Source organism: Tetrao urogallus, assembly GCF_951394365.1.
Source record: "Tetrao urogallus genome assembly, chromosome: 5".
NCBI lineage: Eukaryota > Metazoa > Chordata > Aves > Galliformes > Phasianidae > Tetrao > Tetrao urogallus.
The window spans coordinates 57,645,104-58,135,717 of NC_136818.1; the positions used below are offsets into that span (position 1 = coordinate 57,645,104).

General features: G+C 36.2%; 1 protein-coding gene across 1 annotated transcript; it reads left to right on the top strand.

The window, feature by feature from the left end:
• Nucleotides 1–16,440: 16,440 nt before the first annotated feature.
• On the top strand, nt 16,441–438,880 carry ATRNL1 (attractin like 1; the record flags this gene model as incomplete). The annotated part of the gene is made up of 29 exons (XM_079535698.1): nt 16,441–16,742; nt 53,918–54,001; nt 55,975–56,088; nt 57,625–57,753; nt 60,700–60,908; nt 69,312–69,486; nt 70,684–70,771; nt 81,421–81,676; nt 88,993–89,176; nt 93,127–93,281; nt 103,769–103,853; nt 105,608–105,816; nt 108,052–108,170; nt 116,467–116,599; nt 118,429–118,610; nt 127,968–128,181; nt 129,373–129,561; nt 132,793–133,011; nt 135,428–135,565; nt 151,332–151,425; nt 166,893–166,945; nt 186,572–186,666; nt 187,282–187,360; nt 188,534–188,691; nt 228,053–228,114; nt 246,724–246,802; nt 326,868–326,975; nt 390,323–390,437; nt 438,756–438,880. 29 exons carry the CDS (start codon nt 16,441–16,443, stop codon nt 438,878–438,880), a joined length of 4,152 nt encoding a protein of 1,383 aa, XP_079391824.1.
• Nucleotides 438,881–490,614: the final 51,734 nt, after the last annotated feature.

Genomic DNA, 490,614 nt, shown 5'->3' on the forward strand with positions numbered 1-490,614 from the left:
GTTTATAATCTCTCTTGGGTTATTTCCCAATAACACAGAAAATGTGTGACTGTTTTTGTATCTAGGAAAGGAGTTTGGCCAGTGCTGAAATGGGAGTTTGGTATCTTTACCAAACAAGGCTACATGTCGTGATGGGCAGTCTTCAGGATTCGGAGTAACTGAATGGTCGTAGCACTTTGCTTTCAGAAGATAGATCAATCATCGTCTCAATTACACGTGTTTTTTAGTTTTTTTGTGTTGGTTTTCTCCTTGCAGTGTAATTCTGAACCACGTGATCAAGCCAGGTGTTATTCCATGCTACTGCTTCTGAAAATGCTGACACAACAGATACAGGCATACGGGTTCAGTGAATCAGGAAGAGATAAGTGTCAGCTTTCCTCTATGATTGTGGCTGCAAAGATCTTTGTGCTGCATGTTTATTCTCCAGTGTTTAGAAAGGAGAAGTTCAGCTATACCAGTACTTTGTTACTTGAAAACTGCACTGAAAGTGGGTATTTTCTGCTATTACTTAAAGCTCAGTGTTGGTTGCAAACCCAAAGAAAGCAGGTACCCATGTTCAATACCCCTACCTAATGCACTGTTGTGTTAGATACCACAGTTCTAAATCTGTAAGATAGTTTTCTTGGAAACAGAAGAAAATCAGTCTGGAATAGAAAAAAATCCCTCCAGAAGATTCAGTTTCCATTGTAAAACCAGCTGTTTGCATTTTTAATATCCCACCTTGCTAGTTTTTCTTCTTCCATCAGGAAGAAGTTCATAACAAGTTCACACCTTTTAATCTAAGGGTAATGAACAGACCTCCCAGTGTTGAAAGCCTGCTGTACAAACAGCAAAATTATTCAGACTTCCAGGAGTAACTTAATTAGAAGGATTCTTCAGAGTGGCTTTTTTTTTTTTCATTTGAAAATGTGGTATTTTTCACACTGTACAGCACAAAACCTTTGGCATTTTTGTAAAGTGCAATAAAATAATCATGGGGAGTTTCTGTTACTTTCTCTATAGGAGTTGCTACCCATTTTTCTTTTTAAGCTAATTTAAGGGACAAAGTAGCTCAATAAACTGTTTTCTGTTTAAAAGGTGACTTTGAAGAAGAGTGACATGGTAACTTTCCACAGTGATTATGGAAAATATTGTTTCTGCTATTTATGAAATACACTGTGATGCTCTTTTGATTAAAAATGAACATGGAAATCTTTCAAAGCCTTTGAGACAAAATTATTGCAGCAAACAAAAGAATGAGAAGAGTTTGCTGATGGTGTGGAGTTCTGCATGGTCTTGAATATGTGCTGCTCTGTGGAAGAACCATTTCTAGAAATGGCATTTGTCCCCTCAGATTTGTTATGTCCAGGTGTTTTACTTATCTGTTGTTCCACTTATGTTTTCTTTTCTTTCAACAAATACCCAGGAGAAGTTAAAGTGAATCCTATATTCTCTGACTAGATGCTAATTGCCAGCATCAGTACTGAATCTAAGACAGACATTAGCTCCGTGTGCAATTACCAGGCTGATGTATTGAGGAACTGAGATCCCAAGATGAAAACCAGAAGAACGAGGTGCTGTACTGTCATTTGGGAAGATAGTACCCCAGTTTCACTGCTTATAATTACAGAACATCATTAACTTTTGAAAATGAACAGGAAAATCTGCTATTAGTGTTCTTTCCTGCTGTGATGCAGCACGAGGGGTTCTCAATGTCTATGCTTGTACTTTGTTGCTCCAGCTAAAACATCCCTTTCTTGAAGAGAACATTTATGACTGAGAAGACCAGGGACTCTGGGAATGATATTCTAACAGAGTTAGAAAATGCCAGAATGTTACTGACCTCAATCAAGATTACATTTCTGAAGAAGTTTGTGACATTCTCTTGCCATGAGTAGTTGTATAGTTTGTTTTTCAGTATTAGGAAGATCTACAGTAAAGGAACAATGCAATTCATCTAAAGAGAGGAAATTATAACTTTTGTTCAGTTCTTTACCAACATTTATTGACTTTATTTCTGCTTAATGATACAGCAGTGACACCAAGTCCAGCCCTTTGTTTGCAGGTCAGTAGATTTAAATGCTCACTAGAACAAGAATTCTGTGTGATCATTAAATGTATTTTTAACAAGTGTCCTTTCAAAACATCTCAAGGTAACATTGAAAGAAAAAAAAAAAAGAAAAAAAGCAAACAATAGGAAGAACTGAGAATCATTTGCATAGAAATGATGACATTCCATCATGAAGTCCTAATTTGTGCCTATGTTTTAGGATGTTTATGGTGATTCCAGGGCTGATTACCATATTAATGTCATGAAAATAATAAAAATGTACTGATTTAGTGCATTACTCCCTTAAACCACTCATAAGAAAAGATTTACCTCAGTTATTCTGTGGTAAAAATTATATTACTCATTTTCTTCATCTTCAGTGCATGTGGTAACACAGAAATATCACTTTGCAAAGTGCTTTATATCAAGGGAATTCCAGACCACAACAAAGGAGTGCATGTTAAAATCATGAGAAATGCAGTTCAAGGTGATTCATGAAGGAAATAATCAGTGTTTATGAATGCTAAAATGTGTTACTCAACTATGTGCTAGTAAATTATGCCTATGCATAAAAGGGGAGTGTGCTTAACACTGTAACTAGGAAAGCTTTACTATAGTCAGATTTGCTACTATTGGACTGAAAAAAAAAATAGTAAGGGAAAGGGAAGTTAAATAATAAAATTTATTTCACTTTGAAATCAACTCCTTTTTAGTAAGATGGTGAAGCTGTGAAAATGGCTTTAGGAGCAAAGATGCGAGAGGTGGTAGGGACCGAACAGAGGTCTAGAAAGCACAGGCTCTGAAGAAAGCCTTTATGAACTGGGATTCTTTCAGATTAAAAAAAGAGAAGGCAAGGGCTAGGTGACTTCACTTTCAGTTTTATATTTCTATGGTAATAAAAGGAACTGAAAGAGAATCACTGCACCCAAAGACAAAATCCTTTCAGAAAATGAAAATTATCTCTGTGTAAAAGTTGAACTGTCACCTATCCTACAGACTTATGTAAAGAAACAAGGAGACATCAGTGTCCTTTCACTGCCAGAACAGACAGGGAAGCATCTCGCATGGGTTGGCAGCACTTTGCTTATATGCAGGAAAGGGGAGTGCTGACTCTCTTGGGAGAATCTGCCATTTTTTCATTTTATTTATAAATATTTAGCTAATAGATCAGCTGTTTGGAAATACTGGATATAGACCATTGGAAATGGTATTAAGCAAGCAAATAAATAACTGGTTTTAAACTGTGGGTGGTAAATGCATTTACAAAAACCTTCACAAGGAGCACCTGGCAACCTCAGCAGGTCCTGTCAGTGGAACTTGCTAGTGAAACACCTAATCAATAGCGCGCACAAGCTATGTACCATATGGTCATATGCTTTTCACTAGGATGATAAATTATATTCTAGGTTATGAAAGCCATCTTTGTAAAATGGAAACAACTCTCGCAAACAATCAAATTGATGGATTAAAGTGAAGTGGTATAAACTAACTGGGAAATTCTCTATCCACTGATCTCCAAATAGTTCATGATAATTTACACAAGTTGTTTTTGTACTTTGTTTACAGTTGTACAGAGAGATACCTTTTCTTCTCAGGGGGCGGAGGGGGAGTTGCACACATGATGTGAGAATGGGTAGGCAGAGAAGAGAGAAGATGGATGGAAGAGTGGATACATTACAAAGGCTGTTCAAGGTTTAGAAAGTAAAGGAAAGAGAAAGGGAACCAAGGATTCCAGTTGCTTGATGCCTTGTCCACTGTTTCATCTTGGTCATAGTTTCTCAGAAAAAACTGTTTATCTTCAGTTATTTCTTAACTATGCTTATCTCTGTAGGTTGCTTCTCTGCCTCTGCACTTCCGTCTTGCCCAGCGCAACAGGGAGTTAGCTGTACAGCAGGCTTTAAATAGATGCTTTTTCAGACGGTGCTTGCATTTAGTTCATTTATTAAACATAGCAGGAACACCGAACATGCGAAACTGTTAATATTCTCAGTTGATTAGATGGAAGAAACATCCCAAAGGCTACTTGTTCTATTTTTGAGAAATTACAGCAATGCACTTTTTCTTCTGGACAATTTTTATAAAGACTTGCATAAATCTGGCACATTTATTCTTCTATTTTTTAATTTTATTCTTGAGAATCTGCTTGGGAAGGAGTAGTTTTAAAAATTCATTATTATTTGATTGCAAGTTGGAAGTCAGCCAGCTAAATTTTTGAATTTGAAAGAAAATGCAGCATCAGCTTTTCTGGAACTATAATGGAATGAAACCCTCCAAGCACTCATTAAAAGGGCATCTGACGTCTAGCAAAATTAGATGAGGTGTAAATCACTGAAATACCAAATGTGGATTTGAAATGGAATATTTAATTCTGGAGAACCGAAACCTAAGGCAAGGGGGGAAATTTAACTACACCAGCACAATATTTTGATGATGGAAGGAGTAATACCATTCCAAAGGTTTCACGTTTAATGTTAAAAAAATGTTTATTGAGGGAATTTCCATTGGTGTCTCAGTTGCTGTCTAGCATGTAGACGAGTGCTCGAGGAGTACAACAGAGGCGTAGTAGTAACTTTCCTCCAGTGAAGATCTTCTAAGCGATTTGCAAATGTTATTGCAAAAATCTGGTTGTAGAGGCCTGATAGCAATAGGTATTTCTTCCCTTCTCTTCCTTCTGGTTGTTTCACGTCAGGGAAGTTCACTATTGCTTGTTTACTCCAGGACACGTTCGGTTCCAATGTAGAAACAGAAGAGATCAAGGGCTATGAAGCAACTTGCTTCCAATTTTCCTCTTATTCAAAATGCAACTGAAAAACACCATTCTTTTTCAGTAACATAACATTGTTAGCAGTAGTAAATATTCCTACCCCTGCTGTTTCTTCTGACCGTTGTTGGGATTGAAGCTTTATTATTCTGATGTCATGCAAGTTTCAAAGAAAGAATGTCTGCCCTGAAGTGTTTGTACCCGTAGAGTGCAATCAGGCATAATGAAAAGGATGTGGGTGCATCACATGAACAAATAAATACAGAGAATTGGTCCCACTTTGTCATACATGAATGTTTTTTCATCATTATTATATTTAAGGAATTCAATATTGATCCCTTTCTATTCATGATTTGGGATATCACATAGTTTATCATATGTTTTTCCACTATTTTATGTCATCAAGTAGTGACTGTGTATGGTGTTGCATTTATGAAAGAAGGCAAGGATTCATTTCACATGCAGCACAAGTGTAACTGCCCTAACATGAAAACCAATTTAAACAGAAAAACATTTGTTTTCTTGCTTATATTGCATATAGGAATGGAATACTTCTGTACAGCAATGTACTTGATTGTGATGGGATAGATGAACAGATTTGGATTCCTCAAAGAGAGAGATTTATTTGTCTCTTCAAGCCAGACAAGTTGGGACTCAGGAAATGCATTTTAAGAAGAATCACTTTGAAGGCAAGAAAGAGTCATGTGAGAAAACAAGCATTTGAGAAAATGTTATGCAGAGTTTAAAATTGATTGAGTTACAAATAAAGACATTGTTCAGAAAAGGAATGAGCTTTGAAAGACTCAGGGTACGCAGCACTGTGCTGAGAATAAGGAAGAGATATGGTCCTATTTCACTGTTCTCTGGAGTGGGGAAGTGGAGCAGTGGGAGTGTGTTGGGATCAAAGGATGGCTGGTAATTTATTTTGTGTCCTTTTCTACAGTTACTTTGATATCCAGCATAAGCTGAAATGAATAACGTTCATTTCTTGAGGAAAATATGGTGCATTTGAAAACCAGTGTTCAGATGAGCAGTAATCCAGTCTGGCTTCCTTTGTGTTATCCAAAGCAGCAGCGTCTTCAGCTTGAGATAAGGGTAGGGAGACTGCTTAATTTCAAAGGTTTTCACTTTTATCTTAGACTGGGAAATCTGAATACTTTAATGGGTTTAGGTTTTTAATTTAATTCCAGGTTGCTCATCATTTCACCTTTCAGCTGGGCTATAGAGATAATTCAATCATATTTCCCTTGACAAACCATCTGAATTTCCCTTATATTTCTCTGCGGATGTGAAAATCAGCCACCACAATAGAGTGCATGACAGACTCTTTTGCCTTCCTTCCTTCTTTCTTCCTTCATTTTGGAACTGTTCTAGTCTTGCTCCGTAACGCAGATGTCCTCTGACACAGGCACATGAAAGACAGACTTTGTACTTCTGCATAGACACAGTGCCAAAAGTTTCAGAAGTAAGGCAAGAGAGCAGTCATCAGGAAACAAAAAGAGCCAATATGAACAGACAGCATATTTGGGGCAGTCTGGGGATCGTGTGGGCTCAACTTCTGCCCAGAGTTCACATGCTTTCACTCCTCCATGACGGTTTTTTTTTGCAGGGAGTTTACTTTTGTTTCCTGAGACCTACCCCCTTGCTATCCAGCAGTACATAATCAGCTCTTTTGACTCAAAAGCAGAGAAGGATTCTCTGGTCTGATTCTTGAACCCAAAAAGCGGATCAAGAAAGACACAAACAAGAGGTAATATTTCCTTAAATTCATGTTTCTCTGTTAGACTTTACAAATTAATTTTGTGTTTAAAAGGTCTTTTCTTGAAGGCACCCCAAACAAACTCAGCATTTCATATATCTGTGTGAATGCATACTAAAAAGAATCACATTTCCACAGTCAGATAAGGTCCATCCTTTTACCTTTTTTTCACTGCTCATTTGTCTTTGAAAGTGGCTAAATATGATAAATGAATTCAATTTCATCCCCTCTGTCTTATGCTAAAACTGAAGGTCACAACATTGAGAACTGCTCTGGATTGAACCAGCACTGAACTGCACTGTGCTTTAATGACTTTTAAGGTCTCCAGGTATGAACAGCTATCATCATCCCGTGGAGACATTTCTGCCTTCTTTCCTATTTAGAGCTAACTCTTGTATTAAATGTTCCAGCTGAGTCAAAGAGGTATCAAAGGCACTTAAGGCCCTTTTCCTTCAAGACCCAGACTGTAATAACCTGAGAAGTTTATCCTCTTTAATTGTAGACCACACAAACATGCTGAAAGCTCAGACTGACGCTCCCCTGTGCATGACAAGCTGTCGTTCTGGAATAATTTTCTGACATTCTGCAGAGAGATGTGGACATTCATTTCTTGCCCTCACAGAAAGCATCCACACTGCATGCTATTTATAAAACTGTCATTCATTTTGTAACAGGCAGGTGTTCACACACAACCCTGGGCATGAAATCAGCCTTTTTATTCAAGGCATTTTTGGCACTTTATTGAAGATATTCCCTCCCAGATGGGGGAGTAAAATCAAGATCTCAGTTCTTTATAGGCAGCTTCTAGAACGGATGTCTGAGTAGGTAAGAGTGTGTAAGTAAAGAAAACAACAGGCCCTAAAACAACTACAGAACTTAAAATGTGGGCTAATGTGCATATGTGTGCTCATGTATGTTTACCTCAAGACAAATCACCAAATCTCAACTTATTAGGGCCATGGTAAACTAATACAGACTGATGGGCGATGTAGGTAACAGTGTCCTTTTGTAAGGCATTAACATAGGTCCTATTGTTTACATGATATCTCTATACTGTGCTGATTTGAAAGAACTATGAATGCAAACAAAAGAACACAATGATTTAAAAGAGGAGTTTTTCTGTTTTGCTTTCAAGTAATTTAGATAATGCGGAATGAGAGAGCAATAGGTGGATAGATGAATCATGTCAAAGAATATTTATTTTAAAGTCTGTCTATACTTTTATTTAAAAAACAAAGACAGTATTTTGCTCATTAATTATTGTCAAGAGTGTTTTATAAGCTCTGTTTTCCTTTGAGGGGATGGGCTCTAAGTCTTTCTTGTGAAAGTGAGGAGTATTTTAATTTCTTTTAGTCTAGGATAACTTCCAACTGCTCTTTGATTACCAAGAAGATGCTGTCTTTTTCTAAGGCCAACATGGAAGATAAAGAGAAGACAGGTCGAATTTGGAAAATAATGGAAGAAAAGTAAAAAAGTTAAAAGTTAAGCCGACAAAAACAAGAAAGGATGTGAACACAAAAGGTCAGAATGAAAACCTAAGTTAAAACTTAATAACTTGTCTTGCATCACAGTGGCTCTTCAGTCAATAAATTCTCTAGACAAAGTTTATTACAAGTTATTCTTTTCAGTGCAATTAGACATTTGAAATGTTTGAACAGTGAGAAGTGTTTCAGTCTGATTCTTGAGTGTGAATCATACTGAAGTGTTTCAATATGATTCTTCTCACTTTGTTTTCTGGTAAACGACAAAACATTCTTCCCATAGCCTGGAAAAAAAGAGGGATTGAGAGAACATACAGAAGCATAAAATACATTGAAATTAATAATGCAGCCATGTAAAAAAAAAAAAAAAGTTGTGAAACAAGAGTACTCTGCTTGCACAGTGTTTCAGTGACATTTTTTTGAACCTTTCTACTCTTAAACATTCCTGTAGCCTGAAGATATTTGTCATCGTGGCATAACTAAATGATTTGTTTTTATTGGTATAATCAATCCACAGTGTTACCTTCGACTACATGGTTCTCCATCTTGATTCTGACATACGGCTAATAACTTTTATGATGAAATCACAAAAATGCTCCATGGGATGTAATTGAAAATTGTGCTCTGTAGTTTTGTTTTGATCTTCTTTTAATATTTGGTATAGCCATGCGCAACCTTGATGGAAGTGAACTCTGATACATGGAATTAATTTTAATGTATGCCTCATCTTGTAATGATGATGAACAGTTGCAGTTACCACAGCTGGAATAGGCACCTGTGACACTGAAGCTCCACTGCCATTCTTTGATTTGATCTTTTGAAATCACACTATTGGGAGACTTAGAGAAGTAAAGCATTAATACAAGTGAATTCAGAGAGTAAAAAGAGTCAAATCCAAGGAACAAGGCATTGTGATGTGGCATAATCCTTGTGGAAAACAGCAGTCTGCTGATACGTACCACCATAGAAGTTATTACTATTTCCAGCACAGATCTGTCCCATTTGAACTGAATGCAAATATTATCATGCCACTTCTGACTCATTCTGTGCTTCAGCATTTTTTAATTTTATTCTGCTTTGCTTGTTCTATTTCATTATACTTATCATCACATATGTGCCTTTTTCCCCCCCACTTTTTATGATTTTCTTTTAGATTTTCAGATTGTTAAAGTGTTCTTGATGCAATCATGTTAATTTTTGATGTACTTCGAATCTTTCCTCCATGTTAGCATAATTTGCTGTTATGCCTTTATCTTTTGTATTTCTTTTTCCTTATCTCTTCTCAGATACTTGCATTTCCCTGAGCCATTTGAAGTCCATTACCCTTATTTTGTTATTTGCAATTTAAAGGAAGAGTGGAAGACTTATCATTTTTATGATCTCTTTCACTTGAATTAACTTCCACTTTAAGATTCTCAACCATTTCCTCCAAAAGAATTTGAGTTAAATCTAAAATAGCTACTTTCTGTGTAATTTCCTCCACTTCATGAAAGAATAAACAGTCCCTAACACATTCAGAGTATTGGATAGACAATCCATGTCCTGCTTTTTCCAGCAGCTCCCAGATATACTACCATCTAACCACTAGGTCCTGCCATTTAGTTATTTCTAGTTTCTGTCCCTTGGATGTCTCCAATAGTTGCTATATTGAAAATCTTTGGTTTAAACCTATCTTTAAGAGCATTTATTTCTTTTTAACTCACATAGTTTAACTTGTTATTCAGCGAATCTTTCTGACACTTTTTTTTTCAAGCCACAACACGTGACTTTTCCTATGCTTGTTCTTCTAGATCATGCTATGCTCTTCTCTGACAGTGTTCAAGTGTTGTTGTTTCACCACACTGCTGTACCACCGCATGGACCATGCTAGTGTATCAGCACCATAACAGCTAGCTACTTAGATCTCAGACTGCAGCGTGTGTGGTTCTGTTTTTCAAATGCTTGGTGTGTTACTTCACGTTCTCTCTTTCCTCTTGAGATGCTTGCCCACCTTCTGTGCAGCCAGACATCACCTCTGGCATGGTCTATCATTGTTTCAAGCTGCAGGTATGGAATGTATTACTTTGTATCTTCTGGAAGATTAATGTCTTCAGCTAATTAAATAACTGCTGCTGTGCTTGTCAAAATGTTATATTTATACACGAGAATTATTCCTTCAAATTACTGAAAATAATTTCCTTGAATTAATGCAATATGCCAATTAGATTCCTGGCATATATTGCATGCTTCAACTTTAATACATAGGGAAAAAATTAATCTGCTCAATTCTTTTTTTGACATCTGCATGGAAGACCAGGCAAGGATCAATGCATGCACAGCCTCCCGTTCCTCCCAGTTTTCTGCGAAGGTCAAAAAATGAGCACTGTTTTATTCCAGTTCTCTATTACGCCTACTGCAATCATTGGCTCATTATTCCTTGTTGCAACTTACCCGACGTGCTTGTGTTTCCATTCTCTGCAAGCATCACTTTCCAAATTTAATAGCTCAACTGCTCAAGTATTAGCTGAGCATGCAGAGAAGTGTAGATATTTTTACATTTCATTACATAAAGGAGAACCAAGAGGAAAATTCATCAGGCTCCAAATGCAGGAAAGAAAAATGCAATTTTTAGCAAAAACAAAACAAAAAGTTAAAAAATAGAAAAATTAAGCATTCCAGAAGTTACTGCAGTCCCCATTTTTGTTTAACCCCATTTTGTTTTTAAGAAAATTAATAATACAACATGAGATCGTATTGAAATGGAATCACTAAGATGAGGCACTCTCACTCCAAAGGGACTGAAATGTGATATAAATAAAAGATGAAAAGTTTTAAAACCAAGATCCTTACTGTACTGTTGATTTAGCAGCTACCCAAAATTTTCCCAGCTTTTTTCAAATGGATGAAATTTGCCAGCCTGGAAGTATGGGCTGAGAAGTGCTTTAGCAGCCTTGGAGGTAATTAGTGTAGTACATACAAAACCCTTGGGCAAAATATAATGTGATGAGGAAAAACTAGAAGGCCATTAATAACAGTAAACACGGTCTTCCTAAGCCCTGCGGATAAAAAATAGTGGATGAGAGAAAATTGGAGCAAACAGTTCGTTTTTATTTTCAAACTCTTTAAGTAAGGCTTTTTCTGACATCATTCAGTGAACAAACCTGATCTGGAAAAACACAGAAAACTGTGCTAAAATCTGAAAGAGGAGTGTAAATCCCAGCGAGGGCATTTGAATTTCATTACCATCAAATATATTTTTCAGCATTTTGCTGAAACTTGTGAATAAAAGGAACAAATACATAAATAAAGGCAGCAGTATCATCAATCCTAAAGATCACTTCCCGATTTAGAAAAGAATGAGAGAAAATAACTAAAAGAAATGTTTTCTCAGCTAGAAAAATTCTAATAGCTACGTCCCTTTGGGATCGTTAAGAGTCTTGGATAAATTCAGCACATCTACTAATGGTGTGAAAGAAAGGTTGAATTGTGAGATGCAGCTTTGCTGACAAGGAGAAACGCTTGAGAGTAGTCAAGATTAAACAGGATTGTGGGAAAATCCAGAAGGAATAGCAGTGAAAATGAAGTGCAGCTGAACAGATATAGAAAAAGACTCAGCAGAAGGCTGAGTATTTTTCACTTGCAATGGGAAATGTGTTTTCCTGATAATTTGTAATATATTACAGGATGTATCAAAGTTTCAGTGTGGCATGAAATTACATCTCTTTCAGTGGAAAGTGTAAGCCAGACATCTAAAACCTTTTTCTAAAAAAAAAATTCAAAGGACTGTAGTAAGAGTCAAGATCAATGTCAACGGAGGAGAATTATATTAAACTGTAATGAAATGCCAATTTCTTAACCTTTTAATCTTCCTACTCTCTAAACCTTTACATTATCACTTTCAGAACTGGTCTTCTAGCACTGGGTAAGTACACATGGCATTGAGACTGGAAGACAATAATAATGTTGCCTTGGGTGATCCAGCAAAAAAAAAATTTGTCCATGAACTGTAACTTAGAAAACAGTTTCACTGAGCTGATTGATGGGTGGATGTTCACATAAGAGATACTTGAGGAAATATTCAGGATAAAAGTATCCTCATGCCTTCTTTGCTGGAAAAAAAGAAGATATTCAAACTTCATTTCTGTAAGACTTAATCCTAAAAACATGAAAGCCTGAGATGCTTATCAGTCACAAAGAGCATAGCTTGGATTTAACACTAAAATATAACCAAGTTGCCATCTGCTCTTTGTACCTGTTTCTACTTGACACGTAGCTTAAGATTTTGTATGTTCTTGAAGTCTTGTCCGTATCTCCTGGTTTTCCTTAAGAACTTACAGATTCTACAGGAGAATATCAAACAGTACTGTTCTTGTGAACAGATGAAATGAGCATTCGACTTTCCCATACATACTTGTCACAGGACACTGATGGTTTCGTGTGTAATTGCTCCCTTCTGATTCAACCGCTGAACTAATCAATGTATGTACCATCACTTTCTTAAAGTCTGAAACCTCAAAACTGATTCCGTGCTTATATTATTAAATTTACAAAACTGATGCCTCCCAAGAGCTGACTTTGGTTAAGACAAATTAGAACAGAAAATTGTAACATGCATTGTTCTTTTAACCAGAGGATCTGCTGAGTATGGATAAATTTGTTGTACCTTCCGGAAGAGACTGATGGTTGTCATAAGGACAGAAAGGCTTATATGGAATGGCAAAGGTGCCCCAGTATCACTCAAGGAAAAATGGGATTTAGGAAAAAAGGCTTTATGCTGTCCTCCACCCAAGGCATATTTGGGGAAAAAAAAAGGGAAAGTCTATATCTATGCTATTTTTTTAAGGTTAGTTAAGAAGCTTCTACACTGCATGCAATAAAGCCTGTACGCCTGTATGTGTTGCACTACAGCTTGTGCACTGCTCTGCAGATATTACCCTCTGCTATGGCAATCTACATGCTAGTGTAACCAGCTCAGATCTAAACATCCCTGCCTGGAAGCAGCGCAAAGCTTGGCCGCTTTAATTTAATGAGTCTGACAATGTCTGTCCAAGGAGAAGGGCATGGAAATCATTTGTTTCTCTTAATATCCTCACACAGAGGTCAGTCACAAAGGTAATCTCTTCTCCCTATTCCATACAGCTGGTTGTATTGTCCTCAAATTTTCCCTGTATGCACTCCACCTTGCCTGGAACAGCAGCTGTATGGATCTCTAAATATGTGTAAAGATGTTTTTTCTGAACACAAATCCATCAGTATTTTTGAATGCTAGTCCTTAGATTTTGATGGCAATAGCTAACAATATGATAAATATATTCTAGCCAGATATTTTTTCAATACACCCTTGACATCACTTCACTATAGTCTATTCTCAGTATCTGTTTTAAATCAGCAACTTAAAACTTTAGAAGAGTTATTCAAACGCTTCTAAGCTGTAAATTCGACCAAAGACTTTTTAGTACATTAGCCCTTCAAAAATGTAAATGTTTTCTACGTCAAGAACTGGAGGGATGAAGGGTGTAAAATGTCACACTTCCAAGAAAAGCAGAACTTACAGATCTGCATGTAACAATGAGCAGATTGACAGATCTGACTTCTCTCAGCCAGAACTGCTAACTTCATCTGACAAAAAAGAAATTTCTCATCAAATCAGGACAGAAGAGTACCAATATTGGCATTTGCACATCATTCATTTCCCGGGGTTATGAAACATCTAATGCATTACTGTGACATACAACAGCCAAAAGGTTTGCACTTCTTCATTTTCATAGCTACCCAGGAGATAGCTATCCAATATTTTCTCCTCACTATTCTAAATCTAGAAACATTTATAGTAGTGTTTAGGCTTCTAGAGAGGACTGTTTATGCAGTGTAAGAGTACTGTCATACTCTTCTCTGCACCTCTGATACCTATCCTGTCCTTTTCTGATGGCCTATTTGTGTTTTTAATCCAAAGTCATGTAATGGCCCTGCCCAGTATAGGTTTGTCTTTCTTGTGTTTGTGTATTCATGACTAAAGAAGAAATTTAGCACTTGGAGGACAAATACGCACTGATTGTTGTGATTTTAAACTTTTTTTTTTTGTGTCTTGTAATGAATTGTTGGAAGCTTAGCTTTGCTTTGGGTGTTAATTTAAAAAACTTGGCTGACTTCTGTAAATCTGAAGCAAAATCTTCATTCAGGCTGAGAAAAGATGGTGTATATCTTAGAAATGTCTTGATTGGTATAAAGGAATTGAGAAAGTGGAGGAAGAATGTATCTTCCAGCCATGTTAAGCTAAAAAAAAATTGCTGAAAGTGTATATGAGATTAAAAAGTAGTCTTGAAATGACTTTGTATTTTAGGCTGTAATCTTGTATTAACTGCACTTCTGGTCTGATAATGGTATTTACAGAGGACAGTTGTTCAGCAGCCTTAATCACATGTAGTACTGCACAATTAGCAGACTGTTCAGCAAATGCTTCAGCCTCAGCTTTTTTTTTTTGTAAAATATAAAGCAGCAACACAATTTTCATTTCCTCTCATTGCGTGAACTCACCAATTCGTTACAAAACACACACAAAGAGATCCCTAATAGCTGAGAAATCAGTCTGATCCAGAACAATGCAGTGATCTATATAAGCTCTGTTAGGAAGACAATGTACAGACTCCTGGATTGAGAGCGGCTGTGGTCCTCCTGACAGCCTTTGCAAGGCAACTGGATGAATCACTATTCACCTCTGCTTTCCACAAGCACAAATTTTCAGGTATTCCCTTAATTAAGACTACAAAGTGCATACGACAAACTTCTCTGAGTGCTTGTATTGCACTTAGCTTTCTTTAGACTCTCACACTGTGTAAAAATGCAAATAGATACTGATAGGTACTGTTGTGCTTCCTTCTGTAGTACTGATAGAGTAATGACATTGATTTTGCACCAAAGCCAACCAAGCAGTTTCTCCACACGGGCAAGAGGCCTGTGGAATCTGGGAACAGTCAATCTGGAGAATGGTCCAATACGGGTCACTTCAGACCTATCTGGTTTTAAATATTAACAGGAGAGAAAATTAATTACCTTTCCCTTATATTCTTGGAATGGAGATATCCTGTTATAAATTTTCTAATTAAGTGTTAAGAGAAAGTTTCAGTTGCTGCTATATTCCTAACTGCTTGCCAGCAGGGCTGTGAAATGAAAGCACATTACAGCAAAGCTGAAAAAAGCAGGCTATGTATGGCACATTTTGCAGGGGAAAAAAAGGACATTTCAGACAACTTTATTACAATTATTACTTCAGTACTGATCTGGGAACTTTTACTACCACACAACAGGCTCAGGGTGGAAGGCAATGCCTTGATTTCAACTGCGAAACGCGAAGATGGAATAACTGCTAGGAAGGCAGGGCTGTCACGGCAAGCTGCAGCATCTCTTCCAGCACTGCCCGCCACGGTTTTAAAGAAAACCGCCTCTGAACTTTGCAGGGCGAGGGGCCAATGCCGAGCAGACGCTGGAGGGGCGGCCCGGGGCGCGCGGGCAGAACGCAGCAGGCCTCGTGCCCTCCCTTCCCGCCCCTCGGCCCCTGCAGAGCGCAGCCAACCCCCCACGAAGCCACGCGGGAACAAAGCTGCAAGCGGCGCTGCCGACCGACCCGCGGCCTTAAAGGTCCCGCCGGCTTCGTGCGGTCTGAGCGTGCGTGTGCGTTGGGGGGGCACGCGGTGTCTCGCACCCCCGTTGCAGCACGCAGGTGGCTGCCGCCGGGCTCCCAGCTCCCTCCCGCTAAAGGCTCGGCCGAGGGACGGCTCCAAGCAGAGCGGGGGGAGGTGAAGGGGGGGCGGCAGAGCGAGCGGGCGGCGCGGAGAGGGGATTACAATTAGCCTTTAAAAATGGCTGCTTGGAAGCTGTCAGCCGGGACGCAGCGCGGCCGCTAACCCTCCTCTCCCGCCGCTCTGCCCCTCTAGGGCTGCTATCGGAGCGGGCAGAAAAGCTCCTCTGTCCCTCCCGCCCCCCCCTCCCCATCCCCCCCGCGCCGTGCGGGATGCCGTAGCGGCTCCGGGCCCGGCCGCCCTCGCTGACTGACGAGGAGGACGGCGGCGGCCCCCGCCTCCCGCGCTCCTCCTGCCGCTGCTGCGTGTGTGCGGCGGGGCTACAAAGGAGAGGGGGAGCGCGGGGTGCCGGCGCGAGGGCGGTGTGTGCGCGCGGGGGAGGGACGCGTCTTGCGAGGAGAAAGCGCAAGGTCAAGAGGCAGCTCTCCTCCTCCATGGAAGAAGAGCGATGAGCCCCGAGGAGGACGAAGAAGAGAAGGGGCGGATGGCTGTGGGCTGCCGGGCTTCCCCTCGGGACTGAGGAGCCGGCGGTGGGGTCGGGAGGAGGGAGCGGAGGAAGGCCGGAGGGAAGCGGCGGGTTTGAATCTCGCCGGCTGGATTATTTCTCCTCTCGGGAAGCTCCCGGCTCTCGGCCCATGGCCCCCGCGGGCAGCGCGGAGCCGGGCAGCGCCCTGAGCAAAGCTGGGGCCGCCCCTCCGCCCCTGGGCGCCTGGAGACCTTTCCCCTCCGCCTGCTGTTGCTGCTTCTCCGCTCTGCTGGACGTCAACAGCTGGCTGTTCTTCTACGGATTCCTCTACCTGGCCCTCTATGCCCAGGTGTCCCAGTCCAAGTCCTGCGACAAGATCTCCTGCTTCTCGGGGCACTGTGTCAACTCTACCTGCGTCTGCGACCAGGGCTGGGTGGGAGATCAGTGCCAGCACTGCCAGGGCAGGTTCAAGTAAGTCTCTGCTTATTGCCGCTTCCTTTTTTGAGATCGGTGCTCACGCTTTTCCTATTTTATTTTCCTTATAATTATTTGCTGTGATTTTGTTCACGTGTGATGGAAAGATGTGACAGAAGTTGGGGATGAAATAGCTCTCCTGCTCCCTCCTTCAGAGAATGCAGGACGCGGTTACCGCTGCTCTCAGTGGGAGCCCAGCAGTCGGCCTAAAGCTGTGTCGCTGCTGTCCCTTCTGGAAGTGTCATGGAAATGACATGGGCACCTCATGAGATTGCCCAATGGCCCAGTGAGCGAAAATTACTGGTGACTTTTGCCTTATGGAGAGTGACAGTCTCTTGCTCGTTGCGTGCTCCCTTTCTTACAAGTGTTTAACCCAAGTTAGGGCACGTCCAGAATGACATAAATGTAACTGTTAGTGAAATGTGCATCAACCACGATGAGGTTTAGAGGAGAGGAAACAGTGATGTAAACATAAAGTAGTAGTTGGTGGTGCTGGATCTAGCTTCTTATTCTCAAAAAGTGAATGTGAAATGGAGCCATTGATCAGGGAGACAGAGCCACACACTGACACTTGCTTTTCTATGTGTGGTTGGAGAGAAAAGTTAATTTATAGGGCTGTCACTTCCCCCCACCCCCTTTGGTGTCAGGGTAAGGGCTGGCAGTGAGGAGCGCTGCTGGAGGTAACAGTTTGCTGTTATTTCTCTGTATAACCTTGGACAGGACACTGCATTTCATTCCCTTGTAGAACACCTCCTTAAAGCTGGGAAAGCAGGAGCTCTTGCTTATTAACTGTATTGACATATACAGCTGGGAAGTGTTTAATATCTAGCTAAAAGAAAAATACTGGTGAGGCTGCATCTTACAGAACTCAGATTTTATCCTTGCAAGTACTCCTTGCAAAGTACTTTAAGGTTAAAAGCATCCATAATTATCTGTTTTAAACTGTGCTTCCAACTACTAAAGTTGAGCCATGCAATTCGTGCATCTTCTATTTGCGTATTTATTCTCTCAGTCCTAAGTAAGCAAAAAGTGAATCGAGTGACTTGTTAGCATGGGGAGTTGGGGAGCAACTGACGAACAGACGTGCAGCTGAAGTGAGGCACGTGTTGCAGAAAAACCCACCAAATACTCCCAGCGTAATGGCTCTCTCCGTGAAACCCGGTTGTAGGTGAAATGTGAGGCAATACAATGGATCCTGTCTGCAGATGAATTCAATAACAGTGTTTCAGAGTTGGTCACCGGCTACCTCCGTGCATTGAGGCTTTGGGGCTGGTGTCTGCTCTGTGCCCTGGCATGAGGGGAGGATTGCTGTGGGGATTGGGTGAGCAGAGGCCCAGGTGAATCGTCTTTGTGCGTGATGATCTGCAGCAGACTGGCAGAGCAGGTATTTCCTTCCTTTAAAGAGATTACTCAGATCCTCTACCTTGACCCTCGGCACTAAAGACCCTAATACTGTAAGGGCTGAAGGAAATTTTCATCTCCTCAATTTCAAAGCTTGTCAGTGTGTTTTGTGAATGGCTACTGGAGCCTTTAGTGAGCCCTCACATGCATATCCTTCATTACTTGTTACAGCATTTATGTTTCTTTATGCTCATTGTGTTTGTCAGGTGAAGAATTCAATGAGTGGAGGCATAGTGGTTGCATTTTCTTTGCTCGCTTCTGGTGGAAAGTTAATAATCCATCCCCACCTAGAGGAAGTTCTGCCTGAGTGTTGAAAGGGCATCTCTTCTGAGCTTGGCTAATGCAGTGGTTAATCGATGCGCCTCTGGGAGTTTTGGTGAAATCAGAACAGATTCTTTTTTTTATTAGCTCCTCTGTGTTCTTGCGTGATTAGCCTCAGAAATGGCTGTGATGCTCGTGTTATGGTTTTTGTCACAGATGTGAGCTTTTGCAATTATGTTGGAGTTCCCTGCACCCCCCTCCCCCACCTCTCCTCTCCTTTTTTTTTTTAATTTGCTGAGGGCGTTCTCAGTAGTAGTATATCTTTGATAGCTCATCTTTAATCTTAGAAGCGAAATGTACTCTATAATGAAAATAAGCATTCTAACGTTTTCCAAACCCTGATGCTATGAAATATGGTCATGGCTGTTGCAATGCAAGCAGCAGCTCAGAGTGGCTCTGTGTTGAATTGCCAAAACTCAGAAGAGTGCTGAATGGGTGATGAGCTGAGTGTATTTACACAACAGTTGGAAAATGAATGTTAGATTACTTTAGGACCAGCTGACTGAGGATCTTTCTGACTCCTGCAGTTATTCGTAGTTGTTTGATTTATTATTATGGAAGTTTAGTATGTTGTTCCACTTGTCTGTGAAGCGTGACTATCTGCTTTATACACGGATTGCCATGGTTGGGTTTTTGTGATGGTAATACTCTTATTTGACCAGTCGTGTTGGAATTGTATCACCATGGAGTAGTCGTTTCTTATGGTAAGAGCTATTATGAAGAATGTTTCAAAATAACAGAAAGATTGAAAAGTGTGTTTGGCTATTATAACTGCATTAAAAATTAACATGATTATAGAGTGTGATATGTAAGAATGTTAATAGGAACTTTTACAATCTAAATGTTTATAGTATTTCAAAGTTCAGCAGTTCAAAGTTGCTGTGTGTGCCTGTCTTATGTTAAATTTAAAAATGAGCTTTTAATGACCTAAATCAGGCAGGTGTGAAGCCAGTTTTCTGTCACCAAATTATCTGAGGAAAAAGGCTTAAGGGCAAGCTTGAAACATACCAAAATAAAGGGATCTTTATTCTTCTTTGTATAAATCAAATGTGGTTATTTTCCCTCTTCTGGGAGTGAGGGAGTTGCATTAGCAAGCAAGAGAAACATTACTGCAGGAGAAATACTACCTAGGGGTATCTTGGGACCATTAATTCTTTTGTGAGAGATGAGTAATATTTTCAGTTTTATTACTTTTCTGGATTGGGAAATAACAGCATAGTAGAGAGACATCAAAAAATAATTGATCAATCTTGGTAAGGAAGTGTCAAAGCTAATGGACAGTACTATGGTAACCTTGCCTTTTCCCTGTAGAAGACCTACTGAGTGAGCAGAGTACTTTGCAAAATGGATGAAGGAGGAGTGGATGGGGAGGGAGTGGGAGCAGGGGGAAATGGGTGAAAAGATTCTTTAGCACTGTTACACTACTTGTATTTATCTGCATTGTTATTTACTCCTTGCATTGTAAAATTTGTGTTATGAAAACAGAGCGGTGCTGCTGCTCTCACTGTTGCATTCACAGCTGTGTCAGTCATCTCCCAGCATGAGCCTCAGTTCTGCTTGGTGGTAAACTACTGTCTGGCCAAAATGGCCGTCTGAAGGCCATTTGCGTCTAGTTCCTTCTCTGCTGTACTTTCCACTGCCTTATATTCAGATAGGATGAAAATCTTTTTTTGAACCAAAATGGAGAAGAGAAATTTAGATATTAAAAAAAGTGAGAAATTCTGTTTGTGTACTTGGGAGATAGGTAAGATAAGAAAGCTAAAGGGGCAGCAGGGTCTGTTCTTATAGCAGGGAGCCTCGAATCTGTAGCTCCAAAGATGTCAAGGAAAAACACAAGCGTAGATACATTGAGTTTTATTTTCATCTAGTTGTACTTCAGTGTGATCAAATATTTTTAGCAGTCATGTTCTGTAGAAGTTTCTATGACTAAATGTGGCTGTCCCTAATCACTATAATCTTCACATTACTTGAATTTTACCTGCATCGTTATGTAAACAAGAATAATTTCAATGGCATACATTCTGTTTGAAATGATGGCATTTCAATGCTGAAATTGGAAAGCACTTCTCTCTTTGCACCTGATCGCATTCTAAAGGCTATATACAGTGATTATTAAATTCAAGCATGCAAGAAACCTGCAGGTGAGATACTAGTTCACTGTGCAAACTTCTCCAGTTTTGAGACATTTTGTTTAAAACAAACAAATCCCAAACCAACCAAACCAAAAATCCTAAGTATGTTAATCCCAAACTAGTGTTTAGTAGCTGCTCTCTTCCTAATGAAATTGCCAACAGTTATAATATCCATCAGAACAGAAATCTGTGTTCCGTAATCTTGGCAGCTGTAATCTTAATGTTGCAGATGAAAACTGGTTTGACACACTGTGGTCAGTCTGGACCTTAAGCTCGTGCTTGATTTCCCATCTTTCTGTTGCTGTTTTCCTTCTATCGCTTTCTTTAGGGAAGTCCAAATGTTCTGGTTTAAATGCATGTTATAGGAAGCCTGGGTGAGAGGTTGTGCTTTGTTACTATGCAGCGGCCATGTAGTAATGCCTTGGTTTTGCTCTGCTTTGTTTGAAGATTGTATTTCTCAAATTTTCCACCTGCTTGTGACCCTTGTGCCTCTCTGTGGCCTACTGCAGTGGCGACACTAGTGGCTATGTTTGTGTTTCCTACCATTCGATACCAAATAAGCTGTAGCATTTCTAATTAAGCTTTATTAAATTATAATAACTCTATGTTCAGAACCTGACCTTGTTACGGTGAATTTGTATGAAACAAAATGACTGCAACTTCCACTTAGAGTGATGGTAAGGGAAATGCTTCTATGGTACAATCAGCTCCTGCTCTTCCAGTTAGCTCTGTCTGCAGCTGAAACTCTTCAGCTGGAAACTTGGCCTCGATCCCCTTGCTGAGGGACAGTCTGCTGTTGGAGGTATTTAGCAGTGTAGAAGTAGAGCTAAAATGATTTGTCTTAACAAATGCTGAGTCCTAGACATAAATTAGTGAATCTGTGTATTGCTTGCTGTAATTAGCAGGGCTTTGGCACTAGTGTGTGCTTTCTCTGCAGTGCCTCACAGGCTGTGCTGATGTTTCCTTACGCAGAAAAGTATAACAATATGTAAAAGTAACAGTTTGCTCTGCTCAGTGAGGAATAAGAGGCTGGTTAAGGACAGATGTCTTCATTAAAGACCAACATCTTACAAGTGCATTGTAACAGCAGAAGTAATTGGAATTCATGTTTTCTGGAAAAGAAAATCTCTGATCTTATGTATAGAATTCTGTTTCCTTGAAGTTAGTTTGCATTTCTTCAACTCTGTACGATACTATCTTGCCAATGATTGTGCTTTGTGTTTCTGTGCAGAGGTAAACATTTCTTGTTAATCCCTTTCCTGGGATAAGGAAGTTCATCAGACACCTATTTGTTGTGGGAAAGAGAGCAGGACTTTTCCTTGATACAGTGGTGTTAAGAGAGCTGTTTGAACTGGTCCTTGCATTCGATTTGTCTCTTGCTTTCAGTGCCTCTTTTTATTATGTATTCATGTGAGATAGTATCACTAAAAGGAGATCAATTATTTCGGGTTATCTATAAGATGGAAAGAGAGAAGTACTTTGCCTTGGTAACGCCTGCTGCTCTGGGCAGCTCTTTGACTATATTTGCTGTCACACTTCAGGAATATTTAAGGGTATGTTAAGATGGCTCTTTTCCTTACTGCAGTTATAGTGCAATTAGGTATGTAAAATCATAGCTAACAGAGGGAAGTGCAACAGGGCATATTTTCAGCTACGTTTTACAGCATCAGAACTGGTGGAAAGCTTAAAATAACAATGGAAGCTCTTCCTGTGCTACATAATGAAATTATAGAGCTTGTTGCCACAGGATATGCTCGGAAGTATAAAGTAAGTATGAGCAAAACCCATTATGATTATAGCCATGCTGTTGAAGTTCAGTGTTGAACCTGATGATTGTTAGAAAATATATCAAGGCAGTGCTTCTGCTATTTAATTTTCTAATTTCAGACTTAGCTGAACTCTGCATATACAACATTGAGTTTACTTTTCATAGTTGTATGGCAGAATGAGTCTACATGCTTACTTCTGTGCAGTGTCTGGGAGGACACTACAATTAAAGACCAACTTCACGTGTCCTGCTTAACAGTGCAGACTTAATGTGGATTTATTTTGTTCCGTAAATCTCTTACCCTATACACACACTATCATCTACATTTCCTGGCTCAACAACTTGCTTATTCTCATAACTTACTTATTTATAATGACCTACAAAAGGAATGAAACTTTTGATACGATATTGTTCATCTACTCCTTCCTCCTGTTGTATACCTTGGAGTTAATTTGTCAGTTACAGTTTTCATGACAATTGGAGTTAGAACAGAAGGGAGTGGGAAAGATTGAGTGAGTTGAGTTACAAGACTCTGGGGAATTCAGGAAGAGAAGCATTATGAGTGGCCCAAGAGCAGGAAAAGCTGCAGTCACGGTGTCTGTGTATTTAGATGTTAAAGTCAATCAATCTTCAGACTGAGTGTTACGGGAAAACAGGTTTCATTAATTTTGTGAGTCTCAGGATGACCTCTCTGGGGAGGGGGAATGTTTCCCTGAGGTTGGATCAGAAGTTAGCCCTTTTCTAGGCTTATTTTGTATACCGATATGTAGAAGATCATTAGAATCAAAGACCATATATGCATTAACTCTTCCTTTTAAGTTCTTAATTAACTGAATGACAGGAAATACCCAGCTGACTTAAATGTGGTCTTTAAAAAAAAAAAAAAAAAAAATTGTCTTCAGATAGTTCTTTGTTTATTTGATAACTTGCAAGTTTCTGTCGTTCTGTCATATGGCCCATAGCAGTTAGGTGAGCTCCTCTGAGTACATCCCCTTCAGACAGGCTCTTACTGCACTTCTGAATTACCTCCTGTGTGTTCTCAGAGCACCTACAAAAGTTTCTGGATTCTGTTGTCTGCAGAATGACTTGCACAAGCAGTGTCCTTAAATCGCAGACTGTAAGCAGAAACAAAAGTTGCTGAAGAAATGATCTGTAGAAAAAAAAGTTACAATTTTGCTCTTAGCCTCAGGTGCTTTATCCTTCGTGCTTATCTTTAAAGGTGTCTTCCTGCTTCTTATGTAAGCATTAGCGGCTGAAATGTATCAATGGCAAAATCTCTTTCCCACCGACTAGTCTTTTTATTTTTTTTTGTGAGCTAGCCCGATTACCAGTTTCATGCTGACCCAGGGGAGCTATAGATGTGGATAGGAAAAGGAACCTTCCTTCTAGATATCATAGAGTTCCTTCGCCTTAATTTTAATGTGGAATGATGTCCTCATTAAGCTGGTTTCTATTACACATAGTGAAATCCTGAGTCAGCCTATCAGTTGCCAAACAGCCTTTGTCATCAGCATGACCTGTATTAATTCAAGGCATGCACATAATTAGTCTCTCTGAAGCCAGTGGAATTGTGTGCAAGAATTTACACCTATGAATTGTCTTGTTATAAGCCAGCATGTGAATATTGGTGTAATTAAACTACTGAGAATGTGTAGTTCATTATGATTTTATGTCAGATGTGATCATTGTTTTGCTTAAAATTGAGTTTAGTAGTGATGCCCTGAAAAATAATTCTTCCAGTGTGAGTTACTCTGTGCATTAAAACTTTAAAATACAGTGGTAGTTCGTATGATTTCCAATATAAGGAATACTGTCTTTAAAATGTAGATGCATAAGCCACATAAGTGTGCTAAACTTCCCCTGTAAATTAAACTATCTGCACTGGGAAGTGTTTATTGAGAGGAACTGTCTTTCTGAACATTGAAGAAAAAGGCTTTTAGTAGGATGTGTGTTTTGTTGTTGCTTAATACTTCATATATTTGAAACTGCACTGGAAATCTCAGGCAGTATTGAAGAATAATTTTCTGTTAGTGTTTGTGGAAATTACAAGGAGCTGCACAGTCTGGTCTTGAAAAACGTGCTTCAGAGTTGATGTAAGGAAGAGTGAAACACGGGGAGTCTGGGCACTGCAGTGGCCTCTACTGATTAACTGGATTAAGAGACAACTGTAAGCTATAAGCAGAGTGAATGCCTTCATGCCTTCATGTGAGGTGGGTGAGCTGTGGGAATTCTCAAAGTAGGAATTGAGGTTGCCCTATATGTTATTAAAAGCCTAACGAGCAAGCACGAGAGTTGAGCTGGTGGCAAGCTGCAGTGGGAGAGGCACTGCTCACTGCATGTTTTAAGCAGTGTACACTTGGAAAACCTTATTTAGGTAGGGAGTAATTTGTATTTGTGGATTACCTGACAATTAAGTAGGTACTGAATGACTTCAAGTTTGGATGCAGGCACCAAAAATGACATTTGGCATCTGAATTTCCTATGGAGTTGGTACTTAATTTCTGTGCTTCAGTGACTCATCTGTTAAAAGGAAATAAGCACTTCCTGTAAGGTTGAAGACTTCAGGTGATTCGTGACTGTAATGATGGGGGACAGCTCACGAACTAGATATGATTTTTAGTAGATTGAGAATGCATTTCTTCCTAGAATGTACTAAATACTATGGCATGAACTACTCCTGTCCAAATTGTACTGTGCATCTCAAATATGTGTCAAATAGCTTTCTCATTAGGTCAGAGGGACCTAAGACCAACTTGGAACTGGTCTGTATTATTGCAGAATGTTTGAAGAAAATATTCTTCTCTAGAATAAGAGAATCTCTGCAAAAGCAGTTTGTACATTATCCAAACCACTGATAACCTTATAGTTAAGATGGAAACGCCCAGAAGGACTTAATTCCCACCCTTGGATTAAATGTTATTAAAATATTGAGAGATACAGCCATCTCAGGACTGCTTAGCAGCTACTTTGAAGTTACTCTGCTTGTATGAAAAAATGATCTATATTGGATTTTACATTCCTATATTGATGTCAGAGACCCGTGGGCTTCCGGTTTGCAGGATGTTTGCATTACATTGTTCCAGAATCAGGAATCTGGATCCACTATCTTTAATTAAATGGACTTTTATTGTAGACACGCACCTTCATTTTTTTGAATAGATGTTTGATTATTGTCATATTTTTGAATTTTCAGTTTCTTCTCTGTTACTTTGAAGGCTAACAATTTGCTTTCAGTGAAACCGTGGGTAAAGTTGGCATGTAATTATTGAGTTGTAGGAACTTGGACTGAAGAGGGATCAAAAGTGCTGCAAATGAAAATATATACTTAACCAGTTGCTGCAGTAAAGTGTGAACAGAAATGATCTTGGTCAAAAGCCAGGGAGGAGAGCTTGATACAGTCTGGTGAGCCCCAGAGAAACTTTCTGTTCAAGGTGAAAGCAAAAATGAGGCACCAAGGAGCAGAAAGACAAACATGTCATTGGTGTATATATGTACATATATATACATATATATATATACATATATACACCACACATACATACAAATATATATATATATATATATATATATATATATATATATATATATATATATATATATATATATATATATATATATATATATATATATATATATTTTTTTTTTTTTTTTTCTTTATCTTTGCCATCCAAGCACAGGCAGGATTAGCAAAATATTTTCTTTTATAGTCAACTTATATTGTAGTTAAACACTTTCTGTAATAGATAGTGGTGAAGAGTAAAAGGCAGTAAAGATAATTTCCTTTGTATGTATCCTAGCTTTCAAAAGATGTACCAACTTCTATCCAGTCTGACTTTTTATATGAAATAGTGACTTAGAATTCCAGCCTTATTAGGAAAACTGAAAAGAGCATTAATTCAGCTATAAGGTGGCTTACTCCTTAATTTTCTTCCCACAGTCTGTAGAGTATATAAGAGAACATACTTCTCACAGAGGAACAAAACAAGAAATCAAAAGCTAAACAAATGCAGAAAAACTCTTAAGGTTTATGCGTGTGCAAACACAGCTTGGAGGATGGATACAGTTGATAATCAAATGTATGTAAGGATGTACAAAATGTGCCAGAGGGAATGAACTGTGTACTTCATAGGAAGTATCACAGAGCTGTTGTAACTGAATTAAGCAGTGTGGTTTGGTAGTTCTCTTGTATCACTGTATCACTGTTTTGTTGGCTATCAAATTCAGCTGAGGCACCTCCTGGAGGATAACTTCAAACGTTGGACAGAAGCTGGAAGGTGCTCTTGGAAAAGAACAAATACAGAAGCAGATGGTTGGTTTTGAAAACATACACATCTGCATTTGTGTGAGCAGATGTAACAGCATTAAGGCAGTTGTGCTTAAAAGTACTTTTGCAGATGGTATGTGAAACTTAAAGTGATGTAAGTATTAAATCTACAACACCTGTGTTTACACTTTGTTTACATGGGCATTTTTAATAGTACTTTGTAGGAGTGATTTGTGAAATGAATATGATACAGTTTTTCTAGAGTTTAATTTCTGAATAGCTACGAGAGGCTGGGAATCCAAACCCTACCTGTATTCAAGATGTGCTTCATCTTGGCACATCTCTATTGTACTTAGTATCTTCAATTAAATACTAAGTAGCTGATGATCACCATGGCTTTGAGGAATAGGTGCTAGTTTCTCCCATTTGTTTTATGCTTAGAAAAACCAAAGCTGTGTAGTATTTTTTTTTTAATGTTAATTAATAAGTGACAGAATTGAAATCATAACTAGGGTTTATACAGTTTTCTGTGATTATGCCCCTGACCTCACTTCAAGAAATGCTTTATTTTATTTCAGGTACCTTTTACATGTAGCATTATCAGATGTATATGATATGAAGCTTCTTTTTCAGGTTTGGATCTATAGCAAAGGATGATATTTTTGACTGACTGCTCCAAATACATCCTGGAGCAGTTCAGTGTGTCTGGGCCTATGTTAATGCAAATGTAAGTGTCCATGTGGCTAAGGGGATGGTAAAGAGAATTGACCTTGGATGGGGTCCTCCATTCATATGAGCCAGGATGTTGGAACTGGACTGAATTTGTAGTTGACCTGGCCTCTTATTTTTGTTATTTTTTTTTGAAGCAACGTTTGGAGAATGTGCAACCCACAGTTGAATGTATTAACGTAACAGTTCACAAAAGCTGTTTTCTAACACAATAATTGCTTGGTTATTTTATTTCTGATTTTATATGCATCATTAAAGTGCACTTACTGCTTTTGGGGTTTGTGTGCGTTCAGAAATTTCATATAAAAACTCAGAGGTGACAGGCAGCTGAAGATAAGCAGAATATTCCTTCTAAGACTCAGGGCTTCTAATGTCAGTCGGCTGCATTTTTAGGTAGCAATTGCGCTTAAAAGCAGAACCAGTATATATTAGATTCTTTCAGAATGGTGGGGGCTTCCAGGGTTGTACTGAAATGCAATTTGGGAGCATTTTCCTCTGAGTTGGTATTATTTATTTCTATTGCCTTGAGGTCATACTCAATAATGATTGTATAAAAAAAAAAACAAACCAACAAAACCAATAACAAGAAAAAACCCCTAATGTATCCAATTGTTATAATAATAATTTTTAATTGCAGTTAAAGCTCTTGTCTAAGGATATTTCCTTCTTGTAAAGGGTCTAATATAGTTCTCTCATACATCACCTGTTCTCCAGTCACTTTATTTTTATCTTAATTAAACTTGACCATTTTAATTTCCATCTACTAATGAAGACCAAAGTATCTGATGGATGCAATTAGTCATGCTCCTCCTTTTTAAAATACAACAATTAAAATTTGGTTTGTTTCTCTATGAAGATCAAGGAAAGTGTGGAGCAATCTGCAGTACTCTGATCTGTACTGTAGCTTTCAAATTTGAAGCTGCCTTCTTATCTTTGTGTAACTCAGTGGATATGGGGGGTAAACTACCGTTCAGGCATGGGAGAATGACAAACCTAACATATGCTGAGCTTGGCAAGTGTGAGCATAGCGGTGCAACATCTTGAGTGGAGGAAATACTCTGTTGTTCTCACAGCTGTGCTGTTGCTGGTTTAGACTTTAGTGTGTCGTATCAGTTAGTCTGGTTGGTGCTACTTGAAAGCATACCGTGTTAAATAAAAGAACACCAGTTGATGGAGGAAATCCTCAAGTATCCTATGTTTGAAAAACTAAGATTAGTGAGGAAAAAGCAACATCTTTTCCTTTCCTGTTTTTAATTGCGCTGAACTTCCTAGGTATGGAATTGATCATTTTCTTCTTCCCAGTGGAGCAGAAGTGTTTAGGAGCCTTTCCAAGAAGATGTCAACCTACAACATACTGCAAATGCAGCATGTTGTAGGTATGCAGTAAATGCAAACTCATCTTCTGTACATTGAGTATTTTATGAAGTATATTTGAAAAAAACAGAAACCTCTCAAGCAGGAAACAAAGCCATTCTATCATTTAAGCAACCATCCAACCATGTGTAGACTTAAGAACAGCTTTTCTCATTGATTGCTTGTCATCTTATTGCTTTTCTCTTGCTAAAGGTACACATGATCAAAAGTTTCCAAAAGCCTCCTAGTCTGAAAGGTCTTGTGAGCAGTTCTGTAGGAGAATGGACAAGAGAAAAGGAAAAATCCTATCCTGAGTCACAGGCTAGAGGCAGTAGGTTTGCGATGTGTGTGAGGTTGTTACTGCATGGGGAAGGCTGTGGATTCTGCTCAGTAAGTGTTAGCAGTGCAAGTTCTGTTTGTACCCATACTCAAGAGCACAAGCTGGTTCTGATGTTCTGTGCAACTCTCCAACAGTGACTTGAGTTCCAGGCTGCATACATCCAGCTTGCTTGCTTTTGCAAATCCTTATGGGTAGGTTTTCATAGGGGTATGAGAGTTTTGGAGGATACAGTTGTTTCTTTAGACTATCAGAAGTTTGTGGGTTTTTTTTTTTTTTTTAAGCGTTGAAGTGCACTTTTATCCATATTCGCTGATATTTAGGGGGTTGTGTATGCAGGTGTGTAAGTTATTCACTTAGGTAGGAAACAGAGAATTACATAGCCATGTGGATGCAATGTTTGCATGTCAGAAATACTCAGAGGGTGGTGATGCACTGGAACGAGGAGGTTGTGGATGCCCCATCCCTGGAGACATTCAAGGCCAGGCTGGATGTGGCTCTGGGCAGCCTGGTCTGGTGGCTGGCGACCCTGCACACAGCGGGGGTTTGGAACTGGGTGATCACTGTGGTCCTTTTCAACCCAGGCTGTTCTGTGATTCTATGAAATACTATACTTTTTCTTATAAGCAGTCATCTTGAATCTTATTTTATTCTGTGTTTGTAGGTATAGATAGACTTCAGAAAGTAGTTTTCTAGAAACTGTGGTTCACAGGTACAGCCTACTTACAGAAGTATTTGCTCAAGGTGGGTGGATGTGAAAAACTTTCTGTAAAGAGGTCACTGCATAGTACAGGAAAGTATTGTAGTAAAGCAAAATATGAGCGCAGAATAGGATTTGGGCCTTTTAATAAATACAGGGTGAGAAACGTCTCTTTTAGAGGCTTTTCATGAAGATATAAACCATCAGAAAGCATCCCTGGGTGTGACTGTACAATTTGAATACAGCTTCTGCATTATTATTTGCTGTGTAACAAGGAATTATGACTGTTCATTTGCAGTTAGACTGCAGGACTCAGTCTCAATTGCTATAGCCTTAAGATGATGTAATCGATCTTTTTAGAATATGTTTGTCTAATTTGAAAGTAAGCCTAAGGAAATTTGTGTGATGGAATGGAGACTCTTGAGATTGTGTTTATGGCAATAATACACCTTTCATTTGCAGATGGTGAAATGTGTGTTAGCCTAACATTATTCTATGCTTAGCGGTAGGGAAGAATGACATAGCTAGTCAATGTCTGTGGTATTTAGTGCCTTACATTTTAAGTCTGCATGGCTGGTGGATGGTGCAGCCATCCCTTTTTTAAGTTTTTTTTTTTTTTTTTTTTAAATAATATAAGTAGGAGGTGCCTTGGTGAAGTATCCTTTTCATCTAAAGAAAGGTGGAGGCTGTATTAATCTTCCTGATAGGCCTGGAATCAAATTATTCAAGTATTGTTCCATGCTGGGAATGCCTTCAATTTATAAGCAGTCTTATTTGATTTATTTACATCAGTGTTGTGCACAGAGAAAAAGATAATTACTCAACTGTCTGCTCTTAGGCTGTGGTTACAAATATTTTTCTGGCATTAGAAATGTCCCAAGGAGCATTTCCATTAAGCATGGTTTAGGCATGTGAATAAAGGGAAATGTTTCTGTTCAGGTAAAATTCTTGATCCTCTTTAAAAATGTTTAATTTATGCTTGTCAATAGCTTTTTTAGAAAAGTAAGAATGGTTGCTATGATGAAGTTTATGGGAGTGTTACCGTGTGTGGATGCAGAAGAGAAATTAGAATCCTGCCTGTGAACAGAATGGGAACTTGAGGAAAAAAAGAAGAAAACCATACTGCAGCTCATGACCATTATTTTTGCTTTTTTTGAATTTATGCTAAAGAGCAAAGAAGGAAAAACATTCAGGACAAGTGTGATCTTTCGATGTAAGGTTATTCTGGAGGAAAGGAGGAAAAAAAAATCCTTATGGCTAGTATGAAATGTGAATGTTTGATTCTATACCTGTTTCTGTTGCTTGCTCTATCTAAGGTAAATTTTTTTCCCCTTCTATATTATATCTTCCTGTGGATAAATACTAAACATCACTCAGTTTTTCTGAGGGAATTCTTATTTTCAAGTAGTTATTTCGTACGGCTTTTCCTCATTTCTTTGGGCCTTACAAACTATTTAAAACACTATCAGCACTGAGAATGGAAAATAAATATCAGAACTGTGAAATTTGATTGAACCTAAATGTTGCAAGTTTCTTGGCTGCCCCTATTATGGTTCAGTTTTCCTAGCATGCTGCTTGGCCAAATGTTAGAAATTCCAACTAACAATTAATATAGTACTGTGGAATAAATGAAAATCACTTAGTTCTCTTGATAGTTAACTTACAGTTCATCTGCTTTTTTTTAAAATTTTTTTATTTTTTTGTTTTTAAAGGTAATCATTTAAGATTGCCAGGTACTTTTACTTGAATATGTGAGCTTTTATTTTAACATGAAACTTCTTTACAAAGCCTCATTTTGGAAGTATTACCTTTCTTTTCTTTTTTATTTTTTTTTTCTTTAAGTGCTTCAGTTTTCTAATGACTCGCCTGCCTTCTCAACATTCTGGTAAATTGGGATTAATTAAGAAGGTGGGTAATTTGGGATTAATTAAAAAGGCATGTCTGTAAAGCAAGTGGGATTTGTGTGAGTTTAAAGGTGAGGACGTGCATATTAAAGCGAAGTATTTATGCAGCTGGTAGATTGGTATATGTATATGAGTGTATACTATTTGCATATCTTTATATGCATATAGGAATGTTATTGAAAACAGAATTTTCTGGAGTCTACGTGGCAATCCAGTGGCAGTACTACTGGGATTAATGTGGTCAACTCAGAACTGCTGAGAAGGAGTGGGAAGGAATGGGATAAGTGTTATCTCCTCTGTGTGTGCTTGTGTTTTTAAAATAAAATTGCCACCACTGCGTTTGAGCTGTGCTCCCAGATCATCCATTGACTGATGGTCTCAAGAATCTGGCAGGTAAATGCATCTGTTGGGGGTACACCTGACCTCCAGCTTCATGAAGCCCAGTACGTCCAGGTCTGAAAGCCATTGTAGGGTTGCTGCATTGTGTGGTGTGGAGCGAATGAGGTAGCTGTCCTCAGGGCTGGACAGCAAGACAAAATTCTGATTGCCAGTTTCAGTTTGAATACTGCTCCTGTCCATTTCAGGTACGATGTTGCCCCACTTTTGTGTGGTTTGACTGGCCAATGACCAAAATCTCTGGCTGCTAACACCACTGCAGAGCGTTCCTTCTGCTTTGTTTCCCCCACACCTCACTCATTTTGGGATTCTTGTTCTATTCCATACATGCTCTTCTAGGGGCAAAGGCACCAACTGTTTGCAGAGACCTAAAAAGTGTGTAAGAACATGACTAAAGAGCTGGAAATACTATTTTATTGAAGCCTTTATTTCACTTGGCTACCTATATGTGGCAGAGTTTCCCTGTTCTTAGTTATACTCCCAAACAGCTCACATGGAGAGGCTGTTAGATATTTATAGACAAACCAAACTCTGCAAGCAAATCCAGTGGGAAGAAATCTGAAATTTGAGCAAATATTCCAAAATGTGCTTTAATGATTTTGAATGTATGGCTTAAATAAAATAAGGTTTAGTAGAATTTTTATGATCCGTAAGCACCCAAACTCTTTAAAATGGTGTGGTAGAATTTCATAACTAAATACACAATAAACTTGTTCAAAAGTTCATCCTGAATCTCCCTCTTCTGACTTCATGAATATGCAGGCTGTTAATACAAACTTGTTCATGCTATCAACTTGGTATACCTCATTTTGTGAGCATATGGTGTCCAGGCAAGATAACCTTTTCCCTTTCCATTTGCTTTTCCTATTGTATTCTTTATATTGAGTGTCATATTTTTCCCTTGGACTTCATTATGCTAGGAGAAGCAAGTGTCCTCTTACCAGGCTCTTATTTCTTCTAGTCATTAAATGGTGCTCTCTGTTCATGTTCCACTTTAATCTTTCTATTGTGTTTCCTGCTTCCTATGCTTTAATATTATTACTGCCTCATCTCTTGTATGATAATTTCTTCCTTTTTACGGCTCTGTAACTAGTGGCATGTAGTTATTCTACACCTGTTCCAATTGTCTTTCTTCCCTAACAGGCCAGTTGAAGTTATTCCTGTCACTTCTAAGAGCATGATTTTAAAGACTGTTTACTAGATCTTGTTCTTCTTTCTGTTAGTTAAGCATTGACATCACCTAGTTCTTTGCATAGTGGCAGATTTATTTCTAGTACTGTGGACAACTTAGATGATTTATTAAGGTATATGATGTTATTAAATTTATGTTGCATTTTATTCTACTTTCTCCTCACATCCATAGTGTAATCTAGAAATATGAATATTGAATGATGGGAACGAGAGTAATGGCTTCTATTATTAACTCTGGGCAATTCCTTCCCATTTGGTGTTAAATTTAGGTACGATATTTGCTAGAAAATGAGAAATGTCATAACTTAAAGTGCCTACTGCATGACTTGCAAGTTAATGTCTTAGATCTCGTGTTTCCCAATGTTCCAGTGTAGAGATTCTTGTATCTGGTAGGACAATCTCTTATCTGACTTTTGTTCCTACTGAATTGATATTCTCCAACTCCATACACTTGAACTGTCTTGCTTTTGCACAGTGAGCTTTTATTTTGTTTTGTGATATCTTCAATGTCTGTGATTATAATCACAGCATCTCAATTCATCTTTTAAGATGTAATTCAAGGTGTTGTTTAGACTTCTTGCCCAGGTTGTGGTGATTTGTACCTTCTTGGAGTTCGGGTGGTAATGTAATTCTGACTTGAAAATTGCCTTGTGGGGAGGAAATTCCTGTTAGCTTTAAGGTAAATAGAACAAGATCATTTTCTATTACTCCATAAATCTAATTTAATTAGAATGAAAAATTACTTGTGCCAAATGCTACTAAATTATACACTTTCATGATGCTTTTCTATTTGTTTTCAGTCGGTTCTCTTAATAACTGAGTAAATGAAATGATGAAATACTTCATAGCATTTTATGAAATGAACAAATAGTAGCTGTCATTAAGACAGCAAGTTCCAACTGTCACTGATAAAGATGTAATATCTATTTATTACAGGTTTATGATCCCATGAATTGTGTTTTGCAGAGTAGTTGGAGAAGGTGAATTACTCCTGTGTTTGTCTGGTTATTAAAAGTAATGACTTAATCAGTGTGTTCGACTAATCAGTTGGAGTAGCTGTACAGAGTATGTACAACTCTTCTGGTTCTTTTTAATGTTCATATGGATACTCAAGTTGTTACATCATGCCAGTGTATGACATCCTTCCATCTTCTCTGTCCTTTTTCTCTACATTTGAAAATTGGTTGTCCATGGAAAACTTAAATGGAAAAATCTAAGAGTGAAGGATGATGCATGCTGGCTGAGAAATTGCTAATTAGCTTCACTTGATATTTACCAAGTAATTATGTAATTTGCTCAATATGAAAAGCTTTGGTACCATTATATGCTCCAGTAATGGCCCTATCATTAAGTACTTGCACTAAATCAGAGGTTATAGGTGCATGTCTGGTTGATGGATTGCTAAAATAAGTATTTAGAGTGTAATTGTGTTGTGGAAGAGTTATATACTAAATGAAATATATTTTTTTTTCAAATCCCTTTCTGAGTAACAATAATGTTCAGACAGAATAATATATTGAAGTGAGTTTGACTGGACTGTTTACAGATACCTGATGTTCTCATAAACATTGCTCTCCAAGATCTAAGGAAAAAATAATTGCGTAAACAATCCACACTTTTAAGTAGTAAACTGTACCATTTTTAAAGACGGATACATCTGTGATTACTGACAAATCATTTAAAATAATTTTAAGGGCCAGTTTACTCTATAATCCATTGATAATGGGAGGTTCTGTCAGTATATGTCTGAGATATGAAGTAACTACCATGCATTTTAGATGGCTTGTATTTTGATCTTTATTTCTTATCGGAAGTGAAGTGATACAGTTTGTTGCTACAGAAAGAATCTCTACGCACGCTTGTAAGGAGAAAATAAATCAGCTTTGGAGGGTTCTTAAAATTTGCTGCTGATGAGTTTTACATGCTTATTAACTGTGACACTAGGATCAGCAGCTTAAAGGAATTTTAAAGGGAATGGAAAAATCTAACGGGGAAAAAGTTGGCAGAAATAGTAGTTAAGCCCACTATAAAGACTGCAAATCTGTGGTGTCTTTTTAACTCATTTTTGAGATTGAATACATTGTGAGGCAGTGAGAGCAGCGTGTAGCTGGCAGCTTTTTAGACAATGACTATTGTGGGTTTGGCTTACTAGCAGTGTCATGACAAGTCCTAAGATGTCTCCGTCTCATCTTTTTTTTTTTTTTTTTTTTTACCTCTAATTTTAAAGAGAAAAAACCTAAGTAATACAGACCTGTAGAGTTACAATAGCTGAGTGTCCACTGGGAACTAGAAATTGAGCCTTCACATCTCTTTCTGAATAGAGGGCTATCTGCAAATGTCTAGTTCTACTCTCACAGCAGCTCCGATTTGATAATAAGCCTTTATTATCAGTTTCCTGAAGTATTACCAGGGATATCTCTCCTGAGATGAGAGAGGGTTGGGATCTCTCTTCTTTAATAAGCAAAGTGACTTTCTTTTCTGGATCACTGATTAATAAGCCTGTTCCTAAGAGCACATCTACTTTGAAGGGGAGTGTTACCCGGCAGGTTGTATTGAGTACATACCATTGCAGTACAATGAGATTTCCTTGGAACATAATGCTTTAACATCTGGTATACGTTAGTATGTTTCCCGTTTATGTAACTGATTCTAAAATAACTTCTGTGGTTTTTTTTCATAGCTCGAGTTTCATATCGCAGCTGGAGTCGTGCTCTGCATTTAACACATGTATGGGAAGAGTGTTCTCAAAGCATGTCGTGGCATTCAGTGCTATTTGAACTTTGAACAAAGTAGGGGCTCCACTTTGTAGCTTACAAATAAATCCTCCATACGCTCTTAATCCTGGAAAGAGATACAACAGTCAACAATTCTTACAACAGTTGTTCTCTTTTTGTCTTCCACTTCTGGGTTATCTCTGAATATTTTTCTGAATTCGCCTTTGTGATTGGTTTTCTTTTCTATTGGATCATGTGTGACAGCTGAGTTGTTGCAATGTTTGTAACAATGTTTGTATCAGTGCTGAGCACTTAAATCTTTCCAAAACTCTGATACAAATGCAAGAGTTGGAATTCACATTTAACTTCTATTCTGAGATCACTGTATGGAAAAGGACCCTCTGCCAGCTTATTCATAAGAGACTCGATTCTGCTGTTTAAAACCTCAGCTCTTTTTGTACAGGCATTTGTGCAAGGCAACCTGTGACCTAACGTGTAGCCTCCCTGTTTTCTAATGGAGTAGCAGGTGGTGACTCAGAGCTTCCTTATGACTTATTCATAAATCCCAGTGTTCACTTGTGCCAGCGTATTAAATGCGTTACCAAAGAGGGCTCTTTCCTATTTTGAAGCGGGCAGATGTTATTGACCTCATTTGGGCTGTTGCCTTATCTAGTGCATAGAAGCAAACGCATCTATCTTTTATGCAGGCTAAGCTGCAGTTTAGTGCTGAGAAAATCCAGACACTTGAAGGTAAATAGCACAGATCTGTATGGCAGTGCGTAGCATACCAAAAAAAACCCCAAAACTGGATAAACTGAAGAACATGAGTAACTACTAATCTATACAAACACATAATAATCACTTTGAGTATTTACTATCAACATGTCTTTTTTTTTTTTTTTTTTTTTTGCCCTGTTCTATTTTGACTACTTAGTGGCATAAATCTACTTCTGTAGATCAATACTTTGTGTTAAATATCTTTATTTGCAATTTAACTGCACATTTAATAAGAGGCAAGCTATTGGTCTAATTTTCTCCATTTTTCTCAATTACTGTCTAAGCATAAAATATACCTCTTTTCCCTTTTGGCACATACAAAACTTCTTCTGCATTTATAGGACTCTCTGTAATGAGAAGAGTGATCAGAACTACATAACGTGCTAGGAGCCCTCCGAGGTTATGAAGCTTAGCACTGCCCTGCCTGTAAAACCCAATCCCACGTGCTTGCAAACCCATTCCAGAGATGATGTGCTCAGGGCATTGCTAGGGATGAAGTGAAGGATGGCTGGCTGTGTATGCACAGGGTGAGTTGGCAGAGGAGTGTGTGTGGAGAGATTTTTGGTGTTCTGTAGATAGGCTGAACAGGAAAGCTCACTCTGTGCAAAGGAGCTGCCAAACTTAGGATGCTGCTTGTTTTATAATCAAAGAATGAAACCTCTGCAATTGCAAGGAGTGTCTGTTCTCATTCCCATTGATTCCAGATCACTTTTCCCTGCCATATATGTGGCATGTACTACCTGCTAGTGTCCTGAGCAAGCTTCCTATGGCTGTGAGGGGAATGGAGGCCAAGGGGCCACGTCTGTGTGGAGCAGTGTGGTGCTGCAGGGGTTGCTGTGCAGGGTGCTTGGTGCACAGAGCCCAGTATATTTCTTGAGGGTTTTAGTTTGCAACAGTTCTAATCTGTTCCAATGGACTGGCCATCTGTTTTAGTGGTTGAAGTGTATTTTGTGGTTGAGCTTTGTCCAAGAGGAATGCTGTTTGTGTGCTCTCGGGTTGCTCTGAAGCCCAAGTGTTTGTGGTGAGAGGAGGAGAAGGGATTAATTTCAGAAATGTTTGAACTAGGAATCACATGAATTCGACTACTATGCCTGAACTTGGCGAGCAGGTTTCCACTCTGTCTCTGAACAAGCAGGCCTTTTATTTGTAGAATGTTGAGGTCTTCATTTATATTTTCATACTATAAAAACTAAATAAGCGTGGTGAACTTTACTAAGTGCAGTTCTGAAATAGGATTTTGTTATGTGATATTAGATACCTGCTGCTAGGTGTGATTCTTTTTTTTATCATTTGTATATGATTGAAATAAGAATACAATATTTGCATCTCTTTTGTCTGTGAGATCTACTTGTCAATACTTAAATGATCACAACTGAGACGAGGACTCGATCTGTGTCTGGAGATGGTCAAACTTTCAGGTCTTGTCAAATTTTCATGGTAACTTGGGGGGGTGTATTGAAATTTGAGAAATAAAAGTAAATACTTCCGTAAGGCTCACTTTTCAGCTGAAGGCTTTTTAAAGCCATCTTGTCAGTTCAAATTGCCTGAAAGTATCATATGTAAAATGATATGCATGTGCTGTATAATCCTATCCTTAGTAAATGGATTTGCAGTCTAAGAATTGTATGAATTGGAGCACTTGGATCCTCAGGCTGATTCAAGAAAAAGCATTTTAGTTTATAATCTCTTTACACTCTGGTATTCCCAGTGACTTTGTAAGCAAAGATTTAACTTGCTTTCCAACTAAATGCAAAAGCTGACATTAGACTGCCAATTCCAAAAACCCAGGCTGAAAAAACAATCTTCGTCTTGTATAAAGAGATAATTTTAAACCTAGTGCTTAGAAAGCAACTGTATGATCAAGCTGCTTATTTGAGGGTAGGAAATGAGACAAAATAAAACTGAATGAGAGCATCTCCTTTAGTAGCCATGCTGCTCCATGGGGTGCCCACGGGTGGCAGCTGACTCTGTGCAGCTGTGTCTGTGATACTGGCTGGGCCTGGCTTCCTGCCTTGGCAGAGGAATAAGAGTAAAGGGGATCTGTTCACTTTTGGTTAATCATGCAGGGAGATGCAACAAAAATAACCTCTATGTAAGGTGCATTCATATCATTGTTTCTTAGTTTATTGCAGTTTTGAATTAAAGCTTATTTTGAGGATGAGTCAGCAAGCCCTCGGGCTCCTCCAGGCTGGTGATAACACTTCAGCTTCCTTGCTAAAAAGCAATGGTTTGCTCTGGCTGTAATGTTCCAGTTTAATGACCCACTAACAGTACTGTGCATGGTGCTGTCCTCAGAGAGCTGAGGTCAGGAGTGACTGGAGCACTGATTAATGATTGAAGAGCACCTGCTTGTGACTAATGATAAAAAAGGTGCTCCTAGTGACACAGGTGCATGTATAGGTTACTACCTATCCAGAATAAAGAATTGATATAGTTTGTATGGCAGAACTTTCAAGGTTTTACTTTTCTTTTTGGACTTTCTGCTCTAGAACATCTCCCGGCACTCAATCTCTTCAGTTATTTGTAATCATTGCAGAATAAATACTTCTGTCAAATAAGATCTATCAAAAGAGTACCAATAATGAGAAAGGTGTCAGAAATGGAGGTTCAGCAGTGGTATGAGGTGCTGAATCCTGTTTTGTATGTAATTCCGCTTCCACCTGTTTTCATTACCAAAGCAACATTTTGGTAGGAACTTGGTTTGGAAACAGTCATATGGTGAAAGAAGACCTCACAATGCTATATTGCAATAATATTGAACGAGTTTAAGGTCAACTGAAAGTTTAAAGGATGTTGTGGGTTTTTTCCCCAGTGCCTGATTGCTGTTATTAGAAGGTGTTTATGGATTAATCTTTGCAATTATTTTCTTCAAAAGAGAAATTATTTCTAGATCTGTCAACACTGAATCAGTTTTGTATCAATATCAGCTGATCAATGACTTTGCAGTTTTGAGGTATTTGAAATGCTAGCATAAACACCAAACTAGATGGCTCCCACACTGAGAGGCAAATGGAAGAATTATTATTTTTGTTGTGAGGGTTCCTTGTGATTTGCTTTGTAAATCAGCTTTGAGACTCTGGATAAATTTCAGTGTCATGCTGGTAACACAGAACCTTCCTTTCAAAGAATATTTGAGTTTTATTCTGTTAAATAACATTTTATTGCAGTCTTTATTTCCCTTGAGATTTAAAAAGGTAATTGTTTTTGTTAGTTTACTTACTTTTGCATATAGCTAGATGTTCTGAAAATCAAACTGAGCAGTTAAAACAACATTAAAAACAATTATATCTTTGCAAAAAAAAAAAAAAAAGGTTATAATCTAAACATGTATGATGTCAGGGGTGCTGGGTATGTCAGAGCGTGCCTGATGAGAGGAATGGAGTTCTGGGAAAGCTTCCTGGAAACATCCAGGAGAGCAGGTAAGGTCACGTAGTAAAGTTGATTCTATCTAAAAAGATTGATTTCATTTGTCATCCTCACTGCATTGATAATCTTCCTTCAGCTGAATACTTTCGTTCTAGTTGTCTGTGCATTTCTTTCTGAATTTGCTGTATATTGCAGTTTGATTGAAGCCAATCAAATAAAGCAATTATTACTGTGCTTGATGCATCTTTCAAGTGCCTTTTGGTAGAAATTCCATCAATGCCAGGAAAGTTGCTCAGCGCTTCACTGTCAGAGGTGCCTTGTTGTATGGGGTGACCAAGGCAACTCAGATTTGTTTTGATGCGGTGCAAGAAACAGCTCAGTGACAGCTAAAGCAGTTAAATGCTGACAGGCTTAGCTGATGGCATGTTTGTAGGTGGATAAATGATGAAAGTGACTCTTTTGAATAGTTCTGGTTTTCATTCTGCAAAACATGCAGCTGCTGAGAGCTAAGGAAACTTCTCCATCAGGGTGATCTATGGGGAGCTTTTGCTTCTGGTTCTTCTCTGGCGTAGGATTCATGAGATGGGAGAAGGGGCAGAGCTGACCCATCCCTCTCATTCTCTCAAATGTTCAGCTGCACTGAAGCAATTCTCTGCTCTAGTGCATTCTGCTGCCTAAATCATCACTTCTTTAAGCCTTGGGGTCACTGCTTCTTTCTGACACTATTTCATAGTGATTGCTTGTCTTCTCATTCTTTTTCCTCTTCTTGTTTTCAGCAGCCTAATTTACTGGCTTTAAACCTTGGCTTTGATTCCCAATGATTTTGGGGCACTGCTGATAGCAGAAATTCCTCTCTGTGGATAGACGTAGTTTCTGCTTACCCTGTCTTGATTAAGAGTGGACACTTGTTTGTAATCTGCTCTGACTTGTTAGGGCTGCTTGAGGGGAAAAAAAGCTCAGCAGCAGCTATTGTAGCAAAGTTACATCCTCAGCCTCAGAGAGGGCAGGGGGTGAAGCCTGTTATCCTAGGGGTAGTCTAGGAATTGCTGCTCGTGTGAAATAGTCTTATGCTCCTTATTTCCTCTCTTACTGATAAGTAAAGACAAGCTGGCTATGTCCTCTGGTGCTGTGACAGCTTGGTGACTCCTTGGTTTCATGAGGACCTGAGAACTCCTGGTCCTGTAGGTGTGGGCTCTTTCCTCTTGTACTCCAGGCAGTACTCCTCCTGCCTGTACCCTGTGGCCCATCTGTTAGGGTATGGGAAATCTCCTTACGGCCTCTTTTCTTCATTGCTAGCCCCAGGTATGTCACTCAAGCCATCCTGATTGCAAGATGGGGCACAAGGATATGGAGCTCCCAGAAGGGATTCTTATGTGTTTCTTCATTGAATTTACAGTTTCCTCCTTGGTTTTGAAGGAACCAATTTTTTTTTTTTTTTTTTTTTTTTTTTTTTTTGCTGTAGCTTCTCTGCTAAACGGAAGTTCTAAACCACTGCTTTCTGTTTTGCTGATCCTATGGTGAATAAATCTACAGTGTTACACTGAAGAACTTGAACAGCATTTCTTATCATTGCTCTAATGTATTTAAAATCCTAACCCTGTATCAATCTGGAATGACATGCAGCTATCTTTTTATTTTTTATTTTTTTTCAGTACAACCACAGGAATGCACATACATCTGCAGGATGAAGCCTGTTTTAGTGTTGCTTCATGGAGAATTTGAAAAATGTAGATGCTACCTTTCAGAACTCTTCAGTAGTTCTGAGGTGTGGATTAGTAATACTTCATTTTTGTGTTTCATTGAAGAAAAAAAGTAAGAAGAAAAAATGAAATAATGGCAATTTATCATGTAAATAGCACGACTAGTTTCTTGTCTTTTCTTTTTTGATTCTGTACAGTAAAAGTAAAAACAATCTCTTCTCCCAGGATACCAACTTTCACGCTCTGAATATATGCAACACAGACTAAGTTTTATTTTGGAAGGTTTTAATGCTTGCATAGTTTAGAAGCAGGCAGGATATTTCACAACATCAGCTTTGGAGCTCCTTTTAGCCAAACATGTGATGAGAGTGGTTATGTCTGACCTGACTATTTTTCTGATGGAGCTTCTGCCTAAAGAGGAAGGGAAACCATTATGTTAGAACACACTTGCAATAAATTATCTCCCCTAGTGCTTACACTCATCTCATATGAGTAGGCTGCACTGTATGGAGATGTCAAAGAACTTGCTTGAAGATCTTAATGACTCAAGATTTGGGTATCAGCTGCATGGGATTTTGGGAACCTATCAGGTAGAATGTGACAAAAATGCAACAAAGGAGGAATAGGTTTAAAATGGAAGTGGGATATAGAAGTGTGCTAATGCAAAGATAGGCTGCCCTGTCAGAAATAAAAGGGGTTGTGAAGTATTGAATCATGCTGTTGCTCCTTGAAGGAAAAAATAAAAGTAATTGCTGTTATATTGCATAGATGTTCTCACAGATTTTTACTTGGCCTTCTGTTTGTGGCATTGTATAATGTAGGTCTCATGGGGGTGTGAACATTAGATATTTTGTGTGGAAAAGCTTGTATCCTGGCTCCTCCCTGGACTGTATTGTTTTCATTAGCAACTGTGAATTAGGTAAATGTGATCACTTTTAAACTTTAACAGTTGAGGGTGTGGGTAACCATCTTCCAGAAGCGTGGCCTTAGCAGCTCAGTTAGCAGCTCAGTGACTGGGAGCTGCATGCAGCTCTGTGGCTGCTGGCTGTGCAGTTCAGCTCTGCTGAAGTTCTAGGCTTTGTCTGTAGTGCCTCACTTGTCTGACTGCATGGCAAAGGGCTCAGAGATAACAACAAGCCTCATGCTTGTGGCTTTATTTCAGTATTTCAATACTTCTAGCAGTTTTACATTTAAATAAAGGACAAATTGCAGGCTAAAAATAGTCAACTCTGCCCATTGTGTGTCCTGTACCTCCCTCTCTCCATAAATAAAACCCAAAACAAACAAACAGGCACACAAAAAAGAACCTCCCCCAAAACCAAGAAAACAAAACAAAAAACTTCTAACACTGCAAAACAGTGGCACTTCTCTTTTGATTCTATAAAACCGGTTGCTGAAATAGTTGGGACTCTCAATATCTTCCCATTCTGGTATTTCTTCCTTCTCTGAGGGCACTGCCACCTGTTTTACAACTTACTGATGTATTAGAAAGTTGAGCAGAAAGTGATCACCTGCAACAGTGGTGTGTTCTGAGCTGCTGCATCCTTCTCTATCACTAAACAGAACTCTCATGTCCACACGTGGGTGTCTTTCTGTACCCCAGTGACACAAATTCTGTTATTCCAGCTCTTTACCACAGGGTGCTTTGTATTTAAGGCACGTGCAGTGTCCTGATAATGGCCACAGCTATCAGAAGTCAGAAACATGTGACTATCTGCACCATCTAAAAGACAGCACTTTGAAGCCCGCTGAGAAAGCAGCCATTTCAATTAATCAATTAAGGAGATAATTTCTTTTACAAACTTATCTTCACAGCTGTGCTGGCTGAGGTTCTGCTCAGGGCCTGGGAACCTCTTGTGAAGGAGAATTAGGGATGGTAAGAGATGCTTTGTATCTTCTTCCTGTAGACTTTATTTTTCCCTCTCAGTGAGGAGGAAATCCAAAATTTAGTTCTGAAATGATACCAAAGGGGTGTGCAGCAATGTAGGCAGCAGGGCTGCCTGGGGGTGGGCAGCTTTCTGCCAGCTGTGCCTTTAACACACCTGCTGGTGGTTGGGCATTAACTGAGCTAAGGCACTGGAAGGTGAGAACAGGTGGTTCCTGCTGAGAGCAGGTGAGTACTAAACCTAAAGAGAAAAAGGAGAAATTTAGGAGTCGGTGACACTGGATTTAGAGCATTTGGCTGTTACCTCAGGAAGCTTAAGTTAAAACCCTGAACTAGGTCACAAATGGAAATGAGGTTTATAGTGATGTGCGGTGAAAAACTGGAACAGTGTTTTTCTGTTTTGCCAAGTACATCAGCATGCACTGTGTTTTGTTTTGTGTGCCACAATTTAATGTGCTGCTATGAGTTTGAATGTAGAGGAACTTGTGTTTCTTAGGAAACATACAGCTCTGTTTATAAATATGTATACCTGTGCATATAAAAATATATATTCAAATAGGCATTTCTGAACTTTTTGTTTATTTATGTCTCCAGTAAATAAAACTCCTGACTAACTTTATCCTTCACTGATGCTTATGATTAAATCAAAACCTGTGGACAGTTGAACATTAATGTAGACTCCACTCAGGACTGAAATCTATTTTTGCTATCATGAAGAAGAAGACATTTAACAAAGGAATATAAATAAGTTGGAAAATACATCTACAGCATCAGCATCATTTTTAGAAATGGAAGATTGCTTTGTAGGAAGTAAATTTCAGGGAGATAGCTGTAGCAATTAAAGAAACCTAAACAGTAACATTCCTATTTTTTAAACAGTAGGGTTACATCAGATATCATTACATCTGAGTAATCTTATACAGAGACCTTCATTCAGGCGTATGACTTTTGTAAATGAAATAACAGAGGTATCAAAGGTATTGCTGCAGTTAGGGGGGAGAAAGTAGGCAATGGGGCCTCTTTTCTTTGGCAAATGGTTCTTTCAGTAGGTAGTTAGATTTGGCTGTAAAAAGAACTCCTGCCTGAAATGAGCTCTGTAAGATATATTAGACTGAGATGTTCCCTCACTTTCTGTCAGGTTCTTTTGTAATACTTGCCTAGAACAGGAGCTAACTGTATAGATGAATGAGAACATTGGGACTGCTGTTAATATTGAGAGTGAGTAGTCAGTTTCAAATATTTTCAACTTCTTTTTTACTGAGAGAATAGTAATGACAAGAAACACAAGTGCAAGGAGTTAGATAAGCTAATTAGGTAGATTTTCTGCCTCTTACAGTGGCATTTGATGACCTAATTAAATGAAATACACAGTGATACAGGGAAATAAATGTCTTGTTTTTATATCAAATGCCAATTTGTTTTTCTAACAAATTTTAAACATCATGGCAAGCTATTTTTATAGGCAGAGCTTTGGATGTTTTGTATGAAGTAGTCATGCCATTTCCAATAGATATGTCTGTCTCATGACTTTGTACAACTCTGACATTAAAATTGAAAGTACAGAATATGTGCGTTATTCCAGATAGAAGAGATGATTTCCTGAAGTCCTTCCAGGTCAGTGAAGGATATTGTGCTATTTACAGTATATTCTGAAAGTCACTGATTTCAGAGTTGAGACGAAGAGGACCACTGCCACTTGGAGAAAAAAAATGGCAAGATTAAAGTTGTTAATTGGTGTAGCACTTCTGTGAAATGTAGAGAATCAAATGGCAAACTGCAGCTTGACTCAATCCCATTCAATATCCTAGAAGCTGTAAATGCATTACATGTAGGTCAATCTGTGTAAAACTAAAGAGTATTACAATTAAGTTGGGGTTAAACCTCCAGAGAAATGTCAGCTGTATTTCAGAAAAATATTGACCCATATTGTGCCTATGTCACACCATTAGGCAGTCATCTCTAGGAACCTTTTTGTTCATCTTGTGGGTAGAGTATCAGATGATTGGAAGTCTTGTTAAAATAAGAAAAAACATTTCTATGGATATCTATACATTAATTAGAAAAGGAACAGTGACAAATTAGAGGTACAGATGGGGAGGAATTTTCCTGAATGCTACCTAGGCAATTTTTAAAAATATTGTGTGGAATCTTTTTCTCACAGCAGGATATGAATTTCACTATTCCGAAATAAATAAGGCTAACAATCCACTGAAGGGCAATAATATGTTTAATGAGAGATTTCTGAGCTCTGCTCTGTTTTTCCTTAGTGCCTCTCCCTTCAGTCAGCCTCCTGAACTGTTTATCATGCTGGCTGCACTCTGCTACTCTCCCTCATACTATATTAGTGTCTTGGCAGACCAGATTTTGTTAGGCCTTGCTGTCTTTCTCAATTTATATTTTAGATTTGAGCCATCTCAAAAAAATTGCTGCTATTCCAGGAGAGGTTCCATTATTCCAACATCTGGGTTCATGTATGTGACTCTAACTGTAAACAAATGCTTGATATCAGTAGAGAAAATGACATGTTTCTTAGCTTGGATGCAAGGCAATCAGCATTTGGATTGTCTTATTTTAGACAATGTGCCTTATCCTCATGTATATTAAAGAATGAACATACTTTGAGGACAGACGGCATTCTGAATTTTTCAAGACCTGCAGTGTGAAACCAAACTTCAAGTATCTTTTTTGTGCTTCAGTTACACGCCAGGCTGTTACATGGAAACAGTCCAACCACTTGTGCAGTGAGAGTGATGTGGTGCCATTTCTTCACTTCATCTCTTGGCCTCTCTTCATCCAAAACCCCGGAATTCATTTTGTCAAAGAAACTTGAAGTAGAGCATTTTGACATTTGTTGTTGGAATCTAGCAGGAAAATATCCTTACAGAAAAGTAGGAAGCTCTTTCCATATGTGTCAGTGTTTTTCCTCAGACTTAACATTACAACTGTGAAGAAGAAAATCCTGCGTGCTTGCTTCTCTACCTGCTTTCAACTGCTACAGAGCCTGGCACCATGCTCTAATTGGCTGTGAGATAACATCTTTGTGTGCAGGTGTCACCACGGGCTCATCCTGTGTTCGTGGCCTTGGGTTTTAATGGCTGTTAGCAGTTTCTGTCAGTGCTTCACTGGTGCTGTGAATAATTCCAAAAACTGGGACTAAGTTGAGTAATAGAAAAATAGCTGATGCAGAAAATACAGGCACAGACATTTTAAAGAATGTTTATGCTACGTGTACACAAATGATATTCCATCTATTCTTCTGGAGCCCATTCACTTTGTTTATTTTTAACTAGCATTTCCCATGACTTATGGCAGTGTGCTGTACACCCACGACTTGCAAGCTTTCAAGTAAATGCTTACACAAGAAATTTCTTTTTCCCTATTCAGAAAATGATTATGGTGGAAACTTTTCATGCAGCAAGGCTCTGATCATGCAAGCTGCCTTGATCCCATATTATCCTATGGGATCAATGTATATAGTACATGAAAAAAAAAACAAAACCTTAGTGAATTGGAATCAAATCTCTGTGCTTCAGTAGACATAATGAACCCCCAAGATGTGAGCTTGAGTAATATTGCAGTAATCCTCCTAAAGGGGGAGTTGGCAGTCAGAGGGAACTGCAGGTTGCATACAAGTGGGCATGCAGAAGAGCAGTTACTTAGCTGCTCGTATTCAGGAGAATCTGCTGCTTGAAGTTCATTAAAGAATTATTCTCTATTTGTTGTTCTCATCAGAACATAGCTGGAGTAGTGGCTGCTACTCCGTGATGCAGGTGGATTGAAGAAGTTATAGAGGAGGGAGGTCTGAAAAATGACACACAAGTAATGTTGGAATAAATTGTTAAATTCAGAGAAGAGAAGCCTGAGGGCAGATGTCTGTAAAAGGTGAGCAGAAAGACAAAGGAGTTGCCTCTCTTTCTCTGAGCATGTCAGGAAGCAGTATGTGTGAGCAGAAGCAAGAGAAATGAAATGTGGACATCTGGGGAAGTTTTCAAACAGTAAGTCAGTAGTAAAATAAGAGTCTGCAGTCTGTTATTGGACTTACTAAAAAGAAATTAGACAAATAACTGTCAAGAAAGATTTCGGTGTGGTTGATCCGGCCCTGAGAAAGGGCACTGTTAAAACAATGTGAGGGCTAGCTTTTGGGTTAAAAGGACAAAGTGAGGAGGTAGGAGAAAACCCTCAGGTGGCCTCGTGGTATTTCCACAGTAATTTTAATTTATGGCAGAATAAATTTTGAGATTGCGTTTAATGTTGCTATATTATTTTCATTTTTCCCACTTGATTTGTCTTCCAAATCTTCCACAAGTCTGTGCCCACATCAGCTTATTTCTAGTCCCTTTATAGATTCTGTTGTAACGTCTCTGCTGCACATTATGATAGCCTATGGTAAATGACCTGTCAAGGTCTATCTTGTGTGGATGTTAATGCAGCTGAAGTAAGGGAAGAGATTTATTTTTTCAAAAGTTTATGCAAGTGAAAATACATTGCTTGAATACAATGCCTGGTAAGTTTGTAATTTGAGAGCAGTGTCTGCTCTTTCTGCTGCAGTCTTCAGTGGTTCTTGGAACCATTACAGAAATGGAATATAGAATAGCAGCCATTTTCAGAGGTGGTGAACAAGGGAACAAAACACCTGTTCAAGTCAAACCTCTATGTTTTAGACTAGCCAAAGGTGATATGTCACTGCCAATGTTATGTCAACAAGTTTTTTTTCGTATACAGAATATTCTGTATGTAGGAGGAGGCTGTATTGTATTTGTTTTAAAAATGGAGGTTTTTTACAATTGTTGCTTCGTTTTCTTTAAGCTTATTTAAGGGGACGAATTGAAAACTTGAATAACGTAATACATGTAAAAATGCAGAATCAGTGCTTTGTATGCATGGAAAATGAAAATCCCACTTAGCATTTTTTTTCCCCTAGATATTCCTGTGAAAAACATTGAACAAACCTGAAACTTAAAAACTCCCCAAACAAACACTAAAAAGCCTTCATTACTTATTCTCTACCTTGGGGAGGGGAGAGAATGTAAATTCAGTTCAGGCTTTACAAAACCAAATATATATCTCTTGTGATGCACCTATCTATTTCTGGCAGTAAAGTAGCTGCCACTTGTGTAACAGGTGAGAAATGTCCCCTTGTTCTTTTCCATATTTCCTTCTGGTAAAATAGTACAAAACTTTTTCTTTCTTTCTTCATTAATTCTGTAAAGAAGATCCTGAGCTGAAGATATTGCTCTTGTATTTATGGAGAATTTGATCTTACAGCATGTGTATGGGAACTGCTGAATCGCGGCCTGAACCTCTGATTGATCACCTGAGGTGAGCACTGAGTCAGCCACAGGAGCACAGGTGAAGGCAATTCTCCTGTGCTGCCCGAAGGGAGTGGAGCCTGGCTCCTCCTCTCCTAGAGCCATTTAAGAGCTGACTACCAGTGGGGAAGGATCTTTTCTGGAGATCCGCTCCTCTGGAGTTTCCCACACGAGCCTAGGATGTGGGTGAGTGTACCTGTCATCTCTGTTTCCTGCTTTGGTGTAACAACATCGTAGCCAAGCTCTCTGCTATACTATAACATCAGTCAGTATATTCATTAATTGTACAGCATGGAAGCAAAGTTGTTATTTTTCTTTTATTATAACCAGTTTTCATAAAAGATGGGGAAAAGAGATGGAGCAAGGCTTTCTGGTAAAAGATAGAATAGCCCTTGATTGGCACGGGAATACTGATATTGAGATGAAACCATATAGCAAAATACAGTCCTATCTTCAGGTTCATCTATAGTATGAATTGCAATTAATCCAGCAATTCAGAAAATTAAGAATAGAAATGTGACACCAAGTAATGCAGCGATAAATTAACCTCTCCATAACTCTTTTTATCTAGCAGTGACTTGCAATACTCTGCAATACTCTGACTATCCCTTATTCGTTTTCTTCTCCTCTGATAAACCTGTGCTGTAAGTCAGACCTCTGTCTATCCTCAGTTTGGTGAATCTCCACACGCCAAGCAAATTGAAACGCAGTTTCTCAGGGTAGGGCTGCATTGTCAGTAAGGTGAACTACTGGTGTTCAGTAAGTGGATCTGTGATGTTGCCCTGTTTGACTTTTATTGCTTTTTGTTTTCCTTTTCTTTCTCAGGAAAGAAGTTCCTGTGATGATAGAGAATAGCTAATGACTTCTCTGGCTTAAATCAGGGCCTATCTCTGGAGAAGTTGAAGATATTATTCTTTTTCAATAAGATTACAGGAGGTGATATGATTGTATTTTTCACAGATCTATAAATACTGAAGTCAGGGCCATTTTAATAACTTGCTCTGACGTTGCAGACCATAGATTTCATCTCTTTCTTCATCTCGTTCCCCTTCATTTTAGTCCAATAATTTGACTGACGTAGGGCATACTTTTCTGTTTCCTTTTCTTGAATGGCATCGATCTAGATTTAAGGTATTTATGGTGGTAAATATTTCCACTGTATATCCTATTTCAATTATATTCACTATTGTATTTTAACAGTACTGATTTTCCAGGGGAGCATAGATTTCCCTCTGCTTCATGTTTGAATTACTCTGCATTGACCTCACCCTCCTCTTTCTGTCTGTGGTGCCTCCCACCTTTGTCACAGCTTGTTTCTGGTTAGCTTGGTGAGCATCTGCACTGTGTCTGTGTATGCTGGCCTGCCATTTGACGTGGCGAGAAACAGCATCAGCTGCTCTCCTGTGCATGATGAATCTTCAGGGTTTCAGTGGGCCACAGGAATGTTTCTGTCTGTCATCTCCTTCTGAAGGCTTCTAAGGGATGAGGAGTGAGTGGGGTGCAGCCTGGTGGCACTGTTCTGGATTTTCCACTCGTGTTGCTCTCCAGGCCCTTACTTCAGCAGTGATGAAATACCTATTCCACATAGTGTGAGCATACCCAGCTATGGCCACGAACAGCTGACTTTGTGTGATAGGGCATGTTGCCCCTGATTTAGTATGGGATTGTGTGGAGGTGATAATATGACTTGTCTGCATACTATTTATGGGATTTGGGACTTGAAAACACTTGGAAAGAAATGATACCCAGAAGTTTTTGGTGTAACTCAGGAAATGTAGAGAAATGGCAAGCCAGAAGGGAATTACTTTATTATAAATGGAACAGCCCCATTATCTCCCTGTTTTCACAGCCATTATTACAAAGCAGTGTCATGCTCTTATTTATTCTTTACTTTTTCAGCGTAGTGCAGTAGTTGCTTCAAAGGTTATCTCTGCTCCTCTGAAAAACTATTTATCAAAAATCATCATTCCAGATGAAAAGGGAAATTGTTTGTGCTTTACCAGTGCCAAAGGGCTGATCTAATAAAAGCAAATTTGTCACCTCTGTGCAGCTACCAGGAAGATGATGGTTATAACTGTGGAAAAATTACTGTTTTGTACTACTTTAGTGCAGCAAAATACATGTTCTGCAGCGTGCTGCATAAGATGGCATAATCTGTATTGAAGCCACGCGACAGCACAAAAACTATTTTGATTGGCACTTTTTGCAGTGCTGCCTCTTTTTCCACAAAAATGAAGGACTTGGAGCTAGCACCAACTCAGGCATAGCCCCTGATCCTGTAATCCAGTTCCGTTAGGAGCCGAGCATCGATATCAGCTTGATTTCAAAATCCCTGATATGTGACCTAAGGACAACCAAGTTACAGGCAGATGCACTGCTGGCTGTTGCCCAAGATATACTCCTTGCCTACCAGCATTACTTTTCTCATCCACTGCCCAACATTTGTAAGCACTTCCTACTTGCTTGGTGGGAGTGTTATACAGCAGCATTCAGAGCAGCTCAGAGTGTTGGAATTTGCCAGGGAAAGTTTCTTCTATCTGATGACTGATTGAAGTATGTTTAATTTTTTTTCCAGTCTTTTAACATTACTAGTTGTTTGTTTGCTTTCCTTTTTTTTTTTATTCAGAAACATAAAATACTGTATTGATATTTGCTTTATGCCTTGAAAATGTTTCAAAGTACGACTGCCTGTGGGGAGCACATTCCAAACAAAGCTTTTTCCCATTTCATCGACCAAGCAGCAGGAGAGAAAAAAATTTTCATTCAAAACCCTGTGGCTAGAAGAGGGTGGTCCTCAGTGTGCCCAGCCAAGTGGGGCTGGGTCTTCCAAGACATGAGAAGGACCTCATTTAAGAACTTTGAGTCACTGCTGTCTTTAAAGTCTTATTTCTTGTTTTTCTTTTTGGTATCTTTTTTTTTTTTCCCCCTATCCCTTTGAAGGTTTATGTTTGGAATTACAGAATCATGGAGTTGGAAGGAATCTATAAGGATCATTGAGTCCAACTCCTGGCTCCATTTAAGATCAACCAATAATCAAACCCCATCTCTGAGAGAACTGTCCAAATGCTTTTTGAACTCCAGCACCTTGCTGCCATGACCACTGCCCTGGGGAGCCTGTTCCGGTGCCTGACCACCTCCTGGTGAAGAACTTCTTCCCATTTCAGACCTGGCCCCTTCCTGTCACAGCTTCGTGCTGTTCCCTTAATTTGTACATGTGAAAGTGAATATTTTTGAAAGTTTATATATGCAACTTCAAAGGTTATAAGATAACATATACAGAGCTGCTTTTCAGCTGGACTTTGGATGAGAAAAATCAGCTGTGCCCTGGACAGTGCTATCAGCGTTGTCTCTGGGAGTCTTAAAGCTCTTCATTTTATAATGAAATAAATGGATTTATTTAATTTTATTCGGTGTTACTTATTCTTAATTGTTATCCTTCCACACTATAGTGAAAAAAATGAGGGTTTCTGAGTTTACATTTGCATCATTGGTCATCACTGTAATGTTTCAAAGAGTAGGATGGTCAGTGCACAGCCTGAGCTATAGGACATAATTGTATATTTAAAAAAAAAGGCAGAAAATGGGGCATATAGTGAGGTTACTGTGTGCCAAAGACACTAGGCTACTTCAGAAGGTTTTAATGGTAATAGATTGTTGAATTTTCTCTGCTGTTTTATCACTGTACAGATTAATGTGAGGTACGTGGAAGTGTATGTGTGAGGGGATGGCTCCATGTTCTAACGCCCATAGTAATGAGCCTTGAATTCTGTTATCACTCAGAAAGAGTTATAGCAGGAGGTTGTGTTTAAAAATGTCAGCCTAGAAGTTGTTGAAAGAGCAAATAAAAAGTTAGGATGAGAATAGAACAAAAGCAGAAATCAGTGTTTTGCTACAGTACAGATTTATGGCTCCCCTGCATCTTGAATGCAATGTGCTGATCTCTGTGCTGATCTTCAGAAAGGTTAGAGGAGAACAGAAGGATTTATTAAATGAAGGCAGCAGGGAAGATCAAACTTAGTTATCCTGTATGAGAAACAGGGAAGGGAACGAAAGCATTTCTCAGGATGGCAGAGTGAAGGAAGAGCGGCCGTGCAGTTCCCCATGTTGCGGGTACAGGGCAGAATGGTGTTATGGTTCCCTGGCTCTCTGAATGCCAGTTCTGAGTGTCACATGGATTAGCCAGGAGATAGGCTCATGGCAAACAAACAGCTGTGATTCCTTTTTGTGTAACATGCAGAACTTGTTCTTGTGGGAAGTTCCACGTTTCAGATGTCTTTACGAGTTTACACGAGCAGGTTCCTAGGAGCTCTCTCTCTGAGGTTGATGTTTTGGTTGACACTGAGTGGCTGTTTGGATGTATTTTCTACCTAGTCCAGTGTTCTGCTTTCCTGTGTCTTATTGTTGACTAGGAATAAAAGAGGGGCAGACCGGCAGATATGTTTACTGAAACTTATTAATGCATTTCTCTAGATCTTGAACTGCTGCTGGTCTAACTTTTGGAAGTAAGATAAAAAGCAATAGCAAAAGAGATGAGCAAACAAAGATAAAGTATTCCTTTAAAAGAAACAACAACATGACAACAGTATAAAGCAAAACCAATCAAAACCAACAAATAACAAACACAAATGTGTGCCTATTGAAAAACTTAAATTACATGTAATATCTTCTTGCTGCTAGGCTAGAAAAAAATCAATGTCTTGTGATTGATGATTACGGGAAGAAAACAATGATATAGAATAATCAGAATTCTTCTTTCGGTAGGCAAAAGTAAAAATAATGGCAAAAAATGTGAAAGTAGTTAACTCTTTCCTCAGCTCCCAATTTTCTTTTTATCCAGAAAGAATATACTAGTATCTTGATGATTTCAGTTTTGTTTGCTTAAGAAATGTCTCTGTTATATCACAGCTTTGTTTTTTCTCTTGTAGGTTAACAGAACCTTCAGGATATTTAACAGATGGACCAATAAATTATAAATATAAAACAAAATGTACCTGGTTAATTGAAGGATAGTAAGTATCCGTTCTCAAAGATTAAATTTTCTGACAGTTTAGTGTTTTGGAAATGTAAAGAACTCAAATGGAAAGTGCATCTGGATACATTATAAAACAGTACGTGTGTGTGTATGTATTTATAATGTAAAAAGGATTTTCAAATTTTCTCAGAGTTGGCCAAATTCCATTTTCATTCGATTACTGGTGTTGGAATGTGGCCAGCACTGCGTGCTTCTCAAAGTGCTATGATAAATTTGTTGCCTGTTTGAGTACCTCTACCTAAGTCCCCTGAGTGGTTTCAGGATCCTGTTACCAAACTTATTATCATATTCTTCAGTGATAAATCAGGAATAGCTTCCAGTCCGATGATAATTTGCTGGTTAAATGATGCTCAGAAGTTGATGCTTCCATAAAGTGTCCCAGTTTTTCCCCGTGTATTTTATTTTAAAGTTGCTACGGCTTGGATGTTTCATACATTTGTTACTGATTTTCCAGTTTATGCAGCACAGAAACACAGCCATATATAAAACAAGATGCATACGCTGGTCTGACTGACTGCAGGGGCACAACTTTGTTAAATTTTGATGGGAATCTTTTCCCCAGGGTTGATTGGGATTTTTCTGAAGAATTCAAACAGGTCTGAGTTTTACTAAGGCTGTAGAAGAAAATTACTCCTTTTTCTGTATATCCATGTTGCTGTTCTCTTGGTACACTTTAGACTTGTCTCTTTTACTAAAGCTAGCACAAGAATAGCTGCTCTGAACTACAACACACTGAAGTGGAAACATGCCTCAGGACTGTATGCAAACTCTGCTTTGAAGTTGGTCTTCACTCTGTTCCTCCTTTTTGCAGGAGATGGTAGAGTGCTTAGCTGGGGGGGAATGATGTGCTGCAGAGCACGTGGGGGAGCAGCCCAGTAACAGCGCAGAATGTCAGCGCGTGAGGAGCTTGTATATGTATGCGCTGGTCTTTCTTAAAAAAATAAATGGGTGCAACCAAAGCTCTTGCTTGAAAAACTAACACAAAGCAAACAAGGAAGTCCCGTTTGTTTTCCGAAGTAATAGATGGCACTTGAGCCTGTCAGTAGGAAAGCAGAATAATTGCAATCCTCATTCCTATCTCTCTCAAAACCTGGAGAAAATGGACTGCCAGGTGTGATGGGGAAACTTGTAATTTTGAGAAAGAGGGGAGGTGCTGCACTGGATTATCCAGTAACTGCAAGCAAAGAAGACGGCACAGAAATTTTAAAGATAATTCTGTGTTTTGTTGGATGTTTTCTTTCTGCTGCTTTTTTTCTCCTTCAAGTTCTTGTACTGCAGGACAGGGTGATATGAAACTCCCTAAAGGGGAAGAGGAGCTTTGTTGATGCATGGCACGAGTTGCTTTGGAACTGTGTTTGGAAACAGTAACAAGCATAAGATGCATTTTTAAAATGTATTTTGAAATATTTTCGGTGCTTTTCTAGTTGTGTAGTCCTTGTAATGGGATAAAATCTGAGGAAAAAACCCTCTTGCATTTCAGCATTAATATTGCTTGCTATTTTAATTTTGTGTATTAAAAGTTTTAGTTACTAGTATAATGCTGGAATGAGGATTTGTAGGGGATTTTCTCTTGAAAGACTCTAAACCTGTTATTCCTGATGTTTTCAAGTAAAAATAATATTCTAAAATGAGATTGTAATGGCTTTAAAATTTGTGGTTTGGAACACTGATTAAAAACCTTGTGAACTTGAGACTCTTGTAAATTTTCGAGATTATTTAGGCTTGGACTGCAGATGTTATTTTTACTATATTGTAAAATAAAAATGGAATATTTACTTGCTCTAAATTTTGTTGTTTAACTCAAATGTTTTTTAGCACTCAAATCATTTTAATAAAATAGTGCAAGCATGATCAATTTTGTTGTAAATTCTGTCTTATAAACTCAATATTTCTAACATATAACATATATATTTCTAATATAACTAACACCAATGTTTTTTTCCCCTCCAGCCCTAATGCAATACTAAGATTAAGATTTAATCACTTTGCTACCGAATGTAGTTGGGACCATATGTATGTATATGATGGAGATTCAATATATGCACCTTTAATAGCAGTATTTAGGTGAGTGTAATTTAATATCCTTTTACTCCCAGTAATCATAGAGATTTGCTGTCAAAGGAAGTGATGAAATGTCTTTGTTTTTCTAGTATTTTTGTTCTAAGAATTGCAACTCCAGTAAATCTTTTATCAAATTAATATTTTTTTTGTCTGGAATCATAGATTTAGAAACAAACATAAAGTCAACAATAGTTAACAGTGAATGTAACTAGTACTGAATAATAACTAGTTCCTTGCTTTTGAAGCAGTGATAAAATGCTGTGGTAAAGTATTAAGTCCACACGCTGCACTTCTTCTGCATCCAAGAGATAAAAAATCAGATCATGTGAATGTTTCCTCCATTGTGGGGTTTTATTGGAACTTTTCAGTTGGTTTATTCCTACCTTTCTGTTAATGTTTTGGGAAGCATTTCAGACAGAATGCTGTGGGTAAGTGGGCTATAGTTTATTAGAGTTTTATGAGAGTAATGAAGACTAATGTTCTACGCTTGGACTGTTGGAATGAAAGTGTGGGATCCTAATCCTCTGATATCAGTAAAAATTTTATCTTTTGAAATACAACTGCTGTCTCACGGCATGGGGATTTGTGGCAGAAACTGTATTTCATTGTGAAGAGAAATAAAGAATTGTATTCTGCGTTATGTGTTATGAAATATTGATTATGCTGCTGAAGTCTGGAACAAAGCTCAGCTCATTTCTCTTTCCTGCCCAACTTTATCCATCTACGTTTTATTTCCCTCTTCTCTCTGCGTATTTATGTGATTGCTTGTATTTCCTTGCTTTCCTCTTCCCTCTTCAGGATGTTAAATGTGTTTGCCTGTTGCCCAGGAGTCTGACTTATAGCATGCATAGGAGGAAAGAGAAGATCCCTCATCCTGTATTCTTTACTTTGCATTTTTTTCTCAATTTATTGATTTGTTAATGCTGATCAGGGATTTCTGTAGCTTTTAACTTACATTCAGTGTGGCACAGTTTTATGCAGATGACCTCATTTCTCAGTATACTAATGTGTTGCATGTCTTTCCTATCTCAGTCTGTGTTGAAAAGACAACGTTCTTCTGAGGTTCTAAAAAGTAATTTTTACTTGAAATCAGCTTTTACATGGAAATTAGTTTGTTGTAAATTTTGGAGTTGTTTTAGTAAGATAAACTTCTAAAGGTGCAAATGTTGTGTGGAAATACAGCTTGTGCTGGAAGTCAGTAAAATTTAAGCATCTGCCTGAAGGATTTTTTTTCAAAATTAAAATGTTTTAAAGCTAATGCCTCCCGTGCATGCACCTTCAGAATAATCTGATGTGGAACTTTGCATTAATGTGTGTGGGAAGCTTTTTTTCTTAGGAAAACCTTAATTTTCAGAGGCATGGACAAGTTTTAAATTAAAGAAAAAAAAAAAAAAACAAACCAACAAGCTAGATTGATGATTAATTTCTTTCAGTTAACTTCTCTATGTAATTAACAACCAGGATGCCAAACTCTCCCTCCCCTTCCCCTGACTGATTTTGAAAATATTACTCTTTCTTAATTCTTTTATTCCCCTCCAGTGGTTTAATAGTTCCTGAAGTACGTGGAAATGAAACTGTACCTGAAGTAGTTACAACATCTGGCTATGCATTGCTACACTTCTTTAGTGATGCAGCTTATAACCTAACTGGATTTAACATTTTTTACTCGTAAGTATTTTTTAAAAATAATGACTTTGTTAGTCAGCCTAGTATTCCTTTTAAGAGAATGATAACTGCAGGGCAAGTATTTATCTGCTGATATTGTTAATTGTGTAAGGATTGTACTTTGTGGTATATTTCTAACACGAGGAAGCTGGAGGTTGTAAGGAATTGTCTTTAAGAAGCTAGTTGAAAAAAACAAAAACCCCTACATTGTGCATTATACTGTTGTCTGTGCAGCTTCGTAGGCACTCAGTGTATATTTGTCCCATGGCATATGGAACTAGGAAGTATTCTCCTTCCAGTATTTATCCAACACACAAAGTTGTCGTATGGAATAGAAGGGAGATTATATCAGCTGTGTCAATTCCCTTTTCTGGAACTAAAATCCCCTGCTTTTTTTTTTTTTTCCTTGTTGAATGTGTATTTGTGGATTTTGACACCTTCACCAAAGTTCTTTTATTTTTGTGCCAAACACAATGGGTTTTATGCCATTCTTTTTCTACGTTTGTTACTTCTCCTATCTTCTATCTGTCATCATTCAGGGGAGTTGGACTCAATCTCTGGAGGTCCCTTCCAACCCCTGCAGTTCTGTGATTCTACCTGCATAACTCTTATCTGTTCTTCTGGTTTCTCTTCAAATCTAATCTGGCACACAACTGTGCTGTGCTTTTGTGAGTCAGCTGCTGATTGGCACATGATGTAGTGTATTTTTATGTTGGATGGTTGGTTCAAGAGAGGATTGCTCCATCTTGTTTCTCATGGGATAGTTCTCCTATGATCACAGATATTCTTTTCATTTCTTTCAATCCCTTCAGATTCTGAAATACCAATTATTGGAGTGTGATGGCCAGTGCTACACTTCAAATGTGGCAGTGCTTATCTTTTTTGTTCAGTTTTATTCACTTGTTTAAATTTCCAATTTGCATTTCTGACAATAGCTTTTCACATAGGTCTTTAAATTTTCTATGGGCAGATTGTTTCAGTAATTCGCAGCAGTTTGCCACCCTTTTATCAGATAATAAGAATTGGGGAAACCTTTAAATATGGGGCATTGAAAGTGTCAGCCGCCTTCAATTCTGGGTATTTTCCATCTTTTTCTGTTGACATCAGTAAAATGAAGTCACCTGGCAGACATCTCTATTAAAATTAGATAATTTTTTCATTTATCCCCTATGTTGTTGTTGTTGTTGTTGTTGTTGTTTTTTTTTTTTTTTTTTTTTTTTTTTTTTTTTTTTTTTTTGCACATATGTACTTGTTTTGAGAGCAAATGGCAATATGAAGTGTCAGTTTTAAGAAATGAGAGCATGTCCTCTGCATTCTTTATGCTTAGGTAATGTGAATACTATGCGTTAGTCCATTCTTACTTAAAAACTGGCAGTTTTTCCACTTAGGTCCCTGCATATGTAATGGAATTGTGTGTAATTTATAACTCTACTCTTTGAAAAGCATTCATTGCAACATTAGAAACAATTTTTATTTTTTTTTTTTAACAAGTCAACAGTACCTCGTTTGATGCTGAAAGAAATAGCTGAGTTAATTTTTGTCTGTCATTCTGATCTGTTTTTGCTTTGCTTCTGTTACCTTCTTCCTTGATTTGATACCCTAGACAGTTTCTTGACTTCATCTTCATAGACCACCCATGTTCTTTTATTTGAACAAGTCAGGAGTGCAGTGTTTGTGATTGACGTGCCATCCCAGCTGCAAACAGAAATGGTTATTCCAGAAATCCGTGTTAATCTTTGTGTTCTTTAAGTCAGGCAGTCTGCTTCCAGCTCCACCCTTCTAGTTTTTTTCCCATCTACAGGGTGGAGTCAGTGTTAACCTCGTCAGGGACTTGTAGTAACAGTTTATTTTGAGTTTTAATCTAACTCTTCCCTGTGAGTCATCAAAGATTTCAGAGCCTTTTTGGATTTCCTCAGGCACTTTACTGCCCGAGATGCGTATTTTGCTCATGGAATCTCCTGGACCCAGATACATCAATGTCCTTTATTCCTTCCATCTCCAAGGAATTGCCTACATTTCTGGAACCTGCTTACATAGTTCAGCAGAGTCTAGTTGCCTGTGATCTCAGGGTTTGGTGGGGTGTATCACAGAAATACGAAATCCCACAGCAGTCACCAACTTCTTCCAGCCCTAGCTTTGCTATTCTTGCATCTCTCGCACTCTGGACTTAAGAGGCATAGTAAAGGTGGCTCTATTAAGGCTGCTGCCTTTACATAATGTCAAGATATTTCAAGCCTTTGTATACATACACACACACACACACACACACATATGTATATAAATATATACACACACATATTTTCCCCTTGGATACTAGATGTTTTGTTTCACAACATGGAACAAATCCAGTCACAAAAACTCTAAATGCACTTGATGGAGTGTTGATTGCATTACAGAGATTCTCTAGGAGAGCAAGTGCTGCAGGGACTGTAAACTCCCTGCTGCAGCAGAGGTGAGCTGTGTCAGAGTTCAGGCAAACTGTATAAAAAGCTTTTCTCTCAAGTATTGCCACCTGGATCCGCATTCAACTTCAAATCTACTTTAGAAGCCCCGTTAAGAATCTGTTTTCAAAAAAGTGCTGCTTATCTGACAGGATGCCAAGATCTTCCTCAATTTTAATTTATATTTTTGTGAGGCACTGCTTGCAGTTGCTTCCAGTGTGAATAATACCAGAGAACAGACACGTCCTTCTGCTTAATGTCAATATTTGTTGATGTATGAAATGACTGTGATACTGATTGCACCACAGGCAATATATGTAAGCCTGTAAGGACTGTTTTGCAAGACCCTTGACTGTCAAATGATTAAACTTCTACTTTATCAGTGCTTAGGAATTTTTCAGAAAAATGCACTTTGTCAAATAAATGCTATTGGAATGATGTGAGATAAAAACCTCTCTCATCAACTCTTAGCTTGTCATCTTCCTTAATTTACTTTTTTTTCTACCAGAATTAACTCTTGTCCTAATAACTGTTCAGAACATGGAAAGTGTACAACCAGTTTGTCTGTTCCAAGCCGGGTATACTGTGAATGTGACAAGTATTGGAAAGGAGAAGCCTGTGATATCCCATACTGTAAAGCCAACTGTGGCAGTCCAGACCATGGATACTGTGATTTGACAGGCGAGAAGCTGTGTGTATGCAATGACAGCTGGCAAGGTAAGAGTTTGTTGGTTTTAATGCAAATTACCATCCTTAAAGAGTAAGCACAAACAACAAAAAAACTTAAGCAAATTTTCATATGGGATTAGAACTCTACTTTAAATGAAATAAAAAGCTAACAACTTTACCTGACACTTTTTCTTTGAAGACAATGCATGACTTCCAGATCTCACTTCTCCAGTGGTGGACATCATTTTTGCATCACTGATCTGAAACAACAATGGCAGTAAAATTGTAAGCATATTCAACACTTGTGAAGGCAAAATCCTTCCAAAGCTTAATTTCATGATTGTTTGCTTTTTCAATTTTTAAATACATTAGATTTTCCTCCCCACCTTCTTTTTACTTTCAAATCATGGTGTTTTATTAGTGCTCTGTAAACGTTCCCTGTATATTCACTGTCAGTCTGAGAAGGTAAGCTGTCTTTATGCAGTTGTGCCTGCGGATGAGTACTGTGGACTAACAGATGCACTGTAAGTATATTGTACTTCTGCTCACAGTAGTTTTTGTGTAGCCCTACTATAATTGTTTCTTACTAAAGTTCATTTATTTAAGCTCTTAAATGTTTAATTCGCTCATTATAATATGTTAGATATTATTGGTTATGTTAGATGATATTATTGACTGTTCCTACTAGAAGTCTCAGTGGGCTTAGTTTGCTATGCACTGAAATGGCCTTTATTTTCTTAAGTATTAAATACTCCCAGATTACTTTGATACAATGCTGTTTTCCCATTCCTTAATGCCTCTACTTTGTTTTACTGCTACCTCTTTTTGTATGTCCAAGGAAATGGCTGTTTTACTGCTATTAACTGTCACACCTATTAGAGCAAAGGGAGCATGAGATTTAATGCATTTCTCTTGTAAATAATTAATGATGTTGTTCATTAAAAGACAGTCAGTGCACCCACAGAAATCCCCTGCAGGAAATGGGCTACAGCAATGTAGGCATTGAGTGGGAACAGCCCTGTCACAGATGTACTGCTGAGTCCTCAAGAACCTCTCATGACTGTAGTGCTTTAAAAAAAAAAAAAAGCTGAAAGATAAGCCTCTATAAGGAAGTTGTGAATAGGATTTGCAGCAGGACTTGCAGCCTTCTGTTTGTGCATTGACTCCATGCAGTATTCTGACCTTCATGGTTAGTACCTTCTTTTCATCTAGCACTTCTGTAACAGCTTTCTGTTCCTTCCTACAGCAAGCAGGAGTTAGACTGATAATTCACTTAATTCTTCATTGTGTTCTCACAAAATCTATGTTCTTTTCAATTGAACAATTGTTCAAATTGAAAAAAAATCAATTGAACAATTTCAATTGTTCATTTCTTATTTTATCCCAGGTAAAGCGGCATGGATACATAATAGATTTTCCTTTAAAACAGGAATATATAAATAAAGTCAAACTTTCCTTAAGACTTCTGGAAGACTACTAGCTTGTGTTTACTGTTATTATGTGTACATATATTTTTACATCTGTATTTCTTTACGAATTCTAAACTGTCAGCATTTTCTACATAGGCTATTTGCAATACAGGACCCATAAATGTTTCTCCTTATCTTACTGCTGTTACAATCTGCCAGGTCTTTTGTTGTTGTTTGTTTCAATTGATTATTTTAAATAGTTTCTACTTTTGAAGAAAACTTTGTTCCTTCTTGTTTCACATGATGTTGGTTGGAGTATGTTTAGTCCTTAAACAGGAAGAAAAAATTTATTGGACTGTGCTGAATATGATATACAGAGAATAAAATTCTCACTTGGAACGTGGAAAGGGTATTTTGTATTGCTCCATAGGAGTTTCTTTTTTTTAACAATAGTGACATCTTGTGGATGCTGGGAAAGTAGCACCAGTAAAGAAACCAGTTAAGTGCAGTGAGAAAAGAGAACAGGTCCTCTTTGGGATAGAACAACTGTTTTTAGGAGAAGTTAAGGTCTTTATTATATACCATACACTGTGAAAGATGGGTGCTGTATCTTCAGTTAGGCACTTGTCATGCACAGACAGAATGATGCCATGACGACGAAAGCAAATAATTAAGAATAATAGCAATTGTTTTCTTTTCTTTTTTTACTGGGGGTGTCTTATTAATAAAATATTCTCCAGTAGTGTTCTTTAACTTCTTTAAGAAGCTGAACTTAATGGCACTGGCAGCTTAATGTGTGTTAGCTTCTTTTCTGGTGTCTAAAGCTCTGAACTGTAGTTTGAAGAAAGGAATTATTAAATGTATAGCATGACTGAATAGTGAAACTGATTGAATGGGCATCTATCAATGTAGTTCATATTAAAATAATTTGTAACTGACAGGAAAATGTAACACATTTACCTGAACCTCAGCGTTTGGTGGTAGGAAACTGTTGAAACTGGAGAAGTTAGGAAATGCACAAGGGAGTAGTAAGAGCAATGGAGCTTCTTAATTTGAAATGTCAGTGGGAGTGCTAAGAAAGCAAGTTGGGATGGAGGGACATAAGTAGTACTTCAGATTCCCTTTGTTACATAGTTTTTATCAGCCATAAGACAATGAAATCTGGTCATATGAAGGTGGAATTTGCTGTCGATGGGAAGGAGGAACAGAATATCCTATAAAAAAGAGGAGTGTGTGGGACCGAATTGCTTCAGTATAGATTGAAAATGCACACATTTGGGGATTGGGAATATGAAGACTTTTTAGCTTGTGGGGTTGAAGTAGGTGACATAGGAGAAAACTTGCTTGTCTATCAACTAGAATACAAACTGATACGTTAAATTATGTTGAATATAAAATTTAGGCTGTAAAGCATCAAGTGCACTAATAGGATCATCAGCTACAGTCTACAGTTAAATGTAGGAATATATTAGTACTATACTTCATTTTTATTTTTACACTTTTATGAACAGAAATTGCACAGAGGAGAATCATTAAAATGATTAGAGCTATGCAATGTAGCTTATTTAATCTGTTAAAAAGGACACTAAGGGGGAATAGGATTGCAGTTGGTAAACTTTTGAGGGCTGTATATAATTATAAAGACAAGTCAGTTCTTTAAGACAAGTGATATCAACACTAACAGAAGAAAAATTAGTGACAGGCCATGCATTTTTTTTTTTTTTTTTTTTTTTCCTTCCTTCATTTGTACTCAGGCCTGTGGTCTGAATATACTGAGTATTCTAAATGTCCAACCATTTGCTAAAAGATGGCGCCTCTTGTGCTCCACTGATGCTTACTGTGGGAAAATGTCCCTGTGGGCAATAGTGAATGCAGCTCCCTGGGCATCCTGGCAGCCATTTGTCTTATTTCTCTTACCCAGAACTGCACCTCCACCCCTCGCACCATTCATTCTTTGATTGGGGTTGATGTTTCTTCACGCGTGTCGCAAGAACCCAAATTCTTTCCTTTCACTTTGTATTTTTTTTTTCCCCTGCAGCATTTACACTCCTTTTATTTGTCTTAAAGAATGGGTAGCAGGTGATGTGGAGAATATGATTATCTCTACAGTCCAAAGCCATTCTGCAGCTGATGGCTATGTGCTTCCAGTAAGGCTTTGGCATCAATTCTTAAATTTTCCGGTACCAGTCTGTTTGATCTTGATTTTGGGTTCTGAAATCAGATGGTTGAAAGGTGCTGTCCAGTAGTGCAGCCCTTCTGGCTTGCCTGCTCACTCTTGACCTGTAGGTTCTCCAAGGCCCCATCATCCTTAGATGATCCACTCTCCTGAATGAAGAAGTGATGGGACTGAATAATAGTAACCAGGTGGCACTTCAAGAACTGCATCACCATGTGCGTGTCAGTATTTGCTGCTTTTGTGGGGGAGGCTGAGTCCTATCAGCTTGCTATCATGCTGTTTTAGCTCGAGACCCTTTCAGGTGATGCTCTCATAGCAGTAAGCCATTCTTGAAAAAAAACACTTTATCTTTTTATGTATCCGGGTTTAATATATGTATAGTAACATCCTCATTACTTTCCTCTTAGGCAGATGATTTGCTATTTTGTGAAACTTCCAGTGTTGAGAGTTTTTTTGAAAGTATATTCAGATATATTCACTCTTGTAAACGTTATAGCATTGGAAGGGACCCGCAAGGATCATCAAGTCCAATATTTTTCATAATCTCAAATTCATTATCATATGAAATTGCTATTGGATGTGTGAGAATAGCAATGTTTGGTTTGTATTGTGGTGGTTGAAGAATTGCCTCAGTAATAATTCTCAAGTCAAATGCTCAGATATCAAATAAATACAGAATAAATGACAGCAAATACTTTATTTGAATGCTTTGATTACACTGTATGAAAAGCAGGACCAGAACATTTATATTCAACAGATCGATACTTCTGTTTTTTTCTCCTGTGAACCTGAAGGAGAAGATTAAGTTTGGAGACAATAGATGATGTTTTCTCATTAGGCGGAAATTGATCTTATGACTTGAACTACTGGAACAGATTGTTACTTTGGCAGTTCATGAAACTCCTCAATAAATAGAAATCAAATTCCTTCTCTTGTGTTGTGTGGGTAAATCGCTTTTTTTAAACCTATGGAATTTTTCCCTACCTTTGAGGATTACGTTATTGACTTCCAATTCAGTTTTATAAAGTTGTTTCTTCTTTGTAAACCTTTCTTTTTTTCTATGGGCAGAGTGGATAAGACAGAAATCCAATTTTAAATAAATGGAGAAAAATTGTATTTGCATAGAAAATAATAAAACATTTTTATCTGTGTTCTGCAGCTGTGGTGCTGCCTGTTCCACAAAGGCGTGTGCTTAGTGGATGTGATGGTTCTGAAGTGAAAATGTAGTTACACTGAAATAATGGTGATGTTTCATAGTACATATATTGTATATGTATGAAGATCTGTAAATTATATTTCAAAGCTTTACATTTACCTTACCTTTATAAAGGTCTAGCCACACAAAAGCATTTGTTCTTCAAATGACATTTCAGTAGATGTCAGTGTTACTCTATTGCATTTTTTCCCCCTTCAGCTGTATATTAAACTTCTTGTACAGGTTCATATGTACTGAAATAACTCTGCACAGTGTTTGACAGGCAGAGGGCAGTCCTGGTTGTACTCTTGTTGGTACAACCATGCATGTGTGTGCAAAGTGAAGTGGATAAAGGGATGCATCCACATTAAAAGCTTGCCTGGCCAAAAAGCAACGTTTGTTTTAACCTGGATGTTCTTGGTTCATTGTGCAGCAACATGAAAAGTAGTGTCAGTTGTGAAATGGAGAGTAAGGAGTGGAGGCTAGGGATGGCTTTTCTGTTGGGAATGCCAAACTTATGCCATTTTAATAATCACATCCATCATGCACAGATTGTTATTAAGCTATTTGAAGAAAACAGTGAAGGACTTAGTGCTTTCAGGCACTTGAGTACTCAGAATGTTCCCTTCTTCCATGCCAGAATAGGCTCTGTGTGTGTGATGTCTCTCATCCATCTCGCGTTCCAGGTTCCAGTCGTTTGTAGAACATAGCCGAGCTACCAATAACAAAGCACCGAGCTTGCAAGACAGTTAGATACAACACTCATGTAATCGCTGATTAGTTAACAGTAGTAAGAAACCTGCGTCGTTAACTTCGGATAAAAAGCTTTTGTTTGCCTTCGTTTGAATGCAGTGTGAAGGTACTGTGGACAGGAATGTTATTTCGGATTTCCCTCGGGAATTCCAGCGGCGCTCAGTCTCCAGGAAAGAACATCTCCGATCAACTCAGTTTGTGTGTAGGATTCGTGATTGGCCACGAGGGGGCGCCGCTGCCCGCGGCATCTCTGTGCCGAAATGGTCGCCTCTAATAAAACTTACGTCATAGATTTCACGTTTATCATCTGTTCCCTGATCAAGGAATAATTAATCAGTTGTTTAAATATGGACACTGTTAAATTCAAATTGTTTCCTGTAGTGATTCACCAGATCAGAATCTTCTTGAGGATACAATTCTATTATCTATATTAATCGTTAAGCAATAATATACTGAATTATTCCTACTTTCATTAGACCCCATTCAAATATTGTTAATCTTTCCAGGGCAGAGGGAATAATGAACAATGGGAACTGAGGTTTCCGTCATTCAAGCAGTGAAATATAATTTGGATATAAGTCAGTATCGTTCTATAGGAAATGGCAAGTGTTTGGGCGCAGATGATCTGCCTGGTTGTCTTTGCATCTTAAGTGTCCTGTATCAGTTCCTTGGTAAGAAGGACTGACACTTGCATGAAGAACTACCTCCTGTTTTGAATGTGGCAGCTTCAATTCTTCACATTTACGCTCTTTGGGTCATTTATTTTGTGCACCTTTAGCATTCGCTTTCAAGGAGAGGTTTTTTTTGTTTGTTTGTTTTAAGATAGAAAAACCCAGCCAGCTTCTTTGTTCCAATTACAGAAGCCATTTGATTCCTTTAAATATCCTGTGTTGTTCTCCTGTAACTAGCCTCTGGAACGAATATGTCTTTTATTTTTGAGAAGGACTCACAGATTTCTGATTGTGGACAAAAGCTCTCTACTTCTAATGCGCGTTTTGCCTTTTATGCTATTGATTACTAATGAAAAATACTATAATACTCATAACTCGAGACTTTGTTACTGGGTATCGACGCTTATCTGAGGCTGTCATCTTTTTAGTTTTTTTTAGAGCACAGCTGGCATAGTTTTATATTTGTCTATATAGAATTTCATGTGTAATTTGTTTTTGCTCAGTTTTGTTCCATTCTCAATCATAACTCAGAATGAAACCAAACCTTCTCAGTTATATTTTAACGTTTATTAATCTGCATGCTTTAGTTTGATATTTATTATGCTGTATTTTGTGTTCCTTTCTTTTTCTTCATTTGATAATGATGTAATACATCAATATTTTTCTAGTAACTTTCCTTACACTACTGTTCAGCCATGCCAGGCCCCTTTACATTTAGTTAGGCATTTCTGAGCAAGGGAATGCATAGGTTCAGTGTTCCCGTGGAAGTGTCTGTAGTTACCTGCATGCCATCAGTAAGAATCTTATTCTCTTTGTTGATCCTTTTAGCTGCTTCTTAATTTCTTTTGCTTCTTGAAGTTCCCTTCTTCCATATTTTCACATAGCTCCTTTTTTCAACACTGCAGACTTTTTTTTTTTTTTTTTTTTGCTTTTGTTGATCCTTCCAACCATCTCTGTTGTGCCTAAATATTGTCCCCCGCAAAATTCTATCCAGATGGACTCTATGCTTTCAGAACTAAGTTTAGGGATCTGATTTGGCAATGGATTTGTAGTTTTAGGTGAATGGTTGCACTCGATATAAAGCTATTTTCCCAGCTACATGGTTTCATGAAGTGAGTTTGTGCATTTACTCCTTAGCTCTGTACATCTCTATGCAACCTTAAATTGGGTGATTTATGATTCTTTGGGTGCAGACTGGCTGTGTTAATTTGCTTCTTGGGTATTTGCTTATTGTTAGCTGACTATTGCAGTGTTTCTTAAAAAAGGTTATACCCAGTGTGAGTTTAACAGCTTGGAGTTTTAGTAATGCCCAGTAGCTTGAGTGAATGATTTAATTTAACTAGACAGAGATGGGCATAGCACTGCTTTACAGTATCAGCATTGAATTACTGACATCATTTAGCTGCCATAAAATGTGTCTGCTCTTACTGATGATGAAAGGTTCACTTCCATGATTGATAATCCTAGAAGTGGTGCCTTGAAGATTGAGCATTTTCCTATCTAGAAATAAAGATGGTCAATAATACTGAACAGTCACAGAGAAAAGGCTCATAGTTTGCGTGCTGGTGATTTTTTTTTTTCTTTTATTAATTTTATCAAAATAATAAAACTTAAAAATGGCAACTTTTGATGATTTTTCTTAATTTATCACTACTGTTTTCTAAGATAAGTTCCAAAATAATGCAGGCTTTGGGAGCTTTGTAGAATAATCACCAAGTTTCTGTAACATTCAAATTCTCAAATCCTTGATTTTATGAAGCACTTTCTTCTTGAAAGGCAGCCCAAAATTTGTATTCTTGACATTGTGCATACTATATTCTATACTGTAATGTTACTTATTCAGTGTTATTTGCTTTGATATCAACTTATTCTGGTTATATTCTGCATTACAGAGCTTCTTCAGAGGTAATAAAAAGTTTATTCTGTGTTACTCATTTTAGATCTATATTGCTTCTAAAAATATGGATCGTTTTGCCTTTCCTTCGATCTGTGACTCATACAGTGTGCTTTCTGAGAAGAATGCAGAAATATATCATTATTTCAGCTAATCTAACACTTTCAATTTGACTAATGTCCTTTGTTGTCATTTTTTTGGTCGAGCATCTGTTAAACATAAAAGCGTATACTGTATTTTATCAGAACGAGCAATCCTGACATCTGTAATTAAGCCTTTCCTATTTCTGCTTTATTGGCTCTAACAACTCAGTCTAACAGGTTGTACAAATTCTGCATTTGTTTACAAAACAGGCCCAGATTGTTCTTTGAACGTCCCTTCCACGGAGTCCTACTGGATCTTACCAAACGTGAAGCCATTCAGCCCTTCTGTGGGCCGGGCTTCCCATAAGGCAGTTCTTCATGGGAAATTTATGTGGGTGATTGGTGGATATACTTTTAACTACAGCTCATTCCAAATGGTGTTGAAGTAAGTGATTTCTCCCTTATGATATCCCTTCTGATAAGGCTTGGGGAAAATGTATATCGACACAAATGAACACCTATCCTTCAACTCAATCAAAAGATTTATGCTTTTTTAGGTTCTTTATTAACTATGCTTCCAATTTTCTTATAATTCAAAAGAATTCGAGTATGTGTAACAAAGATCTATGTAATATTAATGTGTGAACTCATCAGTCTTCTGAAAACAGACACTGTTATTTGCTACAAACCATAAAAGTGCTTGTGGTGATAAGAAATGGTGGGGAAGAAATCTGTGTGATGGCTTTTTCAGGTAGTATATCTAGAGTGATATTTGCATATAAATATTTATTTATAATTACAAGAGGCTTATATTTAATGCAGGCATTTAGCCTGCTTGGTGCAGGATATTTTGGTTCTTCATATTTGTAACACTCTGTATGTGTATGCATTTGATCAGCTCTCTCAAGTTGGAAGGGGGACCCATAAGGATCATTGACTCCAACTCCTAAAATGTCTGTAAATATCACTTAGCCAATTTGAATGGTAACTTGTTATACAGACAGAGGCCCTGAATGTGATAAATAATGCAACTGTTAGGATATGTTTATTTCTTCTATTTTTGTCTACCTCCTGTTTTCTTTTGCAGTTTTACAGTCATCCAAAACAAATCCCATTGTCTTTGCATCTTCCCTTAATATACCTCTGTGCTCTTATTTTTTACCTCTGTCCTGTTGTGTTTGTTTCAATGCTTAATTTAAAGTTAATGAAAATTAAATTCAGCTGTGTAACTGAGAGGGTGCTCAATAACAAGTTTTTAAAGCAGTGCCAAAGGTTGTGGCTTAGGCAGTTGAGTGGTGGTTTTTTGCTTGCTGATAACTGTGAACTTAGTAACCTAGTTTCCTAACTTTCTTGTAAGTAATGTGGTTTTAATTGCAGTTGCAATTTCTGAAATTGTTGACGGGTCCCCAATAGAACTGTTCCTGTTTTCCCTCGATGAGCATTTAGCTCACTGTCACTATTATTGCACTGTTACAGCAGTTAAAAATGATCGCCTAATTGCTACTAACAAATTACCAACAACCTCAAATAAACAATGTCTGATGAAGTGTGCACACTTTGTATAACAAAATTAGTTAAAAAATACAAAATCCCCTATTTCTCTGTGGATAGAAAACATTTTAATGTTTTATTTCTCTTCTAGCTACAATTTGGAAAGCAGTATATGGAATGTGGTGCCTGTATCCAAAGGGCCGCTCCAGAGATATGGACACACACTTGCATTATATCAGGTTTGGACTCACCTCCTATTTAATTAATGTATTTCTATGTACTGTTACTGATCTTGAAATGATTCATACATTTTTGAGGGTAATTTCTAGTCCCTAAGTGCTTTGCTGTTATTGTCTTCTTCAGTATATAGACCTATTGCACAGTTTTGGAGAAAGATTTTTGAGTAACTTTTTAGCTCTAGAGCTAAACTTGCCAATATGGTATTCCCTCCCCTCCCCCAAAATAATATTTGCAATTCTTGTGTAAGGAAAGGTGAACTGGGAGCCAAGTGTGATCTCAGCATGGACAAAGCCCTTGTTGAGCAGGTGCCAACCCACTGGGGCTGAACACAGCATGTAGGATGGTGGGCTGATAGAGCAAGCCTGTACATGGCAAGTAATGACCCAGGTCCAGAGACCATGCAAGGAGTCCAGACAGGAGCAGGAGAAAGTAGGGCTGGAAACAGGACTGGAGACAAGGCTACAGAATGTGCCTGAGGAGCCCATCCAGGAAACAAGCTATCTACAGTCTGTGTCCAGATCAACTCAGAGTAGGAGGGAGGGGAAGATCTATGGCTGATTCCTGGCTGAGGCCCCTTAGTGCCTAAAGGGCCATGACAGTAAGAAATAATTTTTTATTTGCTTTATTACGACTGCTTACAGAAACAGAGCAGTTTTAAATAGTGGGCATGCTGCTTTGTCAAAAGGACTCTGAAACAGTGTGTTTATGGAAAGACTATAAATCTGTGCCTTTTGTTTGTATCTATGCATTCAGGCCATTTTTATCATTGGTACCATCTTGTGCCCAAGAATTCCAGGGTGTTATGTGAAGAGATGCCACCTTTTGGGATACTGCTACTTGCTGTTCTGATATTCCCTACTTCTTTATACTTTTTCTAATTGGGCTCTTGGTACCAGTTGTGATTTTCTGTAAGTTTATCATATCCTCCATCATTTCTGATTCATGTGAAAATTACTTGCTTTTTTAGTAATCCAGAAGGAAAGTATTTCATACATCAGGTAGTAATGAAGCCATTGCCTGTGTTATTTTTAGTTTTTGTATCCCTTCTGTGAGAGTTGTTTGTGAGGTATCAGTACCTCAGATGTTTATATCAATCTACTATTGGTTTTGAATTGGTTTTATCACTACTCTATCAACCATAATGTTATGACCTTAGTCTAGTCAATTAAAACCCCACCACCATAGTGCAGACGTAAATAGTTTTGTATGCATCTTTTCATGAAAATCTGTGACTTTGTATATTCTTTTACTTGTTCTCATATTGGACATTAAATATTACTCAGTTCTTTGCCTTTGTTCATTATCTTGAATATTTTGAATAGCTTAGTATTGAAATTGTCATTTTTCTGTTCATCCCTGTGCCAGACTATTTTGAATTATGTTGAACTAACAAATTCTTATTGTTCATTTCTGTGGGAGACCACAGGTGACCTCTCCTCACTGTTAAGTGAACACTTTCCTCAAAATTCCATTGAGTCACCATTTTTATTCTTACATTCCTTCAGAACGAACCTTGGAGACTTTTTTGTTGCTCCTCTGCTATGACCATTTGTTATTAATTTGTGCTATGGAAATACCTGTGAAGTCTATGATGAAGAATTCAAATGCAAAAATTAATGTTATTACTATGACTCTGTTTTTGGAAAATTATGCTGTCTGTTGCCAGCATAAATAAATCTAGTTGACTGTTCTTCTCATGCATTTGAAAAATGGTGTAGTACTTAACACATGAATTTTGCAGGCAACTCATCAAGCTGTTTCTTGGCTTGCCTTATATCTTTCCACATCTTAATCTGCTGGATTTGAAGCAGATTTTGAAGTACTTTTTCTTACTTCTAACAGTCTTGTTAAGTTAAGCCTGATTTGTTTTGGTCTGTCTAATTGGAATTTTTTTTTTTTTCAAATAGAAAGGTTTTATGGGATCTCAGATGTCCTTAAAGTATCTTTGTGTCGTCATTAAAGACTTTTTCCTTTCAGTTGTACCTATTTAATTTTTTTTTTATGATTGGTTTTCCTTTATATACATTGCTTCTCTGCAGTTATGCAGAACTGTGGGTGTTTGTTTTTTTTCCCCTCTGTCATGTTTCTCTTCCAGAGATGCTGAATGTCACGATTACTACTGTAGCAATAATGTGAACTAGATTCTGTGTGTGCCCCAAAGCCAACTCAAAAATTGTTTTTCTCCTCCTCAGTTCCCTGATTCACTACCTATGTATTATCTGTTCTTTGAAATGTCTTAGACTGCTATATTCTGGTTATTTCCCTTCTTGTGGAATGTGGATCATTTTTGTTGGAAACATTCAAGTAACCTATTATATAAAGGATTAAAATATCATTTAACCTTTTCTAGGTCAACAGTAGTAATATTTACTTGAAATGCTCTGAACTGAAGAGTAACCACTAAAAAAAAAATTCCAGCAAATATCAAACAATATGTACTTGTGTGATCTTAAAATAAACTTTTATTTTTTCCTTTCATGTATTCAGTCCATTGAAAAACAAAATTCGAGTGTGAAGAGTGGCAGGACATGATGTAATACCTAGAGATGGCAGCTGTGAGCTGTGTTTTGAGCTGTGTCCTACTCATTGTTCAACGTTTTCTTTTTAGAGGAAAGAAAATAGTATCCACCTAGAAGAAATTAGATTAAGTTTTTGACTTCAGCTGCCAAGATTTCAAAGCCTGTGCTAGACCAGAGTGAGAGCACAGAGCTAGTATTGCCTGACTGTGGTGCAAGCTAAATTGAGGCTATATAATTGACTCTGTGGAGAATGAAATAATTTACCGTGCCATTTCCCTTAGAAAGCTGCTTTAGTTAAAATTGAAGTACTGTACTTCTTTACTCTGAAGAAAAGTGATCAGAAGACTCCCACTGATGTATAGTTATAACAAGTGACTAAGACTTTTATACTCTCTCCACCATAAATGCATAAGATGTGTTCTTGCTTTTAGACCAGCTAAATTGTTAGATAGTGTTGCCTTCAGTGCCACTTCAGGCTGGTTTTTGGAAAAGCACTACCTATCTCTGTTAGTTCTCCCATATCTGAGGGATTCTATGTAGTTTCAGCATCTTGATGCTTCAAAAATGTCAACATACTTTGAAATGAATCACAGAAGAAAAAGGATTATGAAGAGACTGGAGATAATGGTTAGCGAAGTTTTTAAAGCAGGCACATACAACTTTGTCAAACCACGACTAGATAGGAAGTTAGATGGCAACTTGAAAACTACTAGATGGCTGGAATAAAGTATGGTGGGAGTTGCATAGAGAGAGAGTGCATGGTCACTGCTGGGCCTGACCTTCTGGTCATATCATGGAGTCTGAGCTTATAATGAAACTGTATCTTCTAGTCCCATGGCAGTGGAAGGTTAACTGAGCACTGAAATTAGATTCTTTTAGGTTTGGCAATCAAACAGGCTGGCACAGTAGTAATTGTAAAGATGTTTCCTGATACGTGGGCCATTTTATATGTACTCCAACTTAATTTGACTCGTTTGTGTACTATAAATGTTACTTCTGATTTTAAAGCTTTATTTAAAAAGGCTAATTGTTTTGATTTCCAAATTAATTGGTATTGATGCTGAGTGTGTGTGTCTCTTCTGATGTTTTTGCTAGTCTAATCAAAATCTAGAGTTAACAAAACAAGAGCAAAATCTTTTTCTCCCTTAATGTGAGTGAGACACTCTTTCATCAGTTAGTTTATTGTTCTTGTATAAGCTTACTCATGTAGGTAATCGTAGTATGATTTGGAAAAGCACTAGGAATATAGAAGTTCTGTTCTAACCGTTCAATTAATACTTGTTAGTGGGTTGTACCACCAAGTTACTTTTAAAAATTATTTTATGGCTTTCAGTTACATCCTCTGAACATCCTGCTTTTAAATTCTGATTTGTAGATCTCAGAAAAAATTGAGAACTAGGTGAGATGAGCAATCACAAGATTCTTATTTATAAATGCTGTGGACTTCTGGTTTTGACAAGGAGATTCATGCAGGAATCCTTATTTAACATACTGGTTTGCTGGTCATTTTTGCAATTTTTGTTTTTACTCCTATTAAAAACGGGATAATTTACCTATCTTATGTAAAATTCTGTAGATTACCTTGTCAGTTCTTATGAAACTTTGAACGTGCATATAGCAGTGTTAATTAATGGTTATTCACTTAAAGCAGAGGACTTATATTGGATTTAGAGCCTTTATTCATTTATGTAAGTAAGTGGTTTCATATAGGTATCTAACTTTCTTCTTTGATATAACTCCAAGGATAAAAGTACATGGAAATTTTTCATGCTTTTTCAGACTTGTAAAAATATTTTGTCTGTTAAGTTCAGGCTGTTGGGATGATTTCTATTTATTTACTAGAAGCCTCTATTTTTTTGCTGTGCCATGTGTTTAGGTCACAAAAAGTAATTGACTTTCCAAAGATTTTTTTCTTCCCTAAGAAATTTTTCTCTGCATTTACAAATTGGATTTTGTTCATTATCATCTAAATAAATTATTTTTTGAATTGTTTGCGGTAGGGAATTTTTTTTTTTAAGAACATGGTAATATCTATCAAAGTTTTAATGCAATTGAAACTAACAATCTCTTCTGTTGCTATTTTACTAACTTACCATGTAATAGTTGCCAAGAAACCAACTGTCATGGCCTGGAAGTGGGAATGTCATGAATAAGTGAGCTGCATACGTGCTCCTCTTACAGTGGAAAATTTTCTTTCCTGCAGATTTCATACTGGGTAGAAACCCTGAATTACACATTGAATATATAATGTACTTTTATATGCTTTGCACGGGGTAACATTTGTATGCAATTTTCATTTTAAAAAACTACAAGATTTTCAGAGGTTTCTGTAACTTCTTCGGTGATTTTAGCAGCGCAAAGTAACACATCTAAAAATGACCCAGGTTAATTTCTTGAGTAAATACTCTCTTGTGATTTTTACTCTGTATATTTGAAGATGTTGCTTTGACAAGCGATATCAAAAACTCAAAACAGGAGTGTACTGGAGGTCAAGTCTTCATGCTTATCTGCCTGCTGTTCAGCTGTCTGTTTCTTGCACAGTCTGCTTCTTGGCCTTTGCGTTCCTCCAGTGTAAAGGGTTTGATTTTTAATATCTCTCACCTGGGGAGCATGTCCAGGTTATTTTTACTTTTTCCTCACTCGTTTCATGAGGATATGCTGTTTTAAACCTTTATTTGCTTGTTCATCTAATTACTGATGTAGTATACCATATCAGTTTGAGTACAAATATGTATGTAGGTTGCTCTGGAAGTAATACCTCCTATTTATATCCATTAAACTACATAGAGCATGATAAGACTATTTGATGAAGCAAATTCTCAGCTACAAAACACTATTTTTCAGTGGTCACTTCCATTAGCTATGCATTGCCACCATCCATAAACAAGAGCCTGTATGCCATACTTGTTAAAACAAACAAAAAACCCAATACAAAACAAACAATGTCACCAGCGGGGGGGTGAACCCCTGCTTAAAAGCTGCTATGAGAGCATAATTTCTAGCAAAATGTTGTCCATGCTGTTCATCTTTCATCATCCCAAAAAGATGGAAGTCAGAAGGCTCCAAATTCAAACTATACAGTGGAAATGGTAGGATAGTCCAAATGATATTGATTACGTGCTCCACAGTCTTTGAACCAATATGGGGCCTGGCCTTTTGATATTGCAAGAAAAAGAATGTCTTCTTCTCTGGCCCAATTCTGGAAATTTAATCTTTCAATTTAGCCAGGCTGTGATGTAGTGTTCAGAGCTGATTTGTCTGGGTTCCAGGAAAACCAGAAAGAGCACCATGATAGTGTGCGTCATTTTCTCAATGAGGGCTGCATCTTCAGCAACTTCTTTGAAGGGGAATTGATATATTTCCACCTGATGGACGGCTGTTTTGAGTCTAGCTTCATACCTCGATACTTTGATACTGGTGATACCTTGTCACCAGTAATGATCGGATCCAGGAAACTGTTGCCTTCACCTGTGTTAGTTCAATAGGTCCTGTCGCTACTGCTGAAACCTGCCACCACTTCGCTGTGCTCACATCCACTCTTTGGTCTCCATGAATGTTTGCAAGCATCAATTAATGTTGATGGATGCCTTTTTTTCCATACGGAGAAATTCGGTGATCCGCCTTTGCTTCATATGCACTTACTTGTCAGATGCCATTCTGTCAGGCTGCCCCTCTGCTACTATCTGCCACACAACAACAAAATGTAATGGAATATTGGTGGAAAAGTCCAACCTCTACTGCCACACCACCACCATTCACTTCTGATGTTGTGGGCCAACAAAATAAAATAGGAGGCATTACTTTTGGAGAAACTCTCATAGTATGCTTCATTCCCGTGCTCGAAGGTGAGCAGTAATTGTGAACCTGTCCTCTTGAAAGTCATTATCTTGTGTACAGAAGGCCTCACCTTCAGCATGTGTCATGGCTTCTTGTTTTTTTTTCATCAGTATTCCACATCATGACGTGATTGAATGCACTGGGAGTTAAAGAGTTAATGCTGCAGTTCTGTGGCTTGTTGGTATACTTCAATAGTAAACTAAGTTTTTTTTTTTCCTTTAGCTCATTGCTGCTGTTTTCCTCGTCTGGGCCAATCTCCCGACTTCTCCCTTCCCTCCTCCCCCCTCCTCATCATGCTCCCTTCACAGAGCATGGATCCATAGGTCCCTTCACCCCCTTGTTATAGAAACCAGGCCAAACCATGGCAGCATATGCCTTGATTTATAGCTGGTTTATGGATGGACTCCTTTTCTTTCAACCTTTGAGCTGCACTAGTTTCCTCTCTAGACTTCTCAGAAAATGCTTGCCTTTATGTGATTGCTTTTGTCCTTTATTTATATGCTTGTAAAATTTTTCATTCTGTAGTTCTATGGACTTAGGTCTGTGAGCCTTTCTTTTTCCATATTGAATTGATCATAGCTAACTTTCGAAGTGATTTTTAATTTTTTAATTTTTATTAGTGGCAGTAGGAGCTGCTTAATCTCAGATATAGCCTGGAGTGAAGCTTACTTAAATGTGATTTTGGGATTGATAAAGTAGTTTTGATGACCTTCTTGTCTTCTTCTCTGTAGAACTCTGAATAGTTTTGTGCACAGGATCTGCTGTGTCATTTATAAAGATAGCTCCTCTCAGACATGTTCTTTTATCTGTATGTTGAATCATTTAAGTGGAACGGTGAGGAGAACACTGCCAGCAGTCTGAGGGGTTGTTCTGAAATTCATGTGGTTCTTCAGGTCACCTTTTTAGCATATTGCGTTTTTGCTCTGTCTCAGAAAGTATTTTATTTTTAAAAACTGTTATATTTCACCTGCAAGTTGTTAATTAGGTCCTTCCTTCCTCTGTGCTTTACTTTGTGAGTCTGAATTGGCAGGTTTCAACAATGAGCTCTCTGGGATAATTTAAAGAAAAGTACTTGCTCACACCATTCATGTTTCACTAGTCTACAAATTTCCTATAAGCCTGGTCATGGTTTAACCCAGAAGCAGCTGAGCACCACAAAGCTGTTCACTCCCCCCCCAGTGAGATTGGGGAAAAAACTGAAAAGTGCAAGAACTCACGTGTTGAGATAAGGACAGTTGAATGAAGAGGGGGGAAAAAAATTAAAAAATAAAAATAAAAAAAGGGAAACCACCACCAGCAAAAGAGTACACAAAGCAAGCGATGCACGACACAGTTACTTACCACTTGCTGACCGATTCCCAGCCCGTTCCCGAACAGAAGCAGCCCTCCTATCCAATGCCCCCAGTTTTATTGTTGAATGTCACACCATATGGAGTGGGACATCTTTGTGACCTGTCTCTGTCAGCTTTGTCACCTCCCAGCAGCTTATATACCCCAGCTTCTATCTGGCCAGGCAGCACGAGGAGTTCAAACAACCTTGACTTGCTGTAAGTGCTGCTCAGCAGCAACTAAAACGTCAGTGTGTTATCAACATTATTCTCACACAGCACTGTACTAGCTACTAGGAAGAAAATTAACTCCATCCCTGCCAAAATCTGGACAATCCCTCATGTTTTAATACAGTGAAATGCTATAGCGTATTTCTTTATGAAAAGCGGGAAGATGGTCTTTGAAACTAAATGTATTTTTAAAAGTCAGAATAGCACGCTAGAGGTCAGCATCTCTATTTTCAAGATGGTTTAGCTATTAAGGAAGAAAATCAGAAAGCTTGTTCTTTCATAGTGATTTTTCCTTGCAGTCTCAAGAATTATGACAGATTTTACTACCAAATCGACACTGAGTAATAGATTGATAGGCTGCAGAATGCTACCTGCAGCCTTGGTGTATTTCTTACTAGAGAGATATTGATGATCTTTATTTTAATTAATTATAATGGGGACACTTAATTTTTCAGATGCAAATCCTATCACTATTTTTGAAATAAACTAATAAACTCAATTGGTACTGTTACCATGTTACTTTCTTGGCCTTTAATATTACATAAAGTGCACAAATCTGTATTCAACATTCAAAATAGGAATTGTAGTTATTCCTTAGATACAGGAAGGAAAGTGGCATTCCTGAAGGCAATAGGGCATGTGCCTCCTTCTCAAAGCATGCATATAAAGAAAGTCTGATTGGCCCAAAGCAGAATCTCCTAGAAACCTGTTTTTACGTCTGTGGCAAACAACCCAACAGTCGAAGTCTTTGGAGTCAATAGCTGCGCTTTAGCACTCTTTGTTTTTATTTTGGAAAACTAAGGCTGGCATGAACTTAAAGCAAACCCATAGTGTCATATAAATATTTTTCTTTAACATCTGTTTTAGTTACTGAGTTAGTCCAAAAACATTCGTTAGATGTATGGGGAACAATTCCTTTGGATCTTGCCCTCTTTCTTGGCATTAAAGAATTTGACAAGAAAGTTCTAACACCACTGAATCTTTCTAATAGCTGATACTTGGGAGTATCTTCCTAAGTAAGGCTCCTCAGTGCAACGCAAAGACCTAGAGGAAGATTTCTCAAGGAATAAAAGCATAAGCTAAAATGCAGCTCAGCAGACAGGTATTGCAAGAACAGCATTCAAAGCAAGTCTTAATTCCTCACCAATGATAACTATAACTATTATGTTGGGACTCCTTTCACTGTGGTATTGTGAAAGATGTCTTGGCAGCCTTTTGGCTTACATGCTTTGATGCCTGTAGACTCCGTCAATGCTTACATCCCATAGAAACAATCCGTTTGGTTGTGTTCAGCAATTGCCTTCTTACAGATCTTTACTCAAGGCCTTTGAAATACATTTTTATTTCATAGGAAAATAATGACTTCAGATGTATATCTAGTACAGATATCATCCCAGTACTAATTCCTACTGAAGATTGTGGACATCTTTTGTTCAAAGACCAGGGTAGGCTATTCTCTAACACAGAGTAGCACTGCATAGGAACAACTCTAAGCTCCAAATTAAGATATGTTTACATGCATCAAATGAGGGAACAGTTAAAAATTGTATTTTGCTTTGCTGGTCTTAGTAGACTGTCAATCTACTGATCAGCCATATTTTTCAACTTCCTTATGGTTCATTCAGACTTCTTATATTATGTGGTTTCTTTATCTTAGTTTTGTTTTGTTTTTCTCCCAAGGGACAGTAGTCCGTGCCAAGCAAAACTTTGCTAAATGTGTATTCTCCAGCTTCCTTTTTTTTTTTTTCTTGATCAAATTGGTTAGACTCTAGAGCATTTACGATACTGCATTGTGCAGGAGATGCACAATGTGTACAGAGTGCCTACTGTACAAACACTGTACAGGTGAGATGCTGAGTGCACGTGGACCTGACGTGTCTTATCAAACACTAACTCATTATTTGAACCAGAAGCAGTATTTTTCTACCTGGGATAAACTGTCCTTGAACAGTGAGCCAGTCAGTGATGCCAACAAGCTGGAATTCCTTCTATGACTCTGTATGCCTTGGTTTGAAGTTAGAGATTTACTAGAATCATTTTCAATCAATATTAAAGTAAATCATTCTTTACTTATCTCGAGCAACAACGCCATCTGTTTTGATATGTGGTTAATGAAGATTGGAAAATTTCTTTTGCATCCTTTTAGAGGAACTCAAACTACTCTCCCATTGAGATTTGATTTCAGTACATGTGCCCAAGGGGATGATGTACACGCATTGTCCCGTTTCTTCGGGCTGATTTGTTTATGATTGCGAAGTTTCTCAGGACTTAAGTTATGTTGTCATTAAGATAAAATGTTCTCTCTTGTGCATATGCCAAATGAAATTCATATAGTTTGAGTGTATGGTAAATTACGTTTTAGTTCTGTGAGTTATTCCTTAAGAAGACAGTGTAAATCCCTTTCTGCTTAGGTTTTAATAGCTGCAGTGTGAATTAGAGTCATGTAATTAAAGTTTTTCTGCTTGAAGTAATCTGGTTGAGATTCATTTTCATGTCATTTTCATGGCTGCATTTATTCTTCAGTGAAGTGCTCTCCTTATCATCACTTTTGCTTTAGCTTAAGTATTGTTTTCTGGAACCAGTCTCTGTTATTGAGCTGTTTAAGATAGCATTAGCTGTACGTGAAGATCTAAATCAGATTGTAAAATTCTATGCAGCACAGGAATACGCAGCTCAGATGTTATCTTTTTTGTAATCCATTGTCTGTTCTCTCCTTTCTCCCAATTTTTACAGGAAGACATCTACATGTACGGAGGCAAAATTGAAACAAATAATGGCAATGTTACTGATGAGCTGTGGATTTTCAACATCCACAGTCAAACGTGGAGTATCAGAACGCCTGCTGTGCTTGTACATGGCCAGCAGTATGCTGTGGAAGGTCATTCAGCACACATCGTGGAGCTGGACAGCAGAGATGTGGTTATGATTATCATTTTTGGATATTCTGCCATATACGGTTACACGAGCATTGTGCAAGAATACTACATCAGTAAGTTGCTTCCAAGTCATTTTTATCATGCATTGATGAAAAAGATTCCTTAGGAACACTTCCTGTTTTCACAAAGGAAAATACATATTTGGCAATTTCATTGTTTTTTCCTTCAGACAACACCGATCAGATTAATTGTTAGTAACATTAGTATGTGTTTGGAATATAATGGCTTTGGCTATTTGTTGAAGGCCAAAACACTAAATTCCAAGCAGTAATTGTTATTCTGATGAAACTTACCCTTTTTAACCATAGACTATGTTTCTACTTCGTAGCAGAGTAAAAATCAAGTGGCAAAACAGAGTACAATAAGGAGTAACTACAATAAGAATTAAGTTAATTTTGTAGATTCTTTAATTAATGTTGTGATATCATCATGCTGATTTTTGAAATGTAAGAACTTTGTTTATCAATTACACACAAGCTAGTCTCAGAAGTGTAACTTGCTCCTTCTAAAAGAAATAAAAAGATTTTTGGATAATGTATAAATTTCCAATTGGAATAAATTCCCAATATTGGAAAAAACATATTTTTAAGTATTCCAACATGTCTGTCTGGGATTTCCCTCCCACAATGGCAAGTTTTTCTGATGGGCGATTGTAAATGTTAAATAAACAAAGACATCTCCTCTTGCATGCGATACTTCTAAGACATTCTTATAATAAAATGATCTTGAAAATACACATTTTGATTTTCTTTAGAAATATTTGTATACCCCCTAATTCAAACAATGTTTGAATTATTGTTTTCTGCAGAATTGATTTGAGTTTCTTGCAGTTACTTAAGCACTCACAGAAAGCATTCAAAACTCAAAAAAAAAAAAATTCAAAAGTAGTGTTTTTATGTTAAGACGGTAATCCTAAGTCTTTTAAGTAGTTTCATTTACTCATTTGCATTTATGCATATTGATATAGTAACTGTGTAAGCAGATTTGTGAGGTGGGGGAATCACTTCAAAACACAGAGGATTCTTATGCGTTCTGGCATTACCTGTGAGTTGTAGGGATGTTGAGCAAAGCTGAAAGAATAGGATTAAGAGGAAGAGTGCAATGATGTGCTTATTCCATGTTGGAAAAATTTGATTAATCTGAACAAAGTTAGTAAAAATTTCTACACTCAGAATTGTGTTTTACAACAATACTATAAGGGTTACTACGTATTGAAGGCTAACTTGTTTTCATTTTACCTCATTGAATTTCCATCTCCCTTCTCCCACCCCCAAAGTCAAATGATTTTTGTGTCAAGTTTTCCTGAATTCTTTGTCTGCTGCAGCATTTATTTGCATTTTTGCAATTATAAAGTCATTTTTAACCATGAAATTTTAGATTTTTGTTTGGACTAATAATGACTAGTTTCTGGGGAATTTAGTAGATCATAATGAAAAGGTATGGGAAGTAAGAGAAGTACTGATATGAAGCCACTTCAACTGGAAAGAAAATTTCTAACAATAAAGGGCTCCAGATACCGTGGAAAGAAATATCAAAGTTCCTTTTTCTTTTTTTTCTTTTCCTTTAAAAATTTTGTTGTGTGAATATTTCAAATTGTACTCTTTTATTCTAAATGTTATCAGCTATTGCTTTTAATTCTAATGAAAGTTTTTATTTCATTAGAATTATTTTAAAATTCATCTTTTATGCAAGACGCCTTCTAGAAGAAAGCATTGTACAAATCTTTCCCTTTGGTTCATATTAATTGAAATTGTAAGTGATACAGATTTTTTTTAGTGAACTTTAATGATCTTGACATATTGAAGTCTGATGCTAAAACCTCTAGTTAACTATAATCCTGATTTCCATGGGCTCTGAGTACAAAAAGAACACCCAAAAAGTTTTCGCTATTTACGGACTCCTGGATTTTCTCATAGGCATGTGGTTCTACTAACAAAGCATGTTAGTTAAAGGTGTGCATAGTCTCAACATTTCTCTTATGTTTGTTTCTTTCATGGCAAGTAATTGTTATCAAAATCAACAAAGTCCTAGAGAAATTAGACATGGCTTGCAGCCAGAATTTCACCATGTGAAAGCACAGGAATTTGTTTGTATTCTAAAGTATGATAGTTACAGTAATAATAAAAGTTTTCTGTTGTCCTTTCTTGCTGTGATTGGAGTTATGACTTCTGAGGAAACAATAAATCTTGGTATAGGAATTATGTGGCTGATTTTACTAACTTGAACCATAAAGCTTTTCTGGGTTACTCCCCAGGGAAATTTATTTCCTTTTAGGTTGGCAATACCTCATAAACCTTTTGAGAATCTCAATGTGAATCTCAAGGTGAATATAATAATGGTATTTTGTTTTAGCTAAAGTTTATAAAAGCTCCATGTACATTAAGAAACTTCTGAATAAATCTTCTGTGATTTTATTTTGTTCTTTAGAAGGTAGAGATTTGTTGGGATCGGCAACATATCACTACAGTTCTTAGGCTGAAATTTTTTATGACTTTAGAAGTGGGTCTTAGGTTGCTTTTGATTTAAGGATGTTTCTTTGAAGTAGAGTTAAAAGAAATGGCCCTGTGATGTAATGTATACTTCCTCTTTGTCATAAGTTATGACCTTCATAATTGCAAGATAAAAAAGCTTACAGTTTATTCTCCCTGCATTTAAACAAAGATGGGATGTTGAGGTGCTACCTTAGGAATCTGTTCCATTTACTTGACCTGTTCAAAGGCTTTACTGTGTCAAGAAAGGGTCAGACCAATGTAACTACCTTTCCTTTGGTTTCTTCTAGGTTTATTACTGCATATGAAAACTTTTTAAATTTTTTCAAAGATCTTTTTAGAAATGCTTTGATTATTTCCAAATGCTATTTTAATTATTTGTATTTAACTGATACAATTATATTGCTTAAATTTGAAGGGCTTTTTTTTTTTTTTTTTTTTTTTTTTTTTTTAATGTGACCACCCAAATTAGTAATAAATAGAAAACAAACTTTTTTGTAGTTCATTGGATTTCCATCGATGGAACGGTTCTACAGGTTTGTATGTGATTAACTTGCTCTGAGGAAAAGTCTGAAATGAATCTTGATCATCACAACCCATGCTTTTTAGTGAAAACACTGTATTTTATAATTTCTTCTATTATGTGTGTAGACTAAACTTAAGTAGTTTGGAAAACATCTGGAGAATTAATTCAGGGCTTATAATTTTAGTGACTGGCTATCATCTAAATTGCAGCCTATCTTTATCATTGTTTGGTTTATGTTTGGTTATGTTATTTTCTGAAAGCAGCTCATCTCCCTTTCTGGAATTATCTTTGGATTAAAGATACCAACCCTATTTTTGCCAGATTAATCAACACAACCTCATTTGTTTCTGTCTTGTTCCAATAGTTCATCTCTGTAACTTTTTCACAAGTTCGTCTTCCTTGAATGTGGATGATTAGAAAAATCTGTGGGATATTCTAGGTGTGTTTTCACCTTTACCTGGCTAAATAACCTTAGTCTCACCTGATAAATGGCATTCATATTGCAACCATGAGAAAGCCATTGCTGGATCACAGACTTTCTCTGATGATGCATTCTTCTCAGTTATTATCAACTGATGAGCTTCCATTTCATGGAAGGTTATGTTACTAATCCCGGTGCTCGACATCTTTAAATTACTGTTGAATATGTTTTTTTCTTTTTCTGGTAGCTGAGATCATCCAGTTCATCCTGCATGTTATTCTGCTTCTTTTGTGAATTGGCAATGTCTGAATGCATGTGATTATAGCATCTTAAGTTTGTGAGCATCGTAAAATGCACCCCTTCTCGTCCTTAACAAGTCTGGTTAGTAATTCTGACACCTCTCAACATATTTTTCTTTCACATGGAAAGTCTTCTGGAAACAGTTGTAAAAAATTGGACATTAGTACTTGGTTCTGATCAGAACCAATATTCTGACCAGAATATTGCAGCATGTAAGCATATCTATTTAAGGAATTATTGGATGGGAATTCCTGAGAACCAATCTTCAGGGAGACAGGAATGGAAGGGAGCTGGCAGCTCTTTAAGGACACGTTTCTGAGAGAACAAGAGCTCTTCATCCCCAAGCATAAGAGATCAAGTGGAGAAGGCAGGAAATCAGCATGGCTCAGCAAGTACCTGCTGGTCAAACTGAAGGAAAACAAGGAAATTTAGAGGTAGTGAAAGCAGAGCTGTGTGGCCTGGGAAGAATACAAGGATGCTGTTGAGACATGTAAAGATAAAATCATGAAAGACAAGGTGCAGATAAAACTGAACTTGGCAAAGGATGTGAAAAATAATAAGAAGGAATTCTACAGGTATGCTGGTCAAAAGAGACAGGCCAAGGAGGCTGTACCCCCTCCGATAAATGAAAAGGGAGAACTGTCTTCAGCAAACATGGTGAAGGCTGAGGTACTCTACAAATTCGTTGCCTCAGTCTTCACTGACAGTCAGCCTACCCATGTCGCTCCTGTTCCTGAGCCCCTCTAGGCAGAGTTTGGATTATGTTGTGGATTTGAAAGCTGGACTGTTTGGTGGATAAAGAATTGATCAAACTTTTCCAGCCAGAGTGTTGTGGTCGACAGCTCTATGTCCATGGGGAGGCTGGTCATAAGTGGTGTCCCCCAGGGGTCTTTCTTGGGATTGCTGCTCTTTAACACCTTTATCACTGACACAGAAAATGGGACTGAGTGTACCCTCAGCAAGTTTGCTAATGACGCTAAGCTGAGTGGTGCAGTCAATGCAATAGAAGGAAGGAATGCTACCCAGAGGAACATGGAGGAACATGGACTCCCACTTGAAAATGGGAACATAATGAAATTCAGCAAAGCCAAGTGCAAGGTGTTGCATTTTGGGTCAGAGCAACCCCAGATGTGTACAGAGTAGGAGAGCTCTTTGAGAGCAGCCCTGGCAGAAGGTCTTTGGGGTATTGGTAGATGAGAATCTTGATGCAGCAGTGTGCTCTTACAGCCTGGAATGCCACTGGTGTCCTCAGATGCATAACAAAAGAACGTTGGAAGGGGATTGTTCCCTTCTGTTCTGCCCTTGTGAGGCCCCATCTGGAATACTGTGTCCAGGCCTGGGACCCCCAGCACAAGAATGATGCAGAGCTGTTGGAGAAGACCTGTTTTTTAACTATAAATTGCATCAGAATAGTAAAAGTAGTAATCTTGTCAGTTCCAAGCTGATTTGGCTTTTTAAGCTGTTGAGGTTGCAGAATTGATTGGTCAATCAAGTATTTCCACTGATATAATGCTAGAAAGAGTGGGATGTCTTTCAGTATGAGAAGAGTTATGAAAATGCATTTAATGATTGGATTTCTGTGTTTAAAGAAAAAGTGAAGATTCATATCTGAGTTGAGCAACACCTTGAAATTCGGACAGAATTGTTTCAGAAACTACTTCTTGCACTGAATGATTCTATATTAAGATGGCAAAGATTCACAAAAGAGATCAACACTGAATGTCTTCTCAGTTTTAGAAGACAAAGTTCAGATGGTTCAACTAAGTCTTAGAAAGAGGAAGAACAGAAACAGAAACTAATACTCCTTTGGATTTACTTCAGAACGATGCTTCTGAACCTCTTTTCTCAAATTTAGTTATCCACAGCGCATTTTTTTAATAAACAAGATGGAACAGCAATTCATATTTCTGTGCAAATCCTGAAGAGCTATATAATATGCAACTTTACTGCAAAAATGTTCTAGTTATTACATGAACCAGAGAGATATAAATGCAAAATATTGTATTATACAAGTAAAGTTTCATGATGGTGTTTACTATGTAAAGTAGTAGTCGTTTTTTCTCCCTGAAAGGCATATATGCTGATCTTGTGGACTGATTAGTATTTAAATGGAAAAATGAAGACAGAGTTGGTGATAGGAAGGTGTATCAGCAGGTTGACTTTTCACTGATCCCCAATGTAAGTTGTACCAAGTAAATCTGTTTGCAAGGTGATATGTATGTAAAATACAGTATTAGTGCTACAATTTTGATGATTGTGTTTGGAGCTGCTGTTCCTAATAACTTGATAATATCCAAGATGGAGATTGGAGTAAAATACAACTTACATTGCACTACATATCAATAATGTAAAAAAAAAAAAAAAAAAAAAAAAGTATAACTAGTACATTATAAAAAATATCAGCATTAGTGAACACACATGAAAAACCGGCACAAATCTTCCAGTTCAATCCACACCTTCTCATTTGTTATAAGCACTTAGGAATAAAAGTGCTGTCTTGCATTTCACAGAATTCGATTTTGTTGCTGAAAAAATGTAACTTGTTTATAGACGCAGTGCCTGGAAACTGTTTAGTGAGAGTGGAATAGCGGCAGTAATAACTGAAAGTAATGAGTCTTTTCACTGCATAGACGAATCAGGAGGAAGAAGAGGTAATCTTAAAATCCCTACACAGTATCAGATAAAAAATTGAAATAGAATGTAACTTTGAGATGAAGCGGGGTGTATGGTGCTGTGTGCTAGTTTTTGTTAAGTATCTTTGTAGAAGTAAACAATGTGGGCTAAGAATTAGGAAGAGACCGTTCCTCATCTGAAGTTCTTGTCTGCGCTTTCAGTTTTGCTTGCATAATCTTCAAGAGGCTGTAAGTGAATTATTTTTCTCATTTCCCATTCTGCAGAACTGGCATCGTCATTATCACAGCCTCTTTTGAGTAAGGTGGCTTCTACAGGAAATGCTCATTTGCTAGCTTGCTCTTCATGTGGCTCCTATCATCAACATCTGGAAAGACTGGGGGGAAAAATGCAAATTTTAGGGCTACAGGCAACAAGAAGTTACTCAGTTACTCTCACCCTTTTTCAGTGCTATAGCAGATATTTTCCAGTTGTGTTTTAATCTTTACTTGTAACAGCTACTGTGAATAGTTTTATTTGATATCTCTTTGTGGTTACTAATGATGTGATGTAAAAGGTGGATTTAAGTGCCAGTTTAAAGAGCTGCTTTCAAATTATCCATTTTTGAGTCTTCAGCAACTGAATAGGTACGTTTGCAGTTAAAATACTAATAAACATTAGTTAAAAACTGGTTTTAGCTCAGTAGTTGTACAGTTCACTAGTGTAGTATCTGTATGTTTGCATACCTACAGCTACTTTAGACATTTCTGTGAGCCCACAGCCGTTCAGTTTCTCCCAGGCTTTTCCAGATGGTTTCCCCACAGGTGTTCCTAAAACATCTGGAATGCTTAATTTTCTGGTGGGACTAAGTTAAGGCTGAGAGACACTGAATTCCACTGTTTCGTATTTTCCAAAAGGTCCCAGGCTTCTTGTCTTTGTTTTTCTTTGTGTGTGCTGAACATCTACTGTTGTGCATTAGTATTAGTAAGCCTTAAACCTATGTCTTCTGTACATATATTCCAGGGTCAAATTCTTGGCTTGTACCAGAAACAAAAGGAGCAATTGTACAAGGTGGATATGGCCATACTAGTGTCTATGATGAACTGACAAAATCTGTTTATGTCCATGGTGGATACAAAGCATTGCCTGGCAATAAATATGGATTGGTGGATGATCTTTACAAATATGAAGTTAATACTAGAACATGGTAAGTTGGGTTTGTAACTGAGCAAATTAAGTTATTTGATACTGAATAAGGAAAGATAAGCATAAAAGAAAGTTCTAGTAAAGTCACGCAGGAGAAGACTGTGTCCTTTGCATGTGGCAAGACATTATGTTCTCTGCAACAAAACTGAAGAATTATGAGAAGGATTAGGCTCTAACCAGTAGATTAATGCTGCTGCACACTGAAAGAAAGAAGGAAAGTTGCATGTGTGTTAAAGGTACATTCATAGATAGCCACCATGCAGAGGTAGCACTTGTATTGCTTCCACATGATACAACTATATTGCTGAGGCACATTCATGTACGAGTTACATAAATAAGTAGAGAAATCTGAGAACTGTGGAAGGTTATATTTCACAACATTATCTGAAGGAAAATGTTCTGGTTGTTGAACAGGGATTGTAGTGACTTTTGTTCTCAGTGTTTCTATTTTTGTCAGATCCTTGTTCATCAAGTCTGTTTTAACTTCTGAATGCTCCTTATGTGTTATATATGCAAGCTGACCTTAAACGCTTTTGTTTTTTTTCTTCCTAAAGATGATGTGAGACAAAGATTTATTTCTTGAAACATTTTCTTCTCGCAGTTTAATGTTTGCCTTGAGCATTAATGGTTTAACTTAAAGCATGCAAGACTTGCTCTCAGATCAGCCTGTTGGAAATAATGTGGGTTTGATTTTGCTGTGGCTCTTTATTTTGAATGCTAGTAGCTCACATCAGTTAGAAGCATTAGACAATTTTTTTGTTCCCTTTAATATATTTTTAAATTGCTAAAATTTTAATGCTCTCTTACTATGTTTTCGGATCAAAGTGATATTGTATCCTTTGAAAATCTTTTCAATAGTACAATCATAGAATCACAGAATCACCAAGGTTGGAAAAGACCTACAAGATCATCCAGTCCAACCATCCACCTATCACCAAGAGTTCACACTAAACCATGTCCCTCAACACAGTGTCCAAACGTTCCTTGAACACCTCCAGGTTGGTGACTCCACCACCTCCCTGGGCCGCCCATTCCAGTGCCTGACCACTTTTTCAGAGAATAATAATATAAAATTATTATTCATTATTACTGCCATAACTATTAATGAATGCTTCTATGCTTATAATAATGTTGTACTCTTGGCAGCTGGTAAGGAGCATAAGTCGAATTTGTTTCATGAAGGTTTCATACTATGGGAGTGAAAACTGCCTGAGGGCACGGGTCAAAGACACTACCACACAGTAATGGTTAATTGGTCATGTATCAGTGAGCTTATAAACTATTCAGAATACTCAGTGAGGCAGCTGAGCCTGAATGTGTCACTGGAAGAGTGGTGTATAAGGCAGAGGTGGTGTCACAACTGATCTCATACCCGTGTGCCTGTTTATTTTCGCACACATGCATTTGTTTGTGCTCATTGCTTCTGTTTCTCTCTTATCCATTCCCTCTTTCTCAGTCTCATCTGGCTGAGGTTCATATGCTGTTCTATGTCTTGATACACAAAGCCAGTCAACTGTTTTATTCAGAGACACATGAGTTTTCATTCTCCATATCACTTAGAATAAGCTTTATATTTCTTAAAATGTGAGGGAGTAATGAGTTGTTTTCTTGTGTAAACATTATTTCTACTGTGTGATCAGTGTTTGCAATGCTTCTGTTGTTTTGCATTACTTGCATGATGCTGCAATTGATGATGGAGGGCAATGTTGTGCTGGGCTTAAACGATGGCCTGAAACCACAGGCTTGCTGCTGGATATTTCTGTTACCATTACAACATCATGCTGCTATCTACACCATTTAGCATGGATAGAGTTAACTGGGGCTACTGTTTGCAACTGCTGCTTGCAGATACATGTATATGTGCATAGATTATTAATTCAGTGCAAAGTGTGCTGAGGTGCCTAATTTGCATAGGGTTGAAATGTTTTGGAGAGTTCTGAAGATTACTCTCATCACTGATGCTGATGAATAGTGAAAATCATGTCCAAATTAACAAACTCTATTTGTATTACACTTCTGCTTTTGCTGATTCTTGAGGGAAAAAGCGACTGTTACCAGAAGGGGTGAAATTGAGCAAACAATATGAAAAAAGTTAAGGAAAGAAATCTATGCAACAAATCTACATGGGGGCTGGAGCTGGAGCAACACGGTTCAAGTAGAAAACTGAGTAACCCAAATAATAACTGACGGGATTGTTAATACAGCCCCAGAGGAGAGCAGAATCCTTAGTTTTCTCCAAGGTAGCGTATGACTTTTTAGGCCTTTAGTGATCAAGGCAGGCATTTGTACACAGCTGCAAGGCTGGATAATCAAATATGGCAAGTAATGCAAATTGAGAGGGTGGAGGTGAGAAACATGATAAAGCAAGAGACTTGCAAAGAGATCTATGGTCAGAATGGTTAAGGACAGCATGTCTAGTTTGTTATCATACTTTCAGCTCAAAGCAGGAATATTTCTCCATTACTAGTAGAAAAAAACAGTTTATAATAAATTCTTATTTTTCTTGTCATTTCTAATTTTGTATTTTTATAACTGATGAATTGAAACAAAATTTTGTGTTCTTTTGGGTATGCCTACCCAATATACCTACCTATATGTTCTTTATCAAGCTAATTCCAGATTAAGAAAAATACATTCATGTGGTACAGTATGTTCAAAGTATGTTATTCAGGAATAGCAAAAACAAGAAAGTCCACTTAAAAAAAAAAAAAAAAAAGAAAAGAAATTCCTCCAAGAACACAAAAACCAATAAAAAAATCCCTTCTAAACAACAAAAAAACTTGATGTTTTGCTAATTGATTGAAATCATTATTGAAATCAAAGTAAGGAGCCATACTTTAGACTCTCATCCCTAGGCCTTGTAATACTGTAAAAATTACTGAAAATGTTATCAGTGTGATCCAAGGCAGACAGTATTTTTCAATGAGAAGGAAAGATTGTCAAGTCAGGAATTTCATTACAGGAAATGAAGGGCAAAGCAGGTTAATTGTATGTGTACGTAACAATACAAGTCAGAGTGGAATTTTAAACTTGAAACTTGTCAATTTAAAAGTCATACAAATAAAAGTTCACTACTGGTGGTCAAAGCAGCTTTTCACAAAAGTATCTAGCACTGTTCTACTTAAATAATTCAAGATGGCAAAATAGACAATTTTTTACTCTTTCCGTTGCTAAAATTTATTTGATGTGTTTAAACCAGTTTAGAAATCTCTTCTCTCTAAATTTGTAGTACTTACTGGCTGAGGCTACTGACAAGCCTACATTGTTCCCCAGCAGAAGGCAGGCCGTGTGCACAAGTCAAAATAGTTGGATAGAGAGGAAACGATGAATCGTTCTCCATTTGTGTGAATTTTTGTGTGCTGAAATTCTGTGCGAGTCTGGCAAAGTGAATGTATGGACAAAGTGGTGCGAGTGTTTTTCATCTTAACTGGAATGACTTCTACCATTTCTTTTCCAAGTTTGAGTGTTCAGATAAAAAATGTTCGCCCTGTTCTGATACCTGGGATGATCTAAATATTCTCTTAGCCTTCCTGAGTATCCTTTACTACATTTACTAAAGAAAAAATTATTGTGGCTGGGGACATATAAGGTTATGAATGAATAAAAAGAGTGGGTTTTAATTCAGTTGTAAAATTTATCATATCATTAATAACTTTTAGAGAATGTAAACCTGATACAACTTTTTTCAGAAAAGTCATTTGGCAGACTGATTTAAAACATGGTGTGTTTATTTTAATGAATAGGTATATTTGTTATAACATGAACAAATTCAAAGTCTTAGAAACAATGAATGTTATCTGTTTACTAACACTAAAGTTTACTGAACTTTAGTGTTTTCACTATATATATATTTTTTTCAGCCGAAAGTGTTTTCATCTATAAATTTTCTTGGTGTGCAGCACACATGACTTTTCCAAGTGTTATGTATGGTGTTGATCTTATATTTTGCAGGACTATTCTGAAAGAGAGTGGTTTTGCAAGGTATCTACATTCAGCTGTCTTAATCAATGGAGCTATGCTCATTTTTGGTGGAAATACTCATAATGACACTTCCCTCAGTAATGGAGCAAAGTGCTTTTCTGCTGACTTTCTTGCATATGACATAGGTATGTATTTTGTTCTCTTTTTGACTGATTTTTTTTTAAATAAGTGTTGCTTTCAAATGTCCAGCTAATGCAATCCTATGAAGTCTTCAGCACAAACACCTTAAAGATATTTAAAAATTGTTCTGTAAAACTGAAATCAGACTTATTTTTTTTATAATAGTCTTCAGGTTTTATTTTGTGGGACGAAACGTATTATCTAAAATGGTGACTTTTGTTTTCATTTGAATAATGTTCTCTTATAAATAGCAGATATTTCTACATGAATTGCAAAAAGTGCATTTTACTGTTGTCAGAAAGTGTTGAAAAGACTGTATAGTCATTATAACCAACAAACGTTAGTTTGTTTTTCTTACTGAACATCTACCTGTTACTTACAAAGGCCAGTGCTGGAATTTTAAGAAAATGTTTTTCCCCCATGTAAGTTCCTTAAATGGTTTGGAACTGGGGGCATTTTGTAAAACACGTTGCTTAGTGCTTATATCAAAGTCCTGTGACCAAAATTGAGATATGGAGAAGACAAAGTAGGCAGTGGTCTGAAAGTGATGCGCTAGTCAGGTTATGATGGTCAGAAAACTAAGCAAGCTGGAGCTGTCACAAGTACAGAGAAGTGAGGATATGTAGGAAGTCCGTATCAGAAAGAGGCACATGGGATGAGGACAAGGTGAAGCAATCAACAAAAAATGAGCAGAACCAGACTATTGGAAGAGTGACTGTGGTAAGTTACTAGCTGTAGCTGAGTCAGCGTGAAGTAATAGCCAAGATGTGTGGATTGAACTGGATATCTGCCTCTGGCAAGTTCCTCTCACCCATTCCCCTTCCCATGAATTTCAGATCAGAGTATCAATTAAGATTCCCATCTTTGAGACTGAAAAAACATTTGATCAGGATGACTGGCTTGATGAATGTCTTTTCAGGTGAAACAGTACCTCACCCACAATTGAAGGAGAGTTTTGGGGGCTACTCCCTCATGTAGGCTAATGGGATAGTGGCATGAAATGAGTCAGAGTGATAACAGTATATGGGACACTTACATAGTTCTGTTAAAAATGAGCTTTGTTTCCACAGACAAGAAAGTGACTAAGCTGTATGTGCTTTGTTAGTTCTATGGAACAGAAGAATTTTAGTTTTGGATATCTGAGCTTCAAGCGCTTAAAAATAAATAAGGTTCAGACCCACTGAAGCTGCTGGTACGCTTTCCAGATGTACAAATGGTGGAGTGAAATTCTCAATGGTTGGAGCTCAAAGGCTGAAATAAAATCTCTTTTTGCTATTCTCTTCCCCCGTCTCCAAACCTGAACAAAATAAGTGAAACCCTCTACTATAAGAAACAAAAAGTCACACAGAGTTTGATAGCACTTAAAAGGTGGGAGGGGGCTGAATTGTCATACATGGAGAATGAGATGATTAGATAGATGAAGTAGTGTCAAATGGAACATGTAGTCAGGAAGTGTAAGAATTATCTCCTATGATCTGGAGTTGAGAATGGCTTGTGTGTCCAATTGGAATGTCACTGTGCTGTGATCGTGGGCTACGCAGTTCTAAAGAAATAAATCCACAGAGAAGAATTCAATTTTCGAGACCCGGAAGATATTTTTGTAGAAGATTTTTTCAAGAATTTGTGAAGCAAGAGTTTAATGCAAACAGACTCTGCATGGATATTAAGGTTGTTTGAAGCATGAAAAATCATTGTGAGATGGGAATAAAAGGATATGGTATATTTTACAAGATTAATTTTACAAGAGAGTAGCTGAGAGCAGAAAAGATTGTTGTTTATAAATAGATGAAAAGAATACACTTCGGAGAAAAACTGTTTAAGGTAGAAGTCTCCAGAGAAGACTAGATGGGTGTAAGCTGTCACTCTTAAATGTTTCCAGCCATTGCCTACTGTGAGAGCTGTTTGGTTGTCATGAAAAAGCCTTTACGTAGGATTGTGCAGGCAGTAAACCTGGGCAATTTTTAGGAGTCCATAACATTTTCTGTTTATTGCCATCGTTCTTGCCCTTCTTTTTTGTTCACATTCCCATGTTATGCAATTCTACAAATATAAACACGCAGGCCATATTTGGCCAAAAAGCACAATCACAACTCCTGGGAGTTAAAATTCTGGAAATCCTTATGCTTGATCCTGCTGAGAGTAGATGGTAGATAGCTTCTGGCAACTGTTTGTCTTCTGGCTACAGTTGTAGTAACGGTGAGACATGACCCTTTTTTTGTAGGGATTAGCTGATGTCTTTTTATGGATTTGTGCACCTATCAACCATTCTGCACTTGCTCACGTAAGAAAACAAATGGTAAATTTGTTACATGGAACATGTGCACTAACCTGATGACCTGATGGTTTCGATTGGGCTTGTGAATAAAATTATCTCAGAAAAGCGATTTTTTTTTTAAATTATTATTTTTTATTTTTTACTTTTTTCCTATACCACATTTCTGTAGGTTTTTGTGTAGGTATCTGATGGAATGAGCTATTGATTTTTCCCACTATTTAAGTTTACAGCTGGTTTTAATTGTTAATGAAGCAGGACTATCCCTTCCTATTCTGTTAGAGGATAATATTGTTTACTGCTATACATTTGTTTATAGAACGTGCACTTGAAAACCAATAGTCTGAGTCTGAGGATGTAAATGTAACCTTTCACACACCAGGACATTTTTTTTGTCTATTTTAGTTCATGACAATTAAGTACACTTCTTAGTTGCAACAGGATCTTTGTTTTTTTTCTAGTTAATTACAATATTTAATATGCTGTTTGTATTTTCTTAAAAGTCACATTTTCCATGCATTTTCAAGCTGGAGAAGTACAAAAGGGAACAAATGTAGTAATTATTCTTAAAAAATTCTAGAAGATTGATTTGATGCAAGCTTAATCTTCTGTATTATTCATTTGACCAAATTAAATGCACAGTCTCATGGCGCACATTAGATACAGGCATACTTATTCAGAAAGCAGTAAATACTTATTTCACTAAGAATTTGATAAATAGAGAATGAGTATATTTCAGAATTTATTTCTCCTGCATGTATGATGAGCTCTGAACAACGACTGGAAGACAAAATATACTATGTTATCTACATCACTTTTCTTTGATACCTTCAAAGGATGCTGTCTGGAAACCAGCTGAGTCTTAGAGATAGAGCCTCTACTATTTATGTTCAAGTTGAGCTACAGAATACTTTTGATAATATCTTTTATTATATGTGACATAGTTTTATGGGTAGTGTGCTTCAGCTTTTTATTATCCATGAAAATGCTTACTGTTTTTCTTATTAATGTGAAATAATGATTTGGAGACATTCATCTGAGTTAATTTTTGCTGTCTGAAGAGCTGGCTTCTGTTACCAACTGGTAATCTAGGCTCCTCCTGAAGTCAGTGGTGGGAAATAAGTATTTTCAGAGAGCAATTCATTTCACTAGGCTTAAAAAGAATGATTTTATTCATCTCTTCTGGAGCCAGCCATTGCTCTCTAGGTACTGAACTTAGTTTACGTACATAAATTTTAGATGCTTTAAGTGCCATGAGCCAATAAAGAGCTGAATTCAGTAATTTTAAATGCTTTCTGCATCTGAATATATTTGTTAATGCCGAAGACTCAAAAATCTGGAGATGCTATAAAAACAATCCTGCCCTTATTTTTATAATTTAATATTATTTCACATAGTTATAAAACAAAACAAAACAAAAAAAAAAAAACAACAACAAAGCAACAGAACAATGAGAAAGCTGCAGCATGAAATGAGCTCTGCAGACATGTTCTCTGCTATGTGTTTGTCGTCTTCTGATGTTTTATCACCAAGTTGCTATGGTTGCTTTGGTAAAGATCAAATGGTTATTTCTGGAGAGGTGAGGAGGTTTTTTCCTAACTGTGCCTATATGAGACTGAAAAGGAACCACAACAATAGGAACAAGGTTACCACTGCATTGGATGCTCTGCTTGACCTGTTTTTAGCTGATGATGGTTATAACTTTTCTTTATCTACTGTTCACTGGAGTGCCACAGCTACCTGTTCAGTATGTAAAATGAAGCTGACATAGATTGGATGTCCTTCGTACTGAAAGTTATGTTATGAACACTGTGTGATGTTCCATTTTCTGGGCTATAACTACGAACAACTTCTGCCATGAGTATATCTGGTAATGAGTTTTGGAGCTAGAATCTCACCTTGCTCTGTTCTCAAATGCTTGGGTAGAAGAGAGAGTTGCAGGTTTTTAGGTTATTTCTTCACTTCTGTCCTGTGAATTTTTGAGGGGGATTTAATTTCATGTGTTTATTTTCCTTATACTGCTGCATAATTGTTACCACAGAACTGATGGATGTATTGAAATATAAATGTATAAACCTGATTTATATTTTTATAATATTAACACCACTGGAAATACACTCTTTCTCTCAATATATTTAATTTTTCAAAACAATTAATTGAAACCACAGTTTTTCTCAACAATGTGGAACTTGGAGGATTGGCCAAAATTAAGTGATCTCTAAATAATGGAGGGAGCAGTTAGGAAGATGTGTCCACGTGGGTTTTGACAGTCTGAATGAGAGCACGATTTTCAACTTTGGGAAGTTGTTGAAAGATTTTTTTTTTAAGAACAATACAGAAGTGTGTATTTACAAACATACATGTTTTATGCACACACAGAATTACTCGGAGCGTATATTGAGCAACTTGTTTCCAGCCCGTTGTGATTAAATTGATTAATGTTTTTTCTTGTAAAACCATCATCTAGGAGCTCTCCTCACCATCACATCAGTTCAAGCCTAAATTGCATTTCTATTCTTATCATAGCCTGGGAAATATCTGAAGTTATACGTTATGATACTGAGCTGCAAAGTTAGCTGATTAAAAAAAAAATAATTATACATAAGAACTGGAAGTTAAAGCTGAGATTCTAACTACTGAGCTTAGTACTTAAAAAAGAAACAAAAGAAAGGCTTTTATTTCTTTTTTTTTTTAAATAGGGCATTGATTTCAGTCTCTGGCTAAATGGTAATGTCAGTAAATGCATTTCTGTATCCCTGAGGCAGTTATTGTTGTTTAGTGTATGAAGAACTGAGTGTCTGCCTTTTTGTTTCATGCATTGCATCTGGTTCTCCCGAAATGTGTGCAAAATGACTGGCAGAGACCCTCTATGAAAACAAAAAAACCTCAACCCAACCAACTCTCAAATCATTGGAATGTGGCAGCTGCTTGCATGCCCTCTTCTAGTGGTAGCTGTCTTGCAGGTTTGCTTGTATTTATAGGAAAGTGTGAGAACCTACCCATTTAAGATAAGGTTCTTTTGTAACTCTTACTATATTCTGGATTTCTACTGACTTTTTCTTTTTACAGAATAAATAATATGTAAATTCAATTGCTTATGACAGACAATATAATTTGTAGAATGTTAAGATTTTGTTCTGTGCTACTCAAAGTTTAAGAACTAAGTTTCTGAAGTTTGGAAAGCATTTTAAAAATTGATTCCTAAGATTGACTTCAATGTTACCAATTGGTTGCCCATGCAGTGGTAATCAAACTGCTTGTATTTCATGATAAAACTTAATTGTTTATTCATAATTGTTGTATACTTGTAAAATAGATTGTTTAAACTCTTGCTTTTGTCATAAAACTAACTTTGCATGTCTGGTAAAGATTTTTTTTCAATCCTCCTTAAGAAAGAATTTATTTGTACTGTATTTTGTATTTGTATTGTCCATTCTTCTGGAATTGCGAACAGATTATCAATAAGCTACCACAAAGAAAAAGTAAAACAACATCTATGATATATTAAGTGTTATGTTTTCCTACTGAAAGTCATATGTTTTCCACTGAAGTCATATAGATAATTCTGGTGCAGTCTGTAGTAGCAGTTTCCTCTGTATCACCGTACAATTAGGAGAGGAAATCCATAATGATATAATGCACAAATTGCTGTATTTAAAAGTTAAGCTTAATTGTTTTTAGAATATTGCTTGTAGAGTCTCACCTATATAGACTCCAATGTATATGTTACACCTGTAGTTAAAATTAAATTCATGCTGTTGCAAATCTGTTTGCCTTTCTGGCTTGCTGAGAGTAAGAGTTTATTACCTGAATGAAGAAAATATTTATTCAGCATGAATGTGTCAGAAAATAAGTTTTCTGCTTCTGCCTAACTCAGGTGATTGAAATGGCTACTTATTTGTGTATCTGCTTCTAAAGATATCAGTCAGTTATACTGATACACTGACATATATATCCCTCTCTAGAGCCTTCCTACCTTGTCTTCCAGTTCAGAAATACAGATAAGATTCTGGAAGTAAGGTACAGAACACTGCCTGTTTTTAGACTGCACTAACAAAGGTGAGGCTGGAGCACTGCTTCCATTTCCTCCCTGCTTTTGACAATATTCTCTCTTTTTTTCCTTTTTTTTCTTTTTCTGTTCAATGAAACAGCAGTAACAGAGTGGTGAAGAGCCAGCAGCTTGAAGGGTTAGAGCATTTTCTTTGGAGATGAAAGCTTTAGGTTTAAGTCCCATTGGGAGGAAATGAACCTGTTTCTTCTACATTTTGGGTCATTACTCTAACTACTATAGAATTATAGAAAATTAAGTCTTTTTCCTTTTGTTGTATTTTGGAATTATGAACTCTTTCTGTCCTTTAGAAGAAACAGTGTGAGCATCTTGTCACATTCCACCTGCAAGTTCTAAGCGGGCATGGTGATGCTGCTCAGCCTTTAATTGGGCATTGCCAGGGAGGGAAGGCTGATAAGATACCAATTAGCTTCTCTTCGGTTCAATCCCTACTTTTTTTTCTTTTGGAATTTCTACAGTATTTCTGTAAAGGGAACATTTTAGCTCTTGGTTCTTCTGTACTCCTTACAAAACTTTGTAGCACTCTAAGTTATTAAGCTTTTAAGGGTCATATTACTACTAATAATTCAATAAGAGATGTCCATAATATGTTTAATGTATCAGATGAAGAAAAAAGATGACTAGTCACCTCCGAAAACAGCTTGTGATGTGCTATTCCCTCAGATTTTTGTAAATCAAAATCTGAATTGGAGATGGTTGAGTGCTGATCTTTTGTATAACTTTTTAAAGTGTTTTAACTTAATTCAGACATAATGAGGCTGCGTTAACCCGTGTCTGGTCCAGCTTTGTCTTAATGTTTTAGTAATATCTTTTTCAAAATTAGATTTGAAGAGTAAGTGTAAACTTCATGCTGCCTTCCACAGCAAGACAGGTTGTTAATGTTCTGAACTGTCTCTGCAAAGCACAAGTCACTCTCAGGAAGACCTGCAAAATGAACAGGATACAGTTAGAATGCAGGAGTTCTCTTATTTTCACCTCAGTTGTGATTTGGTAAATTTGGTCTTAGTTCAATGTTGCAAAGCATGTCAGTTTTTGACTATTTCACTTCTGTGACAATGTTGATTAGAAATGTTTTTTTTTTCCTAAAAATCATGCATGTAGTATGCATGAGTGTATTTCTCTACCAGCTTCAGCTGGGTTACCTCAAGGCTAATGCACATTTCTGGTGTGTTTCCTGATGTATGTGATTTGTATGGGGATTGAATTCAGTCTAAGAGCCGCTTTTGTATAATCTCATTGTAATATCTCATGATGGCATTACATATAACTATCACTAGAGAGGAATATGAATCTTTTTCCAATGATATAATATGATAATACTTGAAGTTGAAGCCATACTGGCAGGAAGGAAGGGCCCTGTGTTTGCATTGTACTTCTCACTGACTAGAAATTCTGCTCATCTGGGATGAATAGAATAATTCCTTCAACTTCTTAATTTGTAAAGAAATGTGTTTCTCAGTGGAAAGTATTTTATTTTTATTCCTTGAAGTTTGCCATTCTTATTAATGCAGTAAATGCGATAGACAAGGCTGTAATGTTGATAGGTAATGTTGTAAATTATACTGTTTGCTATTTGTCTTTTTATTCTTGAAACCATACAGTAAGTTTGGAAAGGTGGGTACTTTGAAATCTTCAAAAGAAGTTTAAAGAAGTTTGAAGATGATAGGCATGGATGAATTCTGTTTGATTTTTCTTTTTTTTTTTTTTTTTTACCAAGAAAAAGCCCCACACCAGCAGTTGGTTAACTATCTGTATTTCACATCAACCAGTTTTTGCACAGAAATTCTGATGAGGAATTTAAAGTATCACAGCCTGATTTTTCTTGCACAATGGCCTGTTCAGTGTTCAGCAGTCATTGAGAAGGCTTGGAGGAGATAAGAGGAAAGGCTATTTGTAAAGAGCTTCCCTCCTCCTTTTCCTCTTGTATTCTATTGAAAAGAACTGCCAGTTTGACAAATATCATCAGCAAGCTAGGAATTATTATATCTCAAGCCCTCAAGGATTTCTTATCTGAAAATGGGCCTTTATTATGGTTTTATGGTTTTCGTTTCGTGTTAAATCCCATTTTTTTTCTTAGATAAGTTTCTAAGTACAGGAAACACTATTTGTATATGTGTGTACAAATAAAAAGAAAAAATGTAACGCTTTCCTAGATAGGCTGAAAATGTAATGTTTTCTTTAAGTGTTTTCTTTACCATCATTGACGTGAGCTGAGACATGCTGTTTGTGTTAAGGTACAATGACTTATAGTGGCAGCAATATTTTGGTTTTGAAGTGCAACACAAAGATTTTGCTGATCTGCTGAAACTTTAAAAATGTTTTCTTTTATAGCTTTTAAAATGACAATACGTTCTTGAAATAAAGATCGAACGCACAATTGTTGATCAGTTTTATTTTCCAATAAATAGTGCTGCTGCTGGTCTTAAGCTATCAGATGATTCAAACATCATAGAAGCTTCAAATGTCAATGTTACTCCAATGTTACTTCAAATCCAATGTTACTCCTTGGATACGCAACTTTTATATTTAATGTTTTTCCCAACCTGGTGATCATAAACAATTAACTGATCCCACTGTTAGCTCTACTACTGACCCTGTTCAAGAGCATCTCTCTGGCATATATTACCATTCTATTTAAGTAGAGAAAATCAAAAGGAACAGTTGAGAGGTGCTGTGTATTAAAATATAATTGTATGATGATAATAGTTACTGTGACAGAATGTAGAAGTTGAGAGAGAGGATTCTGACATCTACTGGCCCTCTAAGACAGTGAAGAAATTTTATTATAGTTTCTTCAAACTGTCAAATTCTCTCAAGGTCTGATATTGAAATTACTGCTGCTTGGACCATCTGCATTACTCTGGTCATGATGTGCCTTAGGTTTCTGTCTCCAAATAATAGAATGCAGTAATTGCTTTATCTATTGCAGCTATTTCTGACTTTTTATGGGCTCTGGCTGTTGTTCTGGGGAAGCCTTGGTCTCCTGAGCTGTTTATTACTGCAGCATTGTCCCTAGCTGTGCGTCCTCTCATGTGCCAAATCCAGCTCTGAGTGACCTTGCACCAGGCTGTGTCAATGTGGTGCTGTCACAGAAAGCAAGCTGGACAGAGAGCTGCTGTGAATGGCTTTCTGCGTTCGATGTGCCAGAATGGAGCTGAAATGTTCTGACAGTAGAAATGAGAGCAGGATCAGGGTGGCCTGCAGTTAGAGTGACTTTGGCGCTGGATAACACTGACCTTAAGGATGGTTTCTCCTTCTTGGATGTCCTAATTTGCATTTCTTTTTCTTTTTTTTTTTTTCTTTTTGTTCTTTTTTTTTTTTTTTTTTTTTTTTTTCCTTCTTTTTATTAGTTTTCAATCTAAAAGAGTAGGAAGAAAAGGTGTTGAAATTTCATATTGTTTTCTATTTTTTCAGTCTTAAGCAGACCTTCCTGGACTACGTGCTCTGTGATGATATTGCTTTAGTTTTTAATCAGATCTACGACTTGCAAAAAATATTCATATCTAAAAATATGTTTTCAGTGTGCATAAAGCTTACTTTATTTAGACATGCTTGTCTTTAGAATTGTACAGATAAATGAATTCAGCAGTGCTAAGTAAAAATCTGCATAATAATTACATTAACACTCTGGAAAGCCTTGGGTTTCAAAAGTGCTCTGTGCAGTCTTGCTGTACACCAAGGAACTTTTCAGACTGTTGATTTCTGTAGGATGCTTCTGCTTAGAGTAGGAAAAAGCAGCTTTTACCTACTGGAAAGAGGGGAAAGGAAAAGAAAGTCGTGCTGATTTTTACAGAACAGCTTAATTAAGAAACAAAATAAAGAAGCTAAACAACAAAAAACAACGACAGGGTAGTATTAAAAGTTTTAAAATATATTGGAACCAGACTTTGTACTTCAGAGTTGGTGGGATCAACAGGTGATAAAATCATGTAAGAACATTTGAAGGAGGTGAGGAGTAGGCAGGTGGTCTCTTTTTACCGTGGACATAACCTTTCCCAGATCAGTGGAAGTAAGCACAGTTAAATAGGGGATAAAATTAGTTGATGCTTAAAATATAGATGACTGTCCAGTAAAATCCACTCTGCATATATTTTGTTGCAAATTTTGAGATTATTTTGTATAATACTGTATGTTTTCCTTTTGTCTTTCAGCTTGTGATGAGTGGAAGATTTTACCGAAACCTAATCTGCACCGAGATGTCAACAGATTTGGTCACACTGCTGTTGTCAGTAATGGGTAAGTGAAGCATATTTTAAATTTTCTTGACCATCTTTTGTCATGAAAAAAAAAAAGACAGTAATTATATCCATCTGAAGTATGGCTCAATGACACGTAACTGATATAATTTATTAATGTGAAAAATAGCACTTATCAGTGGCTTGACATATCAGCAGTCAGCTGTAGAGTTAATATGACATGCAGTGGAACCTATTCCAATGCTGTTTCATATAAACCTCCTAGTGTACTGAGGTGTTTTGTCACTACTGTTAGCTGCAGTGAATTTGAATTAAGGACCCACTATAATCCTCACTTGGATGTGATAAGAATGTTTTTTCTTTACAGCATACAACTATTTCTTTTTCTTCTACAGTCATTAAATCAAAAACATGTAAATTTACTGGGGAAAAAAAGTAAGTTCATAGATGCTGATAGTGATCACCACTTAGTCCTTTCAAGTGGAAAAATAAAAGCCTGTCAGCGTCTGACTATATGGAGTTTATTGTTTATCCTTTATAAAATACGTCATACTTTCATGACATTTGCCATGAATAGAAGAGCTCAGTAAATCTTTGTCATTTAGAACAAGGAGATGGATCTAGAGTTTACAGAATTCGATGGTTGAGCTCTCTGCTTCCCCTGCTCCAATCCCCCAAAATAAAATTGTAGGACAAACGTCTCCTTTTTGGTAGCAGAATTGTACAAAACTGTGGTCAGGTTTGCTTGTGTGAGTTTTATTATTTGGCTTGTTGCCAAATGACCCAATGTCTGAACATTGCACAACTGCAAATGACCGTCCCACACTATTGATCGTTACACATTATTCAGCATTATTATAAGCTCATTATTTAAGTATAGGTAGACAATCTTTAGATCCTCTACATGGGACCAGAAATAAAGGTGGTATAATAATTCAATTAAGATTTTAACAGATTTTAATAAAAACAAAGCAGTAACACAGCACTTGAAATTAATCAGCAAATGTTACTTAAGAGAAAATTGGGGAAATGAGTGAATTTAGCAACAGATAAATTTTCACTTTCTGATCTTTGTTGCTTTGAAACAACTAAGCTATGTCTAATACTCAAGAAATGTAATTTTTCAGTGAATTGGATTAAGGTGAAATGACTGTTTCTTTTTTAGAGTTTAATGGTATTTTTAGAAGGGTTTTATGTAAAAGATAACATGTTATGAGATACTCTTCAAAAATTTCTCTTATTGGTAACTATATGATTGTATCTATTATAAGAGTATAGGATACAGCAGATTCATAAGTTCTTTCTAAATATCTTTTAATTGAGACTGTTTTTAATCCTGAAGGAGAAAAAAGGGATAAGATCTCAAGTCTTGTTTTCTGGCTTTGATGTTAGCTGTTACTGTACTAAAGCCAAATATCCATCCCTAAGCATTACTGGTAGGCTCTGAAATTTTCAAGGTAAAAGTTCTCTTTTCTTGCAGGTGATTTTATCACACTTCTTTCATTATCAACTTTCATTATCAAACTAAAAAATGAGTACTATTTCCTGCATATCCCTTGTTTTCTTCTACACATTTGGTGTGTGTCACTCACTGATACAGCTAACATGGAATAATTTTTTCTTAGTCTATATTTCCAATGAAAAAAATATGTAGAAAAGCATATCAATAATTATTATGCAAACACTGAAGAATATTTTGTTATAATATGTTATTTTTTATTGTGTATCAAGACAGCTAAAGAAAAAGAATTTTTTAGTTACAATATGTTGTATTTGCTTGCTTTTTTTTAACAGGTCAATGTACATATTTGGGGGATTTTCAAGTGTTCTTTTGAATGACATCCTTGTGTACAAACCTCCAAACTGTGAAGCATTCAGAGACGAAGAGCTGTGTAAGAATGCTCGTCCAGGAATAAGGTGTCTGTGGAACAAGAAACATTGTGAATCCTGGGAATCTGGAAATGCTAACAACATCCTTCGAGCAAAATGTCCAAAGAAAACAGGTAAGTTTTGTCTTACAGTATGAAATTTTTGATGCAGTGTAGGAGACAGAAGGAAGAAAAACAAAACAAATCCATTGAAATGGGAAAAACAACCCAAACAGGCTGATCTAGTGATTCTGACAAATTTAGGGATTAATGTTTTAAAATTTTTGAGCTCCAATTTTGGGGGGATTTTAAATACAGTAAAAAAAGAAAAACAAACTTAAAGTGCCAAAGAATGTGAAACATAAGACTGTTAAAAGAGAAGAATTTATGCAAAATTGCTCTAGATTGAATTTTGTGCACTGTATTTGGAGAACTTGAAGGTTGAGCTTCAAGGCAATTTCAGAGAAATTATTTTCCTTTTTCTCCACCTTTTCATTTACTGGACTGTGTGTGTATATGCACACATGTGTATATAAATACATGCTTACTTAAATAAAAGCCCTCATGTTGTTCTGATTCCGGGAAATCGTAACAGCAGACAGAGCACAGATGGCTCCTGCAAGTGATAGCTACCATTACAGGCATATGGCACTGTCATGTCTGTGTGTACCAGTACAGAAAAGGGAAAACATCACTGTTTCAAGTAGTTTACATACCAGTGGAAATATTTGCATCATAGTATAGAGTTCATCCATAGCTGGAGACAAACTTGAGACAAGTCTTTTGCAGCATTATGTTGAAGTGGGTGCAAGTTTGCCTGGTGAATTTCTGTGTGGCATTATGATAGCCATATTTGTTTGAAAAATCTATTGAACATTATGATTAACTTTAGCACTCTATTCTTGAGTATTTTGGCACGTCATAAATAAATTGCTTTTGAAAATGTAATCCGTATACTTCACATGAACAGAATATGCATCGCTACTAAATACACCTATTTTCTATTCACATCTTTCATTGCATGCAGTACAAAATCACCACTCAAACTTTGTCCATTTATTAAATGTACAAATGGTGGTATACATCTTAATAAATCATTAGTTATTCTATTAGTGCTTCAAGATGTTAGCTCTTATTTGTTTCTAAACTAGGTATAAACTTGGAAAAAGATGCATTATTTAACTGAAAGGTTATCTGGGTAGTTTTCTGAAGAACTGTTTTTGTACACTTTCATAATACTAATCTAAAAAGTTTCAGCTCTTTAAAGAAAGAAGAATCTTGAGACTACAAATTCAGAAGTAACACAGATGAAAGTAGAACTTATTTTCAAAGAAAACCCCAGCAAAGCTTTGTATCAACAAGTGTTTACGAAAATAAAATGTAGTCAGGCTGAAGAAAATACAAGAGTTAGGCCCAATTTCCAATGCTTCTGAATTGGGATAAAACTGCACCTAAACATATATGTGACAAGCTGCTGAGAATTGTAGTTCTGAAGAAACTGTGTGGATCTGTCAAAACCTCTGCTAACTGGACAGCACTTCTTCCCTGCTGTCATATCCTTCCAGTTTGAGGTGATAACATTCTGCCCAAAGCTGTGTTTTCCTTCTATTCTTTTATGCCACTTCTCTGGAGCGTTATCTAGTTGAGAGCATCACGTGAGAAAGTGATGATGGTCAAGATTAAAAGATAAGCAGGAACTTTAATGGGTTTGTGAAAGAGCAATTCTTGGATAAGACCTTCCTGGCAATGGAATCTCTTAAACATTCATGATCCCAAGACTTGTTTCTAGATACAGAGGCATTAAACACAGTAATTAGCATAAATTTCAGTCCAAGTCCTACAGCTTTGATGTTAAGGAATTGACATGAACGTTTTCCTCCAAGATTTTTTTATACTGCAATGACAGAACTCTCTAATTTCTAAACTAATTATGGTAATTTAACTTAGGAGGACTATGTTTTGCTAACAGCTATCTTAGATTTTTGTATATGAAGCTTTTACCATTGCTTCCTGACATCAATCTAATTTTTTTTATCAGAAACTTGCATCTAAAGAAAATCTATCTTCTCTATTAAAGAAGTGAACAGTCAATAGTTTAAGAAGCTTTCTTATAGGTTAAATTTACACACTGTCCTAAAAATGCTCATGTGCTGCAAATCAGTGAATATTCGTTTAGTTAACCTTCAGATATGATTTTTACTTGGGGAATTTTTAAAGGATATTATTAACTGAATAGAACTTATTTCCCAGAATAGCTTACACCCTCCTTTAATGGCTAGAGCTTAAATAAATGATGTAACAGGCAGTACTCTAGGCAATTTTTTTAAAATATAGTCCTATGTTTCTTTTTGACTTTCATTTGTATTGCAGCTGCTGCAGATGACAGATGTTACCGATATGCAGACTGTGCGAGCTGTACTGCCAATACGAACGGGTGCCAATGGTGCGATGACAAAAAGTGCATTTCAGCAAACAGTAACTGTAGTGTGGTGAGTCTTTGCAAATTCATGATCGTGTTATTAATACTAATTTTGTTTTTGTTTTTTTATTTCCTAACTAAACCCAAGTTGTGTTACACTAAATAGAACAGTGGACAAATAGTAGGTTATTTTGAACAAAAGCTTGACTTCTGCAGTAGAAATATTTCAGAGGGCAGGCTTGGACTGCAGTAAAGATATGCATTGCAGGAAAAAAATAGTCTTCAATTATGTTAGCCCACTATGTATATCTCTCAATACAAACACTATTATCTCCTAATTAACAATATTTGGAATGTCCCAGAGTCATTACCAGCTTGGTTTTTGAGCATATGCTGCCCACAGTATGCAGGCAGAAACTGTGGACTCCCATGATGCATGGCAGTTCATTTTGTTTCCCTTTTGAACAGAACCAGGTCAGTTTCTTTAGTCTTGATGTTCTGATCACTGGTCATCATACAGATGTTTTTGTTTAAGTCATAGGATTGCATCTTATTTTATTACAGGAGTATGAGCCTGCATGAGCATAAGATTGAGCTGTGGTGATTTGCTGAGATTGTGTATATTGTTTATGTTTATAAAGATAGAACATATAGATTTAAACAGCTTTAGTTTTTGTTTTTTAATACTGCTTAGAGCTTTAAACTTCGTCCACTATCTGCTGCATCTCTTGCTCATTCATTTGATTTTTGAGAAGCTTATGATACCATTTTAGCTTGATAAATTTTGTTTCCATGTATATATATATATATATATATATATATAATATTTATAAATATATATTTTATATATATATATAAATATATATTTATATATATATATATATATATATTTTCTTTGCTAGCTCCAGACATTAGCTGTACTGGAATTCAGAATCCTTTATTTACGTACTTCCTTGACTAAATGTAGGCTTACTTTCTAATTTGAACCTGATGCAAATCAGTCTTAGTCTCCAGATAGGCAAATAAAGGCATGAGTTGGACTGACTCTGGATTGACTTAAAGCTTGCCCATTCAGAGTGAGACAGCTCAAATCACTACCATTAGAATAGTTTCTCAGAGTGATTTCATATTCTAGGCTCTAGTGGTTAGATTCTTTTGTGATTTTCAAGGATTCTTCCTTTCCTAATAGAAAATATTGTGTTAAGTACCAATCTTCTAGCCATGGCTTTCAGCTCTTAAGCAAGGAATAGTTGCTAAAGAGCAAACCATCTTCATACCTAGAAAATATGGAGTACTGAGTATTCTAGCACAGGCTTCTCAGTTCAATATCTTTCGTTGATAACTGTTCATGACCAAGATTGTTAGCTTATTTAGGGATAGGTGCACCAGTCTTCTATATAATTTCTTGCATTTTATCCAGGATTAAAGGCAGGTAACAAAGGCTCTTAGTGGAGTTACTAGAGAATAGTGATGATACTAGATAATAGTGATAATGATAACTAGCGATAGTGAAAATGTATCCAAAAGATTTTTGAAAAGAGGTGCCATAAGTTGGATGTGGCTGTTTCAAAACGAATGTATTGTCTGGTAGACTATGGAGGCAGAATTGTGAAGCTATCAACATAAACCTGCCAAAATAGCATCAACAGAATGGCACCATGTGGAGGAATGGCACAAATCAGGCTGATTACCCATTTTCATAGTCCTACAATTCAAAAATGTTTTGACAGCGCTGTGATGGCAATATTAGATAACAAGCTGAGGACTCAGAAATATCTCAAGGAGAAAGCCCTGTTTCTGCAGCTGTGCAAAGTCTTCGATTTATTACTTAGATCATAGAACATCCAGCTGAGAGTGACAATAATGCTACAAAATTTGTTCATGGAAACTGGCAGAGAATTAAAGGTATGTTGGCAGTCAGTTTGGCATTGGTGTCATGGTCACAGGTATGTGAGGGGCACTGATTGGCAGGGCTATAAAGTAAGGAGATTTCCCAAAACCACTCTGCTATTTGGACAGATGGACTTCATAAGCTGTACTAGTGCACTGATGATACACATATACCTGCCTATGCTCACCATCTGATATGAATCAGCACATTAACAGGGCATTGTATTCCACCACTGTGGAGGTTCATGGATCATCAGGATATATCATAACACTGTATAATAGTCTGGTGAAATTGTGAGCAGAGGCTTGCAATGCCAGGTTGTTTGGAGGTCTATCTTGTTTTAGCACTAGCAAGCTGGCTTGTTTTTTTCCCCCATAAAACCTCACCTAAATTGAACACTTTTGCATACTGTGATTTTAATTGACTCATAATACTATATCCGATACAAACATGGAGGGATGAAGCTCATCCTGTCCAATCTTACTCAACTAGGAAGCAGCTAACTTAAATTATATGGAATCATTCAAGATGGTACTGAAATTTCTCTTTGGCTAGTGACTTAATAATCTCCTCGATACCATCTTACTCAGAGTTCATACAGACTTCATGATATATGGCATACTAATCTTGGCATAACCTCTTCTTGCAAGCCCTTCCGTGGAGACTCTTGCATCTAGTCCAAGGCTATTTTCAGCTCTGAAGCAAAGAATGTTATATAACACTGTTGCAAGGAGGTAACAACCTCTCATCAATATACTTTTTTTTTTATTATTTTTCTCCCATTTGTTGGATCTCTTTGCATAAAAAAAGGAAATATAAACAGGAAAGTCCTGCCTCGCTTTTGAAACCTGCTAGTACCACATGTGTTATTCTAAGCTGTGCATATTGCACTTTTCTAAAATCAGAATCAATAGCTTTTTGTCACTGTATTTTTTTCCTTAACTTCTCTGCTTCGCATCTTCATTTATTTCACCTATTTAAAAGAGAATTTTTGTACTGCTTATTTTATATATCTGTTTTATTTGGAGTGTGTGGAGTAGATTGTATTGATTTTTACCTGTGGGACTCTGGTCATCACTGATTCTGATGTGTTCTGCCTTTTTTTTGATGGAAGAAGTGCACATGTGGATCAAAATAATTTTTTATGAAATTATAATCATCTTGGACATCTGCTCATAAAAAGCTTTATTTTGCATCATACAGCAGCGATACTTGCTGAATGTATTCATAAAATTGACTGTATTCATATTCTGTAAAGAAAATATTCACAAAAAAAGCCATTTATCAATTTTACTTTCCAGTCCTTTAAAAAACAGAACAGAAAGAAATATGTCTTTGGAAAGATTTTCTTTCCAATTTGCTGCATCTTTATGCATTGCATTTCTTTAGGGTAGCAACATTGAAGTATAAGTAAACAATTGGTCTGTTTCACAGGAAGAAGCTGAGCCATCCCATGAAAACAAAATCTTTCCTTGTGACAGGTAGAATGAATGTAGGCTGAAAAGAATTTGCAGACTGCAACAAAAGACAGAGAACACGAATTTTACAGTAAAAATGTGCTTTATCAATTTATTTTTTCTTTTACTCTTTTGAAATGCAGCAAAATAATGGTAGAGAAAGTGGCACAGTTTCTTGAGATATTAAGAGGTAATCATTTGTAAGGACAGTAATATAGCAAAGCAATGCGGCCATAAAGCTGTTTCATTTTTGCAGTTGTGCTTTTCAAATACATGCAGACACACTGAAAAACTATTTGCACTGAGGCCTTGAAAGTGCTAGTTCCCTCTGCTTGCCAGTCTTCTCTAAGCTGTGTGCTTGAGAAAGAGGAGGTGAGCTGGGTTTTGGGTAAGTACCATGCCACTTTAATTTGTGATCAGCTTGAGTGCTTCTGGTTTAGTCTAGCTTATAGACTAAAAAGTTTGGAAATGTTGAAGCATACATGTAGGTTGGTATCAGACATTGTTGATTTATTTTTGATATGTATACTACCAGGTTTTGAAGACTTGGTTTTCTTTTTCCTTTTTTATTGTCTTTTCCAAACCATTTCTTTTGTCTTTTCTCACCCAGTTCTTTGGGAAATGCTTGCAGTAACAAAACAAATTGGTTTTGCTTCTTCATATCTTAAACATAAATCATCCCCTTTCCCGTTTCACATTAAGCTCCATTTCACATCCAAACATGAGTCCTGAAAGGCCAGCTGAAGGAATTAATGAAAACTTCTTCCTTCTATCCCAACTTTGTTGTTGTTGTACATCTCTACAGTAAAATTTCAAGCACTCACTTCAGATAATGTAGCTCCAGTAATATGCTGCACATTTTTGCTATTATCTTGACTGTAATCCTTTAGTATAGAGGAATTTTGACGGCCCACACTAGCATTTTGCAAATAAAATAACTTATTTCCATATTACTTACAAAATATTTTGAAGAGTTGAAATATAGAAAGAATAGAAAGTAGTGCTAAACATCACATGAAAACTGTCGTCACTGTTGATTGAAAGAAAATGCTTTCTTTTCAAAACTGTATGAGTCCTTGGGAAAATTTGAAAAGATATTCCGTATAAAATTTCAGTTCTTGAGCTGAATCGTCATTTTTTAGGCTTGTTAAAATACTTATTCTTTCACTGTAACAAACAGCATTTATAAAGAAGGCTGACTACATTGAAAACACTTAAACTATTGGGATCAAGAACACCAGGCAGTAGTGCACACGGAATAATTTTCTGTATTAGAGAACAATTTGAGGTGCATCTTTTGAAGAGGAGTATAGGTGCTTTTCTTGTTTTGGGCAGACTGTGCTGGGAAGAAACAGCTGAGGTGTTCCTGCATCCAGTCTGTATGGCATTTTTGCTTGTGGCTACAAGGGGGATGTGTTCTTTCTGCAACTGTGACCAACCCACACCTGTGTCTCCAGTCGCAGTCTGTGCACTTCTTGTGTCAATCTCCACACATGCAATACAGCAATACTTCAGTTACTTTAAGTAATCTAATGCATTCCAAAGTGTTAAGTTACTTTAAATTATGCTATTTCTGAGCACGGCAATGTAAACTAAATGTTTTAGAACCAGTGATAGGGATGGTAAAGAGCGTATTGTGGAGGAATAGAGGGTACTAGAGAGTGCTTCAAAGAAAAGTGTAATCCTACATTATTAAGTGTTTTTATGCAATGCCTTAGAGGCAAGAACTGTTATCTTAGTGTAATGTTTGCACAACTTCCAGAAAGATGATGATCTCTTTCATAGTGACAGTAAAACACTAACATCAATAATAATAATCATAGTGATATCCCTACCTATGAGGAATTTAAAGAACAGTCAAGGGGGAAATGCTGTATAAAGTAGTAGAAGGAATTGTGAATAGAGAAAATTTTTTTTGGTAAAATGTAAACATTCAGGTAAAATTTGGCAGTAGATTGAGAGAAAGGGTAGCAAACCTATCTGATAATTTATAACGAGGCTGGGCAAACTAGGCGAGATTATATCATTATCCTGGGAAATCCAGGAGGAGGAAGAAAAAGTACATTGTTTAATAGTAATTTCTGATATTTTAACATTAACTACTGTAATATTTTCACTCTAGAGTGGAGATGTAGAAAATCACTGCAGTTCAAAAGTTTGTCTGTATTACCACCATATCAAGATCAGTTCTGAAAAATCAGTAAATCAGATTTATAGGAATTTAGGAATAGGAAATTATACATAACAATTTAATGGTACTTGAGTGTGCAGAAATATCCTACAAAAATACAGAACTTCATTAACAAATGGGCTGTCATATTTCTGAATTTTATTGGGTTTGGTAGCTGAAGTTATGACCTTAATATTGCGTTAATATGAATTACTTGTTGGATTTACATCTTCATTGAATTAATGAAATTTTTAGGCAATGTTTAAACTGGATTCAAGGCAATAAGTGCTGGGAATAAGGGACTACAACAGAACATTGTTATGAAGACTCACTAATACGTTAAATTTTATTTTAAACATTAAATAACCAGCACACAACAAGCTTCATGATTAGAAAATAACGGAACAGATAGTTTAGTTGGACAGTAGTAATCTGTATATAGTGTTACTAGGGAATATATGATTTTAAAAAGCAGTCAGAATACTTAAGGATTTTGACAATATCATGTTTTAAAAGTGGGTTAGTTGAGGGCTTGTAAATGAGCAGGTGGTGCTTTTTCTCTCAATATCTCTCAGGCAGTTTTGTGAATATGCATTGTGGCTGAGCAAACCTCTGTGCAGATTCGTACCGGAGGTATCGCATGCTTTACTGTCTGTATGCATTTATTGGTCTAGGTAGATGTTCTAACTTTGCAGCATTGCCTTTGGCTCTGTTTCGTATTGTGGTGTAGATGCTTTCTCCTAGATCAGTTTGCGTTTCTTTCTCTCGGCTTCACTGTAGGATTTCTTACAGACAGAAAAAAAGTACCTTCCATGTTATGTTCACCACTGGGGAACTCATCCAATGAAGGCATAAAAAAAGTATTCTTAGCAATAATTAAGCTGGTCCTCTGTGAGGCTGAAAATTCATTTTAACAATTGCATTATAAAAAACATAAAAAATAAAAAGAGAGTTAACTAACTGAAATCTAGAAAAATATTTGTATTAATAAATTGAGAAAATATATTTCTATTGCATTAAATATATACATGACTGCTTAGATATTTATAGACTTGGATCAAGTCCCCTCTTATTCTTCTTTTCTCAAGACTGAACAGACCCAGATCACTCAGCCTTTCCTCATAGGAGAGATGCTCCAGGCCCCTCACCATCTTTGTGGCCCTCTGCTGGACTCTTTCCAAAAGAAGACTGAGAGGGGACCCGATCCACGTCTATAAATATCTAAGGTGTGGGGGGCAGAATGATGAGGCCGGACTCTTTTCAGTGGTGATTGGAGACAGGACAAGGGGAAACGGCTGGAAACTGCAGCATAGGAAGTTCTGCACAAATGTGCGCAAGAACTTCTTTACAGTGAGGTGACGGAGCACTGGAACAGGCTGCCCAGGGAGGTGGTGGAGTCTCCTTCTCTGGAGATGTTCAAGACCTGCCTGGATGCCTACCTGTGCGACCTGCTGGAGGGAACCTGCTTTGGCAGGGGGGTTGGACTCGATGATCTCTGGTCCCTTCCAACCCCTACAATTCTGTGATTCTGTGCTTATAGCTGTGAATTGATCTTTGACAAATGAGTGAATTTATCTAAAACTTCTGATTACCTGGAAGACTGAGCATGTGCTGAAATATTTAGAATATATTTTGATGTTATTTTAGTTCATGGATTGTTCATCTCTTAATTTTACCAAAAATATGCTATCTCAACATAATGATTTTCTTTTCCAGATGAATTATACTTCTCTGCAGTTTGACAAGCCTATAATAACTCAAGAATCTTTTTCCTTTTTTTCCATGAACTAATCTAATTTTTGGTAGCTTTTCTTTTTTTCATAACTGCTTTGTGTACCAGTCTGTTATAGAAATGTACTTTAATGTGAACTTGCATATTGTGTGTTTTAAGGTGGTGGAGCAACTCTTACATGAGGAAAAGCTGAGAGATGTGGGACTGTTTATTTACCCCAGAGAAAGGAAGCCTGAGCATAGATCTTGTCTGAAGGGAGGCTGCAAAGAGCCTAGGCTGTTTTTAGTGGTGCCCAGTTGCAGAACAGAAGGCAATAGATGCAAACTGGAACACAGGAGCATCAGAAAGCACTCCTGTGCTGTGTGGTTTTAGAAAGGAATTTAGAAAGGAATACTCCAGTTTTCGGGAGGATAAAACCCAGCAACTGGGTAAATCTCCTTTGTATCTACTGCTTTTCTTATGCCCTCAAGTACCAAAGTTATTCCTGTTTTTATGTAACTGATGGGTAAAATGCTTTCCTGTTTTTTAAATTTTATAGTAGCTAAATTGTTTACAGATTTGCAATTAAAACTGTAAAATAACAATCACTGTTGACAAATTCTAAAATTATCTTCTTGCAATCACTTGTATCCACCTATAGTTCCTATTTCATTTCTCTGGATCCAGATAAGACAGTGTAGAGGGTGTTCTCATATCATCAGTAAGTGAAGTGTAGTTATTTTACACCTGCATCTTGCTTCATTTTTTATCTCTTGGATTGCTTCACTTGCTAAGCCTGAAGATAACTTGGGAATGAAATGATTTAGTGAGAGCATATTCCTGAACTATCTAAGGAAGGTGTTTTAGATATTTAAGCTCTTCTTGTCTCCTATACAGAGATGTGGCATTTTCAAAGTGCTGTTTTACCCATATGAAGTGAACTGTGTATGACAAGTGGGGTGATTTGTGCTCTAGAAAATGCCTTTCTTGCCCCCACCAACTGCCAGGTGAACCCAGGCAAAGAGCTGATGGCTTTAGATGGCTGTGGTTTGCTGAGAGAAGGCCACCTGCTGTGTATTTCAGTTCTGACTTCTGGTTTGTCAACAGTCTGACATTGTGTCTGTTTTGTTTTTGTAGTCCGTTAAAAACTACACCAAATGTCACGTGAGAAATGAACAGATCTGCAATAAGCTGACCAGCTGCAAGAGCTGCTCTCTGCACCTGAACTGTCAGTGGGACCAGCGGCAGCAGGAATGCCAGGCTTTACCTGGTAAGGGCTGCCAGCAGGGATGCTGCTTTTTATATTTGTCAAAACTGAGGAAATCTCCTTCATTATCATGTGCTCTTGCAGCCTGGAAGGCCAGCTGTGTCCTGGGCTGCATCAGAAAAGGGGTGGCAGCAGGGTGAGGGAGATGATTGTTCCTCTCTACTCTGCCCTGATAAGGCCCCATCTGGAGTACTGCATCCAGCCCTGGGGCCCCCAGCACAAGGATGTGGAGCTGTTGCAGTGGGCCCAGAGAAGGGCCATGAAGATGATCAAAGGTCTGGAGCTTCTCTCTTATGAAGATGGGTTGAGGTAGTTGGGCTTGTTCAGTTTGGAGAAGAGAAGGCTCTGGGGACACCTTACTGTGTCCTTCCAGTACTTGAGGGGAGCTTATACACAGAAGGGAGACCTACTTTTTATGCAGTCTGACAGTGACAGGACAATGAGGAATGGCTATAAACCAAAAGAGGGGGGATTTAAGTTAGATGTTTAGAAAGACATTCTCAGAGGCAGTGAGGTACTGGCAGTGCTGCCCAGAGCTGTGGTGCCTCATCGCTGGGGGTGCTCAGGTTGGGTGGCGCTCTGGGTGCTGATCTGGTGGGAGGCACCCAACCCAGGGCAGGGCTGGAGCTGGATGCTCCTTAAGGTTCCTTCCAACCTCAGCTATCCTCTGATTATTGCCGAGTTTGTTTATTTAACGAGTAGGCCTAGATTTGTTTTATTCATGATGACTAATGGGTGAGCCTACACAATGTGAATATGTGTAACTGCAACTCACAGATTGCTGGTGCGCAGACTGGTGATGGGCTCCAGTCTGTGTGGATCCCTACGTGCAGAACTGAATTGCTGTACTGCCACGCTGTGCTGTTACACATTCACTGACACTGTTACTTCTGCTGGCTGGAATTTTGCCTTATAAATTATACTTGAATTATACTTCGATTTAGCTGCACAGATATGGCCCGAGGTCTAGTTTCTTGATTGTACAATGTTAGTAATACTATGGAAGCTGTGAATATTAAAATGCTAATATAAGATATTCTCACAAGGTGAAAGCTAACATTTTGAACAATATTTATTCTGTAATTTGTATTCATAACTACATATTTGCAGGTAGATATCAGGGCCTTTCTCGTTTAACCTTTATGTCCAGTTGAAGTTAATGAACATCATTTCTTACAGAAATTGTTAACATGTATATACAGTATTAAGCTGTGTTTGTGACGTTTATGTAAATATTAACTGAAATAATTGCTCTGAATTATTTTCTTATCTTTTGATAGTTATCTACATCTGGGTAATGCTGAAATACGTTGAAAAGGAAATACTTCCTAAGATGTTACTAGAAACTCTTATCATTCTGATTGTGTTTCTATTTAGGCTTAAATATGATAAAGTAAAATAGGATACAGTTTTGATCTCTTAATTCCAGAATGGTTGCTTTCACGTTTTTTGAAATTTAGACTGCAATTAAGTAAACTGATTGCTAAGTGCTCTTAATTATATACATCATCTGATCTTTAATGTAGTTTTGCACAAACATGAATACAGAGAAAAAGTGTAATAACAGTATTTTTATAATGAAAGTTATTATATCTCTAATAAATATTTCAGATAGCTGTACATTAGTTTTCAAAATAATATTCTATTTCTTTAATGAGAATGCTTGATATTGTAGTATTATATTCGTTTGTTTTTATTTTATGTGACTTGAAAATGGAACCTTATTATTTGCCTATATTTTGAACTACAGATTCAAGAAGATAAAATTCATATTTTCTTAGAATTTCTAATTGTTTTTCAATTCAACTTTAACCATATGCTTTTTATACTAGCTCACCTGTGTGGGGAAGGATGGAGTCACATTGGAGATGCCTGCCTCCGCATAAATTCTAGTCGTGAAAGCTATGACAATGCCAAACTGTACTGCTACAATTTAAGTGGGAATCTTGCTTCATTAACAACCTCAAAAGAAGTGGAATTTGTTCTGGATGAAATACAGAAGTACACACTTCAGGTAACTTGGGTAACTGTAATTGATGTTCCCGTGAATTAAATTTTCTGTGAGGAATCTATTTTAAGGTTTTTTCCACAGTAGACAGGGTAAAGTGTCTGCCACCATAAGGACTTGAAGGAAATGTAGTGTGGTGCTAAAGATTGATATCAGTGATGTGTAGGATATTAAAGAAAACTTGTACTTAAACCTAACGACACAGCAGTTCCCAAGTGTTTCTCCTTACCTGCTTTAACTGCTTCAGGTTACTGTTTACAAATGACTTTCAAGAGATGAAAAGAAGGCTGATTAGAGGAATTCTAGTCCTCTTGAGCGCACTGTGACAGCAGGAATCAGTGTAAGGCGAAATTTTTTTTAATGTAACACAGAAAGATGTCTTGGCTTTCATATCATTGTAAGTAAAACTTCTCTTAGGATTGTTTTTGGGTGGTGAATACATTGACTATTTCAAAAGGTAAGCTTAAATGACTACTAGCATGGCATGACTTTTCCTTCCTTCTGTTCTGCTCATTTTGTAGTGGAACAGACTTTGCTCATGATACGTGCAATTTTAGCTGATGAACACCTTTCCTTCAAATCAAAAGGAATTTTCTTTGTGTTTTCATGAGTAGCACACATAGAAGTTGTAGGTATGTGACAATTCCTCAGCCCATATGTGAAAGCATTGCTTTTAATTACCTCTACAGTTAATCTTACCATAAGTGAAATGCATTTTCTTCCTTTATGTGGACATTAAAATTAAAGTTATGTTAGATTGAAAAGAAAAAGAAGTGGAGTAAACTCACCTGCTTGAAAAGAGCATTGTTGTGAATACTGCAGATCAAAATGCTCTAGAAGTTAGTGGTGAGCTCTATCTTCAGGAAAGTGTAAATTAATGTTTTTATCTCCACTGAAATAGCTTCTCCCTACAGCATCTAAGGAAAGGTATCAAAAATACAACATGTAAAAATACACAATAAAGTTTCCTCTAATCATCTAAGCACGCTATTTCCTATTTTTAAATCTGGTTATCATCCTGCAGTAATGGCAGTCTGTGGCTGAGAACAACATGTCCAAGGCAGAATTGTGTCTGTCTGCTATCTCTAAAGTGATTGATGGCAAGGTACCACTCATGACTGTGATGTCTAATGGAAAGATAGGCGTGGAATGGGTGTGAATAAAATTTCTTAAAGCCTTTGGGATTCCCAGACAATTTTTTTTTTTTTTTTACTTTTTATTTGAATGTTCTCCCAGCTGCTGCATGGATTTTTCTTTTATTTAATGTTATTGTTCTGCTGAATGTACACCTACATATACCTATATGTGTACACTGTGTATGTGAGTATGATATGTGTATACGTACACATATATATGCTCACACATACTTTTGTTTTTGTCAATATATATTTCTGTAAAATATAAAGCCATTTAATTTCTGTTAGAAACTGACATATTTCAACTGGAAGTCTTTGGATAAAGAAAATACTTTGTGTGGATGATGTACATAAAACAACTTGCTCTGACTCATATCACCTTCTTTAATTAATAGCTGTTGTTCTTTATGTAAAAATTCATGGTACTTCCTAAGAGCTTTTTTCCCCACTTCTAAAAGCTTGTCAGTGTGAGACAGAATACGTCTCTTTTCCCTGTCTGGACCTTAGCTGCCTTGGAATTACATTACTGTAATGTGTTCTGTTGAGGAATGCTGGGAGGACTGTCTTCATCTGTTTGCTTACAGGTAGCTTAGAAGGTAGCAGCATTTTCATTAACTGTCTGTTTGGACTGGGAACCTGTAGTGTCAGTGATTGACTACGTCAGCTGTTTAGGGAATTGCTCTGAGAACTCAAGATACTTGTTTATTTTGACTTTTCAAGCTCAGCACCTTCAGATCTTCAAATTACAGCATCTTTTCACATGCTGGTCCTGGAAATGCAGTCAGTAACTGCTTATGACAGTATAAAAGAAAGCAATCATGGACACAGCCGTGTATTGGTGAAAACATTCCAGTCTTTGATAGTCTCATGTTATTTGAAGGGCACATGCAAACCTGTGCCTTCATTTCACATGGGCTGCAAACAACTGGGGACAGGGAAATGCTGAAGAAGTGTACTTTGCTGCTGGAAATCCCTAGCTTCTTATATGTCCACAGTATGGGCTCAGAGGGGCTCTGAGGAGCTGTGCTACTGCATGAAGCATGTGGGAATGCCCTGCAAAGCGATGATAGAATGAGTCAGAGCTTCATTATCAGTCTGATAAGGGTGGTGGAAGGAATTGGTTAAAAGTGCATACGTGCCTCAGGGAAGGAGATACAACTAGAGGTTATATATTTCAGTTTCTTTCAATAAATGGAGAACTTGGATGGAAAACTTTTTTTTTTTTTCCAATAAGACAAATATTTTCAGTTATTTGCTAACGAAGGAAAGGGAGTAGTAATGCTTTGGTTAGAAGATCTCTCCTGACACTGCACTTAATGAAACCTTCAAAAATGTTCTGTCAGCTGACACTTTGATGTGAGATAATAATAAAAGTGTAATCAAAATCGCAATAACAAAATCATAAAAGGCAGTGATTTGTCTAGTCACATATTATGCCTTTTTTTTTTTTCCTGTGGTCTCCCATTAAAATTGCTGTACAGCAGATCCTCAAATCTAACAGTGTGTACTGGACTTCTGGTATGACTGAATACTACCTGACTGGCTTGAAGTATTGATGAAAAATTGCTCTTTGTGTTTGGAACCCAGATTTATTGTAGTGTGTTTTGGTTTTTGTTTCAGAACTTTGAACTTCTGCAAGGTGACATCCTACTGTGTGTATCTTTATTCAAAAATGTCAGCCAATGGGGTGATATAAATTTTAGATACCTCATACACAGTTTAGGCAATTGTAGACAAATGTGTGCACTTCAGAGGCATATCTCAAGTTAAACAGTCAGTTAGTTACCCGAATCTCTAATGGAATGCTGCCACGATTTATGCTGTTTTTCAGTTGCATTTAAAGGAAAAAATACATTTGTATCTGTCCGATTGCATTTATTCTCGATGAGAGAGTCTGAATGTGTTATCAGGTTTGACAGAGGCTCTCTGAAACTTTGCTTGATTTTCTTTTGTCTGTCTCTTCCTCTCAAACTGCAATCATGATGATTTAAGGTGCGAGATTTCGTTTCAGATGGCTTGTTTCTGTGACAGATGGTGGTGTGGAGTTCACAGATGTAGTCAGAGCAGCTGTCAGGTGAACACTGTGCCTTAACCTGAAGGTGGAGAGTGTGACTTGGGGGAGGTTAATGTCAGAGGCTTTCAAACCTTTCTCCTGTGTGGAACAAAAGCTTTCAGGATTAGGGAATGGGTCAGAGTGACATTTCAAAATAAGAATATGAATCTGCTTTTATCTTTACTTTATTTGATATTCTTGTGCTGAGAAAAGAAGGAAAATTTTCGCTACTGTTGACTGTTTTAAAGAACTGCTAAAACGGTATGAAGGACTCAGAAATTCTTGACTTTTCATAGCAGCAATGTGGGGCTTTGTAGCACCATGAAGTCCTTCTTCTAGGACAAATCTAGCTTCATTTCTTCATCAAGCTTTTGGAGTAATACAAAAGATTGATGTTTTGGAGAAACAGAAGGAGAAGATTGCCCATGTCTCTACATTCTGTCAGGAACTCTATCAGTATTTTTTCTTAATTCTGGTACTAAACTGGAAATACATAATTGCCTCCTTTTAAAGGATGAAGTTCACTTGATATTAAAAAAAGTGACAATGTGCAGACCTGTGCAATGAGAAATCAAAAACTGCTGAACTTGCAACTATATTCTAAAATGATGGCCAACAACTGAATTTGTCTAGTTTGTATTTTTCATTGAAAATAAATAGAATTCATTGAGAGAATGCCGAAGTAAACACGATGGATAGACAGCAGAGTTCACAGTAAAACAAAATAGTGCTTGACTTTTTTTTTTGTGCTGCTTTATTGACCCAGTAAGCAAAATATTAGATTCATGTATTTCTGCAAAAAAAGATAAAAAAACAACAGCAGTGTAAGGGTAATTAATTGTTTCTGATATTATCCTAACATGTCTATATTTTAAATGAACATACTAATTTAAAAGTGCAATTAGTTCTCTTGTGAGTTTACCTACCACCATGGGATTTAACTAGAAATAAAAAACTTCTTGCAGTTAGGCAATAAATTCTGAGAAGATTTGGTTTTGATGTAGTAAGCATAAACAAAAATGAGAATGGTTTAAATGATGCATTTCATTAGATTAACTGTTTGCAACTTTTCCTTTACTGTGCCGTTTTCAGGGCCAGGCATTCTTTATAAATCACTCTTGAGTGCAGGTTGTGGTTAATTAGTGAGCTTTGGATGGCAGTGTTATTCCTTGTTAGCTCCAAGTATTCTCAAAGGACTGCATGTTTTTAAGGCTTTGTTTTGTTTGCTTGTAGTGAAGCTGACATCTACTTGTTTTTTTTTTTTTTCTGAGTTGGTCTCTTTTTACACTTCCTAGCAGTCCATTTTACCATTGTGTTTGTAGAGATGTAATACATTCTTTCATTATTCAACCTCTGTATTGTTACATTAACTGTCCGTTAGTTCACCTCTTGATGAGCTAATTTCTTACTTTCAGAAAGGTGGGAGCTCAGCTCTCTTTGGATGCCTTGGGAAGGGAACATGAACTCTCTTTGTACACATTAACAAAAATAAAATGCGTAGGTACCTATCATAGAATAAATGCATACTTTCTTAACAAAAGCCCATCAAATGAGGTAGTAACTGAAAAAGATAATTTCTCTTTTTATAGCTCTTATTCTCATAAAGCAGTTTTTCACTGATAATGATGTAGAAAGGAATGCTAAGGGCAAGCTCTTCTCAAAACTGTGAATGGTGTGGGAATGCAAGCGTTAAGGGGCAGCAGTATTTTCAAGGCTCTGTTGTATGCTTTTATGAGGGCAAGGAGTTTAAGTGGTTCTTGAGAAGTTCTTAGAAGTTTTTTTGTAAGATACTGTGACACAGACAAAAAGAAAACAAATCAGAAGTGCACTGAGAACTTGCAGCAGAACTTAATATCCAAAATGAAAAGAGTTGAAAGGTGGAGATGAATTTGGTGATAATTTTTTTTTTTTTTTTTTTTTTTTTAAAAGAAATGCATGGTTGCTCAGCACTTTCTATGGTTATGAAACAGGGTAATTATATGCCTTGGTACTAATTGGCTATTCAGTAAAGGTAGACTTGCTCACTTTACTCATCTGCAAATTATTCAACCTTCATTTAGTTTGTGCTGAGGCAGCAGTAGAGCCTGAAAAATGTTGTGTGATAAATAAAAGATTGTGTTTGCTGTATATCTCGAAGCTACTTAGTCTGTCTTAAATCTTCAGAGTAAACAGTGGAATTAATGTGAAGTATCAGCTCTGTAGTTAATGGTACACAATCTCACTTTCTAACTTAATTCCATAATTACTACTCAGAAGAAAATTAAAATGTTAACTGTATAGAAAAAGAGCACATTTTTAAGCTAGTGATCAGCATTTAATAAAGGGATGTAATTACTAAAGCTTGTCTTATGTTCAACCGAGTAGGACTGTTGATGTGAGTACAAAGTGACATGAAATATTCCGTAGGACTGTGCCATATGATTATAATCTCGCTCTTGTAAGATGAAAACAAATCCCTGTCCCACAATTTTTCTCTGAGTTTAACAACACCCAAATCTTTTCTAACTTAGCACAAAGGTTGATTTTTCACTTAAAAAGTGTTTTGGCAAGTTCTTATCATTGTTATGAATGATTGTTCTATAAAAATGGATAATCCTTCACTTGTTGTATTACAAGCATAAAAGCATGGCTTATTAAAACTGGATGCTGGTTTTTAAAACTTGCCTAGAAAGAAATAGGTAAGGAGAGAATCATTTTTAGAAAATGGTTCCAAGGTTTTGATCATGTAATGGGTTGAAGTTATGGATTATGACTCTCACATTCTTGAGATATATCCAATTGCATTCCCCAGTGCGAGGTTAGTGTGGCCTATTACAAGCTTTCCCAAGTCAGACTTTACCACCTGCTGTACACTGCATTGCTTTTTGTTTCACTATAAAAATTCCACTGAGCTATACTTTGATCATTTCTTGGTATTTTTCCTCCTTCCTTTCTTCCTTTATCTTTTCTCTGACAACTTACCTAGAATGCTGTAATGCTATTGCAAAAACTGTAGTTGTTGTTGATGTGGTTTTAGAATGAATGGTATCTAATATGTAACCACGGTTTTCGTAGATACATTCTGAGCCCCATAAAAAAAAAAAATATATATATATATCCACTGATACATTTCAGAGTATTCTTTTTCTTTTTCAAATCAATTTCTCAATTTTAAATAGAAATCATTAATTGAAATAATTTTGAAATCCTATGAAGAGTAATTATCTGTCTTACACAGTCTTAAAGCTTTTTTGGTTTTTTTTTGGTTCAGTTTTTTTGTGGATGTGTTATCATGTAGATGAAAAATAGCTTTTAGCTTCTTTATGATTTTACAGCAAGAGAACAAAATGCTCAGTGCTAATGTCCAAAGTAATGACAGATTTTTGCTTGAGAAAATAACCATAGTTTGTAATTCTTTAGTGGCTTTTAAAGTAAAGAAAAATTTAGAGTTGTAAGTGGAAGTTCCTTCCTTAGATGCAGTTGTGAATCTTGATTAGAAGAATTGAAATTAAGATTATGAGTCAGAGCAAATGGTTAGTTTATGCAAAACAGTTTTACCAGGTAATAAAGCTCATGTATTAAGGAAGTGAGGACTTCAAATAAGCATGTTCATAGTTAATGTATAAAAATATAAACCACTTATTTTAAATGCTATTTTTTTTCCAATTAAGATAATTTCTTTAAGTTGGTTGAAAAATACATTATTAAGGCAAACAGGACAATTAAGTTGAAATTAGTTTGTCACAGCACACTGGTTATGGCAATGGGTGACCGTGAAAATTCTGAATTTTTTATACACTGTTTGCATTTTTCTGTTGGCTTTGACTACACAGCAACAGTCATTTTTGCTTGATGTTATCAGCACATTAACTCTGCTGTCTCTAGCAGTTTTTGACTGTAGTCCACCACATCATGGAATCATTGCCGCACAATTCAATATATGCTTTAAGCATGTCCTTGGAGCATTTGGCTGGCCTATTTTTCAGCCATCATCCTAACTACATGCCCAAAGCCACACAAGTGAGTCTGCAGGGCTTTGATATGCGTTCGATAGCATGCTAATCGGTGCCAGGCCTGTATTTAAACGTGTTGCAGAAGAGCCAAAGATGGTACATATGGAATTTGAGATATCTGGCACAATGGCTGTAGGTTGTCCAGATACTGCTGCTGTTAGGAATGAAGGCAACAGCTGTATGATATGCATTATTTTTGTTTGAAGTCTTTCATGTTTTTGGGGATGTTGCTTTAATCTCCTGTAGCTGCTCTGGCCTTCCTGATCCTCCTGATGACTTTATCATCACTTAAAGGGTTTTGATGCATTCTTACTCAATAGAAGAATTTCCCTCCAAATGTCACTTCTCCCTCTCAGTTTTCATTATTGGCCTGACATGTTTTTCACCATAGCTGGACTAGGATCTCTGTTTTCATTGAACTGATGCTAGGGCTTAATTACTTGGCAGTGTAACCAAAATTGTCAGTAATGTATTGAATGTGTTCTTTTGGCTAGAATCTTTCAGCCCCAAAGTAGGCATTTAAAGTTATTTTAGGTCTGTTTGTCAGCAGAATATCTTATCTACAGCCTTGACATATTCTGTACAAGCCTGGGTGCGTTCTAGAGAGGAATATCTAAAGCCATGCATAAGTACCTACAGTTTTTTGATGCATATGGACCGCATACATCTAGAGCAATCTGGGCGATTAAATAACAAATACAAGACTTATCTTTTGTCACCTTCCAGATGCCCAATGGTATGCATCACCACCCTCTTTCCAGTACCTGAAACCTGGAAGCACTCAGACACTTGAAATGTTGGTCAGCTGGGAAGCAGTGAAGTTATGAAGCCAATAGAGAAGTGAGACAGGAGAGCAGAGGGTGGAATTTTTGCTGAATTTTCCTGCTGCTGTTTGAGTGTTTCTAAGCATGCATCATTCCTTGTGGAATAGAACATTTCTTACTCATTTTCTAGTTTAAGTCTGTTCTTGCATCTGCAAGTCTGTTAGATGCTTAGCAGTTTTTATTTGATCATGTTTCAAACTGATAGGGAAGAAGAGGGAGAGGATACAGGGTACATAACTTAGGAAGGTGAGGAATACTAATCATATTCCTCCTGATTTTTCTGAAGGAAAATTTATGACCCTTCGTTTTTCAGATGCTGCTAATGAGGCAGAGGAAAGAGTTGAAGAATGCTCTGATCAGGTATAGATTTAAGGTGTCTGAAAGATTAAACCTGAGTGGCTGAAGAAAGATGTGAGATGATAGATGAAAGAACTGAGACACAACGGCAATGACTCTTGATTCATTTGTGAAATAACACATAGATCTGAAACCAAGGCAGTTTACCTTTAGGTATATTGTGGTGTTTTACCTACTTTGGTCTGTAAATTACATCAGTTGAGAACTGAATTCATGAGTAGATCAACATATTTTCTTTGGCGCTAACAACATCTGCCCTTTGTCTGGTACAGATGGTTGTGTGGTACTAACTCACCACAAGTGTTGCAGACCATGGTCTCTCTATAACTCTTCCCTATATTTAAATGGAGGTTGTTGATAACCACCTGTGGACAAAGACTACATGAGGAAAAATGTTTGCTTTCAGTATCTTGAGATTTTGAAGTGATAGGAATAAGAATGTTTTATAGATTTATCTCGGAGCAAAGGCCTTTTTCCTGCTTCTTTCTAGTTAATTGGGGGGTTGGACACGATGATCCCTGGAGGTCCCTTGCAACCCCTACAATTCTGTGATTCTGATTCTGTGATTTTGTAGTTGTACAAATAAGATGAAATGATAGTGAACAAAATTTGTGATTTAATGTTACTGATGCATCTTAAATATTTTTTGAGAACTAATGCTTATTATGGTTGTTTGTAGGATAGAAATCAAAAACAAAGGTATATTCAGTGTGTACTTACTGGCATTGGAATAATGGATGTATCCCTTTCATCTCTCTCTGATGTTGATATTGATCAATATCAGCAGTACAAATTTTAGAGGATATTTGTCCTGCTTTTTCCTTTGATTTCTATGAAGTACTAACTCCTTTGTTTTATCATCTATGTTGACTTGGCAATTGCTAAGAGTATCCACTGGACAAAATAGTTTTGAGTATTCAGCTAGGCTTATAATTTTTTATTGAATGTTATTAGTGAGTATTTAACTAATTACCTCTGATTTGTTTCATTATTCTTCACAGAAAATTTCACCTTGGGTAGGTTTACGCAAGATCAACATCTCCTACTGGGGATGGGATGACATGTCTCCTTTTACAAACACAACTCTGCAATGGCTTCCTGGAGAGCCAAATGACTCTGGCTTCTGTGCATATCTAGAAAGAGCAGAGGTGGCAGGTCTGAAGGCAAATCCATGCACTGCAATGGCAGATGGTCTTGTCTGTGAAAAACCTGTCGGTAAGCAATCTTTTGTACTCAGTTATTGTTACTGTAATGATTAGCAAGCTGTCTGGATTTTCACTTGGCTAAAAGGGATTATTGCCAATTTGGATTAAGCAATTACAAATCAAAATTTTACTTTTACTTTTTGAAAAGTATGAAGCTTTAATTGAGAAAATGAATAATATTCCTAAAGCAGCAAATATTTATTTGTAAAGTTGTGTACATAGCTTAGTCTACATAACACCAAAAGTCTTATAAGTTGGCTCTGAATTAGTAGTCAGTGTCAACGGGAACAGTAGCATTAAGAGTCTGTGATGATGTTCAACAAAGCTGATGAAGCTAAAAACAACTCGTCTTTTTGAACATTACTGAACGTTCCTGAACATTTTCATGATCTAACTGTTTTGTTCCCCGTTAGGTTTGTTTCTATCTAAAAAATTCTACAACAGATAGTCACTTCAGTCAGTTCTCAATACTTTGAGAAAGATGAAAAGGGGTTGACTGACATCCTTCAGTAAGATGACCCCCATTACTGCCTATCCAAGGAGCTTGGAAAGCTGGGAAGCTTTCTCAGTGCATTCCATTTCTTTGGAGTCCCAGTAGATAAGTTGGTAACCAACGTTAATGCCTACAGTCACAATTGCTCAGGGATGTCATGAGTAGGCTCCTGCACAGAACCCTAAATATTCTATGTGATTAGAAGCTGGACTCTGGCACTTTCAACACCTACTCATATTGCAATTTTTTCTCTGGGGGTTACTTACTCAAAATTTCTTTGTTTAAAGGTAGTTTATTTTAACCTTGCTTTATCAGAATTTCTTACAGCTGATTCTTGTTTTTACCCTTCACTCACTAATGAGAACTATAACTCCTTTTTAATCAAAAGATGATGCTAGACCCTTACCCTCTACATATTATACTTCAAATTAATGCATTTATTCTCTGATTGTCCCATATATTTCTTCATAGCTGTGCGGTTAAGCACACAAAACTCTTTAGATTTCCTTTTAATGCTTATTTTTTCACTGTCAATAACATTTTCAGTGGAAAGTAGCTACAATGTATGTAGCTACTACATACATACTACATATGTATGTACTATACATATATTGAATTTATATGAATATATATATGAATATATGAATCTGGTATTTTAGCTGAGACGTTGAACTTTTGTTCAAAATCACTATTTTTTGTTCTTTCTAGTTAGTCCCAACCAGAATGCAAGGCCCTGCAAAAAGCCATGCTCCCTGAGAACAACATGTTCCAATTGTACAAGTAATGGTATGGAATGTATGTGGTGCAGCAGTACAAAGCGATGTGTTGATTCAAATGCCTATATAATTTCCTTCCCGTATGGACAGTGTCTAGAATGGCAAACTGCAACATGCTCCCGTGAGTACCTTAATGAACAGTAATCCTATTAAATATAATGATGTAATTTTTTCCACTCGGAAGTATACCTGTTTGAATAGAATTGAACACTTTCACTAGAATTAAAAACAAATTCACATAATGACTTCATTTAGTTACTAATTTCAGCAGGCAGTATTATGTATTTCTAGATACAGGTGAAATATTTGTGTCTATCTTAAGATGAAACATATTTAATCTTTTGAAAGAGGTGAAAAGTGCTTATTGCTTTCAAATAAAGAAAAAAAAATCTCTTTTTTTTTTTTTTGATGACTAGCTGTATTGTGTGAGATGATGTCCATGAGTTGGAACAAAATACTGGTAAAATTGGAGACCTAATATTATAGACCTTAGGTATGACATCCAGTTACTAAATAAGGGAGGTGAACTGAAATTCTATTGTATTTTGTTTGTAGAGTCAAAATAGTCAATTTTCCTACTGTGCAAAGATAAAACAGTGATATAATAATGATGATAATAGTCTTGAGAATACTGTAACCATGGTAAAAGAAATGGTCTTAGTCTTCATTACATTCTAATTTGCAAATGATGATTATAGACTCTTGCAAATTACTTGTCCTCTCCATAGAAGTATAAAGAGTTCAGGCAGATGAAAGGAGGTGCAGAAAACTTTTTCCTGATGTGATGAGATAGGGTCAAGTCTGCAAATGTACAAGATGGCTCACATCATCCTTAAGATTTCTTACTTTGTCAAGCAGCAAAGGTATTCTCCAAACATCCCTTTTGGAAACACATTTCATCAGAAATCAATTCACTGCCTCTCTAGGAGAGAAAGAGACCTATTCAATGTACCTTTCAGTGTACTATTAACTGATGCTACTTTTTTTTTTTTTTTTAACAAGTCTGTGATGACTGTACCTTGTTAAGTTGAACACCAAGAAGTGCCATCATGCATCTGTGCCATATTTCATGTAGATGCATGAGCGATGTGTTTGGTGCTTTAGATTCTTGTCTCAGTCAAGATTGATTTGAAAAAAAATCCTCAAACATCTTCCTACAGAAGTCTGGTTCTTATTATTTTCACTAATTACTGTCCTTAATAACTTGATTAAAATATTGCCCACATGCGAAGGACTTCAGCACAGTGGGACTTGACCTTAATGTACAGGACTCGAGAAGCTGACCACTGAATGTGGAAAGTAATACAGGCAAATTTTTCTTTCAAATGAAACTATCCAAGCAAAGTGGAACTTGCAGAGCCTGTATTACTGTTTTGAGACAACAGCATAATAATTCATAATATTCATAAAATGTATTGATCCAGTGCAATGTTGACCTGTTCTGGTAAATTTTCATGTTTAGTAGAATTTAGTTGTTAATTCAAGTTCGGCATGGACTCGAAATAGGGCTTTGTCCTCTAACCCTAGCCATCAGCCCTCATTTAGTCTAAGAATAAAGAAATAGGATCACTTAATTTCTTGTCCCATATACGTGTGTATTAATGATACTGTAACTAAAGATTAAGCTTTTTTTTTCTGTCCTTAAAAAACTTAGTTTTACAACTTAGAAAATGTGGATGGTGAATTGTGGCAAAACAAAGCGTGATTGAAAATTTAGGGATAAAGTAGACAGAATAGCACATGAGTAATGCTTAACTTTTAGATGTGGCATACATTATGTCAGTCCAAACTTGTAATTCTGTTGTGTTTCTGTAGTATTTGCACATCATGCAGGTTCTTTGAGGAATACAAAAGAAAATGTTTTTTATTTATTTGTCTTTTTTTTTTTTGTGTCAAGTCTGTAAAACTTAATGTTAAGTAAGCCAAATGGAATTTGATATATGCCAGATCATTATTATGAGTTTTGTATCAGAATATGTTTTCTATTCAATAAATGAAAGAAAAACAGGACTCTATGTTCATAGGCTGATTTATTTTTTTTCAGTCTAAAGCATTAAACAAGAAGATTACTGTATAACTGAAACATGATTCAGACTCTCTTTCAGACTAGATTTTAACTTGAAAATTCTATTAGTTAGATTTATTCTTATTGCTGCTGAGGTAATGAAACATTAAGTGGATTCTCTTGTCAAAGAGTAGTGTTTCTACTGGAAGAATAAGATGCGAATTATTATCTTTAAAACCAAACACCTCCACTTCCTGCCCTACTATCCCAAGTAAAAAAAAACAACTAAGCAACAAAGCCAGCCAGATGGACAAAAACCTCATTCTCTTTTATTTTGTTTAACGATTTATGAGTTTTGGGATGTTTGTTCTGGATTGAAAAGAGATTTCACACAAGCATACGCATTTTAAAAATTATCCGTTCATATCAGTGAGACTGAATTTTCGTATTTTGGAAGGAAAATAAAGAATGCCATGTAATTGTTGATGTTTGGTCATTTTAATATTTGTTTGCCGAAAAGTTGCATTCCACACTTCCCGTATTTTCTGCCCGCTATGATCTTTGACTGAATAGCTGACAGTAGAACACCCTTGGACGACATATGGAATTTCAATGAAAAAAAAAAAAATCTTCAAATATCATGTTTTTCTAAAATCATTAATTTATTTAGTTCTTTTCAGTTTTTCAACTGAAAATAAAATTTTGGTTTGAATTTGAATTACCACAGTTTTTTTTTCCTCTTTTATTATTGGCCTTTTCTTGAAGTCTAAAGTATTTCTATTGGTCTAAATAGAATAATAAATTGGTCTTGAAGTCTAAAGTATTTCTATCTGTGCAGTCTACATGAGTATGTTTAGTATATTTGCATTCTATGATATATGTTAATAATAAACACAAAATATATATTTAACATAAGATTTGAATTTGGATGAAGATGTGAAATTTTGCTCTTCTGTGTCATTATCTTTGTTGCTTTGTGGTATAATGACCATCTATAGTATATTCTGTGATCTTCCATGTTTAGACTAAACATGGAAACATACTGATAAATTTTACTGAAATAGTTGAATTTGTGCCAGAAAGTAGAAATGCAAAATTATTTATTCCTGAAATGTTGTATAATCCTAGCATCTAGTTTAACAAAACAAAACCAAACAACAACAAAGCAAAGGAAAACATAAACCTGGTGTAGGGAACCTGCTTTGGCAGGGGGGTTGGACTCGATGATCTCTGGAGGTCCCTTCCAACCCCTACAATTCTGTGATTCTGTGATAAAAAGAACACAGAAACAGAAAAGCAAACAAACAAAACTTCTCTTACATTAATACTGTGTTTCATCTAAAAAAGCTCAAAACTGCTCTGGACTGAGGACCTGTGGACAGTGTTTGGAACAGCCTGGCTGTGGGTGGTGCAATGATCCCAGCAACACTGGAAAAGGTCAATGTTTGGAAGGATCATCGAGAGGTCCGATGAAACCTGTTGGCATGCATTCTACTGAAATGGTGCTTGATGCCACTCTTTGCCCCAAAGAAAAAAGCTATGAATGGTCTTTTATCCAGTGTCCAGGTAAGGTCTGCTGATTTATTGTCCAATTTTCTTTAGATTTTTTTTTTTTTTTTTTTTTTGAGTAACATTTCTGAACAGAAATTAAGTTTCTCTGTTTAGACACACTAAATGAATGTATTTATTTGGTGGAATACAAATAATATGTTTATGGGATGGATGGTTTTCCAAAATGCTCCCTAATTAATTTGTCTATTTTGTCTCTGTCTAGAGCATGCAAATTTGCTTGGTTTTGTACAGATTTGTGTGTAAAATACACGACTTAATCAAAATTACAATTTAATTGCAAATTATTTCTCACCGATTCCATCCTTCCCCCATTGGAAATTCAGCGTATGAATTTGCTTCAGCTTTTATGCTGTTCTAGCTAAGAAATCATCTATAAGCAACTGCTGATGGCCAGGAGCATGAGCCTCCTGCATCTCAGCTGCTCACACTGAGCTTCAGCTGGCTGTGGGAAAGCACTGCAGGATCGTGAGTGTCTGAGCAGTGCTTCCAGTTACCTTTTAGACCTTGAGACTAAATTGTGTAGTGCTTTTATAATATCGGAACACTGAATTTAAGCCATGTTGATCTGACTGTAGTACTTGAAGTTCATTGGAAAAGATATCAAGTGCTTTAAGACAGTGGAGGTTGAACTGATATGGCCACACAAGGGCAGGAGTAGTGCAGGTAGCTGGAAAGCACGCAGAGCTGGACAGACTTCCAGGGGTAACCTGCAATAAATGATTTTTTAAAAGATGACTTTATTTTTTATTTTATTTTTAGAATAAATGGTACAATTTTACTATAGTGTTACTTTTCCGGTCTGTATTCCTACTGCTGGTAAATATGGAAGCTGGGGCTTCTTTGAAATCAAAGGCTTTGGTACATGCAGCTGTGTTTGCTCCTCTGGGTACTTCAGTTTTTTTTTCCAAAGGCATTTGTATAGATTTGATTTGAAAACAAGCAAAAAACTGTGCTCTTTTTTTTACTTTTAGGCTCATTGGCTTGCAATCTATTTATTTATTTATAAGTCTTACTTTAAGTCATTCAGTGTGTGAGAAATACAAACAGAACTCATGCAAAATAGAGCTGCAATTCATAGTATTTTCTTTTTCTGAGAAGGCAGTAAAGTGTGTAGAATACTAGACTGTGTGCAGAAAGGCACTACAAAGTTGTCTAAATTCAGCATTCTTTGGAAGGTAAAAAAAATTATAATTTCTTAAGAGATTTAGCAAACAAAAAAACAAACAACAAACGAAAAACACCCACTCTTATTTTCCAGTATTACAGAAATACTGGATACTTGTTTACAAGATTTTATAGCCATGGCTACAGAAGAAGAGATTCCGAACTTTGAGGTTGAACAGTTCCTGAGCCAAGCCTGGCAACGACTGTAATTCTAAAACAACTCCAAAAACTTTTAAGGCATGCAGTGAGAGCCACTTTTACTTCTAGCCAAAACACCAGTCAATGTGACATTTAGATTAAAAATCCAAATTACAAAAAGAGTAAACAGAAATGATCTTACTGAGATAGCTGCCCTCTGCTGAGTCTACTGACTCCTCACCAGTAGGGGATTGGCAAGTTAGACATAATCTGACACTTGATAAGCTTTGGTAATTGACACATTGCTAATCTGCTGAGTGCCATGAGTTGGAGGTCTCACTGCAGAGAGATTGTCTTGCTTTCAGCCAAGGCCTAACAGTGGGATTGATTGGTTCCAGCAGAATTCATGTTATGGTTTTGCTTGCAGTAGCGATTGGTGCTTTCTGAGAGTCTGTGGGGCACTGGAACATGGGAGGAGTGTGGTGTTAGAAGATCAGTGGTCTTCATTGTTATTGCTTGTCAAAGAGCTTAATTAGGCTTTCAGGGTCAAACATAAAATATTTATGTAAGATTCCAGTTTCTTCTACTTTCACCAAAGTCACACTGTGTAGATACTAGAGATGTCTGAAGTGGTTCTGATGCCTTAAAAAAAATATCTCCTAGTGTGCCAAAGCCAATGAAAGGACCAGAACTGTTAAAAATAAGATGATAGGTGTTTAATTTTTTATGTATGCCTTCTCTCACCAGTGAATACGGTAATGAGTAATTTGATTTTCTCCACTGCAGTAGCATTTCAGATACTTCATAAAAGATTGCGTGTAGGTATGGTATCAGTGAGTGATTTGTGGACTCTTAGCAGGTTTTCTAAGGGGCTATGCAGCATTTTAAAGCTATATAGGCTGGATTCAGTCACGCCAATAAACTTTCTAACAAGCCTTAAGCTCAAAGTCACCCTATTATCAACTATATATAATAAAATATATATGTGCTGATGATTAGTCAGGATTAAACTCATTGGATTTACATTTTTCTGCATTTTGTAACAATGTAAGAATGATTTTATTCCAAAGAGCAATATACTAATGGATTTGTAAATGTTGTATTCTAGCTTGCCAGTGTAATGGCCACAGCACCTGTATCAACAGTAATGTTTGTGATCAGTGTAAAAACTTAACAACAGGAAAACAATGTGAGACATGCATGCCAGGATATTATGGAGATCCCACAAATGGAGGACAGTGTACTGGTAAGTTCTGCTGGCATTAAAAAAAAATATATTAAAATAAAAATGTATATAATAAGAAATCCACTTTCCTTTAAAGATTAATTGCTGATTTGATGCCAGATACACTGATCAGATAAATTAATTCAAAATCTAGATTAATATTTTTAATAGCAACTTTGCATTTGGAATCATTGTTTTGCAGTTGTCACTTGATCTGCATGCTCTAAGAATGAGGCTGTAATTTAAAGATGCTCTCTCAGGCAAAGGTAGAAGGAAACTGTTATGTGGGGAACGTCACCTACATGGTGGTACTTCAGAGAAGTATCATTTCGTTGCATTTAAGCAATCCTCTTGTAATGAAGTACAAATGAAATTTGGTATTTAAACATGCTTAATAACACTCAATTCTGTAAATATGTGATGCTCATGGAAAAATAATGAATTCAACAGATCAGCAAGTCTTATTCATGCAAAGTTTGGACAGTCTGATTTAGTAGGGACTGTATGTTACTCTAACCTTTTCAATCTGTTTCTTTTTATAATTTCAACATTGGAGAATTCTCCTTGAAGTGAAAGAAATTGAATGATAAAAGTGTTTGTTGTGTATTGCTGTAGGACTTCTTTTTTTTCACTTGCATGAGTGATTTTGAAGTTGACACTAACTCCTCTCTTTATAACTAAATGGGAGTGTGGGAATATTTTTAATATGAAAATCTATTAAGATAGTTGAGATTTAATATGATAGGCAGTCAGACACTTTTCTCCTGCAACTCTTCATCTTTGATATTGGTGTTTGTTTAACTGAGCCTTTATCTTGAAGTATATTTATTCATTTAAAGGGCTCACTTGTTCCTCAGCACTTTAACACCCAGTCAATGCATGAAGCTGCACATCTGGTAAACTTAAGCACAATATATTAGAAATGTGTTCAAGGGGATGGAAAGATTAATGCCTGCCCCTACTGACAGTTGCACATTTTTCTGGTGCTTTATGAAGCTTTAAATAATTCTTAATAGTTCTCTTATTTCCTGAAGTTGACAAAATGTTCTTTTGCTGTCTATAATACCTTTACAGCAAAATGACTTATTACTATGGCTTTTATTCTTCAGGGATACATTAGCTATCTAACCAAATAAGCATTCCATCACCTTTAGTGAATTATGTGTCTTACAATAATGGCTGAAATCAATTTATAAGGCTAGTAAAATCGTAAATTTTGTAACTTGTTTTTTCAACCCTAAATAGGAGTTCATATATTAGTAGATGTGATTTTAACGGGAGCTATTTAGTGTAAGGAGTACTTTAAAAATAAAGATAGTAATTATTGTGAAGCTTTGTTTTCATTTTTATTATCTATCTGTATTATATTTTGAAGTATAGAGTCCATTAAAATTTACACTAGTTTAAGTCTTTAAACCATTCTGATGAATGGTTAGTTATTTCGGAATTAGTTATTATAGAATGGTAGTTATTATGAACTATTAGATATTACTATTGCTTTTTGTGATAGCGTCCAAATTGTGGGCAGGGATTTCTGCGGAAACAAATATCAGTATAAAAATATTAGTATAAAATGATCATCTTCCCTTTTCTTGGATTTAAGAGGGCTTTGGACCAGACATCGTCATGCTCCTCTCCTACTTCGCTGCTTCCAGCTGAGTTTCTGGTTGGACCTTTCCAACATTTCTCCCTAGTCTCATCCTTCCTAAAGAATACCTCAGAGCTGATGAGGTTTTCCTTTTAGGATTCTGAATGAAAACTTTTAAAAGGAATGATCTTGCAGTACTACAATATTCTTCCTATATTAAATTGCTATAGTTACATGGGTGTGACTTGATTATCAACTGGTGAACAGTTGAAGATGGGAAAAGATGTTGTAACCAGTGTCTCTAATTGAGAGACGATGTAGTGTACAGTGGGAGAAAGCCTGAATATCTTTCTCAGTGTATTTATATACAGAATAATTTATTTTTCCCTACTGGTCTCACAGAAGTACTTATGTATTCTGTAAATTCTACTGTTGTACTTATAGGTAAAATTCTGCTGCTAAAATCCCATTTTAGGTACAGTTTAGAGGGTATGGATATCAACATTATGTAATAGGGAATGTTAAATATTGATGGATTTTTTAAAAAATAAAACAGGCCTAACTTTAGATGGAAATGGAGATACTAGCTTGTTCTCTCAGTGATTTGTGCTCATGTTATGTTTTCTTCAAGGTTGTACTACATATTCTTGAAATGCACAACAATTTTATGTACATTCTAGAAAAAGCAGAGTAGGATTCGTACTAAAGACTGCAATGTGAAATAACAGAAGAAAGCAGTATAAGAAATTGCTTGAAACAAATTTGTGTTGTCTTGGCAAAAAATGTTGAGCATTATTTTCAAACTTATTAATCATCTACTTGCTTGACAACGTTAAAAAAATAAAAATACTCTAACTGCTTATCATGTTGTCATTTGCTTTATGCAAGATCTTTCTGAAATTATTCTTTAAATGTATGAGATGCCAGGAGAGAGTTCTATATACTAACACATGACACATACTGTGAATATATAATACATTTAATAATAAGATAATGTAAGCTCTCTGCTGTATTGCCATTTTTCATAAGGCGATAACATCCCGAATAGTGTTCAGTTTTCCCATAATTGCACTACTATTGCTGTTGCTTTTACAGTAGGAGTGAAGCTGTGAGTTCCAGCACATTGGGAACATTGTGTTTTAACTCCCACTGCTCTCTCTCTGATCAACCTTAAAAGACATGATGTTGAAAATGCTAATGAGCCTTTTGCAAAATCCTCTTACCCAGACAGGCTGCATGGATAAAGTTTAAGTGAGCCTGTAGTATTACAGGTCTGTTGTCATCTCTGCTGTTGTACAGTTGAAAATTTCAACATCAAACACAACAGCTTCCTCCTCGATTTGATTTGTAATCATTCTGTTCGAAAAGATTTTTATCAGATTGTAAGACTATTAATTAATGTAAGTGAATGTGATTCTTGTGAAAGTGCACTGGGTTGGTAGCATCTGCTGGAGCCAGGTGAAAGGTCTGGGTACCTTCCATGTTCATTTAGAGCCTGGAATGTGAAGGGAGGGCACAGCTGTTGTTCTGCTGTTCTGAAACATCTGTCTTGGAGAGAGAGAGAGAGAGGGAGCACCTTGTGCATCGTCTGCTCTTTTATGCATTGTGTAGCTTGGCACTTTTCTCTTGTTTTTATATAAATGCTTCTATATAGCTATGACTGTGTATATGTGTGTATATACATACACCCACATATACAACTCTGAATTTTTATCATATAGGACTTAAATTTCAGATTGAGTTCCTAGCTTTAAGGTATCTTGAAGAGGATGAGCTTATCCAGGCAGTAAAACATTTATCTAGAAATAATTTCTGATTATTTTTATTTCTACTCGTTAAAAGAAATAAAACGTATTTGTTGCTTATGAGTACTTATGAAAGGTTGTATCTTTAGTAACAGAAGGGAAATCCATGTTGTTGAAGTTCTGCTACTCAAAGCATATGATCATTCTGCTGAGTAGCTTCTATTGAGTGATACATTTTTTGTAGAAGAGTCTCAGGAAAGGCAGAAGTCATTACTTCTGGTGTCTATGAAAATTAAGAAAACGTTAGACTCATGGCAGGTAATTGCAAATGTCCCCTTGGTTCTACCTGTGATAGATAGCTAGACTTAGACGTTGCTTTTCCTCTGGCACTGTCTAACATTTTATAGTTCAGGAATAGCAACCTTTGCAACACTTAACATTTTCTTTATGATGGTCCAAGGAGCAGCTGCAATTGAAAGATCCAGTCCTTTCTGTCCTGAGAGTCAGCTGAATCAAAACTATAGTTCCTTAACACAGATGAAACCATCGGGAGTCAGAGCCGGCTAACCTGTGTGCTTTTTGGGGAGTTTAGGTGTCAGACTCTGAGGAGTGAGTTTCGCTCCCAAAACTGTAATCCTGATGTCTTAGTACTGAAATCTCATTTTGTAACCTGCCCTTGAAGCTTTCTCAGCCACTGAACTCCATCACTGGTATCACTTCCAACATATGTTAACAGCAGTTTTCAGCAAGGAACAGCCATATTGACTGTCTTTTTAAGCAAAATATGTAGGAATTATTATAAACTAAGATAATCAAAGAAACAAAATATACAAACTTCGTAAGACATTTTAAAGAAAGACAAGGAATCAGTCATTTCATACAACATTTACAAAATTATATGCATCTAGTTGGATTAAAATTATTAAACTAGTTTAAGTACTTGTGTTCATGTCTTTGTTTATTTCAATTGACTTTTTCTGCTACTAAGAATGCAAGGTGATGAGGTGCTTACAGGCATGTATTTCATTTAAGCTGTAGTCGTAGTTGGTTTTAATAGCACAAAGGCTGCTGATCTTAGCCATTAATTTAGTGAAGAATGACTTCTTTTATTTCTAAATAATACATATGTCATGTATTATTTAGAAGAAAAAGACAGATGTTCCTAGTTCAAATTAATATAACAAAATGAATTTCTATGTGCAATGATTATGTGAAGAAATCACAAATTTCAAATAGAACATCTTAATTCTGGCCCTCAAGCAGTCATCAGTCTTTCCTTCCATTGAGTCTGGTGATCACATAAAATGGCTTCTTGTAGTCAGGCAAATTAAACTTAAACTAGAGTTAAATAGTTAGTTTCATAATAAATTAGACATCTCTTTTCATAATAAATAGCATATAGATTATTGTTAATTGACTGAAAAAAAGATGCATTTTTAGTGTAGGCTTTCTCTTTTATCTACATTTTCAAAATGAAGAAGGCGTGACGTGTCCAGCTGTGTGACTTCAGTTATTATGAATAGGGATCCTGTAGTTTTTGATCAACTGTAGTCTGGTTTGTAATTACTGCTGTTTGATGCTTTTCAGCTGGTTGTGATAGCAGCAGCCAGTATTGTACTAGGTTTGTGTGTGCGTTCACAGATGTCCCTCGCACATAGCACAGGCCTAAGAGGAAAATACCACGTAAAGTGGTAGAAGATATTTACTGTCAGGTCGTGTTACTCTTTGAAATATTTGTTCCTGTTTCATAGTGACTGCCTCTGCGCAGTGCCTGCAGATTGGGTATTTTTGCCTAATGTTGTACACAGAGGTCAGCACCTGCACTGTTGTAAAACTGTTGGGGCACAGGAATAAACTCTGTCGGTATGTAGTGTTTGGATTATGGGTTTTTATTGGAACTCATGTGGAAGTGATACTCAGTGTTTAATATGATATTTGAAAAGAGGTGAGTAGATGAACCCTAGTATTGTAGGCAGCTTTAATTTTGGTCTTCTACAGTGGAGTCTGGAAACTCAAGTCCTTTGTAAAGTAGGACTGAAAATAAGGACAAAATACTTCCAAATATTATTTGCCGTAAAAATTAACAAATATTGAACACAATATCTTTGACTAGCTACAGTAACAACATCAAAAGCATTTTCTGCTGTACAATCTACAGTAGAATTAGGAAGGAACATGGCTTGATGGGAGTTTTGATGCATTTAGAAAATGACATGGCAACTTGGAATACAGAATTTTTATTCAGTTTTTCTGTTCAGCCATTTTGCTGTCTAGTGTATAGAGAAATGTATTTATGGAATACACTGATATTTTAAAGATCTTATTTTTTGGCATCACATTGCTCAAATTGTGAAGGAACAATATTCCTGATCTGTACAGTAAAAAATTGCTAACATCTTTGAGTATAGACACTCTGTAGTCATTCACTTAATCAGCAGATATTCAGTTGATTGGAGGCTTATGATACCCTTCCCAAGACTCTATGTGAATCAAGTCATTTTGTATAAAAGTGAATAAATGTTGCAAATTAGTGGAAAAAGTCTACAGTGTAATGTACAGATTCACATTGTAGTAAGTCAGACCGTCTCCAGTGCTAGAAAATGGAACTAAGTTTTAAGAGATATGCAGTTCTACTTTTTGTCATGTATCTTTGTTTCAGTATCTTTGAGTTGCTTTTTCTTTCTTTTTTTTTTTTTTTTTAGAAGTGTAGAATGGAGATAATTTTGCCAATTATGATTATTACAGAATAAACACACTTATTAACTAAAACACTGGAATTTGTTTTTAGTAGTAGGTAGAAGGCTTACTGCCTGTGAAAGATAATAACATGAGATTGTTGCACAATAAGATATTCAGGAGAAACTCTCAATATTACTTTTTGTAGAGAGTTTGTTAGAATAAGCACTTTTTAAGACCTTTCCACCAAATGTGATTTGAAAATTTATTTTATTCCTGTAGGATCTTGTGAATCTTGTTTATTGAACATTACTCAAGATAATCTGAATACAGAGTGAATAAAATGCCCATACTTGGGTTTAGCTATGAATTTAAATGGAATTAAATCCAATCAAAATGTATTCTAAGTAAGCAGAAGAAAGGCAGAGTACCATAAGAAAAAGTTAGTTGAGGAATGATGAAAAACATCATGTAAAAAAATTCCTGTTTCAATTTTCTTTGGCTTTGAAGCAAATTATGCTAAGCAAGCTTTTTCAATGTAATGTTAATCATTGTGTATATATAATTTTGTTTGTTGTATATTAAATCTGTATTATAAAGTATGATTTTCAACAAAGTTAATGGCAAATTAAAAGAAAAAATTTGAGTAGAAGTTGGAACCTTTTTGTAGATGCATTTGTATTCTGTAAACTAAATTCAAAATAAACCTTGCCAAAAAAACCCTCAACAACCAAAACCCACAAGTGATGCAAAAGCAATCACTCAGCTACTGCCAGAAGAGGGCTAATACTCAGTCTGGTAATGATCAGCTCCCAGTGCCCATCTCCTGCCCTACCCATTTTTTATTGCTGAGCTTTTAAAACATCGAGGAATATGGAGTGGCAGAGATGAAGCACCACGAACTCCCATTTCCTGTCTGTCTTGGGGCAGAAGGCAAGAATTTTTCATTTTGTCGTTCTCTACCTACTCTGTTATTGATGGACAATAAATGAAATTATTCTTCCCCAAGTCAAGTAGGATTTTCCTGTGATGAGATTTTCATCTTACTTTCAATCCCTTTCTCCCTGAGGAGGAGAAGTGAGAGATCAGCTTTGTGGGGAGATGGTGACCAGCTGAGGGTAGCTCATCACAGCCGAATATTTCATCATGTTAACCTAAGCTTTTTGGAGGCCTGTGATGCAATAATATCGGAAATAGTAGTAAAAAGTGTAGTAATAACTTGTGCTATCTTTATCTGTTTAATTAGCAGACTTTTGTACCTACTCACTATTTAAGCATGAAAACTCAAGAGTTAATGATGCCTTATTAGTTTTTTATGTATTGTAGAAATACAATAATTTGATTTCTTTATCTCTGTGTTTATCTGTTTCTCAAAGCTTCTCAAGTCTTATAAATGGTATTCATGTCCTCCTGCATGTCATTGCATAACCTAGTTTCTGGCAGTGATGAATGAGTTCCTTTACATTCTTACATTTTCATATTTTAGTTTTACATTGTATGAATTTATTTTTATATTTATGCCTATTATTTAAAATCAGATCAGAGATTACACATCAATCAGAGGTATGACAGTCAGTCAATCCCACTATAACAAGAAAACGGAGTTGCTGGCTTGAATCCCTACACTCGAGTATGGTACAAGGATATGAAGAGGCAAGAAGTTGTCATGCTTAGAGGTGGTTATTCCAGTCCATAAGGCTCTTGAAAATGTCCTAGGCTGTTGAAATAGTAGATTCTTTTAAGGCTATCAAGTCATTTATCATTTTGCAACTGATAGAATGAAGATTTCAAAAAACTGAAACTCCTGTAATGGCATTTCTGTTTGATTGCAGTTAATTCTGCCTTCATTTCCTGAGTGGTAAATGCAATACCTTACAATGGCAGACAACATTTATTTTAACAACAGTTAAAAATTTATTTTAACAACAGTTATTTCAGAGGAAAAAAAAAAATGCATTAAAATGCATTAAAAATCAGCAGTATTTTATACCTCCTAATGGCTAATACAGAAATGATTAGCTGACTTCTTTACATTTTGTTCCATTTTTTGTCTGCTAAAATTGTGTAACACATTTCCCTTCTTTGGGCTTTTATCCTGAATGACCAAATACACACAAACAGTTGCAATCACCAGTTGTTGATTTTAGTTGTTTTTCTTCTTGGATTGGAATAATTTTTTTGCATTTAAAGCCACTATGAATAGTTACTGAGTGGTTTAAATTGTTTTGTTTTTCATGCTGCCTTACAATAATCTTTGATTTTTTTTCTGTTATAATTTAGGAAGTTATTCCCTTAGAGAGGGAATAAGAGTAGTCTTTTGGCCAAAAACTTCCTTTCATCAAATTTTCAAAATCATTAATATAGAGGCAGCTATTTTTTCTGAGATTTTTTTTTTTTTTTGTTAAACTTATGAAGCCTCGGGTATCTGAAAAAGTCTTGTTAACCACATCTCATAGAGAGCAGAAAACAATGAAAGCATCCAAAATTATCAATTTTTGTCTTTCCTTAATAAGCAAAAAAAACTAACAAACAAAACCACAAGAAAACAAAAAATCCTTGGATTTTAGTTTTTACTAAAACTAGTCTTCAGTCTTCCGCATCTGAAAATACTCATATTTCAGCAGCCCTAATTTTAGCTTATGTATTCATGTGAAAAATCTCTTAACAATCAAGTAAAAGAAGAGTAATGCAAGAAATAATATTTTTTAATCTTGTAGGCATGTGAAAGAAACATATCAAAATATTTGCATGTTTGAAGAAGCAATGCTACACATCTGATGCAGAATTCTATTTTAGACCTGAATAACAAAACTCTCTATTGAACCCATTGTGAAATTGAATTTGAAGGCTATTTGTAATAATGTATTATACTTTATTTAAAAAAGAATGAGTGGCAAGAATTAAAGGGAAAGCCATACATAGGATATGTTAATTTTTCTCCAAATAAAGTACTTTAATTTTTCCATGCAGAATATTTCAGTTTACATTTAAAATAAGTTCATATTCTTCACAGATTAAAATTTGGAAAATAAAGTTGATACTATTCTGTGAGTTCTCATGGAACAAGATATAGAAATTCTGTATTCTATTCCCATGAAAATATTTAAATGGTATTAGCATGAAAGAAACACAACTAGACACTCATTAATTACTTAAGACTGTTCAGTTAATAACTAGAAAAATGGTCTTTTCGTTCAGTATTAGTCTTCTGTTTTGAGTTTTTCTTATTTATAAAAAAAAGTTATTTTTAAGCTGCTTTATAGTATTAGCTGCTGACGATTAAAGACATTTATTATGATTGTTTGAGAAGGATTTATTACAAATGTTAAAAATTAAAAAATCAATTCAATTTTAGGGGTACTTGCTTTAAACAGAAGCAATAACGAAATACAGGTACTGCAGAGTGATGTTGTCAAAGTGTAAAAATGGATTAAGAAAAAATGGAGAAACTTGTCATTGGGTAGTGTTGGTTTAACCAAAATACCTTTCAGTTCCTGGAAGAGAAAATAAACTTGTTTCCTGCTTCCTGGATGAAATATTTAGCTAAGGAAACTTCCCTTGTTCTTTCTATATTGTTTCATTGCATGTCACAGCATTGTTTGTCAGGAAACAAATAGTCACCTTACTGGTAGCCAGATCAGCTTGGTAGTTTTAAGCCACGGTCTGACAGTGTTTTGCTGTGACTGTAAACACCAGAAAAGAAGTTAATTCACATTCAGGTTTGGGCAAATTGTTTTTTTTTTTCTTTTCTTTTTTTTCTTTTCTTTTGAATGGGACCACGAGCATTCCTGTAACTGCTCAGAACAGATACATTCCTGGGTCTGTTAGGGAGAGTGCACTGCAGTTGAGAGAAGAAATTTGGTGCGTATTGAAAAAAAGTACCATATTCTGAGGAGTGTCTAATTTCACAAAATATGTCTGAGTGACTGGGAATATTTGTCTTTTCCAGAACAATATTTTATCTAGTGTTTATTTAGAAAATTGACCTAGATTTTATGCATGTTGGGGATAGCTGACCTTGCTTTAAATGATGCTGTATGTGTATTATATAAGTGATTTTAATTTTTGTAGAGTTTCTGCATATCATATACAGAAGCCATATCCTACCTGTACAATTCTTAAAATGTATGTCTTTCCTTTTCCCTTTTCCCTCTGCTGGGTGAGTACAAAGTACAATTCTTGAAACTGCATCAATGCACATGCTGTTTAATGTACTGTAAGAAAGAAGTGGGCGTGAGACCAGTGAAAGCAAAATCACAGGACAAACCATGAAGACTGAAAATAAAGTTAGTCATACAGTGCTAATAAGACTGGCTCATCATGGAAGTTAAACGTGCCACTGTGGAATGATAGTTGCATTTGACCTGTGTATACTTTTTGGAGGACTTACTAAAGGACAGCAGTCCTTTTCAATATCACTTTTTGAACACTTTTATTGTTCATAGCTTTCCTTTAAAAAAAAAAAAAAAAGTAGGGCATCTTAAAGAAGTTATGCATGGACAGCTCCTGGTTTGGTAATCTTAGAAATAGACATATCAAGTTCAAGTTAAAGTACCATTTGTAGTGAGCTCCATTTCAGAGAGAACTTCCTCTTGCAGCTGCATGTCAGATGGAGGCTAAACAATAAAGGTTTTTAAATTCAATTGTCTAAAATGCGTACTTCATGGAAATGGTGATGGGCATTCTTTGGTTGTCAGCATAAGCAGGGAAGCTTAGGTGCTGAGCTAGCAACTCAGAATCAATTGTGCTGTGGATTTATTATTTAATAATTTCTGTAGGCCCCTGGTTTTACAGCATGGATTTAGTCTGCTGTTTTATTTTCATACAACTTTCCTGTTTAATTAGAACTGCATCTTACACAAAACAGTACTGTGAAATGCTATTTGCTTAAAATAGAGTAGGAATTGCCTATTGCCTTTTTTTTTTTTTAAAGTAGTTGCTGGTTTCAAAACTAATGTGATTTCAGTTAATATGTGAAATAAAAATAAAAATGTGTTAAAACTCTATTTTAAGCAGGTGTATAAGTTTTGTATCCTTTTAACCTTTAATTATTGATAATTTTTTTGCATGATAGCTAAGGTTTTAAAATAATTGTTTAAGGAAAAGCCTGTATGCGTAACGTAAACCTAAGTTGGAGAGGAGAGCACTTATTTTGCATTGTCAAAACTTGAATCACAATATCTCTGTTGTTTGATACATACTTATTAAAAAAAAAATCATAAGTTTTCTGTTAGAGGAGTTCTATGTTAAGGTTTTTAATGATGGAGCAAATAAAGTTTGTCAGATGCTGGCAGTAGTATGAAAAGATCCCTGAAGCTGAGCTCATCTCTGTGCTCCTTTCCTAAGTAGCAACAGGGTGTATGTGTGCATTACAGCAGTGCAATAGGTTGCACTGTTGCAATGGTGTTACACATCTGTAGGGTACAATGCTTAGTAAAACTGTCCAATGGGTGTTCAGTAAAACACACTGCATGCAATATGGATTGAACAAATATCACAGGATAGCTGGATGTCACAGAGGATAGCACAGAACAGCTCTAAGTAGCTGGGATCCTTGAGGTGAGCTTGTAGAGTCATAGTTACAGACAGCCTGACGTTGGAAGATCCTATGACAGACTGCAAAGCCATTCTGTGATACAAACCCAACTGGGACACTGGTTACAGAAGCATAGGATGTTACATCTTGACAGTTGGTGTTGGGGATCATTTCCAGTATCTACTGAGGACTGAATTTCTAAGCTGTATCAATCAGTACCTAGAACAAAAAGGAATGGATGCATTGATAACAAGTTTCTCTGAGATTTGTGGACTGCAATTTATTTCAGAAGGTGTAATAGGTAGCAGCTGGCATTTATTTTGAATTTCAATAAAAACTCTCAGCACTGTGTGAAAAATGAAATAGAGAATGAGGAGAAGACAACATGATATACTGTAATTTCTTTTCATATATGTATTCTACAGGTGTGATTATGTGTATTGAAAATGTATACAGTACATAATGAATAATCTTTGAGTCAGGAGCTTGAATGGGAATGCTGAAGTTCAAGCACTCTTACCTGATAACTACTGTGTTTCTGGTTATTGTTTTTTCCTGCATGGGAATTTCCAATATAGACATGGAATCATGGGCAAGGGTTTAGTTAATATCTTTATCAGTAAAGTGGTATTGTTTTAGATTTTGTAGCTTGTGACTTAATGACTTTGAAATCAAATGGTGCTTTAGGTTGCAGTTTATTTATATTTTAGGTTGGACATCAGGGGGAAATTCTTTACCCAGAGAGTGGTGAGGTACTGGAACAGGCTGCCCAGAGAGGTTGTGGATGCCCTGACCTTGGAGGTGTTCAAGGCCAGGTTGGATGGGGCCCTGGGCAGCCTGGTTTAGCATTAAATGTGGAGGTTGGTGGCCCTGCATGTGGCAGGGGGGTTGGAGATTCATGATCCTTGAGGTCCCTTCCAACCCTGGCCATTCTGTGATTAGGTGATTATTAATTAGTAGGCATGGTTCATATTCAAAACTCATAATTTCTTTTATATTATTTGTAAGTAGGCCAATTGAAAAATCTGCAGTGAGGTTCAAAGGTAATATCTCAAATTTTTTTTGCACTGAATGTCCTCTAATGTCATGCTGCTTCTCCTATTTCAGTTGTTTGATAACATACTCATATATGTTTATATGTATTTTGCTTAGATTTACTTTTCAGGTTGAGATCCATGGGTCGGTAGGAATCCACTTTTCATCAAAGACTTGCAAGGTTAAGATTAAAATATGCATTTAATTCTGTTAAACAAAATTTGTCCAGATGAGATTTTAAAACTAATGTAAAAGTGATTAGCTCATGATGTCCTTTTTCAAGGTATTATCTAGGGAACAGTTAAATTACTAGGAATTTGATTAGTGAGAGTAATTGTTGTTCATCTTGCAATAGAAGAAAATTAGCTAGTCATAAAGAGGGTTTTTTCTTTTTCTTTTATTTATTTATTTTTACTCATGAGGGTCCAGGAAGCAAAGTTCTGTGACTTCTCAACTTCTCTCTTCTTATGCCTTTTCAACCATACCAATCTTAGCACCATATAAACTTATATGTGGCACAAGAATGTAGATGAGGTAGAGCAGCTCCGTTTGTTTTTCTAGAAAGAGAGACCAAGCTATAAATGCGACCCTTACGAGCATGTTTATATTGCGAATGCACAGAGATCAAACTTTAGATATGACTTCATGGTTCCATCAGCTATTTACCTTTGACAATTCTCCAATATAAATCCAGGAAACTCTAGAGGAAGGGCAGAGTGCAGAAACTAAAATGTGATGCAGTTTAAATGGAAGTAGATGTGTGTCTGATTGGAGAGGGGTGCATCTGTGGACTCCTGTGTGAGTGATCGCATAATACACTAAAGTGGAGTATACAGGTGCTGATTTGATTTGGATATCTCTGGGGATGAATGGCAATGATAATTTTTCTTTATCAGTAATTCTGTGGTTTGAGTATACAAGTCCTATCAGAGCTGCTGAAGGAAAGTTTCTCATATATTTTCACAATAAACACTTCATTTTATAATTTTTTTTCAAGATGATAAAGATTAATAATACCTAAAAGATTTTATAATTCTGTGTATAAAAACTTTTGCTGAATAAAGGCTGCTCAAAGCAATGAAGTTCCACTTCCACATTTGTGGTTTACTTCCTATAAAGTTATCAGTAACTATAGAACTAATTAACATTCACTGTCAATATCTTCTGAATTTGTCAACATATTGACAGCTTTCAGAATTTCATCTGGAATGCAGCATTTTGGCTCCTTTGTAATTCTTGTTTTGTCTTGTACTGGTGCTTTGTTATTAATAGTAATTAACCTTTAGCAGAATGAGCTGTAAAGACTATATTCCTTTGTTTTTCATTGACAGTATGGCAAGGATTTTATACTATTCAAATTAACTTTTGAGAACAGGCTTTTCCATCTTAGAAGTGTATAAATAGTCATTAATGAAGAGAGGAAAGCATAAATGGATTTAGGAAAATGTAATTGATTATAGAGAGTATAACTTCAGTGACCGTTTATTGTGGAGGGAGGATCAAGATCATACTTTCAGAGTACTTAACTTGAATGGAGAACACTGGTCTGGTATTCAGACACTTCAGACAATTTTATAGGCCTAATATGCAGACTCTAAGAAGCTTTAGAATTCATGTCATTTTTTTTTTTGAATGGATAGCTAACCTCATGGCTATTGGTAATTCATGCTATGAACAGTAGTGACTGCAAAATCAGGTCTTCATCCAGGGCTGTTAATTCTTCCTATATTACTTCGGTTCCCATTTTCCTTGGTGGTCACAACTATAACTTAGATGGAAAAGCAGCTCTAGAATGCTTCTGAAAGATAAAGGACAGTTTGTAGTATCTTTTAAGAGGAACTCCCTTCTTCCTAGCCTGCTGTAGCAGGCTAATTAACAAGTTTTGTCAATGATACCTGTGGTTCAAGTCTGGTTAACCTTTTTTTCCTGTTTGTCTTCAGTGGGAACAGGCATTATAGTGTGTGTAAAAAGGGACACATCCACATCAATAGAATCATAGGATGGTTTGGGTTGGAAGGGACCTCAGAGATCATTTAGTTCCAAACCCCTGCCGTGGACAGGATTGAAATTGTATTCGTTGTGTATTAGAAAAGGAACGTTCAAAATCCTCTGGTAGAAATTAAAAACTACATTTCAATATTAGGATTATAAAATGGAAAATATTTTTTTATTATATAAAGGTCACCAGTCAGTGTTATCTGCTCCCAAGCAGGAACCCAGATATTAAATCTTTTATCCTAGTTGCAATGAAAACACCAGTAAAAGGATAGTATGATCATCAAGATAAGTTCAGAGTTGCTTTGTACTGAAGAAAGTATTTAAACATAGTGTGAATATTAGCAGATAATTATTCCAGTGTGATGTGGGAACTTAATTATATTTACCAGAGGGAAGTTATTGTTTTGTACACATGGGTACAGAAGAGGGATTATTACATAAACAAAAGAGTCCTTCCCATAAACATGAGAAGCAAAAGCAAAGAAAATGGAGAATTTGGAGTACAAAAGATTGAATTGAGATGGGAATCAATCAGGCAGCAAGAGTTGCAATGGAGAGGCCACCATGGATTTACTTCAGCCACTGAGTTTAAAATAAGAACATTAGAGTGGAGTGTTGATTATGATTCTCCTCCAGTTCAAACATAAGGAGCTTTTAATGATGCCTTTTTTTGTGTGTGTGCTTCTAGAATATTCCTGTTGCGTACCATAACTGTAGTATTAGTTCAGTCTTTGAATGATTTCAAAGCGTTCTTTATATTCTCAAGAGTTCCAGATATGTTTAAGATTTTAATGTGCAACTACAATAATGTTTTCTGTAGTTTGACGTTTAAAATTAATGGAATTTTGCCACTGCTTTTCCTATTGGTCAGAATTTTATCTTGTCTAGAAGGAATGTGTTGATAATGTTCTGTGTTTTATAAAGGGACATAAAAATGGTTGACTGTAATGACTCTTCTCAGACTTCTGGTTTTAAATTGTCAATAATCAGTGGTGGAGAGCATCTATTGACACATACAAAGTTCTTAACTCTACAGAAAATAAACTAAATGTACGAAATATTCCACAAAGGATTGTAATTGAAGTAGTATTTTTTTGTATAGCGTATAGGAAGTGTGTTTTGATATGGCATTAATATCAATGAAAATTTCATTACTTATAACGTACAATATGGGTGAATAAATCACATTCTTCCCTTTTGATTTTATAGCTTGCACGTGCAGTGGACATGCAAATATTTGTCACATGCAAACGGGAAAATGTTTCTGTACCACTAAAGGCATCAAAGGAGACCAGTGTCAACTGTGAGTACAATTAAATGTAGCCTGAAATTATTGTGATTCTATAGTAATATTTTTCTCTTAAAAAAAAAAAAAAAAAAAAAGATAAAAAAAAATCTTTGTGTTTTGAAGTTCAGTATTATTCAGCCACTTCTTAAAGAGCAACATCAGAAATCTTAGTAACATTTTGTAACATTAGTAACCGATTTTTAAAGTATTGTAAAAGGAAACAGCTTCTTTTATGCGCCTTGTGGATACTAAGTTTAAAAATATCTGCAAAATTGGTAATTATATTCAACGTGTTTGTCAAATATCTTGATCTACATGATCTACAGGATTGATCTAGAGTAATTAGATTTTTAGAATTTTAGAAACATCTTAATGTGGACACAGTATTTTAGAAGATTTTCCACATCACTGAATACAGAAGAACGGATTGTGTAGATCTGTAATGTACAGGTAGTTTCCTGTGTTTTGTATTCAAACAACTTATTGTCTTTGCTTAGAGAAGGAGTTTGCAGCTTGAGATAGAGAGAGAGGACTAAGAACAAGGAACAAGTGAAGTGAAGTAGCTTGTTAAGCAGGACAAATAACACTAACTATGAACAGCCTTACATTTATGGATGTTTCTTTCAACTCATTCTATCTAATACACAGAGGTACCCAATTAGTATTTTTTTGTGTGTTTTGTTTGTTTGTTTTATAAACATTAAAGGTATAAATCTTTAGGGATAATAAAAATTCTGAGGAACAGCTGAGGGAACTGGTGCTATTTAGCCTGGAGGAAAGGCTCGAGGGAGACATCGCTCTCTACAACTACATCAAAGGAGGTTGTAGAAAGCCAGGGGTTGGTCTTAGTCTCTTCTCCTAGTCAACAAGTGATTAGACAAGAGAAAATGACCTCAGGGTGCTCCAGAAAAGGTTTAGGTTGGATATTAGAATAGACTTTATTGAAAGGATTGTGAAGCATTGAAACAGGCTGCCCAGGAAAGCAATTGAATCACCATCCCTGGAGTTATTTAAAAGCCATATAGATGGGATGTTTCTTAGTGGTAGGCTTGGCAGTGCTAAGCTAATAGTTGGACTTGATGAACTTAGAGTTTTGGTTTTTTTCAACCTAAGTGATTATATGATTCTAAAAAAATATATAGCACTATTATCCAGGAGAAAATAACACTTATGTTCAAAATCTGTTTTGAAAGTGTCGTATTATATTGTCAGAGTATATACGCAGTTGTTGTCTCGAAGGTAAGGAAGATTTTTAAGTCAATGCTTTACTCATATTTATTACTTTATGAATGTTCTTGATTCAAACAAAGTGTGAATACTGTTCTCCACATCTCTAGATAAAATCATTTTTGCCACTTATTAGATGGACTGTTGTGCAATCTTAGCAGCAAACCTGTAACCATGTAATTTCTAGAATAAGGATTTCTGTGAAAGTTTGAAACTCTAGCTGTGTGAAAGTTAGATTTATATTCCTGTCAAGAACCCTATTGATTAGAAAGCATTAGCCGCAGGGCTGCATGTTATCTCCCTCTCTCTCTCCCTGCCTTTGTTCCTCCTTCTCTCTTGTGATTTTATAGCTGTGTGCCAGGTGCGGTACATGTTGTGCCTTAGGGGCAGAAGTTTTAGGAAATCAGGGAGACTCTACCACACTTCTATTTTTTTTTTTTTCTCAGAGTGAGAGCTGTAAGAATCTGCAGAGAAAACAGTTTTTGTCTTGGGACTGGCATATTGTGTGCTCTTACTTGCTGATTTAAAAAACAAAAACAACAACAAAAAACAATGCATGAAAACAAATCTGTAAGACTTTTGTAATGAAATGTTAGTGAAAATAGTTTTTAGTGTTTTTTTCATAGTGTCTTTTATGTAGTTGTAAGAAGGGTAAATTTAAGAGTACAACATTTAAAGATCCAGGTTTTTTTAATGAAAATTAGTATCTTGCTCATTTTAATCATACTGAGCTTCAGACAATTTTTTTGTCATGATTCTGAGGAGGTAGAAGAAATACTGTTTTTTGTCATGAAAATCCTGTTTATTTGGTGTACAGAGAAAAAAATATGTATTTAGAAACATCCAGCTGTTCTCTCCGGTGTAAAAACATCTTCCTAGCTGTGTAATCCCTCTCACCAAACAGACAGGTAAAAGCATTCTGAGTAAAAGACATCATTCTGTTAATAGCACTGCTGCTTTATTTGCTTATAGTAGAGTAAATCTATTCCCCATTGTTTCCTCTCAGCATTCTCTTTTGTGCTTTCCAGTAGGGGGAAAGTTGACCATAATCATGTAACAAATTAACTTAATTAGAATTTTATCAAGCATACACACACAGATTGTAGCTGCTGAAAGCTGACCAAAGCAGGTTTTTGTATGTATATCGAGCGGTGCTTTTCTAACATGAAGTTCAAAAATATAATATACAATGTTTTAAAATACTAGAGGTAACTGTATTTAACATTCTTTGCAAGATTTTCCCTTTCTTTTGCCATTTCATCATATTCCACCATTACTTTTACATATAGGGTTTTTGACATGAGGTTGTTTCCTCTTTGTTCCTGCTGAGCCTGGACTTTGAATTATCCATAGAGATGAAAACTTGTGTTCTTTCCATCTCTACATGTGTTACTCTGTTAGCTCTGATCTTTCAGGGAGAATTCCAGCAAAATATGATATGCAGATCTGTGTGGGTTTAGTGTCTGTGTCTGTTCTTTAAGTCTATGAAAATGTGATCTTGCTTCTGTAAGGAGAAAGGTTTGAGCCCTCAGCTAGTTAGTGAACAGCTAGATTATTAGGCTGCTAAGGAGAACAATAAAATAAAATTCCCACTTCAACACTGAAGATGTTTTAAACATACTAATTTTCTGCTCTATTTGTAGTAATTGTTACTAGATCTATCAAGGACTTTAGATGCTTTATTTTATTTTTAAAAAATCATGTTTCTAGCATCAATCATTTTGCTTTAATTGTAGCTTTCATTTAAACAATGTTTCTAGTATCAAACCTTCAGAATATGATGCAGGTGCAGTCTAATGTCTTAAAAACTCACAAGGCAAATATCAGGAACTAGAAATGTTTGTTATAGTATGTAATCTAAAATTTGAAGAAAAATAAAGCTTATGATTTGGAAGGGGCTTTGTGCAGTATTTTTAATGAGTTTTGGCAGTATTGTATATCACTATCTGCCTTTCTGTTGATTTTTCTCACTGCAGTAGCCTGCTTCATGTTCTTTGCTATATTCAGTGTATGGTGTGTAAAGTTCAGAAGCTCTCTGGGATCTTTGAACTGTGGACCCTGTAGATATGAAACAACACTTTTCATAAGAATTGTTACATTGCAAACATTGCATTTTATTCAGAAAATTGCCCAGCTATAAAATGGAGAACTGGAGTTTGAATACCCTTTATTATTCCTGAAAGATTTTCTCAGTGAAGAAATGAGAAGGAGCTATGGGGTTGTGGAACAGTTGCCAACACTTACTTAGCCAAGAGCTTTGTATATTGGTATTTTATTGTGGGTCAACTGTGAATGTGTTAATCTCGAGAGTATTGCAATATTGATATTGCAGTGTAAAAGTAGTTATGTTAGCAAGATGTCTCTTGCTAGGAGCAAAAATTAAAATGTTACACGCAATTTGCTTAGATCTTCCAATGAAATATGTCTTTTGTCTTTCTGACTTCAGTACTAATTGTTTGGAAAAATGGGAGCAGTTTGTGGAAAGAGAATTTTTCTTTCACAAGAATGAAGTAATTTTGCTCTTGACATTTAAGTTAGATTATTTTCCAAATGACTGTATTTATGTATATATGTAGTGGGGATGATGATAATGGCTAATTTCTCTTATACTAGAGAAAAAAATGGGACAGCCTTTGCCACATGAAAGATGTATAGAGGAGAGGACCAGTAGAAAGACTGAGTGCCATAAAACTGCTTTATATCTGAGTATATGATGGTATCCAGTGAAGTTGTGACCTTAGCGTCTATTCTCATTTTTAGAAAGCCGTTGGTGGATTCTGAATCTACTTCTGTAATGCAAAAGACAGAGAAAAGAGTTGCATGGGGCTGGCTTTGCATGCTGCTTATGTTCACGAGAACCTTAACAAATAGCATATAGATTGTCCTGGATAGGATAGTATCCATGGATTAGTCTCTGCTAGAGCACTTTTTTGCTTTTATTGCTAATGAATTTCAGTGTCTCACTGTAGTCAGGCCCCATGTACCTTGTCATTGTAAGGTTTCAGTATCTACTACTTCCACGGTCCAATTTCAGCTTTTTTTTTTGAGTTATTAACTGGTCTACCTGATGTCATGAATGTCTCGCATCTGCTTGGTGAATGTTCTGACTCTGCTATTTCTCTTCAGAGAAAGTGTATATTTGCCTAAGTCCAGTAAATGCTTTGGATCTGTAGTTTTTAATTATTCAGACTTTAAGAGTTTTATATCCTGAATCTCAGATGACAATATGTTTAATCCTCTTTTCTGACTCAAAACCTCAGTTCAGATTTTAAAAGTTAGAATATTTGATGCAGAAAAGAAAGGAGAGAAACAATGATACAGATTTCCAGTGCAGATTGAAATTGTTTGTGTATTCCTGCTGCTTTGATCAGAGATGAGGGATCTCTAAGTACAGATGGGAAAAAAAGAAGTTGGTGGCTTTTCTGGCTACTCACCCTGCTTAACAGAAAAAAACTTTCTACTGAGTTGAGAATAATAAATCTAGATATTTGAGGGAGCAGTTCTATATGCTGCTAAATAGTAACTGATTACGTTCAGTGGGTGTTATTTTATAGTATCTGCATCCTTACTATTGTTGGTGAATACTTCTACCTAAGTCAATTGTGGACAATTTTAGCTATAGAGCAGAAGGGAGGAAAGAGATATTTCTTTTTGGCAGGAGAGCATTTAAAGACAGGATTTTATTTTATTTTTTTTCCCAAAGATTTAAATAAGAGACTCTTCTGGAAATCATTATGGAGAACAAAATGTGTTCTGTGGCACCTGCATTCTTAATGCATAAGCAGCCCTGCCGACTTCTGTTTCAATATTATCAAATATTGCCCTTTGAGTAAATTACTGTCCATTCTTTTATTTTCCATGCATTGTAGTTCTGGGCCTATAATATATACCTGATAACCCATTAGCATGTTAATTAGTAATTGATACAAGAATTGTTATCGTTAAAATATACATCAGTTTTAATCACTTCATCATTAATGTAAGAAAAGCCAACTAGGTAGCATTGGGAAAAGAAAATGCCACAGTGGTAGCACAGAGTGCTCTGTAAGGTATTGGTGCACAGTGAAGTTTGAAATTAAAATAGTTCCTCTTAATGTAATGGTATGGGATACTCATGAACAAAATATTGTGGCCTAGTTTTACTTTTAAATACGCTTTCAAAATTTTACAAAGCAAATAAAGCTATTTTGTCTTGAAAAAATTTACTGATAGATGTACCTATCAGCTTTGGCTTGTGATATTTATTGGTTTTATTCACTAAGAAATGAATACAGAGCTGGCTTTAATACATGAATAAGGAAATGCTAGGTCAGAGGTGTACTGACACCATTTGTTCGTTAAAATCTCCTGGTGATGGAAAAATTGCTTTTCTTCTGCTCTTATGGTTTCTAATAGAAGTAATATGCATCTTCCTACTGCTGTTTTCATTTTTCTGTTTCTCTTTTAGTCAATTGTATACCTTTACATATAGATGAAAATTTAGCTACAATAGGTGTATTTCTAGTGAAGTTAAAAACATTTTGCTTCAATTTCTTGCCAGTTATTAATTTTAAATTGCTTCAGTAGTTGTTGAGCGTGTTAAAAAGAAATTTTCACATAAAGTATTCAAATTATGCATAGGTGGAACTAAAAACTATATTTTGGTATTAAGACATAGGAATGAGAAATGTGCTACATTTCATTTCTATTTTTCATGAAGCTTCTGATAATTGTATAGAGTAAGCCAATCAATTACATAGTGTTAAATTATGCTTAGTGAGAATCCTAACTTTTGGGAGACTTGCAATTACAGCAAACACATTTTCTTCTATAGGTGAATATGCAAATATTTTGAAGTCATGCACATTTTCTTATATACTGCATCTGCTTTCCATCTCAACTATGCAGCTGCTGCAGAAGACCCTGTGCTCAGTTGCATCCCCGTGGCCCAAGTTCAATAGGCAGAGCTTGGAAAGCTGTAATGCCTGAATGATAGGCTAACTGAAATGATATACTCTTTTTCATCCTGTTATGAAGATAAGAATACTCTGTGCAACATTTTAAAGAGAACAATCAATATTTGATGTGCAAAAATATATCTTTGCCTTAGTGTATGCATTATAATCAAAAAGTACCTATAATATTTTACCTTTTACAATACAAACTAACAAAAATTGACACTAAAAGCAAGTTTCCATCATATGTAAGGTATTTTTGGCAAATAAAAACAGAGTGACAACAAATAGCATAGAACTTATCCTATCTTGCAAGCTAAAAGATAATAATTTCTTAACATCAGAAATGCTCCCTTATGTTTTTCATCTTTTGTACTGAATAACCAACTTTAGAAAGAGTAAAATAGAAATTAAGCTGCGTAACCTTTCCATGCTTTGCTCTCTGTATTATTTTGTGGCTGAGTTGGGGGTGAGAAGGAAAGGTGATGTTCTTTATCAAGCACATGAGATAATGGGGCTGGAGAGCTGGATTATGAAGGCATAAAGCAATTCAAGAGCCCTGATGATATCCTAAACTTTAACAGTGATGCCCAAGTGGTTTATTAGATTATCACTTCAGAAGGATTGATTTACAGATTTAGTTCTCCAGCTTCATCTGATATTACAAGAAAAGAAATTTCTTCAGCAATTTTAAAAAAGAACAAAGTATCAAAAGTAAGTACTTCACCTGAAAAAGCTGTTTTAAATAGCAAGGAGATTCTGATTTAAAATCAAAGCAGGTTTATAATTGGATATGAAAATGTGACTACACTATTCTGTCATTTACTGTTACGCAGAGCTATGATAAATGGAGTAATATTAAATTTAAGCAGGAGGCCAGATAGACAGCAGTGGGATTGCCTAACATGTCCGAAAGGTTTACTGTCCCCTAGGATAAGTTGTTGGGCTGCTCACAGAGAAGTGACAAGAATTATAAGGGAAAGGAACAGTCAGAGATGTTGAAAGAGATTTAACAAATCAGTTTTCGTAAAGGAGGTTTAGCTTAAAAATAAATAAATAAATAAAAACAATTGGCTTGTGAATGAGTTCTCATGAGATCCAGAAGGAGATGAGGACCACAATTACTTCTTAACAGATGCTTCAAAATGACTCTGTAATCCCGTTCTTGTTTAGGTCATTTTATCCTTTCTTACGTATGGTCTTGGTTTAATCACAAATTTGGGCCTGGATCCAGAGAAGTATTTAACAGCACCATAAGGCCTTGTTACTGAAGTTTAAGACAGAATGTTTGCGGTTTGCTGTGCACCAGGGTCTGCGTGATTTACTTCTGCATTATTCTACTCTTGGGTCAATAACTGTAAATTATCACATAGAGAATGGCAGCAACATTTTCACAGAAGTAGTTCAGAAGTTCCTCCCATTCTCTCCTGATACTTTGCTTATTCATTCGTTTTCTTTCTCTTTACTATTTTTGTTTTCTGGAGTCAATAAAGAAAGTCTGAGGTAAAGTTGAAGGTAACGAATGGTGACTGAAAAAAAAAAAAAAAAAGGAAAAAATAAATTAAGGCAATCAGTTCTTCCATTAAAGAGAAATATTATCTCTCTATATTTATGAATAAATGAGAGATAACAGCATATCTGAACAGCTGAAGGATTTTACTGCTGTTCAGTGCCATCCATGCAAAAATAAAATACTTCTAAGATTCTGAAGTGGGAATTCAGTAAATCCATTCTTTGGAAAAGATAATCATTATTTGTTATTTTATTTTTAGAAACTGTACTTATTGTTGAGTATTACTTATGGATTTTTTCAACTAGTTCTATTTAAATCACCCTGATATATACAAAGTCAAATGCATTTTCCAACCCTGCTTTCAAAGTAGAAAAAGGATAAAACTATGTAAGGTTATAATTGTACATGTTTTCATCATTTTTGATATAGACTTTTAATTAAATCTTTGCTATACTATAATTTTTGGGGGGATTTTTTTCTTGCTTTGGAGATGAAGTTTTATTTTCTTTTAAGTATTTACTCTTCTTGGTGTTATATTCTTGATTATTTAAATCAGTAAAAGCAAGATTGCTTATAAAATATTCTGCCATTTTGACAATGCCTTGTGGTTTAGGACTCTTCTCTGAAGCTATTTTTAAACTAGAAGTATAGGATCATGGAATGTTTTTTCAGTTATATTTCCTTTAAAAGTAAAAAGTCCAGGAGGAAATATGTACAAGCAAAGATGAAAGGATTAAAATTGTAGTACAGAAGATAACATTTTTTGAGCTTATCTCATAATGGTCACTTGAGAATTTTAAAATTAAAAATGTAGATTTCATCCAAGGTTGAGGCGTTTGCTATAATGCATCAGAATACTCTGAAAGCATTATATAATCAGAGTGAATTTTTTGGAATTTTTCCATTCTCATCTTGCCAAAAAAACATTTTTCTCAGAGTGCATTTCTCCACTCCATCAGATGATTTCTCTCCTTTATTTATGGAAAATGTGATAAGTACTTTGTTTCTCATCAAAGTTTCAAGTGACGTTAAAGTATTTTGTTTTTCTGTGTGCAGTATATCAAATTATAGTGTTACTTTTACATAAATTAGAAAATTAGAAAAAACCGGTATAGAAACAGGAAAGAAAGAAGGGATGAAAGCAATTCAGGGTTGGATTCTATTTTAAATATTTTAAAAATCATCATAATGTAAAATACATACATATATTTCTGACAAATATTTTAACTGAAACTTTTTTTCCTGGGAACTAATTCTGAGCTTATCTCTCTGTGGAAAAAAAAAAAAAAAATCTGAATATTTCATAATAAAACCATTGGCCGTATTATTAGTGAGGCAGTTTATTATTCTTTGACTTAAGCAAAATGACTTGGGACAGATTTTCATGCTGGCATGCAGAACAAATTTAATTCAAACTGAGATGAAAGGCGGTTAATGTAATTGTAGCCTATTATCCTGTGCAGGCTAGAGTTAAGAAGCAAACCCAACAGACAGTCAGAAAATGATGGATAGAAAATAGAACCGCTCAAGGCTGGTGAAATAGAGACTTGTGAAGGGATTATGCCGTAACTGTTCCCACACAATCTCTGCATCAGTTATATCCCACCTCTGCAGTATGTCTGGATTACCAAGCAGGATTTTTGGATGCCTCCTGAGTTCTCTTCATTTACCTCTGACGTCAGAAAAGGTCCCTGTTTAGTAAATTTCAGTACTCTGTAATCCTGGTTTTTTGTTTTTTTTTTTGCTCATTGATCTGCCACATTCATCAGTCTCAAGCATGCACTAAAGTTTTCTGCTACAGCCGTTTTTCCTTCCTTTTTGTTTGTTTCCTTTTCATTTTGAACATACTTTAACCCAGAAACAACTGTTCATCATATAATTACTTTGATACCAAGCATGTTGTTTGATTGCAAAACTTGTGAGGTAATTACAAATCATAACCAAAGCCACTCATTTAAGGTGCAGTATGGGATGATAATATTGTTTTCTGAAGAGAGTCTTTGTCTTTCCTAGTCACTCCCAATTGATATGATAGAATTCTAATCTATTGCAAGGTAGTAGCTAACAATTTTTCTTTCATCAATCTGTCAATGTTTAGGTGACTTTCTACCTATTGTTTAAAAAAGAGCTTTATGCTTTACATTGGGATTACTTGCAGATTTAAACACTCTGTCTGGTACTGCATTGGCCCAGGAGCAGGCATTGCTGTTCATGGTAGTCCTCTGCAGCATGCTCATCAAAAGCAACATAAACAGAGTTTGAACTCTGTTCAAGACTGACAGGCCAGGTCTTCTGCTGTAAAATACTTTGCAATAACCTGCCATGAGGCTATAGTGTTAATTTTAGTCACTTTCTTTTTTACAGCCATTTATTTTAAATTTTCTTCTTAAAGACAAGATAACTTTTCAGTAGAGCCTGCCAAGACCATAAGTATTGGCAGATATACAGTTGTTGTCATAACATAAACAGTAACATTTATTTCCACTTATTTGGCACTTCATAGTGGAGTATCAGTGTCATCTTTGCTCTAAGAAATTTGCAAGACTTTGGACTATAATGGGCTAATGGAGTTTGAGGCCCTTCATGGTAAAGGGACCAGAGAAAAATGAGCACATGTATTTATCTTCATGATTTCTCCAACCACCCACATAATTCCTTGTGTTCTACCCTTAATAGATATTTCTGTATCTCTGTGGATTGCTATCACTTTTTACTAAAGTCAAATAAAAGATGGGGTTGTTATCTTAGATATTAAAAAAGACTTGAAGCTGAACATTGTTATAGTAGAACAATGGCTGGCAGTAAGACATGAACTTAATGGACTTTGCTGCATATGGGATGGGAGAGTAGAGGAAAAATGAATAAAAAATAAGTTTAGGCAGAGAAAGAATTTGTCGGAACAACATGGAATAAATATTGAAATGGTCTGATGGACAAAAACTTGGTTTTAAAGGTCACAAGAAAACAAGTATGATAAGTTGAATATTATCAACATACTTTCTGAATGACTAGTCAGAAATTCCATAGACATCTAGGAATACTGAACATGTGACTTGAAGACACCATGTAAAAATTGCCATTTGCGCATTATAATTTACTTAAAACTTTTTCATATATATTTCTCACATTCATATCGTATGAAGCCCTTAACACTATGTAAGTAGTTACAGGCAGAGAAATAATTCACTTAACATCCCTGTTTTCTAAAACTTGATATAGAATAGCATCATAGAAAATTCCATTGAAAGGTATCCACTGAGCAGTCCTCCCACTGCCCTTCCCTAAAGGGAGTTTTAGATCTACAGTTCCTCATGTACAACAGAATTTAGATCATTATAACAACTAAGAGATATTAAACAAAAGTATTTGTTGTCTATATCAGTATACTTTGTTCAGTTACGTGATATGTTCTGATCAGGTTCATGTAAAACTTGTAGGTATTTGAATTAAACTTTAGGATGTGAAATTTTCTTTTAGTTCTTTGAAAATGCAAAGGAAGAAATGTCCGTTTGAGAGAACAGTTCTTGATAAGAGAGAAGCCTGCTCTTCCAAATGTGCCCTTTTACATACATAAAAGTTTGTGTACATCAATGTCAGCATATGGAATGAAAACAAGCTCATTCTGGACATTAGAATTAGGACAAGTAACTCAGAAGCAGGAATTCGGCATGGAGGGCAGCAGAAGCAAAACCTCTGGACAAGAAGCAGAATGAAAAATTAGGGCTAGATCAGAGAAGAACACTATAGCAGATGATAAACAGTACTCCTGGAGGACATTATTACTCATCTAAAAGCTGGTGCAAGCCACTGACTGTGGCTATGAAAGAGTTTACCAGAGCCACTAGTCTTTATCAGGAACCTGCTGTAGTTCAAGGCTGAGATCCCAGGCAGGATCAGTCTGAGAGCTGTCTTTAACTAGCTGAAGGTCAGAAATATGATGGTTCTCCCTCAGATTCTGTGTTAGTCTACAGCTATCACGAATCTCAGATTTGGAAGGACACAGTGTGAGTTGTGGGTCATCGCTCTTTAGTAGCTGTCTGTACCTAAGCCAAAACAAGTTAGAACAGCCCCAGAAGGGCCATAGCGTGGTCTGACATACATTTTTGTTTTCCTTCAGAATTTGGCATTAGAAACAAATGCAAATCAAGGAAAGACCAGTGGTACTTGGGTTCCTCTTTCCCTGTTCCTTCTTTCTTTTTTGCACTAATTTTTAATTACAAAGAAATACCAACGAGTTGTGGCAGTAGATCTACAGAAAATCCTGCTTTGTGATCAAAGGTTGGATGGAATATTATGAGGTTCCACCTAATCATCCAGGTTGGTGTTATATTCTGACAGGTTTATTTAGGTGAGAGGCCTGGAGATGCTTGCTTGAGGGAAATACCAATACATACCATGCAACCTTTCTTAAGGTTGAAAAATGTTGGTACAGTGCACAAAATCAAACATATTACTAATCTTCATCATAAGGTTATTTATAAATGTTCTTACAAAAACAACAACAAATAAGCCTTTCATCCATTAAAAAAAGTAAAAATCTGTAAAACTTAGTGATAGTGTGTTCTTGAAAACATATATTTGAAGAGAAAACCAGAAATTATTATGAACTTGGTAGTAAACGTGAGCAGTATTATTATTTTATGTATTTGTTCATAACTTTTTAGTTTGAACTTCCAGGAAATACAGAGAGAGGGGAAGAAAATGGTTTAGTTTTGAAAGCATAACTGAGGGAGAGATTGGAGGATGACTGTTAATAGCTGGCCCTGAGTCCAGTAGCTTGATGAATACTTTTGTACTGAACCAAACCAGAGTACTTGCTTGTATGTAACATGTTAGGACGTGTCTCCATTTATACTTGCAAATGGGAACTGGGTCTCTGGAGGCAGGCCAGAGAAGAACTACTCATTCATTATTGCCACTTAAAGCAAATGATCATAGCCTCACAGCACATATTATAACCAGTATAATTCCCAATTTACAGATATGAAGCATATATTATGCTTCAGATATGCTCAAATGTGTACTGTCTTTTGGAAAATGTACAAAAATTACTACAAGGAGAGCTCATAAGGAGATAATTCAGCAAATATAAAATTTTGTAATTGGAACCACAATTAGTGACTAAAGCGGAGCAATAGATATGCTTAATGAAGTATGGTTGGATTTAAAGACAAAACTAAATTTAGTCAGAACTTAGTATATATACTCACATGAGTAGTTTTAGATGTAGTTTTATCTTTTTACTGTGCTGAAAATGGAGTGTTTAAATAGTATCTTTCATTCTGATTAAAGCAGACTTCCTTAACTCGTAAGAACTCCACCTAATGTTACTACTAATAAATGCTTTAAAATTGTTTTGCACCAGGGGACAGAGGAGAAGTGTAAGAAAGGGTGATTCCCTTATATTTCAGTAAGAAAGGCCTGACATCATAATAAAATATTATTTTAACAAGTTGGATGAAAAAGCGGAGTACATATAAGGGGGAAAGCTTATGTCACTGCAGATGGTGGGAGCCCCAGGCTCAGGGTGATCTCTAGATGGACTTTCCCCAGCATGCTGCACAGTTCCTTCCCGTGGAAGAGGTTCCTTCCCACACTGTGGTGATGTAATAGAGTTGAGTGGCTTTGGACAGGCTGGGAGGTTCTTGTTCATAGCACCCATAGCATGCAGCACAGGACTGCACAGGGCATTCCAGTACACTCCCTTACAGCAGCTCTTCATGCTCATGTACTGCCTCCTAAGGCCAGTAGACTGGATATGGCTTGCCCAAAACTGCCAACCCCTTGAGTAAAATGTGTTCTGCAGGGTTCACTATATAGAAAGTATAATAAATGTGATAGTGTATCAAATGCTGTTACTGTATTATAATTCACTTTTAAAAATACTGTTATGCGTATTTTCTCATTTCATCATGCAGTGTGCTGAAATGATAGCTGTAAAATTGTACTGCCATTTTCTCTTCAAGTTTTGTGAAGGTCGTGTCGAAAATTATCAGGAAATTAACGATTATTGGGATTTGGATGAATACTTGTCTATGGCAAAGTATTACATACCTAACAATTTTTGTATCAAACATTCTTTTGTGTGCTTCCTTAAGCAGTAAGACGTGTGGTGCATTACGCTGACTTTTACGGATAATTTTATTTTATGTATTCTTAGTTATTGTTTTCCCTTTTCCTTTTTTCTTCTTCTGCAATATAAATAGAAATATAGCATCAAAAATGTGTATGTAATTTTGAAAATCCTTGGTTTCTGATAACTACTGACCCATAGGAGATGGTTTCATCTGGTTAGAAGGGCAGCTGAATGGTGAAACGGAGCTGTATGGAAACTTTTTTTTCCTTCTTTCTTTTTTTTTTTTTCCAATTGAGATTTTCAAGAAATAAAGAAGTCCCATTCTGTGGTAGGAGTGAACTAAGCTCTACCTGATTTTGAATAATGAGCATGGTAATAAACACCAGGTTTGAAACCAGTGAAGAGAACAGTAGCAAGGCAGGCAGTATTGTACAGCATGCTTGTTAACTCCCATGACATCGAAATCAGAAAGTTTTTTAATATCACTTACAAATAACATAAGCAGCAAAAACTGCTTGCAGTTTAAATTTCTCTAAGAGAACAAAGTAATGGAAGAGTATTCCATGCATTAACTGAGCCAGATTTCCTGTGGGAAAATATTTCTATGAAATTTAATAGGCAGTGATAAGTTTTCTCTCTGTTTTATGAAACATTCTCTATGCTTAATAGCAAATTATAATTTTGCTGGAGACTTTTGTACAATAGCCAAGAAAACCTAGAACAAGATAGTTATTTTCTACTAAAGTACGTGACATTTTTAGAGAAATGTTATATAACTCAATTTGATCACTATGATATTCCATAGCATATTCCATGCCTCTGAAAACAAATATATATTTATAAGTAAGGTATTTTTCCTGTTCTTTTCATGCACATTTCTTTTCCCCAGCAGCAACAGTCTTGGATGCAGTGTGCCCTATTCAGCCTAAATTTCACCTAGCATCCTATGCATGGTCTGCTGCCTCTGGAACACTGCTATGCTATGCCACGGCTGCAATTTGTGGCCCCAGAACTGGTTGCCATGGTCTAGTTACAGTTAATAGTTTAGGATTAGCCTCTCTAGAGCAGTCTATGTCATTTTGGAGCACATCTAGGTTCTCTTAGGTGCTGTGAAAGTGTAGTCATTATTTTATGCTTATGGGTATTTTGTTGTTTTCATATAAAAGAGTTTGAAATAATGTATTTGTGTGTTTGAACCTGACGATGTATATTCCATTGCTGAAGGAGTGGCTTGAGCACATTTGGAAGGTTACATAAGGGTGCAAAGCCTGCTCTGATAGTGTTTTGGGACTGTGCATGTTAGGAGGAGATTTATTTGAGAACAGTTTCTGCAGTGAACTGCTGCCTGATAAATGCTGTCTCCTTGGAAAGAGCCAGTGGAGGGATGGATGGCAGCCAGGGGGTGAGCAGTCCCTGGGGTAGAGTGGATAGTGGCAGACTCCGTGTTCATCTTCCCTGCCCCACTCACATTTATCCAAAGTGGACACAAAACACACCTGAAGTCCCTATCCAAGAGCCTCATCACTCCTGGTTACTTTTGCAAGAAGAGAAGTCCTTCCAGAAAATAGCTCATCTTGATTAAGAAATATAGCCCATACTTCATGTTTCCCTGTGCCGGTGCTGCTACTAATCAAGCTCGTGCTATTTGGAATAAATATTCTGGCTGCATTTGTATAAAATCTATGCTTTATTTAATGGGAATGTTTGCTTTTGTCTTTTTTCCCCCCTACAGCTGTGACTCTGAAAATAGGTATCTTGGAAATCCGCTTAGGGGAACATGTTACTGTGAGTACTTATATTTTTGATGTTCATTACTTAAATGCCGTTTATGCATTGTGTGATAATTTTGTTGCCTCTGTAAAACTAAATATTTTTCTTGGGATTTTCTGAAGCTGGGGCCTATTGATTCTTTGAAACATGAAATACCCCCCTGGGCTTCTCTGGTTGAGAAAGCAAATTAAAGGCTACTGGAAGTTTCTCCAAAGTTAGAGGCAACGACCAAGTCATTGCATTATAACTCTGTATGTGAACAAAAGGAACCTGTAATTGCATTATTGTTCACATGACAGAATTTGTGATAGGAAAATGCAAATAGACCAAACAGTAGCATTTTCTTAGGGCATTGAGAATGGCTTAGCGAGTATACCTCCAAGGGGCGTGATGCACAGCAGTTCTCCAGAGTATCATAAATGGTAGAGCACGTGTGTTGTCTGCATGTCCTCATAGTTGCAGGAAAGGTGCCTTGGGCAAATTAACTTCTAAAGCACTACATTTCTGATAGTCCTAATGAAAGACTCGAAGGCATAGGAATGCTTATTACCCATGTGCAGAAATCCCTCAGAGAGATGTGCCAATTTTGCTGAGCCAATATCAATGTTAAATAGTAATTTTAATCATCATAAAAAACTGATGCTGAAGAACACTGTTTTATCTCCTCAGACTTTTGCATATACCTGCTCTACGTTAGACTGAATCCATTTGTCTATTGTTTCCCAACACCATCCCAACCTCCAATTTAAATTTACATAAAGTAGTATCTCTGATTATATTTGCAGCATCCGTTCAGAATGCACGCAAAAGTTTTGTCTTAAAATCTCTTTAAGGCATAATCTGCCTAACAAAGTAGTATTTTTTTTTTCTTTACTAATGTTTCTTTCTACCTTTAATGGTCTGTGTCTGCAAAATGTGTTTTACATAACAAAATAGACATGTACTAAATTAGAGATGCTGACGTATCCCTAGGCTTACACTTTTTGCCAGTTGTAAATTTTTTTTTACTTTTTTTTTTTTCCACAGACAAGTTTGTTTGTAACTTTTCAAACTGGAGGTTCATCTTTAAATATTTAAAACATGCTGTTGTAATTGTTGATTTTTTTATATAAAATAGACCTGATTGAAAATACTCCTTAGAGCTATGATTAAAAGATAATGTGAATAAAATAAATTTATTTTCATTTGTTACTTGTCTCCATGGCTACATTCTTACTTCTTTAAATGAGAAATTTCATTACTCAGAGATTTGGATTTTCTTATCTGTTTGTTTTATAAATTATTTGGAATCAAAGATAGGTAATGAGTACATGAGAAGTAGTGCTAAAGAATGTATTTTGGATACGTCCATCAATGTTTGTTTTGCCCCTTAAAAATAAAAGCTATTAAATTTAGAGGTGGAAAAAAAATGATGGTAATGAGATTTGTAGACCTCAGGCACCTCCAAGAAAAACCTTATTTTTTGCTATCATGTTACAGGTTGGGTCTATAAATCATACTGCAGACAAATTGTGCTGTATTCAAGATAGCCTTCCACCTTTAGCCCACTACCAGTATTTGTCTTCTGTCACATTTCAAAATATTTTAAAGATCTTGTTGTTTTGGAATGATAAATCTAATACTTTCAGTAACTTAGAATGTAGCATATAAACTATAATATCTGGAGGTAAGAAGGAATCCGCACTAATTAAAATAATGGAATTCTGTCTGTCTTACGTTTAGTGGATAATGTATCATAATGAGAAATTATTTGCTAATTTATGGATAACTGACTGACCTATGATTTCAGTGACAATTGCTTATTGGCACTGTTCATTACCTGCTAAATCATGTATTAAAGCTTGTCATAAAGCGCAACTTTCATTTCTTAGATGCTTAAGTATTTTAAAGTATGACTTCAATATTGACTGTCACTTATATAAGAATGTTTTGCTTCTGTAGAAGATATGCATTTGGATGCTATTTTTCTGTACTTATTTTGCTACTCGATAGGAACTTTCTATTTAAACACCTGTATTACCATTTGCTTCTCCTTGAAGTGAAGAATATTCTTGTTTTCTATATCATGCTGGTAGTTATTGCTCTGGAGGAATGAAAATACTGAGGAAAAACAAATGAATAGAGAAGAGTATATACTTATAATCAGCATAGGTCTATGAGAAACAAAACTTCTAAGCAAATTTGTTTCTTCCTTTCATAACCAAAATCAATGAATGAATGGTACAGAAATAGGATTACAGCTAGTAACTCACTGTAACAGCTGGGATCTTCTGGAAAGCTTTTAGTTACATGCTTAAGTTTAGCCATCTTCACTACATTTTATGTGCTTAAATTTTATTTTTATTCACTTGTTCAAATGCTATCCTTAACTGGAATGTTTTTTCTTAGCCCAAACTTTAGAATTCAGTTCTGAGTGTGTGGCTAACTTTTGTATGATACGGGTTGGCCTGAGTTTCTCTTAATAGCAGGGTGTGGATTGAGAATGCTTGTTGTCTGACAGAAACTTCTGCAACTCTTGATGCAAATACCCACTGCCATGTGAAAATGCAGCGTTTTCCACCTCTTCCTCTCTCCCCAACAGCCTAACTCTTGCCTGCACTCCTCCCTCTTTCCTGTTATTGCTATCCTAAAGACCAGAAAGGGGGAGCAGACTGGCGTATCTAGACCCTGGTATTAACATCAATTGACTGTTAACTTAGTAAGTAAACTCTAAACCTAGTGGGATAGCACAGATTATTTTATTTTCTTCATTATTTTTTTTCTTCTAGTAGCGGTGTAGGATAGTTAGCACAGTATGAGTGCTGTGCATAGGCATGGCCATGACTGTAGAAGTGATGTGAGTACTAACGAGAACAGAAGAACACTTACAGAAAGATCTGGCATGATCAAAAAGAATGATATATGTATATGCATGTGCATGTGTGTAAATATATATGAATGTATATATAAATGAGTTTTATATATCATGTTGAAACATTATAGATGTCAAAAAAAACATACAGATGCTATCACAGGAAGATAAACAGCAGAAATGTCATCAAATTCTATGGATGACAAGGACAGCTCATTAAACATCAGATTTCATTCTAATGTGGCATTTCAAATCTTGGCAGCACTGGACGTGAGTCCTTTCCCTGCTTGGTTAAAATTATCAAAACTTAATAAAAGTAAATAGGACATTCATAATAAGGCATGCAATATTATATTATCCAGATTATGTGAAATTGCAGCCTATTGCTTCTATTAAACTTATGTTAATTTCATTTTTCATGACTTCTCTGCATGGCTGAAAAGTCACAACAGCAAAAACAAACTTGTCAGAGTATGAGAATGAGAACAAACTACAGATATAAAAATTAGAAAAATATTGAAAGTAGAAGAATGTATCAGCAGCTGTATGATGGTCTATCTGCTCCAGTACCACACTGTGAGCAGCTGAATATGAATATCAGGGCTTAGTATAGCAAATGGATGGCTGTATAGTGATGTTTCCTTCTTAACGTACAACAATTTGCAGCTTGGGAAGTTCATGAGAGGGAGGATTTCTTGGTCCAGAAATGTTGGAAATGTCACTTTCAGGAGAAAATACTATCCAAGATTTCTTGTAAACATTAAAAAATAGAATATCTATAAAAAACAAGGAGCTTCATTAATTGAAAAGTCAGATTTGCTTTTCTTTGTAAGTGCTCTTGGAGATTGAGTACAGTTCTGTTTGCTCCTCTGTGTTTCTAGGTAGGAGGCTCAGTATCTCCAGACCCTTCTGTTAGAAACCATTTTTTCTGTGTACAATTGCAAGCTGATTTAATCCATATAAATGAATTTTGAATGGAGGCCAGAAATGGTTGTTCAGCTGACTTATGCATGTACGCAAACCATAAATATAACATTTTGTCGTGATGCATTTGTATTTGTTGTTGTTATTGTTCTTTGGTATCTGAGTCAGCGTGATGTATAACAGTGACACCTAGATAGCAAAGTATGCATCCAAATTGCTGGATTAGTTCTTCACATGTCAGCATTAGAAATATGCTACTGTCAGAACCAGTGCTCCTGGGTGCAAAGAAACATGCAGCAACCAGATGGTTTTAGACTGATTGGAAAGAGTCACTGGGACAAATGCCACTTCTGAGAATCTGACCTGGGTTGTATTTGGACACAGTGCTTTAAATCATAAATGGAAATATAGCTAAACCAGTGCTCTAGAGAAATGAGAATTTAAATACATAATTCACGGTATGTTTTTACTTAGAGGGTAGAGTATAGGCTTGCTTACAATCACTCCTTTTGAAAGGATATTATAGTTTACTGCATAAACTTCTTTTAGAAATCTGCATTATTAAGGTCAAAAGCTTTCCAAAATGTCTGCAATATGTATGTTACTTTAAATGTCTCAATTCCAATGCTACATTTCTATCAAAGTGAGTATCTGTTTCTGAGCACTACTCTGTGCAAAGACATAGACGCTTTCAGCAAATCAGTACTGTGAGTATAAGCTGCATTATTCACTTATGTGGTTGTCAGAATTTCCAGATGAGTAATTTAGCACAAAGCATTCACAAATTCTCTCTGCTTTTTGTCCATTCTGTTAAAGCTCTCCCAAGTAAGAGCGTGAGCAGAAATGTGGTTCAAGCAGGGCTGAGCTACACTGCTGGAGCAGAGCTCTCAAGCGTTGCCTGTTCCACCAAGACAATTCCTAGCTAAAACCCACATGAGTAGCCAGCTAAGAAAAAGTAGTTAAAAACTATACACAGATATACCTTTGACAGACCTTTATTTCTTTCTCCCTTTTAGTGCTTTAAATGCGCTTAGAAGCACTTTTCTCTTTTGGAAACTGAGATCAACAGTGGTAGTTCTTCTTTTGGTTGCTCTTTTGAAATAGGCAGCAGTAGTGGGTTATGTGGCAAGACAATTCAAAATATAAAGCATTCATAGATTCAGCAATGCACAACAGGTGTGTAGTTGCAAGCAATAAAATTACAATAACTTAACAATTTTTGTTAATCTGTTGTTCATCTTTGGGTTAGACAAATGTTTTGTGGATGTAGGACTATATGTGATCTCAAAGAGAAATCAGAAGAATCTTGTATTTTGCATTCAAAAGGATGTGCATTATGTATCCAGGGTAATATTGTAGACTTTGCTGTGTTGCAGAGCAGACCTGCTTTTAAATCTGTGGGAGATTAGAACATGACCTTTGAGAAGGATTAGAGAATCCAAGTATGTGTTGAGGTCAAGAGGGATGGGTCACTTATGAAGAGAATTAAAACAGGGATGGACTAAATGATTCATGGCCTTCTGTAAAGTTAAAACCTATTTATTGATTCCCCCCCCCCCCCCCCCCCACTTCTTTGACAGAATGTCTGTATCTAAAGGAGATTTGTTGGATTTAAAACCTTTGGAAAAGAGGAAGCACTAATATCTGTCCATAAAAGTGGCTGAAAGGCCATACAAATTTTAACTGTTTTCCTAGCTTTGTTGTGTTTTCTTCCACAGCTCTAATTTTTCTCTCAGCTCAATGTTTTAGGAAATGTCAGCTGTGCAATAGAACATCAGCCACTGTTTCACGTGTTCTGGGATGAAGCATATAAAAAAGCAAGGTGGTAGGCCCATCTGCAGGAACCTTAAGGTTAAGATATGCTGCAAAGCACTGTCACAACTCAGCTTTCCTTATTGGCCCAGTGGACATCAAGGGAGGAAATGTAAAACATCCAGCGTAACAACTAGTGGGGAAATAATACTTGTAGATTTAAAAACAAATCCAAGAATATCTTTAAGTTATTTTATTAATACATTATTTTCTTATATTGTACTTAAAATGCATTTCATGGAGAAATGCGATAGCATGTGAGGTATTAAATATTTTCTAGCAGTTTTTGGGAGTGCAATATGAATAATAGGTTTATGGCTTTACAATGCAATTCCATACTGTCAGCATTGAAACAATTATAGCTCTTCCTTATTTCCTTGGTGGATGTGCAAAGAGGATGGCAGTGGTCAGTTCTCTCAGTGAATCAGTGACTTACCAAGATACTTTCCTAACTGAAATTGGTGAGAAAGCACGAAGTGCATGTTCAGAGGACACTCTTAAAATAAAATCTGGTATCTGTGAAGAGAGCTCAGCAGGAAAAAGGGGATTTTGCTTCTGGCTGTAAACCCTTGTAAGGTATGTATTGCAGTCCTGGAACTGCATTAGCCCCATTACTCCAGGACTCCAAAAAGGGCAAAATAAAGAGGAATGACAGTCTCTACCCATTTTCTCTACCCTTCTAAAGAGTAAAATTTTAATTTTGAATATTTTATGGGACATCGTTATGCAAAGTGAGTGGTGTCTGAAACAAAACCAAGCACTTGTTTTATGTTTCTTATACCCTATTTATATCCAAAATTTCCTTTTATGTAAAATTCATCTCGATAAAAAATAAGAAAAACAAATCTTAACTGATTGTTCGATACCTGCATCTTGGGGTAAAGGTGTAGTACTTCTTTAGAGGTGTTTATATTTTTCCTTTCTGACTTCTTGCTTGTTTGTAACACCAAACCATCTTTCTGTGGGGGATAGATTTTAAAGGTCAGTAATTTATGGCAACATCTTACTTATATTCACTTCTTGGAAGCATCAGTTAAATACTATCTGAAAGCAGAATGGTCCTCAGGTAATGCATTCTTATTTATGTTGTCAAAATACATTTCAGGCCTGGGCTGAACTATCAATAGGTCAGACTACCTGGTGTTTACTGTTTGAACATACCTTTTTTGCTTTTTCTTGATCTTATAATTCGAGTTCTGATATAGGCCACAGACATAAGTAGCCTCTGAGGAGAGCTGTTCTAGAAATAGGTGGGTGCAAGATCTGGGATGACTGAACTTGGCTCTGGTTGCTCTCAGCTTACGAGTAGTTCTCACAATCGATAAGTGAGAGTAGAAGATGGCTGTATGTGTTAATAGCTGTTGAAATATGTAATGCAACCTGGCAGCAAGAAGATTAAATGTGACTTTTAAGCACTGTGTGTACATGTGCATGTATATGGCATTTATGAACTTAGACTGTGACATCCTTTATTAAAATAATAATAATTAAAAAGATCAAATAAAGCATGTACTAGAGGTGGCTATAAAGCACTAGATGGCAGACTTGCTATTCTTAGGAAAAGATTAAACTCAAGAACATTCCAAGGAGAGTGTTTCAGGAGATAAACAGCAAGTAGCACTTTTAATAACACTGTTAACAGAGATTTTCCAGATATTTAAAAATTATGTTGAAACTTAAAGGGCAGAAACAATAAATTTACACTACTGAAAAGGTGTTTGCTTTAGTTGAGTTGTGAGAATTGTACAAGCAGTTAAATTTCCTGCTACTGATGTGTACAATTCCTGTTTCTTTTTGGGACAGCATTAATTTAAACTGCCTGCATATTGTAATTGTAAAACTGTCATGCTTGACTTAAATTAATGAGTTTCTCCAATTATATCTAGCACTGATTGACTTTGATACAGACTGTGGCAATTTTTATTATTTATAAATACATAAGAATGTCTGTCGTTGTCTTTGAATATGCAGGCTTATACAAATAAATTCTATTTAAAAAGAAATGTTAGTGTTTCAAGACTGTAGTAGAACAGATTATAGTTTGAATCAGGCAATTCTAGGTAGTTTTAGAAAAGATTAGTCTCAACAAACTAACAACGTAAAAAAAAAAGCAACAGTGTGTTTGCCCTAAGCTAAAATAACCACACAACTGAATTGTAGCCTTCCAAGGAGAATTAAAACAATAACCATACCAAGCTACTAATTAAGTATTACGATCTCACCCCAGGCTCTATGTACTCATTTTGCCAAATACTAGGTTGGCTTGCAGTTGGGCAAGCTAAAGAAACAGTTTTGTTGCCAATCATCTTCAGATTTTGCTATGAATTGGCAAATGTTTTTATTTATATTTATTTTAACAGTGGGAATTTTCTCTGTGTATCTGTTTCAGAAAGCACACTTGAGTTTTGAAATAGGGATTATTTTCTTTCTCTGATAGTTTTTACTTATGTATCGGTGAATTTACCAACTGACATCTCCTTGCATGTACTATTTATGTTACTTTTGCCAAATTAGATTGTTTAACTTTAGTGACAATTTGTTTAGATACACTTTTTATTTAGACTGCATTTAGCCAAAGAAAGATGGCTAAAGATGGAGTATCCTAAATTTTAAGCAGAAGTTGATAGACAAATATTTAAAGGCATGCAAATAGAAGTCTGAATTAGGTTCTTTCATTATTTGTATGGCTGTTCCATGGATGCCATAATATTTAGTAAGTAACTACTACTATTACATTTAAGTACTACATAAAGTTAAGAAAATATAAGCTATATAATTTATGATTATTTATAAAATACAACTCTGAAAAGGGAGATTCTGGACTGGTGAACTCATTCAAAAGAAATACTATTCTCTATACTCTAGCCTACGAGTGAAGCATTTTTTTTGATTTAGAAGGAAAGTGATCCAAAGATCTGTGTATATGCAGTATTTTATTTAGTTTACTGACCTGGGATTCACTGAGATGGGTACTTTTTTGAGTCGTTACATTGTGCTTTGCATGTGTTTTTTTTCCTGGCATGTCCAGAGAGAAGGGGACTGTCGCTCCTCAAAACCTGGCAGGCCTTACAGCTCCGCAAACCTGATGCTGTAAGAAGCAAATAGAACAGAAAAGTAACCATCAGTATTCCTTTAGTTTACCTTCTGTTGAAGAAGGGAAATCCAGCTCTTTTACCTTTGTGATGGGTTTATAGTTACATTGCTTCTACTGCTGACTTCCTAGGGAAAAGAGAATTCTTGATCAGAGGGACTTTGAGGAGAGATCTTAGTAGTGAAATCTTGAACCAGTTGAAATAAGAAGAAAAAGCAACAAAAACACCTGACTTCAATAGGATGGGGGCTTAAGGTTTGTAGGAGAATTTCTGCTGGTTCCTTTGGGAGTTCTTCAAATGGTCTAATAGCTTTTGTATGTCAGCTGGAATATTTTTTGCCAGTGGCTAATATGAACTGCTTAAGGATGGCTTAGCCTCTTCCATTATTACAGCCTGAGCACTTAATTAACTGTCTTGTTAGCACAAGACTCACTATGCAGGTGTCTTGAACCACCTAATCTTAGCTCACATTTGAAAAAATAACAGAGCAGTCAGTAATGTTTTCTGCTCTATAATGAGTAGTGTGAAGCCCTTACAAGGTATTTGGATGAAGGGCTCTGATCACTGAAATATATTGAGGGTCATTTATGCCTAAAGACAATGGTAAAACTTTGGATTTCATGGACTTGAAGAAAATTTATATTACATTGAAATGTGGTCATTATCAAGTTCAACTTTCTCTTTGAATGGCTAACAGCTCAATTTCAGCATATTGTGAAGTAGTCAGTGACTCCTTGTCACTTTTTCTTAGCTTGAATTGTAAATATCATTTTAAAATATATTGCAGAAATATAACTCTTTGGCAACATAGTGTAATTTACTCGTAACTTGATATAAAGGGTAACACTGGGAAAAAATGGTTCTGCAAACTGTGTGAGGTCAAAGCGCAGCAATGCACATTAGCAAAATAGTTACAATAGCAAATGACATTAAGGGAAATTTGAAAAATATCACTTGTCAAGAAGCATGAAGATACACTGGTAGAGAAGTAATATATATGCATTTGATTTGTCTCTTTATGTTCACTAGCATGAGTAAATGAATATGCGTTATTGTGTTACTCCCTTAAGGAAGTGCCATGACCATCAGAATAATTTTGTAAAAATGATAAGCTGTACAAAATCTGGGCAGAAATTTTTTTAAAAGAGCAAGAATCTCACTTTTTTTTTTTGCCAATAAAGTGACATTTTCAGGATTATAATCTTGTTGAGTAGAAATGTGTATTGCTTCTTTAGAGATCTGTGAAAATGCAGCTACGCAGATTTTCAAGTATTAGAACTTTAAGTGACATTAGGGACAGCTAAGGAAAGAAAAAATGAAGGTAGGACGTTATTAAACCAAGCAGTAGGTTGGTAGAGAAAAACTGAATTGATCTTGAGAAGATGGTGCAAAACTACATCACGCAGATAGATCGCTTTCCTTGTGTTCACTGTAATGGATTACTTACCATGATGCTAGATCTTTGAAGTTCAGATGTAGAAGACGTTCACTGTCAGTGCCTTTTCAATAAGGAAAGCAAACAGGCAGTCACACTGTTGTCTACATTTTGTTGTTATTTTGCATGATATTCCAGTTCCTAGATAAGTTGTGTTAAAGAGCTCATGTCTGACATCTATCACAAAGTGGAAATAGCTCTGTGTTATGCTAGTCACTGCTAGACAAAGCAGTAAATGAAAAAGCAGTTTATTCTGTTTGTGCACTTAGGTTAGCAGTACTTTCTTGTGTGGCCAAGAAGGTCATGAGTTAATAAAAACACAGCTGTAGCCGGTTCCTGTTTCAGAGAAAAATACAGTGCAATGAATATTACTTTTAATGTCTGACAGCTGTTTGGGGTGGAAATTGAATATTGCAAGGTATTTTGGAAAGGAGATTATTAAAGGAGGTATTGAGCCCTGCCACAGTGGCCAAGGTTCCCTCTCTGAATCAAAGAATAAATCTCCACCAAGGAGTGGGTGACTGAGAAAAATCAGCAGTTCAAGGCTCTATTTTTCCTCCCTGTGTTATTTCCATTTGGTTAGCTTAAGCAGTTTATTATTTTACATGCTTAACCGCCAGCTCTACCAGCTAAACGTGCAGGGAGTGGGGAAAATAATCTGGGTTTATTTTTTTCTTACCAGTCTGTACTGTCTCTCTGTTTTAAAGGCTCCATAGGCTAGAGTAGGCAATATTTGTAAATGAATTGAAATTGTAATATTTCATCAATGAGCCAAAAGCAGTGAAAACTTTATTATTTAATTCAGCAGATTTTTTCTTGAAATATACCTGATTTTAAATGAGAAGATTCATATTTTACCTATCTTAGAAGTTCTAATGCAAAAATATTCTACTGCTCGTTGTGAGAAAGTGCTTTAGCATATCATTTTTTACAATGCAAGTACCTGTTGCAGTTCATGATACTATAATACAGGAGGCTGCACAGTGGGGTATACAACATGTATTTCTATTCAGCGTTAACTGAAGCTTTCCTGAAAACGTTCAGGTTTCATTTGCTGTAAGGGATTTTAATCCTCAGAACTAACATGTTAAAATTGTTTAAGAAACAACAAAGAATATCAGCAAAGTTGAAACATCTCAACTTCAGTGTACATTGTGTGTTTTATACAACTCATGTGGAGCTGAGCAGTATGGACTAAGTTCTGACATTTGGGACTGTAGATTTAAGGTTTCATAAGCAAATGTCAGCTAAATGATTAGGAAAAGGAAAAAAGAATGTTGAAAACACTGAAATATTAAAGGAATACTTTCTGTGTATATTTGTAGCCAGTTTTTGAAGGGTATGTTCTGTTTCCTTGTAATACTTGATTGCTCTGAGGTCGCCGTTTAATTGCTGATGTCTGTATTGAATTATTGAAGAGCTGGGAAAAAAACAATGATAAATGTCCAACTATGCAGGTTGCTCCAAAAGAAATGCCTCTTATTTATTTCCGTGGAAACTACAACAGATTCAAAGAGTACAATAGCAAATTCTAACAGCAGATTCTCAGCTATAAATGTATTTTTCAAGATAGTTAGCACCAATAGCTATGCATTTTTCATCAGTGATGGACAAGAGCCTGATAACTTATAATACATTTCCAAGTAGAAGGTAACAGTTTGCAAGCGAGAATTTCTCTTTAAATAAAATTTAGTTACTCAGTTTGTTGATTATGACTGCAGTCCCTATGTCTTTTTGTAGTCCTTTTAGCCTAGTTTATCTTTTTAAAGTACATTAAAAGAAACGCTAATTTGTTGTCACTATATATTTATTTTATTGTAGCTTTGAACTTCTGCGAAATTCATTCTCACATGCTTTCTCTACATGGAAAGATGCATTTAATTAATAATTGCTGGCATCTTTTAAAACTCATTCCATTCTTACTACATTTATCAAAAATGCAAATTTTGCTGGTTGATAGTAAAGTCTTTACAATAAATGACTTTTTGTTTTGTCACAATGGACAAGTAATGTTGGGTACCAACATATTTTAATATCACAACAAAAATGAGGCAATGGATGACAGCAGCAGATGATAGAATGAATTAAACAGCTGCTCTGAAAGTTCAAAATAATTATCCTGACTGAAAATAGCTCTGGTAGTAGTCCCCTAACTTTGTAATACAAGCAGAACTTATTTTGGTCACAAATGAATTTGATTTATAGCATTTGATAATGAAACTTGATTTCAAAAGCAACACTTCTGCTGACAAAGTTGAATATGAATAGGGCTGTTCTCAACAAACTCACTGAAAATAGAGAAAAACTGCATAGAGCAAAAGAGGGGCAAATTGTACGCTGAAAAGGTTGAAGTTTAACTTTTAGAATCCTCATGAATAGAGAGTTCCCTAAATAGAAGAATGTAGGTAGAGTGACTGATGGGTCTATGTAGCAGTCATGAGTGGGGTTCCTACTCTAGCTTCAAAAGTGATTTCAAGAAATAAAAATAAAACAATGCTATTTTATGGTGTGTCTGTTCACAGAATTAGTATATTTGGTCATGCAGAATTATCATGAAAATGTACCAATTCAGGCATGTAATTCTCTTTGTTTTCCCTTTTACTGTGAAGAAAATATTTAAATAATGTTATTGGTAGCAGTAAATGGTTGAAATTTGGTATCTTATCTGTGATCTTAAAAGTTTTTGTTAATATGTACACAGCTGTGTGTAAGGCCAGACTTTTATTCAGTGAATGAAGAGGTGTCTCGTATTTCTATGACCTGTACCTTGCAGTAAAAGAAAGAAGAAGTATTGAAAAAAAACCTTTAGTCATTGATCAGGTGAAGATCATGTGATCCACAACATTTATAAAACATTACTTTTCCTGTCAGTGTAGACAAACAATTTTTGGGTACTAACGTTAATATAACTGAAGTGAGGCAGTGGGTGACTGTTAACGAACAGTCAATGGAATGAATCAGCTGCTCTGGAAGGAACTAAGCAATGTTATACGCAGGTCTGGTAGCACAGTGCAGGGCTCTTTGACATGTACTGCGGTACTTCTGGCTAAGAACTACTCTGAACATTAATTTTTGGGGCTAAAATACTGAACATCATTCTCTGAATGTTTGCATGTAATGAAAAGTTTTTGCCAGTTTGTTCAATTTTAGATATACATATTAAGAACTGATGTGACAGAATCTGTAGGAGAAAGGCAACCAGTCAAAAGCATGAGTCCCATAAATATATCCAGCTATACCTATCCTTGCTAGGAATTCAGGTTCATTCTTTCCTTCCTGATGGAAAATGGGATGCTCTATTGGAAAGAACAAGCAAAAGGGAGATGCAACTCAACAGAAAAACAGTCCGCTAGAATCTTCTTCTGTCTGGTCAAAGTTGCTTAATAAAAACCCCTTTGAAAGTGAAATATGCTGTGTAAGCATTGGATGCCAGGAAAGTGGAGGAACTAGTTTCTAGCACAATTATTTTTTTCTTTAGTAGGGCAGGATCATGTAATTATTAATGTCGTGTCTATATACTCTTTCCCCATAATCTTTCCCTTCAGAATGAACAGAACGGAATTGTTTGTGGGGTACACATAAGTGATCATGTAGCTGAATGTATGTTCCTTCCTTATTTTCTAGAAAAAGTTGAAAGAATGATAGTGAATGATGGAAGGATCTACAAAATAAAAATGATCATACGTATTGTTACTTATTTTGAAATATGAAAAAGTCATACTCTAGGTATTTTTGATTGGCTACTCATGATTAATGGATGTTTTAGTCCTTGGTCTCTTTGTTTCATTTCCTGTCCTGTAATAATGGACTAATAGTGCCTGCTCATCTCATAGTAATATTATAACAAATTCATTAACTTTTCTGAAGAACTTAGAAAATGATAGTGATGAATACTGCAGAAAGCCATGTTAGAAATTAATTCAGTCTTGGGAAAAGGGTTTGTGTGGTATGCAGTAAATGAGGCATGGGCCCAACACTAAGTACTGAGCAGAGAACAAAGTGTTGAATAGCTGCCCATTAACAGAGCACTCACCCAAAAATAATTCACAGGCAACCTTGATTGTAGTGATTCATTTTACAGTCCTAATATTCCTCTTTAACAAACCTTTTTGTATATAACTTTATCACTGTTATATTACATATATCCATGTTTTAAAAATAATAGCATAACTGTGTATTCTTAGAGGGTTTTAGTGGCACTCAGAAATAGTGAAGTAGAATTTCAAATCTCTTGAGGTTTCCGTCCAGCCTTTGTTCTTTTGGGAATATTCTTGTATTATCGAAAGCACAGTTTACTTTTAATTTAAAAGCTTAAATGTCAGAATAAGTCTGCTCCCCATTGGGTGTGAACAGAAAACTTCCATACTGTATTGAAAGGCATGGATTTCATTAAACAAAGAGCTGTTTCTTGAAAATTAACAGTAATAGTAGGATAAAATAATTGCTTTTAAATTTATTTTCTCATTTAATTAAATGGCTTTCTTTGCCTAATTATTGGTGTGTTCTCACATGTACTCATTACTGACATTTTGAATTGATTTTAATGATTTCTTTTGACAGTGAAAGCTATCAAGAGTTTTGCAAAATTTTGAAATAGAGATATGAGAATGCTCAATAACCATGAGTTCTTGTTATGTCTGGCTGTTGATGATGTTGGGATTGTATTGTGGTCTAATATCCCAATGTTCTTTTTCTATTTTATTCAATAATTTTTAATAAAAAATGAAGGAATGGCTTGGGACGGAAATTAGGCTGTGGGACTCCTCCCTGCCTACTGAGTGCCTGTGTCATTTGACTTGCTCTTGTCTCTTTCCATCTGTGTGCAAACTGAATCCTTTTTCCCTGGTGGCCTGAATCCTTCCACAGCTTCTCCTTTGACTGCACTGAGTTGGTGGAGGCATACATCCTACTAGACAAAAATAGGACTTAGTTTTTATACTATCAAAAAGAAGGCAGCACACAATGTGGTGGGATCTCTGCCAACCACCATGCATGTCTGTGCTGAATTCTTCAGGAACTGAGCTTAGGATTTCATCACTGGGTGGGTTGCTTGGGGACCTTCAGCTCTAGTGTACCCAGACTGTAGATTCAAAGTACAGCCAGTGCTGAACTAACACTTGAGTTGTGGGTTTGTTGAGTTTATGAAGGAGATTTCTAATTTCTCTGAAACTTTTTCTAAGAACGTTTAGACATTAAAGTTCAGAGGGGTTACAGATTGCACTCTGGCACGTGGATGCTTAAATTCTGTCTGCTTGCCCCTTTAGTCACATGTATCTTCTATCAGATTTGAGTTGAAGGTCTGGGCTGCAGAGCAAACATGCTAGGTGTTTTACAGTCATTTGCACCAGCCCAAAGTAGGGGAGAGTACTGCTGTTATCGTGTGATAGTGCCTCAGTGATTTTCTCTTGCTCATTGGCACAGAGAAATTCTGAACATAATTTTTAAAATGTATTTATTAAAAAAAAAAAGGATATTGATGGCATAAGAATGTTGAAGTAGTGGATGTTAAAATTTTACTGAAATAATCTAAAGCTAAAATGGAAGTGCATAATATTTCCAAAAGATTGGGGATGCATAGAAGAACAGGTAACTTAATTGTCAGTGTGTTTCAGGTGAATTCTTTTTCAGTTCGTCTTTTAAAAATTAAAGAATACAACCATAATTCTATAATGTCATTAACATTTCTTCCATAGTTAAGAGAAGAATCTATGCAGTGCTCAACATTGTTAACTACCTGGTCTATTTTGAGAATCATTATAATGATTATATATATCATTATAATAATAACTAATACTTTGTGAATTAAATCTGAGGTTGAGAATTTAATTTAGGTTGAAGAAAATTCTTTTTCAGCAAAGGCGATATTCATAATTGAGAATTTTTAACATTTGCTTTTATCTTTTAGTCATCAAATGTAAAACCAAATGTAAAATGATATCTGGAAGATATCTTAAGAGAAACTATTACAATGTTCACACACACAGCCTTATTTTTTCTTACAAAAAATGAAACAGTTGACCAAACAAACCAATTGTAAAAAAAAAAGAAAAAAGAAAAAAAAGGAAAAAAAAAAAGGAAAACAACCACCACCAACAAAAAAATTATATAAATTGTAATCCTAGAGAACCAAGCACTTCATTCTATAATTCACTGAAAGAATACTCTTAGATGATACTGGCTTTTGAAACATAATGGTTATTGATAATATTTTTATTTCTAGCACTTCTTACAGAAGTTTTGTTGGTTGAATTTGTTTATTTTGTTTTCAGAGCTCATCAGATTTTAAAAGTTTTGCAAGTTTTCTTGTCTGTATAGATGAGGTAGTTGGGAATGATTGCTTTTGTCAGCTGTTGCTTCTATGGTAGTTTGATTATTATGTTTGGTATTTGGTGTCTATGAGCTCTTGTTTTTTTCATCCTATCCTACATATAAATACAGAATACTAAATTTCTCTATATCTGTGATACAGATTTATTTCCTGATTTAAACAATCTGTTCTGCACCTGTTTTTATAAACAGAAGCACTTAGGGTATGTCTTGGATTTATCCAAAGGGTAATAATGCTTATGGTTGACTTGATCAAAGTTTACAGTAGAAACAAAAATACAAGCAGTAAAGTCTCAGGCATTTCTGAATTCCTGATTGTAATCATACATAGCTATATTTCAAAAGCATGCATTAAATGAACACTAGAATAACAATTTAGCTATTTATACATTTTACTGTTCAGAATGGATCATATCATGCAATTAAATTTTACTTAAAATTTTGTATTTACATATTAAGCTGTCTAGGCCTTATGAACTGGGAGATACAGTATGATGCACTGTGTAACTGCTTAGTCTGTTTATGGGTATTTACAGCATGTAAGCACAGATTATGTATTAGGTATTACATTCAGGATGGGGTTTGGCAGCATGAAGTAAAGCTGCCTGATACTGTCTGGAGAAGGAAACCTCTGAGAGGAAGTGGAATAGGACCCAGATACAACAGAGGAGTGACTTCTTTACAGCCCTTTTTAATTTCTACTCTCACTTTGAATTTCCTCTTACATTAGTTCTTCTAATTTATATTCTAATAAGATCTAGTTTTATATAATCTATCCAGGCAAATTTTGCTCAAAGTTTTGGCTCACTGTGAAAATAAACCATTCTCCAGGCTGTGAGGGAAAATAAACTTAATTCTTTAGTAATCCTCTGAATACTGTGAAGGAATGTTGCTAAGTATCAGCTCTTTCATTTGCAACTGTCTCCAAGTTGGCCAATCCAAGAGATTTTATCAAGGCCTTTTTTTGGCCTTGCTACTCATGATTATTAAAGGACTCATTGATTCCTTTAATAGGGATCAGTCTCTGCTTCCAATCTCTTGCTGTTCTGTTACCTCTGTATGATAGATGTAGTGGTAATATTCCTATTTTGATATGGTACATTGGTATTAGTAAAGTCAATGAGATTTTCTTAATTATATTTACATAGTTATATAGTGTCAATAAATTAAAATTTAATAATAATTCATCTTTCACTTATATAAGCTGAAAATACCTGATCAAAACTCCTTACCTAAGTTTAATGATAAGATTAACTTATTTAAATAATTGAAATTTGTTGACTGGTCGTGGATAAAGTGGACTTTTCAGTTTCCATGGTCATGGTAATTCCTTTCATGCAACTCTTCTTATTTCCTTTCTTTGCTCAGTGAAGTAAATAGTTACTATTTTCTTTAATTGTTAGGATGATACAGTGGGCTGTATTCACACTTCAGTGATCAATTGGCTTTTTTTCTCCTTCTAAGTCAGATTTCCCATGGGATACAAGGGTGTATTTTTTCAGGTTATACGTCACTGTAAAAAAGGTGGTCGTCAGCATTGAGCAAACTATTGAGTCCAACAGAAGGCTGACACAGCTTTTTCCTTTTTTGTCTTAATCTGTCACTCTCTTTGTATTTACTGATTTTGTGTTTATCATTATTTTTAAGAAGTTATTTTTAAAATTCTGCTAATGTGGTTTTGATAGTATAATGTCATCAAAAGATGGATCAAAATAGAGCATGGTAATCATGCATTAGTCTCTAGTGTCAAAGATCACTTGGGTCTGACTGTATTTTTACACACACACGTGTATATTTACACTCATAAGGCTCCCTTCATTTCCATTGGTAGAGAAAAAATCAGAATCTTTTGATTCCTGCAGGACCATCGTGATTAGATTTACAAAAGTTCTGTTAGGTCTGAAGATATTTGCTGCTGTAAAAGATCATTTAAGATCCACCCTACCCACCTCTGCATCCTGACTGACTGCACAAGGATTATTAAACTGCTAACACAATTTGTGTCTCTGAGGGCTCTTGTGATTCTTGACCATCTGATTGCCCTGAACTGTGTGTGCTGGGATTCTCCACAGCTGTCTCTAAGATGCAGCACAGTTATCCTTGTTTGATGGGGTTGTCTTGCTAAAAAACTGCCTCACCCTGATAAATACTGTCTGATTTACCTCTAGAAATTCCTTTTCAGTCATTACTAAATATATGATCCTACTAAGACTCAATCTACTTCCTCCAACTTCAGGAACTCAATAAGTTGTCTCAAAATCGATGTCTTCAGCCTCACTGCAATCATTTTATTGTCCTTTCAGGAAGGGTTAAATATGACTTGGGTCACCTGGGGGTGTTCCTTTCTCCCTTCTGTACTTAAGGCAGCTTTAGTTGGCCATAAGAAGAGCACTGTTGGGACTGAGTGATGGAAACTGTATGGGTAGAAACAGCATGGCAATTTCTTGCCTCTGTTACTTTAATAGGTTGAATGAAAAAATCTGTAGAACAAATGTAATTTGGGAGTGTAATAAAATCTGAGTCAGTGCTACTACTTGCTTCTCTTGTATGAAAAGTTTATATCACTTGCCATTTAGAAAACAGCTTAGAATTCTGGCAATTTGGAATGGGTATGTTAAATGATTTCTATTCAGAATTCCACTGTGCCACTTCATTATTAGCAACGTTATTTGCTATAGTATCATACCTTCAAACTATGTAATTTTATGGTAGATGTAACCTTTTTTTTCCCCAAAACTTTAAACCTACTAATTCTGAGCTGTGATGCAGTAATGTAGCTATGTAAACTGTTTTACACAAACACGGTAAAACTTATGACTGGAAAACTATAATGCTTGAAATATTCTGAACATAATATTTGAATAACTATTTCAGAGTAACCTTAGGGAACTGGTAGCACTAAAGCAGCATGATATTGTATTTTGGAATAATCAAGGGATGATGACTTTGTGATAAACTCAACTTCTTAATTTAGTTATTTTTTGTCATTTTTTGTCATTGCTTCACTTAATATTTTTTTTTATTGCTTCAAGACATTGTATAGTCACAAATATTTATAAAATGGAATGCATGTGAATACGTCCAACTTCATGATTTTTAAAATAAAAGTGATCAGTAAAGCTTTTAGGTAATCACATAATATTTTCTTAATGTATGAACACTTGTTTCTATTTTCTTTCTACATTCTGTTGTGCCCACAGACAGCCTTTTGATTGATTACCAATTTACCTTCAGCTTGTTACAAGAAGATGATCGTCATCACACCGCCATAAACTTTATAGCAAATCCAGAACAGGTAAGAAAATATGACTAGCTGTTTGTGATTAAGATTTCGGTTGTAGTTGATCATATTGAAAGGTCTGTTAGGTGCTTATAAGACACTAGAGGTATATCAAAATTTTATGGAAACTGATAATATTCCTGAGCATTCAGTAACAATTTTTTGTAAATGCTGGATCAACTAGTTCAAATCAACTAATATTCCAAAAATGTATCAGTTGGTTCCATCTTCTTGTTCCCAGGAATAACAAGCTGTAACATTGTCCTGAGTTGAATTAAAGGAATACACTCTTCAGTGAAAGAATGTTTATTAACAGATATAAAAGATAATTTCTGAATTCTAACTGAGGCGTATCTTTATGCCATGTATTTTTTAAGTTATTCTTGCAAAGATAATTATTTCACAATTTGAATCACAATCTGAAAAGATAGCTGATGCTTACTTGTGACCCATCCATATTAAGGCAAAAGAGACTACTGCTTTTGCTTCTGAAGACTGCTTATTAGAATTCTGTTTAAACTATAAAATGGAAGAGGAGCGGAAATCTATATTTAATTTTGTACACCAAAGCTATATTCAATACATTCTGATATATTTTGTTAACCTTTTTTTTTTTTTTTATTTATACAGTCAAATAAAAATTTGGATATATCAATTAATGCATCAAACAACTTCAACCTCAACATTACATGGTCTATTGGTTCAACTGGTAAGGATGAATTTTGGTATGATGTCTTTTTCCCATATGATTTAATGATCCTTTAGGCTATTTTAACCTGATTGTCTTTTTGTTGCTCATTTTGATAATAAAACTTTACAAAATCTGTTCTTTTGCCATTATCATTATGCCATTATTAATTATATTATTTAAACCTCAGATGATAATTTGCAATCTGAACAAAGCTTCATTAATATGTTAACTTTCTCTCCTATTCAATTAAAATTACTTTGGTAGGAAAAGCTTGTAGCCTATTTAAATTTTTTAAATGACAGTGTTATGAAATGCTGTGATTTTAATTAAGATAAATTGCTTCCTTAACTACTGTAGAGACAGATTTTAATTTCTTTGTTTCAGTATTCAAGCTAAAAATTTAATTATTAACCTTAACATTGATATCAAACAATAAAGTTCTTCTGTGTATGCTGATAAAAGGAGCTGCTTATCTATTTTTCTCCAACTTTCAACCCCATTACTCTTCTTTGTTTTAATAAGGAGGAAGAAAAGCTTTATTTAGGCAGTTTCTCTGAACTGGTTGTATTGACTTTCGGAAAATACATCCAAGGAGAAGCATGATGCTTACATGAAATTGTACTGAAATAAAATACAAAATAAAAATGTTTTTAAGGGAGGTCAGAATTTGTCTTACATTAACTTATAAATTTCTTCATCAATGTATTTATGAAATAGTTTAATATACTACGAAATAGTTTAATATACTACACTTAGCAAATTCTAATACTTTAATGTAGAACAAATCCAACAGCAATCTATGAGGCTTTTATTGAAATTGAATGTAAATTACTGGTGGTAACTTGCTTTCCTAAATTTCATGCAACTTCCATCATTTTTTTTCATTCATTCATAATCTTTTGAAGGCAGAGTAAGAGATTTAGTAAATTCTATATGTGAAATGTGTTGTACCATTACATTGTAATGAAGGGTAATTAAAGTTGTAGGAGGCTGAAACTAAAAGCAATTCAAGAATCTGAGTTTCATTGGCCAGTTTACTTTTACACCTTTTATTGTGACTAATAAGTTTCATAAGGGTGTGTGTATGTGTGTGTGTGTATATATATCTATATATATCTATATCTATCTATATCTATATCTATCTATCTATCTATCTATCTATCTATCTATATATATGTTGTTGTTTTTTAGCTGGAACAATATCTGGAGAAGAGATTCCTGTTGTTTCTAAGGCAAATATTAAGGAATACAGAGATAGCTTTTCTTGTGAAAAATTCAACTTTCGGAGCAACCCAAACATCACATTCTACGTCTATGTCAGCAATTTTTCCTGGCCAATCAAAATACAGGTTAGTACAACCGTTTTGCACTTATGAAGGTGTAGACATCTTTGTTTCACTTGTACAGAAACTGTACAAATAGTATTTTTTGCATGCTGTATTATCTGTGTGTAAAAGTTATATTTTGATGTTTTTGCTTTTCCTAAAATGAATCAGACTTCAGATTGTCAGTTTTAAATCTGAAGTTAGTATTATTGAGCACATACATCTATTTGTAATATATCTTATTCATTTTGATGTATATGTAAAAGATGATATGCAAGATATGTATGCACAGAAACTTGTAAGTCATCATGTGATGTATGTGATGATTATGCATGTATATACTTAGATGTTTGTGTAATTTTTTATTAATTATTACCTTAGCTTTTGGCTTTCTTAAAAATCGAATGTCTACACAGTCCTGTAATATCTCAAAGTTCAGATTTAACATTAGGCACATTTGAGTAGAACTTGTATTCTTCTTTGACTTCAGTTGAATGAATTTTGTTGAGGATTTTCTGGGATACTGAAGTACTGTGTAGTGGCAGACTCAAACAAGTCGGTGCAGTGATGTGTTGTTTCTTTGCTGGAAGTTTCATAGTTTTTATAGTTACTGTTATTGTAGCTGTATTTGTAAATACTCTGTTGCATGTGCCAAACAAGCTCTTTTTGTGGGTGATCAGCTTTTGGCTATAGCTAGGCTTTTCTTAACCATGAATGGAAGCTGTAAATAAGTTTCACGTTGTCAAAGGATGAAGTTATGTAACTTATTTACATGTATTTGTGCATAACTTTTATGCATAACAAGGTATTTTTTTCTAGCCACCAATCCCACTTCCCAAGGATAGACCAAGTTCAGTTGCTAGAGAGCCTTCCTAAACAAACCCATGAAGCAATTAAATTGTAAATGCATTACATGCCAGTTTCACCTTGAAGACTGAAAGATGCCTCTGTCATCACTGTAAGACAAACATTAGTAAGGTGATGCGTTTTCTTATGATGTGCAGCCTGTTGTCAGATGTTGGAAAATTGCATCTCCTTCCTGTGCTGTTTCCACTGCAGTATAGAATCTTAACGGCAGTGTGTTTTAATGCTTGATAAAGGTAATGCCTAATCAAGTTATATTCCTTTTTTTTTTTTTTTTTTAATCAGCCTTCTATTTTCACTTCCTTACCTGCCTTAGATGCACAGATTTTGTTTTTGTTATTTATTTATTTTTTAATTGTGAGGACTATTGGAAGTTCACTTGTCTCAGAGGTGATGGTATTTGGCTATCGCATTCCTTTCCTGTCCTGCTAATTTCTCATAAAAATTTCCAAATTGGTGCAAGTCACAAATTTTATGCTGAGGAAGATGAATGCTAAGGTTCAGTTATGGAAACTAAGCTTTGGGATGATAAAGTTGTCCTCTGTGTTTGCCTTTCTAAATTGACAGGATTAATATTTATTCCTCAATATTTTCATGCTGGGGTTTGTTATTCTACAAGGAAGCATGTGAAGTTCACATTAGCTATATTGATTTTGTAGTTACCAGCAGATCTGCAACAGATAAAATACAGGGATAATGAGTAGGGAGCTTTTCAGATAACACATTGAAGTCTGTGTGATATCTTTATGATTTCATGGATAGTAGAAATTTTTAAAATCTTCACAAAACTAAAGATTAAGAAAATGAGGTCATGGTTTGTCCCAATCCAGAGACTGTAAATTCCAAAGCCAATATACTAAAAGAGCTCATAGGTCTAATATTCAGGACTATCTACATCTGTTAGCATACCAGATTTCACTTCCACATTGTCCAAAGGTGGCTGAAATCAGTCTATTACTATATTAGAGTGCATCCATTTAGAAGATGATAATCCTTACAAAAATGATGTTGCTGCTATACTGATAACAGGACTCTTTGGGAGAGTCACTGGAAAAATACTCCTGATGGATTAAAATTTCACTTAGAAGTAAGGATTTTTTTCTAAGTGATCTCTGAAGCTTTTCTAGCCAATTTAATGTTCCTGAATGAGCCACCTTTGCTTTTCTGTGGTGATTATACAGCTAGTTTCAAGTCACAGGGGCTTTGGGTGTCACAGAAAGCTGGCCTATGCATAAGTGCTCTAGACACTTAACTATATGTGCTGTGTCACATGTATGATCTGTATGTGTTACACTGCATTGGTCAGATCACTTTGGCTGAAAGCATAATGATATTTTATATCAACTCACCACTAAAGGTTTCATTTAATCCTGTTAGAGCCAAAGAAATAATTACTATAACTTCCATGAGAGGTATTGTATTCGTACAAATAAGTAAGATAGCAAAATGGGACTTAGCACATGCTTTTGGTTAAGTGCTAAATACTTTCTTCAACACATCTAATTCTATTCAAATACATTTTGAGTACCAGTGATCTATATCTATATTATTGGTTGTGATTTGTGAAGAATAGATTATATAAAGACTTCCTAAGAAAACAGAAATAGTGACTGTACTTCTCTTTTAACTGATATTTCAAGATGTGTTCATATGCATTTCACCACCTTCCTTTTATGCCTGCTATGTTGATACCAGAGTTAAGATTACTTGTCTTTCAGTGGGAAGGTTTTGGGAACTGCTCTTACCAGTGCAGTTTCTATAGCAGAAGGGCCAGTAGCCCTGTCTAAGTCACCTATATTACCTCAGTTTTCACGTATACAAGAAAGAAAAACCATGCAATCTCATCTGGTGGTTATTTACATGGATAGATGGCCTACAGTTGCTCAGGTACTTTTATAATTCCTGTTATCTGTTCAGAAAATTTGGATTCTTTTTCTAGACTTTAACAAATACCTGATGACTCTAACACAAAATATCTTCTTTTGAAATGTGATTTCCTGCCTTTGAAAAGGCAGGATTGTATTCATGCATCAACTTCCTGAAGAAATGTTGATCTGTGGTAACTCAGCAGCAGCAGCAGCTTGCTACCCAGTGACCTGTTGTGTTTTTTTATGTCACTGGTGAGCCTTATGATGATCGAAGAATCCAAGCTCTTCAGCCCTGTGTACTCATGAATTACTTGCCAGCCATGATTGAATAGAGACATAAGCTGTATGCATTTAGCGTAGATGTCCCTGTTCATTGCTGGAGAGTTGGACTAGATGACTTTTGAAGGTCCCTGCCAATTCAAACAACTCTATGATTCCATCCATGATCATCTTAGCTGTTAAATGCTTTTGTGGACAGTAGTACTATATGAATCTTTTGAGAGGATGTCTGTATAAAGTATCTTTGTTATGAGAGACTTCAAGTACCCAAGTAATTGGACATGATTTTTCATCCAGTTTCATCATCTCTGTGTTTGACATTCTGAATTCTAAGAGTAACACATCTTTCATAGTCCTGACCCTTAATATGTACTGATGTTTTATATCTCATTTAAATAGGACTCCATCAGAAAATGCAGTTAACTTAAATTGGCTAGATTTGCAAATAGAGTACGTGGCAAAACCCCATCACTTTCTTCTGCTCATTTTTATTTTATTTTGAGAGTAGATGTAATTCAAACTCTGCTGGTAATAGAATTTCAAGGCTGTAGCATTTATTGAAAAGCAATAATTCAGGATTTAGCCAGCAGCTGTAATAATGGTCAGCAGCCCCCAAAGTAGCCAACAATCATAAAACTTAGGCTTCTGACAGCTATGCAAATATTAATAACAATAATAACAGTACGTTCTTCAGTCTCTGGAAACTAACTTTATGGCAAAAGATTTTCATCACTGAAGTTAGTAACATATTTTTCATCTTTTCCATTATTTGTCCCCATAGTCAGAAAAGTAACAAGCGTGTGAAGCAAGCAAATCCCCTTCAGATGCAGTCCTGACTATGTGGTTGATGAAATTCATCCCAAAGGGCAGCATTCCTGCTTTTAGATCAGCTGCTTTCATGCCCCCTTACCTCTTTATAAGTGTCTGCTGTGTAAGTCTGATCTCACCTTGTGCCTAATCAGCAGCATTTTCTGCCAGTTTTAAACAGTTTTTTGCCTTGGCACAGGGAATACCATCACAATTACAGCTGCTCAGTCCTTCCTACCTGTGCCATCAGAGTGTGTCAGCTGTCAGTTATTAACTTGACTAGCTCAGCTGTGTCTAAGAATAATTCACACAGTTACTAAGACTCGGGGGAAAAACGAAATCCTCCTTAAAAAGCAGAAGGTAATAATAACTGTTCAAATAGTTATTTTCTTTCCTCCTGTAATGTGTAAATGGAAGATTCACACGTGTCAGGGTTTTAATTGGGAGGGTCAGCTTAATCTGTAGGGCTCAGCATCAACGAGAAAGAACTGCCTGCCAAGATTAGGCTTAGGTTTGTATTTAAAGAAAAAAAATCCAAACAGCCTCATTCTTCATTTTTGATCAAGGAATACTTCATCCCTTATGCGTTCTCATAATATATTCTGTGCAGTTGTTTCTGTGGAAAACTATCTTTACCACTCTGTGTAAGTTTGTATGCAAGAATATAATATAATGAATGATGATTTACATTCCGTTTGGACGCAGCACAACAAATCATTTAAATGGCTTCATATGCAAATTTCCAATTTTTTCTTTTTAATTTAATGAGGAAACTGATATTCTTCCAGCTTACTGGCTCCTGTTTCAGAATTGATTGTCTTCTTCCTTTCAATAGCTTGAATGTACCATCTGAAGAAGTAGTTTAATGTAAATCAAGAGTCTTATCTAGCTTTGTAATAAAATTTACTAGGTGTAGCACACTTTTATTTTAACTTCGTTTGTTTTGTTGCTTGCTCTGAATTTTTAACATTCCTGAGTTGTAAAAGCTATAAAAACTGTCAGGAATTGCCATCAGAATTTACAACAGTAGCACAATCCTAATTATTAAATTAACAAATTAATATCAAGGGTTTTTTGTGGTTTAGGACCTTCGCAAGTTTTGTTCTGTAATCTTTGGAAAATGTGTGCGTTTCTGCATAGAGCAGTGCTTGTACATAATGTCCTTCCATCAGTGACTGCATACCTAAAAATCCAATCTCCATGATTTATGGTGAACAATTCGATTTCTAAGTGCATTAATGGTTTTCATAGAGGCTGCTGAGAAACTGTGTATAGCTGTGTGTGGAGACACTATAATTCTTGAAACACTGAACAGGTGTTGATGATGGAGTGGATGCATTAGTTTTCAGAATCACTTAGATATTATCTTTCAATAAATTTAAAATCCCCCTTGAAATTGGGTTTGAAGGTAATGTACAGAGAACAGAAACCTAGGAAATCCCCCAAGCAACCTCTTAGATGCGATCTTGCAAGGTGTGTGAAATTCTTTGGGAGAACAGGGAGAGAAGGCATCCTGTACGTCATACAGACTGGTAAGACTGGAGATGGCTGAGGTATGATCTATAATGTGGATACATGCATAGTTTTATTGTTCAGTAAGAAAATCCTGTGTAACATCAGGATAGATAATAGTAATAATAAACACTTGTCTATGAAAATTCCCAAGAATTGTATGTAAAAGTCAAGCAGCTTAATGAGCTCAGATTAGGCACCGTATAATATTGGTCCTAGAATGTGAAAGAAGTGATGTGAAATAATGGGGGAAAAAAGCAGGAGACTAGGACTGGACAATAGTTATTTATCTGAACATAAGAACTTCTTTGCATGACAGTTTTAGTAGTGTATAATGCCTTGGAAGATATTTTGAAAGATTATATTATTGTATTTTAATATTTTCTCAGTTTTTATGTATTGACTGTTTGCATCGAGATGGACTAAGAGAATTAGTTGGTGGTCTTGAAGTTCTGTTGAAGTGGGTAACGATTGAGGAGTGGTAGGAACGTATTGATGCGGGGAAAGGCTACAACAACAGGATGCATGGAACTACTTATTCCATACAATAGGAATTCTCAAAAACTAGTCTTGAGGATTCAGATGCTTAGTATGTTGATTGATGACCTAAGATAATGTTTTTAGAGTCTAATGGAAGACCGGTTAGAAAAAGTTAGCAGACTTTACCAGTGGGAAGATTTACTCACAAAGTAACTGTGTGTTCTCAGGGCAGTAGAAGTGTGTGCAACTGTAAGAATTTGTGCTTTGATGGATTTTAAAAAAGATACAAATTCCTAGTGCAGTTGTTTTAGTATCTAAGGAGAGCTCTTCTGGAATACTTCATGTGGTTTTGAACTTCTTTTTCTAGGGATGAACTCAAACTAAATTAATAGCTATTGGCTATGAAAATTAGGGACAGAGCGTTGGTCTTAGCAGGGTGGTTTTTTTACATAGCAAAACTAAGACTGAGAGAAGTTATATGCATCAGGAAAATGCATACTGAAATATGGAAATTATATATATGAAATAGTACATGAAACTTATGAATTATAAATTTATACAAGAACTTGAAAGATAGTGTTTAACCTTTGAAAAAACAAAGTCCTAGACAATATCATAATGGAATAAGCAGAGTGAAAAATTCATACGCTTCTGTTAGATCTTAATAGGTTTGTGTAAGCTGCAGCCATATTTGAGTGCAACCGATGTGATGCTTTGTAGGCAAACAGAACTTTGAGTTGAAGATATGGCAAAGACCCTTTAGAGGATGCTGTGATAGGAAACTGTTATTTTGAACTCCTATTTAAAGCCACTTTTTAAAATTGTTCTATTGATGTTTCCCCCCATAATATTTCTCCAGAATATATGCTTATTATATGAAACAGAGGAATGAATAAACCATGGACTCCACCATGAGGAGATATTATTGTTTTAGGTCTATCATAAAAGGATGATGCAGAACTAGGGTTACAAGAATGCGGCAATAAAGAAATAGCTTTCAGTAGCAGATCACATAGCTACTCATGGTACATTTGCATTTCAATATTCTGCCAAAGTGGCTCATCTAATTACCTTTCTGAGCATGAAAGACTGGAAACATCGCATTTGTCTTATAGAAAAAAGCCTGGAAATTCAATTTTATATCTCGTGTAGGATTATTTCTTGTATCAGAATAAAATATATTAAAAAATGTTTTCATTGTTTCTCAGCTCAAAGTAAATAGAGTTTGTTCTCCAGAGTTCCAAACAACTCCTGAATTCAAAATACTTTTAAAATTGAAATCAGTGTGATGGCAGTGTGGGAAGTAGTGGGATTTACTTTCAATATTCGATTCTAGAACTAAACTCCATTTTGTTTTTTAAACGTTAGAGACCACTACTAAAATTTGTGTCATGGTTACATTGTCAGAGGTATTACTTAAAAGTGTAATTATTGCATTGAAGGACAAAAATTGGGAACCAACTATGCACTGTTATGGTAATTTCAATTATTTTTTTCTTATTGTGCAATAAACTTACTGGTTCTTGCCTTGGAAAATTGCTCCTCTATAATATCCATAATTTATTTTCTTGTAGTTTCAAGGCCAGTGTTATCGAGAATATATTACAAGATGATATAACATTTCCTAAAAATGTAATATGCCCAAATACAATATAGCATTTTCCAAAATGCTTCCTGTGACTCCTGAGAATATCCAGAATTATTACTTGAGTTTTCTGATAATAATCTTTATTTCTTAACAAATAATGATAGAACTGCTACAGTTTGTTTTAGAGTATACCAGAACAAGTTTGCTACCAAGCTTCTAGACCACTCCAATACATGTAAAATATTAACTTAATTACTTGATATATTTATTTTTCTAGTCACTCTAGAGCAGGTATAATATGAGCCACCAGGATGTCAGAGAAGCACAGAATCGTAGGGGTTGGAAGGGACCCCTGGAGATCATTGAGTCCAACCTGCTGCTAAAGCAGGTTCCTTTTCATAGGTTGCACAGGGAAGCATCCGGGGATTGGGCTGTCTCCAGATAAGCAGATTCCATAGCCTCTCTGGGCAGCTTTTGACCCATTAAACATATTTGATGTAACTGTTATTTCTCAGAAAGCAGAAATACTGTTAATAGTTCAGCTCATGATTTAAGGGAAGCAAAACAGCCAATTAAGAAATAATTAGTCCTCAATGATGCATAGTTTTAAATGGTGTGTAATTTGAATGTCAGAGATAAGAACTCCTATAACTGATTTGCCAATTGTGTCAGGTTTTCTTTTCCAGATAGGCCAGGACACAATCTGCTGATAGCTGTATAATACATTAGAGATGTATAGATACGGTATTTGGTAGTAAAAATCATCTCTCGGTTATGTTTAGTAAGTAGATATTGAGATTTTTTTCTGTAATTTCAATTTCTCTTATCTATTTGAGTAAATGATAGTTAGAACATTTAGAATGAAATAGCAAATATTGCTTAAAGTAGCTTTTACTTGTTTGCTTTCGAGTAGCTATAGGAGAAGAAATCAATTTGAGATTTTGCGAGGGAACTTATGACAGAATGTAGAAATATATATTTTTAAATATTAAGGAGAAAAGAACACTTTAAGGTTCTCCCTGAAAAAATTATCCATGCATTTTTGAACTGTAGAAGCCTACAAAGGCCGAGCACAATGGCTCTCACACAGAATAATTTCAAAGTAAATGTTTGGCCCATAGGGAATCAGAATGGCAGTGAGAAGATTAGCATCCTATTTGTCATGACTGTTGTTTCTAGAAACCTCAGTTGCCCTCTCTAACCAGGATTTCATAGGTGTGAACAGATTTCTGTATCTTATATTTTTAAGTTTCAATTTGTGCCAAACTGGACTGAATTGCATTTTTTCAATATTCCTAAATAAAATTTCAGTGGCCAAAGCGAACTGAAAAATTCCAGTGTAAGATTTTTATGAAGTAGGCTTCTTTGGGAGCCCCACATCTGCTCAGTCTTGTGATACAATGAACCTGGTCTTGACACTAACTAATGTTTATATGGTTTGAAATGAGCTAACCAATGTGCTAACATGTGAGAAAGTCAAGTCCACAAATGTCATTCCTGAGCAACATTCAAAGATTAGCACAATGTTGGGCAGAATCCCAAGTTTTCCACAGTGAGAAGACCAAAAGGCAGATACTGGGGAGGGTTGTGCTCTGTGCTCTTTCACAGATTATGGTGTGAATGCTACTTCTTTAGACTCTGCAAAAAAATGTTAGATCTGTGATTCTGTTTATTTTTCATGATCTGTTCTTATTAGTTCTCATTTTAAAATGTCTTAAGGACTTTCAGTTTATGTTAATGGTGTCATTTTCATAATCTGTCCTGAATTATTTGTTATCAGGAAGCAATATTTTGGAGAAACAAATAAAAAACCAGCTTGGTTTGTATTAGATAAACTTGTTCTCTGCCTTCAGAGAGGCAATGCAGATAACTCTGTCAGACACAGATAGCCAGATAATTATATTAAACAAGGGAGAGCAAAGCTTTCATGTCATCTGTTCTTTTTTTCTTTTTTTTTTTTTTAAAGTCTGACTGTAAGTACATTAGTTACTTGTCATTACTTTTTCATGTAAGCATTTGATTTCATTGCTACCTTGGTGTTTTATCTCATAGATGATAAATCCAGAAGGGGCTGCTATGATCATATAATCTGAAATGAGACATAAACCAAAGCATAGGCTTTCCCAAATTAATTGCTGTTTGAATTAGACCATATATTTAGAAAAAAAAAGAATCCAGTCATTGATGTTCCTAGAAAGGGGATATGTACTCAATACCTACTAAATAGTTCTGACTGTTAATCTTTGTACTGTTTAAAAACATATTTTTCATTGTAAGTGTGGCTTTTTATGCACTAAATTGAAATATAGTTTCATGCTAGAGAGAAGAGCTTGTGCTGTTGTAAATATTTGTCATGTACTCCATCGCCTTTTCTTTAGTCTTTCTCCAGTCTTATTCTTGTGGCTTTTCTCTTCATTTTCAGTATTCCTTGGGAATTAGGGATGTTAGAACTGGATATGGTTTTCCAAGCATGATTACATCTGTTTCAGATGCAGAGGTAACGATGTTCTTGAGGGGCACAAAAACAATGCTCTTTAGCAGCTCCTGCATGGGCCAACCATGATGCTGGAGGAACCAAACACCTTCTTTCCTTCTCTTTCTTCTTGTGACTCCACTCTAGCCTTTTCCCATCATATTTTCATCTATACCGTCAGGATTACTGTAGACCTTTCATCATGGCTTTTGAAATTTAATCATCTACCATTATCCTGACTGTTTCTCTGTGTTACTGAGTACAGAATAGTGTCATTATGAATGAGCTTCATTTTTTGATTCCACATTTGCAGTTCCAAAGACAGTTTTTTATTACTTTTGCCTTCCACCTATTCTGTTGTGGGGATGGCACAGTTAAAGTGACCTATGATCTTCTCTCCCTTCCCTCAGTATATCATAGTGAAACTTCATAATGATAATGCTGTTTTCTTTCCGATAACCAACAAAAGCTTTAACTAATGGTAAAAAACGAAGATACAAGAGTTTCACAGTGCTTTGCATTAGAAACATGTTTGTAGAAATGTGAATCTCTATTTGCAATTACATTTCACATTATTTAATAGAATTCGTGTCGTATTGAAATCATGCTACTCTAGTTTCTCAAAGTGTTGCTGTTGCCAGAAGGATTAATAAAACATTTGGATATATAAACAGGAAAAATATCCAGAAGGAGTAGAAGCTCTGCTATTTTTGTGTTGGCATGCATGTTGTTGGGAATGAGTCAGGAAATGGTCCGCGTGGGTATGAACTGTGGAGTAGGGGTTGCCTCTGAAGATGTGTAGGAAGTACTTAGTACAAAGTACTTGTTTTGAACACATATGTTCTATAGTTAATAAAATGTATTTTTGGATTAAAATGCTCTATAAATTTTACTGTTCTGTTCCCACGCTATTTTTTTTATCCTGCTTGCACTTCACATTTCCTCCAGTGTTTCATTCTATTATCCCCTGACGACCTGACATAAAACTGGGGAATGTGAATGTTCTGACTTTCTTTTCCTCTGATTGACTTCCCTTCCTTTTCTTTTTTTTCCATTTTTGTTTCATGATGGTCTCATTTTACTTTCTTAGCTTTTTGTTTTATTATTATTCTTCACTGTGACAAGAAAAGTACTCAAGACTGACATTGTTACAGATTGCAGTCTTGTTAAAATTGCCATATTAACTAGCAGTCCATGTACTGAAAACCATTCAAGCTGTCAGATATTCTCAAATGAGTGAGATAAAAGCTGTTTGTATGTATATAGAATCATCATTACTGCTTTGTCTTGTAATACCATTTTTTGCAAACTTTGAATTGTTTTCATTTAAGGTAATTTTATTTTTCTTTATATCCCAGCAGTAGTGTCTGAAAAATTGTCTGCTGCATACATAGTATACAGAAATGCTTAATTTACACTGATAAAGTTTTCACATTAATAAACTTCAACTGAAATGTTTGATATTAAGCATCTTCATCATAGAGCACAGAATTTACTTGCAGTGGGTACGGAATTTTGGAGTCTTGAGAAACAGAATACTTGATGTTGGGAGAATCTCCAAAGGTCTCTGGTCCAACTACCTGCTCAGGGCAGGATCAACTTCAAAATTAGATCAGATTGTCCAGATCCTTGACAGCTGACATCATCTTTTCATTCTATTCAGAATTTCTCATAATGCAGTTTGTCCACTGTATCTAATTCTCTTCCTTTGCATCTTTGAAAAGAGTCTGGCTCTACAACCTACCTGTTAGCTGGAGACAGCAATAGTTTTCCTTCTTTGGCATCTCCTTGACACATTTGAAGTTAATGACTTATTACTGTGTGAGCTCAGTGAATTTGCAGAATACATTAAGATCAAACTCAGGAGCGCAATTCGGCTTGATACTCCCCCCAAAATTTCAAAATAATGAAAATGGCCATAGATCTTGAGATTATTATTTGAATTAATAAGACATCCAGTATTAGTGCAAGATGGGTTATTTTGGTATTTATCCAACTGCTTGGTCACTTGAGCTCCATATTTAAATCCATCTTCTTGGAGAGAAAAGCCCTTATTTAGATGCCATCTGGATAGTCTCCTTTAAAGGGAGCAGGTATAGCTTTAGTAGAATTAGTAGGCACTAAGTCTAATCATTAAATAAAACATGTGAATGATATTTTCTGTGAGAAACTTAAATTATATCTTTTGTGATCTTAGTTCTTCATTTTTGGACAATATGTGATATGACCACATGATTCACTCCGAAGCAGGCCACAGAATCTTGCAACTTTTACCATGGAGGGATTTTTTGGTTGCAGGCCACAAGCACTGTACAGAGCTTATATGAAGTGCCATTTCAGTTTATTTTTTCTCTTCAACTCTTATCTTTCCTCCATAGTATTAAACAATTGGTTCTTCTCCCTATGGCTTTTTGTTGTTGTTGTTTTATATAATCATGTAAATGTACATTTCTGGATTGAAAAGTTTAAGATTGCTGGCGTTTACAAAGTAGGGATTGAAAAGAACAAGGATGAACTGCATTTCTTCTGTAGAAGCAAGATAAAAAAGGGGGAGTAATGTAAAGCAGCACTTAAACCGGAATAGGAAAGTCAAAACATTAAATTTTTTTCTTGTTACTGTTGCACTTTGCAGTTAGTGATGACATGTCAATGGAACGGAAGAAGTGTTTGTAAGGTGTGTATTAAAATGGTTCAAATTGAACTTTTCAGTTCTGCTTTCTCATGGAGGATATACTCTTGCTGCACTTTCTAATAGGAGCACGGTGAAACTGTATTGCTGCATCCATGACAAAGTGAAAGTATTCAGTGGCATTCTTTAAAGCGTGAATGTAACAGATGTGCTTTCTGCCCTAAGGAACAGCGCTTTTGTGGTTAAGTCCGATGCGCATCAGTACAAATAGATTTTTTCCTTAGCTCTTGCTTTCTCTTTAGGAGTTAGAAAGGGGGAAAAATTATTTAATTCATATCCTACCTGTATTAACTACTATAAGCTAGTAATGCTTTTTTTCTGTAGAATGATTACACCTTTTTTTTTTTTTTTTTTTTTTTTTTTAAAACTAAACTAATACCATTTCATTTATATTCTATGGGCATGAACTGCAGAACTTCATTTGTTTTGAAAATCCTTTTCAAAGCTATGTTCATCTATGGTAACTCTAGTGATGGTAAAAAATCAATTGCGGCTGTATTATTTGCAAAGTAATCAACTCACTTCTCCATTCTAACTAGAAGAGGCATCCTGAAGAGCTGGAAAAATTGCACTAATCTGATGTGCTTGGATCTTATCTTTGTTTCATTTTAAAGACAGATACTTATCTCTTTTCATCCACTCCCTTTAAATTTTATTTAGAACCCATACAAATAAGGGCTACTTGAAAACTTAGATATAAATCACCCTACTCTTTTTACAGTCCTCTGTTTTATCTGGTCTTATTTTGTCTCTTCTCACATTTAAATGATATGTTCACCTTCTATGTTAGTTATTATGGTCCTAACAATGTCACAAAGTATAGTGTAGAAGTGTAGAAGGGATGCATACAGTAATTTTTCAGTGCTTGGGTTTTATGCATACTAGCCATTATTCTAGCCAAGATTTGATTCCATTATTAGTCTTTTCATTAACATATTTTGAACTTTTCTTTTTCTGCAAAGTGTATATGATTTACAAAAAGTATGGAGGTACAAGTGTTATGAGCTGAGCTCCAAGTTTTGCAAATACACGTGGTACATCCACATTTTGTTGGTGGTCTTCTGACACGTTAGTAACATAGGCTAAGGTCCAGCAGGGAACTTTTCTGTTGTCAAGGTCACGTTACCTGATATTACAGGCAAACATGTTTTCATAAACGTATCCATCTACTCTAAAAAATACATTTCTTTACTATCTGAACTTTGCATATTCTCAGAAAATTCCTTTATTTCAAATGCTAATGTAGTCATTTTTAAAGTACATATTTGCTAACGTGCATCCATTTTCTGCAGCTTCTGTAGCTCTTCTTTATTCCTGTTGGGTTTTTTAGCCATCTTTTGTATATTTATACAACATCATATTCCCTATCAGCCTTTGATTTTCCTGGCTAAGCAAACTCTCTTCTTTGCCTTTTGTAAGATTCATGTTCTGTTCACCTCCTGGCCAACCTAATGGTTCTACACCTTCAGTTTGAATCAATCTTTGAATAGAGTGATAGTGAGTATGGAGTTATTAGTCTGTCAAACATTGTTCTGCAGTCAGAAGAATAAATTGCACACTACTATTCTAATATTTAAAATTTCTGTTACTCCATTAATGTGTTTCATGTTCCATTTGTGCTTTATTTTTGTGCTTTTTTTTTTTGGCCTGTTGACAAAGTTTTGTGTAAGTTGCTTTACTGGTGATTACTCCATGCCTGTTCTAGCAGCCAAATGTAGAAAAGATAGGACTTTCAATTAAAAAAAAAGAGAGAATTTGTCACGCAATTGATCTCATTTGAAGTGACAGTCTCAAGTGATACTCTACTGTGATAGAATTTCATTTCTTTTAGCAATCACTGACGATGGCTTTATATCTTTGCAGTGGTTGAAGTCTTTATCATCCTAGTACCAAGTTGAATTTATACTTTTGAATTTATAAATGCTCAATCAGATTTTAATGTAGTTTCATTCACAGTGATAAACTCCATTGTACTAAAACATTAGATCATCAGTTTCTGTTCAGGTCCACTTACATGCTTTCTCTGATGGTATGAGTACTGCATTACTGGGACTGCACTGACTGGATAAAATGCTTCATGTGTGAATTTTTATTTCGTGGAATACTGCTTAAAATCTTGTTCATACTTTTAAAACCAATTTTCATATACTTATATTTAAATATTAACTTCTGTTTGACCTCAGTCACTATCATAAAATCAAATTACAGAGGATGTTTTTTTTTCATTTTGGTACTTTCAATTTGAATTTACAAATATGCTAGATACAATACTGACATATTATCAGTATTTTACTGATAATACGGTATCAGGTGTGCTAAGGTTAATTGCGTTTTCCATCTCTAGGAACTTACTTGTAAATGCTGTATCAAAGTCATAACATTTCTGGAGTTTGAAATTCAATTTTTATCAACGATATATTACTAATAAGGCTTTTAAATCTTAGAATGTACAAAAAGTAAATTGTTATTTAAATCATCAGGCTAAGTAATGTTATGCTTTAAAAATTTTATTGCTAGTCTGACATGTCTTGTGCTAATACTGTTCAAAAAATAAATCAGGATACAAATGGAACAAAACAAAAATGTGTACAAAGAAATTAAAGAGATTTAGTTCCCTTGAAAATCATTGTTTTAAGTGAAAGGTGTAAACAACTCCTTTTAATTACTCAGTTCTTTCTGGTTTCAGCTTGAGAGTTCAGAGGATAGTAAAAAGTGAAGACGTATGAAGAAAATGACTTGAAATTCTGAAATTATTTCACTTTTAATCATCTGAAGAAAAGATTTAAGGGAAGGTATTGCAGTCAAGCAGCAAAAAGTTTTGACTGAAGGAGAGGGAAACAAATGGAGAGAGAGCTTTAGAGGAAGAAATGAGACTAAATATCACTAAGTGATATTTGTTAGACATTAAAATAAAAGGTGGCATGGGAATTTTCTGAAATTGGTGAAATCAGTGGTTTTTTTTTTTTTTTTTTTTTTTTTTTTTTTTTAAAGTATAACCATCTCTCTGGGTAGGTTTAATTCTTTGCAAAAGCAGATATGTGCCACTTGCTGTACTTGCTATGCTTTTATGATGTTTTTAGATATCGTTTTCTTTTTTCAGTATTCCTTGGTGATTTTGTTTCCATTTTTGCTCTGAATATTTTATAGCAAAAGTGAGATGACTCCATTGGTATCATCTAGATAAAAGGAATATAACCACTGTGAGATCATTCATTTAGAGTTCTTAGGAACTACAGAGAGAAAACAATAATGTGGAGGAGGAGTGTTTATAATTTTGAAGCTGTTAAGGATCACTAACTCACATTAAAAAATAAAACTAAAAGTTTGACATAATTAAACAGTACTAGAAAGAAGTTAGTAGGCTTTGAGAAAAAGGATTGAGTTGGTCCATTTTTCAGCTTTGCAAGTGTGAATATTTTAAAAACAAAAGAAATTGATCTTTTACCTATTGACCCTTCTTTCATTGCAAGTTCATTGACACATACAGCCCTCTACTCCAGAAGGAGCAACGGTACAATTGGTTTAGTACATGCTCTTTAATTGAATTACCCTGCTGCTCACATAATGGATAAATTGCTACAACCTTCTGTTCTGAGCGTTGTTTTTTTTTAGTCGTTTTTTTGGGGGGGCAGAGGGGAGAGTTTTGGGGTTTTTTTGTATGTTTTGTTTTAGGAATAAAAAGAGGTTTGGTAAGATAGCATTTAGAATTGGTTAAAGACATCACAGAGTTTGTTTTGAACAGCAATATCAGTGCAGTCTTTATTCTGTGAAATATTTTAGGAATTGGTCACTGTTTACTGTTATTTGTGGTTTAATCATGTAGATAAAATAAACTTTCAGTTTTGAAATACCAGTACTGCTAGTCTGTAATTGAGTTATGAGGTTTCAATAACAGTTATTTCTTTACCTGAACATTTTTTGAAGAGAATGTCTTTCTTGACCTCATAAGGTGGATATTAATATTGTTTTTCTAAAGGTTATTTGACTTTTAAGCCACCGGTGAATAACTTTTTGTTATTAATCAGGTTAACTGGGCTCTCAAAGTGATTAGTTAATAATAGAGATCAAAGAATAGTAGAATGGTTTGATTTAGAAAGGGTCATTAAAGATTGTCTACTTCAGCTCCCCTACTTCCTAAGACAGACTACAGAAAGAAAGGCACATCATTATGCCATAGATGGGAATTTTGTGAGTGTGACTGGTGTGTAATTTAAATGAGTTTAAATCCGTCATTATTTTTGTCCATGTTTGACATTAATATTATCCATAATTCAGTTAGATGTTGCACTGAAAATGCAATTTTTGGAAAGTGTGTAGAATGTTCACATGACCTTTAGAAGATGAATTGTACAATATGTTTCCTGTAACAGTGTTCCTTTTTGCTATTGTTTATTAAATTATTTTTAACAGTTGTACTGCCTTTGTGCTTTTATAAGGCCCCAAACATTTCAGAGTCAACTGCAGAATATCCTCCTGCAGCAAGAGATAACATTTGATTAACTCCTGACCACAGATAACTGTGTCCATCAGGATATATAGAAGCTTAGTTAAAGTATTTACTTTCTGTAAAGGTTCCAGAAGATGCTCAGCAAATGGTTAGTAATCAGATAAGCTTAACTTTTATTTACCCTTCTATCAGTGAAATAAAATAAATCATAGCCCAGTAGTTACAGAATCAAGATTGCTACCAGGATATTAAGGCATGACTTCATTAACTTAAGGTAGTTTGCATTACGCCTGTAAAAGATGAATTGCCATTTATTTTCCTAGGCTACATTAGTTCCTCAGAGTTATTTTTGTTTTTTTTTTTTTTCTTTTTTCTTCACATAATATTGAAGCTTAGCACTTAGCTTAGGAACTTGGTCACTGTGGGAAAATCAGATAAGTGTTTCATATACATTTGCATATTGTGTATTGGATTAGTTGAGATTACGTATGGAGCTAGATAGACACTGTAAAAGACTTGGAGGATACAAGATTATGGTAAATAATAATACAGAGCAACTCTACCTGTGATTGAGGATCTGCTAGGCAATGAGTTGTTTTCTGTGAGCCAAATCATTCTTTAGATCACCATGCTCTTGTGTGTGATGAATTATTACAGATTAGTACCAGGAGGTGTGCTATAAGTATATCCTATGCTATTCTCGTGAAGGTGAACATCCATCTTTAATTTAAAAAGAGTGCCCTTAATTTAATTTGCCACGTGAGTAAAGGAGACTAAATCAATCTATCAAATGTTATTCAGGAAAAAAAAAAAAAGTTAAATTTTTAATGATCTCTTTCTATGATTTAAGGCTGAAAAAAAAAAGTTTTATCACCAAGTTGGTGTCTAGTTTGGTTTGGTTGTTTTTTTTTTTTTTTTTTTTCTACCAGGGAACTCAGAACACTGTATTGGCACCTCAGAGTGATCAGAGATATTTTCAGTTTAGCCAATTTTAATTCTGTATTCTGATTTCGAATTTCTGTAATAATATAGCCCCAGATTCATGCTCACATTTCCTTCAGTGAAACACTCCATTATTCAGAAGCAGAGAGAACAAAATAATTTTTTTTGTTTGTCATTATTTAGTCTTCCAAAGGCAAGGTCTCTTTAATCTTCTCGGAGGAAGTCAACTTGGTACAAGTTTAGTGTAAAAGTACACTTTTTTGATTTTGTTTTCCTTTAAATCATTACTCATCTCTACAAACACACTATTGATTATCAGCCTGGTTTTAGCTTCATTATACTGCCTGTAGTCACAGATCTACTTCTTCTGATATGATAGTTATTTGTTAAACTTTCCTTAAGAAATCAAAAAGTGTTTTGTGGCTGCTAGGATATACTTTTTTCTATTTTTCACTGCCTGTGATCTGAACTTCTTTTATCACATCACCCATGTCTTTATCACTTTCATGCTGTTAGATAAGCCTGTTCCTGTTCCTATTGTATCAATAGTCTCACCTTCCTATCAATTTTCCTTAAAACATTGATCTTGCAGCAAAGCAATGTGGGGTAAGCATTTATTAGAATAATTGTGATGTAGTGCTAGTCCTAAATCAAAGCCTCATTGTATATAAATGGAGAGCAAAAGGAAATTGCTTCCTCAATCTCAAATTTCTTCTATGTCAGGAATTGAAAATGGTCTCCATCAGCTGCTCTGTTGGGTGATGGCTGTGCCCCTGCACATGGTTGCAGCAGTACATCACTATCTGTAGCTGTTCAGCAGTCTCTTCCCTTTCACTTCTGCTGAAATGTCCTTGGATTCCTTTGGTTTTTCAGTTTCTTCCCTTTAACTTTTGAGGAACTATTTTAATGACCACCTTGATGAAACACTTTATGAAATATGGACTGCAAGCCTTCTAATTCAACTTCGGAAACATTTTCGTATGGATTAAGCTCATTTTTTGGTAGAAAATTTAACTCTAGATTTTAGTCAGTGGTTTTCTTTTGCCAATGTTAGGGTAATTTTTTCATGTATTTAAGGTACCTTCTATTCAGCCCCTATCATTAACTCAATATTCATGTCTCAATGAAAACAAATTCTTCCTGTGGTTAAGGGCAGTGATGAATAGTCTGATTATTGCATGTGGATTGTTCACAAATTGCTTTATGTATGAACTCCTTAGCTTTGGTTTGTTATCAGCTAAACAAGATATATTATCTTCTATAAAGAATGAGTGTAGTTAATAGAAAAAAATGATACAACAGTATTGGTCCTTTTTTTCTCACAGAAAAAAAAAAAAAGGAAGTGTTTGTTCAGTTAGGAAAAGCTAAGCTGAATGGATTATGGATTTTATAGGACATTTTGAGGCACTTTCTGAAGATACATCTACTCTGACCTTGTCTGAGACATCACTGCCAGAAAAATTAAAGTTATGTGACATTAAGGCATAGGTTCAGGTTTAAAGGTATTTTTCCCCTCATCACACTCACAGCCATAAGAATTTGCTGGAAAGCAGCATCAGTTTGCCACAGGATTCTTCTCTTACCATAAATAAATTATATTTAGTCATAAAATAGATTTTAACTATGAGTCTGAAACTGATTTTTCACAAGCACTGCATCAGTATTCAAATAAACTTTGTTCAACAATATTTTCTCAATTTTATTTAATACCTTTCCTTTGTCTGTTCAGTTGGACTTGAAATAATGTATGTCAGAGGGGAATTGGTGATTGATGGAAGAAGAAACTAAATTGAGAAAAGAAACTGAATGGGAAAAACATATATTTAAAGCTGAATGTGGCCTGCTGGTTGTGTTTTCCTGGTGTCATTTGCTTTTCTCTAATTTATATATATGTGTGTATACATTTATACATATAATATGTATATGTGTGCATATATGCATATATACACACATGCTTCTATGTGTAGTATATGATTCTTCCTTACTACTTCCATAAACATGTCAGAGTGATTCCAGTGTCAGAACACGGTATATTGTAAGAATGCCGTTAAGGACTTAGATTGAATTAAAAGCTGTCTGTTAGGCAATTAATTCCAGTACATCATTTATGTATAAAAATTTGTGTTTCAATGCATTCATCTGGCTGATTGGGCAAAGCGCATCCTGAGTAAGTTTGCTAATGTCAGAAAGCTGGAAGGAGTTGTTGGTACATCCAGAGTGACCTGTATAGGCTGGAGGGATGGGCCAACAGGAACCTCCTGAAGTTCATCAAGGGAAAGAAGAACAATTCCAGGCACCAGGATGGACTGGGGCACCCAACTAGAAAGCAGCTATTCAGAGAAGGATCTGGGGATCCTGGTAAATACCAAATAAAACGTGAGCCAGTAATCTGCCCTTTGGCAAAGAGAGCTGATGGTGTCCTGGGTTGCATTAAATAAAGTATTTCCATAAGGTTAAGTATTTCCCCTCAGTTCAGCACTAGAGATGTTGTTTCTATGTTATGTCAAACTGTGTTAGATTTAGCTTTTTATAGCTTAGCTTTTGCCATCATTCACTTGTTTTGAAGTTAAGACAAATCAGTGCAATATTGTGGAGAAAAGAACCTGACAATTTGGCATATGTCAGTACTGTTCTTCTGTCTTTTCACTGTAATTTCACACTGTAATATTAGAAGATCTCAAAAGCAAAAGATCATAGACCTCTGTAAGGTCACTGTGAATAGTCTCTCCCTGGAGATCTCAATGCTCAAGCATTTTCTCACTGTCCAGGGGGAGTGCTGCTATCATGGATTTGGCAGGAACAAGAGGCTCTTCCACTGAATATGGGTAACCAGGAAGTACCTCTGGCAAGCAGCGAGCATGGGGGAGCTCGCCTGATCCTTAGAGGGCTGTTTCAGTGACAAACCTCAGAAGTTTTCTCCAAAAAATCTGTCGTCTATTTCTGATGAGTCACAGCTTAGTGCTTCCTGTTCTTTTTCTTCCTGCCATCTTGAGAAAGTGGGCTGGTCAGGACAAAAAATCAGTCACAGATAAATTAATCATCAATTTTTGAATAAGAAGTTGCAGCCTTTGAATATGTCAATAGGAAATTTTAATTAATAAAAAATAGCAAATTGACAATCTATTATGATGGTAAATCTGTATATATTCAGTGGTATTACAGTCTCGGGTGGGTATCCAAGATGCAAGTTGTGTTGTATTGGTGTATTCAATTCAAGCAGATTAACTACAAAAAATCTGGGCTGTGAGTTTTGATAATTGTAAATTTATAAAAATTTTGTAATTATAAATTTATAAAAATTGTGTAATTGGTCACTATTCTGAAGCTCCACAATATTATTGTGCTTTTGCAGGATGGGGAATGCAACTTTTTTTTTTTTTTTGAGACTTTTGAATAGAATCGTGCAGAGATGAAAAAATATTTTATGTGGCTTATTCATTTATTAAGTGAGGTAAACTAAAATAGTAGGTAGCAAAACTATGTACTCATTCTAACTATATGAATAATTATTAAGTCTTTGAGTTAACTCTTGAACTATTTGCCAGCCAATTATGGACTTCTGAAGTTTTCCATCTCAGTTGAATATGAGTATTTGCTGGTTGTCCTGTAAGAAACACTTAAATTTGTTTTTTGAAAAAGCTTTTGCTGTCTAATTTTCCATGATGATCACTGCAACTTTGGGTCACTGTTCTATTTTGTTTCAAAATCCTCCTTTATTTTCAATCCATTTGAATTGGTTTTTAATTCCTTTAAGTTTTTCTTTTGATTAAAGATAAGTAAAAGAAATTATATCAAATTACATATTTCAGGTGAGAAGTTTAAGTATATTTTGTTGCCACACTATTCAAATCTAGATTTCAAATGTTAGTAATCTGCATTTTTTAAAGAGCTGTAGTTATGGCTCTTTCATAGGGATAAACCCATGTCATGTGGCTGTTGTATAAAGTAATGGAGTACATTTGTAGCTTGATTTCCTTGTGGATGATTTTTTTTTTTTTTTTTTCCTGCATGGTAGGAAAATGCGTTGCTGAAGTAACTGATGTGGATTACAGACTTGATTTTAATACCATTTGTTTTTATGGTTCCCGATACTTTTCAATTCCATCTTTGGAAAAAAAGAACAGAGCTGCTGTAGCTTAAGCAGCAGTGACTTAAACTTAAGCACTTTATATTCTTATGCAATAGACTACTAATCAACATTTATATATAACAGCTTAAATTGAATTAAATTAGATTGAAACTAAATTACTAGGTCCTGAGTAAATTGGATTTGGTAATTTACTATTGAGTGAATCTGCAACTGATGTCATAATTTAGATTTGCTTCTTTTGTGAGAACGATGCCAAGAATTGTTCTTCCCTTTGCAGTTTGTTTCTGGGCGTGATGAGGAATGTGGTTTTACTGATGATCCTGCTTGAAGTTCTAAACCAGTAGCTGACTAGAGGTTAACAATGAATGTGCTCAAATGGCATAGCAGGACTGTCAGCTGCTCTTTTCTTGAACTTGCAAGACAGGGTTGGAACTCACTGACTCTCAAGAATGATCAGAGTAAGAGATGTGTTATAGTTTGGGTGTAGGAGAAATGTTGCAGATGCTGCTCTTAGTGTTATTTATAATTCCTGTTTTTATATGCATTAGATGCATATAAAATATCTTTTGAGTTTTAAAAAATTTTTAGCTTTTCCTGTTTACAGTTTTATCACCCTTATTTCTAACAGCTGGTTTATTTACAGAATACATAGGAAGTACATATATGTTTTGCATTTCAGTTATCACTCTTCAAAGTATATTTCAATTTGTATGGAGTCTTAGGAGATGATTTGACGTGATTTCTCAGATATAAATCAGCAGACTTTTATTTCATATAAATCTTGCTTGCATAAATGCACTCTATTTATGAAATTTCTGACGTATTCAGGGAAATTTCATAATGCGTCATAAAACTGTGAGTTGTTCTTTCCAGCCGGAACAACGGCCTTGGGCATGAAACCCCACAGTTGGGCAAAATACTGGCATAATTTTAGAGCTTGATAACGGCACTATTAGCAGAAGGTATTATCGTACCACCTTTTTATAGATGCTTATATTTTAAACCAAAGTCTATTATATGAGACATAAGTGAGCACTGGAACAGACTAAAAAAAAATAAAAGTGTGAATTTCTCCTGCAGCAAGTTTAATATTGTAACACTTATGTGGCTATTATCTTTATTCTGTATAAAGCAGTGAGATTCTCTTTTAGAAATGTAGCTGAAATATATATAACTCAACAATACTATATCTGAAAGTAGTGAGGTGTCAGGAGTTTCTTGACCCATCCAGTGTGACTCTTACACCCAAGCAGAGGATTAAAGGTCTTGGCCAGTCTGATCCAGTTTCTGACTGACAGTCTCTTAAAGCTGCTGATGCTCTGGAGATTATAGAGACCTTTCAGCTTTGCTCAGGGACATGATTTAGCAGAGGGTTGTTAGCTAGGGTAGTATGGTTAGGTCATGGCTGGACTCGATGATATTTAAGGTCTTTTCCAACCTGAGTGATTCTATGATTCAAAAAGTTAATTCTGACTGTTCTGGAACTCAAGTTTTTAGCTTTAGCCTAAGTTTCCAAGTGCTGATCTGCTTATGGAGACATCAGGCTTTGCCTCTGGTAGCGTATCTCCAGATGCAATTAAAATGTTGAAAACCTACTTCCCTAGATAATCAAATTCTATATAACAGGCAAATCCACAGAAGTAAAAATTTTTGATTTTCTATTCTTCAGTAGATCAATTATAACTATGGATGAAGTACAAGTATTAAGGTCTGTGGGCAAATAAAAATTTATACCATCAGTCTGGCTTCCTCAACACCAACAATGTTTTAATACGTGTTTTTTTTTAAGCATCTTAGAGTCTTCAGTCTTTATACAGAACCTTCTGCTGGCTTTCATCTGCCATTCCACAACATTTCACTCTCATCATTCTCAAGTCACTACCACTTCCTAAATTTTTTTTTATCTCTCATCTGGTCATTCAGAGATTATTTTTTCTCCTCATGAAAGTTCAGAGTTGGTGTATTTTTACAATTTCAATTTTGCTTGTTTTCACATTAGTTTCTATTAAAAGTGCACTTTACTCACTCTAGTGTACTCAGACTGCAAAATAGAATTTGGAGATTCTTAAAAAGACACAGCTTAACAGTAATTATGCAAAAAATCCAATTGATTATCAAGTTTTATAAATTCAAAATACATATTATATATAATGCAATGTAATGCAGTGTAAAACTGTTGTTATGGATAAAAATATTAGGAGATTGGGAATACCACTTATTTATATCATTGTGTTAGTGTTTGTGTTTTTGTTTTTAGGAGTGTGATGTGCCATGCTATTGAAATCCCTTTGAATAAAATTGATGATAATTTTCTCTGTGTTTTAAGTTATCTCCACCAAATCAATTGTTCAAATTGATCAATTGATCAACTGTTGCTTAAATATTTGTTTTTGAGTTTTGGGAGGCAGTTTCGAGTTTAAAACAAAAATCACCCTTAAGATAAATAGAGTTTAAAGCGTTATGGAAAATGATTAAGGTTTTGTGTTGAATTGAGAGAGTTAATTTTCCTTTTGGATTATTCAGAATTTTTACATTCCAAAAGCAGCGTGTTTAACAGATGTATCAAAAGGAACATTGGTATACTGACGTAGTCAAGGAATCATAGAATCACAGAATGGCCTGGGTTGAAAAGGACCACAATGATCATCTGTTTTCAACCCTCTGCTATGTGCAGGGTCGCCATCCACCAGATCAGGCTGCCCAGAGCCACATCCAGCCTGGCCTTGAATGCCTCCAGGAATGGGGCATCCACAACCTCTCTCGGCAACCTGTTCCAGTGAATCAGATCAAAGCCTATCAATGTTCAAGAAAGGAAGAGTTAACCTGAAGTTCCAATTCAATTCTAGTACCTTTGATTCCTGTCAGAATCTTAAATTATAGCCCAGTGAATATTTTGAGACTCTGAAGAGTGAATAAAATTTATAGACAGAATTTTAGTAGTTAAGAAGCAAAGGAAAAATAAGCATAAATTCTTCCTCTGGTATGGAGAAAGCATCAGAAATTTTATGTTACAAATGATTCACTATTGAGATGTGTTTGTAGAATCATAGAATCATTTGAATTAGAAAGTACTTTTAAAGGTCATCTGGTCCTACTCCCCTGCAATGAACAGGGATATCTGCAGCTTGATCACAGGATCAGAGCCCCGTCCCACCTGACCTTGAGTCTCTCTTGGGACAAGGCACCCCACCACTAATTTGAGCAAACCCGTGCCAATGCTTCAGTACTCTAATTGTAAAAAAACTTCTGATATCCAATCTAAATCTCCCCACTTTTAGTTTGAAACCATTTTCTCTTGTCCTGTCACAACAGGTCCTGCTAAAGAGTCTCTTTCCCCTTCTGAACAGTGATCATTTCACACAAGAAAATTGTATTGCTTAGGAGTTTTTATTTCTCATGTTCATTCTCAGCAATAAAGCATATTTGGTAGATGATTTGCCTCATAGACCATTCAGTGTTGAAGGTGTGTGACACATTCTTCCCAGAAAATGAAATTCTAGATTTTATCTGAAGATACTTGTGCGTTTTGTATGCTGATATGCTGTATACAGATTTCCCTTTGATTTTAATCAAACCATAATTCACAAATATTACTTCTCTGAAAGGAGGGATAGATCTTTGTATGTACATATGAAGGCTCTCAATATAAAATAGGATTACTTCTTCTTTTTCAGTAGTCATCCTTTTTTATTACTTTAATCGGTCCATTCTCTATACTGTTTATTCGTTTAATATTTGGACTGACGAACGACAATTTCAGATACTGTTGATGATTAAATTAAGACTCCTGTTTTTAGAACAGATGCATTTTAGCTAAGTCAGGTACAGTACAAATGCAAACATGAAGGGATTTTTTATTCTCCTTGCTATATTAAACTTCTAAGTTTGATTGATTGAAGGTAAGAACTCCAAAGCACAAGGGATTAGTTGTGCAATCAGATGGCTTAAAATTTCATTGTTGGTGACTGCTATTGCATTTTATCTTCAACCCCTTTTTGGATTCGAATGTAGTACCTTAATAAGGTTATGGCCAGCAAAAACTTTTATAAATAGATTTTCTGTTACATCTAGTTGTAGCATTATTGATATCTGAGACATTTCAAGCAACCAAAGTTTATATATGCGTAACATATATTAATCTATGTTATTTTTCATTGGTATTCTGTATTGAATTTTGCAGCTATTGAGTTTCTAAATGAAGTGCAAAGAATTTTAATACCATACTTAAGATTTCATGCATATCAAGAATTAGGACATGGAAAGTAGACTTACCACAGCAATTTCAGGTCTCGTCACTTATTTTTATTGGTATCACAGAGTCTTAGAATGATTTAGATTGGATTGGATATCTGCAGGTCATCTTGTCCAACCTCTAGCTCAAGCAGTCAGCTAGAACAGGTTGACCAAGATATGGATGTTCACATGGATGTTGTCCATGTTCAAATGGATTTTGAGTATCTCTAAATATACCTATCAAATATCTTTGTTTCTTCGCTCTTTTCTTTCTTCTCTCTCCTTCTTTTTTTAATTGCTAAGGAGGTTTATTTCTGTACTTCTATTTCTGTATTTCTTATTTTGCATGTCAGGAAATGCAGCTTGTGTTTGGGTTAGAACATGAACCTTGATTTTTTTGAGTAGTAGTTAACTGTTCATTCTTCCAAAGCTGACAAGTACAGCAACATCCATGTTAACAGTGTTAATTAAAAGCAATAAATGTTATCTACTCCACACCAAAGTTACAGGTTTTCCATGTGTATTACCAAAGAAGTTTATGCTTTTTAGTAATTTCAAAGCAGTTTATGTCTATTGATATCTCAGCAGGAAAAAAAAAGTACTGACGTTGACAGAAACAAAGTGATACATTCCAAGTTTAAGTTTCTGAAAAACTGCCCTGATTCTTGTAATGACAAAAAATTATTAAAACTATGATGATCATATATTTATACCACATATTATATCAATACTGTGATGATCATATATTTACTACAACATGCTATTGCAGAAGCATCAATATAAGATGTATAGTTTGTAAAGAGCAAATCTGTGTTTTCATGATTGGGGTAAGTATTGGAATGGAAAGATGCCCACTCAACAACTCTTTTTGTGAAGTATCATTTTTTTTTATTTTAACCTAACTACATGGAAAACATGTAAATTTTGTTGATGTGAATGTTGCTGCACTTGTCAGCTTTGGAAGAATGGGAAGAAAACTAACTCTCATAAATCCTTTCTCTGTGTTGTTTCCTGTTACTGACATGGCAGTCTAGTGGCCTGCAGTAGGGAAATAATCACGAGTAATCAAAGAATTGCAGAATGATTGATGTTGGAAGAGACCAGCTGGAGATAGTCTGACCCCTCAAAGTAGGGTCAACTGGAACAGGTGACCCAGGGCAGTGTCAGATTTTGAATATCTACAAAGGCGGAGAGTCTGAGTAACCTGTTCCAGTCTTCAATCACCCCTGCAATTAAAAAACAAACGAACAAAAAACAAACACAAAACAGAACCACAAAACAACAACTTATGTTTAAGTGGAAAATCCTGTATTTCAGTGTGATCTGATTTAGGTTCAGATTTATACAGGCAACTGGTTTGTGAAACACTTTTTTTAGAAAAAGTATTACTATTTTTAGAAAGGATTATTGATAATGAATTTGTACTGATATAGGACATGTACTGTACTGAACATCTTGTTTATGAAAAGCTCTTGTAAGATTTGAATACGGTCATGTGACTTATTTTTGTGAGACTTTTTCCCAACAGGGCAAGTTAAGATGTCAGTGAACAACATAAATCAGCATCAAGCCCTTATAAATACATAAAATAATTTAAAAACAGAGAGTTGCATGTAGAAAACAAATATTAGGTCTCAGAATTAATATACAGAAAAAAAATTAGAGAATGTTTTGTTTATGTATGCTCATTTCTCAGGGAAAAACCTGAGAAAATTTTAATTTGGACAAAAAGATATGATTGAATGAAATGATCTTGAGGATTTCTGTAACAATTAGGGAAAAAATAGCACAATACCTTCTCTTTGAGTGCAGTCAATGCATTTAGTTAAAGATATGCTAGAGATCGCTTCTGCAGTATTTTTATTCCAGAGAGTGCGCTGAAATCCTTCCTGGAATACTCTGAGGATCTCTGTTACATATGGCTTCTGTCAGGAAAAATACCTTTAAAATCTGAATGTGAGGAATTTCATTCTGTGGGAGTAAACATTATGATTTTAATTTATTTTTCATCACTTTGCTATGCTTGAAGCCAAATAGTTAGAATTATATTTAAATGTATTTATCTCTTTGGGAATGTCATTGTTAATATTTGTTCTTCCATATTCTGTTCAGTACTACTCTCACAAAAGCCTGGACAGGCTTATACAGTAGTTGAGCTTGTCAAATATAATTATTTTTTGGGAAAGTTTCTGAGAATTTTTTTTCTTCTTCTAGAACTTTTGAGGAAAATATTTAAGAGTTAAAGCAAGTTTTTTTTTTGTTTGTTTGTTTAGTTTTTTGTTTGTTTTGTTTTTAAGCTGGAACTTTTCCCATATTTTCTCATTTTATGAAAGTAATCTTTCCCTGCAAGTGTTGTCGTCGTAAAAAGTTTTTTATATATACTTTTGGCCAGCTCAGCCAATAAAAACCTTCTCAAAGCTCATAGGAGTAAGAAGAAACCTCAACATTTTTAGGTCTCTGGAGAAGCCTGCTACTTAAACCTGAAAATGTGTCCAGGCTCTATCTGAAATTAATGCTAATAATCACTTCATAAATATTTTTTTCCATTTACTTGTGATATCTGATAATGCATACACTTGTGTTGTTGTCTTCCATATATTTAAGACCATCTCTCCTCTACTCTTTTTGTAAGTCTTGTAGGCACTGTATTTTTAAGACCCTTAGCCTCCTGTGTAGTTTGATTAAAATCAGCCTGCCAGTCTGTTCATGCAGGACAGGCAGAGCTACATTTTGTAGCTTTGATCCTTAAGAAACAAAAAGGATATCTTAGAAATTGCCATACTGTATTTTTGAAACATGTCCCTAGTTAAAAGAGAGAAACAATTTTGCTGAAGCATGAATATAGGCTGGAAGATACCCAAAGTTTTATTGAGTTACTCTTCCAAATAGGTTTCTTATTCATTGCCTAATTCCCCTGCCATAGAGATTTGGAGCAGCAAATGAGATGTTTCAGAATTCCAAAGTATGTATCTGTGCAAAAGAAACTGAAGTAATTATCTCCCTGGATGTTTTCCATCTTTGCCCTGACTTATATACATATTTTGTTCAGAAGATGTTACTCATTATTTTGGGATCAAATTCTGCTCTACAGATGCCCTTTCTTCTCCTATTCAAACAAAAAGAATCAAGCTAGCACATTCTAATGATTCTCCTGGAAGTTAGTATGAAGTATTCAATATAAGAAAATATATGATCTATGTTCAGGTCAGCGTTATATAGGGACCTCTGTCCCTGTATAATTATCCTTAATTATTATCCTTTATTCTTTGAAAAAGTATAAGGTGCCCTAACTGAAAAAGCGCCATTTTCTTTGAATTTGGATTTTGTTAAAGCTGTTAAGCTACTGAATAGTTAATGTTCATTTGCACTTGCCTAATTAGAGAGTTAGATCTTCTGGAAAATATAATTGAAAAGATTTTTAAAGGGAAGTGCAAAAAGTACCATCAGTACCCTCAGTGTTGCCAACTTTGAATATTTTTTTCTGCTTAATGACTGAGGCCTTTACAAAGTGCTTCACAGTTTGCCCACGAGGTGGGAGCGACTCATGCAGAACTTTGTTAAGAGCCTCCAAGATGGCAGTTCTAGCAGATACATATCTGTGTCTCATATATTGCAGTCTTGTTTTGGCATTTCAGTTATTGGGCTTTCATTACAATGCTCACGGTTTCACAGAAATGACCTTTGCCAAAACAGTACATACCTTAACAGTATGGCACATTGGTCTACTACCCAACTGCTAGCATGGCAGCTCGTAGTCTCACAGCCTTACAGCATAATTTCTTGGAAAAACAATTTCAGTTCTACAAGTCCCATTTTTCTCCTTGGTTTACATCCTGCTGAATCTGCTTGAAAGCTAGCTACCCGTCAACCTTTTCCCAGCTGCTTATTGCAAGTTTTTAAAAAATATGACATCAAAGATTTCCATTCACTAGCATTATAATTTTCCCCTGCATCTTTTTTGAATACTTTGCTGGATACGACAGTGTATCATTCAGTGATATAATAGATCAATGACACATCAGCCTGACTCTACAGAATATATTAGAAAGTTGAGTAAAATGTAAGCTGTCAGTTGCCTGTTTTTTGTTGGTGGTTTTTTTTTTTTCATATTTATTACAGCTTGCAATACAATAAGAGTTTCAAATGAGGAGGAAAAATAATGAAAGGGAGTAAAATTAACATAAAAAAAAATTGGATCACAATGTGTTCTCTTAATCTTCACCATTTAATTTTCGTTTTATCTTGTAGAAGTCTCAGTTGTCACTTTCCTGATTTTGATCACCTCTTCAAGGGGGAGAATATTAAATTCATTTCGTTCTTTACATGTTATATATATATTTTTTGCCTGGTAGGCTGAGGGTATTTTTTATTTCGGTTAACCACTTCTACTGTATTTTAAGTCATTCACATTTTCCATTGGTGGGAACAGTAGTACTTTCAGCCACAGGTCTATTAGAACAGTCTTGTTCTTATGTAGATAAGTGAACACCATCTCTCACATATGAAGAAAAGAACAAAACAACCAAACCACACACAAAGCCAAACATTTTTGCTTCCACAGAGTGTATGTACAACACAGGAAGCTTAATCAGTTTTATTTTTACATCATGACTTCTTAGGTGGGATATTCTAAATTATATAAGTTAGTATGTGCCCTCTTTTATCTTTGCTCTCATATCTCAGTCTTTCTGACTACAGAGGTGGATCTTCACTAAGAAATGGAAATAATGATAAAGCTAGTGGTCTTTTCCCCTGTATACAGTTGATGAGATTTCTGTGTCTTCATTTGACTATTATGATAAAAAATAATACTTGGATACTCATAGTCTTCAGAAGCCTTTTCTGCATGAGCCACTCTCCTGACAACTTTTGTCTAGTTAGTCTTGTGAGGGGCAGGACTAAGCATTTCAATTTCTCCTTTTAGCATTCTGTTTTGAAATCCTGCCTCTTTGGAAGTCAAAAGTACGTAATTTACAATTAATGTTGCTGTAGTCAATGTTTGCCTCTGAAGGTGGCAGACAAACCAGACCTATCTCTACTTCTAGATGCATTCCATAATAGTTCTAATTATAAGATGAACAAAATCGAAGTATTTTTTCTATGAATAGCTGCTGGAAAACAGGTTCCATTCATTTTTCAGAGGTTTAATTACATCAAATGTACTCACAGTGACTTCTACTCTTGTTGTAATAGCGTTATTTACATCTTGAAATTAAAGCTTTCCTTTCATGGCCTTATCTGTAGGTAAAGGCTGGATGAATGAATTTCTCTGCTAAGTGGGAATCCTTCTTTTTGGATGTTTTACACATTAGAGACAGGAATCAACAAGGACTATTTTATACAAAGTGGTATTATATACATAAATCTTCTGAAAGACAGATACCTTTGGGATATTGTAGGCTGTAGACTTTTGTGTAATCCATTACCCGTGCTCATATAAACCTTTGATTTGTGGGTTAAAACCTGAGGCTGAGTAACCTCATAAATATGTTAATCCAGAGTAATCAAGAAAAGTGCTATTGCAAATACAAAATTTTTATTCCATAGTTCCAACAGCTTTATAGCATGCTCTTCATTTATAACAATAAACTTTGGGACATTATTCTTTTCACGTTTAAGAAAATGCTTTGCCCTTTTCTTGGCATATCACCAATGACTGTTACATATCTTATTTTGAGCAACATGATCTTTATGCAAAAGTCAGCACATGTTTTGCATATTCTAAGTTTTTGATTTCTAAAATGAGCAAAACACTACAGAAATCTAAGAATTTGGCTTATGTAGTCATGACTGTGAAGAGGAAAGGGACCTGGGGGTGTTGATTGATGCTCAGCTGAACATGAGCCAACAGTGTGCCCAGGTGGCCAAGAGGGTCAACGGCATCCTGGCCTGCATTAGAAATAGTGTGGCCAGCAGGAGCAGGGAGGTGATCATCCCCCTGTACTCAGCACTGGTGAGGCCACACCTTGAGTACTGTGTTCAGTTTTGGGCCCCTCACTACAAGAAAGACATTGAGGCCCTGGAACGTGTCCAGAGAAGGGCAACGAAACTGGTGAGGGGTCTGGAGCACAAGTCTTATGAGGAGCAGCTGAGGGAGCTGGGATTGTTCAGTCTGGAGAAGAGGAGGCTCAGGGCAGACCTCATTGCACTCTACAACTTCCTGAAGGGAGGCTGTGGTGCAAAAGGGTCTGGCCTCTTCTCCAGGCAAATAGTAGGACCCGAGGAAACAGCCAGAAGTTATACCAGAGGAGGTTTAGGTTGGATATTAGGAGAAACTTTTTCTCTCAAAGGGTGGTCAGGCACTGGAATGGCCTGCCCAGGGAGGTGGTGGAGTTCAAGAGGCGCCTGGATGAGGAGCTACAAGAGATGGTTTAGTAGCTTATGGTACTAATAGGAATGGGAGGGTGGTTGGACTGGATGATCTTGCAAGTCGTTTCCAACCTTGTGATTCTGTGATTCTGTGATAATTCTTTTTAAATTATAATTTTTATTAGCGTGAAGATCGTAGATTGTCTGACCAAACCTGATCAACTCTATACCTACAATGTTGGTAGGTATATTGGGAGTGTTGATTTTTTCAATATATTATCTTATTTAGCAACAAATTTTTCCTGTTATATTTATTTCTACAAATGCACGTGAGCATGAACACATGCATTAAGTGGCGCAGTAACCATACTAAGTTCTGCAGTTACTCAAATGGCTAAGGTAGGTATTTTTTAGCAAAGGTGAAAAAATGTATTCTGTGCAGAAAAGTAAATATATTTTTCATGTTTATAAACTTCAGAATGTGAGAATTCTGCTTTTCTTTGGGGATATAATTAATGTGTACTAATAAATCTCCACTGAATGCTGTTTATAGAAAGAGTGGTATTTAAAACTCACTCTTTTCAAGAAATAAACAGCATTTTCCTTTGGTTTATATTTTATTTCCTAGGTACTGCAATACAAATATTTACTTTGCTTGTTTTGAGTAGCCCTGTCTTTACTGTATGTATAATAATGAAAACTGAGTTGCTAAAAAAAAAAAAAAGGAACAAATAATGAGTTCTGAAATCTTACATTTCTTAATTCACATGAAGTACCTGTCATAAATTATTTTTTTTCTACTTTCTGTAATAAGTAACTACAATTTTGTATTTGGTACCTAAAGAATCGAAAGCTGAACACTGATAATTCGAGCAATATTCTGTTTTCCATGATGTATTAAGTTTCTATTGTTCAGATTAACTATATAACATAGATATGTCTCTCTGTGTGTGAATCTGATTTTATTTTACTTTTTATTATAAAATCTGGGTCCACTTTTTGGTGAGCTAAAAGTTGCGCAGCAGCTAGTTCACTCTTCATAAAATAAGACTGCATTTCTACATCTTGTGGAAATAATACTGCTACCAACGTCTTTAAAAGCAGAAGGGAGTTCAAAACTTATTTTGACTTGAATCTCAGATACCTTTAAAATTCATTCATTGAGATACTGTACCACTGATTAGATTTCTGTGTGGGATAACAGTAAAAGTGAAATCCTTTCATTCCTGAGGGAGCTCAGTGCCCTCTGAAAACCTCTTTGTGATTTCTAATTTGATCTGATTTCTCTAAATTTTATTTTGAATATTCTACAGGAGTAAACAAATTATATATTGATAAATAATAAGAGGTCCATTATTCTAAGCCATCAGGATAGCTTTATAAATTAAACTCATTTGAACAGTATACTTTTTAGTAGAGCCAATACAAAGTTATTAACTGCCTACAAGATTAATGAACTATAATGTTTTGGCACTTGCGTGTCCTTCCACAACATCCAGTGCCCCTAGCTTAGATTTGAAGAACAAGACATATGGATGTAATGGAGATACAACTCCAATGGCCTACAGTCGTATCCTGAAGCTGCTTGTTTTCTCCTGTACGCTGTAAGGAGCAAGTTGGGGGGATTAAAGTTGTATTTCAAGCAGAGGTTGTAATAGACACATGAATGATTACCTAAGTGTGCCATTTTGTGAGACGTTTTCCACAGAATTATGTTTCCCCCTTAATTTGCATGCATTTTCCACAGGTTGCCTCCGCTCAGTTTGTAAGCTTTTCCGTTTATAAAAGACAACTTGATTCAGTGTCAACTTCTGTGGACTGCATAAGGAACACAACAAACTCCTGTGGAGCTGTTGGTACTCATGTGCTGTGTGCTGGAACAGTGCTGAGATGCACACACTGCCACAGGATTCCCCTCCCCAAGGGTCAGTGAATAGGAGATATGGGGTGACTGCGGTGCAGGTGAAGAGGTGAAGAGCTAGTCTCACTTGGTAGACATTTGCTTTAGCTGCTCTTAGAGAAACTTTTGCCCTGATTTGACCAGTTAAGAAGCTGTGATTTGGTGGCATTTCTGCATCCTGTCTGATCAGTTAGCGCTTCAGTGGCTGAGATCTTGACACGCTTATGACTGGTGTGTACTAGAGTGTTCTATTTCTTGAATTTCAGAAAATTTTTAATTCTTCATAGGAGAAAGAATTCTAAGCCGCCATCTGCACTGTATGATAATTGTGGTGAAGTGACCTATTCACCTCAATGAGATGTACTGAGATTCAGCATTACAAGGCAAGTCAAGGGTATAAAAGGGTATTACAAGGGTATAAATATACCCTGACTTCACGATGACTTCATCATCCAGGAAGCTTTTGTCTGATCATTTACACAAATTCTCTAAAGCATATATTTTCAAGTTGCCTTCCAATCTCATCAGTAGGTACAGAACTGTGACTTAAAAATCAGTTGTCAGTTGGTACGTTCTCATACATCAGGACTTGAATTCTAAATCGCTTCATCAACTCTTCATCTAGCTGCCATTTGACAGAGCAATACAACAGTAGTGTGCTGGCATTACTGTCTTTTATAGTTTCTTTTGATAAGAAGAAAGATAGCATTTCAGTTTTGCTTTATTAAATTAACATTACTATTTTTAATACATGATGTTAATCTGTATGGGCAACTAACTGATTTGTGTAGAAACATCAAACACATATAACTTGAGGATTTTATATGTTTATTTTTTGAATGAATAAATATAATTTGCAGTTTTTACTTATTTTGGTACTCTAGAACAATTCTAGTCTGTCAGTTGTTAGAATCTAATTCTTTATTATGGCCAAAATCATTATTGTGTTCATTCAGCTTTGCTTGAAAGATTCCTTTATTCCATTCCCTCTAATTCCATATTTAATTTTTCTGCCAGCCCATTTAAACAAGTCCAGGCTTTAAAAAAAAAAAAAAAAAAAAAAAAAAAAAAGCAGTTACTGCAGAAGTTGTCTAGAAACTTTGCCATTTCACTCAGTTTTTGGGAGAATTCAATCCTGCAAAGATTTATGTCTAAAATAACTTTCTGGTACTGTAGGTACTATAGATGTCAATGACTTATTATTTAATGACTTATTATTTAATTTTGAAACCTGTCACTTCTCCCTTGTCCATATCTTTTAATTTTCTTTCAATCTTTCATTGACTTTAATACTCAATGATTCAATTTCTTAGTAATGTCTATATTAGTCATTTTAAAGTTGTTTTTTTTTTTTTTTTTTACATACTGACTTAAACAGTAAATTAGATAGTAGTTCCCCTCTCCCAGTTTTTCTCCTTCACTAATTCCAGGATGTTAACTGAGGATTTCACTGTGTGGTATGCATTTGAACATATGTGTACATATGCACATGATTAAAGATAGCAGTAAAATAAGTGTGTGCATATTGATTTTAATAGGCAAAGTGCAAGTTAGGAAAAAATTCAACAGTAAAAACCTACTTTAAGAATGTCATTCTCATTTGAATACAAACTTAGATTGTCTTTCAGCCTCTCATCGTTCTGAGTAGTGGAAATAATATCCTGTAATTATTTGAGAAAGAAAGGGGTGGATATTTGGTTAATCTAATGTATGCTACTGTGAGAGACAGGACTTCAGCATGCAGAACTAATCTCTAGAAGCTGCTTATCAAATCTTGATACGAAGGCTGTGATTTTGAGTCTGGTTTTCTTGAAGTTATCTTTCATTCTCTATGTTATCAACATAAAAGTTTTACTACCATTAATTCTCGCAAATGAGAGGACTGTTTGTTGAAATTGGACTAAATGCTTTACACAGCAGAAAGCAGTAGGATTCTGCCAGAAGGCACTTAGCTCTGTACTGCTTCTCTGATCACTTCATCCCAGCAAGAGGGAATATTTCTTTTCTTTCTATTCTAGCATTGGACTGTTTTGCAGAAATAGCCAATCAGTATTTAGGAACTCTGCGAGAGTTTTTATCTCACCTAACATTACTTACATCCTAAGTCTGACATAAAATCATAGTCACAGACTCCCCACCGTTGTTAGCAGAAAGAAAGGGCAGCTCCATTGGGTAATTCATCCCACATTATGTTGGTCCATTTATTTTAGAGTCACTCATCTATCCTAAGCCTTTGTATCTCCATTGATTCCTATAAACTAGCTAGGTAATTTTCACTAGATTCAACTTCCTCATGTCAAAATTCAGAGTTATATTCTTTCAAACTTTATTTTCTGTTTTTGGCAAATCTGTGCTTTTCTTACTGTATTCTTTTGGAATTTTTGTTTTCTGGTGGAAAAGAATAAAACATAGTGGTTAAATACTACAGGATAATGTTTTTACTAGATTGGTTTTTGCTAGATTGGTTTGCTAGATTGGTTTCCTTTGAATTACAGAGACAGCTTCTTTTTCATATTAAAATACAAAATTCTATGTCCAGACTTACTGTTTCCATATGAAAGATGTACCCAAGTTAGACTTTAAATACTGTCTCATTTTCATGGTGGAACAGATCTTGACCTATTGTTCTGTCGGATTGTTATTGCTCTATGGCAAGTAAAAATAGCCAAGGTGAAGATGACATGAAATATCTAGAGCAGGGGAAAAAATTCTACTCCTTCAGATACTAACCTTTGGAGCCTGGAAAAATCCCTGTGTTCAAAAGTTTTTCCTATTTTAGCAGATACATTCTGTACGTCACTATCTAGGGTAAAGTGTATTTCCAATGTCATGTATGTAGCCAAAGACTTAAAAAATTTAGAAATAGCACACAGTGAAATGCTGTTTGTAATACATCCTTGTATACAGTGTTCTCTGAAATAGTCATCCAGTTAAAAATCAAGGCAGAAATATTGATAGAGAAAACATGTAGTAATATTTCTGAAGTTAAAATGGGAAGATGAGGCTTGGAGATAAAAGTTGGATTCTTTTCTTAAGCCAGCTGAGTAACTAGAAGAGTTAGACAAATGTTCAAATACACAAGTCCTTCATGTCTGATACAGAAGTTCTAGACTTCAAAGCTAAATCCAAGTTGAAAGCAATTGCTCAGAATTTAATTATAGAGAATTTTTCATAAAATAGTTGCTGTAGTTCTTACTTCTTGGTTCTGATCCTCGCAACTCCTTCACAAAACGAACCTTGAGACTAGGATACAAGAAGCCTTGGATTTAGAAGTATCAGTTTTAGGCATGTAATAATTTCCTTGCCCATGCTCATCTTTTCATGTTTCACTGGTTATAAACTCTCCATCTCTCTTTTTCCTTTCATGACTTCCCTACCTTATCAACTCCTCCTTTTCTGTTACCCATCCTTTCTGCTCCACCCAAGAAAACTGTGCATTATGTGATCTAACATACATATTTAATTAAACTGAGCAATCTTCCTAACTTCTACTTTGCTTTCAAGTCACCTGTACTCGGCTACTAAAAGAACTTGCATACTCCAGAACTTGATTCATTATTATCTTGTGAAAAATGTATCAATGCCTATGGCTTTGTCTTATTATGCATAGATCCTCATAGCTGGAGCTTCATAACAATTAGAATGTTCTGAACTACCCAGGAAAAATACTTTTCTCCTTGCAAATTCCTTAAGGTTGAAATTCTCTAATCATAAGGCAGCTTTCATTTTTAATGGAGCTATATGCTGTAATAATTCTCTTAACATAGAAAGAAAGAAAGAAGGAAAAGAGGAAAGTTCAGAAAATGTCTAGGGTTGATTGTTGTTTGGGTTGGTTTGGTTTTTTTGAACCATTTGTTTCAATCTACACTTGAACACAATCTCTGAACACAACCAAATTTATTTGTTCCATTGCTGGCCTAAAGTTCTGTCATTTACTGCTAAGAAAGTTCACAGGCAGTGAAAGGGAATCCACATAATTTGGTATAATTGTTAGTCATAATCAGATCTCAAATGCATGAAGACTTCTAAAAAACCACATATGACCAGGCCAGGAACAGAGTTTGATCACGTTGTGCAATTCAAAGTAGAAAGTTCTGTATAGTATCAGTTTGGTACTTACATATTATGAAATGTAGAACAACTCAGGGACTTAGGGATATTTGCAGATACGCCTTCAATATTAAGTGCAGTCCTTCACATCAGTGATGAGCAATTATAATAGCAATTATGGTCTGTATTCCGTGCAAGTGTGGGTGTGTGGCTGTGTGTATGCTGTTTTAGAGATAATTATTAAATCTTCATAAGAAATTACAGTGAAGGGCTGAACTAATGCACGTTCATGTGAGGCTGTAGAAATGTTGCCAAAAGAATGTTTGTTGCTTTGTCTTTAATTCACTTTGAAATATTTTGCTTTATTATGCACCAGATCAATCTGTTTTTCTTTTAAAATTAGCATTCATTTTTAAATTGTGCAATTAAAATATTTTAAATTTATTAATTTTAAGCAAAAATGGCTTTTTGCATTTCTAAAATCACGTTTCAGTATTTTAATTAGAATGGAAAATGGTGGTAGTTGAAAAATAGTTAACTATAAAGAAGATTATTTACATCAGTGCGATTTATTAGTAGTTTCCATGTTGTTTTCAATTTTTATAACAAGCAAGAGTTACATGGGTAATTTCTATTAACATTACTTCAATAGAAAGACTATATTTCATTGTGCATATTTTGACTCTGACAAAGACATGGGAGTTAGTTACTCATCTCACTTTATGGTGAATGCAGGTGTGTGTACACCAGACTGCAATTACACTTGAAGCTGATCATCCGTGGAGCCATAAAGCCCCAGCCTAAAAAGAAAATGGCTCTGAAAATGTTGTAATTTACTTCTATTTTATTTGCAGATTGCCTTCTCACAGCACAATACTATCATGGATCTGGTGCAGTTCTTTGTCACCTTCTTCAGGTAAATTGCTTTTTCTGTTTTTTTTGACTGAAACTGTGCTGATTCTGTTGCATCAAACAAATACCTTTCCAAGCTCTTTAATCTTAAGAAATGCCTGAAAGGAAGCCTTTAAACTGTGTTCACTAATTTGCACTGATGGAGAATCAGGGGAATGAAACTGCATGTGCAGGGAGCTTTTTGCTTTGTTCATAGGCTCATTGGTACAGTGTTCACACTTACACATCTGGCTGATCTTTATGCAGTACTTCATATCACAGTGATTAAGTGAAGCCAGCTTTATTTGACTCCAGTAATGTGTGTGCATGATTTTTTGTGACCTGTTTTACTGAATTATTAAAAATGATGGTTCTGTTCAATGTTTTGTGAAAGTTATGTTTTAATAGAAGACCTCAAATCACCGTTAATGCTTTTGTGAGTTAGAGGTGAATTGTGAAAGTCACTAAGTGATGCAGAAGCTTTAGTGGCAGCAGTGCAAGAATTGGCTTCATCTGCAGCTGGGCAGCTATTCTAGCATCTGAACAAAACTCAATCGAAACTTCATATAAGTTCAGTTATTTTATAAAATGTCACAAAGCTAATATACATGGGTTACTTACAGTTCTTTGAAATCTTGCTATGAATGCATTCCTCAGTAACCACAGTGTGTATGTAAAACGCAGAGACTGAGGGACCACTATGTACATCAGACTTTCTGTATCTTGAGAATGCTACGTGTTTATTTTACAAGTTCACAGCACTGCTCTTCTTCCTGTTTTCATGACCATGCTTTGGGGAACTGTACTCAAACAAACAGACAGTTAAATGCTGTGAACAAGCAAACTTCTGTTAATTGCTGTCACCTTTAAGGGGGCAGAAGCGAGCAGGCCCTGATGTGTTCTGCATACAATATGTTGGCTAATGGAGGGCACTTCAACAGGTGATGCCAAGCATTCCATTCCTCTTCTTCCACTGCAAATGGAGCATTAAAATGCTGATTGCTTGAAGGCCAGTCTAGCAATAGTTCACTTTGTTTCTGGGGAATAAAGATCCAGAAGGAGGTGATATTCATGTGAACCTGTTATCCCATACTGAGAGAAAGGGTGTCCTAGCTGGCCGCTAGGGTAACATTGCCTTTGATTCAGCTCAGTCTAATTAACAAGGCTTTCAGCTTACACTCAGCTCAAGAAGAGGGTCTTGCAGCTGTTTTCAGTATAGCATTAGCAATCAGCCTTAGGAATTGAGTTGCTGAAATACTGAAGGGTTGAAAGGTGGTAAGAGTATTCATCTATGAACAGCGAAACAGATCTGTGTGCTCTTTATTGTTATGGATTATTTAAAAGAAGATAATGAGGAAAGTCTTTCTTTGAATTCATTTCTATGTGTATAAGTGTGTCTTTAGGTATCTTCAGATCCAGACACAAACTTTGTGATGCTGAAGAGTGTTCTGGTGCCTTTAGATCTAGGCAACATGTCTATGAGCATAGAAGCTCTCCTATATATCCAAGAAAAAAACTAGAAATAAAAAGAAAAGCATGTGTCAGAGTCATACTACGCAAAGCAGATCTGGGAAAGGATGGAAAATATCTAAGGAGCTTGAGTTGCTGCAAATTGGTGCCATAATGACATAAAAAGTTAGTAGCACTGTGTTCCCAAGTTAACGAACTCTGCCTGGGAGATGAGCCTGAACATGCAGTTTGGCTAATTGGCTCCTTCCTGTACTTTGTGCATGTTTATTTGGTTGTTTTTTGTTTGTCTGTAGTTTGTTTTCTTCTGCAGTTAGAATGAAAGATATCCATTGTAAACATCACTGCATTTTCCATTAGATTTTAAACTGGATGTTCTTTCTTTCCCTGGGAACAGTAGTCTTAACTAACTGCAGAATTTATGATAGAAACATTTAGCAAGGACTAGCAATTAGCAATGAATTGTTTTTCATTGTTGTTATTTGTTTGCTTGTTTTCACACTAATGGATAGAGTTATATAGATATATATATATAAGTTCATATATATATATCAAGTTAAATATATATATATATATAAAAGTATATATAAATAATATAGAGAGTTATATATATAAGTTCATATAACATGAATTCTCCAAAGTGGCTTACAGTGGTCAAGCCTGTATATTACAATTTATATTACATTTATATTCATATTATCATTTATATTATCATTTATATTTCAACTTATAATTTCAAGAATTGCAGCCTAGCAATACTGTGTATGTATACATACTTGTATGTGCATATATATATATGCATTTATATGTATATATGTATTTTTAACTGGATAGTTAAGTGTAGTATATTAAAACATTGACAAATTATGGTGGTAATATTAACACCTACAACACATTGAGCAGGATTGTTGAAACAGCAAATGGTTGTATGTAAACACAATGTTTACACACAATGTTCTAATACGCTTGATTTAAATTTAAAAAAAAAAACAACTTTAAACATTCTCAATAAACAAACGTTTAGCAAGGACCTTCTTCCATCTAGTATTATTTTGTATTTCTGAGCACGTAACCCTATTCACATTGGCTGCCTAGCTAAACCAGAAAGGACGTTTATGTAATGATGATGTTTTTTTTTATCATTCATAAGTATAGCTTAAAACTCTTCCTTTATAGGGGTGAATGTTCTAGAGTAAAAGATGAAATATGCATTTTATTCATCCAGTCAGAAACATCAAAACAAGATAATTTTTTAGAATTTTCAATATATATCTACAATTTTAAAAGTACTATTCTCTAAAGAATTTATTTTAAACTAAAAGTGGAAATCAGTTTAATTTTTCTTTTTATACTGGGATGTATCATTGTACCTGCTGGCTTAGTGACCTCTTCTCTAAAGCAGAATTGCAATCAGATATCTAAGAGCAGCACATTCCTAATAGGACTACAGAGACTGTAGCATCTGTGTTGCTTTAGTCAATGCTTTTTAGCTTATGCCTTGAAGAATTTTAGCTGTTGCACCGATTGAGAAGTGAGGGTTTTTTCCACCTGCTTTGAAGCAGTAAAAAATCTCATTAGAAAATTTCACAGGCAGTGTGTGTGAACGATCTCCCTTCTTATACTGAACAAATTCCATCCCAGCTGCTGTAGAAAGTCCATTCCAATATTACCTTGAAAAATAAACATTCAATAACCTAAAATATTTTCAAATAAATTATAAATTATGATGGAGTTTTCAACGTTTGCAAATCTTTAAGTCTTTAGATTTTAAATCTTAAATCTTCAAAGTATCTTTAACTTCTGAAAACATTATTTTGTCTTTAATTTCTTTGTGCATATATACTATAATTGGCATATAATTATATATATATATAATATTATATATATATAGGCATATAATGACCAATATTTGTTAATTTTAATTATACATATTTTCTTAGTTAATTCAGAATTGAAAGCCAAGAAACTCCTGAGTTCTAAAGCTGCTCTCAGTAAGATTATAATTAAAAATTTTAAACAGTGCTCATCCATTTCTTGCAAACTTTTTTGTATCAAGAAGATGAAGCAGAAGTGTTGTAAAAAAAATCTTTTTCTCATAATCCTGCAAGTTATTGATACAGATCAAGTTTAGTTATTCATATTGTTGTGATAGGCAGTGATATTCATCTGCTACAGTCATAACTATTTTCATATGACATATTTCAAGTACAAAATATCAGCCACTAATTAATTAATCAGGCTTTCCTCTGTGTATGCATCTTCTTTATGCTCTGAGAATGGTTCCTTCCTTTGTCTCTGGTTCATCTCTTGGGGTGGAGCTGCCAGCTGATACCCACATGTTAGTCGTATTCAGATTATGCCTCCTTACTATTATGGATTACTGAATTTATGTTTTGTAATCAGTGGAGTGTTATTAAGGAATATGAAACCAATATTTTCTTGTGTATTCATTAAATGTTCTGTGAAAGCCATGGCCAAATCAGGTGTGTGCTGTTGACAAATCTTTCTGTGCACGTTAGAAATGAGAGAAAGCAATATTCAAAATATGCCTGGAACTTACTGCAGGAGAAAGGCATGGGCATTTAGGATATGATGAAGTCTTGTAGAGATACAGCTGTAACTGAAGAGCCAGATATAGAATAGAATCATAGAATCACCAAAGTTGGAAAAGACCTAAAAGATCATCCAGTCCAACTGTTCGCCTATAACCAATAGCTCCCACTAAACCATGTCCCTCAACACAACATACAGCCTTTCCTTGAACAGGAAACAGTCAGTGACTCCACCACCTCCCTTGGCAGTCCATTCCAGTGCCTGACCACCCTTTCTGAAAGTAATACTTCCTAATGTCCAGCTTGAATCTCCCCTGCTGTAGCTTGAAACCATTCCCTCTGGTCCTATCACTAATGACACGACAGAAGAGGCCGACCCCCAGCCCACTACAACCTCCCTTCAGGAAGTTATAGAGAGCATTGAGGTTTCCCCTGAGCCTCCAGGCTGAACATTCCCAGCTCCTTCAGCCTCTCCTCATATGGCCTGTGTTCCAGACCCCTCACCAGCTTTGTTGCCCTTCTTTGAACACATTCCAGGGCCTCAATATCTTTCTTGCAGTGAGGGGCCCAAAACTGGACACAGTACTCGAGGTGCGGCCTCACTAGTACTGAGTACAGGGGAAATGTATCATATATCATATATCATGCCCTTCTGTATTACTGTTGGTAACAACAACCCAAAGCAGTTCTTTCAATTAAATTTCATTCAGCTGGACTGGATGGATGCACTAAAACTGATTATGTAAGATGTCCTGAGAGCTTCAATAGCTGAATGGGCCATTCTTGGTGATAATTTGCAACAAGTGGATTCCTTCTCTTTACTAGCGTGCTGTAGTGAGTTGTGGATTTGTTTTAATTAAAAGTAAAGATGATAAAATAATACTGGATATACATAGTTTTGTGAGGTTGTCATGAAAACAAAGTGCAGTTTGTAAGGATCAGACCATATCCACCATGGCTGGGTTCTCAGAAAATGTAGAAGTCTTATAAATCAGATTTAGAATATCTTCTGGAAAAAAAAAGTTATCCTAGCAAAACATGGATTTTATGTTTGGGGCTAGAATAAAATTGATTTTTATTTAGTGATGCATTGAAGAGTTTTTCCCTTACTTAAAAACAAAGGGTCTTACTTCCACTGGGATGAACATCTCTGTACTGCAGTATTTTTGAGTTTGTGTTGAAAATATTTGATTTTGAACTGAATGCAGCTCTATTTTGTGTTCTATGCATCACCAGGAAGCTTTGTTATCACGATAGAGTTATTTGATGCATTCATATTTCGTGAGAAAGCGGCCTCTTGTTATTAGCCTGCAGGCAGAGGAGATTCCCCAGTACCACTAGACTGGTTGCTCGACAAAACAACAGATGAGTTAGTTCCCCAGTGAATAGAACTGTTTTTTGTTATTTTGTTCTTATTTTTCTTTCTTTGTTATCATCCTTTTCAGTCAGTTGGAAGTGCATCTCAGTGTGCCACAGCTTGCAGTATTTTTATTTTGCCATATTGTGTTCTTCAAAGTAGAAAATATTTGCTTAGCTTTAAATCTGGAGGTGGCCTATGCATTTTATTGATATATAGCAGATTTGAGGTTTGCCTTCCTTCAACTACATGCATGTGAAATATCCCTTTTTTGACCTGATGTACGTGTCAAGCACAGCGCAGGTTTGCAGTTTGCTGAACCTCGTGAAATACTGAATCCCAAGTTCTGCTCAGTTAACAGCATCTAGAAATATGTTCTGTGTATGTTTCATATGAAATATGTTTCTGTGTATTAGCTGCAGTAGGAATCAAGAATAGATTTGAAATTCTACCTTTTGTGGGTTGCATTTTCTCCTTTGACTGAATGAAATATTAAGTGTTGATCACAGTTGAATTTGATGAAGGGTATAAAAGAAGTATTGTCTAGGATGGAACAGATAGACATAGATGTATAAAGTTCTTAGATGTTTCATGTATGAAGTTCCAATCTCATATGGTATATTCATTTTTATTCCCTCGCTGTATGATCTTGAATTTAGTTGCAGCACCATATTAGCATCCAAATAAGGTTCAATTCCAACAGGAATTGAAAGATTTATTTATTTGTTCCTAAAAAAAAAAAGAAAAAAAAAAATAAAAGAAAACGTTAATCCTAAATAGCACTGCTCATTTTGTATAAAGCTGAAGTCTTGCAGTCCAAAAAAACACTTCTGCTATTACAAAATCTGAATGGAAACAAAGCTGCCACTTCCATAGTAGTGTTCACACCAGAGGTCTCTAAAGATGTAAAAGATACATCCCAAGACACATGCAGAAAGTGTGTATTTTGTTTTGATGCCTCAGCCAAGTGTTCCCCCATTGCATTACGTGTTTGTCTAGTTGTAGTATGTGAGAAACATTGAAGGCTTTCTTGAAATCCAGAAAGATTACATTAACTGGCTTCCTTTGGTCAACCAGGTGGTCAAATAAAGAGTGAGACTCAATGATCCTTATGGTTCCCTTGGGAAATTCTATGATTCTAAGCAATTAAAGAAAATGGAAAATAAAAAGTAGAATTTTTCTTTAAGGAATAATGTCATTATCCACTTCTCAGACACTCTGCCACTCTGTCTTTGTAAATGCAGTCAGTATGGCATGCTGTTAAATGAGCGACATTGAAAAAATGAGTGATCTGCTTATGGCAGTGGAGGAGTACTGAGGGTCCTTGCATTCAGTTCCAGTAAAATACAGAGAGGAAAGATAGCACTAGACTTCTTTACAAGGAGAGTGGTTAGGCCCTGGAACGGGTTGCCCATGGAGGTTGTGGATGCCCCGTCCTTGGACGTGTTCAAGGCCAGGTTGGACGGGGTCCTGGGCAACCTGGTCTAAATGTGTATGTTTGGTGGCCCTGCTAGGCAGGGGGGTTGGAGCTACGTGATCCTTGAGGTCCCTTCCAACCCGGGTGATTCTGTGATTCTGTGATCTGTGATCTGTGATTCTGTGACTGCACGTAATAGTGTCATTTACGTAGTTCTTAAAATATTAAATCTAATTATTATTTTTGAAAGGAGAAATCTGAATTCGAAAGGCATTTATGCAACAGGCCTCTTAAATGGAATATTAACAAAAATACCCCAGTGAAATTTCCACATAGCAAATGAAGCATTTAGCGTGGAAGATTTTGTTATAAAAATAAATACGTGTGTGAATGTATATTTGGGAGTTGGGCTGTGTGTTAAAAAGATGCAAGATTATGGCAGTTACACTTTGGACTCCAAAAAGTGCTAAACTAAACTATTGGAAGAACATTAGAATTGCATTAAGAAGCAGTTGTATCATTTGTTTATGTATTAAAACTAGGATTTAGTGTGTATGTATGGCTTAATTATGTTCTTTATAATAGTTGTCTTCCTATGCTTTTTCAGGATTTTTTTTTTTTAATGGTATTTTAGGAAAACGCTCTGCAGTTTCAAAGTTATTTTCCTTCTCTTACATATCTTGAACCATTTCAGCTGAACTTCTGAATATCAGATCCAAGGACATTAGGGTTTCGAGTTCTTAATATATTGCAACCAGAAGAACAATAATGATGATTCTTTGGTCTAGAAATCAGAGAATCCTTATAATGTCTTCAGAAAAACTTTTTTATAATGGGGATTTTAAAAGGGAGAGTTGTGACTTCTTTATACTTACAGGTTCAAATATATTTGCTTCTTTGGAAAAAGGAAGTAGAGATAGCATATAATGAAGGGAAAAGTCATTCAGCAATGTATTAAACATCTTAATTATATTTGATTCTAGTATGCTAAACAGTGCATAAACTTGGTGGCTCTCTAAATATGTATTTCTATGATTTAATGTCAAAGTATAATGGCCAGACAGGGGAAACAGCATAGAGGAAGAAAAGAATGAAGGGAAAGCATTAAAGATGGTATTGAAACAATGTGAGTCTTTTGATCTGTAAGGCTGCTGAAATGTGGCTTTAGTCTTCAGTACTTCCCCAAATTCACTAATAGGCCACAATTAGAATGAGATGGAGTTTCTTTCCTTAACTTAAAAATGTAGGTAATTATTATAAACTAGCAAAATCAAAAGCTGAAGTGAAATCTCATCTATTTTTAAGTTGAAATAATGTATTTCATTTCTTATTCTTTGTGAAAGTTACTGCAGAAAATATGAAATTTGGTATTTCAAAATGTGTCTGGAAATTTAATGGAAATAGATTTTTTATTTTTTTCCCATTTTTGATCTTTTTTTTCTGAGTGTGTGTGTGTGTGTGTGTGTGTGTGTATATATATACACACAGGCATAACAGCACTTTTTGGAAAAAAAAATATGGAGTATTTTACCCATGAAGGGCAAGCTCATAAAATTATGTGAAATATGGAAGTCTTTTCTGTGAGTAAAAGAAACATAATCACACTTTATGGATGTGATGTTCTATTTATTCTATGGAGATTAATTTCAGTTCATGTTAGATTAAACCTCTTTAATTATAAATCATCTTTATTTCTGCTTCAAAGAGGTGAAAGGAGGAACTGCTGAGAGTTGAACTTCACATCTAAAACTTTATTGCATAATTTATTACAGTCCTTTTAAATTGTTTGCTTCTGTTTGATATTGTATTGGCAGAATGAAATGTGGATGTTAGTCTTCTAAATAGCATCCCGATGTACACTACAGCTGTTTTCCCTTTTTAGTTGTAAATAAAGGCTGTTCACACAATTGGGCATGCATTCATACTTTATTACAGTAGCTTCTGATATGGCCTCTGGTATGTTTAATATGAAGACAGTTGTGTGTGTGTGTATAGATTTAAAAATCATTTATGCATGTAGAAAAAAATACTATATCTACCTATATTGCTCCAAAAGTAATGCCTCCTATTTATCTACTTGGAAACTACCAAAGATACAAAGAGCACAGTAACACTATTCGATAGAGCAAATTCTCAGATACAAAACTGTTTCTGAACATAGTCACCAACCATTAGTTATATGTTTTAATCAGCAGTGAACAAGAGCCTGCACGCCAAACTCGTAAACATCCGTCTGCCCATCTAGAATGTGGTCTTTCACAGCACCATCACCATTGCTGAGATGCACCACCCACCCATCACCATGCTCATATCCACTGATTGCTCTTCACAGATGTTCAGGAAGTGTTGATGAATGTCAGTGGGTGCCATTTTTTTCTGCTTGAAGCAATTAGTTGACATATTTTTGCTTTATCCATGCTTCCATGTCACAATCTATTTTGTCAGACTTCCCCTCTGCTGCTGTCTGTCACATGGTAACAAAATCAATGGGATGTTCATGGAAGGTTCAACTTTTACTACCATACCACCAGCACCACCTCTGATATTGTGGGCCAACATAATAAAATAGGAGTCATTACTTTTGGAGCAGCCATCATACAATATGTATGTGTATATTGACACTTGGCTAATTAGTTAATAATTATTTCAATAAATAAATTGAGAAAAATCTAAATATTTAATTTTACTATAAATAACAAATACCATTCAGAGATGCATTTCGTTCTTCCTTACCTTCAATAAGAATTTTGCCATTTTGCTGCAATGCAAATTTCTGCTTTGTTGGGTTGTGCTCGTGCCTGGGAAGATAAAGGATCATTTTTCTATGCCCAATATGTATTAAGAACCAATTGATAGAAGGATGCAGTAGTAGCTGTTCTTACTAATTAAGTAATATGTGCTATAGCAATGTTTCATTGATGCTTCCTACTTTAACTAATGTATAAGTTATCCAAAAAGCAGTAGATGCCATAGGTGTTTCAAGTTCTGTATTGTCAGTTATGTATTCTGTACTTAAAGTGCAAGGCTTTATTAATAACAATATTAAAGTTTTAGTTTTTTGTTTTACTTAATTTTGTTCTTTCTGAGTAAATGAATTTTGGTTACATTTTCAACATTTTGTTTAAATGCACTTCTCTAGGTGGTTCTTATTGTATGCTTTTACAGTATGCTGCTCTTCAGGCTTCTTTAAGGCTCATTTTTTTTCGTGGATTTCTTTAAACTCCTATCAAGTACTTCAAAGGTTTTATGGCACAGCATGCATTGGTCCTAAGGAGCTGCTCTTGGTAGCTTGCTTTGTAGAAAGAGTATACAGATTTTTCAATTGCTAATTTTTTCAACTAAGTAGTTTTGTGTATGTTAAGGAGCAGTGGTTACAGCTGACTTAGTATGCATAAGCCTTTTTTAAACCGTGAGCTAAGGTATCTCCCCTGTACCCTTGTAATGTCTGTAAGCCTTCATTTAAAACATTGGTCAGTAATTTTATGAACTCACTGTGCAGAGATACTGTTGCTGTTAATCAACCACGACACAGTAAAACAAATATAATATGAGTCTCATTTAATATGCATCTTTACCAAAAAGTAATGTTCTGCCTGGGATGACCAGCTTAGCAGAAGGCCATATGTGTTTTTTTTAAGTGTTACTCTTTTCTTTAATGAAGTTGATAGTCGTGGTTGTGTGAGATACGAATTTTAGAGGCAACTTAATGTGACTTTCACGAGATGCTTCAGGTTAAAACTTATTTATGGAAATGTATGGGTTTTCAGGATTGCAACCAAAAACAGCACTTTAAGCACTGTCATTTGGGTAAGAAGAATTATCCACGTAATTAGCTTTAAATGAACTTGAAAGGTGTTGCTTAACTTGCGTGAATTCCACTGAGAGACAAATAAATAAATACAAATTTGCATTTAAATGACATTTGGTAGTACTTGAAGTTTTATATACCATATTATATCATTCGCTTCATATCCAGATGTTTCTCTCACTTCCCAGTTCAGAAAGCAAAAACTAAGGGGCTTAAAGCTTTTGCATAGCTTTGGGATTAGAGAGGTCACAGTTGAATTAAGTTTTCCTCAGTTTCTTCTGTTTAATGGAGAAAGTGCAGAGGAGAAGTTGGAGTTCTAGAACTGTTGCTGTTTTAAAACAATAGGAGCAGGAAAGTCTGATTAGAAATGGGACATAGATCCAGGCTGACAAAAGAGGAAACATTCCTGCCATATTGCTGTATGTATAACAATAACATGTGTCTAGGTGAAGACGGAATGATCGTGCAGCTATTTGCTGATCAGATGCTGAAACTGGCATGTGGGGCACATGTGCATGGATCTGCTGGTGCTAGTTGCTTCTCACAAGTAGCTCTCACAACCAACAAAAGCCAGAGGAGAAATCTCTTAAATCCATCCAAATGGTAGTGGTGGCTTAGGAGGCAGTATATTTCATTGGCTGTTGCAGTCAGAGATCTTAGACCAGGAACGGAGTTCTGTTGTGTCTTGGCTCCATGGGGTCAATATTTCTTTCTGAGGATCACAGAATGGCCAGGATTGGAAGAGACCTCCCTCAAGGATCACGAATCTCCAACCTTCTTGCCACAGTTGGCTGAAAGTTACATATTCTACTGCATCAGCAGTTAAGGCTCCTTTCCTTTTCAGTCCTCAAAAACGTTTTGATTTGGAACTGTGACACTTCACTCCCAGAAACATTTAGAATTGTTAATAATTGAAATATTGCTATTTCTAACTGTGTTTGTAAAACTCTATGATTCAGAGCAATTTAATTGTTTAAAAAATTTATCCTGCTCTCATACATATCAGACTCTTAATATTATGTTTACAGTATTTCTTGCTTCAGACAACCCTGCTGAAATCTTTGAAGTGCTTGTCATGTGTATATTAGTTAACACGAGTGAAGATGGCTGAACCTAGCACATCATAATCATAAACACAATGTTCTTGTCAAGTACAATGAGAGAAATCAATTGCTGTGACAATAATTACTATTCAAATTCATGGCTTTAGAAAAATAATTGTTCAATTATGTTTATTTCAGAACAGCGACTGCTTCATAACATCAATTAAAATGGGCTCTATTTGCCAATAAAAAAATAGTAAATAATACTTCAGCAATACAGCATCTGTGATCTCTTAGGAAACTTCTGCAATATTAATTTTAAAACATTAACTAACAAGACTTTTTCTGTGCATTAATCTACTTTAAAAAGCTTTCTGTTATTAGATTATTATTTTTTGAAGAATGCTACTATTTTTCATTCATATTTAAAACTACTGTAGTTGGGATGAATGAAAAGCTTTAATGCCATGTAGGGCATGCTGCTAAGATTAATGTTACAGTGTGAAATGTACATTTTTTGCTTTTAGCAAAAAGAGGCATGAGTTTTGTGCATCTGTAGGGATATTTAATTGTTGTCTCAGCTCAGCAAAGTGCAAGTAATATAGCAATAGTTGCCTTGATGACCTATTTCCTACTTTTTGAAAAAAAGATTTAGGAGTAGTTCTTAAAATAAGTGTAACTGTACACATATAGACACTCAATGAAACTACCATACACCTAAATAATTTTATGAATGGAATAACTAGTTGCTTATATCTCCATTAATAAGCAGGGTGGACAAACAGGTCATCTGTTGAATAAAACGGTTGGCATTAAGGAGCTGAAGTCCATACTGTACACATCTTATTTTTTGGCTAGCTCTAGTTTAGCTCTGTGAATCTGACATCTTCCATTTCATTATGTCCTGAGCTCTAAGACTGCTTGCTGTTACACTCCAAAGCCCAACATCAGTGACAATGAGGGGGTCCAATCCACACTAAACCACTGTGGTGCACAAAGTAGGATCCCAGCGAAGTTTTAATTTTAATACAATTAAAATTATATTAGGTTTAAGGTAAAGATTTTTTTTTAAACTGTTTTCCTTTCACCCAATATTCAACTGCTATGCAAATTGGTGGCTTAAATAAAATCATAGAAACAACAATTATTCATGCATAGATGTTTACATATATTTTTTGGACATTTTCATTTTCTTTTGCATGTTAGACAAAAGGAGAGTGAGAAAATAAATAGCAAAGGATGGAACATTTTGTTTTGTTCTGTTTATCTTCCACTTACAATATTGGTTCTAAAAATATTTGTATGCAATTCATGACATAATTCTTCTTACAGCACGGCAAAAGTGAGTAAATGATTTTCCCCTCTATTTATCCCAGTAATTTGGATTTGTTAAAAGATGATCTGCATGTTTCATTTTAATTTGCAGATTCCAAGCAGCAACACATCCCCTTTACAGTCTGTGCTAGCGACTAATCTTATTGGTTTTTTACTCCCTGAGAAAAGCTGTTTCTCACTCACAGAAAACACTACCATCTCACTCCTCAGCCTCTGGAATGAACTAAACATGTCCAAAAGTGATGTCTTTAAGTTTAAATTTTTACTCTGTTCATAACTAAAGTGGTTGTGCAGATGGTAATTATTCCGTGCTATTTTCCCTTTTTGTGTTCAAATAAATCAATCTCCCTTTGCAGGAAGATCATCTATTTAGCTTAGATCCTGCTGCTAGACCATGTTGTTTATTGCAGACCTGCTTTGGTCACTTTCCTCTACTGTGTCAGATATATAATACTTGTATTCAGTGCATCCTTTTCAATTCAGCCATTCTTTAATTGTTTATTGTATCCTAGCTAATACTATGATGATAACTTCTGACCAGTCTGTAACATAAGTCATGGTGATGAACTATTCATTTTCAAGCATCAGTTTTTAACATTTCCTTATTTGGTTCCATGTTGTTTCAAGCTATGTCACTACTTTCCGGTTGTTCATTTCTCTGTTTTAAAGACAATAGAATTATGGTAGCACTTGGGTTGCTGCAGCTTTGAGTGTGTATTCAGATGATAACCATTTTCTTGGGTAGATTTACATTCATCAGTGTAAGTAGTCATTCACTCCATCTGTACTCTAGGACAATAATTCGTAACTAATCTGTATTGCAGAGGCACTTATCTATTTATTATTTTCATTGTGACAATTATGATACACAGAATAACTCATAATAGTGCCAGAGTCTAATTCAAATTGTTCTGCTTCCAGCTAGTGTTTTTACTATGCATTTCTGCTCTAGATGAATGAGACCCTTAGTATTTACTCCCCATGGAAACTCATGCACTCTGTAGGCTAGTCACCCATAGGTCTTTTTAAGAATTGAAATGATTGAGCTTATTAATGCACTATCAGTAAATTATCTTCTCAACTTTTGAATATTTCTTGATTATTTTATGTATTCTTTCTATGTTGTCAAACTCTTTTAAAAGAATGTGAAAAATGGAAGTTTTATAGGCAGAATTTCAATAAGTCGCATCAGATATGTTTTGGGAATATCCTGTATAGTGATACATTCATCTTCAAAGTGCTGCTTAATACTGTTCACCTGGTTATCTAAGGTTGTTTTACTTCTTTTTTGTTTTAGCATTTAAGCAGGTCATTCACACTGATTTGTGAATGACATTGGGAATTGCTTCAGCCCAAGGAGAACACGTTTACTTTACTCCTAAACAGGCCCCAGAACTGTTGTCTTCACAAATACATATTAGCAGTGATTGTGCATCTTGATGAAAAAGGTGCAGTTGATCAATTGGTACTGGCACATTGTGATTTTCTTGTCCTCAATACTATTAAATTTTCTTATCAGTCTTTGTCATGCGTAGACATCTCAGAGCTGTAGGCATCTCTCTCATCAAAACTGACTGGGTCTGGTACTCTGAACCTCGCAAATCCTTTTAGAAACATCTTTTTGTGATATTGACCACATTCTGACAACATTAGAGATATCAGCTGGTAAATTTTTAGTTCAGTTATTCTGTGTTACACTGATGTCAGTTTTGCCATAGTATTGTGCTAACTGTGGGTAAAAGCACATTTCTATTAGCATATTATATTCAAACTGGCTGTACTCCTTTCTACATGCTTACTTCCACTCAGTAGTTTTCAGATGAAGAAATGCTTGCTTCTGGTGGTGTTCAAGATACAAACATGCCACGGATTTATGAACTGACATTGCAGTGTTTTCTGTCTTGTTCTTTTTTCCTTTTTTCCTTTTCTGATCTCACCTAACATCCTATTTGCTGTTTTGACCGTCACTAAGAATTTGCTGATATGTTCAAATAACTATGTGAGATGATTTCAAGGCCATTTTCTTGGGTGGTAATTACTAATTTAGAACCTATCATGTACCTGTAGCTAGATTTATTTATTTTTCCCTTCAGTTCATTGGCACTGAATTTCATTCTCTTATTCTCTTGCCAAGTCACTCAATATTGCAAGATGCTTTGCAGTCAATTTTAATTTTTTGTTTGTTTTAATTTTATTGCTTTAAATACAAAAAGACTTATCTTCACACAGCCTGATACAAGGTTAGTTTGAGAAAACCTATTTTCCCTATCTTTCTTCTCTTCATTAACTAGAATTTTGATTCTTTTTCTCTGATTTATAGCAGGAAAAGAACCCTGAAGACAGGAAAAGATTGTACATGAAGTTAAGTAAACATAAGACACTCACCACTGTAATTTTCAAATTATATGTATTACTTGTGTCTTTGAAATACTTGCTTCTGATTTTACACATGAAGTAAAAGATGTTTTGGCTGATTTCAGTAAAGTTAGGTGTGTGACCCAGCTTTCTTAGTGTACAGAGTGAAGCAGGAATTTGACTGAAGTTTTAAGACAAGAATTCTTGTGTGTTGCTTTTTCCCCCTCCAAATTAACAGAAGCATTCAAGAAACTAATTTTTAAAAAAGGAAAATCTTGGGAAAGAGATCCAGTTCCTGGGGATAATGAAGCAGCCAGACAGTGCAAGGCTTTCTTAGTTTCTTCTGTCCAGTTCACCATCCTTTTCAATTTCCACAAGCTTTGAATTCATCATTCTAAACAGCTGCTGCTGTTTCCCTTATTTATTTCTGTGTTACGGAAAAGCTTGAAATGGCTTATCTTTACTGCATGTTCAGCATGCTAATTTATAGCAAAATATCAGTACAGTACTCTTGCAGATACTAGCTAGATTGTAGTAGGAAAGATTATAAGCAGCTGTTGATGTAAGCTTAAAAAGTTTTGTTGCAAAAGTGTATTATTCTGGGGGTCAGTGAGATGTCTTTGTTCCTATTATCCCTGGGCAGGCTGTACAAATTCATGGTCAACCTGTGCTTACTTTCAAAAAAGACTGGATAAAAGGAGGCAGCCAAAGATATATTTTAAAAAGTGAGAGTAGTGCACCAACTCAAGTGATATGTTAAATGGGAAAGTCTCTGATAATCACTTTCTGTCATAACATAGTTTGTGTTTCTCAGATACTTTGTCATTAAAATCTCTTAAGTGAAAGCCTTTTGGTAAGTAATACTGTGTTAATAAACTGGTGCATCGATTAAATGTTGTTACTGCTTTGGTTTCTATCAGTGAAAATCCACCTTGAAAAACGATTTACACTGAGATACTTTAAAGTGTAAGAGATTTCTCTTCAGAATTCCCTAAGGTTCTTGAACCAGAAATTGCACCTTCCTGTCTTTATACTACAGATCATTGACTCTTCCATAGTTTCCTTTTGGGAGGATGATTTTTAGACGTGCTGAACTGTTCTGATCTATGGATCAGAACCAGTCAAAACTCCATCTTTGTTTTGTTAGGGACTCCGTGCCAAAGACCAATAAAAGCACAACACCGTATTTAAAATGGCCTTACAGTGAGAGAGGCAGAAAATATATTCCTTTCCATAAAAAGCTCTAAGTCACAAACAGCCTTAAAAATGTGCTAAAAGAAATGCTGCTGGTTGACATTTGCCGTTAAGGGGAAAGTCAAACTTTACATTTAGGAACAGATTCTTTAACCATTCTTTGCTTTCAGGCTTAGAACTGTCAACCCTCTTGGAACTAAACAGACAGACTTAAATCTCATATGTAAAACAAAAACAAATCAGACAACAAAAGCAATCTGTTAATTACATAATTGAGCATTAGTTGAGCATTCTATGTCCAAAACAATTGTACATATGGTGTTTTGTTCTTTCAGACCTAGCCTTACTCTGGCAGGCTTTCTCAAGGGTGTACAAAGAAAAAATAGATGTAAAGAAGTGTACAAAGAAAAAATGTATGTAAAGGATTTAGAAAGCTAGAAAGAATTTTATGTGAATAAGATGCTGATAGAAAGCTGTATTATTTGTCTTACTTTAATCATAAAGAAAAATGTGTGTCCATAGAACCATAGAATATTGTAAGTTGGAAGGGGCCCATAAAGAGCATGAAGTCCAGCTCCTGACTTCAAACTGAAGCCTCCCAAAATTAGATCATTTGTCTGAGAGTGTTGTCCAAATGTTTCTTGAGCTGTGGTAAGCTTGGTGGTGTCCTGACCATTGCCCTTAGGAGACTGTTGTAGTGCTTTGGGGAAGAGACTTTTCCTAATACCCTCACCTGATGCAATTCCATGCTGTTCCATTGGATCCTGTCACTGTCACCAGAGAGAAGACACTGTAATGGATGCTGAGTTTTGAACATATTTTGTTCACATTATATATTTTGTTAAATATTCAGTTGTACATCTGATTCTCTGTTGCTTGCAGACCAAGGAGTGACTGGATGTTTTCATTTCATTACCTTAATAAAGACATTATACTACAGTCACCATAAATTGGTTTCTAATAGTTTCCATATTACGGATAAATATTGAATGTCATAAGATGTTCATCCTAGATATGCATCTGCTAAGTCATAACTTCATCTGTTTATGGTGTGATACAGGGAAATTTTGATGTTCCTACACGGATAATGTATTCTCTATTTAGTATTCAGTATTTCACTGAACTTCACTAGTACAGAGAGTTTTTTGTATATTCCACATTGGTTAAAGAATATATTCTGAAGATTTTTGGCAAAAATAATAGCTGTAGGACTGTATTAATCACAGACGCAATGCACCACAGATGTGTTCACAGGACACACCTAGATAATCTGGTTATTTTATTAAAAATTGTTTACATAAATTAAAAGATGTGCTAAATGTTTATGTTAGGTGTCAAATTTAGAAGCTTTTTTATCAATATCCAGACATTCATTAGAAGGTGTTGATAATCCAGTGATCTTTCTGCCAAAATTCTTTATGGACTAAATGTTACAAATACAAAATTGTTGGAGCAAGAGAGAAAGTATGTGCTCTCAATGTGACCTGCAGAAACTTAAATGGTTTTGATTTGGTTTTTTTTTTCTATTGTTTCTTTGAGACTGCAAAGTAGTAGTGTTTCCTTGAGTGATTCTCAAGGAAACTTGATTTTATTAAAAAAACCTCTTGACATCTGCAAACCTCGTTCCTGAAGCCAATCACACACTCTGCCTAGCTTTAGTTCCTTTATCCTTGGAAATAACTCACAGTTTACAAACCAGGGAAGAAGTATAAATTGATACCAATTTTCACTATATTTTGCCCTGTTCTTCTGTCTACTGAGCGTGGACATGCAGTGCATGTTTGCTGAGTCAGTTGTGGGTATGTAGATTGTTATGGACTGTCGTAATTGAACTTACCTCAAACTGATGGAGAGAATCATAAAATTTTATAGAGTTAACCATAGCATTGTAGATGTGCATCCCCTTTTGACTTTAAACACGGATGTCTGACAGTTTCCTGTCATGCTAGAAGAGTTCAGTTTTCCTCTCCTTTTGTGGGTTGTTTTTTTTTTTTTTTTCCATGCTTAAGTGTATTTCTATTACCTTTGATGCCCTAATATATAAACATTTCAGACCATTATATTACAAATAGTTTTTGTTTTGTTTTGTTTTTTTTGTAATTGCAGTTGTTTCTTATCCTTACTGCTGGTAGCTGCCGTCGTTTGGAAAATCAAACAAACCTGTTGGGCTTCTCGACGGAGAGAGGTATTAATAATTTTAAGATTATTGTGGTGTCTTATCTTAAAGAATATATTGAGAGCTTTGAACAATCATATTCACACTTTCCCTGTATACACATTTTAAAAATTCCTCTAAACTTTTTTTTTTGCCTTTACATAACATGCTGAAAATGAAGAAAATATAGTTTCTTCCTCTTTCCTGTCACAAATTACAGACACTGCAGAATTAGATTGCAGAAAATTGAATTTTCTTTATGATGGAGTATACTCCCAAGTAGTCTCAAAATGGTAATTAAAAACATTGATGAGTTGACTGAACGAAGAGGATCATAGTGTGTCATCTCAAACTTCTCCTGGAAGTTATCTGGCTCTGTTACTTTGCTGTGTCATTATCAAAGGTCATAGAAACGTATAGAAGGAGACAATCCTCTCTTCAAACTGTTTTTACTTACTTTACTTTCTTTTTATTATTGTTGGTTGTCTTTTTCATTTGTCTTTTTTAATCCTAAGCAAAATTCTACCTCTATTGACATCAGTAGCTTTTTCTTAGCACTATATGTATTTTTACATAAAAATTATTATTTTATAGCGTGAAAAGTCATAGCAATTTTGGAAAACTTGGCCGAAATATTTATTACTACCTGTTTAACAAATGATTAAACTTCCATGAGATTAAACTTCGGTTATGTGTATTCCTACATGTATGTGATAAGATTCAGCTGATATGCACTTGTCAGATTTCATTTATTCTCATAATAAAATAAATATATTCAGACACTGATTTTTTCCTGCAAAGTTTCCAATCTAGATGACTTTTGGAAAAAAATAATTGTTTCATAGCAATGTAGTCTAGATTTAAAAAAGAAAAAAAGAAAAAAGAAAAAAGAAAAAAGAAAAAAAAGTGTTTCTTTAGGTTTTGTTTGTTTGTTTAATATTCTGATATTATAAATGTTTAAATAAGTTTTTCTTTGGTTGGGTTTGATTGTTGATCTGCAGTGAATTTATGTACACTTTAAGAGTGCCAGGTAACTAGCACTTACAATTTTCCTTCACTGAAATTATAATGTGCTAATGTCCAGGCTTAGCTTAGAACTGATGCTAGAAAGAAAAACGTGTAATTTTTATTTGAGTTGAGTTTTTTGTTGTTGTTTTTTTTTTTTTAAAATTCAGATGAATATTATAAATCATGTTGTGTGTCATGAGGCAAGTGCTCATGTGTTTATTCTTACTGCAAAAATACAGATAAAAGTTACTTTAAACTACAGTATTCAATTAAACTTATTAATATTTCATTGAAATTTGTCTCAATACTTGTGTTGTTAATAGTTGTTAATGTGTTTCCCACATTTATCAGGTTGTTTTTCTGGCATGTTTAAGAACAAATACAAGCATATGAATTTACAGATTAAGGGACTCTATTCTGATTTCTGTGTTCACTCTCATAGATTTTTATAGCATTTCTAATTTAGTCCAAAATATTATTCTGTGAAGAACAGATCCAATTAGGATTTTTTAAAAGTTTTTCAAGTTTTATTATCCTTATATCATAATAATTATTTTTATGTCTTTATGAAAGATCATGCAAATTGACTGATAAATACACTATAAATATAAATCAGCTTCTTTAGAAGAGCTAAGTAGAAAGAAATACTTTGCAACTGGATTAAAATTCTCAGAGGTCTGTGCTTGAGTGCTGATCCTTGCTTTTCCTTAAGTATTGCTAGAGAAACTTAGTTGTTTCTGATTCAGAAATGTTATCTATTATTCTATCGAATTCTTAAGTACCTACTTGTAAATCCCACCGTTCTAGTCTGATGGGTTTTTCATCTTTTTTAGTCCTTGAAATACAGGAATGTTGACTCTTCAGATGTTACTCTCAGTATGGACTCGAAGTGTAGTTTAAGACATTAACTATTAAATTAGACATGACCAAAATTGAAAACCTGTTCACAGCTACTAATAGCTACTCATCAAGAATTCTCCTTTTATTGTTCATCTCAATCTGTTTTCCACAAGAGAAGTAGAAACTTCTTGTTCATGTGTTCTGATAGTAAAAATTCTATCAGGATGTCGAAAGTATCAAATAATTTTTTAAAGTTTTCTTAGATTTCTAGGTGTAGATGAAAATTCATATCTTTGTCATGTTTGGTTTTAAAGCTTGTCTAAACTGGGTCATTTTTTATTCTAAGCTGAATGTAGCATGGCATCAGTCCAACTCAAGCCAAAAGTGAGTTCCATTGTATAATGGGAATGTCTTCATTTTCCTGTTAATATAGAAATTTTATCTTCAATTCCTTTCCTAATTTGTTATCTATTGAGCAAAGATTTAGATTCTGCTGCTCAGATCACTGTCGAAATGTTACTCTGTAGGTCACTTGAACTGTTCTTTTCCATTTTTCATGTACATGTAAGACATGATATATATGTATATGCATATCTATATAGTTACATCTTCCATCATTTTGTTGATCTTTACTAATACTGAAATTGAGCTTTCCTTTGTCCATATCTGTTGGTCTTTCCATTTCATTCACTGAAATCTTTTTTTCCATGGGCTACGTACTTGAGTTTTGGTATTTTTCATTCATGACAAAATTTTACTTCTCATATTTTTACTGGTTAAATAGATGCCTCTTAAGATGTACTTTATCTTTAGAATATCCGAATTTATGCTTTAACTCCTGGATGAGTTTCTGTTCTTCATTCCTGCCTTTTGAAGGAACAAGAAAGAGCAGATAGATACTCCCTCACCCTCTGCCATTGAAATTTTTCACCCTGTGCACTGAAAGAAAATGGGAAGTATCATTCCTTTATTTCATGGTCTAAAAAGATCAATGAAACACTGAGCAGAAGAACATGAACAACCTCCTGCCTGGCTTGACATCTTTCCCTACCCATCCCTCCCACAGATCAGTGACGTTTAAAAAAAAATTAGGGATAGCGTTTTTTAAGAAGTGGAATATTCCAGAAGACTGTAATATTGCTCATCTGAGAATGTTTGATCCTTGGAAGGTATAAGAGTGAATTTTATCAGATGTTTTCCTTAGCATTATTCTTACAGCACTATCTTACTTAAGGAACAAACCGGAGGAATTTGGAACATTTCTATGGGTACCAAACTCAAATTCCTACTTACAAAGCAGGAAAGCGTTTGTAAGCAAGCTTGGAAATTCGTGTCAAATTTACAGAAGGCAGGATTCTTCCAAAAGTAAAGGAGTTCCTAAGAATTTTAAGCTTAGAAATAGGAAAGCATTTTTAGCACAGTCTATACTATCTGCATAAAGATATACATATATACATATAAAATATATACTCTAGGTTTTTGTCTCTCATCCTCTTTTCTCCTTCAAAGACTGACTAACCTTTCTACAAGTACCTTTCCGTGAAATTTCATTTGTTAGTTCACTGGATGAAGAAGTGAGACCTGTCATTTGCTCCCAGAAAAGATTTGTGAGACCTCTTGCATTCTATACCCAGAGTTCACCCAAGAGACCACACATGAAGTTTCAATCTGACTCTGTTTTCCTTTTTCACACAGAGACACAAGATATATTACCCAGATTTACCAATGGATAATAAAATTGAATAGAATATTAGTTGATGTCTCTGTATATTTCATACTTAAAATGTTTGTACAGTCTTATGTCAAGAATGGTTGAAGATTAATCTGTTCATAGGTCATTGTACAGAAATCTTGACAGGTTACCTACCAGTTTTGTAGTGGCTCAAATGTGGAACAGCTTTTACTGAAAGGCACCACACTGCAGGTGAATTCAGTATCCAAAATGATTTCACATTAACAGCATATCAAACTTTCTTTTGCTTGTGAAAAAGTCTACATTGATGTCACTAACGCAACTCATGCAGATGGGATTATAAAGCACACATCTTCTAGCTGAGGTATTTTGGCAAATATTCATCTTTCATAAGGTAAAGCAGCTGCTGATCAGATACACTGTGAACTCAGCCAAATGCTTTGGGGATTTACTGCTGTTAATCCATAGGCATGCAATGGAAGATGTACATACAGATGTCCTATTCCTCCCCCTACATGAATATACAGAAAATGCTCTTATAAGCCAGTGTGTCCTGTGCAAATATATACGTTTGTGTATATTAGGTCAATTGAATAGTTAAAATGCATTTTTATATTTTTTAAATGAAAATATTTTCAAAATATTTTCATAATTACACAATAGAAAGAGCTTATATATTTAAAAGCATACCTTAGAATTCTTATTTGCTTGTGTAATACACTGTAAGGCTCTTGAGAAATGAGAAAGTAATGCATGATCGCACATTTGTGTAAAAATGTTCGAAAGCATGGTATTATATATATAAGTGCTTGCCTAACTTTAAAGGTTAATGTCATTCCTTTATTGGAATTTTCATATTTATATATAGCATTTCATTATACAGTCAGCTGTGCACCATTTGCATGTCTGAAAGAATAGCATATACAAGCATAAAAACATGGAATTAGAGAGAATGCTTGCTTTACACCGTGTGTGGGTTCCACACAACTTATTGCTTCATTTTATTAAATAAGCTTATGTTTGTTTTTTAAAAAATAACCTTTCTAGCCTTAATTTTAACATCAAGGTAGTTTTATTCTTTTGAATATTCAAAGCTTCTTAAAACACAAATGAAACTGAAAGAATCTACTTATTAACAGTAACAATTCATGTAACAGCTCTAAGCTCATTTCTATGGTAACCCAATAAGAACAGGAAAGCTTGGTTATGTTGGTGGTACTAATGAACGTAGACAATATGTGAATTCCAGCTAAAGCAGTTTTACTTTCTATTGTAAGGACACGTATTTTTTTGTATGTTTAACTATAACAACGGTGTTTTGTGTACTTACACGTTGCTTATGGAATGCAACACGTTTAGTTTAGGAATACTGCTGTATGTAGATTATGGCATTGAACATGAAGCAAAGGAGTAAAAGGAGCACTTCACTTCATGTGTTTTAGTGTGGGCAAGAGACCACCAATAGCTGATACAAAGAAAACAAGCAATAGTCATGTATAATTAACATACCCCAATACCTAATTCTTCTTATGGGTGTAGGTGTCTATGGATTGTATACTTTACATTTCAAAATTAACCTCTCAGATCACTTTTCGTTTTTGGTGCGTTCTTGTCTGTTGCTTAGCAAATATCTTACACATCTATATGTACTTACTCACAGAGCGTGAGTAATCTTCCTGAAGTCAAAGGAGCTATTCATAGGACTTGAATCTCAACTTGTTATATTGCTCATGGTCTTCTGAAATCAATAAAGCTAGCGCATTTATTTTAGTCTGACTTTCTGCTTTCTTTCCAATTTAAAATTTAGGTTCCTCCCTGAATGAACCTTTCAAGCAATATGCCTACTTAGTTGGCACTAGATCTTCTCTCATGACTATAAAACACATCTCTAAACAGCTCGTCCCACTCAGGTTTTGCAGTGTTAATTCTTACACTTTGATTTCTTGTGGGAGACTGACTATATAAGGACCCAGTGAGTCAAATCTCCTTTACTTAATCTTCAGTTTTGCAAAACTGAGGTTATAGTAATATTACTGTCACTTCACAAAAATAAGTGAGTATTATCTGATTAACTTCTATGCTAGTACTGCTCATCATGTTTATTCTCTTTATAGAAAAATATGACATGGCACCAGACTGTTTTACAGGAAAGATTTCTTGTGGGGCTGAGTTAAATAATGTTGATGTAATACAGATATCTAAAAAACTATACAGTGTTAAGAGTTTTTCATGAATAACTAATTTATAAACCTCAAGGTCTGAGACTGAAGGGCTCATTTTAGTTGTTGAAGGTTAGATATCTCCTGCCATAGGCATTCATCCCAGAAGGAATCTGAGTGGTCTGGCATAGATTCTGATATGACTTATTGAATTCACTCTGAAGACATTACTACCTGTATATCTGAGCTATGAAAATCTGTTCCTGCCCCCAGTTGCATGTGGACTTATTTTCTTAAATTAAGTACAAGAAACATTTTTTCAACAGGCAGATGTAAATGACGAAGGAAATCCTGTTGTGCTTGTAGATAAGGCAGTTTTAGCTGAGATGAGGCATTTGTGATAGCTTCCTACAGTTCAGTTTCTTTATCTCACAAAAATTGAGAGTAGAGAAGATAACAGATGATAGATTTATTACAAGGAAAATTGTGTGCTGCTTCTTGAAAAAGAAAAAAAAGAAAAAAAGAAAATGTAAACTAGATAGGAGTTTTAATTATAGCCAGATACGACTAGAAGAGGAAAATTGTTTGCTCTGCTTAATATATAATAACCAAAGCTCCTTTTTTATGTTTGCACAGTGTAGTTAGCCTGAAGGTCCTAAGAGGTGGTAATCAAAATAAATTAATTTCATTATGTATAATTTTTGTATATAGAATGATGTTTGCATATAGTTATTAGTGATGATAGCAGCACTTTAAAATTAATAATTATGGTTTTCAGTTCAGTACAATCTATTACGAGGTCAGATTAGAATAAAATGCTGCTGGAGATAACGTGTGTGTGTGCATACACTGTAGTATATTAATTCCTGCTATCTTTCACAGACCTGGTTAAATCTTACCAGTGATGAGCTTAAGCTTTCAAGCTAACAGGAAGAGAAAAATCATATTATTTAAGAGAAAACGGGGCCTGAACAAAGTGAAGATGGCCTGAGGCAAATAGCCACTTGGCAGAGCTGTAGTTGTTGAGCTCTATGGTCGGAGAAGTTTCTATGGGACAAGTTGACTGCATGAGAGCATTAGGAGATTTTTCAGCAAAATACCTGTCAGCAAAAAGCAGTAGACGGAGAGAAATGCAGTCTGCAGTGGGGCTCTGGGAAGGAACCAAGAGAGCTTCTTTTGAATTTCTGAGATGAAAAGTCATCTGGAGTCATTTCCACAGTGTAAAGGAAATGAGATGATGAATATGTTCTTAGTAAGTAAAGAGTATAGCACCAAAACAGATGACTCATTTTTTTCTTAAGCAAAACAAAAGAGCAGGTGATGAATGTTGGCCCAAAGTGGCAAGACTGTTCTTTACATTTGTGTGTCCTCTATTTGTAGCATCTTGCTTTTGTTGTTGTTACTATCTATTGAAAAACAAACAGAGCTCTATAAGAAAGAAGTGAGTGGTTTTAGGATCAAACACCAGAAATGCTTGGAAGCTTGGAAGAACTCTGCTATGAAAAGAGAGTGAAGAGGTTTGAATGTTTGAATTAAAGGCTCCTTAAGGGAAATGCAAATGCTCCTCTTTGCTTCCTCCTCAGCTTTTCAGGATTGGGAAATAACTGCATTGACCTTTTCTTTCTTACAATTACTGCTGATAGTACACACAATTATTCTTTCTTTAGTATCTTCAAAGCATCTTTTTAAAATTTTCTTATATAATAGTTCCCTTCTAAGATTGAGCTTTAATGCGTTTCAGTGCAAAGGAATGCAGTGATCAGTGGAACCAAAAGTTAGTTGTTAACTTTACCAGGGTCACTTTTTTCAGTGTCTGTGCTATTACTTTGTTTAGTCCCTCAGCAGAATCTCATTCTTGTGAATGTCAGAATGGTTGGTATCCCAAACTATGGGGAAATTCTGTGGTTTTTGTACATGTTTATTTATACAAACATTATACAAACATTCCTTGGTGTCATTGCTCAAAGCAAATGATGGCCGTGCAGTTTATCTGGCTTCTTTCTTTTATCTGGGTTAAAGGAAGAAGCAAGTAGGCACATGATGACACAATCAGCATATATATCCTTATTTATTGAGAAACCTGTTCATACAAATGCTGGAACCTTAGGCTGTAAAGAAATATCTTTAGAGGAAACCGTGGGTATACAGCACAGTCCACAGAAATATAGAATAGTTATTCTTTCTGAAGAATGTAATGATATGATAGACTTCCTGCAGCAATAGATTTTACTACTCCAACTGTTTGCAAACAATAGTTGAGAAATAGAATAACCTAGTATTAACTAAGCTCATTATACTTATTTTCAAGAGATAATTAATAATTAACATATAACCTTTGGCTTTCCTTTCATCTTTCAAGTATTGACAGAAGTCACACAAAAACATACTATGTATGGAAAGACTGCTTTGAAATGCAAAATTTAATTAAAATTAATGCAATGTTATTTTAGGACAGTTGTATGGTAGCATAAGTTCTATAGGGAATATGAATATTTGAACAGATCATTATTTTTCATCCATGCTGTTCAATTTATGCACAAGTCATTTTGGGAAAATAGAGTACGTTTGATTTTTTGGTTGGTATGTGTTGGATTGAATGCAACATTACAGTCAGTTAAATTGTAATATCAGTAAATTACTCTAGACTGCTTTACCAATCAATTAAACCACATGTAATTAACAAAAATGAAACCTCAATAAACCCTTTAGGTTTAACTTTTTTTGGTGCTCTGTGCTCTACATACATTTTGACTCCAAGTTAATTAGACTTACCATCTCTAAGTACCTGTAAGCTTGTTAGTCTTTTGTATTCGTGCAGCCACAGTCAAAAGTACTCTTGGAAACAGGCAAGCATGCATGTCCCATGCATGGAAAGTTTAGGTTTGGAAGACTGTTTGCTTAGTGGTTTTATGGGCTCCCTTGTGCAATTTGCTTCACTGCTGAGGCAATCAGTTTCTTTACCTGCAGAAATGAGTAAATTGTACAAGCCTTTTTTATATGCTTGCCTTTACACATGCCTTTAGTATTATATGGGGAGCTTATTTGCATGGCTGTTTTGCTTTGTTCTCCAATAATACTGTTTGTACCTAGGCATCTTATTTAGGAATCTGTCTATTTAGACAGGATAAGTAAATGAATTGAGCACTGAATGGCTCTCTTCATTGTTATCATGGTGCACTGCTGATAATCAGAGGTACAAACATGTAGTGAAGTACAGTCTGTTAGTTTAAGTGTTATATTTACTATAAATGTCAATATTAAAAAATATATATAAAAATATGAATCTCTTGTGTTTCACATTCAAATTAATCAAAACCAATCACCCATTTCTTATGATTTTATGAGTATGATAATAAGACCTGATTATACTCTTTACCATGTTTCTTTGTCTTCACAAAGTTGAGGAAAAAATATTTCCAGATTACAGTTGAGAGCACATTACAGAAATGCTGTACCAAGTTATGTGACCTGAAAGTGTCAGACTCACCACATTTTGGCTTAATACTTTAACTGTATCCATTAGTAATATTCCTGAACTGGTTCTCTTTCCCATTGTGATGGAAATGAAATCTACACTGTTAATGTTGTTAATGACTAAATCACCCATGTGTGAAATGTTCAAATTTTACCTCTATTTAGATCATCCAGTATACGGTAAGTTCATGGAAGCAGTGATCATAAATCACTTTGGAAGAAAGGGAGGAAAACAGAAGCCAGAGAATTATGCAAAGCAAATTCCCCAAAACATCCTTGAACAAGATTAGTAGCCAGCATTTTTTTCAGGAACAAAATCACATGAAAAAGATATGCTGGGTCCTTTAGAAAGGGGGGGGGGGGGGGAAACATTTCATGTTTGTACAGATGGGCATCATAAATGCTTAACAGTCTGTCACATAGGAGGTGTGGAATGGGTGCAAAACTGGTCAGAAAAGCATGCTTACATATTCACTGTCAGTAAAATGATTCATCTGCTACAGGTTAACCTTGGATATTTGTCATAGCTCTAGATGTTGTCAATGTTTTTATTAATGACCTGAGTTACACAGTTAGTGAACATATCTATTAAATTTGCAGATACTATAAGGTAGGTCACGAGTGCTGTAGGCAGCATTAGAGCTTAAAATAATCTTTACAAATTGGAGAGAATATCTATATTGGTGAATGCAAGCTTTTTTACCTGGTAGAAATAATAATCTTCACAAAAACAGCATGAAGAAAAAGCTGACTGTGCTACAGTTCTATAGAACTGATCGATGGCTTAGAAATGTTCACAAACTGAGTGTGAGTCAGCAGCAACCTGGTTACAAAAAAGGAGTATATTACTGATTTGGTAGATTATTTCAATTCTAAAACGTTAGAGCGTTAATGGAACCTGGTACTGGAGCACTGTATCCAATTTTGATAATCAAGTCCAGAAAGGTTCTGGAAACAGGAAAGGTATAAAGCATTTGTGAAAGGATAGCAACTGGAAAGTATGGATATCTGTAGTTGCATAGTGCAGAAGAACATACGGAGAAATGATAACAGCCTGGAATGTAGGGAGTGGGGTGATGTGTTTGTCATAACCATTGAAGAGAGGACAAGAAGTGAGGTGATTGTGTTGCAGCAATGAGCGTTCAGGTGACACAACGAATTTGCAGTGACACCAAAGTTTGTAATGAAAAAGTGTGGTACTGGAATTGATCGACTTAGAGATCCCAGAGATTCGGTCATTGGAAGATTTTAAGATAAAATATGACAGGAATTATATGACTGACATGTCTTTGGAGAGAGGTTGATGGTCTCCTGAAGTCGTCTTCAATCGTATGATCTTATGATTAAAAACAGTGGCATTTTTATTTAGTGTTATTCGGTGATATGAAATTACAGCAGCATACATCTAATTTCATAAACTTTCTCTTGCTTTCATTCAAGTAATCTCAGGTTTATGAAAGGAATTTGGATTTTCTTTTTCAGTACTGAGCATGATTTAAACAGATCCTTGAAAGAGAACAGCTTTGAAACATTGAAAGTACTGCTGTAATAGTACCTGCACTTCCTCATTAAAGACTATTTCAAAATGTATACAAATTTGATGCTTACACTTTCATTGCAAAACTGCGTCCCAGATGATGGTAAATACAAGTAATTAGCCGTAAGTTCAGTTGTTTATCCTTCAAAAAGGCTTTTAAGTGGCAGCATTCTTATTCTTTAATCTCTAATGCATAAATATAGTCTTTGATGTTATTGATGTTGCATGTCATGGTTAAAATTTCAATATCTCAGAAAATTAGGGTCAAAACTAGCCCCTTATGTTTTACACTCCTTATTTTTATGTTCACGGTATTCATCCAATTGATTGACCGATCTTGTGAGTTCTTTTTTTTTTTTTTTTTCCTTCCACCTGCATTTTTTGGTTTCATGATTTGAACATGACTAGTTGTTCTGGATCTGACAGCACACCCATCATATGGTGATACTGGCTTCAGTGTAAGAGTCACAAGCAAAGCAAGGTGGTTTATTTGGGATTAAAATACACAGACCAGAAATTGAGCAGTTGGTTTTATTTTTACTATTTTTCTGTAATACTTCTTTTTATAATTATTCTGGTTCTCCATCTGCTGAACCAGTTTCACAGGTCTTTAAAATAGATTTGCATATTTTTTACAACAGCACATGTATAGAGTAGTTATCAGAAGAAGTAACTATTTCATCTTTGTGAGCTTTGCATTCCTGTAACCAATGGCAGAAGATTTATCTATCCTGCAGATGGACAATGTATTATATTTCTAGTGCTTTCAGACTTGTTTGTTTGCTGACATGAAGCTAACGTAATTTAAATGTATTTCCTTCACATAGCCAATACTTTACATCTAAACTTTGACTTTCCTTATCTCTTCAGTAATTGATAATTCTATTTAAAAGATACAATTTGAGAGAAATGTACAGTTTCAGAGAGAAAACCCAATTAAAAGGAATATGATGTTGTTTAGGACATCCATGCTGTTGAAATACAGAGCTGGAGACGTCATCAGTATTTGAATATGTAATTATTTGTTCCATGTTCTTTGTGCCTAAAAAATGGGTGTTAGTGTTTTGAGTAGAAAATTTAGATCAAGCACAGTCTGATCTGAGCTAAATTATGGCCTCGTTAAGTTGTGTGAAATTGTTTTACCTCTTGAATTAACAAATGAATAAAACACTTAAAATTTGCTGTTTTATGTATATACTTTTTAAGTAAATACTATGTATTTACTTTTGTATGTCTACTTACAAGGATTGCTAATTGAAGTTAATGTGATGGTGTAGACACTATTAACAAACAGCTGTTTTGAGAAAGATATTTACAGGCTGAAAATTCACTTTTAATAATACAGCTTCATTTAGATTATTATTTTATTATTATTTTATTATTATTAATGGAAGTAAGTATACGTATATATTTAGAGCATAAAAAAATAGGGTGATTTATTTGTAATGTTAGCAAAACAGGATATATAAAGATATAGTCTGCCATCTCAACAGTAAACAGCTTTTTCTGGTAGCTGGTACAGTGACAAATTTGCTATTTATGATAGCAATACTGATATTTGCTATTTATGGAATTTCTCATTCCAAGAACAAGGGAAGTAATGTTGGTTTGTTTTGATTCTTTCCTTCTCTTGTTTGATTTTTTCCAATATGAGCCACAGTATGTATCTACAAAATACAAGCTTTACTTTTCTCATCATAATGGGTAGAAGCCTCAGGCAACCAGTTGTCCTACATTACCTGTCATAGTATTTCACTCAGTGTACTCTATGTGAGAAGATAGTGTCTGTGTTTACAAGATTTCTCTGATCAAGTTTCTCATAGGCTCAGTCCCTCAGTGGGACTTGGGATGAGGTAACCTATATTAAGGTGGGAAAGAGTATGTCTTTCCCTAGTTTGCCATATAAATGGGGCACAAATTAGTAATACACAAATAAGGAACATAGCATAACTTCAACTATTCTTAGAAAATTAACATATTTCTTACTAATTTAATGGTGCTGAAACCCTGATCTTTAAAATTATGTGGCTTGCTCTAATTTAGGTTATGCCGCACCACAGTAATGTGTATGTATCTTCAAGCTTTTGAAGATTAGGATACCCAACTGCTGCAGTATGAAGTGCGTGTGGTGGCTTCACATCACAGCTATTCTGTACCTCTTTTTGCTTTCCATCACATGGGTGGGGTATTTTGAAGAATTCCATACAGTTTCTAGTTCTCACCTTTCCCCAAAAGTATTATATTTTAAACAGGGAAAACAACAAATTCTATAAATATATATTTTTACAAAGCAAAAAGATATTCTTATCATCTTTCATTTATAATTCACTTTGATTTTCACACCTCAAAGTGCTGCAAAATCAGCTTTTGATCTTCATATTTTCTTAAAACAATCTGGTAATTAAGTGAACAAAGGGAAAAGGTAAGAAAGTAAAATTGTTTAGGAAATACAGTGAGTCAAATGATAAGTGGGTTTTTAAAGTCTGGTTAAATTAGAATGTTTTGGCTCAAAAAAACCCCACTGTGACACCACCCCCCTTACTCACATAAAAGTTTGTCAAGTGGTGCTTATGTCCTTTTGATAATAATGAACAATTTTCTGAAGTTCTGGAGAGTTTCACTCTCATTCTAGCTGTTAGGAATATTTAATACATCTCATTAATATACTTGTGGAGTTCTTTCTTCAAGATAAATGTTTGTTGAATCCTAAGTGAAGGTGCCTTTGATGTTGAATGGCTGGCACTTGTGATAACAAGAAGTAACTTGTGCAAATTGAAGTACCATTGTGTCTGGCAGCAGGTCATTGTTATGTGTGTGTGAGGCCAGCATACTTAGTACAAGGCTCTGAGGGGACTGTGTAGCTATGTACATCTGGTCTCAGTGGTTAAAAAAGTAAAAAATACATCTTGCTGGCATCTCAGGGAGTTTATCATGTACTTTCATTCAAAGTAGAATCTCCTTGTTTAAGGAGTGTCTTTCAGTTTTGATGCCATTTTGTATTTAACAGATAAAAAAGTGGTAAAAAAAACATTATTAAAAACAAAACAAAACAAAACGCATGAAGAAAACACACAACAAATCCAGAATTATTTTCTTCCCAGGAGATCAAATGTCATTCTCTCAGAAAGTAAACATTTTCAACTTTCTCTTTTTCTCTCTTTTTCCCCCAGATAATGCTGGTTTTCTCTAGAAAGCTTGCTTTATGTGTAACATTTTACCATAACAACACTTCTTTCACGTTTAAGTGTAGCTTAGTTGCACCTAGCATTTTCTTAGGCAAATATAAGAATGCGCACTTTATCTGCCCTTTATTCAGAGATTTTTCAGAAGACAAACTAGCGATAGCAAGCTTTTCCATGAGGAGCCTCTCAAAGTAAGTGATAAATTCATTTTCTTATAGTATTATTCCGCCAGATAACGAGAGAAAAAAGATTTTAATAGGCACATTAATTCAACTTATATCTTCCTTCATTTGTCTGCCTGATTATGGTTATGTAGTGTTACCTATTGTTTTCCCCATTTTCCTTTCCTCTCACATCTCATACATGTGTTTCTCCTTTCTGTCCATTTCTATTTTTCTTTGCCTCTGTTTCATCAGTACTTGAGTGTGCTCTTATGAAACACATCACTGCTGTATTGTGTTTTTGTTTAAATTGGCACTTGTAAAAGGTTAGGCCTCTGCCTTTTGGCTGTTATAGTTGAACTCTGTTGTCAACAGAATTTCTCTAGATTGATGACTCTATATAGTAATGCTTTTGCCTGAGTACACTGTTGGTATATAATAATCATTAAAGATTAAACTACATCTTGAGTGTGTAAATGACCATATAAAGGGTTTAAGAGGATTGACAGTGCAATGCAACTTGGTGAGGTGGAGAAGAGAAATTGCTGCAGTGCAGTGTTAACATCTTGTGCCAAGAGAACACTTGCCCCACTTCCCAGGGACTATGTGGGAAGTGAAATGGGAAACTGAGGATAATTAACCACTCTAAATTTCTACATGAACATACGGGGTTCACCTCAGATAAACCTAAACCTAAGGCCATAACAGATGGGCTATGATTTCCAAGTTTTGTAGACAATATCCACACAAACTGGTGGCGTGAAACAAGCAAGTTCTGATAGGGAGGGAATTGTAGAATAATGCCCATTATGTTATTTTGTAACAGGAATATAAATAACTTAAAAGCATGTACTATCTGAAAATGTTTCAGATATCAATACAGGGCGAACGTCATAAAGTATCTGTCAGTGGATCTGTAAAGGATATACCTTTGATTCTCCAGAAATATTTCACTTGCTGGAAGCTGTTTGAAATAAAAGAAATAACTATTCAGATCCCTAGATGGTTATTTACATTTGACATTTTTTTAATTTAAAAATATTTACAAGTGGCATTTTATTAATGCTTTTAATTTTAAAAGTTGTCTCCTTGTTATTGGTGCATAGAACAGAATGTGGAACAAAGCAGGTATTAATAAAGCAAACTGTAATACATGGCTTAAATAAGAAAAAGCAGTTGCAATTGCTTTACATGAACTTCAGACACAGCTGGACACTTAAGAGTATTTCTTTGAAGTCAATGCATTTTTGGAGAAGTACGGGTGAAATAGAAAATGCAGAAAGCTCTCTTCCCATCATTTTGTTTGCTGTTAGAGACAAATTTGTAGGCTGTTATCTATTTTATCCATGTGTTTTTGCCCACAGTTATTTACTTCTGCAATTTAAGCTGCTTGAATGTGGAAATTTATCTGCCAATTTTGGTGTCTCAGTGACTATCCTACACATGGAGAGATTGCATTTGCAGGTGTGAAAGGCCAGCTGAGGCTGGCAGGTGGCTTGTATTGCTTTCTGGAATAGCATGCCTGTAGCCACTGAAGAAATCAGTGCCCCAAACTTGGCTTAGCTTCCAGATTTTACATCATAGGAATTGGGTGTTACGAAAAGTAGCATAAACTGAGAATAATGTGATGCAAATTTATTACCATAACTACTTAACTTTGTCTATCTGTATATACAGACAGGTATTGTTCTGCATTGTTAAAAATGCAAAATAAGCCTGTCATCCAAACCAACACCAACAACAAAAACCACACAAAATGAGTGGTCAGCAGAAATATCCATAACCACACATAAAGCCTTCAGACTGTACTTCAGATGTCAGAAAAATTTTAAGAGTGGTTCGAGTAGACATTGCCTGGCTGTGTGAGATGAGGTAAATGAAGGACTGCAACACTCACACACTAACCATCAAAGCGTTCTCTGTTCCATTCAGGTGGTGGCTTTACTTTATTAATATTGTTTTCATCTTTTATGCATGTTCTTATCCTTTTTTTAAAATGAATTTTTGGAGAACAGACCCAAAATTCTCCAGGGAGTAAGTTCTGTGGCAAATTTTGCCACTGTAGAATAACAGTTATATTTATGAATACATCTAAAACAAAAACATCTGAGATGTCCTCTTAGTCAGATTCTATCTATAACTATGCACTCTCTGAACATTTTATGTGTTGACATGATTTCCAGTCTTCATATGGCAAATTTATTTGGTTGTAGGTTACTGAAGAAAATAGGCAATAGTGCTTGTTGGTCTTGCTTTAATTTTTTCTTTTTTTCTTTTTTTAGTTTTAATCTGATCATGTAGTGGTTCAGAATGATTCTACAGTGCACTATGTGGGTATATATACATATATGTATTTTTAATAACATGGCATTTTTTAAAAGAGCACGAATGAAACTTACCTGTGCATCAGACATTGTAATACCTGCAGCAGTGTTTTGTGCAGTTCTGTATTACTTTTGGCATGTGCTTCTTCTAATTCTAACCTTTGAAATGAAATCTATGAATATTTGTTACAGATTTCACAGCTTTCAGGTATTTTTTGGTACTTAACATTTTAAGCTTAGCGATAATTGTCATTTTTGTTTTAGTACAGAGAGTCAGTCTGTGTCAGATAATATTTTGTCTTGTGTCTCTTAGAAAATGAATAGTTTGAGACACACAATCTTGAAACCTTCAAAATTTGACATCTCTGAAAACTAAAGATCTGTTTATCCTTAAAACAAGATGGATGTATCAAAGGCTGCAAATTCCCAGTGACTTCCCTTTGCTGTCAGTATTCATGTCTACTTACTCAGTTCCTCTTATCAATTGCCCAAAACTGAAACCAAGTTTCTTTGAGGTTATTATAGGACAGACAATTATGTATCATACTTCTGTCCCAAATTTATGAAAATACATGTGTAAGATCCTAATGACGTCCGTGAGTATTGGATTCTGCCTCTGTCTCTGGACTGATGCCCTCACCACCTTTCACATCAATATCAGACACACTTTCACATATAGTACAGACAATGATAACAGCACTATAAAAAAAAAAAAAAGAACACTGATGTCATTGAAAATGATCATGATTACCATTGAAAATGATCATGATACCAATGATTCATTGGTAGGCAGGACGCTAACTGTTATTGTACTCTTTGTGCCTCTGTTGTAGCTGAATGAAATGTCATTGTTTAAGTTTCATAAAATGTACCTTAACACATAGTATGTGAGTTAAGAACAGCTCTACCCAGAAGGTCTGAAGCACTGATATATACATATGAATAACTCTTAAGTTTGGGTCTTATTGGGGGGAGGGTTTTTTTCATCAGGTGATTAGATAGGCACAAAACGTTTAGTGCCCTCATTACAAAATTAACTAAGCATTATATTGCCACCTGGCCATCTGTTGGATACAGTGGTTGTTATTTTCAATGTTTTGGCTTTGATGATTTTTCTTGCAAACTTGTGATTCACTTTTCATATATTATATAAAAAAAAGGCATATTTTCCAATGCATTGTACTGCTACATTCTGTTTGCTCACTGCTAAATACACAATTTTACTGTTTGCTCATGGAGAGTAACTATCACATATTTATATGTTGTTCAAATCCTTATAATTGCACCATTTTTCCCTCAATGCTCAGTACAGCCAAGCCATGCAGTTATATTTTCCAGGAATCAGACTGAGTTCACTCACATCCAAGATGCTTTATCCATTCCTTTGCTCCCACACAACTACACTCTCACCTTTCCCGCATCCTTCCCCACCTGTCTGTGTGTTGCTGTTTTTATTTGCATGGCCACAGCATATACTTATCTAACCTTAATTGCACCAGAATTATGCTGCGATTTATTTATTTAAAATTAGTAGTGTCAGAAATTAAACTAATTTTCTTTTAGTTATGCATAGGGCATTTCATATTTTTTAAAACAGAGCAATGTGTAGTTCCTCTTGTTCTTAGACACATACACAGTATAGAGATTTAGGTTCACTCTATGCCCTGTTATCTTTGAATATGATTTTGTTGTCTTAGAGAGAAGCTGAGACAATATATATCACTATAAATCTATATTCTTGTGCAGGGAATACTGCTTTTGCTATTTCCTGTGGTTTTTTTTTTTTTTCTTATGTGTTGCTTTTTTTTTTTCTATTCAAAACCATGCTTTAGGTTTACACAAAGAATAAGATTGATTATGATCTTACTGAAGATAACCAGAAATCCGGAAGCAAAGCCAGCATTTCTGCTTACTACTCAGAAAAAAAAACCTAACAACTGCAAATGGTTTATGCAGGAATTACATTCACTTTGTTCACACATCTGAGCTCCTTTGTTTTTTGAGGATTACACAAAGTGAACATATGTGGAATATTGCTACCAGCTTGCATTGTTTGATAAATCAATGCAGGCAGAAGAATGCTGGTGGCAGAAAGGCGAGCGTACGGGTGTTTCATCTGGTTACAGCAAAATCTGGGAATTCTACCCCTCGTGAGCAACAAATGCCAGTAAGATTAGGAAATACACTGTTGAATGAATGTGCTTCATGTGTTAAATATCAAATATTAATATTAAACGTATTTGGCCATAACTTAAAGGTTTCTATTCTATGATTTCTATAGATCTTTTGTAGTGTATGTGCACAGCAGATATACAAGCAGAGAGATTTCCATTCACAGAGCTGAAATGTGGGGCTTTCTTGCACAGAACATCTCATTTGTACTGAGAGGCTTTTATATGCTTGTAGACTGTTCCAGCTGTCTCGTAGCTTCCTGCAGCACAATAGTGGTAGGGGTCAGCCTCTGTCAGTTCAGACCTTTGCTGTTAGGCAGACATGGGCTGGTATCATTGCTCAGGCTGTCAGGACAAGTCTCAAACTTCATGGAGTTTCCTGTCACTCTGAATGACCAACTCTGGAATATCACTGATGAGAGGAACTGTGACTACTTCAAGGAATAGTACCTAATGTATGACTTCATAGAGTGTTCTCATGAATTTTTGCCTAAAGAAACAGAGGCAATGTGATCTTTCTCTTCTTCCTGTGTCCTCCTAAAATTTGTAATCCATTGGCCAGTGTGACACATACTGGACAAGAAAAGAAATTACAAAATGAATTCAGTTCTACAAATGTCACACAAGTCAGTGTAATAGGTAAAGGACAGAGACCCATCCTATTTCAGTCAGGGAGTGCGGACCAGACTGGCAAAGAGTATACTGGGGAATTTGTTATCATTGAAGGAAAGCGAGGGATCAGCAGACAGAACCCACACCCCTAAAGAAGACAAGGCTTTGATCATTCTACTTTAATAAAATTTTTGTGTTTCACCTTTTACTGTCCGTCCAAGTAGAGGATCTTCATCAGACAACATGTTGCAATGTTTGGTGGAATATATTTTACCGGTTTTTCACCTGCACGAAATGAGAGTTTTTGCAAAAGATAAAATTACTTCTGTTTTAACTCAGATTCTTCCATTTGTATAATCAAAATTCCTTAATCTGTTTTTATTAGAAGTACATGCTAACACTCCCATTTCATTGCATCACAATGGCAACATTATAATCTCTTTTACTTTGGGGCTTCAAATTCTGTGAATTGGTCTTAGCCTGCATTTCTTTGGTATTCTCAATAGTTGTTTGCTGAAAGGCAATGTCAGCATCAAAGCCTCTACAGGATAGCCTAACTTGCTACTGTGATTTCCCTGCATATATCATGGTTCTAGGACATCCTCCTGCTTATTCAGCTGGGACTTCTCTTATTCATCTGAAAGATCAGAAGGAATCTGGAATTAATTCAAATTCTCATATTATATTTGGAAATATTTAAGGTGCTCTTAAATTCAGTAGCTTTTATTATCCAAATATTGTAAACTTTATGAAAAAAAACGCTGGACTCGTTCTTTTTTAATAGCCATCAAGTTTAGCAGCTTTATATTTTCCATGAAACTATTTTTCACTATATGGTCTATTGAGTTTTTTCTTCCATAAAACGTTATTATGATGACTCTATAGATTCAGGAGCATTCAGCTCAGCTTTATCCTTAGTAATAAATACTTGTGAGGAAATGTTGGATTTTAACATTGCTAACTTTTTATGTCACTAGCAAAATACTATTGGAAAAAGCACAATATCCAGATTTGTATTAGCAAATATTATATGCTAGAAGAGAATAGCAACAACCATCAGCCCTAAAGTGGAGCTGAACATCAAAGAATGAACATGTTCTTGCATTTGTTGTTGTCTGACGTCTGATGCTCAGTGTTGCTGACATCTGGAATATTTCTCAATATGTTTGTATAATGTGTTTCTCTCTCTGTTATTGATCATACATCCATTTGCCATGCAGTCAGATTTCCCTAAATGTTTGGAGCCTCAGATTAATTCTCTCTTCCTCTCTCAATGCAGCCATTTTACATTTGTTAAAATTTTCCTCAACCAACAGTTGAAAAGAGTCAAAAGTTCAAGGGCAGCCTGAAGACAGCAACCAAATGGAACTGTTGTTCATGGCTTCATTTCTATTTAAGAAAGACTAACTTTGTTTTATTGCTCTCTGATCAGATCTTTAAGATAATAGAGTAATCCTGGCACAAGTTGACTATGATGCTTCATCTCTGCCTGTACAAACAGGAGTAACAGATAAAGAAGCATGATTCAGTACAGTAGGGAAAGACAATAAAAGTGTTGATATTTAATAAACAATTCATATTGTTCAATTGCTTTGGAATATTGTTCTCCTGGGTTCACTGAGGAATCTTCTCACTGACTTCCGTGAATGCAGACTGTCATATCTTTCCATTGGAATCATTGCTATGAGAGACACCCATCTGGCTCTCAGCTTTTTAATACAGAGATTATATATAAGTTTAGAAGCTATATTAATCCATTCATTTAAATTCCGTGGAGACATTTACCTGCCAATCCTAATTATTTGTACCTTAGTATTCACAGTGAGTATACAAAAGGTACTTACAACACTTGGAGTAAGAGATTTCTATTTATAATTAGATTCCAGTTGGGAAGCATTCTCTGTTATAATAGCTAGTATAGTTTGTATTTGCAAGTATTCCGAGTAACCCAGTTTAATGCAATATTGCAATATATTAGTTTGTTTTACTATGGCTAGTTTTTAGTTGCTCTGAAACTTTCAAGAAGATTTTGCTTATTCAGCTGCTTACTTTTTTTCCACCCCATTGCTGAACTCTCATGGGACAGATAATCTACAGAAGCCCAGCAGCACAGCTACTGTAATAATAAGCACTTAGATTCCCCAGATAGATTTTATTTTAAGCTACTGTGACACACAGTGCTCTTGAATAAATGTTTTTATTTAAAATGTGTAATTTGTACTGAAGTCTTTTATAACAGAATCATTGAATAATCGTAAGATGGGGCCCTGAACTAGTAATAGAAAGGTCAAGAGAATATGGTCAATAATTATGTGATCGTGTTGTGATTTCAGGCAGCAGGCTTTCTACATTGCCAGGGTTTATCAGGCTATTTTATGTGATGGACGGAATTGTAGCTGACGCAGCGTGTGTTAGATCTCTGTCAGGAAGCTTTAATGCAGAATTGTATTGTGATAATGTGAAACATAGCACATAGAGAGTCAAAACAAATGAGTTCACTTTGGCCATTGTTGGGTTGGAAGTGGGGACTGTAGCAGCCTTAAGAACAGATCTGAATAGCGAAGATCATGATTGCTAAATGATTACAATCGTTTACTGCCATAGGCTATAAAAATTAAAAAGGTCTAAGTGCTTCTTTCAGACAGAGATGCAGAGACTAATTTTACATGAATGCATATCCTAACAAGATTAGCTGGCTTATTCAGGCGTATGAATTGCACTTCTGTTCTTCGTGTTAAACAAGCTTGTACCATCAGAGCCACTCGGAGCTTATCACGGTCTCAATCACGCCTGAATTTCCACTCTTCTTTCCCCCCATTTTAATGCTCTGACACTACATCTCTGTGTTGTTTTTTTTTTTTTTTTTAACTTTTTTTCACATGAACAACATGAAATTTGTTATCTGAATATTTTCCTCAAATTAAATTCTTAGATTTCTGCACTGAAGCGTCTTTAATTTCAGTGCATGTTTTTCTTCTAACAACTCCTTATATACAATGCAAAATGAAATCATAATTTAGGAACATTGTGCTGACTTAAGAATGGCAAAGATCTGTTTTTGACAGTATTTGCTTTGTTTCTGTATTTGCTGTATTACAATTTCAGTGGTTCTCAAAGGATAGCCTTTGTTTTCTACTGCCCTTATGCAACAAAGAAATCTTTTCCTGTCAAGTAATTAAAGATTGAATTTACGTGTTGGATAACCTATTGATGGCGAAAATAACTAGATTACTGCATGGAAAAGATCAATTCTTCTGAAATTCTTCAGCTTTTCAGAGAAAACTCAGTGTGCTTCATTATATTTTATGAAGAACTCTGACTGAAAATCTGTTGAAAGCATTAATGCTTTTGTCTTCTTAGATGGATGAAATATTCTGTAAAATATTAATATTTTTAAAGGAAATGAACAGAATGTTGGGGGGAGTGGGGGGTGGGATGACAAGGCACAAATTAGTTTTTGTTTGATCCAATCCACATTTATGACAGTCTTCCAAATCATCTTTAGAAGCAATCCAGACAAGGTTACTCTTGAGATGAGGTGTTAATGCGTTCTCTGAGTAAGGGATAACAATTCAGATCACTTTAGAACCTTGTTGCCTGCTCTGTGAAAATGTTTTTTTTTTCCATGATCAGCAAAACACAAATTGTGCTGACATGGATATCAGCATATCTAAGCAATATAACTTGTCCCCTACAGATGATGTCAGTAAAGCACACCTGTGGACAGTCTGATGTCCCTGTTAGCCATAGCAACACTTCAGTGCCTGTATTTCAAAGCCACACACAAGGCCTTCTGATGTGAAATTTGAAGTCAGATGTTCAAGGCTCAGAACAGAAACCTGGCCCCTCCTAGTACTCTTAAAGATTGTGTAGTCTTGCAGTACACAGTTGAATGGGTTTTGTAATACAGTTTCAGGAACAGGGGGATCACAAAAAGCTGATCTTGCTGACTAGAATGAGGGTGCAATTAGTCCTTGGATTGTGGTGAGAAGACTGGGTAATTCAGAGAACAGGAGGCACTGCAAGCCAAATTCTATCCATAAGATGAAAAATAAGTGCAAGAACAGGATTTAAACACTTTCTTTAATTTTTTCCTTTGCTATTCTGCTTGAGATCCTACAAACTTTAGGTGAAAAATATATAGGCTGAAAAGAACTCCAAGGGGTTCAGGCCCAGCTTGGAATAATGGTCAAATACTGCTGCTGATAGTCAAAGCCTGGGTCACTTACAATGAACAAATGCTTGCATGAACAGAGATACCAACTCACATAAAGCTTAGGACTGGTTTTCTTTCTGTCATGCCAGGTGCCTCCTTGCTCCCTGACGGCATTCTCATCCACTCAGGATTTTCCAAGAAGGGAATAAAAAAAAATATATTAAGAATATGTTCTGCTTTATTCAGTGCTCTCAGTAAACAAGTTGTCATGAATGCTGGAGATGAGACAGCTGCAGTAAGAGGCACATATTATTACTTTTGGTATAGCCCCATGCTGACATTGGTCTACTGATTTAAGACAGAGTTGTTTTCTTTTCATGAAGCTGCACTGCACCATGAGTATATTTTGCAGAACAAAACATATCTCTGAATCTTTTGCCAGACTTGAGCAAATGTCTTATTACAGCATTTGAGGAAAATAAGCATTTTGTTGCCTTATGTTGCCTGTTGTGACATGTTTAGATAGTCATCTGAAAGCCAGATTATTTTCTGTAAACAAATATGTTGAAAGGAGAATGGAAATTTGTATGTTTTTTAATGGAAGTAATATTTAACTGTGAGGTAGGTCTGCTAAGGACAGTGGTGCCCAACTGTGTGGAAATAATTTTTGTTTAGCATGACAAGGGCGTTTCCTAATTAGCTGGTATAAATGTTCCCTTTATGTTTAGTTGTCTATCTGCTTGCTTGGTAACATAAAGGCAATCACATTCGAAGTTCTGAATAACCACCTGGCTGCTTTTCAAATGTACAGCCTTTGAAATTGATTTGAAGATCTTTTGTGCAGTGAAACAATTGTAAATTGTTGACGTACTGATGACACTGCACACAAACTGCTTTTGTGCGAAGGAGCAGAATCAATTATTTTTCCTTCCACAAAGTGAATCACCAAGATGTAAACCTAAACAAGATCTTTTCTGGCTTGAGTGGTAACATTTTATTATGCAGTGTTTTCCATAACTGATGTTCACGAGACAGATTTTCTGTTAGCTGATTCATCTTGTTTCTCATACACTATTTATTTTAACAACTTAGTGATATATTTCTAATTCACATAATTAATGTGGGACACAGTAATGTTGAGATGTATTACTTGTATCGACTTTGAGCAGTGGAGTAAGAACTAACTGTGTTTGGAAGCTGGAATGCATATTTAGACATTCCCAGGTGGCTTGAGCTACTAAGTAGAAGAACAGTGTAATTTTGCTCTACATAGTATGGCCACCTAAGAGCATGTTACACGTTATCATTCCATGTAAAAAAGAGCGTGGGTTTGTCAGTAATTCATTAAGCTGCTGAGCTTTTTCATCATTCCTGTCCTGCGGCTCTATCCTCAGGAACAACAGCATTTCTCTTCTTTTGATGCTCCAAGTTATAAAAAAGGTAGAAAATGAGAGTGAAATCTTCCTTTGTGATGAATATTCTTATAATCTTACTGTGCTTTTTTCCTTCTTAAACCTATGCAAGCTTTTATTTTTAAATACATGCTATTAATCAAAGTCTTCAAACTAAAGTGCTGCTTACTGATACTCATTGGGATAGCTAACAAAACATTTACCTAAAATACGAACGAGCAATTTCAGCTCGCATCATTGCCAAACTGCTGACCAGTAGTATTGTGAAAAACCAAGTTATTAACTTCAAAGATAATTGAGTTACGTCTGGATTACTTGGATGAGCTGTACCCTCAAAAAAGCTGTACTCTTAGCTCTTCAAAAATATTCTGTACTGATTGCATATACAATTCCTCCATCGTAGGAAAACATATACAGAGCTGAGAAATCTTGAGGTATTATTTACGTTAATTTGCATTTAAATATATATATATAAATAAAAAAAGAAGAGAGTGGCCTTATTGGACTAGATCTTATTATTTCTTATTTATAAGCACATAGTTGATACACAGTTTTTGTTTCCAAGTATGTTTAAGGTCAACTTAGGGAGGAAGAAAGAAAAGGTGAGAGAGAGAAGTTTGTCTAGCATAAGCCTCCTGCTCCTGATTTACATACCATATGGTTCCTCATGCTCATTCACACTGGATGATTTTATTTGGATAGACAACTGAAACATCAAAAAAGTAACAACAGTATTTGCACAGTGTGAGGCTTCTATTACTGCAGCTTGCCATCCGTTGCTCAGTTCACTTCTCAGCTGAGCAGCCTGAATGCAATATAAAGAGAGAAAGCTGGCACTTTCTTTATCACAGTATTTAAAAACAATTCATTGCCATGCTCACTTTCCTTCCTTGAAAGCAATTCCACTGCTTCTAGCATCACCTTTTAGCTTAGTGGCCTGAAAAAATATCCTTGGGCAAATACTCTGCTGACTCTCAGTAGTAATTTCTGAACCCAATCTCCAACTGCAGCTTGCTAACTTGAATTAGAAAGTTCAGAAGTGCTCTGTTTCTAACAATTCTTGGGAAACCTGACAACTGTTTGGAGGAGGGAGACCTGAATTTGTGAGAGCAAATCCAAGGCAGCCGAGCATTCAGTGGGTCTGTACCCCAAGCAGGCACCCCATTAGGGGATGTGTTAGGAAACCATCAGCGCAACCCCAACACCAACCAAACAAGGGAGTCACAGACTGGCAGCAGTATGTGCCTTTTGCCCAGCTAAAGTGGTAGGGAACACAAATTAGGAGAAGGAAGTATCCCGAGAGGTGTTAGTCAGAAAGTGGAGATGAGGGTCCTGTGAGAGGCTTTGTAGGGTGGGCAGAGCCTGTGGGTTTGAGGAAAGCTAAAAACACCTGTAGGGGAATAAGGAGACTGTAGAGGATAGGAGAAAGTACAAAAAAGTCTCTTAGTCCTTCCTCTCTTCTGACTCCACTTATTTCTCTGGGGACAGCAAGCAAGAAATGCTTTCCTCTGCAGAACTTTGGCATAGAAGATTAAAGGCATTTGAATCCAAAAGCTCAAAAGCATTCATATCTATATTGTCTGTATAGCATGGATAGTTTGATAAAGTTTCCAGGTGTGATTTGGACTTCACTGGAAATACTTGGAAGCAATGGACAGGTGGTTCTAAGAAATGATGTTTTCTAACAAAGAAAAAATTAGAAATCTTTGTAAGTAGAAGAAAAAACCTGTAGGTTAATCAGTTTTGTTGCATGAAGAAAACCAAGCTATAGGGGTAGAATGAGGTGAAATGAAAGAAGAGAATCTTTATATAGCAGCATAATTAAACCATTTTAGCTTATGCTAAATGGGTACGTGATTAATTTCATTTTCCTGTAGAGAGGCTCTGGTCTCCAGAAGGTGTCAGACCAAAGCTTTTGATGCCCATTAAACTTACACAGAGAAATACTGCTTTGCAAACATTTGCCACTCCAAGTTTCAGTGCTGCTTGTCAGCTGAAAATTAACAGCATCCACAAAAAGTTGCTAAGTCAGCATCTCTGGGAATTCCAAAACTTATATTAACTGAACAGCCTGATTTTTTTTTCTTTTACATATACATTACTCTGCTTTTCCTTACATCATTTAGGAAGACTCTGAATAGTACAAAATGGGGTAGCTGTGTCATTATCCAAATGTCTTAAATGCAATTTCATAAATTAGGAATGCTTGTTCTGGTTGGAAGTCAATAAAATTTGGACTTGCTGTACTGGAAATTGAGGTTGTAAGCCTAGCATTGCTGGAAGTGGAGACTGTGCAACCAAAGCACTCTTTATTGTAAGGTAAGGGAAATGAGATCGGTAAGAGGGGCTATAAGTGGACAGAGTAATCAATAACAGTCAGTGCCAGAGTTTAGAGAACAACTTGCCTGCAGCTGGAGGACTCCTGTCTTCTAAACCAAAGGCATGGATGGCAGTAATAGCTGCATTATTGTTTCCAGAGATGTAGTTCTGTGCCTATGATGACATAAAAAAGAAGTTTAGTAGAGGCTTGGAACATTCTCAGGCTTCAATTTGACAAAATATCGACAAATACAGCACAGATTCATAATTCCACAACAAAATAAGGAGGGACGTCCTTGTGTCCCACTGAAACTTCTGTGCAAAAGTCCAGATTGTGTCTCTGTCACCTTAGTGAGCACTAAATTCCATCCAGTGAAAATAAGCACTCTTTGAATTGGTGATGATGGTGGATATATCAGCTATTTAGGTTGGATATGTAATGGCTATGTAATTAAATTGCACGCTTACATTGTATAACTCAAAATATCAGGATATTTGATAAAAATCTCTTATTTCATATATTTAAAGAAAAAAAAAGACTCCAACATGATATAGATATTTATAAGCATTTTAATCAAATCACCTATTATCTAACAATGCAGTAAATTTCATTTTGCAAGAAGATAGGATACTTTTGAGATGTTTGCATCGCTGTGTTAAAATTGGTGTATTGAGAAATGCTTTGTAGACTGAGTCGATGCCGGTGATCAAATTAAGAGTTTATGTAAGTTTCTGTGAAAAGATTTTTCTTTTAACAGGAACTGGTGGTACTCTGTTAATGTGTGTATTAAAAAAAAAAACAATCAGCTTACATTACTGGAACTTTTTGCAGTTTGTCTTAAGTACTTGGTGTTCTTGGTCACGCAGAAATATATAAATATATATACATACAAGATTACTAACATGTGCAATTCTATTAGTTTCAGTAGGTCTAATTAGGTATTTACTTCCATGCTTTAGGATTGCTGGCTTAATGAGCAGATACAAACCTGGATTAAATTAGTTTTATTTACGATCTGAAATGTCATTTCAACCAGAGATAATAAATCTGTTGATGTATCTGTGAGGAACAGCTAGAGGGGCTGCTCAGCAGTGGGAGTTGGGTCAAGATGACATGTGTGGTACCTGCATTGGCGGAGCAGAGTTGGGGTGGAAACCATTACCACTTCAGGAGCCTTCAGACCAGTTTTAGTCTGCTTTTCCATGTTGGGCATTCCTACAGTGTGTGCAGCTCAGTTTTCTACAGCACCCATCATAGCTCTGTATGCTCACAGTCTCATTGGAATGGTGGCATTTATGGTGCACGCATGAAGCAGAATTCCTCATTTGGTTTCCTCCAAAGAGCACAGTGCACTACTTCACTTCAAAACTATCCAAGGACAGAATGTGGGTACAACAGAGCATGAGCTTGAAAATCACATTACTGTATTTCAGCAAAATGCTAATGCTACTTTATTTATTTGTTCCCTTCTGTCTGTCTTGCCAGCTTCTTTCTGATTGATGCATGTAGAATAGTTTGCAGTGTTTCCTTTCAATACATTTATTTACAATTAAGTCTTCAGTAAAAAATCCTGAACTTTCTATTTGTGTCTCTTTTAATTTAGAAATAATTTGGGGCATAAACTGTTTTTTGGTTTTTTTTGTGTGTGTGTTTTTTTTTTTTTTTGTTATTTGTTTGTTTTTTGCAATTTTCCCCTCTTTTGTAACATTTAATGAAATGGTAATAGTAAAGATCAGCATAAACTGACTCATTTGTAGCAAAAAAAATTTTTTCTTTTTTATTCAGAAATGTAATTTTTTTTATTATATTAAAGTTATTTTACTGTGAAAAAGTTATTACAGATAGCTGCCAATAAAATTCTTTTTAATCTTTGATTTTAGCTATGAGCACAAAAAGAAGTCTTTATTTAAAATTTGTTTCGTAGAAGGCTTGAGTATGTGCCTCATAAAATTCTTCCTGGACTGCTATTCTATATGCTTAGCTTCAGATTGCAAAGAATTTTGTCCTGAAGTTATAAAGCCTCTAAAATAGGGACATAAAAGAGTATCTAACAGACCATTAACTACAAGGGTAGTATCAAGCATAGCTTTAATGATATAAAGATCTTGCCTTTCAGAAAGTTTCAATACTCAGGGATGTGAATTTTATGTGTGGTAGTCAAATATTTCTAACATGGATGTAAGGGAGAATTAAACAAAAGGAAAATATTGTTATTTTTCATTTCTCCTACTCTGAGTGAAATATAACATGAAATTGCAATCAATATGCTTTGCAAAATTACTGTTTCATCTTCATCAGATGTAAAAGCTGAAAACTGAAAGAAAGGAAATTGTCAGAAAAGTGCTGTTAAATATCTCCGGATCAATTCTAAGATGTTGGATTTTTGAAAAGCTTCAAAAGAAGATGAAGTGTTTTTGTGTTTACCATAATAGTATGGTAAATTCATTTAAGACTCCGAGTGTTCTCCCCTTGTGAAGACCTCTTGTCTGAAATAAAGGCAGATAATATGCAACACTGGCTGCAGCTTTCAAACAGACCTCAGATCATCTGTCATCAATGTCCATTTTCTACTGCACTTAGTGAAGAAATGAACTGGTCACTATAAAAATGCCTCTAATATGGCAGTTTCAGATATCAGTAGTCTCTGTTCCGTCTGCTTAAAGAGAATGCGCTCTTCTAATTAATAAGAACACTGTTACAAACCAAGCAGATGAGCACACAGATTTATCGCGTGGGCTCTGAAAATAACCTCAACTCTGTTGATATTCTACCACTGTTTGCTGTATTATTATGAATTCAGTCAACATGTTTCTAACTTCTTCATTTAGTGTTTAATCCACCAAAAGATAAACAAGCAATTGAAAATCAGGCTATTTTAACTGGCTGGTGTATAATTCATCATCTTTTGCGCCTCGGTGATTAATGCTCCTTTAGGAGCATTAAACCATAAGACTCAAATCACTTTGCAGCAGTAGATAGATATCATATCATTTTACACAAGAAGACATAGAGGTCTGATTGTACTAATTACACATGGTGAGTAAGTTTAGCTGAGTGCTATCAACTGAGGCTTCTTTCCCTGTGTGCGGTTTCTCTATTGTACTTTTTTAATTCCTCCTATTCTTCTCCATTCAATCACTGTTCTACTTTCTGCCTCTCCTCCACTTAAAATGATCTCTATTTGTTCAGGTTGGTGGATCCTGAACAGTAGTGAAAGCCCTGAGTTAGGAATTTTAAACTTAGCATTAACAACTTAAAGAAAAGGAAAGAGCTTGGAAAAACTTGCTTTAGCATTGACTTGATCAGCTGTCTCACATCGTATATTTTTTCTTCTCTCTGTTACTTTATTATTATCTGGTTGGTTTGTTTGTTTTTCTTTCCATTTAATTTGCCAAGAAATAAAAGGGCTGTACAGGAACTGCTGAATCACAGCCTGAACCTCCGATTGAGGCACGCAATGAGTCAGTCCTGGGAGCACAGGTGAATTGTCTTCACCTGTGCTACTGGAAGGGGTAGAGCCTTCCTCTTTCTCTCCTAGACCCCAATTAAGAGCAGACTAGCAGTGAGGAAGGATCTCTTTTTGGAGGTTGCTCCTCTTGCTGTCTTCTCAGTGAGCTAAGGACAAGGGTAAGCTTTACATCATTCTTCTTTAGCGTGATAACCTGTTTAGCCTAACTTTCTTGTAGATTTCTTAATTATAATATCTGTATATTCATTGATTATACAAGGGCTTAGGGGAAAAAGGAGGAAAAACAGATAAAATACAATGGATGTTCAAGAAGATTGAGAGGACGTATTACTAATACATATCCCTTAAGACATCTTGTTTGACAAAGACATCAAATGAACCACCCTATTTTTCATTTTTCTACACCAAGCTCAACTCTTTAAAAAGGTATGAGTAAAAACATCTCATACCCCAAGTGGCATGAAGAATACTGTCAACAAATTCTGATGTGTTGCCTGAAAATATTCTTAAGTTAATAAACTTCCAACCCTTTACTTCAAAGGTGAGCTGATCTGCCGTTCTTGGCAAGGTCTGTAATTTAAGATTTAAGTCTGAAGCATTTAGCTTCATTTTCTATGAGTACAGATTGAGCTAAAAAAAATGAGTTAAAACATTCTGAAAATATATCTTTTAGATATATATCTTTTAGACTGAAGCAGTCTAATTCAAACTTTTTGAGGTATTTCATAAAATATAAGGAATCGCATCCCTTTCTTTTTTTAAAGTAAGTTCTTAGTAAAATAAACTCGAATGCAGTGTTACTTATAAATTTTGGGAAAATATGATATATACTGAAAGAAAACTTTTTATACAAGATATACCAAAATTTATTGTAGCCACGTGCATACCACTTAAGATTAATCTTTTTTTATGTAATAGACTTTATTAATAAGATTAAGTAACCAAACTGTTTCTAATTCTGCAAAGATCAGTTGAAGAAGCAACATGCTCGTAATTATCATCACTTCTGAATAATGTATCTATGTACAAGCACCATTTTTTAAAACAAAAAGCAAAAACAAACCCAACCTGCGTTCTCATGTCTCACTTTGTAGGGATTAAGAATGCTAGTTTATTCTTGGAATATGTAATAGCATATTGTATAGCTACATTAAATTCTTGTTTCCTGAATCAAATTATAAGTTTATAATCCTTTTTAGTATTAAACATTCTTTATGAAGAAAATGATCAATATTTTGCCATGCAAAAAAAGAAGCAGCTTCTAGAGAATACAGATTTCAGCACATACCTAAAGCACAGACCTAGCAGCTATAAGAAAAGTTACACTATGGAAGACTTTCCCATTAACTTGACCAGAGATTGAAGTATTTCTTCGTGTACTCAGGCAGGAATGTCTTTCTGTTGGAGTACAGATGAGTAGGTAGTTGCATACCTCAGAGCTTGAAGAAAGATTTGAAGAAAGTGCCTGAATTCACAGCACTGTATTTGTTGTAACCAAAACCTTTCTGCATTTTAAATTGTTGGGAAATAAGATACTTAAAAATACTTAAAATGTGTTTCCTGAACTATAGTTGCTATGGATGGCAGTTCATCTTTTAAAGTAAATGTGAGAACTGTGATTGTGTCCAGCTTTTCTTTTCCAGCTGTCACTGGCAGAGTGTCATAATATTTAGAGAGATGCTCTATACCTGTCAGAGTTTGTTACAGTTCAGTGATGCATGATGAAGTGTGAGGGACATAGTCTTCCTACACTACTAACAGTATAAATACAGTGATGATATTTCACAATGACTCCTTGTTCAAGGTCAGTACAAAGGAACTCATCTGTAGTGTTCAACAGCTCACTTATTAATTCTTGGGTTCTGGAATGCAAGCCAACTTCTGCAATGTCTATCATTTTATGTAAATGTTCCTGGGTATTTATGTGAAACGCAACAAACTTTTAAACAATATTATTTTTTCCTACAGTTTTCAAAATGAACTGATTTAATCATCTGAAATTATTTCTTTGTTCAAATCCTTTGAAATTAAATATGATAGCATTAAGCTTTTGCTATTTTACCTGAGGATTAGTCCTGCTGGTATTTGAAGATATAACTGAAGGAGTACCTTTGGTTAATACTTTTCCTGTTTTTTTTTTTTTTAACACCTTATAAAAATTTAAAATTGCTAGCTTAGGGATTATTATAAGCACATAAAAATAATATACAACTAACTTATTACTTTTATTCTCTTTTGCTAAAATAGGCAATTTTAGGGCTTTAACACCTCAGATGCTCTTGGCTTATTTTGTGAATGCCATTTAGACACATGCTTGTATTTAAAGTCATTCCATTAGAATCTTTGCATGTGCTAGTTTTCGAGTTGCTAATTAATTAATAAAAATGCTCACTAATGTTTGGAAGCTCTGTTATAGCACTATTGTCCTGAAGTTCTCTACCTCCAGCACTGTTCCCTTGAAATCATAGGGTGATAAAAAAGGTATGACTAATTGCATTATCAATGGCTTATTGAGGTGTTTAGATTCTCAGAGAGACTGCTTTCGAGGTTTGTTTTTTTGTTTGGTTTTTGTTGTTGTTTTTTTTACTACGATAAATGAATACATGCAAATATGCCCACTTCGTATTAAAGAACTACTGCTCTGCAAGTTTGAATAGCCTTTTCTGTTGGGGAAAAAGATCCTATTCAAATCATACAATAGAAAATATCCCTATATAAAACAGTTTCAGAAAAAAAGTAGTTTTGAAAATCTGAAAGCAAATTGTTATGAAAAGAAAAATTAAATGGCAGTAAGCTGTGCATTTTCTGAGGCGTATCCATCTTCTCATCTGGGGATATGGTTCATAACAGAACCATCAGTGGTCACTAAACTTCTGCATAGCATCTCCTTAAACCTGCAAACAACCAGTGCAGTAATGGGCACTGCGTGCCCCTGTGATAGAAGGGATTATCTGAGTGGACTCTCTAGTTATGTGCATCCTCCTTGCTTCCAGGTGCTGAACTCCGCAAGGGCAGTGAAAGGTTGTGATTCTTCTGATGTCTTTGCTCATCGTCTTTCTTTTGTCTTGTATTGCAGGGCTTTTGATGAAGACATGATCTGTTCTTGCTCTGTTTTGTTTGTTTGTTTGTTTTATAAAAATGTATTGAGTATGAGTGTGGAGAAGTGAAACCAAATTGAGACCTGATTTATAGCTTACTGTCTGTGCTATTTTGAAGAGTCTACCAGAATCTCAAAAAGTCAATAGGTCAGATTGGTATGCTTGGTCAGTTTGTTTTTCTGGGCATTCACATGGACAAGGACAATGAAATGTGCTCTTACTTGCTGTAGTTTTTGACTCCTCATCCCACTCTCTAAACTCAGTGCAGTAATGTGCAGGAGACTAGGAGACTTTAGCTTCTAACAGATCTAAGGGAACGAAAATAGTATGTATTTCTTGCTTATGTCATTAGAAGGGTGCGGTGTTGCCTACTGAGACCTGAAAAGGTAGTAAGATTTACTGATCTTCATGTTTTTTTTCTCTGGGTTATAATGTACGTTAGTTCACCTACACATCAACTGATGTTGACAACAGAAGTTCCTGAATCACTTACAAGCGTGCTACAGAGATTACAGAGATTTGTTTAAGGTATACATTTAAGTCCTGATAATTTTGCCATTATCCTTGGTATTTTTAATGCTTTCTGAAAAGCAACCCAAAGTCTGCTGTGCTTTTTGCTATTTGACTTGAAAACAGGAAACCATATATGGGTATGAACTGAAGTTGTGTAATATTAGATCTGAAAATTGATGTCTTACAGCAAAGCTTGCAGTCATTTAGAGATATGTACCAATATATATAGGAGTTTTCAGATACCTTTTATTACAATCCATTAATGTTTTTTCCATGCTTTCTCCTTCCCTTAAATGTTTATTTGAAATATCTCTGCTTGAGTAATTGTAAAAGGATCAGCAGAAGATAAACAAGAATTTGTCTGAGGTTTGATAAAATGCGTATACAGAAATTGAAGATGTCAGTGTCATTAGGAGAACGAAGCTTAAAGGGTGATCTGATTTGAGTTTATTTCTGTGTAAGGCAGAAAACTGCCATTTGTAACATGAGCTCTTTAAAGTAGCAGGGAATCATAAAGCAAGCTCCCAAACAGACAGACATAACTTCTGGAAAGTTTCAGGGCTTATCTATTGCTAAAAAAGTATTATGTAGTTGATACATAAAGTACGGGGGGCAATTCTTTGAAGTATTATGGTCAAGTCAGTTGGGATCATCATACCAGCTCCTTGGTGGACCCAATGGTCCTTATGTTTGGTCCTTGCATAAGTGTTAGAATGTTACTTTCTCTGGGAATATTTTTCATTCTTTCATGCACGTACTGATCTATTCTTGCATTTTCTTAGTTTGTGAGATCTGTATGTCTCATCACAAGTTAGGACAACTGCTGACAGGCCTGTATTACAGTTGTCATGGATTACTTGAAAATAATTGCAGGTGACAAATAACTACAATTAGTTTGTATCCACTTTTCATGCCCAATAAAATAATCTTCCATTATATTTATAGTCAATACAGGTTGGTATTTTTCTTTTGTTCTGCCTGATTGTACTACGTTATTGGCTAATCTATTTTAAACATTGCAAACTTCTTCAGCCATATAGCAAAGGCAAAAATCAGAAAGTAGAAGTAGATTGTCATTAATATGAGCTGATCTTTCATTGTCTGAAGTGTATATATATATATTTTTCCAGGTTATGTGTGCAAAAATTTAATTCTCACTGGTGTAACATAAAACCTGGCAGGCCATGACAATTACTGAGACCTATATGTCACGAATGTATTTTTTCTCCTGTGGAGTTTAGGAGAAACTTACACCTCTAAAGAGATTTACACTAAAATTATTACCAGCAAATTGTTTTTTTTAAGCATAGATAGGAAATGTTTTAAGCACTTATTAGCATCTATGTCATATGCTGTAATTAGCTTGCCTTTACTTGCAGCTGCCCTTTCCAGCAAAAAGATTAGAAGATGGGAATTTATAATCAGGAGACCTCAACACAGCTGTCAAGAAAGACTTGGATCTGTACAAGTAGTCTCAAGGGACAGTTTGAAAGACAGATTTGAACTGTGAACTTCTATGTCAGAATTTTTATTATCAAGGACCCTTCTAGGTCACACAACAAGGGTAATGAGCGCTACGTACTTATATGCTCTTGGACAAAAGTTTATTATAACCACACAGAGAAATAGCCCAAATATGTCACAGTAGATTCATGGTTATTACTGAAACAATGCATTAATGTTGGCAGTCACTTGAAATATGGTATGTATATAATAGTTTCATTTAGTATCACTTAAAGGTCTCTACTGCAAAGAGGCATGACCTGTCACTGATGTATGCCGCTACCACAAAAAATGAGACAAATTTCAGATCACTCGTCTGATGTACAAAATGAGAGGAATATAGGATAACTTAGAAAGAACTTCATTTCACCACTTCTCTAAGCAGTTCCTGTTCTAAAAAGTCAGGTGATTATCTGACCTAAAGAACGTTGGAAGATTAGGTATAGTTTTAACTTTAATATAAACAAGCAGCTCCTTTACTCATAATAAAAAAGAGAAAATAGCTTTAAAGATTCTTGTTTTTTTTAATTCCCTGTGCTTTTGTTTTTTGGAATTTTTTTTAAGGCATTTAATTGATGGCAAAGACATGATTCACTTGAAATAGTATTCTCAGATGTAAATGTACATCTAGTTTATTCTGTGTTTCTTAGTTAAAAAAAAATAAAAAATAAAGTTGTAACATGCCAAAATAAGTATGTAATAAGAGTATACTTAGAAGAATATACATAGAACTGACATTAACTAAAAAAAAATTATTACTCTCCTGAAAGAGAACAAAAGTTATCTTCTGTAGGCTGACTGCTGTTACCTTAGGAAAGAATCAGTGATTACATCACTGTCATTTTATCATGATGTTGTTTTCAAACTCACTTGCCGGTCCTGGTGGTTGCAAAGATAGTGAACGTTACCAATTTTAAGAAGGAATGTGGAAAGAAATATTAGTGTCTCCATAGAATACAAGTGATAATTTCATAATTGATGCTGGGAAGACCGGGGGTTTGCATATTATCATAACCCTCTGACAGCATCTGAGGTGATGGCAGTGATTTCAAGATCTTTAGTGCTGCAATTTTTAAATCACTGGAGAAGTGAATTAAGGGAAGACTATGGGAACCCTAATTGGAAAAACTGCAACTTTTGTTTACATTTACAAGAGCAAATCTAAAAGAGTTAACTTTATTACAGAGTCTATCAAGTTTGAGACTTTATTTTTTCAAATGTATTCAGAAGGGTAGTAATATCGAGGATACTCTATCGACTGTGTGTGTAATGCAGGATGCAACAAAACAACAAAAGAAGAGTTTAATAAGGTGGAACTGATTGCGAGTCAGACATTTGTATACCTCTGTGAGTATTGTTTAATTGTCCATGAGATTGAGTTGTTAAATAAGCAGACTAATATAAACTGAGTAACACAAGAAAGAGAATTAATAAGATATCACAGAAATAATTTTGTTTCTAATATATAGGTCTTAATTACAGTGTTCTACACTCAATACTGTATGCATCAAAGCTTACATTTCATATCTTGAAGAAAAAAAAAATCAATGTTATTTGCCTGCCATTTCAAAGTTCTACCAGGTACTTACATTATATGTTCAACTTTGAAGAAATGAATTCATAGATTAACTGAAGTGCTACTCAACACTGTAGGTACACCAGAAAAGTTTAAAAGAGAGAAGTTTAGAATGTTTATGTGGTTTTAGCTCATCAGTACACATGGCTGATGTTTTAGATGTCCAGATCAGTAAGGAATACAATATTCATTTTTCATTCAACTATGATGGTCTTTTCTTCACATTTAATTATATCTATTCTCTAAATTATCATTAATATAAATACTTTTAAATACTGCCAGGGCTCTTGAGGATGCTTGCAATTGATCTTATCTGCAGGAAACATTGTATGCTACTCTCCACTTGATCTCCAAGTTTTGTGCATTCCACACATGCAAGTTTTGCTCTACCTCTTGACATGTAGAGTTAATATAAGTCAAGGGAAATCAAAATCTCCTGGTAATAACATTTTACAGCTATATAGTAATAAAGTCACCTGCAATATGTGTTAAGATTTCATTAAGATTGTGTACTATTCACAGATTTTAGAGTCACTTGTCACACCTGTCTGGACAGAGAAAGTTGGGTGGAAGAGAAAAGAAAATACCAATTGTAACTGTTGTCAAACAAAATAGTCACTTTTTTCTTTGTGAAATTATATTTGATAAAAGTGAGTTTCGTGACCTGAAGGAGTCATGATTTTTGCTACCAGTATTGCTAAGTACACGTAATGAAAACCAAGAGTTTAGTATAGATGCGTGCGTTTGAGACTCTGAATGTTTCAAAGCAAAGTCTGAAAGTTCTGAAGGTATGTTGCTCAAACTCTTGTGTAATTCATTTCCTTCTTTCTATTTGTGTTAAAATAGTCTTATATTACATGATCACAGATTTTGTTTTTTCTCATGAAAGAAGACAAAGGTCATAACACTAATATCTTGCTTTCAAGTTTCAACTTTATCTCCAAATCATTAGAGTGCAAGATCCAATTTAGCTATAAAAAAAAGTCAGAGTGTACCAAATGTAAGGGAAAACAAAGAATTTCAATTCTTAGAAAGAAATGATACATTTTCTATGAAATATATGTAGTCTTGGAGGGAAACAAACAAACAAAAACAAAAACAAAAAAAACTTGACCAAAGTGTTAATTATGGCAAAATTAACAGTTCAAGAATGGTGACATTATGAGGAACATAAAGCCACTTATTTGTGATGAGAAGAATTGAGTTAGCGCATGTGAGAGAGACAAAGTTCAGGAAAAACAGCTAGACACTGCTAACCAAAATTCAGACTATATAGGTTGAGAATTTTATACGTTAAAATGGTTGACAGTTTTTATGTTTTACTATATTTTGTTTTACCCTTACTTTCATTGATAAAAGTACTTCCTAAAAGTAATAGAAATAACTAAATTTCTGATTTGCAGATTGTATTAAAGAGTTACTTATCTTTGCTTATAGTGATTATCTCCATTATTTTAATGAACTAAGCATTATAGATTTATACATTTTCCTTCAAAATTAATGTCTTTTTATTTTTTATTTCTGGTAACGTTAGTACTTATGTGTTATAAGAATAGACTGCATTCCATTCTGGTGTGGACAAATGATGGAAAAAACATGCATCAAAATTCCATTCTGTGTCTATAAACTCACATTTACTTAAGAGTGCCAAACACACATTAGTTTGATATTTGAAAGTAATTAATGTAAAGCATTAGTGTAGAATAAGTGACTTAATCCCAGCAGGAAAAGTGGTGAGGTAGACAAATGTATGGCTACTACTCTACTCTACTACTCTACTCTGAAAAAAACTTGCAAAGTGATGTGAAGAATTAAGAGTGAATTTGAAATTCTAGGGTCGTTCATAGACTTGCAGATTTCTGTCATTACAGAATTCTTTCAAAGGTTCCACAGCATCCATGTACCTTTCTTAATGTGAGAGAATCCATTAGCTCATTCAGACAGAAGGAATAATCGTGCCAAATTACACATTTACAAATCCTGCAGTGGGCTTTCTGGTTATGTGCCCGCTATTAATTTTTTTTTTCTGAATTGCCGTTTTCTTTCCTTTTTTTTTTCCAGCTCCATATAGAATAATTTGTTGTCATAAAAATATTTTTAGAAGTATTTTAAAGAAGTTTAAGCATGAACATGTCCTTAGGACTAACAAGTAGAAGAGGGCTAAAAATAAGACATTCTGAGATCTCAGAAAAGTGTAAGTTCTTCAGAAATGAATTTTATTCAAGTTAGTGAACTGACATCTCATTCTACAGTGAGATCATGGCATCTTCACATGCCAGATCTGAAAGTGATTTCTTTCTTTCCCTCTTCTTGCTGTTGAAATGTGTGGTTGTCACAATAGACTAAGCTAGTGACTGTCTATAAGACATGTATGTGTGTAGTTGTTATGCCAGCTCTCTGCATTCTCTTTTGTGACCAAAATACGTTTATAAGTGAATTCTGTAATGACTGCCTGCCCCTGGTGGAAGAATGCATATTCTGGATGTCCAGAGTTTATGATGTGATTATTTTTTAGTGTGTCCGTGGTGATTGTCTCAGCACTGAAGGTAATGCAGCTTCTGCAGATGAGGAACATTTTACTGAAATACAGAACAGTAATGTTTCTCGACAGAAGAATAATCTTTGCAACCTTTTGTAAAATCACCAGGGACTGAGTGGGTATTTGCTCTCTGTGAGTGAAACCAGTTGGTGCTGGAGCATTTCTGCATGAGGGTAATATAGGCTGGCTTGTTAAGGACCAATATTTTAGTTTAGCAAAAGGAATCAGTGAGTGCTAATTCTAAAACTTTCAATTTCAGCTTTGCTTGACGTGCATTTAAATGTAAAACTTGAACTCTGAGAGTGCTCTGGTTTTGTCAAGTAGTCCAGCATATATCACGAGGAATGAAGGAATACCACTTTTTAACACCATACTGGAGTTAGAGATTTTTCTTCCCAGATCTTGGATGGCAAGGGACAACCTGAAATCTCAGCTGACCCTCTACATTAGGCCATGCTAGCTGTCTCAAGAAACCAATGTACTTGTGGTTCCTTGTAATGGTAAGCTTGACCAGAAAAATGAAAAGCTATTTGAAGAGAAAAAAACTTAAAAAAAGTGGGATACAGATGAGAGTAACCTTGGCCTTTTGGCCCTGAAGTGGACACAGTGCTCCAGGAATACTTTATATTACTTCTGGTAGAATTTCCTCATTGTTCACTGCTTGTAAATGTAAAAAGACACAATGAAATTATACAACATTCAGAAATTGTACCCTAGCCAAAGTGGCTAACGTTCATTTGAAACATCAGCTGTCTCAGTAATTAGAATACTTACAGTTAAGAGGGACCTGGCCCAAACTGTTTGTTCGTGGATGATATCCTGTTTAAGCATCTGCCCTTGAGTTAATTTTTTAAAATCCCTCCGTATGTTCAGGCTGTGTTCTGCATATTTAATTTCTTTTGAATATTTTTCTAGCATTGGGGGATAAATGACCCTTTCAAACAAACAAACAAAAAGCTGATATATTGTGTATAACTAGAACTATATTATTCTTTACTGTGAGCAACTCGTTCTTATTTATTTTGTTCCACAAAAAAAATGCATTTTTAAGTTATTTTAAGACCTTTAGGATATGAATGAAAGAATCACCATTTTCACTCATAGCTTAACAGTAGGAATCCAGGAATTGTGTGTCACCATAATCAATGAGTATTATGTTAAGGTAACAGACAATTATAACTTTTTTTTGCTTCAGAGTACAATCAACTCAGTTTAAGTATTTTATAAGCATATTCTGGGTTGATATACATGCATGAAGTTATCTTGAGAGATTCTTAACTGATAGTGCCTTTTGATTTATTACTGAAGATACGAAAGTCCAACTTTACAATATTAATATTTTTAAGAACATTGTAGTATTTGTCACTTAAGACAAATTTATCAGGATGACATTCTCAAATCCAGTGTAACAACAACAACAACAAAATTTTATTTATTTTTACTTCTGGAATTTCAAATATCAGCATTGATAATACTATATTAAAAAAAAAAAGAAAAAAGAAAAAAGAAAAATTTGTCCTTTTTTTTCCTGCGGGCTTAAAAAAGAAAGAACAAAAATGTTTTAAACCTGTAACATGACTCTGAATTTTGAGAAAATGTGAAAGAAGGAGAGGGAAAGAGTAGAAATGAGGCAATGTTCAAATACTGTTCTATAGACTTGTCTATAAATGCTTGTCTATAGACTAAAACTGATACAGTTTCTTTCACAGTATTAACAACAAGAAAAAAGCCTGTTAACAATAGAAACAGCTAACTGCTGACATTTACTTTAATTTTATATTTCTGTGGCAATGTGGTGCAGCTTTTTTTGGATGTAAAGGTTAAAATGTGTAATGCCTTTATTATTATTCTTTCAGACCACCAATATTTGGGTCAAAAACTAGCATAAAAGATTTAATCTTGTACCTTATATAGTTTATAGCATCAACATAGTATCTGTTTATGTATCTATTAAACAAAAGAGGCTATTCTCTTTTTGCAAGCAAATTATAAGAGCATACAGCTATAGATGTTAAGAGTTTTGTATGTCTTGCTTCTCTTACAAATATGTTGTAGTACTGCACGAAAAAATGAGCACTGTTCCTGTTTAACAGCTGGAGAAAATAAGGCCTGTGTTGTTAAATAACACAATGGTTCATAGGTTAAATCTGGGCAGAAATGGGAGAACACTGCCTCTCTTATTTCCAATGTATTGTCAGCTCTCACAAATGCCAACATTAGTATATTAAGTCATTAAGTCATTGCTAATGACATTTGAAAAGTAGATATTAAATGAAAGTGTGAAAAAGGCATAATAGTTGTTTTGTCTAAAAGAAAGCTATACATAAAACAACTTTGTACATTTTTATTGAAACAATTCAGTGATTGAAACGTATTTAGCAAATTCACGTTTTTGATGCATGGTATGCTGCAATTACCATCAGCTTCTATTATCTTTGGGAAATGATCATTGCTGTTCTCTGAATGACTTCACCTAGACATATTTTTCCATTTCTTCCAACAAAAAAAAAAGGCAGTTCATTAGTTCCTATAATAATACTTGCATTTACTCAACCATGTTAAGCAGTGACCTGTTAACAGAATGGTTCAAAGGCTTGGCAATAGAGGTGTTTGAATTTAGATAGACTGTCTCTGTCTTAGAAGCTAAATTCATCTCTTATAGCTCCTAAAAATCATGGAACGATGGCTTTAGTTGACCACTGGTTAGTAAGCAAGTCATACATAGAAAATCCACACAATACCTAATGAAGTTACTATCCCAAGACTAAGGAATTCTTATTCATATTGTATTTTAGGCCCAGTGGTCTAGCTTTGCTTTCTTAGTTCATATTCTTGTAACAGAATGGAGTGGATGTTTATATTAGCATATTTACATTTTATTTATTATTTTTTATATATTATACTTCAGGGTATAGAAATTCTAAAGCAAATGGACATATATCTATTGTACTCTAAGTTATAGTTTACTTTTGTGATCAAACTGAAGATGAAAATTGACTTTGTATTTCTGCTTGATGTATATTTTCCCGAGAGTAAAGTAAGAATTATCTCTCTGATCTACTTGTGATTTGCACTGTATAATCACTGCAGTCATATTGACCACATGTTTTAAATCGTCTAGTTACATCTATGCAGAGTTTGCTGTTGAGTGGCTGTTTTGGAAGCACATTATTTCCTATTGGGTTTACTTAATTTCAGTTGAATGATGTATGGTGCATTGTCATTCATTGGAAAGCTAGAGGTAGTCTGGAGGGAGGAATATGCTGTTTCTCATAGGAACGCTGTAGAATCACAAGGAACCAGACAAAGCTTTCCCTCCAGAACCTTATTTGCTCTGTTATTTTTGTTGTAAATTAGGTCATAATTCTACCCATGTGCATTTGTTTGTTTTGCTTATCTTTTTAAGATTTAACCAGATGATGTGTCAGATGTATCAAGACTTTCTGTTACAAATATTTAATGTGGCTCTAAGTATAACAACTTTGAGTTGTGTTATGAGGACATGCACACCTGACACACAGGGTTTCAGGCATATTTTTTATAGCAGTAGGATTCTCTAAGTTGAGGTTTGAAGATAAATGTGCAGCATAAAAGTTATAACTTTATAGAAGTTATAATTTTATAAAAATCAGGTCTTTTTATGATGCAGTGGAAAAAAGTGGACTGATGGCATTGTTTTCACTGTAACTCATACATACAATTCTGAAAATCATAAGTAGGTGGCAATAAATAGAAATGAAGAGAGAGAGAAGTATTAGACTAAGCATGGAAAATTATGGATCTGGAAACCAAGAAACAGAAAAAAGATCTAGAGATGATTAAATAAAAACAGCTTATGTGTGCAAATGGAAAGACTTTTTTACTGGAAAATACTACTGTTAAAAGAAATCTTAAGAATTCTTGTTCACTGAAATCTTAAAGTTCTCTTTCTGTGTTTTCTTGTTCTGACATTACCCTTTCTTCTATGATCCAGAAAATATAAATTATTGTTAGTGAAAATTGTCTTCAGAGTTTTGCATACAAAACTTCCCTAAGGGAATATTTTCTTCTCTATTTGATTTACCTAAATTTTCTTAGCTTTAATTGAAGAAAGTAGCTCTCCAGTTCAGGCTGGTCTCCTAGAGAGCAATTATACCCGCTAATGATGGATACTCAAGCTGTTTATTTTGTTTAGGTCAGAGACATTTGAAAAGCAACCTTTCACTCTAAGTACTTAACTCACTTGAAAATAACCTAAACAGTTTCGTTAAACAATAACTTTTAAGAAAATAATATATGCTTTTTTTCTGCCTTTGGCAAATACCTCCAAGAAAGTCAGATGCTTCAAGAGGAATCTGAATTGCCTTTCAGAATTTACCCTTTTTTTTTTTTTTTTTTTGAGAAAGGAATCTCTCTACTTCTTTCACTAAAAGAACCAGGTAAATACTAAAACACCTTCAGTAAAAACTGACTGGAAATCAGAATATACCTTTTTTCTTTAATTATCATTATTCATACAAGATTTTTCCAGCTTACAAAAATATTTCATATAAACACTGTTATATATTTCTTAAAACTAGTTAGATTTACAGTGAAAGTAGTACCCACCACACCAGTTCATCAAAAGCATGCTGTCAACATTGGTACAATCATACCTAGTGTTTGATATGTTGCTACCATCTTACAATTTATTTTTGAAGTTTTCTTCACTGCTGAAAAATGAGACATCGTAGTTAGGACCGCACAAAATATCCAATGGATTTGGAGTCTTGATCAGATCCATACTTTCACTCACAAACGGGGATTACTGAGGCACTTCTTTGTGGTCGTGTCATCTGCAACTGTCTTCTGAAATGAGAGGACTATTTGAGTTTAGACTCAACTTTTTGGGGTCCTCTGCTCCCAGAATGCTGCAGTGATCTTTATTGTTTTATGTAACATTATTCAGTTGGTCAGCCTTCTCCATACAGAACAGGTTTTGTCAGGGCAGTCGTTCATTTAGTGCTTCTGCAGTCTGAAATTCTACTATTCCACACATACAGCTTCAGTAATGTACATTGCACATAGAGAAGAAATGGCTACATATCTCAAGCAATCAGGATGTGATTCAGACATTTGAGATGATATTCTGTGTGTGGCATACTTGTATATGTTATACTCAAGTCACAACAGTTTGTAGTACCCATGGAGACAGCTAAGGGGGACAGTTAGGGGGACAAACTGTACTGTACTCTTAGCTACTGACATTTCCCTCACAGGTCCTAAGTTAAGTATTTTAAGAGACTACTCAGGGGATGAAAGGACTAAATACAATGAGAATAGTGACTGCATGTTTATGGGTGTATTGGCCCATCCTGTGTATTTTTAATATAACTGTAGCATCTGGTTTGAAAAAATGATATTTTTCTTTCATAAAACTGAATATCTTACACCTAACTCTCCTTCTACTTTCCCATAACAGAACAACGCAGTCATTTACCTAAAAATGCAAGTCCAGAAACTAGGAAAAACAGCATCAGTCTCTCTCCTGCTCATAATCCTTTGCTTGATCTTGAAATTCGGACTTATTCTGATCATTGCACAGATTGCCAAACCATCTGCCTTCCTCTGTGCGCATAGTCACATGTCTAAAGCATCCTAACTAGATAGATTACTTCTAGAGGTACCACAGGAAGGTGATCACAGAACTCTTTGGAGAGCTCTATGTTAACTAAGTAAGTTCTCTGACAGGGAAAACAGCTCCAATGTCTAGATCTGTATTCCCTGTCTCGCTATAAGATTGATCCCAGTAGACTAGCCTGCAGCTGACATAAGGTTCGTGCAGGTGTTGAATCCACACCTCCCTCTCTTATATCTCTGCGTTATTGCAGTCTGCCCTGTGGCTTTTCACCTTCCTTTTATTTCCTAGCAATTTCTTCCCACCGTCCCTTAGGTAATTCTAACAACTTCCTGCCTGTGACCTTCGCACTGTTTTAGGTCTTTCTTTCTCATGTTTTCCTAATTATCTGAGCTTTCTTCCTTCCTTTCAGCACGTTTTAGAGTGGATGAATATTGTCTGGATTCCACTTCCAGTATCAGTTACTCATCAGCTATTTTTAGATTAGAATCATAGAATGATGGAATCATCTGTTTTGAAAAAGACCTTCAAGATCATCAAGTCCAACTGTCAAACTGACCTACTGAATCTCATCACACTTCCTTAGTTGTTCCTCATAACTTTGTTTTCTCAGTCCCATCACCAGTTTTTTTTCTCTTCTCTGCACATGCTTGAGCAACTCAATGTCTTTCTTCCAGTGAAGGATTCCAAACTGAACACGGTATTCAAGGTGTGGTCTTACCAGTGCTGCTTAGTGTCTCTTATGCCCCACTGCTGTAGTTTGGCTGGTATCATAATGACATTTGCTTTGTAATTTTTTTTCTTTTCTACTGTGTGGGCCCACATATTGGAATATTTTTTTTCCTCATTTTAAAAACAGAATAACAGCAGGTTCTGGTAATAATTTATCTCCTACACAGTGGGTGCAGTGGTGAATTTATATGCTGGCTGATCCCATGTTAATATCTCAATATAAAAGACAGCATTGTCCTGTATCAACAATATATCCTAATGAAGTCTGCAGGCATAAGTTACTGACTTTTAGAAAAGATAAAAGAACAAAACTGAAATTTAGCACTTCAGATTTGCCATTAAGATTGCACTTTTGCTCTTTGCTTCGTTTAGTGCTGTAAGTGTGCTGTGTTAGGCAAAAGTCAATAGTGGAAATAATAGCATATCGGCAAATATCCCTCTGGCTCCCCACGGTGTTCAGTGGCATTGAGGACTCCTGTGGTCTTTTTTCAATAAAGGATCTTCCTACAGTGGATCTGGTCTGCAGATTCCCTAAGGAAGATTTCATCCCTTGTGCCTGCTTATCCAGATGATGTCTGAGACTTTCAGGGGCTTTGTCATTGTCTGGCTCGTAACTAAAGGACATGCTTCTGGCTGTTCTCCAAGATAATTCATTCAGTTGTTTGACGTCCTGTAGGATAAGGAGAAGGTGACTCTGCCAAATAATAGAAATCTCTGTTCTTATTGGTGGGATAATTTTGTACAATAATAAAATAATTAATGCATTTTAATTATAGTCCCGTTTAAAATCCTTTGCCATAGCATGTTTTTCCAATAATACTCAACCGAATGAACAAAACCAGAAAATACACAGATGTAACTTGTTTAATAATTCATGCATAAATTTTAACTGCTGTTTGGATAAGGTACTCAAATAGAGGAAGTACTGAATATTTTTTTTTTCCCTTTGAACAACTTGGTTAGATTATCTTTCAAATATTTTTTTCCCCATTGTATTGGTAGGTTCTAATGCCTTTATTATCCCCAAACATTATCTATTCACAAGTTATATTAAAATCTGTTGGTTTTTTTTAATTGTGACTGAAAGATTTAAGAAGATATCTTCCATAAGCTTTATACTAATATATATTTCTATACAGAAGAGGTTGTAATAATTCTTAATATTTGGCATTTCATCTCATAGACCAAAAAGCAAACAATTCTACACTTTCATTCTTTTCTTCCAGAATGGAGAAAAAAATGTAAATGATTTAAAGGCACTTAGTTGCACACATTTTGTCCTGGCAAACCATTCAATTCCTTTCTAGTATGTGAATTTCAAAGCAGTCTTGATTCATCTGACTCACTGATGTGAAAACGGGGAAGCCAAGGCTGCCATTCTAAACTGATGTAGGTTGTTTTCTATTCTAATTTTATTGTTATAGAAAAATAAGACAATTTCAAATAGAGTTTGAGTCAATAACAACATAATAGCATCCTAAAATGATATTATTATTTATTCATGCTTAGTTAAATATAACTGTAACATGAAATAAATGATTATCTGTTTTGGATATAATTTCATAATAAGGCCTTTGAAGGTCGTTTGAACTACTGCACTAATTAATGTTTTATTTCCAGCCTTCCTTAATTATTCTTGCCAGATGGTCCTTTATTTATGTTATTGCTTGGAGTTTCCAGCTGAGGTTGTTTGATTGTTGAAGAAAAATATGTGATGGCACCATAAGATAACTGTAATTGAATTGTTAGGTATGTTAGAACATTCAAGCCTTCTGTCCCTGCTTTTAGCCACATCTGGGAAATAAGTTTGTTAACAAAGTGCTTTGGCACTTCATCGAATATTTGATGTGATATATGAAAATGTTTAGAGCAAACTCAATTAACATAAAAGCCTTTAGAAGAGGAAACTCTGGGAGCTTCTCATTCATTTATGAATTACAAAACCTTCTGGGTAAAATGTACAAATGGGTAAATTTACCAGGTGGCTGGTTTTGTTTTGGGTTTTGTTTGGTGTTGTGTGTTAGCTTCTGACTTAGTTTTCTAATATCTGGGCAATATTACTTCTGTGTTTATAAAATGGTACATTTACTCCACACAAAATAGTTTGATAAGAGAGCTTAGTAATACGTTATTTGGATATTATGTGGCTAGCTTTGGTAAGTAATATCATTGGAGCGTTGGTCTCTAATAGGGTTAAGTTCAACACTGGAAGATTCCACATGTGGAACCTACAGAAAACCAACTGTTTTGTTTTAGTGATCATCGTCATTTGTATCATGCTAATAACTAAATAAGCCACTTATTCTTTGAATGTTCCTAAATGGTGGGTTGTAAGTAGCAACACATGCTATCATTTTTTTAGAACGTGCATGTTCTAAAAGATCCCTGCAATAAGTGGTTTTGGGAAATGGTGATGTGTTTACAGCCCTGAGAACAACATGGAGGAAGATGCTGAATCTATTTTGCAGGAATGAATATTTGTCAGGGGTTGCTGGGAAGAACTGAGATACTTGGGTAAGAAATCCATTAACGGATGAACAAAAAAACTATTGTCACAAAGGTTAAAACTGAGACAAATAAAAAAAAGTCTCGTGTAGAAAGTGAAAAGTATGTAAAAATAATGTATTTTTGTCTCACTAATAGCTGTGTACTGCAGGAGGCAGGTAAAATGTACTTAAAAAAACAAACGTGTAAATCAGTTACAGTTTAGAAATAAGAAGCAAAAGCTTACACTAACAACAGAATGCTTTTCTCTGTTTTTCCTATATCTTAATTTTATTAGTACTATAGAAAATACTAGGGAAAATATAATCCATTACAGAAATCAGCTCCTGGTGAAGATATGGATATGCTGTATAAAGTTTTACAGACCTATCTAAGCCTTTAGAAATGCTGGTAAATAAATGTGCCATCTCATTCTATTGTACATGTTTAACTGCTCAACATACTTCCTTGTCAAACCTGCTATTGTTTGCCCCACGTAGTGTTCCTGAGCAGCCAACACTCTGGGTACTCAGAGCAATTCTCTCCCATCAGCCTGTATTAGATATGTGTGTTGGCTTGTGAGTACTCTGCATGTAAATCTCTCTTCAGATGTTATGGAAGATGGGAAGCAGCTGCTGTCTTTCAGAGCGCAAATGTAGAGTTTTCAATATACGCTCTATCTGCCATGGAGCAGGATGGAGTCCATACAATGGAGCGCATCGCACAATACAGATGTATCAAATTAAGGCTCTACCCAATTGGTTTTTGCTACTTCCTGTGTAATTCAAGCTTTTTGTGATTTGTTAACTCATTCGGCTTTAAAAACATTATAAATATGCATTATTTGGATTTCTGTTTGAAAATGGGACACTGGCGCTGGTGACATCTCTGCCTCAGTGGTGGAATGAGCGAGCACTTCTGTCAGCTGCAGGAGATCTCCCTATTCATATTTAAATGTGGTCCTTGTGCCAGAACAGAACTGCAGACTAATCACCTGCTCATCTTCTATAGCGTTAAGCATGCATGTCTCTGAACTACGGACAAAAGAGAGCAGTGAATTTCTTTAATGACCTCCACTAATGGCACCAGAAACTACTTTTAGCGACTGGTTGTCTGAAGAAGAAAAACAAGCGATGGAGCAAGAGAAAAGGAGTTGTTTTACCTCAGTCATTTTTGTTAACTGTTTTCACTTCTTTTATCTATCTTCTTATAATCATTTCTCTGCTTTCTACTTCCCTTCACAATACAAACCAAATTTCCCCAGCACTGTTGCCCAATATTTTCTAAGATGGTGTTTAAGACAGTATATGAACAAATACTTTCTTCACTCCCCTTTCTATCTGGCCCTGCACAATAATAAATCAAGGCCAAGTCCTCGTCCTGCATAGCTGTCCTGTCGTCAAAGTATCTAATCCTGCTGCCTTGGGGACAGCATCTTTTCTAAAGTCTGATGAGAAGAGCTGCATTTTGCATATGTTTCCACACAGTGCAGCAGGAAGGAGCGTGGCCAGCTGGAAAAAGTGACAAGTCAGACCAGAAGTGAGCTGACCTCTGACTTTGGTATCCATCTGAATGGGAGGCTGGGCCTGGCCCATCTCTTAGCTCAGCAGGACACCCCAGTGTGAAACACCAGCATGAAATCACCAATTATCAGCTTTTTGAGTTATGGGTAGGCTGTTAACTTCGTATTATTGTTTTTTTATAAAGCCACCGCAATAATGCAGAGGTATGTGCCAGAAAGGGTATTATCTTAGAAAAGTGACGTTAAATTCTATCAGAGTAATTTAGCTGTCTTGTGTAACACTTATTGTAATATTCCTGTGCTTTATAGTGACTTATGAAATACCTGTGCAGGAAAAAAAAATCCCTGAACTAAAGGTTAATTTTTTCCTACCTTATTGTCTGAAACCTCTAACTTCATTGACATTATATATGGTTTTTGATGGTTTAGAAGATCAATATTTGTGTTTCTTTTTGCCCGCAATGCAAGATGTATTACCCAAGATACATGACACACTATCCAAGCAAAGCACCCACTGAGGTTTGTAGGTAGTGTTGAGTTACAACTGTTTTTTCCTGAAGGCTAAAATTGCCTAAATCTTGGCTCTCACTGTGCTGTTTTTCCCCTCATTATATATTTAAGAGGGTCAAATCATTCATCATTCTCAATTACTGGGATATAATTCACTGCATGCAATGTGAGCTACAGACCAGATGCCTGGAAAATTCCAGCACTGACCAATAATCTTTGGTCCCAAAACACATTCTGTTTTTAATACAACAGTAACATGTTTGTTTCCTATTGAATTATTTGCAGAAGACACATACCCAATCAAAGCTTAGTCAGACAGGTTGTTATCAGAATGGGACACCATCAGGAAAAAAGCAGAGCAATAGAAACATACTTAGATCTGTTCCTTTTAACAGCCTATAAAATGCCAATGATGTTTAAAGAGGAATAACTTGATTTTATTAAAGGGCAGGATCTGTCAAGTGGGAATTTGCTGGCTGCAAGACGTTTAAATGAATGTCTCTTCATGGGTTGCAAGTCCTGCCCTCTAGTACAACTGCAGGTATTACAGAACATAGGCTTTCACTTCAGAAGTATTTCAGCTTGCTTTATAACCTCCTCTATCTCAGCATAAAGTCATTTATTCTCTGTGGTGTAACATGGCAAATTTATAAGACCTAAGATACAGGATTCATGCTAAGATGAAGTGCTCCTATTTGAGAGCTCTAAAGAAAAAAAAAAAAACTGAGTAAACAATCTTGTTGAATTTCTTCTGCTTTTACTTACTGTGGAATATCAGTTTTCTTTCATTTTGTGCCAACTTTTAGATCATACCAACAAATATCCTTAAATTCATTTATTATTTTATGTGTGTCTCTGAAATCTCAGTATATGGGATTTCTGAGAGATTTCTTATGGTCAGCACTTAAAGGGCTCTGTTCTTTTAAATATGAACCTGACGCATTGAATTGGTCTCTGTCTGGCAGAGCTTTAAAACTGATTAGTTTTTGGAAAGCAAAGTAAAAAACAAACAAACAAACAAACAAACAAAAAACAAAAACAACAAAACCAGATTGTAATGCAGTGAATGGTGATCTGTTAGATAAGAGCATGCAATGTGAAAGCTCTTTTTTTGCTGATTCATCTCAGTATACTAGTGATGCCCAGTTTTCTGGAGATGGGGTCAGAACTGACTGGAAGGCTGACAACGGTCTGAGTTTTTGAGTAGCCTACAGGAAATCACAGGAGAAAGTACAGAAAGTACAGAGGCAGCATTAGTGATTCAGGAACCGTAATGACAGCATGTGAGAAGCACTAGATAGGGGAGAATAAATCATGAGGAATTTTGATATTGGAGAGTAATGGATACTTGATATGATAGGGGAATAGTAAAAGTACCCTTAAGCAAGGGATGGTGACAAGATAACTATCTCTGCAGAAATACTTTGCATAGATGTAGATGGTCTAGGATTGTTTGCCAAGGCTGATGAGAAGGCTCTGGTAGTCTAAATACAAACTGATTATCACATTAGCATAAAACAGAATTGCATGATCTCTGAGATATTCTCACACTGTGAAGTGGTTACATTTTTCTGTCTCCAGATCAGTGGTATCTACAAAGCCAGAATTAAGTAAAATAAATTAATGTTTCCAATCTTTGGAAATTAAAGATTAGAATCTTAGGCTTAGGTGCCATTTCCAACCCAGAGAAGGAGGAACTTTCACCCAAGTGATGTGCCACACTTAATTGTTAAGGCATCTGTGTATGTTTAAGACAGGAGAGCAGTCAGCCTAATCTCTGTCCATGGGAAGCTGATGGAACAGCTTATTCTGGATGTCATTTCCAAGCAAGTGGAAGAGAAGATTATCAGGAATAGTCAACACGAATTCACCAAGGGGAAATCATGCTTGACCAGTCTGGTGACCCTCTGTGATGTCATGGTCAGATGAGGACAGGGTGGTGCATGTTGTTTCTTCACTTCAGTGACTTTTGATGCTGTCTCCCATAATAGCCTTGTATGTAAGCTTAGGATATGTGGGATAGATAAGCTGGAGGTGAGGTAGATAGAGCAGGCTGTTCAGTTTGCGTTCACCTTTATTTATGTTGCTTTTGTATCTTTTATTACCCCTTGAGTGACTTGATGGGAGAATGAGCAAGTATTGTCCTTTTCAAGGGCTGCATACTTCTCAAGAACGTGAGAAAAAAAGTGGATAGGGATGCCTGTGCATTTTTCAGGAACCAATTTTGCCTTGCCAATGAGTGTCTGCTTTTTTTTAAAAAAAAACCAAGGATTATGGAATGTAACAAGATTATAAGGGCCAAACATGCTCCAATGTTCTGACATTTGGTTGATTCTTTGATTCAGGTCTGAAAATAGCATTGTTTATATGTGGCTGAGAATAAGGATTGCCCAATAGCAGATAAATAATAATTTTTTAAAATAACAAATAAGAGTTATGTTCCTGTTTGTATTGTTTGGATATGAAACCTGTGTACTTTTGAAATTTATTTCCATTAAAGTATTACGTGAGTACTTGATAATGCTAGATGAGTGGTACCTCAAAAACGCTTAGTAAAACATTGCTATACATAGTCTATAGGTAGAGGACTGAGATAGGAAAGACTAAAGTAGATTTGGGAGAAGCAGTAGGTAAGGAGTATATTGTCTTCATGAAACTGTCAAGGAGAAATGGAGTCAGTAGCTCCATTGCAAAGCTGTCCAGCAAAAATGGAGAAATACATAAATTTTTGCCTGGGTGTAGTGAATATCTGGTTGGTCATGCTGCAAAAGTTATGCTGGGGCAAAAATAAAAGATAAATGTTGTATTGACAAATAAGTGATCTGCATGAAATGTTTTCTCCACTGTGCTTGGTTTTGGTAATGTTTCATTAGGGACTTTTGTTAACTCCGGTGTCCTGCAATCTATGGCACAATACAGTTTTAGAAAAACCAGACAACAGTATTAAATGAAGTCCCTTCTGTTGAGTTATTTTATAATGTATGACTGTATATTGGATGTCCTTGAAAGAATAGAGTCATGAATTTGGATCTTGATGTTCTGAAACAGTGACCCACCCACTCGGTATAATCATAATATTTATTCTTGTTAATTATCTGGCCGTGTTCCATACTGTGTTACATTGTTTTCTTTAAATAGGCATCCTTTTCTCTCTTTTTGAAATGCAAAGGGTAATCTTCAAAGATTTTTTTTTCCAGTCACAAGGCTCAAACGGATCCTATTGAACACAAAGTATGATGTCACCAGGAAAGCGAGCATGCAGCATAGACTTCACTGTCATCAGCAAGTTGATGACCTGGGGCTCTGTCATTTATTTTCATTAAGCTTTATCAGTGAAAGATTTCCACTGTTTCTGTCTTTCTGTCTTCATAGAGTGTCCATGAAATTGGATTTGGGTGACAGTGAGCTGGCTAATGCTCTGAGTAAAACAAGTCATAGCTCATTTGGGTACTTCAGATACATCCATATCTGAAGGGAGTTTGACCAGAAGTTCGGTTTGTTCACTGATATCCAATAAGCTTGATGGAGAAGAATGTTTTAAGGTGCAGCTGGGTAGGCATCTAAAACTCTTTACCATGGAATTTGGAATCTACTGTATTAATCCAAGTTCATTTACCTGCTACTTTGGATTATTGCAGTGACCTTATTTGTAGTTCTCCCAGAATCCATAGATATATATGGCTGCAAAGGTAGAAACTGCTGTGAGCATATTCTGTAGAGTAAGGATGTTGCCTGGGTGTTTGGGGCATCCCTTGACCTTTCAGTGTTTTTTGGTTTGTTTTTTTTTTTTTTTTTTTTTTTTTTTTTTTTTTTTTTTTGTAAATGTGGGAACCACTTTGGCTTTGTAAGTCTTACGTGATTTAGGTTCTGTTACAGATCTGTGTTCACTGCCGATTCCATTGTCTGGATAGAGGCATTCAGCATCTTTGTTTTGGCAAGTGAGCGTTCTCAGTGCAAGAACAATGGTTTTTAAGGTATTAATCATACCCTATCTTGCCTCTCTTAAAATCTGATCTTTTGTTTTTCTTAAAAAAATAATAAAGGCAACACATTCTTAAATATTTTCTGTGCATGTGTGTAGCTGAAGTGAGTGTTGTGCATTATTTTTTTTTCCTTTTATTCAATCATTTTATTTTTATTTTTATTTTGTTTTAAAGTACAGATCCCAGTTCAAGACAGGTTGAAGATGGTATTAAACAAAAACAGATTGTTATGTTTCAGACTTGAAATCTGTATCACTTAAATATGCATAGATGAATTCAAGTTCTTTAGTGCATTGAGGGTATGCTTCGCAGCATGAACAACAGTTATTGTGAAGATAATCCCTTTCATTCTCACTACCCTTAAAACTTTTTTAATGTAAGGTAAATAGCAAATCTATTAAAGTAGCAAAACTTTTGTTTTTAACGCTAATTCCTAGCTACTTGGTTTAATATACATGCATTTGAAAACATTTTCAATAGATATTCAGCAGGGTTTTATTTTGTTGTAGGGTGATCGGGTCTCCAACTTGTGGAATTTGTCTAAAAAGGGAAAATCTTTTTGCTCCAATCCATACTGCATGTTGGAAGAAATAAACGTTATAAAGAGACGTATATATAACATAAATAAAAGTTGTAAAGAAAATAGAGATGGAACCATGGGCAAATAATTATTTACTCTCACTGTGATATGACTTGCAAGTTTAAGATAGGCAAAAACAATGGTAAGAAGATTGGTGAGTGCTTCTTTATCACCCTCAATTAATTTACTGTAGTCAAATATTAGCTGCTGACTGCTGAGTGAAAAGGGACACAGCACAGATTTATCAGGTCAAGCAGCAGAAAACATCACTAATGACTTCTTTGTAGTTAATGGAATTTTCTTCTTATATACCCGTGTATCTTTCTTTATAAGTAACCTACTTTTCTGTACTGGTCTTGCTGTTCAGCCACCTGGCTTGAATGGTGTTGTTAACACTTATTTTACAATTAGTCAACAATTAGTTTCAGCCAAGTAAAGGTTTACAAAAGGTTTACTTCATAAAGTTATTAATATTGAAGTATATGTGATTTCTTTATTTTTGTGTGTATTTTGTAAATTATCTTGTGAACATATAACAATACATATAACAGATAACAATTTGATCAAATCTCTTGGTAGCCCCTCATATATAGAACATCATATAGTGTGCTACACTGCTGGCTTGTATGGCATACTATAAGATAATATACTTTCTGAAATGTGTTCAATTTATATTTAATTACTATTTTTTTGTCTGTTTTATTCTTACAATCTGTAGTTCTGACTGCAGCTGTCTCTGAATAGCACTGTACTACTTTGACTTCTGCCAAAATTAGGCACCATGACTTCAAAGATTACTTTCTCTAACACTGTAATCTGAATCTGAATTTATGTGCATAGATTTGTCATGCAGGTAATCTGAGAGAAGCTATTCCTTTGAAAGGCCATCTGTAAAGCATCAATGATGTACAGGGACAAGGTTTAGTTCTGAGTAGAGCTAACCAAAAGGAAGGGCTAGGCAGATTTTAAAACTCTTACTGCCAAACCTGGTTACCATCCAATTTTAAAATGTAAGAAAACATGAACAGCTGTAAAAGTCTCTTCCCTCTTCCCCCCTCCCCGCCTTCTTTTTTTTCTTTTCGAAATATGATGCAAAATATTTTTAAATGTATAGGATTATCTGAATTCATTTCTTCCTCAGCATAGCAGTCATGAAACAATTATTAGTTATAGAAATTGTGTTTTTATATGAATTTCAAAAAATTCAGAACATGGCCTTAAAACATCTGATCTATAAGGTTGCTTTTGTTATTAGAGACATTAGAGAAATCTCATGCATTAGAGAAATTATTTTACAAGGTTTATAGCTTAATGAATGGGTTGGGACAATTTCTGCCTTTTTGTTTTGGATGCTTGAATACATATTCAAGCACTGTTACTACAAAAAGAAACCAAGCAGAAGGGCAAATTCTCTGGAACTTTACCAAAAGACAGTGTGCACGAATGGATGTTTCTGTCTTTTTTTTTTCTTTTTTTTTCTGTCTGATTCTTAATGCAGTCTTACATTGTTTCTGTCCATCACTGAGGCATATTTTTTTTGTTTTTTTTTTTTTTAAAAGCAATGAAGCTAACAGCTTGGAGGCTGATATTACGTTTATCCATGGAATGTAACGCATACATTTGCCCTATACAGATCAGAGCATACAGAGGGGATTCTAAAGTGAAGAAATGCAGACAACTGTTTTTCTTCTCCATTTTGTACACCAAAACACGTGCTAAGCGGTAGTTTGACCAACCTGCTTCCAATAATGCAATATTCATCTGTTATCTTTGATTTATGTCCATTGCAAACCCTTTTAACAGGACTAGGTGTTGGGTTTATTTTCTTTGTTTTCATTCTGTGTCTGTATGGTGAATGCATTAATTTCATTTCTTTATACAACTTTATTTCTGCCTTTTCCTTATGTACCATGAAATTTTTGGGGGGGAGCATTGCTATGGTCTGGGTATGGGTATTCATTTGTAAAGACAGCCATCCGTTGAAAATCAGAAAAAAAAAAAATCAAATTAAAAAAGGTATTTATCTTTACAAGCTTTTTTTCTGCCATGATGTGTAATATGTATAGGATGCGGGGTATGTTTGATATTGCAAAATGCAGAATGTCCAAAATGCACAGTGAGAGGAATAAAGGTTTCATAGTGAAAGCAGCAATACATCTTTGAAAACCAGGGATTAGTTACAGCAAGCACTGAACCGATGAATACTTCTGTTAAGTAAAAGCTTGGATTTCCATTTAATATAAAAAATATGTTTGTAGCTTCATGTTCAACTACTAAAGAATGGCAAGGCAGTGTTTGCATTTATTTTATAAGTAATTACTATATGTTAACTTACAGAAAAATGACAAAATATGAGAATGCCCTTAAAGTGAGGTCTGTTCTGATTTTTTTTATTATTTTTTATTTTTTTAATGATTGATGATTTTGTTCATGACTATGAAACATGAATACTTATTATATTTTAATTGAAAAGAAAATGAGACAATACTTGAAATAAGTCACTTATATTGTCCCTGCAAAAATGTTTGACAGTTGTATACAACAAAATACAGATTTGGGTAGTGAATTCTATTGACAAATATGGTGTCAGGAATGGTGAAAGAATGGTTTTTTTCAGTCTTTTTTCTTAACACTGTTCACATATAACAGTGCCATTGGTGAGCATGAGATTTTGTAATTCCATTAGTCTGGTCTCTTAAGAATGCTGGCCCTAGGACTCATTTATTCATTTATTTTGCTTGTCTTAATTGTTCGAAGTGATCTTACAAACTGTCAGATGATCAACTGAGACAGCAAATGATTTTGGATTTTTGTACAGTCAGTACACATATATATGAAATAAATGAAATAGGCCCACAGTCTCTTTCTACCTCATTCAAGCAAAAAGCTGCATGTGATTCTTAGTAACCAAAGATAATACAGCCTTGTTCAGGCTAAGAATGCTTAGTTCATGTGAATGTATGAGTGGAGCCATAAGCTGATTGTTTAGTAAGACAAAAGCGTGTAGAAATAATTATATGACTGCACAATGCATCACAAACATTTGCCTACATAACATTTTTCATCTTTACTCATCATTTTCAAATACGTATAAAATTGGTTTTTGCTTTCAACAAAATTCTATTTATTTCTGAAAGAAATATAATAGTCTGCTGTCACACTGCTGTGTGGCAGTTTGCACTTTATCTTCTGAATTTAATGCTGGGTCTGTCAGTAGGTGTGTGGAATTGGAGAATGTTGTATATGGGAAACAAAGTCAAAGCCCATGGTAGAAAGAGAGGTTAGTAGCAACATGTTGAAAAGTTACTTTTAGTTTCATTTCCAAATAAAACCTCAGTGCTGGTCAATTCAGTAGTGCATGGAAGAGTTTCAACAGAGTTTATAGCTTATCCCTGGTTTGTATGTCCCGGTGCTGGTTGTTCTTTCCATTTCATCAATATCTCTTAATAGTCCCGCGAATTACTGGAGCCTTTAAGCTAGCAATAGTTTGGTTTTAACTAGAAGAGCTGAAGCAAGTTGCAAATTTGTAGCTGTGTTTCACTTGTTGGCACGTTATATTTGAAAACACCATGATCTCTTCATAAGTAATGGCTTTTAGAAATCTACTACATAGCATAGCTTTTCATGTGAAAAGACATCTTTTCCTTTTTTTAGGTAGCTACTGACTTCATGTTGCTGTCAGTCTTCAAATGAGGTCATGTAAAATTCTGTTAATTTGAGATTTAATAGGAGTACAAATGTCATTTAAAAAGTCTTTATGCTAAGGAAGACGTTTTACATTTCCTTAAAACTCATAATAAAATGTAAGAAAACTGTCAGGACTTTTATCGACCCTGAACTGTTTAGTTCACGGTAATGAAGAGTAAAAATAACACCCTTGTTAAGGTATATCACTAAAATGAAGTGAGCCATCCCTCAAGATCAAATTTTCAAATCTTAATTCAACAGTGAAATCTAAATTAATTGTTCTGAAACAGAGGTGAAGGGATACATTAAAAATAACCTGTAATAAATAAAGTTACCTTTTATCATGCTCTATGTATCATTATGTAGATCCAGTGCATAGTTGTATTTCATTCTTCTTAGGGCTTTATTTCATGCATTTTTCATAAAATCATCAAGACTTTAATGTTTTCCTTGAAGTTGGTTGCTACAGTACTATTTATACAGTCCTGTACTTTTATTTTAGCTCTCCCTAAGGCAAGTAGGATCAAAGTGCTTGGTGCCTTTAGTCATTGTCAGTAACCAGGACGGTTGCAATTTGAATCTTTGCTAAGCAATCATTTACGTTGTTTTGCCTGAAATACCACAGGATATTTTTGTCTCATGAGACACAGGGAACTCCCTGATCACTTAGGACAGTTTCTAAGTATCATACTTTATAATTACTGACATCTGTGTGCATTCACTCACCATCAGTATCTGGAGTTAAATATCACGATGATAGCTCTTTGTGATGTTCTATTTTCCCGTAATTGTTTGTTCTAACAAACTAACTTTTGGTGGATAAAATGAACAAGAAGATTCAGAAGTTAATGAGTCTAAAGGAACATCTGTTAGAAGGACCTTCATTACCATACATTTCCAGGGAAATGAGAACATACGGCAAGACAGAAGCTGATGAAGAGCCTGTTTGGCTTTAGCAAATGAATAATGTGGGCTAGGACAAAGATTGAACGTTTCAGTTGGGTACTAATAAGCAATGCATTGTTCTTGGCAGTTAACCCCAGATGTTAATCTGTTGTCAGTTGTATTGTTCTGTCCTTTTTTCATGCTAGTGTAATTTATTCATCCTGGCAAGATCTGTCTTTCCCTTCATTTTTTGAGGAAACCAAAAGTTTTTTGTTTTTTGTTTTTTGTTTTTTTTCCCCAGTGGTCTTATAAAATACTTGTCCTTTCATTTAAAATGTAAAGCAGTTATCAATTTCTTAAATCAACTTTATGCCATGCAATAGAATCCAATGAATGAGTAAAGAAATATTGGTGCCTTTTGTGCTAAGAAATCTCAAGGTCGTTTATATAATGTATCTTTTTATTTCTCCCTCTTTCCCTTTATGATCAACTTTGGTAGTTAAAATGCATTTTGTATAAGTAGTTCTAGACAAACAAAACAAGCCTTCACACAACTCTGAGATGAAAAACAATCGAACAATGCTGTTCACACATTGAAACCTAAAGCACATTTATTAATCACTCAGTCCCAGATTTACTATTTTGCAGCTAGCACTTTTATTCTGACATGGCAAACAACATAAAATGAAATAAAATTGTGTCTCTAGACACGTCTGGTATTTAAAATGAAGCGACAAGTCGCTCTTGAACTTCTCATTGATGCTAGTTCTCCATTATAAAGCTGATTGACTTAAACTCTTTGTTACCTCAGAGAAACTGAGCTGAAAATTGGCCAAGTACCTTTTCCCCAGACTAGACATTTTATGAGAAGTTTAGTAGAACTAATATAAAGAATTTTTAGGATTGTGTACTCTGAAGTGAGGTTCTCGAATATTTTGAAATCAGACTGATCTTGGGGAACCTGGGAGTAATGCTGTGTCTAAGAAGTACCACCAAGAAAATATTTTTTTCCGTAGCTTAGACTAAAGAGACACTTAAAAATGTATCTTGGAAAGTTCACAAGATGTCTTTAGGAATGAAAAATAAAACCTTTTTATATGTAAAAACACTGTGTCTTTTGACTGCAGCCAGCTTCTTAAGGTGGAAGGTAGACTGGAAATTGAGGAAAATGTGGCAAAGAAGGGATACTGGGAAAGATGTATAGCAATGCATTTAGCTATCCAAAGTCAATGCTGTGGTTTAGAACAAGTCAGAATTCTTATTGGTTTTTTGTTTAGAAAAAGTTGTCCTGTCCCTTATTATATTCCTCATCACCAGCTGCTTCCCTCGGACATCACAGCCACCCTGTCTTTGAGTTCCAGCCTTGAACAACTTCCCTGTATCCGGCTCCGAAGTCTAAATGGCCTTTTAATTCTAAACAAGCCTATGTGAGCTGTTGTTGTTATTGCCTTTTGGCATAGTAAAATTGTTCCCTTTTATTTTGAAGGTGGTGTAGCAAATCTTGGCTTAGTGCTTATAATTTCTTTATGACCAGCCTGATGCATTTCAGATTTCAATTTTTAGAATTGGTTATGTTCCTTGATATTAGAGGCATCAAACTTGCATTCCAGGTCTGTGCAGAGCAATTAAAATGAGAGGTTTTGGGCCAATTATTTCTTGATATTTCTCTGCTCTGCTGAATAATAGACTCAGATGATATCACACAATGGTGGTATTATCACCGCACACGGCATGCTCATTTTCACTTACATATAACTATTAAATCTTAAAGCAATTTTACAGATGAATTTTAAAACTTGTATGCACGTACTGAAAGAATGGTTTCTGTATTATTGCAATCATAATGTTTTGTATTTGGTTGAATTCTATCTTGCCTGGTTTTTAAAATTTCTATTACTTTTTTTAATTCCTGAAAATACAGTGTATTCTGACTTTTGCACACTGGAAAGTACTTAGTGGGAATAATGACCGTGTAAGCAACTTGGCTAAAAACTGACAGAGGGGAAGTTCAAATTAGACACTGGGAAGAAATGTTTTACTGTGGGGTTGGTGAAACGCTGGAACGCTGTGCCAAGAAGCTGTGGATGCCCCATCCTTAGAAGTGCTCAAGGCCAAGTTGAGTGGGGCTCTGGGTCTTGATCTGGTGGGGGATTTCCCTGCCCATGTGTGGGTTTGGAGGATTAAATGATCCTCAAGGTCTCTTCCAACTCCAAATTTTATGATTCTATAAAATTGCTGATATATTTTGAACTCAGAGTGTCCTTTATGATAAAGGTCTTGGGAGGGAGGGACAGCACTCAATATTTCTACTCTCAAAGTGTTCTAATTTTCATGTTAAGACATTTGCAGTTGCTCTAAATCTTTCTGGTAAGCGTAGATGGGTGTATATCTTGTATGGGAAAAAAAAAAAGTATCTTATCATTTTATACTAATGAAATACCTTTATTTGTATTTCTTTAGTTTCACAGAGGACTCAAAACCTCTGAAATCTGAACGGGCTTTTCTAGATTTGTTCCAGTGTTGACTGCAGATGAAGAAAGAACAGTGAGAAACATTAGGTTGTTTTTGTTTTTTTTTTTTTTAATCAACTCAGAATCTCCAGTAAGAATTAAGGTCCGGAAGTTAAAAACTCAGCAATAACCATCATTACCATTTCTATTTTATTTTGAAATAGGGATAGTTTTGCAGTTATAGGAGAAAGCATTCCTTTTATGGATATTAGTAATTTACAGTCTGGTCTTTGGATGTGTCTCTTTTGTTTGTTTGGATGTATTTTTTCATACTTTGACTTTTTCTTTTTCTTGGGCAGTGTATCAAAATTTATTTGTAAATAGACATGGTTCCATTGGCATTAGTACTAATTCATGCATTTACACTTAAGGAGAATTTTCACCTCCTTCTGTCAACTTATGGTAGCTCTCAGTGTATCTGGTAATTGTCTTTTCTGAACGCAGGCACAGAAGCTGCATTATGTAGCTAAATACTTTCTGTTTTTAAATGCCTGGATGCCTCGTTCAGATTATCTTTTACTCTTCATTGAAAATTAACAAATTATAATATAAATCTTCTGGACCATAAATCCCCTTTTTCCTTTGTTTGCACAGCAGCTAATGTGGCAAATTCCTGGCTTACAGCTTTTGGGCAATATATTGTATATAAAAATAATCATACGATTAAGTTTGACTTTAAGTGAACAGATTATATGCAGTCAACATCCATGAAAAAGGGGCTTTGCCTCTGTTAACAGAGGTGAAAGTTAGGTGAAATTATAGTTATTTTCATTTTGTTGGAAATGCTGCATTTCCCGTGCTTGAAATTTTCCTTTAAACATTTCTTCCATCTGTTTCTTCAGGATTTCTGTTTCGCATGAATTGCTACAGAGAGCCTGCAAATCTCTCCAAATAAATGCTGTTTGCCTTACAAAATGCCTGGTACAGGAACACACTATTCAAGTTACTGCTATTTAAGTTCTTTACACGGAAGATGTGCACCAAACTCTGTATTTCCCCCTTCTTTTCAGTTTATTCCTCCTTGATACTGGGGCCATCACTTACACTTTCCTCGTGGCAGAGTTCATCCACATTCCTGAAAGTACATATAAATTAATCTTTTCAGGATTATAGAAGCAAAAATGCCAAAATAAAGTGGTGTTCAGTCTGATTGTATTCCTTTTTCCTAACAGTGCTCTATGTAGCAGTCCTCAATATGTAAGCATATGCTGTTTTTAGTTCTGTGACTAAAGGAAAAGGAATTGGTAGAAATCAGTTCATTCTTATTTCTTGCTTGTATATAGAAACAAAGCCACTTCTCCATCCCTGGAAGCAGTGAATTCTGACACAATATCTTTAATTTCTTTTGTTACTGCAGCAGTTTCAGTGTTGCTAGAAGCACACAGGATGGTGTTAGGAAGCGAGATCCTCCATTGAGTACCTTTTCCTTTAAGGAATTGGCTAGTGTTAGGATGCAGGTTGGAAAAACTAAGATTCTGTATCACTAGCTCAGAGATAATCAGCAGGCAGATCAAAAACCTGAGGAATAAATTGAAGAACAGCAGCAGTGTGCAGAGCTGTTATCAGAAGCCACGGACCCTGAATAAATGTTTCACGGGATAATGTCAGAGGCAAGCATCATGGCACGTTTAAGAACACGTCCACGTTGGTTTGTCTGTATCATAAGTGCTTGATTTTAAATGCTTTTAAAAAATAACAGCAATAATAGCAAACTTAACAAAAACCAGTAAGTATAAAAACTAGTGAGTAGATTTTTTTTGCTCATCCCATGATATTATTTTTGTCTTATATTGAACATAGCTAGGAAACAGGACTTAGCTTGCCTGCTGTATTTGCATAGGAAGTGTTTTGTGCTTGTGCTAGCTGTGGGCTCATATCTGTGGCAGTAAATTAGTACTACCTGAAATCTTTCTTCTTCAGCTAAATTGCTTTTTAGCCCCCTTTTTTGGCTTTGCTTTTTTATTTGCTACTTTAAAAAGTGACTTCTACCTGTACATATATTTATTGTAGTCTTAATTTCTTTCAGCATTCTATTAAAATCCACATCATTTTTGCCCCACAGCAAAGAAGAATAAATTTTCTAAGATATTATTTTCTTTGGAGAGTTTTTTGCTCCATGTGTATGTGTGCCTGTTGGCAGTGAGCAATATTTACTGCTGCAGAACGCCCCAAGTATGGATCCTGGCAAAGGCTTCTCATTCTAGAACTCATCTGTATATTCACTCTGTACTTATTTGCTATTTGAGCACTATCTACAAGGAGGAAAAGATATTAGGAGTTTATTCTTTCTTCCGCATAGTACTTGGAGGAGAGAAAGATATATTTTAGTTTTTCTCTTTTTTGTTTGTCAAGACATTCTTACTAAATCTCATGGTTTTTGTTTTGTTTTGTTAGTAAAGGTGGCTGTTTGTTATTGTTTTTTATGTGTTGTTATTGTTTTTTTTTTAATTAATAGTAGTATTATTTTTTTTCCCTGAATACACTACTAGCATGGTGCATAGCAGCTCCTAAGTGAGTTTAAGTAAGTGGTGAAGCACTGGTACAGTTTGTCCAGAGAGGTGGTGGCTGTCCCATCCCTGCAAACACACAAGGTCAGTCGGACCACGCTCTGTGCACCTGATTGAGTTGTAGATGTCCCTGTTCAATTGGACCAGATGGCCTTTGAGCATCCCTTACAGCAAAAAGGATTCTATGATTCTGCTATCTCTATCCCCAAAGAGAAGAAATAGCTGGTAAACCAACCAAATACTGCCCCAAAACCTTTCATCCCCCAACAGTGCACAGGCAGTTCTTGTACCTCTCCTGCCTCTGCATCGTGCCCATCAGAGCCTATGGGAAGGAAGAGATGTAGAGGAGTGCAGAAAAGTTGTTCCTCACACCCATCCTTGGCTGCCAAAAACTGAGAAACAAGTGTTGAAAAGGAAGCAGGGCAAAGTTTGCCTTGTGCAGACTGTGTCATTTCTAAAGGGAAAATCAAAACCAGAATAGGATGGTAGAGAGAAGGAAAGGGCATCGCAGCAGGAAAATGAATTGCAGTATTATTCACATGAAACATAGGGAAGAAGGGACAGCACAGCTTCCTGAGGGCAGAGCTGGATGGCTTCTGCCCTGCCAGGCTCACTGCAGCTGCAGCCTCTCTGCCAGCACTGTGATCTGGGACCTAGCCCCAGTGGGGCCTGTTTGCACACTCTTCACATTTGTCTTATGGGGTGATGAGCTGAGAGCCTTACTGCTGCTTATGAATTCTCTTGGAACATAAAGCCATTTTAAAAGGGCTATAAGAGAGCTGGACTGCTCAGGAAGAAACCAGTCAACGTTTATTGTTCGGTTTTTATTTTTTTACTGCTTTTGTTTTGCACAAACATTTTTGTGATTATTACTTCTTTCTTGGTCACATTCCTCAGTAACGTCTCTTATGGTAAAGCTCGTTAATAAGGAAATAGGCAGTCTTGTATAGATCAGTATGTGTTTTATTTGACCATAATAATGAATATCCATTTCTTCTATTTCTTTAGCTCCCTATGTCTTAAATTTATTTCTATGTATTTTAAATATATATATGCTTCCTTTGGATAGATTGTGATTTTTTTTTTTAAAGAAGTACAAAACAATCCCATTACAAATTCAGACATGTTCTGCTTTATTGTTAAAATGGAAATAATAATAAGCCACAAGGAGCTGTACAACAAAGCTGAGTTAAATCCCCAAAGCCAACCTGATCAGAGAGAAGGGTGAGAAGTCAGACCTGGCCTAACCCTCTTCATTACGCCTCATTTATGCAGTGCTCTCACAACTGTGGGTGATCTTAAACATCATAATTGAATAATTATGGCTCACGATGTTTTGCCTTAGGGCATAGTTTCAGCTTTTCCGTATGTTGCAAACAATGTTCCGTGTCATTTTGCGTTAAGAAACATAGCAGCCAAGCTCTCTATTATGCAAGAGCAGCTTTAGGCTCACAACACGCAAATGTCTGCTTCTTCAAGTTTAAAGAAGAAAGAAAAAGAAAAGGGGCAGCTCACTCAAAACACCTGTGTGAAAAGCAGACAGATACTTAAAGAGATTTTCAAGTATCCTATGTGTGGTTCACATCTGCAAACATTTGCACCAAAGATTTTGTATGTTTTTAGCAGAAACAGTAATTTGCCCACAGGTAATGACGACTTGTTTCAGGTGCTTGAGGCAAGTTGGTATGCAATTTGGCTTGTTGATATGGCTCAGAGTTGGACCTTTTAATAGAAGCTGTTCGCAAACATTATAAAACATTTTGAACTCAGCCGTTTATATGTACTGGATCATTGCTGATGACTTTTCTTTTAAATAAGTAAATTTACTTTGAGAGATGCAGCTGATACAACAGAATATATACTCTTTGGAAGGTAAACATAATTTATGTGCAGGTGTGGTAGTATTGTATGTCCTTTTCACATACAGTTAACTATTGGTCCAGCCACTTGAGTTGATTCATTGCAAGAATAAATGACGTGCTCAGAGAGTGCTGGATTTCATCCCATCACAGCTTGATTCTTTTGCACTGCTGGTGAGTTTGCCAGTGGCAGCTGAGGTGACATGAAATGAATTTGCTTCTGGAGAAGATGTGCCCCAGGAGATAAAAGTATGAGAGCTGCTTTGTGCAGCTGAGTCACAGCTGCCGACCTGCAGTTTGTATGGGAAAGGGCCTAAGCAAGACAAGCAAAAATGTCTTGGAGTAAAACCAGTAGTCTTTTATCTTATCTATGTCTCACAATTAAGTACTGTTTATTTTGTGCATAATAGTTAGTGTCATCTTCTTCTATATGTAAGGATCAGAAACTCAATTGGTCATTGGGAACTATTTTGTTTTCAGCATAGAAAGAGAGACTACAAATGAGAATACACTTTAAATTACATACTTCAGAGATTTCTGCCTTTCTCAAATAAAGCATGAGGACTCTGGTAACATTTTATATAATACAGAGTAATGGGTATAATTTTAACTTGTATGATTGATTTAGCCAGACTGTATCTGACGTGTCAGTAGATGTGATAAGTAGAAGATTACATTTATGAGATGTGAGTGATTCCACTTTCAAAGAAAATAATTTAATCTGCAGCGATTTTAATTTATTTCTATTCGTTACCACTGTTATTTTTATTGGAGCGTTTTTTACTGACCTTGCATTTTAAAAATCATTGACATCTTTTGCCTTTAAAGCTGCAGAGAATTAGGTCAAAACTTCCCTCCATCAAAGACTGAGAAATTTAAAAATGGCGTTTGCCTGTAGGATAGGAATGAATGCACATCAGTTTAAAGGCCAATTAAATATAACTGCAAGCAAATCTTTACTGTTGAAGTCATAGAATTCCTTCATTAAAATTGAAATGGAAGAGAAACAACATGCTGCAAAATTATTTATGAAGGCAAATATTCAAATAGTTTTTCAATATTTTTATTTTTTCTAGGAAGTCTATAGTCTTAACAATCCGCAGTTTGTCGGTACAAGAATTTCCTCTTCCCTGCATGAAACTCATTTGCTGAAGTTATGTTTGCTCCCTTTTGTGTTGGAGCATTACCAAAACTGTAAAAGTTAAACCTGCTTGGGGGTTTTTATATAGAGTATTTCAGCTATGTATTCTTAGTATGTTACTGAAATAAACTGTGGGGACAGTATCATTCTTTGCATTTTGAACTGTGTATAAGTTTGGACAAAGAAATAATATGACAGTATTATGTATAGGGTCATTCTGGGGCTACATACCTAAGCGTTGTTACTGACTCTCGAAAATGGCCATATAGGGCACAAATGACATGATATAACTACAATAGCCTATGGCTGTGTACTTTCTTAATGTAATAATGCTGATCTTAATAATCTACTAAGTATGGTTCTTTGGTCTTCCTTTTCCTATATAAAGGAGTTTACCTCCACTGTTAGATTTTCCTGTTACCTTTTCTTAATATAAGATTTAATGTTTCCCATAAGAAAAGTTACAACTGATGTAAAACACATAACCCAACTTCTCCAAGCTGCCTATATTGAGTTCTGGTCTCTGATTCTAAATTGGTCTTTCCAAATGAGGATGCAACACTGCACTCCCTACAGTTGAGGCATAAGGCATGTGTACTGAGCAACCATAGCAAGATTTCCAGGTAGCTGAGAAGCTGCTAAAAACTTGTATTATGTGATTTAATCTTAATGCAGATAACGAAAAACATCTTTCTGATTTCCTGATGTCATTACCTGAAGCCATTGGAACCTATGAGCAATATGTTGTGTGATTGTGATGTAACTTTTCATGTGTTCATAATAAAGCAACCAAAACAGATACTAGGTGGTCAAAGCCCAAAGAAGAACCAAAACTAACAAAACCAAAACCAAAGCACCTAAGTTTAGAGTGGAGCATGTATACTAGCATATTTCCCTCAACTCCAAATGAGTAAGGAAATTTAATTAGGCAAATCACAGTTGTCATGCTTTGTTTTAGAAGTCCCAAGGGTGAGTCTTTTCTTTGCCTGCACTGTGATAAATGTGGGTCTATTGAGCAGAATGACGGAGATGTATGGCACCTTTGACTCAGATCATAACTTTGTTTTCTTTTGTCTCTCAATTAAGGATGTTGTTGTTCTTTTCCTAGGTAAATAAATTTCAATTAATGAAATTCCAGCTGTCTCATATATTATGGTGGTGTAAACTTGAAAGCAGATGCCCATATAAAATCCATTAACACATAGTAGGTTCCCTGACATTTTAAACCAATATGTCTCCAGCTGGAACAAGCGATGAAAAAGAAGTCCACATTCCTAAAAAATTTATGGCAGTCTCTAACGAAGGTAAACAATTCTCACACAGAAAGGGACATATTTTGGAAGGATAAAGAATGTCCTATTTCCAGATTTGCAAAAGAAAATCATGAGTATATTTTGTTATATTCAATTCTTCTTTATAGAAGCTTTATAACATTGCATATTAAAAGAAGGAGCAAATTAATATTCCAGGTAAAAGACGATCACATTTCTAAGTTTTTACCTAGTATTTACCAGTACAGAATTCACTTGATAGTCTCTAAAAATTAGCTGTCAGGAACTCTGATAATTTACTTGTCCCTAAGTATTTTAATCTGATACAACTATTAAAACAACTTGAAGACTGCCATTAAAAGCTTATTAGTAGTTCACAGTAAAGTCTTACCAGCAAAGTCAACCTTGGGGAGAGAGTAAAGTAATGGGAAAGGGAAAGATGACCTTGACTTGCCTAAAGCCTGCAATACTTCATTTGGAAACAGGCCATATTAGAAGAAAATCAAGTACAAAATTGGTTCATGTAGTACAGATGTGCATAGAAACTGTGATGGAAGAGGATGGAAATATAGTTTTGAAGCCTGCTCATCCTGGTGAATTAATCATTGAAAGTTGTGTACTTTTAAAGGCCTATTTTAATTTGTCTGTTTAAACAAAAAAAATGTTATTTGAGGAGTAAACTGATTGCTATAAGGTAAACAGTCTTTTTGTTCTTTTGGACTCTTAGGATTTATTTTGGTAGAAGCAATAAGGAAGGCATTTCATCCTTCTTGTGTGAGTTCACCCCTATGCAGAAGGCCAGCACAAGGCCTGGTTTCCATCTGAATCCATCCAAGCCTCTGGATTGCAGTTTAAATGATGCACAATGCTTAATGATGAGATCTACAGAAAAAGGATGGATTCTTAAAATTAAAATGTTTTGTAAAATGATATCTCCATAGGATACTGAAATGCTTTCTTGTGTTGTGCTGCAGTTTACGTTACTGCACTGTCAGTGTCTTCAAATAACCACGACGAATTCACATGTAAAGTCTCTCAGTTGGAAGGCAAATTTCCTGATAGCTATTCCCCTTTAAAATAGCTAACCTATGTGCTTACCACATACAGTTACAATGGCATTCCATTAGTGTACTTGTCTATTTTAAGGATTTAACTGCAAGGGTAAATCACTGTATGATGGTGAGAGATAGAGAGCAGTGTCTGTAGAAAGGCAGTGACTGCTAAAAAGATGTTTAGCGCGATGCTTCCTAAAATCAGGAGCAGAGCAAATGAAGGAAAATAAACCTGACCAGAGATTCTGACCCAGCTGAAGCTGCTTTTTGGAAAAGCCTATCATTCTTGAGAAGCAGAACTACCATGCTTCCCTTTGATGGTGTCATTGCCACAATCCTGTACTTGGCTGTCCTCTCTATTGTAAATTAGAATAGATGAAAGCTGTCGAGCGAAGCCTGTGGTGGAGGCTAATTTGATGTGATATAATTGATGAACTCTAAATCGTCCCACTTCTCTCTTTTGAAACAGTCTGACTGGAGCTCAAACTGCCAGAGTACTTTGATTTACACTCTGCCACTTTTATATAGAAAGTCTCATTGTGGCACTGGTGAGGGATTAACCCTTTCACAGTATTTTTTAATCCACAGAGTATATACAGAGATTGGTTCAATCTCTTCTAGGGATACTACCAGAAAAGTCCAATTTCCATGTTTGTGGCTGGAACGTGTGCACCATATTACTATCAAGATAAAAACAACTTGACCTTTCGTACTACATATGTTGCCAGAATGGTCCACTGCAATTAGTAATGGGCTTTATATTCCAGAACTTAATTTTAGACTGTAGGATTAGGGTAATTAATACTTGGAAATCCTCAGTTTCTAAAATTCTGATGAAGTTTGAATATTTTAGGAGATTAGACAGGTTCTAGTCCCTTCAATAACAGTTGATTATTAGATAGCAGCTCAACTCCTAAATTAATTCTCCACTAATATATTGCAAGCTTCAGACTTCCTTACCTTGGCAGTTTCCTTTTCTCAGTACTTTCTTGTTCTAGATAGTTGAGCTTAGAGTAAATCTTTTAGTTTCTTTCAGAGGCAAGTGATAGGATTGGGGTTAGTTGTTAGTTCTGTAGCCAGAGCTGAAAGCTTTGTGAGCAATTTGTTTTTCAGCTATTCTTGAGCAGTCACCATTAAGAGGTGTAACTTCTCACATGCACTATATCAATTGTCTCAATTTAATAAACATCATGAACAAAGGAGAGCTGCTTTAATTCCTATTATTACTCTGGTCAGAAAGCAGAACTGCATCTCTTTCACAGCCGTCACTCCCCTGCACAAAATGAGTTGGCTATGGCCACATGCCATTCCCACGAGCACTGAGTGCCAAGTTCTTGCTGACCTGGAGGTGCTAGGTATGGTGAACAAATCTGTGAAGTTTGGAATATTTATTTGGATAAGTACCCAAATTTCAAATCAGTGTCCTCATTTTACACTGATTAGCTAAATGCCTCCTCTCTGAAGCTGCCAGATGGACAAGACTTTCTGCACAATCAAATCAACCACACTTTTTTTCACACTTCCTGGTCTTGGATGTAACTTAAAACTGGCTACAAACAATTGTAAACAATTACAAAAAAAAATTGTAATGGTTGTTGATGTGAAACATACTGCTTTTAGAGCTGATCTTGGATGGAACTATTACAATGAAAAGGCTGTCAGTGTCACTGTGAGTCTCTTTTTTTTTTAATGGAAGTGGGAGGCCGTTAACCTGAAGTCTAGTATAACTGGAAGTAACACAGCTCCAGCTTTTTTAAGAATTCTTTACAGGAATTTTTCTCACCCAATTCAGAAGCACAAGATAGTGTGGCATGCCAGTGTGGCTTGCAGTGGTGAGGCTCTACAGCTCTTTTCACTGAGGACCAGTTTAGATGAGGACATTTCCATCCTGATGCTGGCAGGGTACTGGAAAGTGCACCTCTTTTTGGTCTTCTTTGCAAGGCAGTGAAATTGATAGTTATTTAGCTTAGTACTTGAAGAATTAAGTTTGAAAGCATTTAAAGGCTTTCCTGTGATGTCAATCACATCTCCAGTTTACCTTCCTTAATGGTGATGTGCTTTGTGTTGTGTAATTGCTAAGAATGCTGCACTTCACATTTCATTTACATTGTTACTCTATCAGTGCATGAGTAATCTCAAATAATAAATGGTGTTAAAGAATTGGAGACAAACTTCATCTTTAACAAAATAATAATCAACAAAAATGATAAATGATAAAGGCGAACTTCACCTGTATTGAAGTAGTACTCAGAGTTTTCATGCTCATTTTTTATTTCATCTTTTTTTTTTTTTTACAAATTCATAAAATTGGTGCAAACTCATTATAGAAAAAATAAAGGAAAGGAAATGATGAAGAAAAAATGGATTTATAATCATCTAAAAAATCTTAAGATTTTGACCTGAAATCATGGTGAGCCAGGCTTCAGGTATGGTTGCAGCTTTTTCTAAATTGGCAGAATTTCAATTTGGCCATTATAATTTGAACAACATATTTTCACTTCAGTTCACTTGGGAAACAAATTCATTACCTGTTTTTTTTTGTTGTTGTTGTTGTCTTGGCACAATTTGCAAATGAAAATACACTGGTCTTGCACTTGAAAATCTCTGAAGTAAGTGTACATGCACCCCATTTTGGTGACTTTTTCTTTTCTAGGAAGAGAAATGTTTTAATTAAGGCCTTTTCAAAAGCCTGTAAGTACCTACAGTGAAAAAGGGATATGGTCTCAAGCAGTAATACAGAAACATGAGGCAGAGGATTCTTGCTAAATATTTTCAGATTGGATAACCAAATTCTACTTATTCTGGAATATTTCAGGAACTGTCTAATGTACTGATCTGATCGCAGAGCCTGACAGGGTTTTCTCTGAGATTAAGAAGATTCAATAAGGCTGGAGAGGGACAACTGTAATTTCCTTCTTAAAAAAACGAGAAAAAGCAAGGGCTGGAGAGCAGATAATTTATCACTAATTCTTAGGAAAGTATTAAAATAAAAATTTTTTCAAACGATCTCCAATAATTTAGTAGAGAGCAAAGATGAGGGTGACATTCAGTATTCTTTTGTCATGTACAAGTGTATGGGAACTGCTGAATCACAGCCTGAACCTCTGATTGACCACCTGAGGTGAGCAATGAGTCAGCCCTGGGAGCACAGGTGAAGGCAGTTCACCTGTGCTACTGGAAGGGGTGGAGCCTTGCTTCACCTCTCCTAGACCCCATTTAAGAGCTGACTGCCACTGGGGAAGGATCTCTTTTGGAGACTTTTCTCAGTGAGTTAAGGTCAGGGGTAAACTTCCCATCTGTTTTTCTTTAGTGTGACAACCTGTTTAGCCTAATTTTCTTGTATACTTTTAAATTATAATATCTGTATATTCATTGATTATACAAGTAATGCCAAACCAAACTGGTTTCTTGATACAACACACATGCAGACATTGTAGAGAAGAAGGAAGCAAAATACAGCATTCCTTCTGACAGTATTTCACTTGATTTTCTCATAAACATCCTGAAAGGGTATTCACACTTGGATTATTGTGTAAAACTATATGCTTAGGATAGGTCGTTCTAAGCAGTCCAGAGTGGAATGGGGGAAGTGACATTAAGTGAGATTCTGCTGTGATCTGATTCTGGTGTTTATTTATGATAAGCCAAGGTTATTGCATATGTAGCATAGTTGAACTGAGAGTGTGCAGACATATTGTAGAATGGAATTGCATTCTGTACAGAAGATGGGAGAATCTGAAATAATTGACTGGAAAGTTATAATTTTGGTGTTCTGTAATTGGCGAATAAAAGTTTCTTCTCTGAGGAAGATGTAAGCATCTGCTGAAAGGAGAAGAAAAAAAAAAAAAAGAAAAAAAAAAGCAGGAAAAAGTAGGGGGAAATGAGTTTCAGAAAGGTTTCTGAGTGAAAACCTTGGTAAGAGTATTCAGAAAATGAGGTGGAATTATAATGGATTCTGGCAAAGATCGGGCACAATGCTATCAACAAAAAGATCTGTAAGGTGATAGAACTGAGCCTTCTGTTCTGCTGTGTAGGATTTGGGGCTCCACTTTTTAATGAGAGTGTAAGGCAGCTGGAGATGTATATGGGAGCATTGAAACTGGGAGTGGAAGTGGTGACAAAATACTTGTATCCCTACAGTAGTTTAAAGTTGAGAGGAGTGAAGGGAAGCTTCAAATTCATGAAGAGCTCCTGTGGAGGAGAAGAGTGTTATTTTTTTGTCAGATACAGACAGGAAAAGAAGCAATTGGCTTAAATGTCAGCATGGAGATTTAATTTAGATTTTACAAAAGACCTTTCTGGCCCAGGGGCTGTTAGGCAATCCAGACTTCTGCAGTGACTGTGGAAGCCCCATCATTGGGGCCTTCCTTGGAAACTTCCGTATCTGCTGGGAAGATCTTAGTCATGCTGCAATTTGCTGTTGACTAATGTACAGAGGTGGACAAACCGATCTCATCTGGTACCCCTTATACCCAGTTTCTTTTATTAGATCATATTTACTATCTTCAAGGAAATCTGAATTGCTACAGGAGCAGCTGAAAATTTTATTTTCAATTGTAAGCTTATGTCTATTGTTTAAGGTAAATAACTGAAGCCGTTTTTAACAGTTGAGATAATAGTGGGTGGTATTAATGATGCCTCATTTCAAAAACAGTAGCTTAATAAAATGAATAGGATGTACTCAATTCTTCTGAAAACCTTTTGATGTAAGGTAGCTTCATACTCTGTCTATTCCACTTATAAACATGACACTTTATACTGAAGTACTGCGCTGTCGGTGTTAATAATTCTTTAGAGGACGTTTTAAAAAGCATTTCTTTATGTGACATCACTGTAAATGAAAGAGTTCCAAAGAGTAGTTTGCATAATATGGTACTTGAATCTCACTTTCATTTTCCGAAATAATTAATTTGAGCACATATTTTAATATATTCATTTATAAATAACTGTCCTTGGGCAAATTCAGTAGAATGACTTATGTGGAAACATTTTAACATTTATAATTAGTGGATCTAGTTCTCTTTTCCTTTGTACATAGCATTAGTTTGCTGAATAAGTATTTTTAGAAACTTTCTGTGAATTGAAAATGGCTCTGCTGGCTATTAGCAAAATAATAAGGGTTTGCTGAAAGGATTTTCTAAGCCTATTTGATTAAGAGTACAGTGCTGGAGTTAGCAAGGCCTGCAAGAAGACTTAAGTCTTGATGATCCTTTAAAATGACTATGGTTACAGAACTGCATAAATGCACAACATGAATTCATGGGATTAGGTATTGTTTAGTGCTTCTTAGATTTGAAAGCAGTGAGTTGTGGTATAGAATTGAATTTTGAGCTTATTATTGATTCTTCAAACCCAAAAAATCTTCATATGCTAAATTAATCCTTAGGGAAAGTACCGGAAGGGTAGATCAGAACTTCACTGTAACCATAAACTGTTTGCAAATGAACATAAACCAGTATGCCATTTCCATTGTACTACACAGCTTTTTATAGTTGCAGTCTTATAGAGGTGGGAATTCTCTTCCATAACGAGAAACATCCTTACCCTAAAGTCACAGCAGATTCACGTTTTGTTCTTTGCTTCCTAATGTGCAGTACATAAAAAGTCTGTTCCTTGGATCTAGCAACAAAATGACCTTTTCCAGGCTCGTCTTTTTTTTCTTTTTTTTTTTTTGATTTGTTCAAGGGAAATTACAGACAACTGGTATTTGGCTTCCAAAAAGGATACATAAAAACTTGACCTTTTGGAACGGTTATTTTTTGGGATGTGTACACTGTATTTTAAGTATGTCTTAGCTATTGTTTGCTAGACTATGTCTAGTTTAAAGAACCCTTCTTTTATTCAGTGCAATGCTAGGATGAGAAATATAACTCTTCTCTCTTTTTTTTTTCTTTCTCAAGACAGACATTGCACACACCTGAAAGCACTTTTTCTACAGACAATTTTGAAAGAAAGTGGCTTGGAATAGGCTCTGATATCTTAGTAACTTTCTGTAGAGTCTATTTTGCAGTGCAAATAGCATGTTAGTCTATGGCCGTCTTTTTAATATCTCATTTTCTTCCTGAATACACTCTTGGGTCAGAGCACTTCCACTTAGCAGGCTGGGGAATGAGACACAGGGAAGGCAAGTGGCCAGGGTTATTTAGGAAGTTCATGGTGAAGAGAATGAGTGAATCTAGACTGTAAAACTACTACTGCTGTCATGAGCATGCTTATTCCTGCTTCTTGGTTTCCACTGGTATCCTTTGTTAGCTTCTTAAAGTCACCTTATCTGCTGCAATAATGGAATGGTGAGTTTAGTTTACTTCAAAAATAAAATAGCTTAATGACAGTGACCTACTGTTCCAGTGACATCAGCTTATTTGGAAATTAATCAGGTAGGTCATTCAACATGTAAATGAAAAATTTCTTTCCATCTATGTAAATACCTAATTTAATCTGAAGAGATTTGTACCACCAGTAGTTACAATGAGAAAAGTTACAGTGAAAGCACTCTGTGCAAATTAAAGCTGCTAATCAGAGTTGCATTGAATTATCACTGTGTACAATTCAGTCTGAAAATGAGAATTTAGGAATTTTGAGGATAATTAAATTCTGTTGCTAACTAGTATGCCCGTAGTCCAGTTGGGTTTGTGTATTCATTAAACCCATTTAGGCTACTTCTGTTGATTAGATATGGCAATAAAATACCTCAGGAATATGACTGAATTGTATGGCTCATAGAGAATGTCTTTTTGCAGGGCTGTCCCTTAACATACTTGTTTTTACCCCAGAAGTTTGTCAAATGCAATGCAGCCATAAATTAATTAATACAACTAGCATTGACATTTTTATGATTTTTTTTATATTGCCATCAGTTTTCCTTGAGATCTCATGTAACAGAGGACATTTTAATGCTTTTGTTGTAGCAATGTGGTGTTATTTGCATCAGTGTTTAACAGCACAGAAGCAGAAGAAGAGGAGTCAGAGCTGAGTGATGAGTAAGCAGAATAGGAATTTCAGATTAGATAATTGGGAAAACAGTGTCACTAACAAGCTGCCAGAAAGATTGTAGAATCACTGTTCTTCGAGATTTTGAATACTCATCTTGCCAGAGTAACTCATGACTTGTTACAATGCTGCTAGTAATTATGCTTCAACGGAAAGAAGAAAACTAAAATCTAGGGTATGAAGGATGCAAACCTAGGTACAACTGTGCTATTCATAAAATTATAGCTACCCTTTCATCTGCATCAGAAGGATCTTTGAAAAGGCTTTTCTATTCATCTGCTTATGACAAAAATGTTCTCCTCCTCTTCAGCTATCCTAATCTATCAGTTTCTCATGAATGTCTGTTACAAAGAGAAAGTACACCTATCTTAGTTCCTACCATCTAAAGCTTTTTTCAAAATAGGGCTTTTAGAAGAGCATAGAAAAGGCAGTGCTAATTATTTTGGATGCAAGTCTAGATGTAATCAAACAAAATGCATTCAAATGAGACATTTCTTCTTAAGAGGAACTTTACAGGTTATGCATTTTCTCACAGAAGATTCTTTGGAACATTTTTATTCTTTTCAAAATGTATTTATCAGAGAAGTTCTGATCAACAGCAAAACATAACCGTATACTCAGGCAAATATATCTCTGTGACATATTTCTAGATGGTCGTGGTATATTGTCCTGTCTTGTCTTATCCTAGTTGTGGCTGGAGCATGGGTTGTCATACCTGACTGCCACCTCTGGTAGCATACCATACTCACAATTTTCTTTAACTGGAACTTTTTGTTTGTTCCAGTCTTGACACATGAACAGCTGCAAAAGGTGTGAGTTCCTTTTTTGTCCACGAATATGATTTTAAACATCATAACATCTTACTGCTTTTCTCCTTGTTCCCCCTTATTTTCTATTTTTCCTCTGCACCTTATTAGGAACTTTAAAATGCTGAGCAGAAAGAAGCAATATTTTGAGTTTTGTTTTCATGTTACAAGTGCTCAGCTGCCAAACTCAGCAACACTTCATGGATAGCTAAACATTTTAAAATTTTCATTCTTGTTTACAGAACTAATTAAGAATCTTCTCAGTATTAATCATCATAGTTCTATTCATACATGACAGAGTATCAAAATTTCAGCTATTGCCTTGTGAATGAGAATGCTTTACTGAACAAATGGCTATAAGCAGAGGTGAAGAATACTTCTAACCTTAAAAAAAAATAAAAGGAGCGTATAAAATACTCATTCCTTTATGTTCTGTATCAACTATGTCTTTTAAATAAACGTTTGTGCATTTGTAGCATACGTTATTCTGCTCAATTAACTACTTTTTCCAAGCAGTTCTGTTTGTTTAAAATGATGTCTGGCTTCCCATTAAAAAATATGCATTTGCCAATAGCTCCGTAGGCATACAGTACAGTAATGAGGTCCATATGGTAGGACTGCTCTAATAACATTGTTTTCTTTTGTTTTTGTTATTTTAGGAAGAAAATGAGCTAAATACAGTAATTTTATCATTTAGCAACTCAGTATTTTTACACATTACATTTTTTTTTTGTGTTGTTTATCAAGTTGCTGGTGAGACATGGTAGCCATAGTAGTTCTTCCTGTCTGTAAATATACAAAGATATTGGTTTTGGTACAAATTGGTCCTGAAGCAAAGCAGAAACCATCAGCTTCATTTTGAAATGGAAGGCTAAAAAATTAATCTCTAACCATCTGGATATTCAAAATAGGCTTTCCTTTATTCTTTACTCACATACGTCTCAGTCATCCCCTTGGTATGATATATGGGAAACCCAATGGTGCAGTTGCCTACTGAAAGAGCATGGCTACAAAAAACGGGCCTTTGGAATATACAGGATATGAGTTAAGAGAATACTAAACTGTTTAGATTTTAATGGTCTGGGTGCTTCTTTAGATTTCTAAAGACAATGTTAAAATGCAAGTTGAGAAAAAACATACATGAAAGGTATTACAAAACGAGGTGGTTGTTGTGTCATTGTGTCATAGACATTAAATCAAGAGTGTTTTTTAGTAAGCTGCCAGAAATATTTGTATACCCTTTACTATTTCAAAGGGTTTTATGAGCAGTGCGTCACAGTGCCAGTGTCATTAACATTCAAATGCTAGGTTCTAATGTTTTAAGTTTCCCAGACAAACAGTAAGGAGAAAAACACAAAGAAAATGAGATATTTTCTAATAAAACACTTTTGTGAGTGTTTTGTCTTCTCAAGATGCTGTGACATCCTGTTCAGTTGAAGGAGCACACGACTTTAATTGCATGACTCATTCACTTTAAATATTTAATAATGCTTTTATTAGTTGCACTGAACCAGTGGAGTAAGATCTGTAATATCTACTGCTGGTCATCATTTTTATTCATCATGGTTTAATAAGCATTATAATTACAGATTGAGGAAGAAATATGAGTTAGCTTTGTGGTTTTGCTTGGGACTTCTGTGCATGCTGGTATGATTGGAAGGGATTATACAAGCTCTGTGAGCATAACTGATCATACTCACGTATACTGATGCAGTCTTTCCAATACTAACACATTATTCTTCATATTTAAGTAACGGCAGGAACGATGCTGTATAAAATGATGAGTCCTGACACTATTAGCTCCATCTGGTTTAATAGTAAAGTATGAAAATTTGAAGGCCAAGTGGGCTTTTTCTTGGCAGGTGTTCTGATGCATGCTTTATCAGTGAAATTAGACTTCAACTATTTATATCAACCATTTCCCATATCTGTCTCCAGCTTGCACAAATAGCAAAGTTATTTCATGAATAGCCTGCTAGGGGAGCTTTCATTTCGAGATTTCATCAGAGCTTTAGCTGAAAGACTATTTGTAGACGACATAAACTCTCCAGGCTCAGTCTTCAAGTAAATGCTGATGTTGATCAATTGGTATAAATTTCTCCCTTTAATATTGAAAATATGATATCAGTATTTGCATGCTATTTGCATTCTTATGTTGTAACGGGAGGTATAGTAGGGAAGCCTAATATTTGGTGCGCTTTTTAATGTTAAAACATCATTTTTTCCCCATCAGCAACTTATGCGAGAGCGACAGCAGATGGCCAGCCGCCCCTTTGCTTCTGTCGATGTAGCACTGGAAGTAGGAGCTGAGCAAACAGACTTTCTACGAGGGCCATTAGAGGTAGGAACAGTGGTGCTGACAAGGGACCATTGTGATTTGCATATTTATATTGCTAGTCTCATCTGCATCTGCTTTTGAAACCAAGCAGTGTCTGATTACCTGGAGCTGACAAGTCTCAGCTACATATGTTATGCCATTTTCAAGGTGCATAGTTTTAATAGCATGACATGAGCTGTAACAAAAGCCACTGGAGAATCTATTAGCCTCGGCTAGAGTGACAGCCCGCTCACCTGGTGCTCCTTCCGTGATGGATATGAGCTGGAGGAATGCAAGTCGCAGGAGAAAACAAACCTCATGCTCAGTCCTTCGAGTGCACAGTGCCCCCTAGTTAACATCTATCTTAATTAGCAGAGATTGCAGCAAACAAACAAATAAATAAAGCAGCTGAGAGTAGCATTTTAGTGTTTTATATGTACAGATTTAAAGAACACTGAGTATACCGCATATTGTTATTTGTAGGTAATGGCTACATTACTGCATTCTTTTATTGTAATTGCAGACCACTGAAAAAGAAATAATAATATGCATGGCAATGTAATATTGGAACAGTGTAATAATGCATGAAATGGATTCTAGAAGTTTCAACTGAAAATAGAAGGAGAATTACAATATGTGGATGATAATGAATATCTAACCTAAGTTGGTCTTTTGATAGATGCTAATCCTCTGTTCCTTTACTTTTATTTACAATATTGTGTTTACAGTTATTACTTTATCTTATTTATGGTGGGACCTGAGAATGAGGTGTGATAGCTCTGAAATCTTTCAAGATTGTACTTTTCTTTTCATTGCTGCCAATTCCTCTTAAATTCAAAGCTTCTCTTACTTTTCTCAATAGCCTCTTTCAATTGAAGATTAAATATACTCTATCAAATCTCTAAGGTTCATAGAGAAGTGAGCAATGTGAAAAGCAGATTCATAGCAAAAAAAAAGTATCAACTCTTGAGTACTTGTCAAATTGAGGCTCTCTGTCCTTCTACTGCACGGGAAGCAATCAGAATTATTCTTGCTGATATATTTTAAATACTTGCATTAGATAGTGCATTAAAATGCCATATCTCTTTGGAGAAGCTTTGTTATTTTTGGACAAAAGACTCATCCCCATCATTCACCTTACTTCTGTCTCCTTTTATCTTGGAACGGAAGATCTCTCCAGCTCACAGACTGAGGACAAAATACACTGTAGTTAAAAGTTAACTTTTTGGAATGTGTTCTCATTGTTTCAATGCTGACACCTGAGAACATTTTCTCTGTTGTCTTTTCTGAGGGAGGCAATGAGTGGGAGCTGTGGCATCCAAACTAATTCTGTACATACTGATTGTTTAATTAAACTTTAGAAGTAAACATCACAAGTTAATTGCCATGTTTTCTTCTCTAGTATCTTTTATACAGCGCTAAAAGGGGATACTAAAATATTTTATTTCATAGTTTTTGTTAGCTATTTCTTCCTAGACTAAGCATTTTTCTAGTAATTGCTTAGTATTCAGTAAACACAGGGTTGCTTTTTCTAACTAATTAATATACAGTTATGCACAGAATAGAGGCCATTCAAAATATCCTTGAAATTACAACACAGTGATCTATATCAAAACAAAGCATTGTGCTGAGTGTTAAATGAATGTGATTCAGAATATTGATTGACTTTTCAAGTATATTCTGCAAGAAAGTGGCGTATTGAGTTTCTACTCCAGGTCTATCCTGAGTTTGCAAGTGGACACTAGAAGCTGTAGTTGCCATTGTGTTTTTTAATCTCAGATCTTGTTTGGGCTGAAGGGAATTTGGATCACACATTTTCAGGATACAGTGCGTAAGCAAAAGACATGCAGTAACTATAACTTAATCTTAAAATTGTTTTTATAATCCTTTGGTATCTGGTGTCTGTTGAGATTATTTGAAGTTAGGGGTCTTTCAGGTCAAATGAATAATATTCAGTAACTCCCTTCCAAATGTTCCCCTGGCACTGTGGAGAACTTGCACTGACATAACAGGGTTTCCAGTTTTAATCAGGAGCACTGTGGTTCCTCACATCATTTTTTTTAAAGTTGTGTGCTACTCACCAATTCTTTCGATGTTATTAATATATTTTTATTGACACTGTGCTTTCAATCACATTGTAGTGGTTCATGGGTCCATGGACACTGGTTTTGTACTGCTGCTGTTCCACATTAATATTGATTGTCTGTTACATGTCAATATTCATATGACTGCCTACATGATAATTTCATTTGGCCACTTTGGTTATCTCTTCTTATTTATTTCCTTCTTTTTTTTTTAATATCTGGGGCAATTGTTTTACTGTAGAGTTTTATTTTGCAGTAGGAAGGTACATTTTGACCAGTGTTTGGAAACGGTATTCGTAAATACATAATAAAATTATACTGTAGTTACAATATACCTACTTTAGATGCCTACATTACAACTGATAGTATTTGGGTCTACTTTGAGTGAGCTGCAATTTACAATAGATTAAAATAAAATCTTGAAGACTACAGAGGAGCACTGAAATTTTAGGCTCTCTTGCTTTTTTGGACTCTCAATGAGCCAGCCTATCTTTCCTAATGTTTTGCCAACAAAATGACAGTATCCTTATAATACCTCCTTCAAAAAAAAAACAGTCATCTGCATCATATTCCTTCTGTTTCCTGCTGTCTGAGTGGGTTTTCAGGCTCTAGCCTTTGCTCTTCCCAATTTAACTAATATTATTCATCCATTCTTTACCTCTTCAGGCTGCCTTTCTGTGCAACTGTTTTATAACGTGACATTAACATGTTTTGTGTTGTCATCCATTTTGTCATGTTGGTCTTATATCAACACTTAAATATCTTATTGTCAGCTTAAACTTAGCACAGAAGAAATCAAACTGAGATTTCCCCTTGCCCTCCTTCACTTTTAGCATCACATGAAACACATATGCTAAAAATATTGATTTTTTTTATTATCCTCATTCTAAATATATGAAGCAGTACTTCTTGTTGTGGCTAGGTATTTATGATACTCATCTTGTGCCTTAATATGGAGAGAAAAAGGTCTGTTTTGCCTATGGCAGCCCCAGTCTGCACCTTAATCTACTTTCACTGAGATGCCATTTCCCTACATACCCTTAAGTTTCGCCAGTTGAGGAGAGCCAAGGGAGTCAGATGGGCAGAGAGCCTCCATATTCCAAGAGGAGAAAAGGAAGGGAGGAGTATAGTGAAGTGGCTGATATCCAAGGGAGGTAAAGAAAAAAAGGAATTCCTAAGGTCCCGCTGCTCACAGTTCCAAGTAGCACAGGCTGTTAAAGAACAGAGAAAGAAAACATCAAAAGCTCTCTGTTCAGAGTTTGATAATATTGTGATATTTTGTGATACCACCATATTTTTTTTCCAGTACTTTTCAGTACTGAAATCATAAAAAATTAAAGTAGCATCTTACATCAATAGACATGATATGTATTTCTACACAGTGCACAGTGCCCTCAGTGTTAAAGCATTTTTTATTTCTTTCATTTCTTTTTCTCTGGACATGGCTGCTTTTTGCTCTTCAGTATATCAGTTAGGCTGCCTTCATAATCCACTGTAAGGAATGTTTTGGGGTTTTTTTCCTCAAATTTAAATCACTTTTGAAGATTTGCTTCCACTGTGCTGCTGCCAGTCATTTTAGTTAATCTGTACGTTAAGCAAGAAGATTTTTTTTCCTGTCCTGTTTTCCCTAACTTCTGGCTACTTTTCAGCTCTTTCATAGCCCCTATGTTATTCTGAAACAGGAACGGATTCTTTCATCAAGCCTGTGAGATAAGGTAGACAGTACTGTAAATTCTAGTGTGCTGCTATGCTAAGTCTCTGAAAAGTTGTATTTACTCTGCTACATCTGCTGGAGTAAAGGCAGTTACATTGCTGTCTGCATAGGAACCAAGTGCAGATTTGCTCATTAGATCATACATTTGATATCTATGCAGTATGACTAGGATTATAATTTTTTTTTCAAATCTGTGTTCTTTATAAGTTATTTTTGCAGAAAAGCATGTAGTAATCCTTTCAATCATATTTTTTTTTTCCATCAAGTTACTGTATTTCTTGTAGAATTGTCACAGATGTTAGACCGATCTCTACTTCTGAAAAGGTAAGATAATTGCAAGGCTTTGGGAATTCAGATAAAATCTGGCCTTTCTCTAGTAAGCAGCAAGAAATATTTATGGTACATTAAACAAGTTTTGAATTTCAGGCAATTGTGAAAACTATAAGCAAAGCTCATCTGAGTCTCCTATGGAGATACTCAAGACCTGTCTGGATGCCTACCTCTGTGACCATCTGTAGGGAACCTGCTTTAGCAGCAGGCTGGACTCTATGATGGCTAGAGGTCCCTTCCAATCTCTACAATTCTGTGATTCTGTGACTTGTTCTCATTTATTTGTGTTACAGAATCGGACGTTATGCACCAACACCAGTAGCTATCATTATGCCGAGAATGGCTATTGGAAATCAAAGTGACTTATTAAAACACGTTAAAGTCCTGTACCAGAGTTTTATGAAGTTTGGGAAATTGAAGCTTATACTAATAAGATGTGTTGCTGGTTTCACTGGCCAATAAATTGTCAGAACTTTTTAGCTTGCTTTATAAATAATTCCAGTTAAGTTGTGTTCATTTTCTTCTTTAATTTGAATGATTCAATGAGTAATCTTTGAAACTGCAAGCTAAGCATACTTCACTATTTTGTACAAAATGAAACTAGTTGTATGCTTTGTCAGCGTTCAGCTCTGATTGTGTTGTTGACATAATGTCTAAGAACAAGGAACAGACTCTTACCAATTCAGATTGCCTTTGATATTCTCAGTTCCCAATTTTAGACTCAGTATAAATTAAGCCCCATTGTAAGAGAGCAATAACTTATTGAAGACAGTGATGAAATTGTCCTTAGAATGGTCATTCTGTTCTCTTTGAACATGAAGGCATTGCATATTTGGCAAGAGGTGATATCAAAAACCATTCTACTTGAATTTTTTGTTTATTTAAAAAATCATGCTGTATAATTTACAGTTTCGAGTGTTGTTCATGCAACCTGATTGGAGAGCTGAACATAAGTACTTCAAAGAATATACTAATTACATAATATTTTGTTATTAATTTTGTATAAAACAATAACAGATCTGGTTGTTTTGTTTACAATATGATAACTAGAAGTTATCCCACATTATCTTTTCATTAAAGTAAACATTCTCCTAGATAGGGAAGGATAGATTTGCTGGCTAATCAGCCTATTTCTACCTGTACGATTAGTGCTGGAGAAGGTGCAGTATCAAGTATAGATGCAGCCTGTGAGCCAGTTCAACAGCAATCACACAGAACAAATTGCAGGTTGTTCTGCAGGTTGTATGGCCTATAGTATCCATAGGTGGACTCAGGAGCATAAATGTCATTTAGAGACATCTACCCTGTTACTTCTTTTCATTATCATCCAGAAAGTAAGGGTGCTTTGTTTCCTTTGTAACTTATAATACTTTGGATATGCATGTACAAAGCTGTTGTTATTTGAGCTCTCATTTAATTCTCATTTTCTTTTTATCTTAGTAATGTTTTTATTTTACCCTGTAATAATTTCAAATCTGTATAATCCATATGATGTATCTGTAAGTCTGATTGGTACTGGAAAGACTTTGCCTAAGTACTGTGTCCAATCTGAGTCACCGCAAAGGAGGAGAGAGAATCTAGATCAGAACAATGTGAGCAATCAGAGCCAAGGGAATTGGATAGACTATTGAAAGAAGACAAAATAATAACCTTCAAATATGCAAAGTGTTAGTAGCAATCAGGAGAGTAATAACCTTTTCGTTGTGTGCACTGTAGGCAGCACAGGTGTGATGGACTTAAATTGTAGTAGAGAAGGTTTAGGCTTAGTATCAGGAAGAGCTTCTCATAATAAAACGGAATCACTGGGAGCGGTTGCCTGGAGAGGTTATATAATTTCCTTCATCTTTTTTTAGAACAGGGTGGACGAACAGTTCTCAGAAATGATGTATGGCTACATTTGCTATTCTCCTTTCAGCTCTGCCTTTGCTATGAACCGGATTGCCTCCTAGCTCTTCCTTCTGCAAGATCTCTGAACATTTTCCATTTCTGTTTGGAGACCTTAATTGCCTTCACTGCACTATGAGTTTTCTGTTACTGAATGATTCTGACTCTTTCCTTTAGTGTTGCAGTTACCTTCATTGATCCACATCCTCGGTCTTCTTCTAAGATCGGGCACCATTAAGTCTCCCATGACTGTGTGTTTGCTTAATGTGATCTCCAACTCATTCTGGAATTGCTTTTACCTTTTCTTTACCTGAAGTCTGTATTCATGATATAATTATTTTTTATCTTAACCACATTGCCATTTTTGTAGCCTCTCAAAATCCATACATACTAAACTAGTAGATCTCAAGGAAATGTAGTCAGATAATACACCTAATGCTGAAGAAGAGAGTCTATTTTGGATCTCAATTTCTTTTTTTTTTTTCCCTGTGTTACCCAAGGATTATACTAAATTTGCTGAGCTGTTTCAAGAAGTCCAATGCTTCGTGCTATATTTTGACCTTGTCTCCCTGCATTCTCTTCTGCTCATTCCCTCAGTCCTATTTATCTGAAAATTTTTATTTTCCCTGAACTATTCAGTTACTTAAAATCCTACCTTCAAATCTTTGTATTTTCCGTTGCGAAAGATTCTTCTGTGATAACATAAAAAGACATTATTAAGATATTTTGTAGTATAAATATTCATGTTAATTGTTAAGAATGTTGGCATGCGGCAGAATCCTTAAATGAATTTTTTAGAATTCTGGATTGATTCTGGAATTTATGCAGTCTCTAAACTTACAGCAAACACACTTTTAATGCTTGAATTCTCCTATTTGATTACTTATTTCTGTTGAGTCAATTTACCTTCGTTGACCAGGCACTATAAGAAGGTGTTGAATGTGATGGATACAAGATCTCTGTACTTCCAAGGTGGTCTCCTGATATTTCATGGTAACATGCCTTGAAGGTAGAAGCTCTCTGCTGATTCACCTCAGTTAGTTTAGTAAAACTGTTTTTATTCAGGTTGTTTTTTTTAATAAAAATGTATTTTGCACATGTACTGCGTAATCAGATAAGTAGAAATTGCTTGGATAGAAATATTTTATTTGTTTCCAACAAAATTGCCAACAAATGTTATGCTCAATTGGAACAATTAGCAGGATTTTTGGCTGACTTGCTAAATGTAGGTGTTTCGGTGATATTGGCATGCTGTGAATAGAAATTGTTAAATTACTGTATTATGCATAGTTGCAAATTGAAAGTATCAAAATACACATTCTGATTGTTTTCAAGCAGAAGTATATAGATGTGTCTGTAAATGTTATGAAAAATGACACTTTACATGCCCTATTTTTTTTTTACATTAATAAATGTAATCTTGTTTCATAAGGTAAAAAGGTAGAAAAATCAGTGAATGCAAAACAGAATAAATGTGTGTGCAGCGCTAGGATTATCTTTTAGCAGGATTTCTCGGGGAATCTTGCCTTTGGATAACAAATCCCCAACAATGTAATTTATCTAAAACTGCTTAAAACAAACTTACCAAAGCTAGGAAATAGCTGTACTATCAGGATAACCAAAGAAGCATGTATGTTTAAGGTTTTTTTTAAGGTTTGTTTGTCTGGGCCTGTCTGTACACCCTATTTTCACATGCCTTTCCCTGCCAGGCTGCTCTTTCTAGTTATATACATTTTCCATAGCTACAGAGAATGTTCTTTCCATCTCAGTATCTAACTTTAGTTTTGCCTGCTTGCTTTGTGCATCGTGGCTCTTGGATTTCCAGTTGCACAGGGACTCAATGTGAAGAAGGCTGAGATGCGCTCCTGTTCAGGTAGACCGTGACACACTACTGGATTTTGTAGAAATTGAAGCTCAGTTCTCTCCTTGCCAGGGTCACTCTTCATCTGTGCTGTTGTACAAAAGGCAGATGAAAACCCTGCTCTCATTTTGTGCCCATCATCAAGGTGGAGGGAGTTTAATACTGTGCTGCCCAGTGCTTCTTGTTCCCTGCGTTCTGAGTTGAAGAAGAGAGAATCTGCAGTTTAGATGTTACTTTTCCCTGTTCATATTTTGAGAAGTAGATTATTTTTTTTTGAAATGGTTATTTAGGAAGGCCTGGTAATAATTGCCAATCTACTAAATCACTTCTTTGGTGAGATGAACTCACATGCCCAGCTTTTTTGTCACCTCTTTGAAATTCTAAGTTATAAGACAGTTCACTGGCTTAAACAAAGCAGAGGTAGAAACACTGCCTGTGACATGGCTTTAGTAATCATCTCAGCATTTTTAATTGCAAAAAATATAATATTCTTAGAATTTGAAAAATGATTAACCCCAATCAGGTTTTAGGACCCAATGGTATGATTCCTTAATTGTTCCAAAGGAGTTTTTTCCATTTAAGATTTATTTTGTAGATCAAAGGATTGTGAATGGTATACTGCAGTGCAGTAGGCACTTCGGTAAAGTAGAGATTACAAAAGCAGTTAGATGCAGTGACATTGGGAATATCAGTAAGTTTGAATCACAGCCATCTCTATATCAGGAATCCTTCTAATGACTTAGCAGTATTTTTGATGTGTGATTGCTTTCAGTTATATACATAGTGTACTTTAGTAATCTATTAGAGCTTCCTATAACAAAAACTGTAAAACATGATTATCTGTAGAGGGAAGAAATAAAGTTTTAAACAGATATGTATGAAATGAATCTTTCCTTTTATTTCCCAGTGCTATTTCTCATACTATATACTTAGCAAGATGACCTTTATCTTATCTTTATTATTCAGCTTTTTGTAAGTGGAAAGTTTAAGTAGACACTTGCTGTCAACTTCTTGCCTCTGCTTTTTAGGTCTTTGAGAAAGATGGATAAATATTGAACCATCTGGAGTTAATAAATGGAATTACTCTGTTCTGCAAACACCTTAATTGTTATTAAAAGAAAAGCCACTGGGCTTTTGGAAAGGTAGACAAGCAATTTATTTTATATTATGATATTTTTCAGATTTGTAGGAAACAGAAGGAATCAAATGTTGAACACACTTAAATATTAGTTTATGTGTGAAAACAAAATGCATTATTCAGTGACTTGTATACAACATTTGTGTTTCTCGACACAATACATCAAACTGTGATCTCCACTAAATATAGCAAGAGGAGCTGAAATGCCTTTGGCAATGAGATCTAGTGAGATCAATCTTCTCTGGACATGTGGATGCCGTAAAGTGCATATTCCATTTTCTTGCATGACAAATGTCCTCAAACCATATTTAAAGAAAGAAAATATATTACCATTTTGTTTTAAACTGAGCCAGCTGAACATCATAAATTGAATATCCATAAAAAACTCCAAAGCCTGCTGTTGGGTACTCTGATGTACCCTCAGCGTTTAATCATAAATGTTTGCACAACACTCTCCCATCACTCACATGCTGAAATCAGTAAAGGTAAAGTTGCATAACATCCAAGTCCAACACTATGTGTATCCGCTAGAGAATGGTTAATAACTAGACTAGTGTAATTCCATACTTGCCCTGATGCATTTATTGAGGAATAGTGCCTTTGTTTGCATGATCAAATGCATAATAATTGCAAAAATACTTTAAAGAATCAAAAATGTTTTTATTTTTCACACTTTTTCATAGAAGTTGTACTATAATCTGACTACTTAAATTTATACTTCCCCTAAACAACTACAGCATCTGTTTCTGTTCTGTGAAAGCTTCTGTGAATGATATCCATTGAATACTAAGCACAGTATCATTGTGATCTAGCAACAATTTACAAACAATTTGCCAATATTTTGGACAGTAAATGGCTACAGTTTTTAAATAAGCTGCTTATGCATTTTGCCATGCATTTTTCTGAGAACAAGCAAAGATAGAAAAATCTGTAAAGGATTTGGGATATATGGTAAAGAAGTTTTTAAGAAATCTGCAGACATAATATGATTTCACTCATGTTATTAATCTAATCCTAATGAACTTACATCTTCTCTGATACTTGGAATTGTTTTGTTCCAAAAAATTCCATTGTTCAAGATGAGCAAAAATGCCAACTGATGGCTTGATCACAGGACTTTAGGCAGTGATTTATATGTCCATCTGAACCACTGAGTACCCTGAGGATGAGGTCTGAATCTTTGAACTTACAGTTCTTAGAAAGCCATCACAGAAGGTAAGAGGTATTCTGACATTTTTACAGCAATCTCTGCAATGGTCTTTGTTACTGAGGTATACACTATTACTCTGTTTCAGACAGTTTTTCAAAGAGCTTGAAAAGTCTGATTTATATCATAGAGCTGCAGTTGCCCTGAGAACTGAAAATAAAACAAACAGCTCATTATCTTCCAAAATGTGGGCCAATTACTTCAAATCAATTGGGAAAGACAGAAAGAATTATATGGAAAGATGCTTAATGAGATCTGGGAATGAATGAGAAAGCCAAACACTATTCTGAACAGCACATTATGCTAATCATTATTTGGTACACCTTCCTTGTAGTTGTGAGGTCTTCAGATTTCTTTCCCATACTCAGGTAGACTTTGCTCAGTTTTAACTCTAACCAGCTTTTCTTCATTATGTTTCAGTACACTAACACGGTAATGTGGTGAGCATCTGTGACAGATGAATGCAACAACTTGTTAGCTGAGTATTTGTAGCACTAGAGAACTCATCTTCTCTCCAGCTGTTTTGGGGACTTTATATTGATAAGAATAAAGAATTAAGCCTTGTTATCACAATTTATGTTAAACAAAAATTCAATATTTTTACTTACTGAATTGGAATTGGGTAATAAACCTAATTGGTAGGAAACTGCACTCATCATGTAGAATAGAATCATAAACTAATACAGGTTGGAAAAACATAAACTGGCTTAGGTGGGAAAGAACCTCCCAGAATCATCTGTCAGGTTGTTTAGAATTATGTCCAGTGGTGCTTTAAGTACCTCTAAGGATGATGATTCCAAAATCTTGCTATCCCCCATTCATTCAGTCAAGTTTAACATCATCCACTGCTATCCCTCTAATCTAGTCGTATTGCCAACAAAAGCAATCAGGTGTGTGTGGAAAAGTTTGTCATTCATAAATTGGCCTGACTGTTCCTAATAATGTTTTTGTCTTTATTTGACTGGACACAGAGTATGGGGAGATCTCCTTCATAGCCTTCCCAGGGACAGTGGGAAGCTAGTTCAGCTGATCAACCCAAGTTTCCTTCTCAATCTTTTTGAAGACATGTGTAACACTTGTCTTCTAAAAGGAACTTCTGTGATCCCTTTGACCAAAGATGGTAACATTTTCTCAGGCACATTGACCAGTTCCCTTAGCATCCTGTATGACTCTGTGGACTTGTCTATATCCAATTTATTTAAGGATTCCACTATAGGTAGTATCCACCACACCACTCTCCCTCAGATTCTGCTTGTAGGATTATGGATTAGAGAATCCTGAGAAAAGTTCTTACCAGTAAAGGCTAAAGAAAAGAAGGTGTGACATAAAACAGCTGTTACTTCACTCTGTGTCACTAGATTCGCTGCACTACTGGCACTTACTCTTGCTTCTGGTACACTTACAGAAGTCCTTTCCATTTCCTTTCACATCCTTCACTAGTTTCAATTTCAACTGAGCTTTAACCTTCCTGGTTGATGGTTTCCTGATTGATGGATTTCTGTACCTAAGTACATTGCGTTGAAGTTATGCTGAGTCTAGGTATACTCTATTAACTCAACCAAACCAAGCTAAAACAAAACAAACAAACAGAAAAACCCCACGTTGCTCAGGTTTTCAGGCTTTTTTTCTTTTTGTCCACAGAAAATACACTGACTGTAGATCTCTTAGGTAAACTAGAACAGCTTTGAGGTTACAGCTGCAATGGTACTTCCCTAGTAGCAGCATGTAATACTGGTCAAAATCTGCTTACATGCATTTGTTTATTGGTGAGGCACGTTTTTTTGTTGTTTTACTTCTTGTTATACTGCCGTGTGAAGTCCATAGTTTTTTCTTGTCCTTTACATGTTAGTAATTGCAATATGTGCCTTTTTAAGCTATGTACAGTGTTTTTAGAGGATGTGTTTAACTACTGAAAGTGCATATGCAATTACAAAACATAGTTATGAGTTTGTGGCCTACACATGATGAGATTAGTTCAGTTTTTTGATATGCTGTTGTTTTTTGTTTGTTTTTTAAGAGGCTTTGTGGTAAATTATGTGCAGTCTGTAGAGTAACAAACCAGAAAGGGTTAATAATACATATGCTCAGCCTTGATCAATTACTCAATTAGAAACTGCAACAGTTCTAGTAAGAACTAGATCCAATTAAATAGCAAACTTGCCTGAAGATTCCTACTGAGAAATGCTGTGGAAAGGTGTGTGAAGAGCTATGTCTGGCCATGGAAAGCTGGTGAGCTGTGGAGGAGATAACTCCTTGAGGTTGTCTTTCATGCTATGCAAACTCACAATGCTGTTTTAACTGTTCAAAGAATTAGAAAAAAAGGAAAAAAATTAGTTTCAAGTATATTCCTTACATGCAGTTGCGTTGAAATTTTTAAAAAATTACTTGTGGTTACTATTTGTGTATTGTAGAAGATACACTGAAGCATGGTACAGAACTGCTATAGAATGTGAAGCAATTGTATCTGAAAGTGGGTCTTTAGTATTACATACAAATAATTAAAACAAAACTTCAGTGTTACTTCAGCGGTAAGTAAAGAAAAAAATGTTCTCTGCTGTGTATAATCTGATGCTGGTAATGCAGACTACTGATCTATTTTAATAGATATCTTAATCTAGCATTTAATACATTAATGATTTCATTCATTGTAGTATTTCTTTTTCCAAATGGGATGTACTACTGAAGCCAGTATATTAATAATTTAGGTGGATAGTGAATCTTTTCCAGCTTCTATTCAAACACTCACTGTCACCAATTTCATGCAGTCATAACAAACCTAAAATCAGTGTGACACAAAGAATGATACTGAACTGTCTAATCTCTAACAAATGACAGTAATTAGCTATATTTCAAGCAAAAAATAACATGTACCAGATGAGAAAGATCATATTTCATACACTACCCATTACCAGAGATGTTGGACCAAATGAACTTTCAGTTATGCTCTTACATGAGCTATTCTATCATGGAATGAATGTATTAAAAATGATACTTGTAAAATAAGCTTGATAAAGGAAGAAGAAACTCTGAGAAATTTATGGCTTTAGTGAGTAGTCAACATTATTGTTAACTTTTGATAAAGGCTAGAGGGATTCTGATGGAAACCAGGGAAACTTTGTCTTCTTGCATTTTTTTTCCCCTCTGTTAAGAAAAGAATGGCAGTTCAGTTCACCTCTGGTCATTTCTGCAGAGATTTAAACAGTACCAGCTTCCTCTTTTTTTAAAGAGGCTAGAAATGCAATAGTTGTTTTCAGGTACCTAAAAACTCTTTCCTACGTAGAAAAGCTTGTTAGCATCCCTGACTGTATGATACAGTGACCTTGGGAACGATCTCTGCAATGGGAATGAGGCTTCCGACATTGAGCGGGCATCTAAATCTTTCCATTCTGAGATTACAGTGGTCTGAGGTTCAATAGAAAATAACTGATGAATACCATCATTTGTCTCAGTCTGTAAAACCAGTGAATAAGCTGAGTAGCTGGTAAGTAAAATTAGTTCCATTTACCCACCATAAATAAAAGAGGAAAGTTGTGCGAGGAAAAAGTGAGTGATGGAGTGAGTAAAAGCTGTGACCTAAGCCAAATACTGCCCATTATACTAGCAGCAATAAGTACCATGTCTATGCAACTACTTCAAAACAGCAGAGAAAGGAAATATAAGTATACCTTCCTTTTACTTAGACCATTCCTTTGTGATTGCAAAATGCATATAATGCAGGGGAACCAGCATCACCGTGCTGGAGGTGATAGTGTTCTGGTAGTAAAAAGGATGTGGATGCAGTTAGTGCTAGAAGCATGCCTTCAAATTAGGTGTAGTACGGATGCAGGCTGTAAGACATAATATAGGCTTAGTCATATAAAAGCTGTAGTATTTCCCTATAGGGATTCTGATATGAAAATGTAGTACTGTTCTTCTATAAATAAGTTCATTTTGTGTTTTTTTTTTAAATATCAGAACTAGTGCATACCTGGTTATATTCAGTAGCATCTTCCTGAAAATAGCCAGTCATGCCTGTGCGTTTCTTATGTGTGTTTATTTACTAATTGTTTATTAGAATTTCCACCTTCTTGTGTGGAACAAAATGGGGAGAATATAAACATTGTCATTATTCTGAAATCCCAAATCTGCGTTCCTAATAAAATTGTTACTGATTCTGAAGAAAATAACCAAAGAACTGTTTTTAAAAAGTGATCGTTTAAGTCTGTTTGTGAACAATGTATATTCTCTTCCAGAACTGAAAGTTCCCTTATAAACATAAATGCAGGGAAATTAGCATTTTCTTCATAAGCTACAATCATATTAAAACAGATATTGTATTTACAAAGAAGACGAATGCCCTTTTTAGCTTTACAGCAGTTTTAGGTCTTCCTCCATGTGACTGACTAGGTAATAATGCAAATATGCATGTAACATAAGGTGAGTACAGATCAAAGTTAAAAGGAGTCATTACAAAATAATAAAACCAATTCATTTTATTGGAATAAATGGGCCTGTATGAACGCTGTCTGAAATGTCTTACTGCTGCTTGCCAGTTCAGAGGAGATCAACGCAGCTGCTGTTATATTTCATGTTCCCTTTCCTATACCATGATGCTGAATTATTACTGTACTAATGGTCTGAAATGTTTCTAAACTGCTGGCAAAGCTCCAGCATATTTTAAGTGTCATGGTTAACAAAGTGAGGTTCTTCAGTATTATCTAACAGTCATTGTCATAATCTAAGTGGTATTTGTGGTGGATGGAATCAGGCTTCCTGAAGTGTGAATGTTGTTCTGCTAATTCATTGTCTTAAATAATTTATAGTAGTAAATCCTATACAATGCAGATGAGAACCTTTGAGAAAAAGCAAATATTGTAGTAATTCAATATTTTAGTAATCTTCTAGCTATTTGAAATAATCTACTAGTAAGCAATGCTTATTTTCATGTTTAGGTATAAAAATGCTTCTTCTATATACCAGCAGATATTCATCCCACTTTACACACAGGAAACCTAGGAGGGAAAAACTGGACGCAAGCCCAGGTTTTCTTGTTCCCTATCCACTGTCTTACTCATAAGTGATAGTATTTGTATTGAATCTTTCAATCTTCAATCTAGATGTGACTTTAAACATAACAGAAGCCATAAAATATAACTCAATAATTACTGCAGCTATTCCTACAAATACAAGTCTTAACAAGCACTCATTCAGAAATACGATGTCAATTTAAAACTACCAAATGAAGCATGGGAATAAAGTTCTCCCAAGAGATTCTGGTATTCTCCTGTAGTACTCCTTTTTAGATGTCTGATTTAGATTTGAATCAAAAGCCATGTATGCAACATATCCAATATGGAATATTGCAAAGGGTCACATCTTCAAAATTTCCTAAAACAGGCTGCTAGAAGCTCATTGTGTTGGATCAAAATTCACAACTCGATATGGTCTCCAGGACCTAGATGCTCATGTGACAGCTTTCAAATATAAAGGTGGGACTGCTGCAACTATTCTGTCTAAAGTAGTTCAATGCCTGACTACTCTGTCATGTCAATTGTCGTGGCTGTTACTATGCAGATAGGAGTTCTTGAGCTCTAGAAGATCAAGGAAAATGTGATCCATCACCTAGGCTGGTGTCCTGGGAAAGAGGGTTTGGATTTTCTCATTTTTGCAATAAGTGATAACCAAGGATTTAATACAATTGAGCTATAGTAATGAGTTGTTCATAAATTGTGCTTTGAGGTAGAATCAACCTTTGCTTCTATATTAACAATGGGTTGCAAACTGTAATTTGTAATGGCCTAATTAATCCTGAAATTTCATTGTTCTATTGAAAAATTGAAGCGTGTTTACTTTAGTGTTCTTTTATGTGCTCATGTAAGACATACATACTGAGCTGCTTAGACTACAGTAAATTCTGAACAAATATCGAAGATTATGTACCAACAGGAATTTGGTTTTGGATTTAAGTACTAGCAAATTAGTGAGGAGACTTTTATGGATCAGTAACTTATAAATAGATTTAAGTTTTACACATCTGTATTTCAGTCACAGCTGATCATTTGGATCTGTAACTATATTCTTTTGATGATTAATGCTTTTCACCTCTTCAATTTTTTTTTTTTTTTGGGGGGGGGGAATCTGTTTTAATGCATCAACTTGAATTGTGATAAATTTAAGAGCCACTTACATTTGTTTTACCTCTTGAAGTAGTCTCAAAACATTATGTTTTAATTGGTACTTGTAGATTTTGATTTAATACCCTTTCATAAGGCATTTAATAAAGCTAATTTAGTTCTACACACTGCAAAGTATGTTTTCTAGCATATCAATTTTTAGAACCTGCAAACTGTTGCAATGACATATGACTCTCTACAACTCTTATGCATCTGTTATGTGGTTTATAGGTATAAAGGACATGAAGCTTTAAGCAGATTAGTAAACTATAAAATAATCACACAATATTAATTTTCTGCGATAATGTAACTGCTTATTTGTACTTGAGTGGTGCTAACTGAATTTCAGAGAATATTTGAACTTGAAGGCGAAGGTCTTTCCATTAAGGCATTATGTTATTTCTAGCTGACAACTTTCTAGGATCTGTTAAGAAATTAATGGTTTGCATTGTTTTTCAAAGGTTCCAAGTCAATGGATTTTCTTAACTTCCAGATTTCTACTCAGCACACACATTCCTGGATTATCTAGTCCTATAATCTTCATTCTGAGATAAAAGTATTCACAACATGTGAAATGAAGAATACAGGACATACTGTATTCAGCAACCTGTTGCTGCTAGATGCTGAATGATGACTGATGTACCAAAACTGGAGGAAGTATGCTCGAACAGTCCTGAGCTCATTACAATTTCACAACTGAATTGTTTGGTAAACTGTCTTACAATAACTGGCTTATGCTTCACTGATACATTGTCTGAATGGTTCAATTTCTAATTCTGGGTATATATTAGAAATTCTGTGGAAGAAATGACAAATGTGATTTAGAAGCCTCTTAAAACTTAGTTCAAGTAGATGAACATCTTTTCCAGTTTACACAGATCTCTACATACTTGTTTCTTTTTTTAATGATTGTTCTGTCTTGTTATATGGAAGTACATAACTATTTCTTTTTTACCAAGGGAATAAATCTAATATGTACTTATTATAAAACTGTCGTATTCAGAGCAGAAATAGTGAGCAACAGTAGATGTCTAATGCTTAGTATTGGAGTATACATAAGAGAAAACACTTTAAAGGAAATCCTAACTGGTTATTTTCTATGGTATGATGTCTTATTAGCCTGTGGCAATAAGGTGTCCAGTCAAGTCTAACTTAAGAAGTAAAATACCAGAATAAAATTTTGCAGGTAGCGATGCCTCTTGTAGGACATAGAAATGTTATTTTTTGTCTGAACTCTTGTCTATAAGGTTGCAGTGTATGCCCCGAATAAGAACATTCTCAGTTCACAACTGTCAACAAATTACCTATAGAGACTTCAGAAGCAGAAAGGTTTGTTAAGGGTGAACTGAGCGTACATGTCCAACCCAATGTTTTTGTTAACCTTTTATTGTTTTAATAAAAAATACATTAACTATATTATCTTTCCATATATAAGTAACAAAAGTTCTTTAGTATTGTATCTATAGCCCAAGCCCAAGACAATTCCTCTTCATTCAGTGTGGCCAGGCAAACCAAATAGTTGGACACTCACAAACTAATGCCTGCAACCCTCCAAACAGAGCAACTTTGCATCTGCTTATGAACCAGCAAGCAATATCTTATTCAGCATCTGGACACAAACACTGACCAGATGTGCTGAAATCAAATGTAGTAAATGCTTCCAAGTGTGGCATAATTGCTAGCATGTATGATCTAAAAGACCCCACAATCTGTTTTGGCTGATCGGCAAGAAGCAACATTGCTACATTGCTGCATATTTCCTGATGTTCTTGGAAGCTTGCAGAATCAAGTCTACTACGGGAGCAGTTGGGAAGCATTTGTAATTAACCATGCTGCCAGTGGGAAGAACGGTGGTGCCTGTAAAATACAGACTAAGTACAGTTGGTGAATTTTGTGTTAGTAATCAATGGCAAAACTGCATTATAGGCTGTGTTAATTATTTACAGAAGAATTTAAATTTGCTGACTTATTAGATGATACTTTTAGCAAAAGTCAAGTTATTGGAAATACAGTGCTAAAAATGAATTATTACAAGTAAGTTAACTGTCTGAAATTAAATTAGGTAATAAACAGTCTGTTTTTCTCCTGTAAATTGGCATTCGTGACAACTAGTTCTAATACACACCTGAACCCATTATTCTTGGCACTTCATGAAGTGACTATAGCAATTTGTATTGACAGACTCTTATTGAGTATAACTTCTCAACAGGAACCAATTAATCAATTAATTAATCACAGTTGTACTCAAGGTTGGGTTTGTTGCTCTATCATTCAGAAAATTAACTTTTGAACCTGTTTTTGATTAAGGCAACTTGACCGGTTTAGTTTCCATTGGCTACTTTATTAAGTCTAGACTAATTAAATAAATGAGTGTTAAAGATTTCTGAATTACTAACAAAATTTAAATTTATACATGCTAATTTGAAAAATACACAACAAATCCTAACTCCATTGTATTTACCATTGTAAATTATTTCAGAAAAGATTGCCTTACGTTCGATCATGAAAGCTGTGTAGGTGCATGCAGGAAGAGCTAGCCACTTCTGGAAAAAATTGCGGTAGCAGACATCAAAAATTTTGATGAATATCACTATAAAAACTTAGTCTTTCAAATCTCTGTAATAAATATTGCCACCTTCCTTTACAGTTCAATAAGACTTCTGAAGCTGAAATTAAAAATGAGTGTATCCATCCTATCACCAGATCATTCTGGAAAAATGCTGTAAGTATGTGGATTCCAGTACCTGCAGTGGATCTGCAGAGGATACCAAGATTCATTACTGTACAGAATCCATTAAGACTTCCCTTTAGTGTGAGGATCTGCCTGTCTCTCTGTCACTGCAATAACAACCTGCAAAGGCTAACATAAATTTAATTACGTAACACTAAAACTGTACCTTCAATTGAATGTATTTTTCTGTCAATATTTAAGTCCTGGTGGAGAGTCCTACTCTGCCAACATAAGCACAGCATTCCTATTACAAATTAGGAGAATGGCTTTGATCACCTCTATTTGATGAAATAGGCAACACTGAAACTTGAAGTAGAATGTATAAAATGCAAATTAATCTGATCATATTGACAAATGTATTCACCAACTCAAACTCATAGACAAAATTTTTGAAATGTAAATTTATATTGCATTTTATCTGTCCTTTGAAAATAAGCATGACTTACTTTTTTTTTTTTGTGTCTTAGTTTGGTAGAATAAAAGCTGTCAGTCATAGAGTGTCTTTAGATCTTGTTAGCCAACTGGCAGTTTTAATAGAATAACGATAAGTTAGAATTCCACTAATATATTAATTTACCAAGAAACAGTAGTTACTGCTTTGCAAAGATATTAGAAGTGTATTTTCAGATTTATTTATTTTTTTCCTGAAATATTGAAGAACATGAGCAAAGCTATCCTCTCTGTGGGGATGTCCCCACATGTTGTGATAGGAGAACTTTACTGCCATGGACTAAAACAGCAATAACCTTTTTCTAAAAGAATGAATTCTTTTTTTTCCCTGTCTTCCTGCATATGCATCTTCCTTGTACTTCTTCCGAGTGTTCATTCTCACTGAATATTTTCTGATTCTGTTTTTTTTTTTCTTTAAAGATTGGCTTGAAGATGAAAAAATAAGAAGAGAAATGAATATATTTGTCTTCTGTGGAATGAAGTCATAGGGATGAATACTTAGATTCTGTCTGGGCTCTCAAATGCCTAAAACCAGCAATGGAAAAAGTATCCAGACAAAATTAATCTAACAGTTCAAATATGCTTTGTCTTCATTTCTCTGTGCACAATTAACACTTGATTTAGGTAGCCCCTTCCTGACTGCTACTATCAAAACACCTTCTCTACTTTAAAAAAAAGAAAAGAAAAATTTGAACACGAAGTGTTTATCTAAGCAGTTTATCTTTTGTTCTTAGTAATCTGAACAGTTGTATTAAGAAACTTCAGCTATTAAGAAACTTTCAGATAGAAAAATCATTATGAGATGATAATTAATTGTATCAATACAATGCTTGCCAACAGAAAGTGTCAGTATCCTTTTCTAAAAAGTCATTATAAGTTCTGTGGTAAAAAAAATTTCACTTTTTGAGGTGATAAAACATCCAAAAATAAACAGAAGAGGAAGGGAAGAGGAATGATCAGGATGAGGGTTGTCTCTCCCTTCTAGTGACCCTGCATTGCAAAGAGTCAGTGAAGTAGAACATTCAACAACCTGGAGGCATATGCCGAGCTGCTGGGTTGTGTAACTGCTGGAATTTGAAGAGGACTTGGTGGGCTCATGGGTTGGCATCACAATTCACGGACAAAGCTGAGTGCTCTGGTATTCGCAGTGCAGTAAGAGAAAGTTGTGGATCTGAATGTGTGTTGGTACGAGTGCTTCTCCGAAAGTAATGCCTCCTATTTTATTATATTGGCCCATGACATCAAAAGTAGAAGTTGGTGGTATGGCAGTAGAGGTTGAACCTTCCTTAAGATATTCTGTTAAATGTTGTTGCTGCATGACAGAGGAGCAGTCTGACAAAATTGCATCTGCATAGAAATGCATACGAAACAAAAGTATGCCATTGAGTTTTGTGGGAAAACGAGGCACCCACTGATATTCATCGGTGCTTGCTGAATGTTTATGGAAACAAACAGTGAATGTGAGCACAGTGAAGTGGTGGGTGGTGCACTTCAGCCGTGGTTGACAGTGATGTGAAAGAAAGACGAGCCGAATTTTAGGCAGCCGTGCAGATTTTTACAACCACAGCATGCAGGCTCCTGTTCATTGGTGAAACTGCATAGCTAATGGTGGTGACTGTGCTGGAAGTACTGTTCTGTAGCTGAAAATATGCTCTGTCAGATAACGTTGTTGTGGTCTTTACATCTGTTGCAGTTTCTATGGAAATACATAGGAGACATTAGTTTCAGAGTGACTTACATATGATAGCTGTGTTGTCTTAGATGATGTTTGTGGGATTCCTTCTCTTTCTTTGTTTCTAATCTACCTCAAAAACAATTAAGAATTATCTCAACATCACCTCCGCTACCAGATTCAGTGACAGATGCTGGGACATCTGAGAGATGCTGGCACTGGAACAGGTTGCCCAGAGAAGTGATTGATGCCCCATCCCTGAAGACTTTAAAGGCGAGGCTGGGCAACCTGATCTAGCTGTGGTATCCCTGTTCATGGCATGGAACTGGATTAGATGGCCTGAAAAGGTCCCTTCCAACTTGAAAGATTCTATGATTCCATGATCTCATCAATATATTTTTTAAATGTTGAGGTAGAAGCATTTTTTAATTTTTCTATTGAATTACGCAATCTGAATTATAAACTCAACTGAAGGGATACAGGAGGCTTAGTACTACTACCAAATTTCTGATGTGTATGCGTATTTATTGCCAGACCTTTTTTAACAGAAAAGGAGTAGGATGCAGTAAATCAGTTTAGATACCAGAGAAATTGATTGTGATGCTCAATTTTACTATAATAGTCTAATCTAAAACACTCAGCCCTTTCTAGCTCTTCTGTACTCTTCCAAAATTGTTCCTAACAAGAACAATCTTCAAAAATGGGGCATTTGAGACAAGTTAATGATGCTATAGCTACTCAAGATAACCATTGTCTAGGAATAGCGTTTGCTGCCTAAGCAGAAGGCAGGATACAGTGAATAGATGACTGGTATCTAAGTTCTACAGCAACGCAAAGAAACTTAAAAGGAAAGACGTTAGCCACTATAAGAGCTGTACGGTTGGACAAAACCATGGTTTAGAAAAAAAAAAAAGCTTTTTTTTCCTGTAAGGAAAAAAAAGAAAAGAAATGCATTTTGGAATACATGAAAACCCAGTTTTAAAGTTCATTTCTAGTATATTTTATGCCAAGTAAAATCCGGGAATTGGGATTATCACTATTTTGGCATAACAGTTTTCAGCATTACTTATTTTTTATATTTGCTTCAATTCTTATCCACTCAATTTGTTCAAAGACAGTCTCGTTACCCTACTTCTGTCTCTATCTCCTCTAAATTTCTATGCAATTAAATGCTTGCCTTTTAATGATCGGTTCTCAAAGTATAGTTCTGTATTGAAATACATATCTTGCATGACTTAACTTGCTGTGTTTGATTTGCCATATTGATAAGTCTAATCTAAATGTGACCATTAGCAATTTCCCTGTAATTTCATAAAAAGATTAAACAACATCAGGAGACGAGACAGTTTCAGGCTTTAAATTAGTATCTCAGGGGAGGTTTGTGTGTGCAAGCTGCTGAAAACAAGATTTCTCTACTTAAGATAAATGATATACTTTTTTCCACAGTTCTCTTCTCTTGTCATTGCTTTAATCACTACAGCTTAACTGCGTCTTGTGTTCTTCTCGGGGAACAGAAACATATCTGAGTATGGAGAAATGGGGGTAATGTTTTTTTATTTATGTTTGTTTATTTAAAAACAGACTGACACAATCCACCCCAAGCCAAAAATCAACTTTCAATCTTGGAAAGAACAGCCATAAATTGAAGAAAACAAATATTGGCAACTTATAACATATTCCCTTGTGACACAACCTTCGCCTAACCCAATTCTAGCTCTGTGATGAAAAGGTGCATCTCTCAGATGTTCTTTGGCACAGCTTTTCTTATCCATTTCCAAGTCTTGCTGTGCCTTTGGAGAAGGAAGCAGCAGTATCAGAATCTGTCCAAGCCTCTTTTGCTGGCAGAGAGGTATGCTGACTCCATTAGTGACAGCCATTAGAACAATGAGTGCTGTTCACTCCAGAAGCTTTTGGCCTTCAAGACTGTATATGTATTTCTAACTTATTAAGTAAAATTGAAAAGACTGGGGAAAGATACTGTGTATTGCATGCAGAGTTGCCATCATGTAGAGTGTTTGAAATACCTACAGTGCCGCAAATCTTGCTCCCATTTCACAAATTAGTCTGCCCTAATCAAGCAATCTAGGAAACAAGAGGAGTAGTAACTCTCTGTTTAAAAGTGATTTTAAGGAAAAATATTTTTCCAAAGTGAACCAAGTCTCTTTCCATTTTTCTTGGTGATGGGTCAAATAACAACCTACAAGTAAAAAAACACAGGTTTATTTCCACTGAGTCACGGTATCTCATGTGACAACTCTACCTCCTAGAAGAGCTGGCATTTGAGACAATCAGATTGGTGACTATAGAAAGTATTATATAAAAATTATAATTACAGTGATATATTGTGACACTAAAAAGAAATCTAGGTTTTCTACTTTTAATGGTACTGCTGTGGTCAAGCTGTTGTTGACGCTGCAGGAACTGTAACTGACTGGTGTTATTGTCACGTGCAAACCCATCTGACCAGATTTAAATTGTAGGCGAGCAAGTCTGCAATACCTCCTGTATTTGCATCACCTTGATCTGTTTAGTCTTCCTGGTATTAAATCAGGGATTAGAATTGGACTTCAGGTTTTCAACTGACTAAATGAAGAATGATTTCCTCCCATGAGTGTGCTATATAAGCATTTACTATTTTTTAACCATAACATTGTCAGGCTATGGGAATACTTTCTCCCTCATTTATATTGTGTTGTCTGACTTCTTGTTGGCGTGCCACCATAATTAATGATGCATAACTATGTCTAATTGATGGCAAAAATCTGTAGTGCTCTTTTCTTTTGTTAACCAGAGGCAATTATCTGTAAATAAAGTCACTCCTCTGAATTTCTCTACAGTTAGTCGTCACTTGTATATGTTTTTTTATTTTAAAAAATCGATTTCATCAAAAGGCTGATTCTCTCCTCTAGTAGTCAATTCATTGACAAACAGTCATAAGTAGCGAATCAAGTCTTCCTATGTAAGCTTTCCTCAAAAAAGTAAGGTTCAACTCTACTACTCTCAAGTTAGTTTCTTATAATTAAAAGATATTTCACAGTTTAGGGGAGAAATCCTGTGAGTAATGCTGAAATAGTTGGCCTGCAGATGCTATGATTCCACTAGGACCCAAGGTCAGAACTTAACCCAAAAGTTAGAAATCCCCATAGGGGTGAGCAGGTCAAACCTTTCTGGACAAAAGATCTGATGACCACTGGTCCTGGTATATAAGTTAGAGAGTCATTTTTGACAAACATAAATCTCTTCTGGGTATCAAGACTTCATATGTCTTTAAACTAACACTCTTTCTAATCAAGAGACAATTAGTAGAAAGGTTGTGGGCTTTTGTTTTCATTATTTTAGCAAAAAATTGTATCAAACCAACTTTTTCAGATAAGGAAAATGTATTTCTTCCATCGTGTAGTTTCCTTATAAACAATCTTCTTTACAGATGTTCTTGCTTATAAATTTGTTTCATTTTCAACCAAATATCTAAAAAATAATAATGATGTGACGTAACTATAATGTCACTGATATTGGTCCTAACTGTACCTGTATAAAATTTGGCAGCTGTTTTCCCCGTTTAAAATCAGCATTTCTCCTTAGTCAATTTTTTGCTGTGTGAAGATAAGGAGCTAAAAAAAAGTAAGTATAAAGAAAACCTTAGGCTTCAGAAAAGTTGGATGGTTGGATGTTATTAGAGGTGGATACTATCTGGGAAGAGGTCTTTTAAAAATAAAAGAATGTTTTTCTGTGTCCTGGGCTTTGTGTAGGGCAAAATATCAAAGTAAAAAAAGGAAAAAAAACCTACTGCAACAGAAATGTTAGATTTTAATGAAAGTGCTGGGAAACTCTGACTGACACTTGCAAGATTATTTCAGATATGCCAGACTCTTACAGTCACTGACAGTCAGTCTGTGACCTGCTCAGATGCTAAGCAGAGTAATGAACATGACTGAACATCCATCCTAGAGATGAAGACAGTAAATTCAAGAGTGGGATGTAATCTAGTGGGTGAATGTGGTATTTCTGTACTTCTCAAATAAAATTGAGCAATATAATCTGACTACAAGGAAGATCTATGCCCCTATTCCCACAATAGCAGATGAACACACAAAGGCTTTTTATGGCAAGTACACTTAGTTGGGCTATTCTAAAATCTTTACATCAATCAACAGGCAAGTGTGTCCTTTAACTGTACATGGTGAATAGTCTAAGGCAGGGTACTAGGTCTGCTGTAAAATATTTGTAGTCTCAATGTCTGCTGAAATAAAGCTTACTATATGGCCCTTTAACAAAGAGAGCACTGGAGTGTTGAAATTACTTACTGCTCATTGTACAAAAATGGTAATAGGACTCCCACTATCAACCTGGTTACAGTGCTCTTGCATGCTTTCCCTCACTCCTCTCCCTGCAACTTTTCCACCACTGAGACTGACGCAGCATAATGCATCTGCTGTGAGTCATGGTTTGAGCACAGAGAGCAGTAGTGTCTGGAAATTCAGTCACACAAACTAAGTGAATAATGTCACTTTCCTTTGCAGTATTATGACATCTTGTGAAAAAAATAATCAAAGCCTCTTCCTGCAGCAGCTCTTAAAGAAAGATGACAATAGGCAAATGTCCCATTGTAGAAAGTGCTGGAGTCAAAGCAGGGCCCTAGAGCAGGACAATTATTTCAATTATCTGGAATTCATGATGAAAAACAGCAGCAGCTTTCAGGAAATATGCATGAGTCTGGCAATTGCTTGATCAGTTATGACAGTCACTGCCAAATATCATGTCCCATTGGGTTTTTCAAGGGAAAGGCCCGGAACAGGTGGATTATTTTAGTTACCTATGCAGCATCACAGGAGTGCACTGTGGCTCTCCAGAGATCAAACAGGCCACCAACTGCTTGATTAAGTATGACATCACTGGCAAATTCACAAGGCTGTAAGAAATCACAGCAGAGACAGAAAGGGAGTGCATAGAGCAGATGGATTGTTTCAATTATTTGGGCCCCTTGATGAATAAGAACCTCAACTGCCATCAGCAGATCCCATGGCAGGCAAGCAATAACTGCATTGCTATGACATCACTTTAAGATCTGATATGGCTTAAGTATTTCAACAGCTGCAAAGCTTAGATTTGTCTTAGCACTGACTTGACCCAGAACCTAGCTTTAATGCTGAGAACTGAGCACTGAGAAAATAGTTTGTGAGTGCTTCCAAACACTTCATGGTATTTCAGTTTTTCACCACTGCATAGAAAACACTGAACAAGCACCAGGTTCACTCCCTGACAATAATGTTCTTGTATTGCATTTTTCAGGAGGAGTCAGCAGAGGAGAGCTAAGATCTGCTTACCATCAGGTGCCAGGACAGACCACAGTATCTTAGACCCGTTCGTAAATCTGGGAAGGCCTGAGCATCCAGAAAATGATCCTTAATTATAGAATATATGGGGTTCAAAATCTGATAGGTATGACATTTTTTACCTGAGAGGCTGCTCTCATTTTGACTTCAGTCAGTCATCTGCAGCCTGTAGGTAATCTGCCTTAATTGTTTTTATTTTACACTTGTGCTGACAAGTTTGATGTTAACAAAAAGGTACGTGATAACTTACGTCACTTGCCCCTTTCAGATAGAATTATATATTGACTAGAGTACGGAAATCTAGTTTACACAAAAAAAAAAGCTAAAGAATAGAAGACACTTCAAAGAATTAGTAAACTTTGAAGCGTAGAGATTTGTACAAGGCAAATCCCATCCAAGTCTTATCAGATTTAAAGTCAGATCTGCTTTCATCAAGCCTTGAAGGCAGAAGTGAGTCAATAGGAAACTTCTCTTTGAGCCATATATGTCCTGTTAACATCCTTGAAAAAAGTTAATGTTATAAAGGATTTGATTTGTGCCCTTCATTGTCTTTAAATTCACCTCAGCACAGAACTGATAGAGTTTCCTTGAAGTAACTGACCGAGTTATGGGAGCTTAGGTGGGGACAGAGAGGCATCATTTCTGTTGAAAAACAAACAAACTCTCTGTAGTCATTTTAATCCTTCCTAGTCTTAAACTGAAAATAAATAGAACCATCAAGGAATCAAGGAGATTATTTAACTATATTAATTCTAGAAAACATGAAACAGAAATTAAAATTTTTCTGGAAGCTGAGTTATAAAACAACAACAAAAACCATAAGCCTTTTCCTTCCAAATCATCTCTCTTAAGATCAGTTAAGGAAGGTATTGATTACATTCGACCTCAGGAAAAAGTAATCCTTGTTAGTATCCTTTACCTGCTATGTCCATTTCCCATAATGGGGGCAACCACTTCTAAAGTGAGATCAAGAAATGGCTTTTGGGAGGAAGAACTATCTGAGACTGAGGAGGAAAGCTGAGCTTTTCCTCTGTTTCTTTATGATCTGAAATCTGCAGTGCCAGACACTTGTCACTTCTGGTCATTTCCAGCCAAAATTGAGTAGAAACTATCAAGAAAATATTACTGCCTGGGTTTACAAATTTTGGATAAGAGGTGATGCTTTCATACTATTCATGTGACTGTTTGAAAGCAGCTGTCCCTTTTTCTTTCCTTTCTCTAATCTTCAAACCACCCAGTCAGTGCTGCTTGCCCTCTGCAGTTCAAAGTCAGGCATGGATTGAAGCTGCTGTCGTGTGCTTTAATTCAGATCATGTTATGTCTGTCCCTAAAAAGCTGTGAGTCAGAATGCTAACAGTTTCATTGCTAGCTTAAAAAATCATAATACTATAAATTATCAGGGTTGAATTATAGTCTTTCTTGTCTGTGATTCACGAAGCTGAGACACGATCATGTTTCATGCTTTTCTTCAGTCCGACAGACCTTGAAACTTTCTGTTGAGGTGCTTTTGTTTTCCTTTAAAAAAGCACATTTCTTTCAGAAGCAGCAGTGATAGTAGCAGTAAAATTCGTTCAAGTGCTGTAATGAAATAATGAGAATTGGCAGCCCTGCTTGCAGAGAAGGATTCATACAGTGTTTTTCTAAGTGATGCTGAAGATCCACTTCCTTGTAGTTTTTCTTTGCTGTACTGTTAGAGCGAGGCAGGATTGCCCTCTTGTTCTAGAAATAATTCATCTGTATCAGGTGTTTGGCAGGATAGTGAAATAGCAGGTGGGAAGGGGCGGGAGACCAACAGCTGGTAGAGACTGGGAAGGTGGAAATAGTTTAGAGCAATGCAGAAGGAGAAAGATGAAGACTAAAATTAATGGGACTCGTGGAGAAGAGTATGTACTGCAGGGAGAGACAACCTAAACAGTGAAAGGAAATAAGGAATTTGGACAGATGGAAGAAAGAAATAAGTGAATGTTGAGCTCAGGGAAGGTTGGGGAGAAGGGAATGAAATGAGCAAAAAAAAGCTGGAAGACTTTATTTAGAGAAACATGGAATGGAAAAAAAATTAAGCAATGTAGGTGTAGTATACTGATAGGTCAATGTTACACTTTTTTGTGTGTGAGTATGTGTGTAATCACTGATTGCAATTGCAGTTTTTTCTTCATGTTGTAAATTCTCAGGTACCGTAACTGTCTTTTTTCCTCACAGAGGAAAGGTTGCTTGCATCTTGACTGGTAAGGCAACTTAAGTTGGGTACAGGAACCTATTCATATTCTCGATTATTATGTTCAGAATCTTTTGTAGCACTGCAGCATATATGTAGGGTCATATTTCATATTTTTTAGCACATGAAAAAACACTAGCTATGCACTTTTTAAACAGTGCCGCCAGCACATTGGAAATATTGTGGTCATTTGTGTGGTTTTCCAGAAAGTCTTTTTCATCTTGGAAAGCTTTATATCTAAAAATCTGACCAAAACCCAGAACTATAGAAGTGGTTCAATATGCTGTGGTTTTAATTGAAATAAGTCATTTACCATTTTGCACCTTTGAAACAATGCTCTTATACAGTGGTCCTAAAGATAAAGCCATTGTATTTGAAGGAATGAAGATAGTTTTTATCGGTGTTCTTTTAGGATCGACCACAAGGACCGAATAATGCTCCCAAAGAAATACATTTGGATGAAGATGACTGAACATGCAGATCCAAAGGCCCTTTTAGGATACGGTGAACCTTTGGCCTTGGATGAAGAGCGTTCTTGGATGAAAGAACTCCAGCTGAAAGACAAAGTCTTTGCCTTTTCCCTTGAGACTTGCAGAGATATGAAAGAGATAAAGGAAACAAAGATTTGCAGCTGAATTCTTGCAGGGTGCAGTTCTAGTGGCTGACAGGCACCCAGCCGGCCTGTCTCATTACTGTGGAATGTCTCATGCTTATACCCTTACTGTTCTCCTGCAACTCCCTAAAAACCCTCACATGCATTTTGGTTATTTTTTTCTGCTATTTGCAAATTACATTTAATTGCGTAGTTTCTGTATTAAAATTTGTCCTCAGACTCAAGTATATCGTGTAGCTAAGAAAGTAAATGCAGAAAATACATACTGTACTTGGTTCATAAAATTATCATATTTGTACCAGCAACTGAGGAGGTAATTAAGTAATAATCTTGTTTTTCTTTAACGGCTTGCCTAAACTGAAAATACCAATAGTTCATTGAGTCAATGAACTGACATTCACAGTGTGGTCAGCCATAGCTACCTGGTCATTTGAATGGATTTTCTACTCTAATATATTGAACTAGGTTAAATTGATATGAAGACATCTAGGGATTTCATAAATTTCCTTACTAAATGCTCAGTATACTTGAAACTTGGTTATACTTTTGACTATTTTACTTTACAAAGTGTCCTTATTTTCACTTTTTGTTATAAAATGCAGCTCTTCTAGACAGTTTTTGTTTAGATTCTTAGAGTATGATTTGATTTCATTAACAGTGTTTGTTGTTAGAGTTGAACTTCAAAGTATGTCTGATACCTAACATGTTACTACCTAATGGATTTTCTTAATTGAAAACATCTGAAAACAAAGGCTGCACACAGAGAAATGCTGTACCAAAGTTAAAGAGCTGAACTTTCCCTGCATCAGTCCCCACAGAGGGAGACCTAATTACTTTCACTGTTGTAGAAGAAGTATAATTCTGCTTGTATATCAACTCACATGCTATAGTGCCTTTCATGCTAGATAGGAATGTGTAGTAAGTAGATTGGAATTCAGGCATCTATGGTATCCCTGCTCTAAAGTGCAGCCACCAGAGAGGTTTCTCAAGGGGCAGACCTGAACAGTGTAGCAACAAACCACCACCAATAAGAAGGCATTCACCTGCAGGGTAGCCTAGGTAAGCCCAGATATGGAGGTATTAGTCTCCTTCTTTCAGAAGTCCTCTGTAACATTTTGAATATTTTTCTTCAACAGCTATGTCTTATTGCCCAGCCATCCCTGTTTAAAAGCAGTTCTAGAAGCTGTTTCCAGCTAAGCAGTAGACTTTTCTAAACAATAGTGCAGATGCTCTGAAAGTTTAGCTTCTGACTTGAAGTCTTGGAGACAATAACCAGTCTTTGATCAGTGATTTCACTTGCTTGTCTTCTCTGCTCACATCTCTCTATTTTGACCCCTACTCTTCCTCTTTGGCCTTAAATGGCCATAAAAATTACGCATGACAGTTGGAAGTGTCGTTTGCTGCAGGGTCTCTGTATGGGCTGACTAATATAAAGTAATTCATATTGAGATGCATATGTATGTTTGTATGCACATTGAGCCTGTTAGAATGTGGATGTACATAAAGAAACCTATGACTAAAATTTCTTAAATTAGGTATCTAGATACTGAACAATTAAATTTTATTGTTTACTCTTGAGCATTGATGTACTGATGCTGTTTTGTTACTTCCCTAATAAAAGAAACCTTTTTAAATGCTTCGATATTGAATAACGTTTATGGCAAAGAGGCCTGGGCTAATTTTCCAAGAGGAGACAAAAGGCAGAAGACATGGCTGTGTCTTGACCTAAGGAATGTATTTCTACAGTGTATGGGCAGGACTTAACAAGTGATCATATCCAAAACCATGGGTTAACTTGGAATAGCAACCTTGACTTAATTTTCTCACTCTCCTATTACCAAAGGAAGATTGTTAAGATTGACCTGCATTGCCAATTTTACTTGTTTCTCTCATATCATGATTTGTTTTGTGTTGTTGTGCTGTTCTCAGCAAGAATGGTTCTACATCTGTTTCAGGATCAGCTGCAATTACAGAGCTATTTTATTTTCCTTGTCTGTTCTGGGCATTTTGCTGAAGGTTTAAACAGCTGGTCTAGATGGCTATGGTTTTTGTCCACCTTCGTGCTTTTTTATAGTGTCTGATAAGTTATGTTCTGTCCAAGGTATGTTGCTGAGTATAAAAGGTGAATAGTGATCAGGATTAGATCAGAAGATGTTTCCTTTTTCTTGTGTTTTCCAGGTATTCCTGAAACACATTTTTTTTCCCCCTGGTGTTAAGTGTCAGTGTAGCAAAAATGCAAGTCACAGCTTGAAACAGTGATTGAACACCTGGTGGAAGGCAGGGCCAACCCAGGGGAACTCAGGTGCATGCAATTTACTTGAGTGGCAAGAAGGGCTGGAGCCAGGATCCACCCCGTCCCAGACCTCATTTAAGGGTTGGCAGGGGAGGTAAGGGTATCTTGCTGAAGATTGCTGTATAATTGAGGCCCTTGGAAGGTAAACTGCTTTTTTTTCCTTTATTTCTGTGCCCGTGGCAGTTGCACATGAGCAAACCCTCACTTGCTGCAGCCTGGGACCCTGCTGTTTTGCTGTTGTTGCTTGCTTTCCATTGTGCTGCAATTAGCAATGCTTCTGTGTTGATAAATTGTCATTTTTTGCCTGGGAAAACGTTGAGGGTATCTATCTCCTTGGTCACTGGTGTGGCTTCCTTTAACGTTGATTGAAGTTCACTATGCTTATCTACTTATACACTAATTGCTTAACTAAAAGTGCTGTGAATCTGTGTTATAGCTGTGAAAGAACATTAGAGGCATAATTTGTTGTTTTTAAAGCTGTATTACAGGAAGGATTTGCCCTTATGTACGTGTGCATAGAAGTCTTTCAATCATCTGGATTAGGTATATCTCAGAATAGGATGTGGGGGAAGTTAACTTTAGTTAGGTCCTAAATTTTTTCTTTGGTGGAGGAGTAGGGGGGGCACTGGTAAGGACTCTTCCTTTGTCTTTGGAATCTGACCCCCAGTGCTTGACCTTGAAGATTCTTTTGCTGTAGGACTTAAGGTGGAAGAATTCAATTTTATTTTTGAGGCGAGACACAAACATCTTTTGTTTAAAAACATTGAGTCAGTCTTAAATTCATATGGGGGCTTTCTTTTAACTTCTGTTTTATTCTGTTTCATTTTCTTTGTCATGGAGGCTGACAGACACTGCACACAGAGTAGATGCTTGGTATTGGGGATTCATTTATCACGGAGACAAAACATAACAAGATCCTGAGGCTGAAAGTCAGAGAATTTGATCAGGAAAGATGATGCACATTTTAAAAAGCCAAAGTATTTTATTATTGGAATGCATCATTCAGGGAATATGATAGATTTTCCATTAGTGGAAGTCTTTGATCAAAACTGCTTATCTTTCTAAAAGAAGAGCTGCCTCAAGAGCAAGCAGCTCAGCCTGATGCAAGAGTTATTGACTGAGGGATTTTGTCCCTTTTTAATGCAGAATGCATCAGATAGGGGTACCATAGTACCACAAATAGCAGCAGTTATTGTAGGAACCAAGATTAAACTTTAGCTGCAGAGGTGATGCTAAAAGAAAAAATATGAATGGAACATAAAGGGACTCCTTATGCTGCTAGTACCAGAGAATGTGTATGGTGCACGCTACAGATCAGTTTGTGCAGACACAGGGTTACCAATAATATCAGTGATGCCTGTAAAGGCAGGTGGGCACTTTCCTGCAGGTAGGTGACTATTGGAGAAAAACTGCAGAACTTTTAGCCTCATAGGCCAGAGCTGCAACAACTTCATAACCTCACTGCATTCATATCCACTGTCTGATGTACATAAACATTCAACAAGGGTCTATGAATGTCAGTAGGTATCATTTTTTTCCACGTGGAGGAATCCAGTGACACACCTTCGTTTGGTACGTACTTCCACATCAGATGCCATTTTGTTAGACTGCTCCTCTGCTGCCATTTGTCACATGGCAACAACATGGAACTGTATATTGGTGGGAAGGTTCAACCTATACTTGCACTGTTGTGCCTTTTATGGATAGACCAATATCTTCTGTCCAGAAGGGCACACTTTACATAGGTTACAACTTTTTTAGTTGTTTTTCATGTGTCCAGAGATTATGCAGGGGGCTTCTTGTGCTGTCTGTAGTAATTCCTTTTCATATATGTAGCCATGCGGTATTCATTGGTCTCCCAGATCTTACTAATCTGCTTTTTCCTCTGTTTGGTTGTTGTGCACAGGCAGCTGAACTGGAAAACTTTAATGCTCAACTGACTGCTATCTTTATGGGAAACTTATGCTTTAGTGAGAAGTTTCCTACAGTACAAGAGGTATCAAGCTTGGCATCATATAGGTCTTTCCTTTGTCTTATTTAATGATTTAACCTTGTCTTTAGAAATGTGTCAGCTATTAGTTAAATGCATTTGTGATAATTGTGCTTTAATTCTACATCTTTTCCTTACTCAAGGAAAAACAAAATCTATTGTTTTTTAAACTTTGTTGTATATTTATTGTGAAAATCCATTACTGCAAATATGGCTGTATTTACTCTTATACTGATAAATGTCCTACTTCTGATAGGTGAGTGTGATGTAGGAGAAAGGAAAGAGAATGAGCAAAAAGATTCTGCGAAGAACTATTTTCCTTTAGATGTTGAAGAATGGTTTTCTTTTAGCATGCTAACAGTTCAAAAACCTCAGAGGGGCTACTTGCTTCTAGATGTTTTTTCTGCAGGGAAAGCATGAACTGTAAAGCAGTACTGACTGGTATCAAGTGTGGTAGTTCTGCCCGTTTCATTGTCCCTGTGTTGTGTTTTCCAACATGCTCGTAGCATGTCCAGGAAGCTTTGAAGTCCTATTTCTTTGTGGTGTATGGGACTGTGCTGCAGTTCTGAAATAACTGTGATTCTGCCTTCTCTGTGGTCTGCTTTGTAACAAACCGTGCTGCCTCCTCATTACGAGAAATGTCACATTTTGGTACTTTCCTTTGTATGAACCTTTATATTCTGTTGCTCTTCAATAGTGCTTCGAAAAACTATATGCTTCAGAGCCAAATACCTAGGTTGTTTCATACTTTCAAACAAGGGTGAAATATCATTTTTTAAAAAAGCAGAACTAAGGCTGGAATCCTATGATCTGTTTATGTTAGTATACTCAGTGCTATCTAAAAACTTTGTATGCGGCTTTCAAGGGCATTCTGAAGTTAAATATGCAAGTCTGGGGAAAATCCTACATTCACAGGAATTCTATTTTGTTTCTCTGGAAATGTCTACCAGACTTTCAGCTATTGCTTTGTCAATTTCAGAACTAATTTTGAATATTCTGAGGTGAGATGACAAAGGAAGATCTTGTATTATTTTATGATTTAACTTCTATGTGATACTTGCGTAGTAGAGATTAAATGTGAATATCTGGAATGAAGTGGTTTTTAATAGCCACAAATTCATAGATTCTATCCAGAGAGCATCATCAGCAAAGTTATCTGTTCGCACTGAAATCAAAATGTTTTTGTGATCTTAATTTTTCCTCCATTTTCTCTCTCACCTTCCTTCCTTATCCCCCAGATTTCATTCTGTGATTCTATGATTGCCTTGTCACAAGTTATTCACTTTTTATGAGTATCCATAGGAAGAGAAGGGGACGGAAGTGATAGTCAGGTGATAGGCTTTGTTTTGTACCAAGTCATACAACTTAGTTTTTCAGATAACAACAAAAAGCCAAACCTAAAACGCATTGTAGGTTGTCAAAAAGCTGGCACTCTAAATACCAGAAAATATTAACATCTATTGTCAGGAAAAATAAAAAGTATGAATCACTCTGTCTCTATGACACATTTCAAAACTGCTATACACAGCACAAATTATAGTGTGTTTGATGGTATCAGAGATAATAGCCCTCGAGAGTTTGTCTCGAGTGCCCCGCATCCCTACTAAAAGGGTTCAATTGTCTTGGCTTACAGTATAGTGCTTTAGAGAAAAGATTAAGGTTCTCTGAGGTCATCTTTGCTAAAAAATAAAAGCTGATACAGAATTATTGTTAACAGTTTCATGTGTTGTGTGTTACATTCTTACTGCAAAACATACGATATCTACCTGTAAAAAAAGAAAAGTGATCTATTTCCTTAGTGTCCTACAACATGTTTCCAGAGTGCAATCTTATTTTACCCTAATCTCCTGCACATTGCTATCTTTTAATTCCTTCTGTTTCCAAATTCATGATAGGGATATCAGGAATATACCTGTGCTAAGCAGACAAGTGGGTCCTAAAACAGAGGAGTCAGAAATGTTTCAAGGAAGGCTGAAATATAAAAGACTCACTTGTCTGAAAAGCTTAGGAGAAATTGCCCTCCTTTAGAAATGCCATTGCCTGCAATAATAATAATAAAAATATATTTGTATATATATTTATTATTATTATTATTGTTATTATTATTTTATTTTATTTTTACTTTGCCCTTAGCTGATGGTCTCCTGTGCTGAAAGGAGATAAGGAAACAGCTTTGATGAGAACTGTAGGAAATGGCTGTCTTCCCCTAAGTGAGCACTTGTAGCAGCATCTTTGTTTCATTTCCAGGGAGAACAATAAGAGATGAAAAGTATTCTGATCAGTGTGGTTCTTCATGGAAATTCTGGAACAAAACGCTATTACTTGGCAACGCTGAAGAAAAAAAAAAAAAAAAAAGAAAGTTGTACAGTTTTGTGTGTTACTGTGAGTTACTTTAAAGGAAAAAAAAAAAAAAGGTCATAAATGAAATAAATGCAAAATCAGTTTAAATCATACAAATTTTTGGAGGAATTTGTTTCGATCTGTTTGGCTAAGGTTTTCTGTTGCTTCTCTTTTTTTTTTTTTTCTTTTTTTTCCTAATCAGTTAAATGACTCAATTTTAACTCCTTTAAACTCATAGTCTAATCCTTGACTTTCTAATCAAATATCAACGGGGTAAAAATTCACCCATACAAAAGGGAAAAACAGTCTGATATCACAAAATTATTTGATTTCTTTTTCTTGTGGCAAAATAAAGTAATTTTTGCTTTTAATAATGGAATTTACTCTAAATGCTGAGGCGCGAGTCCTGCCTCCATAACATAAAAGGATCCCTTAAGGAGGGGTTCATTGGGTAGGGAGTTGTTACAAATTCCATGTGGTTATTGAAAATAGAAATGAAGCACACAGCAAGAGAAAGAAGAAGGTGTAGAACATCTTAAGAATGTATTTGTTAATATATTAATCTAATTGGTTATAAAAAAAATAGTAAGTCAGGAGGGAGAACATATATAGATTGCTTGACATATGTTATGCATCTTTGAAGAGAAAAAGGTCATTGTTAAAGTTTGGTGTGTTTGTGTTGTTTTTTTTTTTTTTTTTTTTTTTTTTAAATACAGGCCTGTCTTATGCATCTCTGGGGTTAACTGCAATGCTAGAAAATACCAGCAGATTAATTTAATTACTTTACTTACATTCTGTTCAGGTTGTCCTCATTGTTATGATGTCCCAGTTGCCTCCAGCAGTTCATTAAGGAATGCAAATACTACATAACTTATCCTTTGTTCTCTTGACCCTGCCTATCTAAAGCAACTGAAAACAATGGCAAATTGCTGATTCTGTTCAGTTTTGCACTTGACCAACAGGACTGCATCTCTTAAGTCAGGGAACCTCCATGAACCATTACACACACCACTGCAAAGAGCTCAGCTGAGTGCACAGTTACAGCAAATCCTTTTCCCTTAAACTAGTTAATCTGCAGATATTTAGTGTGGATATGATTAAAGTGAAATGAGATGTAATATGAAACTTTTCTCTCTCTGATGAGATCTTAGTTGTGTCCAGTAAATTCTACTTGAGCTCTTTCTCCTATGAAAGAAGATAAAGCTTAGCTGAAGTCCAATGATGTTACAAGGGTAAATAATGTTCTTTTGAGAGTGAAAGGTGCACGTGTGTATGATGATGCAATATGGTAGAATAACTTCCCAAGAGGAGTACCATAAGCACTGCTATTCAAGATGGGTAAATAATGTAGGTTGAAAATCCAGAATTTGGATCAAATGAGTGTTAAAAGAAGACTTGCTGTCTATATAGGTATAATATATGTTATATAATGTACATATATATAATATATACAAATATAATGATTTTATGGCTTTTTTTTCTTAATTCCACACTGAAATTACTTCTGGATGCCATTGAGTCTGCCACTGGCCTCAGTGCTCCTCAGTATCTTGTCTATTTGAGTCAATCAGTGTCATGAGAGCAGCGTTTTAAAGTTGTAGACACAAATGTTTAGTAAGAACATTTCAAAGAGAAGCTTTTGCTGGCAGAAAGCATGTTTGTGCAAACTGATGATGACATAAGCAGCATCTTGGGTAACGTAGCCTGAGAATGAATCTGCTAAGAAATCTTCAAATCAAATGCAGTTGTGTCCAGGAGGAAATCATTTGCATTGAAAATTGTGCTGTAGCTTACTGCATAGGCTTGGCAGCCCACACTCCCCCTGCTCTCTGTTATCTTGTTAACATTATTACTTGGGAGCCAGAGTCAAACACTTATATTGGGTAACAGTTATGAGTACTTGACACAATGTCAGTTAAATGTGTTGGTTTTTTTTTTTTTTATAATTAGAATTTTGACAGGAAAGAGAGGAAGAGGCACAAAATGAGAAATTAGTTATTTCCTGTGCCTCTGTCATTGCCCACATTAGGCTTCGCTGATGCATTTTGCATGATCTCATGGCAGCTCCATCCCAGCAGCCTGATCTCTGCCAGGTTTAAAGACAGGATGAGTAAGAATAAGAAGCAATGAGAGAGAAACATTGCTGGTTGGAGAAATAGACCTAAATTATCAAAATTGCAAGTTTGGTTTCTTGTTAAGTCTGCTGGTAAACTTTATTTGGGTGTTTACATTAATACTGGGAAATATACCTATAAATTAAGTGTTGCTTAAAAATCATCAATATTCACCTCCGATTTCTATTTAAATCTGCATTTTCTGTGGATGTTTTTTTTTTGTTTGTTTTTGTTGTTTTGTTTGTTTGTTTTTGCTTTTGCATTTTGCATCTGGAAGCTTTATATTTCATTTCTTTTAATTCAGTGCCTTCAGGTAGAAAGTGAAGCAAATTAGCAGGTGTTTGTACCGTAAGAGGAAGAAGGGATCTGCACAGCTCTATGGAAACCTCACAGAAATTTCCTGAAAACTTATAGCATCATACTAACATCAGCACAGAATCCAACAGATGTAACTGACAGGTCTATAATTTCACTTTCCAGCATAATGTTCTTGGAACCTCATAGAAATGCAAAACTAATTCTTGCTAACAAATGTACAGTGTTATAGGTATTTACACTTTCCTTACCAATGAATTTAAAAGTTGACAGAAAGAGGGTCAAATCACATACACCCTTGCTAAACCAAAAAAGGAAAATTATGATTAGAAATAAAATCTATACATTTCAAGTTGTATTCTGAAACATTCTATTTGTTTTCTCAGGATTAGTCATGTCAAAGGCACTGGAAGAAGGGTATTAGAGTCATTCTTATTCTGCAAGAAGTGTATTAAAACCCACTAATATTTCATGATAGCAGCCTAAAGGGGGGAGAAAGTGGCTGTATCTTGTCAGATAGGAATACGTTATAGTCTAACCAGAAATCAAACATAATCGTATTTCTTTGAGATGTTTACAAGCTGTCAAAAATTAAGTCATAGGAGAATAGTTCTAGTTCATAAGTATATAAGATCAGATAACTGAATTGATATGATTTTGTAAATTCACGTAAAGTGCTTCTGTTCTCTTTCTTGGCTTGCTCTCTCTTTTCCCTTTTAGGATTGTTCATCCATTGGCTGAATGTTTAGTGAGAAGAATATATGCAATGTAGGATTTATGAGTGCTTCTGACGTTTATGGTATTTTTGATTAACACTTTTATTAGACTTGTCTGAAAAATAATTCATTATTTCAGTTTTTCTTTGTAGTTCTCTAAAAAGCAGCCATGATCATCAAATAGATCATGGCATGTAATAAAAGCCATACAGCCAGTAGTAGAACATACTGTCATATAACCATTAAGACTGTTCTAGGAGCCAAAATGTTGGAACTAAGAGTATTTTTAATGACTTGAAATTGCTTGAAGTGCTTTCTGAGAGTAGAAGGGTGCTGATTTATTTATCTAGTGTACTTAGCTAAATTAATTTGGATAGAGGTACTTTAGTTTTAATCCTCTTACAGTGAAATTTATGTTAATATTTTTAGGTGCATCATTTTCTCTGAAGGATAGAGTTAAATGATACTGGTCTGAGCATTGTCATTAAGTAAGAAAATGTGAACAAACTAGCCAAAAAAAGCATTAAGGGCTGCAAGATTACCTGAACTACAGTCATAATTTTTAGAAGTGACCTTGCAAGAAATGGAAGTAATTCAGTAATATTTTCTCTTTTTCTGTTTAATTGGTTTTTCAAAATGGTAAAAGTCTGTAGTGCAAGTTCATCAGCAAGCATTTAAGTAATATTTTAAGTTCTATATGAATAAATATATTGTTCCATCTTTCTCTTTGGTTTGTTTTTTTTTTTTCTTATTGCATTGAGTTCTGCAGGCATCCAAGAGAGACAAGCTCGGAGCTGTGCCTGGCCCTGTTCCACAGCCTGATGGAGGTGGAGGCTTGTGCTCTGTCCTACTTGATATTTGTTACAGTTTCATCTTCTAAAATTGAATTTTCATTTGTAGATTGTTATAAAAATTACTAAGTGGAAGCGTGTTAACCTGAGTTTTGTAAGTGTAATGAGCAAAATAAAGGGCTTGATGTTATTGATAATAGTCTGCTAGGTAAAAACGCAGACTGCTCATCTGGGCTTATCTCCTTGATATTATTTTTATTATTATTTTCTTCCTTATTCTACATTCCACATTGTTTTGTACGTGAAACTTGGTAGCTTAGTGTCTAGGCATCTTCCTCGCTAACTGCTATGGTGATAAAGATTGCCTTTATCACTGAGAGTAGCTCTGACCAAGACCTTTTCCTGTATATCTTGTTGCTCTCACAGACTAACTTCGCCTAGTACTCTGAATTCCTCATAATCTTTTCTCTCCTCTTTCTGAACGTTTTCATTAGTTGGATCCTTGCTGCAATCACTGTAGGATCTGAATGTCCTCTTTGGATGTCTTTTCCTCCACAGACAGGGTGACCTATTGGTCAATAAAGGCTTTGCTGTCCTCATCTGCTTGTTCTCTTAGATTTGACTCTAGTAAAACAGAGCAATCCCCTGGTTTAGAAATAAGACTGAAAGGTTATTTTTTTTTGTTGTTGTTTCTATTGACTCTTGATTATAGACTGCCCATTGCCCACAAGTTCATTTGGCAAAAATATTGTATTTTCAGCCCAGCTTAGGCTATTTGTTCTCAGAATCTCTGGCCACTGGAGAAACTATGCAAGTCTCACAGAAATTGTAGCAAAAAAGCCTGCTCCTGTCATTGTGTCAGTTTTACCCTTCCTTGTTCATGGTTTAGAAAGTCCAGACAGAAATATACTCCTGTATTGATATATACATACGTAGAGTACGTAGATAATAGAAGGTACTGAGTGTAAGAAATTCCCAGGACAAAAGAAGTGGTTATCTTCAAGGTAAAGACTAGTTGTAAACAACTATTTGACTAGTGTGACTAACATGAAGTAGTTTGGGATAAATTAGCCCCTGGGAGGCATACTAGCAAAGAAATACATAGTTCGAAGTTATCAGCTGGATGATGACAATACTGGTTTACAATATTTTTAAGGCCTTGGGATCAGACCCTATCAAGTGCACCTTTAACCTGAACACTTTTTCTTGTATCCTCCCGAACTGCCTGAGCAACCTATTAAATGAGTCAGGCAAGCTATCGTGCTATTAAACCAAGGTGTATGAATTCAGAAGGGTGATTTTTTTTTTTTTTTTTTTTTTTTTTTTTTTTTTTTTTAAAGGGACTGGATGAGAAGGTAGTATGGTCTAAAACTAATATTGAGTCCTGTTGGATTTGTGTATGTGAAGTAATTTAATTTTTGCAGCAGAATGCCTTCAGCACATGTGATGTGGCACATATTGCAGGCAGGGCTTTCCTTTAGCCTTTGTACTAAAATTTCAGTGCTTTGATTAGAAAGATTTTCACAAGTATCCTGAAGACCTCAGGGCCTGAGCAGCTTTGAGACCAGAGAAGACTGGGGCTCAGGTGTAGTAAAGTGAATGTGTCTGTAAGGAACAAAAAAAAATATTATTTTTTTTTATTAGGGCTGATGACCTTAATTCCATACTGCTTGTAGTATTCAGTATTTCCTTTGCTCATTATAAGAGATGCACCATAAAGGAAAGCAACCAAGAAAACCAAGAAGACACTGGGGCTGGCATGGACTGCCCAGAGCAGTGGGTGCTCTGTTCCTAGAGATGCTCAAGGCTAGGATGGATGGGGCCCTGGGCAGCTGGTCTAGTCCCTGATTTAGAGTTTGGCAACCCTGCATGCAAGGGAGTTGGGAACTAAATGATTTTTGAGGTTCCTTCCAACCTGAGCCATTCTTTTATTCCATTGTTCTGTTAGTTAAAAAAGTTGGGATGCAAGCCATCATGTGACTGTGTTTTGTTACGAGTGATCTTTTAGTCCTTTTTTATTATTATTATTATTATTTTCCTTTCTTGCTCTAAGCTCAGCTCTTGTTGGTTCAGTCCCATGCATGTTTCTGCCTGTGAGGCTGGCAGCCTCGGCCCTGCTCCTGCAGGATCAGTCTGCCAAAGCACTGGCTCTTTGTCATTATAGAAATTGGCAGATGGAGGTGCTAATAGCTAGAGACAAGGTTGGAGACAGGGTTCTGCTTACTTCACAAAAAAAAACCTCTAGCTGAAGCCTAAGCTGGCAGTCCCTTTTGAACAGGAAAAGCATTTGAGTCGCCCAAGTAGCTTCTGTTACTTCAGGGGTAAACGCGGGGAATTTGCCTTGCATCTGTCTTAAATTCTCTTGCTGGTAATTTTGTGCCTCTTTGTTGCCATGAAGAACATGAGGAATTTTCTCCTTTCTCTGCAAACACCTCTCCTTTTCCCTTTTTGAGATGTAGGCTTCAGCTTCTGAAGATGCATCATGATAAGCATCATTCAGTGCTTCACTTTGTATGAACATAGTGAACTCCTGACAGATGCTGTGTTTAGAGTATGGAAAGCACATACATATGGAGAGCAAAACAAACTAAATACTTACTGTCTAACCAGAACTGAATGTCAGTCCATCTCTAATAAGCAATTTCCTTAAATCCTTCAGGGTACTGGGGCAACTCTTTCCTTTCCATTGTTTTTTCACTGAGAGGCTCCCATCCATCAAGCTGTATGAAGGAAGCGGGGACTCAATTCCTACATAGAATAACTAATGATTTGCTTTTGAATATTCTCATTAACATACATGCACTCAGATAAAATTCATTGGGATGTCCTACTTCAGCTTGCACTTATAGCATTTATTCCAGCTTTTAAACTTGCAATAAGTTTTCAATGTATTAATGCCATTCAGAATTTAAAAGATACTTGAATATATGTTGAACCAGTTATTGCCTTCAATTCAAAAATCGCTTTAATGATAATCTGTTCATTTTTGGAAAAGGTTCACTATGAACAGACTTGCTACAACTATGGAGTTTATGTGCATTTTTCCTAGCATGCTACCTACGCACTTAAAATTCAGTACCAACTGCAACTATAAATTATCTTGTAAGATCTTGCAGGATATCAGGAACATTTAAAAATTTCCCTTATTAGAGTATTTTAAGCTTTAATGTTATTTATTATCAACTAGCTGTAAAACATTATCAATTTAAAATGCTGTGTAGCTTTTATTAGTGGTAGGAAAAAAATCTGCGTGTAGGAATAGAGGACAATTATACAGCAAGCAGCTTCTACACTACAGTAGTATAACTTATTTAGACTTATTGTATACTTATTGTATATTATAACTTATTGTGATTTATGTAGGAGACTTTCAAAAGAAATAATCAAGAGCTGTTTTACTGAGTTTTGTTTTTTTGTTTTTTTTTTTGTTTTTTTGTTTTTTTTTAATTTGGTGATTATCCTCCTTTCAAGGAACTTCTTATATTATTGCATAAGTTTCATAGAATGGCTGTCAAAATTGAAACTTTGACAAAGTGTCAAAAGGCACTGGGCTTTGTGTAACTCTGTATTTTTAGTATCCAGAGTTACTGAACCAGACTTTGCTTAATTAATAACTATAGGATGTGAGGCAGTTCCAGTACTGCTTTTTCTATTAACTTGCAATTTCCTTTAGGAAATGAGTAAACTGGGGGAGGGGGAAGGCATGGCTGCTGAGAATAAATGGGGTACCACCGTACATTGCCAAACTCATTTGAATAAGTTAACAAACATGAATTATAAATTGAGTAAGTTTAATTCCATAACTCTTACAGCACATTTTGTAGGAAGAGCAGACACAGAAGACTTTTTAAGTTAGATGTGGTGCGAGATTAGGGAAATCAAGAGATCATTTCATAAAGTTCATCAAAATAGAATTCCAATTCTAAATTCCACTTTCTATTTTATTACTTTCCAGTCCATATTTATATAAGATAGAGATATTTGAAATATAATTCACTGTTTTCAGTGTAATCTCCCTTCTTTCCATTGAATTTGTTTTGTATTGCTGAAACCAGTGTCCAGAACACTGGCTGTTAAGAAGTTAGTAATACTTTGAAAAGTTAATTTTTTTGCCACTGAAAAAATCTGCCATGTGAGTCTAAATTGCTGAAGTCTCTGGCTATTTTGTCCACTGAAATCATGACTATTTAAATATGAAGACAGAACTTGGTTTAATGTTTCTTAGAGTGTTGTGTTTTTTTGTTTTTTTTTCTTTCTCCAAGAACTGATAATCTTTGTTAAATGCATTTAAAGCTAGATTATGAAACTTTGGCTTTGTTAGAATGTATATATGTTTGTTTGATGTGCATGTTTAATGTCTATAAATGCCTTAGAGATACTGTGATATCTATTGACTCCATCGTGACTTAAATGACTGAATTTTTCCAAAGATACTCTAGTGGGACAAAGAGAAAAGGACAAAAAAAAAAAAAAAATTGATGTTACTTAATGAATCATTTATTTGATTTTTGTTTGCTTAAGTCAGTATAGTTATATTCTGACTCTATTTTAAATGCTCAGATTTCAGGAGGCTGTTGTTTATATGTGCATTGTAATTAAGTCATAGGAATGTACAATCACTGAGTTGGAAAGGACTTTTAAAGGTCATCTGGTCCAGATTCCCTGAAATGAATAGGGACAGCTACAGTTCTATCAGGCCTGACCTTGAATGTCTCCAGGCATGGGCCATAGTCTTCAGTCTTTTAGTATCAGAGATCATTTATGTGGGTACAAGTTTATAACATACATCTTTGTTTTAATTTGGCATGTGTATAAGCACACTTGAAATTATTTCTTGTTCTTTTTTAACATGTGCTAGTGAGTTCATTTAAGTGTGTCTTGTTATTAAGTTTCTTTATTAAAGTCACCTTTTAATTTCCTGAGTTAATTAAAGATTTATGCTGTTTTCACAATCTCCTAGTTGTGAGATGGCAAGTATAGTACCCTTTATTCATTTGATTTCTTGTAATTTATCACCCTGTCAGTGGAGTTGTTGAACCTATTACTTTGTATTTAAATATTAGCAATGAGTGACTGAAACAAATGAGTTATAATAGTTAGCATGTATTTGTAAGTTGTATGAAAGTATTGTCTTAAATTCATACTGAATGTAGGTTGTGAATGAACAGCAACTTCTCATCCTGTCAGTCTTTGTCAAGGATGCACTCTAATAAATGTATTGGGTTAGATATAATTTTGCTTATCATCAAACATGTAACTAGTGAGGGATTGGTTTTTGTTGCAGTTCTTGTTGGTTTTGACTTTTGGTTATTGTTGTGTTTTGGGTTTTTTTTTCTTCTGCATTCTAAATTTAGTCAAGACTAGCCGCACAGAACACCCTGAGTTATTGTTGTGCCTATTGGCTAATTATCTGCAGATTCAGTATGCACCCATATGCATGTAAAGCTGAATGCGAAGCTGAAAATGGACTACATCCAGTTTTGATGTGAAGCAACATGCAGATTTGTTAAATCTGACACATGGGTGAGATTTAGGTAGTCATCAGATGTATGTCCTATGGGACACAGATTTCAGCAGAGCATAAGTAGTAACTAAACTCATAGCTCTAAATGAGGACTGCTTCTCTGCGTTGGAGAAACCTGAAGTATTCAGAATGGCTTCTGATCTAGAAAGCAGAAGTTCCATGAGTTGATATAACCTCCAGGGTAAAACAGCAGTTAAGCATTGGCACGGACATTTCATAGCTTATGCATCTAAATTCTGATGGCGTCTGAAGCTTTAGGAAATGTAGATCTCATCCTCCTAGTAGTAGTCTCCCATCCCTTATGTGAATTCCTCAATTAGTGTACTGTAAACTAGTAACATTCAGGTGCTCTGTCCCACTTGGAAAGAATTAAATATTCATCAACAGTTAATGTCTGACAATCCCCAGAGGTTATGGCAGACACCAGGGCTAGTTCAGTGTCTTACTTTTAAAGAAACACAGTGGGGACCATTATTGATATTTTTCCCTTTCATAGAAGTACAAATGTAATCATTTCGTTTTGCCTCTGTCGTCTTTTCTTAGGAATGGATTAAGAAAGACTTTTTAAATAGGAATTCCTAATTTACTAGCCACAGTATGAACTTATGATCATATTATTGCACATGAAAATTAACTGAAAGATAAGCTGTATAATTATTTTACTGCAGTAGGTACCAACAAGAAACTGAAAATAAAGGCAGGAAGTCTACATACAAGAGAAATGTCTTGCAAAATTTTCATACCTTTAAGTCTTTCTTAAGACTAGTCCAAAACAATGCAATAGGCGTATCTTGAACCTGGAAAGCACTTCAACATGGATTTATTCACCTTGGTGAAATATTTAGAAATTGAGTGAGATGTCTAAAGTTTGTAGAACAGAAAATATGTTTAACCAGTTTAAAATGCACATCCTATGTTATTGACTACTAGTTTTATTTCTGTTCTAAACAAATTTATTATCATCCACTTCATTTGGTTTTATCATAGGGCTGTTTTTCTATTGAACCAACTTTAGATAAGCATTTCTCTTCCTTTTCATTCCTGTGGAAAAAAACATGTCAGGGCTGGAGAAGGAAACATTTGAAATGCCATTTACTTATTTTTGAATTGGCTCAGAGCTGAGCATGTCATTTTCATAAGACAAGACAGAAAATTTCTTTCTGAATTTCTGAGGAAAATAATTCTTGAATCTTACTAGATAAATGGAGACAAGTCACCATTTTCTTGTAGGCTGTCATGTTGGTAAAATGTTAAGAGTTTAAATGGTCTTCCATTTAACGTGGCAGATACAGTTCAATCATTTGTTTCCATTTGGGAATCTGGAATTAGGCCATAATACGCTGCATCTGTTCATTCTGGTTTTTCAGTCTGAGACTTGGCCACTTTGGCCCAATACAAATTGCATGCCTGCAGTTTTTAAAATGAGCTTACTGCCAACTTTTTGATTTTAGTATTGATTATGAATAATTTTAAATATATATCCTTAAGATTAACTAACTTTGTCCTATGGAGAAACTTAAAAATCTATGAATAGATTAGAGACTTGATAAATCAACATTTAAAAATTTTATTTGGTATTTAATATACTGAAAACCTTTCTTAAAAATAATAACCTTTGCTTTATTTTTGAATGTTGCAAAGCAAATACTTAACATTCAATATATAGTTATATTCCTATACATCAATAAAATTGTATTAAAATAAGAAAATACTGTCTTTTATACTGTCTATAATACAGCTTTTTAATATTTGGGTTATTTCAAATTATTAAAAAAAATTTAGAGAAAAATGTAGTGACCAACTGTAAAATAAAAATTTTAAAGAATGTATTTTTTCTATGACGCTTTAGCTTTGTGCTTCAAAAGCAGTAGTTACATTGCAAGTTTGTGTTCCTATTGATTACGTGTAGCAGTCATTGGCAACTCATAAAATCATAGAATAGTTTGGGTTGAAAGGGACCTTAAAGGCCATCCAGCTCAAACCTCTTTGCCATAGGCAGAGACATCTCCCAGTTGGCTGCCAAGGCATAATTTTTAGTATTTCAGGGATGGGACATCCACGACTTCTCTGGGATTGAGCACCGAAGCTATGGAACCTTGGTGCTGTCAAAAAAAAAAAAAAAAAAACTAGAAAGGCATGCTATAAAAAGCTTATGTATTAAATACAAATCAGAAAATACAGAGAGTTCCTGCTGGATGAAATTATGAAGTCAGAAGTTTTTGCGGTCCATTTTTGCAGTTGATTTGCTGCAAGCAAAGACATTGGTTTTAAACCCAAAGTACGCAAAAACTGATATAAGATTAAAAAAAAAAAATTCACATCTTTTCTAAATAACTTCTTTTTCTAACAGACATAAAGAATTTAGTGTGTAATTGACGATGTCAGCGTTATGCCTTCTTTAGCTTGACTTGCATAAGCTCTGACATTCAAGAATAATGTGGCCTTCCTAAAGTGGTATTCATTGAATGTTTTCATCTCTTATACATCTGTGAGCAAGAGTTTGGGAGGACTGCATTACTCATAAATATGAGCAATGTGTGAGTTCTATAGATCACACGAAACAATCATCAATAAAAAGCTCTGTAGATCACATTGCCATACATCATGCATATGCCACATGTTTCACAGAAGGGAAAAAAAAAGTCATTAAGAACTCTGGTATGGGTTAATTTCTCTCTTTCTTAGATTATAAAGCCCAATTCCTTCATTTCTACCAATGAAATCTGAAGTCCAGAGGCAGGATGATATTTCTCAGGGAAAAACTGTGGATTTTGCAGTTTAAATTATCCAAACTTTTGTTTTCTAACTCCTAGACTCATGGGATAGCACACTGAACTGATGCTAATAAAATACCAAGTGTATATTTCATAGCTTTTAAGTGAATTCCAGGTCTTAAGAACTGTGAAGTGTCTTTGGCATTTTGAGTCAGATATTTGCGAACTTAGACTAGGTCTTCTCCAATGAGTGTTTTTAAGTCTGGAACAAGAGTATGGACATGTGCAATAGGCTATCTATGGCATAACCTGGTATAGTGCATTATCTAGCAGCATATGAATTTAATCAGTTGCATGTATCTGGTAATTGAAAGACAGAGGAGCATGGCAGATCTAAGAATCCTGGTAACAAGTTAACATACGATGCGATGTTTCTTCTGAAGAATGTGAAAAATTGAGAAGAGAAAATTCATGTTACACAATCTGTTACAGTCAATATGAAATGAATGTGCTGTAACAAAACTCGATTTTGTGGAAGATCGCTGACTCGCAGAAAACTAGAGCTGTAGAATAAAGAGGGTGAAAATCCTCTGGGTATGTCTCTGATTTGTAGCTCTGTTTTCCCCCTTTGTGTCTTTTCTTTTTTTCAGCCTTGGTGATTAAAAGTTAATTTTATTTATTTTCTTTTCAACTCCTAATGATCTTTCTTAACTACTAATGACTATGTAGTAGGGTTCTAATTACATAGAAGTGTTGTCCAGAAAACTGCTCTAACAATTAGAGAATAAATAAGGTGCTCAAACTATAAGAGTCTCAAGGATCCCTTTATGATATATTGGTGGAAAGCATAAAACAGTATCACTGAAATAATGTCTCTAAATAAAAATGTAAATATCTGCCTCTAAATTCACATCTGCCAAACTATGTGAGTTCTGTCCTGTTTTCTGCTTACATTACGTGCGATTTAAAAGCCTGTTTTTGTGCCAATGATACAATATGCACGTTCATAACACAAAAAAATGTTGTTGTGGGTTAACAGGAATGGAGGTAATATCTGTAACGTTCATAGCTATATTGAAGTACTGAACCAAACTGAAACCCCTTGATCTGCTCCTGTACAGTAAAAATGAGTAATCCATACTGACACACATCAGTAAGTTATCTGCTTGTAAGAACAGAGGAAATTTCCTTTTGTGCTGTAAATTGCTCATAAGCATGGACAATTTTAATCTCTGTCTCTTTGTCATGGACATGAGTAGCCCACAAGAAAAGAGTTAAAGATTGTGCATCCAGTCTATGGGAGCATACATGCCCCGTGACAGACAGCGTGCTAGGAATGGGACATATAGGTAAATATCCACTGACTTAAATATATCTTTCTGCACATTATAATAATAATAAAAAAAGATATCCAGGTTGCATTGGCACATTCTCCAGGGGGTGATGAGAGACAAGATTTATTAGAGAAGTTACTTACTGTGCTTGGATATGTTCAGAAACTCCTGTGATTGCTTTAGGGTATAGGAAGAAGCATGGGATATAATTAGATAAAGAGCAGCTTTGGCAACAGTGTTAAAGGAAAGTAGTTGATAAACGTATTGTGTAGAGACTATAGAAAATATGAAATAATTTGCTCATGGGTAATCATCGATGTTCTGGAAGATCACAATCTTTGCAAATCTTGAGGAGAATGTGCCTTTCTTTTCGGGGAAAAAAAAAAGTTTCTACATGAGGAATTAATCTGATTTATAAAGACTTTCTATTACTTTCACTGTAGGAAAGTATGAACTTCATTATCCGCATTTATTATAGTTATGGAATACGTGACTTAGTATTGGTGAAGAGCCAGACTCTCTATGGATGCAAAATGCACCTATTTCTGTTGTTTTCCCATAATAGCAATGCCATTGATTTAATTAGAGAGAATCCAATGATCTACAGTCTGGATTGTGAGTCACTTGTCTTTTTCCAATTACTCTCTGACTATTGAGAGAAGTCAAATATTTACAGCAGGGCTGAGTGGCAGCAGAAGGCCCTTACCAGCTCACTCACAGTAAGTGGCTGAACCATGTTACTGAACAAGGGTTTGTTTACAGATGGTTAATTAGGGACCTAACTGAATCTTTTAAAAGGACAGATGCAAATTGATTAACATCTCTATCATCTGCGAGAGCAGGCGTTAATAAGAAACTCTTACAAAAAAGAAGGGATATATCCAATTAACATCTTCAGCTTACTCAGCAGTTCACTGAAAATTAGGAAACTTTCTGAAGCCCAAAACCAGAAGAAAATGGAGGAAAATCACAAATAATGAGAGTCAATTAACATAGACATAAGAAAAATGTTTAAAATATATAGAGAAAATGTAAAAGATAAAACCCAGTAATACAAAGATTTAATGGATGAAATGTTAATCCCCAAATTAAATTAGTCATTAACTGTGTGTTCAGACATCTCCCATCACTGAAGGTTACATGAAGGTAATTTCTTTTTTCCTTGATTGAAGAAATCTATTCATCTACATTTCAAGTTGCATTACTTATGGTAAATTCATAGAAGTTTGAATAAGGACAAAATCAATTGGAATGTGAAGGGCAAAGATTACTTGAGCAAAGAGTGCTAGCTGATAAACAGACCAAAAAGATATTGTTTGGAATTGCAAATTTCAACAGTAGGTGATTTTGCAGAAACAAGGACTTTACAACAGTTACAACTGGAAGTCATCCAGAAATGTCACAACAGAAGAATTGGAAACAAGGGAGCTGGAGACAGTGGAAACTATTCTCGCAGTTTATGACCAAAGAGTACTAAAAGATGTCTGTGAAATACTTTAAGGATCTAGAACCTCTTAGCGCAACTCATTTCAATGGGTATTTGGGGATTTGAGACAATGGAAATCAGGAGATTTTCAAGAGGATTTCATTTTTAAGGTCTTTAAATTTTGGTTGTATTTGCATTTTTGCTTCACCATAACATTTCTGATGTCACAATTTGAAATGTGTACTTGTGTGTGTAGTATGTCCACAGGTATTTATAAGTACATTTTTTTGTTTTACATTGTGCATCCAGTCCATGTGGAACACTAAGGAGGGGGAAAAAAACCCCACAAAAACATAAGAGAACAGAATGCGAACCAAAAAGTACAAAACACCCTTCAGAACAGCTAAGTTTGTACATGTGAAGAGGAATGGAATGGTTTGTTCTAGGCACATACTCAAGATTATTGCATGTCAGTGTAGCTCTAAATGGCAACTTGCTCATTTAAATTGTGAGGGAGTCAGATGTGTTATAGTCCTATGAGTGCTCCTGTCCAGAGGAGCTGACTTTCTTAAGCTGTGTTAAGAGCTAAAAATTTGTTAAAACATTGGTCCTCACAACCATACCAAATCAGCTGTTTTCACTATGGCATGTAGACAACTGAACATTCAACCTCCTTGTAACCACAGCACGTACCAACGACCCTTTCCTCAATGGATGCTGGTTGGGACATTTGCCATCCAATAACTGCATTCCTTGCATTCAGCCTTACATGATCAGTTCTAACCAGTAGCTCTGCCTTCATAAAAACATGCCTGCAGTGATCTTGCTTTGTCACCTGTTTCCAAAACTTCCTTTTGCCATGCTTTCCTTAATCTTAAGATAATTTATGTTTTTTTCGTTTGTTTGTTATCTTAATTTCTGGCTCTGACAGCACATCAGAACTAAAATTCTTTTAACTGACTTCTTAGATATGCCCTTCTGCTTCCCTTACTGCAAGGGTATTGTGTGTTAAAATTACCATTGGCACATATTCTTCCATACTTGTCCATAATAATATATACATCTTATTGTACTCTAATTGTATCACTGCATTTTAAAACAGTGTTGTTTCATAGTAATGGAAAGCAGGAAAAGCAGGATGTTACCTGAGTCATGGTTCAGGTTAAATTAAATTGTAAGCTTTGGATAGAATTGGTATTAGTAAAAATGGTAGTTGCTCCACACATCATAGAGAGCCAAAAAGGTTCTGAAAGATTCCAGCAAAATTATCCTATTTGAGCAGAAACACATTGTAGAAAATTAGAGGAGACTGAATGCACAGCAACAGGTTCAGGAGCAGAACTGCTTTGGAGTTATCAGAATTTGCTACCATCTGTTTTGATAATCTTTGTGGTCTGAAATATTAATAGCATTTTATCTTTTCTAAGGATGTCTCTGAAACAGAAAAACATCAGAGCTACTTTACCAAATATCCACATGATGTCTATATTCTGTAATAACTTTTCTTGTAACTTGCTTGGGTAGCCTTAAATACAGTCTTCCTTCCACATGGTATAACAGGAAGTCAGATTTGACCTGCTAAACTTCAGTCCTAGGTGCCCTGTTACCTGCCTGCAGGTATTTTAATTGTAGCAAGAGAGATGTGGTTCCTTTGCAGATTGATCTAATGGGGGTATTCCTAAGTCTCCTAGCAGTGACAGCCACGACCAGCTCTGTGTCAGAGATGCAGTCAGGGATCCTGCACTGCTGGGCTCCACCTAGCTGCACTGGAGCCAGATGCTCAGTGTGTAACTCTTCTAAAATCGATTGAATGATTCACAAGTAATGAACAGGTCTGAACTGCTGGTTTGGTATGGCTGGCAGCTGAAAGATGCTTTGTGAGTGACGCACGCGCTTTATGAAGTCTTCTAAGGAGCAAAGAATGGTCTAATTGCTAAAGAGGCTGGGGCTGGCATTTAGAAACCACAGCTGGTTTTGTGCTGCTGGTCTAACCACAAGAATTAGCAGTGGGTTCCTGTTTTTCACTGTTGCTGAACAGGAAAGCTCTGATTTGTGTGGCTGCCCACAGAAGGGGAGAAATGAAACAGCCTGGAGCTTAGCATTGAATGAATACAGCATGTGTCATTTTATGGGTGACTGGTATTGTGATACAGCATCTTTTAAGACCTATAGAAATCCTGTCTTGTAGTCGCTACTGAAAATAAATAACCAGAAAAGAAATGTGTGGTTGATAAGTTACTATGGGATGCAGCGTAATGCAGAGCACTGTAGTTATAGTGCTGGCTAATAAAGGAGTGTTTGTTTGGAATATTTTACGAAGCTTGGTTTCTATAGTAACAATCATCGTGAACGCTTTAAACTTCAGAAACAACATCTGCCTGATGACTGATCTCAGATCTCAGCCATTGTTTAAGTAAATAAGATCCTGCTGCTTCTGCTTGTTGTATTAGCCTGTGACATCTGATATGGGATATTTATTTCTTTGGAAAGAACACTGTAGGACTGGAAAGGTGTGGTGAAGGGGCAGGGAAATGGGAGGGAAGAGGAATTAGAAATAAGGATGAAATGCACAGTTTTCCTCAGTGGCCTGATGTTAGTCACTGAGAAAATACGTTAGAGCTCACATACAGCAAAAAGTAAATGTTTCATTCTTTTGAAAGAAGAACAGGTCAAGCATTCCTGTTTTAGTCTTGGTAGTACTCTTACTAAATCCTGCATACAAATCTAAGGGAATATAAATCATTTGGTTAGAAATAATAATAAAAAAAAAGATTGTAGATAGAGTATTTATCTTCATGGAATACACAAATTTGAAGCAAACTTCAATGGAAAGTTCCAAAAAAAGTGAGATTTCTTTCAAGGAAAAAGCAAACAAAAAAAGGTCAATTTGCTCTTAAAAAGATATGCGTTGAGGAAAAAAGATGTTTCAAGTATTGTTATTGGGAATTGTGAAGTTTTACAACGTAAACTTTAAGACTCAAACATTTTCTGAAAAGAAAATAACAAGATTTTCTGTACTTCTATATAATAAGTGTAGGAACTATAGAATGCAATGTGAATAATGTTTTTGGTGGTGGTGACTGTATACTAATAAAAATATAAAATAAAGAGAAGTTCCCTGCTGTACCATAGGAAATATAAGTAGAACAGAACTACCAGCAGAACTGCACTGTGGGAGCATAATCGAGCTTTTTATTTTCAGTTCGCAGTGCTCAAGGGACTCAGCATGCTCAGAATGTGGTACTTTCTGAATGAAAGGAAAAAAAAGGGACACTTTCCATGTAAGTCAGGAAAATAATTCAAGATCCAGGAAATCCTAGTTCAGCAAATCCTTTATGTTTTGCTGGTTTGCTAAAAAATCAACAGATCTTGTAATATTTTAAAGGAAGAATATTTTTCTTATTTCTTATTTTAAAAAAACAACTTAAAAAGTATTCCATATTTTTATGCTAAACCAACACGGATAATGGACATAAACAGTTTCTTTCATGCGAGTAATCCTGTTTGTTTTAACACGACAGCTTCATGAAGCACTAATTCTCATGTGCCTAATTATTTGTCAGCTTCATTCTTGGAGGCAAATTTTCTTTTCCTGTGCTTTTTCTGTGAAGTTTCTATTGTGTTTGTGACCACTGTAAGTGTTAACAACCTTGATGGGGACCAATCTTGGAAAGTAACATTGTGATGATACCTAAGTTCGTTTGCAGGATTTTTCAACAAAACGATTAAGAGAATCATAGAATGGCCTGGTTGATAAGGACCATCATGATCATCTAGTTTCAACCCCCCTGCTGTGTCATAATGTACTGCTGGATTTGTAGTTTATATAAATCGGCATAGTTCTGATATTATTTCTGTGTTGTACTGATTTAGGCAGCTGATGATTATTTCATAGATGTTTAAAATTTTATTATATATTATATTATTTAAAATTCCTAAGAGCAAAATGCGTTCCCTCTTGTTCCATCATATGCCTTTTCCTTGGGGTAAAAACGTCTGATTGTTTATTCTTCCTGCTGCTGAAGCAGCTATGATCTGATCCCCGATGTCATGCTGCACATGGTCACTAGCATGAAAACTTTTCTGTACTTACAGATCTTAAATGGTAGGTAATTTGTTTCAGAATGTTTTTGGCTATGGTGTCTGCATTTTATAGCTGTCCTTGGACCATGGCAAGGACAATCAAAAGAAAAGTTACATCACGCTTTCAGACATTCCGTTTGTGCCTATTTGTGTTTGGGAGGCTGTGATCTGTGTAAGTTGTCACGATAGAAAGTCATTTGTTATGCTGGTACTATTAGCATTTTTTTTCTTGCTTTACGAATATTGCCAAGTTTGCACTTTAATCCTCTCTGCTGACAGCTAGCTTTCGCAGTGTGTCTTGATTTAGTTCTTTTTTATTATGATGATGATTCCAAGGATAAATGTTTTACTTTATCATTCGCTAGGCATCCTGCATGTGGCCAGAAGGTTACGAAAGAGCCTTAAAAGACACTGCTGAAGAAAAGTTCACTAGAAGTGTGTTTTAGATGACATATGGTGTACTATATTTTTTTTGCAAGAAATGCAAAATATAGTTTAATTATACTTGCCTTTTCTAACCCCTGAAGTCTGGCATAGATGTCCTAAATAACAATTAAACCATATCTTTAATTATTCTGTGGTGCTGCACAGCTTCAGGAATGAGATCCCTGTGATCAGGAGAAATGCCACCAGTCAAAACTTCTCGATTCCCTCCTACAGTCACTGCAGAAAGGACAGATTGAGTTTTTTTAAGGCCTGCTCTGAGCAAAGCATAGCCCAAGTTTTTCCACCTCATGGACATTTCTAAAATGTTGACATTAGGTTGCTTTTGGTTCCAAAGAAAGTAGTCAGTGTTGTGCTCAGCATTTCCTTGATGCCCATCACAGCAGACTCTCTTGTCAGCCTGAACATTAGGCCTTCATCCTTCATCTATTCCACCCTTTAAGAACAGGCGTGGCTCTGGAGGGGACCATGTTCACATTTTGCAGGCAATCAGTGGTGAAGTAACCACTCTCATACATAGCAGTGACAATCTGGTTTTAGTTTATCATCTCAGATTTCAGTGGTGGGCTGTCAGTGATTTGTCACCAGTGAAAACGTGAATTTTTGTCGGCATGAGCCTTTAAGGTTGAACTGTAAAGGAGTAATGAAATTCTCCACTTCTTGTTTCTGATCCCTGGAGACCCAACAAATATACCCATCTGGAAAACAAATACCCATTAGCATCACTTCACTGCACAGCACCACTTTGACTTACTGAATTTGAAATGGCAGCAGGAAGAGTTTACAGGAAAGTACCTGAGGACGCTCAAAGCTTTGTATATGCCACAGACACAGGGTCTCAGTTGCTTTTCCCAGCAGAATCTTGCTGGCTGCTGCCAAGATAAATTTCTTTCTCTTTCTGGACATTAGCACTGCCAAGCTTTAATCAGACTCAGACAGCTTAATAGGAGAATGTTCTGGAGGCTCTTGGGGATTCCTCTGGCAGTAATCCAGCACAACTGCTTCACACACCATCCACTGGAAGTTCCATCCAATATTTTGCAGGTTAACCTGAAGTTACTCATATTAGTAGGCAAGACGTAATGGTAAAATAAACTCCAGTTTATTTAACAGTAGGCAGACAGGACATGGCATATGCAGACAGAAAATGAGCGTGCCTTATGGCCACTTGGTATTTTGATTTAAGCTCAGTATCTTGTGTTCTCTCCAGTCGTGAAACTCGAGTTCACACAAGTCTCCAAATTCAGAATTACCACCCCGAGGCAGCTGAGCAGGAGTTTGTGCTGGAAACCCTACTGGAAATAAATGCATCTGCAGGTGTTCCTTGTGGCTTCAACTTTAATCAGAATGTCAATTCATAATTCTCTTGCTAATGAAATGCTGTCTGACATAACATTAGTTTGTGAAATTATGTCCTCTATTAGGTGAGCAGAGACAGAGTAACTTTGTTCCAAAATAAATACACACCTGTTTTGCAAATATGGTTCATATAGTAGAAATACAGCTCTTCTGAGCATAAACAATTTCAAATTGATATATAAATTCAATGTCTGTACATGACCTTTGATAAGCAGCAGCCATGTTCTAATCAGAAAAGACTGCAAAAAAGAATGCAGCCCATTGTTATGTATTGGTACAGTTGTGACAGGGAAGTAAAACAATAAACTGAGGGATAACAATGTATTTCTATCACTGCTGCCGTAATCACAGCTTGGTAAATCACACTGTGTTCTTTTTAATTCCCACTGTTTTTCTTATGGAAATTAATGTACCAATGTATCTGAGATTTCGATGGCTTTTTTTGAAGTAAGGAAATTAACTGAGATTTATAGTCTGCTAAAGGAGTGGGGCAAAATTAGTTTGTTTAAAAAAAAAAAAGTTTAATAAATGTTGGCTTGATTTTGTTCAGGTCCCATTATACTGTCCATCAGCCTGATGTTCTGAGCTCCATTAGCTGCTATAGAAGTGTTCAGAGGCTGAATGGAGCTGGTAGACTCCTCCTAGGAAATGAGCACTGGCTGGGTGACTCCATTGCAGATGAAACGCAGTTGCCTCAAGTCTCCTTCAGTATAGGCCAAAGAATTTTAAGATAGTCTTTAGATGCTCTGCAGCTTTTACTGCTGTGGGTAAAGTGGATGTGTACCTCACCTGGGCTGCTGAGACCTCATTAGCTGAAGTTATAAATCACTGAGAGATCCTCAGGCAAAAGGAGATGCAGTGTAGAAGTGCAGAGCCTTGATGACTCTCAGGCTCTGGGACATTTCAGCAGGTCAAGCTGAAGTAAGGCTTTCCACTCACTAATTGTGAGAGGAACTCTTTGGCGTGGATTAAGTGAAAATCTTTAGCGAATGAAATAATTTCAGTAAAACCCCGGGGTCGTATGAAGAACTGGTGCTTCCTGTGACAGCTGCAAAAAGATGTTCATAACTCTGGCCTTGCTGATTTATTCAGTTGCATAATTTCCTAAAATGTATTTCTGTGGACATATAAAGGATGTTTGGTGAAAGCTTTTTTTTTCTTTATTTTTTTTTCCAGTTGCCATGTCATTAAGGCTAATTAATTGTAGTGATAGAACAAGAACTAACCACATAAAACAGTGCGGGTTAGATAAAGATGCACAGAATAAATTCTTTACTCAGAGGATGGTGAGGCCATGGCACAGCTGCCCAGAGATGCTGTGGGTGCCCCATCCCTGGAGGTGTGCTACATCAGGTTAGGTGAGGCTGTTGGCGAGCTGGTCTCATGGAAATTATCCCTGCTCATGACAGAGGGCTTGGAACTACCTGGTTTTTGAGATCCCTTCCAGGGAACATTTGGAGTTTCTCCAGAAAAATGTCCCAAGCAAATGACATCAGTGAAATTCTGTGAGTTTGAGAAGATGATATTCTTTCTCTCTTCTACACTGTTTAAATGTCAGCCTTTTTTTCACTAAAAGTGGTCGGAATTATCACAACATTTTACTCTCTATCCTTAGCTATTGGTTAGATCACCTCAAGCAAGTATTTACAAATTACTAAGTAGGAAAACCAGCCGTCAAGCTTAGCTTATGTGAAACTCACCTGATTAATTCTGTTTTAATAATATGATTAAAAACTAACTTTAAATCAGCATCATTTATAACTAAAACAAGAAGAATAAGTCAAGTTCTTTTTTAAGTACAAGAGATGAAGTTTTATTTATAGTGAATTCTCATAAGTAGAACTAAAACCTTTCTAGCTAGGAAACATTAAAGTGATTAATGCATAACTGTTTGCATTTTAATACTTGATTTATATATCAGATCTGTATTTGTGCACATTGTCAAACCTTATTCTGTTCTTGTCAAAATACTTATTACTGCTGACAGGTGTAAGATGCTCACATTAATCCTTAATTCCTTGATTCAATTTTCTAATTGCTTTTTTGGCATGAAATCGGAGCCATTTAGTCTTACGTGATCTATTTGTCTTATGGTATAATAATGCACTTTTAAAAATTGGATGCACCTAACTTAGAATGCTGAACAGAAAAATATATATATATATATATTACTTTATACTGAAAATCTGAAGTTCTGTAGCTCTTCTGCAAAAACCAGTTCTTGGAATACAGACAGAACTAAAACCCTTTACACTTTTTATAGGTTAAGAAGTATTTTCATTGATGTATAGATGAAAATCAGTGCTAAATTGTTGGTGCATTTTGTCCAAAGAGGTTCCAAACCATTATGGTTGACCCATGAACATCGCCTAAGTCATTGTTGTCTTCTGCTCTTCTCACCTCTTCATGCTGCATTGTTGCTGCTCCTGCCAACTACAAATGTCAGAATGCATTTCCCATCTTTTCTTGGGCTGCATGCCTGAAACTGCTCACCTGAGTTATTCCTAAACATAATGCAAGGTTTGATAGGTTTTCAATATTTAAAAATAAGCTTGTTTTGTTTATTGTTGTAACCAAGCAGGTGTGCTAGCTTACAATAAATGAATATTTTTAATACAATCATAGATATTTTTCTGCCAGTAACAGTGGTACTATTATCTGCCCTTTGTACTGAGGAAAAAACCTCAGTCTGAATTTATTCCTGATAGAAACGGATCAGAGGTGAGCCAAGAATCTTCCCAAAGTTTGCCAGTTTCTCACGTGCTCAGGCAGATAGGCGTCAGCTAGGTTTTCTAAAACAAATCTGAAGAGTGGAGAACCTTTTCTTTGACCAAATGTAGAACCCCAGGAAGACTTCTGATATTTGGTTTCTGTAACTGAACTATTCGAATTTATTATTAACTCTGCTTTATTCCCTGCCATCTTCTTCTTTTTTTTTTTTTTTTATCTACATGCACTGACTTAGTCTTCTTTTGTCACTATCAATGATAATATTTACTCTTTCACCGTTTTATCCCTTTCTGGTTTTCTTCCCCTTCCCACCCAATGTATCTCTTCCTGTCAGTGTGTAAGAAAGGGGGTAGGAGATCGAAGAGCTGTTTAATAAGAAAAGTTTGTTTATTTTGCATTCCACTGATAAAATTTTATTAACTCTGTGATTGTCATTTGTGCTTTCTGGCAGAAACGTAAGTTACTTCTTTCTGAGTCAGGGAAAAAAATAATAGTAATTCTAATAAGTAAATCATAGCAGCTAAGTGCTTTGGGCAAGCAAACGTGTGCTTATCTCTTCCAAAAACAAACAAACAAACAAACAAAAACCCTGTGAAAAAGGCATGGTAAATGGCACATTTCAGAGTACATGTTATGTCACCAGGAAATAAGTTTGATTCATGGTTATGTATTTATCTTTAAACAACAGACAAACCTTGGGGTTTCTGAACTATTATCATTTGCTCCATGCTTTTGTGGCTTTGTGCTAGCAAATCTGAATGATATGAGGTAAGATAATGCATCAGTTTTTTCAGTCATTACATTCTGTAGAGGATCCTCATTTATAAGCACAAATAGAAAATTCCTAATGCATTTGATTTTTTGGACAAGCCCCTCTGAAAAATATTTATCTGAAAATTTCTTCTGATTCTGTTTTGAAAGGTATTAGTAAAAGCTTCAAACAGAAAAGGACAAGACCTGTTAATGAAAGGTTTTATAATGCAGAGCAATAGAAAAATGTCATGATTTTGATTTATAATCCAGCAATTATTCATCAAATGAAAAGACTGTGGTAATTTTTATTTTTCCTTTCAGTGATGTGTTTGCATATATTGTGCTCCAAAATACAATTTCAAATGAAGATTTCAGTTGTCTGCCTTTTTAGATAGAATAGGATTGGAAGAGACCTTCAAAGATCATCCAGTCCAACTGCCCAAGCCCGCCAGCGTGAACCAAAAACTGAAGCACATTGATGATGGCACAATCCAAATGCCCCTTAGACACTGGCAGGTGTAAATAGAAAGGAACCATGTTATTTTACTTGACTTTGTAACAAATCAGAAGAGATGACTTAAAAGCTCCATTACTTGCACTAGTAATGCTAATTATTTTAATAGCATATGCTCTCTAAGGATGAAGAGCCATGGCAAGTTGAAGTGGAAAGTGCAGGGCCTCAATGAGAGATACTTAACTGGCAGAGAGCTGCATTCCTATGTGAACGGCTGGGAGCAGGGAACTGGGGGGAAGAACTGGAGTTATGGGCACAAACTTAGGTGCTGGGGGGGGTATGACATGAGTGTATGGCAGCTGGGAGCCTAATATTCTGACAAGTGAGAGTGCAGGAAGTAGAAGTGAATGAAAGTGTGGAATAGTGGGGAAAAATAGGCAGAGTTTTGCATCAGGTCAGGTTGCTGTTAGTGCTGGTATGTTATATATTATTACCCTGTGCCTATGTTTGTCTGATTAGATTTAAACAGCCCAGGGCACAGAGTAGCTGCTAATCTGAATGACCCTTTCCTATATTAAATTCTGTGATCAGAAGAAATTACCATTATTGTTATATTTTCTTTACGTTGCCATTCAACATATGCAAGTCAAACCTTAAGAATAAAACTTTGCCACACTATTTCTTTTCCAGTAATCCACTGAGACTGCTGTTGTTTGTGCAGTCAATGCTGCTAGTATATTAGTATGGTTCTCTTCACCCATTTTATACGGTAATTTTGGAATATTATCATATAGCGCTTGTTTAGACGTTTTGCTTGTCATAAGTCAATGTAAATTAACATATACACTCCAGCTTACACAACCTCAGAGTCTGTTCTTGTCCTCTGATGCTGTGGCCAGCATGAGACCACTGAGTTACAGAAAACTACATGAGATTATTAGATGTGACAGATCCAATCCTCTCAGTTTAACTACATTTCTTTATGCTGTTTTTTAAAGCGATTGTTGTTAGCTGAAACTCCTGGCATTTTATTTTTCGTGTGTCATCATTTGCTAAGGTGTTTATGAATAATAGGTTGTCGTTCACCCTGTGTTGGTAATTTTAAATTAGATGGCACTATTCACCCAAGTTATCTTAGTGCTGTTGCCTTGAATGGCATTTTTGTAGGTTCATTTAAATATGACCAAGTAGTAAAATTAAGTATATTTATCTATTGCTCAATTTATTGCAGTATTCTCTATTTCCTTATCTCTGCTGAGCAGTAATAAATGTTGGTTACTTGGAGGTAGAAGAATGGAAAATAATTTCTTCCAATGATGGAAGCGCCTTTGTTTTCTTTCTATCTAGTACTTCACAGTGTATTTAACTTGGCTAGACTCTCATTCTTCTTAGGATATTTGAATCAGTTGACATTTATATATATACTTTGCATTTTGCATGTAAATGGAAAGTTTTATGGCTTTGAATTTTGAATGAAAACATCAAACTGGTATTTTGCTTTGGAACATGACAGACATTCTAAAAATGTACAAACCAGAACAGAAACAAACGCTTATGCTGATTTTGACCTAATGTTTTCACAAATATCTTTAGCGGTTGACTAAACATTTAAGCTCTCAAAAGTGAAATGCCTATCTGTTAGCAAGCACAAAATACAGAATGGTGTAAATATGGAAACATAATAAATTGTGGTATTAGGAACTTACCATTCCATTGCTTTGTAGGCTGCTCTGCTTCCTTCTAGATCCCATGTCTTGGAAAGTTGGGAGCAAGATGGTAGTAACCATTTATTCAAAAGCTAACTGTAAATTAGAAGATCTGTGTAGTTAATGAAAGAGAAATGCTTAGTAACAGCAGATACCTCCTGCCAGGATAAGCACTGTTATCCTAGTTTTGTATGAGACAAAGTAAGGTGATAATTGAGCAACCAACATTTGAAGGGAGTTTCTGAGTTTATCTAAACAAGTAACACTGCACCTGTTTTGTCTATGTTTAGAAAATAAAAATTTAAAAAATATTTAAAAAAAAAGGATGTGCCTCAAGGAAACTGTTTGTTTACCTGGACAGATTCAGAGAAGACAGACTTATAGGTCTGGGAAATTTATGAATGATCTCTCTCTCTACAGTACATACATATGTACATATATATATACATATATATATATTTTTCTTATTTAATGGTTTTGACATTGGAAGATGGTTAGGTAGTAGCTGGCTATAGAAACACAATTCTTTCAGGCAGGTACTTCTTACAGAATGGGAAATTCTAGTATTCTCAGATACTGTTGTGTGTTTCAAAAATGTTTTGCCATTTTCTAAGCTTAAGAAGTTGAAATTGCTACATCTAGTCAGGTATAAAATGAGAAGAGCAATTTTGCTGCCTTTATGATCATTTCATTTTTTCAGTTTGATTAGATTTGCAGTGTGGGCTGTTAAAGCCCATTTTTCAGTCAATTAATACAAGTAGGACAATCTGCTTAAAAGCAAAGAGCTAACCGGGGAAGAAATATCTTCATACTGTTACAGTGAACCTTAAAATAAAGAAGTACAAATGGAAATATAACAGAAGTCTCTATCAGGTGTTACACGAGTCCCTTCCTTTTCCAGGGTGCTCCCAAACCAATTGCCATCGAGCCGTGTTCAGGAAACAAAGCTGCTGTCCTCACAGTATTTTTATGCCTGCCAAGAGGATCATCAGGAGTCCCACCCCCGGGTCAGTCAGGTAAGGCTTGTGCTGGTGGGCATTACCTCCGTCCTCCTGCAATGCAGTCTGTGTGGACAACTGCTCACATACGAAATAACGTACAATATATGAATGCAAGGAGCTGTTCAGTCAAGGTGTCACTGTTTAATGAGGAATTTTTATCTGGAATTTTGATGTGATATCTAATATAAGAAGCCTAGTGGCAATCTAGGCTGGTGTGCATACATATATTTCAGGAAGCGTAGAAGCATGCTACTGCATACCAGGTGGGTGTTTTTTTTTTTTGCAGGACAGAACATTTTCATGTGTGACCACTTCTACAGTCTCAGTTCATTTGCTGTAAATGATTCTGGAAAGGGAACACCAGTGATTATTCTCTCATGATTTTATGTTGAGTGCACTACATAAGTTTCTTTGCACCAAGAGAAATAAATGCCAACGCTATGCTGTTTGGGATTCAATGAAAATGTTAACATTTACTAGAATGCCTGTTAAATGAATCCTGGGATTTTGTGAGTGAATCTGCCTGCTTTATTAGGAACGTGTCCACAGTGGAAATAATCCTGGTTTATTTTAAAACAGCATTTGCATTACCTGGAAGTACTTGTCATGGTGATCTGTCTTATCTGATCTCTGTTAGACTGCTGTACAAAACCATTACAGCCACACCTCCTAAGCAGGAGGAACCTACATACGATTTTTAGATCTTTTAAATACTGCCTACAATGATGTGATACAAAATGGAAATGATAACAAAGTTCAGACAGTAGTCTGGCACTGCAGAGATGAGCACTTTGCTATTTCAGAATTCATTGGAGGGTTCGCCAACTTTGCAACTAATGATATGCTGCATGGTATGGACCAAAAATACTCCTTCAAGCCAGAAAATATGCTTTAAGGATAGCTTCTATTATTAAGAGCCAAAAAGAGATCATCTTAACCTTTAAAATCCATTTAAGAGATTAAAAAGTACTGAGTAATGATGATGAGGGCAAACTCAGTTGACTTCTGTTTGAAATAAGCTCAGCTGTCTTCTCTTTTGTGCTTTATGATCCTCTGTTATTTTGTTTGGTTGTGTTTGCTTGTTTGTTTTCTTCCTGAGTTCTGAGATGAGGATTTTGTTCTTAAAATGCAGTTTGTGGCTTGGAATTTCTGTATGTGCTAGGAAAACAAATGTTACTGATACTTTGTGAAATGCATTGCCTGGAAAAAGTATATAAATTTAACTGCTCTGAAAACAGCAATGAAAGAGGAAGGATATTTAAAGTATTCTCTATTCATGTTTTAAGGAAATGAAAACAAAACAAAGGTGTTTATGGTCTGACAAGGAAAAACAAAACATAATGAAAGAAATTAAAACTAATTGTTGAACTGGAGCTTACGATGTTCTTTTGTTGTTGTTTGTTTTCGATTTGTCTGTGTGCTCTTCTGCAGTAAAATGTGCTTAACTAGTTGCTTCGTCATCAGTTTCTACTCACTATTTAAATCTTTTAAGAAGTAATTGCTGATCTTTGCTGCATATGAAATACAGTGCAAATAGGCATTTCAAACCTGTAGTTGAGTTCAACAATGCAACAGATGTGTCATTTCAGTCTCTCAATGTGAAAGAACATACCTCTTTGTATATAAATTGTCTTCCTCTATTTTATTACTTACTTTCAATCAGCTTTGTAGTACATATTTAAATCCTTTTCCTCCGTTGCTCATTATGACACTTTATTATTTAGAAACATCTGACTTTTTTTAGTCCCCATCTGCAACTCCCACTTTGTTCAGGGTCAAAAGCGAATAGGAGTGCTTGAGATGTGCAGCCATGCTGATTCAACCATTAGATTATATCAGACTATATTGCTATAATAATTTTTCCTAAGTGTAATGAATTTTGGTACTCGTGAACTGCCTTCACTGTACGTAACCATGCATAGTCTGGCAGAAGCTATTATGCAAGTTTGTTGGCATCCCTGTAACTCCACTAATCCACTTCGTTCCTGTCCTGCAGCACTACCTGCTGCTTCTTTCCTGGACTTTCAGGGAGCAGATGCTGTGAACTGTGCCAAGTCATTTGAAATGATGTAGAAGTTTTGTATAGCAGACATATGTTTGCTGTGCAGTTGGTTTCCCTTATGACCCAAGCTAGGTTAAAACAATGATATTTAGGTGGATGTAAGTAATATATTCAGCAATTATGTCTTGCCAGGTAATTTTAGAATCATCCATTACTTGCATATAATCATTTTCATGCTCATTGGGATCATTCTAGGATAAAACGGGCAATGTGTCAAACATTTGTTTAAATGATACGTCAAAGATACTGATTTTTAGTTCACAGTGAGAGACTGTGGGTTTTGTTTCTTGTGGGTGTATGTCTGAAATACGAGAGACTACCTGTATTGCTGTGCATCATGTTTTCTTCAAAATGAAGAACGCTGATATTTTCATTAATAACTAAGCTGTTCTGTAATGGAGTTATTAGGGCTGTACTTATATGTTTTTAATAACCTGCTGCGCTCAAAAGTGGGTTTTATTTGTTTCCCATGTTGATATTAGTAAACAGTGTGCTTAAATAGTCTCCCTGAATGTTTAAAAAAATAATAATAATTCCAATGTAAAGGTTACTGTTTCTACAGCATATGTTCTATACTTCACCTTTATCAGCAGCTGGAAGAAAACTTGAAACTACAGATGGTAGGCTTTGGCCAAAGGCTATGCATGGCAAAAGCTTCTCTAGGAGGACCATATGTCCCATTGGAGACCTGAGTGTTCTCTACGTCCTGCAGAAAATGTTCAGAACTTTACAGAAAGAGGCTTTTGATGTTTAGTTCTATGAGCATACAAAACATGGCTAAGTTGATGTAATTAAAATGTTTAACATTAGTTAAAGAGTAGAAAATGGTTTTAAATAAAATTTTCTTGGATTAAAATAGAAATTACTGAATTATAAATTAGAATAATCAGCATAAAACATAAAGGAATGTTAGTGATGAAAAAACATCTTCTGTGGCTAGACTGATAGAACATGATTGCTCATTTTTCTGTTGTCTCATTAGTTACATTGCACCTGAGTAATCAGGTCAGAATTTAGAGATCAGAGGAAATATGGATTCTTTATACAATCCCTGAGCATATTATTACATATGCATCACTGTAAAAAGCAACCATTGCAGTGAACATGTCCTGCAGGTTTTGTGATATGTTAGAAGGTAGAGGACATTTGTGCTTGCTTTTAGTGTCTGACCCCATGCTTTAAATAGCTTACTCACTACTTAATGTCAAGAGATCTAATAATGAGAGCAGCTGCAACCAGATCTGTAAAAAAAACTAAATTATGCATCTCAAAGAGTATTGAACAAAAGAGGCTAGACAAAAATATAGGAGGAACAAGAGGATAATATATAAATTGCTTACTGCAGAAAGAGGTGCCAATGAATTACCAGCAGTGGAAAGACCAAGAATAACTCCTTCAAGGTCTTAATACAACTCTGGTGATATATTGGGCAATGCAGAAAGAATAGCCTGGTAGTGTGATAAATTCTGCTAAAAGAACTGTGATCATGTCATCATTATTATTAAAGCCAGCTAAATCCCACACTTTGAGGTATCAAGGTACTGTACAAAAAGTTTATAGAACTCTATGATAAATGTTTGCATCATTCTCGGAGAAGGCCAGTAAGTGCTCTAAAGCACAAGGAGAAACAGGAAACTAGAGCATTTTAAAAACAAACAAACAAACAACAGAATCAAGGGATGCAATTCGTGAATTATTTACATGCTGATACATTACTTTCACAAAGCAAAATTTCCCTAGCAGGTAGAATTGACAGATTGTCCAGTAAAGGTGTGTTTTTCTATTAAGATAGCGAGCCAAGTGATGTTGAGATTGTATGTGTATGAGTGTCTCTCTCTATTAAGCCCCAAAGAACATCTAAATGACTATGACTAAGTCTAACTTTAGACATTAAAATATGACCTGCAAATTGAAATCAAAACCTAAATAAAATGTATTGGTTAATAGAGCAACTTCTGTGGAAATAACTTGTAGTGTAGATTGTGGAATGTGCATTTTGGAAGACTTCACGCAACATTCTATTGTATAGAAATGCTCATAGCAAGATTTTATATTCATTGGGTCTCTCCTACAGATCTATCTGAAAATTGCTCTCTGATATCTATGAATCAAAACAGAACTTCTGTCTGCATTGACTGTGGCATTCAATCCTACCCAATCAGCACACTACAGTAGGATCACAGAGTCAACAAAATTACCATGCCATCTGCCTTCGCTGCACTCACCATCTTAACAAATAATGACTTCATTAATTGTTCTACAAGACAATTAGCTCTGCATGAGGTTTTCAGTAATAAGGGTTTCTTAGTATTATTTCTAATTTTCCCTGATTAAAATTCCAAATTATTATACATATGAGACATATTAATATAAATATGAAATAACATGTTATAAAGTATTATTTTAATGATATTACTCAATTGTTCTGAGCCTTGGAAACAAAACTATATGTAATAGTTTTCATAGATTTATAGAATCATAGATACATGTGTATTGGAAACTTCTTTAAGACCATCAAGACCAACTGTTAACCCAGCACTACCAAGTCTACCAGTGAACCATATCCCTAAATATTACATCTATATATCTTTTAAATATCTCTTTGAGGATGGTAATTTCACAGTCCTTTCAGTGAATAAATTTTTCCTAGCACCCAACCTATACTTCTCTGGGGTCAACCTGAGGCCATTTCCTCTTGTCCTGTAGCTTGCTGCTTGGGAAAAGAGACTGAACCCTGACTCAAAACAACCTTCTTTGAGGCAGTTATAGAGAATGATAAAGTCTCCCCTGAGCCTCCTTTTTTTCTAGACTAGAAAGTCCTGAGAATATTGCATGCAGTGTTTTATAAGCACATTTGGATTGGTAACTACAAGTAAAAGGCAACAAGAAGGAGAATTGCTTAACCTAGCGGAGAGTTTGTATAAAAGGATTTTTTTTTCCCCCCGCTTCCTTCATTGAGAAGTAAGACTTCCAGTTTTTTTGTGTGCATGTGTATGTATATACGTATGTAATATATATATAGGGCTCTCATGTGAAGAAAGACCATGAATAATAGACACCAGGAGAAGAAAACTGGAGATGGGAAGAAAAAGGAAGATATTCATAGCTGGTAGGTTATTTAGACTCTGAAATATAATACTACTAGAGGGAAAGAAAAATTGTGAAAAGGATATGTCTAAAGAAAACAAAGCATGGCTGTGCTTTCTCTTTTTCTTCAGCCTATTAGTCCCATCAAAGCATTACCAGAGCACCCTACATGTGTACATGTTTTTCTGCATCATTCTGCTCTTTGTTCTATACCAGACTGCCTCTATAGAGTGTCATCTCATTATTTGTAGTTTTGGAGACAGATTTTTAGCTTGTTTTCTGTGTGTTATTGATGGAATGGATGTATTTAAAATGCTTTCATATTTATAATCTAACAATACTATTTAGATAGGATAAAGTGATAGGTAAATAGGGAAAGCATTATAAAAGCATTGAGTAAAACTGTATTCATCGTAACACCCACCAGAAGGGGAGGAAAAAAACAGGATAACAAGATTTCTGCTATGAAATATTGAAAGAAAAAAAATTGTTTCTATTTATCTGCTCCAAAGTGATGATATGCAGCTGGGAATGAGCCAAACTATGTATTACAGCACATCACCATAGACGCCTACAACTTGTGTTAAAATTCAGGACTTGGTGAGTCAGGCATTTTGTCTGGACCAAAACCCAAGCAGGGTTTCTATTGCCATATAATTCACCATTCCAATGGGAGAGGCACAAAAAACCACCTTGTCTCCAGAAAAACTATAGATCCATATTATAGAAATGCATGGAGAATCCATGGAGTGCCAAGTCACGTAGCTTAGCTTGTGGAAATATGATTGTATTTATTTGACCCCAAACTCTGCAGATAAGGTGGATTATTTTGAACTACTAAATATGAACAGATTTTTTTTTGAATGTTTACCTTATGAAACATAATTTTTTTTTTTTTTTTTGTTAACTTTCACCATCTAGACTGAAGATTGAGTTAAATCTCTCTGTGATATAAAGCATGACTAGAGTATTTCATGCAGAAATAAATTTTGGTAATTAAGTTGAGAGATGTTCTACCCTAGTAAACAATATGTTGCCAGTGAAATGTTCAAAAAACAGAGTTGAAATGTATGAGAAAATCAAAATGCTCTTTGAAAGAGATTGGTAACTGTAAGTAAGACTAATTGACTTACTGAAGAGTAACTTTCATTTTTAGATGGATGGGTGAGTTTGTCAAGTGATCTTGTCTCAAAAGAAGTAAAAAAGAGTTCATTCTTGTTAACTAGAGATGCTTGGCAAAACAACTCTTTAAGACTCAGTGAAACCTGCAGTCATCTATTCTGAAGCTTATTTTACAGAAGTTGCTTTCTTTTAAATAGTTATGCCTATTTTTGGCATGACTATTTTCTGCTTAATTTTGTTCTTCTGCAGTGCATCAAATGATGGAGCAGACTGTGTTTTTAGTATTGACACTGTGAAAAGAACACAGTGGTAAGTAGCAGATGGTGCTGATGATTACTTAAAAAAATATTTATGGCAATAGCAAAAACAAAGTAGATAATAAGACCCAGTGGCCAACCAGACAGCTTCACACCCTTGCCCAAAACCCAAAGCAATTATTTGCAACCTGCAGGGTAAAGTCTTCACCTAAAAAAAAACAAAACAAAACAAAACAAAAAAAAACATTGAGGTTCTTAGCATACTATGGTTTGTGAATGATGAGGTATGAAGTGAGTATTGATTTTGTCTGGTCTTATTGTTAAGAAGTTTAGGTGGATGTGTTATAAATTACTTTTTGCATCATTCTAGTCATAGAATCTTGATTCCTTTTTATTTCTGAAGTATTTATTTGAAAAGGGATGTAAGCAATTTAAAATGAAGAACGTACTGTATGATGTTAGCATTGTGTCACAAATCTTGGCCAAAGTAACTTATTGATTGGCTGATAAAAGCTTCATGCTATATAGCTATCAAAGAAAACAAAGGCGGCTGAGGTGATTGTTTTACAACTTTATCACTGGACTTCCTGCCCTAGAGGGGGTCAATAAAATGAGACATTAGTAAAAACTGTTAAATATTATAAACATTTATTTGACACATAGTTATTCATTGTTCAAACAAAAATTACCACAGTTCCTTCGGAGTATTAAGAATATACTTTTTTTCTTTGGGCCCTTTTGCATCTGTAAATGCAAAATGGGGACTAAAATAAAAGTTGACGATGCTGTAAAACTTCTGAATACTGTGAATTACAAGCATGGCCATGAGCATCTCCTCAGTTGTTTGTGGTATTGGCTGACTCATTTTCCACTCACATTCAAATGTCAATTTGCCAGTTTTCGCTCCCCACTCATGAAAAATACAGAGACAGTGGTAGATGCTCATGGTCCTAAGTTTTTGACTGTGAAAGAATCATTATCCTTCAGGCAAAGGCAAATAACGTCTACTTGAAAAACGTTCTTCTTTCCTCTGAGCATCTTTGTAGCACTGTCCCAGTTTTAGCTTTAGCTTTTTATTTTTTTTATTTTTTTTATTTTTTTAACTTTCATAGAGAAGTTGTACTTGGAGTGCCATTTGGAGTCCCATCTGGACTGCCCAATGGCAGTTACATTTCCTTGCTGGATCCCATTGAATGTTTACTTTTTTTTTTTTTTTTAACAACTGTATCCTTTTTCAACTTGGTCATTCTGTGTCCAACATAAGGTTCTGCTTGCTCCAAAATAAAACTTTGCATTTAGAACAGGAGAATGATAACATTTATATTCCTTGAATACTTGAGGTCATGCAACTCTCTCTTTCGTATTCTGCTCCTTCTCTGTGTTGATGCTACATACCAGTGTTTGTCATGATTAAATTTCAACAGCATGGCCCTATTTTTATGCCAAAATCTTTAATGAAAATATTAAACAAGACTGGTCAAAAGATTGATTCTTGTTGCCATGCTATATCTTCACCTGTCTCCTTTGTTACAGCTACACTTTGTTTTCTCTCCTTCATATAGTTGTCTGCTCTCTGTAATTCTGTAATATAGATCATTTTTGTGTCCACTGATAATATCCCACTGTGTAGAATACCTTTCAAAAGTCTAGATAGAATAATCTTAACCATGTTCTTATCTAGAAAATCAATTAACATTGAAAAGAAAGTGGTCTGATTGGTCTGGCACAGTCTTTGATGAAATGTGGATGTGTTTTGCACCTTTTCCATTTACCTGACTTTAATTATTCTTCCCTGCCAAGTATTATATAGCTAAGTGTAATCAATAAATAACTGATTTTTTTTTCTTGATTCTAGACAGCTTTTAATATGAAATAAGCAGCGTTTACTTTTCTCAATTTATATGCCACTGTTTGACAGATTACTAAACATCCCTGTTACCAACCTTTGTTTTCTTGCATTCTTACAGAACTAGTGTTCTGATAACCGTGTCAATGCATAAAACTTGTTTTGTTTCTATTTCCAACCCTTGTGCCATTATCGTTCTGAATTGTGCCCTCTTTGATAAACATTCTCTCTCTCTCTCCTTGAAACCAGTAAAAAAAATTAACTCAGTTCTGGGGCAGTGTCTAGATGTTCTCCATCTCACTGCATCTCTTGCTGTGTAGCGATTTTTCCTTTATTTTCTTCTCTTTCATTTGATTTCTACACTGAAAACCTTTAGATATTTGCATTAATAAACCTTGGCAAGGTGTAACTTGACTTTTGACAATTCTCACTTCACATTTCTTCACCTCTAAAAGTTTCTTTGCAGTTGGAACTTTTTCATCTGTTTTCATAGTTTCTAAATTCAAAAACTACATGGCCTTAGTCCTCTAGAAGCTAGTTGGTTTCTACATTGCACAGTTACATTGTATGTTTTTAGAAGTCATGGAAGAGTTAAGGGTTTTTCTTGAGGAATGTCTGGCAGTTCATCTGTAACTGCTTTTCTGTTGATGTATTAATCATATAATATTAATATTTTGATCCTCTTCTTCTCACTGCTCAAATTTCCTTACTGTGATTGTTTCCTCTAATCACACTGGTATTTTACAGAGCTTGGTCTTGTTTACTTTCTCAGACTATAAATGCTGTACTCATGTTGCTGGATGTGGTGGTTTGTTTTTTGTTGTGGCTTTGTTGGGCTTTTTTTTGTTTTGTTTTGTTTTTTTCTGGATGCGTGGCATTTATTTCAAAGCCTATTTGGAAAATGAGCACTGTATATTGTGAGTAGGTGAATGCTATTCATAGTGTTAGTGTAGGCTCATCAGCTTAATCATTCAGACTCAGGAAAAGCAGAGGTATTAATCTTTCTTTAATCACTGAATAGGCATAAAGGTTGGTTGCTTTTGTAATATCAGGCCATCAAATCATAACTTTTTTTCCAGTGGGATTCATGCCTATTCAGTCATGCAGAAGGCCACAGGATTAGCACGGCTTATGGAATCACAAAGAAATTGATAAGATGTACAAAGAAAAGTAATCCATATGTAGGAAGAAGTTAGGTCTTCACTTCTGACTGACTTTCAGGCAGATCCTTGGGTACTCTACAAGACTAAGCTTTCCATAACTGAAAAAGATTGTGAATTGCATTTCTTCTTTTGACGTGAACTGTGTAAATGTCAACAAAGGAAAAAACAATAGCAGAAAAAGGACAGAGGCAACTGAGGAACATGTGAAGTTCTCAATTCGAGATCTTTCTGAGAAAGGTTATACATTTGTCATTTTTAATAGAAATTTTATTCAAAAAATAATAATAATAATAAAAAAAAACACAGCTTTCACTCGTATGGTTTATTTCACACACATGGAAACACTTGGTAGTTAGATAATGCCATTCAGCAGTGATTTGTTCCAACACTGACTGTTGGTATTGATATAAAGGCCCATTGTTTCTCACATAGAAAACATGCAGTAATAGGGCCTTTCTTTTCTGCATCCAGCCCATATGAATGTACAGCTCCACCTAAACTGAGGATCTTTTTGGCAACATTCCTCCCCAAATGCAAGCAGATGATTTTAAATTTTCTCTTGCTAAACCTTGAGGATCCAACAGATGTCTAACTCGAGATGAGTTGGAAAATGAGGTGAACAAATCCCTGCTCAGGTAACGCACTGGATGATGTGTGTTCTTCCTATTTGAAATTGGTGGTCTGCTTTTATATTCTGTCAACATATAGGAGGTGGAGCAGATGGCTTACGGATGAATTAGAGCCATAAACCTTTCAGATATAAAGTTATATATGATTTAAATCTTTCAACAGGGGTCCCATTACCTATTTCTCCTTCCTCTAACTTTAAATTCTTTGAAAAGAAGCACCTCTATCAACAGAAGACAAATCTGTTTGAAATCCACCACTAGAAATAGTTACATGGAGACCTGCCCTGATTCTTAGTCATACTATTATGGAAGCTTTCATTCATCACTGGGACAATGGAATCACTTATAATTTACCTTCCCACACTTATTTTATCAAGCTTTTGGGCTAAGATGCTTCTACTGTCTATTTCTGGTATAAAGTTATCCAAAATTATATAGAGACCAATGAAATTTATCATTCTGTGGCATTTGATGACATCCATCTGTTTATTTATGAAGCCATTAAGGACTTATTGAGTTACTAGACTACAGAGAAAATAAATTGAGTTATCATCTGTAGTTAAATTCAGTCCTTGTGTCTGCTGTCTTTTCAGGCTGTATGGTGTTTTCTGAAATTACAATGGCTTTGCAGGCCCAGACTTCAGGAATACATTTTCTTCACAGCCTTTTTATGCCATTCCAAGTCAATTTCTAATGCGTGAGCAATTTGTGGTTCTGGAAAATGTTGACAGAAGGATGTCAGAGCTTTCTTTTCTTAGCAGTTTAAAAGCATGATAGGGGCAGTGCTCACTTAAAAGCAGCTCTTAAATTTTGGAACTGCTCAATAGATGGAATCATTTGATTCTTTCAATCAATATTGTGCAGCTACTGTAGGAAGTTAGGTTTAAAGCCTGTGGACACAAATTAATATGACTATCACTAAGTAAAACACTTTTAAGATGAAGAATGGAAGAAGAGCCACACTCTGTGTTCTATATATTCAATTACTATACTATAAGGAAAAGGAAAAGGCATAAATCTCAAAACTTGCTATTAGTAAAATTGAAGAGCAAACTGAGAAAATACATCTTAATGGGATACTTTCTGTCTTGTAATAAGAGTGAGATTGTACCAGTGAACTCCCTTATCACTGGCAGCATTTCTGGTTGTTCCTTCACTATGGAAATCACTAGAAATGTCCTCTGAAAGAGATTATATGGGTGCAGCAAAGATATTAATACAAACCACCCACAGATAGCTGAGAGCTGAAGGTTGGGGTTAATGAGCTCACAACTGCTATAGAAGAGATGCTTGTTAGGACATCTTTCCTTATGGTTGCATCTCAACTTCTTGTGTGCCCTGGATAGTTCTGTTTCATAATTCTTGTATTGAGAGCTATAGGGAGTATAGTTCAGAGATGTCTATGTGCTAGCTCATGTATTACTGGACACATTGGGTCCAGGTCAGCACTGCCTGTAGAAGGCTAAGGCTGACTTCCACATCTCTGCACTATCCTTTTATCATCTGGATGTAGGGCCATGCCTATGGATACAGCTAGCTAAACAGCATATTCAAATGATTAGCTCTTTGCTGAACGTGAAGCAGTGGCAACAACTTAAAACTCACCAGATGCTGCTTTTTGCAATTCGTTTGAGCCTAACAGTTGTCTCAGAACTCCTACGCTCTGGTGGATTATACCCGACTGCAGAACTGCCCAAGTATTTCAGAGGGCTGTACCACTCACTCTACATCCTGTAGTTCCTGAAGTATATGGGCTTCACGAATAGTAGGACTATTCCTGCCTATGGTTACCCAGGTTTAAAAAAAGAAAAAGAATAATAATTAAAAAAAAATTGGATGGCGATTTTTCTTATCTTACTTACAAAATACAGCAAAGACAAATGTCTGTAGTAACAGCAACAGGGATAAGCTTAATTATAAGGAATTAGCAGGTCCATGCAATGTAAATTGGCCAGTGGTTGAAAAATTGCTTCTTCTACATGAATGCATAAATGTATAAAATCCAGGAATCGGTTGAATACATGAAAAATAAAAATAAGGAAAAGCAAGAATGAATTTAGTGTTTCTGTAAATATTTTTGGATTTGAGACACAAATCATGTACTGAAATAAAGTTATTGTTCATACAGAGAAGATGGTGAGCTAGGAAGTGACTGAATACTAATTAACATAGAGATATGATGGACAATCTGTCCAAAAGGGAGAAACTTTTAACTAGCACCTGAATATGAAGGACTTTTAGAAGAATTCCTTTTTATAAACTTCAGCTTTCTAAAATTCTTATATCTCCAAAATGCTAATATTAGATGAATTTTCCAAATTGCTAAGCAGGAAGCAGGAATCTGAACAGCAGCAGAAAAAGGCCAACCTTGTCACTTTAACTCTGTCATTTCAATAAGGTTGTCTTAAGCGCTCAAACCATGCTAGGGTGTAAATGAATGCTTACAAAAGAAATTACAATTGCAAACTATATTTAGGGTTGAGTGACTCAACATGAAAATTATAGAAAGTTTAGGATGAAAACGTATCTACCTTTTTCCCCCATTCTGTGTTTAATTCCTGCTATTTTTATATGTATTTATTACTTTTAATTTAGGATTCAATGATACACGGCCTTGGTGTTTTCTCTTGCCTCTGTCTGCAAGTGGGAGTTAAAATACCTATCACCTTTCTGCAGGGCACATGCAGTAAGGCAGTATGGTTTGATTTTGTTTAGGGAGAACAGGTGCTTGTCCTCTGAGAGTGATATATGACCATGATATTCATAACGACACATCAAGTCTTCAGACTTGTCCTGCTAGAATCATTCAGTGCTTTTTTCCAGGTATGTAACTGCTTCAGTGCTATATTCTTATCTCTTTCCCTTCCCATTTAGGGACCTATTTCCTATGTGGTCTGTTGGGATTTGCATGTACTGAAACATGCGTCCAAAGCAGATGCTGGTCCTTGTGCTCTTACTGGTTCCCCCATATGTTTGGGGATGGATGATGTTTCTCTGTGCTGTCTGTAAAACTGAGATGCTGTTTGTGAGGATGTGGCAGTGGGAGCAAATTAGTGTCTGAGATGTTCTCAGATTCATTGTTGCAGGCATAATAGAAAAACTTATAAATAATCATTCATAGTATGGCTTACACTTAACATCATCCATTAATTTTCAGATTCCTGCATTGCCTCAGCAGGAAAGTCTGAGTCAAGGAGGAAGTTAAGAGTTCTTCCTCAGTATTTCTTGATGCATTTTCAGATCAGTATCTCAGAATAGAAGATACTCTGTTTTGTGTGGCTTTTTGTTGTTTTTTTTTGGGGGGGGAAGTGCAGATTAATCCATTATTCTTTCTGTAGATAAACAATTGCTGCCAAATATACTCATGCAGGAGTCTTAGTCCACAGTAGAGAAATACTGATTAGTCACCATCAGGGGAAATATATGAAGACTCTTAGGTAGCATATTGCAACTGTGAGTAAAAGGAGTTTTTGTAGGGAGATTTTGACTACTTGAAAATGTTTCAATATGCAAAAAGCACAACAAGTTACGCTACAAGCTATTAGAGCATTTTAGAGCATAAGCATTCAAGAGAAGACTGCATCTTTTTCTTGGGGAAACAGCAGAGGAGGATTGGCCATAAAGTGCAACATGATTGAAGTACAAATGTGAATTTCAGGTGGAATTTTCTTTGCAATTTCCAGAGATTTAAATTATTAAATTCTAAATACCAGCTATTGAAGAAATATTGTTTGAATAAATTGTGCTTGCTTTTATAGAGGAAGAGGATTTTTTGTTTAGAAAACAGCAAACTATGGCCAGCAGCACATTGTGCCACATCCTGAGCTGCATCAGAGGCTTGTTTAGATTGATGCAGGAGAGTTATATGTTGCTTTATGAGTTCTGGTACATTTAAATTAAAATATGTTCTTTAGAGTTTACTGATGATTTAGTAGTACTTGCTTAGAAGAATATTTATATCAAAAGTTCTATTTTATTTTGAAATTATACATTAAAATCAGTTCCTCATCCACCTAAGAAACATTATCAGCTATTCACTGGCTTCAGTTCAGTACAGAATCTGAAGAATAGTCTGAAAGTAGCATCAAATTTTCTCTGCTTTTGTGAAGAGCTTGATAATGCAAGATTATACAAGATGAGCATGACAAATACAACTTTGTATAAATGACCACTTCCAGCAACAGCTGGATCTCCAGGTCCCACTTCCCACTACTGTGACTCGCGTGATTCCACCTTGGTTAGCACCGGAGGAGATCTGGAATGCCATCACAGAACACTTTTCAAACTACCGCTATTTTCAGTGGGAGTGATGCCAAGCTCCTTTCAATGTTGATTATGGAGTCATGAAAAAAATTAAGCTGGGAAGGACTTTTAGAGATCATTTACTCTTATCTTCTCTCTTCAAGTAGCATCAGCTGCATGTAAACAATTCTTGACAGATGTTTGACTAACCTGTTTGTAAAAGCCTACAGAAACAATTTCTGCTTCTTGCCTAGGAATTATTTTCTCATGCATTGCTGTGCTGTTAGAATTTTTTTTTTTTTTTTATGGTTAACCTAAATTTCCTTTGCTACAGTTTAAGCCCATTTCTTGTTATCATGCCTATAATGAGCATGAAGAAGATTATTTCCTTCCTTTCCTTTTCTCTACCTTTATATTTTGATGTTTCCCCTCAAATCGCCTTTTTCTGTATCAAAATAGTCCCAGTTCCTCCAAGCTGGTCAAGGTCATGTTTTCTAGTTCTGTTTGCATTGTATTAGTCCTCTGTACTATGCCTATGCAAAGATTGATGAAACGGGACTGTAAAATATTGAGGACTGGAGGGTGAATAATTATTTTAAAAGGGAATCCAGCATTGAAGAGCAATTTTGCAAGGATACCGGGTTATCTTTCATCCTCCATAAACATAACTTCCATATTCTTTATGTGATTAATTACTGATGGCTGATAAAGCTGAAATGATTTGCTGAAAAGCTGGCCTGCTAGGCATAGTGCATGACACTGTAGACCTGAACTTGGGCAGTCTGAAGGATCTTCAGAGAAGTAAGAAATCATAGTTGTGGTTGATTTACGTTGTTTCCCAAACCTCAATTTTATTAAGTGGCGATGCTAAAAATGGAAAGCTTACTCCATGCTTCTTCCCAGGTTTGGCTATTTTTAGGATTTCCTGCAGAGATTTTGGCCCTGGGATTTAATTCCTTCTACAAACAAACCTGTCCCTTTCCATATACAGCAGAGTCAATGATTCATGTCTAGTGCAGTCAGCCAGCAAGGTTCAGTTATTTATTCCTGCAGGGTTATGGCATTTTGTAGCAAGGTGCAATGAAAACTGCACTGAATGGGGAGGAATTTGTTTAAGGAAGAAAGTCCAATGTAGTCCCCAGCAGAAGTATTATGCAATTAGGAATCTGTGATCTGCATTTTGCTCACAAGGAGGCACGCACCATCAATTCAGAAATAAACTTGTAAGTTATTTAGCTAATCTTTAACTGTGTGATAGTTTCTACTAATGTGTGATAGTTTCTACTAACGTTTGGATATGGCTGTATAATCTGATAATCTATTCCATCAGTACAGCACTTAGAAATTCTGTAATTTGTATCAGTTGTTATTAGGGGACTAGAGCTCTATCCAAATAACATTTTTCCTGATGTTATGTTTCAGTGAGATTTTCTCTGACTGACTTTTTTTCCATTGATCAGAAGTACTAATGTGAAACGAGATTTTGAGATAGCACTATTCTCCCGCATCTGCTTATGTATATATATATATATATATATATACATAATTTTTTCTTGAATGGAAGATACAGGAAAATATTTCATCTAGTCAAATAAACAATCAAACATCTGCTGCAAGTGTTCCCCTATTTAAGGCTCAGTTTTTGCACTGGATTAAGAATTTGGGTTTCCAACTTCAGCACTAGTAGTTTTTCTACATTTAATGAAATCACTTTACGCTTCTTCCTTGCTGTGAGGCCTTCTTCAATTCCCTGTAGAAAATGCAAGATATGTTGGATTTTATATCCTAAAACAGACAAATCTCTACACTGGACCCATACATAAACAATGCAGTAATCAACAAATACGGCTGTACTCACCACCTGTCCCACTTGGATTGTATAACTCAACTATTAAAGAGAGATTAGCACCTCTTGAGACCTATTTTATACACTGCATAAAACAAGGAAGACCTGGTACCCTTTTTCATACTGGAGCAATTATGCTGTCAAATCCTTACTTAACAGATCCATGGGATGCTGAACAGCCACTCCTTAGATCCCCTCAATCACTCATTAGATCCCCCACAAAATGCATACACAGGGAACAATTAGTAAACCTAATCTGGAATCCCTGTCTATTTTCTTTACAAATCCCATAGCTCCCACTTATCCATTAAATTGGAAGCTAAACTGTTTGAATACTCACCTATGAACTTAGAACATGATGAAAAGAAGCGTGCCCCTGTGTTGCTACACCATGTCCTGCTGTAATTTATAGAAAAATATGTTATGTGGGACACAAACTCTAGATTGCCCCTTGAAAATAATTTTCCCAGAAATCCCTTTCCTGGTTTTCAGGCAACACATCTTCCCTATATCTACCAATCTTAGCAGCACAAATACACTTCTCTTGAATCAGCAAGTGGTACACAGAATCAGATATTGAGGTAGCGACAAACTCCGCATGAAAAACTAGCCAATGCCTCACACCGTCACCTCAACAAGTGCCCCACTCTGTACCATTGTGTTCCACAGATTCCATGCTTTTATATCCTCAAGTGTAACAAATGCATCTATTTTTAGGTATATATATAGCTGCAATCACAGTGAAGCAGAGTGAACTTGCAATCTGTTAAACACACAAACTTCCAGCTGTTGGTAAAAGAATACAGTTGCAGAACAAAATACGTATTTTGTACAGCCTACTGGGGATAAACCACAGCAATTCTGCAGTGTTCTCAGTCCTGAATTTTGTTAATGTGCTTGGATCCAAAGGGAAAAAAAAAAGTAGTCCCCTCATCAAATTAGTGCTTCCACTGATTGAGAGACATCTAGCCACCTCAATATTAAAAATTAGTTTCCAAGCTTCAACTATGTCTCCTATGATTGACTATTATTAAACATTTTAGCTTTTTGAATTAAAAAAAAATAAAAATCTTAATGAACTTTACAAAAACAAATAGTGTATGTAATCCTTCAAGCTAGCGAGCATACGTATTCTTGGTGTTCACTCCATGCTTTGACTACATCCATTTTTGCACAGTACCTGCACAGTTTGTGGTTCATTGCTTGAGTGCTTTTGAGAAAACAATTTTTATATTTTTCTCTTTGAATTTCCCTGGCTAATCATAGTAGCTACTGTATGAGAAAGTTTGCTTCACCAACTTATTTTTCCTTGGATAACAAATTGCGTGCTTGAATTTCAATGCTGCATTTCTTGCTCTGGGAGCTGAAACTTGATTATTCATTTGAGCCTTGGCAAACAAAAGTGCAGTTTTCCAGCAGAGCTGGTCTGTGTGGTCACTTACTTTGAAAGAAACTATTTCTACTTATTCCTTAGCGCTTCTGGAGAAATCACAGCTAAATATGGAGGTAACTGCAAGCTTTTGAGAGTCTTGTATTATTTTTCTAGTGAAATGAAAAAGATACCACATTCACTTCATACCACCAAATATCAATCGGATAGTAGTAGTAGTAATAATCTATCACTGAAGAGGAGGACTAAGTCTGAGCACTTAACCAGCTTCATATTTGCAAGGCTAAATTATGCATAATTCAGAGTTATGAGCTCTTAACTGGTTTTTATTTCATATTATTTGTATTTTTGGATTGCAGTGCAGACAGCCTACTGAAAAGTCAGTGATGAGTAAAAACTCCACCTTCAAAACAGTAGTTCTGAGTGTTCTCCAAAGTGTAAGGGAAGAGAATGGAATATTGATTTATCAAGAAATTGTACATTAGAAAATGAAACAGCTTTGAAAAGATGGGCGGAGATGCCTCATTGGCAATGCTTCACAGAGTGCATTCTGATCTTCTTTGCATTTGGATGCCACTTGTATCACAAATTTACCACTCTTTAATTGCAAAGCTGTTCTGACAGGTCTTGAAAAGGAAGTGTTCTTTCTGTTCAAAACATTTTCAGCATTTCAAGACAAACAATTTATGCAGAGGAAGAAATAGCCGCAGACTACCCATTATTGCATCTGGAAACATACTTTAACATATTCTTTGCTTTGGAAGCAAGGCTATGAATTATGCGCACTTTATGACCCGACCACTCACAAATTAGAAACTTGGCTGTTTTTTTATCCATTGTTGTGTCTTGTAATCTCTAAGTCTGCCATAATACCATTTTGCCTGCCCCAGGCTAGTAGGGTTGCAATAGAAAAAAATGAACCTGCTTGAAGTTGAAGGTCTACTTGTAGTTGGTTTCATTTTAGATACAGTTGGAATAAATTTTATTTCCTATTAGTACAGAAAAAAAAAAAAAAAGCGTACAATCTTATGTACACTGACTTCACATAGAAAGATATTCTACAGTTCGATTTCCTAGATCTCTTCCTGACTAAATGAGATGGCATTGTTAGACAAGGCTGTAAAATTGAATACTCTATTTGTAAGTTGAAATGGCAACATGGATCTCAACTTCGTTACAGTAGATAGCATTTTAAACTCTGATGTTGTGCATGGGTGTAGTTAACAGGATAAGAAGTAGTAATGTTTATTTTTCAAATTGAATGTGATCTTTGTATTGAAAAAAAAAAAACAACCACCAAATAATTGGGAAGAGACTTCTGATGCTGTTCTGCGTTTACAAGTAACTTTCAGTCTAATGTGTTCTCCTAACAAACAACAAAAACAGAAGCAAAAATGCAAATGAAATCAACCATAACAACATATGCCATTTTTTCATGAGCATCTTTATTCGTTGTCTGCATATAGAGTGGTGTATTGACATCACAGCAAAAAATATTTCAGACTTGTAGACACTTCAAGTTATGATTATGGAAAGTAACATTCAAGAGATTGAGTAAGGTGTGACATATTTCTCCGAAGAAGTAAATGTTGCTACAAGCATCCACACACATGCAGGAAAATTTCATTTGTTGTAGTTTTATAAAACTGCTTATTTTTATCATTTTTATGGAGAAGACAAGAATCTTGGAACACTATTTGTTATTAGTAAGGTGCACTTCCTACATATTCAGTTTTCTTGTATGCATACTTGCATATGCATTATCTCGAGAACATGATAGAAAGTATGGCTCTATAAGATAAAGCATTTCTTTTTTTTCAGGTGAGATAGAATAATCAAAACAATGACTTGCAAAGTTTTAAGTCCCGCTAAGCAGATGCTTTAGAAATTACTTTGATGGCATAGTGCTACTCCTTCTGCGCATTTTGCTAAAAACCAACAGATAACCTGCCCTATTTTAGAAACGTTGAGGTTTCATGTATTTTCAAATGCGTATGTATGTGCATATGTAGAGAAAAAAATGATAAATTTACACTCAAGAACCCTCTCTTTGGAAAGCTCAAAACTGGAGGAAACAAAGACTTTCCTCTTTGAGAAAGCCTTTGTACTTTTCTGACTTCATTAACTGATCAGTTTTCTCTCTCCATACAAATCCTACCTTAATGTCACTGAATTACATATCACTGTGATGTATCCAAAGATATTAACTTAAAATAAGTAGAAAGAGATACTGCAGTATTGCTTTGAATTCTGCTGTTCTAAACTAACTGTGTGAACTACTTCCAATATTGTAAACAGTGTTAATGAGCTACGACTACTGTACTTATTTGATTACAACTCTTTAGACACTAAGTTTGTATTCTAATACTGCTACTGACTTCAGTTGGGCTGAGTATTAAAAACTATAGGTAAGACTGAATGTATCTCTAGCTGTTTGATGCAATTAACAAGCTTAAATGCAACTGCTGTTACAGCAATATTTATAATTGTTTCTGAAGTGCTTGTGTAGTGATATATGAAATATTTATCTGGAGGAACTAAGTATCCCAGCAGAAAAAAAAAATATTATTTATTTATTTATTTATTTATTTATTTATTTTTGCAGAAAAAAATGATTATTTTCAAGGCAAGTCTAATGCTTCTGTTCTTTGCAGTAGCCATGAACTAAAGAAGTACCACCTCTTTGTTCCCTTAATTCCATCTAGTTTAGTGGAAATGTAAACCATAAGACATCAGATGATGCAATACTATTACATGTTTCTGCAGAACAAATGCAACAGTCATTGTGTTGATTGACCATAAGGAAGGTCAAAATTACCCTCCTTCCTTATATTTTAGCATATTGCAGTGAGTGTGGACACTCCTGGATGTATCCATACATATGGGGGTGGGGAGGTTACATGCACACATGCACCTGTAATTGAGAAAATGAGGAGTTTTCTGTTGCTGAACTAAAAGAGCCATTAATTTATCAGAAGAAGACTGCTGTGGGGAGAGCTTAAACATTGGAGTGTTGTAGATGTATGATTTTAAGCCCTGGGTAAAAGGAAACTGCATGTGTCATAGAGATGATTTGTCTTTGGATGATAGCAACATCTCTCATAAAGCACTCCACTCAATCTATGGAATGATATTATCAGTGAATGTGGGAATGTTCTTTTTCCAGTAGCTTGAGGTGTACTTATATGAAGGTAGCTGGTGAATGGCATGGTAAATAAAATCTTGAGAAAAATGATATATGGTTAAGGATGTATTTCAGTGACAGGCAGTGCGGCAGCAAATGCAAACGGAGCCCTCCAGTAGATAAATTAAAGTAAGAAGAAACAAATGTATATGTGAACCAATAGTCCCTTGGGTATCTGTTACCTAAATTAGAGTAAGAAATATCAATTATGCAGAAAAAAAAAATTACTGTTCCTAGATTTTGTGTATTCTTCTCAGTTCACACACTTATGAAATGCGTGTTAGACACAGAACTATTCCTTTTGGAGGAAGAAATATGATGCACAAATCATTTTTGTTGGTGTGGTATTATTTTATCTTTTAGTTTGTTTAAACTACATTTTGTTGTATCCTTCTGGCAATGTTCTAGCATCAGAATCCCATTTGTTCCCTCAGTGGATCTCCTTTCCTGACAGTGGATTTCTCAGAAAATGAAAAATCATTCAGTCATTTCTCTCTAATTATTTGCATCTCTTAATTCTTAATTCTTGTTCACTGGAAATGAATTGTTAGAAAGACAGCATTATGGAGAACTGTTAATCTATCAAAATGCCACTTTCGAGTTTTGAGTAATTGATACAGCTGTTAAAGCAGAATTTTAGCTGCCTGGACATGTTATGGTTTTGTTTTATATTCAAAAGCAATCAATGAGAAGCCAAAATGTAGGATTCACCATCCTTAAGTGTTCTGAATGTCATATAAAATACGTGCCGACGTGACCTCCATATCTACTCTTTTCTGTGTTTTAAACTTCTTTGGCACTCTTGGAATGTCAGTCTATGGCAACAGCAAACCTTAAAATATGGAATTTTATTTCAGATTCATTTGGTTTGTCAGTTGCTTGGTTGGTATTCTCCTCATACATGTGATAGCACAGAATAACATAGATTGATGAAGCTTTATTTTGCCAGATGCAATCTGCAGAGACATGACATGCTACTGTTGCTTGTAGGTTACTTGACAGTAGTCCTTATGATGCTTGAATGCATTTAATGTGCAATCTGCACTTTATCTAGAAAAAAGAATTTCCCTTGCACTTACCCCATAGTTATTGCACCACGCTCTGCACAGCTGTGAGGATTTTTAGTCAGAGGAGTACAGGCTGTTGAGCATCCTCAGCTCCTATTAAAGTCTGCTGGTTCTGAGAATCTCTGGAACTTCCTGGATGAAGAATTTCCCTGAGGACTATATAGGGCCTGTATGTAAAGCATAATTTACAGCTGATACCTGCATGCAAGTAAGGACATGCTTATTAATGATATCACCAAAAATTCTAAGATCAAGGACATTTCTGATCACCGAAGATATGAAATTTTATTCATAGTAAAGCTTCCTCTCAGGGCTGAATTTCTGGATGTTCATATGCTCTCTTCTTTCTAATCAGTTCTTCAAGCTACAAACTACAGGATTTTATTGAAGTCATATATGAACAACAGTGATTTCAATGTTAGCGTTAAACCCAGCTGTACATCCATTATTTATTTGTATCAATCTGCTATATGAAACCTGGAAAAAAGTGGGCTGGAATAAGTTGAGAGTTCTGATCTAATTAACAGTCATCATGTTGCCATCTCTTCTATGTAATCAAATCAGCAGAATACCGACAATATGAAAGAGAGGTGCTTGAAGAAATCTAGGTTAGTGAGACCCATTAATAATCTGATCTCATAGGAAAATAACTAAAATTTATTCCCTATTTTACTTTCATGAAAAAGTTAATTAAACTAATCAGCACTTTAGGAACCGCAAGAGAAATCCTGTCCCAAATTCTGCTCATCTCTGTACAAGCAGCCTTGAAAATGGGAATAAGTTTATAACCACACCACATCCCTTGCCAGAATCTGCAGGCAACTTGTGAGTATAACTGCAAGCATTGTGAACTCCCGAAGTCAAATCAGTCAGTCCCAAAGGACTTGAATTCTGCATCTGCAGAGTTCTGGGCCCATTACAGAATTCATCCATTTGCAGCATCAGAGACAAGTGGGGGTTTTGCATCTTTGCTCTTCTGAGAGTTGCTCACGGTGGTTTTTTAATATTCATGTTCTACACCTGTAGAGATTTTACTTGATGACAAGGAATATTTCCTTTACTGTTTCGAGAATATAAGAAGAAGGACTTTGCCACTTGGAGTCCAGCCTGGCCAGTGGTGGATGGAAAGCGAAGCATGAGCTGCTCAGCTATGCAGATGAGACAGCAAAATTCCAGCCAGGACCTTGAGGGATGGGAACAAACTGTGTAGTTTAAAACTGCCACAGAAAGGCAGTGAGTTTAAAAGCCCCAAACTTTGCACAGAGCAGCTGGGAAGAGTTGCTATTCTTCCATCTGTTCTGAACATAAGGTATGGTTCACAAGCACACCAGAAAGTGGTAATGCCTTGGATCACTGCAACTATGAGTGAACTTCTTATATCAAGGTTAGCTTGAAAATAGTTGGTTTCAAACTTCTAATCTTTCTGGTGAAACAGAAGAAGGAAAAGCATGAGGTTGCTTACTTTAGAAGAGCCAGGACACAGGAAGCTGATCCCAATAGCTAAAAGCATAATACAAGAACTTGACAAGTTTTATTATCAGGAGACATAATTTAGCTAAAAGCCACAATTGTGAGCAAGAGGGACATTTTGTAGTGATGACCAAATGGACTGGTATTGCTGCATAATTTATTTTTGGTGGAATTTGATTCCTCCATCTTGTAGTGTCTGCAAGGCAGTCTCTCTATCTGGCATTCCAGCTGGGTTATTTGTGAGAACATTTGTTTGTTTGTATTATTTTAGTGCTGGGAAGCCCTAATGATGGGTCAGGCCTGCACTGTTTTAGGCGCTAAATGAACTCAGAACAGAAAGACAATTCCTCTGCCATATAGCTTATAATCTAAGTATGAAACAGGAGACAACAGATGGGGCTAGACAGACGGGGTAGCATAAGGAAGCAATGTGACAGTACTGGTTAGCCAAAAAGCCCATGTTCATAGGAAAGCAACAGGCCAGCTATGAGTTTTCTGTAAGCAATGTATCGAAGACAGGATTTGAAATGAGATAATCAAGAGTACTTTGCACACAACTGTAGGGAACTCCTTCGAGGAGTACGAGGCAGCTTGAAGGAGAAGGGCTTTGTAAATAAAGCCGATCATCACATTTTGGGGGCATAGAAATGGAAAACCAGTAGAAGGTGAACAGATAGTGGCAATATCACTAACATCTCTGAATAAGTACGTGACTTTTTGCAGAATTTTGGATAAATAGGAGTGAGCTAAAGCTCACACTGCACTAAAGGAGTGTGCCTTTGCGCCACTGTTGTAAGTGTGGAGCCATCCTCCAAAGAAGGGTCCTTATCCTCCTCACTGAAAGATTTCTCCATATAATCAACATGACTTGGCCACAGACAGTTTCATGAGATTCTTCAGCATATGAGACGCTTTGGCCAAGGAGGTTAGAAAATATTTCTGTACTCCCAGAATTCAGAGGCTATTGGTACAAAAGCCTGGGTCTTGAAGTCTTTTTTTTTTTTTTTTTTTCCTAACATGTTCAGTAAATAATCGTAAGACCATGTTTAATACTGGACAGTTGGTAAACAACTTGACAGTAATTTCATCATATTGTTACATTAGCTATTATTTTATATGGCAGTTGGTTCTGGTAAACTACAGTTTCTCTTTACAAATGGTTTGGAAAATAATACACACATTTTAAAAAATCATGAACCAAGTATGCAAACTATTAAAAGCAAGATAACTACATACAAGTAGGTGGCATTAACTGAGCTAAAGGAGCCTTTCATCTGAGATATCTCACTTCAGTATTTCTGTATCCCATGGCTATATTAATAAAGTTCTCTGTATTTAAAATGACAATTGCTTGTCATAAGCTTTATGTTTGCTTTCATTTCCATGTTATGCATGGTTTATACGAAAGACGAGTTCTGAGTATCTCTTAAGAAAATGAAATCCCTCCATATGGCACCCTTCTCCCATTAAGACATATAATATGAACCCAAAAAGCATCTTTTAAAGAAGTGTTATAGCTGAAATGGGATTTTAGTTTAGCTTAATTGGTGAATTGCCTGAAGCAAGAATTATCTTTAATGCTGTCTGTGTACAGCAGCACTCACAGCTGTTCTTAACCAATTCTATATCAAAATAACCAGGAGCTTTCTCACAGCCTTCCAAAGGTTAGGTTTCTTCTCTAAGCTATTCTAAGTTTCATTGATAGTCAACCTAAAGAATGAAAATATCGTGCACTGTGATTCCTACTTCATTGCTTTACTTAAGAGCGCTATGTTTCTGCATTGCTGGACTGCTCTCAAAACAACCTTTTCATTTCAGCCCTGAGGTCCTCACCTGCCAGCACGCTCAGAGCTCTCTTCTGTGCACTAGATCACCGCTGGCACTTAGTGTGGCAGAATCTATTACACTGCAAACATCAGATCTGTTGAATGCAAATTGGGAACTTGCAAGAGTGTTTCCTTGGCTGTAGCATATTTAATTCTGAGAGCTATTTACCAATTGCAGACACATTTGACTGAGCACAGGAGCCATAATTCTGTTTACCTGTTCCTATCCTTCACTTGTTTTACTACTTTTTTTGCTAAAAGTTGTGGTAGCCCTGCTGTTTGAGGGACTTTTCTGTAGTTCTCTGTGACTGTGAAATAAGCCTTTTTCATAAATCATATTTTTAAAAGTGCTGCTCCAAGTGGTTTGACATTTTTTCAAAAGTAAGATGAAAGTTTACGTGCTTGAAAGCGATGGCTCTGAGAAGTATGCACTTTATATTTTATTCATTTTGATAGCTTATGTTATGATGCATTTGATAGATCCTGAAAGACACCGTCAGTTTTAAAGACATAGCCCATAAACTTTTCTTAGTGATGAAAATGTGCTCCATAATGGTCAGAATCCTTTGACTATGCAAAGAGATTGTATCAAACTCACAACATTTAAAATTTTTTCAAATGTATTTATTGCACAATTTTCGGCTCTCCATAATATATTCCAGAAAAGGAACTGAGAAAGAGGAGTCTTGCCTTGCTTGGAATATAGAGTGTACTGAGTAAGTAAATAGGGCAGTCTCAGACATGGAATTGCAAAGTATTTTGCATGCATATCATTGATGAAGACATGCACACAGAATAGGTAGGAGCTCCCCAGGAAGATTCAATTTCGTCTTTCTAATTACTGAGGTGATTGCAATTGAAGTGGGAGGCAGCAACAATTTAAAGTGAATTATTAATTAAAACCCCCACCTTCACTTTCTTTAACATCTTCCATCTAACATCTGTGAATTATGTCTGTGAATTAAATCACAATGCATTCCTTAAAAGTAAATGAAAGAAATAATGTTGTAATTATTGTACAAATTAGGAAAGTTAATAATGCTCCCACCAAGATGCCAGAAGACAAACACCTAAGTGACCTCAGATGAAACTTGTCCTGGCACTTGCTGGTTTCAGTGACTGCATGTTTAGGTGGCAATAGATGTTGCTTGTTTATAAAAAAAGTGTCCATTTCCATACCAAAACAGCTATCAGTTACCTCAAAACAAAACAAAACAAAACAAACAAACAAAAAAAAACACCCAGATGTGTGTAGATCACAATCTCTCTCTGAGACAGAGAAAATGTATAGCAATTTGAGCATATGAAATTTCCTAGCTCTAGATCCTGTGCCTTAAGTCTCTTCTAATCTTAATAGCAAATGGAAAAGGGAGCTGAGTGAATGTAAAAAGAAAGCAGGAAGAGGGGCAGGAAAGAGTACAGGTCAGCTCAAGACCAGACCTTACCATGAGCTCTCAGTAAATATGCTTGTGAAAAATGCAGCTGGCCAACAGGACTGTGAATCTGTTTTCATATATTTGTCTGCCACAAGATAAAAGGGAATGTCTTTTATTAAAAATGTTTTGGTAGAGATTTTTCTTAAGATGACATCACGCTGCAACTGCTACCCCTGGATCTCTATTACAATGTGAGAATGTCAGCAATTTCCCTTGATGCTTAGAGTTTTTAGTAAGTCAGGATTTGTTGCTTTTATCTAATAGCAACCTCTAAAGCAACATTGTCATTATAAAAATGTAATTACATGGAAAAGGCTTGAGAAAAAAATCAGAGAAGACAGATTCAGAGTCTGATACAAATCTCCAGCTGACATCTGATATTTGATAAATGATTGAAAGATGGTCAAAAAATGAAAGAAACAGTCAAATGAAGAAACAAAACAAAACACGTTCCCAGGTGAGGAGAAGAAATTCTCAGAGATTATAACACTAATAGAAAACAGATAAAAGACATTCATTTCCTTCCTGGATATATAGTATCTCTTATTATTAATGTTTGTTCTGAAAGTTACAGAAGTGCATTTTTGTAGAATCATAGTCACTGAATCATTAAGACTGGAATAGACCTCTAAGATCATCCAGTGCAGCCCAACCCATCCCCACCATGCCCACTGACCTCTCCCTCAGTGCCACATCTCCATGGTCCTTGACAACCCCCAGTGATGGTGACTCCACCGTCACCATCAACCGGTGTGATTGGTGGATTACAAAGCAAGAGCAAGACTAACAGAAAGTGTTGTGTATGTACCAAGGTGCAGTACAAGTGAGAGTCTGGCGTAGAGATAAGAGGCTGTTTAAAATCCTACTGAGCACTTCCGCTGCTTTTGCTGTATTTGCAGTAACCAATTCAGCAGTCAGAGCACAGAAGGATTTTTCTTTGTCTTGTGAAGGAACGAGCATTTCCTAAATGTAATGGTGTGATTTTTACTGAAGGAGGAACCTACTCACCGGTGTTTGTTGAGCTTTCACGTGCGGTGAGAATACAAGTAGTTGTTACCGTAGCTGTTTCACAGAATAATATGAAGTAGCTGTCTACAGACATATTTTTAAACTGAGCAGAGGTTTGACTGTTTTATAGCTGTAAAAATATTTGTAATTCTGCCAGAGCGTTTCCACATGTGCAATGTCTCCTTTTCCATATTCATTCCGTGTCACAAATATCTCCTTTCCTTCCCCTTCCTTCCAAATGTCACCAGATATTTGCTATGACTGTGTCTGCTGAACACTAAAGACAGTACCAGATTAGAGATATTTGACTGGGGATATAATTTATTACCTTTAAAAGTCCTTTTATTGAATAAATTTTCCTACTGCAGTATTTGATTTTTAACACCTTTGCTGTGTCTGACCCCCAAAGGAAACTTTAAGAACAGCCTAATAGAAACTTACTGTCACTTAGATAAGAATTATTGCACTTACTTTTTCTTGAGACAGTGGACAATGTACTGCCATGGCAATTGTGGTCCACCACAGTGTGCAGACAAACAGCATCTTGGTTTGGAAAAAGGCCATTCGTGCATCTGTGAGTTTAAGGCAGGCAGATATGGGAATGTTACTCTGTGTGAAAATTTCTGCTTAGGCAGTTCCTTGCTAGGAGACCACTTTTGTGCAATCACTCTACCTCAGGAGTACCCCTGCTGAGCTCCATTAAGAGCTTTCAGTGAGCCAATGGCATTTCTGAACAACCTAAAGTTATAAGGAGACATTGCCTCGCTATGAAGCGTAGAATCATCAAGGTTGGAAAAGATCACTAAGATCATCTAGTCCAAGAGTAAAGGTTTCTTCTAGGCAGTTTGTGAAGTTCTGTCTGCATTTAGACGTATCTACTAGTGATATACTACAATAGTATCCTGTTAAACAGAGAGAGATCAACACTTTTCCTTCTCCTTTGTTCCAAAGTCATTATGCAGTGATTTATACTTCTAGTTTATTTACATTCTGAAATAAAATCTGGGAAACATTGCACATGAAATTACCTTAGTGCTAAAACCTGAAGTGTTTATAGTTGATAAAAACCTAAGTATACTGTATAATTAAAACAATTATTTCATCAAAAGCTGTTTTTTAAAAATTGTTTTGCAATTAGTGCCATTGAAATAGTTCAGTTTTACATGCATTTAATTTCTGTTTTTGTCTTACTTTTCATAAAAGGCAAAACAATTTAACATCTGTAATTATAGTTGAAACAATTAGGGGTATGCATGATCAGATTAAAAGTCTAAAATAAATCTTCTCATACTGGTAGGAAAGCACAAGAGAATATACTGTAGTAGATAACTCTGTTAAGGCTAAGAACATATGGATATGTTTACAATATTTTCCAGTTTCAGTGATAATGTCTAATGGTATGTTCTCAGAGAGTTGGAAATGGAATGTCTGGACACATACCTTCCACTTGCTCATTGGGTAGTACAATACTGCTTTATATGTTGTAGGACTGCGTCCCTTGTTGTAAATTTATAACTTTGGTTTCCCTTCAGTCAGATTTTATAAAGACAATTATTCTTTGTTATATTTCTCTGGTTTAGACACTGGCCAAGGTATTAGCTTTGGTTTGTGAAAGAGGTTTGAGAAGATAATATTTTTATGTGCACAGCCCCAGGAAGGCTGATGGAAAAATGAGAGTAAATCCCTGCTATGCTTTTGGATTCATGCATTCAGCCATTCTAATGTTCACTATCCTGAAACCCATGGGTGGATCATCTCTTTCCACCAGTAACTTTGTGGAAGATAGCTGGGAGAAAAGGAAAATATATTTTTTTAAAAAAACGTGTATCTACTAGAAATGTCATTAGATGCGTCCACTAAAGCATAGACACTCTCTGTTGACAGGGTGGGTCTCTGTACAGTCCTGATCAAGATGACTCCGTAAAAATGCAAGCAATCAATGGATGTTTCCATTGGGAATATTTCTTAAGAGAAACAAAGTCCAACAGATAGGAAAATCATATTATTTCATTTGGTACTGGAACATCCACTTCTCTTTCCCATTTTTGACCTGGCATGGTGGGAAGAAGTTGTTATTCTTGCAAAATAATTTCCTTCAAAGCTCTCTTTATAAGGGGAGGAAATGAAGTTCATCTGCTGTTGGCTCCACAGGACACTGAGAAGGCAAGGAACAATTTAATAAGTCTAGACAACAGAGAGTCATGCAGCAAGGACTGCTGATCGTTTTGTTCTAAGCACAGGAGAATAGCAGAGAAAACCTTGTGCAACCATGAATTGAAAAATTTCAAAATATAAAGAGATTTGTCACTAATTGAGACAGCAAGAAACACAGTGTACTACTTTGTGTTCAATATCTTGTTCCTGTTTGTATGCTCCTGCTGCTGACACCGGGTTTTGCTGTTTTTTGGTTTTTGTTTTTGTTTTGTTTTTTTTTATATTAGATTTCTGGATAAGTTATTCTAAATGGGGTATAGTTCAACTACTTTATTTTATTTTGTACAGGAATTACAACTTAATTTTGATATCTTTTGATTTATATAAAGTTCTATAAGTAGTATCCAAAATAGAGGAAAACCTTTTTGTAGGCAATAGATTTTCTGCTTCCTTTTTGTGTGTCTTTTGTTTATATTTAAATGTTAAGCCTCAGGTTTGTTTTTTTTTTCCAATTAAGGGACAACATTAATCAGGCCTAATTAAATAAAGTTTATAGTACATCACTAAGAGTATTAGTGAACGTACTTGCAATGCGAACACACAACTGATTTTCTTCAAAGCTTTGGTGACTGAAGTGAAAATAGATGGGGATCTGAAAATATTTGATGTTTACAGCTTCAATTCTAATGGGATATATGTCGATTGTTTACAGTCTACAAACCTAAAATACAGATAGATTGTTGACTTCTTTTTTGTTTTTCTCCTCTAGAGGCCTTTTTGTTTTCCTTTCTTCTTTTCTACCTTCCCTTCCCTTCCCTTCCCTTCCCTTCCCTTCCCTTCCCTTCCCTTCCCTTCCCTTCCCTTCCCTTCCCTTCCCTTCCCTTCCCTTCCCTTCCCTTCCCTTCCCTTCCCTTCCCTTCCCTTCCCTTCCCTTCCCTTCCCTTCCCTTCCCTTCCCTTCCCTTCCCTTCCCTTCCCTTCCCTTCCCTTCCCTTCCCTTCCCTTCCCTTCCCTTCCCTTCCCTTCCCTTCCCTTCCCTCCCCTCCCCTCCCCTCCCCTCCCCTCCCCTCCCCTCCCCTCCCCTCCCCTCCCCTCCCCTCCCCTCCCCTCCCCTCCCCTCCCACAGTGAGGAAGACAGTGTAGAAATCCATATTTTCAGATAATTTGTTTCACATCCTGAAATTGCTGAAATATCTTTTCAGACCTCTTCAGTTTGTCATGTTGACAGAAGAAATCATTAGCAAATTATAAGTGAAATATGTTCATTTTGAATAATTGTATATATTATTGACTTTCAGCAAGGCACTTTGACTTTTTCAGTGATTGCTTTCATCTATGTGTATTTTTCCCAGTGCTTTACTGCTATGGTTCTTCCGCTGCTGATATCCTTCCAAGTCTCTTGGCCTCTCAAGATTTCTCCTCGATTCTGTATTTTCAGAGCTTAAGACATGAATGATTAGCTTACCTACTCTGATGACATGTTTATCAAACTTTCTTTACTTTCACTGCATTTTGTTCCTTAATTTGGGCTCTCCACCCAGGTATTAACTTTTTCTTGCTGAAATAATGAAAGAGCCCTTTTAGCACATCATCTTTCCTTCCTTGGAACTTCCAAAGTGTAATCAAATCGTTTCCCTTTGTGTGACCTCTAACTTGGAGGGCCTTTCTTATTTTAGTGAGTCCCACATTATGGTTCGTAAACATGTAACTTCATATTTGGCTCCTAATGACAATTATCTAACAAGAAATATTATTGAAATGTGCTCCATTTAAAAGTCAGATTTCTTTTCTGTGAATGCCATTTTCACCACTGCTGACTGTTCTGTTACACCTAGCCCTACCTTCCCACATTTCATCACAAATGTATTATCAATGGCGACACTGAAGAACTTAGGACCCCCAAGCTACGTGGTAAAATACCTTATACAGTAACATTTCCAGGTGACAGCTATTTTTGCAGATATTAACTTTAATTGTTTCCTCCTTTATCCTCTTTTACACCAGTTTCACACAATCTGTGCAGTGCACACTGTTTTATTTATTTACTGATTTGACTGCTTATGTTTCTTTTTTAAAAGTTCTTGAAGAAGGCCCACCTGCAATATTGATAACTGTTTGGACACATCTCCCATTGCGGATACCTTCCAGACCTGGATGCTAGCAAGGTGCCTAAAGACACCCAAAGGCAATTTGAGACCGTTGTCCCCATTACAAAGACCTAATTCACCTCGATATGATTGATCTCTCTAATTTGGGCAGCCTGTTCCCACACACGTAATGTGCCTCTCAGTCTTCACTTCTTAATGTTCTCTCTCTCTTTCACACTTCTGACTGCAATTTCACTCATTTCAGAATATTCCCAGGTTGCCCCATGCTCCACCATCATGACTTTCTTCCCTGTACTATTAGCTTCATCTACCCTAATGGGTTATCCTTCCTGCTATGCTCATTCTGACTCTTTTCTCATGAATATTTTGTTTTTCCCATTTGAGATAATGCACATTCTTCCAGTGTTTTTAAATCACTGTACACATTAGTATTTCTGCATATATTTTTACAATTACCTCATTGCAATTTCAAATAATACTGTGTCTAATTCTCTTACGTTATTCCATTTCCTAAGGTTCCTATTTCTATTTAACTAATGCTGTAGAGCACCATGTTGGTCAGAAAGCTCTGTACAATAATTGGGTAACAAATTATTGTTTTTTTCTTATGTGTTCACTGAACTGGTTTTGCAGATCTTTCAGCTCAATTCATTATGATCAAATGGAGAAGCATTTGTTTCAATAAGATTTTAATCTCTAGGACTATATTTTGCATCAGTGACTTTTCATTGTTAATTGCTTTCTTGTCCTCCATTAAGGTGTTCTTGCAACTGTTCCGTCTCAACTAAGCTCTGTCTGCACACACTATTTTAAAGAACTTTTTTCTGCTCTTTCAATAACACAACCATTACCTTATTAATCCAGCAGTCTGGTTTTGGTGTATTTTTTATCCCTTGATGCTGAAAAAAAGTGTTTAGAATTCTTTCTCAGTGGAATTTTAGAAACATTTCAATTTCTTCTCAGATATGTCAGAATATGGAATATAAATTGTATTGTCCTATAGCACCAATCAGTAGTGCCAGGACACCTCATCTGTGCTGGATGTTTGTAAGTGAATTGCATTAATATTAATGATTGCAAAGGATATGAACAGAATTGAGCACAGTCCAAATATCTCATAGTCTTTCTACTGAACATTATTGTATAGAACTTCTGAACCTGCTGCTACTTTAAGCTCGATAAATGGCATGAGAAGCATGGACTTCAAACAACAGTTTTAAATATGCCTCCAATTTTGCATGTCAAAATAACCAAATCTGTGGGTGAGATGAAATGGGTTCTCTCCCTTTTCAAAAATCAATTGGTGGTGAATTTATTATTTTAACACAGCTGACAGAGAACATACAGAAGGAATTCAGTAATGAAAAGCATTTGGGGGTTTTGACAGGTCTTGGCTGAAATGAAGTCCTTTGAGACCAGTGTTTGGAGGCAGAGGTGAAAGTAGAAATTGGTTTACCTGAAGATATCTGTATATGAATCTAAATTTTCAAGGGAGACTGCCTGCCAGTGTCAGGGCTTATCTTTTGACACATCCAGCCTGAAATCTATCAAAACCTGGAAACTTCTTGACTTTTCATTCTAACTTCTGTATGTGTGATTTCCTACACAAAACTTTGTTTCTGTGAGTAGTTAAAGTTTCTCAGAATCGTTGTGCTAATGTCGTAACGGGTCAGAACTACAGATCTTTTTTGGTGTAGGTATTCTGTGCTTACCTCTGAGCATGAACTTCTTAAAATAACTCATTCTAATTGAATATAGCATCTTCTGCATTTATTCAGTTTCACGGTAATTTAGTCTATTTCTCTCAGGCAAATATTTTGATTAATGCAGTCTTATGCTCCATAGATCAATGCAATGTATATATTGACAGTTTTAATATAAAATAGTAATTTTATTTTTACTTGTATTAGAATTGCAAGGCCAGTGTCGATGGTCATGAGTGAGGTAGGTTGTGCTCTTTCTTGTATCTCATGAGTATGAGGTCTGTTCAGTATAAGCTATGTAAAAGAATGTCAGAAACATTGAGAACTGTAACAGAGAATGAATAGTGATTTTCAGAACTTTTATTGCCTAGCAGGTTATTGCCTAGAGGAAAAACCTAGCTAAATTTCCAATTTCAAATGCAAAGCCTGACTTGGAAAGTCAGGGTTAAGGTCTGAAAGCACATTTTTGAATATGAAAATTTAAGCATAGTGAAATGCTTTTTTAGATTGTGGATGCTTTTGGTGCAGCTCATGTATTGCACCTGACACAGTGCAGCGTGCATCCCAAACTGGGGTTAACAGGGGCTGCAGAAAGATGGCTGAGAAGCAGTAATTACTGCACTGAAAATGAAAATGAATACACCTGTCTATTTTGAAGAGCCATTCTATCCATGCAAGCTGTTATATACAATGTGAATAAATACGTTCTGTATAGTTTTGAATATTATTTTGAAGAACATGTAACCTAGTAATTGAAATCTGTGTAATATATTTGGGTGTGTTCTAGGAATTTTTCATAGCACCCAGACCATTCATGGAATTACACCATTAAAAAATATAATCTGTTATTTTCAAATCAGACTATATCTATATCTATCTATTTACATTTAAATATATTTACATGTACAGTATTTACTGGCTTAAAAAGCTCAGCCATGTATATTTGGCGCACTGGAGGCAGAGCCAAGCCTGAAGCTCTCAAAGCTGAGTCACACTAGATGGCACAGTGATGCACCATGTTTATCCCAAACTGCAAAGCAGAAGATATTACTCGTGTCTGAAAATGCTAAAAACAAAGCATGCTATTATGCTATCTCATTGCTGTCACCACAATGTCTTGCGTTAGCTTTTGAAAATATAAAATGCAAGCAAATGTTTAAAAAACCATAACCTCCCATTAGAGTTTGGAAGTGCCAGAGAGTTCAGCAGGAGTTAAAGATAAATAGCGAGTAAAAGGTGTGATCTTCTATAGCAAGGAGCAGCAGATGAGCTGCATTCAGGTCAAATAGATTCTTCATGAAATGCTGTGACATTTATTTTCAATATTAAAAATTCAAATGCAAATGTTTAATATATCTCATATAGTTCTGCTCTTTCTGCAGTCCTGGCACTGATGCAGTTTTGCCCTTAGTCATCTGGGGATTGCTTTTCCATCTGTTTTGATCACATTGTGCTTCTGCAATATTCCCACCAGTTATCCTAAGAATTCTGGTAACTGAATCTTACTTATTTCATCTGCCTTAGAAACTAAAATATCAGGAGGGGGACTCTTGAATAAAACTGCAGATGAGAGATGAGGAGTTAAAAAAAAAAAAAAGAAAGAAAGAAAAGAAAACAAAAACAAAAACAATCTTACTAGCATCTTTAATGTAAATAATGGTATTTATGAGGATTTCACCAAATGTCCCAGAAATTGTAGCACGAATGTATAGAATTCACAGCCAGTATCAGACTTTTCCTTTAACGCAATTGAAAGCGTTTATCATTCTCTTAACACAAGGGAAAGAAAACAGTGCCAATTCACAAATAATACCTCTCATGATTTAATATTGTTTTGTCCCCTGCGATCCTAGAATGATAAATGTTGTAACTTCTTTTGTCAGTATCAGAAACACTTTCATATCTAGCATAAAGGCTCATTCATTCTATTCATATTGTTATTCCTTCCCACTTCTTTTTTTCCAAGCTGTTTCAATATACTTTTTACCAGTAATATTGTCAGCTTTTCTGTGGTCATTCCAAAGCTCCACAAGTGATGCTACTAGTTTAATTTCTATTTATTACTAGTTTTTATTATTGTTATTTATATTCTTGAGGATTTCAGAGGCTTCACTGTTGCTTGGAACCTCAGTACGAGGTGAGATGTACAAATGTGTGTGTAATCTAACCTACAGAATTGCATGTGCTATGCAACTTTCAGTGGTGTGTGGTCCTTTGGGAAGCCCACAGGGACAGAATGCGTACTCAGTTGCATTTTTTCCCAATGGAGGATGGAAGGAAAAACTCCACAGAGGGGACAACACTTTTTGTCCCGTGGAATTTCTGTGCTGTTTATTCCTGAGTAGATACTGTGACTGGTCAATGCCTATAACATTTATATAGAACACATCAGTCATCTGACTTGAAATATCTGAATCTCCATCCTCAACACACATAGCCATCACTAATCCTTTATGTTTTTGCCTGATCTTACAATCTTTCGATAACTCATTGAATATCTCATTTCAGAATGTTTCTTCAAAAGTACTTGTCCTTTGCAAATAAAAAAGGAAGAAAAGCAAGTAAGCTATAAGTTGTTTCAGTAGGGATAACGCAACGTTCTTTGGGTTTCTTGCCATATTAATAGAGGCACATCAAAGATGAGAAGTTCAATAAAAATGTGCACTAGTTAGCACACAGATTTTAAAATCTTTAATGAATATATTGTTTTTAAAGCACATGTGGGGCTCAAGTAATGAAATAAGACAGCTCTTTTTAGATTATTCACAAATTACTTCATCACTCTTGAAGGAGCAATTAGATCATAGTTCAAATGTGTACAGTTATTTTTATCTCTCTTTGTAAAGAGTGGATTTTTCTTGGAAAAGAATTGACCACTAATATGAGAAGTCAGTAGAAGTGCAAGTAATATAAATAAAGCCTTTTAAAGCCTGCTGTACCACTACCTCTTTATGCTATTGCAATCCAGAGAGACTTAAGTAGGTGGAAGTGAATTAGAGACATCGTAGTAACAGTATTGGATTCACAAAGAGAATTTCTCATTATTGGAAATCCAGGTAGAGTAACAAGTACTTTGTAAAGGCAGCTAAATACTGGGGTGACTCACACTTAATGGAATGAGAAGTGGAGATTCTTGGACTGAAGAGCAGTTTGGAAGCAAGACAATGTAAAATAGTACAGAGAAAAGCAAGGAATTCTATATATTGAAGTCATATCAAACACTTGTCCAGGCAACCTCAAACAAATACAAATCCCATGTTCATACATCTGAACACAAGCCTTACAGAGGTTTAGAGAAGTACCTCTCACTTCCAACCACTGTCCATTTCATAGAATCACAGAGTCACAGAATCACATAATGACTTTAGTTGAAAGAGACCTCAAACATCATACAGTTCTAAGCCTGTGGCAGTGAACATGGTTGCCAGCCACTAGATCAGGCTGCCCAGGGATAATCTCTTGTATTACCAAATCTTATACGTTGCCAAATCCCATTCCTGTAATTTTTATTTTATTTTTTTAATATCCTTTTAAGATTGAAACAAGGTGCAGTGTGCCACTGACTATTTCCATTGTTTGCACCCAAGATTGTGTCAAGCTTCTGGTGAACTAGTCATAAGCAGGTAACATGCTTTCCATTATAACCTTCTTTTCTATTCCTTACGAAAATTGTTGTTTGCTTATAACAGCTTCAGAGTCTCAAGTGAATGGTGTCTAATTGTATTGCTTTAAAGTTTTATATTTTATCTTTATAACTTAGGATAATTATTTATAGTTGCAAATCATAATGTAGCAGTATTATGGGAAACAGAGTGCTGGCTTGGATTGTGAAGGAAAGAGCAGATTTGGTGTTTATTGCATTATTATGTTCCTGAAGGCACTTCAGAGGCTACAGAAGAAAGCAACTCAAATTGTAGCTGTTCTCAGAATCTAGGATAGTACAAAACAGATTTCATTCTCAACACACTCTTGTGCCATCATCAGTGTATATACAGCCATTAAAGTATAATTGAAATACAGAAAATCAGGAGATGAGAGCACTGAAGCCAAGTTTTTCATATGTGATCAAAAAGCATATGGGAAAAAATAGAGGGGGGGAAAGGGCCACAGTTAAATAGGAAGTAGAAGACAACATAATTTCTGCTTTTAAAAAACAGATGGGAGTTTTAGATAAAATGCAGTGAGGGAATTCTAATGTCCTGCTGAAGGTTTATTTCTCCTTCACTGTATGGTAAAAACTTTTTGAGAATACATAAATGAAAACTCTCTTTTAATCACATCCTGGAAATACAAAGCCAGCGTGGTCATTTATGAAATACTTTACTTTTAGAGTAAAAGTGAAAGTAATGTGAATAAGAATGCATACAATTGCTATAAATCTTGCCAGTCAGCACAAAGAGCCGTTCTGGCACTGAAAAGCTCCAAGCAGAAAGTAGCCCTTGTTATCTCATCTTCTCCCTGGTTTCACTTCTGCCACTTTCTTCTCTGATTACCAATGAGCAAGGGCAGATGAAGAAACTCTTCTATACCTGAATGTTTATTCTCATTCAGGACACCTTCTAGGAATCGACTTTGCTAAAAAAGTGACTTTATGGGAACTTCTGGATTGTTGTCTGTCACCTGATTTCTACCTTATTCAATAAAAAATAAAGGACTTTACCATGTTTGTTGGATGAAATGGTGGTGTACTCATCAGGCTGAGATTTATTCAAAATAAGGTAAACAAGACATTGAATGCTACTTGTCTTTTGGAGAATGAGTACACATAAAAGAAGGAAACTGTCATTATCTTCTGCCCATTTTCTAGTTTTTCTCTCCAGACCGGGAAGCATGCATAGGGCACGTAATACATTTTCAGTGATACACCTGCATGGTATTAGTATTTTGCAGTTTCAGGCATTTGCTCTGTCTCCATGTGTCTTGCAAAGAAACTGAGCTCTGATGGCATTGTTTTATTTATATTTATCTATATTGACTGTTCAAAATCAATGGTATGTAATCAATTGCAAACAGACTATTTGAAATGGAATCTTTTTACCATATATTTTACAATAACCAGTTGCAAGTATGTCTGTCATGTTGCTTGGTAAGGCTACAATACATCATGTTTGGGGTAGTGTAGAAGATTCAGGAAGAATGAATGAGTAGCCATATAACCTGCCTATATATATACTGGAACTCCTCTCAGAATTATCCTCTTTCAGTGCTGCACAGGATTCTGGTAGGGCTGTTTCTTTAAAATCTTTTCGTTGTTTTTTTGTGGTGGTGGTGGTGTTGTTTACATTTTTATGACTTGAACTTTTCAGCCTTTTACCAAATTTTCTGCTTATTTCTGAAGCTTCCTGATTCTTGGGCGTTAACATGCCAAGCAGCCTTATGTTGGGGATGGTAGTGACCCTGAAGTTGTCTCTTAGTGATATTTCAAAATATGTTAGAATTAGAATTCAAAAATTCTAGGCATGTTTTCTGTCCTGTTGACTTAATTCTGTGTTACACTCCTAGGATCATTTATTTTGTCAGAGTGACGGCTGGCAAGGTAGCTGGAAATGTACTGAATGTCTAATTGTGGAAATCAGCAGAATACTGAAAAACTGGTATTGTTATTTGGCCAGAACCAAATTACAAGCCAAACAGTGGTTAGAGCAATGATATATTGCGGCAGAGTGTTGGCAATGGAAAACAAGTCAACCTTGTAAAGCAGAAATTAAAGTGAGAATTCATTATGGGAAAAGCACTGCAGATAGCATACTTGCTTCTGATTAATCTTTTGAGAACCCTCTTGAATTTCTGGTGAACTGTAATCATTTGTTTGTATAAACATATTCATCACTTTCTGGTTTAAATAAAATTTTTGTCAATGGAAAAAAAACAACAACAAAAATAAAGGTGCAAGAGTGAGAAATAGCAACACACAGCATCTTTGAAGAGTGCTGCTCTTATCTTCTTCCTTAAAAGTAAACGATAGTGCAAATAGTATTGTGTTATTTCCAGTGGGAACAGAATTGGCCTCGGTTGGGCCCTTAAACCTATTGTCTTTAAGGTTGAGTTTTCAGTCTTGAGGAGAGGTCTGGTGTCAGAGCAGTAGACCGCATAGCAGAGAAACAACAATGAGGGGAAGAGTGTAAGAGTAGTAAAACTGCAAATCTAACAATATGTGTTATCACACAGATGGAGCATTAGGGAGGTATTCACAAAAGCTGAATTACACCTGGCAAAGTTAATCACCCCAGATTTCCTCTACAGACAGGAAGAGTTCTGCCTTAAATCACCCTCTGCAAATAAGGCCCCTCTGGAGGGAAGCAACCCCTCATGAATCTCTCTGCCTTGTCTCCATCCAACTGTTCCCTGATTGATCAGTTGTGCCTGAAACTTTTTTCTTCCAGACACTCTCACACATGTACGCAGGTTTTCTGATTTCTTAATTGCATGAAATGATAGCACTGTATGATCCAATACGCTCTGTGTATACAAATGGTAAATCTTTGTTTTGCAGGTGTTCAGCCTATTCAGAATGTTTAGTAAGGCTGTAGCTTTCATCACAGTGGTTATGCTGTCCAGCATGCATGAATGGATATGGTTTAAAAAGATTTAAAAATATAACTGGGGCTCACAAATTTTTACAGTTCACATGTCTTCGATGTTCTCTGATTGGCATGCAGGATCTCAATTCAGTGGAGATTGCTGAAGGTAGAGAGGGTAAAATAATGCTGTGGGAATAACCTCAGCTATAGTGGTCTGAAGAAGGCTTTCACAAAGCAAATCACAAAATTGTTAAGGTTGGAAAGGACTTCTAAGATCCCCAAGCCCAACCCCAAACCACCCCTATAGCCCCTAACCATGTCCCTCAGTGCCACAACTCCATGGGTGGTGGAGCACCCACAGGGATGGTGACTCCACACCTCCTGGGCAGCCTGTGCCAGTGCCCAATCACTCTTTGAGAGAATTTTTTTCCTAATATCCAATGTGATCCTCCCCTGGCTCATTACAATAGTAATGCTCATGAACTAATCCCACGTAAGTCACTGCTGTGGTAACAACTTCTGAACAAAACCAATCTGAATTTCATTTCTATTTACCAAGGTATAGCTTAAAAGTAAAAAAGAGTTCAGTACTCCAGGTATATCTCCAAGTACATTTTTTTCTCTTCTACAGCAATGGGTTTACAAGACCAAATTAGATTCTGGCATGATTAATGCATCTCACCAAATTCTTGCAGAGTAGCAAATTAGTTTATAGTGATTTTCTTGAAAACAAATTAAACTGCTGCAAAACATCACAAGAATGGAGATGTTTTTCATAACATAGGAAAAAATGATTCAATGGAAAGGAGATGTAATCAAACTGAAAATTTAATAGTTTTTGTGAAAAAATCCAAGTGCTTCAAATATTACTGTCCACGACAGAATCCTGTGTAATTACTTCCATTTTAATACTATGTACTGTATGCAGTGGGAATGCATTAAGGAATTAACTGACATGAAGTTTGCACATGCTCCAAGCAGAATATTCCTTTTAACTATTCTTAATAGCTAACAGTTAAAAGCATCCTCCTTATTTTGCTAATAGTTTAAAATAACAAAAATTTTGTGAGTTACAGGTGAATTCATGTATTTAATTGATAGCTTCCTGAAAACATTATGTATTCTATTAATTCAATTTTTTCCTTTAACTATAAATATATTTGGCTGCTGATAGACCTGTTTGAGACTCCAACTTATATTCAAGAAATGCAGGACACAAAGCCTGATTATATGCAATATTATTTACATAGTAATTCATGCATATTTTTAATGTAAAAATACTATTTGCTAACAATGTTTTCCATGGACTTATGTAACACAAGATATGCTGAGAAAGGCAATGGGATAGTTAGGAATGTTCTCAGATTTCTGTAATTGCCATTTGTGGTCAAAGGTCCAGAAATTATAATGAGATAACAAAATAATGGTGTAACAATTTGTTAGTTGTCTGTTACTAGTGCCAAAGTAAAACATCTTAGATAAAAGCATCAAGCAGTTTTAATTCTATGGGCTCTGTTATTTTGTGAGAACATATTTCCTGACTAAATTTGATGCCTACTTTATTAATTGAATTTAGTACTGATAAGTATTTCAGCTTTAGGAGATATTACTCAACTAGTCTAAATTTAAGCATTCCCCAAACCTATTTTAGTATTTAAAGTGAATCAATAAGAGGTTTAGAGAAGAACCTTTTATCTTCAGTCTCAGCAGCCAACTACAATTTCTTTTTTAATTTTTTTTTTCAGTGTGTTTGAAGTCAATCATATTCTTAATATTACTGGGCAAATTTGTGACAAGCTTTACCAGAGACCCCCAAGGAAAAAGATGTGAGAAATATGTAATAATATACTCAGTAATCTTTATAACTATTGTAGCTTAAGGTATGGTTTCCTTTTCAAATTTAATTTTTTCCAAAGTAATGTATCAGAGATCTCAAAAAACTATCAATGGCTCAATTTCCTGTTTCCCTTGTAAAAAAAAAAGCATGTATTTGACTACCCATCACCAACAGGGTAAGTTACTCTAAGCTTCATTTACAGTCCAATCTTATGTAATTTATTTCTCATTCTCTTGAGATTTTCCATTTCTCTTTTTTTTTTTTCTTCAGTTTTTCCATTATTTACCCTCAAATTTATGTAAATGACAACATTACCCTCTGGTCTTGCCTATGTGTTCTTGCCCACTGTGGACTCTTTTGCATCTCATTTTTAGCAGCTCTATGTGCTCCTTTTCCTATTCTGTCAAATGTCATTATTAATGTTCAAGACATTTCATGACTTATCATTCCCCACCTACCATTTTTACATGGTTTCAAATGAGAGTTCATTTCCCACATCAGTTCAGCCATGACCTTGATCTTCCTTTTCCACTATTAAGCTCATTTCTCCTTTCTTCTGTGCTGCCATCCCTGAACCTGGTGCAGGCACACGGGTGTGATGATGCATTCCAACAAAGTGCAGTAATCTCATATTATCATACGATGTTATTACATTAAATTTTATTACCTTATTCATTATAATCTCAAGACCCTCGAGTTCAGACAAGTGGGTGAGAGAAAGCAGGTTAACCAAAATGGTATTACACCAATCTCATCCTACCGCTGAGGGCCCTCCAACACCTCTCTACATCTTTTTCATCAAGACAGTATTTGTTTGCCCTATTGAACAAACAAAACCTGCCCCAAAGGAATATGATAGCTATCTCACATTGGAGCAGATTACCCTGGAGTACACACCCCCTGACCTGACAGCCGTCCTTGGGGAGTCAGCATGCACCTTGGCCACATCATCAGTCCCCATCTGTCCACAGCAAGAGACCAATCAGCACTTGCTGTCTCAGCTATCAGCTGGATGAATAGTTTTAAGGCACCAGACGTTCTGCAGACCTGGATAACAGACTAAACCAGAGAGATGTCACACTGAAATGGAAGGGAGAACTGCCTGACTGCATGCAAAAAATCACTGCCGAGCCCTCAGAAGACAAATATTTCTCACAAATATGTGGGGCCATTTCCTTTTCAAAATGAGAAAAATTTGGGAAAGGCTGAACATTTCACAAAAGATAACTTATTGTATAGTCTGCATTTCCCACAAAATGACAGCAAGTAATTTATAAGTCTATTCTGGGAATAGGAGTTTCTTAGCTCCTCATAGATACTGTTATTACTAAATACCAAGGGTATAATACAGAGGAGCACAGCATCTCCTCTCTACTAGTGTGTGCCCATCCATGCTACCATTATTTTGTTTGTTATTGCTGTGGTTTAAGCACTGTCTCATATTTTACTTATTTAATTAAGTTATATGAATAAGAAAAGAAAAACGTATGTCCTGGTCCCTTGGCTGACTTCCCATCTAGCAAAAATTATCATTGAAAAAGAAATGATGAGGTTACTTACCCAAAGTAATTTCCTAGTTAGTTTTGTTTCTTTCATATATCTTTCTCATAGTAAGAGTAGTGTTAAATACTAGTGTTATACCTATCCATGAAGCAAACAGAAGAGAGGCCCATAAAAAGACTGTGATGTTGAGATGCTGTCAGTTCTTTTAAAAAATTCTCATTTCAATCAAAAACATTGCAGTATGAAAGTTTATGCAGATATTTACTCTTGGCAGTTGCTTATGATGGTTGCTCTCTGTGACTAAGTCTGTGAACTCCAAATATTATCTAGACACACCAGCTAGATCAGGACCCTCAGATCTGTGTGTAGAACTGGACCGTGTTATAACACTGAAATGAACTCAGTTACACTGTGGGCTAGAACTCCATGGCACCTCTGGCCAGTGTTGAATTTCAGGTGATTCAACTTTTCTTTAAGAAAGTAGTTACTTGAGTATCATATCTCTACATATGTAGGAGAATGTTTTGTGGATCATTCCTTCTGCTCCATTTCCTCGTGACGTGCCTTTTGGCTAACTCCTCTCATGGCTTGCTCTATTGCACATGTATGTATGTAGCATAAACAGTGTTGCAGGCTTTTCAGTCGTGAAAATTAATCACAAGTTAGACCATTTGAAAAAAAAAAAAGTTTGGTTAATAAGAAAACAGGAAAAGTACAGAAAGTTCTAGAAAGTATGGATTTTTTAATCAAAAAATTAAACTGAATAAGAATAGACTCGCTGTAATGTCATGTATACAGTGAGAGAATTGTTTTTGTTGGGTACTTAGAAACATTTGCCAAATAATTACCTTTTTGAAAGTTATATTCCTCTACCATTATAACCACGGTAGTGACTGAATATGATTCCTATGAAGAATAGATGCTGTCCTGGAATGCATCCACAAAGGTGATGGTGAATGTGATCTATTTCATCAAATTCAGAAGTAGATGATAAAAGACTGCATTTTTAACAAGGTATTTTTGTATATAAAAGTGATTTATACTCATGTAATATATAGATGTGTACTTATAAAAAGATCTTTATAGGCTTGGAATGATAAATTACAGGCCTCATAAAAATTCCCCACATAGTAACTGGTAGTTTTATGGAGATGAGCATGAAGTTGTGTTCACTGTGTGCGATGGTCATCTACGTCAGACACTTGAGCTTATAATTCTCACCACTTGCTCAGAATGTCTTCAAGCTCTTTAGATCCGTTTGGTGTGTTCATGGGCAGTGCAGGCAATGCATTCTACACAATGGAAAAACATCACATAACGGATCATTTATAATAAAAAGACTCTGTCCACTATTAGGTGAGCAGGCACAGGAGCAAGTTTTTATAGAATCAACAAAAAGGCAGCGATGCAAACATTGCTGATTGATGAAGAGTGAAGCTATTAAAATATTACTGCACAACTTACACTTTCAGCTTTAAGTCTTGCTTTGGTAGCCATCATTTTGTTTTCATTATTTAAGGTCACCTTAAGCAATGATTATAATATTGGTTAAAATATCAAACAATTCTCATTGATCTACTTGAGCTGTAGTTATTTTACTGCCTTCAGCATTGTGAATGTTCTGATTCTGTGTGACAATGAAAACGTGGAGAATTTAATCAAGTGAAGGCATCTATCCAATTATTATCTCCCAATAATACATATTTAAATTGAAAAAAACATTTCCTATTACCTGCCAAACCATGAATCTGAGGTCATTCTTTGTTCCCTTATTTTTGACAAAGTAATAGGAATAACTCAATGCTTTTCTCATTAAAATGAACAATAGAGGAAGAAAAAAAAAAGGTTTTAAATATGCAAGGCAGTATGTAAGACTAACTTTTTCAATGTTGGAGTTTTTTCTACTTTTGGAGATAGTGTAGCCTCACATCAGTTCAAATGTAGCTGTATAGAATCAGAAAAAAAGCATTTAAACATCCCAGCATGGGTATTTCCATTTAAATCTGATTACAGTGAAATAAAACTGTAGCTATTAAAGGTTTAGAAGAACTACAAATACAAGCAGTAAAAGAAGACAGTTAGTAAATGAGGTAGTAAAACATTTCAGTGGGGCAAACAGTTTATAGCACTCAGCCTTCCTGCAGCAGACTGTGCTATTCACTACAGACCCGTGCACTGTTCCCTGAACTGCACTTAAACCTGCAATTAACCTTTCACGCCTAATGAAGCTGTTTTGCTGGAAAATTAAAATATATAGTATCGCCTGTTTTTACAGAGACTGGGAGGGGAGTATCTCAAAATGAATGACTTTTTCTGATGCTTTTGTTTAAATGCAGAATTAAAATGCTGTTTGTACATAAATCGGGAATGCACTTTTCAAGGCAATCTCATTTGATGTGCTGTATTTCATTCCTGTACTTATTAACTGTTTTGCGTAATTGTAAAAAAAATAAAATACATTCACACATCAGTAATTTTATGATTAGATACTTACTTCTTGAGAATAAACTACCACCATTTAACTTCCATTAGGAAAGACAATAGTTCTGCTAGCCATAACCAAGTTCATATTACATTTTGTGGTATTTCTCTAATTGTGGATGCAATTGTGTCTTATAAAAATAAACTTTCCACTTATGTATTTGACTGGGCACACTCCATAATGATCTTTCCATACATATCCATAAAACAAGCAAGAAAGTGTTTTAGCTGCACAGAACTAGGTCAGGTTATTTCTATAACATTTAGTAGAAAAACAAACTAAGCATAAAAATAGATGTGGTTCTGTAGGTAGACTTAAATTTTTACTAGTGGAGGTGATCCATTGATTCTGAGTGTAGAACGCTTACTGATTCCACTGTTCCTTTCTGCCAACTTGTTCAGGATCTTATCAGAAGCAACTAGAAACCATGTACTGCTTGTGAAAATACCAGTTTGGTGGTAGGTAGGATGTTTATATGGAGACATTTGGGGAATATGGTAAATGAATTAATTTATGAATAGAGGCAATCGATATAGAGCACTACACAGGATTTACAGTTCCAGCTCAATGAATATAAAAGTTTTTGCGTTCACTGTTTAGATATAAAATCTGGAAAATAAAGTGAAATTGTTTGTTATTTTTCTGTGTGTGTGTGTGTTGTGTTTTTAATGAATATTTAAACCACATCATTTTTATCAAATTTTCTATTGTATTTTGATGCAAATTCTGTTTGCTTGCAGTGTCTGTGCATCAGCTTGACTTGGTAAATGAAATTCCTTTAGACCGCCAGTCTGAAATAATTAATCGTTCCTGCAGTTAATTGTATTGCTTTGATAACTATGCAGGGCTTAGAGAACACAATAAATGAATTTCATCAGATGATTTGTGTGACGTTTGAAAAATGATCTTTTGGAGTGACCTGATTTTAATGGAACTCTAACAGCACGCCAGTGTATTCCAGTGCGCAGCACTGGATTTAAAGAAAAAAATAGTTTTTCTGTTCTCTTAAGTGTTATGTAAAATGAGGCGAATGTCATTCATTCAAGCATATTTTTAAATATCTTATAAAAAATGTAAAGCCTGTTTTCCTTATAACATTCATTCCATTTAGTATTCTCCCTCCCTAAGCCCAGAATCATGTGTAAGCAAGCATCAGAATTAAATTTTCTAATACCAGACAAATCTGATATTTTAAAGGTGCCGTGAAGATTTCAAAAATTATGTCTACTAGAAAATGTGTCTGTATGTAAGAAAAAAGACTTTTCTTTAATTAATCTTGGCTCCTACATATCCTGTGATAGCTCTTGGTAGCATTTTACAGTGCAATGCTATGAATTTTCAAAAAGCTGTCTGCACATTAATCATTGCAGCTTTTCTGAAATAAGAATGATAGTGTTACCATAGGCAATAGCATAAATTCTTCAGGATGGCTGAGAGACTAAGATGTGTTGGGTGCTATGGAGAACCAGCAGCTTCTTTGCCTATATTATGGGTATATTTAAATGTGCTTTGGTAGATACTACTGTCATAGTTTTATTGTGGCCATAATGGAGTACAACGTATGAATGATATGAATACACCTAATCCATTTCATTGAAGTGTCACCTTTGTGAATCAAAAATTTTAGAGCTGCCATTGATTAAGCATTTGAGTAACTATCAAATGTAAGTGCGAATTCTTATACTACTCATTTCCTAGGCATACCTGTCCATACCTTTTGCAGTACACTGTAATACTCTGCTAAGGTTGTAGCACCTCATGAAATATTGACAGCCACAGTTTGGAACAGCTTTGGCTGGTTGACCACATTTAGACTCACCACAGACTGACACCATCGCTTTTTACTCTCTATTCATAAGCTTGTGCATTATGAAAGATTTTCATATGTTTCTCTGCATGGTAAATACAAAGCTCTTGGGGCTGAAAGGTGCATATATTGCAAAGGGAAGTATTCAAGAGTAAAATTTTGTACTAACTGTTCTCCATTTTACTTTTATTTTCAGATTTTATATCTTCATCCATTTGTAAATGCAAAGCACAGATATTTAATCAGAGAAAATCTGTGTCAGAGTTCCTGGTCCGCATAATATAGAAAACATTGACAAAGAAACGTGAAGTTAATATCACACACAAAAATCAAAGAGACTTAAATGGAACTCAGTTTTCCCACTTCCCAGTCTGGTCTCTTAGCTGCACATTTTTCCTTCTCCTTTACTTCACTGTAACTGTAGCATTTCAGAAAGTGAGAGCTTGTTATCTAACTCTTAAATAAAGCCAGTCCCTTCTGGGAAAATAAAGAAACTGTGCACAAAAGGAAGCACCACAGTGCTATGGAAGTCTTCTTATGAAAGCTGGGCATTAAATGTTGTTTTCCCTTTATTTGTCTTACAGGTCTTGCAATTGCAAGTGCACTGATAGACATTTCACAACAGAAGCCTGCGGAGTGTAAAGATAAGAGTTCAGGAGTCAGAAATAGAAAACATCATCTTTCAACACGTCAAGGAACTTGTGTCTGAAATTCAAAAACTGCAATTGTATATTCTGTAATGTTTTCTTTTTAAATGGCTTCCATTGAAAGCTATACTACAGCCTCAGTTTTTATGGAGGCAAAACTATGAATGAATATATGAGGTACTCTGTTATAGTCACACAGCCTACTATACCCCAAAGCAGAACAAATCTATGGTAGGTATATCTGATGAGCTTTAATAAAAATAATTGAAATTATTATATCAACAAAACATTAAATAAAATACCTAGCATTCTTAATCCTGAACATATCAGAGCAGAGAAAATCCTTGAACAGAACTAGGAAAAACTGTACATTGTTTTGTAATGTAGAGGGAAATTGTATAATTGAAATTTAAACAAATTCCATGAAACTAAAGGACATTTTTGTATAGCTTTATGTAACACTGAGAATTGTACAGTTCTTTCCTTGTAATCGGCATTAAGATGTCTTTCCAGTAAGCAGGAACTACGGAGGAACATTTGGATTTAGGTGTTCTTTTATCATTGCCCAAAGCAGGTAAGCAGCAGAGCTCACACAGGACTTCCACGACAGCTAACTCATTAGAAAAATTGGTTGAGCATGGGGAAGTTTCTTCTTCAGTCAAGTTTGGCATTTTTTCCAAGAGTCTCCAAGTTTAGCTTGCTTTTACTCTCCAGTAATGTAGCGGCCTCATTTCAGTATTGAAATTATCTAGTGTCTATGAATTGTCCTCACCTCCAAACAGAAGAAATGAATCCCAGGCAGCACTTGACCTTTGTTTAATAGACCAGTATGGTTTTCTGATAGTTTTGTTCTCCCAGCTGCAGAATTTCATCTCAGCCTCTTTCAAAGCCTGTACGCCAAAATTAAAATAAATAATTATTTAGAAATCCAAGTTGCTTCCAGCAGTGGTTCTGAAATTCGACATCCAGGATGGATCCTCACATAATCAGTACTCAGAAAGAGAAAAAAAGATGAAGGATTTTCCTTTTTGCCTGTTGTGGGCTTGGTCACCACAGTAGATAACCTAACAAACAGTTTTAATGGCCCTTGGTCTTTTAATTTACTAAAATTCATGAACATAAAAAAGTAAGAGAATGCTAGGGGGTAGGTAGCAGACGTGTCTTGTTCTCATTTCTGCACTGCACGTTGACAGCAGTATAAAATGAAACTAGTAGTTTTGTATGAGCTTGTTGAAAGTGTAGTTTCTCAGCTCCAAATTTGCCACCATACTAGTACAGAAGAGCGATACAGAGGTATAAATTCTTCATGTAATGATAGACTTTTGGTAAATATGAAAGATATAAAAAGATAATTGATGTTTACTACTATATCTGTATTTTTCATGTTCTTTTTATTTCAGGAAAATGAAGACATTTTACTGTTTATAGTTGACTACATAGTTACTTGCATGCCATGGTGGTGCAGTAGCAGTAATAAAGCCCTGTTGTGGTTTGTGTTTATTTTGTAATGCCATTCATATCTTGAAGTACTCAGCTTAATTTGGGTGAGGACTAAATGTAAAAATAACTATAAAAAGGAACGATTGTACAGTGTGTAGTTATATCTTATACAGCAATATTAGGTTGCATCTAACCATGACTGCTCTATTGTTTTGATAAATTATGCACTTATGAATTATGGTATAATTATTTCTTATGCTGGCATGATTGCTTCAGTACTTTCATATGTTAAGATTATTATCCTAAAATAATGCCATCACAATCTTGTGACTTTTATTGCCTATTCTGCCCTCAGTCTCTTGTATCTTAAAATTTAAAAAACTCCTTCTTAAAGCTGCTATTGGGAACTTTCAATCAATACTACTATTAATATTGTGGGGGAAAAAACGGTCCTTTGTAAACAACCCTTTCTGTCAGTTTTCAAGTTGATCTGTTCAAATGAATGCAAGACAGTGGAACTGGTTTATATACGACGTATACACTTATGAAAAGGAAAGAACCACTTGTCTGGAATATTTTCCAAGCTCTCTATTATCCTCAACCTAAACATTTCACATAAGAATTATACAGTGTGTGTTTTGTGAATGTACTGGAAACCACAGAAAGATCATTTCTTCTTGTAGAGCAGTTTTGACTGTACTCACAAAGGATTACATTCCTCTGTATCTCAACCAGAGTTTGACAATTGAAAAGGAGATATGAATTTTAAAGGGATTAAAATATTTTATTGCAACATTGAAGATGGGCAAATATTAGTCTATTTTACTGTGTTAACGGTTAAAAATGTTACTTTATTGTACAAGAAAAGCATGTTTGTCATAAGCTCATTCAACATTTTCATGTATTCTGAGAACGTTTTCTCCTCATGCAACTTTCTTCTTCTAGGGCCCCTGATTGCATGCAGATTAGTAAAGACATATAATAAAATATAAAGAGAGAAATAGTTATATAATGGCCACATTTAAATACCAGAAGTTTGCCAACATATCTTAAGCCAGTGTTTAAGAGTAACTTTCATTGCTTTCTATTTTAAAGGTGTAAAAATAATATGATATGTCTGATATCTTGATTTTGACAGTTTTTGTCAACTCCTAACTCTTAATAATGACCACTGCACATCAGATGAGATGTTTTATCAACTGTCACATTATGATTGCTTCACGAGAAAGCCAATTTTGTTAAATCCTGCTTTCCAAGATTAACTTTTGACCTCTTTCTTAGAGTCAGAAAATGTTGAATGGCCTTTTTTTAACCCGAATGTGATTTATGTTGGATGAAAAATAAATGACTAAATGCTGTTCTGGAAAGTAAACCCACAGTGAAGTTTTGATTGTCAGGATTCCACCCCCACCCCCATCACTCTGCTGAGGGAAATTCAGCAGCTATCAGCTACTGGTCAAAGTATGAGATAGACTACCCATAATAATATGGACTGTCCTTCATTTCTTCCTTGAACCTTTATATTTATACAAAATCCTAAAATAAAATTTGTGTATGTATAAATATCACATTAGAAAGTGCTTAATTCTAGAGATGTTAATGGAGATACTGCTAACTGAGAAAATTCACATTTATCTGATTTGAAAATTTTCATAGCTGACTATTCTCTTTAAAGTCCTTTTCCCTCTTCCCAAGCTGACAATTTTGGACAAGATTATCAAAGTTGAGACTCTTACAGAATCATAGAATCACCAAGGTTAGAAAAGACCTCTGAGATCATCCAGTCTCACTGTATCTTTATATTTGTTATGTGTAAAATCTGCAATAGTTCTTTTCTAATTAACCTAATGCAGGGAGCTGGAATCCTGATGGTAAGAATTTTAGTTTGAGATTGCTTTAACAGGCATTCAGTCTTCATAGCATTAACTTTAATTATAAACTCATTATGTATCTAATTTCATTGCCAATTTTTTTAAAAGTATCTGAAAGGTTTCTTGACAATAAAGGTAAATTCTCTGTTAAAGGTAATTAACAATCCCCTCTCTTTTTTAATATAAAGATGTCCTATGCTTGGTATTACTGGAAGAAATTCAATAAATTAACTCTAACTTTTCAGTCTTTAAGGTACAGAATTATCTGAAAAGCTGTAGTTTGCTAATAACTATGCAATAGTTTCTAGATCAAAGTATGGACCACTTGGGGATATTTATATGGTTCCATGGTTCCACTGACAGCAATAGCAAAACTCCCATCATCAACAAGTAGCCAAAACTTCCAATATTGGCTTCAGCTGTGCTAGCTGGTTAAATACTAAAAGCTTCCAGAAGAGAGCCTTGCAGAATCTAGACTTGAATAGATCTGAATTGTTTTGTGTTTTTTTTTAATTATTATTTTTTTCATTTAATGTTACTTTGCTTTCAAAACGCTTACTTGCATTTCTTATTATTACGTGTATGGCCACACAGCTACCACTGTTTCTGATGTTGAAAGCATATTGTTTATTTATTAGAAATTCTAGTAACCCTCAGAAATTTACTCCAAAGTGAATGGGCTGTTATTACCCCAGAATTCCATTCATGGGTACTTCTTCAGTCATGCCATTTGAGGCTGAGTCATGCTTAGGTAAAAAGATCTATTTGCACCTCTTCAGATATTTAGAAGTAGCAAGATTCAAATAAGAGAATGGAGCAGGGGAATGATGGTCAGAGAAGAAAAAAAAGACTTTAAAACGCTCAGGAAGCATTTATATTTGTGGCATTAGTGACACCACAACTGATCTGAATCAGACCATTTTTTCCTATTTCCTCACATGTTTTGTTAAAGAGCCTGAATGCTTCAACTGAATCGGTGACTACTGTGTGTCTCTTTATGGGTACTCCTCCAGAAATGAAGTATAAATGTTTTTATCCCTATGAATGAGGATATAGAAGTCTATTTAAAATGCTGAAAAAATAATGCTCTTCCATGGGGTTACCAATTTGTGATCAGTATTTGCAGAGTCCAAGACTGAGTGCATAAAGTAAGGCATGCACCTTCTATCCCTTAATGTCGTTGCTTTTTAATATATTTTTCTGTAACAGGTTTTCCACGCTGACTTAAGGCCAGATATTAATATTCCAGTTAGCTTATTTGAGTTTGAGAGAATTGTTGTTCGTTTAATGATTACTTTTTGCTTTTCTATTTTGGATGAAACCATCAAAAAGATATTTATCTTTTCCTATTTTAGCAATTTTTATTTTCTAATAAATATTTTTTATTACACAAGATGCAAGAAAAGAAAAAGATGGAGATCTTCAAGCATGCTTCTGGATCTAGAAGATATTGACCTTATTCTACTGAGGATCTGAGTCTTCGGTTAAATGTTCTCTTCCAGGTCAGTGTTTGTAAAAAAAATCGTTGCTGTGTCTTGATTTTTGTTGGTTAACATCAAGAATTTTTTTTTCATCTGAAGTCCTAAAGCTCTTTTAAGATATTCAGTTATCAAATCTGCACAAAAAAATAAGCATGGTAATGGAAACTAATGTTTAGTATTACTACCATGAATAATTTTTTATGATAGAGCGTACACAGGTTGTCTGCATTCTAATACCTTTATTCAGAAATGAAATCTGTTAACTTTCCTGCAGTCCTTCCTTCCCCAGTTCTTAAAGCACAGAAAGGCAAATGTTCCAGTATAAAAATCTTTCTAAATGTATTAACATAGGTAATTTTGTTTCTGATGCCAAATAGATAGTTGGAATGTGGTAAATCATTTTCTTCTGCTTTAGATTTCCTAACTAAATACTTGGGAATGATAAAATTAACCTTACTAATGACAAGGGAATATTGAAGATTAATTAATGTTTAGAGAGCACTGAGATCTGTTTAGTTCTCTAAAAATAACAGGCACCATATGAGCACTAAGCATATTTTTGTTATTACATTATTTAGCAGTTATTTACAGTGCTAGATGTTGCAGTTTTCTATACCCAAACTAGAGGCATACTTAATGAAGGGAAGTAAAAAGCAAACATTTGGTATTAGGTTTGAAAATTTTCCTACTTTCTGTGATGACTATTGTGGGAGAACCCAGAATTTGCTCTTAGTTTTTACTCTTGAGGTCAATTTCCTCTTGTTGGTAAATTCCCGCTGTTTACTAAATCATTGAGCTTACTGATCTCTTTGGTTAATTAAGTTTTCTACATGTCTGATTTTGCATTGTTTTTCTCCTTTATTATCTATTTTTCTGCTTCATTCACAATTGCTCAGACCACAGACTCTCAAAGGTGCTTCACAATTTTGAAGTTTCTTTGAAGTTCTGAAAACGTCAGTAATTGTACCATTTTCACCATGTTGATGAATATTGAAGATAACATATTTCCATGCCTTAATTCCTCGGTCATGTTATGTGGGCCAGGGATCTTATACCTCCTTCATGCTACATCTCCCTCATTGCAAATACTGAGTATGCCTTTTTAAAACCATTTTATGAAGTTATAAATCCTTCCAGTGTAGCTCAAGGGCTACAATACAGCATCATAAGAGTTCTTGAAATCTCTGTGTATTCATCCTGATGATAGTTTTACATCTTATCAAATATCTCAGGAAAATATTTAATATTTGGTAGAGTCTTCTTTCAGAATTCCCTATACTAAACAGTTCCTTCTTTATTAAATTAATAACAACTACAAAAAAAACTGTGAGAGTTTTATAAAATTTAAGAAAGAGGCAGCACACCAGCTTCAACATTCCATTTATGAAAACATTTGCTGCTGCTCTGAAACTGTCTCAGATCTATGAAACCAACAGAATTGTTCTGCACAGTGTATGATTTTATTTACATCTTCCTGCTTTTAATAACTTAATATGCAGCCGTGTAGACATGTGGCACAGAACTGTTTCCCACAGGTAAGATCCACGTAGCAACTCCTTGATCCCTTCAGAACTCACTTCCACAAACAACTCTGGTCAGTCTTTCTACAACTTTCTTTTTTGAAAATAAAATATTTTCATTTTTCAGCAGGTTTGCAATAAATTGACACTCTTTCCTCCAGACCCAAGTGGTCTTATAAGTGATCACTGGCATTAGCATTCCTCTTCTGCTTTGTCTTTGCCACCATGCCATTCAAATATTGTCCTTTGCTTTGCCTTGTTGTCTTTTTCTTTTGGTGCAGTCTCATCATGAATCCGATCCAAGCTCTGAAGATATGCAGTCCTTGCCACATGCTGATCCCAATTCCTTTCCAACTGCTTTTGTCTCTGTTTTCTGGAATTAATGCTCTTAGCTTATTCAGCAGTTATTTTACTGTATATCTGATCAACTTGCACATCATCAGCCTCTGTTCACTTCATATAGAAATATTCCAAAGCTTCAAACTGGTCTGTAGCTGCTACTTATTGGTTCCTGAATCCCTCTGACTTTGTAAGTTTTATTTGTAGCATATGTTTAACTATACTCTTTAATGAAACAAGGTTATTGCCTGCATGGGCCTTTTAACTTTTGATACTAACCCAGTTGTTCCCATTCCCCTATGTGGCATTCTAGATTCTTTAGAACTGTATGCACTTGAAACATTCCAAGTCTTCCAGTTCCATTCTTTCCTTAAGCATCTCCCATTTTCTCTAATAGCCAATGGGAAGGCTATTAGTAGGTGATGGAATTTCATACAGGTTATGATTTCATCCCATACAAAAATGGCTTCATTAAGCTTTAAATAAGTAAAATATAAACCATTAAGCAACAGGACATTTTACTTTCTGATATGGAATTGTAGGGAGTGTGACATACAGGCAAAGTCCTGTTTCAAGGGAGGAAAGAAAATATAAAGTTTTAACCTAATCCATATTTACCCAAACAGTATATTTGTGCTTGCACATTTGTGTATATGCTTCTGCTGTAGAAGTGTTAGTTTGGATCAAGGTCTGTGTTTTCCTTGCAAATATATGTAATACCTTTTTTGTAAAAAGTGAGTTGTATCCTCCAGGAGCCTGAGGGTTGTTTTTTTTTGTTTTTTTTAACTTTGCAATGTATCTAGACTCTGCTTAAAGGGAATTTTTCTTTAATAGTGGATCAAGTAGAGGAAAAGAGATATTGCTATTCTGAGTGTCGTTCCAGGGAAGATACAGAGGTGTAGGTTACTTCCTAAAGAATATCAGTCTGTTATTTAAATTATTTTTTCCCCCTTTGCAAGTGGGATCCCTCACAGAATTGTATCTACCTATAAAAAATAGTTGCCTCTTATTCACCCACTTGATGTTCTGTCTGAGCGGTCTCTCTCTGGACTTGGTGTAAGCAGCCATAGGGGACTTGGACGTAAATCAGAGATCTATATTCAATATATGTACCTGAAAACTGTGCCAGCTGCCTCAGGCAACCAGTTATGACTCTCTGTGTGACATGGTGGCCCCAGGTTTAATGGACCTAGGCAGTTCAGGAGTTAACCTGATTCAGAAACAGTGCTCCACATAAGCCCAAACAAGGAGTCAATATGGTACGTTATCTTCAAATGTAGAGTGATACTGCTCACATAAAAGCAGTCTGACTGCTTTGAGAAAAAAAACAGCACAGCTGTGCTGTTTCATGGAGTGAAATGGTGGCAGACCACTTCGGTCCCACCTCTCCTATTCCCTCCCTACCGCTGAGGGATGAAGTAGCCACGAGGATGGGATGCCGGATCCCTGCTGAGGTTTCTGTGGTTCGTTACATCATTAATTTCTCTCTGCAGAGTGACATCACCATTAGTTACGCAGAAGAATGAGCTCTGATGTTAAATCTTTAGGCTTCCCATTTGCATTAGAGATTCATGACTATGAATTAAAAAGAAAATCAAAGTAAATTTGGCATAAGAGGCTGGATGTGCTGCTCTTGTCCTTCAGATGCCAGAATACTAAGGTCAGAACATAAGATCTAGATCAAGTCCTTACTTTAATGGATCTTTGGATAACCCTTACGCGATATGTCAGGAGAATTTCATTGGCAGCAGAGGAATGGTACAAGTTTATAGGAACTGGGAAAATGCCCATTGCCTTCTTGTGGTGTGGAGACTCAAAAAATAATTATTAGATCGGTCTTTATCCTTTATACTCATTGGGATCATCTTATGTCCACTGCATGCACTATATAACATTACATTAGAATTTTTACATGCAAGGACTGTAAGAATGCATCTATACATAATAATGTGGTACAGTGCAAAGTGTCTGGGCACCAGGAGTGCACAACTGCATCATCATTCTTCTGCATTCCTGCTAATAGTTTCCTTCTCTGCAGAGCTAATTAGCTCAGTGAGGGAGCAGGGGATACTGGCACTGGGACAAACTTGTTCACAGCAAGCTTAGGTGGTTCTGAACAGCATTTTATTTTGCTGTCCAGTTTTTAAGTTAGCAACACTTGCTGGATTAGTCTTAGCTGTAAAAGAATGTAAATCCAACAGACTCACTCTAGGAACCATTCAGTGTTATTGAGTGACTTCTGCAGGATTTCTTCTATAAATTTGCAATGCAAAATAAATGTTAAGACATTTATACTAGTAAGTATATTGTGCCCTTAAAAAAAAAACTCAGTTCCTTGTCTGCAGGATGGCAGTGCTGAGCTGGGGAATCTGAGACATAGCTTAAAAAAAAAAAAAAAAGCCAGCTGTTGGAGGAATAGTGTAACAAAGAGCAAACAACCAAAGAATAGCAAATATTCCTTGGATTCCTTTTGAGACAGGTTTTATGAAGGTTTGTTGCCTTTTCATCTGCTATTTCAAGCTGCACCGTTCCTCTGTACCTGCATGTCTGACATTTGTTAGATGTTTCTAGAGTTGGAGCATTTCACTCGGAAGTATTTAGATTTGTATCAATAAAGAACAGCTTTCATTCTTTCTCAATCTATGTTGGCATATGCAAAGCAAATTGAAAACTATGATCAGCGTAATAAACTGAAACATCTCTCTCTTTCTGTCAGCCATCACCTTCCTTTATTTTGGTTGTTTGTTTTTTTTTTTTCTCTTAGACAAACAATTTATAATGTGTTTACTGAGGCTTGTACTGATATCCTTCAACAGTTTGGGCAAGTCTACCTTTATTCTGGCAGACATAGAGAATAAGCTCTTGGTGCACAGTGTGTGCAAACCCCTTTGCAACCTAAGATTATTTGTTCTCTGACTGTTCTAAGATAATTAAGGAGCATTGCATGTTTCTCAGTTAATGATTCCTCATTCACCTGGGGATCTTTGATGCTAATTTGTTTTAATCAGGATAGAGACTGCTAAAAAACTAAACAATTCAGTGAAGAGGAACTAGGAATTTTTAATCAAGTGGAAAAGATCTAAATGCTGTGAGGGATACATCCATCATAAGTTTTCACTTCTTGTTCATTTAACTTTGTTCTTTCAGGTCTCATAAAACAGTGTGCTAATCAATGCAAGGAAGTTTGTTAAGATGAAGAACACGTGGTGTATTTTTTTCTCTAGTATTTTTCTTGCTGCAAAAATGAGGTCTTTGAAGAGCTGTGCTCATAAAAAGCTTTCACCACAGGTCCTTAGTTCTGCACTAAGTTATAGCTTCATGTTTTCATAGAATCATTAAGGTTGAAAATGACCTCTAAGATCATTTAATCCTACCATCTAGTACCACTAATATTGCCCACTAAGCCGTGTCCATAAACAATGTTTTATCAAGCATTGCATAGGAAGCTGGCAGGTTTTTTTTCTTCTTGATATTGGAAAGTCACTGGAAAAAAAGTAAAAAAAAAAAAAAAAAGCAGTTCTTTCTGAGGGATAGGGTACTCCCCTTTAAATTATTTTGGTGCTGTGGTATATGCATAAGTTGGGCAAAGCAACCTTCAGTATTATCCTGTGCATGGAATTTGTATTTCAAATGCTGCAGTCCATGCTACACAAAATGACGTGGTTTATGAGTAGAGCATGTGTGTGTTTGATAAAAAGAATAAATAGATTTTATTTCTAAGTACATTTATTTGTAGCACTGAAGCAAAAGGACTTCACTCTGACTGCCCCAGCTTCTTTACCACAGAAGCCTTCATGTCTCCCACTGTGCAAGAAGTACCAATGGTTCTGCTCACGTTGTGTCAGCAGAGATGGTGTGTTGTGAGCTTTGGCTTCCAGAGTCCTCAGTCAGATGGTAGAGCTGGAGCCATGAAGGACAGCAAAGTTCATAAAGCAGTTCTTCCCATATGAGCAGAATTTGACAACTATTCAATTAAAAGCAAATGTTAGGTGCTAAAGTATTCCCAGATCAGAAAGAGAGGCAGTTAATGCCTAGAATAGAATAGAATAGAATGAATAGAAACTTCATGGTTTCTAGTGTTAGGAAAAACATTCTCATATTGCAAATTCTCATGTGACCTCCAGCTTCCTCTGAAGTACTGCTTTTAATGCATGAATTCTGCTTTGGACATGTACCTAACCTTTCAATTGGTTCCCAAAGAAGTGCTGTTTATGTCCCTAAACTATGCCAAAATAAGGTGAAGAGCCAAAAAATCTAACTGGCGTCCTGCTCCCTATCCCTCCTGCTTTAAGACTGTGAACCGTTGTGTTTATTCCGTAGTTTTGGAGTCCAAATCAAGAGGATAATCGCACTGATAAATTCTGTATGATCTATCTTGAGGATGAGCTTCATGCAATATAATGGCAGCTAACTATTAATTTTCTAAAGCAAACTTAAGTATACCAGCTCTCTCAGAGTAGAAATCTATATGTTAGATACTTCCTATAAAAATAGAAGCAGAGTTGTTTAAGAGTTTCCTATAAAACATACATTTTTTCACTCAAAAGCTTTCTCTATGCTGTGAAATGCAGTTCAGATGCTTGAACTTATGTTAATTAAAAGATCAACATTTTCCTTTCTTCAGTGAGTGCCCTGCTCTTTTAGTCTTCGAGATGGCTCTCCCACATGCAAAAAAAAAAAAAAATAATAATGTAATTATGTCCAGCTCAAGGCAATCTGGGGATCTAAAATATCCTGCCAACCAGTGTGTTCTCAATCTGCCTTGTTAGTTCACAAAATTGTGCATGTGCCTTTGCTGCATTCTCAAACTTGATAATGTCACATTATTGGGACAGGAAGCATTCCCTGATCTTATCTGAAGTGACACTTGCAATTTCAAGTTCTAGCTTGATGAGATCACATTGTCAGGGCTCCACGTAAGTGTGATCCTTCCTGATTTGCAATTGTATCTGTTTTGAATGATCTTTACACTGTTCAAGCAAAAACATATGATAATGTATTTTGTCAGATGCAAGGATAATGAAAGGGTGATTTCATGTTTCCACTTTTAGAAAATCTAATTCATGTGATTTAACTCTGTCGCCTTTCTTACCAGTTCCACACCATCCATCCAATTCTGTTGGTACCTTGAAACTGCGGTGCTCACAAAATATGAGCGCGTCAAGGTAGCTCATCCACTTCATAAAATACATGAGCCTTATTACCTTTAAACCTCTATTAATTCCATGAAACTCGGGGCTATAAAGTGGTTTGCACATGCTAGAGTTGTTAGAACATATATTATGCTTCAAGTAAAAATATTTAACGTAGTAAAGCTTGTACAATTGAAGAATACTCAGATACCTACATTAGGTTATTGGCAAGAAGAAAGTATGTAACATTTAACATCAGGAGACTGAAGTCGCTTTTCAAATGTTTTTATACTTGATACTTATTTTCTTCAGTAGCGCAGCATATTGGAAGGAAATAACTATTGGAAGTGCTGTATTTCCCTTTTTACTGTAAGATTAATGAAAATTAGTACACCAAGTAAATATAGAAGGGGGAAGAATTAGTGCATATGGGTAACCTGTTAAGACTTCAGGAGTTTCTGAAGAGAACTGTGATGGTGAGGTTGGAACTCTTAAGCCTTCAGTCCCTGTTTAACGTACATTAATACAGAGTCCTACATCAATGCAGACAAAGAACAAGCTTTGACTTCTGTTTTAACAACAAGATAGCAGATTTATTAGACTGAACTATGACATACAGATCCATGTAACCAGCAAAATTAACCACACCTACTTAACCAGTTTAAACTACTTCTGAGCCCAAAAGTGAAAATTCATTTGTTCCATTTAAAGTGCAGAAAAGGGAAGGCAGAGTGATCCTGGAGTATGTGACTTCATCACTGAGGGAGAGTGATATTGGAAGACTATGAGTGGTAATACCAGATTTTCTTTGCAAGGAGTTTTGAAATAATTACCGAAACTTTGGCAAATTTTTTTGTTTGTTTGTTTCCAGCTGATAAGAACATCATTCCTAAATAGTGATATCCAAGCCAGATGAAACACAATTTCCAATTTGTTACAGTTATTCCCATATTTCCACAATAATTGAATCCTTCCTACTACAGTTAGATAAATAGGCAGTTTTGTTGTATATCATGTAATGATATATGACCCAGATAAATCACTAAAAATTAAATGTAAAGTATTGCATTTGGACTGACTAATGCTAGACAAATGCTATTTCTTTAATAATGAATTCAAGGCCAAAATGCATTGTATTGTAAGGGAAGTGACAGTTCTGCCAAAACCCTGCATAACTTGCAAGATGCAGGCTCATGTGAGATTACTGTGTACTCTGCTGACTAAGAAAAAGAAAGGACAGAATTAGGTTATAGTGATGCTACCATATATACTAGGCCATTCCTGAGATGAGAGATGTGCATGCAGTGCTGCCTCTGTGTGTCATCATGCTCTCCAAGTTTTGGTAGTAATTTGGGGGCAAATTAGGCAAATGCCTCTCTCTAGCCACATAGGATGTTAAAGATCTTTTGCTGAATATCATGTTGTTTTTATTGTGAAGCTATTGCTGTGGCTTAACCCAGTAGAGAGAGCTCAGCACTGAGGAGCCACTTGCTCATTCTGTCCAAGTGGGACAGGAGAGAACTGGGAAGGTGAAAGTGTAAGACCTCGTGGGTGGAGATGAAGACAGTTTACTTAGTAAATTAAACGCTGTGTGTGGAGGCAAAGCAAAACAAGTAATCTGTTTGCCACTTCCCATGGGCTGGCGAGTGAAAAGCGGCGCTCATCACACATAACAGCTTCTTGGGAAGATAAATGCAATCACTCCAAATGTTCTCCCAGTTCCTCTTTCTTTACCCCAGCTCTAATTGCTGAGCACGATCTCATAAGGGGCATCCCTTTGGCCTGTCTGGGTCAGCTAGCCCAGCTGTGTCCCTTCCCAGCTCCTTGTGCATGAGCAGCCAAAATGTCCTTGGCTTTGTGTAAGCACTTCTCTGCAGCAGCTGAAACACTGGTGTGATATCACTACTGTTTTCATCAAAAATCCAAAAACCAGCTTAATGTGAGCCTCTACAAAGGAAGTTAACTCTAGCCTAAAATCATGACAGGTATTCATAAAATCATTAAGGTTGGAAAAGATCTCCAAGATCACCCAGTTCAACCTTCTACCTACCACCAATAATTTCCCCCTAGACCATGTCGCTTAGTACAGCATTCAAATATTTCTTGAACACCTCCAGGGACACTTACTCAACAACCTCCCTGGGCAGCTCATTCCAGCATCTGAGCACTCTTTCTGAAAAGAAGTTTTTCCTAATATCCAACCTGAAATTCAGATTAAAACATTTGAAGGAGAAAACTGTCTTGCATTATTTCTAAGACATGAGGTTTTTTTTCTTGTAACTCAGTGTGATTTTGTATTTATTCCTATGGTAATGTTAAAATTTTATGACCAGATAGCCTAAGATGTTATTAGATGGAAACAATAGCCTCTAACCTACTGCCTGGTCAGCTAGATTTTTATTGTTTAAAACAGCTTAACCTTTCCCTACTGTTTTATGGTGTATATATAGAGCTTATTCCAAACTTCTTTATTCTTAGACTGAAAGATTCACTAAATGCATGGATTTTCAAAAGTACTGTGCTTGAAAATCTACATCCTATGGAAATATTTGAACTACTCTGTTCTCAGCCTAAAGACAGTTAATCTTTACCAGTGATCTAGGATAAAATACAAAATCTCTGCTGGTAAATATTGCAGATGAATAAAAATTACTGGAGTGGTAAATAATGATGGGACAGATCATTTCTATATTCTGGATTTGCATCATTCCATAAGATGAGCTCATCTGAACAATAAGTACTTCTAATAAAGCCAAAGTCATATGTGTGGGAGCAAGGAATTCCAATCACACATACAGGGTAGCAAAAAAGTACCCTGGAAATACAGTGGTACTGATGAAGATTTAGAGTTGGTGATAGGTAGAGTCTGAATGAGCTCCCATTCAGTATAATGGCTAGGAGAAAAGCATTTGCTTTGATTGGGTAAGCAGCAAATGTCAAGCAGAAGGGAGCTGAGTTCATGGTATGGCTGAGATAATTGCTAGCATTCTCTGTCCAGATCATATTTTCACCCATTAAGAAAAAATCTGAAAAATAGCAAAGGTTCAGAGAGAAATAAAAAATGATTCCAAGCTTGTGGAAAATCACTCCAATAATGTGTGATTTTTTAAAAAGCAATCTATCTAACTAATCTAAGATAAGGTTAATAGGTGAACTGATACCTGTGTTCAGAATCTACCTAAAATAGCTGTTTTATAGTTCTGAAGAAACATGAATACATCACTAAAAAGCACAACAATACCCAGTGAATAGAAACTGGAGCTAAACAAATATGGACCTAAAATAAGCCATGCAGTGTTTTAAAACTGAGGGTGATTGATTACCAGAACAATTTACTGAGGATCAGAATGTATTTTCCCACACTGATTATCATTTTGAAAAATGTACTATTGTTTAAACAGAAGTTAATTTAAAATAGATTATCGTAACAATCCCTTTGGTTTTACAATCCATTAAAGAGACATTACAAATCTCCAAATATGACCCAGAATGCAGATTATTGTTTGAAGAAGAGGATGTTTACAAAATGAAAGACCTATAGGAATATATGCTTGATTCGTTCTAAATCTCCAGGAGAAGTGTTTAAAAGAAATAAGAAATCTCCAGTGATAGCTGCAACCCAAATATTATGCATGAAAATTTTAAAGGGAAACCAGAAGAACAGTAACATGAGTTTCTTTTAACTGTCTAAGCTGTCCAAAAATGCCAAAGGAAAGAAGCAAACTGGGGAAGTAGGGAACTAGGAATTGAATGCAGTAATAACATACTTATTTGCACGTTGCTTATACTGCATCCTGATCATTGCCCTTTTAAAGTTGACTTTCCCCTTCTTTTACCACCAAGATGTAGCTGAGATTGTGGCATAAAACTGTAGGCATTAGACACGAGAGTTTTGATGTGACATTTTTTTGAAATAGTGGTATAGCTGCTCTGTGTTTCTGTGGCTTGTCATGTGAAAGAAAGGAGGAAAAACATTAGTGATACATTAGGAAATGTTCTCTGTAGTAAGTCATGCGAAGGAACTGCTCCCATTACTGAAGACTCAGAAGGTATGAGATATTAGCATGATAATGACACTGGGTAGGGTCAAAAGATGGAGAAGTAATGAGAACAGATATGTCAGAAGAATGTATAGGTGTGGTTATTAATTGTAGTGGAAGAGGCAAAAATTTATATTCTGGCAAGGTTTAGAGGGCAGATAGAGCCTGAATATGATGCAATAGAGGACAGATGAGAGAAGATAAGATGAGAGAAGATAAGAAGAGAAGAAAGAAGAGAAGATGCCTTGGATAAGGCAAGAGAGAAAAAGAAATACTCTCCCTGCATGTAGCCTTTATTCTTTTTTACAGGGTAACACCTCATTCTGCTACAGGATGAGCTCAGGGACAGAAAAGGAAAGAGAGCTGCCAAAATGCAAGCTGTCTTTGTCTGCCAGGTATAGCTTTCCAAAAACTGCTCACCTCAGTCAATTTAAGGCACTGTGAATCTCAGAGCAAGTGATGATAAGTGCAATGGCTGAGCTAGCTGTGAGGAAAGAGAGTGTTTAAGTACATAAATCTATGGAAAATGCTTTTCTTGAATTCAAAAATGGGAGAAGCTACAAGGGTTCGTCAGTTTATTTATCTCCTCTTATAACCATCATAACGTGCTCAAGGTCAGACTGCACAGGGCCCTGGGCAACTGATCTGGTGGGGGCAATCAGCCCACAGCACGGGGTTGGAGCTCGATGATCTTCAAGAGCCCTTTCAACCTAAGCCCTTCTGTGATTAATACTGCTAGGTAATAAAAATGTATGTAATCTAGAGGCAGGGATATCATCACAACTGCTCTTGCATCCAAGTGAGTACATATGTTGGCTTTATATTATGCATAAACTCACCTAGTAGTTTTTCTGGTTGAATTCCTACAGGAAAGTAATAATCCCAGAAATGCAGTGAAGATGAGAGGATATGTATATATACTTTAATGGCAAGATCTTGAGCACTGATGTAATAGAAATAATTACCCAAATATCTTTGACAATCTCATCAAAGACTCCCAATAGCAAAGCCTTCGGTTATTTAATATAGGTGCCCAAATTTCAATTGAAGTTCAAAGAAATCTTTCCTTCTTGGATGAACTGAAATGAGTTATTGATATACCTATGAAGAGAAGGAACTTAAGATATTAGTTTTACCAGCTGATACTGGGAAACTATTTCTTTTCAATAACCCATTAAATGCTCTTTCTTTTTCTATTTGCCGGGGCCTCAGTTGAGCAAAATATTCAATTGTTTGAGGTAACTTACTCTGCTCAACAAAACACCTAGTTTTGTACTTACCCACATGTCCCATTGATGTTAAGCACATAAAGTTAAGCACACAATTAAAGGCTTAGCAGAATCGGAGACAAAGCTTGTTATAAAAGAAGTTGGCTGCAAAGAGAAAATGAGCAAGGGTTCACTTCTACTTAATTGTGCTTTACAGCTAGATCTGTGTTTAAAGGTCTGGTATGCAACCTAAATAGAAATAGTTAATCCTTATTCCTCTTGTAGGCTCTACCCAGAGCCTGCTGCATAGGAAAGCTGATTGGAAAATGAGGATTTTACCACTGGCGAGTCTGGAGCCATCAGCTCTTGTCACCCATTTACTGTAGGCTACAACCGTATTGCTCAAACCTTATAAGCTCTTCTCTGGGTCTGGTACTGAGAAACCAATAGCGGCTGCCTGCCCAGTTACCTGGGCCAACAAGCTTCACTCAGTGAGATTTTATGGAAGGTGGTATTCCTGCAAAAAGATGTCTCAGGTAATGCCAAGTCAGGAAGGTAAAACCATCTCATAGGCATCCTTTTACATCATGAAATCTTAACGTCCATTTCACATTGTTCTCTCACTTCTTCCTAGATTTCTTATTTAGACTCCAATGCAAAGCAGACCTATCACCATGGTGAGACAATGTGGTTCGTAATTCTGAGGATTAAACTGTTGTCACGTCTTAAGTGTTTGCAAGAGATAGTAATTTTCCTTTCTGAACTGTCATAATCACTTTTCCCCTAAAATCCCTATTATCTGAGCATATATGCGTTATCTTTAGACCTCGTGTCGATCTCATAGCCATTTATTATTGCTGTTACTAATTTTTGTCACATATCGGTTTGGATTTCATATCACCTACAAGTACTTTCTTGTAATAAACACTGTTACTGACGTATGCTTATCTAATTTGATGAACAAATGGATCCAGGAGAATCTCTGTGTTACAGTTGGATTCAGATAAATAGTTTTTTCAGCACTGCTGTGAGCAGAAGTGACATTTTTGAACCAAAATTTAATAGAAAGCTAGTGGAATAGCTGACTCCTGAATTTTTTGTGGAGATAAAATGAAACTTCAGTCTTCAGACAGTCCTATCATTGATTTTAGTCTTTTATCTCCCGTGAAAACATCCCCCTCAAAAATCATTTAGCTGTGGATTTAGCAAAACAGAAAGCAGATTTTGTCTGTTTCCAAGCTACCCCAATAATACAGTTATCTGACTTTATTAGGGCATACAGATGCTCATTGGAGAACAAACCCACTTCTAAGCTTATTTAACCAATTTCTTACCCTGACAGGAGAAAATATATTCGATATATGTATTTGACAAGATATATAGGAAGAGCATGTTGCTGGGAGCAAAACAGTCCCCCTCCCCTCCCCCTGCCAAAAAAAAAAAAAAAAAAAAAAAAAAAAAAAAAAAAAGTGGAATAAGATGGAAGAAGAAGCAGAAAATAACATGCAGTTTCCATAGTCCAAAATGATGGGTTCCATGCAGCTCCATGTTTCACCATACTCCTGCTGCTGACAGCCTACCACTGTTCTTCCCTTCTTCCTCCTGTTCTCCCTCCTTACCTGTGATGCTTGATCTGGTGGAAGCATTCTGTTGAAAAGGAGAGAAGGTACTGTGTCCTGCTTATGCCACAGAGTGTGTGAAGATACATGCTGCAAATGGCATGTCTGTTAGTTGTGCCAGCCTTATTACTCAACTCTGTCAGATATGTGGTGGTGGATATCAGGCATGAAAGCCTTAGGGTGTGGAGGATGCAGATTCGAAGTACAGGTTCCCTGGATCACATTGAGATGGCCAGGTCTTTTCTTCCCTGCCAGAAGCGTAGTCCAGAAATCTCAGAGTACTGTTGGACAAGAGTATGGGAAGTCTGAGATCTTAACTGCACAAACAGGAGCACTATGTTGATGGTGTAGCCTTGATGTAGCCTTGACACTGCTGCATGGATTTATTAGGTTTGCTTTGGCTTGACTCTGCCACAGGAGTAGGCTTTTAATGTGGGCTTTGCAGGTAGTGCTATCAGGAATGTGAGGAAATTCAAGCAGGGGAATGAATTTGTGGATGCCTTGTATGATAACAAGGAAACAGGATAAAAGCTTCTCTCCAGTTTCAGATGAACACAGGAGGGAGGAAGAGAGGAAACAGGATTTGCTTATGAATGCGTAGCAAAGCCTGCAGCAAGTGTACTGGATGAAGGAGCAGAGAATCTATTTGCATTAGCTCAGCTGTGTGTGGTTATGTTCATCTAGTAATTGGGCAAGTAAAACCTTCGGGAAGTCTTTTCCTAAGAGCAAGTTAAATGAAAGGCAGCAGCCACAGAGTGAATGTGTGCAGAGACATGGAGGAGGAAGAGAAGGGTAAAGGTAAATGTAAAGGTTAGGTATTGGTGTTCTTTGCAGCAAGGTGGGAAACTGCTGTTCTTTGGAAAAGTGTCTGATCTCACAGTCACCTGCCATCTACCAGGGCACCCAAGTCCTTCTCTTTGGAGCTACTTTCTGAGAGGTCACCTCCAAGTCCACACTGGTGATGTCACCGTCTTCCCAGTTTGTACTAGAGCCAGCTGGTTGGTTTGGAGGTAAGATTTTGAGAAAGCCAACTATTGGTTTCATTTTGATAAACAAGCTATTGTACATCATGTGCTAATTGTAACAGAGCTCACTTGCTGCCTGTCCCTGCACATGCTTCTCAGAGCTGCACACCACTGCTCGATGCAACTGGCCTCACAGAGCACAGCAGCTGGTGCTGCAAACAAAGAGGTTATTGAGCATTTCTGATGGTGGGCACTGCTCTGCTGTCTGGAGCTGACAGAGCCACAAGATGATTCAGTGGGTTTGTTGATCCCACCGTCGCTCTCTGCTCCCTGTCCTGAGGTTGAACCCCAGCTTTCAGAGCTGCAGGCTTACCCCCTCAAAAAGCCCCAGGACAGCTGCTGGTTGTAGCTCTGTGGTGTTAGAACAGCACGGACTGAAGCCAGCCTCCAGAAATCACTGATGGAGGATCGTGTGTATGTCCATGGGGACATACACACCCATATTTCTTATCTCTCCCTGTACAGGCATAGCACGAGGACAGGGAACAGTGAAAGCTGGGAGCACAGTTCCCACTCTGTGCAGAGCACAGACTGCTCCTGGCTTGCCCATGCCATTTTGTAATGTTTTGTTTCCCCTCATCTAACCCCTTACAAATAAATAAATAAATAAATAAATAAATTACTGAAGAGCTCAAAATCCTAGGGGCAAGCTGTTCTGCTCAGTGCTTTGTTGCAGCCCATGTTTGCCTGTGTGCAGTGAGCTCAGTGCCTGAGCTGTGCACAGAACATGACAGACCTCAGAGCTGTACAACGCTGAGATCATCTCAGGGATGCGAAAATAACAACCAGGCAGTAGAAATCTCTGACAGTCAATACCTAACCAGACTGGTGGAGGAAGAGTGTATGTGAATGCTGTATGTAAAATATAATATATTGTGGTTTTTGTTTTAATCCAGATAGGCAGTTTCCATGGACACACATTTTTGCCTTATAGTATGTTTCCTTTTATTAAATATGCATAACCAGGCTTGTACAGGATGTGAAGTCTGGTGGTTGATTTTCTTTACATTGTCACTGGGGAATTACTAATAGACAAGCAGATTTCTGAAGATATTTAGGATAGTTTTACCTTCCTGCTACCAAAGATGGCTTAACCCTTAGGAAGCTGACAAGAACAAAGTGAAGGCAAATTCCGGTGTGCGATGTGAAAGGTTCATCTTTCTTAGTAAGACCCATTTTTCTTCTGAATCAGTCTTTTAACAGTCTTTTCCACCATCTAACCTTTTTGTTCTTTCACCTTTTTCTTTAGCCTTGATATAACAAATAGTTGTTACTGACAAGATCTGATTGCCCTGGGAAGTGTTGGCCTAGGCAATGAGTTACACAGTGCATAACCAAAGGAAAAAAGTAGAGATGGGCAGGGATCTATTCTGTAGTTTTCTTACTTTTTAGTGCAGAATTATTTCAGCGCATTAATAAGAAGGAGCTGTAGATTGCACTTTTCTGCAGCTTTCCTTCTGGTTCCCTGTTAGCACCAAAGCAGCCGCACAGTGTTCTCAGCTCAAGCACTACTCTCTAAGGATATTCAACCTGCACTTATCCTATGCCTCAGATGAGTGGTTATGGAAAGGTATCTTGCCCATGCAGAAGGTTAGCCCCAGCCTCAAAGAGGGGAAAAAGAAGAGCTAAAGTGTTTTCATTCATGTGATGGTAGTTTTGTACAGTCAAGGAAAATGGAGAAAAAATGGTCACCCTGTTCTTTTTTTTTTATTATTATTTTCTTTCTTTCTTCTTTTTTTTTTTTTTAAAAAAAAACTCCTTCTTTAAACTAATTTCTTTTCTGATGTTCAGTGACAACAACAGGTGCCAAATTCAGCAAGTTTATTAAAAGCTATTGATCCCACACTGTCCTGTGTCCAGGGCCCACCTGGTTATCCAGTTCAGATTCATACTCCTTCTTACATTATTGCAGTCTTCTGGAATCAGGGAACATAAATTTCTCTGTCAGATTTAATGGAGAGAGCATTGTTAGTGTCTCACTGATGTGCCATTTAGAAGAGCAAGGGGAAAAACATCAGAATTATTCTATCAACTTCACTTTTTCCATTAAGAGGGAAGAGTATAGGGCAGATTCCCCACAAATGTCATCGCTTACCTCTGCTTATACTGCAGTCTCCTACCTGAAACCTCTCACGAAGTTTTTGTCCATTAGCTCATTTTTTATCAGGGCCATTTTATATTATCTTGGGCACTGTACTGAGCAGCAAACTACGAAAGCCAAGAAGTAGAGCAAAGGGCAGGTGGCAGAGGGGCTGATGCGGAAGGAGGTGACTCATTTGGCATTTCATCCTGATCAGATTAGTACATTTCATTTAGACGTTGCAATCTGACGACTTCTGACACTTCTCATGGCAGACAGAGGAAAGGTGAATGGAGGAGAAAACGCTGTGCCACTCGGAGGGAGCAGGGCAGAAAAGATTTGTTGCCAATTCTTTTGTATCGCTACATCGGCAAACACAAAATAATTGCTCATATAGTCACTTGGATGTGGCTAAGGAGCAGGTTATACAGGGTTCAGTGCATGTCCTTTCTGGCAGAGAGGAACAGGCCTGGGAACACATCTGCAGAGATTGCATAACTCAATCTACATGACAGACAGCGATCTGAGTATGGGCGTCCTTGGTGGCCTCAGTACCTCCTCTTACACTGTGAGAGAAGGGTCCTCTGCTGCTGGTGGCCTAACCAGGTGTGTGATCGTGTCCCTGCAGGTCCTGCTATAAATCATAGCTGAATGAGAGTCAGGTAATTTTTACATAAGGCAGAAAAGGATTCTCTGTAGTGAAGCCTCAAATTCATTGCCCCAGAGCTACTGACCAAAGTGTGAAAAGGGCCGAGAGAGGTTTCTATCCCTCTGCACACCTGCTGCTTACCTGCCTCAGGGAGCTCCCTCGTCCATCCTGCTTTTACTGCCACTGCCCTGCAGCTCTTTAATCAGCACAGATCATTCCTGCTGCGTGTGGACACGGTGGTACCTGCAGCATTGTGCATACAGAGATCCACACCAACGCCCTGGCTCTAGGAGGTGGTCTGCTGTCTGCAGCTGCCAGTGCTCCATGTGATTAGTCAGCCCTAATGCTGAACTCTGCAGATTAATGTGTTGCTCTTCTCCCATTATATCCCTTCGCCATGAGGCAGCCTATCTCTTGCATCAGTAATGACCAGCTGCAGAGCCTCGGGGCTTTCTCTAGCCGCTTTTAACTGATCTAGCACTTCTTATTTTTTCCATGCTCTGCCCTTTCCTTGATTTGTAAATTCCCCAGTGGCTTTAATCAAGTGATGTTGAGCCTAGTAGCTCTGGCAAGTTTTCTTTTGTTTTAATAAAAGGTGAGTTTGTTCCCCAGGCAGGTCTGCCAGCTCGATTTCAACCACTGCACATTTGTCTCTATGGAAGGGGCCTCCCATCTCACAACCATAGGCAATGCAATATTCTAGGCGAACTCTTGCAGCCTGCCCTTTCCTCTTTGGGGAAAAAAAGGGGCTTTTCCGTCCAACTTCACTGGGGTCAGTGTTTTGCTTCATTCACAGCTTCCTTCCTTCTGGCTGATGGGCACAAAGGAGTTGGTTGTATGGGTGGTGCTCAGCCTCAGGCACAAGGTTGCCAACTGGGAAATGTCTTTCATGTTGTGGAGTTAATATTCCCCAGACAATCAGAATGTTTGAGCCTGCAAAGCTTGTGTTAGGTATCCCTGAGATCTTGTTTTTCTCTGTTCTTAGCTTGTCCCTTTTCCAGACATTTGAAACATATAAAGTAAACGTATAAAGGAAAAAAATAAGGTGGGGAGAACAAAACTACTCACAGTTTTGGTCAGTGTAGGCCCATGCATTTAGTTAGATGTTCTTACTGTTATTTCAAACTCTTCTTGAGATATTACCTTCACAGAAGGTCCTAATATTTACAACCTGCCATATTACTTATGGAATTATGCACTGTGGAAACTGAGAAGCTGAAGTAATATGGACTTTTGCAAATCCTGGCTTTCCCTGCAACTAATACTTGGTTTCCCTCTAGGTTATGTTATTCCATCCATCAAGGTTGTTTTAAAACCATACCTGGATTTTTATATGTCATTTTTAAAGTTTCCAGATACCGGTGAAATCAGGAAGTTTAGAGGTAAGGCTAATTTATGAGAAGAGCTTCCAGAATTTAGACAGTGGAAGTGTGAGAATTGCTATTAAAAGCACCTCTGTGATGCATCCATCCCTGTACAATAAGAATCACAATGAGAAGTCAAAATGAGTTCAAAATAGAGTGGTTTCAGGGTAGAGAAATCAAAACAAAAATATGGAATCAAAACATTGCTCTGGTGTGAGAAATCATCAAAATTTATAATGTGCAGTAAGTTTTTAATTCTATGTAATATGAACGAAAATCTGTCATTTTTAAATACTCATGGCAGAAAGCAAAAGACAGCTAATTAACAAAGATAAGGATGGAGGGACCATCCTCCTTTTATTCAGTAGGACCCTGATTAGAGCTATTCATCACAAGATGGAATTCCAGATTTAGCTTCTTTCCTTGCCTGATGAGTGTAGCAACCACCTCCCAAGTGAAGTGTCTGCTGGATGCCATGTGTGGAAACAGTCCAAAGGGAGAGCTTGTGAACCACTATGTGATGGTTAGGATTTTCAGCTGGGATGTGGAACTGCTGGGTAGGTCTTACTCCAGTTAACATTTACTGGAAAATGTCAGAGGAGAAACTACCTCTGTCTCAGGCAACATAGAAACCCTGGAATCAGTGTTATGCTTGGATAGGCTCTGAGTCAGATCCTATGCACATTTTCCTTATGCTTCATCATATTTCCAGATATGCATGCCAAGCAAAAGACCCCAGATTTCTTGCTGCTCACTGTTCTCTAAAGTCTGGCAGGCAGGCAGGCAGGCAGGGAAATAAGGGAACAGCTGCAGTGGTCCATCTTGGCTGAAATGACAACATGTAACCCCTGGTGGGGCAGGAGATGGCATGCTGCTTTCTGCTGGGAGGAAGTGGACCTCAGTAAAAATTTATTGAGTGGATCTGCATTAAACTGTTGGATGGAAGGTAGCAAAAACATCCACCATCTCTTCTGAGAGTCCTAGCTCAGTATTTTTTTTCTCAGATGTAACCATTAGGAAATTTGACCTGAATTCACAAATAGTTTCTGGACAACAGAAAATGCATTTTTTTGTGACTTTATTATTGACTGAAAAAAAAATGTTTACCTAGCACCACTGCAATATAAATAGCTTTTATCTCCATTACAAACAGGCTTATTTTATCTGTAAGTGATGTACTTTAAATCTTGCGTTTCTGTTACAAACAGGTTTGTTTTATCAGTGACTTACTTTAAATCTTGTAGTAGCCTTCTGCCAACTCTAATTTTCTTTATGGATGAATGCAAGCCAAAAGAGAGAAGTCGGTGCTGTATAGTCCATATCCACAGTCAGGAAAAGAGTAGGCTCAGCCAGCTTTCCTTCCCAGGTCAGGCTTTATTCAACAGAACAGAATTAAAGGGGGGTACTGGGGCCATTTCCAGTTATGGAGGGGGTGTAACTAGAGGCAAATGGGTAAGTCAGGGAGACCTGTAATTCCAGCCATATGCAAGTGAGACAGGGAGAGGTCCATGCCTAAGACACCATGCAGGGCTCCAATGACTCTAATGCTCCTCCTGCATGGACTACCAATTATTTAAATGTCATTAGATATACCACTTGGTTTGCCTGCATAAATAAACCTCCCAGGCCCAGATCAGGAAATTATTGCTTTCTGAACAGAACAAAGATTAGTGTGATGATGAAGCTGTGCGCTTAGCATTGAAGACATGAACGTATGAAGTCAATTATAAAAAGAAAGCTCTGTGGTGCACAAATAATTGGTACAACTACAGTGATTCTTCCATGTGGAATAGCTCCTTCGTGTATTGCCGCTGCCTTCCTACACTACTAAAGAAAAGCCACTGATTAGAAAAATTAAGCACACCTTACAAAGTGTGAATGGAACAGAGATGAGGATCTGGGGGGTTAGCAGCAGGATGCATACTAATTAATATTTTGAAAATCCCAACTATGAGTTTCCTTACGTTGAGATATTTGAGGGTCTTTTATAAGTACAGCCAGAACATGGGATCCTCTCAGTTGTTAATGGCTGTGGTGATCATTAATGCCAGGCACCCAGTGAGTGTTAGAAACAAATGCAGTTTCTGTTCAAAGGTGTTTACAATCTGAACTGAAATATGGCACTGTGAGTGGAAATGGTAAGAAAAAAAATGCAAGGCAGAAGTTGTTACTTCCAAGGTTTGGTTTTCTCCAACATTTGGATGAGGCTATTTTAAATGTATACGTTGTTGTTGTTGGGTTGCTACATCACCTCCCTCTGTCTCTTCTCCAAAAACGTAGCTTTGCCAAACACAGTATCTATGGTTTCTGCTCACAAAATCTCAGGTTATGAAATTCAGAAAGTGTCACATGAACCATAATAGTGTTACTCCCTCACTTTTTTGAACTAGCTGATCTAATTTAGCCTCTAAGCCACAGTTGTATCATGGTATGTGCAGCCTCTCAAAAGGCAAATCATTTTGTAAGCTCTTGTGGGGTTGATTCACACCAAATACCTCTCCTGGCATGCTCTCTTCCCTGTTTCATATGTCTTGAGCGCCTGATTTCTCTCTCATCGGCTATTGAGATAAGAGAGCTGCAGATAATTTGGTTCTTGAGGGTGCTCCATCTGAAATCTTCCCAGTAGGAAGTAGGAACTAGGAGAGCCAGAGCCAGCCATGAGAGTGCTCCCAGTAGATGAGCGATGCAACATGCAGACCCTTAGGATCCACCTCAGAGCTTGTGACCCTCTCTAGCCTCTGAGAAGGAGGAGGATGTTGCCTCCACAGAAATGAGGGTTCTTCATTCATGGGCTTCTACATTTGGGACAGAGGATTTCTATTCTGCTAGAGCACAGGATAAGATGATGGAAAAGGCGAAGTGTATAGATCATTTGTTTTCTGTTCTATGTCACTGCTTTGCAGGGATGTTCTCGCCAGGGGACCTGTACATCATTTTTCAAGTTCTGTGTCAATCTTCTAAGGAAGATGTCTGTTGATGATGCTCAAATTTGTCTAGGGAGTATATATATCTCTGCAGGGACAAAATCATTCATTTTCAGATCTTCCAGTCAGAGCAGACATCTGTCCTTACAGTGAGGAAAAATCATAGGATCTGTATTCTATGACAAGTTATCCCCTAGGAAAGGATGGGTCTCATTGTTGACAAGATCTGTAGGAGAAACAGTGCTACACAACAACAACAAAGAATGGTAGAAAGGATCACTTTCTTGAAATAAAAAACCAAGATGTTTCATCAAAATGAAAAGAATAGGATTACGACTAAAACTTCTACTCCACACTCTCCCTCCTTTCTGGGAGAATTTTATGCTATCCTCTGAAATCCTGCAGCCCTTTCTTGTTTGCATTATTGTTAACACCTGAAGAAATGAGGTATAGTTCCTCAAAGAAAGGAGGTATCATGAGCTACATGAGACTGCAGGGTGCAAATGCACTCCTAAAGTCCCCAACGAGGACTTTGAGCTCTCCAGTTTTATCAAGATGTTTGGGGCAAATTACAGTATTCAAATAGTTAGCGAGACCTTTAAATGAGAGAACAAGTGGCAGAACACAAGGGTAACAAGCTAGTAACTATAGATTTTGGTGGAGACACATGAAGAAGAAAGATAAAATGAATGTTAATTAGGTTTTCATGTTTACGGTTTTATGCATTGAACGAGCTTAATAGAGTTTAATAGAGTGGAAAAGCCATGCCATTGAAGATGCTCTTGAAATTAATACTGCCTTATAGGACTAATTGAGGAAGGCTTAGAATTCTGTACAGTTTTAACAGTTCAATTTAGATAGGTTAAATATTCTATTTTGTTATTGTGACAGAATAAAATAACTTAATCTGTAGTTCCTGACTCACATACTATCTGTTATACATTATCTTATCCAAATTTAATGTTTTCTTTATGTTCTCCATATGCTGGTATTGTCAAACTATCCCTCTCCCACTTTTCTTGTCCTTTATGTAGCTATAGACAGTTTACCTTCCCCTTTCCTTGCCTTCACAGTTTCATTCTAATTCCCACCTGCCTTTTGCCATACCAAGTACTATGTTTTGGAGCCTTAGTTACAGGAGAATGTGATGAAACTGCTATATGAGACAAGCAGCAGCACCTATTAATAACAGCCTGGAAAGCTCTTTCACCAGAGCTATTGGGTTCTTATATTTATCATTTCTGGCTTTGAAAGTTTAGGGCTATATGAGATAGAGCTATTGATGCAAAACCTTTACTACAGGAGAAGGGTTTGGACTTGAGAAAATATGGGAAAGAGTATGAACATAATATCTTTGAGGGGAGGAGGAGAGATTGTACTGCTTTTCTCAACTGACTCAGATTCAGCTTTGATGTGTTGTCTTCCTGGATCCATTCCCTGAGATGCATCCATAGAACTATCATTCTTAAAGATGTGTTAGTTGTTTTCAAAATCTAAATATGACTCCATAGCTGCTGAGCCTTAAGTGATGTTAAGTACACTGATGACGATGATAACTGAAACAGTAAGGCATCCTTTCCTGGGTGGAATATTTCTGCAGAACAGTGCCATGGCCCTGGCTATATTCCATCAGTCTCATCTTCCCTGGCTCACTGTCACGGCTTGCTAGTCTGGAACAAAGCTCTCCGACATGTTGCAAGAAATAAAAAATCTTAGACAGAAAGAGAGTTAATGACCACGTTTAGAACTGTTAACATCAACCAAAGCTGAGTTAAAGGAACGTGTGGCAGATATATGCACTGGGCTCTCTTTGTGACTCTTTGATCCTGTGCAGCTGTAGAACAACTCAGCATAGTAACACCTCCTGTAAAACAGCTCAGTGACCGTGCTAATTGCTAACCTGAGGAAAACCAGCGTTAAATAACACGAGGGTGACCACAGTGTTTCCGCCTTGTATCACTCAACAACAGATCAAACACTGAGCCCTGCTGACGAAATGCAGTGAGGAGGAACAGGAGATCTGGTGCTGGCACAGCATTAAAGCCTGATTCTCCCCTCATACTCTCAGTGGAAGAAGTCAAAGAAAACTTTAGGTGTTTTAGGTGTTTGGGTGTGGATATATGTTATTCAAAATACTTTTTTTTTTTTTCTTTATTAAATGAAGGTGAGTTTGAACTACAGTGGCAGGAGATTAGCTGACATGCCTTTTTCCCTTGCAATAGGCGGCACACTGTTTGCCACCTGCAGATCTGAAGCAGGCAGCCTTTTGTAAACTACAGTCGTCTCAGGTGTTTTCAGTGTAAAGGTCCAGGGAATGCAACAAGATGGAGATTAATTTGCAGGTCTTACTCAAAATAGCCCAGACCATGTATATTTTAAGCACCTTCCAGTGTAAGACAGTGATAAATTAGAAATCCTTGCCCCAGAAAGGCTTGTTAGTAAATCTGATACACAGTTAGCTGACATCTCTGATGCATGGAGTTTTAAACCTGTTCAGCAACTCTGCCTTCTGCCCACCTCCCACTCCATTGTTAGAAAGTATATCCATCACATTTTACATGGGATAGCTCAGGCTGCTATCTGGTTGGTAGCAGCAACATTTTCTGCATTAGCAACTCTCTACAGATAATGTCTTGAGGATCGAGAAGGGGAGATTAAGTCTGAATAAATAGCTCATGATGCTCATATTTAATCATTGTACTTAGAGACAGCCAAATCAGTCAAACAACACCAGTCGCTGACATGGAGGTATCATGAAGATACACACAAAACTGCAGCAATAAACTTTGCCCCTTAAAATTCACCTGGGGCCTGTAAGTGAGTAAATTCTCTGTGACCGTAGACATTGACACTGATGACTGTAAAGAAAGAGCCACGTTGCTCAGGAATGACAGAGAGTAACTTTGGATATATCTACATGGCTGGGCAAGTAGGGAAGGGAGAAGGAAGGAGAGGTTTGTCCTCTGAGCAGCTTAATCTAACAAATAGTATGCATTTGTGGCCCTATGAGCTTCTGAGTTTGGGACAGTTAAACCCGTGCACCCAAGTACACAATCCACTGCAAATATTTTTCTCCCTTCATAAATGCCAGTGGGATGAAAAAGGGGAGAACCGAAGGGGAAAGTGTTTTAGCTTTGGCAAGAATAAAATTTCTCTATGTCTCTGTGTACAGAATTACAATCCTTGGCAAAACGCTGGGAGGTGGCATTTGGGACAGGAAAGGAGAAAGTGAGAAAGGGCCGTGAGAGTGACTGAGATGGTGATTTGAACATTTCTAGGAGAAGTGCAGCAGATACATCACCAGTGTGCTGTAAGGAGAGAGCACCACAGCCAGCTTGGCTAAGGTGAGCTGGCATGTGCTTTTGCAATGAAATTCAGCTCCTCCATCACACAAAATATTCTCTGGTTGCTGTCCCGTTATTTAACAGCGTGGCATCCTGCTTAGAACAGAGCAAGCTGTTCTATACCTTCAGAGGCAGAGAGTACGTGTAGCTGTGTCTTGAATGTTTTCACTGTGGCATATAATATAAAGCCTCTCCACGGCAAGCATTAGCGATGCAATTTCATAACTATCTGTTCAGACAGTGCACAGGAGCTTGAAAAACAACTTTAGACACTTTATTCCCTCTGGGAAATGCCATCCGAGAATATGTTCATCTGACAAACATGCGAAAGGCTGTCCCCTATCGGTGAACCATGAAGAATACCACCCGTTTTTTGTATCTGTGTGAGCTGTGCTCCTCCCTGCCTAGAGTGGTACAGCCCTCGCTCCCTCATCAAACTTAGCAGCTGAAAAGTACAGAGACATTGCCCTGCCCCTTTTGCCTTGCAATGTGAATTTGATATTATCTGTACCACCTTTGACAATGCACTTGAAATTAATCAGAGGAGAAATGTCTTATTTGATTATATTTAACCGTGAACATTGATCAGTTGCATGCAATTTTAACTTCAGAGCTGCATGTCTGAAGTCCTTTCTAAAAAGGGCAAAACGTTACCCAGAGATACATGGGAGCTGGTATTATCTGAGTCTCTGAGACGATGTACTCAGGGGAAATAGCCGTACATCTGGGAAATTAAGACTGATTTATTTTGAAGCTCTCCATGAGTGTTGGACAGTATCAAAAGAAAGATCCCCAAACATCACTCCTTTGCTCACTGCATGTTTTCATTGCAGCTCATCTTGCTTTAAGATTAATTAATTCCCAGTGGACTGGGAGACTCCACAATGTCCCTGAGGGGGCCACAGTGCCTGCTGTTCCCCGCACTTAGGTGAGTTGCACCTGACTTCTCTGCCTGTAGCGGTGGATGGGAGTTACTTTGGGTGTACTCTGAGACTGGGCTTCACTCCCAGGCATGTTGTTAATGACCTTAAGTTGCACCAGGGGAGGTTCAGGTTGGATATTAGGAAACATTTCTTCTCAAAAAGAGTGGTGAGGCATTGGCACAGGGTGCCAAGGAGGTGGGGGATCACACAGGAGATGTGACACTGAGGGATGTGGTCAGTGGGCATGGTGAGAGTGGGATAACAGTTGGACTGGATGATCTTAGTCATCTTTTCCAACCTTAATGATTCTGTGATTCCAAACACTCAACAGAGGACCAGTCATTAGTGCACACCATCACATTCCCACTAAGAGCTGATGTATATCTGGTATGCACACGGACCGGAGGTGCAGGCTTAGCTGCCTCTGGAAGCTGCCATGTGGCATGCATCAGAATTGCTCTGCAAACCAAACCAGTGCTGAGCTGCACTGCTCTACTGAACCCAAACAGCAGCGCTAGTGTGTACTTTGTGGGATGGCAGTGGGAAACTTTACAGTTATTGTTTGTACCTTATACAGGTAGAGATCATTAGCTGACAATCCTGGCACTTCTCCCCATCTTTTTGTGGGGAGAGGGCAGAGCTCCCACATTTGTTCCATATCATGATACTCAGATAAGCTAGCCAATTTCACTGACAAAAATAATTTAAATTAGGGTTAAAAGACAGAAGAAAGGCAGAGAAGAGATGCTTACTGTAGAGTAGAGCAGGAAAGCAGGCTGAGGCCCAAATGCACTTACTCTATCTTGTCTTGAGCTTGTAATAATTTTTCATTCTTCAGCTGCACAGGATCTCTGAACTCAAAACAGCTCACTTGATCAAACAAGTTCCTTTTCCTACTGAGGGAAACCTAGGATTCCTGTGTTTCTCTGCCTTGCACACAGACAGGAGGTGCAGTGAGGCCCATCTGTGTATTCCGACAGGCTTTTCTTGACTGCTGCTCAGATTCATCACTCCTTCATGAAGGTCAGGAGGTTTCCTGCCTCCGTAACCTATAACCTTCCTGCTCGCAGACACCCAGCGGGCCTCAGATGGCCTTTCCCAGGGGGAGGGAAGTGTCTCAAGCTGTTTTTCAATGGCTTTTCTGGAATCCAAGGAGGAATTAATATTTCACTGAAGTGACTTGTGGGGCAGAGGGGGGAGCCTGAATACAAATCCACTTGTTGATTGAGATTCTGGGGTGAGAGCAAAGAAGAAAGCTTTGCAGGGAGTGTTTTCAAGCTCTTAAAAGCATGTGTTTTTTGGTTGTTGTTGTTTTTTTTTTCTCCATGAGCTGTTCTTACACATAAAACTGTTAATAATAAGAGCACAGTAGGTAATACAAATGGCACAAAAGGCGCTCTTTCATTGCAAAGCTGAACAGTTTGTGGTTTAGTAGATTTCTGTGATAAAAGAAACAAAAGAATAAAAGTTTTCTCCTTCTCAAAAGCTACCATGCCTGGTAACATCTTTAGCTAATAAAAAGATGTCAGCCCCCACCTCCTACTGACATATGTTCTTACCCAATTAAAGTTCTCCAGCAGATCTGTAGGACTATTGACAACATGTTCCATGTCACTAAGCTTGGTTTGCTGCCCTGCTACAGAAATAACAATACAGCACCTCTTAAATGGTCTTAGTGTTAATAAGTGGCAGAAGAGATGGAGTTTTACAGGCTGCCAGGCTCCTATCTGAGCTATTCATTCAGTTGTTTATCTTCCTCCTTGTTTTTCCTTCCATCTTGTTCGGTGTCAGCAGCAGGACTTAGATGCCTACAGGAAAAGATTTAGTTCTCTTTTTTACCGAAGCAAACCAGTGCTATTTTGTCAGTGGTGGATTTTAAAATTTTTTTTAAATTTTTGCCAATTTACATTGGGCAGATTGGAGGTGAGAGGCTCTGAAATGTGCAGATTTCCCATGAAGGTTCATAGAGAGGGGTTGTTGTCCAGTGTGTACCTGGAAAGGGTAAGAAACTAAGAAACTGGAAAACAGTAACCAGTGTCCCTTAGTACCAAATTGGTCTGCAAAATCCTAATGGAAAGGAGGCAGTGTTTTTCTGTGCAGAATACTAGGAGCCCAGTTCCAGTTCAGGGAATGAAACCTCTCAAAGCAGACCTGTAGATAAGCTATGCAAGCAGCATTAATGCCTGCCATCACTTCAGCTGCAGCTCACCAGCTGCTGCCAACTCTGTGTAAGTCTGTGTACTCTGCTGAAAGCAAAGTAGCAATTCATTCACCTGCTCATATATGTGTATGCAATCCAAATAAAACCAACTTCCCTCCCTTTTCTGCATGAGCAACATGAGCAGAGGATGTCACAGGTTCACAGCATTGAATGGAGGTTCTCCAGTCATGTCTTCTCCCAGTGTTCACTCAATTGCAAAGTCTGGGGTGAAGCTATGAGGCTTAAAGGAAAGGAACATCCATAGTGACATAGAGGGCTTTTTAGCCATTTCCCATCTCTTTCATAGACTGTACAAAAGGCTTGGTTGGGCAACTGGCATGGTTTCCAAAAGGCACTGAAAATCCCCTCTGAAATTGATGGGAAGGCCATACATCACTTTTGTGATACAGTTTGTTATTCATATATAGAAGAGAGATGATAACTTTTAGGTGTTTCCCCTTTCTATATATTGTCTGTTTTGAGCTGCATGCTCCTTGAAGAAGGGGTTTTTCCAAGTGCATTCAGAGCTCACCACGAGAGGCCTCACTTTATGGCACCATGGTATGTTTAGGTCTGGCCCCATTGTATGGACAGAGAAGACACAGCAGTCTGTCGTCTCATTGAGCAATATCTACCATGAAACCCTTTCCCTCTGTACCTATTGGCTATAGTTAGTCTTGCTCCAACATCTAAACACAAGTGGATCATCAGTGGTTCTGTATAACTTTGTGCACGCAGGAAATAGTTGTAGCTGGTGTATGGCTCCACAGCAATCCACTCTGCAGCATGAGAGAAAACACCTAGATATGTCAGTACATTGTGTTTTTCTTTTCACGTCCCTGATTAAAAGCAAACCTTTGTCTTCTGCACTTGGATACCCTCGTTATCATTAGTTCATTGACTAGTGCATATACAACTGGTTTTAGCCTCCATTTAAAATGCAAGGAGTTTACTGATGTGTGGAGCACAGCAGGATAAAGATGTACTTGAGCAAACATACATTTAGTCATTTATTTTTCTACCGGCAGTTTTAGAGAGGGTGTTTTTTTTCCCTTTTTTTTTTTTAATAATAAATCTAATCCGTTCAGTCAGCGGTCTCAAGAGTAAAAGCTTTGGCCTCAGCTTGGTGTTGATGTTTGGTCGAGTCTTAAAGCTTCATGGTTTTTTGACACTGCACTGAGTCTGAAGCTTTGATGTCTGAGGCTGCTGCCTGCACAGAGTAAATCATATTTTAAAGTTTATCACTACGAAGAGTATGCTGCTTCTCAGCCATACACACACACACATCCACATACAGCATCTTTCCACTTCTTTTTGCTACCTAGAAGTTTCCTTAGGATTAAATGATTCCTCCACTCTCTGTTCTCGCACGGATGTTTCCATCTTTAATTCAAACCTCACGGCATTTATGGGCTTAGGCATTATATACTTGCGCTTAGCAGTGCCAATTGAGGTCCTAAAGAGAAATGAAAACGGTTTTCTCACTCCATTGCTATAGCTGCTGTATTTGGTGCATGCTGGCTGCGTATGTCCATGTAAAATCCATTTCTGGAACTCATAGCACTAAAGTGAAGGCCTGAGATAGATGGCTCCTGTGCCTCGGCAGATTCAGAGTGACTGGCAATGCAGGATCACTCTGCTCTTTACAATGTCATGAAATAAAAAGTTTCTTCTATATAAATCAGTTATGGCCTCAGAGAGCATCAGTGGCTTCTGGCATACAGCTGCAAATACAACAGCCTCCAGAGACCTCTGAGAAGGAGCTCATTTCACGGATTGGCATGCTTCCTGTGAGCTCCTTTGGCCACATCCTCGTGTTGCCCTTTTGGCTGGTCTGGAGAAATGTACGGGTCACCTAAATGCTGTGTAGGATGGAAACTGTTGTGAAAATCCATGTCTGCCTTTCACAGGCTAATGGAGCACATCAGGGTATGGGATTAGCAGGATTAGTTGGGTCAGCATTTGAACTGTGGCTGTTCAGAGCTTCCCCAAGCGTACAGGGCCTGCTGGCAGGAGGGAGCCACAGCTCCCCATTTACTAAGCAGCCACTCTTCTGTTACAGTCGACTTGTATGAAAAGCTGACAATATAGTGTGAACGTATATGTGTGTCTTTGGGTCAGATACAAGATTTTAGCAAGCTAGACAAGTCAGCAACACTTGGGAATTTGTATATCTTCTGGCTTCCATCCATGCAAGTGATGATTGTGCAGGACCAAAGCAGTGCTGAAATTTATTCTCATTCTCAAACCAAGGAGCAGTATCCAGCACAATTCAGCACCTCTGGCCCTGTATGGGCTGAGTATGGTTTTATGCATTTTGGTGCCTTTTGAGGAGACTCTGTAGGAACGTAGTGGGAGGTTGGTGAGGGCACAGTTCGAGGCACAGCCACACCATGGCCATGACATTGAAGTGCACAGCAGAGCTGTGAGAGCAGAACTTTGTTGCCAGCACAAGTCTCTTTGTGTAATAGAAAGTTAAATCCAATCCAACATCACCTGCAGTTATGAAGGGTAATGCACAAAATCTGCTGTTCCAGGTGTTAACTGCAATGTGGCATTTCAGGCATAGCTAAGGAACATAATGCCTGTCAGTAGGACTTATGCTCCCAAATCCCGTAAGCATTTTAAAAAGCCCTCTACTGCCCCTCTCAGCTATTACAGGTACTGATGCAAATACCTCCTCAGCTCTTCTGCACCTACCAGGAAGTATCTGTGAGTTCTTGGGGCAAGAAATGAAACAGAGAGTTTTTCTTCTCCTTTTAATGCATCTCTGTCTTTACCTCTAGTTTTTTGAAGAGCTGGAACACTCTTCAACACCTACCATCTGCACTTGTTACCTGGAGGGAAAAAAAAACAAGTGTTCAGGCTTTTTCTCTCTTTGGAGTAGCTGCACAGAGCTGAGATGAGGAGCATACTGAAGTACATTGGCTGCACAGAAAAGCTCCTCCACCTACTCTATCATCTTGGCATTTTTCCTCCAGCTTCTATTTATCTTCTATGTGCAGATTCGCTAAATGGAGGAAATTCTTCCAGAATTCATGATTCAAGCCGTGGGGCCAGGAGGTAACTGGGGACGAAGAAAGAAAGGGCAGGTAAAAGTGCAATTAATTGTCTGCACACCCCTTTCCCTCTGCCAGCTATATAACTCTTTCCTATGGAAGCGTAAATGCCTTGAAATAAAGGTCAAGATATTAGCACACTGGGCATGGTTCGGGCAATCTTTGCTCAATTCCTGCTATTGACTCTTTGTATGACCTGAGGAAGGTCCCTCATTTCTCTCTGTCTTAGATCTCTATCTATCTTTAATATAATGATAAGCATATTTCTTCTTTCTCCAGTCCATTTGGATTGCCAGCTTTCTGAGCCTTGGTGTTAGATATTGGTGCTGATACGCCCGCAGCCACGGCTCTGAAAGCATCCTGATGGGAATGCAAACACTTAAGACTGTGCCTCAGCTTCAAAATCTGAAATTAGCTGAAATAGTACACTTTGCCTGGCCTTAATGTCACTGACTGTTGACAATTGATATTTTGTGTATCAGTTAGAATCCATGCTCCTAGAATAGTAAACTAGATATGAGCCCTACTGTAAAGAGCAGGGTGATAGTGATAGTCTTCATCCACCTCCTGACTGCTGGGGCTGGTAAGATAGTTCCCAGGTGAGGGATTTATGTGTAACAGCAGCTGTGAGCAGCTTTCCTTAGAAGTGTATTGCTGGCCAGTGTTTACAACAAGGCAGGCACTGGACCGAAAAGATCACAGTCTGATCTGGCATTGAATTCCCCAATGTCCTCAGAAGTAGTATGAGAAAAAGTAGCAGAAAGCAGTGTGCTATTTGGATTCACAGTGGCAGCAGCTATAAAAGGCTGAAATGCCCCCTGAACGAGGTTCATAATATCACTGTGGATATTAATATCTTAGCACCCCATCAAGGCTACTTTGCTAACCCCCTGCTGCAGCTGGAAGGAGCAGCTGGAAAGATGAGGGGTTCAACAGCAAAGCTGAGATGGCCAAGATGTGTTCCCCCAAGGCAGCTCCCACCCACTGCCCCACAGTTCATCACCCCTCAGCTGTGTTGATACAGCTGTTTATTATTAACAGCTATTTTCAGGCTGTGCCTTTCAAGAATCTGCATTACGGTTCAGCTCCACAATCAACCATATGGGGTCCCAAAGGGGCACATCAGGTGCAGGGGATGAGGAGGGAGGTGCAGGGCGAGCAGGGACCAGTGGGGCACAGACCTGGCTCTCAGTGCATGCAGCCTGGTGTCATCCTGTTAGCCACATGTGATGAGCATCCGTGCCTTCCTACAAAACAGAGTGCGTGACAAGTTCCTAAGGCAATCCATTGCATGGACCACCTTTGGAGTACAGATGTGCTATGGAATTCAACTGCTCATCTCACGCCGCCTAGGAGCTAGGAAACATAAGACATACGGACACATGTGCCACACTGCACAAAATGGACAGAGAGGTTCTAGACAGTCTCTGATAATTCATAAACAATGGAGTCAGATAGAAAGGGGACAGATTACTGTACCAGCTACCTTTAATGTTGGTTTTCTTTTTCCTTTTTTTTTTAAAGAGTTGATGGAAATAATGGCTCAGTTTCCATTTTGTAAGGTGTGTAACCAGTAATTTTAAAGGTGATCTTACCAAAACATTGTTGAACCTTGTTAGGCTCAAGTTAACTAAACTGACTTCAGTCTGCATGTTTGTGCAGAAGCTTATGCTGGGTTGGATCCCACTTTCATCATCTCCGATGGTAGATATTTCGATAGATGAAGATCGCATCTTTTTGGATCTGTTTGTTCTGTATTTGGTAAATTGGTTGTGATTTGGGGCTGGCTTGGCTCAGAATGAAAGGCTGTATGACAGTCCAAGCTTCCGCATATGACCAGAGAGTAAAAACTGAGAGCCACTGAGGCTGCAGCTATTGATCATCAGATTGGCCAATGTCAGCAAGCACTTTTTTAATCAGAAAAAAAAAGTCACACCTGGGGATAGGTACTATGAAAATTACTGCCAGAGGGAGGAAGCAATCTCACAGGGAGAATATTGCTAAATTTAATCTTCCCAACAGAAGCCGTAGAGATAAGCCCATTAGCAACCTTCTGTTTCTGCTTCTGTTTACGTTATTTTTCTATTTCTTAGTTGCAAAGTTTAAGAAAGCATTTAATCTCATACAAATTATATAGTTTTGTGATCATTTGGCTATTTACTTCCATTAGTGAGGGCAGGAAGAATTTTCTGTCAGTTGTCATATCACTAAGCCCAGGCTTTTAGGCCTGATTTGACTATCTTGAATAGCATCACTTCCAGATTCTATTTGAAAATGATTATTATATCCATGTCTTGTGGGGAAGAATTAGTGAGCTTTCTGACAAATGATGTGCATAACTCGCAGCTGCATTACCATGTATGGAAGCTGCAGCCTTAAAATGCCTGGGAGAAGGCAAAGGCTGAAGAGGGCTGCCCAGGAAGGGGCACCCGGGGGTGTTCAAGAAATGTGGAGATGTGGTACTGAAGGACATGGTTCAGTGGGCAATATTGGTGTTGGACCTGATAACCTTAGTGGTCTTATCCAACCATAATGATTCTGATTCCACGTTTCTATGATTCTAAGATGGCTCAAAACTGAGCCAAAACCATCTTCACTTTGGAATTTTCTCCCTGATTCTTCTCCTCTCTTCAGGTTGATGACATCATTTGTTCCACAAGTCCCCTATCAATGCATTTCCATAATGCTCCTGTACTCCTTTCATCTCATTTCCTGAGAGTGCTAAACTACTTGGAATTCTTTTCTTTTCCTGAATTAAGAGTTCAAAGGATGGATTTTTAATTAAATATTCCTGATGAGTGGTTTCACTAAATGAACAGAAGGGAAATTGTTCTATCAACTCTCTGTATTGCAGAGGAGTGGGACAGTGAATTCATGACCTATGAACAAAAGGACAGCCTCCCACTATATTGAGAATTTCCCAGAAATGTAATATGTTGTTTTCAGTGAATGATGTGGTAGTGTGGGCACACTGCCACACCTCTGCTTTACTGAAATCAAGATGAGCTCCACTAGGAAAGATTGTGCCCTCCCTTGCTTACAGTGGGGTCATTGGAACTAAGGCAATTCCTTTGTGAAGGAAAGGTGATAGACACTGAGGCAAAGTGTATCTCAAGCCTCTGGGAGTCACTAAGAGAATGTTTGTACAAGTATTTGCATGAGGTAAGACTGGTCTGGAGTATCATACATGTAAGTTGCAGAGCACCCAGCACAGACTCCATCTCGCCAGCATATTTCTGCTCGACGCAGAGCTGAACTGCACTATAAACACAGTGGGATGTTAAAGCTGTAATGGCATCAGATGTAGTACTGACAAAAGACATGTGAGTTCACAGAGATCTTCAAACAATTATTAAGATGGACAGAGTCAGGTTTCATCTACTGTACTTACAGAGTAGGAGTAGTCTAGTCTGCAGCGTAAAAAGCTTGGAAGGAGTAGTGCCTATTCACTGTTATTCAATGGGTCATACCCCAGAATGCCTGCAAACCTCTCTCAGATTCAAACAAGAGTCCCCTGTAATGGTTTTTAGTGAGTTAATCTTTTATCTTTTCTTTTGCAAAATGCTGTCAAGTAACATGAGTTATATTCTACTAGATAATTTTCCTAAAGTGGCTACAGTATACACCAACAATAGCTATGTTCTTTGTCCAGACTATCGTTTTAGAATATGCTTTAGCTGCATCTTCTGTAGGATGTAGCCACTCAAGGAATGTTTCAGAGAGACAATTCACTGCAGGCAGTCCATTTCTTCTGTGTAGTTATGCAAAAGGAAATGAAACAAATTGAGAATGAAGTCGTCAGTAGTCCTCAAATGCATCCAAGTTCTTGCTCCCAGGAGAACACAGAAAGACGGTGGTCATAATCTTGCTATAGCTTGCACCACACTTACACCTCTGATTAACAGTGGTACACATGTTCTTCCCAATTTCAATTGAAGTTCTAAGTAGTTTCTGTGAATTTTGAAACCTTTAATTAAGGAATTCACTGAGGGCTACCAGCTGGAAGTAAGCAATAGCTAGCTCAAGAACTACCTTAAAGTGAGACTGGTTGGGTGCTGGAAGAGTATACAGGAAAGTACTGTTAATGCTTCTTCTGATTGTGGAAACAGGAAGGAAGAAGTCTTATTTTGTTCTTTTATCCTTCCTCACTGAAAAACAGATAGTGGGGTCCCAGAAGGTTATAGAGTGACCCATAAGTTTTATGTACCGACAGCAAAATTCCAGCAGAATTTTGTTATCCTACAGGAGAGACAAGCATGAATTGAGCTACGCATACCAGAGCAGGCAACACTCTTCTCATGCCTATTTTGCCTTTGCCCCTTTTCTTCCTATACTTGTGCTAGTTACTAATGGCTGATGCATTAAATTGTTAATTTGTGGCAGGAATGGAAAATGATAACTCTAAGTAAGAAGGGAATATCATGATATAAAATGGCCTGACCTTTAAGTTGCTACTTGGGACTTAAGTCCAATGGACTTAATTGCTTATAATTTCAAATAGAACAAAATAAAAAAAAAAACCACTCTTCTTTGCTTGTCTTTTCTTTCCAGGTCATAGCAGAAATGCTAAGTCATGGCTTGAAGCAGTAATTGAACACCTGGTAGGAAGGCAGGGCCAACCCAGAGGAGCTCAGGTGCATGCAATGCAGTTGATTGACCAGAAGGGATGGTGCCAGGATCCACCCCTTCCCAGACCTCATTTAAGAGTTGGCAGGGGGAGACAAAGGTATCTCTCAGGGGATCTCTATCTACTGGAGGCCTTCCAAAGGTAAGTATTTCTTCCTTTGTTTCTGCATCTGTGACTGCTGAATTTGGACTTGTTTTCATTTGTTGTAGCCTGGGACTGTGCCACTCCTTTATTATTGCTGTACGTTATAGTGTTGCACAGGTGTCTGAAGCATAATTTTTTTCTGAAGCATCCTCTGTTGTTTATAGTAAAAGCAGCTGCAAAGCTGAAGCCTATAAGGAATGCACGCGAGAGGAAATGAATGGAGGTTGTCATTATTTCTGGTTTGTCACTTCCTATAGGCTCTCTGATACTCCCTTACAGCCACGCTGATTGTGAGTGACTGCAATGTGTATACTTATGTCCATGTGCTTGATACCAATTTTATCTGAGCTGAAGATGATTATTTTATTGTGTCTTATTCATGAAGTTCCTGCTCAGTCCAGTGCTTCCTTCAAGAGGAACCACTGGTGAATATTTGAGCCGAATGGCTCGTTCCACGCTTCATCAGCTCGCTATCCACAATAACACTGAGCTATGCCCACTGCACACCAAGGCAAATTTTTAACTGTTCCATTTCTTTAACAGAAGAATGCCTTCCTACCACCTAGTAAGAGGTCAGTGTTTCCTGGGCACAGATAGAAGTTATTCCACTGCTGGCATTTTGCTCTGGAAACTCTGAGCTGTTCTCAGTTTTTCAAGTCAGCAATCAAATCATGTTTATGTAGGCCTGGCTGTGCAAATGTATTGATTTGTAGCCTGTTACTGTTTTCTGCTTTGTATTTATGTGGCTCTAATGGACTGAAAGCGTTTCAAAACTGAAGGGGATTAAAGTATGCAGCTTTTTCTCTGAGCAAATTTAAAGAATATTATCAACTAGAAAACTATTTTTAAATGTGAATTTACAGCATATGTACAGTTATTTTAGAGATACTCTGATGTCCAATAGTGGAGCACAAACCTGCAAAAACTGGCTTACAGAGAGGAAACAATGGAGCTGGCAACTCTTGTCAAATGTGAGGAATGAGTTTTTAAATGAGCTCTGACTTCTCCTTAGCATCGTTTGCCTGGTCAAGTGATCTAACCCCTAGCTAGATGTGACCATATGGCTGGTGACTACTTCCTATTAAAGGATTATCATATTTATGATCTTCTTTCACGTACTGGTGAAAAGCAATCCTGTCATCTGTTCATAGTCTCAGAGAGCTGTTCGTGCTACTGCTTTAAAAGGCGTGTACGTCTAGACCTCCCTCATCCTTAAGGCTTTATGTTTCGAGCCCAATTTTAGCCAATGCTGACAACTAAATCAAACCTGTGTTTTCAGCAGTCCCTCAAAACTAAGGGGGCAATTTCTAGAGAAACTCAACTTTTGACAGTGCTGAAAGCCTCAATGTGAGGTTGGCCCCAAGCCCCAGGTGTTGCTGCACCCACTTTGGCCACCCACTGATGCGTCAGTCACACTTACTAAGAAGTGTTGTTGCCCTCTTTAATGACTGAGGGAGAGGTACTAATGAGCCAATCACCCCTTCTGCTTAAGAGTGCTTAATCTTAATAAAACAGATTTGATTGTAGGAATTGCCACATGTTTTAAGTTAACTGGCTCTTTTATGCGTGGCTGCGCTTCCCAGGTAATCCTACACAGTGCATGTATCCAAGGCACAGTTCAGTTGCTCCTTGCAAATCCCCACAAAGCAATTACTGGCCTTTCTACATATTAAGGAATTGTCAATTTTAGGTGCAATTAAAGTAAAATTGCTTTAGTAGATAGTTGGGTATGATGTCTTTTGCTGGTCGTAATTCTCCTATACTTTGTTGTTTCTTCAAATGAAAAATATATTTCTCTTGTGCCCTGGAATCTCAGGCTCATTTTTGACCCAAAGTATCCTCAGAGAGTTATAAAACTTAGATGATATAATGGCATATTATCTAGTAATGAACATTGTGAGAATCAAGCCAGGAAGATGAAGACAAGAGATGTGAATTAATGTTTTAATAATCTTCCTGAGATTAGTACAAGTCACACGGGCTGGGATCCCCATCACTGCCAGAGAGTGATACAGCTCTTCCTATATGGAACAATATTGCTTTATAACTCTCCAAGGACGTGATACTTAATGTCTGTACAGATGGATGGTCACTCAGCTACCCATAAAGTTATGACCTTGTCCCAGCAGTGTTGTGCAACAGGGTGCTTTGGGCTGAACTGTTATTCACAGCGCCATAGCCCCTGTTGAAGACAGAAGCTGGTTAGTTTATTTTTACATCCAGTCAACTTTATGCTGCACAAGACATTCTTTTCTACTGAACTAGGAAGCTTGCTATTTTTATAATAGAAAGGAAAGGCTATAGTATTGTTCACTTCCTGATAGATGAACTCCAGATTTGAATTGAAATACAGCTGTGAATCATCAGTTCTAGGGTGGTATGACAGAACATTAGTTGGTACCATGCTGGTATTATTTGTCTTCAGTGAAGAAATCAAGCAGCCACACAATGCTAATCTTCCCACACATTCACACACGCATGTGACTGCTCCATGGCTGAAGTAACAAGGGTGTGACTTCATGAATAATGTCTCGTTCTTGCATTTGAGAATACAAAGAATCTTCAGTCAGGACAAAAACTGTGCTGATGTCTCAAACTGGCGACTCCAAATGTTATGTTAGATAAATGGATTTACCCATTAGAAACCAAGAGGGTCTCCTTTGGCACTCTGCAAGCTGTAGGATGTTCCTGAGTCTTCCTCTCCAAACAGCTTTTCTGTGGGGGGGGGGGGGGGGGGGGGAGAACACCTTTAGAAATTGGGTTCAGTGGTGTAGAACACAGAACAAAGCTATTTCTTTTTAACTTGTTCCTATGTTTATCTTCTCCACCAAAAAGGTGACACATCTATTCTGAATTGGTCTATATTTAATACCTATTTATCCAGCCTTGCAAAAGCTTTGTCTATTGGATGGAAAACTTTCTATTTATTTGTCAATTTCTGTTCCTTGTTAGGGGCTTACAAGTAGTGTCCAAGACGGTGCATAGCAGCTTTGGGATGAGATTGCTTATTAATCATGCTTTTCACAGAGTCTTGAAATAATGCTTATGGCAGTTATCAGAACCATCTCCAGTATTTCAGCACCACTTCAACAAGATCTGTTGAAAAGGGCCAGTATTAGTATTAGTACGTCTTGATACCAGTGTAGCAACCCTGGGAAGGATTTTTCTAAGGGCTACTGTGAAGTGGGAGGAAATTCACTGAAGTAGCTCGCAGTGAAGACAGTGTGGCTCTGTTGACTTTATTCCTTCATTTGGGTGGTCCAGGAAACTTGGCACGGGTACAAAAGGGAGTACAATTGTATTGGTCTTGTCATATGTACCTTTCTCAACAAATTTGCCTTATGACAGTAAACCAGGAAACTGGGAATGGGGGCTGTTAGCTGAAAAACTGTTATCACTGCAACCTCATTTGTTTTTCTTTAGTACACCCTCCTGATATATTCAGCATTCAGAGCTGCCTTCCAGTCAGTCAGCCACTGTTAGTCCAGCTCCTGCTTGACAAGTGCTTAAAGTCAACTAACCAATAAAATCTTCAGCCAAGCTCCAAATGAGCATCTGGCACCGGTTGTTCAGATGTGCTGGTGAACAAAAGCAAGCTATGGGAAAGACAAGCCAGTATTCAGAGATTATTTTTTGGCAATGGTTTTGCCGTATTATTTCTCTGCTGTGCTAGCTGAAAGGGTCTGCCTTTTGCTTTTTAATCTTATTGTTTCAATGCCAGAATGGTGGACGTATATAACACAAGTTAAAACCAGAGCTCTTAAATGATGTGATATTTTCTTTCATCATGTTAGTAAGCAACCTTGGTAGTGCCATTTCATATAAAGCAGTACAAAAATCACAAGTTCCAGAAATACAATAATTCCAGCAGTGACACAAAGAATGATCTGCTCTGTGGTCTTATTGACTATCAATGTGGTGAAAATGCCATTCTGCAGTATCTAGTTAATTATTTTCTGTTGTTTTTGTACATGTTTTTAACTAACATTAAGCAAAATGTACATTGTGGAACAAACCATCCATACAGGCTGTCATAATTACTGTTTAGCAATTTCACACTAGCAAAAGTTTATTAAAACTTCACGACTCATTAATAGTAAGTGATCATAATCGCTTAATAGAAAAGGAAACTGAGCTAATGATAGAAGTGCTGATTAATGCTTTTGACCTTAAGACATGAAATCAAGTGAAATTAATGCCACTGGGTGTTGAAAGTTATTTTCAAGTGTCAATGGTCTGTAATCCACCAGAGAACCCCTCTGACTACACAAATTCTATGTTCCTCAGCAGAAAAATACTCTATACCAAGTGGCATTTTTAACAATCTTACTGCTGTATTTCAAGTAAGTACAAGACTGTCTCAGTTGTTATCAGAATTGGTAAAGGATATGTTATCTGAACATGCATATATGTGCTTGCTTCAGAAGGAGATCTCAGCAATGCTTCATGTATTAGCAACCAAGGGCCATTATATGCAGCAACTTCTCTTTTTTTTCTTTTCATTTTTCTTCGTCAATAGGCTTTCTTGGCTTTCTTTTACAAGATCCGATTCAAGTCTTATTCAAGAGGCTATTAGAGTTCAACTCGCCAGCCAGCTCTCTGATCACATCTGACACTTGAGCACCAACAAACCTAAAAGGACAACTGTTCCTATGGCCAACTGTGTGCTGAAGCATCTTCCTCAGCCTAACATCTGCTTCTGGTGCCCACTGGGGCTGTAGCAAGTGGTGACCAGTAAGAAGAGACCAACCCTGCTCTTGCTGTAAGCACCTTTCAGATATTGGAAGAAAGTAATAAGGTCTCCCCTCAGCGATCTTTTCCCCAGAATAAACAGCCCCAGTTCCTTCAGTCTCTCCTTGTAGGGCATATTCTCCAAGCCCTTCACAAGCCTCGTTGCCTTCTTTGGACCTGCTCCAGCACCTCAATGTTCTTTCTGTACTGAACAAAACTGAACACAGTATTTGAGGTGGGGCCTTACCAAAGCTGAGTACAGGGGCAGGATGACTTCCCCAGTCCTTACTGAGCTTACTGAGGGTGCACTCAATCCCCTCATCGTTAATAAAGATCTTAAATAGAAGAGGCCCCAGTACTGTGGCTGAGGGGGGACGCTGCTTGTGGCTGGCTGCCAATTAGATTTAAGTCCATTGACCACAACTCTCTGGGCTCTGTTCCCAGGGAGTAACAAATCTTACTATTCAAGACTGAGGCAAAGGCAGCATTAATATCTCAGTGTGATCCTGATCCTTGGTCACCATGTTGCTGTCAGTGTCCAACAAGGGATGAAGATTCTCCCTAGCCCTCCTCTTTCTGTTGATGTATTTATAGAAATATTTATTGTTGTCCTTTACTTTAGTGGCCAAGTTCATTTCTAGCTGGCCTTCAGCTTTTCAAATTTTCTCCCTGCACAGCTTCTCTACATACCTTTAATCATCATAAGTAGCTTGCCCACTCTTCCAGAGACCATAAACTTTCTTTTTGTTCTTGAGTTCCAGCCTAAAGTCTCTGTTCAGCCAGTCCAGCCTCCTTGCCTGTCGGCTCGTCTTTTGTTACTTGGGGATGGTCAGCTCCTGCACCTTCAAAATAACTTCTTTATTAGAGTAAGGAAGTACTAATGTATTCCCAGCCTTCCTGGGCTCATAGCTTTCTGACTGCACAGTGGCCTCCAGCTCCTACTTTCTATTATCCATGCTGTGTGCATTAGTGTAAAGGCACCTGAGCTGGGCCTCCTTTTGAGCAGCAGTAGCTCTAATTCTAATATCTAATACCTTCATTCTTTAGGTGAAATGGGACTTTTTTTTTTTTTTTTTTTTTAAAAAAAAAAAAAAAAAAAGAGTCACTGTGATGCCAGGTCTTACTCTTCAGCACTATCTACTAAGTTTAAGAGGATGAAGGTTCTGGAGCCTCTCTAAAATTATCTACTCCTGTTCCCCTGCAGAAGTTGAAGCGAGATAACTGAGTCTTTTGCTCAGGAAGGTAGACAGTTTCTAAATGCTAACTCAAGTTGCCAGCATGTTGAAAGTAATTTTTAATAATCTTGCTTTGGTTACTGAAGGTACAATTCCCTTGACGGGCAGAGCAAGCAATGAAGTTTCTTGCAGGTACAAGCAGCTGTCTGGCTAAGCATTAGCGGGCTCCAAGTTCAGTTAACATAAATCAAAGTCACCTCAGGAAGGACAATCTTGTTCTAATAATGTCACTCAATATTTAGCCTACCTACATTTGTATTAATAATAAAGCCCTCGGGTAGGGAGCTACATACAGCCAGCCATTGATCAGCACAGAGTCCAGCACTGCACTATTGACAAGTATTGTTTTGGAAGCAAACACAGGCTGAGCAGCATTTATAGCCACTGGATTCTGCCCTCTGACAAACATTTCTGGTCAGCCAGATTAATGCTGTGTTAATGAGGCTTTGAGCCTTGCTGGTTCAGATTGAAGCCAGCAGTTATTTGATACTGTAGATTTGTTCTTTCATTTTGGTTTTTATGTTTGTGTGCATGTGTGACATACCCACATGCCTCCCTCTAAGATGATTTCTATTAATGCCTCCTTTGAAAGGAAAAGGGATGTGGCATACTTGCAAAACCAGAGAAAAATGCCATCTGTGTAGCTAACCTCACTGACAGTGTTGTTGGGTTATTGTTCATTTTATTTTGGAAGAATATACTATAGCCATTCAGAACTTTGAATACCAGGTCCTTCCAAAGATATTGACTACTGGGCTTTATTTTGTAAAGCTACACAATGTTGTTTTGTGAGGTTGTTGTTTTTTTAGGGGGGAGTGTTGTGCTTTGATTTTTCTTCTTCTTCTTTTTTTTTTTTTTTTTTTTTTTTTAATGCAAGTTGTAGATTTTCTTTTAATAAAGACTGTGAATTATGTTCCCACCTCAGAACAACATATTCTCACCCCTGTCTGACTAACCAAGTAAGCAAAATAAAGCAAACTAAACTAAAACCTTCTGCAGAATTACATTGGAGTAATGCTTCCCAGCTCTACTTACAGTTTTCTGTAATTAATATAGTTTTTAAAAAAAGGCAGTGGAGAATTAAGGGTTGTAATTTATATTCTAACTCAGAAAAAAAGATATGCATATTACAAGAATAACAGTATTTATTTATTTTTTTTTTTTGTTACCAAAAAATTGTTTCTGGAACTGATTCTCCTGTTTCTGAATGTAAAACAGAATCCAACATGAGAAAGACAATAACATAGATGGGTTTTGGTGCCAAGAGAATCTGCACAAGTGTCAGGGCTGGCTGATTGCTTGGGCAGAGCGCTTTGCAGAGCAGCAGAAGTGTTTGGAGAGCAGCAATGGCTCATGGACAAGTGGCTGAGACCGCCTCTTAAAATCCATGTCCTAGACAGCTGACACCCTTTACTGGTTTAATGACAGACCAAAACTGCATCTCTAGAAAACAGCACATGGGCCAGTTTCCCCTTGAAGATATCAGCTTTCTTTATTCATATTCTTACAAGGGTAATTTGGAATGATTGTGTAACTCAGACCAGTTGAGTGAAACGATTCAATAAGCATTGTTAAAAGAAAGTAACACTACTTACCTCAGCGCCTCTTGGCACTGTTACCTTACAAACATTCCTACCAAAAGTCAGCCATGTTGCTCATTGGACACCTCACGTCGTGGGCAGGGAGGGCAAATTTCCTGGTTCCTACTGTCATGATAACAACCTGATGCTATGATCAATCTTTCTTTGTTCACAATGTAAAGAGCAATTTCTGTCTGTGCACCTTCCACTCAGTCCCATGGCACTGAGTTAACCATTTGGCTTTTGACCAGTAAAAGAGGACCCTATTGCCAGTATTGCCAAACTCACAGGGAAGGTCACAAAGGGAGACTGTGCATGACCAGTAGTAATCACAATAAAAATAAATCAAGCAGCAAAACCTAAGTCAAACCCACAGACCATGTACACAAAGGAACCCATCTGGTTGTGCACAGACAACTGCCTGGTGACACTGAATGCCCCTTGGGCTCACTGATCCCCAGGGAGGCTGCTGCTCAGTCGGAGCATCTCAAATGGAGACCTCCTTCCAATTGTCTGCACATGAGTAAATGCTCAGACACTATTCTCAGCTTCTAGACACCAGTAAGAGCACCATGAAAGCCTGTTTGCCCACCATCCCTTCCCCCTCCTTGACTCTTTTATCTTTAACAGCCTTGCAACACTCCACTCCCATGCATGCCAAGAGCAGCCAGCCCTCTGCTTCTGGCCCATGGGACTGAGGGCAGGGGTCTGGAGCAGTGTGTGCATGTCCGAGCATAAGCATATGTGAACAGGACCAGCTGGCCTCTCCTGTGCCCATTTCCCTATCATTTCCAACTGACATTCCCTGCTTATTGTGATTTTGTAGCCAACATTCACTAGCACAAAAAGACTAGGGAGCAAGCAAATGCACAGATATTTAAAGGGAAAAGCTTTATTTCTTGTTTTCTTAGATCATAGTGGACTGTAAAACAACAGGGAACAATGAGATCAACCCTTAGTAAGCGTATTTTCTTTTTTTTGACTTTCTTTTGTATAATTCAAAACAGAACAAACAACCAGGAAATATCTGTCACAAAAACATGCTTTTTAATAAAAAAGAGAATAACGTTTATTGAGAGGGATTGTTTGATTTGTTTTCTGGATATGTACAATAATAATGTGGGAGGATTATGCTAACAGAAAATGCCAAACATCTGAAGAAGTGTGAACGGCCAAAAAGCAATGGTCTTAGAGCAAGTCTAAGTCAATAGGAACAAGTGAACAGTGGTTTAAGGTTTTTTTTTTACAACAAATTACCAGCCATTATGACTGAAGACCTGACACATCATAATAACCTGCAGTGAGATGTACAGAAATCCATAAGACAACATAGAATTTACACAAGAAGGTAACCATTTGCGTAAGAATTTCCTCCAGAAAAATGGAAGCATGTTTTAGACAGAAAAAGGGGGGAAAAAAAAAAATGAAAGTAGTAGGAAAATACTTATATTGGATATCCTCAGTTCACAGTGAATCGTGAATAGACCCAGTCGTCCTGGGTCTAAACACTACCAGTTTCCCTTATCTGCATTCTTTCTGCCTACTCACAATTAATCCCCTTATCATTGTGTTGTAGCTAAAATTACTTTACCTGAACCTTCCCTTGCTACTTCCTCTTCACTGCAGCTCGTCAATGATGTGCACTTTACACAACAAAAAATGCAAACTTCGACACAGCCTCAAGTGAAAGAAACATACACCTCCCTGGCATGAACAGTATTTATCACAGCTAATCATGTCTGCACTAAGTGATGCCACACAAAACATCATACAAATCCTGTTAATCAAACTCAGTAGCAATAACTCTGGGGGAGGGGAGAGGATGGAGATTAATAATTGCCACCAGTTATGTTTCCCATATGTTGCAGTGCTCTGAAGTGATTTCTTCCACTGCCTGCCTTCAGGATTTATTTTTTCTTAAAGAGAAACAGTAGATGGTACTGGGAAGTGATAAGAGGTTGGTTTTATGCCTCAATTCTGCTGTGACCTTCCCAGAGAGGAGGCAATGTAAAATTCAAAGACCATATTTTTTCCTTCAGTTGTTCCTCTGTCTTTATTTTTTCTCAGCTCAGTCTGGTCTGTGCGGTCAGGAATTAGTGCCACCATTCCTACTTCTGTATCTCCAGCCAGAGAATTCTGCAGCATGGTAGTGCCTATCTGGTACTGCTTATATGCCACTGGCCACAAAATGTTCAGACAGAAACGCATGGAGATAACTGCTGACCTGAGATGGACTTAAGTCACTGAGAGCTGGGTGGCACCAGCCAACTGTTTTCATGCTTGGTGCATCCAAGCAGGCTGAATGAATGAATTTAGAAGGAAAAGAGAGACATTGGATGTATGTCATACAAGAATGAAACAATAAAAGGGATAACATTTTTGCACTTTACCACAGGAGTTCAAATATCCTCTCCTACTATCAAAGCAATGTCCAGCAGAAGTCCATAAGGAATTTGCATCAATAGTACCAATAATGAAGAATTGCTGGGGATGAACCAGCTGACACTGGGAACAGCATAACACCACCTAACATTACTTATGGTATACCCATATGTAACACTACAAGGTGATGGAAAAAACAGCAAACACAGCAGGGTAGCAGAGTCCCAAGCTGCAGCAAGCAAGGACATGCTCAAGTGCAGTAACTGTAGAAACAAACAAAGAAAAACAGCTTACCTTCAGAAAACCTCCAGTAGGCAAGATGCTTTTGCCTCCAATATCGACCCTTAAATGAGGTCTTGGAAGGGGTGGATCCTGGCTCCACCCCTTCCAATCACTCAGATGAACTGCATACACCTGAGCTCAGCTGGGTTGGCCCTGTCTTCCACCAAGTGCTCAATCACTGCTTGAAGCCTTGACTTAGTGTTTCCACTACACCATACCATCAATTCTTACAATGAGTGGCTTGAAGAAGCCTGAAAACAAGCCTGGCTTCATTTACTGAAGATGAATCCCCCAAAGTGCTGCTCAGTTTCATAAGGACTGAAGGTGCTGGGCAGGACGGAAGGCTGTATGCAAAGAGGTCAATTATTGTGGCATTGCAACAAGAGGAATTTGAAGATATTTGCCCTTACATATACAACTTGCAGGAAATTCTCCTTCTGAGAGATTAAAATGTCGTGTAAAAGAATTGAAGCGTGTTAGAATCGCTAAAAGCAGGGGAAAATGAGGTTAGAGGAACCCTTTCTGAAGTGGTATTGGGTTTGGCTGCTGCAATTTAGGCAGCAATTACTTCTAAGTGTATACATGGCAAAGTTCAGC